The following is a 576,716-nucleotide window of genomic DNA, read 5'->3' as shown; positions in this document are numbered from 1 at the left end:
AGCAAAGTTCTGAAAACTTTGAGCAGCATGTTCAATCGTGGCAATGTTTTCCAGGACTGTCCTGGTTGGTGTCTCTATCTGTGTCTCCAGCCAGGTCAAATGTCCACTCAGGCCTTCTGCAGGTTTAACTGATGATTTCCTGGAATTTCCCATTAGTTACATCAGGAGGAAAGTGTTTGACAAGCCTTAAATCAATTTAGTCCTCTAAACTGGAAATTCCTTTATTTGTCTAACTGTGATGATCATGGGGCAGTTCAAGGGAAAGTCAGGAGACACACAGGAAATAGGCTGCCCTGCTGGGCTGGGGCCATCACCAGGCTGCAGTAAGCCCTGAAGAAGTAGGAAAGTGGGTGGCCAAACCAGGAAGCAGGGCTGGACACCTAAGCTGTGGGGTAGGGGACTGAGATCTGGTGCAGAGGAGAGTAGGATTGAGAAGCTGGGTTGGAGAAGAGCTGGGTGCTGATCCTCACACGGATTGCTGGGGTAAAGGTCCCTCCTCTCCTGTTCCTTACCTTAACCTGTTAGTGCTTCTGGTTTTAATTTTGCGGAAGCACAAAAGGAAACATGGGTTGCATCAACACATATGGCTTCTAGTTTAGGTTGTACATTGATGCATAGAAGAAATTAGTGGATACTTAGCCAAGATGCAAATATATAGTTCCTTAGCTACTTCATACTATATTCTTTATGGGTGTCCTTGGTATACAACGAACGCTACAGTAACTTACTCTGCTTTCACAGGGACCATGTAAAAGCCTAGTACAGACTAGCTTGTGGGCTGTAAACTCACACTGTAGCTACTGCACACTTACTCTAGACAATCCTCAACTTAAAGCAGCATCACTTCTCTTTGTAGATGAGGTTTGCTTGTGCTTGTAGTTCCTATACGATCAGGCATCAGCTATAGCTGGAGCCTCTAAGTGGTTTTGTAATAGAAGCAGAATAATAATAATAACTAATTGAAAAGCAATACATTTCTGTTAGTGGACTTGGCAGTGTTAGATTTAGGGTTGTACTCGATGATCTGAAAGATCTTTTCCAACCTGAATGATTGTATGATTCTAAATTGGTTGTGTTGTTGTAAGCAGGCTGTCAAATGAGGCAAAGAAATCCCTTCATTTGTAAGCTATTAAATGTTAAAAGGCCCAATTCCAGTCTTTAATTTTTTAACTCATATGCTGGATAATGATTGTGGGTATTTCTTTTACTTCCAGCCTGTCACAGGTGAGGTACAGTTCTTCCACCAGTATTCAAGCAGTATTTTGTGTTTTGGCTGGAGGAATCTGCCATGCATGTTTCCTAAGCCCTGTTTGTGTGTTGCATGTCAGGGACCTTTTGGCTCACACCGCTGGGACTTGAGGAAGTAACTGTGAAGCCAAGTGATGAGATGGGAGGCATCTTTCTTCAGCCTTGTGGTTTAACCCTGGCAGGCAACTAAGCACCATGCAGCCACCCGCTGACTCCCCGCACAGGGGGATGGGGGAGAGGATCAGAAGAGTAAATCTAAGAAAACTCACAGGTTGAGATAAAGACAGTTTAACAGTTAAAGCAAAAGCTGTCCGTGCAAGTAAAGCAAACCACGGAATCCATTCACCACTCCCCATGGGCAGGCAGGTTCAGCCACCTCCAGGAAAGCAGGGCTCCATCACACATAACAGTTACTTGGGAAGACAAACGTCATCACTCTGAATGTCTCCCCTTCCCTCTTCTTCCCCCAGCTCATACACTCAGCATGATGTCATAGGGTATGGAATACCCCTTTGGCTAGTTCAGGTCAGCTGTGCTGGCTCTGTCCCCTCCCAGTTTCCCGTGCCCCTCCAGCCCTCTCACTGGCAGGGCCTGAGAAACTGAAAAGTCCTTGATTTAGTATAAACATCACCCAGCAACAACTAAAAACCTCAGTGTGCTGTCAACATTGCTCTCACACCAAAGCCAGAGCACAGCACTGCACCAGCTACTGAGAAGAAAATTAACCCTGTCCCAGCTGAAGCCAGGGCAGGTCTATTCCCTGTTTGGCCCAAGCTTCTGTACTTGGAGGACTTGCAGAGATGTTTGCAAGAGCCAAGGTGGCTGCTGTGGAGACAGCCAGTCCCTCTTTCCTCAAGCCATGACAGCCTGTTGGAGGCATTGTTTAGAGGGAGCGGTTTTAATGGGATAAATGAACACCCCAAACAGTTCCCTGTATTGGACACTGAAGGGCCATAAAGGTGAAATTGTTGGAATCAATCAAGGTTATAAAAGCAGAGATAATTAAGTGTGTGTTTAATTAGGAGATCATATCTGTGAAAAGGGATGTTCCACAGGTTAATAGTTTCCTCCAGTGTATAAATGTGAATACCAAATTAATAGTGTGGTAAAAGCAAATGCTGAGGTGAAAGGGTAAAAGTACACAGTATGTAACACACATGGGCTTGTAGTAGCATGAATCTATTTTGTCATAGAAAAATACTGAAAGGGCTTGAATATTATTATCCAAGGCTGGTAAATGACACTTGACCATTTTATCATTAATTAAGTGCCACATTTTGAGTTCTTTTATAAAAGGCCATTTATTTCTTTATAGACTTACAATCATAAAAATATCCTTTTTTATTTAAAAAACATCTAGCTTTAAAAGAATATTGCTTATAAATAATGCCAGCTACCTAGCAGCTCAACAGACAAGATGATGCTCTGGTATCATTGCAGTCATCATGATTTCATATCAGAGAAATGGGTCTTTTCACAGGGTAATGGTCCTGCTGATACATAAATATTCCAACATTTATGGGAAAATTTACGCCAAGGTGAAGGCAACGAGTTCATGTTCACAGCAAATAACCAAATAATTTCTAGAGCATAACTGAGTGCTCTGGGGGAAGTCCTCATATATGCAAAGTCTTCTTCCTTCTTCTGAATGACCTCAGTGTAAATGAAGATGAGGTTTTTTACACGGTAGTTGCTGGTGAAGCTGTCAGTGGGTTGCTTTCTGTGCCACTATAAACTGTCTGTATTCTGAATGATGCTTTTCTCTTTGGTTAAAACATTAGGTTATCTAGAAAAATAAAGATGCTGTAGCACTTAAGGAATGTTACCTTACCTGATCTATCACTCTCTCCTAACACTTTGTCTATATGGGCAACTGTTGGGGAGAAGAGACCTGCTGCTAACCGCTGCCCCTCACAGTGTATCTGCCAAGGTCTCTCCTCCTGCTGCAGATGCAGATTTGCTTTATTGGTTGCCCATCCCAATTTTTATGAATTTTGAAAATGCATCTCTATTTGACCTAGTCCTTTTCAATGGTCTGCTCAGTTTGCTGTGAGCTTGAGCAAGTGACTTCACAGAACGGAGACATGGTTTATGTGGTTTCAAATTAAAAGCACTTATAGGTACTATTTTTAGAGCTGTGTAAGACTTTAATACAATTGTACAAATCTTGCAAAATTTTATGGGGAGGCAATGAAAGTAGCACCTTGTTAGAAAGCAATGGTTTTGTAGATGCTACAGTAAATAACAACAGATATCACACTCCATCATCATTTATATCCAGCCAAAGTATGTGCAAAATGTGAATGTGAATATGTGGAATTCACATTTTTAAATATTAAATTTTCAAAATGTGAAAATAAAATAAGGATTAATACAGTAAACACCTATACAAGTGTAGCAGATTGTGAGCCAGTGCCATAAAACATAATTATTTTTGTAAGATGGAGAAGTATAGCGGTCCTGCAAAAATATCTAGATTTTTACAGTTAATAAATACAGTTAATTTTGTATTTAATAAAAATAAACTATCTTTTGATGGAAGAGCTCTTTTGCTGTTACTTTGGTGAGTCAAGCTTGATCAGTAGAATGAATGGAAGTGTAAACGCAGGTAGTAATTCTTTTTCCATGTAGCCAAAAGGACTTCCTAAATTCAAAATATATTCCATGCAGATTGGAAAAGTGCTACCAATAGCTGACCAGAAAGAAAATGAGAGGATCAGAATATGCAGTATGTATTTACGTTTAGGAATTAATGATCTTTCTCGTCTCCACTGTTTGTATCTGTGTTACAAACCTTGTGCTAGGCAACTTCTGTTTGAATGCGCCACACCAGTGCAATTACACCAATACTGCAAACCTCCACATCAGAACTGCTCCCAGTCATGCTTGAGTTGTGCAGACACGGTGTCAAAAATAAGCCAGGTTTCGGGAGCTGTCTTTCATGTTAGGAATGCTGTGTTGGGCTCTGATATCACCAAGTGATGCTGTAAGAGGGATGCATTGCTCCATGACAGAGGCTATGGAAGTTCATTTCCAGAAGGAAAAAAATTTGGGGTAGCACAAAGTGATAAAATTCTGGAGGCGTTTGGTAGTACTATCTTAGGTACACATCAAGGCCTTGGTCTTGATTTAGAGTTTGGCGGGGGTTTTATTCCATTCCTATTTTTTTCTAAGTACATCAGATACTACCCTGGACTATGCTGTTATTTTGCGGTCCCAAGGTCAGCATACTCACTCTGCCTGAGATTGTGGCAAGAATATAGACTAGTTTCTTGAGAAATGCTAGAAGCTGTATTGTTTGGGACATTTGAGAGGATGCTGGAGAAAATAATGTTGAATAAAGAAAAATCATGATATTTTGCAGGGGGACAAACTGTCACCAAGTAAGTTTCTTCTAGACATCCCTTTTGATATCCTTTGAGTAGAGAACAGGATCAGAAACCAAGATAATATTGTAGAGCTTTCAAAATAGGAAGTATCTTTCTTGGTTAAAGCAATATTAAGGAAGATTGAAGGAGCAAGTGTAATTGTTGCCATCACTGGTTTTCAGCTGATGACACATACTGTAGCTAGCAAGACACTTACATAACACTATCTAAAATGTCTTTGTGCTCAGAAAAGGTCGTAAGTAAATTACTTTGAAGCTTAATCAGTTGAAGTACAGGACAATTTCTGTATTTCATTATAAATCCTGTTTAATTCCAGTGAGGTCAGCAGAGTTACTTGGAATTCACATTAGAGTAAGTGTGTGCAGAATATGGCTCCATGATTTTAACTGTGCTTTATTTCCACTGTGCAGATACTGTACTTTTGTCTGCAACTTGCACAGAATAATTTTAAAGAAAAGACTCGATATGCAAAACCATAAAATAATAGCTATAGGACAAAAGGTGAAAACTTCAACATTGTTTAATATAGAAAATGTTTTCTACAACAGTCTATAAAACTAGTGAATACTTTATATAGGCATTACAGTGACTAGTTTTGCCTGTAGGACAACTTAGAATAGGATTGAAAAGTACAGCTTTGCTGTCTTTATACTTGTGTTTATCTTCTTGATCCATTATATATTTTTGTGACCTGTAGGCAAAGCCATAAATCCTTTGGAGAAGCAGTAGCTCTCCAGAGGACCCTGGTTTATTAAATTTTGAACTTTCTTTTGAGCTAGTGTAGATCCCTGGGTTTGGGGGCTTAAATAACAGAGAGTACTTTCACCATCTCAGATCACATAGTGGGATCAGGAGGGCCCTTTGCTTCTGAATATGAATGTGCTATTGGGGATGCTGGGGAAGCAAAGGCAGCAGGAGGACAAGACTTTCAGCATGAGTGGTCTGTCTATTTTCTGAAGTAGCCAAGAGTGAAATTTGATTCGAACCTATAAAACAAATCCTGCACTTCTGTATAATTGCTTATGAAGCATACAGTAAAAGGTGAGACTTGAACAGAGAATAAAAATCAGAAGCAATAGAATAGAAATCACATTTGGATTCACAAAGTTTATATGCAGGTCTGGGTCAAAACTTTCACAGATGTCCCTGGATGTAGATCCTAAGCCTGAAGTTATTTCAGTACTAGGAGGAATGATGTAGAATAGAGAAGAGGGGAGAGAAACCAGAAAGCTACTGGTGGAAGGTAGATGTAGCCCATCTAAACCAATGCATCTTTCCTGGGATTCCTGTGTGGCTTTTCCTAGTTGGGACATATGGAGAATTACCACTACTGAGCAGACTGCAGCTACTGCCTGCTGCCAGAGCCAGTGACCTTCTGCAACCAGGACTCTAATCACAGATTTGTCTACAAAAAGTGCTCTGAACCTGGCTCTGGAAGTAAAAGATAAAATGACAGGAAGGTTTTGTTCGGTGCTCTGATTTTGGGAGATGGATTAGGCTGTGCAGAAGTCAAAGGGGTTGGTTTTCCTGTTTCTTTTATAATGATGATTTTTACAGTGTGTAAATACCGGAGGTGCACGTACCTGTGGTCATTTTTCCTGCAGAAGCATCAAGGAGCAGACAGATAAAATGATACAGCTAATTAATTTATGAGTGTTATTTAAAGGTAAAGAGTTGAAAAACACAGGTGACTTAAATTCATTGCAAAATACCACAGCTTTTGTGAGTGCTCTAGAGAAATAATCATAAATGTGTTTCTATAAAATCTCTTCTCTTTGTGTGTTTTGCTATCTCATTAGAAATAAAAAAATGCCATTCCTCCTGGGAAAATTTAGCGTGATAATCACTTTTCGAGCCAGACCGGTTCAGAATACAAGGTGCAGCTGCTCCGTCTCAGGAGGAAAGGACAGTATTCCTGGGTATTTCCTGGCTCGGGAGGACTATGGCTCCTATCAAAAAGCCTGCTGCTCTGAGGGTAAAGCTTGTACTTCTTTTGGCTGGACACCTTGCTATGTCACAGTGGCTCTCTGCCAGGTGGCAGGAGCAGTGCTTGTGTGCAGTCTGGCAGGCCTCTTCAGCAGAAGACTGCTGATGCACTGGAATAGAGGCTTTCTGCAGCAAGATGACCATTTTGCTTTCAAGTTCAGCAAGGAAGCAAGTGGGTAGGCAGCCTGGCTCAGAGGTGACTTCACACATGATGTGGCTCGCTGCCTGGTTGCTTGGTGTGCTGCCAGGTCATCCCAGCTCCAGGCAGGACAGGGGGCAACTGTTCCCCCTGGGTGATGAGCCTGGGATGGCAGCTGCAGGGAAGCTTTGGGCCCAGTGACTTTGCCAGGCAAGCCCCTGTGGAACCAGACTTCCTGGGACCCTGGGCAGCTCAGGGAACAGGTTATCTGTTTGGAGACCCTGGGATCTGCCCATCTCAACTGAGAAAAAGGCCACATCTAAACTGATGTTGATTTATTTCCCCCTGGGGAAAAGAAAATTGTTATCCCACCGATGCTAGGCATCACTAAGGGCACTAATAATGCCAATCTAAATATAATAAGGGCACTAATAATGCCAAACTAAAGTGTGGGGTGGAATACTCATACCTCTCTTCTCTAAGCTTAGTCTAGTCCTATGCATGCAATGCTTTCTCTCAGTTGCTTGATATGCCATCATTATGAAATACGCAGTGATTGTTGATTTGGGATGTATGCAGTGATTCCTTTGGTAAAGCAAGCCAAGAGAATTTATATTTGACAAGAAGTTTCTGAATAAATAGAAATGGAGTTTCATTAAAGAAATATTCAGACTGTGAAATGGGCAGATCCATTTAAAAAATATTTTACTAGGCTCACTAGTACTGGCAGTGCAGATGTAGCTGGCAGAAATCAGTTTATGTTTCATGTAAATGTCTGAGTGAGAGATTCATTGATAGTGATTCTTTGTTTTAATTACAAGAATATCAATCTACATACTATATGAAATTTACTGAAAACAAAATAAATCATAAGACCATCAGACACTTTGATCTTGTCCACATGTTCTGGTGGCAGGGCTGGGTATAGTGTGAAGCACATGATCAGAGCAGCTGGTTTCCATCAAACGGCATCATGATAGTATAAAGGAAGGTAAGCTAGGCTCTGCTGGCTCTATTGTTTATGCTCTGCAGATGAGCTGACATAATTTTCTCTGATGGATCTTTCTTCCTCTCTGTAGTGTCCTGGGGAGCTGCATGGCAGTTGCCTATTCATGCTACACTTGACAAATAGCTAAGTGAATGGAAGTGTGCCATCCAAAAAGGCAGCAGTGCCAGCTTCCCATTAATATCCCTATGTGTCCTTTTGAGTTCTAGGGGTAAAAAACCAACAAGTCTGGAATCTTTTACCTATTAAGTTACCTTACAGACGTGGCAATGTTGGTGTAAAGTCTTGTGATAGAATGGGTTTTGCAAAATAATGCCATCTGTCTGCAGGAAATCAGACTAAGATTATATACATCTCTATAGACCAGTGACTATATGTCAATGGCAACATCTTTTGTTCAGTGACCTGGAACCAGATTTGTAAATGCATTTGTCTGGTTTTATGTTCATGTGTATCCTTTGTAGTTTTTATTATACTAGTGTGCTGTAAATGTGCTTCATGAAGCAAGCACCTTGATTAGATTTAGGCTTGTGTAAATATTTTATCTATCCCAAATTACTTCTTCCAGATAACCACATTTCCTTGCTTGTGCAATATTAAAACTTGCCAAGTGCCTCACACTGTTGCTCTGGTGCCAAATTACTACAGCTTTAACTCCCACAGAAACATACATGTGCAGAAGTGATTTTGTGCACATTTTAAAATTGCATTGTGTAGTAAACACACTGTTCAGTGACTGCTAGCATCTCTTCAGTAAAACTGTGATGAAAAAAATTCAATATTAAATAATTATATTTCATTTAAGAGCCAAAGACATACCTCATTGTGATTTACCAGAGAAATTTTGTTCGACAAAAAGCTCATATGTAACGAGAAACTGTAATAATGACATTAAAGAAAGAATAATCTTTTCCTCTTTCCTAAAAGAAATACAGTGACAATTTTGGGAAGTCAAAGCCTTGACAGACTCTGCTTAAGTTTAGTCTTCTTTAAGAGCTGCAAAAAAAAAAAAATCACTAAAATCCTCCCTCTCCTTCTCTGATTTCTTGAAACCATGCAGGAAACAGTTTTTAGATATGTTGTCAGATCATGTTTCTATAGCTAAATAATTATTAATTTTTTTTTAGAACCTATGAATGGCTGAAATGTGAATTCTTTTTTAATCTACATTGCCAGCAATGATAAAGTTAAATACAGATGCTGTATATAGCATTTATAACGGATGGTACTGCAAAAAGAGCAAAACTTAAAAACTTAAGTGTCACCTTAACTGGCTGGTTATATTTTCTATTTTTCAATATGAAGAAAATAAGAAAATGCAGGCATAAATCCTCAGCATGACTTTTAGGCAGCAGCTTTCAATCTAATTGCAGGAAGAATGATATGCAAAAGATCATTACACAACACAGGAGTCAGAAGAGTATCATCCTCACTGCAAAACTAAGGGCAGGGAGATGACAACAACCATCTTCTGCCTTGGCAAGCTCTTCCTTTTTATTTGGCCTCTGGATTGAAAGAGGTATGAACTCTAGATTAGAAATTCAGTATATTACATGCTTTTGTGAGTAATCCAGGTTAGTTTTAAATGGCTTGTGTTCTATGGTTTATTCATGTTCTGTGCGTCCTCAGATGGTTACCTGCAAAGCAACTGCAAGGAAAAGAGATGTGGGCTCCTCTGCACTTGTCAGATAGTGAAGGAGTCTGCAGCAGGCAGAGTTTGGAGTTGGTTCTTGTCCCCTCGGGGTGCCAAGCTGCACACACAGTGGCTGGGCACACACACAGCATTTGGGATGTGAGATGGTCTGTGAATTACCTTTAAAAGGTTGCATCATGCTTCAGCTGGGAAAGGGCCTCTCTGTCTCTCTACAGAGGACGCTGATCAAGACAGACAGAAAAACATTTTCTGCTAAAGTCTGTAATATAAAAATAGTGAAATAGTAAGCGAATGCAATGCCTTAGAGCTGTGCCTGCTCAAAGAGCCTGTGTTGGCTCCTGGAGATTCAGTCAGATGTAGACTGTGGACATCGTTCTCAAGTGAGGTTGTAAAAAGCTGGGGAGCTTCTGGTCTGGATGACACGCTGCTTTCTAGCCTTTTGATTATGTCTTCTTTCTGCAGGATGCAATGCTGCATATAAATACAAATCCCTCAGAGCAATTAGGTTTTTCCACACAAGAAGCATCCCAGCTTACTCTCTTATGTGGAATACTGTATGTTTCCTAAAAAAACCCAGCTGGGTTGCTGGCACTTTGCTGTCAGGAAGGTTTTCATTGGTGTGCGCTGAAACTCTGGAGCTTATCACACTCAGTGCCCATACTCTGTTTTGTAGCAGGGTTTTTTCTTGCTTCAGCCAGAGCTGGGAAGCCAGTGTCTTCCCTCTGTGCTGAATTCCTCTACGTTGAATGACTAACAAGAGACCAAGGAACACTGTGAAGATATCTTTTCATTGCTAGAGCTCAGATTTTCCATTCATTGCCAAGACACAGCATCCATTTCCAGCAGTAAATGTCATGCACACAATAGCTCTGCTGTCGGTGTGAAAACCTAGCTTAACTAGAGGAGGAGGCATAAAAGATCAGAGCACATCTTCTGTGTGCAAAACTGTACAGTCCAAAATATGTCTCATACTGGCAATTCAAAATAGATTGATTAGGCAGGGTTGAATCCTAAGGCTTCATTGTCTGCCTGCATTAAATGTTATTTCTTTTTTACTTGAACCGTCTTTGCATGTATAGGCACTAAAACTGATTAAGGTTCTTCCTTGGTCAAAAGAAGGCAGCATTTTAAGGAAGGTTTGCAGACTACAGACCTGACTACACACGGTCTTCACCTGGATGAACAGGGCTTGCTTGAGCATTAGGAGATACCTGGGCTGTTTGTCCTTATCCAGCTTGGAGCAGACAATATTCCAGAGGTCGTGTTTAAGCAAGCAAGATATGCGAGGGGCAGCAACAGGAGATGGTATACGACAGAGGAAAGCAGAGCCAGCAATGTCCCAGTGCAAGGCAGCATCAAAAACAAATGCTAGGGAACATGTTTGAGGTCAGTCACTGACCCAAGAGAAAGACCCAAACCAAAACCTGAATCTCCTGCCTTGTAGTTTGACCTTCACTGCATAGTCTGTAAATTGATTTAGAAGTGGTGTAATTCCTTAGTGATGAAGCGTTTCATGTGTATGAGAATATTTCTCCAGCTTTATATAGTAAGGGACACATAAAATCTGATTTGAAAATAATACAGTGTGTAATGAATAAATGTTATGCTATGACATTTGGTGTTGTTTGTAAGATATAAGTCTATTTCTAATGCAGTGTACGCTTATATAGCCGAGTGGTGTTTATTAGGAGATGGGCTGCTGCATTCCTTTTCAGCTTGCTAATATGTGTTGGTCTACTGAAGTAAGCCAGCCCTGCAATGAATAAATAAGTGGGACTCTCTTCATCTATAGGATGATGTGAATAAACCATCATACCTTTACTGGAAATCTAGGCATACATCATGTCTTAAATTGTGAAAAAGTCAAACAGAATTGAAGCTAATTGACTATGCTCATTGGATATGCTCTCAGCCTATATGCCTTAGTTTGCCTATGGAAACTTGAACTAAAAATAATCCGTAGCTGGAAAATCTTTGTGATGGACACTGTAAAATAGCAGTGAGATGGTTGCGAAGCATAGTTTATTCTTGTAAAATGGTTTAGTATCTTTGTTTTAAATGTGTTTAAACCATAAATGCTATTAAGCATTTTACTGCTCTTCAGTACTTTCAGTGTTGCATCATTACACTAAGAAATGGGGGCATGTAATTTTGACAGGATTACCATGGAAAACTTTGATTTGTACAGCCCTTCAGCTTTCAGAGCACAGAAACATGAATTCTGTTTACTGGTAAATATACCAGAGAGATGGGGATACTGAGCTGTGTAATGCCACCATCAAGTATAAGTAGGGGAAAATCTTCTGTTATGACTGGACTGATATTCAGTCATTGGAAAAACAACAAAGCTAAGACACAGGGCAAATGTTACTGATTCTTCCTCTTCAAGGTAATGTTGGCTTGTTACAAAGTGATTCTAAATCCAAGGTACTTTAGGAGATTGTGAGAAAGGTTTGAATTTGAATGTACATTCTGCTGTCAGTTTTACAGTGGTCCTCTTTCTCTACAGTGACCTGAACAACCCCCCAAAAACAATGTCTGAACTTTTCTAGATGCAGTTGGAACAGCATTAGGAAGTATCAAGCTTTATTCAGAATCCTGCTTTCAGTCTGCAAAAATTCAAATCCTGTCTAGCTTAGGAAGCTGCTGAGCCAAAGTCTCTGATCCTTTCTTCCTGGATCTTGCTTGGGTAGTAGCTAAGTGAAAAGCTTCACCCAATTCTGCTAAACAAGCTCCCTCCTACCCTTTTACTGAGAATTGTTTTAGCTGAGGTGATTGCTGTGCTCAGTTAATTAAGCCAGACAGATGCATGCAGAGAGCCAAGGCATGATTTTCACTTGTAGTGCCTAGGTCTTGAGAAGGAAAAAGTTAACAAGTGGTACTATCGTGCCACTTGGAAATACATAATTATGCTTGACCACTGCTTTCACTATGGAGGGGGAATCTGTAAGTGGAATCACAAATTTTACTAATGGGAACAAGGACAGATCACGAACAAAGTAACTGAAGTAGCTGCTTGATTGATTATATTAATGCCCCGAAGGGAATATGTCCATTAATTTTTTTCGTGGCTTTCTATCGTATCTTTCTCTCATTTCACGATGATCCATACACAAGGAAGTATAAGGACAATGCACATTGGAGGGGGAAAACAATTGTCCTTAAGCGATGTCCTTTTGCTTTCAGACTAGCTGGGATTGTTTTCCCTCTCTCTTAGAAACCCCTATGTATAGCCAGTGAGCAGGGCTGGCTTCTTGGTTTGAATTTCTCTTTGTCTGTTTACTGTGACAGAAAAGACCTCGGCTTGTAAGCAAACTGCAAATCATTGAGCAAGGATGTACTTTGAAGGATAGGAACAGCTGAGGCTTCTGGAAGCTCTACAGTTTGCTGATTAGTGTGGTCTCCAGGCCGATTTTGCTTACAGTTATATGTATGTGAATTATCTGCGTATCTAATTTTATAAATTATTCCAAAGAGGAATCAGTATACTGCTACTGTCCAAACTTCCCTCTCCCCCTCTCCAAGATGAAGAAGTTGTCTCTCTAAAACCACGTTATCAGAGCTTTCTTCTCACCCTTTTGTTCTTTCTCTTTTTTTTCTTGCTTCCTTCCTTCCCTTTCCCTTTCTTTCCTTCTTTCTTTTTCCTTTTCGTTCCTTCTTTCCTTCTTTTTTTCACTTTTTAAGTCTCTGATTCTTTCTGTTTCATTTTTTGCCTGCCTTCTTGTTCTCTCCCCTCCTCTTGTTCGGTCTGCTTTCTTTCTCTTTCTCCATTATGTTCGTTATTCTCTTTCTGAAACTCACTACATTCTCGTGGGGGGGATAAATAACCTTTATGTTTTATTTAATATTTTCTGAAACACTTTGTATGAAAAGAGCTCATGATGGAAATTTATATCTTGCTGATGGTTCTTTTGACCCTATGTGGGTTTAGCAAAGCAGTCATCAGCTTGATTTGGAACAGGATTGCCCCCCCCAAATGGATTTCTGTACTGACTGCCCGGACTGCATCAAAAGCAAGCAAGAAAAGACTCAGCAATGTACTTATTTGTCTGCCTAAAACTTTTACGTCAAAGACAGCTTGAACAGTTTCTGAACAGAAGAGTTTTTGAGGAGAACGTGAAACCTCTAGAAGCTGATACTGACACATTTCTGAAAAGGCATTACTTCATAGTATAGATAGATATTTCTTTGTAGCATCCAGAAAATTTTATTTGACTGTTGCTGTTTAGTTAGACCAGACAGCGCACTTCATGCTGCTTGAGAGGCATTTGAAAATTCAGGGCCTCCTGCCAGGAGCCTGTTTCTTATTTCTGAAAAGCTAACTATGCTTTAATTGTGGTCTGGAAGTTAATGTTATTTCAGAATTGTCTTCTTGATTCCATCATTGCCATTTGGCAGATGTGGAAACTCTCCCTCTTTACTACATCACCCATGGCTCTCTTCATTACCATCTGCTAAGGTTACAAAATCTGTTATAAGCTCACTGCTAATTTCAACTTCCTTTCCTTTTTTTTGGAAAAAAAAAAACAAACCCAAAACCAAACAACAAAACAACCCATAACAGAAAACAACCCATCTGTGTAGCTACTGAGCAACTTACCCTGCTGTAATAAAGAACTCCTTTCAGACACATAAGCCAGTACTTCTGTTTAGGTCAGCCAAGACGAGTTGTCTTTTCTTGAGTACGTCCTATACCCGTTTCTTCTTTCCAAGGGAAAAGAGTTTCACTGGGCAAGCTGATACTCTGCCAGCCAGAAAAACCTGTGGTGGTTGAAAAATTAAAGCTGTCTTTAATAAAAACCTCTTTTCTAGTATAGCTGTTCTTTCTCTATTAGCCAGATACATAGCATTAAAGTTTTCAGAAAATAGTATTTAGTAGTATTATGAAAACAGTAATTCTCTAAATAGTGCATTCATTTTTAATTTAAAATATTCTTTCTCATTTTATCTAGTAGCTATGCACAGCACAGAAGTAATTGGGCTGTATTAATTCTCCCTGTATATTTTTAAAGGAATTTAATTTAAATGATAGACTTGAAACTGGTTAGAAATAATGACATCACTGTTATAACAAAATCAATTTTTAGCAAAACCTCAGCTTACTAAGCTATGAATAAACAATTCTGTGGGTAGTAAGTACATTTAGCATTGTCTAACAGGGAAGCATTACAAATGGGCAGCCCTGAACTCCCTTCACAGCTCCATAGCGGGCTGTTGCGCACCCGGTCTTCATCATCTTTGACATGACCACAATGGGACTCACTCCCACTGATTTGGGAGTGATGTCTGAAAGTGCAAGGCAGAATAAAGGTGAAAGATTTTTGAGGAGGAGCTACATGAAGGCCTGGAGGGACACAGATTTTACACTAGCTCTTTGAAAGCCTCAACAAACACATGTATACACAGACACACACATTATCACAAATAACTCTTATGATGCATTTGCTAGTTACTTCTGCAGAGACTAGCAACCCACTGAATGAGCTGCCTACTCATTTGCAGTAGTTGAACAGGACTAAAGCTGTTGGCAGTGCCTGCATCAAAGCTGAAATATGATGAAAGGATTTGTGTCATGTGTACTGAATGGGGGCAGACCTGCATCACGCTCATTTCTCATCCAGCAAATGCTACTTCCTGACACCATGACACATTTACAGGGGCAGGTCTCTCTCTTTTCTGTGCCGAGCAGTAGGCCCAGCCAAGTCTGCCACTCTTCTGTTAAATCTGTAACAGTGTGACCAACTGTCAAATCTCAGGAAATTCTATGCAGCTAGCTTTGTATTCAAAAATAGAGCTGATAAGGATGGGTGGTGGAAGAGCACGTTCAGAAATACGGCTTTTTATTCTTTGCCAAACAGACCCATTCTTTCTCAGGCAGACTTTGCAAAGAGCTCACCGTATGGGGAATAAGGACTTTGGAAGGTGTCACCCCAAGTTCCTTTGAAACTGTGGTCTTCTGGGATGGTAAACTGTGTGACAAAGTTGCACAACTAATTGGGTAATTTATTATACTGTCCTAATATGCTTATTTGTCCTGCATACAATGATTAGAGTCAGTACTGAGGTCCAGTCAGTCAAATTACTTTTCAAGCCTTTGCAAGTAGTTTTGGGGACCCTGCAGGTGCATCAAGCAGAGCTTCCATACAGACCAGAACCTCAGGGACCCTGAGCCCTTGTCCTTTTCTGCACTGAACTAATAACCCGTCTCTGCCGGTTTTTTTGGTAAATCCAACCACAGTGCATCAGGGAGCTTACAAGTCCATATTGTGCTGCTCTGTATGGAATTGTCATTGGGCAGGGAGGATCTGCTGTATGCATCCCACGCTGTATGCTGTAGAAATTCTTGAAGTGGCTGAGGTACAGGGGCAGTAAAACCTTATATTGCAGTCATTACTTGGGATAGTAAAAGGGATTTCTGTGGGAAATCCTTGCAGTAGTAGTTATGGTTGATCAGGACTCTGCAAGAAAGTCCATTTCAGTGACTGCTCACTTATATTTTAAATGAATGAGTCTTTAGCAAAGTAGTCTTTTACCATATGGTCCAGTTTGAGTACCTATATATACCTCATGCAAAATTGTATTTGAAAATCATACGAGAGATTATGGTAAAAAACCCAGGGAGGGAAAATTAGGGACTTCATTAGATAAGGAAACACAGTTCACAGTCTCTCAAACTAGATAGTTGGATCTGTTTTACCCAAGTTGTCTCACAACTTGACTTGCTAGCTCAATGGAAGTTTCTGTATTTCCTAATTTATCTGCATCTTTTAAATGAACTAACCTGCCAGCATTTTCTTTTCATCTGTGTTCATCCAAATTTGAATTTGCAATAGGTTGTGTTTTGTTTGTGATGCTGAGCTTCAAGAGGGTTACCTGAGGGTAACAAAATGTTGATAATTCATCTGAATTTTAGAACTTTTTTGTGGTGCAGAAATGATGTGTAAGTCTTGCAAGGTGAAGCTTTGTTCTGAACATTCAATGTGCCTCATGACGGCATGATGAAAAAAAAAACATTTTTTCCAGCAATTTTTTAGTGCTTCTGTAGAGGCAGTTTCAGCAATTAAAGCATGACACAGCAAATGCTAAATATAGTCTTAACTGAAATGGTTGGTAGTTTTCGTTTTACACAGCTCAGTTTTCTCATCTCTGTGCAAGGGAGACCGGTTTACTTACATTGAAATATATAAGCTCAAGGACATAAAACACCAAGTAGATATTATTTTTTCATTATGTTCTGCTTTTAGAATTTGGTACATACATCTAGGGTTTTAGATCTTTCAGATTACTTTAGAGGTCCATTAGAGTCAGCTTTCAGAGGTCACATTTTTACGCTTTAAACTTCTGTGTTCTTGCATATCAGTAACATCTGAAAGCAGTAACATAAATGCCGCAAATGTGCTTTTAGAAATATGTGATTCAATTTATCATGTTTAAAATTAGTTCTTGAGTTCAGCCCTTAATACAATGCAAAATACATGGTTTTCTTGTGGTTTTAATCCAAATTTTGTGAACGTATCCTTGCAGCAATTACCTCCAAACATAGAAGTGAAAGAAAAATAATATTTACATGTATTTAAAGATACCTGATTACAGCTGTTTGCTTCCATTTCATTTCTTTCTCATTTTTCTGTTCTATCTTTTAACTGCAGTGGCTGTGCAGTAAAGAGCTTGTCATGGTGACTGCTGGGGATGCGTTCCAGCAGGGCCAACATCATGGAAGGCTCATGTAATATAAGCTCAGTGGTGTCTTCAAGCAAGGGCTTCCACAACTGAACCAGCTTCATGGAGCGTTCACTGAAGTACTTTGCAGATGGGAGTCGTGTATGACTGCCTCTTGTATTTTCTTAATGTGTATTTGTTGCTATCCATTTTAGCTGCCTGCACTGCTTGTCATGTCCTGTTTCTTTTTTTTTTTTTTCTTTTCTTTGTAATTTTCACACTGGGAGCACATACTTAATGTTGTTTTTTAAGGATGCGGCCAGTTCCAAACTTTTACATAGGCTATTAATTTCTTCCCATTAATGCATTTTGTTTGGATGGTTCAAGCTACTTACCTTGTGAATAGACAGCAACCAGTCTTCCTTCAGGAGTTAGGGGGACATTCCCATGTTCTGAATTGACCTTCTGATACTTGGCTCAGAAGATTGTAATGCTGAGAATTAAATGGTCAAAGTATAGAGCATATTTGTATCATACTGTCCTGCATTAATCAGAAAATTGGAATTATGATTCTAAAATTTAATTTTAATGGCTTTAACCAGATATTCTTACTAGAGTATTGGACTGGTACACTACTTGATGTGCAATTCTTAAATCACGGGATTCCTAAATTAGTGGGACAGTCCCCAACAATTTAAGCAGCAACACTTAAACTTTTATGCTTCTTCTATTTATGTACATTTAGAATTACATGCTTACTTATGTACATTTAGAGTTACATGCTTATAAGTTCAATGTTGTCTTGTTTTCTCTGTGACCAAAGATCAGGTTGCATGTTTACTAAAATGCCTCCCAGATCAATTTGGTCACTCAGGCAATGTGTTAAAAGTAGAATACTAGAGAACCATCTTACAGCCAAGCCAGAGTTGCAAAGGGACTTCTAATAAACACTCTCGTCTGTGATAATTTTAAGTCAAAAGCAAAACAGTCTAGGGATACTGTGGTGGATTCATACGTATGTCACATACTAACCCTGAGGTCCCATGGCATGAATGGGATGGGCCCTGTGGTCAGTACAAACTAGTACAGTCCACTTTTTGCATTTCAGTAATTTTCTACCTTCTTGGGTGAACTGGGTTTGCCTAAAAAAGTGTGTGGTAATATATATGTTTATTAGTTTGATGTGGGTTCTATTAAAAAAACTAAAGGATATAAAGCACAAGATACAGACAAATTGTGCTTTGCAGTCTCAGGCGTAACAAAACCAGAGCGTTTTCGAAGGCTGCCTGTCCTGCACACTGGGAAGCTCCCAGCAGTGCCACAACCCACTATGGCTGCAGGCCCTCGTGCATTGCGCAGGGAGCAGGCTGGTTCCTGCACACGTGCAGGGGGTGTGCCAGGTGGGTCTGAAAGTGTCCTTTTAAACTGGATTTTATTTTACTAGCATAGACTACCCTGTCATTTTAGTCATGGACCTCTCACTGCTGAGGGAAAACAAAGTATTATGATAGTGATACATTACTGTAGTAGATAGTAGTGAATTACTGTAGAATCAGTATTTTTGTAGAATAAAAGTCAATGGAGAAAAAATGGGGCAGGGAGCTTCATGAAGGTAATTGTATTTATAGTTAAAGCATGAAATAATTTTTTCCATCTGACTTTTACATATAGGCATACGACAGCATTGAGCTGACTAAACTGAGCGCTGGCATAACTCCATCGACTTTACTGAAATTTCATCCCTTTGCAGCAATACTGGGTTTGGCTCAAACAGAAGTGACTAGATAATTTTCTGACTGGTAATGTTCATAGGTTGTATTTCTGACTTGGAGTAAACAAACTATATATTTCAGGCTATTAGCAGATAATGGTGGCCACTTGGAAGACATTTCCAAGTATTCATACAACGCTGCTTCACTGGCTGGTTGTGCAGTAGTGTGTTTGGCCTTCCTGTATACAGCCACTTGTAGTTCTGAATTCGGCATTTCTCAAAAGTTATATAATTTAGTGGGGATGTTTCTTGCAAAAGAAAAACAGCATTTATTCCTTTCTGCACTGAGGTGGAGATAAAGAAAGGAACCTCACTGCATGGTCTGATCCTTTGTTTTCAGTGACTGCATACACGGGAGATGCTTTTTGATTAACCTTTAAAGCAGGTAGGTTTTAAACAGGTCAGGCTAAATGCTGTTTTGTGTTTCTAATATGTCAGTGACTTCACATTTGAGATAGAGTTTAACATACAAAAAGAAGCTTAGAAAATCTTCAAGTTACTGTGCAACGATATCAACCAGTACTTTATCCTTTTGCATTCATTTGGCTGTGTATAACATGCAGTCAAACAAGACTGCCTTGAAATAAAAGGTCAACTTAAAAACTCAAGCATTGCCAGTGGCAGTCAGATTGAAAAACTGAACTGCAGCACTGCTGAGGCTTCTTAGGCTTTAGCATAAATTTTAGCACAGAAAAGTAAATACAAGAAGTTCAGTATTTTGAAAATTCCAAATCGAAAGGATCTTGTCATAGCCATTTTGAAACTGAATTGTGCCTGCCTGTCTGATGACCGGTAGCACAGTTATCTCATGCCTTCATTTTCTTCACTTTGTTGGCCTTTCTCTCAGAAGAATACCAATAAATACTATCAAGCACCAAATTATATTTTTTTATTAATTATTACAAAGAAGACTTCAGACAGGTCCCAAATATGGCTTTCATTAGATGTTTCAGCATCATCATACGTATAAAATATCTATAGAATATCACCGAAAGGCCTCAGTCCTCTCAAGAGGATTTACAGCTTGCTATCTCTTTTTGTCTTAGACCTACTGAAAAAAAGGATGGGTGCTCCTAAAATCAGATAATATGTTCTTAGAAAGTGGAGGTGACTCAACCAGACTCAAGAACAAGAAAACTCGAAAGACTGTAAAAAAAGTCATGCAATGTGAGTAGGAGAAGCAATTTAAAAAAAAATATTTTTTGTGGAAGCATAATGTCTTGCAAGGAAGATGGATATGGTAGTCCCACTGGGACTAGGGAAAGAGGCTTGCTGCTTTGGTAGAGGCACTTAAAACTTTTCAGGAGTCAACCCTTGAAGCCTGGGAGAAGGAGCAGACCTGCTTCTGGCCTGTAGGTTTTTACATATTCTTTCCATCTCCTCCCAAGTAATCTGTATTGCCTCTTCTTTCCCACTGCCTTTGGGAGAGGAGGGGATGGAGAAATGAGAAGGTAGAACAGAATTCAAAATTTTCCCCATAAGAAAAACACACCTGGGAAATTCCCAATTACGTTCAGAAGTTACTGGTTAAATATCACTGGATTCCACCCCCTGCATGTGTTCTTCTTCCTGTGGTATCAGAGTTGATGACACAGGGTTGATTTGAATCTCTTAGACTTATTGTAAAATCATATGGCACACCCAAAAAAAGTGTTTGAGCCACCCACCAGTAATGAATCACATAAAATCCCCGACTCCCAAGGGTGTTCTAGAAATGATGTAACTAATTTGTCAGGTGAAAATTTGACTCTGAAACCTGGAACATTAAGAAGAATCTAAAAAATTTCAGGAGGCTGGTAATAAACCATAGCTATGGTAACAACAAGCTGCTTGGTTTTATTCTTTCCCATGGAATAAGCTGTTACTGAAAGCACAGCGCAAAGCATATTCAAATTGGTATCAATTTCTGTTCCTTTGTGAAAGACATGCAATCTTCGTTTGCTTGCAGAAAAGACAAAAACAAAAACATTGTGTACACTGTGTTATTTCATGATGCCTGCTTTGCAGATACTAGGTGACACAGTTTATTGTTAATGCTGCGCAATGCAGGTAATGTACTTTTAGTGGAACGTTTCAGTCTTTCGTAGGCCAACCTACCCCTAGCAGCAGGAGTACAGTTTATTAAGTAAGCTAACTGTTCTTAACTGTAGTGCCACACAATACAGTTTAACATCTTGCTTTGTAACATTTTTTTTGCAAAGCAGGAGGAATTGCTCTAAGGCTTCTAAAGGCTGCTTAGACTTTTCCAGGACACAGTGTTCAGCTGAAAAAGCTGTGGGTGGAAGAAAAAGATTTCTGTACTTACTGAAGCAACTCAATAACCGAAATTTTGTGATTTTAATTTCAAAGCAATTTACGATATAGATGTGCTTGCAGAAATGCTGCTGTTGCTTTTTGATAGAATGCACACATGCTTTATGTCTTAATTAGATAGAGGAAATTGCATTCTCTTAGAACGATATTTAGTTATTTAGTGTCTGGTTTTTAAATAATCTTTTAATTCTATTAAATACAAAAGCAAGTGTGTAGGATAAATATTGAATGCATTTCTGGCTTTAATCAAAGAAAAATGCTGCTCTCAGAGGTTATGCTTCAGCTTAATGCCATTTAAAGCATTATGTTTTTACTCGGGGGGGGCGGGGGGGGGGGGGAAGATATGTGATTTCTGAACCTGGAAATAGATCACAAACTCTTGGGTGAGATGTGCTGCGATTGACCTTAATGAGACAGCATCTGCCTAGTACCAATGTTTAAGCTGTTACTTTCTATTGTTATTTTTCTTTGTTGATTCTGCCAAGAGGGTGGAGTTTGTGTCAGAAGGAGGTGGGGAGAAGGCTTTTCAGACAATAAGAACTTGAGCCCATTCATTGTCTGGAGCATCACATTTCACAATAATTATCTGGGGATGCAGGCTATTTCCACTTACTGTTGATTCACATATAAGCTTACATGAGTTTTCCTTCATACCATGCCGCCATTTTCTATGTGCATTGAGACCTTTTTACCCCTCTTGAATGGGGCAATACTGGAACGCAGATTGCCATGCTTCTAATTGTTATAGACCCAAGAGATATAAGAGTTGACAAGCTAATAAAAGTCACCTTAGTGTAGGTAGGCTCCATGAAGTGCAGAGGGACAAATGCACGTAGAATGGACTGGAGCCAGTACTACCCACCACCTCTGCCTGGTTGGGCCTTCTAGATGGGACAACAGAGACTTGTTAAAAAGAGGGGCTTGGGATGTCCTCAGGGCCCGCTGCATTGCCAGGTTGAGATCCATGTGAAAACAGAGGCTTGCTTCAGCAGCATTACCGAGCACAAACTCATCTCTGCAGGAGGTCCAAGCCACTTAGCACACTTTTTCAAGAGGGTTGGGAAATCTAAAGCAAATACTGCTCCCAGTCTACAGCTGTGTACATAAGCAGACTGCACATGTAAAACATTGCTGGATGGTGAATAAAGCATTAACCAGCTAAATTTATTTATAGAGTAAAACTACTGACTTCAATTTGGCCTGGTTTCCAGACAGATACACTGAGATTATTCGTAGTGAAAAAGCTTTACTAATTGCGTCCAGTTTCTATATTAATAACTTAAAACCCAACTGAAAGAATGAATGCGTCTCAGGTTCTGTTATCTGGCTGCTGAAATGTAAGCATGGGTTTTTTGCCTTTCTGCTCTGAGCAGTAGCACTGTCAAAACACAGATGCCCCAGCAGGGACACTGTGGAAGATATGGCGTTGCTGTTGGAGCTGATTCAGCCAGACTACCAGGTTCTGTTCTGCCACCTTCACCTTGGCCCTTTTACCTATTTTTTTTCTTCTGTGGTATCGTTCACAAGTAGACAGGAGATACATGGGAAACCGTAAAGCTTCCATAAATGGCAATACCAAGGTACATAAAAACACTGCAGTGACATTTATTAGGAGTTGGAAGAACTCTTACCATACCTTTTCCAGGCATGCAGTTTTCTGGGGTTGTGACATGCCTCTGATTCTTGCAGCTGCATGACAAAACAGCATCACAAACTCCAGAGCTCAGCAGTGATGAGGTAATCTTTCTCATTGCCTGCTGTTAGATGCCTTCCCCTTCTTGATATTCAGCTTCCTCACAGCTCTCTGCATTGTCCTGTAAATATGCTCCGTACGCATGCTTATCCAACAAAATAGTGTGCAACAAGTATTATATGCAGATAAGTTCTTTAAAGAGGTCTTGAGCTAAGCTGTTTGCATGTTTCTTGGTCTTGAGTCTTTTGCAAGACACTTTAGCTTTTATTCTTCCTTCTATTCATGCTTACCAGTCATGCTTTCTCTCACAAACGTTCTTTAGTACTGAAGCTGGCTTCAGGGTTGAAAGGCTGCATAATTTCATTGAGGTGTTACCAACAATAATTTAGTTTCCTGCATTAGTCTTCCACTGTAAGCCAGTATTTGTGCCTTCTTGAAAAGACTTCTGACCATTTATCATTCAGAGGACCTCTAGCAGCAGTCTGAAGGTTTTGATGGGATCTCCTGGAGTTTAAGTATTTGAGGGTTTTAGTCAGTATTTACTGACTTTTTAAAGCTTGTGTTTCTACAACTGTACTGACAAAATACTTAGTGACAGTATGCTCCATACTTATGCTCCATAGTTAAAACAAGCTGGTGAGGAATGCACATCATGGCAGGTCTTTAGTGAGTATATAAGGGCTTTATACAGGTTAATAAAGAGGGCAAAATGACAGTAAACAGCATTTCTACATGCTCATGCCAGTATTTCTGAGGCCTCTCTTCTACTGAGTACATTATGAATACCTGGCTAGGCATTAATAAAATATGACTTGTGCTAAACTGTAACATACAACTTTCCAAAGAGATAAAAGCTATTCAGTGATCATCAGCTACTAATTAAAAATGCATCAGGTCAGCAGGAAGCGTTTGAACACAGATTTTATTTATCGATTGTGAATGTCTCGGCACCAGCACAGAACTGCTCCTGTTTTACCTCCCCTCCCCAAGCTGTCATGTCTGTCAAACTCTACAAGCTGTCTAAAGCATTGCTCTTCTTACCCTGGTGGTGGTAGGTTTTGGAATTTTGGGATGGTTATGCTGAAATTACAAGGTGTCCAAGTATCTTCTCCTCCTTTTTATGTCTTTGTCTGATAATCCGGAGTGCTGATTGAGTCAGGGTACACTTGATCAGAAGGTAGCTTACCATGGGGACCACTGGGCTGCAGTTACAAGCAACAGTTACCACAAAGGCTGCTGTTGTGGAATTCTCTTGAAATATTTGGAGCAGACCCAAAGCAGCTTGGGCAGGAGGGAAGCCTCTTGCTGGATTTGAATTGTTGCTGACAGGAGCATTTTGTTTCCAGCCCTGTGCCTTAAACTTTATGGTGATACCGAGGGTCTTTTGGTGGAACTGTTCATTCAAATGAATGTTACAATTCTTCTTGCTTTCCACTTAGTTTTCTTACTAAAAACAAACACTGAAAAACTGTGATTTTATTGTAAAGTCTACTAAGTTAAGTTACTCTGGAATAAGGCATGTCCTTTGTTTTTAACCAATGATCTGTATACCGGGTTGAGCGCTGTCAGTTAAGTGCCTGCCCCACGCCGGCTCCCGCCGTTGCGGGCCGGCCCGAGGCGAGGCGCAGCGGGCCGCAGCGCGGGGCGCGACTCCCGCCGGGGGCTCGGACCCGCCCGGGCAGGCTCGGGGGCAGCCGGACGAGCCAACGAGCGGCCCCGAGCCCAGCGGCAGCGCCCAAACCACCTCTGCGAACCCGGCGGGGCCTGTGCGGCTGCACTGCGGGGGCGGCCTGCGGGCCGGGCCGGGCCAGTCGGACCCGCCGCTGCAGCCAGCGCCGCCTCGCCCCCCGCCCCGGCGCCCCGCGGCCGCCCGCCCCGCTTCCCCGCCGTGGGGGCTGGGTTATGTAAGCGCCTCGTCCCCGAGCAGCGCAGCATCGGCGGGGCTCCCGCCCCTGTCTCCGCCCCGCTCCCAGGGCCGGAGAGGCAGCGGCGGTAGCGCAATAAAGCAAGTTTTGTCTGCTGCGCGGGGGTGACGAGGTCCCGCCGCCCTCAGCGGTCGCGGCCCGGCACCATGGCTGCGGCGCCCCTGGGGCAGGCAGCAGCCCCCGCCGCGGCGACAGCCCGCCGCTAACCTCCCTCGGCACTCGGAGCGGCCGCCGCCGCCGGCCATCCGGGCCGCGGCCGCCCGCCGGGGCCGCCGGAGAGCGTGCAGCGCCGCCTCGCCGCGGCCGGAGAGCGGCGGCCGGCCCGGCCCGGCCCGGCGCGGCGCGGCACCATGTGGAGCGGGCTGCACCCCCAGCTCGGCTTGCGCGGCTGCAAGGCGGGTAAGGACCCCGCGGCCCCGGCGCGTCCCGGCGGGGCGGGAAGGGATGGGGCTGGGGGAGGCACACGGGCCCGCCGCGGTGGGGCGGCGGACAGCGTCGCGCCGCTTCCCCTTCCCCTTCCCCGGCCCGGCTCGCTCTTAGGGACAGAAACGTCCGAGGAAGCGGCTGGCTGCCTCCCCACCCGGCTCCGTGAGGGTGGACGTGGCGGCGGGGCCTCCCGGAGCGGGCGCGGGGACCGGCCCGAGGCGGCGGGCGGCCGGGCGGAGGGCTCGGTGTTTACTTCGTTGGACCTTGCAGCGGATGGTAAAAGCTGAGCTTAACCTATATAATCCGTTTCCTTGTTTTGGCCTTCTCTTCCCGCTCCCCTCCACCCCCGCCCCGTTTGTTAGTCTGTCTAGGCGGAGGCTGGAAGCGCGCGTCTCAGTGCTTTCCGTTTAAAATTTAGCCTGTATCAAATCGGTCGAGTCTTTTTTTTTGTTTCTCTGGTTTTTGGGTTTGTTGTTGTTGTTGTTGTTGTTGTGTGTCCCCCCCCGGCCTTCTGTCTCTGGGTTAATTAGAGCCTAGTTCTGCAGGTTGGCTGGGATACGCTGAAATGTTACGCCTGGACTTAGCTTGTCACTGGGGGGACATCCTGGCTGTAGGAGGTGGGCTAACTTTCAGCTGTAAAAAGGCTGTCAGAACTGGCAGAGGAAAACTGATGATCTGTTTGCAGAGCCCTATGAGCATTACCTTTGGGCAGGTAAGACGATGTACCGACTGTTTTGGATACCCTTCTCAGGATTTGGAAATATTGCCAACTCTGTCACCTGCTTCACTCTGGCAGAGTTCCTGCAAAGATTTTGTGATATTTTGACTTACTGAAGTAATTGATCACTGTGAAGGTCTGTGGTTTGGCTCTGCTGTTACAAATGCAAAGTAGTACTGCTGGAATATTTTTTTTTTTTTCTTCAGAAATCTGGATTCGAGTTTTAATTTTGGGATTGGAAAATGTGGCTGTGTAATGTATATACAGTTAGTTGGCATATTATTTAAATGACAGGATTGTTTTGCTTTCGACTGACAGGGTTTTTCTTGCAAATACAAGAGCTGCTAAGATGTTCTCAGCAGCTGCCTGGATCTCTACAAGTAATCTAATGTTCAGTCCCGATAATGTGAAAGAAGACATTGTTCCTTTTTTCTGTACTATTATTAAGTTATTAATTTCTATGTATAAAATGTTTGCCTTGTTGAAGACTGAAGTGTTATGTTTTTTTGGTTTGTCTTTTTTTTTGTTGTTTGTTTTTTTTAAAGCTTTCCGCAAACGAATGGAGTTACATTATCTTTATGCTACAGCTTGCAAAGGTATTGGGTATTCTGAGCGCTAGGCGCAGAGATTTCAGTTAAGTTGATGGAAATTGCAGGAATTTGGGGTGTTTCAGGTCTTGGTTATTTGTCTTTGGGTAAAGAATATCAGAAGGTTGTATCACGAGCACACACTGGCACCAACTTCAGACAGTTACACAGATTGTTGGTGTTAATTTTTCATTTGCTTCAGAAAACTTTGAATTGTGCCAGTTGTTACAGTGTCTTCCCATTATGTTTGGGGTCAAATAAAGTGTTTTAGTACTTTATTGAATTTGTAAGCAATTCTGATCAGTCAGTTGTTGGGTGAATGCTTTACTTTTTCTTATTTGTCACAATCGCCTTTGAGAACTAATTTTGTGTATTGCTTTTCTTTCCTCCCCCATACTCTCTTTCCTTTAAATACTCAAGGTTAATATGAAGTTCAAAATGTACTTTTATCTATAAGCAGTAGAAGTGTGAGGTAGCAAAACTTGCAGAAAAATCTCTAATTTGAGATAAGATAGACTAACAGAGTTGGTGGTTAATTAGAAGGCAAGTAGATAAAGGTTTAACCTTGAGATATGATCTGTGCATTATCATTTCCAACGTAGTAGTCCCTTTTTACATTGAAAGAGTCAAGAAGCTGTGTCTCGATGTTTGTAATCCCTCTAAAGAAGAGGAAGTTAATTAGTTCCATGCACGTATTTTAATGAAGGGATAATGGCTACTAAGATTCTGTGCTATTATATTATTGCCAGGTTAGATTTTTGTTTTGAAAAGGAAGGGAAAAGTATTCTAGCACAGAACAGTAGTGTCCTACTAAGAAGCAGAAGTTTTAAGTACTTATTTTTCAAGCTGAAGGAATTTTTCTTTTGTCAAAATAAACTTAATTCTTTAGTAGCATTAATTGCTATGGATTCGCTTGTTTTTTAAATATTGGTGTGGGAGCATCACAGTTAATGACTTTTTAATTCTTGTTAAGCTGTGTTTATTACTGAAAAGCGTTCTGTTTTGCTTGTGGATATGGGTATTTAGAAATCCTATTTTTGCTGAAAATAATGCAATTCCCTTACAAAGCTGGATGCCTACTAAAGAATTCTGTAACTATTTGCACAGGGGAATTATCAGATTTTCAGTAATAGATGCAAATTAATTCTGATTTTCTTAAAATGTAACAGGCAAGGACACTTCTTGGAGTATTTAATTTGTGGCCTTCAGTTTTATTCTCTTGTCATTTCCAAATTGTTCTTGCTTTTCAGTTCAAGAGCAGTGCATTCTCTGAAAAAAACGTGCTCAGTTGTTTGCATGCTGCTGAGATTTTTATTTTTTTTTTTTATGCTAGGTGCTTCTTGTTTATCCAGTGGATGTAATGACAGAGTTTACCCATGTAAAATAAATCCAGCTTCTTACAGTCTCAGTACCTGTCCTGAAAAATTAAATTGCTATTTTTGGAATGTATGTGACTTGACAGCCTCTCAGTCTTCTTGTACACGTTTAACTGTTTTTGAAAACCTTGCAGCATAGTTTATACCTCTATAAAGGCAGCAGTTATCCACTGTGCTGCAGAAATTTAAATAACTGTGGTGAAGGGCATGCAGTGTTTCAAGCCCTTTGCTTATTCATCTAGACTGTTGTCCTTTGAAATGTACAGTTGGTTAATAACTCTTTAAAGCCTATGGAAGTGTTCATCTAGATGTGTTGTTTCTCTGGGGCATGCAGGCATTCAGTTAGGCTACCTGTGTCCAACAGATGGCTGCAGCAAGTGAAACAAATATAGGTTACAATGAAACAAGAAATATTTATTACTTCAGGTAAACTGTACCACCTCTAGTCAAATCTCTCTCCACTGTCCAATTTTACCAAGAGCTGACCACTACTGAAATTTGGCTGGTAATAATTGTTTGGGTGACAAAATAAGTGGTGAAAACAAGAAGTGAGGTGCGCAAAAGGATGTGATTGACACTCCCTAAAAATAGGAGCCTGCATCCCTCTGCTTCTAGAGGCCTGGCAATGTGGTTTGTTCATAAGGCGTATTCCAAAAATCACGTGCGTTCTTGTACTTAACCCTTGTTGTCAGTGAGCATGACACATACAAGTCTGAAAGATTATTTAAGGATGTCACAATCAAAGTGTCAGCAGCAATAAGGTCACAACACATTGTGAGGCCAGTGGGGCGCAGCCTTCTTGGGATATCCATGGATTTCACTACATAGCCAGGCTGGGGGGGATGGGACTGATGTTACTCTCTTTCATCCTTTGTGGTGGAGCCAGGGACCGAAATCCAGTAGTTTTGTTTCTGTAACAAGTTTTATTGGTCTGCTATTGGAGGTCTGCAGCCGGGAATGTGACAGCTCTTGGGATTTCTTGAGAAGGCAGGTTTATCTTTGCAGGTTAGGCAAGGCAATAAATGGTGAGCTAGTGTTACCAAGGGTAGACTTCAAATTGTTTACCAGTTATGTGTGTGTGTATATATATATACACATATGTATATGGTGCGTTGTAAAGATTGATTACCCAAGCTTAAAAAAGTAATGTTGCAGCTGCAGGACTGACTGCTAGAATGGCCTCTGCCATCTTTCAGAAGTTGCAATGATGTGAAATGACATTCTATGTTTGGTGGTGGAACTGTGAGTTACTTCCTTCAGAAACAATGCCCCCCCCCCCCCCCCCCCCCCCCCCCCCCCCAGCAATTCACTTTTATGGACATAGTATCCACTCTTTTAATGCGTACAAAACACAAATGTCTTGACTAGGAAGAAAAGAGGGGTAAATGTAAGGGTGTATTATATTGTTGTTCGTAGGGGTTAGCAATTGCTGTAATCTCTTGTATGCTAACTGTATGTTAAATATTTACTGACTGAATGTAGACCTCTAGCTCAGTAATTCTGTGCATTTAAAACTTTAATTAGAGGAAGTAGTCATTTGTTTAATGATTTTGAGAAGGATGCGTTAAACAGTTGTACAGAATGAGTTTATAGTAAAAAGCAGCCTGAGCCATCATGTCTGCTCTAGGGGATGGTGGTAAAGGAAGTTCTAGTTAGGATAAGAGCATATGTAGTTTTTCCAAAGAATGCCTAGGATTTATGTCCACCAAATATTGCTTGTTATGGTTCCAAAATATTTATTCTAAGGTTTTAGTCAGGCATTTAATACCTGTTAAGGAACCCATGCATTTCAAAATATGAAGTTGCTAAATACAGTAATGATGCACGTTGGTAAGAGTATCTGAAAGCCTCTGAAATCAAACAGCTCTGGCATGACTTGAGGTTATAGCCAGAGGTGATCACCTGCCACTGTGGGAAGCAAAACCTGTAGACAGGTTAGTTAGGGAAAAGAGGATAGTACTACACGGTTCAGTATCAACTGCTCTGCCTTGTACTGTTTGGATGCTTTTTTTTATCATGTAACTTGCCTGTGGTTTGGTAGTTGGAGAGTTAAACTAATTGTCTATTTCCATGCTGGTTTCTTTTGGCTGAAAAAGTGCTGACTTGGTTGTAGTTGTCAGTAGTCTCTCAGATGCCCAAATGTCTCTTGAAATGCACACTGACAATAAAACAGCGTCATTGTGGTTGTGATCAGCTTTAAAATGCGTTCAGTATATTTGTTACGTGATTAAAAAAGTGGCTTTCTTAATGACTTCTGTGGTGGGTTAACCTTGGCTGGCTGTCAGATGCCTGCCCATCCGCTCACTTGCTCCCCCCTCCTCAGTGGGATGGGAGATGGAAAAGCTCCTAAGCTGAGATGAAGACGGGGGTTGCTCACCAGATACCGTCCCTGGCAAAAGAGATTGGACCTTGAGGTCAGTCCGTGACAGCTCCTCTCCGTACTCCTCCTTCCTCGTACTGTTCCCCTACTCCAACCTGGCGTCTGTGGGACCTGATGGGGACTCTCTGCTCAGGTGCCCAGAGTTCTTGCTCCTTCTCTTCCCCTTCTGCTCTCATGTCTGGGTTCGCAGGGCTGTTCCTCACACTGTTTTCCACCCCCTCACTCGTTGCTCCCACAGTGTTTTGCCTGCCCTTGCATATGCTTTGCCAAGGGCCCGGCTGTGCCCTGCGGTGGGGCTGTTGGAACTGGCCGTGCCTGCCACGGGCAGCCCCAGCCGCCCCTCACAGAGGCTGCCCTGCAGCCCCCCATCAGCACCTGGGCACCTGCGTCTGGTACGGCTTCTGTAGAAGGAAGCCATTACATTTTGAGTATTTTTTTTTTTTTTGGTGCCTGGAATAATACTATGTATAGCCCTGAAGTTTATCCCTGCCAGCGCTGGGGGGAGATGTGAAAAGGTGTACGGAGGTATCAGGTTCTGATTTCTGTCTTAGGCTTCTGCATGGAAGTTTCTTGTTGTCTAGGGCAAGCTGAGGTGGTTATAAATGTGCCACATGGGAGACTGCAAATCGGCTGCAGAGGCCCGGAGGTGGGTGGCTGGAGAAGATAACATGCAGTAGGGAATGACTTGTGTAAATACCCTCACAAGTGTGCTTAGGTTTGTGTTAGTCCTGACCCATCATCCCTCACATCCCTCGGAACTGCTGATCCCTGTGGAATCGCCCCTGAAGACACTAGTTTTCTCCAGGCAACATTCTCTGCAGCATCTGGCTTGGTTGCCTGGGCTTGAACATCGTATTGATTGCACAGCTACGCTCAAGTGACCTATTTCTCTGCAGCCAGCCATGCTGTAAGTGGCACTGCATCTTTCTTGTCCTCATTCCCCAGGGATCTTTGCTGTTTTTTGATAATTGAATGACCACTCTGTAAAAGGAGGCATTAACACAGATAAAGGAAGGGCAAGCATTGAGAATTCTTTCTTTTCGAGGTAGGGTGTTCCCTGAAATGTGGAAAGATGTGACAGGTGAACCCCTTCTTTTGTCTGAAGGGGTGTATATGGGTGGATTGCAGGGTACAATTTCATTTCACAGCTGAAATTATCTGGTGGGTAGTAGCTTCCACCCTTCTGGGTACTTCCACCCGCTCTAGCACTTGTTCAGCCTTATGGCAAGCTAGTTTGGGAAGCTGGACCAGGAGGATAATAAAGTTAAACAAATACCAAAGGGGGGATTTCCAGTTGCCTGACCCCAGTATGAGACATTGCAGCAGGAAGCATCTATGTCAGGTGGGTACAGAATACCTGAAGTCACATGGGCTGGCTCTTGGGTCAGCTGATGGATAATGGAAAAACCTAGCACCATCTTGCATCGCCACTGCTGATAACATCAGGAAGTATATAGTTAATCCTCAGATTTACTGTGAAGGCCAAGGAAGATTAAGAGAGAGGATCAGGAAAAAGTGACATTAATTCCATTGGACAGTGTAGCTTCCACCTATTAGTAGACTTGCATATGGGTTGAAATGAGTTGAGAAGAATGGGTAATGACTAGAGAGGTAGTAGGAGACCATCTCATTTTGCTGAGGAAGGGCAGTGCAGGTAGTGTCAAGGAAAAGTTGTGCTGCCTCTTTATCGATGAAAATACCTGAATGAGACTTAACAGATGCAAGTAGAAAAGCAAACGATGCTTTTAAAACTTTCAACTTCCTAATATGTAAAGAGACCGGTGGTGTAGTATTCAGACAAGAAACATTCTTGAGTCGTCCTGGAGGCAGATCTGAGATTCCTTATAAGGTATCATTATGTTTTTAATGTCTGCTTTACTCCTTTTGTAGCATAGTTTCCAGATGGTGTGGAAAGTTGCAGCTTTTACAAATGTTTCAGAATAAATAAGCCTTCCCCCCCCCCCCCCCCCCCTCTTTAGAAGATGGTATCTTTTCTCCTGAATGCCTACTCTATGACAAAGCTATTTATACATTTTGGCATTTTTGAACCTTAGGAGATGTTCTTATAGTTAAGAATTAATGCTTTATATAAAAGTACAGTGACTAGCACTGATCAAAGGCCTGACAGTTATGTGGGTAGTAAGAAAACAGTGGGAGTATAGTGACCCAGCTAGAAGCACTAAAAGGCATTGAAAATGCCATTTCTTAAAACTTCACTGCTTTTGCTAGAGACTTTATGGAAAAGAAAGCTAACAGTTGTGATCTTAACCTCTTTCTATTCACTTAATTATGTGAAAATCCAAACTGAACAAGGGCTTTAGTGTGGTCGGTAGAATTATTGAAAAGTTTTAAATCGGAAGTGATTATAGTTGTGAAGATGACAAGACAAGAAGTACTGGTTTTGACTAGAAGTGTTCTAGGTAGGGTTGGTGTACAGTGTGAAGGATTGTTATTTTTTTTCGAAAACTACTGTTCTTTTGTTTTAAATTCCAGAGTATCATCCTTGCTTATACTGAATAGGTGTGAGTGGAAGCAGAGAAGCTGAGCTTGGGGAAAAGTGCCCTATGGCATGAGCTTTGGAAATTTGTAAGAAAAATCTCCTAATGACTTAAGTGAAGTCAGAGTTTCATCCTTTTAACACAAATGTCGCAATGTGGGAAGTCCCTTACCTGATGCGCATACCTTCTCTTGGCATGCACTGAAACTGTAGTCTGGAGGCTCATTCTCTGATATGTCCATATTAAAGTAGATCCTGTTGTGTGTATAATACACATTAGACCTCTTTAAAAAATGATGGAGAAAGTTGTAGTGTTATGTGAGTGAAGTATTTAATTTTTTTTTTTTTTTAATCTCTGTCTTCATGTATTTTAGCATCAAGGATATCTTTAGATCTGATTACAAGGAGGAGGGAAATTACGCTCTTTTTCAAAAAAAGTAAGAATGCTAGACTCCTGTATTTGATCCACTCTGGTAAGTGTGGGAGCTGCTTAAAACCATTTAGTATATTTTGACTCATTCTAGCAGCTATACTTACTTCACTTTTGCCTATGCACAGAGGAGAACGAATTAACTCTTTAAACAGAAAGAGGGAGTGCAAAGGTGATTCTGCAAGAAAAATCTTGGAATGGCAAACAATTTGGAGAAAAACTTACCTGATTGTGGTTTTGAATGCCATTAAAGTTAAGCTGCAAGAAGGGCTGAATCATAGATGGTAATCTGTGATTGTCTTTTTCTTTGGGTTTTTTTTTTTTTTTTGACAGGAAGAGTATTCAGCTGGTCACCTACAAGTGTACAGCTTTTTAACACACTCTAGGAACTGACTGCATGTCCTGAGGGCTCGCTGTTCAAAGTTTGTTTAAGCATAACTTAATGTGTTTATTTTCCTGGATGTTCCCCTCTTCATATTTTAAGTTTCAAGTTCAAAAGGTAGTCTTCTCCTCTGCATTTACTATATGGAAGAGAATGGAAACTAAGGATACCATTTTATGTTTCTATGGGGTGAATAGTGCATTGACTGCAAAGACAAAGAGGCAAGCCAGCATAGCAGGCATGAGGTAATACATGTAGTCTGTGTGCCAAATGTGAAATAAGAAACATCTGCAGTTTGTGTTTTGAAGTTCTGTTTTATGCAAATGGTCTATCTGGAAGTGGAAAACTCACAGGAGTGCCATCAACAATTGGACTGAATTCCTGGTCTTGCTCCTGTTAGTGATGAAATGAAAGGAAACCTCTTTCTTTCCTGACAAGGGTAAGAATTGCGTCATTGGGTTGATATTAAATAACTACAGCTAAATCCTGTCTGTATAAAAATTATAAAGTGTCTTATGAATTTGAATTCTTGTTTTACATACTTTCTAGAACAGAAACCAGGAAAGCCTAGACCATTATTACATACTGTGTCAGTCTAAGGATTTTTTACCCTTCTAGCTAGCAGTATGCTGCACTGAACACAGCTTTCTGCTAGTTGAACAGATTTTGGCCTCCACAGTGAAGCCAGCAGAGATTTATGCCTATCTTGCTCCAGTTTAGAATCTGCCTTAATGTGCAGTTTGGCAGTAGGGATAAGCCTGGTTGCTAGCTAGCTGCTGCTAGGCATCAGAAGTGTGCCTGGATGTTCCCACTCCCTCCTTGGCACTGCTTCTAGTCTGACCCCTTGCTGAGCCAGCTTAGGAAATCAAATTAGCAGATAACCTTTTTTTGTAAGCAGGGACAGTTTGTCCCTGCACCACTTTCTGTGGAGTCTGGAGTGGCCGGGCTTATGCTGGGAAAGCAAAAGTGAGTATGTGTCTGGGAGAGGTGACCAGCCTTTGCATAGCAGCTGACCACTGGATCCAATTAGCTCTAACGTCAAATGGCGTTCTCAGCTCAAACCCATTTTAGCCAGCGGCGTAAGCTAGCCAGCTGGACTCGTACGGAAAGACAGAGCTGGGCACCTCTTACTTTCTGTGGGCTCTGGTGTGGGGGGTTGATAGAGAGTGAGCTACCTGATGATGTCTTTAACTGCCGTTGGCAAGATTCTCTAAAGCTTGTCTGTCAAACTGACATATTTATTCTTCACTAGTTCTCATTCTTTCTTCCGGATTGCATATTGCCCTGCATGAGAAAACTTATAACTTGTTGTACAGTGCCATACACATTTGTCAAGTCATTAAAAAAAACCTAATTTGTGACACTTCACACTGAAACACTCTTTTGTATAAAGACAACAATTTTATAGCTATAATTATCTATGGTGAGAGATTGTATATTAAGCCACTTCTGGAGGGTGGGGTGGGGACAGACACACCAAAATGGTTTAACTTTTATTGAGGAATTCCAGAGGAAATAGAAGCCGGAGGTTTGGTGACACAGTCTACTTAAAATTTCGCTCTCAAGAAAGTTTATATTCCTTTAAATATGACTGTAGTCAGGTTCTTCTAATTGATACTGCCAGTCAGGCTTATGTTTACTTTGAGAATTTTCTTCTTTGTGTTTCTCTCTTCTGCTTTCATTTTTCTCCTCTACTATTTTACGATGTATGTCTGTCTGTCTTTCTTGAATTCTTTTGCACGGAGGACAGGCATGGGCCTTCGTATGCCAGGCAGTATGTTACCAGGCTGTACAAGTAAAAATGCTGTTAAAAAGGTCTCTCTCTCTCTAGATAGTCTTCTGCTTAAACTCTTGCACTTCTTTTTTTTCTTTGCCCACTTCCTTCTATCTCTGTACATTTTTATCTTCTTACCTAGGATTGCTCTAAAGCAGGGGTCCTCAAACTACGGCCCCCCAGGGTCCTCAATCTGGCCCCTGGTATTTACAGACCCCCCCCCCCCCCCCCCCCCCAGGGGTTGGGGGGGAAACCAAGCAGCCGCAGATGACTGCCTGCCACTGCATCCGCGCGCTGGCCCCCTGGTTAAAAAGCTTGAGGACCCCTGCTCTAATCCATTTCCAAGTGAAAAACTAGGAGAACTTAGTTAAATATTTGCAGGCTCTTTCAAGAGAGCCCACTAATGAAGGATATGAGTCCTCAGGTTGAATCATACTTTAGCTATCTGACATTGTAAACTGCTTTTGAGAAACTGAAATGTAAAAATTCATTAGTTAGGGCTGTCATTTCATCCCAATTCACCCTGCTCCTTTTTTTGCACGTAGATTAAGCCGTATTATCCACCTACTCTCAGCTGTATTCTTGTGAGAGAATGGACTAGGACCTCAGGTCATGGCCAGCTGGCAGAGCCTTGAGTTCCACCACCTCCAGAGTGTTTGTGAAAAGGGTCCTGAAATCTGGACAAAGCATTAGAAACCCTCTCAGCAGTGGACTGCTCATCTCAGAAGACAAGTTAAGATTGTAGACCTGGAACTTGTTTTGGACATTTTTATTAATAAATGCTGCAGTTTGTTTTGCAGAAGGATCATAGATATCAAGTGCATCTAGCAAATATTTGTCTCTGGGTTGAGATGCCATTTTTTTAACATTATTTTCAAGAGTATTTAGTTGGCCATATAGGTTTTCTTTTTGCCTGCGTCTCGGGGAACACTTACATACCTGGTTATTTTTTTGTGTCAATATATCAGATTGGATGAGTCCAGCTTATCTTTTGTTTCATCTTTGATTGAAAGAGGCTAATGTTGCACATTCTATCAGCTGTCAGCTTTTTTTAAAAAAGAACCACCCAAACACCAATATTAAAGGTGTTACCTAATCTATATTGAAGTATGACATCTGCCTACTTTTAGATAGTTGGGTGGGTTTTTTTCATTTTAAGTTCTCCTGCCTTTATTTCCGCTTCTCACTATTTGTGCTGTCTTTCCAGCAGTTGAAAAAATTAGGGTATTGATTGGCAAAGAATTTCTGAATGTGAAACATACACCGAACTGAGGTTTTCTTTAATCTTTTAGCAGTAATGGTCATCCATCTATGATGAGTAAACATAAATGTTTTCCAACTGAAGTAAGTTTATTCCTACAGTACAGCAAACAGTTCACTGAGTGACCATTTGTGGGTTTGTTTGTAGACTTTTCCTGTTGAAGAGATATGTGGTTACTTAGCCCTGTGGGACAGGGAGAGAGTGCAAAAGAGAGGCTGTGAAACCTTGAAGGATTTGTTGGGGGGGCAGTTGCAACTGGGATAAGTTCTGCAACGTTGGGGACTATATGAGTAGGTGTGGGAGAGCTGGATTGAAGGAGGGTTGTCTTTCAAAATATGTATGATCTAGCATAATTAGTAGGGTTTTGGGTAAAGTTGTTGATGGTGAGGGTGAACCAAGTAAGTTTGGCAGTGTATTTGGGCTGACTTTTTTCCTTGGAGGAGCTTCAGGCAGTCTTCAGTACCATTGTGGTGTGAAGTGTTACTTTCTAGTCATCATGGATGTGACCAGGCTGTAATGAGCTTTGCATAGCTGTCAGTTTTGATACTATTGTAAGGTGCCCACTTCAGAATCCTTTGACTGCAGAGATCTACACTGGCTGTCATGAGTTGTTTGCTTCTGGTCACAATCTATGTCAAAGTCATGGTGTGGAATAGAAAAAATGGTATCCTTAATTTAGGACATATCTGCTGTGAAAACCCGGTTACATCTTCTGTTGTTGCTTTCCATTCAGCGTCTGGGTAAAATAACAGCAACAAAGCTGTCACTTAAAATAATGTTTTACATTTAGGCATGTCAGGGATATTTTAGGAACCAAATATAAAGATGGTGGTGTTATTACTTTGTGTATGTATATCATGTGGGATCTGTGCATGCCACTGAAATTAGTGGTAATGATCCAGAATTAACTAGGTGCCTTCCTGCCAGCAGTTAGCTGACAGCATTCTGTAATACACAGAAAAAGATAACATGTTTTTGTGGAGTGAAATTTCAACAACTGTTCTCTTTTAATAATAAATCTACTTCTTGTACTTTATATATACTTGGTTGTTACTTGATCTGTTTTAAATGCTTAGGCTGGAGACACAATACTATGTTGGTATATTTAACTGGCCAAATTCAAGATGCAGTCAACTGCATAAACAAGGCTTTTGCTGAGGTTTGTTTGGGATCTTAGATGTATTTTATTTGTTATGTTTGGTGTTGGAAATTATAGCCAGGTAGGATGACACCTTTCTTTCTCTTCTGTTAAATGCTGTAAAATGTAGGTTTTTCCTGACCCAGTAAGGAATGATCATAGTCAGATGGTAATACACAATTTAGCAGCACAAATATCTATTAGAGGTTTTTGCTTGCTTTTTTTTTTTGCCCTACCTTGTATGGTGGGCAAATGGACACTAGCTGTTGATGGGCAGATTTGAGATTAGAGCAGCAGGGTAAAGCAGGTGTGTTAGCTGAGCAGTATGGGGACTCCTGTGTGTCTCCCCCTGTTATGCTGGGTTCTTTTAGTGTAGATTGTTTGCTGCGTGAAGAGCTGTTGAGAAGGAGATGGGGAACATAGAACAAAGTGTATAGTGATTGGTGATTTTTTCAGGACTGCACTGGGAAGGTGATGAAACTAATAAATGAATTTTTAAGTGGTGATTTGGACTAATGGGGTCTAGAAGGTCTTATTTTATGGGTTAAGCTTCCTTATTGCAACTTATGTAATTGCCTTCCCTCAGTGATGGGGAGGGGGTCTGCTGTCTGGCACTTTGAATTTGGTACACATGACTTACTGTTGAGACTTAATTATTGAGTTTGTTTCTATTCTCTTGTTGCTTTTATTTGGCCATTTATGGGAGTGGGTTCAACGAGCTTTTTTCAAAGTGCTTTTGCATGTAGACAGCTTATTTTTGTAATGGCCTTCTACTGTGCAGAATCACTGTTGAGCCAGCAAGGTAAAACAAGTATGTGGATGTGCCATGACACTCCTGGAATATGTTACTAGCTATCTTTTAAAAGATACAGCATGTTTTATGTCAGGACTCTTGTGGGAGGCAAAGAGAAAGTGTTCCTTCAAGTGATCACGTGCAACTGTGTTCTGTTGGCGTGTCTGAATAGTTAAACAGTGTGCGCTTTTTAACTTCAAACTCTAAACCAATTCTCTTTCTTCAGATGTATGCCTTCTAAATGCAGAGGCAGCTCCTGAACAGTAGAAGCCCAGTGAGCGAGACAATGAGACTATTGCACCCCTTCCCAGCTCCTGTCCGTGCCCCTGCGTACAGGATGGCTGTAAGGGAAGGCAGTGACAGCACTGTGGGTGTGCTCCTGCTGTGCACAGCCAGCTGTGCATTAGAAGGGGAAGCGAGAGGAGTGCCTGAGGAAAGAGACCCTTCTGGGGCCCAGAGCACGGTGCAGAGAGACTTGAGTATTTCCCTGGAGAGACAGATGGGATCTGGCAGGCCTGTGCCGAGTCAAAGCTAATGAACTTTTGTTGGCCTCATGCTGATCTCTGTGTAGCTGTGGATGTGTTGCAGCACTTAGCTCTTCAAGCCTACCAGCTGAAGAATCGGCTTCATGAGTTAACTTAGAAATGCTCGACTGCCCCTGGATGCAAAGGTGTTCCAGAAAATGTTAAATTAATTCTGTGTTCTGCCAGCAAGTCCCCCTGGACCTGTGCCTCAGCACGACACTTGACGCTTGGTGTGTGTTCCCAAGCCATCTGCGTGTAGGTGTAAAATAGAGAATAGATTATAGTAGGGTGTTTTGTGATGCTTTTTACTTACTCAACTTACAGTATCCATAGAGATCCCGATGGGCATGACTGTCTGCTCTTTCTAGTATGCTAACCCTTTTTGCTGAGTCTGGTTGCACTGTATTGTTGCATCTTTTGGGATATATTGCAACAACATGTTTGGAACATGAGAGACTCTGGTGAGATATTAGGAGAATCCTCTTTGCAGGGAGGAAAGTTAAATGTTGGAACAGGCTGCCCAGAGAGATGGTGGAATCTGTGTCCCTGGAGCTGTTCAAGGATCAGCTGGATGGGGCTCTGAGCAGTCTGATCTAATTAGCTTTGCTTTCAGCTGAGGGTTAGTGTAGATGACCTCCAAACATCCTTTCCTATCTAAGTTACTCTCATTCTGTGGTATTTTTCCTCAAAGTTCCACCAAAATGTCAAGTATATCTCCCTTTTAGGGGGCTTTGTATGGATGGTTATAGGTTCACATACTGAACATCTGTCTAACAAAGAGATCTAAAGAGTTTGATGCTTAATGCTGTGTTGATTTAATGTGTAGTAGCGGTAGCATTATCTGCTGCATTTCTTTTAATATTTTTTTAATGCCATAAATGCTAAAATGTCACCAAAGAGTTGTATTGTGGAGAACAGCATAATAAAGGGTAAATGAGACTAAATTTCTCTTCCTGTAAATGTATTTTAAATGTCTCCTGAATCAGAACTGTCTCTGACTTAATTAGCGTGGGCTCCCATAAGTCAACTTTTACTCTTGCTGGAATAGCTAGATGCAGCTTTAGAAGTATGAAGTGGAGCTCTTGTGGGAAGTAGACCTATTTAGGAGGAGGGATGGAAAAATTATTTTTCCCAAAGCAGCCAGAGTGCTTAGTGAAAAATGTGCTGGATGGTGGGAGAGGAAGAAATGTCCATTTCCCACTAGCTGTATGCAAAACTATCACATCACAGTATGTTAGATGGTGATGAAGGATGGTATGGAGAATGACACCTGGAGTGGTATTTGCTTAGGATCTTGGCAGGGACCACCTTACAGGGTGTGATGGATGAGCTATGAGCAGTTGCATTTGTCTGGCTCCTCTGGTCTTCTCTTCTGCTGCCTTACCCTTGGACTTTAAGCTGCTCAATGGAATAGTTAAGAGACTTTTTGGGAGGAAAAGCAAAAAGTTTAAGGAAGAGAAGGAAATACATTGCACAATGTATGGCTAAAGCAGAATGAAGAGGAAGGAGAATCGAGTGTTCCTGAAGATTGAGAAAAGATAGGAAAATGTGTTAAAGGGAAGAAGAGGCAGTAACCTCAAAGGAGAATGAAGTTAAGACAAATGAGATGGACAGGCATATCTAAGACCTCCAAAAACCTTAGAGGAGGTGGACTGTCTTAGATGTCAAGTTACAGTTAAATAGTGCATACAGTAAAGAAGCATGTACTATCTCCTCAATTTACAAGTGGCAAGCAGCTGTAACTACTCTGGCTATTAGGTCTAGCGATTTGGGGACCATGTAGATATATGTGTGTGGGGTTATATATATACACACATATGTATTCATTTTTACATCCTTTCTGAACTATTGAATTTACTGGGGAACAGTACAGCTGGAAATAGCAGTGATCTGCAGATGTCATTGCAGAGGCAAATTGCTGTTACAACTTTGAATGGGCACTGCTGAAAATGTTTAAATGACCTAAAAATAACCACATGTAGCATAAGAGACATTGTATGTGAACTGATAGTTCTTCATGAGTCATTTCCTTCTGAAAGTGTTATGCAAAGCTGACTGCTAGAGGGGGGTTGTATGTATGTGATTATATATATAAATCAAGAGCAGGCCGTGCTTTTTCCAAGGTTCTTTATGTAGCTCTGCTGGTTTGGAGTGCAAACATGATGATCAGTATTGTGCATGTAAACAATGCTCAGATTTAGATGTTGGCTCTTGGGAATGGTGATGGTCCTATGGGGTTGTACTCCGGTGTATTTTCCCTTGAGACTGACTATGAAGTAGGCCACGCGTTCTCAAAAATTCCTTGAACAGAGGAGCTATTTGTTGCTCTGAATTGTGCTTTAAAATTTAATATTTTAGTGATTACTTAAATAAAAATAACCAAAATTAAACAAAGCACTAGATGGATAGATGTCTCAAAGACAGCTTGTGTGCAGTTACTGTGTACCGGCTTAAGCTGGTAGTCTATCTTTTGATAACTGAAAACTACTGATAACAGTGAACCATAATGTATTACTTTAGATACAGGGTTAAAATAAAGCTACAATGGAATTGTTATCACCTTGGTCATGTGGTTCATGCACAGTTGGAAATGACTGTGTTTCACTGGCCAAACCTTCACGTGTTTTCTGTCCTAAAATTTGTTAATCTGTCTCATTATGTTTAAAAACTTGTAGTGCAAAATTCTGCTCTGAGTTGAGAAACAGTTCTAAGATAAGAATCGTATGATAAAGGTCCTGTTACAGTTAGTGCAAGAACTAACTGTATGTTAGTTCTTGTATGTATGTTAGGTCATTTTTTTAAATAGTGAAAATATATTTACTGGAACTTCTTGGGAAGCTTCCACCTAGGACAAGGATTTTCATTACCCCCCCCCCCCCCCCCAAAAAAAAAGAAGAAAAAAAAAAAAATCAAACCAACCCCCCCCCAAACCCAATAAACCCAAATGGCAGAGTCTGGCTCAAACCTGAACTATGAAACATAGGATTCAGTTTTCATCTTGACCGGTATTTTGTTGTTGACTTCTGTACTGTATCTGTAATGACAGACTTCTGGCTTCCTTCTTTATAGGCTCAGATTATTCCTCAGTGGGATGGTTACCTGGTACTGAATCCCTGTGGCAGTCCACAACCATTTCATCAAGCAGTCAAAGCAATCCTGTCAGAAGACACAGTATAGCTTCCGACAGCGGGGACACTGGGATTGGTACCTCCTGTTCTGATAGTGTGGAAGGTGAGTTGACACTCTCAAATGTTGGATGTTTCTGAGGGAGAAACAATCCAAAATGTTTTAAAGGTATGTTTCCCAAAATAATGGTACTTCTACAAAACTGTTGGGCGCATGCAGTTCTTTGTTTTCCTGGCTGGATCAAGTAATTGTTTTGGTGAGGTTTAATTAATTTCCTTCTGCATGAGTTGTGTGCATTAACTTGAATCTCTACCACAAAGCCGGTACTTAATTAGATCTTCTGATAACTGCGGTTGCAAGTGCCAGATTTATACAGAGAAGGGATATCCCATACTACAGCACTTGATTAACAAGTGGTAGAAGCAGAAAAACTTTTGAGGGAGTTGGTGAAAGGGCAATGCTTTCTGGTGTTTATTGTGTGTGTCAGCAAAGAAAGCTTGCTCTTTGGGCTGAGGGGAAAATGGGGCATGTTTTCTTCTCATTTCTTTGTTCTGATGGGATATATATGTACATTTTATTGCTTTATATTTGACACATAGTCAAAGATCTTTAAGGAGAATCAACAGTATCTACAGATAGTTAAAACTTACTTTGGACTAAATGATGACTACTCAAAGTTGATTTTTATCAGGGAGGGGTTCAGCCTCTAAAGTAGCAGCATCTACATAACACTGGCATCCTCCTTATGGCATGTGTCACTGGCAATAATCCTGAATGAGAGAGAGACTAGGCAGTAGTAAGGCTTGATGTTTTCTTCTTGCACAGCCTTATTTCCCCGTAAGATTTTCAAGACGAAGGTAACAACAGCGGAACTGTGATATAATTTTCTCCAGTGCCTTTCTATGCCTGGTAAAATTTTCAAAAGCAGTAGCTGAAATGTGGAAGAACAGGAGGAATTAGTAGAAATGAAGTAAGGAATGCTGAACCAGTGTGAGAGATGGAAGTCTGTATAGGGGGGCTGGGCATTCCTGAGGAGAGGTCCGAATGCCTCAGAATCCTTTCCATTTCTTCCTGTTGCATCTGCCTGTTGGAAAGGAACTCCATAGGGGAGTCCTTATAGCTTTCTTCATCCTTACTTTAATTTCTAAACACTCATTTGCTTTGGCAAAATAAAGGTTTTACTCAAATTCTTGGATGTAAAATTGAAACACTAAATAGTTATTAATGCAGAAGCCTTACTGCCTTTATTTTTTTTTTTAGAAGATGTGGGGAGAATAGACCTCTTATGGGGGGGGGTGTGTGTGTGTGTATATATGTATTTTTACAATCAGACTCACCCAAGTGTTGCATGATAGTATTTTAAGATGCAGTATTTGAATTAAAAACGTGCTTTCCCCTCCCCTCCCTTTGAGGGCTTCCCCATTTGAAGGGGCGAAGGAGAGGAAATGAAACGGCACCTTCTCGTCAGATGTCCTCCTGGCTAAGAGGAGAACAGAACAACTGTTCTTGGGGGCAGGAGGGAGGGATGGCACACTGATACAATCACAGTTTTGGTAGGCGTTTATTACCGGTTAACTACTAAGCTGCTTTTGGGGCTTAAAGTAAAATAAAGGGGGGAAAAGTTGCAACAACAGAGTTAATGAAGTTTGTGACTGGCAATGCTTGACAATGGTCAGTTCTACTGTATCCTTAATGTTACTGACTTCCTGCCATCTTGTTTGAAAAACTGTCAGTAGCAGAAAAGAGAATGTTAAAGAAAACATGAGGGAAACCTAAATGTAAAATGGAAGTTAATGGAAGGAGCATATGACAGGTTGGAAATTGAATGTATACGTACATTTTTAGCAGAGAGTGCTGTTGCCTATGATACCTAGTTGTCTGCATGTCCCAAGCTGCTCCCTCCCCACATCCATGAAAAGAAAAGGGTGTAATTGTGGTGTGGGCTTGCTAGGTCAGACTGGCAGTTGCAGACTATGGTGGCCATCTGCTCTCAGTGTGGTGCTTGGGAAGAAGCCCTTGGGGATTTTTCATAGGGGAGTTTTTTTCACAAGTCAGCAGATCACTGCAGTGCTCAGAGAATGAGATGTGGTCTTGCTGTTTCCTTTCTATTATGCCTACTAAAAATGAAAAACTTATTTTCAGAATTAACATCTGTGTTAAATCTGGAAATCACAGGTGAATTAATTTGTACAGATGTGGAGTTACTAATAAATACACTGGTGCAGGGAATGGAGCTCAGATGCATTTAAAATCTGTTTGTACTGTTTTTTCTTGCATCTTAAATGTGCCTTCAAATTCATCTTCTTACTCGTACTTCATTTCAGGAGCACTCGTTCTTTTTGCAAGTGCAGGATTTAAAGAACTGTGCCAAGTATCTCTTGTGTTTGGCTCAAACCTATATGGCTTGGAGGGGAGATGCATTTTGACAAAGGCAAGAGGAAGAGAAATCTTTTATTTTAAAATATATTCAGTTACTTGTATATTATATTATGCAGAAGTAGGAAAATTAGGAAATGAAATAACTAGTGATGTTTCATTGTTGAAGTTGAGCAATGTTGATGTGCACGAGAGGAAGCTGAGGAATGAAATTTAGACCCTAAATGTGGGGACTTTGGTTTGGGCAGGTTAGATCTAAATCTTTTAATTCAGAGTGCTCTTAATTTAAAGATAAAAAGGCATTTTATCTCTGCGTAAACTACAGTTAATATAGTTGGGGATTTTGTTTGTTTCCTATCAGTAAGTTGTTCTGGGTTCAGGGCAGCCTGCAAGTGAAATAAAAATATTTACTGTGTTCTGTATGGAGCAGGAGGAAAAGATATTTATAATCTCTTCAGGTTTTGTTTTTTTAAAATTACCTCCACTTGTAAGTCAACTCATTACTGTTTTCAACTTACCATGTACAAGTCTAACTGAATAGTTTACTCTTGGGCATTGATTGCAGCTAAGTCTTCAGAAAAATCTCATCCTCTGTTAAGAAATACGGTGGGAGTGAAATGTAGAGCCCTAAAACTGTTTAAAAGTTCCTGCATTTCTGGGGTAGGAGGGGGTTGTGTTCAGGATGAATTGTGTGGAAGAAAAGGCTTTAATTGGTGGCCAACAGCTGATCAACTATCAGCAAAGACTATCTGAATGGCCTTGTTCTTGTTTTTTCTTACTGGCAGCTCTGAAACAGGCGGACATAACGTTTGTGGCTTATGCTTATAGCTCCCAACATCAGACAGCTAACAGCTGTGTTATGTGTAGGCCTTCAGATTTAGGTTGTCTCTTAAACTTCACACTTTGACCAAAAGACTGTTGTTACTATTTCAAAGTGAAGCTAAAAGAGGAAACAAGTTTAAGGGGTGGTGGGTGGCAGAGAAAAACCTCCCTAATGTGCTGGTATGAAGTTCTAAAAACTTTCAGTTACAGAATCTTTTATCTTTCTGCAACTCAGAAGTCTTTCAAATGGAGGCAGATAGTGGTAAACTTATAAATTATGACTCTTCTAATTCTCTGTCTACGTTAAACGCGTGGTCTAGATTAGAAGTGCTTCTCTTAAAATTTACAATGCCCATTAGGAAAAAGGCGTGGGATACTGTATGGAAATGTGCAGTGCATTCGTGAAGCACGGTATTTCCTGTTCTCCGTCGGCAATAATAGCATTTATACTTAGAGTTTTTAGTAAGCATTATGACATGTGTGCCAGTCATCCATTGGCCCCTGTATAACCATTCTTTCAGTACTGTTTACATAAGAAATATGAAGTCTATATTTTAAGCATTTTTCAGACTTGTTTTTGTGTTACCTAATTGGAGAAACAGCATCTTGCAAGATATTAAATGGGCTGTAAACCCCAGCAGAGCTCTTTGCCCTGTGCATATTCTTGAGTTTTGCCTTTTGGACGGGAGAGGTAAGAGCTAGATATTGATGTGAGAAGATACAGAGCCTGTGGCTCTTGCAGGCCAAAACAGTTTCCTCCATCAGATAAGCTTGCTGTGCAATGGAAAGTGCCTTATAAAGCAGATCTTTCTCCCTTACTATTAAATAAAATTATTGATTTACCATATCTGGTTGCAAATTAATCAGCATGAAAATTCATAGAATCTTGCTTTCCTGGAAGAGAGAGTTTTGATGCGGAGGATCAGAGTTAGTTCTTATTTTTAGTTTAAGAAAAAAATACTGGTTTAAGATGAGTGGGTAACCGTGTGTCTTTTCATATAGAAATCTGAATAAGCATGGCCTGTTCACAATTTAAAACGTTGTTCATAGCTATACGTAGAGGTTGCTTTTGGGAGAGGAGTTTCACAAGTGGTGGTTCAGGGAGTATCATGGACTAGATGCAACATGCTTGATATGTTGTCATTGCATTTTGTGTAGATATACTTCCCTGGAATGCTTAACTGGTAGAATAGGAACTTGTTTTAAAGTTATGAGACCCAGAGAGGTCTCTTGTCTCTCATTTTGAACTGAGTATGTTACCTTCTTAACAGATTAAAAAAATCTAATTAGTTCAGTTTAATTATAGCTTTTTCTTGATACACCAGGGAACATGGTACAGTCAGCTCTAAAGTTATTTGGTTTTGCTATTTCAGGCGCTCTTCCATCAGGTCCCAAGCACGATATTCTAACATTCATTGTTTTCTTTTTGCTGAAGGAAAAAAGGAAAAGTTAATAAATACAGCTATTGAATATAGTGAAAGGCAGAATTGACTTTCAGGAGACAAAATCTAGTTATGAATATCTTGGCAGGGTTCTTTTGTTTAAACATGCTGCTAAAGGTAATGGGTTTGGGAATATGTACAGATCAAATACTAATTTGTGCTGTTTTGATGTCAGGAAGGTGCAGTAGCGCAGTGATCCTGGATCTTGAGAGCGGGCAGTGTACTTTGTTCTGCTGTGCTTTGTAATTCTGGAAAATGATGGATTTTCAGGGAAGTCCCTGAACTTAACTGAGTAAAGTTAATCTTCACACCTTTGGATCCTGGCAAGTACTGGCATAAGTTTGGTGAAGTAGCGTGATTATTTGGGAGATAGAAAATAATGATGTTTGAGGCATCCTTCCTCCCTGCTTGCCAAGTCTCACGTTGTGAAGCACTGTCCAGCCTCTGTGAGTCAGCTTTATTGTGTTACTTGGATATTATCTATCCTGACAATCAGAAATGTGCACTTCAGCCTGTATTAGACTCTCGTTTTTGCAGAAGAGGTACTGTTGTCCCTTGCTAGAATGAAATGTCTATGTATTTGAGGAGAATATAAATCTTCATGTTCAGAGCTTGCTGTTTATTTCCTGAGGGTTTTTGTGGTAGGTTTTGAAGAAAATTCAAACACAGGTTATTTCAGAATTCTAGTAATCTATTTCCAGGATGTAATGGGTAGGAAAAAATTATGCTAATAAATTTCCACTAAAATAAGACATGGAGAAGTTGCTTCAAATGACAGTAGTGTACTCCCTGTGTGAACCTGTGTACTCTGACTTTGAAAGTGACTTCAGCTAAACTAAAGGCACTCACTAGTTCCACATGTGAGTGTTCTGCAAGGAGAAATAGATGCTGCTTTAACTTTGTACTTTTTTCTTCTTTTGTGATAGTTTCTCCATGGAAACAAGCTCACAGTATGCACACACTCAGTTTGCCTCGCATAGCTGGATTTTCCTCCGAGTAGTGGGAGTAGTCTGCCCAGTGAACTTGCTGAATTTTGCCTTCAGCTAACATCAGTACTTGGTTTTCAGAAAGATGACTTCTGTTTATTCCAATCAGAAATAATTAAGTGAAAAAACTTTTTGCACAGTGTCAAAGTGCATGCTGCCAAATTCTAAGTAAGCACAATTTAATTTCTATCATACATATTTTGGAAGCTATGTCACTGAGCTATGTCAGAATTAATGTTTAAGATGGTGGGGGGGTTGTCCCCTGCTGGCAGGTAAGCCCCCATGCATTCTGTCACGCTCCCGCGGTCGGATGGCGGAGAGGATGAGAAGAGCAAAAGCAAGGAAAGACACAGACTTGTGGGTTGAGGTAAAGACAGTTCAATAAGTGAAGGGAAAAACAACCAAAAATCAAGTGGTACGAAAGCACCACCAGCAGACTGATGTCCAGCTAGTCTCTGAGCAACAAATACTTTGGGAAAAAAACTGCCTCCCAGTCTTATTGCTGAGCATGACGTTATATAGTATGGAATCTCTTTGGTATTTCAGGTCAGCTGTCCCAGCTGTGTCCTTTCTCAACCTCTTGTGCACCTCTTTGCTGGGGTGGCAGAGGCCTTCATGCTGTGTAAGTACTCTTCAGCAATAGCTAAGATGTTTCAGCTCTGCTTTGGTCACCAGTGTAAAACACAGCACCATCGGGACTTCTGTGAAGAAAATTAACTGTGTCCCAACCGAACCCAGTACGATCTCTGCCCCTTATTCCATATAATATGTATTATGCTCAGGTGAAATCTCAGGGAGTTCTTAATATGTCCTCTAATTGGTATTTTTTTGAGTGTGGCGGATATCTGACATTGTGATGGGAAAACAAAGAGCATCATACAGCCATAATGTCTGTATTTAGGTTAGTATCATGAGACCTGGGCATGCCAAGCATTGTACATCTTTGTGGAGAGACTTTGCAACTTCCCTTGCTTGTGTTCTGTCAGACAACACTCCTTGACCTGCATTGAGCAGCCCTGTAACGCAGGGTCTCAGGAAACAAAAGGACTGAGCTTGATTTCAGAACAGCAAGAGAGGAACAGTTCGAACCTTAAACTACCTTTGCGTGAACACCGGGAACATTCTGTAGCTACTGAATATGTAATGTACACATTCCAGTAGCATTTGCAGCCTTACCTGAAAAAATCTCAGGACTCCTTTTTATAATCCTTTCCATTATAGACAAAGTAGCGCAGTTAGTGGTAGACTGTACTCGTTTAGTATGGTAGTCAGCCCATGTAGGCAGGGAGTTGCTTATTAGCCTGCTGCTAGGCAAGAGAAGACCCGTTGCCAATGCGTGGACTTGACTGAGAAGACTGGTTCTGTTCCCCATAGAAAGGTTTGTGAATTCCTGGGTTTTAATGGTTTTACAACGCTACCTGTTTCTGGAGGGCCTACGCTTTGCTCTTGGTCTTATTCAACAGACCTGTTTCCACCTTAATATATGCACAAATAAAACATTTTTTTTCCTTATTTTTGATGTTAAGTCCAGTCAGTGTGTTTAATGTCATCCTTTATTTTAGCTGTGATTTCAGTGTACTGATGATAAGGAATTTTGTAACAAACCAAGCTCCTTGTTAAAGAGAACCTTTATCAGGGCCTCATTTGTGTTCCTGTGAGCTCCTGTGGTAAGTCAGATGGGCTTTTTGCATCAGCTTTGGCAGTATAAAGGCAGCAGTGAGAAAGAACAATGTGCAGAGATCATTCTTACATGAATCAGTTACTTCATCTTGCTTCCTTCATCATTACTTTCTACAGTTTAGGGGAACTGAGTGTCTGTATGAGAGTGAGAAATACACAGTAAATTACAAGTCAGGCTAGCTATCCCAGCTTTTGGGTGGAATGAAACAGTTTGAGTGGCAGGGACTGGTAAGGGAAAAGGGGAGGAAAAAAGCCTGTAAGAATGCTTGCCTGTCTGCTCATGGAGGAGTTTCTTGGCAGTAACCTGCCCGAGTGATTTAACAGCCAGTAACAGCTGACCTGTTAATTTTCAGGCAGAATAGGTGCAAGTTTGTTATTTTGATATGCTAAATTCCTTGGGGAACTGTTACTGTTCTTTTAAGCAATCATTATTGTTACTGTGTTTTTTTCTTTTTACCATTTTACATGCTTCTTACCCAGTCAGATTTGGAAGGAAGATTGGTGTGCGTTTTTCCCAATGCAAAAATGGTAAAAGAAATCCTTGAGGTTTTTCTTATCTGTCAGCCCTTTAAAAAGGAAGAAAAGATTCTGCTATGAGTATGACTGCATGTGTGTCAGCTGTGGTCGTGGAAGTCTGCTCTGTAGGAGTATAGTCAGCTACACAGAGGTCACTTCTTTGCCATTGGAAGGGAACAACCCCTCATTTTAGAATGTGTCTCTTAAATGTGCAAATTTGAACATATGGAAACTATGAATTGAGATGACAGTGGAGTTGATCTGTATTTTTTATGTTACATTGAGCTATCAACAGCTATCAGCAGTCTTTCAGTTAGTTACAGAGGTTTTATGTTTTCTTATTGGTCCTTTGACTTTTTTAGGAATTGCATTAAAAAGTTAGGTGCATGCATTTTTTCATTCAGTCAGATTGAAGGGATAACTCGTACATGTAATTTGAGATGAGCAGAGCTTGGAATAAACCTAGATAAACAAGGGCTGTCTAGCTTAAAAGGGTTTGATAATCTATAAGCATGATCTTGGTTTATTCTTTGTAATGAGGTGATACCAGTTTTAGGTAATATTACAGTAATTAGAAGTTCTCACAAATATTTTTTTCTTTAAATGCACATGTTAGGTTTTGTGAGTATTGTGGTCCTTGGAAAGTGTGCAGTAATCATCTTTTTGTTGATTTGGAACTGGGCTGAAATGAACTTGTTGCGCAAGTTTTGTTTTCTTGTGGGTTTGCTGTCAAGATCCAGACAACTATCAATAGTGTTGGTACTGCCAGGAAGAAAAATAATCAAAAAATAATCTTCCTGTAGTGTTGAAGAGGAAATTGCAGATGAAACCCCAGTCACATATATGCTGTGGTACTAAGTATCTTCTTTGCTCTGTTTTTGTTGTTCTTAGACACTTTCAAGCTCTTGGAGCTGATGGTTATATTCTCACACTATCGCTACATATTCTCATATTGCTTGTAAAGGTTGCTTCTCGTTTATCGCTGCAGTACCTAGACCCTCTTTCACAGCCCCATAAATTTTGGAGACTTGAGGATTTGTGTCTTAGTTTAGGTATACTTACATACTTGTAATAGCTGATTTATCTAGGTTAACAGTTCTTTCGTGTTTTCAGGTGAAAATACTAGTGTAAAAGTAGCATGTCATTAATTGATTGCAAATACAAGTATTTGAAGAAAATTGAGCAATGACCAGGTGCTAAAGTGAAGTAATTGTTAATGTTGGGTCTTAATGGAAGAAAAAAGACATTTATTTTTCCAATGCAGAAGTGTATAAGCAAATTTAACTTCTCTGATAGCTCATAATTTTACTATTCTTTGTTCTTGCCAGTAGCGAGGCTTTAGGAATGTGGTGAAAGAAGGCGGCTCTTAATTCAAAATCTACTTGTGTTTAAGAGGAGTTGGTATGAAATATCTCAGGAGAGTGGTGGTAAGATCGTCTGAGTAGGTGTTCCTCCATTTGAAATTTAGCTTTATAGCTGTGTACAAAAGATAATATTGTAGATGCTATTTTAAAATAATCCGGAAGAAGTCTATATGTAGTGTGAAGAATAGTCTTGATTATACAAAGCAGAGACAAGTCTGTCTTGTCCAGTTTTTGCCACCACCATATGAACTATTTACTGAATTCATTTGAATGTGCCAGGTAGCACAAGGTGACCTTTTGTGAGGATGAGCAGTTGGTATTGGCGTTGAGAGCTGTTGCTGATTTGGAACTGGGCTGAAATGAACTTGTTGCTCAAGTTTTGTTTTCCTGTGGGTCTGCTGTTAAGATCCAGACAACTATCAATAGTGTTGGTACTGCTGGGAAAAAAAAAATAATCAAACCTTTAAAATTGGAGGCCCTTTGTTCTCTTCTGGCTGCAGGATGGTCATTGAAATGTAGCAGTAAATAGTCTTTTGATGTCCAGGTGAGAGTTGGGACCCTTGTCCATTTCTCCCTGTTTCATTTGAGAGAAATGCTTTTCACCTCTGTAACTTAACTTGATGCTTTTGCTCTTTTATTGTTATCGATAGAACAGCTGAATATGCTGCAGGTTTAAGCCAGCTGCTAAGAAAGCCTTACAATATGTCTCAAAGTACCATTTTTTGGTTTGTCATGATGACTAAAAAGAGAATGTTCAAACTTTGGAAGAGTAAGTTTTAAAAGATGGGCATTTAAAATACATTTTTGTTTGTCTAGTGCTGCTCTTAGAACTCTTCAGTTTTCCGCCTGTGATGCTCTTTTTATTTCCCTTAAAATTTGGCTTACAGTTAGATCCATTTTGTCTGTATATAGATCCTGGACTTGCTTTTGTGCAGAATGACATTTACTTAAGGGCAGAAGTTAAGCTGCATCCTGTGGATGGCAGAATATTGGCCCCTGTGAGAGGAAACCTATGTCTTGATTTGGCTTGGGTTTCTGCCTTCCCCTTCCCCCAGTTAGTGGTTTGGGTTTGTTTTTTGGGTTTTGTTTTGTTTTTTTTTTGTTTTTTTTTTTTTTACAACCCCCAAGCAAAACCCACAGCTCTTTACTGTGAAATCCTTCGATGTTTCCCACTCCCATAGTGATAGAAAATCCTCTCATGAAGTGACCACATGGAGCCTTTTTGAAGGTCTGCAGGTTTATTTTAGTACCCTCTATTGATAGCAAACCTCTTGAAGTATGTTCTTGCCTCTTGACTACTTTGAAATTGTTGGAGGGAAAACATTTCTATTGAAGATGACTTTTCCACTGCAATTTTATGTTCTTGTACTGTATTTACCCTGTGTAATTGGTTGAAAAGTTTATGCCTCATTTGGCTTATGAAAACAAATAAACTTATGTAGTGAATAGCTTTTTAATGAAAATTAAGCTTTTTCTGTAGAAAAACACTTTGAGGCAACCTTGGTAGGAAATGTTAGTTGCATAGCTCTAAAGAGTATCTTCTGTGTGTGTGTTGCATTAAAAATGTCCATTAACTAGCAAGATCAGGAAAAAAAAAATCAAAAGGCATTTTGGGTGTATATGTAAGAAAAATTATCTATGTTCTTAGCAAGGGAAAGGTAACTGGCAAGAAAAAATGCAATGTTTTATTCCCTCTAATGCAAAAACTTTCAGCATTTGTCTGTGCAGCTTTTTCTAAGTTTCTCCTAATAACAATGGAAACCAGAATGGTATTTTTCATAGAGATGTTATTTTAGTACATGGCTAGGTAAAGAGCATTTTAGAATGTTTTTGCTTTTTTTAAAAGAAATTCCTTGCAGAATCAATATAGTTCTAAGATAAATTAATTTAGTTTTGTAAACCTAGATGACAGTGTTGTGGTGGTGAAGGACTAGACCAAAGATTGTGTTAGTGGTCTGATTCTGTTGGATTAGCAGGAACTCCAGGGTTCTTGTAAAAGAACAGGAGTAAATTTTCTAAAATTTTAGGTCAGTTTCTTCTTGTTCAGTGAATGTCTGGTGTTTCTGTGGTGTTCAAGAATTACATCATCTTCTGTGCAGTGTTCTCTGTGTGGCTCTTCCTCCGGACACTTAATCCTTGGAATAGGAAAAGTGGTAACAATGAACTATACTTGGCAGGTGTTAGGAATGTGTTACACATATGGATTACATAAATTAACATCTCCCTCCTTGTTAATTGCCCATACATTAAAATATACTACTTTGAGATGACTGGATGATTATTTGTTTTATTTTTTTACTCTTGTGGTATTGGAACAGAAAGTTTGTAAGGATGTTGCTAACAAATGCAATGGATTGCAGGAGACATTTTCTTTCCCATGAGCTTACTGTCCTGGAAGAAATCACATTCCCGTTCTGAGATCACAACATACTTTCCTTGACAGTATGGCTCTGAAAAAGGAATGGAAGTGGAAAAAATTCAGTTTTAATCTTGCTAGATAATAATGTAGCTGTGATATGATGATTGTCTCTTAAATGTATGGCACACCTGGCACTAAATGCCTGTGATAAATTCTACCTGGGTATAGGTTGGCTCCTTGCAACTCACCTGATGCTTATTAATTTAAATGCCACAGTCTAAATTATCTGAAAATAAGAAGCAAATAGTTCAGTCTCTTTTTTTTTTTTTTTTTTTTTAATGAAAAATTAAGAAGGATTTTGTTCTCCTTGCAAAAGAATTTCCAATGGATATTTTCATGCTGTAGAATCATAGTGACCTCCAGCAGTCTTTTCCAAACTGTCTTTCTGTTTCCATCCCTGTGCTCAGAGCAGGACTATTACCAACACAGACTAGGTCAGCCATGAGTTTGTCTGGCTGATTCTTGAAAACCTTGGCTTGTTCTTTAGTCTCCTTGGGTAACCCATTCCAGTGCTATAGGATGCTCTTGTGAAGAATTTATCTCTGATGTCCAGCATGAACCTACTGAGCCAGTTATTGGTTATTGGCCTGTATTTTGTCTACCACTACCAGGAAAAGTGTGGCCAATAAACTTAACTGTCTGTGACTTAGGGTTTTTTGGGGGGGTGCGTGAGTTGTGGGTTATGGGTTTTTTTCTGACCAAAACTGTGTACTGACTCAGCATTACCTACTGTAGTTTTTAGCAGGTCTAGATATTATAGACCAGAGTTTAAAAATATACAAATACTTTTGATGTATCTTGCTTTGAAGAACAACACATGCCTCCCTGTTAGGGCAGCTATTCTTAAATACACAGGATGATTTTATTCTTGATGTCAGTCTGTGAATCTGAACATCCTGTGTGTGTTTCTTAAATTGTATGAACTATGATAAACTCCTAACGGCACATCCTTTTCCATCAGGGGTTAGCCTGTCACTGTCAAAGGCTTGTATTTTCAAAAATAGAACAGTCTTTCTAGGCTGATGTAAGCAGTGGCATTTTTCTTTCAGTGAAGTGGCAGGAGGTTTCCAGTTTTCATACTTACAAGTTTTACCATAGGAGCACAGGTTTATAGTTTATTGTTCTATGTTACATAAATTTATAAAGAAACAGACACTTAACATTTTAACTGGGTGAGAGATGTTTTTGCAGTAAACTTTTCCTTTGAGAAGCGATATGGTTAGAAGAAGTACTCTTTTTCTTTCTCACTGCACCAGCTGTCTGTATGCAGTCCTACTTTGCTGTTGAGGGTGATGGCAGTGTTTTGATTCTAATTAGCTCAGCTTGAAAGGTAAATTAAAAATACATTCAGAGTGGATGGAAGGGGAGTTAGAAGGGGAGATATGGGGGCACCCATAATCATCAGTTGTGGTTCTTGTCACGTGTCAGAGAAATCTTCACAGCCAGAAGAAGTCTAGCTGAAAAATTTTAGAGACTATTTAGAATTCAAAAGAGATGTACTGAGTTGTAGTGGTGGGTTTTGGTGGGTTTTTTTTGTTGGTTTTTGGTGTGGTGTGGTGGTTTTTTGTTTTTTTTTTTTACTTTTGGCAGTAGTAAACTAAGAACTGGCAGTTCATGGTGCAGATATTTAGTAAAGGGATCATGTAGATTGTCTAGTACGATGATATAATGATATAGCATAATGATCTCTTTATTTAACTTTGTGTTTTAATGTGATTCTTAAAAGCAGTGATTTTAAAATTGGCCTTTATTTATTACTGTGCCAAATGTGTGTGTAATGCACACTAGTTTGCGTAGACTATCTAAGTTTCACAATCTAAGATTAATTTGAATAGGTAGTAAGCTGTGAATTAGGATATTTAAACTCTATATGACTTTCGGCTTTTATGCATGCGCAGGTCCTGTTGGTACAGGGTATAAATATTTTCCATCTGGGAGGAGAACTAAGAAAAAAACCCGTGATCTTCAAAGTATAAAGATACATCCCGAAAACCTGGTTGCTTTCATGCTCATGTGAATCTAATGTCATAGATCTGTGAAGGATTGTTCTAGATTGAAACTGAATGAAAGGCCGGGCTATTTGCAGGTTTCATGGACATAGGGTCTTGGAAATCATGGCTTTTCTATAAGTTTGTACTGCTTGTGGAGGAACTCTTTTGCCCTGTATAGATTAGGAGGAAAATTACTCATGATGAAAAATATCCCTTGTGAAGAAAGCATAGGACTTTCTGTGGAGGTTGTTTGGACATCTGTTGTCTAACATAGCTTCTAAAAATCCTGAGTGAAGTGATTTGTGGCTTTTGTAGAACTGGAAATGTGCTGTCTTTGTGATGTGTGGTCTGAACTTGATCTTACATTACTCTCTCTTTCCTTTGAAATCCCATCAGTGTCACCAACTTCAGTATTCCAGGTCAGGTCCAGGTTACAGCCCCACCTTCTCTTCCCTAATGGGGTTGAGGGAGAATGGGGGTGTGTGTGGAGAATATCATTTGAGGTAGGTGTGCTTTCTATATTCAGATCTTTCCATGAAACTTCTCGCCTTCACCAGATATTCAAATGATCTTAGCCCTTGATGTGGAGGGGATGTGGCAGAGGACTTGAGTACAGGACGCTCAGCTGGATTAGCTTTACATGCACAACTGCTCCAGTTTGTTACTTTTCTATTATTTCAGTGTCAGTTCCTTAAAGAAAGGAAAGTGTTGAAGGGTTGCTTCTGGCCAGACTTCTTGTTTTACGGTCCTTCGTCGTAACTTCTGATGTTACTAATGGTTAAATTCTTATAAAACTTGGGTCTTGAGAATCATCTTTGGCTTAAAAAGAATAATATGTGATGTAAATAAAAGAAGAAACAGACCTTGATTTATACTGGAGGAATTTTTGGTTTTAGAATATCTTTATGAGATGGTGCGGTAATAGTTTTGTCCTTTTCTTGCTGATTTTTTTTTTTTTTTTTTTTCTTTTTCCTGTTTTTCTGTGTAAGATGTGGCCTGGGAGAGTTGCATTGTTCTAAATTTTAAGACTAGTATGGGTAAGTGATACAATCAAATTCTTGTAGAATATGAAGATGCGATATATATGTAGGCATGAGTGAACAGCAAAAATTGCAGGGTTTGTGTTTACCCATGAGTTTAGTTTAATTTTTTTAATACAAATTACAGTTCATTTAATCCTTCATGGAAATTGGGGTGGAATATTTTGAAGGACATGAGAAATGTGAAGAATTTAGCAGCTCTTAAGCACTTCTGAAGTTTTGGAATGAAACAGGAATTAGTGGCAAGGAATATTATGAATATATATATATATGAATATTTGCTTCAGTTAGTCCTGGCAGGTAGCATAGTCTAGTAAAATTAATAAAACATGTGACTTACTGCCAAGAGTTCATGTTTATATGACTCTGGGAGTACTATACTCCCATGGGAGTAGTATACCCTTAATTTACTGTAAAAGTTGAAGACCATGAGACTTGCTTACGTGAGTGGGTGTTATTTCAGCTGTTGGGAGGTAGGTGTGAGACTTGATGGTGGGTGTGACAGGGATGGTGAAGTTCAGTGTTTCAGAAGTCATGTATCAGAGAAGCATGGATATCCCCCCCAACTTACGTATTTGTGAGGCTGGTTAAATCACTTAATTTATCTTTTATATGTGCTTACATAGACTATTTAATGAATATGCATTATATGAGAGTTTGCACGTGTATGTGTACAACACAGCTACCATGTTTGTTTTTCTAACATCATTAACTTTTTTGGCCTGTAATAAGTGAGAATTTAAAATCTAAAAATAAAGTGCAGTACAGAAAGACAGGATTAAAAAAATACTTAGGGGTTTCTGTTAAGAAGCTGATCTTGCATTCAGTGTTTGTAATTATGTTAGTACAGTTCTGTTCCCACTGTTCCATCATTTCAATATTGTAATTGTGCCTAATCTGCCTACAAATGCTAGCCCAAAGATGTGAAAGGGAATTGAGTAGTAGCTGATGATAAAACTATTGTATGGAATGTGAAGCTTGGTAGTTTTGATTTAGCAAAAATCATTTGTGTCAACTTCTCTGCTAAAGCTGAAGTGCATCATTAGCCTTCTACCACTTGAGTGGTGATGTGAAGATCTGTATGTAGCTTCTAAAATTGCTACCCTTTGCGGAGTTTCAGATTTCATCCTGGTAGCTTGGATGTAGGCTAAATGCCATTACGATTTGCTACGTAGGGATTTACTGGTACTATTAGGTAACACTGGAGAATGCATGAGGTACTGCATTGCGCAAAATGGCTCCCTTGTGTTTCTCTGGGGTGAAAGATGACTTCAATTATTAAAATCATTAGACCAGTTGAAATTTTTTATTTAAATACTTGCTGTAAGTAGACAATTCAGACTCTCAGAGCTAGTAGTTACAGAGCTATTTCAGAGTCAGAGGGCAGGCCCTGGTAAGCTGTTTTGGCCCGCACCAGCTTTTATGATATTTATACCTTGTTCCCTGCTTGTTTTGATCAAAAAGTTAGATCTGAAATTGAGTCTAGCTCATTAAGAGTTCTATTTTTAAGTTCTGGAACATGCTGTGCTAGTAATACCACACCGAGGTGTTTCTTAATGGGTTGGAGAATGGAGGAAAAACAGTTTTGTATTGTTCTGCATGGGTCAAAGCACTGCTAATGGGCTTGGATACCATAGTGATGAGTACTATAAATATTCAATATATGACCCAACAACTGGAAATGAGTTTATAAACACTAAGTTCTTTCCACTATCAAAGACAGCAGTTGAAACATTCTCTGCTGTCCCACCTCTGGCTCTGTACTCATAACTGCGCATATCACAAAAACTAAACAGACATTCCAACTGTGCTAATTTTCGTGAGATACAGAGATAGGTGGTCACCAAACTTTTTGAAGAAGAATGTAATTTTGATTGAATGTGTTCAGATTTGCTAGTTGTTTGTAAATGGTGAACCCCTCTTCTGTTTTGATATTGTCTAGGAGTTGGTGCTCAGAAGACTGGGTAGTATTACAGGTAGCAGCACTTAAAATGACACTGCAATTCTTCCATCGTAGCGTATCCTTTTGTTTAAACATGAAGTCTGTGCTTGCTACTGCTGGACATTGAGTGGGTACTTGGGGAGATGTGTTGGCATTGAGCCAGCATCCCGTCTAGGTGCTAGGTAAGCCACACTGTTGGGAATTAAGATACTAAACTAATTTTTACAATTACCATGATTAAACCCCAAAATTTTACCAAGAACGGATTTGTTTTTTTTCTCTGTGTGTGTGTCTTCCTTGTGTTTTGAATGCTTTAGCATGTTTCATTTTGACTACAGAAATAATCTCAAATATGCAAGATGGAGTTTAATTACAGTTACGTTCTCTACAGTGGATCAAGTCTTTTAATCTGAGACTGTTTATATAATTTGTAGCAAGCATTGTGCTTCATACCAGGGAGGATGGTTTTGGTGGACCAGATGGTACCTGACATATATATAAGTTGGCAAAGGAACCCTTAGTGTTTCAGGATGAGAAACATTCTTTTAAAGCATTTATCATAATTAATGACTTGAATTTTCTTGCTCTTGCGATTTAGTTGGATTTGTTACTTTCATTTAATTAGTGTACTAATTCATAAAATATTCTAAATCATGGTAACGTTAGGGCACTGAATCTCTGGCATAGGCAGTGGAAGGAGAAACAGTAACTTTTTAAGAAATTATTTGCCAGTGATTGGGTGGAGAAGTAATAAACTACTGTTTTTGGGGTTTTTTTTGGTTTGTTTTTTTTTTTTTTTAAGAATTTTATTTCCAAAGCTAAGTATTTTCATTAGGAAAAGCTTGGAAAAAGAATGTACCGGGTGTTATGAATTTCTCTCCTAATTTGCTATCTGTTTAAGTGTGGGTTACAGTTAGTATCAGCACTTTCAGCCAGCCTTTTCAAAGGACACAAATAGCCTTCAATTTTCAGAATATCTCTAAAAAAAGGTGACATACAGGTTCAGATGAATAGTGTGTAACTCTCATTACTTTACAGACAGACTGCAGGTGAAGAAACACTGATAAGCATTAAGATCTGCATCTATATGCCAGGAAAACTTCAGAGTAATATTATTCAGATGGCAACATACATAGGTTTGGGGTTTTATTTCCAGCCTTTAAAATTATTTTTTGTGACTTCTTCGATGAACATATAAGGCAGTATAGCTCCCTTGTGGAAGGGAGGCTTGTTTTTTTATGGTACAGAAATCCTCCTAAGTGTATAAGATTTAGTTCTAAATATAGCCTCTGAATTAACACTGCTAATTTTACCAGTGTATTATTCACATGTGCTTAAACTGTCGACTGTCCTCCAAAAAGAGCAAAAGTCCTTGGAGTATGTGTGAGGAAGGTGGAGGTCTTGGAGGGAGGGTTTTTTATGGGTGTTACAGAAATGTGAATCCCTCTCCTTTGTTTTATGCTGTAGAGAAATTCTGTATTGGAAATGGAACAACACCCAGTTGTTATCAGTCATAGTATCATGGCTTCACAGGTGTTTCTCAGAAAACATTAGAAGCTGGAGTCAAAATGCTGAAAGCCAGATGATGCAGGAAAATCGAGGTTTTTCATCTGTTTATTATATTGTAATCAGTTTTGTATGATGGAATTCAGTAACTTTTCCATATCTTCTTCTTCTTGCTGCTGTTCCTTTCAGAAGTGTTACAGTTAGTAATAACAATGTCAGATTCCTTTGGCAAGTATCAAGTTTTTGGTTGCTATAGGAAAATGCTGAGGATTCTAGATGGGTGTTACCTTCCTTTCCCCTCAGTTTAGTCCTTCTTTTTGTTTTGCTTGATTTTGTGAAGTTTAAAATACATACGTTATACCAGGGTCGCCAGTATTGCTTAATGTAGAGAGCAGTGGGAGGAAGCAGGTAAAGCTTACTAAGTGACATCAGGCTAGTTGTTGTAACACTTTGCCTTTTGACCATTTGGGAAATAAGGATAATGATGCTTAATTTTTGAAGTATAAAAACTAACTTCATTTGTAGGGTATAGAGGTATGGTCAAATCCAGTTTAAGGTTAATCCTTCCATGCCTGAGCTGGTTCCAGATGGTAGAGTAGGCTGGTTTGTTTTTTTTTTTTTCATCAAAGACTTCCTGTCCAAGAAACCTTAATGGAAGGAGAGAATCTTTACATAGTAAAAGAAAGGTAAAGTAACAAAGCTAAGAATGTAAAAGTTAAAAAATAGAGAGCTGGATCTACTTCTGCACTACTGCATGCAATATTGCATTTTGTTCTTTTGTGTATGTATTTTATCGTTTTTATGTTTGGGGTTTTCTGGTTTTGGTGGGGTGTGGTTTTTTGGGTTTTTTTGGGGGGAGGGGTTAAGTGTGTGCATGTGGTATTTTTCTTTTAAATATCTTGCGTTTTCCCAAGTCTTGGTAGGTAATTACGTTAACCAAGACTGCTAGGTCCTCAGCAGACCTATTCCAGTTGAATATAAGCTACTGTTAACATGTTCTTCTCCATTTGGGGATCAGCATCTGAAGGGGAGAGACTGCCCCAGTGAACTAATTGTTCTTGAGGCAGCAGTCGAATTTTTGGGGTTCCTGGAGATGATTTCTGACCCTTTGTAGGGTTTACTGCTCGATGCAGGCGTTCCCAAAGTGTATTAAGTAAATTGCCTGTGATACATTAACTGCTTCCAAGTGGTACGTAGCAGTGACAGTGCTGTGGCAAGCTGTCTGTGTTTGGTGACCTGGCCTGACCTTTGTCTGCAGCAGAAGGAAGGAGCTAGAGACAGTCTTGCTATGAAGCAGTGTGAAAGCTGCCAAGCAGTATCCTCCTGCTTTGCTGGACTGGTGGCAGCCTCACTGCTGTGGCTGCTTACACCTATTTCTGCCTGTGAAAGGATTTCTTTTTCCATCTGGGTAAAAGCTCATACACTTGTGCTCTTACTGTACATAAGCCTGTGTGATACTTGAAGGGTCACCCATTAAAGGGTTCTCAAGCACTGGAACAGACTGCCCAGGGAAGTGGTAGAGTCACCATCCCTGGAGGTACTGAGATTTGTAGACATGGTACCAGCTTAGGGACATAATTTAGTGGTAGACTTGGCAGTGCTAGCTTAACAGTTGGGCTCCATGATCTTCAGGGTCTTTTCCACCTTAAATCATTCTAATTTATAGTTGAGTTTGGGCAGTGTCTCTCAAAGTGAGAATATAGAGGTAAACTGGGAGGATGACTACTATGTGTAGGGCTCAACTAGGGGAAATCAATAGAGGGGTTGGAGTATGAGGTTGGGAGAGAAAATGAGGATGAAGGTACGTCCTCTCTTCCTCACTTGCATAGCCTGGCGTAAAGTTGAAAGCTGCTGCTCCTGGTAGAAAGAGCTGTTCTTGGTGGGCTGCAAACCAAGGTTCTTACCTGCTTAATGGTCAGCAGAACGGGTACCAGATGAATCTGAATATGATATTTTTAAGCTAAAGACTATTTTAGTAGGAGCAGGGATTAAACTTCCCTTAATGCATGGTGATCTCAAAAGCGTAGCCAGGAGCTCCAGTCTCCTTGGAAGTTGAAAGTGAGATTTAACCTTCCAAAGTTACTTGACATAAATTGTAGGCTCGGTTTCTGCCTGTACTTATGAGTAAAATGTAAGGGATTCATACATGCTGGTCAACAACAAAGTTTTAACTGCATGGAATGATAACGTTCTGTGGGAGCACACCAGTTTTGCTGTGGTCCCTTGGGTTAGAGGGAGACTCCCCTCATGTGAGTCTCTCCTCACATGCACCTCGTTTACCCTTTGTATCTTAGGTGAGGTGGTTTCACTGCTGAAAGGCACCAGCCTAGCTAATCTAGGAATGCTGTTGTTGGAGATGGCAACTGGAGTAAGTTAGAGAGTTGGGATAATACAAGTAAATTTCCTTTGCAGCCTGAGAAAGTACTTCTGTCTGTCTTGGTATAGGAAAGTGGAGGGCAGGTATGTTCCTGCTATGGGATCTTCTCTTACAGAGGACAAAAACCTAGGATTTTCCCCCTCTGGAGGGCAGGGGTGGATTTCTGTTCTGATTGGTCAAGTTGTGCCCATGTTTTTGGAGTCATCCCGAGCTAGGGATGAAGAAGTAATGCTATCAAGAGGGAGTATCTGATGGCTATTGAAGTAGATGGTATTTAGGGCATAGGTATTTTGCGGATTCAGAAAGGAAAGAGGAGAGATACATTGTGACATCTGCAGTATTTTTTTTTCCTTCCTTTTAGCCATTGCTTTTAATGAAGGTCCTAGGGGGATATTTGCTTTCTGTATGTCTTTACTGTTAAGTGCTCAGTGTTAGAAAATGGAATTGAAAGCTGTAGATGGCCTTCATAAAAAGGCAAATGCAAGTTAAGATCTAGCCTTTCAAATAAAAAGAAATAACCAACTGCAAAGGAAAAAAAATATCCTTGTGGCGGTGTAAGTTTTCACTCATACTTTTATTTCAGCAAAACGAAGTTGCCTGATTACGTGACTGCTGTTCTGGAATATTGCTTTATCCTCTTATGTGCGTGTGGGGGAATAGAACCTGTTAATCTAAAAATCATTCTACTTAAGTTATGTAACTTCTTAAAAATAGCTCCAGAATCCTGGAAAGAAAGATGGGTACTACAGGGTACAAAATTTCTCTTTTGTTCAGTTTCTGCTCTGTTACATAGAGCATCCACATTTTATACATAATGTGTTTTTACTGCTTTGTTGTGGCCAGTTGGAAGTTACTCACGTGTACTCATACAGCAGGTTCTGTAGCACAGTTCTGTCAGATACTGTGTATTTATGGCAGTAATAGCAGCAAAGCTGAATGCTGGAGAGCTGCTAGGCAGAGAGGCATGCAAAGAGAAAGCAGTGAGGATGGGTTATTTCTCTGTGTGTGAGTCAGTTACTGCTGTGAAAGTTTCTTTGAAAGTGTTTGTTCAGAGCATCCTTTATTAAGTGGAGTTTCTAGAAATCAAAATTATATTTGAATACGTATGTGTGATATCCTTAGGTTAATGAGGCAAAATGCCTCGGAAGGTTTAAAATCAAACCAGTTAAATCAGAAGGTTTGTTGTATTCTGGTAAAATGAGTTCATTCTTTATAGACATACTTTTATCTTAACTCATTTTTCTTCTCTAAAGAGATTTTATGTGAGTTAGGTTAGACTTTGTCTTTGTAGATTTTTTTAGCAGATGGCTATTGCAAGCTTGAACCAATAACAGTTATAAATAAATTTTCTCTTCTAGTGACCGATACAGAGTAAAAATTTGCTCTTGGGCTTACCTGCTGTTTACTTTAGACTTGCTGATCAGATACAGTCTATGAGATACTTTCTGCTTCAGTTAAATACCCCATAGTTTTGTATTTGCTTCATGTGCTTTTGATGAAGCTATACTTTCACATTTCTCTAACATTGGCATCTGGAATAACTGAGTACAGTAAGAAAAACAAAATAGAATCTTGCACTGGTTGTGGGTCTGCGGTAATTATTTTTTTGTGCTGTATAATCTTTTCCTGTTAAACATCTCATCTGCTGCTCTTTGAACTGTGTGCTACTTGTTGCATGGGACTGATAGCTGACTTCATTTTGGAGTGGCAGCATCTCACCTCTACGCAGTGCTACTGTTCTTTACAGTTCCCTGTTAAATCATCTTCTCAATGTGAGCCTCATGTGAGCAAGCTAACTTGACCCAGATTTGGCTCAAGAGTAGAAAGTTACTAAATTTGTTTGAAGATGTTTCTCTTCTGGAGTTGTAGATTCCCCATCTGAGTGTTATTAGCCTAGATATTGCTAGGCAAATTGTCACTTCACAGAAGTATTAATAGACAGTGCTGTTTTGTGTTAAATCTTAAAATACCTGTTAAGATCCCTTAAGCAGGGTGGCTGTACTTGGTCTGTATGTGATATGTTGGGGACTTGGGGGTTTTATTCTTTTTACTCTCTCCATGTATATACCTTGTGCCTGTTAAAAACTCAGTTTAATCAGAGCAAATCACAGTTTTACTGTACCCTCACAGGTGTTTACCTTTGTTTGTGGAATTTGTATTTGTTTTCCCCTATCAGAAACTATTGAACTGGCTTGGTACAGTCTCCCTGAAGTAAAATGTAAAGCAGAAAGTGCTGTTAGATGTTGTTAAGCTTTATTTGTTATTATAAAGTATTTACATTTTGAGACTTGTAATAGTTGATATTGCCAAACAGCTAGTTTACAGGAACAGGTTGGGGTTTGCGTTTATGTTTGGGGTGGCGGTATGGGGTTTTTGGTGTTTCAGGGGGTTTTGCCACCGCCCCCCCCCCCTTTTTTTTTTTTTTTTTTAGCAGAATGTGGATAACTTTACCTGATACCATCTTTCACAAAAAAATAATCAGGGAAATGTATATTAATTTTTTATGAGGGTGGTTTGGATGATAGGTCTACCAAATGTCTTCAGTTAATAATGGGAACTTTAATGTGAAACCTGACTGCAGTGGAACATAGGAGAAAGCTAACATTTTCTGCTGAGCTTGTCTCTTTCCTGCATAGTGGTTTCTAAACTGATAATGTATAATCTTCAAAAAACCAAATGTATAATCTCCATTGCATTCTTCATTTTGGCACTGGTTCTGGTTTGATCACTGGTGCATAGATCTACGGGAAGATACTCAGATTGCCTCTTGTTACCTAACTGAATTGATGGAATTAGGAATTTTGACTCAAAATGGCCACTGGAATGCAGAGATTGCTTTGCAGTGCTAAGGTGAGATCATATGAAGATGCTGTCCTTCCATGTGGTCCACTGTATTATTTAATGGGTTGTCCTTGTTGCTGGACTCTTAATAACTTCACTAATGAGGCTTTTGCTAAGTGACTGTCTTGTTGGAAGTTATGTTTGAAACCTGATGTTGGTGTACAATGCTGGCTTCTGAGGTATGGGGCAGCAGGTTTTAGATAAATCAAAGCTGGAGAGTGTCTGCTGTGTTCTCATGAGAGTTGATCAAAGAGCAGACTTCTGGAAGTATTTCAGTACCCTAACTGCTATAACTGAATACAGTCAAAGTAATAAATTTCACGGGGCATGTTCCTTGCCAATACTGTGTTCCGGGGGAATAGGTAAATCTGAGTGAAGCAAGGCAACCTTTTATGTGGTAAGCTAGAAACAGGACTTCGAATACTAAGTAATTTTCATTATGAGTACTCTCGCTCAATGGAAGGGCATGATTTTCTCTTCTTCAGTGACAATCAGTTTCTGTGTTAGGCTTTGTTAACCAAACTCGAGAACATACTTGTTTCCCACTCCCCCTTTTCTCATATTATTTGAAAGCTGAGAGTGTTATCCTCACTTCTTATACTAAGTAGGATTGTTGCTATCTTGTCCCCTCTCTGGCAAACATGGGAGAAGGTGAACTTGAATTATGGAAATGAGTGAGATGTTACAAATAGAAAAAAGGAAAGTTAACTGTAGAGAAGGATAATAAACGTGATACTAAATCGCCAGTTCATAAGAAGTTAGATGGGGTATGTTAGGCAAGTTTCTGTTGAAGTATTTTCATATGTATATTGTATTCCTTCTGTTGTAAGGATATCTGAGAATCTGTTTACCATTTGCTGGAACTTAGTGTTACCACAGCATTTCCTTCCTTGGCTAAGTGTGTGTGCTACCCTAGTACTTCTGTGTACAGCTTTTACTCTTTCCAGCACTCTTTCTGCTCTGTTTACTAAAAAAATCCTTTAAACTCATCTTGTAGTGTTTTTTGATTTGTGTAGGGGGCCTGTGAGGCTGACCTACCACTTAGTTCTTCTATTTCACTATGGTAATATTGCTCAGGGGTGGTAGCTTTACCTTTATTTTATCACATCTTATTCTGCGATGATGCCATTTGAAGGGAGATAATAAAAGCAACAAAATTGCTTCAGTTTTTGAAAATTCTGTCTTAGCTGCAACCTCTTAAATTTGCATTTGTATTATTCAGGATAGTACTGTTGGCACTCTGTGAATCATTTAGATTTTAAATTACTTCAACTTATAAAACTAACGAGATTTTAGGTACAACTTGGATTCTTTTGTTATGCAATACAGTAGATTACAGAAAATTCTATGGGAATTAGTTTGAAATAAACTGGAACTGACTTGGGGTTTGCTATCCACTTCTTAAAACAGCTCTGATGGACACTGCCAGCATGGTAACTGCTAATGGTGGAAGCCGGTGAACTCACTTCTTTTTTCCAAGTACCATTAATCAAACTTGTTTCTGAACACCATGTGACTGTTTTTTGCTTTGAAGGCATAGATGCTACACAGGCAACTCAGTTTACTGGCAGTAGGTATTTCAGTATTTAATATTGTCTTATGTAATAAAACCTAATAGAGGCAAAATATAATTTTTGTTAGTTACTCTATTGTTTTAGTTCCTTGCTGTGAAATACAGCACTTGATAAATAATACTTAGGAATTGTTTGAGGATTTTGGGCCTACTTTCTTATACAGAACTTGTTAAATGTTTGAACAGTTCTCTCCTGTGTCTGTAGCACTTCCTTTTCTGCTACAACTTTCTATGACACATTCTTGTATTTATTTATTCTTTGGAAGAGATAAATTTGCAGATTTCCTCCGTTCATCTTATATTTGACATAGTAAACTTGAAGTAATATGAACAGGGCTAGTAAAAAAAAAATTGTGACAATTTCTGGACAGTAACAACAACAAAACAACCCCCCACCACCAAACAAAGAAACAAACAAAAACACCAAACACCCCCCCACCCCACCCCCCCCCCCAACCAACCAAAACAAACCAGCCAAACCCAAACTGTTCCTGTGATGGTGGCTGCACCCTGTAAAGGCATGCTTTTTGATTCCAGAGGGTGATGAGTCAATTTCTTCAGGACTTTTTGCTAGGGTTGGCCTCCTGCCTGTCCTTTTTGAAATGTCTTGGTTCATCTGAATATCTATGTGGCATTAGGACTAGTCCACTTGGTAGGTAGGTAGGGGGGAACACATGTATAGCACTGATACTGCTGCCATGGCGCATCATCCCATGGCCTTTGGTTTTCTGACCAACTCCCAGGAGAGTTAGATGCTTCTATTGATGAAGGCAGCTGTTTTGGAGATTTCTGGAAGGCAGCCACATGCTTGCATGGTAGAGTGAGATGGCCTCTTCAGTAAGTCGTATGTTGGACGCTGGAATAGCTTGTGACTTGTTTCTGAGGTCCATGCAGTTAAGAGTTATAGAGCAGTTCAGAGAAGCATTCAGAAGAACTGACATCCTATAACTAATTTAAGAGCTCTTGTACACTGAACTGTGGCCAGATTTAAGACCTCTAATTTGTATGATAGAGGCTTGATGTCCCCTGTTGATCTTCTGCTTAGTTACTAAGAATAATTCAGTTTATTTTCCTGGATTGGGTAATCTATGTCAGTGTTTTGGGGGGTGGGAGGGGAGGGCAGGAAGAGATGGTCAGCTGTTTTTAATACTGGTGTTTTTCCCCATGGTCAGGGCTTTCTAATTATACCCTAGATAAAATATCAAATTTCAAAGTCCTTCACACAAGGAAGGTTCTCTGTTTTCAGTGACACTAGATACACATGCATCCCATAAAACCAAAATGCATATGCTTGATTAGTGTTGAGGAACTGTATTAGCTGGTTGCTCTGCTATTGTTTGGTAATACCTTACGGGGAGCTGCGACGAAATTGTCACATAGAAGTGTATGTTGGAGATGGGGCTTCTTACAGCACTAGTTTCACTTGGCAGCTAAAGATGATGTTGAGGGTTACAATGAACCTTCTTTGTGTCTTGTGTGCTTTCTGTTGGCCAGCAGTCAGTCATAATGATTTTAAGTAGCTGAATGGTGGTGAGAAATGACTTCAGAGATTTTCTTCTAGTTACGATAAACCTGGTTGGCAATAGTGGTTTAAGAAGCATAGCACGAGAAAATGTAAATGAGTAGGAGGCGTTCATTAACTTTATGTTAGAGGGTTGTTTTCTTCTACCTCTTTAAGAAAGTGTCTGTTATGCTCTCTCCCTGTGATTAGGTTTTTATTAAGACCAAGATTGATATTTGTTGCAATTTTTTTTATGCCAGATACACAGTAATGCAATTGTTCAGAACTGTAACACAGGATAGGAAGAAAGCCATATGAAATGAACTTTTTTTTATACTTTATTCATTCAGTCTGCTGCTATTATGTAGTAGAAATCTTGTAGTGTGTGTTAAACAAGTTTTTTTTTTTTATTCTCTTTATTTGTGTGGTTTGGAAAGTATTGGATCAGGTATTAAAATATCATGCCTATTAGAAAAGTGCTCTAGGGAGCTTTGTGGTGGGCCCTAAAAAAAGCTAACAGGGTAATCAAAAAGCAAAATTTAACGTATAATCTTGATGCTGTTTGAAGGAAAACCAGTGGCAACTGCTATATATGTTTATATATTTTTTTTTTTTTCCCTGTCTTGCCTCTAAGTTTTCATTAATGAGCGCAGTCTTAAGCATTGAAAGACTCTGGAGGCACACCAACCATGTTTAAGAGTGTTTGTAATCTTCAAATAAATTCTAGCTCAATTAAGGGAAAACTGAGTAATGCTGAGAGGAGAGCACTTCTTATTCTGAACCCTTTGCTTACCCCTGACTGTATGGAAGGGAAGAATCTGCTGCTTAGATAAAATAGATTTTTTGGCAGGATTTGGCCAGATGGAGTTTATTTCCGTGACTACAGAAAAAGTAATGTCTTTTAAGTTCCATGGTGCTTTCTGGATTCTCCTCCATTTTCAATGACATTTCAGAATTTCATGTTTTTTGTGTTTTGAGATGTTTCAAAATGCAGGCTGCTCTTCTTCCAGCTGAGCCTGCAGTCAAGGCAGACTGAAGCAATATGCTCCAAGAAGAAGTGTGAATTTTCTCATATGTTTCAGTAAGCATTAATTAGAAGACTAATTAGGACAAGTTGAAGCCAAAATTGCTGTGTTTGAGACAAATTTATCAGAGACATCCATCAGCTTAATTGGATGTATGTGGTATTCCAAGTTTAAATCTGCTTGAAGAGTTTAGAACCAGAAGTGAGGAAAAGAAGTTTAAATCTAACTCAGCTTAAACTTAGAGTAGAACAAGGAAAAAATGAAAATCTGCCACATATGAATAACTGTGCTCTAATAAAAGCAGGTAAAGGAGACTGTATACTTTTAATTGTTATTGGTTTTAATTCTAGTTTGAAGACTGCATGTAGGTAACATTAAGTCAGTATTTCAAACTGAAAATGCTATATTAAAAACCATAATATTTTTTTTGTTATGGAAATGTGTCTTTTACAGGTACATGAATACAGGTAGGGTTTCTTCTCTTACCTTTTTCTTGCAGATGTGACATTTCTGTTCATAGAAATCTGCATAGCCTGAAACATAGGTCCCCACACTTAGTTCCTTTTGATTATTTTCTTTGGATATAAAAACCCCTGTGTCTGCTTCCTTCACAGGACTGACTTTGTGCTGTTTCAGATGCAGCTTCTGAGTAAAGTACAGTACAAAGGTAGTTTGCTTGGGTGTTACAAAGGCAGCAGCCTTTAGCTGAGGAGTACCTGTACAAGAAGAGGTGCATTTTTCTACTGGGTGTTTTTTTCCCTGCTCTGTCTAGGAGAGTAGGAGGAGAGCAAGAGTCCCCCTGCTCTTCTGCTGCATGCTCCTAGAAAGCAGGACTCTTAACTGTGCTTTCCGTCTCATAGTGTGTATGTTTGAGACTCCAGCTCCGTCATGTCATATACCTCTTTCACCTTCATGTCACTGCTTTGATGTCCTTAGTAAGAGACGATTGAGTACCTTTATTTCTATTGCAGAGCAGGGCTGGAAGCTGGCGGCCCCTGCTACACAGTAGCAAGGTGTACCTGATAGGTAGTGGCTATCTGTGCAAGTGTCTACTGTGCCACCAGAGAAGATGGGAAAACAGAGCTGACAGAAGCTGATACTGTACCTGGCACAGGCAGATTGGTTACATGCGGTGGGCATATCACGTTTTTGGGAACTTGTAGCGTTGCATAGCACTGTCTCATGCTACAGTAGCTGTGGGCACAAATGTCTTTGGTCAGAAGACCATGATTCCTTCCACTTGAAATTAGTTGTGTGGCCTTCTGTCTTTCTCTTTAACATGCCACCTCTTGTGCAATATCAAGACAGAAAAAACAGCCAAGAAAAATGTTTCGTTCTGCAATATAGAATTTTCAGGAAGAAGTGTAGGGAGGACGAAGGTCTTTCATCTTGCATATAAAACAAAAAAGATACCTCACATCTATTAGCAACATGATCCATATCTTAACAGGCTGGTGGTATTCTACTCTCAATTCCACTTTTTCTAGTGTGAGCATCCTGTGTGTATTTTATTCATAGGATGCTGATGATGGCCATAACTCTTAATCTGTTGGTCCATTTTAACCAGATGTGACAGTTTTGTCAAGTCTTAAAAGATATCTATGTTCTGTAACTGTTGTGAAAGTAGGTGGCTGGGCAGAGGCAAAAGACAACGTGGTGTAAGCTTACACTTTTGAAACAGGAGGGTACACAGTGGGACAGTGGCTAATTAGGAGGCAGGAAGGCTTTAGCATGAATTTTTGCCTTCTTAGGAGCCCAGGCTCCTTCAGGAGTTGGAAGACAAGTATGTAATAAACAGATATCAATCAAGGAACTGTTTATTTTGTGGACTATAATGCATTTTTCTCATGAGGAGTGTGGCTGTAGAGCTATATTTTGTGTTGTGCTGCAAGTACAAGGAGTGAGGAAGTCGGGTCCCAAATAGGGAGGAGTATTTAAGTTGGGAGTTAAGGATATTTTTATTTGGATGTGTAGAAAAAAAAGTGCTTCTATTTTTAGAAGTTGTTGCACCATTAGAAGCTGTCTTTCTTGTCTGTGGCATATATTGAGTCAAAGATATCTTTTGAAGGTGTGTCCGATCAATAACATGTTCTGGCTTTCACCAAGTCACATTGATCTAGTGTAGCCATCAAACTGGGTATGCCAGTTGTACTTCTAGAGCAGTTTTTCTTTTTTTTTCTTGTTCCACTATGAACTCTTGTACCAGCAGAAAAATCCCAAAGAAATATGTTCCCTCTACTTGAGGATGAGATAAATAAGAAGTGTATCTGTCTTGCTTTTGGCAACAAGGACCCCAAAAGAATCTTTTAATTAGAGCAATTTCATTTTGTCTATCTGCCATGAATCTAATGAGCAGTATGAGCTTGCTAAGATGCAGGCATGTGACTGGTGGGAGCTGATCCTCTAATGAGAGGATTAGGTGTTTATTTCTGGTTGTCCACAACCTGTAATGCTAAGCACATGTCGCTGGGCGTGAGTGCTCTCAGCCAGACCCTAGTAACCTCTCCTTTACCTTTCTCATCTTTGCTTTTCCATCCCCTCCTAAGTATTGCCTCACCGACTTCTCTGTTCTTGATATTTCAATTTGGAATAGATTTCAGAAGCTATGCTACACACACAGTTTCTGTGTGGTATTGTGTTTGGGTCTGTAAATAACATAAAACCTAAATGGAACATGACATTTTTCAAAATCTTGTTTTTTAGCAAATCGCCTGGGGATGTGTTCTGGTTAAACTCCAGCTGGCAACTAAGCACCACACAGCTGCCCACACTCTCCCTCTCGCCTTGCTGGAATGAGGGAGAGAACTGGAAGTGTAAAAAGTGAGAAAACTCCTGGGTTGACATATAAAAACAGTTTAATAATTGGAAAAAAAAAATGTAAGGAAAAGGAAAGTAACAGAGAATTAAACCCAAGAAAGGCAAGTGGTGCAAATGGAGACAGTAGCTCTCCGCCAGCTGACCAGTGCCCAGCCAGTCCCTATTCAGCGGTCCCCTGCCAACCTTCTGCCTAGCTTTATTGCTGAGCATGATGTCATATGGTGTGGAGTATCCCTTTTGGTTAGTTGGGGTCAGCTGTCCTGGCAGTGTCCCTTCCAAACTTTTTGTGCACCCCCAGCCTACTCACTGGTGGGGTGATGTGGGAAGCAGAAAAAGGCCTCGATGCTGTCTAAGCACTGCTCAGCAGTAACAGAAGACATCCCTGGATTATCAACACTGTTTTCAGCACAAATGCAAAACATAGCCCTGTACTAGCTACAGTGAAAAAAATGAGCTCTACCCCAGCCAAAACAGGAAGCGTAGTTTGAAATCAGTGAGATCCAAAAGGGATGAATAGCTCCGCCTAAGAGGTTGTAATTAAACTGGCTTATCTCCAGCACTGCCATTTTACAAAGTGCATTTAGTGAACTGTTTTGCCTTTAAAAAATGAGAAGAGGGGTGATGGAAAAGGAACCAGTCCTGGGGCTCCTGAATTGTGATATCTCTGTGGTTTGTGATATAGAAGCTACTTAATATGACATGGCGTGGGAGAGAAATCTAGCCAGCCACCTTAAAGCTGTGGAATGATCGCTGCCTTCTGCTTGCAGCCTGAGAACTGTATCTGGAGATGCTGTCGCTACTACTTAGTACAGTTCTCTTTTTCTTGTAAATGTGGCACCTGAGCAAAATAAAATTGAGTATCTCCTGCTTTAATAGGTTTCCATTCTCATAATCTTGAATGGGTTTAGATGTGAATTGTTTTGTTAAGAAACTAGTTTCCTTCTATTTTTGCATTTCATCTTGAATTTGATGTTTTGTCCTCTGGGGACTGATGATACGAGTTCTGTATTGTACTTATATATGTGATAAATCTCTCTTCCCAGATCATTCAACTTCAAGTGGTACATCATCGTTTAAGCCTAGCCGATCACTGGTTTCTATTCCCACTGCCCATGTGATGCCGTCTAATGCCAGCACTTCACTTTCCAAACACAGGGAAGCTTTCAAGTCTGATGGCTCAAAATGGAACACAAGCTTTGTACGGTCAGGAGGAGGCAGAAATCAGGGTGCCCTGGACAACTCTCTTGACATGAAGGATGCAAGACCTGTAAGAAAATGGTCCTCCTTGTCTAAACTCAGCTCACCAAATACCTTTAGCCAAGATGGTAGCAGTCATTCCGTAGACTCCAGGACTAGTACGGACAAAGCTGTGTCACCACAACTAAGGACAAATGGGCCAAGTTGTCTGCATGATAGCATGGAGTTGCTAAAAATTGAGGACAAAGAAATGGGGAAAAAACTATCTTCTCTACGGGACTGCAAATACAAATTTGAAACGTGCAGCAAAGACGACTTTGTTTCAGATTCCTCACATAGGAGACATGCCTTAGACTTGACCTACAGTGCCTTACCTGAAAGCAAACCTACAGCTGCCAGTTGTGAAGCTTTTGGACAGAGATATGCAAATCTGGGACAACAGGCTGTGAGTGGAGCTCCCATACAGCCAGCAGTGAGAACTCAAATGTGGCTTAAAGAACAGTTACGTGCAAATCCGCAGGACTGCAGGACTGCTGAGGAGCCCTACAGCGTTGCTGCATGGCATGTGCAGCAGCTTGAAGATTTTAGAACAGGAGGTGAACAGCCTGTACAGGTAAGGCTGAAGCTTGGTGTTTGCTGCCATCATGTGGCATCATGTGTTACACCTGAGGCATCAGGCAGCCTTGAATAAAACAGGAAAGGGAACCGGTCCTCTTGACCAGGTGGTGTTTTTAAACTTTGATTAGGGATGCTGCTGCTTGTTTCTCAATATTACCTGAGCGACAAACAGTTTTGCTTTGTTTTTTTTTATGGCGTCTGCTTATAGTTTCCTCTGATTCATTGTGCCGTGGCTGGATGAGACTAGCATCTCTTCTTCTGAAGACGCAGTGAGACGTTCGTCAAATAACATTTGCAGTAGTTCTGAAGAGAGTTGTTGGTCACAGCATAGTGGGGGAACTTTGAATATATTTTGATCTGAATGGGTTTACAAAGAGTCTGCATTTATGCATTCAGCAAAATGAGAATGAGTTTTGCATACTGCAAGGATGAGTGTTTAATATTTCCATGCCTAGCACTTATCAAACTGAATTTAGTTTTTATTCCTGCTTATTTTTTAACTAATGAGAACCAACTTATAGTAGTCAATGAATCTGGTTTATTTAAATAACATAATATGTAGTTTTAATGTGTCATTCTGCAAGTGTTTTCATATACAGAACATCAAGCATGTAGTTTTAAGAGACAGATAACCCTTTCGGACATGATGATTCATAATATTTTTTTCCAGCTCTTCCCCTAATGGGAAGAGATAGCTTGTGAAGGAAGGCAGTGTTTTAAATCTAGACGTCCAGGGTTACCTGTGTAGGTAAACTTGGCTTGCCAAAAAATGCCAAACAGATCACAATATTTAAGTTTTCCCCTACCTTGAAAGGCGTCTTAAGGTTAGGCTAGGCTATTACCTGAGCAGAGATATTTGTACGTGAAAATTACCCATTTTCTCCAGCCTGAAGATATATTTTAGCACAACTCATTTTAAGTTACTTAATTTTTATTTTTCCTTCCATTCTATATTGAAGGAAAGACTGAAAAGTTTAGATGTTCTCAAGATCCTAGTTTTGCTATTAATGGTGATCTGGATTTTTTAACTTAAAAAAATTTAAGCCAATTAATATGGCCAAAGTAACAGTAACCCTTAAGGGTGTCTTTAAGAACCTGATGTTGTTCCAGGTAGCCACCCTTTACTATCCTTATTACTACAGAAACCTTCATCTTTCTCTAAGTGCTCTGAAGATTTTTGAATTCGAGAAATTACCCAGGTAGAGAGCAGGGACTGATAGGGTCCTCTTGGAGTCAAAGTGACAGCAACTGGCTTGCTACTGAGGCTGGGTTGGGGGCACTGCCAGCAGGGCTTTTGGCAGCCGGCAGTTACTAGTGGTGTCAAGGAGCACATGAGGGGTTTGGGAAGCGACAGCAAGGAAATGTGGAGATGCTCACTCCATCCATTCATTCATGTCTTCCCAAACACCTGAGATGTGTAGCTGGCTGCAGCTGTCAGCAGTGCTGTCTCTGAGGTTTGTGTGCAGGTTACTGTGCCTGGTGGTTCTTTTCTTGGATACAAATATATATTGAGAGCAAGCTTTATTCTTCTTCATTTAGGTGTATGTCTCTTCATCTTTTAAATACCTTTCACAACACTTTGTTTAGGTTGGGTGTTCTAGAAACTCTCAGTTTAGGTCAAAACAACTCCCAGCTTTTTGCACACCTCACAGATGCTTTCTGACTCGGATTGTGATGAAATACAGTGTCTCCTTTTTGTACGAAGATTAAGTTTCACGTTTGAAACAGATTAAACCTTACATGCGTTATGTGGTTATCCAAACGCTTCCGTTCCTGCCGGCAGGGATGCGAGCTGTGTTTTGAGGAGAGCCAACAGGCGGAGCACGGGCATTGTTTATCTTTTTGGCTGAAATCGTGAAATGGTGCTGCACCTTCTCAGGCTTTTGAGGTTGTAAGATTATAGGATAAAGTTTTGCCTAAAACTTTGTTTTCTTGCTCTTGTTATCAATACTGATACAGATGTAAAAATATATATGTTACAGGATCCATGTAGCCCCTGGCTTGGGAAGCTGTGATTCATTCCGTCATCTGTGTGGTCAGTCCTGGCAAACAGGGGAAGTCCTTGAAGCTGTGGCCTTTGCTCTGCTTGCCCTGGGGGGCCGCAGGGAGCCTGACAGTAACTGGGGGCACAAAGGGGTGTGGAGGAGGTGCCTGGTAACCTTACCAAGCACTTCCATTGGTATGATTCGGAGTTGTGCTGATGGACCTTGAAATGTGATCTCTTACATTGCCACAAGTAAGAAGATGTGATTGTGAAATAGGACCTGGAGAAAGAGAAAGTTAAAGCACATGCAGGTGCAGTGAGCCTTCGGGCTCTTACTTCGGGCTCTGCTGGCCCTGCCTGCCAGCCCTATCTTTTTGCCAGAGGTTACAGTTGTAAGGAGGAGGGATGCCAGAAGAGGTGAAGAAAGGAGAATGATTCTTCCTGTCTTGACACTTGTTTCTTCAAGAAACCTCAGCAAACTTGTGCTATGGGTTTTGAGGGTTTTTTTCCCCCAAAGATCACCATCTATGCACCTGGGAACTGATACACTATTATTTCTGAGAAACCAAGAAAACTACAATCCTGAGTGGAATATATATACATAGGAAAGAAAGAGAGCAGAATGCATAAGATTTTGCTAGAAGAAGTTGATTTATAAAAGTGGAAAATGCCACACCTTTATAGAAACTTTTAAAACTTTTCTTTTCCTCTTAGTGGGGATTATTTTTACCTTTTTGCTTTTAATATGTATGTATGCTGATGGGAATGCAGTGGTTTTTACAGGACTGAAAAATGTACAGTTTGTCATCACTTCACTTGAAAGCTACCATTGCCATGAACAGAAAACAAAATGAACTTTGCTTCTAACTGACAATCTAGGTTGGCTTTGTGTACCTTTAAGGTAGGCTGGTAGGAGGAGACACTATAGAGGGCAGCCATCACGAATGAAGTATGAATAAACTCTGACAATTTTCTGAGTTGATTTTGAGGACTGATGGTTCAGGAATAGCTGTTGGACTTAATACAGTCTACAGATAAATTCTTATGCCCTGATGTAGACTGATATAGACAGCTTACCCCCACAAAAATCTGAATTAAGAGTTTATTTTTATAAAATCAGATAAGCTTTGAATTTAAGTTTACTGTAAAAGAGAGTGTATTGCAGCCCTTAAAAACTGTTCTGAGGTTAATTACTCTTGAAATTAAGATTCTCTGCTTTCTTAATAGTCTGAATTTGACTGAACTCGGCATCTACGTGTTGTTCTTTTGTTACACTTTGCTTCCTGAATTAAAAATCCTATAACTGTAAACTGTAGTTTTTAAAACGAAATATTTATGGTACGTTGTAAGGGAAGCTCAGAGTAGAAAACCTACAGCTAAGTTGAGATTCTCTTTCAGGACATGGTCAGATTTGCAACTGCAGAAAAGATACTGTGGATCAACAGAACACCTCTTCAGAGAAGGTGCAGAGAAGGTTTAGCAGTGGGTGTGATGTTTGTACGTTATGGAAATAAATCTCCAAGGTGGATCCGGTCTATGATTATTGTGTAATATCATGGAGTTGTATATGACAATTCTCTTCTCTAGCTAATGTGTACTGTTTAACACGTATGCTTTTTGAAGACAAACAGTCTATGCATTTCCAGTGAACAGATTTTTAACAGTGCTTCAATGAAAATAATCTCCATGCAGAATTTATATTGCACCATCACTTAATTGTTTCCAATGTACAGCTGATCTTTCAGCAGACATTATCATTGTAATAGTCTTTATTATTTTTTTTTCTTTTTTTCTTTTTAAAACCCTTAAAGTAAGGAAGTCTGCGATCAGGTCTGTGTGAAGGGGAAAAGTGCTTACAATACACAGCAGCAGTTTCTGCTTGCTGAACTGGGAGGCCATACAAATCTGGCCATACAAGTCTGCAATAAAAGGCTATGTTTTCATGTAAAGGCATTTCTTAAAGCCTGATCCTATTATCTGAATGCATCTAGGTACATACTGTGTGCTAGTCTAGAGATCAGGTTTAAAATGAAAGCATGCCTTTAAAATTGTGGGTGGTGGAATAAGAAGGAAGGTTTCAGAAGATCGCATATCTGCTTATTAGCTGTGTACAATGTTGTAAGCATCACAGGATGAATCTCTGTTTTTTCCAGTGTATGTGACACCTGCATGATTTCATCATGAACTTGTATCAGAATATAGCAGAGATAATAGATGGGCACCGCTGAAGTGCATCTTTTTCCTTTAATGTATCTGGTTTACTGTTCTTTGTCTTTTGTTTTTTTAAATGAGGAAAACTGCATTGATCATACCGTATATATAAAAGTTAATTTTTAATGCATTGAGAAATTTAGAGATATTAGAACAATCTTAATTTCCAAACACAGAAGGAAGGAATTAAACTGCATACATACCTAAACATTGGTAAACAAAAGTTGTAAAACTTCAATCGAAAGAAAAATTTATAACATTCTTCAAACAGTATTGTCATCACAGAAAACTTTATTCTTGAACATCAATGCAAAGCTAGTTTTTCTTTTAGTTATCTGGTCTTCCAGGACCCAAAATTATTGATACTAACATTTTTCCTGTGTCATGCTTTGATGAAACCATACTTTTTACAAGATACAATTTTTTAACATGAAGAATTACTACCTTTAGTTAGTAGAGTGAGCTCTTTCACTGTGAGTCACACTTAAGCTTTTATGTTCTGTTCCTTTTGCTGTGAAGTTAGTAGTCCAACAACTGGTATTGTGTTTGTTACTAGTGCATATGTGGGCTCAGTCTGGAGTAAGTGCTAGCAGATGATGGGAAACCAAACTTGGACCATGCTTGACTGCAAAAAGAGTCTTGGCTTTGGTTAACTGGTAAACTTGCCAATTTTGTATGTCATCTCAGGAAAATGCATGTTTCCATTTCAGCAGCGTATTTCAACATTTGTTGAAGATTCTGTAATTTTCATTGCTGGCTGAGAGGAGGCTGCTGGGGTTGTTTCTCGAGTTTGTTTCTACATGCCAATGGCAGAGTTTCTTAGAGGCTGCTTTTTTACATGATTTTGAGTCTGGAGATATGTGATTGGTGGCAGTAGAATAATTGTTCTCATTTTATTCAAAAGGAATTTGTAATTTTTATTTTTGGTCGGGGCTAACTCATTTATCTAATTCTAGCTATTAAACTGTCACAGTGGTTTCCCTAAGATAGGGAAAGTTTAGAATATACAGAAGAGCATACAGACCATAAGCTTTGTACAGTCCCGAGCGGTGTATTGGTGAATAGTCATTTGGTTGGGAAAGACATTTTTACTCTTCTTTAGACTAGAGTGGCCTTCATATTAGTTAGTTTCTGTGGTTTTGATATGCTTCGGGCCATCTTTGTGAACACTCAGCAGAAATCCTCCTAATTAATATACAACTACATAGCTGTTACAGCGTATGTCCCTTGTATATACATTTACAGATTATTTTTTTAAGATACAGTAATGTGGCTGTGCAACGTTTTCTGCTTTAAATGCAGACAGGAATTGATATGACTATATCAACATAAAGTTAGAGATATGTAGTTTGCAGAAGCTATTTTAGATGTTTATTGCACATATTTTAAAGCAGATGAGAGAAAAGCTTTCATTTTAACTATCTGTGCTGCCCTAGCTAATTGTGCTGGCTTTGGCTGGGATGGAGTTAATTTTCTTCATAGTAGCTGAAGAAAATTGCCTCTTTCCCAGCCAAAACCAGCACACTAACTCTGCCTGGGCTTTGGGGCAGGTAGCACAGAGTGGAAGGCTGATGCCTGTTAATGGCAGGACTCGCATAAACTTTGTTTTCCTAGACGTACTGCCTTTTCCTGTGGAAAGTCTTTTTGTAGATCCAGTTTAGATCAGTATCTTCCAGACAACAGTAATCATCTGGAAATCCTGAGTGTGAACATGAGTAGGTCACTCTGTAATATACTCAACGCATGTAGGAAGTGCTGGATCACAGTATATGTGCTGAAGGAGGGATGTACTGTTGGCAAGACAAAGCTGGAAGCTGGCACTTCCCCCACCCCATAAGCAACATCTGCCTCTTTTGCATGTGTGCTAAAGACTATTAGTAGGTGTATGTATAGCATTAAGTTTACTGTACAATGCATATATGTTGGTGCACTTTGTTCCCACGTTGTACTTGGGGAAAGAGAGATGCTAGGAGTAGGCTGTTTGGCCCCAGTGTAATGTATGAAATCTACTTCTGGCCGCCTTCTTTCCCAGCATCTCTCAGGTACGTAGAGCTACCTTCTGGGCAAAAACTTCTAGCAGAAGCGAGCTCTTCTTGGTTACTGTTCTTCCCAGGGACCTGTGGGGAAAGTATATCATCCTGTAAAAGGCCGTCGAAGAAGGTCCTGTAAGAAGCTCAGGTTGCATGCTTAAAGTGAGGACAGACTATGGACTGCATGATTGCAGTGGCGAGTAGCAAGTGGTATGGCAAATACAGCTTGAGGGCTCCCGTGCTGCACACTTGACCTGTGCGTAAGTGGTAAATCCAGCTTACTGAGGCTGTAGCACGCTTCTTGCGGTTGTGCAGATGCACCTGCTGCTGGTGTATGTGTCAGTGTTCAGGGCTTCCTAGGTAAAATTGCAGTAACCCTGGCTAATGGTGGTTGGGTTTTCAGTTTTGACAGCTGCTTCTTTTGATACTGCTGGATAACACTAATGGCTTCTGGCTTTTAAGATGTTGCTGTAAACTGTAGATGGTCAAAAAAGGTATAACTAATGGTTATGTTTTCATATATAAACCTATCCCCATTTCAGCTGCTGCAGGCTGCTTTTCATGGCTATCCTTGTTTCCACCTCTACAGCATCTGTGCTTTTGCTCTCCACAGGTAATTTGATGCGTGCTGTCAACCGAGTTTTGTTCTACTTTCTTGCTGTGTCCATGTCATTTCCCATGAAGTACATGTCCTAGAGAAATCCCATTTTAAAATTTTGATTTCTGCTGTTCCCTTTTGTAGAAATTACGTTCCGTGAATGTTGCAAATCTTTTGTAGATTTTTAAACACAAGTCAGCTGTAACAGTGAGAAAACTACAGTAACTTCTGACGCATACCTGGATTTCTTCAGGTACTCAGCAAGGCTCTAAATACTTTCTTTACTCAGTGGCAAATTGATAATTGTGCACAGCTTTTAAGTATTGCTTTCTGATAATAAAGGTATATGAACACTTTGCAGATATTTTAGTCTCTGCAGCCTTTGTGTATTCATATTGTTTGAAGTGTCTACATGATAATTACAAAACCCTCAAAACAAGATTTGAGAAGGAAGCAGAGCCTCACAGAGGTTCACATCAGCTTCACAAGGATAAATGCAAGCACCAGAACCAAGACAATAAGCAGAAAATTGAGTAGCAGGTTGAGACCTCTGTTGTTAGCAAGATCCATAGCGTGCATGAGTCTGCCCTCTTGTGCTCACAGCACACTGTTTATTGTAGCTCTGGGGTGCTCCTTCAGTAGCAAGCAGTGTAGATTCACATGAACTTCCTTGTGTCCTCAGCTGTTCACCTGTTTTTAGTTTCTGCTGCTTAAGAAAAAAAGTTTACAGTAACTACTTGTTCCCTGTACCACCCCCCCCCCCAGAAAAGGAATCTGAATGCTCCTACAAGTCTTATTTTTCCAAGTACCTTTTAAATAATTAATGATAGCTCTCATTTCACAACTGAAGAACTGAATAATGGAAAAGGGACTTGAATTTTATAGTTTGGCTCTTTTGTTTATTTACTTTTTAAAATTGGTATGGTACCTTTCTGGCTTTGTTTGATTTTTCAAAAGAATGGCTATTCTCAAGACTTAGTCTGTTTCAGCAATAGACTGTTGAAAATTTACTCTTGAAGTAGGTGCAAAAAAAGAGAAAACTGACGTCTGGGCAGAATGTAGTATTTTCTACCCTTCTAGGGTTTGGCATGGTGCAGTGCGGTAGGTAGCATTTTGCCAGCAGTGTGCTGTGTAGGATTCATTGCTGCTTTGCAAATGCCTTATTAAGAATCAAGATTGGGCTGGCAGAGGATGTATCCTTAGTGCTTTTAATAGCACATATGCAATACCTTATTTTAAGGTAGTATTAATAACTTACCAATTGTGTTTTATATCTATTAAAAAAATACATAAATGCCCTAACAGTGAAATGTTGCCAAAACTTCCTTTTAATAACCAGTTAAGTTTTCATGGAAGATCACAAGAGGGCAGTGTTTTATAGTTTTATATAAAAATGGAAATTTTGGCATTTTTTTATCTTAAAAAACCCATCAAAATAAAAACAAAAAACCAAACAACACCCCCCAAAAAAACCCCAAACCAACAAAACGGGCTTATGAAGCAATCGGTTTGACTGAACTGTTAGATACTACAAGAAATCTAAGGGTCTGTTTTAACTGATTGAAATTACCAGGGTTTTTACTGTGATGAGCATCAGTTTTTAAAGGTATCCATATAAATGTGGCGGTTTTAAGCCTTGCAATGAACAACAGGTGTTTGCTGGTCTCCTTCCACAACCAAAACAGATTTCCCCACCCTCCATCCAGTTTTTAACATCTAGGTCAAAGCGAAAAGGACTACATTTGTTAAATAAGATACCTATGGATCTTGTAGGACTTCACAAATATTTTCTAATTGTGTTCTGTCAGTTGCTATCTATTAATAGCTGTAAAAATACAGGTATCTGGACTGTAATCTATAGTATATTAATATGCTCTCAGATATGAAAAAGAATACTCTCTCAACGAATGTGTTCATTGCTCTGATTTTGGCAGAGAGGATACAGGTAAAGGCACATTTTGGCATAAGTGTGTGTTTGACATTATTGTTTTGTGTGTAGTTGTAGTAAAACTTACAGATAAATCCTTGGGCGGGGGGACACCAAATATTTTGTACATGTTTTGTGAAAAAAATTGTTTAGGCCTATTTTTCACTTGTCTTTCCACAGAGTAGTTCAATTCTGCTAGGAAGGGCAGTTGTTGCTAAATTGATGCAGAAAAGTTAATAAAGGCATGCAAGTACTTGCTGCCCTCTAAAATGCCTTACTGACTAGTCTTGATCAGAGCAAAATTTCAATTCTGAAACCAGTCATGTCTTCATCGAGAGAAAAATAGGTACATACATCAGTTTTTACTGAAGAGCTGGCTGAGGAGGCACATCTTTAAAATCAGCATATGCTGCTGCTTCATTCAGCTCTTTCCTAGTGTAAAATTGCCATAGAAGTTTGTCACTTGTTTTTTGGAGGAAAAGTAATACCAGATTTTTGCCTGTTTAGCTGTCTTTATTCACTATCAGTGTGTAAGATGAATTGAGCAAAAAGATGTAGCCTTGGGTGGAGTGGAACAGAGAAATGAAAACTTAATCCAAGCTACATGCTGTGTTTGGAATTTTTATTACTGCTCATAAAAGGACTGAACTTCTTGATACTTTTTTTAGTATATATTTAACACATATATTCAAGCAGTTGTTTTAATAAATAACAATACAATAGATGCTAATTTTAAAGCCCATATAAGTATACAAAGGAGATTGTACTATGTACAAAAGTGTTGTTTTTTGGAGGTTTTTTTAATCTCCGTGTTCAGTTGACATTATACCACCATCTTCTTTATCACTTACTTTCTGATCAGCAGAATCCTAAGACAGAAATAAACTATACAGTAAATACAATTTGTCTACATTGCTGTAAAATAGCAGTAGAGCTTCCAGTTTATTTATACTTCGGTTTTGTTCTTGTTTGTTTGTTTTTAATAAATAATGGGAGGTACATAGGAGGAAAGTGGTGGGTTTGTTTTTATGAGGGGGGTGGGGGGGTTATTTTTTTAGCAGTGCTTTATTTTGACTTCTATATATTACTGACTTGTGAAACCTGTAATTCCAATATCCTCAGAATGTATGTGCTGATATTTTAACGTATTTTTTTTCTACAGGCAGGTTTTTTTCAGTACTGTAAAACTATTGTGTATTTCCAATTGAAGTCTCTTGAAACACCTCCAAAGCAAACTAAAACTGGAAACCCTGTCCATCACAAAAATACAGATTTTAAAAAGAGAAGAAAGTACCTTTAGATTCTACCCACCCCACCCGGAACTGCACTGAGTTCATGGCTTTCCTTAAGAAGACGGATTAATAGGGAAAGTGCACTTACTAGAATCTCATGCATTTGTGAGAGTCGTCAGAATGCATGAAATGAAAATTGAGATTTACACCAACAGTTTAAAATCAGTAATATTCATACACTAACTTGAAAGGAGTGGGGGCGTAGGGGTGTTGCCAGTCTCATCAGTGCTTGCTCCAGTACTCATACAGTAGCTAGCTAATTTCCTGTAGTGATTAACCTTATTTCAGAGGTCTGATCTCAGCGTATCTGTTTGCCAGATAGCAAGTATGTCACCACTGGACTTGCCTGTATTCCATAAAATAGAGTTTTTTTTCCAAAGATTTCTTAGCTTTCTTCGCAGTTGTTCATTGTCAACCTCTACTCATGGAATAGTAAGTCTTAAAGGGAGAATACAAGTTTATCTTAAACTTGTTTTGATTTTCTGTAGTCATCAATGGGACTGTTTACGTAGAGTGGTATAGAAAGATGCCTGTTAAAAAATGGATGTCTGTTTGACCTCTGTCTTTAAATTTGAAAACTGTATAATGTTTCTAGGAACTGAGATTAATACCAGCAACATGTAGGAGGGTTTGAAATCTACTGCTCAGTCTAGTTACTGACAAATGCTTCATCTTTTATGTGTATACACCGTGGTTTACATGTTGAAAGGGTATTTCTGCAATGCTTTCCCTCCTGTGCATAATCATTTATAATTTATTTTATTTTAGTATGCATCATTTATTTTAGAAGATCCTTGCTTGTTCTCTTAACAGGTATTTGCAGTTGAAGGTGGTGGTGTTACTTGTATTTGTATGATACTCTTTAATCACAGCAGTAAAGGTGACCTAGACCTTTCTCTTTAGCACATCAGCTACAAGCTACCTTGTGTGATATGGGGAAGTACCAAGTTTTCTGTAGTTCTAAACTACTGAAATTATTATATAAATTACAGCAGGCTATAATAAAGTCTGAAGCAAAATATTATTGCTGAGTTGTTCCAATTGTCATGTCAATTAAATAACTATAGAAAATTAAATTTTTGATACCAGTGTGGTAGTGCCAATTCTTTCTGCAAAACACAGTGGAGAAAACTTTCCAGGTATAACCTAATTCTCTAAGGATGTATCTAGTGAAAATTACTGTAAATGAAGTGACTTTTTTTTTTCTTTCTCAGATCAAAGTTGTGTGTGTATATATATATATATATATATAAAACAAAGATCCCTTAAATAGGGAGAAGAACATATGAAATAAGGGGTTTTTTTCCGAGTTAGAAGAGATTTTTTGTTTATTCTCATATTCCCTAAAAAACCCCACTAAAACAATTTGAATGCCTTCAGCTGATAATGCAGAGGTGCAGCACCTAGGAAAATTGCTGCTCTGCTTCCTTCTAGGATACGTTGAGGGCTTTGTGCCTGTAGCTCTTCTTTGGGCAGATGTGGGCCAAGTTTGGAAACCCTCCAAGGGCTTAAGGATTTTCGGAGAAAACTCAGAACACTCAGGCCTCCCCAAAAGTGAAGTTGCTGTTTGTGTGATCTAGCTAAAACATTGGCGAACTTACTAACTCCGTGAAGAGCCCATACTTCACCCCATTTGGAAAAGCCATCTCTTGATTGAGACAGACAAATTAGGTCATGCACAGCTTTGTAACAACAGGCTCTAAAGGCTGTTCTGCATAAAGTGTGTGTTTAATACATGTAGCAGGTAGTAAGAGAGTAGTGCGATGGTTGGCATATGGTTCTAGTCCAAGTGCTACCCCCTCTCGCGAGATGATCCTTGCATTAGGAGTTGCGGGTGTAGGTCTCTCTTCCCTCTGGAGTGACTTTCCTAGAGGACAGTGCAGAGAAGTGCTGGAACTTCAGAGGAGCATCACAATGATACAGATCAGCAAGAGACAAATTAAAATCAGGCAGAAATTCACAAAGAGCTCTTGGAGCCTTTGGCGTGCTTGTGGGTTGACCTCAATAGTTGAGGCTCTTCTTAGAGCAGAGCGGGTTATGTGTTGGACCTTCTCCATGGCAGCAAGAAAGCAGAGGGCACAAGTCAGAGGTTTTAGGAGTGCAGGAAAGAAGAGAAGTTGTCAGGAACAGCGCAAAGTGCCTATTATCTTCTCTTTTTGTTTTAGACAGCCTTTGTGGAGCTGGGAAAGCAGGAAAGTGAAGAGTTAGAAATGCAGAAGTGAAGTGTTTTGATGGGTGCAAATGGAGATTGTTTTGAAGTTCTAAAAAGCCTGAAATAGATTGCCTTGACAGTGATTTTAGTTTTAAACAGGATTTAAATTTTTTTTTTTTTTCAAGTTTAGCTTTGGGCTGTGTTGTGCTTCTCCTCCTGAAGGCTACCAAGCACCTGCTTCTTAGCAGAGGTGAGGAATTGTGAAGTGGAAATTGTGGATATGTGGGGTTTACCCAGATCATTGCTTCAGATCCTAATCTCTCTATCCTTTGCAGTCTGTGAAAAGGCCATGGCTGATTTCCACACACACCCCACCCACATTTATTTGTTCAAGCACACGTGAAAGCTTGATGATATGATTAGAGTCACAGCCTTTAAGCCAGGTCATCTGGATATTACTGCTGGCTATTACTGACCTGGACAGATAATCTGACTTACCAGTACCTTATTCTGGAAGGGAGGAAAAGAAATTTTCCTGAAGCATTTCCATTCCAAGTTAGCTTTTAATTACCACCATAAGAATTCTAATGCATCACTGCTATAGGGAAATTCAGTAGTGTATTTCTCAACAGAAAAAAACAGAGTAAGGACTAAATATATATTCAATACATATATTACAGCATGTTACTAAATGTAGGTGTAAAGGCAGAGGACTGCTGTGAAGGACAAAATGAAGCATGTATAGAACTGTCTCTTAAGTGAGTGTTTTATTTCAAGTGTGTTTTCCCGCTTTTAAATGGCAGATGAAAGCACAGGGTGTCAGTTGTCTTAAAACTCCCAATAAGTAGTTGCAGTGCAAAACCCAGCTGTACAAACTTTCCATGGCAAGAGGCGGCCTTTGATATTTGCTTGCTTATTCCTCTTAATGAAGTGGGTTCTGTAGGTGCTATTGCAATGTAAAAACTTGGTTTTCAAGGTCATGGTGGTGATGTATGCAGCTCTCAAACTTTGTTCCTAAAGCTACATGTGCCCCTAAATGTTTTATGAATTTATATTGTGATCATATCTTTCATGGAAGGCCTCTTGTAATCTTTTTTTTTTTTTTTTTTTTTTGGGGGGGGGGGGGGTGAGGGGCAGGCACAACAAAAGAAACTTCTATCGACTCATATATGCCACATAAAGGAAAACCATTGCTTAGGTATCTCATGCCCAAATAGCATGATGATCCTGACTGAATTGGAGATGCTTTGTTGTCCACAAATTTGTCTTTAGATGTGGGTAAAATGGAAAAAACTTAAAATGAAACAGAGGTGTCTTTCAGACACACACCTCCCCCCCCCCTTTTTTTTTAAGTTCCTCCGTGTCAGGCTGTAGAGTCAAATGGTGTTGTGTGAGCAGAATTATGTGCATTTCCAGTGCTAGTGGCAGTGTTGGTATTTAAAAAGGCTTTCAAAACAAAGCACATTACACATGGATATTCTAATACTTTTGGAGGTTTCCATGTAATGACATCTCCTCCTAAAACTGAACTTCAGATTGTTAGGATGTTTTGAGCTATAATTGATCTTAACTTTATTGCAAACAAAACATACACCAGGAACTTACTTTCATAGTAACTGTAATTTTTCAGCTTTGTTTGACTTTATGCTGTGCCTGTTCTCATTTATTTAAGCAGCTTGCCAAGTATATTCTGCTTAGTTCTTTGCTGGTCATTGTCTGCTCTAAGTGCAGTGAAAGCAAGGCGTTCACAGGAATTCTCAAGTGACTTGGCTGAAGGCACATTTATTCTCCCAGCCTGGTACAGGCTGGGGTGCGTTAGCCAGTTTGTTCTCTTCTAGACAAGGCATGGTAGATGAACCACTAATGGATTTACGCTAGTACAGGAAAGTTTGTGTAACCTGTTCATGTGACAGAGACTGCACAGAAAACAGTTATTTCCTGCGGATAACTTCATCACAACTTTTTTTAATTTTTTTAATGCAGAATGTGTGCAACCTGTGGTCTTTGCACTGACTGTGACCCGCTGTGGCAACATACCTATCTTCTTTCTGTGTGCGGTTTTTTCTTGGTGCCCTCAGAAGGATTGGATCATGAGCTTTTACCAGCACGTATGCACAAGAAGTCTGTTTCGGTGTACTCTGTTAGCTGTAACTGCACACATGCTAGCACCTGCACCGCGGTGTTGCTGCGTATGTTTCACTTGCAGGACTTAAAGCCCCAGGTCCTTGCCCCTTTAAGTGCTTTCGTAAAAAGCAGTACCAGCCGGTTGGGCATTTCAGGTATGAGGCCAACACAGGTGAGGAAAGATGATGAGATCTCTCTGGAAAAGCAAAAAAAAGTACTCTTCCCTTTGGAATGGAAGTATTACAAAAGAATCTTTTTTTAAAAAAAAGAAAAAGGAAGGTAGTAGAAGTTAAAAAGTATACCTTTTACATCTATAAAATGGTGTAGAGAAGGGATGAGGAAAGGTCAAAATAGAGTAACTTGGTTTTCTTAGTTTAAAAGCTCAAAGCTCAAATGACTTTTGGAAATTTCTGAAACATCTACATGTTGTTTTACCTACTAAGCCTGTCTGTGGGAGAAGCTTTCTTGTAGGCAAAAGAAGCACGTTCTGTGTCGGTATTTTAACAAGGTTTGTCTTTACAAGTTCGTGGCTTCAACTAATAAACACATACCTTGCTTGTTTAATCCTCCATGGTGCTGTCACCCACCTAAAGTGTGCATAAAGAGACAGATTCAGTAATGTAGCTGCACATGGGTGGCTATCAAGGTAAAAATGGACAGCCTGAGAAATAATTATACTGAAATGAAGGCTGATTATTGCCACAGATAGTAGCTGTTCTCTGGTGTTTAGTCCCTTGATTGTGTTTTATGTCAATGTTAAGAACAGTATGCATGCACACACCTTGAAAGTGAAGCAAAAGGGCAAACATATATTTGACTTTTATTTTTAATTCAGAAGGTGTTACTCTTGTGTGACAAGACTCGGGTATTGCACAAAAGAAACTGTTGGCTGCACTGCTATGCTATTTTGTTTAATCCAGTGTTGTTAATGGATGTGAAAGGCTTGTCTTATGCACAGTGGAAATCTGCAGGAACAGGTCATGTGGCTGAACCCATATTTTACTATGTAGGGGATCCCCTACACCTGGTGCCCTAGAATGAGTCACCAATCACAATTATTGCGTCCTTCTTCACTGTCATGTGACTGTTTCCCTGATTTGTATTAGGTTATTTTTGTCTTTGTTCCTTGGTGTCCTTCACAATGACAGGAGGTATGTGACCAAAGTGAAAACTGTGGGTTATACTTGTTGCTAGTGCAACTGCATTGACTCCATTGGAGTCACATGGGATAAATTTGGCTCCTTTGGAAATGCCACTGCAATTTTGGACACAGCCTGTTTCCTGTCATATGTTTACTAAATGCAGCAGTGATATCAGTGGAATAGAAGAGGTTTGAAATACTTGATTTGTTGCTGTCCCATATGAGCATGTGAAGCCCTAAAGGGGCATTGTTTAAAAAGTGATATTGCTTAACAGTCTATTGCATAGATCTTTACAATGAGATGTCCCCAAAACCCAGTAATGCAGTTTCATCCACTGAAAATAAATGTCTTAATAACCATAAACATAGTGATGCAAAAAGTACCATCAAGTTATGTAAACCTTGGTGTAATATGTGTTTAGAACTGTTACTAAAAATTACCTGGCCCAAGAAATTCCTGTAGCTGTTGGTGTGGACAATATGATACTCGTAGGCACGAAGACACATTCTCTGCACGTTCAGAGGAGGTAAGTTTAAAGCATGCCAAAGCAAAGAACCCTGCATGCGGGACTAAGTGCTGTGAGTTGAATTGACCCTGGACCCCTGTCACCACTGTCTGTGAATTGTGCGACCCCTGGAGAAGACACTGCAGAGTTTTAAAATTCTGCCTGTGCACAGCAGCTGCAGTTGATGTGTAAGCATGCTTTTCATCTTTGCTGGCTGTCCTGTGTTAATGTATATATCTTACTCAAGTTGCATTGCTTTGTTTTGAAGCTTGCTGTAAAATACCTCCTCCCTGGCAGTGTGGAATAACTGCAGGTGAGACCTTGGAGTCTAAAAAACCTCCTTTTTTGTGTGAGGAAGATGAGGGGTGAAAAGGGAGTGAAGGAAGCAATCTGATTCAACTCTAAAGACCTCTAGAGGGTCTCACTGCTATCACTTTAGTTCAGTAAGTAAAAAGTTTCAGACAATAAACCAGAAGTTGCTTACAGATTTTCAAGTACCGAAGTGATTTATAAAGGTATGTCATAATTTTTAAATCATGTTCTTTTAGCAGAAAAACAAATAGCATGGAGGTGACTTGCTAGGATTTACCCCAGCAGCTGGATTTTGTATTTACCTATGCTAGAGGTGCAGAATTCTGTTGCTTATTCTGATTTTAGGCTTGAGAGTTGCACTACTAGTGCTGGAGAGGATGGATTGAGGAAGGAAAGTACAAGAAGAAAATGAGCAGAGGAAGAGAGTGGGCGTATGGAAAAAGAGCAAGGAATTGTCCAAGGGGAAAGAGAAAACTGCAACTGGAGCGCATTGTCACTGAAGAGAGCTAGACACTATCTTGTGACATTTAATGCCATTTTTTCAATCACATGCAAAAAACATTTCCTTGGAATGGGGGAAGAAGCCACAATTCAGCTCAAGAGTTTGGGAAGTGCTGGTAACAGGAAAAGCATGCTCATTTTATCCTTCTTTTTACCTTTTGTTCTAAAGTCTGTTTTGTACTGGTGTCAGTATTTTTCATGTGTTTGGGGGAAGGATAGGGAAAAACTCACACTTTAGATTTTTTCCCCTCTCCCTCTTACTAATTTATTCTTCTTACAATCTTCCTTTTGACTAGCTTTGTTTTCAGTGGTGACCTTGCTTCTAGAACACTAAGAGCCTTTATCTGTATTGTAAGTCCATGAGACTGAGAAAGGTGTGGATACCAGGAAATTACACTAATGAATATTTGAACGCACCAGGCTTGGCGTTTTGGTTTTTGGATGTTATCCACATACTTTGTGGATAACTGGGACTTATCTGTGTGCTGGTCCATTAGAGTAGCCTCGGAGCTAATTCTTTGGGCTAGTTTTTAACTGGGTTAAATTCCCTGCAAGTGGTGCAGGACCATGTAGTGGGATCTTGGGCAGGTGCCTTCATGCTCATACTTCATGCTCATACTTCATACTCATCAGTTCCCTTAACCAAAATAAGACATATAATAACCACATGCTTTTTCCCATCTGTTTGTATGATTTGCCTTTTACATAGTAACTTACTTTTAGGAGGCAAACTCTTTTCTCCACTGCACTCACCGAGTACCGAACACCTTGTTTCAAGTTGGGTTTTAGGTTCTCGTAGTTCATATGTCATTACTTATTAATAGGAAATGGGGTATGTACAATTGGAACTGAAGTGAAAATTGTAACACACGTAGCATGTATAAAAGGTTGAAGTGGAAGGAGATGCTGCAAGTTGTGGTTTTAACCTTTTTAGCAGCTTGGGAGACAATGACATGGCATTGATTGAAAGAACAATGTAGTAGGCAAATTCAGCTTCTGAGAAGTAACTTGATAACAGGAAAGTCCTGTTAAGCCATGTACCAATCTCTGGAAAGCAAAAGCAGTCTTCCAGATCTAAAGTATCTTGTAGTTTAGGGAACATGACATTAATTTCTTGTGGGGCTTTTTTGTTTCTCCTGTTGGGGCACTTTTCTATGCCTAAATCCAGTTATTCTTAATGCAAATAAAAAGATGTTGTTGTAGCTGTGCAGCTGTATCCCATATATTTTTGTTTGCTGCTAGTCAGAAAAAAAAATCTGTGACAATCACCTTTATGCTGTCTGATTGCAAACTGATTTTAGTGAGTTTCATACTGTACAATGAAGGCGCTATATTCCTAACATCTTCAGAGAACAAGAAATAAAGGCAACTTTTAAAAACAGACATGGTGTATACATAAATCTGAATCTCTGTAAATACTAATAACATTGTTTTCTCGACAAATGAGTGGCAAAAAGAAAAAGCAGAAAATTGTTACTTGCTGTAAATTAAATGTAGTATTTCACATCTGATTTGTAACATTGACACCTGTTATGTAGCACATGCTTCTGTCATGACTGTTGGCTGTTAATCATGGTTCTGATGTCTGTAATATGGGATGTTATCAGCGTGAAATTTTTAGATTTAAATTAACAGCTGAGCCATACTGTTACCTACTTTAAATTACTTAACTCTGTGACAGAGAGAATTCAGATGAATGGTCGTCTAAGCTGCAGTAGCTGTGGATGCATTGCAGTAAAGAGCTATCTACAGCAGTTTCTGTGTGTATGTTCACTTTGTGTATGCATAAACTCTGTATTTTTAAAGGTGCACGTATGCAATGTTTATGTTAGGAGAGAAGGATTGTCTGTGTGGCAGATCAAACCCAGACTCCTGTCTTCACTTGAAAATACATTTAACCTAACTTTAGCCTCGAAAAAAATCTGTTTGTCTGTCTTTTGCAACCTTCTTGCTTGTCAGAGGCATTGGTTAGAAAGCACTAGGAGCTCTGAAGTGTTGCTTCTGCCTACTGGAAACAGCTTCTAGAGAACTTTGCAAGACATTGTTTGCCTTAGGATTAATGGGATGTCCAAACACTTCCAGTACTTGTCTATTCAAAACTGGCACAAGGCTGCTGACCACAAAACCAAGCACCTGCATGTATTTTTTTTTACCTGGTGCCTACCAGTCAGTAATAGGAAAAGGGATTAGGTGTGTCTATTTGGTAACAGGGAAAACACGCCAGACAAAATTAAGCTCTGTACCAAGTCTGTGTTTTCTAAAACTAGAATCTCAAGTAGTTATCAGTAGCAAGGTGTGAACTGATGGAAGAGGGAGCATGATTGTGAGGAGAAGAAATTCCTTAGAGACCTACATATTAATGAATTGCATTCCTTTTAAAATATTTGTATATTTAAATATTCAAATGTTCTTTGTGATATGTTTCAGCTTGAGATGCACTTTTTTTATTTGCAGTGATTTTTAAAGCTGGGGTTGTATTTTGTTGTACAGTGTATATGTGTTTCCTTTAGTTGGAAAATAAATGGATTACTTCATGCATTGAAATTCAGTTCATGATGTTACAAATCCTGGCTAGATTTTTATCTGTTATTAGAAGCATTCTAGAACAAGTTTGGCAGTTATAACAATCAGTGGGAGAACGTAAACCTTTAAAGGAATTCACAGCAAAAAGGCGATACGAATTCTGCAGCTTGAACTGCAATTTGAGTAATGTGATATAATTTTAGTTCTGGTACTGCTATAAATCCCTTAAGTTTTTTAATTAAGGCTATTTTTTATCCTACACACACACAAAAAAAAAGTTTGTGCTCTCAATGTGTTGGATCAGAAAAATACTTTTCTGAGTTAAATGGTGAAAGAGGTAAAAGGTAAAGAAAGACCTTTACTGGGCTGTAGATAGGCAGTTTTGGGGAAACAAAAGTGTCTCTACAAAACCTCAAGTGAATTACTCTTTGTGGATTTTGTATTAAAAATCAAACAAAAACAAAAAATCCAAACAAAATACATTAAATTTAAAAGGAGAGACGAAGGTCTGAGGAAGACTGTGTGAAAGTGTCTTACCTACCTCTATAAATCATATACTCAAGGACAGCTGGTGTCCCATGAGCATGTGTAAAAATCTTGCCTTTATTGTTGCTAAAACATGTCCCCCACAGTGCTATATGTTTGACTCAGAGCTGTAATGTCTACAGTATCCATATTTTTGATAAACAGTTATAAGCAGCTGTTAATTTGAGTAGAGGAGTTTTTGTAGAAAACAGCAGCTACAGTGCCTTGCTATAACAATTAAAAGCATTAAAGAGAGGTTCCTTACCTATGGTGTGACTGTTAGTGAAGCACAGAGGAACCTGCTCCAGGCTGTGGGAAGTGTCTGTAGATCTCTGGCAACTTATCCGAGTCTGTGACCAAGTTGTGGGAACAATTGAAGTAGGTTGAGGGGAGAAAATAACAAAAAGTTTCAGAGGCAGGACTCGTGGTGTCATTCAGCAGCTCAGAAGATGTGATTGGTCCCATTTCAGCCTTCTGACACAGTCAGTTGCTCCTCTAAACTTGCTCGCAGCAGTAATGTATTAAAAATGGGCAACATCTTTCCTCTCGTGAAGGCAGCTGTGTGCCAGGGACACCACCTGCTCAGCCACAGGATGAAGGAATCTGGGAAATGCATGTTTCAGTGGGGCAGCAACGGAAGCTGCTTGCTTACTCCTTGCCTTTCTTAAACGAGAACTTAAATGGGAATTTGTTCAGGGAGCCGGTTTGGATGTGGTCCTTTTGCTACAGCGGTGTTTCTTCATCATAACCCCCCTAAATCTCTAATATGGGGAATCACATTTCATACGGGTTTTTGACTTCCAATGATTTTCTTTTTTACAAGGGATTTCTTAAACTACGCTTTCTGTATATATAGTTTTGATGATTCTGTTACACAGCTGGCATTCAGTTTACAGTGTATGATACGTGTTTCCTGATATCTTTTTTCTTACAATGCTTGAACTGAAGTAATTTTTCAGTATCTCAGGTCTCTTCCAACCTTTTAAGTTAATTTGTGGATTAGAAGAGTATTTTTTCCCCTCCAAATAAAATTCATCATATATGTTAATCTCCAAACTTGTCATTCCTATGTAATGTGATTTACCTTTCCTTTAAGACACCCACCCACCCTTTTTCTCCCCCTCTTTTAATGGCTGGAAACCATCCAAGTGATTTTTGAGAACTTGTTCTGTTTGTTTGGATAGGAGTAGGAGCTGAATGCTGGCTTGTAGGTTATCTTATGTATACTATCATGTGTTGGGAAATGACAAATAAGACCACAGTGCACATGCAGAGTAGGTTTTGTGCATCTGGGAAGCGGAGGATTTACTGGATGTGAAAGGACTGCACTATTCAGCGTGCAAGTGTCCCGCTTCAGACTTTGTATGTGGATGCAACTGACAGCATGTTTTTTCCCGATTTGGAAATTGCAATCAAAAATATAGAAGCTCAGCCTAACTCTGAGAACTTACAGATACAGTTTTGACAGTAATTATTTAGCATAGGTTAGTGCTTGGCTTTGAGCAGGAAACCTCACGTGGTGGGGGATTTTTTGTTAGTTTGTTTTTTTCATCCTCTGTAAGCCCTGCTGTGATAAATGATGACAGAGACAATAAGACCTTGGAGATGGATGTGCCACCTTGTTTCAAACTGAGCTCTTTTTATTTTTGTAAACAAGGTTTAGCTCTTCTGCAAAATTGGTTATAACATAGTTGAAGTTAGCAATTCAGTTTTAATATAGTACATCTGCCTGCTTTCTGTTATCCTTTGATATCCAAACCAGGAAATTTAGGGTCACATGTTTCAGTTGAAAGTTAATTGACTATCTCCACAGTGAGGAGTAATAGTTCTTTACCAGTGCGAAGCATTTCATAATTTACTTGTAATGGCATTATTAACATTATAAATCTCTCACAGTCAAGCAGACTGTATTTGGCCTTTTAATGAGGGAAGTTTCATGTTTTTATTGCATGCTTTCATCCAGCAAAAGTACTGCTATCATTGCATTGTTTGCTTTTTGTAACATGTAATATGAAACTTGTACTATTGAAATTCACCTCTGTACTTTGTTATTAAAGTTGAACACCCAGCACTGAAGTAGCTGCGATGCCAGTTCCTGCCTTTTACCAAGTCACTGTGAAATGATCATGTTATTTAGTTACTCTGCCCAGTGTCTCAGCAGTTCTTTTGTTAGTGAGTTGGATCTAACCATCATTTTGAAGTTCATTAGAAGTGGGATGCCTTAAAAGAATGCTGATTTTGTTTGTGAGTTGCTGACACAGTAATAGCTTGGTGGTTGTCTTAGAGAATGATACATAAATCTGCAAGCTAAGGCATTAATAAAAATACTAGTATCTCATCAGAAATATAATGCGTGCCTTCTGTAAATGTCTAACTTGGATAAGAAATTTTAAGATAGAGAACATATTTGTTAAATAACGATAACATGCACAAGTTCTGACCACATGGATGTTGTAGATCTTGTATTGATGTTGTTTCTCTGACAACAAGCTTGGGTACTGAACGTTTTTTCTGCTTCAGTTCAGTGTCACTCCCTTGTGTAACTCAAGGATTTTGGTGGGGTTCTGAGACAGATGACCAAGTGCTGCTTATGGGACACGTCAGTCTGACAGGTACAGACAGGATATATGAACACATAGCTGTACTGTTTGTTCACCCCTGAGTGAGTGGCTCCAGACACCCATGGATATCGGAAAGGAAAAGCTTGAGAAAAGGAATCTGTGTTGGAGGTTCTGGTCTAGTTTATTTTGTTCTGGGGAACAAAAATGTGCAGCTGTTGCTTGCTTGACCTTAAATGGAGATGATCTGGGCTTTCTCCAGTGGGATTAGAAATTGCCACCAGCGCATGTTTCTTCTCATAAATTTATTTAGAAATCCGGTTGATGTTTGGGATAGTGTCCAAAAAGAGATTTGTTATATTTAAGCATACCAGCTCCTTTATTTTAATAATAATAATAATATTTTTAGTCACATTGGTGATAATTTCCTGGAGTATTCTTTAGTTTTGTGTGCTAGTTTTTAAAATACCAGCTGTAGACACTGGCCACCTGTATAATCTCTGTAAAGAGTTTGAGATGTCAGTATCTGGTCTGTTGATAATCTACAACTCTGCAATTGTAACCCAAGGCCAATTATTTAAATACACAAGTAAAGAAATTCAGTAGTCTCGAGTACCCAGAACATTATTTCATGGTGCTGCTGCAGTTTTCTCTCATACTGCAGATGTGCCTCTATTGACTTCGCACTGCTAAGGTTCTTATGTTGCACATCTTCATTTAGAAGTGATTAAGAACAAAGAGAAGGGAGAAGCAGATGCACCTACAGGTGTGCATTAGTTTGTGTAGGTGGGACAGAATAGCAGATGTTGGTATTGAAGCTGAACACTAAAATGAGTTCTTTCCTTTTTCTAACCTGTATTTTTCTGCCCTGAATCTGAGGTGCTTCCTGCAGCATGTGTAATTGCTTGTAGCCATCCAGGTATCAGCAAATGTGGCTTACCAGACACTTTTTGCTTATCTGTGCTAAGGGAAAGGACCCAGCTAATGCATCCTTCAGTTATATTTATACTGCAGGTCTAATAAACCTAAAGGCAGATGGGAGTTTCACTTCCTTCTAAAATGACAGGAAAAGCAATATTTTCAGCTGGTGTAACAGCGTTCCAGATTTACACCAGGCAAGGAAATAGCCTAATCAATTCAGACATAATAACTTTTTTTTATGCCTTTGAGGTTTTTTGCTTGAATTTGAAAGATTTGTGACCCACATGTTTGTTTGTTTTACCTGATGCCTCCTTTAATGCTTACCTGATTTCAGTGATTCTCACTCACATCTGGAATCTCAGGGTTTTTTTGGATGTATGTGGATGAAGTTGCCTTTGTGAGGCTGCAGATTTTCCTGCTTGTATAGTGATACTTGCAGTCTCTGCTGAGAAATCTAGGCTTTGCATTGAGTTAGTCTCCTCTGGGACAAGAAGTATTTACTTTTCCTAAGCATTGGACAGTCATTAAATTAGTTTGATCTTCACATTTTATTTTTCGTTATTAAACGAGGTAAATTTAACTTTTTGAAGCCACAACTTGTGAAGCATACCGTTACGAACTGATTTTAAAAACCTGTACAAAATAAATTAATAGAAAACTATACAACTTGGGCTGAAATATTTCTCGTTTTGGGAATGCTGAAGGCTCTGGCAGGACTAGTCATCTGATTTGTTACTAACCAAAGACGTTTTCAGAAAGGTCATCTGGAATGTTTTCACTTAAGTCACTGTTACTGGCATGAACTTCTAACGATTAAAGTAGATCGCAGGGGTCAGAAGCCTGTAACGCCTGCTTATGGTCTGCGGGGCTTTGACCTGTTGTTAGGAGAGTAGGGGAACAAGAAATTTTGCCTGGCTCTTGCTCTGAAAATGCACAGTGTCCTTCCTCTTCCCATACCCCCATAGAGAGCGCTTACTTCACTTGAAGGCAATACAGGCAGCACAGGTTTGACCCATGTAGCTTTTGTATTTTGCAAGAAAATACTGACAGCACAAAACCCCGTGCTTTTTCAAATACCTGGTTGCTCTCATATCAACGAAGTGTGCTTTTTTACTAGATTAATGAAGGCCAAATAATTGAATAGTAGCAGTTTATTGCAGTCATACAATGTGTTTTCAAAATAGCAACATGATACAGAATAGGAAATCTGTGATCTTCATTACAGTGGAATGTGGGGGAGTTTTTTGGTTGCTTTTTTGGTTGGTTATTTGTTTCTATGAACTGCATGGGAGATCTGTATTTTGGCGCTTACTTGTAGCCTCAACTGGTTAAGCTGAACAATGTGCTTGAGGTAGTGTGCAGAGATCCTTATACCTAAGAAACTGTGTTGAGTGTCTTTGAGATAAACTGTTCTAGGAAGCACAGAGATTAGTTGTGTTATTTGACATGTTATGAGTGATGGATGAACGGCAGGACAAAGGCATATGAAGGAGAGATAAAGCTGGAAGACCATGTTCCAGTTGCCAAGTGGTGGTATGGCATTATCTCCACTTAAACAGTAACTGCAGAATGGAGGAGAAACAATTAGGGTTTAGATTTAGCTGCTGCCTATCTTCAGCTGAAAGTTGTCCTAACAGAAATGCATAATATTGCCCAAATAATGAATGTGTTAGCATTTAGAAGCTGAAGGATTCTCTCGTGCAGGGTATTGCTGTGATCCTTCTGTAGCGTGGAGGGGGTGCTTGTAGACCAGTGGCCTCAGCGTCTTGCCTCGCTGGGATCTTCATTCAGATCAACATGGAGATCATGTAGATCAGACATTTGAAAGGTTTTCAGGCTAATTTTTAGATGCTCCTACTTTGAGATGTGTATATGGGAAATGAACCAGAAACACCTTTCTTTCTCATGGTGGGTGTTACAGACTTTTTCTTCACATCTTTCTTTTGCCCATTGCCCTGCCTTCCCCCCGCTACCCCCCATGCAGTACCTGTATTAGTACTATATTAGACTAGCACAATTGCCATGCTGAATGTCAGCTATCTATCACTTCCTTTCTTTGTTACGTGCAATTCATAGCTAAAACACTATGTAAAAAATTTTTTTACTCCATCAGAAATCACTGAAGCTTATTCAAATAGTAGAATGTCTTTTCCCTCTTGAGAACAGAAGTGTTGTTTCACAATTATGTATGCAGGAAAAAATCCTTTATTTTAAAAATTTTGGTTTGCTCCTAGCACCTGAGAAAATTAAGGTCCCATACTCTTATTACTTGAGAATTAGAGGTACAAAACTTTGTATTTTTTTTTATTCTGTTGTAGAATGTGCCAAAATAAAAATGTTGCTTTACTATTCTGGCTCAGACCATCTCTGAGTAGCAATAAAAGATTTCCCAGTCTTGTAAATATTTTATGACTTTGTGTTTTGTTACAAGCAGCTGCTTCCTCATGGAAGTTCTGTTGTCACTAACTGGAACGTAGAAACTTTGTCGTATGTCATCTCTAAGTCCTTTTGGCTTTAGCTACCTGGCCACTGAGATGATGTGAAGGAGAGCTTTTCTTCCTTCTTTTATGACTTTCTTCTAACAGAAGACGGTATTTGCGTTCTTTTTGTGGACTCTATTGAAAACAAATTGGTCCTGTGGTTTTGAAATACAGTCCTTTGTATCAGTTGGTTATATAAGTATTTGGTATAAAAATAGTATTGACATCTCTGTGAATTAGAAAATGAAAACAAAGGGAATTCATTCTGAAACATGAATTTTGCCACCCTCTAGATGAACCTCCATCTTCTGTGTTAAAATACAGTTGCCTAATTCACATTGTATTGGATTACTCTAGCATTAGTTATAAGAGATTAAATGTGTATTTTATACTTTGGTTTCTTCTTGCAATAAATTACAGCATTTACATGAAATTTAAAACCCTTCAGACTGCGGTAACTCTTGTGTAGATTAAATATACAGATTAAGGATATACTGGTTTACTGGATTAGTTTAATATATTAGTTGTCACTGAACCGAGTATGAGTGTATTTGATGAGGGTAAGAGAAAGGAAGAAGGGGGATGTTTCAGTGTCAAAAGGGTCATCAAATATGCTTACAGGGTTATATAACTGGAAAACACACCTGCTTGAATATCAGTATGACACTTTCAGCATGTAGGACATTCAGCATGTACAAAGGCAAAAGTATGGAAGATCTCCCAAGTTCCTTACAGACCGCCTGAGCTTCCTGGTGCTTCTTTCCACCTATGGAGGATTTTGCAGATTTCCATTAATCTAAAACACCTTAGTAATGACAGTGCAGAAAGGTGAATTGAGAATTCGGCTAGTGGATAGAGTATAGCTTAATGGAAGTAACAGTGGACTGGAACGTGGGGAATGATGACTGTGAATTTCATCAACATTACCAGATTTGTAAATTTCCTTTGATTATTTTTTTTCAGACTATGAGAAAGTTATTTTGGGCTTCAATCACAGAGAAACTAGGTAAAGGGGTGTATGTACAGCTTTGAACGAATTGTTACTGAACCAGCTTTTAGTTCTTTCCAAATGTTTGGCATTATTGGTGCAGTATTTGGCAGTATACTAGGAAGGGTGTCCTGCAGGTGCCCCACTTCTAGCAGAGTGGCTTATCGTTACACTGGGAATCATTTTTCCCTCTCGTTCTCTCATTATTGGACAGAAAAGGGAGTCTCTAGCTGGAGCATCAGGAGACCAGCTTACATGTGTGACATTCTTCTAGCATGATGAAGAAGAGAATTGGATCTCAAACAGAATATGCGGCTTCATCTCGGTTTTGGCTCTAACGATGTTCTGGATGGATAAGACCTTGTTTTCCTTTATAATTAAATCAGAAACCTCATTCAACATGTTTATTTTTCTTTAGGCAGGGATAGTCTCATTTGTATCTCTTAAATTAAACCAGTATTCTGCTGACAAAATGGTTTCCACACTAGAGAATCTGCTGTGTTTTGGTGCTCTTTGGAGAGCCTCAGACAAACTGTCTTTGCTTCCGTCTCAATTTCCTTTCTGTAGAATGCGAATTAGAAGGCATTCTAATGTATTTAAGATACTTAGAGACCTAAAAGTGACAAGTACCAATTGCTGGTGATGGAAGTGATATTTATTTTTTAGTGTGAACTTTTTCTACTCGTTCTGCTTGTATTAAGAAGGTGTTGGGGCTCCCACCCCCTCCAGTTTATCTCCTAAGGAAGGAAACACCTTCACACACTGACACGGATGTTCAAATGTACCCTTACATCATACTGCTACTTTTGTTAGGGACAAGTGCGTTTCAAGTACCCCTCAAACTCAAGTGGGAAAGGTTCATAATCTGGATTGAAGCCAAACAGTTTAAATATCTGTCACTTACTCAACACACAAATTGTGTGACTACCTCCCATGCTTGTGTGGTTCCCAGCTTCACAGACAGTACAGCGTTAAACTGGCTGCATTTCTTCTGTATGTCAGTGATGCAGGTGTCTCAGACCAGAATTTTCAAATGTCTGACTTTTGAGATTCCAGGACCTGATTTGTCAGAGCTAATTCCCTCTGAAATTTAGAAAGTCACACCAGGTACATGGTGGCTCCATGTGAGTTTAAAAAAAAAAACAATTCTTTTTTTCTTTTTCACATTTGCGGAAGTGACCGAGTAATTGTTGTTCACATGATAATATGTGATGTATGTGATGCTGTACAGGGGTGGTGGTAGAATCCCTGCCCAAAGCAATGCAGATCTGTTCACAGGAGGTCCATGTGCTGTCCTGCTTTGTTTGCTGGCTGAAACACAGCTAGTTCCTCTAAGGGAGAATTCTTGCAGTGGGGGTGGAAAACAAGCATGCCTCTAATTTTTCCATCTGCTGAAGTTTTTCAAGGTAGTCATCAACAAATGTAATTGAGTACTGTACTCAATGTTGTGCAGAGCTCTGACATCCATAGACCTTATTAACTCTGCATGAGCCTGTGTTTACAGAGAACTTGTTTTTGTTTTCCAATCCCCAGCAAAGTGGCTTTACTAAATCCCCCACTTGCTGCCGTTTATAGAATATGCTTGTCTTTTTTCCTTGTCTTTTTTTGCTCTTCTCCAGCTCTCATTATTATGAACACAGATTAAAGTGGGAGGGGGTGGGGGGTGGGGAGGGGGGTTCTTTGGTTTATCAGCCTAAAAGGGAGTGGAAAACAGTATGTTACCTAATAGTTCTTCCATGTGTGCTCTCAGTTATGATATGTACAAAAGTTCCATCTGCAAAACTTTAAATGCGTGGGTTCCAGTAATTTGGCTAGACTCCATTCTTTCTGCAAGTGCCCATGGAGACCAGTTCTGGATTGCCATTTTTTAATGAAGCGTGCTTTTCTGAGTTTGTGTGAATACTTGGGTTAATTGTCATATAAATGTTTTGAACGCTTCTGCTTTATTTTTGTGGGAGTTTTTGTTTCTTTCTAACTGCAGTTAAATGTGGTGAATATTGCACTTGTAACTCATATTTCTTTTGAAGTCTTGAAGGCAGAAGAAGAGAGGCTCAATTTTCTGGTTCAGAGGTCAATACTCTTCATAGAATCGAAAGGTCTTCCGTTTGAAAATTTGGGACCCATGATAAAGAAGCTGCAGAGCATCAGTTTTCTCCAAATGTATTCTCCTGCTTCACATTTTCAGAGTGGCTTACCTCTCTCTTTCACTATTGCATGTTTTGTTAAAAGAATCTGGTGGTCTGTGCTTTAGTGCTTTTAAACTTTTGTTTCCAATTACTGCACAGCAAGTATTCAATTATTCTTCTTCCCTCCCCACCCCACGTTCTAATACTCACACATTGCACTCTGTTTTCATTACCTCTTTTACAGAAGGGCTCCTGTCAAATCCTGAGCAAGACTGATGGCCAGCTCTGCTCATCCTTGCAGAGTTTGTGCAGGCTAGCAAAAAAACAGATGCCTTTTTGCTTGCTTTCTAGGTCACTTTTTGCATGCGTTCTCTTTTGGCCATGAGCAGGAGTAGTAAGTAATGAATGTGCAATCAACGCTGGCTCTTAGTGAACTGGTGGCTGTAGATATTAGCAATGTACACTTAATGTAAAGGTTTTTATGAGCAATCAGAACTTGGTGGAGGATGCCTGAGTGCAAGTGACTGAGTGTCATGCTTCTAGGGGTGTTTCCATTCATGATTGATTTGCACCTTACCTTACCTTCCCAACTATTCCTTTTTTCTAATCTATTTCTGTCTTACTTGTACAGTTCATAAAATTTTGTAGGGAATAATGTATGTTCTACATCTGTGCAGCACTTAAAATAATGGTCTTTTTGTGGCCTTAGCGTATCTGTAGTCACTTTTTGGTCATACTGCTTTGCAGGACAGAATGGGAAACAAAAAGAAAAATAATCAATTTAACAGTGAAGGTTACCCTAAGAGCTTAAAAACAAAACAAAACAAAACAAAAAAACCCTCAACAAAAACAAAAAACCCACTCGACCGAAAAACCAAGGTTAATGTTGTTCTTGTGGAAGCTCCCTTTCACCTCCAGATTTAACTTTGTTTTTTAGTAAAGAACATTTGAATTTAAATGTAATGGGAAGATAAAATGAACGCTTAATAAAACAAGTGCTTCTATACTTAGGAAAGACCCAATTGTTATCAGTGGAAAATTCCAGGCACTGTTGCTTTTAATGTCATACTAAGTGGCACCTAGAAGTGTTTTGTGTTTGTAACGTTTGCCAGAATATAAATGGAAAGGATTTCTGGCAAAAATAATACTGGTGTTGCATGGAGTATAAAGGAATGTTATAACAACACATAAAAGCAAGAGAAGTATGATTGTTCATAGGAAGATAAGCAGAAGAAGGTGTATAATTTAGCCTGCAGCTCTGGGAGTGCTGGTTTCACCCTTTAAGAACATAGTAGCTTGAGGTGGCAGAGATGAGAAAGTCATGGAGAACTGCTGAGTGGCTGTAGCCTCTTCTAATGAGACTGCCCTTGACTCGTACAGTAATAATGTGCATGCCTAGGGGTCTTGCAGAGTCTTTTTAGAGTTACTGTATTGACTTCCTACTTTGTTGTTTGAGGCTTTTGCACAATACCAAAACTTCGTCAGGTAAGCGGTGGCCATCATTCCAGTTCACTTCCCTTACTAATCTGCTGTTACATTCAGGAACCCCTGCTGGATGCAGATGCTGAGCACGTACAGATCTTTGACACCTACAGTCTCTGACTGTAGGCTAGGACTGCGCTGCTGGTCCTGTGTGAGCTCTTGGAAGTCGGGTAGTGACCACAGGCAGGACTATTTTGAAAGATGAAAGTGCAGGAGGCTATTTGTTTTATTCTCACACACCACCTTCACGTGGAAGTTCCTTTTCTTGAAGTGATTGCATATTGAAACATGAGGTCTTGGCCAGTAACTTGACAGTGTCACAGCAACTGCCTAATAGTATTTTTTTCAGAAGCATAGAAAATACTCAGTCTGCAAACTGATAGTTGTGGAGTGTTTGGCACTGTCCATAGTTGAGATAATTCAACTTGTGGTTGTGTGTTCATACTAATCCAGCACAAAGCTGTGCCACTGCAAAACGTGTTGTCTTGTACGCTGCTCTGCCACTTAACGGTGTGTGCCAGTGCTACACTTCACATGGCCTTGTACAACGGATCTGATAGGAGCCTGACCTAGATACAAATAACCTTCGTGTGTATGGGATGGAGGGGGGGTGTAGGACTAGGGCTGTCAGAAGGGAGCTGAAAGATATGAATGTTTGAAGTGGTGAGAAGGGGCAGGAGAGCAGGCCCCGCTCCCTTTTGATAGCAATGTAAATCTGTGCCACGTTTGATAGCAACTGCATGGTCACTTAAAATCCTGTGTGTAACTATGCTATCAGTAGCAAATCTCTTCCTTCATTTTTTTCCCCTCCGTGGTGAATACCATACCTGACCTTAGCATTTGTTTTCTCCCAGCTGTCTTAGTATCCCAGCAACCATGTGCTTGCTATGCTGTGCTCTTAATTCATTTGTAAGCTATTGTGCTAAGGGATCATGTCTTCCTCTCATGCTGTGGTTATCAGACCTGACCTTGATAAAGTTCAGAAGCCTCAGCTGCAGTTTAAACAATGCTGGGGAACAGTAATTTGTAGGACGGTCAAATTCTTCCCTGGCTTATGTGGGTCAAGTCTGTGAGGTCTCTAATAAAGCATGTAATGCCTTGTGTGCAATGGGGGTTCCATTTGGGAAGGAAGCTTCAGCATTCTTGTAAAAATGTAATGGCTGGAGGGAGTGCTGCTTTTAGGAGGCATTTTAATGCTGTTGCTGTTTATTTGTTTCCCTTTTGAAAGCTTTCCACTTTCTAAAAGGTACAGTGATAGTGGTGTTGCCTGTAGTCAGCATTAGCATTTTAATTTTTTATTGGAAGAGCTTTAAAAAGTCATACAACAGAAGCAATAATGCGGTTCCATCTAACTGAAGAGAGGCATGTTGACGTCCTTCCCTCCCCCTTTGCAGAACAGAACAACTCATTATCGCAATTTTAATTAATCTTGCTGCAAAGAGAAGGAGCGGGTTAGTGTACTTGCTTTGTAAAGTGCTTGCTTTGCAAGGCACTGTATCATACTGCAGTGCCAAACTGAACGGATCTGATTCTATGATGGCAAAAAACCCACATGAAAATTGGCGGGGAGGAATGTCCTTTTTTTGTTGTTGTTGTATTGTTTAGCCAATTTTTGACACTCTAAATTACCAACACTAACTTAGACTGCTGCAAACTGGGATAGCAATTAGTGCATGTCATGCTGCCTGCTTATTCTGTAGAAAATCTTCATGTAGCATTCATGTAGTTCAACTGTGCCTATATATTTTTAAGGTGAGCCTTAGAGTTTTGATCTTGTTTTTCAGTTTCTGAGACTGGAGCCTAACTGTGATTCTCTTCTTGGCATAGTGTAGTCATTTCTGTCCCTGGTCACATGTACTGCGTCCCAGCATAATTTAACCCTAACGCTGAGAAGTCCTGATGTGTCATCAAGTAAAGACTGGCTTGCCCTTTAGTTCCTAAACTTTATTCAGTGTAGATCCTAAAATCTTAAAATCTGCATCTTCCTTCAATTGTTTTGAGATGCTTTTGCTGCTTTTCTCCTTTTTAGTTAGTTTGGTTTTGGTTTGTGGTGGTCCCTCTTCTTCCAAATTGTCTTGTCAGTTTTCTGTTAACCTTGGTTTGTATGGACTCAGCCTAGGAAACAAAGTGTTTGCTGGCTGATGTCAGGTCTCTTCAGCATTTGTGCTGTTCAGCTCTTTACTCATGAACCGCTCTTTCTAAGCTTTTTAGTCATTAGAGTTGCTCTTCTTTGAACATACTCAACTATTTTAGTGACTTTCTGGTAGTATGATGCCCAGAACCAAACATGCTCTTCCAGCTGGGTTTATGCCAGCATTATTTAAAGCCACTGTGTTATTCCTGCCCTCACCCCCTTTCTCTGTGACCTGACATACTATATACAGGCAATCCAGACCTGCGTTAAGCTGATTTTCCTGCAGGTTAAATTGTGAGCTTCTGTCCAGTTTGTTCTCCCTGTTAGTTGTGGTTCCTCATATGTTAATTAATTTGCAGGTTGCATGTATAAAGTATGTTTGGGATTTTTTTCCAAGCCTTATTGATTCTTGCTCCCCGCCCCCTGCTGAATGTCACCACTTGCTGTTGACAATGCTGACCTCTCTACGATATGTCTATATTTCTCAGTACCTCACAGTCTGATGATGTTTCAATTTTGATTTTAAATTATGTCGTCTCCTCATTAAAAAGTCCCCAAAGAACACCACGTGTACCAGGGCTGGAATAAGGGTGCAAGGGCATGATCACTTCTCTCCCCACAACTGCCAGAGATTTGTGAAAGTATAGCAAAAAGCAATACAGCCTAGGTGTTGCTGCCAAGGATTGTAGTGATTATATCCTGCTGAGCAGAAACACTGTCTTCCCTAAATGGCAAAGATGGAGCAGAGTGGTGCGGAGGTAGGTGGTGGTGAAATACAGACACCCACATGCCAGGATTTCTTGAATCTGTCTGTAGCCTTGTTTTCACCCATCTGGGAATCTGTGATAATGTTTCTTTGTGGCTGTTCTTTCTAGTGCGTTTCAGCAAGGCGCAGCCTTTTTCTATAGAAATGATGCCTTGCCTTGGTTTTAAAGTGACATAAAATTAGGGTCTGATTCCATGGTTGCAGCCTCCGCTTGCTTTTCTTGCATGAGAGCCACTAGCCCTCGCATGTTTTGCTGTAAGATGGTGGATGATCTTCTGGGCTTGTCTGAATTAAGGGAGCGGTTGGGACCTGAACACTCAGCCTGATTATTAGGAAGAAATCTCGGTTGGTAGGAAGGGATGGGTAAATCTTTCTTTCCATACCCAGGGCAGGGAGCAATTGCAGAGTTCATCAGTGACTGCTGCTCTCCGTTCACAGACCTAATCCTTTTCCTATCATGGGAGCAAAGAGCAAGAGGCGTTTCTGTGATAATAGTGCATTTGGGCTTCCTGCTGCTACGTCCACCTCTAATTTCTCCCTCATCGCCCGGTGAGGTAGTAGGGCAAGCGTCATGTCCCTGAGGCACAGCCCATGGAGACACTCCTATTTGTTTCCTCCACTGTCAGTCAAACAAAAGGAACCATTTGTGCTCTGCTGACATCAGTTGTGCTGATTCTTTGCTTTGGATTAGCTGTGGATGCAAGAAATTATCTTTCTCCTGAATAACAAATGCCTGTAAAATGCAGTGAGAGAATAATATTACCTACAGAAAGGGGGTTTATGGTAGCACAGGGCAGTGCAAGCCAAATTTGTTTAGCATAACTTTTGGAATTCTGCTAGCTGTTAGCAACGGGCTGTGAAAATTTACATTCTAGTACGGACAGTGCCAAATTATTTAAACTGCAACTTTCAGGGGGGAAAAAAACCCTTTAAAATCCATTGGGTTTTTTGATATTGGCTATGATTTTGATATTTTCGGATTCCACCTTTGTGATACAGCGTGGTCTGTGGAATGCTGTGCTACTCCGTGTGCTGAGACACTGAACTGCTTCAGGCAGAAACCATGGGCATGTCTGGAGAAGATAATCCTAATTATGACAATTTTATACCCAGATATTATTGGCCTAAGTTATGCAAATGTTGTTACCCTCTAGTCCAGAGCAAAACTATTTTCCCACTTCAGAAATACGATGGAATCAGTCGGCAATGTGTGTTCCAGCAAAAATGTTTTCAAATAGGCTAGTACAGCAAATATTTTTTATTTTTTTATTTTTCTCAATAGCTAGCTGTGCCTCAGCAGTGAAGCTGCTTCAAGCAGACTTGAAGGCTTGCCAGGCTGTGAAAGTCAAGGCCAAGCCCTTGTCAAAAAACAAGCTAGTGAGGACCTTTGGATGGCACTGTGCAAAGGATACTGTTTTAACTGAACAGATGTTCTCAGTCCAAGGCTGATACTCTTGGAAGAGTTGCCAGGTGACAAAAATAGTTGTATTTTCTAGGGCAGATGGAAGAGAATGTTGTGTGTTTCAAGCTGGCATTTTATTTTGTAGTTGTGGAGGATTCAAGTTGGGGATTGGAGTTGTGGCTGGCTTTCTGTATGAGTTCTAAAAGTTTCTGTCAGGATTTGGTTTGATGTCCTTAGGAGGCAAAGTACTTGAATGTAAGTGGACCACCTGTGTGTTACCACAGCATTCAAAGCAGCTAGAAGGCTGTTTGGAGTAGCCAACGCTATGTGCTCCTAGATGAGTGAAGTATCTTCTTATTTTGGGAAATGCGAAGAAGTATTTTTAGCATATCCTTTTTTAAAAAATATGGCTGAAATATGGTATCAGAAGCAAATATTTTTTGTTGTTGTTTTCATCCGTTGACAGTGACAACTTGAAGCGCACACTTATAATACAAAATACTTTATTTATTGTTAAGTATGTATATACAGCGTATATATACTCTGTAAGAGTAGATATATTCCAAAGCCAAAAGCATTTTTGTCAGTCAGCTAAGGAGACCTTACATATTAGACTTTTTATTTTTTTTAAATGACACTACTGTTAGTATCTAATTGACAAAATACTACTGTTCTTAACTTTGCAAAATTCACTGCCTTGCTTTTCAGCAGCCTTAATATTTGGCTTCTTGTATAGTCACTTATTATACCAAAGTTGAAGGATTTTAGTGCAAACTATTGAAGTTTGAAAAGGTGTTAGATTGAAGTAAGGGGCTTGCTTTGAAGAATTTTGATAGAGAAACCACAGGTGGCTTTTAGAATGTTTTCAGTTAAGATGGGTTTGTATTTAAAGAGTTGTCTTCAATCTCTTGATTTTTATAGTTCAGTCTTAAAGACAGAATTCACCTTGATCAATATGGGTTGATTTGGCTTTATAAAGCCTGATCTTTCCAGATTATTCTGTTAAACCCTTGTGGGTTTTTGGTGTGGGTTTTTTGTTGTTTTTTTTAAAAAAAATTGTTGATAGAGATGAAATTTCAGGCTCTGAAAAGTAATTTTCTAATCCTAGCTGCATTAAGGAATGCTTCTTTCTCTTTTTTTGACTGTAGCATAATGGTATTGATGTGGATATAGAAAAGCATTCCTCAGTACTTAAATGGGAGAAACAAAAGAAAAAATTTAGTGACACTAAGTACGGTGATAGTTCCGGATGTTGTCACTTTATATTGCATGACATGGTATGTGTGACTAAGACTTTCACTGAAATAGTTTTGTGCTGGTGCCTGTTAATTCATCCAGTCATGTGGATAACTGTAATACAGAACAATATGTGACAATCCTAAAGTATTCTTTAAGCACCAAAGATGACTTTGAAGTTATCTGGTCTGGATTAAGTGACCTAGGCAAAATTTATTTCAGATTTGTTGATCCTTAAAGACTCTGCGTGTATATTACTTACAGGAAGAATCCTGACGTGGCTTCTTCCCTAGGTTTTATTAGACAACTGCTCAAACCAAAAAAAAACCTAAGGTGATATCACCAACTTAGGATTTTTTAAAATGCTAATATTGATCTTTGTGCATGACAAATGAAGCAAGACAACTGTTAAATCTATCACAAATGTCAACAAGTGAGTGGTAGATCTTAATCCAAGCAGCAGTTAAGTTTGCCATTCCATGCCTCCCAGTAGAGTGTAGTGCCGTGTTTAACGTAACTTCCTTGAATAAGCATATGTTTAATCAACTGATTTCCTAGAAATTGCAGATATGACAAATTTTATTCCCACAAAACTTTCAAACTTAGAATAGGCCTCACTAGGCAGGTGTATAAGGCACTTTTTTGAGGCACAATTGGGAGAATTTTCAAATGTTTTCTGTGGTTTTATTGCTTGTAGAATGTAATCGTGAATGAGCATGGAACATCAAATGTTAACCATAGTCATAACTCAATGAACCATTTTAAGATAAAACTTGATTTTAATATTATTTCACATTTTACTTTTCTTCAAAAATCACTGTTTGTCCAGCCAATGTGGCCCTTTCAATAAAGATACAATACTTGATATTGTCTGGCAAGGAACATATTTTCAGTGTGTCTTTGGACAGGAATTTGCATGAAGTGTTTAATGTATAGAATCGTTGATGATGATTTTTTTTTAATCATTCATACCTATTTTTACTATTGAAGCTATCCAGTTTATTAAGCAAAGGAAATATTCCCTGAAGCAGATGAATTGGACTTGATAGATGGTGGTGGTGTATGTGTGAGGGATAGTCTCCGAAGATTTTTAGAAATAGTAAGTCTTGTCATCTAATTTATAAGTTTAAATCAGATATAAGAAGAGATAAAATGTGTTTCTGTCCATTTTATCAATGGGCAAGCTAGGGATTAAACTGAACCAGATTGAATGGGGAAAAGAACACTTTTTCAGTTTATAGAAGAGACCATAGCTGTCACAAGTTGGTTCCTGACTTCAGCACTTCATGGTATGAGGGTTTAGGCAATGAATTCTCTCCATTCATGCTGTAACTTGCAGTAAAGCTTTGACCTGAAGCATGGACTGGTTGACACTTGTTTGCCTAATGTTTATTGTTGATGGAAGTCTTGGTCTTAATACAGTTTTATTGTAATTCCAAATGAAACTTAAAACATTTTAGAGCAATACAAGTAAAAATATCCCAAAATCAATTTAAACGTTAAAAAACGAATATCCATGTTGTCACATTTTTTCCTTCTGTTCTCTTCCAAAAGCATAAATAGGCACCATAGTCCAGGATGCCTCCCAGATAATAAAGAGAGAAATCTTTTTTTCTGTGATTAGTAAACTGGTGGAAGATAAGATAATACCTTATGGCATCTGATGCTGGGATCCCTTAGTCTGATCACAGAAGTTCTAACTTAAACCTTCCTTTATGTGAATTCCTGATACAAATGTTCGTAATACATTTTATGTATTCTGAGTATAAAAATTTTGATTAAACATCCCAGTTAATTGTTTACTTTCCTTCCAAACCATAATGTTGTTGGTTCATATATTCAGTTCAACTATCATCTTCAGTTTGTTGTGAGACACGTAGCCTGGTTTTTGTAAAGATGAATGGAAAGCCTGAAACCTGTTACTTGTGAAACTTTTCTTCTTGGAAGTAGTTAGAATTTAACTAGAATGATATTTTCTGTATTTTAAATGCATACACATCTAGGGGAATTTTCTCTATGTGCTAAAGTTACAGGTGAGTTAAAGTTGAGCAAGTGAATGGTAACAGTTGCTGTCACCAGCAGATCTAAAGCTATCAGGCAATCTCATTTGTAGTGCTAGAAGAATTGCAGCAGGATATGAAAATTTTGTGGTGTTTGTCTTACGTGCTTAAATTCTAAATGAGCTTTTTATCTCAAACTGCTTTCAGAGCTATGAACTCTTTAGAAGAGAAATAATAAAATAATTTTTAAATCAGTGACACTGTGCTGAAGTTTGTTTCCAGAAAACTGTTTATAGATCTGATTGTTTTATATAAAGTAAATATGAATTAAACTGGAAAACAACTGCCAGGTTTCTGAAACAACAGACTGCTTTGTAAACGTGCTAATATGTAGGATATTATTTACCTTTACTGTTTTGGAGGCTAATTCTACCATTATTTTATGCAGATTCCAGCTGGCACATCTCGTCAGAGTTACCCAGCTACCAGCTATCAGGACTTCAGCAACTGGGAATCTCTAATGAAAATTAAAGAGGGGCTGCTAAGGCAGAAAGAGATTGTGATTGATCGGTGAGTAACCTGCTCCTGCTGAATTGATTAGATTAGATGATGTAAAAGCTACAATGTAGAAACTGACTTTAAGGAGAGCTGCCCTACTCAGTAGTTAGGTTCCAGTCCAGCAAATATTTATGCACAAATATGTGGGAGCTAGTCCTTGCTAGGAGAGAAGACTGGCTGCTGGTTAATAGTCTTTTACAGAGGTTAATAGTCTTTTACAGAGTTGGAAATTTACTTAGGTAAGGTTTAATGCCTCTGCTATGGAAAAGGGAGAGACCAACAGCCATTTCTACTGTCAGCTTCCCCATCTTAGTTTCTTACCAGCCTGGGGGTTTGTATCAGACATCTTTCTGCTTGTGCAGGTCTTGGAAATTACTTGCAAGATGAAAACCAGTAAACTGCATTGCACTGATAGTCTTTTCCGTGACAAGTATAGAAATTTAATATATTTGAAGCCAGTTAATAAAGCTTTGAGAAATTCACCTTTGCAGTAACATTCAGTGGTAAAATGCTATTCAGATGTTCGTACACATTTATTCAGATAATAAAATATTACACCCAGGATCTATATACAGTAAATACATAGCTTCTTATTAAAATGGCTATCAATCTGAAATGGACCTTGGCAGCAACTTACTGCTGTGAAGTTTCTATTATATCTGAAGTAAATTCTGGAGTTTTTGAAACTTGGATAAAATGAAGCCTTAATGAGGAAAATATGCTTTTAATAAAGGGCTTGAGTTTAATGAAGCTTACAGTAAATTAGCAGATGTCATCAGGAGCTGCACAGTTTGGATGTAGGGCATTTAAGAAGGGCGTTTTTATATTTGACATAATTATCGTTTGGCTCAGTCTGTGTTTTAATAATAAACTCTTGGCTTTGTGGCTGAAAGAGGAGTGGTTGTTCTGATCTTGAAATAGTTGTGCCCTCTTGTATGATAGTTTGCTCCACAGCATGAGAACTCTATAAAGCAGGTGTGTGTCGATCACAGGGATGTCAGGCATCCGTTATGAATGTTTTTATATTCATCTAGCAGCTTTCTCTCTTTTAATGGGTGGAGATAGGCAGCTTGGGCGTAATTTACTTTGGGATCAGGAGAATTATGCTTGTGCAAGGTCTGTTTCTTCTTCTGTTGCAAAAGAACAAGGAATTGCAGCAGTTTAAAGTGCTTCTGTCCCCTAGCAGTCTGGCCAGTACCTCTGCTGGCGTTGTGATGAAGGTTGGCATCAGCTTCCCCAGTTTGATATGGGATATTAGTGTGCCTGCTTGGGATAATGGGATATTACCTGCCCCTGCAGCTGAAGATGTTATGCAAAGTTAGGAACTGCAGGGGCTGAGGCATGGGCACACCATCCCACTCTGCCAGCTGTCCTACAGAGGTGGTGATCTCCCAAGGGGATCGCAGTTAAAATGGAAACATGTTTAACTGTTGGTTAGATCTCCTCTGTCAGAGCCTTTTGGTCAGTTCTTAAAGGCTGTCTAAATGACAGTGTTTTTTTCAGGCTAGCTATTTCAGTAGTAATGCTGTATATATAACCTGCAGCCCCCCTCTAAGGGCCCAAGCTGCCAGCAGCATTGGTAAGTGCGTTGCCCATGATGGCTAGGGCCAGTCTTTGGTGCCTTTGCTGAGGATATCACCCTCTGCACATGAAGACTTATTATACAATGGCAACTGAAAAGGCAGTTCATGTTGTTCTCACACTGGAAATATGTTTACAGTCAAGGGTGAAGTTTCTCAAGTGACAGTTTGTAACCCAGTTGCCCGCTAATGTTACTTGATACTGTCCGTGCTGAGGAAGAAAAACTATTTCTTCATTTCTAGTGGCAGTGCTGGTTCTTTTTTGTGCAAATCATATTTTCATGTGACTTAATGAAGGTGGCAAGAGTTCTCTCTGGATTTCTGACAGAAGTTGGTTGCGATGATTCCTTTTCATTCAGCTGAAAATGTAAAATACACTCTGGAAGCTACTGAAGCAAAACAAAAGACTACTTGGTGATGTTACAGTCATTTCCTTTAAGTAGACACTTGGTGTCACAGTTAAGCATGTTATAAATTATAATAATGCAGTAAAATAATACTCCACAGAGAAGGCTTGCTCTGGAATACTTAGCCTCCATTTGGGCAAAATACTTGCTTTAAAAGTTATTATTTTAAAATAAAATAAAATTGTTTGAAATAGAGGATTTGTGTTATTTAAAATTAAAATGAAGTGGTGTTGCATATTTGGAAAGATTTTACAAATATTTTTTTAATTTTATTTTTTTTAAGAAGAGGTAGTGTTTTCTATGACAAAATATTTTTGGTTTCACTCATGGAGAAAATGGTACATAGCTGCTGTCCAAAAGCCTAGAAATAGAAGTCCATTATAAAGCACAAGTGTAACATTTCTTATCAGATGGTTATAAATAAGACTTAAGTGTGAATATTAACTTTCTTCAAGGCACTAAGCATCACTATGAGAAAACTTGATATTGTCCATATTTAACACATGGGGACACAAGGCCTTGCACTGAGAGTCAAGGTGATGTTTGGGAGTAAACAGAAGTCTTCCAGCTGCTGGGCTTCCTGAGCTTACTTTAAACTTCTTTTCAGAATTTGAATTCATTTGGGTACAGTGACCTAAAATAAAAGTTTAAAGTTTGCTAAAGTGTGGTTAATTAGGATTCAGGATGGTGGTAATTAAATTACAGAATGTATGCCTTCAGGAACTAGAGGAGGAATTACTTTGTTGACTGAGGTTTGGTGGTAGGTGTTTGCTGAGAAGGCCTCTTGTACCTGCTCTCACAAGAGTTTTAAAAGGTGTAGTCTCCTTAATTCATGTTTCATGCTGAATTTACAAACTGGTGGTTGGAGGGTGCTAGCAAGACTTGTTTAATTTTGGGGGGACAGAATCCTGGGAGAGTTGGGTTAAACTCCTGCTGTGTGGAAGCCAGAGGAGTGGGGTAGCAGCTGGCATGGCGTTCCAGAGCCAGCTGCTTACTGCTGACAGGTACAGAGAACAGCTAGATGAAAAGCAGCACACTGGGAACACCCTTCTCTTGCCGTTTTCACTAGTCTTCCATTCACCCACAGGGTCATTACCCATTTTTTTAATGTTAAACCCTCTTCTGTTGGGAATTGCAGAGGGGCCCTGCTAATTCAGGAGGTGGAAGAGAATAACATGACATCACACCACACACAGTGGTGCTTAAATCTATTGGTAAGTAGGATGCAGGCTCTGTATGAGGCAGTATGCTTAAGCTGTTCTACCTTTTCCATGTTATAAAAAGGGATGAGGGGCAGGAAAAGTAAAGAAAAACCTGCTGCCTGATTCCCTTCTTTCCACACAATGATGATAAGGGAACAAAAATCCAGCCTTTCCGGGTTAGATTGTTAAACTTCCTTGTTTTGCATTGGAAATCTGACTTTGGAGTAGCTGCAAGCAAGTTTTCAGTCATTAAAAACGATTCAAGGAATAATGCTTACAATGTATATATATCATCATACATGGATACTTTGGTGTATCACTGGAAATTCAAAGACGTGAATAGCATTTTTAAAAACCGAAACAGCCACTTGCATCTGTGAATAGAACAAGTGGCTTGATTTGTATTCTCTACACTGCACTGAACAGCAGATTTACTAATAGATTAGTTAAAATTGATTTGTGTAGTCTGTTCAGCGTAACAAATGCATATTTTAAAGTATGAATGTACACAGCATAAATGGGTGGGTTTAAAAGTGGGTTTGGTTTGCTTTTTAAAACCACTCTAGGAATTTCTGCCAATCTAATGAATTAAAGCCTGAGAATGGTTTTTAAGTCTGCTTTTAAATGAGATGGAGACCATGCGTTTAGGAAGCAAAAACGTAGCTAAGGAAGGAAGTCTGGGTGGCGGGGGCGCGGGGGTGCATGGGATCACAATGGCACTTCTTAAAGATGTGTGTCATGTTTTCTGCACATAAGAGCTGTTGGTACAGGCTGTGAACAAGGATTTAAGAATATTGTCTGTAGGAGGAAACCTGCTGCTGTAACACTTATTACTAGAATGTCTGTCACCTACTGTACAAAATAATTGGATTATATCACTGCCTTATTTCTCTTGTGGTTTACTATGTAACAGTATGTAATATTTAGCACCAGAGGGAGCCAACTGGTTTAGAAAATGACGGCATCATGTTTTAATTCTTTGAGTTCCTCCTATGTTCAGTACATTCACAACACTGAAATTAGTGTTTTGTACAATTGTGAATGTCTCTTGAGACTGGCTGGCTTCAGTAGGTGTCTCTAGTGTGGTCGTGGCACTGTTTGTTTGGCAGGGACTGTATATAGGGGCTACATGAATAATGCCAAATATTTGAACATATGACATAAGCTGCTGAGAATAAGACTGCGTGTAGTGTTCTCTTCCAGATGGCTTAAGGGCATTTGAACAGCTAACAGCTTTTTAAGGGAAGGTAGATACAGAAGTACAATTTTAGTGAATAGCTGTCATTACTCAGGGCATAATAACATTTACATTCTTAAAACAGTTGCTAAATCATTAGCTTTCCATCCATATCTGAATTATGCTTAGATGTTTTCACTGGGACAAGAGAATTAGATTTTCTTTGGCTTGTGTCAGATTGTCCTGAGTTCAGTAGTTGACATCAAACTACGTGCTCTGATAGTGCTCATGTTACTGCTAGTGTCAAGCTGTAATTCTGCTAAGTTGGGATAGTCTGTTAAGACCTGCAGAATTAGCATATCCATTTGAGTGCTAATTTGGTATAATTTCTGAGGAGGCTTTGAAACTTTATACCACCCAGGCTCTGAGCGCATGCTTGTATATCTGGGAGTCCTGTGCAGGTAGTAGGGCTGTGAAGAACCTCCTCAGAGTGTCTTGCTTTGTAAAATATTCTTCACTTGCAGTCATATCTTGAAAAAGATGCATTTATGTTTTTCTAATATCACCAATCACCCAGGTAACTTGTGATTGAGACTTTTGTATCGTGGGCTGGTAAACTTTCAGGAAGATTTTGTTAGAGTAATTATTTTAGCAGTTATTAAAGTTCACCTTTTCAGAGGTGAATACTAGTAATCTATGAAATGGAAATTGATAGCATTAGTTTTCATATAATAACCTACATCTTGGCAATAACAAGAGGATGTAGGGCTAAAAAGGACCTGTCTAACCTATATGCTCAGCCCTAGGAAGGACAAGTTGTAGTAGTGTCACTCCTGGTAGGTTCCTATGCTGTTGCTACTTGCAATAGCAGATGTTCCACGACCTTTCTGGGTTGGAGAGTTTGGTCATTAATTAGCTGAAACAGAAGACTTTTCCTAGCATGACTCAGTCTTTCCTTCTAGGTCATGTTTTCTAGAGCTCTTGTAGCTTTCGTTATTCCTTGAGATCTCTCCAGCTGATCAGTACATCATCCCTGAAGTGTCCAAACTGGCCAGCCCAGGTCTCCCTCTGCCTGAGCACCCATCTCTCACAGACTGTTGCCTTATGTTGTGTTTGCTTTTTGTAGTACAATGCTGTGTAGTTTTGGTCAGCTGCGACCCCACACCCTTTTCTGTGGGAGTTCTTACAGCTGGCAGAGCTGACAACAGCAGGGGAGGTGGAAGGTTTGCTCTGTATTTGACCTGTCGGGAGACTGCAGAAGTCAAAAACTTCCCACCATGGGGAGGAGGGTGCAGTCCTTTGAACGGTTGTGTCCTTGTCCTGCTCATGCCTCGCCCCCCCTGGACTAAGTAGCCCAGAGCATCTGAGAGGGTACAGTTGCTGGCTGTGCTTTTGCCTGCCATCCTTCAGCACTAGCTTACCTCCTGTGGGTCAGGCTGGCATTTCAAACTTCTACGCAATTCAGAAAAGTCATTTAAAAAATAACAATCCATCCAGAGCAGAGATTACTTCTTGACTCCCAGAGGTAGTGTTCCTATCTTCTCTTCAAGATAAGTTCTCCTGTGACAGGTGGAAGGGTAGTTCACTTTGAAACGCAGGCTCTTAATTTCACCAAAAAAACAGACTCTATTGCATAGGAAATTTGAGGTCACACTTCTCATGAGCTTTACTGATTTTGGAGTACTTTGGCATGAGTTTTCAAATTATGGAAAATGTATTCACATTGGGTTTAGGACTTCGTTTACTACTGATCTTTTTCCCTATCAGCACTCTGCACATTTGCACTTGTGGTCCAAAAGATCGTGCCTTTAAAACAAAGGGATATAAAAATTAGTATCCAACTTCTTAAGCCACAAAACAAAGCAGCATACCTCCCAACTACAGTGTGGAATAAATTATATTTGTAATACAGAAGGATCTGTATCATGTTTTACTTTGCATCCTGACTCTGAGGAAATCTGCTTAGGCATTTTCACCTAAAGCAACTCCTTCTCATTAACTCATGACTTCTTGAAGGTAAACTTCAATTGTCATTTGGTTTATTACGAAGTTACTAGTGTCCCTTCTGTGGTGGAGGAAGCTCTGTTCTGAAGTCCGTGAAGTGTTTGAGATACCGGACCTGTATCTTGACTTGTAGTGTGACTTAGATGGGACTTAGATTTATGCTGATCTCTTAAAGGTTGAAGGGAGGAGGCGCTTCTCTGGCAGATGTGGGTTTCTAAAGGCTCTTTCATGTTAGAGGAAGTAGGGGACAAGATGGATTTATGGAGAACAGATGAATTGGTCCCAGATTGAAGCGAATATGGTTTATTTCCAGATGAACGCATGTATGAATGTCTGTGTAAGCACGTGTCCACAATTTGCTCATCCTGTGTGAATATGAGAAAATAATGTGAATGTCTGTTCTGTCATACTAATGTTTTTGAGACATACAGAGAAGCGATTTGTATATTAAGCAGTTTGATGCTGGTCTCTGAGGACAGTCCAAGCTTATGCATGTTGAACTGAGTGCTGTTCTCTGCTATCCCATGTTCTTTGTACTGGCTTGAGCTTTCAAAGGGGATTGTTTGAGCTAAAGGACAGAACTACAAATGAATCAAAACTGAGATATGCCCCCCCCAATTGATACTTCACTCTTATCACTGTTAACTTTCTTTTTGCGCATTTAAATGGATCCAGTTACCGTCAAGTGGTGCCAGTAGTTTTTCTCTGGATTTTAGCCAGTTTCTTAAGAAGAGTCCCAGTCATCCAGGATGGGGGGGAGCTTGGCTGCCATTTCATGGGGTGTAGCATGTTGCCTTCCCCATGTTTGTCTGCAGACAATAGCAACACAGGGAATATGCATCACCAGAAGCAGCCACTTACTGTCCGTGGGCAGAAAGACTGTGAATATAGCAGACGCACAATTGAAACGTGCATGTGAAGCCTTTTTTTTTGCTCATTCCCTAGCCTGCCTTTGAAGTATTTTCTGAGTCTCACCTTTAAATGCAAATGCCCTAGTGAGGGGATGATCTTCTTTGGCCTGTCTTTCTCCCTTCATTGATGAGCAGAAGAGTGTTAGCTGTCTTGATTGCGCAGCAACTCTGGGGAGGGCCACAGCAAAGGTCCCTGTTCCAGCTGTGGCAGCGTGGCTGAGTGGTACCCATGGCATGCCATGGACGGGAAGCAGAGCTGCAGCAGTGTTGTCTGATTTCCTGACTCTTCGTCACCAGCCCTTCCTAGTCAGTCGCTCGACTTCACTGTCATCCGAGGGCCCTAGCTCCAGGGACCAGCTCCACGGTTTTGCTCAGGGTCAGCACTGTTCATATTACTACTAGACTGTCTCTGGTTTTTAACCCACAGCTCCTTCAACCCCAGAAACTTCTCACTCTGTTCTCTCCTTCCATCCCCATGAGGGCCAGGGGCTCCTGGGGAGCATGAGGGGGTGGGCAGGGGCCTGTGATCCAGTGAGGTGCTGAGAGCTGATGTCCAGGGCACAGGAGGGGCACGGACAGCCTCACCCCAAACAGATGGGGCAGCACAGTGTTAGTCCGTTTTCTTCTTGTCGTCTGAATATACCAACTGAAAGTGAGCTACTTATTTACAAACCTGGATTTAGGCAAACTAGGAGTTACTTGGTGGTAGGGCACACTAAAGGTCACTGCAAGAGAAGAGGATAGCTGGTGGGTTGTTTTGCTGTTTGCAAGGGCATAAAAGGAGTGTGTTTTTCCTTAGGTCTGTAATTGGTTGAAAGTATTCTGGGATTTACTGTTGTCCTTCGTCACCTTAGCATCAGAAACATTGAGCTGGATCTAGTGACCCACCCTTCTCATACGCTTGATGCTCAGAATTAACTTTCTCCCCAAACATAGTCGCATTCTGGATCAAGTGCTTTTGCTTTCTTTTACAGCAAAGGACACTGGCAGAGACCTGTCAGAGCCATGGTGGCATATGTCACTTCATCGGTGTCAGTCCTTTGAGTGTGGGCTTGTAGCTTCCTGATGATTGACATGCTTTGATTTGATTTAAATTGTTGGGCTCGAGGAAATAAAGAAAAGGGAACAAAATGTGTGCATTTTACAAGACCTGAAAGTATGCCAAAGTCATTACTTTGTAAAAATAGAAGGGTTTTCCATAAATAATCTAGCTGGCGTGTAAATAACTGATGTGTGGAAATTGGGACAAAAGGGCTGTTACAGGGGACCATAAACCATGTAGCCACCACTTCAGTCATGTATGATTGATTACCTGTCACTTCAGGTGAGTTCCCTAAGAAAGAATGTACCTGGGAGTAGCACAGAGAGGGTTTGATCTCAGGATATTCAGAAATCATGACTGGAGGTTCAAAAAATGGGATGAAAATGCATAGTTCAGGGTATCAGTGAAATCTTAATAATAATAATACTGATGATGATGAAAATACAAGCAGCTTGCTTCTGCGGAAAAATGCCTTAAAGTCACTGCATTTGGGGTTTTGTTTGTTTTTTTTTAAAGTGCTGGGGTGATTGGTTGGTAATAGGGAGGCTTCTAGGGACAGCATTCCCACTGTAATACACAAGCTGTGCTTGTGAAACTATTTGAACTTTCTACACTCTGTTTAAATAAAGCTCACAGCCTGTGGTTATGCAGCAGATTAATAGTAACAGCAGTGGGCTATGAGAGGATTAAAACTGTCTTAGCATATGAGAACATCAGTGATAAAATGCATCTGGTATGGAGTCTCGAAAGACTTATAGGTTTGTATGTAAATAGTAAGTACGTTTCTACAGCATTTATCTTCTATTCTGCTTGTGACTGCTGGGCTGTTTCCAGAATTTTTGTTTCTGGGTGCCATGAGGTTAATGACATTTTCAGAGGCAGTTATGCAAAGAAGTTGTGCAGAATCTCCACACCCTTAAAACATTTCTACAGCCTGTTTTGTTAGCAAGGTTTTGTAACAGTGGAGCGTTTCATGCTTTGCAGAGTGGAAAGAAGCAAGCTAGTTACATTCTGTGCGAGCACAGCTCTGTTTTGTCACGGATTAATTTGTCTCACCTTTTTTCCTGCAGGGATTTGGTAGAGTAGGGAAAGGATTATGAAAGAGGAAATAATGGTAGTGTAGTTCAGACTACACTGGAAGTTCAAAAATATTTTAAAACATTTACTCCGGGCTGTACTGTTTAGTTCAGGCTATTGAAATCCTGCCTGTGAAGGAAGGCACTGCTAAGTTACAATCATCCACAAACATAAAATCACGTAGTTCCTTGAAGAGATAAATGACAAATGGGTAAGTAATTTTAAAACACATGAAGCAAAAATATTTTAATAGATCTGTTTAATAAGTGGTAAGGTGATAAAAAATGAAAAATTACTTCAGTTCCTAGGTTAGGACAACTCATACTAAATAATTCTGGTATCTGTGACCAAGCATGTATAGAAGTCATCAAAGCTTTATATTTTCTCATATGATTATACAAATCCTTGGGCTCATATAACGTCTTTTACAACTTAAGAGCATATTCTTTTACCTAATCTTCAAATCTGCTTCTTCCAAAATAAGTTTGAAGATTTTTGTTTGTAGTGCCATCATACAGATGCCAACCAGAACTGTACATAGTCTTTTAGTGTTACATACTGTATTTGTACAAGTTGGTCCATCTAGATGGTGGAATGAAAGACAGAAGTCCCCAGACTGCCTGTAGTGATACAGAATATTTTAAGACTTGCAATGGAGTCACATAAATAAATCTAGTTGCTTTGGTTTTATAAATTGTGTTGAATTAATTGGTCGAAGGTACTACCAAATTGCAACTCGATTATACTGTTTTTCCATTCATTGCGGTTCTTTATAGATATAAAAATAGGGGAAAAAAAAGATGTTCTGTAGGCATGCAGCACGTCTTCTGTAACATGTATATCTTTAAAGTTTAACTTGTAATATATTCACTACTTTTGAAATATTAAACTCCTCTTGTAAAACGAGTAATTGTCATACAGTTGGCTAATGACCGGCTAGGAGAATATACGTGGCTCAAATTGTTTAATTTCATATATATAATAAAAAACAACTTTAATTGAGTTTTTGCAACTTATTTTTCCTCTTTAAATTTGCAGTTTGCATCTTTTCAACTAATACACATTTTGTTTTAGTTTCTAGATGTATAATATATTTTGTATACTCATGATATTTCCAAGATGCTTTTCCTAAACACAACTCTTCCCAAATTTTAAAAAAGCAAACTAACTTTGATATTTTTTTTTTTTTTTTTTTTGTACTTTTAGAGGATTTGCTTTTCTGGTGTGTGCGCAGGCAGGTCTTCACCCTTGAAGTTAACCTGTATTTGCCATTTATCTGCTCTTAGGATTGGATTTAGTCAGCTGGGTTTGGCATTGTCATTTCCAGAAAAGCCAATCATACTGCATGCTTAGAGGCAAAGCTTTGAGAAACAATTTCATGCTTGCATGCAAATGCCCTAGTATAAAAAAGAAGGAAAAAGGGGAAGTTAAAAGAGAACACAAAACTGGTTTTCAGTTTAAGAAGGTTGCTGTGTGTGGTTCTGGAGGGTGCTGACAACTCCATTCTGGAGCCAGTTATTGAGGTGCCCATTGCTCCACAGAGAATACAGCACACTTCACAGGGCTGTCTAATGGGGGCTGGGGCTGACACCTGGCTTGTATTTGCCCTGCAGTCATGCTGGTTCAAATGCAGGCATGATTTAAACAGTGATATAGTTAGTGATATAACAGTGATACTGTTTCTGCTGTACACTGGCCAAGCCATTGGTGCAAGAGGTTAATTCTGGTTTGGTATGCAGTGTGGTGTTTTACCCTAGAGGCGGGGTACATCTCCAGTAAAACAATTGACTGAGAAAGTCCTAAGCAAAGCAAAGAGAAAGACCTTGCAGGAAAGCCATGCTGACAGTCTTACATAATGACTTTTTACTCTTAAGTTCTTTCTGCTCCCGTTGGTTTGTAAATCTCATCAACCTATGTCAAAAGTCAGCTCTAGCAAAGAGAGAGGGACCAAGCAAGAGAAGTCCAAGTAAAATGAAGGTGCAGATTTTGTTTCTTTTCATTCTGCTCTCTGTATACTTTTTCCTGCTTATGTGCGTGGCCCTAGGAGCAAATGACAACAGAAGCCTGCCTCAGCCCCCACAAAATAAAACTGAGTTTTCGAATCGTATTTCTACAGGACTTGCTTATTATTGCCTATTGAACACAAACCCTTTGGGGTATGCTTAAGTGAAAGTTACGTGGTGACTATAGTTAATAGCTCATATCCTGATAAGATTCCAGTTCTAGTGGTAAACTATACTAGTTGCAGTCTGGCTGTGGTAGGAAAAAGCCCACAGTTAATGTAGTTCTAGGGTAGTTGAATATTATTGTTACGGTATTCTTCAGTATAAGTCTTAAGATCTGTGATTTTTAATCTCATTTCCATGCCTTCTCTTTTCAAATAAAATCTGTGTATTATAGGCAAAAGCAGCAAATTAACAATTTGCATCAGAAGATAAGGGAGAATGAATTACGAGCTCAGCATGCAAGACTGAGTCATCTTGTGAACTGTGAAGAACCTTACATGACTAATTTACAGGTAGGATGGATATTTTTCTTTCAGCAAAGCTTTCCATTGCCCAGTAACTGACATCTGAAAGCATGGTCACTATTTACTGCAGGCCAAAATGTAGAGCTTTTGTGATTATTGATGGTTGTGTAACGTATAGCCGTAAATTGTATAGAGGAAAATACCTTCCAAATGTAGTAGTTTACATTTGCAGAAATCTAGGTTATGTTAACATTATGTACATACTTGTTCTGAGACCTGATAAAAATGGGGTAAGAATAAGAGATTGTGACATTGTAAGAATAAGGGGTTAACAGCATGCATGTAGCACAGTTATACAGGGGCATGCTAGGAGATAAAGTAGTTTGATAGGAGAACATCTGAAAAGAACTAATGGGAGGTTTTCTGAAAGAGGAAAAGGAGGCACTACTCGAAGGAGTGGTTAGATTGTTACCGATAGACTAGATGGGAGGTGTGGGAAGGCAGGCAGACTGGTGGAATACCTGCGCATCACATACCTGAAAAGGATATGGATTAGTATTCTTAGGGGACACCTAGTCTGAAAGGGAATGTGTGGTGGTGTTCTGGGCATACCTGTCCTAATTTTTATCTAATTAGCACAAATACCAGAAAGTGTGAGGCTGAGGTAGCATAGACTAACCACAAAATGCAGATCAGTTTGAGGACTGTGGCTGCTGCCCTGTTGTAACATACCAGTTCCATCTCCAGAACTCAGCATATCTGAAAGGCAGTGCAGGAAGAGAATGTTAAAGGCAGATGTACAGAGAAATAGGGGGGGGTTGTTCCACTTCCGTTACCTTACCTCTTTCTGTTACAAAATGCACCAGGATGTCAGCTAGCATGACATGACGTTAATTATATCCTTGGAAGAATACAGCTGTGCATCAGGTGAGAACCTGGTTTATTAAGACAGGAGAGAAATTCAAGGGGAGCCTCAGTGTGAAATGAGTATTCAGAAACTTTCAGACATCTAGGAATGTGGCTTTTGGTGCTTCCAGAAGTTTGTTTATAGAATACTTAATGTTCTGTCTAGATTAAGATTTGCAGGGGAGCGGGAGAATTACTGCAGAAACTGAAATTTTAGTATACCATAATACTCTTCAAATAAAGCACCAGATGCATTCATCTTTCATAATTTAAAGAGTTTTAAAAGTTTATAATGTATTAGGATTTCTGCTTGATTTGTGTGCCTTCTATAAGATTAACTTACAAATGCAAATCTTCTTTAATGGAGGTTTTAATATCTTCTAATGCTTTGCTGAAGGGATGTTACTGGTTAACAACACTGTGTAATTTCTTTAAAGACACCAATTTATGTTATTAAAAGAATCTGGAAACTGAAAGCCTAATGGGGTGTGTCTCGTTTTTCATCCCACATGCGGTTGATGTCCATTTTGTGCTTATCTGTGTGTGGGCAGTGGAAGTAGAACAACACCACTGAACTGCATGAAATGGGAAGGGAGAGAGGGTTTTGGTATACAGGGCAGAAAGTGAGAGGCCTGCCTTCTGGTTTTAGCTGTTGTCTCAGGCTTGTCCCTGCACCATTCTGCACCTCAGGTGTGATAGCTCTAAGGTTTGACTAATATTTATGTTCTGATTTAGGAGCATCTTGAGATTGGAGCATCTCTAATACTTTCATAGGCATGTTGTAGAGTGTTTTTCATCCTAAGGGGATGGTGTGATAATGCAGTGGCAGTGATATGTTTTGAAAACATGTCTTGTTTGGATTTTCAGGGATTTCTTCTGAAGAGAAGTCACACCTCTTCCATAAATCTGAGGGGAAGTGTGGCTCCACAGTGTTCATCTGCATGTGTTGTGAATGTAAAAGTGTCTAACTTTTTTTTTCCCCCCCCCCCCAGATGCCAAAGTATATGCAGTTACCACGTATTTTAATGTTTGCAAAATCAAACCCCACCCTTCCTGACAGTAGGAAAAAAATGCAGGACTGTTTTCTGCTGTGCTGCTCAAGTATATGGTAGAATGTGTGTGTTCATTTGTATGATTATTTTATTTCTTTTTGTAAGCAACCACAGTATGAGAGCACACCAGTGCAACCTCACGTTTCAGAAAGATCAACATCCCACCTTGAGGAGCTTGAGCGAAAGATTGCAGCAGCTGAGAATAAGGAATTACAACTCAGTGAATTTGTAAAACAAATTTCAAACAAAGCCAGTGAGGAGAAAAAGAAGATGGAAGAGAAAGTAAGTGTCTTTCATGTTCCAGGTTTCCTTTTGACACTGTTAAAGAAGCATATGTTTTGTTTGCTAGAAAGCAGCTTAGTGTGTGGGTGGCTGAGCTATTTTCAAAAGTTAGCTAAACTCTATGTGATGGAAAAACTGGTAGTTAAGTGTCTGTAGGTGTTGGCAATGGATAAATCTAAACTTGTACTGAATACATCCTAAAAAGCGGTACTAGATAAAATGGCAATCATGATGATGTTTTTAACCAGGTATCACTTGCTTTGAAAAAAAGCTGCTCAGCTCTAAGAATTCATATAGCTTGAAGTGATTATTACAGTAAATAAAGTATCATTTGAAAACAGAAAGATTGTGAAAATTGTCTATTTTTTTAGCATCGTTTGTAAGTGCGGCCCTCGTGCTTTGAGGTACACTTGCCAGACTGTATGTGCCCACTTAGCAGGAATGATTCTCTGGTGGCTTTTGTAGGATGTGCAGACCAGACTTCAGCCTGAGACAAGGGAGAGGCTTAGATGCCTGTGTTCTTGGAACTGTCTCGACAAGGGTTTTCTTTGGAGGCTGAAGCAGTACCCAGGGGTAGTTTTGAATGTCCTGACAGCCTTCCTTTATTGCAAGCAGGAATGTGCTGTTGACGAAGTCATTCCGAATTAATGTTTTAGGGATGTGTTGTCACTGTTACCTTCTCTTCTTTGATCACTAGGCCTTACTGCTGGGCTTAGATTTATCTTAATGTGGATTCAAGGGGTGGGAGCAGTATGACACAGTGAAGTGGCAGGTAGGGAGACAAAGAAGAAAGAAGCGTAGTTCATCTCCAGTTCTGCCTTACCATTTCCCGTGAACCCTGCAGTATGCTTTTCAGAAAGGGCAGAAATTGGATGATGATGCTTCCTCCTGTCTCAGCTCTTACTGCTGCTGTTCCTCACTGTGTGGGAACTGCTGCTATAGGTGGTGGCAGTGGTGAGGACCCGTGCAGCAGTGCTTGTGTCAGTGAGATGGTTTGTAGCTAGAAGCCTGAATCGCTGCACAATCCTGATTCACCCCTTAACACCCATCCATTCTGTGTACTGAACAAAAGGCGCTCAAAGAGAGAAAGGTCGAAGAAGGAGAGCATGTGTTTCTGTAATAAAATTAGTGTGTTGCAGTTTGAGGAATGACTGTAGAGGGAGGAAGGAGCTGTGCTGTGTGAATAATTCTGGTGCCTGAAGAGGGTTTTTTTCCCTAGGTTCCACGTGTAGTCAGTGTAGGACTGAGGTGATTGAGAGCTCTGTAACTGGCACTAAAATTTCAAAAGCCTGAAAAAGCTTCCCTGTTATGGCTGGCCAGTAATTGTGGTAGCTCCTCACAGCTTCCTAGCTGAGGGAGCCTGCTAAGGTAGATACTGCATTACTCTCCACCAGCGTCCATGCCATGAATGCCTAGGTTCTTCCTTTTCTTTATGCCAGACATGAATGTGCCTCTTGGCTGCAGATTTTGTAGCCCTCACTTCAATTCCAAGACATTCATCTGGAAATTGGGCTGCTGGGCTGGAAATGCTTCAGTTCAGACACCCATACTTACCCTGCTGGCTGCTCCTTCTCCCTCTGCTCTGGGTAATTGCGAAGGATTCCTGTAAGATACTGCTGACAGCTTGTAGTAGTGTTCTTTTCTGTGGCCTTACTTTTAACATTTAGTTGCTAAGAGGTGAGTGCTTTTGAGTGCTTTCCATTTTTTTCCTGCCCCAGCAAAGCCATCAGCAGTGTGTGTATGAAGGAGGAAATCTAAAAAAAAAAAAAAAAAAAAAACAACAAAAAAACCCAACAAAAACCAAACCACAAAACAAAACAGATTAGAAGCTTGTTTTCCCTTCTGCAGAGTCAGCAAGTGTGAATGGAAAATAAACCAAAACACTTTTTTTTTTTTTTTTTTCTTCCCATCTCGGGTGACAGAAAGTGGAAAGAGTCCTTGAAGGGATGCTGGGGATTTAGAGATTTAGAGAGGGCAGGAGGAATCCCAAGGCAAACACAGTAGCTATTCGAAGGAGAGTTTGCAGGAGGGGAAATCCCCTATGGTATATATGCAGGACAAGAAGATTTGGAAACCATGTAATCTTTATTGCACAAGTATGGGAGTATTCTGACTGGTCAGCTTGTCATCCTTAGTGGTATGTGAGAAACAGAGAGGAGGGATGCATTTAATTAATGGTCAGACTCCTGGGAATTGTTACTGTGCAGCACTGGCTTACGTGTGTATTTGTATCACTGCCTTAAGGGTTGGGGTGGTGGGGCGAGTATGTGGTTCTGAAGCACATTGTGGCAAAAGACCATGGCTGAGTTGCAGTTCTGCCTTACTGAACGTGGAGTTTACTTGGGCTTTGTCTAATCAGAAAGATTTTAAAGCAGCCTGAAAGCTTTGTTCAGTTTTGAGGTCTCGATAAAATAAAAGATACGAAGATTTCTGGCCTTTTGGCAGTCCTTAGTTTTGTGGCTCACATAGAAAGCTTTCTCTGGAAAAACTTTCCAGGTGTTATTTACTTAAACTTTTCGGCAGGCTGTTACTGAACTCTGACATTGACAGTGTTACACATTTATTTCTCTGTGAGGTGGATGTCTGTAGCACTGTAATAAAAGAACATTTAGCATTTACTCTTGTGACAAGTGTTTGTTATCTGTGAATTAGTACACCTTGCTTCAAGCAATAGAGATGCTGTTTTTATTAAACTGGACTATGACTGGAAAATACTCTTCCCCCCTCCCCCCCACCCCACTTTCCTTCCTGCTTTTTTGACCTAGATAATAAAGCAAAGCAAGTACAGGAATGCAAGCAAAGATAACACAATATAAAAAACCTTTTGCAGGCCGATGACAATTAAGATGCCTGTAGAAAGGCATTTAAGAAAATCACTATTCTGTTCTGATGTAATTGTCAGACTGCATCAGTCAGGGTTACCAGTTCTTGCTGCATTAAGTTCTTGGTCCCTGTGTTTTAAGTTGTTTTCCTAGGCCAGAGGAAGAGGATGGACTGAAATATTTCCTGACCATTTTTTGCATATGAATATCAGCATTGGTGAAAAAACTAAGAATATTTTAGCTGTTGAACTGTTTGTGTTTTCGGTTCGCAAGGCACATGGAGTGTTCTGGGCAGAGGTGAAGCAACTGTGGTTTGAGGTCATGTGTGGGTCTGTGACTTGGAGCTGCTGGGGTTAATCATTCTTTGGGTTTGTTTTCTGCAATAACCAACCCTTTCATGCAGTAGAGAGTACAATTACCAAAGAGTGACCAGCCGTTGCTTCCAAGCAGGTTTATTTTTTCACTGTAATCATAAAACGTGTACTCTTACTTCCTTCTAGCTTAAAACTAGAGACCGATATATTAATAGCCTGAAGAAGAAATGCCAGAAGGAGTCTGAGCAAAACAAAGAAAAACAAAGACGGATTGAAACCTTAGAAAAATACCTATCTGACCTACCAACACTGGATGATATAGAAAGGCAGACCAAACAGGTAAAGTAAAGGGAGTTTGTTTACACTTTAACAATACAAGTAAGCTCCCCAATAGCTGTTGTCAAATCTTTTACTGTTTCAACATACTTTTTTTTTTCCCATCTGTTTAGGAAGATGAGTATTTCCGTGTTTTAGAAAGTACTGTTGCTATTAGGGATTCCCATACTCAGTAAGTGAGATGGGTCTAAGATTATACAGAAGGTAACTGCAAGGCTGTGGCCTGCCACAAGGCCTTCTGCTAACGTGACATTGTGTCTGACTAATGTAACTTGTGTTAGCTGCAAATTCTAGAAGAGAAGAACAAGCAACTTCAAGAAACTATGACTGAGTTAGATAAGAAGCTCGGAGAGGCCCAATCGCAATGCAGAGAGAGAGAATTGCAGCTGGTGTGTCAGAAGAAAAAAGAAAAAGATCTGGTCACAACAGTACAGAGGTATGAACAGCTGCTTGGGCTGTGTCCTGAAATGGGTGTCTTTTGCCACCTGATGTCAAGACCTAATGCTATTTGAACTCTTAAATCATTAGCATTGTAATAGATTTTCATGGCATAAATATATTGCTATGCAGAGTGACAAAGTAATGCAATAGAAAATCCAACAAGATTTTGTTTTGTATCAAGTTACAAGTAATACCACAGGGAAGAGTCTGCCTAGGACATTCTTCACTATCTTTCTTTAAAGATGTGGGACACCACTGCAATGGCATCATAGCCTGCTACTGAGTAGAGGGTAGAAGAAAAATGTGCAGGAAAGGGGCATTGTATAGAAGCTGCCAGCGCTCCTATTTGATAACTAATCCTGTCACAAGCTGTGGAAAAGCTCCCTGCATATTGGCTGATGGTTATATTAGGAAAGGGTCAAAGATTTAAATAAATTGTAGCTGTTTCTTACCTTTTCCCTGAGAGCGGGGGGTATTTACAGGGAGATTTAGCTCTAGTTAATCTGTTGTCATTGTACTTGCATAACTATGAAAAAACAAATTGGACAGATATCCATGAGAAGGTTCCAGATGAGACTTGGAGGCATTGTTACTATGGTACCTTAGATTAGGGGATCTACTTAAACAGGGGAAGGGGGAAGCAGGGGGGAATCACTTTTAATAATTTATGTGGATGTTACTACAGTTCACTGTCCCTCCATTGCGTAAAGGTGCATGCCACAGGAGTCTGAAAGTGTTTCCATGACGAAAGGCAAGCTGGTTGGGACACCTTGCCAGACAAATTGTTGACGCATTGTTTCCATCTTAGCAATGAAAGCCTTTTTTTCTTCATGCGCTCATAATCTAGAGGCAGATCATTTGTCTTTTCTGAAAGCCTACAAATAGTTGAGGTGGCCTCTGGTTTCTAAATCAGACAGCAAGGCTAACACTGATAAAATGTATTTCCTTTCTGAGAGAAGGTGAGCAGGCAAAGGCTCTAGCTACACCTAGGAGCTTGAGTTGAGCTACAGAGGGTCTGAAGGTCATGCCCTTGTGTGGGAGCAGCTGGCAGGAGGGGCTTTGTGCTCACCCTTATAAGTCACAGAGGGTGTGAAGGATAGGCCACCAGTACTGGCTGCAGCCTCCAGTTTGACTGTACTTTGAGTTATATGTACCCTAGTGAGAGAGTCTGATTTTAAAGCTCCTGTAATTTTGAGATGTTTGAAGACTCCTGATCTATGCTGGTGCTGGCTTTGCCTCCCACAGTAGCACAGAGCAGCACTGAACACCACAAAGCTTTTCTTTGCTCCTCTCTGCCCCTTCCCCCTACACTGTACTGCTGGAGCTGTGCCTTTTTGGGAGATGCAGCACAGAATGTGGCCCATAAATCCATTCCTGCGTGAATCTGTTCTTGTCAGTGCCACGGTAGCTACAGTAGTTTGGATTTTTGGACTATTCATCCACTGTCAGTTTGCTCATTCATAAGGCTGGATTCTGCTAGGTGTGGTTTTACAGTTCTGGTTGGAAGATGTTGCAGCTTTCTAATTTTTCACTAGAACACACAGCCTTTCTGTTTCTGTCAGCACACTTAATTCTTCTTTCATGTTGAATGGCAGTTTACAACAGAAAGTTGAAAAATGCCTGGAAGATGGTATTCGCCTTCCCATGTTGGACACAAAACAGCTTCAGAGTGAGAATGAATGTCTCAAAGAGAAGAATGAGAAAGCCAGTAAGGTTAGTCTGCAAATGATCTGTTGGTAGCATCTTCAACCTTGAGTCCTGCATTGCTTACATCTAAAGTAAAATAAAGAATCTCACTAAAGAATTACACATTTGTTGCTAATTCAGATTTTTCAATACCTGTCCGTTTCTGTTCAGTACATTTATTTTGCATAAATTTCCTGTTTTATCAGAGTTAAACTCTCTGTCTTGTCTTTTATGTTTTCAAAGATTCCATTTAGAATCTGTGATGACACAGATGTAAGCTGATTTTTAAAAAAGGATCTGAAGAGATTCAAGCATTTTAAATTACTCAATTTTATATTCTAGGTCATAGACAATCAACAAAATCAGATTGCTGGACTGATTTTAGACGTACAGGTAAGGAAGAGTTGTATGTTCTGTTATTTACTCCATACACTTCTGGTTCGTAAAGGTAACATTACTGAAGTTGAATTTTGTCCTTTTGTCTTCCCGTATTGGAGGCTATGATAGAAATGCCAAGAACTTATATCCTGCAGCTGACCTGTCATTATGGATGTTTGTATGGTTTAGCAGTTTGCTGGTGCTCATCATAAAGTGGAAATCTGTTGCCATCTGGCATCATTATTGTGCTGGTCTAGTGGATTTCCTATCAGAACTACCTGTTCCAAGTGTGAGCTCTGCCTCTGTAACGGTAAAGCCTCCCATCCAACTTTGGGGTTCAGATGATCAGAGTACAGAAAGTGATACAGATGAGGAGTTTCATGCTCAGATCCTTAGTAGTGACAGGTGCCTTTCTAAACCATAGCATTTTGCACCGCTTAAGCAGGTGGTTGTTCAGCTGGTTTCTGACACATCACTTACTCAGATATCTTAACTCTCTCGGCAGGTCTTGGGCATTTAGCTTGAGGCCAAGGCTTTTTCAAGAAAGCAGATGTTGTCAGCTAGGCGTCAGTTGCAGCTCATGAGATTAACACACAGGCTCCTGAGACTTGAAAGTTACTTAGTGACCAGTGTTTGTTGTGGAGAAAACATTACACAGGTTACAGGGAAGAAGGTGTGACCTGCTTTAGAAAAAGATGAGAAGTTAAAAAAACAAACGTCTGTTTTCACCAAATAATGAAGCCAAATTCAATAAATTCCAGTTTCTGCATTCTTCTTCTAGATTGGCATTTGTCTCCACATTTTTTGCTTCCTTGTCCTCCAGAAAGACTGAAGTTACAGGGTTGTTCCTTGAGAGTGAGGAGGGTGCTCGTGCTGTAGCTCTGTGTATGTTAGGTTTGGAAGAGCAACAGAATGGTAGTAAATAATTGGCTGAATGCCTGCGTCTTCCGAAGTGAAAGGGAGCACTCTATGGAGCTAGAATCCAAATAGTGAAGAGATGCAAAACTGTTTGCATAAACCTTGCTAAGAGAATGTGCTTTCTTATTTCTCCTTTGCACAGTAGAGCCAAGTTTGCTTATTTGCTCTTGAAAGTAAGTTGTCCTCCACCGTTACAATGCTTCCTTTCTCTACCATGCAGGTAAATAGCAGACCTGATTCCTGTCAACAACCATATTTTTTCTTGATTAAATTACAGTGTATTAAATACATCAGTAGAGGAATTTAAGTTGCAACGTAACATACATCTGTTAAATGAAAACCAAAATCATTTAAACTTCTCTAGGTTTGAAGAAGACAAAATTCTTCAAATGGAAATGGTTTTATGGAGCAGTCTGTTATATATGCAAAAATGGTGACACCACAGGCAAATGTTGTTTCGGGTATTTAGTAATGAAAAACAAAAAAGTTCAAATTGAACTCCATAACCTTTCTGAGGGTCTCTGTCCCTCAGTTTAGTTAAGATTATTTACATACATACTACATTGATGTTGTGCTTATAAGAAATAGACAGAACTTACCTAAATGTATCATCACCAACCTAAATCTTTTCATATTTCCTAAACTTCCTGATCTTTTTCTCACCATCACCTTTATCTTGAGACTTTGTGCACATTTATACAGATGGCTGTTTTGTGTGCTTAGTCTGAAGTGACTTTAGGGAGCTGAGACTGGGATAGGCTGAGTAGTTGTGACAGTAAGTGAACAGAGTAGTGTTCTGTTCTCCAGGGCTTTCTCTTACTTTTCCTCTTTCGAGGTATTTTATATAAGGACAGAAAGTCAGATTCGAAAATGGTATTAGCTCTCCAATTACTTGCAGACTACAGAAGCTTCTTTGTATCCTTGATCACCCTGACCTTCAACATTTGTTCCTTGGGAAACACTGAAAAACAGTTCATTAGAAATGGAAATCCGTTATCAGCAGTGAGATATAATTTATCTTCAATGCAGAAAATCTCATTTTAGTCCCCGTCTTCTGCCACGTTATAAACTTATGCTTGAGAATTTATTTCAGTTCATTGTTTTTAACTTGCAAGCTGAAAACAAATTCTGTTTCAGACAGCAGTGTATGAAGCAGCACTAGTTTCTATTTGCTCATTATTGTGATGGAATGATTTAGATCGTCCTTGTATGGTTTTGCTTGGTTGGTTTATTCCGAATATGAGGGATTAAAAGTCTGGTTGGTCTTGATGAGATGTCATGCTGCATATATAGTACATCTTCAGAAAGAGGAAAATCATAGATGGGAATGGTATTTCAAAAAAATCTGTATTTACGTGATTAATTTAGATATCACAAAATTAACATTTTTTTGGTACAAAAAAAGACAGTAGAAGTTAAGTTAGATTGTGCAATGCTTGTGTTACCCATAGTACGTCTCTCAATCTTGTCAGTCACAATAAACGCAAACTGTGCCAGGCTGGGAGTAATGCCACCAAATTGTAACTTTGGAAAGCATATGGAAAAATTAAGGGTAAAGTACGGAGGACTCGTATCACTGTGAGCAACTGGGAAATCATAGCTCAGCCAAGCTGGTAAGCACACATGCTTTTTCTGAGCTTTAAGATTAGGGTAGCAGGCAATGATAGATGTTAGGCGTATCTTTTAGAAATACTGATTTTCATTTCTAGTAGGTCCTGTTAAATGGTGCAAATCATGAATCGAACACATGCACATCATTTGAATATTCTAGAAGTTGCATTTGGAGTAAATGTAAATCTAATGGGAGGTGTAGTTCTGAAAATGCACTGCAGAAGGGAGTATTTCTGAACCTGTGTTCCCCACCCTCAGGAAGGTTGCACTGTCAAACCTTTAATGTCTGCCATTGACGTGGGATATGAAATTAATACTAGTACTAATGTATGTGTGGTAACTGGGGCTGTGGCTGTCCCTGAGCTTGCTCATCATAGAAGACTACTAAGATTTGGAGATACTTGGGAGCTGGGAGGGTTTTTTGGGTACCTACATCGCCCTGTTCTCCTCCTCCTTCCTAAGCATCTTCTGTTTGGCTGCTGCCACAGACAGAGCTAGAGGGACCTTCAGTATAACCCAGTATGTCCATTTTCCTCAGTAGATGCTGTTTTTAAGAAACAAGAGTAAAACTGTTCAACACTACTGCAGGTTCTGCTCGTCTGCAAGCATGCCAAAGGAAATGCCTGAAGCAGGGCCATTTCCTGCCCTCTCCTGGCCCAGGGTGTTTCCTTTTACATGAGGCAGGGCCCTCTTTCTTCCTCCCTTTCCTCCCACTGGAGTGTGAAGCTGTGCTTTCTCACATGGCTTATCTTCAGGATGCGAGTTATTTCAGCGCTTCCTTTTGAGGGGCACGATATGGGTGAACTGAGAAACGAGTCAAGTGTTTGAAAATGGTTTTTAAAACAAGTAGTCCTTTCTGGGTTCTGTCTGCTGATTCTTATTACTTAATGAAAGTCTGGGGTTTTTTAGTCCATATTAAGTGTGTAAATTTTAGCACCGTTGTTTTCCAGGTTTGCAAAGGGTATGACAAAGTACTGACTTTTCTCACCGTTTGTGCAGCATTGAGCTGAATGTGTTGGGAAATTTTGTCAAGGCTGCACACCTCCAGTGAGTGGCCAGGCCATTAAAAACTCTGCTCAGTCTCAGCCCTGCCTTGCTTCTCGTTACTCCCTGCCTTCTCGTCAGCACTAAAAATTCTTATACCTGGTAAATCAATTAAATGGCTTCTCGTCCACTCTGTAGGTGATGTACATGGTAAATAGTAGGTCTCCTATGTGCTACAATTCCAAAGTACTGGTACCCTGAAAGTTCTACTCTTCGTACATCTTAGGAGCAGCTCTTACAAGAGTAAATTTGGCTTCTTTTCCAAACCTAAATTGTTTTCCTAAGACCTCCAGACCAACATACCTTGACACAATTTACTGTGGTTCTGTTAAGTGGGGAGCTTGGGTTTTTTTGTGTCTTTGGTTAAGGCTGCAGAGTCATAGTGCAGCAATTTAAACGTATCTTTTACTAAAGAGAGACTTATGATCTTCCTATAGCATTTCATTTAAGCTACCATATAGAATTCTCTGTGAGGGAGTTCTCTCCTTTGGAAGAAAAAATCTTTAGGACTGTTCCTGCAGACAGCCAAATAAAAACATTCTTCTTGGGGACAGTGTCATTCCATAAATTGAGAGCCATTGGTGTGTGAAATGCTGCTTCTGCCCATCATGGTCTGTTCCCACTTTGTGAAAGGTTATAGTCAAAACTCTGCCAAGACATGCACTGTTGTTACCAGTGCTCCAGCTGTATTTTGAGCATGGTGGGATCGGATTTGCATCTTATAATTGAAATTGGGTAACAGGTTTTATGTATCAACATGCTGAGCTAGGGATGGAGAGGACACTTGATATGCACTGTGCTAGCACAGCATTGGATTTGTGAATAATACCATTAATGACAAAACAGGATTATTTTTTTCTTCATGAAAGCATCAGGGGTTTATGTAATCACTATTTGTTGTTATTAGTATTCAGATATCGCGGTTTGAATATTCCTCTTTCTGAATTCTGCCAGATGACCTTGAAAGACACATCTACAGATCTAAACACCAAATAGTGGAATAAATATGAGTGCTTTTAACAAAAAGACAGGCTGAATTAACCCCAAAAAATCTACTTTGGAATTATTTCATGATTTCTCAGTTTCAATTCTGTCAATGAAGACTGAGGAATTGACAGCAGTTGGTTCCACATTCCAGCAGTTGTTTGTTTGTTGCTGGTTGTGACTGATCTGGAAGTCAGTCATGGAAAGCTCCAATATTTAAGTACAACAGCATCCTAGGAATTTTTTGTTTACGTTACTGAAAAGAGTAATTAATGTATCTGTTAAAAATGGTGCTATAAACTACAAATAAGGGTTTTTTCGTTTGGGGTTTTTTCCTGCAGTAGTTGTTTTTTTTCAGTAGAGTTGTATAGACAGTCTGTTTTACCTTGTGTGTGAATGGTTTTTAAGAGGTTGCTGCTATGTATCGATTACCAAAGGCTTTCTTCTCAGCTGTATAGAAGTGTGATGAATTCTGTGTTACAAAAGGTTGTAGGAAGTCCTGCCATAGTCTTTGTGGAAAGTAGAGGCCAAAAAATTCTTCAGTTACAACTTGGAATTGCACAAATGAAGCTTAGTTGTCATTAATCTGCTGCTATTTCAAGTGGAATTGTTTGGTTAAACAATATTGCATGGTTATTTTAGGCTTCATGCATTCCGTATATGAGTAAGGTTTTGCATACATACAGTCTTCTTGCTTCTGAACAGGTACTGCTTATTCAAAGGGTTCACTGATAACTTAGAATAGTTGTGTTAGTGTACAGAGAGTTGTTGGGGCCCAGCTGAATATTACCAGGTGGAACATGGTAGAAAACAAAAAATGAAGAATTAATACAAAAGCAGTAAATAACTGAAACGTAGAAATCTACAGAGGATACTTTTTTTTTTTTTTTTTGGTCAGTGCTAATATAAAGTTTGAAAATTTAAAATCATTACCTGTGTTTTCCTTCACTTTAGTCTATGCAAGAGAAGCTTGTGCAAGAAAAGCTGATAGTTCAGAAGATGACAAGTGAGCTTGAAGAAAAAGAAAAGAATATAGAGCAGTTAAATAAAACTGTCACTGAAGTAAGTACAAACTCCACTAACCTAATAACACGATCTGGGAAGAAGCTTATAGAATGATTATAAGGTCCCCTGCTAGGGCTTTATGCGCTATATTACATACTTGACTGCGCTGGCTGCTGTGCAGACATACCATCCCTACCTCAAGAAGTGAGAACTTCAAGGGTAAAGGCCACAAAGCTGTGGTAGCATGAAACAGAAAGCTTTTACATGGCTATCTGCTATTCTTTGGAGGGGTACAGAAATATTTATGGTATGTATGGAAATGAATTATTTTTAATTATATTGTTTGTGGTTTGAAACAGGAAATTTTCTGCTACAGTGCACACTTCAGACTAACTTTCCCCTTTTTTCCCATTTACTTTTCACAAAGAACCAAAGACTGATGGAAGAGAATGCCTGCCTGAAGGAGCAGATGCGGCAGGTGGAGCAGTCCAGGCAGCCAGTATCTGAGAAGATGCCTATAGCAGACCAGTTATTCAAGGAAATGTCCCATTGCTTGTTTGACTTGAAAGCACTGTGCAGTATTCTTACTCAGAGAGCTCAGGGCAAGGAACCTAACCTTTCCTTACTGCTGGGAATCAGATGTAAGTGATGTTGTCATTCCAGTGCTTAATAATGTTTTGACATAGGGGTGTAACGGTTTAGTTAAGTGGTGCTAGAACTTGCCAGCTGGACAGGCCAGCGTCCCCGCTTGCTGTGCAACTGAAGCAGTTGTTTGTGAACTCTACTCCTGGAGCTCTCTGGAAAAGTTGGGCTTTTAGCGCGCCTGGGCCACTAAATGCATATGACTACAACAGGTCCTTGTCATTTGGACTGAATCACAGGTTTGTTCACCCCACTAGAAAAGAAAGGTGTGTAGCCGGGTGTCTGTCCCTCCTGAGGGATGCTGCAGTCTGCTTTTCTGGCAAACCTGTTCCACCGTATGAACTCATTTCAAGAGAGGTGAGGCATAAGCAGGCCTGGTGTGGCTACATGATGTGGTTTTGTTTCAAAGCCCTAGGGTCAAGTGGTAGGAATACGCATGCACTGTTTGAACATGTACCTGTCTGGGTTGGGGGTGTCTGTCTATTAGATAAGCCTAGTGCCAGTCAGCTTCACCTCCAGTACTGTTAATGGCACATCTAGTCTGCAGCGCTTACTAAGCTGTTAAAATTAACCAGGAAATGAGAAGCACACCCTAAAGCAAATCAGTTAAAGCTTTAGCATAGTGAGTTTGTGTTAGATCTTTTCTTTTAAAAAACTTAATAAACAGTTGCTTTTTTTTTTTTTTTTTTTTACCTGACTGTATCATATTGTATTGTTTTCTGAACGTTAATTAGAATTAATCAGACTGGTTGCTGATCTGGACCATCAGCAAGGTAGAAAGGTAGAAGTATAGAGTCCTTTTCATCAGGAGCCACATAGATTCATCTGCACCGTAACCCCTTGATATACTGGAGAGCACAGCGTATGCCAGCCTCAAAGTCCATGAGACCGTCATCAGCCAGCAGGATGAATAGTGCAGCATATCTGTAGTGTTAGTGCTATCTCATCATCTTACATGGCCTCGTTTCCCCAGGCTTTCTATCCTCTTTTTCTGAGTGGCTACGGAAACCTCCAAAATTGCTAGGAAATGGCTATTCTACCCATCTGTTGAGATCCATCAGACTTTAGCAAGGCCAGGTCTTGGTGTAAACAGAAAAGCCTGTCTTTCAGAGAAGCACTGATGTGCTCTGAATTGATTTTAAGTTCACTTACAACACAGTTCAGTTACAACACAGTAAGTTGTTCACAGTACAGCATTTTGTTGGCTTGTCATCATACTAAAGCATGATTTGTCTCGCTGTAATTAAAGTGACCTACCCCTTATTTCAAAGGGGACTGACTAGTTGAAGTATTCACAGAACACAGTTGCTAGAGCTTTAACCTTGGTTGTTGTTTTCTGTAGCGCTGAGCTGTTCAGCTGAAGAGAATGAAAATTACCACAGCACAGAAACCCTTTCAAAGAAGCTGTTGGACGTTCGTCAGTTACGAAAGGATATTGATGAATTAAGGACTATAATGTCAGACCGTTATGCTCAGGACATGGGGGACAATTGCATTACTCAATGACAACATTTCATCTAGTAGCAAATGACTTACTAAATGCTGCTGTGTCACAGGTCTTTGCATTTCTATTAAGGAGCCATATCGGAAGACTGCAAATAGCACCACTCATGCATCTCTCTGAGACTGCATTTAATCTCGGGAGTCTGGGGGTGGGGGGAGAGCCATCGTTTAAAGAGTGGTACAAACTATAAGAAATCTTTTCTCCAAACTACTGAATGTAGGAACAAACTGTGAAGAATGATTCAATTGGATACTCTGTTCCTTCATTAGGGCTCATTTTATTACTTCACCTCGTTTCTGGAATCAGAGCATCAAAACAGCCGTGCTGCTACTACTCTTCAGTCCCTTCCTTCATCAGAGGTTTGTATGGCATTATCTGTGCTCTGAAATGAGAGCAGAGCGTCAAAGGACCTGTACTGTTTGTGGTCAAGCCAGAGGCTTCTGCAGCTGCACTTCACTCTGGAAATTGCAATGGGAACAATCTTGGAGCACTACAAAAAGCAGTAGCTCTTCAAGTTGCCTAAATAATTTGATAGAGGAAGAATGTTGGTTTTAGTAATGGATGTCTATGTTGTTTGCCCAATAGCAGAAGAAACCCAAGTTTTAACTCTTTTATGCAAATGAAGTCCATAAAATATAGCACTATCAAATTGTTTTAAGCACTCTCACATTGCCGTAAGAAGTTTCAATAGTATGAAGTCTGTGACAAACCCAGAGAAGCTGGAAAGCATGAGACTGCAGCATAGTACGTGGCTGTCAGAGGCTGTATTTTGGTGTTTGTACCATACTTATTTTTCCCTTAGGTCATCTCCATTTTAAAATGTGGCTGGTCTCCATTCAGTCCATGAAGGCCTCTGATGAGGGTGTGAACCACTTCAACCAAAATGGTTACCATAGCTACAAAACGGGTGTTTGGCACTTGGCAAAATCAGGGCTCAGAACAGAATGTTTCCACTTAGAAGTATTAAGTACTCAGTTATCTGAGGACTGCAAAATTTTCCACGTTGTCTGGGATTCTTGATCTTTCTGTTGATGTGGGAAGCGATTACATTTAAAAAAAAAATAAGGTTGTGTTCCATAGTTTATTCAGTGAGTTTCACTTGGCAGTGCTGTTTCAACCCCATGGGACGGATGACATTAATACTTCTGATTTCCTGGAACATCACTGCAAGTCAGTGCACAGTTATGCATGGTGTAAAACAGTAATTAACTGAAGGAAACAAAAACTTGCAAAGAGCAAAACCACTCTCAGATCACACTGTTAAAATATATGAGCATCAGTTACTTAAAGATCTCTTCCAATCTAAATGCTTCTATATATGGTAATAAAGTTTCAAAAGACTAAGGTGCAAGTCAGTCAACTGACCTGTAGTGTGGATAACAGCAGGGATCTCTTAAAAAGCTTAGCAGTTAGAACCAAGTAAATTCTAGGGTAACATTTTTATGGCAAAAGTGTTAGTGTCTTCAGTTTTCTGATTATATTTGTGTTAATAGAAAAAAAATGGTATAGCAAGGTAGACTGGTTACCAGTTTTAACTTGGTGATCTTTTGCTTTCTGTTCATTGTTACAGTTACCATTAATGTTGTTTTTATAATTTAGTGAACTATTTTTTTTTTAGCTATATGGACTTATTTATTTGACAGTTTTCTCTATCCTGAACCTACACATGGACTAATTTGTGAAAAATAGTGTTGCTATTTATATTATTGCTACATAGTGGTTTCAGATATGTTAATCTGATTGGTTCAGCTCCTGTGAGCACTGAAATAGTGTCTAGGTGAAATCTTGAGTGAAATTGCCTAGTGTCTCTACTTCACAGCAAAAAATGAGGCTATTTAATTTTAAATTTCTCATCTCTTTTTGTAGGTTTGGAAGTGTACTTTTATACTAGTGCAAAAGTGAAAGCAAGGATCTTTTCAGGAATGGGCTGGCAGTTTCCTGTACCTCTAACAGTATTGGCTTTTGTGACTAGGGCCTCAGCTCGTTCCTTTGGTGTGTAGTTCCTTGGGTTTGGCCCCGCAGTGAAATCTACAGTTTATGGCATCTGTCTTGTATCAGAATTCAACAATAGGATTTCAGATGATAAACTAGAAGTATTAGGGAGGGAGGAAACACCTACGTTGCATGTTATTAATTCCTTAGATGGAAATGTTGTACCTACAAAAAAAATTACCAAGTAACACATTTTTCTAAATTTGGTAGAAATAACAAGGAGTTTAATAGAGCAATTAGAGAGGAGCAAGAGATTTTTTGGGTCACTTTGAACTATTAAGCTGGTCATGTGGCTGGAGTGCCTCCACCGTCCCTCCCGTTAAATAGCGATACTGTATTGCAGAGTTGAGATCAGTAATTTATATTTGCAAAGCACTTCAGGAGCTTTTAAGCTCTTCAAGTGTTAGCTGAAAGGCCCTCAGGAAGGTCGTCCCATTTTACTTGTAGTACTTTGATTACCATGTGGTAATCTTGCGCTGTAATATTTTTATTACAGAACCTGTAATATTTATGTTGACTTTAAAGCACTTGATTTTAAAAAAACAACAACTGAGTTTATCTGCCTCAGTCAAATTAAAGTAGGGAGGTAGATGATGGATGTATGAGCCAAAGATGCGGACTACCAGTTGACTATCTACAGTGATACAGTATTTTGCTTTGATTTCTTAAAATTTGGCCTGTTGTAGTAATAGCAGTTAACATATTTGCATCAGTTTCTGGATGCCTCTAAATGGAATAAGCTTTGTCTAAGATATGCATGACTGTTTAATTGGTTAAAATGTAGTGTGTGTGGTCTCATTCAGCATATTTAATACAGAGTTGATTAATGAATGTTAACATTGGAATTGCTTAGATTCAGTCATGACAACTTTTTGCTGTAGCTATTAGACAATCTCAAGGGCTGGAAAACAACGCTAATGAATGGGGACTCTACCGTTCTGGCTGTCAGCAAATTTGTACCGCAACTTTTTGTATAGTTTCAGATTGAATTTATACAGTCCTTCAGAAAATATTTACAGTAACTACTGTATTCAAGAATGTATTTTGAAAAAGACTTGGAAAGTAACTGTCTTCAGACAAGCTATAGATGATGCTATGTGTTTACTATATAGAAATAACACAGCTCACTTGTGTAAATGTGATTTAGGTTGCTAGCCTCCACTGTGCAGCTTCGTAGTGTGATGGTTGTGTGAAATTGTGGAGATTGCTGTAACCACCCACTCGGGCTCCAGCAATTGAAACTGCTGGTGACCCTGAGGTCATTACAGGAGCTGAAATGTCTTCCTTTTAACTTCAAAAGGTTTCCTTCCTTCCTTTGCCCTCACTGCCCGCCTCTTGTGTCAGACGGTTTTTTGGATGTTTTTCTTTCAGGGTAAGAGCACAAGGAAAAGAACCCTTACTCTGCAACCTGCTGCCCTAGCATGGGCAGCAACAGCACACTGCATGGGCATAATTTGCTCCAATTTCCCTTGTCCTCGTCAATGATGTTACACAGGTGGAGTTGGAGGTATAATTGCGCTCTTTTCATTGATGTGACTAGTTCTGTCATGAGCAGGGAAAAGATCTTCTGAATAACCTGCATTCTTAGACTGCAAACAAATCAATGGTGGTTATCTAAAGGAATGTTTTATTCTGGTAGCTCATTAGCAATATTAATTCCACAGCTGCATACCTTTGTGCCTTTTTTGCCTGACCTAAGTGTATATTCCCCTGTAAGTTGTTAGGATGCTGATGACTGCACCTTGTTTTCTTCTTACCTGCTGATATTTTGTTAATAAGCTTTTGTAGTAAGGACTCTTGCATGTCATCTAGAAACAGAATTACTTAAACTAGGTACTAGGTGCACACTTGGAATGTTAGGCTGGTCATAGTATGCAGCTTTTTTCCATATGAAGCGTGAGCTGGAATCTCATCACAATGTGTATATTAATTACAGTATATCATTAGTTCAGTGGGGAGGAGTGTCTGGAGCTATCTTTTAAAAGCACAGCTGACATATGTACTGGATCAGTCCCTGAAGACTGGTAGTTTTGTAAATTGGGTTCAATTTTTGAACCGCTCAGAATACCTCATATGTAAATAGAGTTGTCATGACTTAATCACAATGTGTTTGTTCATTGTAAAAAGTAAAAGAGCCACTGGCTGGCTCAGCTTTAGGCTTGTTGTTCTTGCCTCTTTTTGTAATTTTTTTTAAAGTAGGGTTTACAGCTAGAATTTTGAATGCCAAAGTTCTATTTATTAAATAATAATAAAAGTTTTCATTGTTAATGACTGGTATTTTTCCACTGGAATTTCTTTGTTGATGTTTGGGATTTGTATCCACAGAGCAAAAATAAATTTTGTTACAAAAGTGATTTCTTCATGGTTCTTGTTTGTCCAATATCTGGCACGTGACATAAGTGACCAAAGCTGGACTAGGGGCAGGAGACAAAGGAGTAGTGAAAGATCTTCCCAATACCCACCCCAGTTTCCCTTCAGTGCTCCTGTAGTTCTGCCTGAATACCAGCTGACTTAGCTCTCTTCCTGGCATGGATTTTTTTTTTTAAGAGAACAGACCCTTAGTAGCAAAAATATTATTTCAGTACAGTGAAAGGGGTTTAGAGCAGAGTTGCTTGCAAAGTCCCTGATGCTTTTTTAAGCAGGTGTTCCTGTTAGCCGTCTTGGATACTGATGGGAGAGATCACAGGTAGGACTTTTTCAAAGAGTAAGTTGGCATAAAATAGTAGGCGGTAGTGTTACGATAGCTAGTTTCGAAGTTGCTGAAAGGTTCATCAGCTGTGCAACATGTGGTTGCCCCGAAGCCAGTCACACAGGGCAAAAAAGAAAATGGGATGGTGAGACAAAACCAGCGGTGAGTCTGGTACCAAGAAGAAAACTGGTGATCAGAAAGGACATGTGGTTTTAGTTGTTATTTTTCAGTTAGAAAATGGATGGCTGGTCAGACTGAGCAGTAGTTAAGGCAGTCAGAAATTGCAGCTGCATGAAATACTGCAGGTCAGTCCAGACCAATTCAACCAAGCGATGTTGTCTTCCCTTCCGTGTCAAGTTAGTGCGGTCTGAGGAAAAGTCAAAGGTTAAGGATTTTACTCGGTGTGCTGAAGGAAGTGGAGTCTCCCAAAAATGTTTTCTTCTCTGACAGCTCCCTGTAAGAAATCGTAAAGCCTGTTTGGAGCACTGAACGCTGAATGAGCTTTGTGTTTAGAGTGGTGTTCCCCTCTTCCCTCTTTGTCTTGTGCAGAGCACAGAAGTTGACACTGCCGCCTCTTTTCAAAGACTCTGGGAAATTCAGTTTAATTAGCTAATGCATTATATATGGTAGAGGTCACTTGCTTTTCACCAGCCTTGTGACTGAACGTTGAATGATGGGCTTCTAACTCAATTAAAAAACATTCTGTGCCGTGTGTCGATGTATGTAAAGGGCTGCACAGATGCCAACTTTCCATAAGTTTTCTGAGAGTGACCTTTTGTGAACTGCTCCAAGTCAGGTTTAGGTTTCAAAGTATCATGATTAAAGCACTGCTAACAATAGTAGTGGTAGAAAATGTTCTGTTGCCTTTATGCCACAAACAAAATACAATTCCAAATGTGGATAAAAATGATGCACATAACGCTGCAGCATCTTGAATGAGGACAACTTGCAATAGCTAAATCTGCAGTAGATGGCCTACGTTATGTAAATTAAGTAATTCTGCAGGATGTGCTAACAAGGCTGGGTTGTTTGTTTTGTAAATGAATGGGTTCAGTATACTTGGAGGTTTTCCAAGCGGTAAGGGAAAGCGTACACTATGAACAACGATATTTAATTACATTTTAGTATGTGCATATTTCTCTTCCTACTTTGAGTTACTCCCTCTTTAGGGGCAGCTGCTGCTTTTCCCCCTCCTTTTCCTGATGTCACAGGTCTGAATTTCATGGAAGTAAAGGCATGCTTCAAGTCATGGAGTTGAAGCCTGCTCAGCTTGTGGGGAACCTGATAGGTTCAGCTAATGCTTCAGGGCTCTTTCATGAGTGGTTTGGCAGCTCCCCAGAAGAATGCAGCCCCTAGGTATTAATAGACCAGAAAACTGATTTACTGGTCTGTGTACCTGGGAAAACATTTGCCTGGAGAAAGGCAAAAGGAAACTGTTGTCAAGTTTGGTTGAGAAAAATTGTGTCTGCTACTGAGAGAGTGAATTGTAACAGTGGAAGTTGTGGTAAGAGACTTCTCTGACTGAAAACTCCTCCTCGAGGGGTATCTGAATAGAATTTAGTATCAAAAAAGCTCGTCTCTGCAACATTAAAAGCTGAGAACATGGGTAGTCCCTGTCTGCCAGGGAGATGCCAAAAACTAGGTGGGTTGACCTAGGCTGGGTGGCAGGTGCCCACCAAGCTGCTCTTATCACTCCCCTCCTCAACAGAACAGGGGGTAAGAAAATAATATGTAAAAAAGTTGTGGGTCAAGATAAAGGCAGTTTAATAAAGCAATAGCAAAGGTCATGTGTGTGGGAGCAAAGGAAAACAAAAGACGTTATTCTCTACTTCCCATCATCGGGCGATGTTCAGCCACTTCCCAGGAAGCAGGGCTTCAGTACATGTAGTGGTTGCTCCAGAAGGCCAACGTTGTAAATAACAAATGTCCCCCCTTCCTCCTCCTTTCTCGTAGCTTTTAGGTCTGAGCAGATGCCATGTGGTATGTGGTGAGTTTGGGTCAGCTGTCCCGGCTGTGTCCCCTCCCGAGATCTTGCCCACCCCCAGGCTGCTGGTGAGGGGGAAGGGTTTACAGACAGCCGTGATGCTGTGAACGCAGGAGCCAAGACCCTGGTGTGTTATCACCACCTTTCCAGCTGCCAATACGAGCACAGCCCTGGGGGCGCTCAGGCAGACCAGTGCGCTCCCCCAGACCAAACGGGTTGTTTGGAGCTTTGCGGTGGCCCCAGGTGGCAAGCTGGGGGGTGTTTTGCACCCTGCTGCCCTTGGGCTGTGCTGGGGCAAGGGCCCAGACGTACCCAGGCCCAGCGCAGGGCCCGCTCCCGGCTGCCAGGGCTGGGCTCTTCTCGGGGCCGGGGGCATCGGGCGCTGGTCCTGGCCCTGCGGCCGCAAAACCAGCCCCAGGGCTCCTGTGTGGGCTGAGCCAGGAGCTGGATTTTCCTGGCTTCTCAAGAAGCCGACTTGCCCTTTTCGGTACTAGCAAGGTCCAGCTGGTGAAGGATTTCAGCTCGCTATGGCACAGGCACTGCAGCCTGTTGCTTCGATCACAGAAAATGTGAAGCTTCTCCTCCCTATGTTAGCCCAGAGGAGGGGCAGAGTGTGGAGCCAAATTAGCCTAGTTCCCGGGACTGTCATACTGAGCCAGTGAAGAAAAGCAGTTCAGAATGTCTGCATCTGTGACTGAGCACTTTCTCTGATGAGACAACAGTTCCTTATACTTACCAACTCTAATGATTTACTGTTAGGAAAGGAAAGACTGTAATCAGTAATTTGGTTTAAATTTTTTTTTTTTGCTATTGATTCTTTGATGGCAAATTAATTGCCATTCTTATTTTCATGGCTGGTATTTATGATGCCTGTGTTGTGGAGCCGGAATATTAAAGAAACCGATTTGGCTGAGATCCAGAAGCTAATGCAGTAATTGGAGCAAGGACTCATTACACTCTGTAATTATAACTGCTTTAATTTACCGAATTGTTTTGCAGGACTCTGCAATCACTTTCGGGCTTCTTTTAAAGTTTGGTTTTGTGTTTCTAACCATAGGGATCAGATGTGTTACATCTGGGCTTGGGGCTGGGGGAGGACGGGGAAGAAACACCTACCTGTCTGCTGAGACGTGGCTGTTCACAAGAGCAAGGCAGCATGGCCTTCTAAAGGTAATTTGGTCAACAGGACTTAACGGACTGCTGCATTTTCTAACCTTCTGCTGGTTTTGATCGTAATGGTTAAATCGGACAATGCCTAATTTATTGTCAGTTAACTCTGGGGGAGAATGCAGCCACAGGGAGGGAGGGAGCTCTGGGCAGAGTGGGTGATGACACAAGCTTTTTCAGATGATCTGTCTTCCCCCAGTGCATGGACGCTTGAGCTGTTCAGGAAGCTGGTCCTGTGTTGGTGCATTTGAGCCCAGTGTTTTAAGGTGGCCAGAAAACAATGCCGGTGCCTGGGGCAAATCCGGAACTGTGGGGCAGCCATGGAGGGGACAGGATGGGCTGATGAAGACCCTCTGTTCCACTGCAAACAAATCCCAGCAGTGAGACAGGCTCTCTCAAGTCTGACGCACCCTGCTCCAGTCCTTGAGAGCCTGACTCAGGCACGCTGGTGGCCATCACGCCTTGAGCACAGGCACCCAAGTCGTCTTTCAGTTCAGCCTGAAAGGTCTGCAAGCTCAGTTTCACCACAGTGTGTTGATGGCCCTCAGCCTCCTGTTAATCCAGACACCACCTTATTGTCCTCTTCATGTCAGAGCCAGCGTGGTAGGACCCGGTTTCAGGACCCTTCTTTGGTCAGTAACTCTGTTATGAGAAATACGATTTACTGGCAGGTTAAAGCCACAAAATAGCCACCTCCCAGCAAAATCATCCCTGAAATATTATAACAATGACCAGTAGATCATCAAACTGCACCCATCTGCAGCCTAACTTTTGCTGCCCTCATGGGATCTCGTTATGTTGGGGAGAGAAAATGAAAGTTATAGCTGGGAGGGAGCTGGTGCAGGCACACAGCACCCTGCGCAGAGCTCTGCTGACGAGGGAGCACTGCAGGGGGCTTTGATTGATGGCATAATCTGATCAGCGCCCAGCTGCACTTCATTGTAAAAGCTGGTGACAATCAGATCATTAGTTACATTATCATCTGCTGCCTTAGTGCCCATGAAATGGGAAAGATAAGTAATAGGATATTTTTAGTTTAAATTATGGTTCAAACATTTTAATTGAAAGCGGATTATAATCAATCTGTTTCTAACACCCTTTCCCTCGCCCTCATTCATAAAAATTAATTACCACCATGAAGAGCCAGTGAGTGAGTATACGCTGCTCCTGCCCAGTGGTAGCTTCAGAGCCTGGGTTTGCTGCTGCCTGGACTGTTTGCTGCACAGAGCCAGCCCAGATTGTGTGCACAGGTGAAACTAGTGGCTCAGGACAGGTTAACAGCCTTCTCGGAGCTGGGTATGGCCAGCATGGGGTGTGTTGCAAGTCATGGCGAATTAAAAGCAATGGTCTGCTCAGACCCAGGTATCTCAGGCACCTGTTTGTGTCTTGGGGGTGAGAGGAGCTGAAAACACCTAGATTGTCACCGATTTGAAAATTGTTTTCTCAGAGTGCTGGCATTTTCAGAAAGTCCCAAACCTTCCCCAAAGTGCTGCCATGCTGGCTGTGAAGGTCAGCACACAAACTACCCCAAATGGCTGAGAGAGCAGCTAACGTGGGGATCCCAGGCAGCTTAAAACTAAGTATGTGCAGCCTGACTCCAAAATACATTGAGGATGTAAGAATAAATACAAAACTGATCCTCTTTTTTAAAAAGAATTAACCCCAAGTCATTGGCTAAACTTTGCCTTGACCTTCTCAAGGCTCATCACTGATCCCAGCCTGTGTAAACAAAATGAGACTTTGGCCTTAAAACACCTCATTTGGGAATTAAAGTCTTTCCAGCAGCTCTGGAGTCTGAAGCAGAAATACTGCCTCCGCCAAAGAGAAATCAGCAATTTTAACTGAGAGAGCTTTTCTTGACCAAAATAAAAGGTTGCTACTGGTTTACTTCCCCCTGGGAAGTGCACACGGCATGGTGCATCCATCAGCAGGGCTGGAAAGCAGCTCCTCGTGAGTTCAGCAGAAGGAAACCATTGCTGTCCTACCGAAAGCAGCCTTGTGCCCTTGGTGCCATTTACAGACCCATGAGCTGGCATTGGGGTATAGCACCAATGCATTTGAGAAGGTTATCTGCCCCATCAGGTTTCGTTTTCTCTTTCAGGATGTTTGAAGCTGGTGGGGAACCTTCATCTTAAGTAGCTTTGATGCTGAGGGGGTAAATATTCAACAGTAAAGCAGTTTCTCTCTACCTTTCAGGCTGCAGGAAGAAGTCGCTAGACCCCCTGTGTGGGGGTCACTGTGCTGTGCTGGGTTAAGGTGAGTGAGGGGGACCCCAGGGAGCAGTGCTAACCTTCTGCCTGAGAAATGAGCCCTTCCCTCGTCACTGGGGAACCTGGGTTCAATTCTTGAGGCTTGAGGGGGTACAAATCCATAGCAGATACTTCCCAGGAGCACACCTTCATGATGAGATTATAAACCATGGTAAAATGGGGACAAAGCATCTTGCTGAAGGTCAGAGGCCGCCACATCGCTACAGAAGAAGAATGAATTTCAAAGGAGGCATCCTGCCCATGACCTTCAGAAGTTTTGGAGAAATTTGAGCAAGTCAGCTGGCTGTGTCTAAAGGGATGTTTGACTGTAGGAGTGCAGGCCAGTACTTCTGCTGCAAATCCTTTTGTTACCCAGGAGGCTGTCTGGGAGCAGGTTGGTGTGGGGTGGAGGCAGGAGGCACCCAGACATCTTAGTGTTTCCTGTGGATCAGCTTAGGCATCTTTTTGCTCCATATAGTAGGAGGCACAAACCCTTCCGGTAGGCATCCGAGGTGGCTTTGCAAATTCCCATGCCCAAAGCAAGGCAGTTACACGTTGCTGCACTCAGTGTGGACATAACTGTATGACTGAGACCACTTGCTGGGTAATGGAAGAGTCAAAGCTGTCTGGGGCTGGGAATTAACAGCTTGTTTGGATATTGCAATTTTATGTACAGTTTACTAAAGCTCCAGTAGATTTATTTGTATAACACAGGATTGGTAACAAAACCCTCCGCTATTTCCACAAATGAAGCAAACTCAGATTGTTTGTAACGTACATTGCAAACAGTGACTTTACAAAGCAAAGGAGTAAGGCAAAGACCTTGATCACATAAAGAACATCCAGTTCAGGAAAGAAATTCAGGTCTTTTTTCTAAATAAGCAAAGAGCCCCACTCTTACAGGCTTACAGACAATTGCAACAAGACCCATCATTTTGTCTATGAGGACGTTATAGGAGACAGTGCTGAAAGCATTCCTAAAGTCAAGGTGTTATCACCCATGCTTTCCCCTTGTCCACTGAGCCAATCATTTTGTTGCAGAAGTTTTATCAGGTTGGTCACGCACAATTTCCCCTCCATAAATCCACGTTGATGACTCCCAATCACTATGATATGTTTAACATGTCCAGAAACAGTTTTCAGCTTAACTTGCTCCATCACTTTCCTAGGGATCATGGTGAGACTGACCAGCCGGTAGTTCCCTGCATCCCTCCTTCTTGCCCTTCTTGAAGATGCCAATGACATTTGCTTTCTTCCAGTCCTCTGGACCCTCTGCTGTGACTGTCTAAAGGTTATTGAGAGTGGCCTCGCAGTGACATCAGGCAGCTCCCTCAACGCTCATGAGCACATTCCGTAGGGCCCAAGGGTTTGTGCGTGCCCAGCTTGTTAAAAAGCCCAGCCTAAGCCTCCTCCATCGCGGGTAGTTTTTATTGCTCCATATTACGTTGCTTTGTATTCCCAGACCTGGAAGATGATCTAACCTCTGACAGCTACAACTGCATTTAGTGCTGCTGTTCACTTGTTTGTGTACACCTTCCACTCACAGGTAACACTCTTTCCCCAAAGCTCTGGGGGTGCCAGACACTGCTTCAATAATTTAGCTCACATTTAAATAAGTTAAAACATCAATGCATTTTGCAGGTGATAATGCTAACATGATTTTTTTCCAACAAGTTGACCCCAAAAAGTGAAGTAAAGCATTCTGAAAGTTCGCTGTTACTCAGAACTTGTGTGTGTCAAGTAAAAAAATCCACTGACTTCAGAGAGCTGTGGAGGCTGCATGTGTCACCTCTGCAGTTACTACCTAGGCCTTTCCCTCCTTGTTTTGCCAGATGTCTGTTAGCTCTTCTGTGAGCTGCTCGGTGCTGGAGCAAAGTCTTTCTGTACCTTTGCAGGAGACACACCATGTTGTGGGGCCCTCCTGAAATAATTTGGAGAAATGTAGTTGCTGCAAGAAACCTTTTTTTTTTTTCTTTCTTTCTTTTCAGAGACGGGAGTTGTGCTTAGCATGCAGAAGGCAACGCAACGAGAAAAACAAACCGCAGCGTCATTGTCCATGGCAAAGCACCAATTGAACCTTGCTGACACAGGGCTGGCGCTGTGTGGTGCTCAGCACCATCCCAGCCTGCTAGGTTGAATAGGAAGGAATAAGGTGAATTGTTGCTTCTGCCCCTTAGCCTGTGGTGGAGTGATTCAGGCAGCAGTAAATCAAGCGCTTCCTGCCAAGCCGTCTCATCACTGAGCACTTGTGGGCTCTTGGTAAAGAGTTGCGTTACAGAGCTCATCATCAGGGCTTTATTCCACTGGGAGAGGAAGAGTCCTTTATGCCTGTAATTCTCACGGTTATGACTCAATTGCTGGTTATTAACATGTGGGCAAGCGGGTCAAATTCACACCGGGTCAGAGGCAGCAGGTAACAAAGCTTGTGTTTGCCTGAAATCTATCCTCCCAGGTTTCAGACGCAAGAACACATTTGATTGCTTGTAATGACCTTGTTGCGTAGGTTTTGAAACATCATATGATGGTGAGAAATCACACGCACATACATGTACACCGAGCCCAGTTTGCAATTGGCTCCCTATAGGACTTGCATTATTTGCACTTTGGTAGTGCTTAGCCTAACATTTCTCCATGATCACCTCAGTAGCCTGAGAGAAGTCCCTCACGCTGTGTGGCAAGGAATGGGAAGTCCGGATGGATGCCAAAACACAGAGCCAGGGGAGCACAGAGGAGCTGGCAAGGTTCGTACAGTCTCCACGGCAGGAGAAAAGGGACAGGGAGAGGCGATAGATGGGTCGCGCCAGAGGAGCATGGTAAGCAGTCAAAGCTTAGCTCTGCCTTGGGCATCTGGAGACAAGGCAATGCAGTCTCACCTGGTTGAAACAAGGACAAAAAGAGGTTTCACGGGGAGGCGGTCTGAAGCAGCAGTAGTGACATTTTCTGTGTCTGAGGTTTAGGGCTTCACACAGGTCCAGAAAGAATTTCTAAAAATATCACAGCACCATAGTACTGTTATTTATATGCACATTAATACAAAACACAACACTGTTTAATTAAACCAAAAAGATCTATTACATAAACTGACCTTCTAATAAAAAGAAATGAATTAGCCCTGCACTTGCACATTCTAAATCTGACTTTTGAATGCTTTGAATTGTTTCAGTGTACAGAGGGAAGAATTTGTTTCTTCTTGACACAAACTAACCAAGAAGAGGCCAACCTTGCATCTGTGGAAGCCTGAAACATATTTCAGAGGCATCATGTCCTGGAAAATAGGCATAAAATGCCCAAATGCGGTGCTGCCTGCTCTGTTTGGGGTGAGCTGGGCAGCTCTGGGCAAGGTGCTCTGTCTCAGTGCCATGTGTATGTGTATGTTAAGCAGAGATTACACAGGCTTCTCTGGAAAACATCTTGACGCCTCTGGATGAAAGTTTCCATGAGAACCAAACAGGATCTCCACGCATCAGCATTTGCACACAAGACTATGTATGTGAAATTAGATGCTAAAAAATTAGTGGGTGTACAATCTACCCACAAAACGGGGATACTACATCTCCTGTCTTGAATCCACTACCACCCCATGGCAGTCAGTAGTCCAGGAAAAACTGTCCTACTCCCAGAATTGAGATTAGTTGAGCTGAATAAAAATCTGTTCTTTGGGGAGGACATGGGACACGGGGGACCAACTTACAAAAGTTTCCTAACTGATACCCAAAGGACCAATTACAGCCAAAAAGTTATAATCTCATTTACATACAGCATGATTTCTGTACTTCTGAAAAGGTACTACTGCAGGAAGACTTGAACTAATTTTCTCTCCTTCTGGAGATGGCACTGAAGGCAAGTTTTCCTTCATCAAGTACCATATTGACTTCTCCGGGTTTGCTGAATTCCCTGCATTAGTGTCTGCTCAGCCATGTTTTGGAGATGGTCACCCTGTGGTAGTGCATTGCAGTGGAGTGTTGCTGCCTCATGTGCTGGCAGAGGAACAACCAAGAGAGCGGAAAAAGCTAGCACATTGCTCAGGCATCTGGCTCTTTTGGGAAGCAGTCCCTTGGGAACTGAGTGCCACAGGAGAGCATCATTCAACATTGTGGAGCTGCATGGAGTGGAGGTTTTCTTCCTGCCTGCTGCAGGCAGCAGATGCTGCCTTTGCTGCTCTCCATTTCCATCCATCTGGCCCTGAATTTACAGAGCAGCAGCTGCCAGCACCCCTTCCTGGCTGGACCTCAATGCTTTGCCTCCCCACCCTGCAGTGCCAGTACCCCCCTGCCCCAGCACCTCCTGCTGCCACTCGACGTAGGCAGTGAGCACGACTGGCAGTGGCTGCTGTTCCATGCCGGCATTACTTCGTGATTTACATCTCCTAATTGAAAGCCCTGCTCATATATTCAGCAGTCTGTCAGTGCTTCAGGCTGTGTATGTGCAACGCTAAATGGAAAATGAGCTAGAAAATATTACGAAAAACTTCAAAAGCTCAGGCACAGCTGTTTGATCCTTTGTCAAACAGCAGACAGATTATGCTCTCCCATTTCCAACTAGGAGAAGGAACATTAGGATTACAGAAAGTAGTTTCACAAGGAAGAGTCCTGCCCAAGCAAACAAAGATTTGCAGCACTGATGAGGACAAAATGTACAGAATACAATGTACAGGATTAGTTTAAGTGGATAGATCTCAGGATCGTGATGATCACAAGCGATGTATTTGCAGTGCTCTGAATTTTCTTCAGATTAAAAACATAAAAGCAGTTGGCTTTGTCCCCTTGCTTCACATCTGAGCACCAGCAGTGTGGGATCTTCGCCCCGCTCCACGGGATCTTAACCCCACTCCCTTGGGAGCGGAAGGCCTGTCAGGATGTCCTTCTACCTGCATATTTTGCTCCATTTTAGGGACCAGCCTTTAGCTGTGGCAGATGAAGAACTCTCTCCCTGCTATAAGCTACATTCCCTGCACTCCCCATGTAAATGACTGCTGATGCACCTGAAGCAGCAAATGCTCCCACGTGCCAGCAAGCCCTTGCTGCGCAGAAGCAGCATGCTCGGCAGGGGTTTGTCCCCAGGCATGGACAGGCATCACTGTTCATCTTAGCTCAACAGCTCTAGTAAAAATATTCTTCAGCCACAATTCAGAGCTTTTCATTACCACTTAGTAATGCTTTTGCTAAGTATTAACAACCCTCCTTTCACTCATCACCCTTGCAGTAGGAGGGAGCATGGCAAAGCCTGCGTGCACATCCAGTGTCTTGCCTCCCATGGATCCTCCTTGGTTATACACCATGCCTGCACACCAGGCACTTGGTGTGCACGTCAGCAGTCATCGCCTCTACCGCATTGCAGGAGATAAGGGGAGAGGTGAAGGGGTACTTGACTGGATTTGGCTTGAACCAAAGACTGGAAAGGAGCTGGGTGAGCTCTTCTTGTCCATACCTGGCACAGACAAACCAAAAGCAAGGGCTGAAGCCAATCTTGACTTAATTCTCTGTGCATGCTACTCTCATGCACCACCTTCTTGTCTCATCAGTTGCTCTTCCACCCACCTGACATTTTGCTAGCTAATGAATAATGTGTCTGTCCTTCTCCTAAGGCAGATTCAACAGCACAACAACCTTTCTAACTACAGCATGCAGAGGCAAAAGGTGACAGTGTCACAATCCCTTTTAGAAACATCAAAGCGTCTCTGGCTGAAAGCAACATAGGCTCCATTCAAGTAATGGATTCTCCTTTGCAGAGTGGCAGCCTTGAGAAGCACAACTACAGAAAGGCTTATTGGTTAATCTAGACTGGACTGGATCTTCAGAACGGAAATTTCTATTTTTGAACACTTTTGGTTCAGCATTCAGCAATGGCACTCATCACTGTGCTGCCCAGTGAGGAGTCTGCCCTCACCAGGCACTATACTTGTACCATTGCTTGTTGGAATGGTAAAAACATGTGAATATCGACCAGGAAGAAGAAAATGTACTCTGCAAATGAAATAGCAAGTTATTGCAAAAGAAAGCTGGAGACTACTATGAAGTCTTTCAGACTCATGTTAATTTGTTAGTATGTAAGCACCTGTAACTACCAAGATCATTATGAAGGGGAGAATGAAACAGCAAACTGTTGGTACCACGCTTTGGATCAGTATTGCAAGCAGTTTCCTTAAAGCAAAACAAACAAAAATTAGATTGGAGAAAACCACCCACACCATGCACAGCTAATAAAATCCTGTTTTAAATTAGAGAGGAAATAAAGTCAATTCACCTGACGAATAAAGACTATCCACTCGTGCCAAGAAAATCCTGTGCAATACAGCTCCCTCATTCAAAGCGCAGGCAGCATATGCCATCAGTTTGCTTTCTAACAAGCAGATCCTTCTCTTTATCCAAAGGGAGAAAGGGAAAAAGGCTAGAGAGGTTTCATCAAAAGCATCACTAAAACAGAGGTAACCTGTTCAGTACATGTCAGGATTGCTCATGGCTGAGTGCCTCACTACGGCTCAGGGAGAGCTTCAAAGCTTAAGGGCACCTTCCTGAGATGCCTCCTGTCATTCAGGGAGTCATCACCTGTAAATGAGCACATTGTGGGAGAGAAAGGGAGATAAAGCAAAGGGGTGGGGGGTGGGGGGGAACCCAGAACACTGAACTCCAAGAAAAACCTTGACATTTAAACCCCAGATCATGGATGTTATGTCTGGTGGTGTGAAACCCCCAGACTAAGGCTGACTGTGTGAATGTGGGGATTCCCACAAGCAGAGCTTTTTGAACACACGGCCCTCCTCTGACCGAACAGAAAACATCTTTGAATATTGAGCTGGCTGGAGGCGGCCATGAGTCTTTGGAGTAAGACCCTATTCCACTGCTCAGTGGTGTGTCATGAAGGTTGAACTTCAGAGCAGAAGCACAGTGAACCTTGGGGCACCATCACCCAGGGGAGAGACCACAGCTCTGGCAGCTGGAATGCGGTAACTCCCACCGCAGCCATCAGCCATCAGGCTGGCTCCTTCAGACTGGCCTGAATGGGAATGTCCCTTTCTAAGGTGGCCTTTCTCTGCTCGTTGTGGTGCCTCCTATGAAAGATAGCTACAAAGAGCACCAAAGAGAATGGCAAGGAGCTTTCTTAAAAGGGACTTTCACACCAGGACATGTTTAAGAGCAGCGGTGATGGGGCAAAGAGCTCCCTTGGCTGGCAGTTTTCCATCTCTCCCTTGCCAGTGGTGCAGATCTGTGCCGTCCATCCAAGCTGTCACCCTCCCACCGTGTTTCCCATCCTCATCCGAGCAAGGCCCCATGCAGGGAAGCGGAAACGCTCAGAGTGGTTGCCAAACTATCCTGCTTACAACATGACAAACCCAGGCTAGTGTGGTCCCCACCACACTGTTTCCTGAGACAGAAAGCTGCTTGGAAGGCCTGGGGGAGCCATGAGGAGCCCCAGCCCCTGCAAGCCCATCGCAGCCTGGGGTGCTCTCTTAACCCACGGGGAGGTGCCTTTGCTTTCCTTAAAGAAAATTCACTGTTTGTGCGCTGTGTTCCCTGCCGCGGCTCTCGGCAGTTATTCTGAAGGCCGGCAGCAGCGAGGGTGCTGCTGTGGGGAAGGGGGGCCAGGCTCAGCCCCCCAGCTCAGCTGCTGGCTTCATTCCCAGGCTCCACTTCATACCGTCAGCAGGGGCGATCCCCGGGCAGGGCGGGTGTGCACAGCCCTCGGGAACAGAGATGGATTCCTGCTGTCCTCTTAATTGGCAGCACAGACATGGCTGTAAAGACACCTTTAGGAATAATAATAGTAAGGAAAAAGATTCTTTCTGCAGCCTTCAAGCTTCATTTCAGCTCTGCGATTTTCTTAGAGTACTCAGCAAAACTGTTTGAATGCCTGGACTCTACCATAAGAAAAAGAAGGCTTGGATTTCCATTTGTCTTGGATGAATATTTATCTTTACTAGTGATTTATCACCAGTCAGTATTTAATCACCAACAACATTTACCCTAGCAATGGGCACATCAGCCACCATTATTAATGTGATAAGGAAGTCGGTTCTGGTAAGGAATAGCTGTTCTGTTTCTCTTGCAAAGACAAGGGAAAAAGTGTTTAAAGCCAGCCTTTGGTTCTGATTTATCTCCATAACAACAGCTGCAAACCTGTTTATTCTTACAGCAAACACTGGTGCAGCTGGCCAGGCCAGGCAGCTGGGCACCAGACAGTGGAGAGGTGAGATACACAAATAAAGCTTCTTCACAATAACACCAAATCAGCACTTAAGGGAAACTGCCCCATTCCTGCTGGGAATTTCTTTTGGCTGGAGGTGGGAGACATGAGAAGTTTACACATTTTACCAAAATTTAGGATATCACGTAAAGGAGATGGTCACATCACAGTTCTCTGTAAGGAAGCACAGTACCTTCTAGAGATGTTTGGCAACGACCACCATTCATCCCACCCCACAGCTCTTTTTTTGCAGGGAAGTTCAGGGACCCCTATTATTTAGCAGTACTGGAAAAAAAAAAGCAACATTTAATTGCAGTAGGCTATTTATAAACCTGCTCTTCCAAAGAGACATGTGCAGGGAAGCAAATGAAAAGGGCCACTGCTCATGCCTAGGAGAATTTGATCTCACTTCCATTAAACTTCTGAAAACAAAGATTTGGAAAGAAAGCCACACAGGCTTTGGGGGATTCTGGGGAGGGCAGGAGCTGGGCATCCCACCTAGAGCTTGCACAGCTTCTCCTTATGTTGCCCTACTCCCCGCTACCCTGTACTGGCCATCCTGCCCACCCCTGGGCTGAAGGGCAGAGCCCCCATCCCCTCAGCCCTGACTTTACCACTGCTGCTCTCTGGGAGAGACCCTACCTGCCTCAGAGAAAATACTGCCTTTTTTTTTTCTTTTACTGCCTTTTTTTTTTTTTACCAAGAGAACGTGGGGAGATGAGAACAGAAGCATCTTGTCAGGAGTATGCATAGCACATACACATTTGTATAGCGAGCACTGCTTCTCCCTCACTGAATTTTTGACCCCTCTGATGAGGCAGGAGATAAAGAAGGATGTGAAGAGCAGAAAGGTGTTCCTCCCACAGGGATGAACACAGTGCTTAGCTCTGTCAGAAAAAAAAAAATTTGTGCAGGGTGACCCAAATTTCTCTTTTAAAATATGCATGAAGCTTTAATCTTTTTCTTTCCCCTGATATATCACTTAAATTCAGAGCAATGGTGATGTCTACATCCTGACAGACACTCAGACTGTTTCATTCAAGGTATTCATAAAATATTTCACACACTAAGGATGGTTGTCACTACAAAGAGCAATTCCTACATAACCGTAGCAATTATTATGATAGCATTGGCATTTATATATTATGTAAACAATATTTTTTCTTGCCCGTGCAGAAGATGCTAAAAGGAAAAAAAAGCAATATCAAACTTTTACAAATGTTTACAAACTACTTCACACAAAGTACCTAATTTTTCAGCTAGCACTTGAATAGTCCTGGAGGTAGGGACGGGGTCTGTGGTTGCCCACCTGTCACAGCTGAGTGAAAAGAGGCAGCCGCCCTGATGCTGGTGCCCCTTCTGAACCTGGCAAACTTTTTTTTCTCCTGGACAACACTCACTGCTCATCTAATCACTGATTTGAAAACTCACTCAGGGAACCAAAGTAATGATGGAGTCAAACCCACTTTGACCCAGAGAAGCTAGAACTCAAGTTTTCCAAGTCCTGGGCAAGTGCCCTGGCATGTGCTTGCAAGTTGTTATGAGGGAGGAGGAACCAGAGCAAAATGCGTAAAGCCAAGCCCTTGCCTCCTTGCTAAGGAGCTACTCTGAAGACAGTATAAGATTAAAAGAGGTACCTGTTGTGAGTCCTTCAATCAGGCAACTAGTTGGATCTACTTTCATGCCTGAGATGAGGGTAGCAGAGGCACCTGAGAAATCATGGCTTCAGATTAAGGTGGTTCATGGCTCTCACTCCATCTATGGCCAGTGGAGAGAATTATGCCCCTAACATGAGTCTTTCCATCACTTCTCATAGCTCCAGGAGCTCTTAGATATTTCCTCAGATTAAACACATTACCTGAGCTGCATCCAAATTTTCAAATCGGTGGAGAGAAGAGCTTTGAACTGGCAAGCGTATCTCGGTAAGTCTAAGTCCAGTCCCTCTGGACCCCACACCCATGGTCAAAAAAAGCATCTGAAATCCATTAATTTAAAATCTGCTTGCCTCAGTGTAATTGAAATGCAAATCTTAGCAAAACATCTTGGCTAAACTAATGAGTTTCTCTTTCAATCATGCAGTGATGCCATTCTTACAAACCAATTTGTTTGACACAAAGCACACAGGCTCTGGAGACCTCAGAATCTACCAGCACTTACGCTTATGCACGATAAAATTGCCACATCAAATGAGAAATTAATTGTTACTAACAGCAGGACTTGTCTGATGTACTCAATTTAAATTGTACATCTTTCAGAATAACATGAATTGTTCATTTAATGGACTTTTACATGGGGGACAATTGTAGCAACACCTTTAAGACCTCAAACATCTGCAAGAGCCTCAGAAAAATCACACTGGGGCTGAAACAATGTTTGGGACATCAGAGACTTGGTAAGATGGAGCAATTCTAAACGAACTTTCCAGTCTAAACAGAACCAGAAACAGCAAATTGTTTTGTTTTTGAACTCGTAACACCAAAAAATGAAGTGTCTGAATCACTAAATATCAGCATTTCAAAGAGTTCACTGCAAATAAGAATAAAAAATCTGGCATACGTAACATATTTACAAGTGTAATGTATTATGTATAAATATGTAATGTAAATACATGTATTTGTACACATATCTAGTGGTAATTATTTATGCACAATAATGTCTAATTAGAAAAACCCACAAAACAAACAAAAAACTTGTTAGATGATTGAGAGATACTTGGCAAAAAATACAAAGATATTTGAGTAGCTGTACAAAAGCCATAGCCCATTTGGATGTTGGATCATTCTGTATTATCTGTCTGGTTATATCTAGTGGTCTTTTTCTTGTTTTAAGGGCATCATCTGAAGCTCTTGAGTTTCTTCAGTGCAAGTACTTTGCGCCTTATCTTATAAAGAACTGAACCACACTGATAGAGAAACTGACAGCAAAGTCCCTAACCCAGTGTGGTTTATATCACTGCAGACCTTGGAGTGCCCAGGTAAGACGGCAGCTGCCCTTGGAAGTTACTGTGCAAACCTAGTCAGGAAGCCCACAGGGTGAAGAGCTAATAAACCAAGGAGACAAGACAGTAAATAGATGGGATGGTGATAGGTGTATTCACCATATACAGTAAAGACAGATGCTGGATTCCTTAGCTGTTGCTCAGCACACACCTATGTGTTAACCACCGTGAAACCATCTCCCCTGCCTAGCTGAAAAGAGTACTTGTATTGAAAAGAGTATTTGCACTGACTGTCATTCAGGACATTTCATGAAGAGTACTGCCCAAATGGGAAATAATTTGCTGTCACACAGCATTAGAGATGTAGGTGAAAAGGCACAACCCGTGCTGAGATTTAGAATATTGACTGGTGTCCGTAAGAAGGACTTTGAAACAGGATGGAATCAGAAGAAGAGGAAAACCCAACTGTTAAGTGATGCAGAAATCATCAACTGCTAGGAACTACATTGTTCAATAATAGGCTATCAATTTTCAATAAGCTATTAAAGTGTTAGAAAACACTGCAAATATGTCCTACAAATCGGTTGCCTACTTGACCTAATGCTCTACAGTCACTTTTTGTGAAGGCGGAGATGGAGCAAACAGGCAACAGCAATCCCGACCTCCAGGAAACAACCTGCTGCAGCCACAGAGTTTGTGCGTGGGTGTAACTGTTGCAGTGCCAAGGAGACACTGAACAAGGCCAATGGAAATGCTGCCGTAGACTTGCCAGCTACCACCTGTGTTCAGAGAGAAACAGGGCAGCTGTCAGTCTCTGACTAAGGAGGTATTCACATCTCACAGCAGAATTATGGTGTATTCTTCAAGTTCTGCTTCAAAACTTCTGGGACTTTTTTTGACATCTGAAAGGCAGGAATAGACCAGGGCAAGTTCACCTGTGGTGTAAGCCTATTTATTTCGCTCGATTTAGATTAGATATGAAATTCGTTCCCACTGGGATTTTAAATGATGATTAAATTTGAAATGTCACTATCAGGCTTCAGAAAAGTGAGAGCTCTGGTAGGCACATATGGCCCATGGAAAGAAATGATGTTAAGCCACCTGGAGAGCAGCCATCCATCTTCCTGAAAGAAAATCATTAAATTCTTCAACCAGAAGCTTATCAAGTTACAGGACTTTTTTAAAAAGAGTAACCTCCTAGGTGTTGTACTTTGTCTCCCTGAGAGTGGCGGAAGTTGCCAAATTTCATTATGGCAGGGATAAGACAGTTGAACCTTGTGTCCAACAAGCTGTAGCAGCTGTATGGTACCTATAACAGCCTCTGAAGGAACGCAGTAATTTCTCTCTTCAGTGCTGCAGTTGGTTGACAAATCTGTAACACAGCTCCAGATGTTGGAAGACAGATGTTCAGCAACGCTCCAGGTGTTAAAAAATGTGCAGAGGTTCTTACGGGTTGAACATCTTCTGCCCTCATGTCAACCTTTGTCCAGTCTCAGCCAGGTGGCTCTTGACACCTCAGTGGTGTTCATCAGGGGCATAGGTGGGAAGGAAATACAGCTTTGATTTTATTTAGACAGTTGTTCAGCATGAGCTGGACTGCAACAACCTTCTTTGCATTGTAAATGAGTCGTTATTGGGGCAAGGAGAATACTAAGACCTAATAATGGCTGTCTCTCTATACTCCTAGCCTTGCCAGCAAACATGTGCTACTTTAACAGAAAATGAAACCAGTGATAAATCTTTAAAAATCTGATAAAACTCCTACCTTTACAGCCCTATTAAACAACTAGCCACCCTAAGCTTTTCTGACCAGGCAGTATTGGAAACTTGGTTTCAGCAGTTCCTCTTCCAAAATTAAAATTAATTGCCTTTCTTCTGTCAGCAGACAGTTACGTTTCCCTCCCACTGAAGATCAGAGGCACTTTGGTGTAAAAACATTTCTCCCGGGTGATGGCATTCTGGATTTGCACTATGTAAGAGTCCAGTCTCACTTGCAGTGCAGAATAAGCGAGTACGTAACAGTGACCACCTTGCCTTTCCCATGAAGCTGAAGCATGTGTTGCAGAGCAGCTTCATGGGCTGTGGATTCCTGTCTAAGCTTCCTCACAACTTGCTTGTGAGCGAAAAGAGATATATTTTTCTTTTCTGAATGTTACTTTAACCTTACTGAATGCTGGTCAACAGAAGCTTTGGTGCTTCTTCTCCAGGCACTGGTTTGCCAGTAACGAAACATTTTGGAGGCACAACTGGCCCAGAAGGCCCCACTGAAGAATGGGTTGTCTGAGAAAAAGCATGCAATGGGCAGATGGGAATGCTGGGGAGATGGCAGAAGAAGGGGAGACCCTCCTTCAGCAAAGTTTGGGTGAATAAGTTTTCAAAATATATTTAGGGACTGACAAACAGTAAGATCAATATTTGGACTAGAGGTTTTCAAAAAGTGCTTCGAAGTTGGTCCAGTGTTGGCCCTCATAACAGTGAGAGCTTTCTCATGAACCATGACAGAAGTCTGAGGTCAGTGCTTGGTTCCTCTTGAAACAGCCCAGCACCAATGTCCCATACACTGAAGCAGTATTACTGCATGGCCTCAAAAAGTTACAAAGCACATAAAAGCAGGGATAAATTTATATCTGGAGACATATGCAACTTTCCAAGGTGGCAAGGAGATCAGTGGAAGAGTTAAAATCAAAACCACAGAAAAAAAAGCAATACAATTCTATCTTATTTTGCTTAATTTAAAGGATTAGAATGCAGACACTCACCAAAAGAGGAAATCTTGTTAAGAAAATAAGGTAGACAGGGTAACTGCAAAAGTTAAATCTTTTAGAGGGGTATTGAGACAATTTAGATTTGCCTCTTCAGGAGTACAGAAATTTTTTTTTTTAAAATCACAAAATAATAGAAGAAAATTGGGGACATCGAAAGGAAATCAGCACGGCTGTGCACCCAGGTAAAAGATGTTACTAAAAGCAAGACAATATTCTTACAAACAGTCATGGTGTCCCTCTAATGATGATTGCAAACTCTGCTAGTACGCAGGCCAAAAATATGCAAGGAACAACTTGTAAAGCATATTTTTACAAAACCAAAACTTTTTTGAACTCATTAAGGTTAGAGGACATACAGATGATCCACATGTCATGGGATTTCCTACAGAAAATAAACCATGGTCAAACACCCAAGTGACTCTCTTCACATCTGCAATTATCATTAAGTAGCTTGAAGTAGGCCCTCTCTATCTAGAGTGTCCACTCCCGCTTTTTTTTTTAGTCGAAGACACAGAGGCTCACTTTCCAGATGCAAAACTGTCAGAAGAGCTATGAAATAACGGGCAAAGTAAAGAGGAGGTGAACAAGTGGCAAATGGACAGAACGAGCGGTGGTGAATGGCCGGGACCTGACTGCATTTGCTCTGGAGTTCTCAAGAAACTCAGAGATAAAGCAGCTGAACTGCTGCCAGCAGCACCCACCCTCTCACCTAGCGTCAGAGGGAAGGGGAAGATGGAAATGTGATGACAATAGCCCCAAGAGGTGCCAGGGAGGTCGGGCCACTGCAGACCCAACCGACAGGAAAAACGTTCAGTGCTGTGAAGAAGGGCACAGCTGAGCACATGGGTCACTGCAGCAGGCTGGAGGAGGCTCAGCCTGGGCTTCGCAAAGGGAAGCCATGCTCATCTGTTGTCACCCTTTAAACACAGTAACGGCCCAGACCTCCTTGTCCATGATCTTGTGCCAGCTCCCTGGTTTTCCAACAGGCTCTCTCAAAGCCTCCAGAGCTTGTTAAGAGGCTCTGGTGCCCCAGCGAATGGAAAGGGCTTCACACCGATCAACAGCTTGTTAGAGGATCAGAAACAGGGCAGAACTGCACAGGTCATTTGCAGAGTAGAGTGAGATCTCACACAAATCGGTGCTCAAGCTGATGCTACGCAACATATCCACACATGGTCTGAGGCAAAAAAAGTTGAAAAGGTTTTCTTCCAGGACTAATTTAATCAAGGCATTAAAGGAATTTGGACAAGATAGAGAGGACTTTGTGATACTCAATGGTTGTACTGTGAAACTAGATGAAATGCAGCTTCCCACTAAAATGTCAGCTCAGTAGTAGTAGTGACACAAAAAAAAAAAAAAGAAGAGAAGAAGAGGAGAAGAAGAAGAGGAGAAGAAGAAGAGGAGAAGAAGAAGAGGAGAAGAAGAAGAGGAGAAGAAGAAGAGGAGAAGAAGAAGAGGAGAAGTGAGAAGAGGAGAAGTGAGAAGAGGAGAAGTGAGAAGAGGAGAAGTGAGAAGAGGAGAAGTGAGAAGAGGAGAAGTGAGAAGAGGAGAAGTGAGAAGAGGAGAAGTGAGAAGAGGAGAAGTGAGAAGAGGAGAAGTGAGAAGAGGAGAAGTGAGAAGAGGAGAAGTGAGAAGAGGAGAAGTGAGAAGAGGAGAAGTGAGAAGGGCCATTTGGAACAAGATACTAACCCAAACATACAGCTGGGACCCTGGGTACTTATGTACCCTGAGTGCTGTAGAAAGTCCCCTCGTCTCAAAAACAGTAAAGGAAAAATTGGTAAGTTCCTTAGAAGGACAGTCAGATGTTGGGAGCAGCTTTCAGTAACTAAAGTCACTAAGACTCAGGCTAACAAAAAGATACACCCAAACCCCACAAAACAGCATTGTCTATAAAATTGCAAGTGTCATAGACAAGCAGGGATATTTCTCATACTTTCCAACACAAGTAGATGGGGTATCAAATGACACTAGTGAGTGTCAAGTTCAAAACCAAAACAAAATTAAGAGGTTGCTGCCCACACAACATGGGGAGAAGATGATAATCTCCTTGTTGAATGACATTATGGATGCTAAAAAGCTTCCTGGGCCTCAAAAGATTTTTTTCTCTAGCCAATAGGAAACACAGCACAGACCTGTCCTAAGAGGAAAAATAGAGAAATGTGTAAGTGCAACTGAAGAAATCTTTTATTCAAGTGCAAGACAAAAGATCTCATTGCATCCATGTATGAAAACCCATGTAAGAAGTTTCTGTTTGCATTTTTAATCAGATCCATTTTCATCTTTCACTTTGGAGTCTTACACCCATTACTAAATTTCAGATAGGATGCTAATCACTAGAAGCAGGTACATGTACTTCGTTTTTCCCAAAATAGATCAGAAACAAGCACAAAGGCGGCTAGAAGCTGAGGTGTATTAATTATTCCTTCCAGTAGCAGTCTTATCCAGAAGATGTCACCAAAACACAAGCAGTGCTGAGAGTCCTTAGAACAAGGAACATAAATGGAAGGACTTCAGGCCTGTATAAGAACAGCTGAAAAATCAAGAAGGATGGTGAAAGAACACCTTCGTGCCCTGTTGTGTGATAGCCAAATCCAAGCAAACAGAAACCAGGTGGTTAGTTAAGGTGGTATCAGTGCCTGGAACAAAGTCTCTCGGTGCTTCTGACGGTTCAGTCTAGCATGGCAGAAATGTTGCCACTGCTGCAACCTCAAGCAGATCAGCAACCAGCAGCCAGTCTCTGACACGTAAATATCATTTCAACTTCTTTGTGACAGCTGAGCACAGGTATGAGCCAGCATGGCTCATGTTGACTAACACACTGGGGCTAAGAAGAGATGCTATTGCGGGAAGAAGTTCAACATAAAGCACACAGACCAGGACAACGGCCAGCAGGAATTCCTCCGAGTCTTGAGCTTTGGGTTAAGGGTTCTCTTGACCCTCTCTGGCACCAGGAGATAAGCTCCATGTCATCATGTTTATCCTTCTCTAAGAAGAAAACAGAACAAATCTACCTGGTAATGGCAAAATCCACAGATGCTTTAGGACTGACAGTCTGTTAGGGTGTATCACTATCCGAGTACCACTTTCCGCAGACCTCCCTGATGGAGGTGTTCTAGGAGCAATAACAGTGTGAATCACAGAGCTTTTAAACTCAATAGCCCTTTTTTCAGACCTTGTTTGTACACATGATTACCCTAACAATTTACACTGGTTTGAACATAAAAGTTAAAAATAGTATTTTCTCCAGTGGTATTTGCACTGTTATGCGAAAGGGTGTTGTAAGAGGTGCTCCTAGGAGATTGTGCATAACAGTTGCATAATATGAGAAATCACATTCTAATAATGTCAGTTTGCAGGTTTAGCCTAATATCTAGGAACCTTAGGCTGATGGAGAGTCTGTCCGTTGTGATTCTGTATTAATCGAAACAAAGGAATGAGACTAGGTCTAGCCTAGAAAGAAAAAATCTTCTGTTACCTTGAAATCTGAAGGTATTTCAGAATGAAGTACAAGTGTCCTGAGCTAGCTGTAGTCTAGACAGATTTTGTTATATGCTTCTATATATATTATAGGAACAGCCTACTTCCATAATGAGATTTTCAATCTACCCAATGCAATAAGCAAGTCTTCTGTAAAAATTATTATTACTTTAAAGTCTGGACATCTAGCACCCACTAAACAAAGAAGTTTCGCAGTTTATAGAAATTCATAAAAACCAATTTAGTCAGTAATGAGGTGAAATAAGAACTCCTTTAAAAGTAGAATTTATTTGGGTTTCAAAAAATTAATAGCATGCTTCTTGGCTGCAGAAGTTCAAATTGCATCCTTAAAAAGAAAAAAAAAAAAAATCAATGCATGGAACCTAGCCTTGTTGCTTGTGTCTGAACAATCAAAGCACTGTTTTGTTTCAGATAAAGGGAAGCAGTTTCCTTAGCAATCTCTGAAATTTTAAAAACACAGCAACAGAAAAAAGGTTTACCTTTACACACATGCTTAAAGTCGTAAGAAAAAGGCTATTCTACTTTACTAGCATGTTGGATCCCAAGTCATGACTAACAGATGAAATCCAGCACCTTAGACACCACACAGTCCCGAGTTCTCCCTGCCAAGGAAGCAATTCAACAAGGAGAGAGGGTCAGGGGGTTAAAAGCAATCCTGCAGAAGTCAGCTGTGCTATAAATGTATTTCTTCAGTCTTGTGGTGAGGACCTGCCTGGTTCAGAGAGTCCTTTCCAGAAAGATCTTTTGATTTGCCTCTTTCAATGACAAGGGTTTGCTTTCTGTTTTTCTGGGTGAGAATAAACAGAGGTGGAAGGAGTAGGTTGTTGTTTTAGTGTAAGCTAGGACTGGATATCAGGTCAAGTTATGGACAAAGATTCTTATCTTGGTCACACATTAAGAAGACACATAGCTTTGCATAAGGGAAAGTTTACATCAAAGTCTAATGCCTGATTAGACATAATTTGGAAAAACATGCAATGTAAACAGGCATCCAGCCTTACTGAGTAGAACAAAATCGGAATTTCAGGCTCTGGGAAGCTCTGTTTACAGATCTACCAGGCAATAAATCATTGGAAATGCACAGGCTTTTTTATGACAGAAATCCTCCTCTATTCCATAAAACCATTTCTTGCTCTTTGTCATAGCTTAAAAGAGGAAGCTTGGTAATAACCACAATTCTCATTAATTTGCTGCTGTTTGTGCAAAACCAACCTGGCTGCACACAGACCTGGACAACCAGTACAGTTAGGAAGTAAGATGTAAGATGTTGGGACCAACCAGAACCAACATGGTTATCAGGTAGCTGATGAGATCTTTGCAATTTTCAAATTCAGTAAGCTTTCATATATACTTCTGTGAGCAAAGATACTTACAGAGAAATGAAAACAAGTCAGGAGATGCTGAAATTCACTTTTTCCTTTTTTGTTATTTTGCAAGTAAACCCAGATCTTAATCTGTGTAGACATCACAGGTGGGCTTGCTGGTAGACCCCAAGAAGAGCATTTACCACCCTAAGACACATTTTTTTTGAAAAAATGCTTCCAAATGCAACAGTGAGAAACCTGAGCCACTGTCAACTACATGTAGTTAAAAGTCACATTTTACTTCCCAAGCTGATAATTTAATCTTACATATTTTCAACTTGGGCTTAGCAGTATTCACAGGTTGTCATATACATTGCAATTAAAAATAAGACATAGTTAGGAGAAAATTACTAGTTCTTTACATCTGCTTTTATCTTCTAATCTGTGCTGTTTTCTATATTGGTAGAAAATATGACATTACATATTGCTTTTTTATCAGATTCCATCATACAGTACTTGCTGGTTCGGATTTCTTATATTCTAAGGAGCTACAGTTGTGGAGTTTCTGTATCCGGTGTACCCACAATACTGATTACTTAAAAATGAGATGCAAAATGTAAATAAATAAGTGTGCCTTCAATTTTACTCAGCACCCTCCTTCTTGAGGAGGTTACATTAAAGCTGACCTCTCAATTTCTTCTCTGCATGTTTCACTACAGGGAACAAACCAGAAGTGCTGGTTCAGAAGCTACACTAGTGTGGTGATGGTGATCCACTGCCAAATTTGCTGCTGGTGCCAGGGAGAGAGATTCGAGCTGACTCTAAGTCACAAGATCTTTTACATTGATTTAGCATCAAGCCTCAAAAAGGTTTGTCATCACTTTCCTGTAACACAAGTACAGCAGCCTGGCAGACACAGCAAAGGCTGTGGTATTTTTCTCTGTCAGCCTGGTTTCTCGAAGTTCATGTTTCAGACTTGCCTCTTTTATCTGTGTTGCTCTCCTGGAGCTCTTAGACAATGCAGAGATATTTCCTACCCAAAATACAGTGGGTATGAGGCTGGGTGAGCTTCCCCTCCTGGTTGTGGCTGGGCAATTTAATTCCTTAGCTGAGACATTGTATTAGGGATTAGAAATAGCAGACTTGAGGGTAATACTAGAAGGATCTGTATTTCACTGGTGAAGAACATCGGCCACATCTGTGATGAGATGTGGCTCTGACAAATCACCACCAATTGCTTCCAATGCCAATCCTTTGTCCTTAAGTCAGGAGTTCCTCATGGGCAGGTAGGTATCTTCTCTCAAAGTTCAGGGAGGAAAAAGAATTCTGAACAGCACCATAACCGATTAAAAGCTACTATCATGGAAAATGGCAAAGAAGGTTAATCAAGAGTCTGTGACTATTCAGATGCTGAAGGACTTGCTAATTTAAGAGGCTGGATAACTCACAACCTTAACCTGAAATATGTAATTAAGTACCTGATTGCACGAAAGCCTGTATCATCAGCCATTCCAAGATGCTTGGAACATCCTGGTATTTACAATGTATTGTGGTACAGAATTCCATCTACTAAAAACTAGTCAGAACCCTTAGTTTATTTTATGCGTAAGTCAATGAAGAAACCTAGATTTTAACAATGTTCTGTTAGCATGAATGTAGGATGGTTTGAGATAAATCACAGTAACTAGGAATATACTAGACAACCTATAGACTTAGCCATCTCAACTTACACGTGTGTCTGGTTTCATTTTTTGAACAAAGTAGAAATATGCGGGATCATTCCTTTTTATTTGGTAAATGACAACGTCATTTCATATAAAACAACAACAACAAAAAATCATGCTGATCAGCCACCCATACACTTTCTTTAAAGCTCTCATAAATTGGATCAACATTTAGAAAGCACAGCAAGTACTGGCATTTAAGTAATATTATAAACCGGTCAAGCTGCAATAGTGGATATGTATCCTTTGTCCGTGAACTTCCCTGCGCACACACAATGTTATGAGACACTGCTCAGCAATACAAGAACATGACTTCCATGGGACTTTCACAATTAGAAATCACCTCGTCCTCTATGTACATAAGCAATGCAGTTAAGCTCCCCCTCTCCCCAGCACCAGCTATTCACAGAGCTGCTCCCTCATCCTGCCTCCAATTATGTAGTTATGCCCCAAGCCTGGCATCTGCATCTTCCAATGCAAGAGGTTAGCCACAAGCTCCTGGTTGGCTTCTTGGTCCTGCCACACTTCAGTTCAAACTGAACTGGATCCTGGCTTGCCTTGGGAACAGCTATAGCTATTGCTGCACCACATCCCTGCCTCGTCCAAAGTTCATTAGTTTATCAGTGGTACGTATCCTCTGCTTCCAAAGAAAGACAAATTAAATTAAATTAAACTATTGTAAAATTCGCACAACACCAAAACACACAGTTACGGTTTCATCCTTTTTCATATACAAACAAGCTTGGGGTTTTCTGTTTTGGTTGGGTGGGTTTTTGTTTTTTTTTTTTTACTTGGTATTTCAGGGAAGAGTCACTGTGAACAGAAGTGGTGGTGTCTCATCGTCTCTCATTCTGCTGCTCTGGTGCTGGCTATTATTTAAGGTTTATGTAGTGTTTACATTCTTCTACACTTATTTTTAATATAGCTGTATTTTGAAACACATACATACAGAAACTCTAATTTTAGAGATGCGCACAATCTACTCAGTATAAAGAGCGTGGTTAGATTCATTATTATTCTTTGAAAAAACACCAAGTCTTTAATGTTTATTCTCTTTATTGCCAGTCCCTCCTTAGCACCAGTCTGATCTTCCCCACTTCTTGGGATAGTTGGGGGGGTTACTCCTTGAATTTTCAATAGAGCTGAAAGTAAGCAAGGTGTTGTGATCTTGTTACTATTCCAGCCAAACCCCTTTGAACCAGCATGGGTAACCTTTGCGAGATGCATTGCCCAGGAATGTGAGCTGGCTACCTGCTCCTGAAGCACACCAAGGAGAGCACAGTCTTCCCAGGAGGCTCAAAACCTGAGCACTTTTGTGAACAAAAAAACTAACACATAAACCAGCATTAGCATATGCAAGAAATACGACAATCAACTTGAGTTTTCAGCTACCTCATATTTCAAAGCCAGGATACATGTATTAAAACAATGGACTTACTGCAATCATTTGGGTTGTTGGCTTTCCACTGATGTCCTTGCAGTTCCTTCTGGAGCACATTGGCTCCTAAAGGAGGGCCACCAGCAGGCTTTTGAGTGCAGCGAACATTGCTTTCTAGGGAGGCAGAAGCTGAAAAAAGTTTATTGTGTTCTCTTTCAGCTTGCATACCACTGCTGGCAGTGTCAGAGTCGTTGGTGAGTGATCATGCCAAGTCATCATTCTGATTTCTTTGATCTCTATTGTCCGTCTGCGTAATCTTCACCAGCTATGAGACACAGGCAAAGTGCTCTGCAGATAAGCAAATGTGGCACACAACTTTTGGGGTTTTATTCCTTCAGGGAATGCTGGGGGGAAGGGACTGGCATAGGGCAAGGTTTTTATAGCCCCTCATGCCACCAAGATGGGGGCCATAGCACACCTTTGGCTGGCTGAGGCAGGGAGAAGACAAGCCCACCGGCACAGAGGCTGGCAGGGGAGCGCCCAGGACCACAAGGCTTCCCAGGGTGCAGAAAGGGCCCCTCACCCCACACTCCCCAAGGGCGGCCAGCACATCTGGGCAAGGCCGTTCCTCCTTTCTGCCACCTGAAAAGGCACATGAGGGCTTACATGTTTGACAAACCACATCTTGTAAAAGTTAAGAAATTGCTGCGGCCACAGAGCATTCTTTCTTTAAATAGAAGTGGTGATGCCTGCAGAGGTACGAAGGGTCCTATCATCTATACTCAAGGCAACACCTACCCATTCATTAAGTAGCCGAACAGGTTTGGTGTGCTTGGGCTAAGCAGGGACCATGCAATTCATTTCACTCAGAAGTGGAATTTAAAGCAGAGTTCAAAACTGCAAACAGAAAATTGATCCTAAAAAAATGCTCAACTCTGTGAAGAGCTCATAAACCTAAAATTAAAGCTTTAAAATAAATGCAAAAGCCATCGTCTACTGCATTATGTTTCTCAGTTATAGCAATTTGAAATTTCCACACAGATAATCCGAGTAGCCCCGCTCTGTGTCAGTAATATCACCTACACTAACACCCTGCAAGCACAGCAGCAAACCCTCTCAGGCAGGAGGCCAGGTGCCAGCACCAGCTACTGAACTTGAAATCAATTTTTTCTTTCAAGTGTAACTTTATTCTTATACTCTATGAATATATCACTGTGTACAGAGACAGCTGTACACACATTTTACAGAGATAAGTAAGATGAAACCACTGACTTAATAAATTCATTTTTTATAGATGTACAGTACTTCTGTGCAGCTATGTAACACTGAGCAGGACTGAAACAAAGTAATGCAAAGCAGGAAAAAAGCAAAGACAAGGAGATCTTTAAGATCCATTACAGTGTCTTGCTCTGGAAAGGGAGCCCCATTTCTTTCCTGTGAGCTTTCCTGCCTCAGTGAAACTTTGAGGGTTTTCACCATTGCTGTTTCAAGGAGATTGACTATAGGCCTTATTCCTCATTCCCCTGTCACCCATGCAAGCAAACTGGTATTTGCATCCCCAGTTCTCCTTCTCCCATGTCACAAAGGTTTAGGTCGACCTGGTCTTTTAAAAGTGCCCCAAAATAAGCTGGACTTGGAATACACTTTGCAAATCTAAAAACAAAAAAAAAAGGAAAAATACAGATGAACTACATTGTCCTCTGAGTTAACAGATGTAATTAATTATTCCCAATATGGAATTATGGCATGTAAAGTCACTCATCTAATATTTACTTTGCATTGGAGGGGACGAGAATAAGGAAGAAAAAAACATTTTCAGAATAAAGAGAGCTGACTGCAGAAGCCAGCAGTTAATGCTCTGCTGGCAGCAGGCTGATGTATCTACATTTATTCTAAAAACTAGCAAAATGTGAATAAGCAAGGTCTGACATATCACTGAAGTAGTAGGAAGTACCCTCTTATAACCTTCTGTTTGTAGTCATATCATTAATAATATGAATACCTATTTTGTCACCTATGTTAGACCACTTGAGCCTGACCCAAAATTCTTTTATGTCCTTCTTTCACCAGGAGAGTTAGTTAATGGCTCCCTCTAACTCCAGGGTCACGCATCTCAGCACAGTTCAAGATCACGCTTTTGGCAGAGGTATCCCTCGCAGGAGGCAGATCTGCTCACTGCTGTGACCATTTGATGATTTTAGAACAAGCAGAGGCGTTTAGGCTGAAGTGCTGTGGTAGTCTTGCTCTAATGGCTCCGTTATCTGGCATGATGCCTGGCATCTTTTGATGCCTCGTTATCTTGTAAAAGCAGAACAGCTGCACACGTGGTACAGTTTTTCCAATGAACAAGTCACAAGACTCTCAGAGATATAACTGGCGAAAGGCTGTTGAAATGCTCTTAGAATTATAATGACAACTTATCAATGCTTAGAACAAAATCATCCTTTTACTGATTAATTCACAGGCTCCAGGAAGAGTTTGCTTGTGAAATCTCTGCTGTCTTCCCCCCCCCGCCCCACCCCCCCTTATTTCCTATTGGTTGGTGATCTGTAAAAAGGGAATGTTAAGAAGAGCACAGCTGTGAACTCTTCTGAATTTAGCTCTGTTAACAGATAGCTTTCTTGGGAGACTAATAGATAAAAGCAAAACACAACTTTTCTCACCAAATAACAACTGCTTTGATGTGCACAGTTTGAGAGAGAAGCTGCCTGTACATGTCATCATCCAAACTTGTGATCTTTACATTACAGCTTTTGTTGCTCACTGGGTAGCCAACTCTAAAATGTGGGCATGAGCCCCCCTGTGACCATGCCAAAAAGGAAGCTCTGTAGGACTCTTCAGCTGAGTAGATTCCCTCACATGAAAGCTGGTAATATAGAAGTGCTCCAGATGAAACTGCATCTGGCTTTTATCAGCAAGCAATAGTGAAAGACTGTATTTCAAACAGTAGCCAGTAATTAGAGATGCCTCACTCAACTTACTCAACCTCAGGCAGAAATAAAGATCTGAATCCATGTTTCTTGTTAGCAGATATTCAGCTGATGGACTACAGCCTCTAAAAATTATGCTCTAAGAAAATAGAGATGATAAGCAGAGGAGATTCAATATTAGATAAATTTACACATGGAGAAGAACTTTTCTGTCTGACAGGCCTGAATCACAGTCTCTGAGGACAAACAACTCCACATTTTTCCAAAATAAGCCGCAACATAGCTTGTTTCAAATAGAGGAATGACTCAGAGGGTGCCACTGTCACCATGTCTGGCTGCAAGTCCTTCAGAAGTCACAGTGACACCCTCTCTCGCTTTGAACACTGGATGACAAAAGCCAGAGCGATCTTCACACTTCAGGCTGCAGAACAGCAGGTGGTTTGCATTTGTATTTAATCCAAGTGGAACAACGGAAGGGTTTATATAAGCTCATAGAGCTGATAATTACAAAGTCCCCTATGGTAAACCAAAAAAAGCCCCAGAAGCCACCCATCCCTGTCAAAATCTCATGATACAGAGCCTGTGCAGAATAGTTCCTGTGCTAGAGATGTCCTATACCCCGAGACCTGGCCAGTGCCAAAGCTTGTTTTGTTTCCAAGCAAATCACTGACAGAAGAAAAAGACACAGTGACAGAGGCATAGAATCATTTAGGTTGGAAAAGACATTTAAGTTCAAGTCCGACTGTTAACCCAGGACTGCCAAGTCGTGTTTCTGAGAAGGCAGATTAGAGACTAAGAGCGCTGAACCAACATTTGCCTTGGCTGGAAGTGGAAGTGTGCCATAAAGACAAGTGTCCAAGTTTTGTCTGTGGCACTCCTACTTGTGTCCTGCAAGGGGAAGTCCCTTAGGCCAATGCTACATGACATTACAGTTACCGTTAGGTTATCAGAAGTTTCTTGTTTCTAATAGTGCTTTTCTCTCCAGGCCCAGCTACAAGGCAGTGTGAGTGCTGGCAAGAGATCATGGCATTTAGAGGGACTCTTCCCTCCTTGAGGAAAGGAGCCCAGTACATATTTGTCAGCCTTTCGAAGTTACGTTTCTAAAACACTTTGCTTGGGGTCCCCAGGACAGGAATGAATATTTCTCAGTGTTGAAACTTCTGCTTTACTTGCTGCTTTAGTTACAACTTTTCATCTTTCATCCTACCTGAATCTGAAATCATCTACCAATCCCCACTCACAACAGACAGTTCACCTAACATCTTTCACAGTCTAGGCACTTGGTCCACAGAGGAAAAAAACAGAGATGCTGGCATCCAGAGACAGCATATGCAGGTCATAAAACACAAAGCCCTCTGCTCTGTGATCCACCACAAACTGGCCATCATGTTCCGCACGTAATCTCACTTGCTAAGCTCCCTATCCTTTTGGTTTTCATCCCTTTTAGCAATTGACTTCGCTTGTTATTTTAGTTACAAATACTGAACATCACATTTTAGTTTCTTTGCAGAAAACTCTCTGCTTACTGACCATTATTTATCAAGGGTAAATTGCCTGCAGATGCCCAGCATGTGATTATGAAAAATTAAACAAACAGTATGGGAACAGCTTTAGGAATCCCAACGGCCCGTGCTGCTGCTGCATACAATTGCAGCTTTATTATCAAGGAGAGCACAACACCAGCTTGAATTTTGAGAGCTGCACAGCCTCAACAGATTTTGCATGTTACAGTAGCTTTCTGCTGGTGTCTCACAGTGGATCAGAAAATAAAGAGGATACTTTTGTCCCCAGCAATATTTACAAAAAATAATGTACTTGGTACTACTTCTCTTCCCTACTTAAAAATTCTCTGGTGATTACTACATACTGGAAATATGTTAGAAGTTTTTGAAAATACCAACACTCCACTAAAAAATGTTGCTTGATGATACCATTCCTTAAATGTAAAGGGCTTCTTTGATTTCTAAATTCCCAGTAATCTTAAAAAAAGCCAACACCTTTCTCAACATCCAAGGCAGGTCCCTAAAAGGTGAATAGCACTGTCACAAAAATATCTATCCATTCATAGATTAAAAGCAAACAACTCTCCCACCTCTAGGATGAGCAACAGAAATTTCTCCGTGACTGGTTTGCTCACTATCTTTTCTGACATCCGCACAATATGGGCAGCTGAGCACAATCAGTGCTGCTTGTTGGTGAGTTACGCAGCAGATGAGTCTCTTTGGACCATGTGGAGTCACTGCTCACCTTTCATTGGTTCCTTTGACATTTTGGCAAGGTGGATTTTATGGAAGTCCTCCAGAATAATACATATTGGGTGAGAGACTGAGTCTACAACTGCTTAAAGGGAGGTCGAGAAGTTGCACCTTCTCAACAGTGATAGAGCTCATAGGAAGATAAGCTATGCTGCCTCAAATGGGGTCATCTACAGCTTTTTGTTTGTTTTGCCTTTTTTTTCCCTGCCTTCCCCTTTCCAAATATTCCTTATGCAGCCTTTGAAAAGGCTATGATAGAATGATACCACATTGGTAATGATTACAGACTGTAAGCAGACATAGTGAGCTCTTTCCATCTCAAAGCTGTTTCCGAGAAACTGAGGTACATATTCATTACGATCATAAATGGCATACTCTCATTTGAACACCGACTGTACAGTTGAGAAGGCAAAAGAAGTACTTTATGTACTAAAGATCAATTTGGTTTGCTTGCACTGTAAATATTTTACCCTAAAAGACGTCTTGCCAGGATGAGTAGGATGCTTAGGTTTTTAGTCCAACTAGATCAGCCATTGGCTTATTTCTAATAAGACACGGTCCGAAGTGTCCAGAATGAAGGGACTCAGGTGTGTAGCTCCAGAAGCAGGTCTATATGTTGAACAGATGCTCACTAGGGTCCAAGCCTTTTTTTCTTTTTGGCAATAATTAACCTCAACAAACTGTGGGAGTTTCCCAACTTGGTAAAATTCAGACAAGAGTGATGTGGCATTGCTAATAAGAGAAGGCAAATATTGTATTAGGATATGAAATATGGTGAACATCATGCACGTAATCCAAAAATCACAGCTTGGAGCTGACTTCTAATGAGGTTTTGCAATTGTGCCAGAAGAGGCTTCCCCAACAAGGGAGTAAAAATCTGAGCTACTTATCATTTCCTAATACATACTACAACTGTTAGAGACAGCTTCTTCAAAATCTAATATTGTAATACATATTTTGACAGTCATAATCTTGGGATAAACAACACTGAACATAATGTGATTAGCAGCTGTAATTTCCATTTGACGTGAATGCAATAACCCTAACTCAAATCTAAACCAGAAAATTAGTAACTATGAAATTTTCAGCCAGCCAGCCCCAGAGAAAAGTTAAACAGATAGTACTCATCTCCATTGTGGAAACCGTCTGAGGGTCTTGAGACTGGCTCAGTAGAGCCCCAAGAAATACCACTTCCAATAAGCCAATCTGAACACCTCATATCAATTTAACTGTAAATTGTAAAGTGCACTTTTGTCAGCAGAATAGCAAAGAATTTTCCAAAGCCTCTGATGTTTTTATACTGCATTAGTTAGCATAGGAAGAACTGACTCCTGAAGTAACAAAGACATTGTTATTGCCAAACACCACTCTCAAATCAGAGACAACAAGTACCTGGTAGCTTATTGACACTGTGGTCTAATCAAAAAGACTTTCTCTTCCTTTCTTTTATTTCAGTTTTTATTTTTGATATTTTTTCTTATGTTGCTTTAAACACCCTAGGTAATGTGGCTTCTTCATCATGTTTTCGGAAACCATTCTAATTTGACAGGTAATAATTACAAATTTACCTGCAGGCTAACTTTTTTATTAATTAGTTTAATGCCATTGATTTCAGACTATCTCCCTCCTTTGGGAATCAAGCCCTTCAGAACTCACGAAAACTCACAGCTATGGACAGTGTTACCTACTTGTATAAAGCCTTTTTTTTTTTTTGGCCCCAAACTAATCTTTCCACATTTCAGACACTCCTCACAGTCCCTCAAGGCTTCTTACCCTTCATGGAATTGCTCAGATTTGCCAGAGCCAATTCTCTGGCAGTCAAAGATCAGAGCCCAGTCTTGGTGCAGCTGTACATAAGCCCTGGCTGAACTTTGCTTAATCACACAATGCAGCACACATCTGAGGAAGCTAGTAATCTTTCGGAGATTTTATTACTATTATTATTATTAAAGTGTTCTTCTCTGTGAGAAGAATTCTTTTTTCCCCCTCCCCAGTTTTTTTTCACAATCTAAAACAAAACAGCAAATTATTACTCTCTGAAAGATGTAGTTGATACTGTGGAGTGAAATTAAATAAACCTCAGAACTGAAGGGTGTGTACTGGAAAAGAAGATAAAAGACAAACATGAGGAATGTACAAAATGTTTCCAGTGGTCTTATATGCCTCATTATGCATGTAATATAAGATTGCAGGTAGCAGTTCAGCCCTCAGCTGAAGAGGTCCTGCGAGAGCCCCAGCAAAAGACAGTTGATCAATTGTCCTGAATAGGCACTGTAAAAAGTGACACTAATGGCTATGACAAATTGTCATCTAGGGAGACTGTCAAAAACTCTTAACTCGGGACCAAAGCCTTACATAACCCTGCAGTGTACTCTATACACATAGGATAAATTAATCTTTATTTAATAAAGTCAAGCAGACAGCTCCAGTAACACCTCATTCCTATGCATCAGTCATTGAGCTTTTCAGCAAGCCACAAGCATCGTTAATTAAAAGAAAGATAGCACAACCGTTTAGCAAGAATTACTGTGACCAGTTCAGGTAACAGATGTGATGTCCTAGCTACTGCCACCATTCACAGAGCACATATCAGAGCCCTCTTCCTAACAGCGGCATGCGTGTAGCTACAACTTCTGCCTTGTACGTTATGTCCAGCTCTTTCTGTTGCTTGCAAAGGCTCATTGTGCTGTGTTTTGGGGACCCCATTCCTCATGACTGGGGACCCGTTGGAGTACAGTATGTGAAAACTACAGCATCCCAGACCTTACATCAGTGTGGAACTGATGTGTGGGCAGGGCACATCTGCAACCACACACTTCTGACCCTCAGGTCAGGTGCAGCCTCCTTCTACCTTCCACTACTTCTTCTCTTCCGTCTCTTATTTCATAGCATGCTTTTTTATTCTCACCTCTGTCCTCCTGTTGGTGTCTCTGCCCCTTCATGAACAGTTATGTGGTGTTTAAACCGTACATGTTGAGCATGCATCCATGTAGTGAGAAGAGAAAGAGGGGAGATACATACACACACACCTTCTTGTATAAAGAATATAGTCCTCACCTTATCCCATGACAGCCAAGATAAAAGTCAGATGCTAGATGTTGCATCACATATAAATGAAAGAGATCATATTTTCAAGAGTGGCTGTGTATGCCTGATGTTTTCTTACATATTTAACATTTAAAATCCATTAGAAAAATCATTGTTGTTGACTGATACCTAAATGTCAGTTGTCAGAAAGGTTCTAGATACTTATTTCACTAAGAAGAGATTCTGCACCTAAGTATTTCAGTTTTCTATTACCTTTCTATTAAAACCAGTTGTATCTATCGAGCAGTAAGGCACTCATTCACGAACTTCTTAAGGAAAAAATCCTTTGTTTGAATAATTGCAAATGAAAAGTTAAATCCTGAAATTCAATTCCAGTCTGAGTTTTCACTGCAGGCCACAATGTGCTATAACCTAAACATTAGAAAAACTGAAAATCTACATTGCAATGTAATCTCCATGGAGAAACCTCAGATTCAGCACAGCCATTTCTCTCTTACTATTAAGCATGCCTTGTTGAAATTTGTAATCCTCCATTGTAACCCTATGTTAACTATTTTGACAGAATTAATAGTGTTTTCAAGCCATATAATTTTGATCTCAAAACAAAAATATCCAACAACAACAAAAAGAAAACAGCTGAAAAGACACCATTTGATCCCATAGTGAAGAATGGTACCATCACAGCCACTGTGTGATAATCATCAGAAGTAAATACAAACTCAGATTTAACCCTCACTTGCCTACCTTTAATCCACAGGTAATTTGAAAATGTCTCAGGCTGAACAGCTGATGGACAAAAGTTTAAGAATGCTTTCATCAACCCACAACAGAGTCCTCAAACAACACATTCTCCCAACGTGAGTAAGAAGATGAATAGATAATAAAGTAAGGGAACTGAAAGCTCTTGCCAGTTCCTTTTTTGTAGCAGGAAAAGTGTTCTGGATGGAGTAACTGCAGAGATTTATAATTTCAAATTCTGTTGTAGAAAATAGAAAAAACGTGGACTATAGCAGAAGAACAAATCATGGCGATTTCTGCCCCCCTCTCCCTGCCCCACAGATAGACAAAGCAGAAATAGTGAGCTCTGAGGAGACAGGTAAACATGGAGAGATTACTTGGACTGATAACTTTTGATTTAAAGGATTGGAGTCTAAAATAAAGGTGTTTTATTGCTGTTGGGATTGGAGTCTAATTCTTACATACAAGAACTCCAAAACCAGCAAAGCTAATTGCAAAATATTTTTTCATTTGTAGGCAAAACCCCAGTCTAGTAGGAGAAGAGAATGCTCTAAACTGATGGAATGAAGCAATGGTGGAAAGAACTTGTGTTGGAGGAGAACTGCTTATGCTTTTAATGTTTCGCTGAAATTTTGGGTTTGTGTTAATAGCTGGAACTTTGGATTTGCATTTTAGTACATGATAAGGATAAAAAAATTTAAAAGTCAATAAAAATAATGTCTACAGATCATCGCAGGTTTAGAACTAAGACATGCAGGAATGAGGGTTTGAAATGATCACTGCTCTTCATGTCTGCAGAACAATAATAAAAGTAGGTTGAGGGAAAGATTGTATTGCAAAAGGACAGCTTGAGAAAGTTGGGTTGGGGAGAGAACCAGTATACATCTTCTCTACCAAAAACAGTGTTCAAATTATTTGATTGTTGTGGAAAGTAAGGTCAGAACCAGCCTTATTTCATTGGAGGGAATGGGAAAGTAATGCTTCACAGGACAGGATACTGGATAACGAACATCCCCCTCTTCCTCCACACATGAATGCCTATGGTATACATACTGCTTTTTGGTGGCAATTGCTTCACCGTTTTGAAGCAATATCAGCTTTGAAGAAGCCAGAAAGGTTGCTTACAGGGCATCCACTCTCTGCTCAACACTAAGATTATGGTCCTTTTCCCCAGGCAGATTCCCAGGGACTCAGTCAGTGTTGAGCAACTACTTCACACACACAATCACAACTGACCTGCTGCCAAGGAATACTATCACTTCATTTTCAAAATTAGCGATCTGCATAAAACCACAAGTGTCTCTGCTTTTATACTTCAGGAAAAAAAGTAGTTGCACTGGAAGATTATGAAACAGATGCTAGAATTATTTATACTCAAGAATTAGCTTCCAGCATTTTAAGTTTCTTAGCCATGGTGACTTGTTTTATGTTTGTGTTGCCATTTTAAAGTTTTTTTATAGGCCCCTACAGGAGAAGAAGTATAAGCCAGCCAGGTAAAAACTGAAACAGAACTGAAAGCCTGTACATCTGGTTTATGTTGCATGGTATTAAATATTCATACACCAGCAAAAGGCCAAATGACCAAAATAAACCATCATGATTGCAAATTTTAGCTCTACTTTGCCATTCAGACAGTAGGTACAGAAATATTTGTAGCAGAAATGCCAATATTTGTCTGAATGTGTCTGCCCGCATGTGATGGCACCAGAAGAAAACAAAGGGTTAAACCAACAGCATATAGCACTACATACCTGAGTACATGGGGAGACAGGAATCAGGCTCTTACACAGAGAAATGTGTTGCTGTCAGGATGCAGGTCCTCTCATCTAGATGTAAACAAGATGATGGCAACAAGGCTGTATCACATGTGCCATTCCCACCTCTGCCACCCAACCAGAAGTCAAGTTACAGCCAGAAAGATAACCAAAACAAGGAAATAAAGGTAATGGGCAGCAACTGTGCCTACAATTAACAGAAGTCAAGATAAGCAAGGTTCAGAGGCAAGAGCTCATCCCATGGTAACTGTTGAGTCCTTAGAGGCATATCAAGTCTACCCAGAAATGAGTTTTCTCTCCCAAGAGATGTGTTGAGGAATTGGAAGCTGAAATCCTGGTTTTTGGTGTTGCTCACTACTGATCTTGGATGGATGTGAGTACCTGTGTGTGAATGAGTGCAACCCATGAGGCAGTGAGTGTGACTGCTGGCAGTTGTTTAAGGTATCTCCTTCCCTTTCTGTAAAGTCTTACACAGATTTCTCTTACATTAATTTACTACAAGATTTCAGGTACTAGAGGACTGTTCTATTTGAAATTAAAGAAGTGACTAGCTTCCTTATACTAAGGAGAACTTTAAAAAGAATGCCAAAAACCCCCATTCACTTGCCTGATGCCACCTGAATACGCAGCACTTCAGGGAGCAGCCTCTGATGCTAGAGATACTTGTGCTAATTACTTTCCACCCTCAACTGCAGCAGAAGCAGGAGGAAGTAGAATTGATCCCTTAATCTGTGCCCAAAGAACAACCTTTAAGGGGAAACTACTTTAATTAAACCAAGAGGAGCAGCAGCATTTTTTCAGGACAAAACCGCACACCCATCGAAAAGAGCAGCAAGCTCAGGACTGCAGAGTTCACAGTAACTAAGAACAGAGATGAACAGCTCTGATAGGAAGAGACTGAGCAAGGCTTAAGTCATGCTGTCACCCACAAAATGATGTCAGAGACACCAGCAGACAGTTTAGTCTGGACAGAGAAGGTGATCTGAACTTGAGAGGAAGATTTGGGAGTCATTAGCATTCATCTGGCAGATGATATTTGAACAAATTTACCCATGGATAAGATGCAGAAAGAAGACGGAAAGCAATCAAGGAATTAAATTCTCCAAGATTTAGAGGAGAGCTGGAAGGGGCACAGTTAAGAGCATGCAGAGGATAAGTTGTAAAGCTGAGAAGAGACAAACCAGAACGGTAATTGCATGCTCCCCTGAGATCTAGAAATTTGACAGACTTGCTGGATGATGTCAAGGCTAAATGGGGAGAGAAAGTGCAGCATCCGAGGTATGTTCACAAAGATCTTCCCAAGGGCTGGGCAGGAGCCATCCTGAAGCTTCGGGAACATCTGGCAGCTGAGCAGAAGGCAAGGGGATTAGCTACAGCCCAGCCAACATTTGCACAACACACCTCAAAAAGGTCAAAATTTGCAGCTGTCTGTTATCAAACAGCTTTCTGTAGAAGTTGTTCCATGTATACGAATGCCTGAAGGCATCATCAGGGGATGGAGATGGGAGGGTGGCACCCTAAACGATAAAGCCCATTTAAAGAGAAATATCAGTTGACAGCTCAAGGGAGGAATACATGTCAAGAATAATCTGCCTGTGCATATTTGCAGCAGTTCTGTTTTCTGCTTAAATGTAAAATCTATTAGGTTGCTCCTATTTTTAAATACAATACATAGAACACCACACATCAATTGGAGGAACGAGTATAAATGTGGAAACCTTGGTAAGAGCAATTCAGCTTTTACGGCATTAGTTTTAAATACAACAGCAAGTTTAAATTTTAAGAGCTATGCCATATAAAATTGGGAAAAGAACAAATGCATGTTAAAGGCTTTACCATTTTCAGTTATGTCCTTTAAAGGCTTTTAAAAGTGTAGGACTTTTATGTCACAAGTGTATTCCAAGCAGAAATGCAAATATACAGAAAAAAATGGATAATAAATCATGGCAGGTTAAATTACTAAATCATCACAGTGGCAAGACCCAGAAACAAGATTTGGCTCTGTCATCACTTAGAATTAGCACTGGTCACTTGCCTCAGTAAGAAGAAAGTACGAAGGCCAAAGGGGCACGGTGCGGGTGTCACCTACAGGATACATGTACCAGCACTGTATATACAGCTCTGCTGTATACAAGCTCTTATGTAAAGCTCTGCAGGCATACTAGAAGCATTCAGATCTAGTTAAAAGTATCATGTTTCTCCATGTGACAATTCGAATCTTAGACTTTATACAACACAAAGAAAATATTCTTTCTTTTGAAGCACTACTGGATAGTACAAATACCTGCAGTATGCAAATGAGCAGGCTGAAAACTGTTTTTGCTTGTATCTAGGAAATCCAAATACAAACAGTTGTATGTTCAATTGCTAAACTGAAAATCACCTTTACATATGTAAAAGCCAGGCTTAGGTCACTGGCTGTAACACAAAGGCTGCTTCAGAAAGATTTGTCTGTGGGGCCGTGGATGAATACCATTGCCTCAGAGGCTTAGCAGCTCCCATGGAAGATGTACTGTCATTGCCAGCAGGTGCTATTGCAATCTGGGGACAGTTCTGCATAGTCAGCTTCCATTTGGGGATTGCTCCTTCTGAACTCTTCAAGGGATGGTGTGACAGTCTGTTTCATTTTCTGTGCACCACCTTTCATTTCATGGAAATCAGAATGCATTTTGGCATGTTATTTTTTCAAAATGCATTAGTGACAATTACAGATTGAAACAGTTCTTGGCTAGTGGTTGCAAGCTTCTGTTCAATGTGCTCTCATATGTACTGCTTCACTCTTTTTTCTTTATTCTCTTTATCAAATCCATGGATCAAAATGGACCCCTTAGGCTCTGCTGTTAAAGACTCTGACATCACTAGGCCGCAGGAGAGGAAGACCCCAGAGCAATTGTGGTTATACTGCTTTGTGAACCCACAGTTACAGAGATGAAACTGTCACACAAGAGGCCCACAGAACCCCACAGTTTTTCTCCCTTCATGTCTCTCCCCTCATCTGTTCTCATTCCTTGCAGAACGAGTGGTGAGAGTAGTGACACCGGTGCTTCCTAGCTCTGTCGCAAGCCAAGCACAGGGGAAGCAGGAGAAGCATTGAATCTCATGATATGGGAGTTGTTTTGTCCAGAAATGTTGATATAAGAAGACTAAGTCTTAAAATTCTTCCAAACAAAATATTTTGAAATAACCAACAGGAAGTGCCTGGCACTTCTCATTAGAGAATTAGAGTTAGATTAAAGTGTCAGTGGCAAACTCCAGGCGCTCCTCTTGCAGTGCCTCAGATGCACTGACTGATTGCCACTTAGCTTGTGCAAAGAACACTCAGAAGGCAGCCAGTATCAACATTGTGAAAAATAGGAAATGAAACTAGGGTGGGTTATTTTCCCTCTGCTCAGACACACCGACCACCTCCCGTGTTCACAGAGATGATATCGCCCCAGAACACAGACTTCCAACGCAGCAACAATGTTCCCATGTACACTAATAAATATATATGGTTTTAAAAGTCAGTTTGGGGTGGGGGCCATTGGTAGAAAAAAAACCCAACAAAAACCAAGGCAACAAGAACACATTGTCTGACAACAAGAATAAAGTCCCTTTCCACACTGTTGTTCTTGTCTGAGGAATTTTTCTTCTAGCTTGAATATCTGGGAAAGGTTGTTCATTGGCTTTGGCAGTGTCTTGTTTTAGGTACACACACATCCAACACAAGCACCACGGGACACAGTTCTAAGGAGGAGCCACCTACAAAAGCTGCTTCTTTCTATTTCCACAGTGATTTCAGAGGGAGGTATGGAAATGGGAGCCCCCAGGCAAAGTGCTGCTGTGTGGGAAGGCAGGCACTGCCAGAGCACTATTAATTGCCTGTGGGAACAGCTAAGAGTAGAAGTCCCTACTTTCCAGCGTTAGAAGTCAACAGAAAAAGACCTGTTCCTTTATAAAATCAAAAGAAGTCACAGATGGCTGCCTGCAGCAAAGGGCAGATGCTCCTCCGGCGGGGGTGAGGGCAGAGCATGTTTCCCCCATAGCCAGTGCTGGTCGAGGGCAGAGCTAGAACCCCGGATTTTTCAGCATTTGGGTAGCAGGCAGGGTGAATCTCTCTCCCACCCCTCTCCTGCCTCCTAAATAGCCCACAAAGCCACGGCCCCTCTGCCCCCAGCCTTTCTTTCCTTCACAATTCACATTCCTTATCCAACCCTTTTCTATGCTGAGAGACCCTCTTTTTCTGTCCATAATCGCCACAGTCCTCTCTTCCCCACTGCTGTGTCTTTACCTTTCACGACTGTAAGCCTTCTCCCTCACCACCACAGGGGGCTGCAGGAGCCTGGACCTGGCCCTGCAGACACCTTGCCTGGGGTGCTTACCGTGTGAGCAAGGTGCAGAGCTGAATTTCATGTGACTGAAAGTCTCTTGGGCCACCAAAGCCTTTTTTTTTTTCTTTTCCTCTCCTTTTTCTATCTGCATTTTGCTCTAAGTCTCTAATGCTGATGTGAAAAGTTTTCTTGGTGCTATGTGCGGGCAAAAAGCATGGCAAACACAAGGAAAATGCACAAATTAAGAGTGCTACAGTATTTTTTTAACGAACACGTAGCCTCTCTCTGGTATTTCACAAGGCACACTCAGAGCAAAGTCCATCAGTATTCTCTTGTCATAATAAAATACCTGTGCTGTAGCTGGCAGTGGTGGTTCTTCTTCCACAGCAGTGGGAGACAAGCCTCTGCTAGTGCAGCTGCTGCAATTACTTTAGCTCAGCAGCTTACAACAGTAATTCCAATTAAAGTAAACCTGTGGAAAGTGCCAGACTGCTGGCTCTGCTGAGTACGGCCCTGTACCTAGCCACAAAATTTCAGCTCAGGTAGCTGTAGCAGCACAAGCTTCCTCATGCTGTCTTGAGCATACACCCTTCCCTCCCACACCCAGAGGAAATAAAAAGAGCTCAGTTGGGTTTGTCTCTCCAGCCTCTCTCATGAATTTAAGTCTGTGGTAAAAGTGAAGATTTAGGTTTGGGGGCTGAGTATTCACAGTCCTGCTCCCAGCCTGTGATGACAAATGCCAGCTCAGTCAAAGTTCGTGTTTGCACCAAATGTAGCTCAAAGGAGTCCTTTGAGCAAGGAGAAAGAGAAGCTGTGAGCTATGATAGTTATACCTTGGATAAACTCTTTTTTTTTTTTATTTCTCTTTTCAGATTTTTTTTTTTTAAATGGAATTAAGCCTTTCCTTGGTGTGACCAGCTGCAGAGAGGATGGAGAGGAAAACATGAGCTGCAGGTGAGAAGACCTGGGAAGAGGAAGACAATCTATATGTATGTGAATGGATTGTCAATGCCACCTCTGTAAATTGAATAATTACATGCTGGAGAGGCATTTTGCTTTTTATGTTTGCCTTTTCCATCAGGAAGGGATGAGGTAGGTTACTGTCTCTCAGTCCAAACGCCACTTCACAGCCTGAAATAATATGACTAGTTACTGACTTTTTAGAGCCAATGACTTCAAGGATATCTGTAGCTCATCCTTCACCAGCCATCCCTCTTAATTTCAGGGACAGCTTTAGCAAGCAAGTTTTCACCTGTAAGTGAAAAGGCAGGCAAAAACACATTGGCTTTTTTTAATCTCTTAGGACTGGTTGCATACCATATTGGTATACCATTGGCTGAATATCATATAGTAGAATTGGGAGCAGAGGAAGGCATTATATTTTTTTTTTATTTTTTTTTTTTTTAGTATCTCCAGCTGCAATGGAGCAAGGCTGGGATCTGACATGCATACAGATACTGAAAGAAGGTCCTGTTCAAATATTCTGTGACCAGATGCCCCTGTGTCGAGGCCAGAAGCCTGTTTGTCTGGACTACACAAGCAACAAAGCAGCGAGACGTGTGTGTGAGCGGTCCATGGGCATGCAGAGAGCTGCACTGCAGGGGCAGGCGGGGAGCGGGAGGCAGGGCAGCAAAAAGTCTGGAAGATGTGAATGAATTCATTTAAGTCAGCGATTCAGAAACTACCTTAGAGCAACAGGGCAGAGAAGATGAGCTTAGCAGTTGACCACATGGAGACTGGTGGATTGGTGAATGGTGGAAAAGATTGTCAAACTGCAGAAGAGAGCGCAGGTACGAAGGAGCTAGGTGCTATCCTCTTCTTTCAATACATACCTGCTTCACTTTAAAACCCCATTTCCTTTTGTTGTATGTTGTATTAAAGCTCAAGACCAAAATAAAGACTAAGATTTGGGGGTTTTCAAGTGCTTTGCTGGCTGGTGTGGCCCAACTGCACTGCAGCAGTACGCCCTGCAACAGGAGGCCGTGTGCTCCGAGGGTGCAATGCCAGTGCAGGTCCTGCAATGCTGGTGTTCCTCATCAGCTTGGTTATTAAATGAACCTTGCTGAATGGAGGCTGAAATGTGGAAGATGTGAACTGCAACAGTTTTAAATGCTAAAGTTGTCATCCTGTTTTGCGGGTACTCTGTTTTCTCTTTAATTAAAATGTAGCTTCACAGAGGACTCTGGGGTCATAAAGACTTTACAAAATCCACTTTAGCGGTTGCATACATGTGTGATTTATTTAGCAACCACAAATCTGTTTAATGCCAAGAACTACACCAGATAATTCAAGCCAAAGCTCACAGGGAGTCATGTAATGAGACTCTTCAGATTATTGTCCTGATTAGTTCATTCCTTTCCCCCTTCTCACTTAGGAAGTTCATTTAGGCAAGTAGTCATTTTAAGGATATGCAAACACCAATTGCTAGTTTGCTAAGGATCTGGCAAAAAGTCAGGCTTCCATGACACTGGCTACTGTAGGCAGTGTGAAGTTAAATATGGATGACCTCATGTAACATTGATTCGTGGGCTCGCAGGCATTCTGCACCTTGTAAAAATCCAAGCCTACCAATTATCAGAGACACTACTCTGTATGCAAAATGTCTCTAGCATTGTAGTCAAATCACTTGGAGTTTCAGTGATCGTGTAAACTCAGCACATGTTCATTATTTCTGCTTTGGTAAGGTCTTGAATAAAAAAAGTCCTTTGTTTATCCGTGGTAAGTCCAATACTTTGCTCTTGGCAAGCATGTATGTATTTCACATGGGGAGGAGGGGAAGATTTCATACTGACAACTTTGCAGTTATGTAAAAATTGGATGAGTCCACTGCTATCAAGACATAGGGAATAAAATACAACAGTATAAATAATGTATTTGGCAGTAAGGAATTAATGCATTATTAAGATCAGGGTAGCAACTAGGCAATTGCCTGAGGGCATTGTACATAATAAGGAGTTACAAAAAAGCCAACTACAGCTCAAGTTTATAAATCAGAATCTAAGTAGAATAAAATTTATAAATCAAATAAAATCAGCTGCACCTAGTCTCGATTTACAAGTATTTGTACAGTATACAGGACTGACAGTATCTGTATTCTTAAGGAGATTCTGCAACATTAGACTATCCATAAAGGGGCAAATTCTGATCTCGTGAATACCAGAGGAACTCAGTACACCACTTTCAATGAAAAACAGAACTTCTAGGATAAGAAAAAAAAATGCCCCCAGGTAGTAGCAAATGCATGCTGTTACAACAGAGAGGACTTCACAGAATGCTGACTTTTCCCTTTGAGCCTCATGATTTACTTTGAGCAAGTCTTTTTCCTCCACCTGTTAGCTGTACTGTTAGCTGTACAGTAGCGGTGGTAGCAGGGGCTCCTCCTTGCCGGGGGAAACGCCGGTGAGAGGCAGCACAGCAGTTCCTCCCTGCACACAGTGAAGTGACCTCATGGGATCACCCGACACCTGTGGTGCTTTTCAAGGCTGTGTAGGCTGGTCCGTGCCACCCAGCCAGCGATGGGGCCTGAAGAAACGCTGTGGGCCTTTCGCTGAAACTGAAATACCAACTGCAAGTTACAATGTCAGAGGGTTACAACTGGCTTTTTGTGGTCAGTTTGTGGGGTTTTGTCTCCTGTTGTTGGCTCACAGCCAGTCTGCGACTAATCACTCATCTGTGGTCCCAGCCCTGCAGAATTAATATCCTCCACATAGCAGGTATTTTTATTATTAAGTCTTGCACTGCATGGCCCTGCACCTCAGATTGGAGGAGGATGACACGGGCAATGCCCTTACTCCAATGCCATCATCGTGACTGCGTTGTTGGTGTTCGGTACCCATTTCGCAGCTGCTGTGGGAACTGGTCTACGGCTGCATGAGCAGAGGTGTCCCCTTTTGCAAAGTTTCGGCATATTTTTTGTCTTAAATTGTGCAGCAGACTTAACAAAACAACTTTTATAACTGTAAAAAGCATTGCTTCCTTGTTTGTATGCCATAGCATAATGCTGTCAAGCATTCAGCTTTGGATTTGTAATATTTTGGAGAACTAGTTCTAAATAAACAAAAACAAAGGGAGACTGGTAGGTTTAAGCTGATTGAGTGTCCTTTAGTGTTGAAACATGTTTGATTTAAGCACAGAAAGATCCATTAATGCCTATTTATGATCTATTTTTAGAGTAATTCCAAGCAATTACTATTCATATGACTCAAGCACTCAGGCTGAATTCTAGCCAAGCAATAAAAGGAGATTTTTATAATGCCAGAGAGACTCTTGAGCAGATTTAGAGGAAAATACAAATCAACTGTTAGCATGATAAAGCCACATACACTAACTCAGTTTCTGGAGCTCTTGATAACTTGATAATTTAGGAAACCTGGAAAATCAGACAAACACCAGCACATTGGTGCAGCACCGCTGGCTTTGTCATGTCTGGGGCTCCACGCTGCTACGGTGCAGGGAGAGGCTGGAAATGACCTCACCAGTCTCCATTCCCTTTTTACTCTCAGCAGTGAAGTATGTGAGAAATACTGATGCGAAGTTTCCTGTGGTGACATCAGGCAGAGAGATGGACAGATGCATATGCTGCCAAACAATCTTAGAGGTGAATTCACGTTCGTAAAATCTCTTGCTCTCACAGACTCAGGAACTTCCTTTCCTTTCTTCCCATGTGGACTTTAAATGAGCCACAGTCTCATCTTCCTTCTTTCCCCAGTTCTGCTCCTCCTGACACTACCTTTCCCCCATGTGTCTAATTTTTTTTCCACCCTTTCTTTTCCTGTTTCAGGATTCTACTGGGAATAGTGCTGCAGCGCCGGGCAGAGCAGCTGGGAGGGAGGGCTGGGCAAGGCAGCTGCACTCAGTAACCTCTGCCAAATAAGCCCTTCAACATCATACACGTGTGTTGCCCCAGATTAATTCTAGGTTGATTGATTGTTTCTGGAAGGCAGCTGGGGGAGTGTTTTTGTGTCCAAATGATGGCAGTGAATATCAGGATACCTGAGCTAGCCATAGGGGAATGGCAGGATAAGACAGAGCGTGCACAGGAGACCCCTTATCATTCTGAAGCAGCACCTGGGGGACAGGTAAGATACCTGAGGGGGATTAATGGCATTTCTGCTTAGCCACTTGGAAGATGTTGTAGGTTAACCATCACAAGGGAAAGGAGTCCTCAGCACAGTGAAAATTTATGCCCTGCAGTCAAGATTTACACTTCAGGAAAATAATTTCAGGTGAAGAAAACAAAAGGAAACAGGCAAGGAAACTAGTGACCCCGCTTTCATAAAGCATTTATTTTTTTTTTTTTATTTGAAAACATTATACAGGCATTACATTGCCACAGCCAGTCCATATAGGTGCATGCAAATATCAAAATGGAGAAAGGTTTGTTCAGCTTTTTGATGCAGGATTTGGGGTTGGGGCCTTATTTGCTTGGTTTTGGTTTTGGTTTGTATTTCCATCTGCGGTGTCAAGATTGGTGTGCTTTATTATGGCATTTAACAATAAAATCCTACCCATGGGGTAAAATTTATATTTGTAGCTAGCTCAGGAATACTAAATGGTTTTTTAAAAAAGGAAAGAAAACGATACTACACGCTTGTCAAAATGTTAATAGCACAAGTTAGCAATCTCTACACTATACATTGAAACTTCTTATGACACAGTGGTGCAAAATTTTTCAATTGCTTGGTCTATCATTGTGTGTTTTGAAACTTTACAGCTGGAACAAAGACAAGGTCTGTCTCCCAGTGAAGGTTTTCATCCAGTCGCAGAAAACTACATCAGTCTTGCTAAGGGCTGCTCAGGGCCAGCAGCGTATCAGAGTTTCAGTTTGTTCAGGCAAGGAGCTGTACAGAGCTAGAGCCGTCCTATGCAATCCAGAGTAGCTGCCGGTTAGAAAGCTGAACCTTTGCTGGTGCATACTGAGGTCTCGAACTGCAGAAAACAAGCAGGCAGAAGTAATGTTTTCCTTTACTAGACCTCAGTTTTTCAGTCAAGACAGTTACTTGTAAAGCTATACTACTGTTTTCTTTTGAGGTCCATCCAGCACTGGCACATTGGTGCTAATCCAAGCATCCACCTTGTTTAACGGGAGACGCAGACAGCGAAGCAGCCTCACTTTGCACATCAAACTCCTCCTGTGTGAGTAACACAGGGGATGGCGGCTGGGCGCAGAGTGCACACCAAAACATTCATAGCTTATTTCCGTACAACAGAGCCTTTTAAAATAGCTTATAAAAATTGCTTCAGATGGCCCCTCTCTGTCACCTGTGGATCGCAAACCCTTGTTAAGTAGAAACTCCCAGCCCAGTTACCCAGCTGGGAGATGCCGCCTGCCCAGCTGTTTCTGAGAAGACTCAAACATCTACAAGTTAGTGTCAGAAAAATGAGGAGGGGGAGGCGGAAGGACTACAAACATTTGGCTTAAAAATAAATACTAATAATGAAATTAATCAAAACAATTATGCAAAAGGAAGGAATTGCAAACATGAAACAAACACACACGCACGCAATCCTCAAGGTTCTCAGACCAACACAGGGACTAATGTTCAGAGAAAGGTATTTAATTGGTATAAAAGGTAGCAAAAAAGACTGAGATGACAGGTGCCCGCCAGTGCGCCTCCGGGTACCTGAGGGAGCTGCGGTGGCTGTAACCAGAGCCGCTGCTCCCGGGGAATGTAGGAAACCCACCTCAAGTCAAAGCTCTGCCAAGGCTTGACATGAGGATGCTTGCTGGCCCCTGTGCATGAGGGCTTCACCTGACCATGCACTTCCCACCTGGACTTCTACCCCACAGACCTTACCCTGAAGCATCAGGTGATCTTTCTTGGGTGGTTTTAAATTTTTTAATCCTGTAGGATTTAGACTTTCCTCAATATCCTCAGAATACGAACTCTGTTTCTCTGTGTGATTTTTTTTTTTAAAAATCTTCAACAGTTTAAGAGAAAAAAGCTTGGAAATATGAGTGCTACAAAGATTAAATAGACAGAAGGCAGGGAAAAAAGTCCTACATTTGTTATGGGTTTAAAACCAAACCATCTTAACCGAAGCTTTTGGCCCAGTTCTGGGCATGGTTTGGCAATAGCGCAGACCCTTCCCTCAGCTGCAGCAGGATCATGACAGACAACCTAAACACAGTGGTACAGAAATCGCCTCTTCTCCTCCACTGCAAGAATAACGTACAACATACTTCTGCTGTTCAACAGCATTTTCCTATTTGCCACTTCATGTACATTATGCATACATACTTCTCCCAGTCTGCTTCAGGGAAGTCCCTTCTATATTAAAGCAGAACAGGACTATAAAAGATGAATGCTACCTGAGCAGAAATTTATCCTGCTTGGTTGAACTGTGTGGCCTTTCTAATCTCCGGAGTACAGATTGATTTTTTTTCTCTTTTTTAAATAGAAATAGGTAAGTTGTATTTTTCAAACATGAAGCCCTACATTTTCACTTGAGACAGACTTCTTCAGCAAAGTAACATTTAAATCAAATTAATCTTCTATGCCCACAAGCAAAATATTCATCAGCCCTGCCATAAACTCCATTTTCAAATACAATGAATGTATACACACTTTTACAGCACTATTGTGTACTTCTTAAACTCCTTCCTTCTGAAGATCCTGAAGCATTTTAAAATAACTTGGTCCCATAGCACCCCTGTGAGGTAGGTAAAATCCCATTATGCCCGTATATACAGATTGGAAAACTCACCACACAGAAGGTAAGTCATGCCCAAGGATCACTCAGAGACGTGGCAGACCTGTGAATTAAACCAAGCTCTCCTGGATCCCTCTCCTATCTGTTCGATGTAAGATCCTCTCTCCTTCCTTAATTTTAAATTAAAAATAGACGATGGATGTTGAAATACTGATCTCCTTTTACTGGGCTCTCAGAAGAGCAAACATACAGGCAGAGATGGATTTTTTTCCCCATTCTGATAAGGCTCCTGGAGCAGAAGTACAATTGTGGAGCACACCCTTACTGTTTTCACATGTCCCCAGGAATGTAAGAAAACTCCTGAATTCTTCTGCTAGTTTTGTAGTTAATGAAAAATAATTGGCTGCACCCTGCCAGTAGAAACACCTTTGCGCTACTGCAGCAACACCAGCAGATGGTCCAGTCTTTCTGCTCATGAATTCCTTGCTTAATCTTCCTGATTTTTACAGTTTGTGGGTTTTGGTGAAAAACTGACACATTTCTAAATAGCTATTGTTAGAATAATGAACCACAGGAGACTAAGCAAATGGGAACAGCAGAAGGCGCCCTCGATGCACTGAGTATCTAAAATAAGTGCCTGGATCCACATGATGTGTCATCTTACCATGCAGAGGTACAATACATAGGAAACTAGAAAATGTGGTTTTCTTTTTATAGATTAAAATTTAAAAAGTAAGAAATCTGTGTTAAGTCATGACTACAGAGAAGCTAAATCCCTGTCAGCTGATGCAGGACCTCAGCCGCTAGGAAATCTGCCATGGATCGTAGAGAGGTCAATGCTTGAGTACTTCACTTCTGCAAATATAGAAAGGCTAAAATGCTTGCCTTATACCTATTCCTAGAATAGAGACGGATATTCTAAGTTGTCCCTTCTCTGGATTCATGGAACAGATTACCTAGAAAGGGCAACGAGACAGTGAGCACAGATGAATTCATTGTCTTTCTCTCACCAAATCCAAGGTGCTGGCAAAAATGCATCAGGGTGTTGCTACCACAACTCACTCATCTATTTTGGGCAAACAAACAAATCTTAGAGAGAAATTAACAGTGACTGCACAAGTGTATTTGCTATAAAAAGGCGGCTTTTCCACAACTGGTGTGGCTTAAGCATAATATCGCTCAGTGGGTGCAAAACCACCCTTCTATGAATTCCTTTTAATTTCAGCTTATATATTGAGTACCTTTCTCAGGCAGTTTGACATTAACTGAATCATATGCAGCAGTTTGTATCGCAAACATGCTGCTCTTATCGTAAACGAGGGACTGGCATCTCCTTGCAATGAACACCCTGGAACAATTATTTGTATTTTTACGAGCTTTCCTTATTTGCTACCTTGCAGCTCACCAGTGTAACTGCACCTGGTAAATACCTTTCTCTATGTACAATACAGAGATAATGGATATACGAGCTCCACTGAATCATCAGTAGGTGATGAACAGCCCTGGGTTTAAGCAACTCTAACGTGAGGCTCCTCTTCTGTCTCCTGCCCCAGGCTGGTGTATGTTACTGAAGGCTCCAGCTGGCCGGTGGCTGGCACGTCTACAACAGGTCCTGAAGGGTTTCGAAACTGCTTGTACACCCGAGGATCTTGGGCTACATAGGTGGACGTGGAGGAGTAGAGCACCAGCCCAACAAGGATAGTGAAGAATGACAACAAGTAAAGTCCTGAAAACTAAGCAGAAATAAGAGTAGAGTCATTAGACACAGCACCAGTTATCCTGAGTTCGTGAAGACTCACAGCCAAGGGCAGGCACAGATCCCTGTTTTGGCATGCACTGCACAGACCAAAGCCCCTGTCACTGGGATGTTGAATTTTTATGGCAATGTCTCTTTGAAAGTTGATTTGCTCCCATCCTGTATGCCATAACCAACAACTAACTGGTGCCTTCCCATGGCCTGGGCATATTAAGTATTGACAAGGTGGACTTGGGAAAGCTGAATTCTGGTCACAGACCCAAAGCTGATTTTGTCATGCTTTTAGACAAGCCAGCTACTTCTCCGAGTCCAAGTTTCTCTAGCTCCAGTGCGGGATACTATCATCTGCGGTTGTCTGACAAGTAGTGGACAAATCTGAAGTTAATTACAGCTAAACCACACGTCTATGAAGTATAACATGCTGTTGGTAATATAAAAAATATCAGTAAATAAACATTTAAACAAGCATTTTAAATGTATACACTTTAAAAATATGTATAGTAATAAAGGCACTTAAAAACCCTGCCTGCAGCTTCTCTGGCTTGTAAACAGAAAGCAGATGCTGGAAGATTTGATGTGAGTTTGGACAGGATGAACTTCAGCTGCGAAACACGCTCTGGGTTGATTGACTTCAAGAGGTTTGAAAGTATGGATGGAGGGCAGTTAACTGAAAGCTCAAGTACACATATTTTGGCACACAGCTTCACTAGATCAGAGGTCAGCCTGAATTTTCTAACATATCCAGACTCAATGTGCCCAGACTAAAAATACAACACAACTTTTTTGGCAATATGTTAGTCCCTGCAGATAAAGGTAAAGGCAAAGGCAGGGTTTCAAAAGCACAGACCATTTGATATCAGCTGTAGCTACTGGGTGCCTGCTATGGAGGAGACACAAATGTCTGTAAGCCCATATGACTGGTTCCCTGATCTTAGACTACAAGTTCTTTCTTCTTGCCTGTTGTATGTGAGAAGCCACGAAGGACAGATTGCACAGCCACCTTGTAGGTGGGGATATGGAACTGATTTGTACGCAAAATGCCGGTATTCTGCAACTGTCAGGGATCCGTACTTCAGCACCAACAACTAGATGCAACCTGCTATTAGCTGCTTTGTGAGGTACTTCACTATTTTACATGAAGGTGTCTGCAAGCCAACAGACTATGCTTTGATGGATGACCAGTTTGTTTCCTCTGGATCACTTTAGCATGGCAAAAATTGGATAGACTGGACTGCTTTTTAGCAATTCTGCTTTTTATAGTTAAAGAAATAATCATTGTGGAGAACAAAAATTTTACTTAAGATAATTTTGGAGTGATGTTAATTCATTGCCATTTAATAAACCTACGAAACCTGCGTCCAGCTTCCCACCGAAGGAAACATCTGGCTTTTTTAAGAATCCACAGTATCTTTGAAAGCTTTGGACATATACCCTGTGGTGATATATCTGTATGTGTTCTTATTTCACACAGCTAGTATGCATTTCCCACAACTAGTATGCACGTTTTAGAAGGAAAGGATTGTTATGAGGAAAGTTTAAAGTGTGTCAGATGGATTACAGGGTAGGAAGAGTTCTGCTCTTTACCAGCTGTTAACTGCTTTTTTCCAGGAATGTCACCAGGTCTTCATGTGTCATCTGGCAGTATGATCTGATGTAATCATCCCTCTGTCCCACCAGCCACAAAGAGAGTGTTGAGCCTCACCATGCATCTGCTGAAGGATTCCTCCCATGTGACACAGCTCTGAGAGGACTGTTTAGGCTTAGATCTCCCCCATGTGGCAATCAAACCCAAGTCAATAATTTCAAAGCATTTTCCAATTGATTTTTTTTCCCCATTTTCGGTTTAATTTTGCCCTCAGCACTTTCCCCTCCCCATTCCTCTTTGCACGCGAACTTGGGTACCCTTGGCAGCAGTGAACTTGACTAAGCTGAAGCAAAACTCAGGAGTCAAATAAATCTAGTTTCCCAAGCCAGGAACTAGTTTCCTAGTTTCTTACTGTCTTTCCTTCCCACCTTATGCCTGAATTTCTCACACTGGACAGCCAGTTGGCTTGCTCCCCTGTATAAGGAGAGTGCCAGCCAGATTTGGGATTCCCTTGTGTCCTGCTGTGAGGATTCAGTGGGGCTTCCATCAGTTAAATGTGCTCTTTTTCTTGCTCTAGGCGCTGCCCAGCCAAAACCAATTCACTGTTGCTTTACTTCATGGCTCCAGCTCTATCATAGCCTTTTCCTCCTGGCCATACCTCCCATTCCTCTCTCAGGGGCTTCCTGCCAGTGGGCTCTTTCACCCGATAATATTCCCTCCATGGCGATGTCCCCCCGCCCAGTGGCAGCCCTCCAGCCTGGGAGAAAAGGTTTGGACGAAGCTGGGGGAAATCTAAAGAAAGGCCTGTGAATCATTTGTCTTTGTAATCTATGCACAGCTAGGGCAAAGAGACCTGGATCCTAACAGCCCTGTAACAATTCCGTCTTTATCTTCCTTAGAAACAAGTTAAGGTGCAGGCTGAATTGTTTTCTGCAGCACTGAAGTAGAAGGGCTGTTAGTAAGTTTAATATAGGAATTTATGCGGTAGGTATATGAGAAATCTCTGAGTTTTGTCAATACTCTGTCAGATTGGCCCAAAGGCCCTTGAAATTAACAGGTATTTTACTCCTATTAAAATGGCAGTGAATTCAGCAGCGTGAAGGGAGAATGAAGACTTAGTTAATCAAATACAAAATGTGTTGTTCACTGTACTGTGTTCCTCAGACTCTAGCTGAAATCTTTTTATTTTATTGAAGACAGGATTTCCAGGCACACTCTACTGCTGTGTCTACATATAGGTTTTGGAGTTTTTTTCACCTTGACCTGCAAACCTCATCTGCTGAGACTCACTATTAATAGACATCAAGAGAGACTCAAAACCAGCAGAAAGGGCTATTTGTAAGAAATGAAGTGAGGGAAGATCATTTTTCATTGCTACCCTTGACACAACTGCAGTACCAAACTGCAGGCTCTCAGGAAGTGTGCAGTTCCTCTCTTTGGCTAAAAAGCTACTTCAGAATGATATTGTTCTTCATTTTTCTGACTTATCTCTAATTTTCTACAGAAACATATTTCCTCCAAGAAAAAATACTTTTAAAAATAGTATTTGTACTCCAAATGCCACTTTCCTCGATGTTAAGCAGGATAACTATAAGCTGTTCAAAGAGTAACACAGTCAGAAATTGTTTAGCTCAGATTAGCTAATGGCTGTCACACACGCTAAAGTAAGCAACCAAAAAAAAATTCATGTTTCTATATCATTAAATGATTTCACTATAGATTTTGTATCTACACTTACAGGTACACATGTATATAAGCTTGCTTATCAGGTAGTTTATTGAAAGACCAGATGACTTTGTGATTAAATCAATGATCTAACACTCTCAAGTCCTGGGACTGATTTTCAGCCTATAAATTTCTTTTGTGAACCAAAATGATTGTAGATGACCCTCAGTTTTTCACCCATTTAAAAGGGACAGTAACACTTGGTTACAGAATAAAGATGGGTTTACATAAAAAATAGGGATATCATCCTCTGAGGAGGATCCTTTGCAGAGCGAAACTAGGTGCCTTAGTTTCAACAACATTTCCAATTTCATCGCTGACATGAAAAGCATCTGCCAATACTTACTCAGTAGTCAAATCAAACGGTTAAACCAGCCCTATAGATTTCACCATGGCTGGTCTGACCTGACATCTGGGTGTCTATAAATGCTTTCTCAACTGAAAATACTCAATATGGAACACACAATGTTATTTACAAACATTAAAAAATTACGAAGACATAAAAAATATATCTTCTCTAGATGTTATTTAGTACCTGTGGTGAAAATGGCTTACACTACACTACCATTAATTTTCAGCATATAAAATGCAAATTTTAGGTGCCTGTCGATTTGAAGATTAACATACAAAGCAAACCCTAGAAAAATGTAACAAGATAACATGTGTAAAAAGATTTGCTCAGTCTACCAAAACCTGCAATGATTCTAGGTGAGTGGATGTTTGTGGTATGTATCTAAGAGATGCTCCTTAGGGACCCAGTACTGGAATGCATTCACCCAGTCAGGCTTAGCAGAAGAGCTAATGGCATCTGATGGCTTAGCTGCAGGAGTCTTGCTCCTCGCTCCGCTATGTGCCACTGCAGAACCCCACCAGAAAACCACCGTGGCAGCCCAGTGTAGCTGGCCACAAAAAATATAGGGTAGAATCAGTCTGACTGTTATCCACACACAAAGTCCTTTACATTAAAAAAGAACAAAACCCAAACACATCTGCAGTGTTTTTTTGTGGCTGTTGTTGATTATTTTTTTTTTAATAAAATATAACAGTGCTACACACAATTGCAGATGAAGTTTACAAACCCATTTGAAATTTAGTTTATACACAGTATTTTTGTTCCAAGTGAATCAAAGCTGTGCATTTTGGGAGTAAGTCAAGCATCACAAGATTTCTAAAGTTAAGAAGATGAATATATAGGCTCCTCAAAACTTAGGATTTTTAAAAATCCAGAATGAACTATTAAACCTTTCAAATTTTACTCCCCACTAGTTCTTATTCTCTACTTATTATGTCTCTGTGCAAAACTTGTCTTTCATATATCCTTAAACCATTATTGTTAAAACCCTTCTATATTTCCACTTGAGATTCCTATGCTTTAAAGTAATCCACTTGAAAAGGCAGGTGCAAAAGAAACTTCTTGATGGGGAACAAACAGCGCATCTGATTTTGTTATCTTGAATAGTGATAAGACAGTAACAGCAGAAGAAAAATTGAAAGAAAAACTGTTCAGAAGGCAGTAAATTCGTGGCTGGGTCTGGAGAGAGCAAGTCATTCTTCAGTACACAGATCATGAATTTAGAAGGGAAAGCAGGAAGAAAGGGCATAGCAGAATCACTGCACACCCAGCTACGGAACGCTGCACTGACTGACTGCTGCAGAGGGAATTTGCAGACAAGTAGTTCTGACTGTCACAGATGTCCACATCCATGTTACCACTGACACTAGTGTGAAACAATATCCAAAGTGACAAAACGAGACAGATGTGAGTCTGCAGAAAGCCTACACAAAGAGACACAATGATTTGCTAATTTTGGTTTTTCACTCAGCTATCATGATAATGATCATGACGGCTATTACAATGGTTATGAAAATGCAAATTCCCTTTTACTCGGTCCATTGAACTGGAAATAGTCTGCAGGAGCAGACTATTGGAGCTGGTTTTTGCTGGAGCAGACTATTGGAGCTGCAGCAGTCCAGTTCCATTTGTATATCACAACAGCAGCCATAGACTGAATCTCTTGGTAGGAAACGTGAAGCCCAGCTCCTAGCCTATGGCAACCCAACCGTGCTCTGTAAGTCCTTAAAAGGAACTTTTTGTTATAGGACTAACTGAGAAATTAGAATTGTCATGTTTCACATATTGAGTGATAAAGTATGAAACGGAATAACTACCTTTTCCCCTGCCTCATCTAGAAATTCTGCACATTTTCACAAAAATGAATAAAGAGATCAGCTCTATTAATTCAGATTTTAAACCTTAGAGAGATGCGATCTCCTCAGAATTGCACTGACGAGGAGAGACAAAAATATATTTATCAGGTGGAATTCATTTAGCCCCGCATTTGTGTTGACACCCTGTGTGCTCTCCAGACAGGCAGTTCCCACCGCTGTCTTATTCCAATCAGTGGGTCTGTGCAGTCTGATGAACCTCTCTGTTTTCTGAACTAATTCAGTTTGTAGCATACGCCACAGAGCCCATCAAAGCTAATGCCGACAGGGGTTCCTGCACCGACTTATGTCTTTTCCCCCTGGGTAATTTCACACATGAGTACCTGAGCAGGATGAGTGAAGGGAGTTTAAACCAAATTTCTCTCATTATCTTTTATATAGCAAACAGACATTTCCACTCAGTTTGATGAATTGATCGAGGGACTGAGCTTCTTTTCACACAGTTTTCTATTTTTGCCTCCAATATAGCAAATGAAGTTCACCATCACCAAGTGCAGAAGCTGTGCTGTGGGATGCACACACTCTCCGGCCAGCAGCAGTACCAGCAGTACCAGGAAGGGTGAGGGCTCTGAGAGCTCTGAATGTGCAGAGTGCTTCCACTCGGGTAGCTAGATATTATAGACATATTACTTTATTAATAGGAATGGGAGCCAGCATCCTAGTCATAGCTCACAGTGCTCTCTGGTGACTCCCTTGGCCCAGACTCACAAGGAGCAGGCCAAATTTGTCTTAGGTTGGGACTGTGACTCAGTCAGTCTGTTGCTGACTATTTTTGTCCCAGTCTGCCAGGAAGATGTCCCTTTGGGCTTCAGGATCTGCGCTGCTCTATGGCGAAAACAATCTGCTGGCTCAGCCTCAATTACTGCTGTCTGCCTTCGGGGGTGAGAGATAAAGACCCGACCTTTAGCTGATCGCTGATCCCAGGTGGCAGTTATGGGCAAAATATTTCCTAGGAATATATAGATACCCTTCTAAATGTACTACAGAACTAAGCTCTAGGCAGGTGATGATACATCTTTGTCATCAACAGAAATTGGGGCAGCCACCAACACTGAAACAGTATTTTGTAAAACCCAAATGGTACCAAACACCAGAAGGGCTGCAGTAAGTTTTCCAGACTGCATTCAAACAGATAAAACTCATCTACCTGAACCTTTATATGTCCTGACAGATGTCTCAGATCTTTAATCTAGAGATCCCTAAAGGGACCCAAACCACTGGGATATGGTTTAGCATGCCTTCTCAGCTCTCCAGTTGCAGGAGCTTGAACGCCTGAGCAGAAGTGTTGGTTCTTTTGCCGAGAAGGGTACCAAGGGGTGCTGGGCAGCTTCAGTAACTATGACAACTTCTGGGCAGCAGGTCTGTCCACTACCAGCAGGATTACATTGTCTTCACATTTTAATGACCCCTGGCTATTTCCAAGGAAAACTGTAAGGATATAGTCTTAAGTGATGACTTAAGGTCTTATCTTGCCCTCCGAACTCTGTTGGGATGGTAAGTGAAATTTGTAGCTAGTTCTTCCACATCTTTTTTCTTTTTTTTACTGTCCATTGGCAGTCACATAAGAAGCTTTTCACTGGATGAAGGACGTTTCAGCTGCAGGCATGTCTCAACACATCACTGTTGCTCATGCTGGCCAGAAGCCACAGCAAGAAGCATCTGGCTTGCTTCAAAACCAGTGAAAACCTGACATTGGTTTCATTGCCATTTGGTGAAAACAAAGGAGCCAAAGGAAGTTTTGCCTCTGTCATTTCACACATGAAAGAAAGACCATACTCTTCAATTCCTGCTGCCTGCTTGCATCCTCAATGTGCTCTAACTCCGATGAAATGCTGTCCATTACTACAGCTCATGCTGAAGAGCAAATGTTGCATAGAAATTGTAATGTGAAGTGATCGTATGACACATTTTCTCTATTTTCCAGTTGATTCTCAAAGATCCTGTTCTAGTGTTTGCATGTTTTACTTAGGTAAAACATAGTGGTCCATGACTTCTGTCATATAGCAGCACCCTCTGTTTCAGTCCTTGCATGGCATTTGCTGGTGGGCAGTTTAACTGGTAAGACAGTGGTGAACAGGAAAGTCCTAAGCTCTTAGATGTTGAGGTTATCTACATAGGAGAAAAGTCAGGAGGGGGTTATTGGAAACCTGTCACCAGAAATTCTGTTAAAATCTGGGAAACGTCATCGTTTTCCTGGAATTCATTGGTGGAATAAAACAAACTTACAGAGAAAACTGATAGCATTTGGAGAAATATCTCTGAGTCTGATGTAGGCAGCTGTAAGGCAAATACTGGTTTTGAACAAATCTGCATGATTTCATGCTTCTCAAATGGTATCATTAGAAAAATTTCATAACAGGCTGTCTTTTCTAAATACATGCCTATTAGGGCAAAATGTTTGCTTGAAATGGCTGATCTTCCTTTCCTGGGTGTTGGGAGAGAAGGGAATGCTGCTTTCTCTTCTGTTTCCCTTTGTTGCCTCTTGCCATCAGATGTGGAGAAAAAATGAGCCTGTGTTCAGTACCCCTGCGGTACCAGCAGTTTGTTTAATTAAAAAGTGCAAGGTAGAATGAGTCCTTCAATCTGTTTTAATCTTATCTACATCAGAGAGATTTTTATGTGAAGTTAAAACACTTATAATACACTGCTCTAAATTCCTGTGAGCATCCTTACTGTGAGATGAGGGGGGCTTCGTTTCTGGTTATTTTATGTCAATCACTTGACAAGACAGTGGTAAAGCAGTTATCCTTTTAAATGTTCTTAATACAAGAAGGAGGAGCACGACAGAAATGCTTATAAAAATCTCCCCACTTTTACCTTTCAATATTCTTTGCTGGTTTGCTCTATCAGCTGTCAGCTGCCATGTGTCTTTCTGATTTTGTGTGTATTTTAATATAGTAGCAGCTGTCTGTTGTACTTGATTGTTACAGTATATGAGGCTAATTGTGTTCAGTGCATTCAAAACCAAGGTTACAATAATTAATTCATCTTGGATCCTTTGTTTCTATTTTTCTGCTAAATCCAACAATATATTCCTGCAGTGAACGCCTCCCAGAATGGCGTTCTTTTCTCTCAGCCATACAAATGGGTAGAACTCCTACCCTGGGAAGCAATGAACATGCAGCTGCAGTTACCCTTGCCGCGAGTGACTGTGTTCGCTGTCTGGAGGGAGCGCAATATGTCTGGTTTGCATCAGGGGGTCTCCGTGGTTAGGCTTTGCACATTCAGCACATTGTTAGTGGACACACGCTTACTCTGTCAAGGCTTTGGAGCACATAAGAGAAAAAGCTCTGTTTGGCCCCTTGAGCTGAACAAAAAACTCTGTAGCTATAGCTAGAAAAGTGCTGTCCTGAGACAGTAAGTTCTCATGTCCGATGGTACTAGCACTTCTCCATCAATACTAGAAATACTTCGACTGACCCAATCCGGAAACAGCTTTGACACAACCATGCACAAATTCCTCCCATCTGTCGCCACAGAAATTATCTTGCATTTTGTGCTTCACAGCATTTCTCAATGTCATCCAGTTCTTGTTGCCTGATTATTTTAATCCTTCTTCCTACTGAGGGTGCCAAAGCTATTACTATGGTTTCTACACAAGACCAGTCTTCAGACCAAACTTTTGGGACCTCCATCAGCGAGCTCCTTATAGCAAGCTGTTTCTCTCAGCATATTGCCTTGTCCTTTATCCTCATTAGCCAGTTTCTTACCTAGCTTCCAGTCTTTATGGTGCTAATCCTGTTCCTCAGCTTAATTGATAATTTCCTACACTGCACCATACAAAAGCCTTACAGATTAGACCTACCGTTGGACTTTTGTCTACAAAAATCTGTTAATTTATCAGACAGACACTACATCTAGATTGGATGATTTACCTTTTGTGAACTAGGCTTCATTTTACCCAATTTTCCATTTATCTCCATGTCCCTAATCACTGCTCCCTGGTGTCTGCTTCTCATTTTAGTTTATTGCCTACTTCCCATACAATTCTTTCAACTGTCTATGTTCCCAAACTTGAAAGTATTCAGATTATTGTGTTCTGTTTCTACTTCTGATTTAGTAATTACCTTTTCTATTAACTATTGTGCATTGTCTTCATATTTAACTCTCATCCTTACTGAATGTGACAGAAGGTCCGGATTCATTTTGGTGCCAAACTAAAGGTTGTTCAATATTGGCCTCTGCTGTCTTTGCACACCAAAACTATTTCTTCTCTTCCTATACAAGAACTTTTTGCTGTTTGTTTCACTTTCTTCTTCATTGCCAAGCTTGGTTTATCATTTACAGCAGCTAGACTTAACCCCTTTTCTTTTTCACCTGCACAGTATCAGTTTGCTTTTGTGATTATTCTTTATTCCTCGTTTTCTCTCTCTTCAGTTCTAACACTTTTTTAAAAAGGATGGTTTGTCCAGCTGCATCTGGACCTCTCCCCTACACATTCTCCTCTTGTACTTAAGATATAAAATCTAGATTATTTTAAGTCAAAGCTATTTCAAATCTCCTTCAGACTGATTATGAATCTTTTAAACACCTGAAAGAACAGATACTGTTTCTTCTAAACTTAACACATGTAAGTGGTGGGGATAACTCCAGAAGTTTACTCCAGTTAATTCAGATAAGTTGCTTGGCAGCAGTGCCAATGACAAGCATCTATCCTGTATCATGGGTTTGAAAGCTTCCAGTTTAGTGGGAAGGGGGAGTTTAGGCAAAAAGAAGAGGCTTTTTGAAGACTTCTTAGCAGTTAATAAAATACCTTACTGCTTAGATTGAAAGCATGTAGAAGTGATGTCCTCTGAGTGACGTTATGTCTGCCTGTTGACCCATTCCTTCATTTTGGTAGGAAATAGAATGTAATTCGGATGCTTTAACCCTGTATATCATTGATTTGGCTGGTAGGAGGCATAACTGGAGTAAGCACTTCAATCTACTTAGTTAATCAAAACAGAAAAATTAATTAATTTCCAATTTTACCTATGTTTCTTCCCAGTTGCTCATGGACTATGTGGATGGCCAGGCATAACTCTTAACACACATCCTAAATACTCTACCTTCTTTTCTGGTAACTTCAGGAAACAAGGACTTACTCAATTCCATAAGAAATCTCCAATTTTATAATGCAGCTATTGCATTTAACCCTTACCGTTTGCTTTCAAAGACTATTCTGTCTACATCTCTAGGGGACTTCTAGCCTCTGTTTCCATATGCTAAGGTGGAAATAGCATTTAATTTGAAGAATCGCAATTTGAAAATCGAACATTTTCAGTAACATTTAAGCTTTTGAATGCAGCTGCTGCTTTGCTAATTCATGACTTTTTTTTGTTTGTTTGTTATCTCCCTTGGGTTGCAAATTATTGCCAAAGTATGTAGCGTGACACATTCATCGTACTCCCTTGTCTTCAAAAGTATGCTTGACTTGGGAAATGCTGAGGTTCTCATTGACTATCCCCCCCCCCCCCCCGCAGTAGTTATGAAACTTGGCCTCTTAGTCTTTGTTTTCGTATTCACTGAGTATCATTTAGAAAAATTATGTTGTTGGTAAGATCCAGCTCTTTCAATAGGAGAATGTCTTTGTTATGTTTTCTTGTCTTCACTTTTTCTTGTAATAAAGAAAAAGGCAGCGTTTATTACAGTATTTTTTGCTTTCTGCAGTTCATCCAAAAACTTGCTTGTTCTCTGTTGTTTATTTGTATTGCTCAACTCCCCAAATTTCCTTTTTCAGCCCATGCTCACGAGCACCTTTACAACCCATACACTTTTGTTGAAGATTTATCATTCTGGAGTTAATTATTTCCAATAACAGGAAGATTTCTGCTAATATGACTGCACTTTCATATTTGGTAAGAATTTTAAAGCACTTCACCTTTACCTTCCACATGACTTTTCACTCCTTTTTTCACAACACTGTTTATTTCCTTCAGAATGCAAGAATTAAACTTCATAATGTACTCTGTGGTATATTTAAGAGATCTTTGAACAACATTTTCCTTATATTGAAACACAATATAAGAAAGAACGAATATCCAAATATTAACTTCAAATGAAAATGACTGATGGCTGGGAGCCTTATGCTAAACATAAGGATATCGTTGCATTTTCCACCAGTACGATGTTGCTGCCTCATTTGGCTGCTGTAGTGCTTGTGTCTGGAGCATTGTTGAGTACAGGGGCAGAGGTGGGTACACAAGAGACTAGTGTTATAGCCTTTCTGACTGTGGTCAGCAGTGACTTCAAATTACATACAAAATGAAGCAGCATCCTGAATTACAGACCCACCCCGCAATTCCCTAACCATTGCACACTAGCTCCCTAAACACTGCTCCCCCTTATCTACCCCTGCTAAGAAAGCAGTGAAGACTGAGGGATGATGGACTCTATATTCTGCAAGGTGGTGAAAATTCAGGTCCCATGACAGTGAAGTGAATTAACTTCTTCAAGAAGTCAAAATATATTCCTGTTCATATATCTATGTTCAACTCATTCTCCAAAGATGATTCTTTGTTGAAGACACTGAAGAAGGAGTATTTCATAATAACTGAAAGCAATACTGACCCTCAGCATAACATCATCCATACAGAGAAATGGGAACTTACAGTCCTGTGGTTCCTTTTTGGGTTTTATAAAAAAAACCAAAACAACAGAAGAATCTAATAAGTTCCATGTGAGGACTTAAAACCTTTGTTCATGATTTTGTTTGAAAAATAACAACTTCTCACTATAAGGTAAGTAAACCACTTTCCCAGTGCCTTGTAGGTCAGAGCACTTAAGTGGTTCATTGCAAGCAAGTCTGACCATCCAATTAAGTAGATTACACAGGCAGGTATACTGTCTCTTTTCTTTCTCCGGGGACTGTCTGTGAACAGGCTGAGTTTACGCATTTATTTACTACAATTAACATTTACATTCTTTTTTCATTTCATGTTTTCTTTTGGGGAGCCAATATCAATTAGGCAATTTGCTGTTCAATATGACCAAAGGCAGAACTCAGTCACACAGTGGTGCTTTTCTCCCCCTGACTGGTCGGTCTGTCAGTACAAACTACTCCTTACTTCAGTCTGAAATTGGTTCTGTTTAGTGATTACATGAGTTTCAACTGGCTTCAAACACCTTTTATACAAACGAAACTTTACCTGCCTACCTACCTTATGCACATATTTAAAAAGAGTATAACCATGTCAAACCAAAAAGCTCTTTTGAAATTGCAAACAAAATTTTTAACATTTTAACACTTAAGCTATGCAGGAAGACGTGATACCATGACATGTCTCTTTTAATAAAAAAACCCCTTTTTGATTAAAAAGTTACACACGATAGGGAGGGAGAAGTGGAGAAAGAAAAGAAATATTATGACCAGATGATCATTGATAAAAAACCCCAAAAAACATACTATGAGGTGACAACCAGGTGTGGAGTAGCAAGGCACAGAACAGTGCTGTTGTCAGTAAACCCTGTCAAGCAGGCATTCACTAAGAATATTAAGAAATCTAAATTACATATTTAAGGGAATATAAACCCATGCATAGGTAGGTAGATCAGCTCCTGGCTGTTCTCTTGCTGTAATTATGAACTAGTTTCTGGTTAGGAAACCAAATTATTGTTCCATAATTAAAGAAAAGAAAAAAATTCTAAACTGAGATGCAAAATAGAAACTGAAGCTCTTTCAAGAACAGAAATCCTGCATTTGCTTCTATTATAAAACACCTATACCTGTTGTTCCTAAAATAAAGTATGCTTGCCGGAAATTCTGGCAACTGCTACTGCAGCTGTCAGGATTATCTCCATGGCAGATGTCTGGAAGCCTTAAAAGCTCCTTCTTGGGGTTCTGGGCTGCCTAATGCAGAACTGAGATTTGTTCTCTGGCTTACAGAATCCATGAGCTGTGTAACTTGTGTTTTCTTGTGCCCGAGATCTTCCAACTGAGATCTGAAAACATTGGAAAATGTGTGCTGCTGCAACCTCATAGATGAATGGGCAAAACAACAGTCGGGGACTGAGAATTGCCGGCTTGTGTTTCCTTGGGAGCATACTGAAAACAGGAGGTTTTCACTTTGCATTGCTGTTTTGATAACTAGGCATTTCCAACAAAAACGTATTTTGATACAAAACTCCTAACCAGTTGTGTTGTGAGCAGTCTTCTAACATGTGACAACCCCCCCCAAAAAAAATTAAAAAAAAAATCCCAAGCTAAAAGCTTTGAAAACAATCTACAAGACTTGAAATTTATGATAAGCTAGTGTCTGAAGAAATCTAATTGATATTGAAGCTTTCATTGTAACTTCTGCAATACAAATGCCGCATCTTTTATGCTCTTTTTGACATCTCCAAAACAGTGAGTATCCATGTTTCACTATTCATGCTTTGTAACTAATGAAACTATTGCAAGATAACACTGTGAAAGGAAGAGATATCCTTTTAACAATGCAGTATTTTCACAAAGCTGCCATATCTGTGCTGTGTTGTTAAAAATCTACTGTCAGACTGTGCAACATCTTGTAAGAGTCATTTAATTTTCCAGCTTCTATACTTTTTTGTATTTTTACTTCACAGCACTTTTAGTGTACAGCATCCTGCACCCTCAGACAAAGGGTGAGCAGATGTGGCCTTTTCTGTCACAGGAATATATATTCAAGTGTGACCAAAGACACACCTAGACTCCTACGTGACTCTTTTTTTTGATGTAATGGGAAGACGGTTATCTGCACCCTTCCATTGGTGGGACTCTGCTGTTAGAATTAGCAAGGAAAAGTCATTTTTAGAAACATCAGTAAGTGTCAGCAAGTGAGGTTTCAGCTAGCATTATTTCACACTTTTGGTGCTAAAAGGTTTTGAGGATCATGTTTATCTGTGTATCCAAGTCCTTTGTCACAGACACTGTCCACCATTCTGAATCATGATATATGACTTCCTTAATTTATTATGAAATATATGCATTTTCTTCATTTGGAAATTGCTACTCTATCTAGAAAGTCTGCATTTTTATAGCTGCATCTTGGATAAAATAATGAATGAATTTTCCAAGGCAGAATATAATTGATTGTACTTGGCTTGCTAGGTAATGATATAATATGGTGTGACTCGACCTGCTGGTGCAGAACACAATCAGTATGCATGCTCTAGCTGGTGGAAAACATAAAATAAACTGCTTAGATTATTTAGTGAGAACTCAATTTGCTTGAATGACTAAAGCACAACATACGGCTTTCAAATGAAAAGTATGAAGTTTAAAAAAATCACATAAAAATAAAGCTAAGGCTGAGAATAAAATGTAAAAAAGAATACCTCCTAAGCAAAACCCAGCTGAAGTTATACAAAAGTTCCAACCCTATACACCCAGAGAGCTGGCCCTTTATTTCCCAGCACTACTGGTGTCAGTGTATCCATGACAAAGAATGGCTATCACGGGCTCTGACAGGGCAAGGACAGTCCTGTTACTCAGAACATTAAACTTCCTCCATGCTATGCCTAGACATCCCTCTACAAAGCACATCTCGCACTTGTAACATATCCTACTGTCTGGTTCCAAAGCTGTTTACCGTCATGCCTATCTACAGAAAGCATGGGTGAAACCAGCCAGCGCAGGAGCAGGAGCCCCTTGGCTCTGCTGCACAGGCTCATTCCCTGCGCTGGGGCCAGGGCACTGGGGGCTCCTGACTGTGTGGGGTGGGACAGAGCTTTATGCAGGCTGGCTTTTGTACTCCTGGACCACTGAGGTTCATGGAACAAAGAAATCAAGGCAAAGTTCAAATCAAAAGATGAGTTTGAAAGACAAGAGGTTAAGATGAATATGATAGTAGAGGATAACGTAACAACAACAACAATGATGATGATGATGATGATGATAATAATTAGTTAAGTTTTAGGACTGATGGCCTTTGTTTTTCAAAGCAGGACATAATAGTGCTTAAGAAGAAGGTGAAATGAGAAAAGATAGCTAGGAAAATTTAAAATATAAAAATTTTATAAAATGTATCAATATGGTGAAATTTTTAAAAAAGGATTGAAGATACAGAGTTGTATACTTAAATGCTATGACAGTGGCCAACATTCAGCCACCAAAGAGGCCAGACACAGTTCCCCATCCACTGGAATATTTGGAATCAATTACTGATTACAGAAGAACTAAAAGGAGAACTTTTATTTGAAGGGTACAGATAATTTTAAGAATGACGCACTACAGTCTAGTCATCAATCTATGACTATATGAAAAAAATGAAAGTCATAAATCATTACATTTTAATACAATAACACCTTGAACAATTAACATATTTAACTGCAAGTATATCACCAGAGCTGTGTCAAACATACTGTATTTCTTTGTAGCTTCTATGGGCCTGGGAACCGTTCAATGCACTACAAAGATACCTGCATACGGGGTAAGAATATAAGTGCAGCTGTTTATAAACTCACTGTCCTGCATATCATGATGTTGCAAGTCTGTATTGTAAAAAAAATGAAATGCTAACGAATCAAAATACTTCAAACACAATCTTCTTCTTAGTTTGGTCTCAGAGGCTCTAGAGCACAGTTAAACTCATTTCCTGCAGTTTCCATGGATTTTCATAGATTTACTCCTATAGGTGCAATAAACCTGTCTGGTAATAAAAGTAGCAGCACAGGGCAAAAATCATAACTGTTTCTTGAAAGCCTCATAAAATTATATTCTGCAAGGGGCACTAAACCACTCAGTTGATCCTAATTCAGCATAAAACCATTTGCTTCCCAGAGAAGTGGGGCTGTGCCCATTGGCCAGTGCAGCCAGAAGCAGAAGGAGCTGCATATCTGATGGAGACATACAGCTGGGCTGGGAATGAAACAGCTTTTTAGAAGCTGGAAAACAAGCAAGTGTACACAGTCTTAGGAGGGGAATTAATTTAGATCATTTAATGTTAACATATTAGACTTCATTATTGAGTGCAAGTCGCACATTTCACAGTTCTAATTCCTCATATAAAATGATAGCAGATAGTAAACCACAAAGAAAAGGAGGAGGTGATCTGACTAAGGATAAAACCACGATAACTAAAGAAATAAGCAGATAACTAAGTGGGTTTTTAAATCTAGATGATCTCTGAATATAGTCTCTCTTTTCAAATTTGTTCTGCAACCTAAGTTTGAAGGGTATGAAAGGAGACACTGACAGCTTGGGAAACTGATGCTACATTTCAAGTAAAGGCCCTTCCAGAAATCCCTGACAAAGGTCATCTCCTCATCAGCACTTCAGCTGGGAAGAACAAAGGAGAGACACACATGAGTTATACAGATTGCAGGCTGAGTACAAACCACAAAGGAAAAGCAGTGATGAAAAATGTAAATACAGTTTTACCATCTATGGGGTAACAGGCTTTCTGGAGAAATGGAGAGACAAGAGCATTGCACCAGGTGCTGGAGGGACCTTTCCTACTTCTCAGGTTGAAGGGACAATCTCATGAAGGATGAAATCCAACCAGATGAGGTGCAGAGAAGGGCTTGCTCTGATTAGTAAACTAGGGGCTGAGAGAGGATATGACTGTTGTCTGTTAATGTACTAATGGAGTAAAATGCTACGGAGACAGGGGCATTCTTCATACTAAGTGATACTCTTGGCAGAAAAATGAGTGGGACAAAACCAGCCACAAGTAAATTTATGCTAGAAATAAGAAGGTTTGTAATTGTTAGAGTAACAGTCTCCCAAGCAAAGCAGTGGAGGTAAAAAACCTAAACAGGTTGAAGTAAGAGTTCGATAAGAGTTTATGAAGAATACTGCATGATACAGTTAACCATAGGAGAATGAGATTTTCAGTTTTCTAATCAGATGAGTAAGGGGCAGAAGGGACCACCAGCTACATCAGAGGTGGAACTCAACCAGTGTATCAGCACAGATGATGAGGCCTTGCTTTCAACCAAGAAACCTTCCAGTTCTGAGCCTTCCCTTCCTGAGCATTTTTTCAGAACAGGTCTTAAGGGGAGGCCAGGGTGCCACCGGGGTTGAGGGCTGACATGCACTTACTGTAGAAAAAGAGGGCATCAATGAGGTTGAAAATTATGCGACCTCTACATTGTGTTCTCAGTCAAATTTTTGTTGCTATACTTGCTTTTCTTCTGTCTGCAAAATTCTTAAAGCCATAAAACCAAACCAAAATGCAATAGCAAGGAACAATTTTGTGTTAGACTGAAGCTTTGAATTTTCACTGTCTTGTTCAGATTAATTCAGGTACCATTAGTATCACAAAGTCTGATTTGAGTTGGTTAGCTATTCAGAATTTTAATGCTTTCATTTATCTAACACTCCTTTGGGCCACTATTTTAGCTATCAAGTAACCTTCTTTTATGAATAAATGATGGTACAAAGCAATCACCTCCAGCACCTTGATGCTACTTTCATATGATGGACACTGTGGGGGATACTTGTGAATAATGAAGTGCCATTCCTTGTAACTGGAGAGCAAATGTGTGCCTGTACAACACAATGTTTTAAATATTAGAGGACCTGAGAGGTAAAAGTTTAACGTCAACACAAATCTGCTGTATATTTTGGCATTTACACTACCAGGCAAGCCATTGGTTTAGCTAACAAGAAAGGTTTAATTCATGGACAAACTATAAATTCAGAATCAGTATGAATGAAACACCTTGTTCCCGGGCAAAAAAGTCTATGGGATTTTTGGAAAAGCCTTTCCCTTTATGCTGCCACCCTGGGTCTGGTTACAGCTGTTGAAAGTTATCTCTGATAAATAAAATTAAATTAGTGAAACAGTTTCTGACCAACAGGTACTCAAATCTTAAAACTAGTAACAACAAGACCAAAATGAGCTCTCTTTAAAAACTACAAATCATAAAATAGAATTGGTTTTGGTGTGGGAAGCCTGAAGTATTAAAAATAAAAAAATCTGCTCTTTTACGGTGTAGATCTAACAAAGTTTGGAGGGTTGTTTTGTTTCATTGTTCTGCATTGATGTTTCTTCAGGCATACTGCTGCTACCCAAACACATCTCTCATTTCCACATACCTTGTAGTGGAAGAGGAATAATCCACAGAAAAGGCTGTAGAGGTCAGCCGTGAGGAGGGAGAGGTTGACGGCTGTAGCACTGGTTTTCTTTATGACCACTGGCATAAAGCTGTAGAGGCCAAACATACAGGCACTAAAGCCAACATACAACAAACCTGCAGAAGAGAAACAAGAAGCAAAGTGACCTTTCATAGCCTGCAGAAATGGCTCGCATTGGGAGGAAAAAGGCTGTGTTTTTAGAAAAGAATAATGCTTTTTCAAAGAAACATGGGATCAAATTATTAAGGTACACACATATATATATAGAGAGACTAAAACCATAATTCTAAATATATAAGAAAACCAGTGAAAATCATATCAGCAGTGAGCAGGAGGTCTTTCCTCTGTGGTCCCCATAATATCAGCACTGTTTTAAATCGGTGTCTTATAAGTGCATACCTCAAGTCCAACATAAATTTGGATTAAATGATGCATTCAGATACCTCAAATCTAGTCTCTTAAGGAGCCGAATGTCTCCAACACCACCTGAGTTCATCTGAATGGGATAGAGCACACAATAGCTTCCTGGGAATGGACCCACAAAATGAACGCAACACTATTTGCAGAGGAGTTAATGAGCCAATGGATGAACGCATGAGGACAGCACTCAGGTGATAGAGGTCCTAGTCCTATTTTACCAACAAACCTGACAAATTGCTTCACAGTTTTGCACCTCTCTTCTTCTGCCCCTTTTTGTCTGCCTTCTTTAATAAAGCTTTCTGGAGTTGAGACTCTTTCTTGCTACATGTTTACAGAGTGCCTTACACAAATTGGATTGTTAGATGCTAATATAATAAAAATACATTACAGTAAAAATCTAATTTAATTTAAAAACCTAAATAACTTACTAGGAAAAAATTCATTGCTTCAATTATTACTTGATAAATCCCAAGGCAAATTAATCAATATGAAGTTAAAAAACCAGCAAACACTTCACTCATCTGCTCTCATGTAAATGATACTTCTTAGGCTGCGGTATGCTGCAGAATTCCCAGCTGATATGCGCACGAGCCTAAATTTAGATTCACACCAGCTCTTCAGAGCATGTTGTTGTTGACTAAAACTTGCAGAAAATCTGATTGCCCGAGTCCTGAAAAGAATTAGAAGGTGGGAGGAGCCTGTATGTTTTGTATCTGTTTGTGAATCCACTTAGTTAACAACTCTTTAGGAAAGCTATCTAAAGGACAAGATCAGCTGTGACAGTTTGAGTCCCTTGGAAGCATCTGAATGGAAGGGTACATCAATCCGAAACAAACACAGCAGTCACAATATGTCAGTGTCCGTATATCAATTGTTATGGCATGATAATGAATTGGAATTTATATTCAGAATATGGATAATATTGAGAAGAACTGCTTTTACTAACCCGTAACAGATTTTTAAGGTATTGTATATGGGTATATGCATTGCATATGGGTAACAACAGAATCAGTCTTAGGCAGCACCTGAAAGAATCACTTTATGCAAACTGCAACTCTTACGTAGTAGGTAAATGATTGCATCAAATGCAGTGTAGTTTTTGTCAATGAGAAACTGTTTGCATACATGAGCATTACAACAGCTTTTCTTCCAGGTTTCAATCAAGAACAAGTCAGGCGCAAAAGTCATTCTGGACCCAAAGTCAGCATTCTCAAAGTACAGTCTGCAAATCACCAGCTGGTCCACTGAGGCCCTCTGAGTTTGGATTTACCACACATATCCGGGTGCTTTGCTGGGTTCTGCTCTCAATTGACAGCACAATTTTATGGTATTGCCTTGGTGTTCACATTCTTCGGCAGCCAACTTCATACCTTTCACAGGCTGCTTTTCCAAAGGGCATTCCAGTTACAGTGGAAAATTGCTTAAACTGTAGCTGTCCTATCAGAGGTGATTGTAAAGTAGCATTTCATTTACACCTTAAAATACATGTAATACTCACCAGCTGGATGGCATTTAGTGGTGACAAAAAACAAACTGGAAATAACATCATATGATTTTCAGATATTGCCTCTTAGAGGGCCAGTCTTCTGATTAAAAATATGTTTTAAGTCAAAGGCTTGGGCCTCAGTTTCTTTGGGTACCCCTGCAGTGCAAATGGCAGCCTTGGGAATCGCCACTAGTGCTGCAGTCGCAGGTGCTGGGATCCACATCTAACCAGGCACTGGGTCACCAGCACCAACTGCCTGTAGCAGGTACTGGAAGGAAGCAACCTGGCAAGTCAGGAGGTGCTTTTCTAACAACTTGCTGATCAGCTGGTCTGTGTTAAACCCTGAGAAGTTCATCATCCTAACTGTTTGCTTTCACATGTGCTGGCATTGTCCTAACTGAAGGCTTAACATGCATGAAGGCAGCCGTGGGTGGGATTCATTCCACCTAACTCTGGACACATACTGAGGGTTGGTGGTCAATGAAGAGACTGGGAAATGTAAGGGTGCATATGACAATCTTTTAAGATCAGCCTCTTTAAGACACCACCTTTAGTATAGTAGGATTTGTGCCATGCCTGTTTATTGATGCTGATGATAAAGAGAGTCTATTTATATAAATCAGATGTCCACATCCCAGGTATGTAAAGCTGGTGGAAGGAATCCCATCTTGTCTGTCAGTGTACACCCTGATGGGTAAGGTCACCAGTTCTGCCTGGTTAGGTGTGAATGCCTCATAAGTGTCTGAACTGGGCACTTAGGCTCATAGGATTGTGGGGTGATTCAAGCTGGAAAGGAACTCACAGGTCTCTAGTTCAAACCTTGCTCAAAACCAGACCAAGTTGCTCAGGACTTTTCCCAGCCTGGTCTTGAACCCTCTGAGGATGAGAACTACACAACCTCTTTGGGAAACCTACTCCACTGCCTGCCTGTCCTCAGTGTGAAGATTTTCCTTTTATCCAGTCTGAATTCACTCTCATTTCAGCTTCTGCCTGTCGCCTCTCACTCCCCTGCCATGCTCTGTTGTGAAGACCTTGGCTCTGTCCTTTTGATAACCTCCCTGTAGGTAACTCCTCAAAGCCGCCTCTCTCTTAAGAAAGACACAGAACTACTGGAGAGGGTCTAGTGGAGGGCTATGAAGATGATTAGAGGACTGGAGCATCACCCCTGTGAGGAAAGGCTGAGAGAGCTGGGGCTGTTCATCCTGGAGAAGACTCAGAGAGGATCTTACCAATGTCAACAAATATCTTAAGGGCAACTGCCAAGAGGATGGGGCCAGGCTCTTTTCAGTGGTGCCCAGCAACAGGACAAGGGGCAACAGACACAAACTACAGCACAGGAAGTTCCATCTGAATATGAGGAAGAACTTTACTTCAAGGGTGACAGAGCCTTCGAACAGGCTGCCCAGAGAGGTTTTGGAGTTTCCTCTGGAAACATTCAAAACCCACCTAGATGTAATTCTATGCAACCTGCTCTAGGAGAACCTGCTTTAGCAGGGGGTTGGACTTGATGATCTCCAGAGGTCACTTCCAACCCTGACCATTCTGTGATTCTCTTCTACAGGCTGAACAAGTCCCAGTCCTTCAGTATTTCCCCACTTCTCTTAAGACTAGGCATCTTCATACAGATGGGCAGGATCTGCCCCCAGGGACTGCTCTAAAGTAGCCCCAGTACCACTAGGACTAACATGCCTTTGGAACTTCTGCCTTTAGCTCCTGAGCATGCTGGTTGAATGTTGCATGTTTTAGCCTTTGTGTTTTTACTCCAACAGCTATCATTCCATTGGGATGAAACTGAATTTGTTATGATTTTAATACTGTCTTCTTGGAATAAAGACCATTCAGAAATATTCAAACCCTCTGTAACAAAGGACACTTCCTTGGAGATTCAAATGGCTTTTCGCTTAAATAAAACTGATGTTAGTTTGTTTGTTGTTATTTAATCTATCACTCTACAAAACCTGTCACAGTCTCATATGAAACCATTCACTCAGAACAGTATAATGATTCTCCTTTCAGTCAGGTTGCCTGTAAGTATTAATACTTAAACCTTCAAGGATTCAAACAGAGCTACACTGATTTATACTAAGTGTACTAAGATGATGCTATGTATCGGGGGAATTTCCAAAATTAGAACCAGGAGGGCCACAGCCTGTTTTAAACATGATAGACATAACAGATTGGCTTTAGATCTTTATATTAAAAAATCACTTGCATTTTACATCAGTTGAAAGGTAGCTAATCCATTCTTAATAGCACAATTATGGCAGATGGCAACAGGCCACCCTGAGATATTTATTAGGTTGCCTGCTGTGACTTTATCACTACCATTCAGAGGGCTGATGATTTAACTCTGCTGGACTGTAGGTTTGAGTCTGTCACAGCGGATAACTATTCAGGACAAGGCTGTGAACACCCTGGCATAGATTTGTCAATCACTACTTGACAACCTTGTATCACTGCCAATGCAATTGAAAGCACACCGAGTGCAGTGTAAGCCAGGGAAGAACACAGAACTACACATAACTGTCACCATTTGATCCGTGTTCAACTACACTGCATTTCCAATGATTGCTCTAACACAACAAGTACATATCTATGATGCTCTTGCTAAGATGAGATGATCTCCTCTTTATGAGGAGACTCATATAGGGACTCTTCAGAATTAGCGACTAACTTTCAATGACATTTTAATGGCACGACAGACCAAGTAAGACTTTATTTTAATAGCGCGTTTCACCAATACTGAGTTACAACAGAACTCCCATGGTAGCATGTATGACATTTACATGGGTAGTAGATAATTCACTATGACCACTGCTAGTTCCATCAGTACCAGATTAATTATGTCCCTGAGCTCCTTATTATGAAGTATAAACAAATACTGATGCAATTATGCTAATTATCTCAGATTAAAGAAGGCAAATACACTTATAGTACGCAGTTGAGTATGTTTCTCCATGGATACTTTAAATTGACTTGTCATTTAGCTTTACAGCTCAACCGTCAAATGTCCAAGACTTTTAAGTGCATGCAGTGTTTTGCGAAAGACGCGCTGCCTTTATTAAGGTTTATAATGATGAGAAGAAATTCTGAATTAAGGAAAACACAGTGTATTCCAGAACTTCTATCACCTGTCCTCCGGGATTCCCTACATAACCAGTTGCCTTTGCACACCTCTGAGCTATCATTTTGATGCTCATTCTGAAACTAAGCAACAAGCTATTGTCAATGGTTTGCCAAAGCTTGAATCCCCTGCTAAGTACATCAGCTCTACACTATTAGTATTCTTTTATTTCTTCTATTGTCATAAATAGTAAAAGAGTGATTACAGGGGCTCTGCAAAATGTTGTTTTGCTTTTAAGGCAAATAATTTGTCGGACTAATTAGAAGGGAGTCTTAGATCATAAACTCAGCTTCCAAATTGAAATGGGAAAATGCAATCCACTGCATCGCAAAACACCATAAAAGCTTCATTGTGCACAATGCTACCTAAACTTGTCTAAAAGACACATCTGCTATGCTCCACCAAGACTACTTGGAAAGCAATTAACCATTTGTATACAGAAATGCTCCCCTTGGAAATGAGTTTATGAGGCTATAATATGCACTGCAAGTACGTTTTTGGGTTTGGTTGTGTTTTTTTATGTTAGGTTCCATTTTCTTTCTTTGGCATTCATTGAAAAGGTTTGGCTCTTAATGACTACCTCATTAATTTGTCCCAGTGTTGCATTGAATCTTAGAACTGGAACCCCATTATTGTTTTACTTCACGGCTGTCTGAATAATTATCTTATGGCATTCATATGCTTAACCTAATGGCGCAAGGAAAGCATAATATGGCAATGGAAGGACAGATCATTTAAGAAAGGTCGAGGTATGGAGTTCAACCTTTGGCAGTAACTGGCGGCAAAGTCACAAACATTGGCTCCTGTGAAAATTTGTGCCTGCCTCCCCAAACATTGCTTGTCTCCACGCTTCCTTCAGCAACTATCTTCAATGAGGTAAAGTCTTTTCTTACCTATTTGCCAATCCCAGGGAACTTTCAACAGCTCTTTGTGTTCCATGATTGCCCTATAAGAGAAGAGAAGGCAAAATTTCATGGAAGAGAACAGAAGTTAAATCACCGCTACCCATTCAATTCAAATGCTGGACACAACAACATGAATAACCTTATAACAAAAAATCTCTGTAGGAACCAAATGCAATCAGACTTTGCTAATCCACTCTGGCATCATCCCTGTGCCTGTGAATCTGAACGATCTTCAGGGCAGTAATCAGACATGATAGGGTACAATTTCCGCTGGTTTATTTCCAGCTCTCCATATACCAAAGTGCTCACCCCCTATATGTTCAATCCTCTTGTACTCTTCTGACTTAATATTCTGAAAGCTTTTGAATTTTAATGATTAATGAGGTATCTGAGTTATTGACCCTTCAGAGCAGCTCTGCAGTGTCAAATAAATAGGTGTTACAGTCTGGCTTTGGGGAGAAAGAATACTGTGATTAGTTACACGGTGAGAGATCAAATAGTCACAGCAATGAAAGTCACAAAACAAAGGATGGGACAAGCTGCAAAAGTCCACTTTCAACATTGAATAAGTATTGCATTGTACATTAGCATCAAAATTCCAGGTCCTGAAAATTTTAAGGTGTCAACAAGTCAGCTCTTCCCATTCCAGGCAAACATACCCTTGGAGATTAGGTATCTCACCAGCTAGGTCTTCACTTAGCTAATCACCCTCTGATCTGTGATTTCCATATAACTCCTGCTGTGCAGAACTCTGCATGCTAGTCTGGACAATATTTTAAACAAGTATATAACACGACATTACACAGATTGAAAAACAAAGTACCTAGTACAAAAGGTGGCATGTGGAAGAGCAAGCATAATAGTAAAACTGCAGGAACTGAATGACTTCCACATTAATCTGGTCTAGAAAGTTGCATCCTGGAAATTCTAATTTTCTTGCTGCTGATGTGTGGCAAATTTAATACTGTGTACAGAATAATAAGATTATTTTGTCTGCAAAATAACTAAATTATAAGTGTCTTTGCATGCATAAGGCATATGTCTCTTTTATCAGTAATTCCTGAAGAATATCATGAAAACAAACTGCAATGTCTCTTGTTCTGGCAAATGAATTTTGATATAAATGTAATGCAGGAACATTGCTTTCATAGTATTGCCTATCTGATACAAAATAAGCATAAAACAATATGCTGTGGTCTGTGATTCATTATGACCTGCGAAACAAAGGGGGGCAAAACCAACTTTGTCAGAAGTTGCCATTTAGTGATGCCAGAGTCACTGAAGAATAGGAACCACAATGATCTTTGAAAGGCTGTGGTGACTGGAGGAGGTCACTGATGACTGAAAAGAGACAAATGCAACATCCAGTTTCAAAAAGAGCAAAAACTATAGCCGACAGCCTTATGCTAACCTTTGGGAAGATTATGAAGCAAATCTTCTAGAAGCCATTTGCAGGAAATGAGGACATGATTGGAAAAAGCCAGCATAGACTTCTCAAGAGCAAACCATATCTGACCAAACTGACTGCCTTCTATGATGAGATGACTGGCTCAGTAAATAAAGGAGAGGGAATGGATGAAAGGATGAGGTGTAACATACCTTGACTTTAGCAAAGTTTCCAACACAAGGTAGTCTGAAGAAAAGGGCCAAGAGAAACCTCGTGAAGTTCAAGAAAAGTAAATCTGAATTCCTGCACCTGGGGTGGAATAACCACATGCAACAGTATGGGCTGGGAGCTGACTGGACAGAAAGCTGCTTTTTAGAATTAAACCTTGGAGTCCTGCTGGACAAAATCCTGAATGTAAGTCAGCAATATGTCCTTCAGCAGAGACGGCCAACAGCATCCTGGGCTCTGTTAGTAAGAGTCTGGCCACCAAGTTGAAGGACACGATTTGTGAGACAGCAGCTGGAGTACTGTATCCAATTTTGGCCTGGCCAGAATAAGACACATCGACAAACTGGAGTACAACTGAGCTCTGTCACAACGGTCAGGCAGCTGGGGCACCTGATGTAAGAGGAGGTGCTGAAACACCAGCGCTTGTTCAGTGTGAGGAAGAGAAGGCTAAGCTGGGGAGGAGGATGGGACAATAAATTTGCTGCTTTACCTAATGGGTAGTTACAGAAAAAAGTCAGACTTTTCATGGAGGTGCACAACAAAAGGATGAGTAACAATGGACACAAGTTGCAATGGGAAACTGATTAGATATAAAGAAAAAAATATTGGTCAAACACTGGAATAGGTTGCCCAGCAGGACTAGCGTTTCAATTCTTGGAGATAATAAGTCAACTGTACAAGTTCCTGAGCAACCTGACATAACTTTGAAGTTAGCTTTGAGTAGGAGCTTGAACCAGACGACCTCCAGGGTTCCATTACAAAGAAGGTTATTCCATGGTTATATGATTCCACCAGACAGCATTATCTTCATTTGCTGGGTAGTAGCTATTTCCCCAACTCTTGTCAACTAATTTCTTCTCTTGTTTTGATATACAATTCCTCTCTGCTTTAATCCCATCTAACCCACTAAACTTCTCTTTCCACCATGGCCGGATACTTAGCCAACTCTTTACTTCACTGTTTGCCCTGACACCTTAGCCCTTCATTTGCTGTCCAACAGGCATTATCTGGGTTTATTTTATGTTACAGTCTAATATTAAGCACTCTTGCTAAACTGTTCTAGAAAACAACAGCCTACTTCTTGAACATCCTCTTGGAGATAAAGCCCTGTACTAGAGCTGAAGCATGAACTAACATGAATCATCAACACATATTTATATATTGGCAATTACACATAAAATAAAAGGCAATTACCACAGCTTTTTGCTACTATATTATTTTGAGATCAGTGCATGTCAATAAGGGGCACATTCACTTGTGGGTACTGTTCTGTATGTTCAGCATAGTCCTACACACCAGTGTTTTCCCTTCTTCAGAATTGTACTGCTCCCTGTAAATCCTATGAATATGAGACTTACACCTCCAGTGGTATTAGCACATGTGTTCCCCATCTTCAATCACTTTGTGGATGCCAACCAAACTTTGACCAGTGCTGTGTCCAGAATGCTGGGAAATGGCCCTACTGCTGAAAAATTCCTTCTTCAGGCTACATTAGTGTACAGGACCTAAAGGTGCTATATTGCATGGAAGTGGCCAATAGTGTTTCAAAGAAAGAGTCTTTAATTTTAATATGGGGAGCTGGCTTCTCTTTGAAACAATTGGTATATTTAGTTAGATTAAACTTCTGTGAACACATAACTATGTGATGTCTGCTCTTCATTACAGGAAAAGGTAAGAAAATGCTGAATTGCTTCATGGAATCAAGTAGCAGAAACATTATTAGCCCTTCCAGTTGTGTCCCCTGTATACAAAGATGCCTTGCTCCAGCAACACCTTCTTCTCCCCAGCAAAACAACTACTCACAGACCCTGAATTGTGCCTAACTGCTTGGGTCAAGAGAGGGTAATGGCACTATAATTAAATTCAGGAGTACAAGACATGTACATGACAGTTTACACATGCGGAGCAAGACAAAGGCACTGCTTTGATGCCCTCAGAATCAGTTTGTACCTATCTACTGTGAACACCATAGGTAACAAAAATGCTTTAGCCAAAGATAGTAGGCACATTTACGTGCTCCTGAATTCTATATTTTATAAAAGGAACTACTCGTGTGCCAGCCAGTTAATATAAAACATTTTAAGTCACATGTTCAGATCCCACATAAACATAATAAGCTTTCTGGCTAAAGAAATAGAACTAATTAAGGGGGAATTGATGGGTCATTGTTTTGATCAGTCTCTGTTCTTAGAAGCTGAGTAGCTCAGATGTGCGGGGAACCAACCTGATTTTGACTAATGATCCAGAATTATACTGTGTGACAAGCACCAGTGACGAATCTGCAACCTTCCATGGTGACTTTTACTACACTTTCATCAGTCACAGTATTACAACACTGGAAGCTACTTTCCAACTCTTAGGCTTGCAGGTGAGATGCTCATTAGGTACCCGTGGATATAGACAGGCCACGGTAGTTCCTGAAATGCATGAGACAATCACCTGAGTACTAAATATTTTGAAGCGAAAAGGCCAGTTTCTTAAAGGCTTTCCCATTATTTCTGCCATATCATATTTTAGTTACACAGAACGAGCCTATCTGTAAAATAACTTATAACTGGACATGTTTTCTACCTGTTTAGAAAGCTAAGTGACTTTTTAAAACTATGAAACAGAACAGCGGGAGCTGTAGATTTTGTTATTCACAGATCAGACCAACATGAAGTATCCACTTGCCTTCCAGCAACAAGATGGTCGAATGTGTCTTCTACTCCTCCCTCCCCATGTGACTACTCAAGGACACCATGCCTTGAAGGAGAGCACTGCGGTACAAATTTGTGTTACTATTCAAATCCACAAATGTGAAATAGGAAAACCAACGCAAATTCCAGAATCAGAGGACACCTACTCTCCACAGGAAACGGCTACCTTCAAAGAGAGGGTTACACTACCTCAATGAAGGCCACAGCTGCACTTATTTGAATGACCTTGGGGCTCAAATCTGCTCACTTACAGCTGAATTCCACTGAAGAAGGAGCCAAAGAGTCCGATCATGCCCAGGAATTCCACTCGACTCAGATTTCGGACGATATACTCCTCACAAACATTCGAGATGCCGTATAGCGTTGCTCCACCCAGTACTAAGAGATCCCCTATCAGTTTATTTTCACCTAGGAATAAAGACGGGAAAAATCAGAATATCTCAGAACAACCATCTTTGGCCTAGAACCATTGCAAGTTCTTCCCTACAGATTTCAACCCTCAGTCACTAAGTAGCCCGTATAATAATAAGCCGTTAAGAAGCAGAACAAAAATATTCTGTCATTTTAACAGTTTTCATTCAATAAATATCCCAGCAAAATCTAGCAGAGGTAAAGGGACAGCATCATCCTTGCTGTAGATAAGGGAACCTGAAAGAATCTGAAATACTGTAAAAACAATAAAGCAATTAATACTTTTTATTTTATTATTACTTTTTTTTTTTCAGATAGAATGTGACTGGGCTACACAGAGCAGTTTTCATCTCATCTTGAAACCCAACCAGTCTAAAACATGTCCAGTATTTAGATGCGAAACCAACTGAAAAATTCCATGTACCTGTGAAATAAGTGAAGAAATCATTACAACCCCAATACCGACCTCATTCTCACATGAAGCTGTTTGACAAGAAAGAGAGGAGGAAGGATGGGGTGTAGACAGAGGGTGATGATAACGACAGATTTTTAAAAGAGGTTCAATTAACATAGCAGTACCTAAGGCATGCAATGAACACCAAGATATATTTTCAGTACCTCCAGGCATATATAATTGCTAAAACATTGCATTATGCAAGACTGTTTGAAATCTTTTTAAGTCTTGGAGACTTTTATTATTGGATGGTGGGGAGGGTTGCAGGGAGATTTGATCAAGATCAAGTTCCAGCTTGAAAACCGAGGCCCTGGCTTTGTAAACTGATGTGATTCCCTTTGCACATTATGGCTTGTTAAATGATTTCTGCAAGAGCTTCACAAAGCTGTCAGACACTGCTGTAGAATCACATTCCAAAAGGCTATATATAATGGAATTCCCTTTGAAAAGATTCAGCAGAAATGCTGAAGTACTAGACTGGATTTTTTTTGAAAAAAACCCACTTTGTTTTCTTTTAAAATACCTCAATTTATTTTTTAAGTTCCTGCCTTTTTAAGTTTTTTGTTATTGATTTGTAAAATACACTGCAGTAACTAAAAATGGAAGCCAAACATTCTCACTGGTTCAAAATGATCTTTTCAACATGTAAGATTAAGATGCCCTTAATTTAAAATAAGCACCGGCACTTAACAAAACCTCTTCATACTCCTGATGCATTTGATGTTCCACAGTTGCTCCAATCATTCCTCACTGAGCTCACTCATTTGGTATTTATTACAGCTACTCACTGACACTTCGGGGAAGTACTGCTGAAAGGCTTTTGACCTTAGAGCTTGACTGTGTTGAACTACTGAGACAAAAATATCATCCTTTCGCAGCTGTGAAACAAGGACGTCTCAGACGCTGAACGTTTGCATACAGATGGGATGGCCCCAGGCACCACACTGTGATGGCTCTCCCCAAAGTGCACTGAAGCTCAGAGAGCGAGAGCTTCAACCCTTGGGGCCTTCCCAGAAAAGGACGCCAAGAGCTGGTCAGAGCATGGATCCACGCAGCCTAGGACCCTCCTCTGGCACTGGGCAGCACAGGGTGGCTGAGGAAAGCATAAAGAAATAGGAAAGCACAGAGGGATTTTTATCAGCCAGTTCTCAGTAGATTAGGGATTTTCTGAGATGAAAGTTGCATTAGACCATCAAACTTAATAGATCTTGAGGGATTCTTCATCAATTTGAGTAAAGTTCATATAATTTTGGCCAACTATTAAAAAGTACTTCATGTTTTTAGCTTTTAATCCTGGTACCTCAAAATTATATTGGGCATCCCATAATTTTCTGATTGTGAGAAATATTTAAGGATCACTCTCTATTGACCTTCTCCATACCACCCAAGACTTCATGTACGTTTACCATATTATCTTTCTTGCCTTTTCCAAGAGACGAAAAGTCCCATTCTGTCTACAGTCTCCTCATCCTGAAACCATTTTCTGCCTGTGAACAGCTTTCTCACCTTTCTCCATTGTTTCTATAGGCTTATTTTCTGGTCATTTCTTTTTGAGATGCAGTGACTAAAGTAATGGTACTCAAGAAGTTTATGCCTCAAAACATATACTGGCATTAAAATATATTATCCTATGCTTTTGGTTTCTTTCCTAATAATTCCTAGCATCCTGGTTGTCAAATGCCTTTTCTTTGCTTCCTCAAGAGGCTGACTTTGGAACTTTCTCCCAAGACTGACATATCCCAATATACATATTTTCATGCATGTAAAATCCACACGCATCTACTGGTTTCATTGCTAAGGAAATATGTATCAACTGACTAGAGGCATTGTAAAGACTTGTAGGTTAATACAGTTGTACTTGACCAATTTAATGGGGTAGGTCATTCCTGTAAAGAAACACAAGGCACAGCCTGGCACAACACGCTCTGCATTAATCATTGGCATATTTAATGTTCTCTGGAAGCAGAAGTCATACAGTCCAGGGAGAACTTAATGTTCTGGGGACCAGTTATAGCACTATAGTGTAATAAAAATAATTTGAATATGAACTATGGTCTGACACAACTGTTTTTCACACTCTCGCTAGGCCACTTTGCCACATTTTTACCTTACCTCCCAGCATTAAGAGATGGTTCTCTTTGCTTTTGGTTGTAATTAATGATGATCATAATATCTAAAAATCAGTCTCAATGTGTCCCATCTTAGACTAAACATACTCTCATATACTTATTACCAGGACTGAAGTGACTGGTTTTCAGAGACTGTGGTAAGCTAAAGCTGTGAAATGCTTTGAAAAATCTGGATGAAACACTTAGACCTCTGTGTCTTAGACCCCTGTGTATTACAGGAGCACAAGTACCAAGGGACCTTAGGGGTATTACTTCAGGAAAGTGTTATTTTAAGTTATACTTGGCATGTAAGGTGCTAGCGTACAAAGTACTTGATAGTAATTGCTTCTCCCATTGAGTAATGTGTAAAACATCAGCCGGGATACAAAAAAAAGAGGAAAACTACCGTATATTTATTTACTGAAAGCTGGGAGCATGCCTACACATTATACTTAATTCCTGCAGATAGTATGGAAAATACCTGTTAATCTCTCAGTGATACATTTTAGTTCATTTTCCCTTACTGTAAGAGCTGGCAGGCTAGATTGCTGTATGCAGTAAGTGCCTAGCAGAGCCTTATGGCACTTCAATGTAGTAAATAATACAGTCAACAGGTGTCAACAGATCTTGTCCCCTAAAGTATAGGATAAACAGAATTTACTGAGGACTAATACAGCATCATGCTTTTGGTGTATTCTTTTCTTTCGTTTGCCCAGACCTAGGAAATATCCTACAGATGCTGTGGAACCATTTAATGAAGAGTTTCAAGACTTTTTTTTCTTTTGCTACCGATACTTCTTTTTATTTGTAGATTTGTAATGTATTGGTTTACTTCTTCAGATAAATTAAACCATCTGATCTATTTTACTCTGTTAAAGACAATAAAATTAATAACATAATTTTGCCACTTAAAGAAAAAAGCTGCAGTCTAGCTGTGTAGCAGTAAGCATGGACAGAGTTTTTCACGTGTAGTTCCAAATTAAAAGGCAATAATGCAATGTTAACAGATTTTTCTGGACAAATTCACCTAACAGCTATACTTGTGCTTTAGTAGTGAATATGGCAGATAATACCTAATTCTTGCAGTTGGATGGCAAAGTGTCCCTGTTCTTCAATCTGTTCCTTGTCCACTGAGGTCCATTGCCCTACACACTCCTGCTGATCCACAACTCACCCACCCCAGCATGTTACTCTCTAGATTACTGGGACGCAGGATGTTTCCTCCAGAACCCAGTGTTGAAATCCCAATCCCTCTGAAATCAGTCATTCTCAATGCAGCTTTGGCTGGCTGATTTCATAGTACAGAGTCTATTCTTTCCTTTTTAGCTGAGGCAGGACTATTTCTGGAGGAGACCAATGAACTAAAAGTCTCCTTTTAGGATAAAGAACAGGGATAAAAGAGGGCAGGGAGATATGGTAAGAACTGTCACAAAATCCCTTGTTTTATGTAGTAGCATCCTGGCAAATGTAGTCCTCAGAGCACTTGCATTTGTATTCAGAAAGCTGAGTCAAGTATTTTAAATCCCAGTGTATTATGCTCAGCTCACAATTCAGCGCTTTTAATTAAGAATGAAAACTGTGCCTAATTGACAATCTTTGAAAAGAATTTCCAGCCTTCCCACATCATTTGGGTTGGCACAAGAGAAATCAATGTGACAGAGGAAGTTGATCGATGAAATCTAACTCTGTCTAGTCTGCATTAGTAGCTTAGCTACACACACATTATTCATATGATGCGGCACGTAAAACAGAACATTGTACACACAAGGTTCTCTCCAGCAGTGACACAGGCAAATCCCAAACCTTTACTCTGAGACTGTGTGCAAAACCCAACTGGTGAAGTTAGTATGTAGGTTTGGCATCTTCTACACCTACACAGCAACCCCACCTCAGTATGAAAAAGGAGTAAAGTTGAGAAGTAATAGTACACAGGGGACATGAGAGGTGCTTATTACTCGAAGATGTAGCCCATTTGGAAAGGAAGCAACTGAGGTTTGCAGTCAAACAAGTAAGCCCAAACAATGATACTACAAGTCTTTAGCTTGTTCCCGCAGTGTGCACAGAGGGTGACGTGTGTTGCAGACACAGGGCCCATGAAGTCCATTTGCAGCAATGCTGACTTTTAAGTGTTGATTCATTTTTGTTCTCTGTTCCTTCTGACAAAGAAGCAATTTTGAATGGTGCAGTGCTTTGGATCCATGGAGACACAGGGTTTCTTGCCAATTTCCCCTTTAATTTGGTCCCAGTCTGACATGTTCTTGTCAATGGTTTCTCTGAACAAAACTTGGGAATACAGCCCATCCATCCTTACTCACCTGCTCCTTGCTGTCTCCCAACAAGGACATCTGCTCCTGCCATGCAGCCCATGCCCAGAATGCAGACCACAATCCCAATGAAATGCACTGCCTTGTATCGTACCAGTAAGAAGAACCAGGAGAGCAGTATCACCACTGGGATGACAAAACAGTCTAGGAGCTGTCAAGAAAGAGAGGAAAAATCAACAAATCAACCTTGCCTTAAAATATGGGGATAGGTTCCAACAGAGGGGAGGAACAGGGTTATTTAGTTAGTTATGGCACTTTCTACCGGATAGAAAGTGTATTTCCAGTGGTTATGTCATCCATCAGACAGGGGATAAGTCTATGCTGTTCAAGTCTATTCCACAAATTCTGGAGAGGTGTCGCTCTGCTCTAACACCCAACAGCACTGCCTTGCTCTTGGATTCAGATGCATATTTCAAATCGATGGGAAGGAAACCAGGGCCAAAAGAGAGCCACACCACTCCATCTGGTCCTCACCTCCCGTGATTAACAGACAGAGACTGAGGGCAGTTCTCCTGCAGTCTAGACATATGCTTTAATTCAGTCATTTCTGGTTCAATTAGCAGAAATATTCATAATACACAAGTTGACCAGATTTATTAAAACTGGCCATATAAATCAAGGGGTTTCTGCATGCAGAATACTTACGAAAAATCTGTTCCTTGTGGGGACTGTTAACTCCTTGAAAATACAGTCCCATATGCCTCTGAAGGAGAAAACCCCACAAAACCCCATGTTGCCTGCAATGCAAGAAACTCAGGCTTCTTGCCAACAGAATCTGAGTAAAAGCTTTCTCAAAGAAGTGTTACGAAGCACAATCTTTAATTGTTTTTTTCAGAGACACCCAGGAGTAAATCCACAGAAGCCGCAATAAAAAAAAGAAACACACCACATGTTTGTGAGAGGACCCTGAGATTTTCAAATTAAAATATATTTTAGAAAATACCAGTATGTCACCAAGAAACAAAAATCGTGGGTAAGAAACACCCAAAGAAACTTGACTTTAATCCCACCTCCAAAAAGGATACAGATAAATAAGAGTCGTGATTCTATGGACTAACAATGGGATTTAACAAATTGTGCAGCATACGCTACTGCTCAACGCCAATTGATACAGCATGAACCAGAGCTGTATGACTGCATCTTCTTCCTAATGAAAATATTCTGGAGCAACCAATAGAGGAGACTGTGTCCACAGTTCTGAAAAACTACTCCAGATGTTACCTTGATTTTAGATGATGCAATTTGGGGTTTCTTCCCTTTGGGCCTGTTACTCAGTACTTGTTCTTTCTGTGTGATTTACCACTAAGCACACCAAGTATTATAAAATAATGATCACATCCCTTTTAACTTCTTTGTGTGTCCATGCACTATGTGAAGAGAAAAAGATTTTTGGATGATTTCAAGAATTTCAATGCTTAGAAAATTGTTATTTACATGTGAGATACCTATGTAATAAATATTAAATTTGGGGGATCAGCAAAAATATAAATCCCAATTTTTGGACTAAGGATAATTGCCCTGAAACTTTGTTTAAAAACAGGAGTGTGCATAGAAACCCATCCATTTCAAAGATTCTCCAGACAGTGAGTAACAAAAGCCTTCAGAAGAGAACTGGTTCAGCAGCGGGACCATGCTGCTCTCGGGAGGCTTGACCAGTCCCAAAGAACTGCAGAACAGATGAGGGAAATTACAAATGGGAAAGGTCCATGCTAAAAGCAGGTTCTGCATTTAATATGAGACCTAATAATCTAAAAGGCATGGTCTGGCCTCTTTACAGTGAAAACTTCCTTCAGCAGTCGTCAAAATGCCATCCTTCACAGACCAACCACAAAAAGGGACAAGGTCTGAAAGAACTGCAACAAGCTCCTTCGTCTGCATAGGGCATCTGCTCTGCCTCTGACATGTATATATGTGTGTGGATATATATACACATGTATAACACAGCTAACACTCAGTAACAATTCTCTGCAAAAACATGCATATACAAGACACCACCCACACAAGAACAATTTCAGGAGTCGCACTGCTGGGAGCAGCCAGCTCCTGGGGCAGGGAGGGGTGGTGGCAGGACTACCAGGTGTATGCATTAAATGCTGGCACATGGTGTGGGCAAGGTGGCACATGGCCTTCTCCTGTCACTGGAAGGAGGGATGGGGTCCACCTAGCCAGCTCAAATGGTCACTGCTGCATAGATAACATCCACTGCACATTTTTCATGCACTGTGGATTTCTGCACTTCACCAATGCAGCCCTAGCACTACCAGCAACAGGTGAGACATCTGTGAGAAGCTCACTCTTCAGTATCACCTATGGGATGTAGACACAGCTCAACACCTCCCTTCTCAATCCTCATGTCATCATGCCTGCACACACAGGACATGTTTTCTTCATTAGCTGCGCTGATACACAGTGTGCCCATCATCTCTGCTGAAGACAGAGAAAGGTGGTACCAAACAGCAGGAAGGTAGTTTACTTCTTACACTGCTCTATCCCATTCCCTCCCAGTGCAGCACTGAACATACAAACTTAACTCACAGTTTTCTGACCTCTTCACATTAAAGTGTGGCTGTAAAGATGGAGGCTCTTCACCAGAAGCCACAGGGAGAACACAAGAGGCAATGGGTACAAGTTGCACTGGGAGAGGTTTCTCCTCAACATAAGAAAGAAATTTTTTACACTGGGAACTATCAATCACTGGAACAACTTCCCCAGGGACATGGTAGGTTTATCCTATCCTAACCACTGGAGGTTTATCAAGATGTGATTGGACAGGGTGATAAATAATCTAATCTAGACTCCCTTTTCCACAAAAGGTTGGCCAGATGATTTTTGGAGGTCCTTTCCAAGCTGGGCTATTTTGTGAGTCTAACTTCACTGGTAGTTAGCATCAAAACAAGGTGGAGGAGAAGCTTACATGGGCAGGCACCTATGTCACCTTGGAGAAAGCAACCAAACTGTGTCACCAGTAACAGCCACCGTTACCTGGCTCAGTGCACATCGCTTTCCTTCCACACTGTCCCCCTGGGGTCACCAGTGTCCGGTAGGTTATACCAACTCAATTAACTTTGCACTGGAGAAGGGAAGAGGCACCCTTACACTTTATTTAGATCTGGACATGAGTAAAATAGGACTAGCCAGAGATACTGCAGTCTGCCATTGCCCTCCTCAGGCAAGCACCTAAGATTTGAGCACCCTCTTCCCACACATACACATACCACCTTAGAGGACTGTGCCCAAAACAGAGTAGAAAGCCTTATGCAACCATTAAGCATAGAGGTGTTTTAAGAAACCACTTATTTAATGCAACAGCAAGCGTCTGCAAGCATCTTTCCAGTTCTTTTCCATGCAAAGGTGACAAATTGAACCTCAACCAGTACTAGACCAACTATTCCACTTCACAAAATCAGGAGCTCTAGTCACTCACACAGAGTCTAAGAACAGATTTAAGAATACGAAGATGTCACCCTTCAGCCGCTAACTACTGCTCAAGAGACACAGAGTGACTCAATGGATATTTTTAACCCCTAACATCTGGAACCTGTTGGCCACCTTTATACACAGGACAGGACACTGCACGTTCATTGTGGACAGGAGCTCTGATGAGGGCTGCTTCACTTATTCCAGGCTAAGCACACAAAAAGAACATTTTCTTGTGAATATGAGATATATTACGGTGCTAGTGTGATTTTAATAGCCAGTTTAAAAAATTGTTTGTATCTGCAGCATGTGTACTTCAACACGCAAATTCCCACTAAGTCTTTTAGAAGAAGATTTTAAAAATTCTTCTAATTCCATAAATATTTAAACATACCTATGCTTTCAAATATGTGATGATGTGGTTTTTAAGCACTAACATGAAGGGATGCATAAACAGAACCTGTCACAAACAAACAATGCTGGCAGCAGCTGGAAAATGCCCCTCTGGGGCTGACAGTCCGAGGCCTAATCCACAAATTGCTATTCGGAATACTGCAGCATCAACAGATATAAACGTTAAACGTAGGCAATGTTCACTGACATTATATAGTTCTTGATTTGTGCTTAGTTTATATCTATAATTAAACAATGGGGTAGGTAAAAATAAATTAGGTTAACGCAATACAAGCATAAGATAACCTAGTACATACTGCTTAACTGTTTTTCAGGTATTGCTTTACTTTTCATTTCCTTAGGACTAAATTTGCTCCGCCTTTCTTTCTTCCTCAGATAAACCTGTCTAGTAGAAGAAAAAATGTATATATATTCTACAGACAAAAGATGTGTTATTGTGGATTGCCTGATCTGCAACATGGTTTTCTTGTTTATTTTCCCCCCTTACTTTTCTTTCTTTTGTTTGTTATTAGTTATGCCAGCTATTAAGAAAAAACCATTATACCTAATTGTAATTTTTCTGTCTATTAAAATAACAAAGATAAATTATGCTTAGCTTGAATCTCATTTATAGTACATAAAGGTCAGCTGTTCACCAGTATTTCCCTAAGGTTCATTTTTGATATTTTTCTTCCTTTTAATTGCTTATTCAAAAGGCACTGCCTATACCCTGTCATTATGTTAAATTAATGAGCGACCTGATTTTAATCAATGTTCCTGTTAATCACAGAAGTTATCAGAACTCACTAAACTAAAAGAAAACATATTTCTTATTTTGCCATGGGAAGATAATAAATCTGATAGGAGTGTGACGTACAGACCACGTTCTTTGATGATGCTGTGTTTGCCTGCGGTTTTCCTCAGTCACAGCTCTGAATTGGGCTGCTTTAGAAAGCAGGATACAAAAATATATAATCTATTGATATACTGTCCTACAGAAGCTCCTTTCTATTATAAAAAAGCTGAGTTGTAGAGATTGAAGATTATTTTTTGACTCTAAAAGATATCACACTGCATCTAAATCTGTTGACGACACACAATGTTGAAATGTATTTCCTCCAATTGTTTGTTAGATTATGTTACTTTATTATACTTGTAAATCATAGATAAATACTCTCTTGGTAACAGTAAGTATCCAGTCTCTGATCTCATAAACTCGGCATGTGTTTGCACATCTATAGCAAGAATGTACTGTTAGTCACTGGAAGGGAGAGCTAGCAAGCTTTGGAAGGTCTGTAATACAGAAGATGAACTGCTGATCTGCAGCGGTATCAAAAAGAAGCAAGCTGGTCAGCAAACTCCCTATGGAGAAGCTGAGCTGAATCTCCCTTTTTAAACATTCATTGGATTTCCACCCACCCCCACCCCGCCGTTATAAGCCCTTTTTTTCCACATTAGGGGCTTCTCATTAGCACTGCCCTCCAGCAAATCATGCAGAGAATCAGCTGCACCCTCTACTCAGCTTACTCTCCAGAGCAGAGGGATCAGTAAAATCAGCATTGTATCTGTCCAGCGTTGTGTGGTCAGGTACTGAATTTCAGCATGCAAGCTGGTAGGTTTAACACAACAGCGAGTGCTACATCCAGTAAGAGACACACCTCATGACATTTGCTTTGTCTTCCAAAGGAAGACAGGGTTTGCTGCCCATTTGATGGCTCTTTCTGTTCCAGTTTTCACGCTACCTTCACAACACCACAGAGCTGGCTGCCAGCCGCCAGGGGAACTGCGTGGCCATTGCGCTACCCTGCAAGCGAAACCTTCTGTGCAGAGAAGGCGTGGATGCTGGCAGCATTTCTGACAGAGATATTTCAAGCAATTCAAATAAAAAAGGGAGCATTGTTTTTACTGTTTGTATTTCTATTTGCTATCTCAGCACAACTTAATCACTTTCTTGTACGGTTTTTATACATGCATGGAAATAATTTCAAAACTATTCATTTTTTCATCCAGCCAAAATGTAGGGTACTCTGGATAGGGAGATTGGTGAAAGAATTGGTTAGTGATGTCATTTGTTTAAAAAAAAAACTGTAAAAATGTTTAATTACCATGGCATGGAAGAAACGAAAGCCAGAAGACTGCTCCTAGTCTGAAGCCTCTTTAAATCATTATTTTGCCCACAAGATCTCTAATTTTTTCCTTGGGGCCACATGACCAATGCTTCTCTAACTGTTCCCATCAGTTCCTTTACTCTGTTCTCAGGATTTTCTCTTTTTTCCTGCAGACACAGAAACTCACTCAAAACTTTCATTAGTGAAAGACCTTCACCTACCTCTGACTTCCATGCACCAACACTCAAGATGAGGATTATCACAGCTCCAGCTTTCTGTGTACACAGAAGGAATTCAGTGACTTCTTGAAGTTACGTTAAATGAAAGGTGGTGGTCACATCCAACCCGTACTTCTGTTCTCAACTCTCTACACATGGACATGCTTTATTACCAACATGAGTAACCACATCTTGACTTTTAAAAAAAAAACACCTTAGGACACACCTCTTCATCCTCTCCTCTCGTTACATGCACTCCAGCTGTGCTTGTGCAAGATCTCCCCAAATACCAGGAAGAGTTACCAATAAACTCACCACTGTAATGGCCTTTCCTTTAATTGCCTTTCTCCTCTGATTTTACACACCACTGTCAGATAAAGATCATTCTAAGACAGCAGACAGCTCTACCAGCAGTCATGCCTGTCTGTAGAAAAAAACTATTTTCTGGTTTGCTTCTCTCTAAATAAGATGACTGGATATGGGCTTTGAAGACCATTTTCTCAAGGTTACGTATTAGAAACTTCTCCATATCACCAGCCTATAAGCTATGCAGGGGATTAGATCCTGGCCTAGGAAAAATCATGGATGTCTCCTGCAGAAAAACCTCTGCTTTTGCATTTCACCTGCAAGAATATGCAAAATGGGCACAGGATGCCAAAATCTCTGCCATTGTAATGGGCACAGCTCCACTGACTTTAATGAGATTTTGCATATTTATGTTAGTAAAAAGTTTGGCTCAGGGTGAATTTTGCCATTAGAGGCAGGAGCTCTGGATATGGAGAGCTCAATTGACTTGAAAAATGTGTACAGAGACTGAGGGTGCTGTAGGGGCTGGTTTGAGAACCACAGGTATGTAACAGTGAAAAGACATAACAGCAACTCAAAGTGTGATAATAAACCAGATGCAAGCTACATCCCACAGACTCTCACAGTAGAAATGTATGGTATGCAGCACTTCTGCACGATGCTGATTTGCAAACCTTATTAACATTGCACTATTTCCTCACTGCCCTGAAGCAAAACAGGAAAGTATGGCCATCTTACATGCATAGGAGGGGGGGACGAAGGGAAGGAGTGGAATTTCTCCCTGTTTTTGACATATTTCACATTAGCAGGCACTGAACAAGGTGGATCAACAACTTCAATATTGCACATCCCCTGCTCCTCACCTCCCAAATTTTCTTCAAAATTATCTCGACCTTCTGCCTCAACGTACATTGAGTCCATAGGGACCAAGAACAAAGCAAAGTCTATTGCCATCCAGTACTCATATAATAAGCACTTACTGCTGACTCCTTTCCTTTTCTGGTGGCAGTGGTTGAGGTATGAAAACTGCCAGAGGTAATTGGAAGTATGATGTACTGCTGAGCCTCACAGTGATCTAAGAGTAGCTGAGAACATCAGCATCGTAGTTTTATTGTCTGTCTCCTGGTGTCTATAAATCCCAGCTTTTACTACCTTGGTTTTCATCATGCCAATCAAAGGCTTGATTGCTCAAGGAATAAATTACCAGATAAATCACTACTTGGAAACATAGCTCTCTTTGACAGTACCTTACTTCTTCTGACATTGTATGCATATTCTACAGTATCACTATGCAAGGTGTTGCAGAAATAGTCCAGATTTCTATGTGATGTCATAACACAGAAAAAGGATAACATTACAACTAGAGAGTGCAACACAACAACGTATATGCAGGTGGATAGAACAGTGTATTGCAGAAAGGAGAGATAATGTGGGGACAATGGGGGAGAAGGGAGAGGGCAGTCTGCCTCATAATACAGCTTGGTATAATGAGAAACACATGGCAGCAAAGATTACAGATGTTAATATAGCAGCCTTAGTGGAAGACTTTATGGGCTTGGTGGCACGTATGCGTATGGAGCACTGTAAATGCAATACAGGGAAGCTGAAATCATAGAATCATAAATTCACAGAATCATGTAGGTTGGAAAAGACCTTTAAGATCATTGAGTCCAACCGTAAACCTAACACTGACAAGTCAAAATGTAGTTTTAAATAAATTAGATATCTAGGTATAAATAACTGCAAGAACTTCAGAATCTTCTAATTCCCTCTGAGGGAGCTAATGTTATCTGCTGTGTAAGAGGTATCTGTAACAGCAGTTAAAACACCCTTCTTGAAGAGTTACTAAACTTCCCACAGGCCTACACCACGATTGTTTTAAAAACCATTAGGACAAATATGGAAAGGATTGCCACAGGCAGTACTGAAAGTAAGTGTATAGTTTTTAAAAAAATCCCATGGGATCGGGTGCTAGTGTACACGAGAGGGCTTAATGCACTTTCTCCACCTGCTACAGCTGGCATGCAAGAAGGCTGCAAAATCTAGTGCAAGTTAGATCAATGCATCTAAGAGAAACTAAAGAACATTTTGCAAGTTTTTGGCCATCACGAATCAGGACACAAGTGTCTGAGAGCATTAAGAGTGACTGATCTCTGGCACTTCTGGCATTTCTTGTAATATGTGGTTTTGGATATCAAATCGATCCATTGATAAACTACTGTGCCTTTTACCTGATGTATACTCAATTTTTAAATGTACCCTCTAGAGCACAGTCTATACATACTAGCCTGAGCATTTTTATGGCTGTGGACAAATTGAGTTTCAACCCCCACAGCTAAGATAGAGGTAACTCAAACCCTTTCTGCGGGCTACTGTTTTAACAGCTATGACTTTATGTAAAAGGTGGCTCTACCCTTGTGATTTGGAAAGCACTCCAGGCTTTCTGTAAGCACCTGAGGTATGCTAAGATCATATTTAACATATTGAGCTCCTTGGGGTACTTTGATGTAGGAATACTTAGCTTTTGAATTTTGCAGTGTTGGCAGGTATTTAGGTATCTGTCTCCATCAATATAGAAGCACTCTAGGCATGCAAAGAACCAGAACTTAAAAATACCAAAGGAGGAGAAACATGAGAGGTTCAAACACACATTTTCATGTCCCAAGGCTGTGTTCTGAGCTGCATTAGTACACACCAACCAGGGGCTGTTAGATGCCTATGACATTTTAGATATGTAGACAATTATTATTGGATTGTTCTAGTAAGTCTAGTTGCCCCTGGATTGCATTGCATGCCTCTAAAGAGCCCCTTGGATTTTATCCTTAGCAAATGACCTACACCTTGATGTCTGAAATATAAACAGTGCATTGGCTTTCAATCTGATTTTTTTTATGTCAGTTTATAAGGGAGATCTTTTTGTTTGTTTGATGGTTTGGGTTGTGGTTTTGGTGGGTTTTTTTAAGGGAAAATTATGTGGTGTTAAGCTTCACAGACTTTGTTTTCATCTTATAAGGGAACTGAGTGCCACATTCTCAGACAGTAATTATAGAGAACATGAGGATCTGAAATAACCAGAAGCCTGTCCAAAAGTAAATTTTAGGCACCATATTAACCTCTGATTTATGCCTGTGTGTCCTTGCTCGCTGTAGTTCTGAAGGCATCTGGTGAAAGATGTATAGGAAGGTTTATTAGAAAATTCTGTTTTCCCAGACCAAAACCAAAGGAGAATTTTAAAGGAAATACAGGAAAAACTTGGGTGAGAAAAAGAGGGGAAAAATAGGGCACCATTTTCAGTCGTTTCCTGGAACCATGATAAGATAATGTTAATTACAAAAAAAGAAGGGATTTTAAACTACAAACTTTGTCAGTCCTAAGAGTTTAAAGCTACTTGGCAAACTAAGTAAGCTGTTGAGTGCTTGCAGTTTTTTGGTGAAAGCAGAACTGCAAATCAATTGCAATAAAGGCATATTTTTACAGTTAAACTTTGGCTTTTTGCTAGAGGCAGCTTAATGTTTTTTTGCCTAAAAGCACCACAAGCCCAGCACACTCACGTTAGTTTTGCATGACAGAGCAGAGACATCATGTGGAAAAAAAGTATATGCTGTAAAACTGATTTCCTACTGAATTGGTCCATGTACCACCACTACAAAAATAGTGCAAGATTTCTTATTTACTGAGACAATTTCAAAAACTCTTACATTCTTGCTATTAAAAAAGCCTTGGAGTAAAGCCCGTTGAGAATAAAATCCCCCAGAAATTACTTGAGGGGTTCAATTATGTGTCAATGTGTACATTGGCATAGCTCTCACAGCATTCAGTTGAAGCCATACTGATTTGCGATAGGTAGCAATGGTTTCTCAGGTCTCAGTTCTGAAAGGATTTGAACATTTCTTGCTCCGTGCCAGCCAGCATTTACGGCCTCACAGGTAGTGCTCTTGCAGGACCAGGCCTCTCGGAAGATGCTCTTGAGAGAGTGGTCCTGTTTGCCTCTTCAGAATTCAAACTCCAGGAAAGCTTGCTTTTTTTCATCTTTTACTTTCCATTTCTTCAGTTTTCATTTCACACCATTACACACTTTGACCAATGCTGTTTCAGGCTGAATAATTCCCTGAGCTGCTTCTGTTTCATCTTTAAATGAAACACTATGTTTGATGACAGTATAAAGTTTACGTGGATTTATGCTTTACACTATAGTGAGTAATCTGATTTGGAAAAGTGTTAAAATCAATGCTACATTGTCTAGGCACATTTCAAAGAATTGTCTAACCAAGACTCTGATGGCAGAGGCACCTGTGAATATTTAGCATAAACCTCATATTCAGATTCCTTGAATTCATAGTTCTCTTCTGGTTTTGCTTCTTACTCCGCTAAACAAGCTCAGTATTTTCCAGTATCACTTTTCAACTATGGAAGAGATATATTCCTAATTAGCTTTGATTTTGCAGAATCCTCTGATGCTCCTCTATTTTACCAGCTTTAACAACAAGCTTCAGGCAAATAAGGTGTAAAATACACTGAACACTACCTAGTGTTGCCCAGTTGTTTAGAGATAATGTAAAAATGGTGTAGGTTTGTGTTAGAACAAGTAGCAATGAAGTATGCAATGATTTCCCAAGACAGACAATTTCCAGTCTCTTAAAAATGTTTGTGTTATTCACTTTTCCACTTACATGGGAAGGAGCCTGATTTTTTTTTTTTTCTTTGTATTTAAAATACACAGGTTGGATCTTTGGAGAAATTGCTACCATAGCTTTTGTTTACTGCGTGTATAATTTTTTAAGGAGGAGTACACTTTTTGATAGCTGTGGTGAAGCAGTTGTATAACATAACACATCTTAACTGCTTGCACTGAGTAAGACTTCTTCATCATAATTAGACTCATTTTAATTAATGACAACCTTTGCACTCAGATCTAATTATGGAATGCTAAAAATCCTATATTGTGATTGTGTGGCAAGGTTTTGTAGTGGGGGGCTACAGGGGTGGCTTCTGTGAGAAGCTGCTAGAAGCCTCCCCTGTGCCCCATGGAGCCAATGCCAGCCGGCTCCAAGACAGACCCACCACTGGCCAAGGCTGAGCCCATCAGTGATGGTGGTAGCACCTCTGGGATAGCGTATTTTAAAAGGTGGCTGGAGGGCACACACACAATGATGGGACCTGCGCAAGAGCAACTGCAGCCAGAGAGAGGTGTGCGAATATGTGAGAGCAACCACTCCACAAGACACCCAGGTCAGTGCAGAAGGAGGCAGGAGGTGCCCCAGGCACTGGAGCAGAGATTCCCCTGCAGCCCCTGGTGAAGCCCATGGTGAGGCAGGCTGCGCCCCTCAGCCCATGGAGGGTAACACTGGAGCAGGTACCCACCTGCAGCCTGTGGAGGACCCCACGCCAGAGCAGGTGGATGCCCCAAGGAGGCTGTGACCCCGTGGGAAGCCCACACTGGAGCAGGCTCCTGGCAGGACCTGTGGCCCCGTGGAGAGAGAAGCCCAGGCTGGAGCAGGTTTGCTGGCAGGACTTGTGACCCCAGAGGGGACCCACACTGGAGCAGTCTGTGCCTGAAGGATGGCACCCCATGGAAGGGACCCACACTGGAGCAGTGTGTGAAGAACTGCAGCCCACGGGAAGGACTCACACTGGAGAAGTTCATGGAGAACTGTCTCCTGTGGGATGGAGCCTGCGCTGGAGCGGGGAAATGGTGTGAGGAGGAAGGAGCAGCAGGAACAGCATATGATGAACTGACCACAGCCCCCGTTCCTCATCCCTGTGCTCCAAGGGAGGGGAGGAGGTAGATAAATCAAGAGTGAAATTAAGGCTAGGATGGGGTGGGGGAGGGGGAAAGTGTTTTAAGATTTGGTTTTATTTCTCATTACCCTACTCTGATTTGATTGGTAATAGATTAATTTATTTCCCCAAGTCAAGTCTGTTTTGCCCACAACAGTAACTGGTAAGTGATCTCTCCCTGTCCTTAACTTACCCAGGAGCCTTTTGTTATACTTTCTCTCCCCTGTCCAGCTGAGGAAGGGAGTGATAGAGTGACTTCGGTGGGCACATGGCATCCAGCCAGGGTCAACCCACCATACAACTTTCGCAGTCAGATCGAGTTATGGAATCCTAAAAGAAGTGCTTGTATTTTTTCCAAATACAATATAAAGTGAGAAAAACATTTCAGCCCAGCTGCAAATATTTCCTTAAAAGGACCAAAGTAAGTAGGTAATACTAAAAATATGATTATGAATGGTTTAGCACAGGAAAATAAAATGAAAGTAAATACGTTTTTGTACAGTTTGGAAAATACTGAGTAATAAAAATAGTCCAATATGAAAAAAACACGTCTTATGAGACAGCATTAAAAGGTACCTAGAAGACACAGGCAGCAAATATTAGTGCACTGAAGCCAATGGACACTGCACCACTGACCCCGTTGGGCCTACTATCTTACCTCAAAAGGGAAAATCCTTTGGGTCCTTACCTGTACACTAGTAAGAGTGGTGTATTGATAAGCTTTCACTACCAGGTAATTGGCTTCTATATCTATTATCCCCAGGATCATGTACTTCCACCATCTCCTTTTCAAAATTGCCAGCAAGTTTTCTTCTCCTGTGGCAATAAAGAAGAAGAATTATGTAAGAGTTAGGTTTACATGCACAAAATACTTGCCTGTCAAGAGAAATTACCTAGACTATCTCTCGTACTTACAATATGCAGTTGAAAAGTACCATATAAAAAGAGGTACTGCAAGGAGGTAAAAACTAATGCACCCTATTTGCCTTGTAGATATTAAACCAGCCAGCTTGGCGAAGCAATATGTGAGGGTCAGCTCGTCACGTCACTTAAGGTGTAAACAATGCTGGGAAAAACAAGTGCCGCTTAGGCAGCCTGTAAATGTGTTCTTAGTTTTACTTCTATATATACACCTATAAAATGCTAAAGAATAGAGCAGTTTATTACAAACATTTATACTTTCCATACATACTGATAAATGTTGTATCACACATAACACAAGAGGGTTTCACCAGTGGGAGATTACCAGTATTTGCAAATATGATGGAATATTAGAGCAGGAGAGTAACAGCATCACCTTTGGGCAGATTACAGATCCTGTTCCAAGGACGATTATTACAATCCTAGAGGTTCAAAATATGAGACTTGTTTAGAGAAAAGCTGCACTGAGACAAACAGATTTTGCCTGACAGGTTGCCCTGCTCCCAGGATTGATTTCTGAAGTAGGCAGGTTTACTTCCTTCTATGGGAGCCCTGTCAATCACCTAGTACTTAATTTCCACCACGTGAAGACTGACAGCACAATACGCCTGCAGATCAGACCCACAACTTTTAAAAAGTCAAAGCATTCCTCATGCTAGGCTAGAGATTATTATTGTTCTCCGTTCAAAAGAAGCCAGCTCATTAGTGAGGGTGGGCAAACCGGTTATCTATTTGCATTACAGTAAGCTCCAGACATGATGGGACCCCACTGCAAAAGGGGCCGGACATACTGACAATGACTGTGAGGTCTTTAAGAGTCTGTAGCCTAAACAGGGATCTAATAAGGCTTGACCTGTACTGCCAAAGTACCATAAATAGAATTTGAACTTTAAAGACTTTAAAGTTTTTTAAAAAACACCACTATTCTGAGATTTACTCATGTTGCTGCAGCCTTTCTAAGTGCGTGTGATCATCAAGATGAGTGGTGGAAAATACAGAAGAAAAGGAACTTCATTGTCAGTTGCCACCAAGACTTGCTCAGGCTTCTCATTTCTCCCCCATCATTTTCCTTCACTACAGGTGCGTTCGCTCTCTGGTTCAAATAGACCCACTGACATATGTGCTGCCATACTATCAAAAATGGCAGGCTCTCTACAGCGCCGGAGTATCTCAGATCCTATAAGATGCAATCACAGAAAAAGGGATAACTACTTCAGAAGCTGATTCAGAAATCTTAGACACTAGGTGACCTGAGTGGGTATTTACCTGAACAAAGCATCTGAAGCACTTGATGCTTGTTCATTAACAGATGCTCAAACATACACACTTCCAGTGGGATACTATTAGGCAATAACCTAATTATTTGTTACAGTGATAAGGACACCGAGTATAAAACTGTAAAAGCTAAAAAGCTTTCCTTCCTTTCCTTTCTTCCCTCCCTTCTCTTTTTCTCTTTCTTTCTCTTTCTCTTGCTAAGCAGCAGAGAAACAGCAGAAACAAGGTGGGGAGTAGGCTAATTATTTAAGACCCTAAATAAGGAGTCAGTACATTCAACCACACCCACACCTTCCTGTTGACCACCAACTCATAGAAGAACTCATGAAGAATAAAATCCCACCCTTCAGACATGAATTATGACTACATTTACGTATTTGTTGTGATTATTTGAGCATGCAGAAAGAGGAATATTTTAGATTTTATCTTTTAATGCATTTAGGGGGGCATTTTCAAAGAAGCATGTGAGATTAGATGTCCTAATTCCTACTCATATCAGTGTAAAATACACAGATAGATCCTTTCCTGATACTGAAACTGTATCTGAAATTTTTATGCTGCCAAGATAATACCATTAAAACACCAACTGGAAAAAATCAATGCAACAGAATGGCATACTTAAAATTTCAGAGTGATTTTTCATTTTAATTGTAAAGAGAAAATTTAAAAATCAAAGACATCACAGTGTAGTCTCTACTCCAAAAGTGAAAATCCCACCTGAATCTGGTTTTTTTTTTACAGTAGGACCTTGGTGGTACCTACAAAGCAGAAAAAAGGAGCACGCTCAAGAACTGCACTAGCATGAGATTGTCTGAGCAAGGACTATAGACACACCTCAAGGACTCTTTTTGTACCTTTAGTTTGCCAATGCTTTTCTTTCTCCAGCTTCAATTCCAACCACAGATCGCTGTACTGCTCAGATGTGGCCAAATAAGTTACCTTTAAAAATGAATGTATAGCCTTGACTTCTGGCTAATGGGTGAAGTCAGATTTTCCCGAGATGGAAATCAAACCTTCTACAATTTTACCTGACACATACAGTTCACTCTTTTGCTTTCTCAATACTTCATTTGCTAATGACAGAAATAAGAAAAATATTTGGCAATGGTATTTTATCTTTGATAAACAGCTCTGAAATATTCCAAACTGCAAAAGTTCAGTTTCAGCTGAGAAGGCTGGGTAGAGCAAAAAGCAATGCCAAAATGAATTTATGCAGGCACTGTACAGCTCTGATGAACATGGGTTTAGCTTCACAGCAAGTATCTTTGTCTTGCCCAGTGAAAAGCAGAGAAATGTAGAGGTGTTCAGCATAACAGAAATAAAACACAGAATTTGTTCCTGGAAAAAAACTCTTGTGCAGGAGTTGCATCTTTCTCTGTGGAACATACTTACTTAAGTGTTCACTTCCACTCACTTGCTGCATCTCCTGTTACTTAGTGTGTAAAAGTCTGGCTTCTGACCAGGATAACCTCTGCCCACATCATTATTATAGTTTATCAATAACTTAGCAGTTGTGCAGATCTACAAGCATCAGCAAAACTGATGGACCCCATTTGAGGGTATATCTGAGCTGGTCACAAGTGGTGTTGCCCAGGGCTTGGGACTGTGGCCAGTTCTTTTAATATCTTTATCAATGATCTGGATGAGGTGATCAGGTGCATCCCCAGTAAGTTTGCAGATGACACCAAGTTGGAAGGGAGTGTTGATCTGCTTGAGGGCAGGAAGGCTCTGCAGAGGGATCTGGACAGGCTGGACCGATGGGCCGAGGCCAGTTGTATGAGGTTCAACAGGGCTGAGTGCTGGGCCCTGCACCTGGGTCACAACAACCCCATGTAACACTACAGGCTTGAGGCAGAATGGCTGGAAGGCTGCCCAGAAGAAAAGGACCTGGGGGTGTTGGTTGACAGCCGGCTTAACGCGAGCCAGCAGTGTGCCCAGGTGGCCATGAAGACCAACAGCATCATGGCTTGTATCAGTGTGGCCAGCAGGACTAGGGAAGTGACTGTCCCCCTGTACTGGGCACTGGTGAGGCTGCATCTCAAATACTGTGTGCAGTTTTGGGCCCCTCACTGCAAGAAAGACACTAAGGTGCTGGAGCGTGTCCAGAGAAGGGCAACAAAGCTGGTGAAGGGTCCAGAGAGCAAGTCTTACAAGGAGCAGCTGAGGGAACTGGGACTGTTTAGCCTGGAGAAAAGGAGGCTCAGGGGAGACCTTGTCATTCTCTACAACTAGCTGGAAGGAGGCTGTAGTGAGGTGAGTGTTGGTCTCTTCCCCCAAGTAATAAGCAATAGGACAAGAGGAGATGGCCTCAAGTTGTGCCAGGAGAGGTTTAGTTTGGATATTAGGGAAAATTTATTCACCAAAAGGGTGATCCAGCATTGGAACAGGCTGCCCAGGGAAGTGGTAGAGTCACCATCCCTGGAGGTATTTAAAAGATGTGTAGATGTGGCACTCAGGGACATAGTTTAAGTGGTGAACTTGGCGTTGCTAGATTAACTGTTGGACTCCATGATCTTAAAGGTCTTTTCCAACATAAATGATTCTATGATTCTATGAAAAAGCAATGTACATTTAACATTGTTAGCTGGGGGACTGTTATTTGTTTGCTGCTCTCTATTTCTTTGGCATTGTCATCAAATTCATAGACATGAATTAATTGTTCCTAAAGTGGGAGACTTTCTGGGCAGAAAAACAGGAGAAAAAGATGACCATCTGCAATAAGTGCCACCCAGTGCTGTGCACAAATCAAAGAGGCAGGTGGATTCCTGGTTTTGACATGGGGCTGAAAGAAAGCCACCATATTCAAATGTCACACTTTTGCAAGAGTGACCCAGTAGAAGGCAACAGTGGAAGACAGCCTGAAGAAGGCTTGGGCTGCCAGCAGGACAGGACCTTTGGACAGCAGTCACAGGTGGCATGCTCAGTGAATTCAGATGACAAGGAGAAGGGAAACAGGAGTTAGGGAGGTAAGTGGGAAGCCTTGACTTAACTTGGGAAGACCAAAATGAGAAGCAGAGGGAATCAAGAGCTTCCTTCTTCATTCAAAAGTCTACATCCTGAATAGAAACAAACACCACCTTTGCATAAAAACTGGTGTGTGTGTGTGTGTGTAAATACCACAGATTAAAAAACCCCAACCAACCAAAACCTAAACCAGAATTTTTATTTTTTTTTTTTATTTAGCTTGATGACAACTCAAAGCAAATGAATTATTGAAGTCTTTTGAATTGGAAGCATTGTAGGCCAGAAGGACCAAACATACATGCCTACACCTGAACTAGCTGGTAAGGTGTTTTTAAAGCTTTTTTTTTTTTTTCACCTAACATATTCCAGCTGAATTGCTTAGGATGAGATAACCAATATTTTGAAAATAAACATCTCTCCCACTGAATGTAAAGGGAAGAGAGATTATGCCAGATCATGTGTTTTTGTTATTATCTCAATAGGACTGTGACTATGGTTTAATATTTTTTTATATGACTGGCTGGAAACCTTAAAGTGTGCAGGTTAGCTTAAAGGAAACATTTCCAGTGAGCCAAAGCACATATTGACACTGGTGAACTTGCATTTATGTGAGTGCACAGAGTAATGTCATCTTTAGGCACTGCCATCTTTTGATGGAGACCCCCTTTCAAAAAACAAACCCCTACCCCTTCTTGTCAGCAGTACGCAAGCTTTTGAAAATGTATTCAGTCTAATTCAAATGTAACAGATTTAAAAGCAACTTGGATATTAAGAATGTTTCAAGATTCAGAAGTCTAACATACTGTTAACACTGATAAATACACACACACACACATATACAAACACACCCCTCTTTGCCCTTTCTAGAAGGATAAGTTTAGGCTTTACATTTTTTACTAATTTTGCAATGAGACACATGCTGGAAAGTATATACAGAGGAGCCCTCGCTGTTTGGAAAAAAGTTACATCTTTGCCTCTGCCGGCTCAAATTAAAAAACAACAAACAAGCTGTTCTTACAAGAGATGATTTTACATCATATAATAAGGAATTACCCCTGGGGGTTTACAAATTAAAAATAAATTAGAGAGAAAATTAAAAGAGGCTTTAGCTGTGCAGTGTCTACCAAAAATACATATATATATATATATATATGTGCAAAACCCTTTTCACACTCACCCACACAGCCTCAGAGGTGCAATAATAAAACCCCAACAGCCATTAAGACAGCAAATTCCCAATTATTTGTGTATGGGCTTGGGACACAGGTAGAATAACAGCACTGCTAGACCAGAAAATAAGCATATTGCTTCTCTTTCATCTGCTGCAGTTGCTCTCTTTTAATTCAGATGACAATTTGCTATTTAGATCAAGATCATCAAAGGAGCTGTGCTCTCCTGCTTCACAGAGCTCAGCAGAAGAGATCTAAATGTATGCAGGAGATTTGCAAGGGGGAAGGAAGCATGAAGAGCCTGGGGGGCTGCTGGGCACGCTGGTCCTTCCCTGCCTCTAACAGGAATGCCAGTCAAGTGGTACACAGTAAAGAACTAAAAATCTCACAGAGGAGGAAGATTACACCAAAATTTACTTTCTATCACCTTCTTCAAAAAAGAATCTCAGTTACAAAGCACAGTTACAGGATAATTGCTTCTTTTCTGTTTTCATCCATTATAGCAATTCTTGCAGATACAGAACTTCATTGCTTCTCTACAGACTTTGTAATCATCCAGCACTGCTGCAGGACCAGGGGAAGGAGGCAGTCAAATGGGGTAACAGCGTGTAGGCATAACACACATCCTCTGTGTATTACTATGCCAAGAGGCTCCCACGTCTGAACAATAGAACTTTGCTGGTCTCCTCCTTGGCCAAGTTGCTAATTCAGGGGACTTAAAGCCTGTTGTAAAAGGCTTTCAGCTCTCCACAAATCTCAGAACTGTCCCTCTCCTATGTAACTGCAAATCCTCTGACCCAAAATCATTTCTTATTTTCTCATATCTACTTGTATTACTGATGACTACTTTATGGTAATACTGTTGCCTAAAGGCAAGACACCACCACTTCTTAATTATTTAAGCAATAGAGAAAACGTTCTTACAGGAACATTCCTCCAGTCTGGCTTCACAAAACACCTGGATATACTCTGTTCACCTTATGGATGACTGCTTATAGGCTGCACTGCTTTTGTCCTATACCATGTTTTCAGTAAGCCTTTTGGGATGCTAGATAATCTCAGCTTCTTTTGCCTCCCCAGAACATCTGATCTTATCCAGAGCTCCTTTCTGCTCCCTCTCCCACAGTAGGAAAACTGCATAACCCACAGACATGCTGCCGGTGTAACAGCACCGAATCACTGCTGCAAGCAGCTCATGTGCTCCAGCTGTGGGCCGTGTGTTCCTGCCGCCTGCCTGGTGCCAGCACTAGTGCTTGTAGGGCCCCACGGTGAGCCAGGGCAAGGAACTACCTGGAAACAAAGATTTTGGGTTTTCAGATCAATTTTCAGACTGTGTCCTGAGCAGTGTGTTCCCAATTTAATGTTAGTCCTGTGGGAGGTGAGAACCAAGTAACTGGACCCAGGCAAGAGACAACTATCTGCCTCTCCAACACAGGCTGAACCATGCATGCATCCTATCCATCGCAGGGCAACAGCAGTCACTGAATAAACCCAGCAGCCATCACCACCACCCTTGCTGTAGATACGCAGTGTACAATGAGGCTGCAGGTCTTCCTGCTGTGCGTGTTGGAGCAAACCTGCAATGGGTCCTGCTGCTGAGGTGGAACACAGTCAGAGGGCACCAGCTGGCATATGTGCCTTGCTGGGGGTCAGCTGTGTCATGGCAATGCATTTTCACCTACTCAGGAAGTAAACCTTATTTGCCAGTCACAATCAACAGGATTTTTCAGTTTTGAAGGGGTTCTATTTCTTTTTGTTGTCTGTTTCAACTCCCTAATGTTCAAATATCTACCTATCATACTAACATTTATTTGTCTGGCAGTTTTTGAAAAGGTACTTTATATAACCCTTGATCACCAGATTATTTTAGGAGGAACACAAACTGAAGGTAAGGTTTGTACCTTTTCTGGCTGCTACTTTCATCATTTTGAGCCTCCTCTTTTCCATAATATGCTTAGTCTATTAACATGTCATAACGTAGCTTTCAAGTTACTATATTACAGGCTCACCTGAAGTATTTAGGCTTGTTATTTCCTTTAAGAGATTTTGCAGATCAGTCTGGTTCAACCCTGGCTGTAAATCATAATAGCTGAAGTCAGATCTAGGAATCTGAACATGCATTTTCATAAAACATGAAAAGATTATTTTCTAGTGCCTTTTTTTTGATCTACCCTAAGCTCTGTGGTTAGATCTGATAATCTTCAGCTGTCTTCTTATTTCATTAGATTACTGGTCATACAACTTCCTTTTATGAGTAACTTACAACTAAAACTGCAACAATAAAGTAGTTGGCAATTTTGCTGATGCCTCAGTTTCTCTCTACCTGCCCTCCCACCGTGTTACATACAGTTTTTCCCTTGGTGGCTGACACAGTGCTGTATGTTACTGCAAGAAACAGACCACGTGTAAGACCTGAAGAAAGCTCTGAACAGTGCACTATTTCAAAAACTAGATCTCCAAACTCCAAGCACTTTAAAATGTCAAGGTAAAAAACACTGTGATGTTTCCAGCACACAAATTTTTCATTTAAGTTGCTTTATCTACCAGGCTAAACGTAGGTAAGCACCTTTCCTGAAATGGCAGATTGTGTCCTGGGAGAAGCACCTGTACCTCTGTAATGTGGAGGGACATGAGCACACCGAGAAGGCGAAGCTTTCCCTCAAACTTGAGATTTTATTATGTCCTCATATCTTCATGCACGAAAAGTTCAAAATTGATTTCTGATCTACAGTACTCTCAGACGTAAGTTATCTCTGAGCTAACGCTGTAGTCTTCCAACTTTTGGAGTTAAACCTGGCTAAGTCTCACATGAAACAGGCAGCTGGATGAGATGATCATTGTAGGTCCCTTCCAACTGAAGTAGTCTATTCTATTCTAAAACGGTACTATTCCTTTACACTGTAAGCTCTCCAGTCAGGCCCTTTTTTCATTGTTTATCCTATTTTATCTAGTATGAAGCTACTTACAGCACTGCAAAGAAAGGTTTTCATAAGAAAAAAAAAATATCTCATTTTTGAATTTACCAGAGTGTTAGTGAAATTAAAGAAATCTGTATATATCTCCATTATGTCATTTATAAATGTGTAATTTGTGTGAATAATTTATCCTACTGGATAATCTTGGGCATGTTAATCCTATTCACAAGACTTACTTAAAATCAAATAATCTTAGAAGAAATAATGTTCATTGTTTAAGGCAGATGAATCAGTCAGGGTATGTGAGCTTCCCTTTTGTTTTTTCCTTCCCTTCTCCTTTCATCAATGCATTACAAAAGGTTGGTCCAGCCACCTACTCACTCTGTGACATTTTTTCCTCCAGCAGATAGATATGAATAATGAATTATCTAATTATTCATGATTCCTATAAAGTTTATTCCCCAAAGCATGAGATTTGCCTGAGATAGTAAAAAAAAAAAAAAAAGGGACAAAAAGACACAATGTAAATTGTTGTTACTACTAACCACCCATAGATCAAGCAGATCCCACTGCAGCTGAATTTCTAGCTTTGTCTTTGGAAGACAATAAGAAGAAAACAAGGAAGTCAAGGAGTGCGTATCTTTGTCTGTTCCCCATCAGTAACATTTGAACACCCTGAACCAATTTAAATCTAATCTGACACAGAGTGCAAAGATATTAGCTTCTACAGGTTTATTGTGAGTAGGTAACTGAGTAGAAGAGAGAAAATCTAACATTGCCACCACTATGTATAGGCTTGGAGGTAAACCTGCTACTTATTAGACACCAGAGTCTGGACTCTACATCTCCTTAGGCACCAGCTCATACAATACGAGACATCAATCCCTAAGAGATTAGGCGATGCCAGTTCTGGGGCTCATCAAACTACTACGTAACAGCAGATACTGGCATGAAATATGAGCAAAGACTGTATATAACATGTGGTAAACATGAAGGAGAACCTACTTTTTACAGACTATGAAACCTAAAGATATCCATTAAGAAAGAAATCTGTCTGCTGGTGACTGCTGCAACAAGGCTTTTACCATCGAGCAGATTCTACTGTCCATGCTGTTTCTCCTTCCTCCAGAGGTCAGACCACACTGCTCCTCCTCCATCCAACCCCTCTCCCACCATCCTCAGGGCTATTTAACTACTTAGTGGAACAAGCTACAGCTGCACATCATCCATGTCAATCAACCCACTGCCTTGGAGGCAAGGCCACAGCTGCATGTTATCAATGCCAATCAACCCACTGCCTTCAGTCCTCTACAGGTGACTACTAAGAAGACAGTACTACTAGGAGGAAAAAGGCTATTGGTGTATAACTGAAAACAGGAGTGTTGTCTTTCATGGTTTGAACACAAAGGGCACGCACACTCCAATACTGTGAATTTTTTTTTGTTTAGCAACAACTAAACTAACATTTTAAAGAGAATAAGATGGGAAGCCAATGCTAAAGAAGCACTGCTGATAGAATTAAAACTTAACCTGGAAATAATACTGTTAACTGCAAATACATACAATCCTAACCCCCAGCGCTATTTCATGCCATTGTCCAGGGTCAAGGGGAGGGCTGAAGAATTCAGAACATGTTAGGGCTGGCTGGCTCAGGATAAATATGGCTTTACAAATGCTCCATGATCTCTAGAGGTATTTCAGTATTCTTCTGTGTTAAGATGCTGCAAACATGCACTCAGTCCTCTTGGAGTATCTATTTGCGGTAGCAGCCGTGGGAAAAGCTAGCAGAGTTATTCCCCTTCTGGGACTTTCCTCACACCACTGTTGGTGAACTGCAAGAAGGTTTGCTAAACTTCCAAATTAAATATTAAATATTATCCCTGGAGGAATACAGAAGCTTTGGGAATGGGTTACAGTAAAAGCCTTACACCAGAACAATCACAGATTATATGGAAATGCCACTAATTACACACGAAGCAGAAAATGTAGAAGGCTGCTAAGTGGCTAAAGCAGCTATGGGGCCGGTCCAGGACACTTCTTGTCTCCATGGTGACCAGCAGCACAGGCTCAAGAGAAGCCTGCAAGACACACCAACCCATTGTGGGTCCTTCATTGTTGGCCACAGCATGAGCACCTTGTTTTATGCATGGCAGTAATTCCAAAAGTCGTGAGTAAACCCAGTTAAGAATAGAGAAAATGCAGGCATGAGCACACAGAAATATGCGAAACACACGGCTTCAAATAATACCCAGAGCTGACAAATTCAATAATTTGCCTATTTCATGATACTTTCAGGAGTCATACAGATAAAAATCTCAATGTTGCATCTATAATGATCAAAAGTACTTAAAACCCCACCTGTTTATATCCTTTGCAACATGACTACTGATGTGTGTTACTAAAAGCATAAAACATCACTGAACCGTTCTAATTAATTGGCCTAATCACATAGCTACCACATCAACTAGACATTTATAGGCAATTCTGCTGAAGAAACTGGCTGTTTGTTGTCACATAATCCTGAGTGAGTTACCCAGAATGACCATTAAGATTAGAAATCAGGCCAGACGTTTTTTAGATGATGAGTTGTTTGGAGCAGGTGATATTTTGTTGCATACCTGTTGTGTACCTAAAACAACAGAGTCTCAATACGACCTTTGGAAATTTAGCAATATTAGTATCAGATAAATGGATGAGCACTATGTAACCATATATCTACATAAAGGAGCAAGCAATCTGGGAGACAACAGAACGATGGAGAGCAGCCCTCTATCCTGGGTAGTCACTGAGCATGCACTTCTCTCCTCCTGAGCTGACAGAACTGGGCTAGAAAAACTTCGCAATGCAGTCAGGTCTGTAGTATTTCTGACAAGTGCAGTGCAGATTTTCCACGATTCAAACTCTGTAACAAGACAACTCACAGATTTATGAAGCACCTCTAGCACATGTATAGTCAGAGTAGTGTAGTTTTGTGTATTTTTTGCCAGGTTTCAGAAGCACAGTTGTCAGGACTAGCACATAAGTGCAGTCATACCCAGAAAGGTGGAGAGCTGTGCAAGCTGATGCAATATAGTTCAGACATTGTTTTGCTCTACATAGGAACGTTAATTAAATGTTCAGTATGTACCAGCTTAGCCTCAATAAATTAGTTAAAGCAGCTTTGTAGCAGGCACTGAACCTCACCTGGTCTTCTTTTTGAGCAAAATAATGACTGACATACAAAGCGATAACTGAGATCTACAGACAAAGGAAATTTTGTGTCCCTTCCTAGTGGAAGCCTAAGCTAGTCTTAAATGGCAGTCTAGTCTTAAGCCAGTCCATGAAGTCTGAAAAACACAGATTCTAATTACTGTAGCTGTGCATCTGGAATAATGAAGAGATTGAGAGTGGGACTGATAAGCAGCTAGATGCTATGCTAGCAAGCTGAAGGTCTGCAGTCCTCCAAAAGTCTGGCAAAAATTACCTGCAGTGGGATGTATAAACTGAGAGGTATTCAGTCAGTGCTATTCCAACTGGAATCATGTATCTAGTACTGCTGATGATTGGAGATTGTGCACATCTGTCAGGTATTGAAAAAGTAATTAACTGAAGATAACATGTTTTATATTTCCATGGTAGAAGGTGATAGCCAACAAAAGTATGATAGAGAAATCCAGGATCTCATCAAATACATACAATAAAGTGATGTAGTTTAGATCCTCAGTTACCATGTAGCAGGAGAGCTAATGCCACTGTGCTGCTGCTTAATCAATGACAAACTAGTATTACACTTGCCACTTGCTATAGTGCCCTAGTAAGAAAAACTCCAGTAATTCACCCAGTATGAAACTGACTGTGCATCTTGGAAAAGCCAAGTGTGGTTTTAGGAAGAGCTAGTGCTAAGGGCAGAATCTGGAGTCAGCACATAAGCAGGTGCTTTCCACAACAGTGGTTTGGTGCCCATTGGGGTCCAGTCTCAATAGAGCTGGGAGTCCTGGCAGAGCAAGAAGAGATCAGTGGGGGAGGCAGCCAATACCCCTGTTTTGGCTTCAGGATAAATGCAAGTATATTGCTACAGTGTATTAAGATGCCTCTTGAGATAATCAGTGCTCAGTGCTTGCCATTTCTGCATCACTTTCTGTAAACTCTCCTGCATGGTGTGGTACTGAATCATACGGTGCTCAGCAGGGTGCACTCAAAGTTAAAAATCTTACACTCATCCTCACCAAGAATTCAAGAGAATATGTATCTGAAAACACCAATGAAAGGTAGGCAATCCTGACAAAACAGCTGTGAGAAGCAACTGCTCCTCTCTTGATCCCAGCTGATTGCCACACTGCTCAAAAAAATCTCCATCAATAAAAAAGCAGTGATACTTGCAATGAGCAACCTTATTATAGGAAAGCATTTCCTTTACACGAATCCTGATTTATAAGCAAATTGCTGATAGATACCTCACTGGCATTATCTTACCATGTTGCCTGTGCTTTAACAGTAATTGCCACAGTAGCCTTTCCACAACACTGAGAAATAACACCTAATTAGAAATATGCCCCAGTCCTTTTTTAGGAAAATAAATACTAATGTGTTAGGAAGATATTCTGGCTGATAACTGCAACATGAAGTTCTATAATGTGAAACTGCAGGGTCAGAGGAACTTACACCATGTGCAATTAATATCCAAGCAGAAATTCCATCAACTGATGAAGTACCCAACCATTAATGTGTGAATTATGACCATCTATCACAGCTACAGGATGCCCCCTTACACATCCAGCTGGTTAGTTACATCAACAAAACCTTCACCATCTTGCCATCTATCATTTTATTCAGGAGCATAGTTTCCCGTGCTTACAAGCACGCATACCCGACTCAGATACTACTGATATTCTTTGACAATTTCATCAATCTGGTTGTGAAAGAGTTATGGTTTTCCTCCCTTTCCCCCATCCCAAAGCTGAAACCCAGGAGCAGTACAGTCATGCAACAACTGTTCAGCACATGAAAGGGAGTCAGTGCACCTTCTTAGCACAAGATGCTGTCAAAACTGACAGAGCACTGAGGGCTGCAGAGCACAGAGAGAGCACATTTTTGATATGTTATATATAAGTGTTGTACTGATGCATCCAATACTGAGCAATGCATCAGCACAATGCTTCAAGAAACCATCCCAAAAGTAGAGGTCACCTTACCCATCCCATCTCTCAGAAAACTCATGAGCACAAGCAGAATGAAGATTCTATCACACAGGATCAAGCAGTCAGAAAGCCTGAGTAGGCTGTCTGACCCTCTCAGAGAAGAGACGTTACCTCAGTTTCGGTGTGGAAGACTCAAACATCACAAAGGTCATGATGGGTAAGTATGAAACCTTGTTTGCCAGCAACAGTAAAGCAGCCCCAGACTGTGAGAGAAGTAGAATAATAAGCTTTTGGGAAATGCAGTTAATATAGTAATTCCCATAAAATGCCAGGTGCCATCTAGCATCAAGAAAACCTTCTTGTAAAGAAAAGCTGGATGGAATTTTTTCAGTGGAAGACAATTCACAGGTGACAAATCTGCACATGAACTTGATGGGAAAAGTAGCAGCTGCTGCTGATCCCTGAATCACAGAAGGGAAAGCTGAGACTCAAAAAAGAATGAAGGCACCACTGAACATCCCATAACTGGTCCCGTTCTTTGATACACATTCACAATTTTTAAAAAGTATGACCTTGATCTTCTGCAGCCTTGTCCCCAGTGAGCGAAGCCTGGGTGAAGATGAGTTACACCTTCTTTGTCCAGTGCGCTAATGGATCTGTGAAGTGCATAACAGCAAAGAATCAGAGCTCTCTGCAATGTGGAAGCAGCAGTAGGTGTCTCAACTTACCTCCTCTATAGCAGATCTATAAATTGTTAAATGTATTTCTGCTGTGAAGGCTCAGCCCTCCCAGCAACTTTACAACTGAGACTAGCTATGTAACATGAGCACAGGTTTCAAGTGAAATTTATGCAGGACAGCCCAGGTGAACCAGATTCTTTGGGATGCTCACACAGTTGTGGGTTTCAAGCACCAGGATGAGCTCTTCTAGTGAGAAACTCCCAAGGGGCAATTAGTATTTGATGGCATAAAATTCACCATGCCAGACAGATGGCAAAGGAAGAGAATGAAGGTAGCACTTGGACATAACCATGATGCTTGGCCATATGCATTCACCTGTTAAAACCACACATGCAGTACCTGCACAGGAAGGGGGCTTATCTACTTTGCTAGCCATGATGTTAGGCTTACACAAGAAGTTGAAATACCCTATAAAGATCTGTGAGCCACTGTGATTTATAGGCTGACCATAAGATCATCAATCTCCAAGTAAGTATTGTAGCCAACTATAGCCACAAGTGCACTAGTAGAAGCTCAAAAAGCCCTTCTTTTTGTTTTCCTGCACCCCATTCCTCTTTCTTGCTCTCAAGATTTTCATGGAAAGCCACAGGCAGCCTTTCCATGGTCTTATGGGGTGGTTCAATTTGTCATTATGCTCCTTACCATCTCCATGTGTATGAAATAACACACACATACCTTCGGTAATTTCAGCCTGTCAATAATCAGCATTTGCATAAAAGATCTTTGCTACTCCTAAGTGAGCTAGAAGACAACTCCAAAGGGATGATGATTTAGGCCTGTTTATGAGGTTAATAACAAGCTGATTAGCTTTTAGACATAGAGATTGAGCTTTGTTTTCTAGATAAGAGTACATAATAAGCCAATTTTTGTTTAAAAAATGGAAACCATCAGTGTGCTCTTGTGTTGTGTTGGCAAAAGGCTGCAAAGCTCTCCTGACACTCTCTCTTTTTATTTTTTGGTCTCTCCTTATGCCTTGCTCTATTTAATGTTGCTGGAGAGGAATGCATAATATTTGGGCATAAAAATACACAAATTCTCCTTTAGGAGATGATGTTACTTTGGACAGAATACATCAGTATAGTTCATCAACATCAGGGCTACGGTATTACCTGATTACATATCTCACCTTTACATTTGTATCCAACACACCCATTACAGACATTATCCTGGAAAAACAGCTTTAAAAAAACAAACAAACAAAACCATCCAATATGTTGGTCCAGGAAAGCATACCCTAAGAAGTGAGCAAGTTGTACATAAACATGTATGTCACAACCACACCTATTCAGATTTATTCCCTGGAACTTACATGCCACACAAACAATACCGTATGCAGATATTCTCTTGTACACTAGTTTAGTCAAGATATTAAACTACATACTCATCTACTGCCAAATTCTGAGTTTCTTAAATGTGTAAGATCCATAATAACTATTCAGATCTTCTGTGATCTTACACACTTCCTCTAAAAAATTCCTGCTTCAAAATAAATGATTGCATTTATAATTGCTTACCAGTTTACATAATTTGCAAATAGGGAAGGCTGAAAAAAATCTTCCTGGGATTCAGATTTCTGCATCAATTTCACCAGACAAAAAGCAATAAAATTTGCTTAGACAAAATGAACATTTTTAAATGAAAATTGAATATTATCTCCAGTGAGATGTAAAAAAGTTTGCACTGGAATTCTCATAGATCTGTTTTACAAGTTTGAGATTTCATTTTGATTTTTAGTCAATTAATTTTTCAAGTTTTCATTATTTATATACTTCTAAATAATTTCATAGAAATTCAGGAGAAGCGAAGTGAACTGATGGACTCATGGTCTGATATTTGTGATACATAACCTAACAACAGAGTAGTTGAAATACTTCATATTTTTATTGCATGATATTTTTTAATAAATCATAAAGAGACACTTTGATTCCAAAAAGAAGATAAGCTTCCCTTAAATGGTATCAAAATAAACTAAAATGAAATAAAATAATATTCTAATAATAATAATAATCATATTATTAGTCATGATGTAGGGAGTATATTCTGAGATGTAGCTTTTACATTCTCAGCTCTTGCTTCAAACCTTCTGCTTACAGCGTGCAGCCCTCTGTCAGAGGGAAGGGCTAAGGTGGAAGCTTCACCCAGGCAGGAAGGGTATAATTCACAACATCATTTCTTGTTATCTTACTTTGTGATATCATATATATCTTTACCTATTGCAAGTATAACGTGAAGAATTGGGACTAAATATTGGAAAGGACCCACTTCTGATAGAGGGTTTGATACCAACAGGCCTTTAACAGCTCTTGCAGTCACAGCATCCTGTGAGCTAGAAACACACATGCAGATGTTTCCAAGTGTCAGTTTGATTTGCATTCTGGAAAACTCCAGCATTCAAATGCAAAATACCCCCCTAAATAATTATGCTCTCTCCCTCTTCTTCCTGTTCACCTCCTGTACTCTCTCCCCCTTTGTACTTTTTTCCCTTCATGTCCACTGCAGCTTTGCCTTTGCTTTTGCAACCTGTTTTGCTAGATTCAAATCAAATGTATCCTATATTCACATGCCTGCCCTTGTGGTCAGCCTGAGGCAATTCAGGCTAGCACCTTCCACCACACCGTCATTTGACTGTCTCCAGCACCAAGCAGCACCAGCCTTAAGCCAGACATTTTATTTTCTGTGTCAGGAGCTGGCATATGGCTTTATGGTCATACACACAAACCCAGCAGATTTACCTGTCTCCAACTGAAAAGACAGAGCCAGCTGGGTCCAGCTTCTACAAAAGCAGAGGGAAAGCAGCCACTGAGCTTCTGGTTCAAAGGACTAAACGCAATGAACACCTCCTGGCCTGGTGCACACCGTATATGCACACGGTTTCATGCAAGTATTTACTTTCTTCCTAGTCCCCTCTAAAATCATTTTAGATGAGATTACGTTGTCCTCCAACATTCCAATAGTAGGAATTATGCTGAGCACAGTAACTATGGATTACTCCCCACACGATGTGATTACACATTTGATCCCCTACACGCTATACATATACACACACAAAGAAGAGCACTATGGGCACAATTACTCACCCAAGAAAACAAGCACAAGCTGCTTCACTTTCAGTACTTCTGTAATTCTAACTCTCGGCTATTGGATTTGAATAGTTTAGTTTATACTATTGTCTTTTCCTCTCAAAACTACCTGTCATGGAGCCGTCTCTTCTCTTGGCCAGTGCTCATCTGAAGTAGCTGCAGTTGGGAGACAGGGAGGAGCAAGCGTGTATGTACCTCTGCGTGCACATATGTATGGATTAGCATAAGTGTACTTCTGGTGAAGGAGCTCTTCACCACACATAATGCTGAGGGCGTCTTCACCATTTGATTCTTTTCTGTCCTTCTGCAACAACACTCATTCCTATAACACATGTCAGTGCAGCCCAGAAGCAACAGAGTACAGCAACAGCCCATACTTCATACCCTTTACTCCTCTGGGGCTCTCCCAGCTGCTGCTCCCTCTTGTATCCCTTCTTCCTCCCCTCACTGCCATGCAGCTGATCCTCTCTCCTTTGACATTTGATAACAAGCCAGGGCCCTTTCAAACAATCAATTAAAAAAAAAAAAGTTTTTCAGACAGTAGGGGTCAAATGACTCAGCTACTCAAAATATCCTTAGCACCCAGAGCGACACAAAGGCTCTGGCTAATTCTGTCACCCCATCTTGCTCACCAATGCTGCTGCTCTTGAAAGGCAGAGAAAGATACTCTCAGTCCAAGCAAAAAACTCAACATAAAAATTAGGATTTTAGTATGTCATTTTAAGAGCTGCTTCACAGATATATGTGTTTATACTCATCCCACTGCGAAATACCAGTAGCTGCTTAAAGAGCAAGATAACAAGTTGGACAATATCCCTTCCATCGCAAGCCTGCTCTCCCTTGTCTGTAGATGAGGAAATGTAAGCTGAAAAAGAAACTGCAGACTAAGAGTTTAGCTGGACCCGAGACAGAGCAGCAAGCAGGGAGAAAGCTCCTGCATAACCACGGCAGTACCCAAACACTAACCCAGCACGCCTGTCAGGATTTTATTCTTTACATTTCTACTTCAGTAAAAGGTAGTGGGTTTTCCTTGTCCCTTATTGCTGTTTCATGCTGTAGCACGAAAACCTGGGAAACTTGGGGTTTCACACCAAACTTTATTTTGATTGGAGTGAAAGGAGGCGAAGGATAGTGCCTGTGATCTGAAAGGTGTCCGGAGTGGTAATCATACAGAGAGAACTGCAACTACATTTTTTTCAGCACTGCAGCATAGTTAATACCATCTACCTGCAGCTGAACCACACTATAAACCTCCTCATATTAGGTGAATGGAAGTTTTCCTATCTGGAAATGCAGACTATTCCTGTTCTGCAATCGTGCTTTTCTTGAGGCCAATCTGGACATGAGGAAAATGAGCAGGGGTGGGGGCTCAATTCTTAGGCTTATGGTCTAAAAAGTTAAAATTGCTTGTTATATGGGTCTGAGAATCCTGATTGGGAACATACATGTAACGAAACCTCCTGCCAGGTGAATTTCTCAAGTCATCTGTCTGATAAATATTTCAGATTGAGGGGTTAGGCATCCTATAAGCTCTCATTTCTTTTCCACCTCCCATGTCTTGCACCCCAACATAAGGCAGAGATTAAGAAAGGGAACAAGTGCCTTCCCAAATATTGCTATGCCTGCTTTAAGTTTTACCTTTAATGTACCTCCTTGACCATCAGCCTGAGCATCAAGATGCAATATAAACTGTTGTCATTTATAATATGAGCTGCCACTATAGCTTAGCTTCTCTTCAGAGGGACACAGTCAACTCTAACCACAAGAGTCATACATAAGAAAGGAAAAGATTGTGATGAGTGTGTAACTTAATAACATCTTTCAAAACCACAGAGATAATGCTCTAAAAAACCTTTGTACTTCAAATTCCTCAGCACTCTATCACTCCTAAGAGCGTTAGCCAGTCTGAGCCATTCATCATCTCTGTTACACTCATTTACATGCATGCTATTGGGCTTGACACTGGATAATAAGGGGTTTATCCAGCAATACTTCAGGTTTGGTCTGGTAAATCCACTCTAGGCTTTATTCTTTAAAGATATTTTTTTTTTCGGGGGGGGTGTGCGGTGGTCCTCCACCAATTGGCTTTTTTCTTGTAGTTTGCAGCAGCACTGATTTTTCAATGTAACGTAATTCTGGAAACATTGATCTTTAAGTTATTAGACTTCCTGTTCCAGCCTTGACCAATTAATGAAAGGACCTTCTGTTTCCTTCAGAGGTGGTGTGAAAGCTATCGTACACAGGCACCACTTACTGGATCACAGACATCAATCATATTTCTAGTGTTTGGTCTATTATCACCTAACAAAGTCAGAAAACTGCCAGTTGGACCAGAGAAGATCCCAGGTCAGGTATTCCCACTGGGATTCGCACCCATGTACGGTCCAATTTAGCAGCATGAACTTGCTTGTAACACATGGGTCCCCTCTGAAGAAGGTTCATCTGAATCCTTAAAAATGTTTGTGATCTGTTGTTTACTGGCTGCCTGCATCAGGCAGGTGGGGTCAGCCATGCTGTGGGCATCACCAGTGTTCACGGGTACTAAAGGCAGTTGTTTAGGCTCTGTAAATTAATTCGGTAGCAAAGAACAACATTTTAGGCATATGGCTGACGTTCACTTCTCAAGATAAATAACCTAATAACTATGCAGAAGACAGTTACCAGCTTCCCTTTGTGTTTTACGGAAAACAAACTTATTTTAACATTATTGTAATTATTGTAAAACCCTTCCATAAAATGCACACCAGTACATTTAACTAAGATTCAGTGAAAGAGAACAGGCCATTTATCTAGCTAAATCTGCAAAATTAAAGTGTTAGCTTGTACTGACTAAATATATACAGAAACACTGAGCCTGGGCAGGGTTATTAATTATTTTTACTGCTATTAGTCCGCAGTGACATTTATGCGACCAAGAAGTGATTTCTGCCTTCTGCAGGACACGGTACTAATTTATCTGATTTTTAAGATGACAGCAGCATCACTAATGTCTGCTCCCCATCCTTCAAGAACTTGAATTCTCACAAACAGCTGCATTGGGAAGGAGTGGAGCAGAGCTGCCAGGCATCCTTGCTGGGAAGGCAGGCAGTGGCGTGAGACTGGGATTCAACAGAGTGTTTGGCCATGAAGTCAGGTATGTGGCTAACAAGAAGCCACAAATTTCCAAGTATCATGAGCACTATTTTACCCAAGAATGACTGGAAGATAAAGTTTTAATTAGGTACATATATAAGCAACCATGACAATTATAATCTCTATACTATAAGTTTTTCCACTTAAAGCACATTTTGCAATGCAGCTAAGGATTTCTTAACTGGGTAATTTCACAGTGGCCTTAACATCACTAAGAGGAATACCAAGATTTATGGCAGCTAAGAAACACCCATATGCTGAAGCATTCAACACAGGGGATGTTGCCCATTACAGTTAAAGGTGCATGCTCTTTTTCAGTATGCTATGTGCAGGACTGTGCAAATATGGATTAACAGCAAGTTGTGATAATTTACCATTTATTTGTTACTGCATTCACAAAAATCCTGTTCCCATTTCCATGAGATGCTCTGATATATACTGTGCTGCATTTCGGTAGTAGGTTATGAAATAATTTTACTGGTGCCTGGCAGACTAATTCAGAGCAAAGGCAGAAGTCAAGAGATTACCTTTTCCTGCTGCCTTGATATGGCTGCATATGTGTCCCAGGTTAAAATGCACAGCATACGTATGTTGTTCTATGTGGATAAATATGGAGGGAGTGATCATACCCCTAACATAGGACTGAGGGTTCCTCACCTTAGTGTTCTTAAGATGACACTCATACCACAGAGATGGCAGGGGGGTAGTAGGCTTTCGAGGCACCTTCATCCTCTTTCCCTGCCAGTATGTTTGAAGGAAATGGAAAAGTGATCCCAAGCTGGTTACATGCTAGATTATAAAACTGAATGGGGGAGAAATTATCTAGTCTTTATTCTTGCCTTTTCTTTTACAACCAAGAATTAAAAATACGTTTAGATTATTACACATTTGGAACTGTTATGCTAAAAGAAAAAAGGCAAGCAAATTGCATCTGCTAGGTCAAGCTTCCCATCCCCCATCCCAGAAAATCACCAACCCAAATGTCACTTGTCTGTGTTGCTTCTCACAGAAGGCACGGTATGTTACGTTCCCAGTGTCCGTGCATTTCTGCAGCTTGTAAATAGCTGGCTTCCCTGAACGGCTGTTGGCCAGATTTTGGGTTTCTTCCAGCACCGAAAGGCAGAGGGTAGGAGATCTCCTGCTGCTACTCTCCTTTCATTTAGAAAATGGAGAGGTTGTGTGGCTGCCAACCTGTCAGTGCAAATATGTCCCCTCTGCAGACCTTATCAGGTGAATCGCAATGTGAAAACTTTTTATATATAAATTGCTTTTCAAGGAATGCTTGACTCTTTTCAGAACAAATAAGGAAAATAATAAAATTAAGGAAATGCAAAAGTAAAGAACCTGCACTGAAAGGTCACTTCAAAGGAACAGAAGTCCACACGGCTTCTTTCTCTTGTTCTCTTTCCTTCTTCACAGTTGGCACCCCAGCACCCACATGCTGCTCCCGTAAATGCAGCAGGCTTAGTCACCACAAGCCTCATCAGTGTACAATTAATTACTCCTGTTAATCAAAGCTGAACGGCTGAAGGAACTAGAGTGCCCAGCAGATCGGTAATGGAATATTGTACTCTCACCAGTGCCAGAAGTCCACCAGCAGCCTAGGTAAGCAAAGACTCATAGCTACAAGATTTTCAGCAGCCTAGGCAGAATTATTAGCTGAGGGAGTGTCAGTCTGTAGAAGTTAATGCTTATCCTGGAAAATCACCAGCACTGTAAAGAGTATCCAGGACTGTTGGTTATATTAAACCAATATTGTTAGTTATGTTTATTAATTATAATCTCAGATATAAAAAATGAGTGTTCTTCTGGCTCTGCCAGACACAACCAGTGTAATCATATGCAAATCACTTCCAGTTCCCTCTCAAATTCACATCTTAAAACAGATAATAATATTTGACGATAAGAGGGCTGGAGCACCTCTCTTATGAGGACAGGCTGAGAGAGCTGGGGTTGATCAGCCTGGAGAAGAGAAGACTCTGGGGAGACCTTACAGCAGCCTCCCAGTACCTAAAGGGGGTCTACAAGAAAGCTGAAGAGGGACTTTTTACAAGAACATGTAGTGATAGGACAAGGGGGAATGGCTTTAAGCTGAAAGAGGGTAGATTTAGGTTAGATATAAGGAAGAGTAGATTTCCTGTGAGGGTGGTGAGGCACAGGCTGGCCCAGAGAAGCTGTGGATGCCCCATCCCTGGCAGTGTTCCAGGCCAGGCTGGATGGGGCTGTGAGCAACCTGGTCTGGTGGTAGGTGTCCCTGCCCATGGCAGGGGGCTTGGAACTAGATGACCTTTAAGGTCCTTCCAACCAAAACATTCTATGATTCTATAGCATTCCTAACTGTCCACCTTTTGCAAGCTTATCTCTCTAGGCAGGGTCCCCAGCTGCCTCTCACATTACATATGTATAGCTCCTGGAGGCTGGCACCTCTAAAAGCCACTGTAATGTTCCACAAGAAGAGACATAGCATGCAAAGGTCACACAGCTTGCACTGAAACTCTAGGGTCTCACCAGCCCTTGCTGGTTGCCAAGGGGGAACAGCTTGGGCTAGAAGAGCAAAAGGATAGATTGGAGTGCTTTAGATAATTTTTTTGTTTTAAAATCAGCTGACTCTGAAAAGCACTGTCCTTGGCTGCTGGAAAAAGCTGTTAGGACAGCCATCAAATTGTTATTAGTTCTCTCCAAGGATTGATAAAGCTTGAGGGAATGCAATGCAAAGATTGGTGACAGTGACACAGATTTGTCAAAAACAAACTGTGTAAGACCAAGTTTATTTCTATCACAGGGAAAGAAGTGTTACAGGCAAAGGAGAGGCACCAGGTGTCACATTTACAGACATCTCATCGAGGCTCTTAGCAGTGTCACTGTGACACCTCTGGTCTGTTCCAGCACCTGCTTTGGGCACTGCTGCAGGAAGGGGCCCAGGGAAGCCAGGGAGAAGGGGAGGGGGCTACAGCCCATGCTACACTCACCCAGTGCAATGCACCCAGCTTCACTCACTTTGTGTTTCCTGGCTTCTTCATTTGTTTGATGAATACAGGCCTTCAAATAGATAGGTACACAATGTAGTAAAACTACTCTCAGTATTGAATCAGAGCAGTGCACCTTGAAGCAAGATTGGGCCATTGCATAACGAAACTCAACAGTGGCAAGTACAGACCCTACAATTATAAATCTGACTGTGCTACCCAGCCTTTGTCAGAATACGGTCATTCTCATTAAGAGTTAACTGAACCAAATGGTTGATAGCGGGCAGGTAATTCAATACCTTGAAAGGGACTGGCACACCTATGCTGAACACCTACGATGAGAACAGTTATTGCTGCTGCGTCGCATCAGATGCTTTGTCTCTTGTTAGAGAAGTCAACTTGAAATGACAGTGGGTCAAAATTAGTGAAAGTACATGTAAACATTTCCTCCATGTAAACAGAAAAGAGTTTGGAAAGGGATAAAAAAGGAGAGGTAGCAATTTCATATTAAAAACAAGCATGAGAAAAAAAAAATGGGGAAAGGAGAAACCTCGGGAATACTTAACAGGAATAATGGGAAAGAGCACGGGCCTCATCTGAGGTTGTTAAACTTGTGCTTGAGTGATATTTTGACCTGGGCACAGGTATATATGAAAGAACATAGACGACCAGAGTGATAAAACCTACTTTAAACACTCCAGAATACTACTGAAGCCTAAACTCCTGACTAAAGTTAAGCACATGCTTAAATGGCTTGCAGAATTGAGATCAACTGATGAAATGTGATCCCAGAATATAATAACTGAAGGACAGGGAAACTTTTAAGTCTAGGCAGTCACAGAGAAATCATGTTCTTTATGCTCTTGACAGATTCCTGTACCATGTTCATTTTTGTCTTCCTAAGTACAATTCTGTGATAATAGAAAAATAAAGAGTCATGACCATGCTCAGGGTCTGGGACAACTTCCTTTCACTCAGAGAAAAGCCCCTGCATGTCCATCTTTCAGGTGCCAGTAATTCAAATCACTCTTCCCAGACGGATGGTAAGCCAGGTGAAGTGACACTGGCTCAACAGAAGGCCACCTGGTGAGGCAGTGCCCAGCACTGATTGCAGCATGGTGTCCTGTCCTGAGCTGTCTGGCAGCTCAGCAGTACCACAGCAGTGATGCTCAGACTTAAGAGTCCTGTTTTCTTGGAGGGCAGATGTGGATATTCTTGTGCATCTCTGAAGAGCTTACTGTGTAGCTCTTTAGTAATTTTTAAGTAATATTTCAGTAATGTTTAGGTAATAACAGGAGATTGCTAATACTGAATATGAGCCTGTTGAGTTTCATAATTGATTGAAGTCTCTCACCTATACTGAAGTCAGATTTTATTAATTAAGCCAGATTTTAGCACTGTTATTTCTTTGAAACACAAAATAGAAGGTACTGTGTATGGAGCAACCAGGCTGACAAGTTTCTGTGTAGGGAGCAAAGTCTCTTATTGCTATACAAAAAATCAACTTCCCTTTAAACACAACAGCAGGTAAAAGTGATCTGTGTTCCATCCAATTTCTTTTGTTTCTTTGAACATATTGCCATTTTGTATTTTTCTATTTGATCTTCATTCCCCTTTTAAGGCTGGCTTATTCCTTCTTGGTAGTTTATGCTAATTTTTTACCCCATATTTTACTTGGGAAATAGTTTAATTTTTTTTTTTTTTTTTAAGAAGACAGTGATTGACACAGGTCATGAGGCAGTAGGGGGATTAGCTTTCTGCAGAAGTTGTATGCTCACACTGACCCCATGGTGAACCAAGCAGAGTCAAGCTTGGACAGCAGTAACTCTACAATAATGCCTGTTGATGGTGATAATTGCAGTTCTCTGGGAAAGGAGCCTATGCTTTCCTATGGGATCTCAGGGTGCATTCTTAGCCATAAATTATTAAGAAGCTGTAGAGAAAGAAAACATGAGAAATGGGACACTGCTGGTGCATTACTGTTACTTTCTATGTTATGGGCAACCCTGTCCATTAAAATAGACTTAATGCTGAACAGAAACAAGCAAGCTGATGTCTGTAATACAGTAATTGCCAGCATGGCATCCACTGAGACTTCATACATCTATATGTAAGAGATCTAAATGATAAAAAAAAGATTATTTTTCACTGCATCTCTCCTAACATGATAATTTCAATGGCTAATTATTTTCTAACATGTGTGCCATAGGCATCACACAAAATTAATGTTACTTCTTTCAGCCAAGACTCCCACAAACACATACGGCAAGCTTTGCACATGTTACTACATCTCATCTGCAGGCCAGGATGGGTAAGAACAAAGCTTTCAGAAACAGCTATTGATGTGGCATCCTAAAGCACTCAAAAATAAGAGCATGAATACTTGCAGGTCAGTAAAAGAAAATTTTGGACACCAGTAGTAGTTGGAGAAAAAAAAAAAAAAAAAAAGGCCTGAGTGCAGGATCTGAACTTCAGCTGGGAAGTCTCAGTGTTCCTAGTCTCTCTGAGGGAGAATGAACTTCCTTTCTTTGGGGGGCCTCTATAAAGGACACATGAGAGATGTAGGACTGATCTCTCACCCTGGAGAAAGGCAGCAGGAATGAGGACCGTGATTGCCTACATTGATGTGAACTTACGGATCTGGTATTCCAACACATGGTGGGGACCACTAACTGGGAAAACACCTATGACACAGTCTTCATAGGAGGGTGACTCCCAGTGCGAAGGCTATGCCATAAGGATACATCACCCTTCAACAAACAGCACCTTAACCTAGTGCTGCCCAAACAGGGCCACTTGCATTGCCCTCCACGCTGCTGTCACTCAGGGACTGAGGCAAGACCCTCACCACTTCTGGGACACAACAGCAGCAAAGCAAAGGAGAAGACATCTGTTTTCTTTTGAGAGGTATTGGCTAGAGAGCTAGAGGAGAACACAGCAGGGGACACTGGCTGAAACACCTTCACATCAGGATATCAGCTAGCAGCCAGCCTGATTCCACTCTGGCTTTGTGAGGGGACCTCCCCACAGTTGCTCCATCAGTACAGTCTGACTGCCCATTTGGCTGATCCCAGCACTGCTGCCTAGACTTGCTGCCCGACGGTGAGGCCTCGGAGCACTGCATTGGGAAAGCACCAGCTTAAAGGGATTTTATTGAATTCAATGCAGGTACCAGTGAAGAGGAACCCTGCACCAGTCTTATTTCTACCATTTACTGTATTTCTTTTTTTTGTTTGTCTTGGCCCCACCTGTAGCTGTATCTATTTAGACACATTTAGAAATGCCAGTCTGGACTTTCAGGCAGCGCTTTAACACCTAAAGGGTTATTCCAACCTAATAAAATCCTCCTTTCCTCTATAGAAAACCATGATCTTCGATCTGCTCACCTGACAATAGTGACACCATAAGATACTGTAGCTGAAGTCCAGGAACAAGCCTGACGCGGAGATCAGCTTTTTTGCTGCTCTGTATCAAGACAAACAACAGACCCAGAGACTGGTTTTGCAGCTAAGGACTAATGTAATTCCTCCAGAGGTTCTGTTGTTCTCTTCTGTGCTGTGTTTCCTTAACCTGTATTAAATTCTTCAACTTTTTTTAATGGTGCCTGCCAGCTACCTGCTACCCGGACCAAACTTCATCTAGCAGAGCATCTCTGTACTCTGTGTGAGCATTTCATCTGTTCCCCAGCCCGTAATGACAGCATGTCATCAGTTCTGGTACCCAAAATGTGGTAAGCTTCTGGAAGTACAGAAACCTTATAAATATCCTGCATTAAACATAAGCGGTGAAACCTAGAAAATATTGTGCAGTTTTTCCCTCCACCATGTTCTTGTTATTCCCAACCTGAACGCTATGAAAAGTGTTAGCCAAGCTGGTCTCCTGTGGGACTGCAGTCTTTAATTGGGAATGGGACTGACTTCCTTCCTAGAAGTTCTTGGAGGAGAGAAAGCCCCAATTCAGCTCTTGCTTTTCCCCTGAGTGAGCCACAAAGAGAAGGGAGCCAGGCTAAACTACAATAGCTTCAATCAGCCACACACGCATGAAACAAAGGGATTTTTTTGCTGCACAGCCAGAAGAGGAGGGGTCTGATTGGCATTCAGACTTTGCAGCATCTCACTGTGGGAGAGAGGTCTTCTGTAGTCATTACTCTCCTATGGTGCTTGTTATTGACAGCACTTTCGACTGACTCTGGCAGAGAATAAAAGTATCCCTCTCAGTAATATCATTCACTTCCCCCGCTTGCTGTTCCCCCTCTCTGTGCCTCATCCAAAGCACATGTGCAGCCGACACAGAGTGAACACGGTGACCTCCTCTGAATATGCATAAATACTAAGAATTGTCTTGTTTTTTTGCTCTGCTGCCATGGCTGACTGAAGCAATAGCTTGGCCAGCATTTTCCTTATGAAAGAATGCACTGGTTTGCAACTGTTAGCCCACAGATGGTCAACTTCTGAGTCTGGCATCCAGACCTTGTATTTAGTCTCACAAGTAATTTAGAAAGCATATAGTTAAAACTGATGAGACATTGATGTTCAAATAATGTGCACCTGCTTTTATTTGCTTACAACAGTTGGGAGATAACATCAGTGTGCTAAGCATGGAGTAGAGGTGATTTAAGGGAAGAGAAAATTAATGTTACCAAATGACTTTTTAGAATTTAGCTTTCTAGCACTTGGCAGTCAGAGTTTGCACAACTGAAGCATACTGGATGTAAACACAGATTAAAGAACAGGCTTTATTCCCACTGGAGCTATGTAGATCCAATACTGCTGAACTTCTGTAGGTTATACACATGAAGAAGGGGGATTCACCATCACCATTCCTTTAAAATCACAGTGGGGGCTCCTTGCAAGGATAAGACTAAACATAATTAACTTTTGTTCATAATTATTGAGCACAATGTTCTTTAGTTGCTTTCTGCTTTTTAGCACTTATGTTAAAGCATGTTCTTTATCCATGAAAAGTTAAAGGCTGACTTTTTAATTTTAACAAAAATTGACTGGCGTATCACTTAGACTTTAAGATCAGAATTTTCAAACATGAAACATGAAAGTGATTAAAATATCAGAAGAAACAGTACTGCAGAATACAGAGGTAGGTCTGCTGGGGCTTATTTTCCCTTCTGCTAGCGATTTCTTTTCTTTTAGTGATTGACAAGAAAATGGACAGTGCCCTTGTCTGATAAGTGCATTTACACAGGATTTGCTTCAAGGATCTTACAACACAGAAATAAGACTTAAATTAACCACAGACAGAATTTTAAGAAATCGGTAATTCATTGAAGTATTTGGGAATGTCACTGTACGTTCATGATTCATGCTCTACCTTCCTTGTAGAGTTAAAATCATTCTTAATTCATCTTTATATCATCCTCTTCCCCCTTTTATCAGAAAAAATCCTGAATTTCTTCTATTAATTTAATTTTTCCTTGTATTCCTACTACTAAGCCCACACTATCTGTTGGCTACTGATCCCTTGGGTGTTCCAGCTGGAATAATGCTTCCAAGTGACTGTAATCACCAGTGCCACTGACAAAGAGAGCTGCAACAACTTCACTCTTCTTGGGCCTGTGATGCTGATTGGTTGCAACAGGTCTCCTATAAACACCAGCAAATGCCCAGTTCTCAGCTGATACAAACCATTATAGCTGAATTAGGTTAAGTGTTGATTTATACTATTTAATACATACCTGTCCTGAAGTCCTAAACACAAATTCTCCTATAAGCTGACAGAATAGTAATAAAATTTTCCTCTGCAGAAGCTTAAAAAAAATTATAAAATATCTAGGTTTCCATTATAGCCTGTTTGTCATTACTGATGAATAAAAACCTTGGCGCTTTTGTAACGAGAAGGTAGTTTAACAGAATCAAGCACAAGAATATTACAGCTCACAGCAGGGATAAAGGATCAGAGATCATCTTTGGTCAGTGTTACTGCTAATAACTGACCCATGTCCTAAAGAAATGAAAGTAATTGACTGCCCAGTAACAGAAAGCAAATGAAGCAGGCAGTTGGAGAAAGGGAAGAAAAGAGGAAGGGAAAAAAGAGTATTTCTAGAGGGCTTGTGTCAGGAAATGGAGGTAAGGAATTGATCAGCGCTGAGATCTTTCGTGAGCTTTCAGCAAACCTGCTACTGTCCTACAATTAGTTATATAAGGGGAAAACTCAACCAAAAAAACCCCACCCAACTTTGCTCTACTAACAGTTCAGTGAAAAAGAAGTCACTGGCACAGCTTTGCCTCAGAAAGAAATGAGGATCTGGTTCTGCAGCTGTGATCTCAAGACACTTGTCCTCTCAGAGTCAGCATTGCAAGGTCTAGATTAGATGCCTGAAGTGCTAGCCATCACTTCTGAAAGACTTGGGAGTTTGGAAAAAAGAAAAGAAAAAAACCCCAAAACAATCCCAAACCCCTAAGAAAGATAAATTAAAAGTAACAGACAAAATCTTCACAGATAGGAATGTTCATTACCAATGCTAAAAGTTACTGTAAACTTTTAATAGAGAATTCAGTACATCATCTGCTTTAACTGTTACACTGCCCTAGAAATCTGTGTGGCACAGCAATCATATAGCATTTCCTCTGCTTTGTGGCAAATAAAAATAAAGAAATGTGCTAGTGCTGAGTTCTGTAAATAATCCTTGGGAGTGATAAGAAATTAAATAATTCATGCTTTAGTCCATTGTTAAGTATGTAACCCAAGGGCATGCAATGTCACATCATGCATGGCTGCATAGCATGTGACTTGAAAGAACCTGCCAGCAATCAATATTTATGTTAAAATGTTATATTGTAATTCAAAAAGTTTAGAAAACAATGATTTTTCTTAGACATTGCACTCCAAGGTGCTATTTTGTTCTATCTCATGTTTTAAATAATGAACAGATTTATTTTTTTTAAAGCACAAGCAACCTTAGACAAGAACAAAAAAGGATTTTGTATTGAAGACATAAAATGTCTAAATTTTTAAGGGTATTTGGGATTGAAGAAAACATTTAAAGTGTTGTGATTGTTGACTTGAGCAAGCATTTTAAAACACAAAGTATTTTTAAAAATTAAAGGCTTCCACATTTAAGAAACAAGAATTTCACTTTGAAAAATGTTGAAAATGTATTCTTGGACTTGTAAAGAATTACCCTGAGAAATGTTTGAGAAAAATGACAAATCCCTAAAACACCACTGCTGCCAGCCAGTATTTTCTTTGTAAAACACTGCTTGTACAAACTGATCCCTTAGTTCTACTTACAGCATTTGGTATTTCCCCCAACGTATGGTTTCCGGCATCAATAAATTTTGCTTCTACTGGAACCTCCATTAAAACCCGAACCCAAGCACTCACTTCATACAGTGAAACCTGACAATATGGCTTACACGTATCCTAAAAGTTAAAGCCTGTCATTCAGCCAAAATACATACAAAATGTATTATTGTTAGAACTCCCGTGTATTTTTGTTTGATTTTTTTTAAGGTCAGTTGCATGGTATTTGAGAAGTTAAGGCTGAAAAATCTGGTACCATAGAGACAATAGAAATATAAATCCTGTTTCCCCAGGCTATAAATAAGAGTTACTGCATAAATGAATTATACCCTGAAGTTTGTAAAAGAAACAGAAAGAAGCATTGCCTTCCTAGAAAACATGATCTTTGAGAACACTGGGGATGATCACTACCATATCATTAAACTTTCTTCCAGTAAGAACTTTTTCAGGGGAAATAACTCTATTCAAACCCAAATACCTTTCAACTGAGATAAACCTGAAGTTCAGAGTTTGTTTTTCAATTCATGTTTTAATTAAAGAACATGGTGAAATAGAGAGAAGTGAAAAACAATTTGTAGGTATATAAATAAAATTTGAAATGTAATCTAATAAACCATACAAACCAAGCAGATCTATAAAATACTACTTCTCCTATACAGCTGCAAAAGCAATTTTGGCTTTCACCAGAAGGAGATGAAGGAGCTGCTATTTAAGGCAACACCTGCTTATATCTTCAATGCATTTTTCATTTGAATTATTTCTAGTCACTGCTGATTGTATTCAAGCACAGAGAAGTAAATTAAACAGGTGAACTGAAGTAACTCAGCTTCCAAAAATCAGTATGTGCAAATTGTTCTTGTAATTAGTGTTAACTGCAAAAAAACTGAAGGGTTGGCTGAAGGTGATTTTTAAATCAAGGGTCAAGACTATTTGTTACCCGATGGAAAAACAATCCTTATAGGGTAACACTTCTACAATGAACGTGACTAAACCCAAACTCTGAGTAACCCCTGTCAACAGAGCAGCTACAGAAAACTAGTATCAATAAATGATCAGCACAGCTTTTAATGAAAATGTTAGCAAAAAAACAAATTTAAGGCTTTTTTTTTTTTTTGTTACCTAAAAAGGATAGTTTTCTCTGCTGAACAGGTGATAATTGGACCTGCCATTAGAAGGTGAAGGCTGCATTCTGGTAAAGGATGCATGAAACCTAGCCTACTCACAGCCTTGGGACTCTTCCCTGCTTCCACACACTGCATGATCCCGCTCACACATATACTATATAGAAGACGAAACTTCTTCCTGATAAGAATAACCTTAGCTGATCCCAGACTTCAGGAGCGAAGAAAAGTGCAAGCAACACGAAAGACAGAGCAATACTGAATTTGACATGGGATGCTTATCTTGCAAGGAAGGCATCTTCTTCCTGTCTTCCAATGCTGGGAAGCAGCAGATGTAGCTACAAACTTCTGGGAAACTCTTTTAATGTGAAAGCTTCTGGATTCAAACCTGTGCTGCAGTAAAGCCCTTTTATTGAACACTACTGTGCCTGTACTTCCAGTTTCTTCGTCACAGAAGTACTTTTGACTTTTATTACAAAAACAAATGCACTTTTTAAACTTCTAGTATTTATCTGTTGATAGGTAATACTTCTTAGGTGCCTATGATCTAAATTTTAGATGGGGATAGCAATGTTTATTGCTTGCATCTCAGAGAGCCTTAATTGATGGGACAGCTGTGAATGGAAACCTATCCACAGAAACTTACGCCTAGTTGAGCTAAGAATGTCCAATGATCCACTACACAGACAAGCAGAAAATGCTTTTTTCTCTGTGCTCATAAAAATTCATAGTATATTAAGCAGCTATTCTACAACTAAACTCCAAAAAGAAGCTGCCAAATGGCAAAACAGTAATAATCCTACTAAAGTTTCAGAATATTATTTGCAATGCAAATATAGATGAACTGAAAGTCAAGAGCAACTGCCTCCTGGAGCCTGTCACTTCCTCTTTGTAACTGTATCGCATCTGGTGCAATTACAGCAATTGCTTTCATAGAATACCTGTCTGAGCATCATAGGGTTTTAATAAGCATTTGTCTTGGAAAACTTAAATGGGCCGCTTTGGTTTGCTCTGCTTTTGTACTGCTTTTTATCTCTCAGCTTAGAGTATCTGCACCACATTACAAGCTCACATACAGAACTGACTGGCTCATTCTCAACCACAATTTGTTGACTTTTGTATTGGAGCACACAAGGAAACTTCCACAAGTGCCTAAAAACAATTAGGGTATTGGCTATATCAGCAGGCCCTGAGGAGTTACAAGATATCTTAGCATGAGACCAATTTCTGGATGCTTAAGTAGTAATGAACCAGAAATTGTACAGAAAAATGGACAATTTAAAAATATTTAAGCTTTTGGAGCATGCCTCAAAATAAGAAAGTTTCTTCATGTTTTCCAAGCAGCAGAGTACTCTGTCATTCAAGAATAGGTTTGTTTCTCGAGAAGTGCTAAAAATTGCTTTAAAATTAAATGTTCCCGTGTAAAAGCCAAAAAGCAGGACTATTAAGCTTGAAAACAGCAGGGTACTTAATCCTCCATCCAGCACAAAACCAATACTCCATAAGAGCTAGGAAACTCTAGGTAATAGAGATGAAGGCCAAAATTTGATCTTTAGACAAGCTGTCAAAAAAAATCTCATTAAATCCACAAGCACCGAAAGAGCATGAACAGTAGACATCATGGTAGAGGCAGAAATGGTGCTAACTGCAAGCATCCAGCAAATGCACTGAAGTAAAAATTCAACTTTTCTTTACAAATGCTACTGTGATAACAGATGATGATGTTCAGAAGACCAGTAGCACTGTAGAAAAAAATATTTATGTTTTGAATTTGGCTTTCTAATTTTTTTGATGCAAGTAGCAAATCATGCTGAAGAGATGATGCTCTTAAGAAACATGTACCAGCAGTTTCACACACCCAAACAAAATTAAACAGATTGGTGGGTTCTAAAAGGCCCTCAAGGATAGAAGATATCAGGCACAAGGAGTATCATGAAAGCATTTATGCAACTAAGCAATAACTTCAGAAGTAAGATATCTGAAAAATAGTGACTATGACCTTTGCTATTAATATTTATCACAAGCTTGTGCAAAATACTGTAAAGACGGTGCTCTTAAATATAACAGAAATTGAAATCTCACACATATCTGAGTTTTTTTCTGGGAGATTTAGAAGCAGTCCTGAGGGAACTATGTTGGAAACTGCTAAATAAATGTCCAAAGATGAAAGTCAGCTGCTTGTTTCTTCAGAGTCCTGGCTTCCTAACTTTCTTGGAATAAAAGTTTTAAGAAAGTTCTTGTTGAAATTTCCAGTGTACTAGGTAGAAGAACTTGGCTGTTAGTGGCAAACATGGCTTCAGCTCAAAAGGATTAAACAAAAAAAAGTATTAGAAATAGTCCAGATATTGAGACAGTCTCCTCAATGTGGGTAAATGAAATTTACTGCCTAAACACGAGTTTTGTGCTTAAGGCCATCTCACCTTGTGAGAGCTGTGGTCAAGAGCAGAAAAGACCCTGGGTGCTTAGGGAGGCTCCAAGGGAGCTTACCTTAGCTCTTTTATTTCCACCCCTCAACTGAGGGTGCCCTCGGAGTGGAGCAGCCCGTAGATACAGCCAGCAGCCAGCCAGCTCCCAGGGAGCAGTGGAGCTGCATTCCCTTGGCCTGTCCTTGGGTGAGGGAGCCCTTGTCCCCTGGGGCAGGGATGCAGAAAACAGCATCTGAAACTGCAGCTTGGCTCTGCCCTAACAGGGCTTGTGCAAAAGGGGTCCTGCTACTGCCCAAACTGCAGCGGGGGGTGCTATCAGATCCAGTGTAACAGACTGGGTCATTTACTGCCACTTGCCTTCCAGCTTTGTTAAAACATGCCTTTAATTTCATTTCAAATTGAGTAATCAGTAGTAAAGTCTTCTTCCTCCCTAAAGTATTTAGATTATTAATGTGGAAAGAATGCCCAAGACTGATACACAGTCATTCCAAGCCACTTAATTAAATCTAATTTTATTCAGGTTGGAGTATTGACCAATTCGCTAGCAGATAGCTCCTGGCCTGTTTCGAATACCTGCTCACTTGCACAGTGCATCTTCTTTTGGCTATTAACACTACAAGGAAATAACCCATTTTGGTTTTGTGAACAACCTGTTCTCACCAGAGTTAAACAACAGAATTGATGTTGGACCAGCTGACTTGCACTAGAGATCCAGAAACAGCATGAAACATCATTAGATGATGGTGTAGCCCAACTAGGAAGGATGCTAGAGATGCAGAGTGATGCACAACGGGAGTAGCCATCCAGACTCCTCTCCACAGGACACAAAACCAACCTAGAAACATGCTGCAGAGCCAAGTGGACTATGCTTTCCTTAACTGTGGGAGATTTCTCCTTTCTGCTTACGAAGGTACTGTAAATTACAAACAAGTTGCATCTTCTTTTCTCCAAAATATTGTCCTCTTCATAGACTAATATTAATTCCATAAACCAGCATGAAACACAAGGCAATAAGAAGCTGATTTGAATAATCTGCTGTTGAAAACACCGTAACACTATAAGAAGCAGCACACTGATTTGCAGAAATAGTACCCAAACTCTTTGAATCCAGTTCTTTCTTGGTATTTATTGCCTAATTTACACCTGTATTAGCAGAGAAGTTAGTGGAGTCAGATTGGAGAAAGTGAGAGAGGAACGGGAATTTTACGACCTTAGTTTCCATTACAGAACCCTCTAAGGAGAGCATGGAAGAAGTACCCACAGGAGAGGAAATCTGTAGGATACCCTACTTTTGTTCACTAGAGAGACTAAAATGCTTAGGTTTATACAGTGCCCTTAAGCATTATTACTTATTACCATTTATGTGATTACAAGCTGTGTTCACAGCAATAAAATAAGGCTAAGCTTGGGTGGTATTAATAGCCCAACTAATTACACTGCTATAAAAGGTTTATGGGTGGTATAAATTTCAATATTATTACTACCATGCCATGACACTGGCTTTGTCTAAAGAAAGGCGTTACAAAGCCAATCTCCATGTGTTTTATTTTTGCTCTAATTCATAAATAATTAGTGAAGATAATAGGATATAGGAACATTCCCACCTGGCTGTAGGGCTGACTTAAGTCATGTCTAATCCTGCAGTTACAGTAGAAAAGCATTATCACTCTGGATTCTGTTTAGAGATGGAAAAGATCAAAAGGTTTTTTTCTTATTTCTATGGTCATTTAAAATTCCAGAAGTGTTCCTTCAGCTATGCCCAACCTTGTCAGACATCAAGAGCAATCTGAGATATTAATTGGAAAATTAAAAATTCTCTAATCTTCTACTTTCTGAATTTGTTCATATTAATAAAGAGACATGACCCTACTTTTATCTAGACTCAGAAATGGCAGAAGATCCATTTAGGCAGGATACACACCAGCTTTAATGATATTGCTTTGTAGAACCCTTCACAAGCTCTAGGTGATATTACAGATAAATTCAGAAGTCTCAGAATGATGCTATTTGGTTTTAGCAAATCAATAAATCTTCCTAGAGATTATTTCAGCTCTTTGAGTAAAAGTAGGCAGGTGAAGACAAAATATCATGGAACTGAATCCCAAAATTTCTCTATGGTGTAAGAAAGAAGGATCTGAATTTGTTCAACCCTGTTCTACCTTCCATATCAAAACAGACGTGCAAAAAGTGGATAGTTGCTATTTCATCAGTAGGGGAAGAAATCTTCCCGCAAGCTAGCTATAGTTACCTGTGGGGCATTTGAACCAAGTGGAAAGCGTAAAATGGAAACACAGGAGTGCCTCTTGATCAGGTGGCTTTTCTTCCACGTTCCTGCGACAACTGAGCTTTCTAATGTGATGGATTTCACAAGGCAACTGGGAACAGCAGGGAAGGAGGGGCTGCTCACTTACTGGAGCCAGAAGATGAAAGGCAGTCTGCCAAGGCCAGACAGAAAAATATTGATGGTGATCATCCAGAATCAGGAAATGAGGATTCATCTGTTACTGGAAGGAATACATCGCCACATACTGCTGCTGAGTGGGAGGGTGAGATGGTAAAGTAATTACAGCTGATTTTAGAAATGAACAACTGGGGCCATTGATGGGGCATCGAGCCACCAAAGACTGAAAGGGATCTTTTAAATTGCATTGGGAATGCATGTCATCCAGCTCATAGCTGCATCCCCATTACCCTTTGCAAGACTAAGGCTGCAAGGCCCGTAGGGGCTTCCGATACTAGATTCCAGCAGGAGAGCCAGGCGACCCACAGTAGTCATGCAGGAGAACATGACTGCTGCAGTACATTCCTAAGAGTTTGTTCTACAAGATAACCTTCAAAAGTGGCAAATAACATCTTGTCCTTCTTCATATTCTGTACCCGATGCCAGTGCACTTTCTTCCTTTTTCAGGCGGAGGGAGAGGATAACCATTTTAACAATACATAAGCAGGCTGTGTGCTTTTGGTTGCATGGGTCTCCTCTGCACTCAGCAAAGGCTGTACAATTATATTTCTAAAAGCTTGGATCAGTGGGCAAACTGCTATGCACTGGGCATATTAGCAGCACTGTTCAGTCTTTTCTCTAGTTTGTCACTATTTTCTTTTGCTCTGGCCAAGAAAAGCACAGGCAAATGTAGTCTCATGTTCAGAGTGGCAAACTACTGAACCTGTCATTCAGGCATGTACCATTCTCAGTACAGCCAACCAAAAACATTTAAATATTTCTTTGAATGAGATATCTCATTCAAAATTTGAGAGACAGCTTAGAGAATCACATTATGCTGAACATAGTAAATTTGAGATTAAAAAAAAGAAATTGAGATTCTATGTTTGAACACTTTTCTTTGCCACCATGTAAGAAACATATTTCTTACAAAACTCAGAGCAGAAATTCTCAGTTCACAAAACTAAATGAGGGTTTTAAGAAAAAACCAGACATATATTTATTATCATAAATCCCTTTAAATTACAGAAGTGTTCTACAAAAATTGGCACTATTCTGTACAAAGCACAATCTTTGGCGGCCCAGTTCACTGCCTCTGCTGATTTTCTTTCCTGTCCACAGGAGAGAAACAAGATTAAGATTATACTTTGAACAACTTGTTCAGTGTTATACACTGAATCAAAGCCAGAAATAGAAATTTTGACACGCTAAATGTGTTGTGTAATATATTTGAAAATACGGGGTCTAAAATAAAATAGCTGTTAAAGGAACTCAGCTACCACAGTAATGGATGGATGGACGGACAGATGGATAATCTGTATGCTTTTGATGTGATTTACTGCCTTTCAGGAACCTGTGCTACACAGCACTGAAACTGCAAATTCCTTAAGACTCTGTGCTTGACTGAACTCTAACCACAAGGGGCATACCTTTCTAACATAACTTCATTGGGTTTATTTCCATGGCAGCAGCTATGAAAAGGTTATCCCACTCAGACTAACTGCACCAGTATCTGTGAGGAAATGTTTAATCATCAAAACTCTATAAGTTACTCTTTATATTTACTATAACTCAAAAAGATAGAGATGGAAATTTTTCTGTGTTACTAGAGCACATAATTCAAAAGCTGATGAGAATCTTCTGTGTTAATAAAATGCCTGACTTCAAAATAGTCTGTTTTCTCAAAATTCATCTGTATGAAAAAATCTCATTACAGCTGAAACATAAATCAAGTTCTCATGAAATTTCATTCAACTTCTGTCTGTAATTTAGATATGGATGTAATCCATTATTGATATCGTGAAAATGCAGCTCTGTAACAGAGAAAACATCTCATTCTAAAATGCAGCTTCTTTTTCTCTTGCTCTATACTACAAACCTCTCCTCTATACTATATGTTCTTTTAGACAAAGGCCTTGAGAAATTACCTTAGAATTTGGTCTTATTGTATCACTTCTTTTGATAACAGCATGCTTGTAAAACCCACTACCACTGCTCTGATGTTCATCTCATTTCTCCTCCTAAACAGTAAACAAGTTGCATCTAGATGAAACTATATGAGTATAAAAATTGTTCCAGACATATAGATATGATATATGATATCTATATGATATAAAGACAGAGCAGGTAGAAAAGAAGGTAACACCTGACTCAGAATCAAATGCATAATTTCAGGATAGTTTCAAAGATGTGATCAGTTGAGAAGCGTTTTCCTCTATAGGCAATATTTAGAAAAAATTACAAAAACACTTATAGGATAAGGCAGAGAAGCAGGGAGTGGAGCCTAACACTACCAAAAGAACTCAGTAAAAAAGAAAATCAGAATGTCCGAAACAAGAAAAGAAACAAAGTTTTGGATGGCACTGACAACAGGGGCAAGCAGCATAAAATTTCAGTATGACAGGGAAAAATGGAATCAGCAGGGAATTCCTCTGATCGTGGATGCAAAGCAAGGCTTTCAAATTAAGCAGAGAATGGGAAGTGCTGTTCTCCAGGCATGCTGACTCACTCAGCTTTCTGCAAGCCTACATCAGTGTTTTGGTCTCAGCTCCCACTGCTCATTACAGCTTTGTTTTCTTGATTTACGTGTCTGTTAGCATGTTCAGGCAAGCCCTTCACAGATTTCTTTGTATGCGATCTCCAAAATTGCCTAGAAGGCTACAAGAAGATCATATTGTATTTATGTTCTGAACTTAAAATAATAAATCACTTTCTGCTGCACTTTGACTTTTGCCCAGTCCATCCAAATCCTAAACCTAATTTCCATGTTCAAACTCATGGCCATTTCTATTTCAGCCTTAATTTATTTTTTGCTTTTCAACTGGAAATGGACAAGGTCAAAAGACAATTTTTCTCTGTACAGTTGTTCTCTGAGGGAGTCAAGGAGTTAGAAAGGGGTGCCTGCCATCAACTCTTGTCCTTAAACTGAGCTACTGCTAAAAACACCCCACAAATTTGCAGTTTGGACAGAGATGATCCACTTCGTAACAAAATAAAACCTAAACCTGACTGTCCAAACAGCCAGCCACCATGTAACCATCTGGAGACTGTGCCATCAGCAAAGTCAGACATCCAGAGCATAAGGTATCACAGCCTGTGCCTGGTTGTTGGGTCTGACAGAGGCAAATCACAGACACATCATGGAATTAGTTTCTACTTCCACATGCTGGAACCAAAATCCTTTCTGTTCCCCTTGGCCATTTCACCACTGGAAAAAGTGGCAGTTCACAGCATTTACAAGAGATGATCACTGAGCAATGCCCCTCACTTTGTGACTCTGGTGCCATTCTGAGTTGCAAAAGCTGAGATCAGTTCTCCAGGAGATGTCCTTGAGGAACTATTCCACTTAAATGCTCCTGTCTGCAGTCCCTTTCCACAGCAGTCCCTCACAGAGCCCTTCTGTCAACCAAACCAGCAACAGCAAAGCTCCAGCAATGATATTTCACATCCTTTTCACAGTGACACAGTTAATTATCACTTTCCCAAGCTGGGAAACACTTGACCACTACAGGGGAAGATTGACCTAGGCAGGTCTTGGGGAGGGACTTGGACAGTACTGGTGCAAACACTCACTCCTATGTTTTCCTTACTCAGAAGAAAATGCTGACCACAATTTGTGGGGTATCTGTTGTGTGACTGTACAACTCAGCCACAGATGTCTGCCACACACCTATCAGTCTGGTGCTTACGACATAGCTAATGGCCCAATACAACAAAATCATCCTCTTAAGGATGCTCCTGAGGTGCAAGGGCAGTTTCCAGAGCAAATATTTGCATTTCCTGAGCTTTCCCACTTTGCTGATTTCTGACAACTGTCCCAAGAACTCCTTTATGTGCATATTTTCCTGACGTACTAGATGGTACCCTTCTTTAAGAGGAAGCATTTTCTGTGCTTGTCCAAAGATTTACAGAAATATAAATCACCTAATCAAACACCTTGCAAGGTGATTTCTTGTATCTATATATTATCTCTAGAAAATATTTTTCTAATACTTGTTCTTAAAACCAGTTGGTGATTGGTGATGCAGTGGTTCAACTGGGTTGCACAGTGTTTTCTGCAAGTTTAACTTAGGAGGTCTTTTTACTTTTTATGATCACGTAATTATCACTAGGCAATATAATAACTCTAGGCAATATAACAACCCTAGGTAAAACAATAACTCTTTCTCACAATCATTTAAAGCTCTGAAATACTTATTATCAATGTATGTATTAAAACCCTTACTGTGCTTGCTTTGAAGTTACCAATGTTAATAGGTAATACAAATAATTTTTAATGAAGGAATTAGTTTACTAAATTCCTTGAGAGGGAATGGTTTATTCCTGAATGCCACTTTGCAGCTAAACTGTTGATAAGGGATATGATTTTCAGTTGAAAATCACTATCAATAGTTTGCTCAAAGCTCTTCACTAAAGATACAAACTTTGGCTTCTACAACTAATTAGTTCCAACTTCACAAATACAAAGCTTTGTCTGTGAGACTGCAAAAGGCAATGACAAACAGTGCTATTGATCCTGGCACCTGCTACTTTTTCATTCTACAGCTTTTTTAGACCTGTCAATAATCCCTCTCACAAAACCCAGGTTTTCATAAAAATTCTGCTTCATTTCAGTGTTGCTTAAATCTATAACGAATAATCTGTCAAGTCCATTAAATACTACTAGTACACAACAGATTAAATCCATAAAACATATTAAACAGAGCTCAAGAAAGTACAAAATAATAGCAACAGTGGGAAATACTAATACTATGATAGATATTTTTTTTTTAATAAACATACTCATGCAGATTGTCTCTTAATATTGTCATTAACAGAAGATACACTGTTCCCTCACCAATGTAGGATTAGTGAAAACTATGGAAATAAACACAAGCCTTATCAAAGGCATGAAAAGAAATACCTCTGCAATGAATACGACAGAGACAGCTGACAATGAATTTCCATTTTTATTCCACTGTTCAAAATATTAAGAAATAAGGAGATGACATTTTGGCACATTACTGACAAAATATGAAAAGTATTAACAAGGACTAAAAAACCAAGTCTTTTGTGAAAATTGAGAAGGGAAGTTGACAGAATCTGACAATTTGCACTAAGCAGCTCCCAATTAAGAATGAGTTGCTGCTGTACTATTAGGTACATATAACAGAAATTGAAGAAATTGTGAAACTTTTAGGAAGAAACATCCTGCTTAAATTTGAAAGATGGGATTTTCTTTCTTTTGTCAGTTGGCTTGTGTTTATTAGACGCTTTAACTTGGAATTTCAGGTGCACATACTTATAAACATGTATTTAAGTACTTGTTGCATACATTTGCTTAGAAATAACCATTGATACAAAGCTGTCTGCGCTTTTCTAGACAAGTTCATTGACACAGCACTTCTATATTTTAGATCCCCTCCTCCCTTTTCGATGGAGAGGGCTATCACTGCTTGACAAATGGAACAGCCACCTTGCTTTTAAAACATGATTATTTTTACATCCAGATGATTTTAAAGAAAAATTAATCAGCTGTAAAGATGACATGTCTTTAGGCATGGATACAATCCTTACAGACAGGGTCGCTGAAATACAACCTATGCATGAAATGAGTCAGCCCTTCTAGAATGTTTCTATCACCAAGGCACTGTAATTCTTTAACGGACAATGTGGGAGCTCTTCCTTGCCATCATGCATTTCTGTTAATGGAAATGCACACATACAGCAAATAGTTATGTATACATTTCCAAATTTCTGTGTTGCCTTGTAACTTAGTTTATCTCAATGGATTGCATTAAAAGCTCTTGGTAAGTGTGATCTTTATTGTGAAAAAGGATCCTATTCAGCAGTCATTATATTATCAGAAAAAATACTATCATAAATACCATAGTCATTTGCCTTCTTAAAGGCAGCTTGTTCTGAGATATGACTTGAATTTTCTCACCTTGAAACACCACCACATTTCTCTCCTGCAGTGTGCCATATCCTTTAAAGAAAAAAGAACCCTACTTTCTTTTTTATCAGTTCTATTTCTCTCCATACTTCAGAGAAACAGTCCTCTAATACAGAAAGACTTTTATATTTTCTAAGCAAATAACAATAGAAGCAACAAACATTCAAAACCCTCACTCAATTAAAAATGACTGGATTCCCACATTTCTAATACTTCATTCACCAGAGAAAAAGCAGGTGGTTTTGAGTGTGCAGATCTCAGACCATCGCACACTGCAGATCAACAAGCATTCACAAGTAATATTATCCATGCAATTTCAGTGTTATAGCTGTAGTGTGGGGAGAGAAGTTGAGGAAAGGTTTAGTCTTGCTTCTGCTTAGTAACTTCCAGTGGTTATTAATTTCCCTATACATCCTCAATAGGGCACTCCACCACAGAGAGAGGTGGTCTACTGTAGGATGAGGAAAACACCACTGGGAAGAGGAACATGTCACTTCGGACATGATAGCAATACATACCAAGCACATTATCATCTAAACTAAAATACCAGGGCATACACTTGTCGGTAAAATCCACTTTCCCATGACATGGTTTCTCCACCTTACCCACCTGACATGCTGTGGTTCCTGACATATCAGCATTCAGGAGTGCACTGCGGCAGGACCATTCCAGCCTCCACCTAAAAAGGTGTTTCTCCCTCAGACTTCTGCGAAGCTGCTTCTGTAACTCCAGTTCCTGCCAGCCTGCCACCCCCTCTGCTAGCTGCTTTTTTTAGAAAGCACTCAACCCAACAATTTCAACCCAGTGACTTCTGACTACCTGGCTCAATGACCAAGTCCACTCAGACCTCCTACCTCCAGCTTTAGCAGGGACCAGTTCCCACCAAGCATTTTTACATCAGGTTTGGCTCCAGAAATTCCCTGGAGTCCTTCAAATGTTTTTGTTGCTTTCTTCAGCTTTAGAATACAGTCTTAACATAAGACATCTTTTGTATTAACACAAAATTTAACCCACAGTTTCAGCATGCTGTTGCAAAAGAATCCACAGGATTCTTCATCAGTGTCCATGCATTCAGGAATTCACCTCGGGGCATGCTTGGGAAGAGCTCACTGGCAACTTGGTTCACATGGCAAGTATGGTTACTGGCAAGCTTCTGCCCCTTTATGGTATTTCATCTCTTTGAACTGTTATAAAAGCTGTGAGTGGACATGAGACGTTCCTGGTTATACCATGGCCTGTTTCTTATCACACACCTATCTGAATAAGCATGAAGCCTAGCTTAGGAACACCTGAAGTTCACTGGGATCTTGAGATGATAAGTAATATAAAATAATGCTAAAAATAAATCTACTGATAATACCTAGGTTTTTTTGGATACGTGTATATATATATGTGTGTGCATGGAAAAACTCTTAGGATCACTCCATGAGGGCAAGCCACTACAGGTCCTTTAAAATGGAGCCAAACCTCTTACACAGTCAGCAAGAAATAAGGGCACTAACTAGTTGTTCTCCTTGTACACCAGGTGGCTGAAATCTTAATAGGACACTCAAGAACACGTTCAATACAAAAGATTTCAAATAGCAATGTATTATAATTTATGGTCATGAACATGCAATTCCTTCACTTATATCATCAATGGCGCAAATCAGCGCAGATCCATTTTATCAAAGCAGTGACAGTACACCTCTGCCCTGGGGTATTAAAACCTCTTTGAGAATTATACAAAACCAAGTATCAGATCACAGACAGATAATCAGAGAAGTATGAACAAATTATATTGAGTAAATATCCTAGTAGCTGCACAAAAGCGAGTTCATGAATATTTAATTCAGAAAAGGTACAGATGCATAATTTTCCTTTGAAACTTCATTTGCTATATCTCTGTAACACTTATAAAAATATCTCTATGAATTGACTGTTGCTGTCATATAACTGAAAACTAAAGAATAAGTGCTCCTCTGAGATATGCACATGGTCTCTCCCTCCCCATGTATTTGGAGTGCTCACTACTTCTGTCAGCAAAGCTCGCACCTTCCCTCAAAGATTCCTCCTCCCATCAGGTAAACGTGTGCAAGAAATGGAGGAGGCTGCTAGATAGCATATATTATTCTTCTCCTTTTCTCTTTGATGTTAAATCAGGAAAGATAATGTAGGGAGGGTTTCTAACAGAGCCAGTTGTTAATGACCCTGAGCTGCTCTATTCAGTAGCGACCTGGGTCTAAAGTATCCTCAGGGTTCCTGAAGCAACGTTGCAGCCAAATGGAGACCTAAGCCAAGAGGTGAGTCGCCAGGTCCCTGAATTCTGAGCATCTTTCAGAAGTGACTTGGTGCTCCCGCCTGTGCTTGGCAGCTTATGAGCAGATGGGAGAGCATTCAGCAGAACTGCAGCTTGCATACTGAGTACTGAATTTGTAAACATTTTTTCAGATGAAGCTGCAATTATTATAGCACTATCACCCAGAAATGCAACAGGAGTTTGAAGCAAACATATGCCAATGGCTAAAGCTCAGCCAAATATAAAGGAAAAAACATGCTTACAAAATGGTAGAAAAACTTATAAGATATTTAGAGTCATAGAATCATAGAAACATTTAGGTTGGAAAAGACCTTTAAGATCATGGAGTTTAACTGTTAACCTAGCTCTGCCAAGTTCACCACTAAACCATAACCCCGAGTGCCACATCTACACATCTTTTAAATACCTCCAGTGACTCTACCACTTCCCTGGGCAGCCTGTTCCAATGCTGGATCACCCTTTTGGTGAATAAATTTTCCCTAATATCCAAACTAAACCTCTCCTGGCACAACTTGAGGCCATCTCCTCTTGTCCTATTGCTTATTACTTGGGAGAAGAGACCAACACTCACCTCACTACAGCCTCCTTCCAGCTAGTTGTAGAGAATGACAAGGTCTCCCCTGAGCCTCCTTTCCTCCAGGCTAAACAGTCCCAGTTCCCTCAGCTGCTCCTTGTAAGACTTGCTCTCTGGACCCTTCACCAGCTTTGTTGCCCTTCTCTGGACACGCTCCAGCACCTTAGTGTCTTTCTTGCAGTGAGGGGCCCAAAACTGCCTGAAGATGTATTTAGTTGTAACAATAATTATATGGATTACCCTGGTAATAATGGAGATGAAGGAAGAGGAAATTACTGCTTCTGCTACAGCTTGGTATTAAGTGTGAGTCAGAAGAATAAGTTGAAAAGAGAGCTTTTCCCTACTAACATAACTTTTTATTCCCTTGATTCATGTTGTCTCATAGTCCTTATTTTAGAAAAGGCAGTTTACTTAGATTAAGTTTTACAGTTGTGGCTTTGAGTTACCTGAAGCATTGCATACACTCTTTGCTTTTTCCTCTCTACTGGTACCATCTTGTTAACAGAAGCTAATGAAATCAGAAAAAGAAAATGGAGAGGTGGGCTATTTTCCATGTACTGCACTTCCAAACCTTCAGATAGGATGTGATCGTCACAGGGACTTTGCTGCAAGTCTTGTGTACAGTTTACAACTGGGCTCTGCAAAACAGGATGCTGCTGAGCCTTTGATTTAATGAAAACTTAGGAAGGCAATCCCATTTACTGCAGGGACTGCTTTGTTCTTTCATTATGATTCTTTTTTAATGAGAAAGGCAATCGCAAGGATAAACTCTATTCCTCTCAATTTTTACATTAATTACATACAAAGCACCATTCTGGCAGAACGGGACTTATCTCCTTCAGGCAATACAGTTGTCATCTTGTAACCACACTTCAAATCTCCCGTATGAACACTGGAGTTACGTGTGCTGAATGTGGATCCTGCTACGCAGGCTAGCTGCTTGAATTGATGAATGTTTAAATATTCAATAAATCACAGGCAAATATTGATACTGCATGAAGTGGAAGAGACAACCCTCGCATTCTGCTCACAGTTGCAGGATCAAGGGTACGCAATTTACCAGACCCATAAACTTTCCTCATTGTGGTGGGAAGGGATGGTCAGTTTCATAAACAGCACTTAAGATGTTAATGTATTAAGAAGAGTCAGGCCCATATACTAACACTACAAAGGACAGTTATCCCTTAGCTCTACAGAAAATTAACTGTTCGTAATTCAGCCTGCACCCTTAAGAAACAATTCAATATTTGGCATACTGTAATGCAATCTGGGCTAGATAGGGAGCTGCTTTATCCTCAGATAAAATTACTGAGAACCACATTCACCCCTGTGCAGTACTCTCATCTGTGGACCAAATTTCAAAGCTCAGTATGTGCTCACTGCCATGATACCCAAGCACGTCCAGGACTGTACCATGCAATGCCTGGCTTTCCACATGCTTAAAAGCCTTGATTTTTTTACGTACAACATCTGTGCCCCTATCTGAATCTGTGGTACAAGTACAAATACATGTAACGGCAGCTGTAGAGATAGGGATCCAAATCATGCAGCAAGATGCACAAGTGTTCAAACTGCACTTCCTCAGAGCTTCCTTGAGCCTGCTCACTCATCCTTCTCGTGACAAGGTGTATCTTCTTAAACAGGTACTCACAGACTTGTGTTCAGATTAGCACCATGTTTGAAGGGCTGGCATGGCTGCTGGAAAAGTGTGCAAGGAGGGAGCTTCCCAGGCTCAGCAACAAAATCTAAATCTTGATCCAAACATAAATGTTTGCAAATATATGTTGCAGATTTGCCCCAAGTTTCAGATTTAGATGCTGGAATCATGAAGAAACAGTACAAAATGCCACGCTGTGATGATTTCTTGATTCTGCAAAATTCCAGTAGCTACCTGTGATGTTGCAGCTGTGAGCTGAATAATTGCATCACCTCCCATTTTATTGCATCTGTGGTTTCTATTTATGGAGTTACTGGCATGGAATGGGCACATCTGGCTAAATGTTCCTAAACTGTATGTACATTTACCTCCAGGGTAAAACTGCCTTACTGTCAAGTAGTATATTCAGTATAGACATTGCCTTACAGCGATGGTGCAGTGTCTTGATGCAAACATGGTTCATCACCCAGGACTTTGGCCAGCCTAAAGCTTATCATCCCTTTTATGCTCACTGCATGTAAAGTCTGTAAGGTTTGCTCTCATAAAATATGCACCAGTCTTTGAACCATGGTGCAAATCTGAATGCTGTTTCTAGAAGAAACTGGTTAAGGGCATAAACCTGGCAGCCAGAAATACAGCTGAGTCTGAAATTCCTGAAGTGAGAGTGACCTGAGCATCTGTCCACTGAACTGCCTGATTTGAATCCCCCAAGGACTTTGTTAGAAGGACTGGTACCCCTAGTTCACATGCAACCGTAGAACAAATTTAATTCTCTTCATGGACAAGACCTCCCCTTTCCTCATTTAGATCAAGAGGATGGTAAGAGAAATCCCCTCTTTTTGTGTGTGCTGTTGTCTGCGTCAGCAGGCACAGGAAAAATAAGGTGTTCCTGTTCTTTCACTCAGTGCCCTCTTGCAGCTTGTGTTACTGGTGGCACAAAGGATACTTCTCTGAGCAGCGAAGCTATTTTGAAAGCAACCTAGTAAAACAAAAGACATCTCTGGACTGAATGAAACGCATCAGGGATCATGAGATACTACTACAGAGAATGCAACAGCATGGGTGCTTGATTAGGCCTGGCCTTTATTGCTTTGGGGTCATCATGAGCATATTAGTGTTTGCATCATTAAACCATGGCACACAATGTTCATGCTTAACTGCTGCCACCTGCATCCTAAAGGAACAGTGCTTTCCGTTTTTCAGTTTGTATGTGCTGTGGGATATACATGATTTATTCCAACGATACTATGCAAAGGATAGACTATGCTGCTTCGGCCAGGACTACCAGAAAGACAGATATTTCATAACACAGGTCACGTGCTGTGAGTTTGGATAGCAGGTGTCTAACCTAACAACCAGGAGCACAGAAATGAGAAATAAAAACACCAGAAAGAAAGGGCTGAGGTTTCTTTTGAGCCTTTACCTGCCAAAATATTTTCACTATGTTTGGTCCCAGAATTCCCCTCTGTAGTGTTTATTTGTACCTTGTTAAACAGCTGGTAAAGCAAAACACACCTGATGAAAATTAATTAAGTCCTGAGATGCCCTGAGATGCCTGGTCCCTTGTGTGGGTGGAAAGGAGCAGCAGGGCCAAAGCAGAAAGTGTTTGTCTGCTGGTTAGTGTAAAAGGGAGAGCTGACAATGAAAAACTCAGAGGATTAAAAAAACCCCCACCCAACCTTTCCACTAGGAATAGCAAAAGAAAGCAAAGCAAAAGACAGAAAGGTCAAGTCTATTGGTTTTAATCCTATCTTTGCATCACCAATATGGTCTATGGTTTTTTACCCTGTCTTCTTACCAGCTATTTGGAATAAACCATACTCTGCTGAAACTGCATCTGTTTCTGTATTATGGCTAAGAATGCAAGAAGACTTCATTGGACTGGAAAAGGAAATCCTGTGGTTTTCGGAAACTAGCATAAAGAATAGGATCACAAGGTCCTTTATGGAATCTATACATACAGGAAAAGTTTGACAACTCACTGAATTGTAACCATCTACAGAGTAAAATTAGATTCATGCAGTAGAGAGAGCAGCAGCATTCAGCATTTTACAGCAGGACATTTTTAAAACTCGATTGAAAGTAGAGGGAAAATTCAAGCACAAAGACAATGATTATGCAAATGGGACTGAACAGGAATCTGGCTCTAGTCATACTGTTTTTATCTAGATAGCTTGCTGGTACGCTCACAAGGTGACAGGCAAATCCTGAACACATAACACATCGTAATTCTTGCTCCTGTGAGCATGCTGTCCAAAACAGAAAATTGCACGTTACAAAAAAGATCCCTGCAATTTGAAGTGCCTGTAAACAGGCAACATTCTAGTTTCATTTCTCCTAAAGTACAGAATTCCCTCTGAATATGAAAAGGGCTCTTCAAAGCCCAGACAAAAGGACTGTTTGGCTGACCATTTTCATAATAAACATATCCCACACAGTTTGGCATCCCTAATTAGAAGCCCAGAGTAATTAGGAGAACGTGCACTGCAGACTGCAAAGCACAACGCAGCAGGGAGACTCTGCAGTGCTACTATGAGAATACCAAAGACCAGAAGGTCATTATTTTTCACTGGTCCCAAGCCACAGTTGCTGCAGTGTTTCACTTTTACAGCCCAGGGTTAGCCTGGCCCCTTGCAGCAGGAGGGCCAGGAGGAGCTGGGCCAGCTTGCCTTCCCCTGCCCTGTGCTTCAAGGGGAATGCTGCTGCTCTTTGTGATGTTTCCCATGCATTTGCAGGCCAGCATGTGGGCTGGGCCATTGCCTTAAGGGACCTGGACCACTTCTCTGTTGCAGGCAGAGAGTACCATAAAGCTGCTTGGAAGCTGCTTGGCTGCAGCTTGTGCAGGTTTTGTTTCACATTTGAGGGATAACTGAGCTTTGTTCTACAGTAGAGGCGTGAGCGTACTTAAGGAAACTGAATGACAGTGAAATGCATCTTTTCCAATCAAAATCACTCCCTGTCATCCTCAGTGAAGAGAAAGTCCCATATTTCTGAAGGCTTCTCACTGAAAATTCTGACAGGATCGATGCCTTTCCAGAAGACATCTCATCTTAATGGTACAACACATATTCCCCATTACTTTATACCTAATATGGTTTGATCAGCTTAAGTCATGTACCGTCTTTGTTTCCCAGGCATGTTCTTATTGGCAGTTGACAAAAAAGGTGTTAACGTCAAAGAAATTCTGGTACGTCTACCTAAGTGAAGCACATAATACAGCTTTGTGTTAATATAACGTTGCTAGTGCAATGAAACTGAGTAAAAAGAGGCATTTACCCTTTCAATCAACAAATAGCTGACAAGCACTGCAGTAAAACAGCAACTCCTCTATAGTGCTCTACTTCCCTTCAAGTAGCCTGTTTCAGTGAGTTTAGCGGAATTAGGAATGATGTGGGGGCAGGGGGGTATCATATATCTAAATGGAGATACATAGGTGAATAGCAGGTAAATCAGGAATTTACATATGACTGAGATACTAATGTCATAAACCAATCCTAGATAGAAATGCTTAAAATATGATATTCAAGTAACAGGACTGCAATCCCTAATAGTCTCACAGGACTCTAGCTGACTCAGAGGGACAGATCACATTTGATTATATGTCAAATCTAAGACGTTACAGTTATTCTTGGGAAAAACATATTTCCATTGACATATGCTATAACCTCATCACTTAGCCTAGAAGCAGAACTCATACAGACATGCACAGATTCATAAAAACTTTTCTGAACTAGAAAATTAATGCCAGCCCCCAGTAATGAATGACAGGCTGAAAATACACGGTAACTTGTTGAACTAAAATTAAAGGAACAGCTTGCAATGTGGAGCCCTACTACCACAGAATCTGGCCCTTAAGGCTTAATGATACCCTTCTGTTCAAAATACATCTTTACTGCTCCCTCATTTCTTGTTTTCTAGAAAAACAAAAAATAGCATGTTTTCTTTTTTTAATGATGTCTAGTAGATGTGATATTTTCATTTGTAGTACACGTGAGGTGGCTTTTAGAAATAATTTATTTTTGGTGGCAAGCTGCTGATGCTTGCACCCACGTTGACTGTTTAGTAATTAACACCTGGTCCACTACGGACAATTTCCCACTTACTGCTTTTTAAGATGTTAAAACTAATCTCCACCAGCTCTGTGTCCCATAGCTCCATTTCACTGATAGAAGGCTCTTTTCCTGACAGCCAAAGCTTTTCTTTTCCTCGATTAATAATAACACACAACCCAAAGGAGTATCTGGAAGTGCCCTAACAAGATTTTGTTAAGCGGAATCCTCTGCTGATGAGGGGACTGAGCTGAGATAATAGGTGTTAAAACCTTCTTCTCAACTCAGAGCTGTTACCATGGGCGAATACAGGGTTTGGCTGTGAAAACAACTGGCACAAGAGGAAGTTACCTCAAGAGGAAGAACTGAGGAAGTCCTTATTACCTATTAGATTTCTGGCATTTCAGCCAGATAAAACATGCTGGCATTCATTGCCTTATAATGACGCATTAGTGATAATAATTTTATAGCACTGTCCTCATACAAAGAAAACTCCTACAGAATTACATTCAGACCTTCAGTACTGGTGCATTAATGAGCATTGGACTGGAAGCTCTAGTGGGTATGTATTTTTAAGTGGCTACTACCATCTATGCATGTCTGAGTAAGTGCATTTCTAACTGTGAAGAACCTTCTGTACTCACCTCTTTGGGGAAATAGTAAGTTCAACTTAAATTTACACATAACAAGAAAAATTAAAATTTGCATTAAAATATCCAGGATAAAAGAGAGTTTTCTAGATACCAGATTCACAATCTAACAGAAACTTTAGAGTTCAACTGCTAGAAAAAGGTGGTTGGATTTTGCATCAGAAAAATCCCAGTTTGGCCAAATTCTTTCCTTTTTGTGACTTCTGCCTGAGTAGTATCCACGTTTTAAGTCTCATGGGAAAACCTCACAAGTACAGATCTCCTTTAATACTTCTGTCACTTCTTATTTTTGGTCAGGAGAACAAAATTGCATTAAAGATGAAAAGGCTTACTCATATGGACTTCACTATGGACTTGTGCACTTTTACTGCCTTGAAACTGGCTCCCCATCTAGAGCTACAGGACAAACTTTTCTCTCTCGCTTTTTTTTTTTTTGTGACGTGGCAATGAAGCTCAAAAGTACTCAAGAGATTCTGGCACCTGCAGGACTTGTGCATCTCCTACACTATCTGATGACATGTAGATTCATTGCAAGGTGGTGGTCCTAATCTTTGTACTCACTAAAGGGCTGTGATATTATTTTGGAAATAAATTCTGGATCCACAATATAAAAATATAGTGGAAGCTGCTGGTTCCCATGGACTAACATTAGCTGCTGGAAGCTGGCTATTCACTGCAGAAGGCTTTAGCCAGAAGAACTCAGGAATCAGGAGCTTTCATCATCTGCTAATGATGGTTTTCAGAGACCAGTGCAAATTCTAGTTTTTCATTATCACTCAGGGAGTTTATAGGGGTGAGATAAACAGTGATGGAAGGCTAAGTCAAAGAGGATCCACAGTACATCAAAATTTGGAAGAAGTCTCTAAAGAAAGAGGAGTTCCTTATGTCTCAGGAAATTATAGTTTTCAGTCCTACAGCAAATTAAGGGGGGCTTTGGCTATTTCAAGTGATACTTCCTTAGCCAGTACATTTCTGAAAAAAAAACCCCAGAGATTAAGAAAGCAAGCAAAGAAAAAGATAAAGGGATGCAGTTTTTTCTGACTACCAGCCAACTTATGACGGCTTGATTTCCTAAGGAAAAAGAGGATAATTTGAAGAATCTTAAATCGTGCATATTGTGTAGAAGAATTGCACATGAAAAAAAAAAGCCTCCTGACGTTCTCAGCACTCAGAACAGAATCATCCCATATAAAATTAATATCATTATTAGGTGATTTCCATCTCTTAACGAAGCCGAATGATTGGAGCTGCTAGAAGAACTACCTCAGTGGAACAGAGATAATGAATTTTAATAAATACACAAGCAAAAAGACAATGTCAGGCTCAATCACTTCACAATATTAAATGAGTTGGCTGCATAGTGCTATACCATCCAGCAGGAATGTTATGCTGAGTGCCTGCATCAATGCTTTCATTGTGTCTGTAGCCAATTTTGTTCTGGATTTTTTTGGACCAAACCATCTTTCTTCTTTTGACAGCTCCTTTTCCAGACTATTCCACTGGTAAGCTTAATGTTCTGCTCTGGTTGTTCGTGTGATCCGTATTCAACCACAGACCCATTCAAACACCTTCCCCAATCCTCCTCACCCATTTTTCATGTACCCCTAACACTTTCCCTATTCGCTTCCCAAGTCTATCTTACCTGCACAACAGATAGCTCTGACAAACTTCTCTTTAGTCCACCACTATATTTTTAAACATAAAATTATTTATAAAATACAGTTTTAATACATTTTTATGTGTAAAACAGAGTGCTTGATAGCATTTTTGAAATGTCAATACGTACCAGGTTTGAAATGTCAAACCTCACTCTAAATAAACCCCTGTAATGCACAGCAGTATGCTGGCCCATATACCCTCTCACAAGTGAGCATTTTCAAAAAAGTAAAATCTATTTAAAAGTCATAGGGACTTGGCTTCCACAGTATCTAAATCAGTCCTGAAAAGGACGTTTCTGGGACAGAACTAGTGAACATCTAGGCAATCCTGCACTCAGAATAATAATAATTTTAAACACAGTTCTCCAGAAAGATGGTACTACTACATGCATTAAACCTTTTGGAGAGCAAAGCCTGTGATGATGTTTCTCCCTACGCAAACTGAAATACCAAGACAGTGAAACACTGCCTGAGCAATCTCTCCCTATCTAAGAGATTTCCTTAGATTCCATTTCCTCTACAGATTGGCCTTCGTCGCTTCTGAAAAATGTCAATGGAGACCATGGTTTATAAAACTGAAGCTGTAACACATTTAAATGTTTTGTGCTTCAGTACAGCAGTATATTTCTGACTGGGTTTTTTTTGCATGGAAATGAAGTCCTTGCTGTTTTGGAACACTTTATAGTATTATATCACAAGACTGTACTGTGAGTGAAGAACTTAAGCTTCAGGCCTGTTCCCAAATCATTAAAAGATGTACCATCAAAGAACGATCCAAAAATACTTGTTCCTGTAAGAAAACACGAACCTCTCAGTATGCTGATAAATGTACCACAGCCTAATACATTTTGTAGTTATTTTCATCCATAGAGCCCTTCTCTCCTTATGTCAGGAGAGCAGAGTCAGGAAAGCACATGTTATTTTTGCTCTTTTATTTTGCTTTTAATCCACATGTTCTGTGAAGGTGAATAAATAAAAAAGATTACAAAAAAATGAGTGGGTGAGAAATGTACTTAAAACGCATTTACTTCCCACACCTCTTCTAGACATGAAATCTCAAAGAAAGGAGGGATGGGCGGGCCAGGCACAAACTCCCTGTATTATATATAGACTCTGAAAGAGAGGATCATTTGACACAGTACCAAAGTGTACTATAATGCATTTCTCACTTTGGAGGTCATATTGGTTATACAGGACCTGTTGCAAAACAGTGACAGGGCCATAGAGCTGCTCTGCCCACACAGCACCCCACAGAGACAGCATCCTGAACTCCCTCTCTTCATCTTCTACTTCCCAATGGCTAAAAATTGGCTGCCATTTTTTTCTGGTGAACTATTGAATTGCTGTGATCAGTAACTCAAACTAGCAAGCTCTTCTTTGCTTGCAGCTGAGCTCTCCCTTAGCCTATCCAAGATGTAAAGCATAGTAGTATTTCCCAGGAAGGCATGCAGCCAAATCCAAAATGAACCCTGAGTTTGTGGTTACGGTGCCAGAGAGGCAGGTGTAAGAGGAGCATTCCTGTAAGAACAGTTAGGAAGTGAAAAGTACTGCTTTTAGGCAGCACCACTATCCCCAATATATACTGATTCATTCTTTGCTAATGAAGATTTGTTGGGGTTCTTTCAGTTCATCCAATATGTATTACTAGTAATATAAATATGTAACAAATGTTAATGGCATATGTATCTAAATCACATAGCTGCTTGTTCTGCAAAAGCCTTTACCCTCACTGTTTTCTATCAAACACTTTCAGAGAGGCACTTACCTTGTCTGACAGCTAGTGTTGTTGTGTAGACCAAGAACAGAAGGATATAATTGAGGAAGCTCTGAAAAACAGGTGTGTTGGCATGGAAATCTTCTGACAAATACTTGCTTGTGAGACCGATGCCACAGATAAGGAGGGAGAGTACCTGGCCGAGCGCCACAGACAGCAAGAGATCCCTAAAATGAATGAGAAAAACAGATATAAAACACTCAGCCTCCTTGTCAAGGAGGAAATGCTCATCCTCCTCCAGGAATCATGTTCGACAGTGAGAAGACTAAGACATGGGAAGAAACGCGATGCTTCAGTTAATGAGGGATCTGCTGGGTGTAGCCGACATAACGTTTCCATTATTTCTGCTTTTACCACAGGCTTAAACATTGCCCAAACACACTAGCTTTTATTCAGATATTAAACAACAGCAGATGGTACATCTCTATCATTTAATTTCACGTTTCACATTTCACAAAGGATAAATGATAGTTTAAATCAACCAAAATACAGCACTGCTTCCTTTGAGCATCTTCCCTAACAGAAAGACCTAGTAGTATCATTCAGACAGTGGGAATCACAGCTCTTCAAGGACTTAGTAGCCACAGAGAAAAAGCAGAGAAAAAATTTTATTGTGTTTCACCATCAACATGAATTTACTATATAACTTACTTCCTCTCACTTAATTTCCATTTCACTGTACAAACTATTCTTCCCATCTACTGTGCAAATATATGAACTTTTTCTTTCATCTTCGTCACTGTTTACTTCCTCTTCTGCTCAGGAGGAGTGGGAGGTTCCCCTTTTTCCTTTCCTGTCTTCTTCTGGTTCTTAAAAATGTATTTTCTGGTTTGGCTTCTTGCTTTAATCTGTTTTTCTTGACTTTAATCTCCAGTCTCCTCTGCATTCCCCTATTACAATGTTCCCCATTCTCTCTCCTCACAGGTCTCTGACAGTTGCTCCTTTTGTGCATGTCCTCTGTCTTCCCATAGCTTTCTCATCTTTCTTCAAGAAACCACTATATCTGAAAGCCCTTTCCCCTTCCAACTATATCTCTTTTACTCTTCTCACAGAATTTATTGTCTAACTGCGCTGCACAATTCAGTCCAAACAATTGCCCTTTTCCAATTATTATCTCTTATCCTCACAGTGCAGGAATATGTGTATTTTTAATTGTCCTTAAGAGGTTTCCCAGGTTCTCCATGTGTCGGTATTTTCACGCTGACTAGGCCTGCTCCCCAGTTACACCTTCCCATGCAGAAGCATGCAATGCAAAAGTGTTGACCTGGAAGAGGAGCAAGCACGACGACCGCAAGGGACAGCAAAAGGACATCCAAAGGGTACAGACAGATAGTTCAAGCCTTGCTGGCTGCAGCTGTCACCAAGTACCAGAAAAGAGGGGTAGTAGGTCCCTGGGGGAGCCCACGAAGGAGAGGGGAAGGTGGGAGAGGAGCACACTCTACAATTTCTCATCAGAGCCTGGTACGAGGAAAGGGGATTAGTCAATCCTAAGGGAGTAGACAAAGGAGGGCAGCACTCTGCTCAGCTGCAACAGTATTTCATGTGTGTTCTCCTCTGCCAGATGGTTAAAAAAAATTGCTTCAAGGCTGCTTTGCTTTCCCTGACAGATTTCCCTGACCTCGGCTGGGCATATTCAGCAGCCATAAGCATCTGTGCTCCCATAACAACTTTCCGGGTAAAATCAAATGGCAAATTTGTTTCCCTTTTTCTCATAAACAATCTTCCCACTAATGTGTCTGGGTGTCAGCTGTGGCATGATTCAACCAAACAGACACTGAAACCACAGCAGTCTGGGTAGTTATATTCAGCTAACATACATCGCTGACAAACAGCCTGACACAAATAGTAAGAGTACAAACTTTATTGTGCTAAACCCCGTGTTTTGACGGCAGACTGCTGGATAAGTAGCAACTAAGACTGCACAACTGCTGCCTCCACTTTCACATTACTCACTCTACTGTGAAACGTAACCATGGGAAACAAACACACTCAACAGAGATGATGTCTGAGACTATGATGTGAACACTGCCAAATCCATGGATCCTCAATTCCTGTCATTACCTGCTATACTGTTGACCTAAAGCAGGAAACCTGAACAGTGACTGCAATTTAAATCTACATATTAATCTTGTAAATTTGTTGACAGTTCTTCATTTAGCTGGATAGTGTTTCCTAGGTCCTTCTTGTGTAATGAAGTTTCATGCAGGCTGTCCTTTTGCCTAATGCAGTTTTTGTAGTTTTATTTCGTTTGTAAGTTAAATGTTTGCAAATATCTATCTCTAAATGTGTTGCTTGCTTTAAGGAGGTGCAGGTTTTTATTAGGTGTTCTCTGTACCTCAGCTATGCCCACGAGTAAATGTTGTATTATGTCCATTGTAGGACTACATCTGTTCTGGAAAGAAGCCTCTTCGATCCTGCTTAGATTTACAGAAAGCTAAATATATCCTCAGTCATTAAAGGATTTTCCCATTAAAATATTCCTTGCTCCATATGGCAGTTAGCTGTTGGACATCACTAATCATTACATTTTTTTTAGACTGGTGGAAAGTTTGATGAGGTCTTATAAAAGACATAACTTTTTTATCTCAGCTTTCTATATTCAGGTATGTCACCAAGCCTAACCAGGCAGTACCGATGTCTGTACTAAAAATCCAATCAACAAAAAATGAAAAACCCTAGGTAATATCTCAAGGCTGTATCCGATAACTGTAGCCCTCTCTGGAGTACATTTTGATTCTGTCATTGCCATTTTGCAATTATAAAACAGATGTACTTTTTTCATAATTAATTCTTTGGCAAGGCATTCAACCACATCTACAAGCAGCAGTTTTCCTGAAGAGTTCAAGCAGCCATCTACAGCCTGACATATATATAGAGAGAGAGACACACATACATATATATATAGACACACACACATATACAATCTCCTGTCCTCAGCTTCTGTATTTTACATTTCATGAACATACAAACAAGAAGGTAACTCAAGGTAATTCAGATTTTATGGTCTTCTTCCTAAGAAGTAATTTAAAACAGCTTTCTATGTCTTCTGTCAATTACAAAATGCATCAAAAATTCCATTCAATATTGTATTACTTAAAGTCATTAAAGAAGGGTAGTTAGGAGTTCAGTAAAAGTAGACATGGACAAGAATCTGGACTGTGAACCTGAACACCTCCAAGTCTATAGATAAAGGCTGGATGTGGATCAGAGTATTATCTTTGTAGCTTGAAACAGCCTTTAAGTAAAAATTGTCTTTTGGGTATCAACTCAATGAAAAAAATGCAGAAAACTACTTTGAGGAAGACCAGTGTAAGTAGTACAGCCATCACTGGCTTTCAAAACACTGACTGTGTAAGTGATACTGAATAAGTACTGCTCGTCTCTGATTTTTGCACACATTTGGCATTTTTAACTATGTAAGAAAACTCATATGTAAGAACAATCAAGCTGTTGTGTTCCTCTTCCAGTCAGAACTTAGTTAAACATTTCATAGACAATGTATGACATAGAAAGATACATCTCTTATTCTTATCTCATCAGTGCAAAGAGTAGCATAAGTTAGATGGTTAAGCAGAACTAATTCAAACATCCATGAAGTACACAGACTTCAAGCAAAGATGATCCATTTTACACAGTATAGCTATTCTTAAGACGGTTGATGCCCACATTAAGCTCTCCTACCATACCTAAAAATGTGTCCATTACAGACTTGAATGACAAATAGCAGCACAGAAGACTTGGTATGCTTCCCTTATCTCATAAGCGTAGGTTGCAACAAACACTAACCACCATGGAAAACAGGTGAAATGAATGTATGAAAGAAACAAAAGCACAAGATCAACAAAATGCTGATTTTTGCCTTGCATGAATGGAAGATAACAACTCATCTCTCTCCAAGCAGAAAAGTAGAAAAAAATCTTACATTATTTGTTTGAATTAATGACAACATCAGAAGCAACAAAGAATAATATAATGTTTGGATAACCCTAGTAACTAATGTAAGATGCCTGAATTGTAGAGAAAATGCCTGATAGCATTATCTGTATTTCATTTTTCCTGCCAACAATTTTCTAATAATAAAAGAGTCTTAGCTCCTGAGCCTTTAATACCTGGATAAGAATAATCATATACATATTCTTTTTTAAGAAGCAGCAGCAAACAAACATTGAAAAGAAGCTTTCAGTGGCTGTGGAAGACCTACTTCATTCTTTAGACAGAGCAAAAAGTGACTCGTTGCTGTCATCTCTGGCACTCAGTATATTTCCTAAATACTGTAATACTGTTGAAATACGAAACATGGATCTTATCTGCAACACCTTCCATGTTGGTTTTCATACCCTCCACTACTCAGACTAGCACAAAGAATGGTTTCTTCCCTAAGCCTTTGGTCTACCATGCTGGCTTCAGCAGTACATTCATTCACTGAGGAAGCAACATTCATTCATACCTTGAAGAAAAGCATATGGTTTCAGGGCCTTCAAACAGCACCAAAAAGAGTCTCAGTATAAAAAGCTTTATAAAAGTGAAGGTTTCTGATTTTCGGGGTCCAATTTCTCTTTAGTTGAGAGCTATTATTTTTCTCTACTTGTATTCTACTTAAATCAAAATAAAGCAGTTCTTCAGAAATCCCATTTTTCCTCCCTAAGATCAACAGCATCTTCTCAAGCTAAGTAAGAATAGGGGAAGATTTGCAGCTTGTCTCTAAACGTTAATCTCATGAACAAATGGAATCACAGAATCATTTAGGTTGGAAAAGATGTTTAAGATCATTGAGTCCAACCATTAACCTAGCACTTCCCAGTCTACCACTAAACTATGTCCCTAAGTGCCACATCTACACATCTTTTAAATACCTCCAGGGACTGTGACTCAACCATGTCCCTGAGCAGCCTGTTCAAATGCCTGGCTTCCCTTTTCGTGAAGTTTTTCCTGATATCCAATCTCAACCTTCCCTGGCGCAACTTGAGGCTGTTTCCTCTCATCTTAACAATAGTCATTCACTAATACAGAGCAAATAGAAGACATTCTTCTCCTTAAACCATCAATTTACGGCCAGCTTTAGTAATGTTTTTGCTTGAATTAAAATCCTGCATTGGAACCAATCAAATTCATTTCACTGTTGCTACACTTGCCAGTTAATCTGTCCAGCATTTCCTATTGAGTCAGATGGGTATTTTGTAGTAAGAAGTAGGTCAGAATCAGTCCTGAATCTCCAGGTGTCACACTGCTAGGCATCTATCATGGGTTTTTCATGATACCCTAACAGAAATCAAACAATAATTCTTTATCACCTCTTTAAAAGAGGAGCCAGAAGACAAAGCATTATCTTCGCATTGGGAGCCATTTAATTCCGTTTAAATGCCTGGGCTGGTAGCTGCTGAGCATCATTTTTACTTGCTCCTCCAGGCATACAGAAATTTCTGCCACTTGAGTTTCTCCTTGTTTATCAGCCATGATAAGACCATGAACTTCTGAAGGCAGACATTCCCATATCAAAGAAGTCTGAAGCTAGCGCTTGTTGCTTGCACATACGCACTAGTGTGGTACAAAGTAGTAAACAGCTATTCTCACGTTCATCTGTTAATACTTTTCATAAAGTTAAAACATTTAGCTTTGACTATTAGCTCATTTCCATGTCCTCCCCAGAACATTAAAACACCATTCACAACACAAAATAAATGCAGGGCAACATTCAGAAGGGACCACACAGTCACAGCTGCTGTATGCTGGAGAAACAGCGACATACAGAGAGCGGCCAAGTGATTTAAACATTTGGGCCTGTTTTACTCTGACACTAAATCCTGTTTTAAAGCACTCTCCATGACAATTTTATTTTAATTTAATTGCTTTCCCTCCTCTCTTTTGTAGTTTATTTGGTCTCTTTCCACCGATGGGTCTCCACTGCATCAGTTAGAGGGTAACTCAGAGGGTAAAGAACAGAGGCTACTGCTACTTTTAATCTTCAGCATGAGGTGTGTTAATCCTTCAGCGTGCCAAAGGCTCCAGGAGATGAGAGATTAGCAGTCTGTTTCCTGAGCTGAGATTTCACTAGAGGAACACATCTGTAAAGGCTGCTGCATAGCACTGTTAAAAGTGGGCCTGCAGGCAGGACCACGCTTTCTCCATGATGGTAATGACTGCTATACAAAGTTACTGCTCCAAATGTTCCAAGCATGTATTTAAAAAAAGAAAAAAACATATACACTTCATTTAGAGACTGATTACTGCTATGCCATAGCAAAGTTGATGATGTCTGTCACTACACTGTGATTTTGCCAAGCTTCTTCACTTCAGTGCATTTTAGCATGTTTCTGTAAAAGCTCAAGAAAAAATAAAACAAAGTCTTATAAACTTTACTTTGATTCAAACTGAGCTGAAATTATGCCCCTATAAGAATCCAGTCGAATTCATTTAAATGTTTAAAGGTGGATGTGGAATCTTATTATATACACCTACCGATAGCAATGTTGACACACATTCCCACAGGAACAGCATACATGTCAAAAACTCAAACTCTATCTCCCACCACCGCCCCAATGTGGCTGCTTCCACTGTGGCCAAGTTCCTAAATTTCCACAGTACCCTGCATTTGAATAGCTGCTTAATGAGGACATGGACATTACTTCCACATTTTGCTGTTCACACTTAACACACACATAGGCAGCTTGTGAAAGAATAAATTAACAAGATTTGGTAAAACTTCTTTTCAGGGCAATCAACTGACCTCTCATTGAAAGCAAAAGCTGCAGATTTTATGATAGGTCTTAAGCATATGAAGCTTCCTATTAGTCCTGCACTGCTCTGAAATCAATTGCATCTGGAGAATAAGATTCTACACTAATTTTGCATGGAAACTTATCTTTTCTTATTTTCCCATTATTCTGACATGCTTGTTACACGGGAAAGAAATTCTACAAGTTGGCACACACAAGCCTTCTGTCCTCTGCTTCTCTCAATAGGGTTAAGGATTGCAGCAAGTAGGTTAAATTAATGCATGAAATTTAGAGCAATTTACAGAAGTAGTCACAATATTCTATAATAAACTGTTCATAGCAGTAAAGGGAAACCAAGTTCCCCTACATATATACTGATAATAACATCATTGGCACGTGTGCCACATTTATTCTATTAGCCAAATGCTCCCATAGTGTACATTCTCCATGATCATTCTAGGTGATGCCTCAAGAAAATACGATGGTCTTGAAGGTCTAAACAAAGGATATTTTATATATTTCTAATAGGGCAGAACAAAACAACAAAAAATATTTTCAGAATATAGGCATCAAGCCATTGTTGAACAGTGAAATACCAAAGCCTGAATCCCAGCTGAACCCATATACTGCATTAAAATATGAATAACTCTTAATATTAACCTTCAAATCAGAGAGTGAAACCCATGCAACACCAACCCTATCCATCACTTAATTCCCCCTGAGTCATTATTTTGAAATCTTCAGTCACATTTAAATGATGTATAGGCTTTGTACTGGGTATCGGCACAAAGCGTGAAGTTTCTACCTGGTGAGTTGCAGGGTACCTCAACCTCCCAGTGATGCTCAAAAGAAATGCAGGTTCTCTGCAGTATCTTGATAGCTCTTTATTTTCCAAATGTGAACACTTTAATGTCTTTAGGATGGTACTATGGACTTCATGCATTTCAAACCTTCAGGCTGGTCTGAAAAGCTCCAGGCCTTGACACCCTAGGGCCTAATTTGTGAAGAAAAGCGAGTAGGGGAGTAAAACACTACTCGTGAGTTCCTCATCTGGTTTCTGTTCTGTGTCCCAAGTAAGCTGAAAAAGAACACCCACACACACCCACACACCCTCCTAAAATCAAGCCTTTGAGCCCTTCCAGGAGGGCCAGGAGTACAAAATTAATTCCTTCTCACTGCAGTCAAAAGACTTGATGCCTTAATCTGGGGAGCGGAGGGGACCTCTGCACCTTCTTGCTCTCATCACCCTCTCTTGCCACCTCCCCAGCTCCCCACCACCTCCTTATTCACTCACACTCTGGCTCTAGACCAAACTTTATAGATACTTTCCTCTGTATTGCATGTTATCAGCTGTATCTATGTGTTCCCCATCATCTATGATGTTTCTGTAACAAGTCACCGACTTGGATGGGGCCCCAATGAGGGAAGTGGGGTTGTTTTTCCCTTTGGTGAACACAGGGAGAAGGCTGTGGGTATAGCAAGGCCCAGGCAGGCAGAGGAGAGCCACCGCACAAAGCCAAGGGTTGCAGCTCACCCAGCATCCCAGGGACAGCCCTGAGGAAAGGGAAGGGACAGACAGACCTGGCCACATGGCTGGTACTTCCCGAGAGCTGGAGGATCCCAGCAGTCACCACCTTGACTGGAAGGCCACGCTGGGCAAGGGGAGAGATGCACATGTTTCTTATCCTTCACCTTTTGGCTTTCCTCATTGCTTTGAGTTTTTTCTATTCAAAGTGTTAACGTTCTAATTTCTATTCAAATACGACTGGGCTTGAATTTAAAAGCCTTCTGGGGAGCTCACTAGAATTCAAGGTCTAGGCACATCTGCCTCAAAGCTGTGGCTGACTCAGGTTCTGCTGCTTTTAAGTAACAGTTTGAGGGACCAGCACAGATTGCTGGCTTCAGATGAAAAAAAAAGCAGAATTATATTCACCAAGTCTCAGGAGTAGCTTCTTAAGATGACATCTTACCTAAAAAAATTCCCAACTCTTGCATATTGCCAGTTGCAGAAATTCTTGAAAATGGGTTTAATTTATAATAAGCTTTAACCCAATTTCACACACACACACACGTGCTCGCAAATATGTCTTTTACAATTCTTTAATAACAAAGGAACTGGATTTTTTTAAAAGACTATTCTTACACAGATAAAACTTACCCCTGCACTTACTATTTAGCAAGATGCTACTGACATAATCTGCTGCACTACCTGTTAAGTGCAAAGAAGGCACTTCTCTTGTATTTTTAAATAAGAAATACATCAAAAAATAGCAAAGGAAAGTGTGGTCACAAAATTTCCATGCTATTATCTTGACAGAGTCCGGTGGTAAATCGTTATGGGCAAACTGGAGGCACAGGGTGTGTGTTGATGCAATAGTTAGCTTCATCCTACCAGTAAGTCAACAAAGAAAAAAAGCGCAAGTTTACCCTAAAAACACGCCGAAGTTTTGAAACAGCCATCTGCTTTCCAATCAGAAATTTCCTATTGCTTTCTCAGCTACAAATCACAGGACTTGGAGCACCCAGGCTTTTTCTCTTTAAGAATGAAGGTCTCTCTATTTACACTTCTTGGCCACTTCCTTGTCTAGGGAGCACTGGATAGACTGAAAATATTCCAATCTTTCTGATGGAATCAAATATACAATTCTAGATGAACTTCCAATAATGGAATTGTATTTCAGGTTATTTTGGCCAAATAAACCGATTTAAGCTAGCTGCAGCCCATAACTTTTTATAAATGTCACTTTCTACCCAAGTACGACCAGAGAAATTAAGACTCCTAGATCTAAAGATCTGATGTAGATTAGAATAATAAATGACAGAATTAACTTTCCACATGAGAGCTTACAAAAGTAGTTACAAACACTAATTGAGGAATATGGTACTTTTAAACAAGTAACTTTTCTTCTATAATTTTCCAAAAATTAATTCAGTAAGTGAGATTTCCAGTCTTAGAAACAGAAAAAGGTCCTGAAGTATGGATTAAGAGTGACCTGTAATTTGTCAGGCTGGAATTCCATAGGAAATATGACAGCTGCTGAAAATACTACATTTTAGCCAATGAAAGCTAGGCAGCCATTGGGCTCCTGATCACCATTAGTTTTGCAATTCAGGAATAAAGCACACAAATAGATGTCTTTTTCTAAGACAGGTATTTGTTCTTACTCTGTTTCAAATACACCAGTCTGAGCTTTCAGCTGTTGGAAGGCATGTGGGATGTGGAAGGACTGACAGCTCTCCGTCTCGGAGAAAACGAAGTTCTCTGTCACATTTTATTAGTTCATCTCACTTGCAGTGGTTTTTACGCCTGAGGTTCAGGACATTATAAATACAGTGATAGAAATATGAGAAACAGTTTTAAAAGTTTCAGTTTTGTTAAGATCATCATTAGCTCCCAGTTTTCTCAGAGGAGCTGAGAGCCTACAGTAATAGACCTGGATGATTCCCAGCATCAAGAAAAATAGCTCACTGGTGCGCTAAGAAGTACAACATCACTTCTTATTGCTCTCTTGCCATTATTGTACAGTGCTAATATAGTTTAAACTGATGGTGGTTTATGGACTAAGTCTTACAGCTATTGAGAGACAGTTGATAAAGAAGGAGGTGAAAAACATTATAGCTCCTGCTATACCCTTGCCACTGATAAGCCAATCTTGACGGAACGCTCTGATGGAAAACAAGTTTAAATGACTCAAGATTCCTCAAGTAATAGATGCTACTGTAACTTAATTCAGTGTTGTCAGAAACAAGAAGTATGGGCTTGGAAAATTAGGTAGTTTCTAGAAAATGGTATGTGAGTCAGTATGATGGATGACTTCAGATTTTTCCTGATGCTCCTGAAAATTGCTAAAGTTGTTCCTGTATTTCTGTCCCTGTAAAATGCGTAACTCTAAGCATATGCACTTCTGAGTACTGGCTGTGCATCCACAATTATGCACCTAAAGCAATTATAGTTCATTTGTTTCTCCAATAAAATTAGAGGTTAAAATGTGACAGGTATGAATATTGAAAGTTCAAAGGTACATCTATGAAGATCATGGCTGTCTTTCGGAGAACTAAAACTACTAATTCAATTATTACACGATGTAGATATTTTTTTTAATATATATCAGCACATCTGCAAAATGCAGACATTACATAACAATGACTTCATTCTGGATGGTAATTAATATCTAATATAAAAGTTTAATTTAAAAATAAAATTGATATGCCTAGATTTTGCAAAATCTTCTGCTTGGCTAAAACTATATATAAAGCTTCAGAACACAACTTTTTTTTTTTTTTTTAAACCTCTCTAGACATTATCAATGATGTTTTCAATGACATTGAAACATGGAAGAATTGGAAAATCACTGCTTCAGAGGGCTGCGTTTTCTCCCCAGGTAGGCATGTATAGTTCCCATAAATTTGAATCTTCTTTACAGTAAGTTCCAGCTATTGTCTACATGCTTAAAACACATCAAAGGAACCTTACAAAAAATGTCCTTAAATTGGCCCTTGAATATTGGCCTCTTAATTGCAGCCCTGGTACAGAAAGACAAAGGATACCCACATTAGCATTTCACTGAGGATGGCATTAATCTGCTGCGCACTTTCCCAAATCTCCAGTTACTTCAAAGGAGAGATGCTCGTGTGCCTGTGGCTCATTCTGACTTCCAATTCTTCAGGGCCCTGACCTCTCATTGTTTCCCACGTGTGGGTTAGTATTGCTGCTGCATCATTCAGCAGCCCCTGAAGCAGGAGTAATGCTCAGATTTGCTTATTCATGGATATTATGACAAATGCAAGGACATTAAAATTTTACGCATTTTTTTTCCCCCCAACAGTTCATTAATGCATAGAGGCCAGGATTTTCCCTTTTCAAGTGACTGTCTTTCTCTACCCTCTTCTTGCCTGTGAACCCTGCATACCTAGTTTTATGGTGGAACAACTTCATTAAGGAGGAACAGAAAACATCCGCATCAGATCTATCACTAATCTGGTGGTTAAGACACCACAGGAGGTAGAATATATAAGTGTGAGTCCATGGAATGAGAGCACTGAAGCCACTTACACAAACGATTTAGGGGATCAACTGTTTCACAGAGCTGGGTACCACCTTCTGGAAGAGAAGGTTCTGCTCCAGCTCCAGAGGAACTGCAGAGTCACAGCTGGAGAACGAATTTCTGGTTTAGGTAGGTAACTACCCCAGGGCTGCAGCAATGAGGGGTTTCAGTAGGCTACACTATTCCTGGCCCAGCTGGACCAGTTTTGAGTGCCCTGCTTACATGACTTGAAAGGTGTTTTCTCTTATGTGTGCTACTGGTCCTTTCTAAAACCAAGGTCCCTCTAAGGCATTTCAAGTTGGGTGGCCAGAACTGATGCAGTGATAACCCATAGGTACTTTCACAGCTCCTCTCTGCCTTTCTTATTTCTGCAACACCACAGGTCTGCAGGAAAGAAAGCACTTGGTGAAAGGGGCCGCTGCAAAGCCAGCTTCCTCAAAGGGATGTGGAGTGCAGGTACTTCTCTTTGCTTTTGCTGTTTGCTGACTACACTGCAGTGATAGCCATTACCCCACCAAATCTACACAGGAGGTCCAAACTTCTGCACCTCCATTTGAATTTCTATTCCACATAAATTAAAAAGAAAAAAAAAGGTATTTTGAACAGAAATTACAACTGGAAAGAATTCACCTCCTGCTAAATGGAAAGTCCAGCTATCTTTAACACAAAGTTCTTCTTCAGGTATGAGTGTGATGATTCTGGCTTACTGGCTCCAAGATAAATCTCTCCCTTCCTCTCTTCCTTTCTGTTCCGTGGAACAGCATGACTGCCTCTGTAAACACTGTAAATATACTGCAGACCTGACACACAATGATGGAACAGGCTAAGCTGAAAAAACATAAGGGCACTGATCTCATTTTTGCTGGTCTTAATAGAGTTTAAAATTGCAAGGTGTTTGAAATAAAAAAAAAAAAAAGAAAGAAAAAATTGGAAGTTATCTGGGAGGGGGTCAGCCACAGATTTTTAGAGGGTCAGGACAGAAAAACTCCTGGCCTAGAGGATACTGCTGTGGTGCCAAATGTACAAACAAAGCCACCGATGACCTAAAGGACAAGAATTATGACTTTCAAGTAAAATGAAACCTGTGAAGAAAAGGGAGCTATAAGCTCCTCTTGCAGGGAACAGTCTCTGACATTTTGACAAAGCATTGATCTGCCTAAGCTCCCTCCCTCCCAGGCTGCTTTCCTGCAATGTCTCCACAATATTAGTATCTATATTTTGGATATGCAAGAAAAGAAAACTTAATCATGTACAACTTATTGTCTTAGTGGGATTTGGGTACAATTTTGTCTTCCCAGCACTGAACTATGGAGTCACACAAAGGTGACAAGCGGGCTGTAACCAGGCCGCTGAGGGTCTCAGTGTGTGGAGCTGATATGCTGTCTCCTTCTCATACACATGGAGATGGCAGGCTGACACGCACTCCTGAACCAGGAAAACATGGATCAGAATGGAAGTCCAGCTTCAGTAAATGAGATCAGCCTCATGAGGTGAGGCTATCCCAGTTTATGCTGGGAAGTTGATCAGCACCACACCACTTCCTGACAGCAGCAGGTACAGAGGAGGCATAGCTCTGTTCTCCCCTTTATCCTTCAGATGTGTCAGCCTCCTCATCCCTAGCACTGGAAAACGGCACTCCTCTATTATCCCCCAGGGCTGCTCTGTGTGTAGTGCTTCACTGGTGGCACTGACATTGGTTCACCCTGATGTGCACAGATCAGAGAGCAGCCTGCACAAGCTGAAACTGCCCTCTGAAGAAGCTCGTCTCCTATGAAAACAGCCACGAAGGAGATGCCATTCCAGTCCAGGCATCTCTCCAAAATCATGGTTTCTCAAAACTGGAATAAAAAGCCCACTGTGGTGCAAAGAGGCTTCCTCACAGGCCAACTGCTTTTCTTCAGCAGAGATCTATCACCTCCCAGCCATTACAAGCATGGTCACAACCTTCAGCTGGCAAGTGTGTTTTATATCCCCTCCCAGCACAGCCTAGCTCTGTGCTTGGAGCAAAGGGAGCAGGGGGTCAGTCTGACAGTTGAAATTAAAAGTGTGAAGAAAAATCAGGAACTAAATTTTCTGTACACGCATGCCATTCAAGATGCTCTGTTCTAAAGCTTTACACAGATACTGTTAGAAAAAAAATGCATAAACCCACTGTTAGCATTAAAAAGAAGAGGAAGAATTTCTGTGTTATTCAGTAGCATTTGCTCTCTAGAAATCACCCCTCTGAAAGGCATCTAAGGCTGTCATTATAACTGAAGGATGAAATCCCAGCCTTAGCTCTCCATTTCCTTGCCTTTTGGAACTGAAGTTAGCCATTAAATGGGATTTCACTGTAACAATACACATTTCATTTTCAATTGATTTTTTTTTTTCCTAGTAAGAACTAAAAGAAACAGAGAAAAGGCAGAAATGTTCTTGCAAGCCACCCGAGTGAATCCACTGACATACCCATCATATACAGTACACACGCTGGGTTAAGGGTTTATATGCATGCAGGCCATACTGTGACATGATTGTAGGTACCTTACACATGGCTTTTGAGCAACATGCACTGGTTAATTTATGTGTGGAAGGTATTACCTGACAAGGACTATATGGGGTTGCAAAGCACCTAAATACTTCATAGATGTAAAAAAAGAAATTAGCTTCTGATTTCCTTCCTTGGTTTACTTATGGATTAAACTAAAATTTAACTCGATTGCAATTAAATTACTCTATAAGTCAAATGCTTTTGTTTACGAAGCGGAGTTTGAACACACAGATCCATGTTTGTATGTGAGTTAAGCAGGTCCAGCTGCTCTGGAAGCTTCCACTGCCGGTGACCCGAGGCCAAGACAGGGCTCCCTGTGGCTTGGGAGAGTGCCTTCCTAAGGCCACTATGCTCACCCCTCACTTCCCTACAGGGAAATTTGGCTGTGGGTCAAGACATCCTGGTGGCCTGCTCAATCAGGAGCAGGGAAATCCAGAACAAGACTGAAAAGTTGTTGAGACTTGTGAAATATAATGAATACGATTTACCCAACAGGACATCATTTCACTTTTTCACATTCTGTTCTTTACAAAGATTTATTTTCTCAAAAAGATGGAAAAGACATCGCAGAAGACTGTTTGCAGCTGCAAAAGCATCTTTACCCACAAAACCCAAATTTGGCATGAAAACAGCCCTTCAAATATTCAGCTTCACATGAAATTAATAAGGATTATTTTTTTCATTGTGACAACTTTCTTATTGCTCCTTAAGTCTGATTACTAGGCCAAATGCCTGGACAGACATCAGAGGGCTTCACAGGATAAATTATCTGAAGAAAACAGAGGCAGTCAATGAGAAAGTTTTGGTATCAGTGGCCATCAAATCATGCCACATTGCTGCTACAGCTTCCTTAGTGCATGCATCTTACTATGCATTACAATGTAGGTAGTATATGGCCCTTCAAATATGAAAGCAATCTGAGAACCAGATACTATTTTTTGCTGATTTTTAGTTTATGCTGTCGGGAGGTATCACACTTCACCTGTGTGTACTGTACAACCATGTGAGGAACAGATTATCATCAGTATCACATTAAGGTGTACATATAAATATTTTCATGCTCAACTAATACGATTATGTATATCCAGGTATACTTGAAAGATATCATGGGACCAGATAAGAGAGATTAATCTTGTAATTAATTGTGTTCTTGAATTTAATTTATATGCTTTTATTATTTAGTACCTGTGTCAACCACTTAATTTGCCTGCAAATCATTTTCTTACGTAATATTAATGAAATGTGCTATACTGAAATTCATCAAACTATGGAAATTGGAGATTAGGAAGACTCATTATATCATCAATTTATCCTCTTCTAGTTTAAAACAGTTCAAGAGCTGTGGCTTCAGAAACCACTCCTTCAAGAAGAGTATTTCAGTTCAAGAAAGAGCACTAGCGGCAGAATGGACAATGTTTTTTCATAGTGAGAGATCAGAATTAAAAATCCAATTTACACTGTAGAACAAACTATTTATGGGAGCCTAAACTTAATTTATTTCCTCAAACAAGACTTTGAGAAGGAAGAAATAATAACACTAATGCTCATTTCAACACAAACCTTGTACAAAGGTCAATGTTTTCACAGCTCTGTACGTACAACATTCTGAGCAAATGAAGATCATGAAATGTACACAATAATAAGCCTATAAATTTGTCTGCACAACCTGCTCAAAACAACTCATGCCCAGACACGGAGATGGGATGGTTTGGGCTGCAGAGGGGCTGCTGACTGAGCACAGGGAGAGATCAAATCAATGAGAAACATCAAAGTAATTGCTTGTTTAATTTTTGCTAAATTGCTTGCTTAATCTTTGAGTTATTCTAATGAATGTTTAGGGCACTGCTGGACTGCTCCATTGGGATGGTGCACTGATATATTTCAGAAGTAGTGTCTGGAAATGAGAATGGCAGGGAATTGGCACTGCTGTGAGAAAAGGAGGAAATTTCTAAGACTAGAACAACCTGTCTGCAAGGTTCTTGGAGGTCATACTGGGGCTGGCTGGGATAAATTACCTTTATCTTGACCCATGAATTTTTCATCTTACTTTCTCCACCTGTCCTGCTGAAAGGGGGGAGTGAGAGAGCTGCTTGGTGGACACCTGGCAGCCAGCCAAAGTCAACCCACCACAGGTGGAGGAGGTCTTGTTGTGGATGGATGTGAGGGAGCACTAGCAACTCTCACACAACCACAGGAGCAAAGATGTCTCACTCTGAAACACTCCTGCCCTCCCTCTGCCTGTGCCCAACACCGGGAATTGAAAGGTGTAGCAGCAACCATGCTGCGGGCCACATTGCCTGCTGAGCTTGTGTCATAGTAGTGTCAAGCAGTTAAAAAAAAATGCTACCCTGCATCTTCTGATCCTCTGAGACAAGCATCTGATAGGTTTTCTACTGTGCCTGATTATTTTTGCAAAGCCAGACAGAGGAAGCGCTCCAGTAGTCCATCCTGGCTTGTGGGATGAAAATTATGATACTTAGTCCAAAGGTCTTAGCCGTGCAGTGGGCATAAGGAAAAGAAGGCAGAGGTCTTTACCTGCAGGGTTTTTTTTAACCAAGGTCTATTCCCAGTTCTACCACAGACCCACCAAGGATATCTTCAGCTCTCCCTGCCTCAATTTACTCTCCAGTAACGACTGCTGTGTCTGTCTGGTCATAAAATCTTGGAGAAAGGACTCTCTCATATATTAGACCACCACCTACCAGAAAGCCTTCCCCTATGTAGGAAGCAGAATATGAACTGAGAGGCAGAACAAAACCAGAGTTTCCACAAGGAAACCCAGTGGAAGATGCCCAGTGGTATTGGTGGTTCCACTCCTCCTAACTCCTTATGGAAAAGACCTTCTTGCCCCACAAAGAAAAGCATATTACATTGTCTCTTTGTAACTGTGGTTTATTTTTGACAATTTTCTTGGAAAAGCCAAAGCCTTAAACTTTCCTTGGCTCCATTTTCAGTGAACCTTGTGTTGTATGATGGCTTTTGGTTCTTTGTAATAAAAATGCTTTCATTGTCTGCTTATATAGATTTTCAGTTTCCTGAAGCTTTGTGCTTTCCCTCTCCTAAGGTTTTGTTGACACAGCTTAGGCTGAGTCTCACAATCCCATTTTCCCCTGCTTCTGACCAAAGAAACAGTTCTGAAGAAACTCAAAACTCATCGAGCATTTAAAATGGAAGCCCATTCAGTTCAAGCCTCCTTTTTGTCCATTTTTTTCATCTCTTCCATTTTCCTCCTGGTGTTTCAGGACAGGAATTGAATGCGATTCAGAATGTGTGTTTTAAAAGCAAACCTGTACCTTGGTGAACTTGTTCCGTAGACAACTGACCTGTTGCAGTAGGACAAGAGGTAATGGTTTTAAACTAAAAGAGGGTAGATTTGGACTAGACATAAGGAAGAAATTTTTTTATGATGAAGGTGGTGAAACACTGGAACAGGTTTCCCAGAGAGGTGGTAGAAGCCCCATCACTGGAAATAGTTAAGGTCACATTAGACAGGGCTCTGAGCAACCTGATCTAGTTGAAGATTACCCTGCTCGTTTCAGGGGGGTTGAACTAGATGACCTTTAAAGGTCCCTTCCAACCTAAACTATTCTATGATTCTACTCTATGATACAATTATGACAGTTACATATGTATGACATAACATACAGTTATGATCTACACACACGTGGTTTCATAGATGACATTTTCTTACAAATATACAGGTTCTAAGGTCAGAATGTAACTCATAGGATAAATTTACATTGGCAAAATTCAGTGATGGCACATCCAGCCTCACTAGAGGTGAGATGCTATGTCTCTATTTCTTACTTCGATCAAATGAAAAAGGACACAGAGAAAAAGGACACAGAGAAAACCAGATTCTTTAAAGTGAAATCTGAGTCAAGCTTGAAAGCTGCAGCAGCCAAACATTTCTCCTGTAATTGAGAATTCCCTGCAGAAAATGGTAACATAGATTGCCACGGCACTTTTTTGTTTCATTATCAACCAAAAAACCATCAGGTGTAATTTCATACCTGAAGTACACAGGGTTCACAATTTGAGAAGAAACTCCCAGAGCAGCAACTTCTTTACACATCAGCTAACTCCACATCTAGTATCAAGAAGTAATGTTTCCATATTTTCATATCTCAGTAGGTTTTCACTGGCTATCAGCTTAGTGAGTCCTCTCAAACTCCGCCCCCCCCTCCTCCACTATCTCAGAACTTTCAATGTTCAATGCAATATTTAATCCTAAATCACTTTTGAGAAGAGTAAACCATCACAGAGTAGATGTAGACAAGACAGAATGCAGCCTCAGAATTATTTGTAAATTTTTTTTTTCATAATTCCTATCTGTCACTTCCTTGACAAGTCCAGTATTTGCCTGTTTGAATTCCTTCATTTTTTTCCAACAAAATTCTTTTGACCCCAATTCTATCATTCAGACAGCTCCACATCAAATAGCTAATCTGAGCAATACATGATATTTAGAAAAATACACAGCTTGATACTTTTCATGCTATGATATTAAAATTAAAATGGAAACAATCCTTTCATGCAATCTAATCCTGGGTATAACACCAAAACACTCCACAGAGCAACTCCATGACTGAAATCAGCACTTCTTGCACAAAAGCCTCTTTCAGAAAGACATCCAGTTTTGTTTGACTTCAGAGCATGGGAACCTGTCAAATTCCTAATTAAGTTGTTTGAAGAAATGCTTACTTGAACCTTATTTCAAGTGTGAATTTTTGTAGTTTCAACTTTCTATCACCAGGTCGTGTTACATTTTTTGTCAGCCATCTATTATACAAAAAGAAGTTAAAACAAGAAAAAGGAAAAAATCTAGCTATAACCTTCAAGTTTAGCTAAAAAAATGGAAATATAGCTCAAAATACACCGAAGGAAAATCAGTTTCTCAGAAGAGCTTTATGAGGAACCAGCAGCTGGCTGACTGTGTAACCAATTGTGCTCGGTGTGACCTGGCATCCTGGCTGAACTGCCTCTTGTCAGGAAGCTACCACAGATCGCTTTTTTGCAAACAAAGAGTTTTCCTGTGAAGCTGTCTGTTAGAGTTACAGCTAACATGTATGAAAAGAAAACGAAAATGAATACAATTACTGCAGGTACTGATTCTAACCTTTTTTTTTTCTTTTTTTTTTCTTTTTTTTTTTTTTTTTTGCATTTGACTCGTTTGAGCTGTGTGTAAGTTCCAACAAAAGACCATAGATATAATAAGCTAAAATGTCAGCAGGGATCCACATGACCATTTAGTTTGACCTCTGGCATAATGCAGGCCATGATACCTCTCGGAATTAATTCCTGTTTGAATCAAGTACATATTTTATAAAGGCATCCAATATTGTCCTAAAAATGTCCAGCAATGGAAAGACTTGACAAATTGCTCCAGAGATTAATTGCCTAGCTATTAAAAATCAGTGTCTATTATTCCTAGGAGGAATTTGTCTAGCATCAGCTTTCAGTCTACCACTGCTTCCTGATGTTCTATTACTAATTTTCGCTTAACATATACAAAACTCTACCAACTCACCCTCTAGTCATATTTTTGTTTAATTAAACAGGCCAAGTTTCTTCAGGCTTTCACTATAAAGCATTTTTCCTCTTAGTGCTTTTGTGGCTCTCCCCTTATGCTTCTCTAGTTAATTCTTCAATCTTGAACAACAAAATGGGACACAGTGTCCCAATACCAGTCACACAACAAAAATGTGTGCTAATGTAGTCTCCCTCCTCAATATTCCCTTCTTCACATATCAAAAAATCTCATCATCACTTTTGCACCACACAATCATAGTAGGAGGTCATACCCTGTTAATTCCACATGTGATGTCTCAGCTCTCTCTGTTAGTGCTTCCTAGGATAGAGCCAACGATCATGTCAGCATGGCCCACAGTATTTATTCCTACATATAACCTCTTACCTGGCCTCATACAAACTCTTAATGCTGTCTTGCATCTTGTCCACAGCAATCAGGGCAGACCACTCTTTACAGAAACTTTTCTGTTAACTGTTATCACCCCCGTTAACTTTGCATCATCTGCAAATGTTATGTGGAATAATTTTCTCATTTCTTCCACGTCCACTGATAATAATGTAAAACAGCATGACATTCACCATCCTGCTTGTTCAAGAAACACAAGAAACTTCCATTAAGCCAGTTTTAAAACCATTTACGTGTGTACGATATTGATTTTTGATCATTCTACTTTCTTAATCAAAAAGTTGAAAAGTCTGAGAAGAGTTGAAATATGCAACTTCAAGACTGTCCCTAAACTAGCAACTGCCTCAAAGAAGACACAAAGCTATTTTGATAAAAGGTATTCAACCATAAAAGCACATTGATTAGAGCTAATTATTTTGATCTTTCCTTAATATTTGATTAATCAGATTCCACATCTGCTGCAATTTCTGATCAATGGCAAGGTGACAGAAGAATGAATATTTGGATCACCTGTTTAGTCTTTAATAAACCAGTACAACACTAGTTCATTCCTCTTCTCTGGAACGCCCCCACTGCAAACCAGCATTAGCAACACAGAGAGCTCCTCCGGATGCAGATTGCATTAGCTTGTTCATTTACAAGTATCCAGGTTCGAGTTTATATCTTCCTTAATTACTGCTGTAACAGAAAGTATTTCATCGTTGCCATACAATACACCACCTGGTTTTTTTTCAGAATACTTCTACTTTTACAATGTCTCTCTTGAAGCAAAATGAACAAGCAACTCCCTCCTGTCTCTGCAGGACACCACCACCACCAAACCCCCAAGCAAAGCAAAATCAGTTCTCCTCCTGCTTTTTGCCTCTCCTACTCTCACATGCCTTCTACAGTCCTCAGCTTTTGCTGCACATAAATTCCCACCTGGTCTCCTTTTCTTTCATTATTATACACTTCAAGTTTTTTTGTTGATTATTTAATGTAGTCGTGTAAGCACAACTGACTGGAAGGTAGAATATTGTGGGAGTTCTTTTCAGAAACACTATGAAATACTTTTCAGATAAACTAAAAAGAGATACCAAAGAGGACCAAAGAAATATCTAAAGAATATTTGCACTCAATCAGAGAAATCCATTCAAATGCAAGTAATGCCAAGACCAGTGGCATTTCTTATCTCCACTAAATACCAGGAAATTTTCCATCCCTAGAAAACTCGCTGTAGTTCAAATCAAATTGAGTTTCACTGTTATCCATCTGTCCTGATCTTTCACTGTATGGATTAAATATTGTTTTCTAAAACACAGTTTTCATACAAATGAATACCTTGCTATGGTGATCAGTGGGGATTGGGCTTCTATGGCTCTGACTTAGTTTTCAAGATAGAGAAGAATAACACTTTTTTAATAATCCCCCAAGCAGGTAAAGAATTTTATAACCATGAGAAAGCTTATTAGAGTTACATAATTCTAATTGATCTGTCCTGGTAATAAAAGACTCGTTTTCTTTTGGCAAACCAGAGGTTTTGCACCTGAACATGCAAAAAGTCTATACTTCTTTACATCTATTACAAATTTAAAAAATCATCTTTGCACAAAGAACCAGCATAATTAATTTAAAAATATTGTTTGAGCTATCAGAGAAGGACTTAAAAGGAAATTACTTGCTGGAAAGGCCTTGTGAGGCTCTTCATGCCATAGAATGAAATCTTAGTTTCCTTGAAATCAGTAAGAGAGAAATCAATACTGACTATTGAACCACAGGTTTTTAGCTCCTTATTATGGCCCACATTGCCTTTTGAATTTCATTGTAACAACAGCTGGATTCAAATTAAAATAATTCTCCCGATTGCTTCACTGAAATATCTGTTGTACTGTTCTTCAGTGATCCAAGGAAATAAACCTTATTTTCACTATTAAAAAGGCTGGCACTTTATCAAACAAAAATATGTGTTGATCCTGGTTTACTTTTCCTGAAAAATAATGGCTTATACTTTGATCTTTGAAAAAGAGTGTGTATTGAAAATGACTGCATAGTTCATATATTTTTACTAAGCCACAGAATCATAGAAATGTTGATTCAAAGGGATCCTCTAGTCCAGCCTCCTGCTCACAACAGGACTATCACTATCAGCAGATCATATCAGCCTTGGCTTTGCTCATCCTAGACCTAAAAACCTCTGTGGGTAGATAACTCATACCTTCTCTGGATAAGCTGTTCCTATACTACAGTATATATATATATACACTTCCTGGTGAAGAAGTGCACCCTAATGTCCAGCCCAAACCTGCCAAGTCACAACTTGTCCTACCGCTGCTTTTCACGTTAAAGTTTGAGTCATTCAGTGTACTAGAACCAAACACAGTGCCTGATGTCATGGGACACTGCTTGCCATACCCTCCTACATCAGTCAATGGGAGTTAAAAATCACTCAGGCTGTTAGCATGAAGTGCTTCATTTCTTAGTGGCTTTTTCCATAAAAGCCTCCTCATGATTCAGCAGTATGTATTTAGCACAAATAATGCAAAGGCCTATCAGTCCGTATTTCCACAACAGCAAGGTCTAAGCACTACATTCCCCAATCAATTCAAGTCAGGGCTGTGCTACGGGTAAGATGGAGAGTTCGGCTCCGTATTTGTTCTAAAGTGGCTCAAAAGACTGACAGCTGTTTTCTTCCAGGCAGACTTCTACGATTAATATCAATTTCTTCAAGTGCAAGGCAGAATGCTACAGATGTGTCATCTTTTGAAACACAGGTATGCTTTGTTCATAGATCAAAATGCAACTTACATCCCACTTGCCTTACTCATAAATGCTCTTGATGTACGGGAGTAAGCACGCCCCGATACATGTCTTATTCTCTACTTTTATAGCTCTTAGTTCAGCTTGCTGGCATGCACTAAAGGAAAGAAATAGTATGCCAAGATCTGGAAACCCATAATCTTGATAAAGAGGATGTTGTTCAGCTTCTATGGGAAGTTTAGCTGATGGAAAGAGAAAAGAAAAGAGCTTCTTTATTCCCACTTTCCTTCTTTTTGAGAACTGTGCCTGCTACAAGGGTATACAAGGCTAGCAGTAAATGGTGAAAAAAAATAGCAAGGAAATGAGCAAAAGGGCATCCATGCAAGTCTTATAATGCAATCATTTAGAATGAAATTAGAATTAGTTCTATTCCTAATTTCAGCAGTCCCGGGAAGCAAATTTCCCCTCTTAACACTCTCAGCTTTTTGAAAGGCTACATATGCATACAAAGAATTTGTCACAGCAGCCTGGGTTGACAGGCCTTCCTCAGCCATTCCCTCCTGCTCTATTTTGTCCACCATTTCTAAGAAGCATACTTCCTCGGTCAGCCCTGAGCTGAACAAAGACAACAAAAAGAGATATGCTGACAGGACAAATGTTAAATCTTTGTTTATGCTGGGAAAGGTGTTGAAAATGAAGACAACAAATATTATGAAAGGGTATTAAAATGGCTGTGATGAAATGGGGCCTCAGCTTAGTCATCTGTGCCTCATCACTTCCAGTAAAAATCTCCAGCACTAGGGGAGGACAAAGCCTGAATGGGCATATTCCTGTCCTGTTGGGTTATCTGCTCCAACCCCTTTTTCAGTTCAGGAACTTTATCCTCCACTTCACGAGCATCATTGTGAAAGGGGCCATGACCCATGTTTTCGAAAGACAAGCCGTGCATTCCTGCCTTTCTTTATCCTCTTGACATTGGGTCTATCTCTAAAAGCTAACATGAAGTGACTTACCAGGCATAGTGGAAAGGACAATTGATTAACCATGTCCTGGACGAATTAGCAGCAGCAGTGACTGAAACTGACCCGTGTGTACAAAGTCTATAACCCAGATGGACTTTTTAAGTGTGATTTGAATAGTGCCTCGGCTTTCTGACTTTGCTTAGCTTTTCAAATGGATGCTTTAGACCACCTTAGAAAAAGTGAAAAGATTTTTGAGGAAATTGCCAGTTGTGAGAATTAGCAAATGAAACTAAAATGCTCCCTGCATAATGTGAATCCTACGCAGCCATAAAGCCCTCTCCTTTGGGGAGCAACAACAGCTCTTTTTGTGAAACTCAGCAATATTTCAGTGAGCAAACCCATGAATTTTCCTTTTGCTTTTGGTGAAAGGTAATTATTTTACTGGATGAATACACCTTTGACATTTTAATATTTAAAAGAAGGAAGTATTTGCATATAGTGTTACCCTCCATTTTCTCCCTGGTTGATGCTAAGCTCCAGTGTCCCCCTCCTCAGGCAATTCTCAGCATCCTTCTCTCGCCTCACCAAAGTCAGTTTTCCCATGTTGTGATCCGCTCATCAAAGCACAGCTTTCTGGTCTGAAAAGGGAATCTTTCCACTTAGGAAAAAGTATGGTAATTACATTAAATGAATGTTAACTTCTTGCTAATGAATGCATTAGATCTCTCCTAAACATTTCTGGAAAAAGCAGCAAGCAAAGAAACAAAAAATAATCAGACATGCCATTCATTTACCAGAAGTATTAATTACAAGTAATTAGAAAAAGTGACTCATTTCTGAAGTATACAAGGTTCCTAAAAAGAAATACAAAGGTTTCAGCAAAAGCTGCATAGATATATCTGTACCAAGCAGATAATACTGTATAAAAATTCAATATTACAAACATAAAGGTTTTAATTTTGATGGGAAAAAAATAATCCAGCCTTGACTTTTAAATTTTCAGTGATAGTAATCTGCATCCACCATAAACTGTACCAGTATCTGATTGTTTTCACTGTTGGAAAGATTTGTCCAAGCTCTAGTTTGCATTTACCTTGATTCACTTGCTCTTGGACCCTGCCCACCCTTGCCAGACCAAAGACTTCCCCACCATTTATTTCCTGCTGTCTAGGTATCTACTTACAGATAGTCCCCAAGTAAGTTATCATCTTTTCTTCTGTGGCTTCTCCCTTCCAGCATACAGGTACGGTAACAAATTAAGAAAAAACCTCCCCCCTTTTTTTTCCCTTTGAAGGGTATTGCAAGCTCCCACAGAATTTTACTAGTACCTCCCACACTTAGACTATGAATTTCTGCATTTGTTGAGTCTAGGCAAAAATTAAACTGAACAGAGCAAATTCATCAAATCTTTCCCTTTAATATTTTCCAGTCTTTCTTTTGGGTCTTTTCTGAGTCACCTTTGCTGTACCAAAAGCCTGTCTGAGCTGTGGCCCAGCTCCCAGTGGGTGGATGTGGCTCTGGGACTCACAGCCAGGCCTGCTGCTCTGGCTTTTCCAAAATCCCTGTTTCATCAACATCCCACATGCCCCGGGAAGCTCCAGGTCTCCTCTTCCCCTATGGCATTCAACCAGCATGCACATCTCTTCTTTTTTTACTGCCAGATCACCCTATTGCTAAGGCCCACATAACTTCCCAGTTTGCAAGTATAACATTTTTTAATCCAGAAACAGAAAACACTTTCAGCAACAGCTGATGGACATACATGTAAGTCTTAATCACTTCACTTTATTAGAATCCATTCACATTAACCATCTCTAATGTGAAACCTCAAAGCTATTGAACAGCACTAGAGAGAGTTAGAAAACTGGACAGCAGAGAAAATGTCCAGCCATGCACAACGGGAACCGGAGGGGAACTCAGCTAGCGAGGCTGCAATGCATGACAGGATACTCCTGCCTGCCTTGGCCTGTGTCTTCTTCAGCGACAGAGGAGTTGGTGTAACTCCCCAAAAGGTGGCACCAAGGCATCCCTACTTATGCATACCCATGAATCTTTAATGGCTGTTGTCCCTTTATTGAATCTTTAATACCAGCTTGTATACCATAACCAGAGTGCAGAAGCAAAGCTGTCATGTGAGTTTTCTCAATATCCACCAAACAACAGTTTATGTTCTAATATTGTTGTACTGCAATTTCTGCCTACAGGAGAGAAAAACAAATGAGGGGACTGGGGGAAAATTGCACTTACAATACAAATTTGACAAACTCAATTATTTTATTATAATACACTGTTGCAGCATAATTTTGCTTTGAAAGTGACACCAAATAAAAAAATCACTGCCTGGCATTGCAGCGGGGAAGTAGAAGATTCTTTTATTGGCTCTGCAATTCCTTAGGGCTTTATTCTATGTGAAGAACCTGCTTTAAAAATGGGATCACTCTTTTCCTCAGAGGTCCTGGTGGGAACAGTAAATCTCTTTTACAGAAGGGCAAGATGAATTCCCAGAAGTGTTACAGACAGCTCAGAAAATGTAGCAGGGTACAGTAGCGTATCTATTTTTTAAGATCTTAAAATACACATACAGCAAAACACTATACAGTAATTCATTGTACATGTATGCATGCACTGGAAAATGGAAAAGAAATGTGGAAACCGTGAATAATGTAAAAAGCAAAAAGGAGGGAAATGCAAAAACCTGTGGAATCTTTTCTATCATTGATTGTTAGCTTAACTTCACCATTTATTTCAATAGAAATGCTTTGTATTTTAAATCAAGTATGTGCTTCCAAACCACATTATATCTAAATGTATGAGAGCCGGATTCAATCAGGTTACTGACAGCATTGCCATGCTTGGCACTGCGACTGCCACTTGGAAACATTTATTCTATCACGACTGCTCAGAGAGAACGGAAAGGCATTATCTGACATAAAGATATCTACATTTGATCCTCAATAACTTTGAGGGAATAGGATTCCTCTTCATGGTTCATTGCATTTATCTGGGAGGTTGGTTTTCCTACATGCACTTTTATTTGTTCGGTAGTTTAGGATGAAAGAAACATGTTAAACTATTCCTACAGAAAGATGCACACAGTCCCTGAAAGGCTTCTCCTGTTACATGCTCTGCCCTGAGGGAGGAATGAAGTCTGCAGGATGAAGATTTGCTTTTGAGTCTTACTGCATACAGCAACTCTCCTTTGATAATTTACCAGCATCAGACTGCATGCTTTGAAACAGTTTCCAAAAAACCACACATACTTAATGAGCAATCACAAAAGTTTATTTGTCTGTCAACGCTCCCATCTTTACACAACCATCTCCTATGTGTTGCACAGGGACACTGGCTTGAGAAGCTCACATAAATATCCCTGGGTTTTGTCAGCTAAAACACCACTAGTTCCCTATTTGTTTCCACTTTTTACTCCTCAGCTTACCTGCCTGCCCCACTATCAGTTACTGTCACCTTGGCTGCTTTGAAGTTCTGTACTCAAAGCCCTCAAGACAGGAATAAATATTTGTATGTGCTAGCAATAAAATTAAATTCTGCTTATTTGACCATTATTTATCAAATTCTCTCCCTTGTGCTAATATAATGTGCCTGCTAATATTGTTCAGGGGGGCTGTCCCAATCTTGTATAATCTCTGGATTTGTTTGGTCATGTCTCTCTGCTTGATATCAAATATAATATATATGTGTGTATTTATATATGTACACTATATATAAATCAAATTTTCCCATGTTTTGCAGTCCAAATCTCATTACTAAAAGGACCAACATGAACTTCTGTTCACACTGGGACCAAAAAAGAAGAAAACCCAAACAACTAAATATAGAAGAAAAAAATAACTTAGCTGAAATATGCCAATAGACCAAACAATGGTTTTAAAATTTCACTTTAAAAATTAGAACTATTTGTAGAAATTTTTATTAATTTCATGCTCTGGAGAAAATGGTTGTGATACGTATTATATATAGTTCACACACTGAAAAAATGTCTTTTCTCTAGGGTACCCTCAGAGCAGTTCAGGGATGGATTTCAATGGACAGTAAGGATGCACTCACGTTGGTGGCAGGCAGAGCTCCTAGAGCTGGCTTCCTCCCCGCTTCCACCCCACCTCCCCCAGTTTATAAACCACAACACTGTAGGCCAGATTGTTAGGCTTCATGTGTAAGTGATCCATTCCATTAGGTACCTTATTTCAATTTCAACTAACTTGAAAATTATACTTTCTTACTTTTGTTGACATAGTAATTTTCCTTGAGAGGCATCATTTATATCCTGACACAGAAAAGATGAATGTAATGATAATTCTTCCAGGCACTGCAAATGTGTGTGCACTCTGAAGGATTTGCAGATGGCTCTGGACCTCAGGAAGCGCATGTTTCCTCCAGTCGCCATGTTATTTGAAAGAAATAAAGTCCATGTCAGATTCCCTATTGTTAAGAAGGACAATCTTTGGGTCTTTGGTGTCATCTGTTCCTGTTTGAAACAGAAAGGCTTGAACAAAATCAGAGATTTTTAACTCTAAGAAAGAAGCACAATTTCCCTGGTGACCTGTCCTATTAGCAAGTGTTGAAATTCTGCATTAAGCCACGGAGGCTCTCTTGTCACAGTGGAGCAGACGCTGCTCATTAGCTCTGCCCTGGGCACTAACAAAGCAGGAGTAATTCCCTCAGCAGGGCAGTCAGGGCAGCTGAAAGTCTGGGGAGAGATCCTTTGGGTCAGAAAGTTTAAGGTGATAGTGTATGCAGTAAGGATGCTGTAGGGCCTCCAGATCGGGTCTAAGGAATTATACTTGTATGTCTAATAAGCAGGATGAGTCAAAACTGAATGCTCTTATGCAAACTACTCAAGTCCTAGTCCACTTCCCACTCAGCTCACGTAGCTGGCCACCCACCTCCTTGTTTGTCTTCAAAGCTCTCTAGGCAACCCGAGTTCTGTATTTAGCTAGACCCTAATTTCTTAGTTGCCCACATGCAATTTAAAACTTAAAGGTTAGAGCATGCATCTACGATGTGACAGACTGGAGTATGATCCCTTATCAGCTTTGCTGCACCTTCTTTCCTGGGCATGGGCTTCTACCATGCTATGTTGAGGCTGTGGCATGATGCAGCAATTAAGGGAAAACTACAATAAGACAGCTTACAGAGTGACAGGAGGTTAGGGTATTCCTTTGGATACATTAAAATTTCAGGGGTATGCACGACTGTGGGATTTCTAAGCCATATTTGAGATTCCTTTTAATGTGATCATTATAAACCTTCCTCTCTGCAGGTGGCATTGCATGTACTGCACTGTTCTCAGCAAAAACATTTTTTTCTTCTTTCTAAATACATATCTTTAACTAACACATATTGCAGGAAATTGAACTGCCTTTTTATTACCCAGCCTCCAAAACAATGTGTTTTCTCCTTTCTCCTGTTAATGAAACTTGGAAATGAAGACTTAAGCAATGATATGGAAGAATATCATAACAGAAGAACTGAGTAGCAAGAGATCTTAAATTTTGTCTTGTATAGTTGGTATATTACACAAGAAATCCTATTTGTACATGCAGACCACAAAAAAAACCCTGCAGTTTGAAGTACACTTGACAGGCAAGAAGTTAGATTTAACTTTAGAAGACTAGTATACTGACAGCTGTGCATAGTAGCCTCATTTAACTCACTGTTTAATTGTCATTTTGAAGTCTCTACCCTTTATTTTGTCTGTGAGCAGCCAGTTTCTTTAGAAGCTAAGCACCAGCCTTATTCTTTTCTTTAGCCCTTTATCTACCTAAATCAAGAATTCCACATCCATTCTGCTGTTTCTTTTGGTTGATTCATAACTGATATAATTAAGCAATAAGACAGGGCAGAAGTATACCCATGGGTATTGGTATCATACCACAAATGGCAGGATATTAAATTTTAACCATCCAAGAAGTGCTACAATTGTCCAGAAATACTGTTTAAATTTCCTGTGCTATTATTAAGAGTAATCTACCAGACACTGAAAAAATTAGGAAGACTGGAAGGTTTGCATTGTATACCTTTGCAATGGGTAGAAATGACTGGGTCAACATTTTTGGAAAAGTTGATGGGTAGCCTGCTTTTCAGTTGTGCCCAGCTCAGCCTTTCAGAAATCGCTGCAGAAATTCTCTGCTTGCACCTTCTCCGAGCAACCCACTAGAAAGTCTCAAACTGAGCAGATGAGACTGAAGGCATCCACAACTGTCAATGATCAAGTTTTAAACTCCGACCAGATTCTTCAGCTAAGTAAACAGCTTCACAGGACACAGTGCTTAATCTTTCCTTACAGTTTCAACCCAGTCTTCCCACATTGCCTGGAACAGTGGTGTTGCAGTTTCAGCACTTGACAACACTACAGATTCTATGGGCACAGCAACCCGGCTCGCAGCCAACAGACCGGTTTACTCATCCCTGAATTATTTTTGACTGTGCAAAGAAGGGTAGCTGGGTTTTGATCCACTTCGGGCAATAGCAAACTAAAGATGGTGGGAAGCATGTCAGTGCCAAACAGGAGCTCCACACGCACCTGTGGACTGCCAGGCATGTATTTCTGTGGGCTGTTGATATGTGGCAGTTCTGCCCTCGGATGGAGGGGTCTGGCTGCAGACCTGGGGCGCTGGGGGTCCCCACAGGCAGGCAGGCTTGAGTGTGGAGGAAGAGGAACATTCCTGCCTGTGGTGGGTCTCTGGGCAATAACACAACCTTAGGAAAAGGGAATCAGGTGAGAAAACTTCATTTTGGCCAATTCATGGTTGTGAGTGGGTTTGTTTAAGAAAGAGGTGGGTGGGCAGGAGGGGTCTGGGGTGTATGTCCTGATCTCTGTTATTTGTGGGAGAGAAGGTACCAGTCTCAGTCCATAGTTGCTCTCATTTTCAAAGCATAATCATCGAGCAACCCTAAACACACCACTGCACAAGTAACCACAGAGAGAAGGCACTTGTCATTGGCCAAGTATTTTTTAACTAACTAAAAAATAGCAACAACAGGAAAGCACAGTCATTAAGTCTTCCCAGACCAAAATTTTATCACGGTTGTTCTCATGCAAAACCTTGGCTCCTCTCCACTGCTTCGGTTTCTCCTGAAAGCAGCTATTTTTCAGATTCCTCCCTACTTCCAGTTTAGCATTACATCAGGTTTTATTGCCTTTTAAACACATCTATTGTTAAATTTCTAAAGCCCAAACTCTCCGAGGTCCTGAGATTCATGGCCAATACACACTGCCACTATTCAGAAAGAGCTTTAAAAAACAGCCCTTTGTATTCATTTCCATGATTGTGTTATACAGGTGTGCAACGAAAAGGGACCCGCTTTCCTCCCCCGCCTGGCGGTCTCCTACTGCATCTACAGCAGCTCTAGCATTTGCAACTTGGCAGCCTCATCTACTCACCGAGATGGCTGGATTTTCTCACCACATTCCCCAAAGAAAAATCTTGCAACAGCACAGAAGATGGCACTTGTCAGCACCAAGATAAAATATCCTGATGATGAGCCAGATTGTACTCAGGCATTCAGGCTAGTCAGTAGAATAGAATTAAAAAAACACCACAAAACCAAAACCAACTCACCCAAGAGATGTTCCGTTTCAAGATCTCTCAGCCAAAGCAATCTATAGCAGTCAACATTGCAGAAATGCCTGCTTTGGTCAGCTGGCACGTAGGCAGGCATGGGGGAGGGCCCTGCCTTCTAATGAAGTAAATCAACAACAAATACCACTCCACATTATCAGAAGCATAGTTTTCATAGTATGGGAAAAACATTATATGTTCATGAGTATTTAGAAAGCAAAACTAGTTTTTTTCAAATATAATAGCAGTTGGCCAAATATACTTGAATGTGGACCACAGACTGGTTATTTGCAGCACATGGACTAAAACCACTCTAATCAAATAGCTACAAATTGAAGGAAACCCTGAGCAGCAGCTGCAGGCAAACTAAGGTTTCTTCCAGCTGAATCCTGAAAAACCACTTCCCATCCTTCCATATTGCATACGAATTGACAGTATATACATACCAAAATACATGCAATGCATGATCTTCTTTTATTTGCTAGTTTGGGCTTCTCCCAGTACACAAAAAAGAGCTACTAAATGAAAAGAAAGAACAAAGAAGGAAGAAAGGCAGCTGAAGTTGTTTCCAATCATCCATCATCATCAACAGGGTTAACAGGAGAGAAAAAGTTAAAATTGGAGCAGAAAAAACAGGAAAAAGCCTTTACAAAGGTGTTGTGGTGCCCAGCCACTATTTTAGCAAGGATGCAAATAGTTCTGCTTGTGGCAGTAGCACAGCCCCACTGACAGACAACAGCCACTGAGCTATGGACCCCAAGTCAATTGATTGCACTCTACCAGTACCCAGCAGAAGAGAGGGTATCACGTACAGTGCAGAAAATCCAGTAGCCACTGACTGACAGCAAACAGCAGGGACACAATGTCTAGCAAAAGGACAAAGTAAAGATGGACTAGGAAGGTAACACCCTGGGTTTCTGAAAGAGCATTCATTTTAACTGACTGGGCACATTGGTCCTGAGAATCACAGACGACTGTCAGTGACCACATTAAAAACCATGATATTTGTACACATATTGCCCTTGACAGGTGCCATCAGTCAAGTAAACAACAGGGACAAAGAAACCACAGGTGGCAGCACAGCTGTCAGGTGGTTTCAATAGGCACTGGCACATCCCTAGCAGAACTCCTCTTGTACCACCACATGTTAGGACTGTCACTTCTTCACCGTAACACAAACCAGCTGAACCTTGCTTTTGACATCATATGGCGAACACCACACACTGCTGCATTAACGAAGCCCTTTCTTTCCCAAACACAGGAGAACTGTGTGAACTGTGCTTCTGCTCTGCACTATCATCCTACCCAAAGAGCAACAAGTCAAGCTGCTGTGCTGTTTGCTCTGATAGCAATGTTTCATGGGTCAGCTAAATTCACACTGGTGATGCCTCGTTCCTAACTCAATCCACACAACACCTGCAGCAAATTTGTGATTAGACTACTTCATTTCTGGTGCCTTTATGTTGCTCTGATGGGGATCAGGAACCACCTCAGCTGCACATCGCAGTTAGAGTTCTCCTTAGGAGCAGACAAGCTCTCTGCCCACTGATACTCTGCCAGCTCCTTGACTTCTGCCTTTGCCCCCATCAGTATCAATACGGTCTGTCCAAAACCACTGGTTTTCCACACCTTTAAATTGTTTTCACATAGCTGTAACTTCATTGATGCTGAAAGACTTCCTCCAAGTTTTCATAAACAAAAGTCAGGGGACAAACAGTTACAGACCACATTATGCAGAGCATAAATGGCATTACTCATCCAACAACAGTGGAGTAGGATCAGATTATGCTAACAAAAAATTTGGTTCTTCATATGATGTTCTCATAACTGTAGTCAAGTATCTGTCCTGATTTTAGAAGGCTTTGATTTGGACTCGCATTGTATAAATGGACAGCTCTATAATCTGCAATCTCCTTACAGTTCAACTCTTAATTTTCCAGACACAGATGACCGATTTCACAGGAATAAGAGAAATGTTCTTTCTGAGCACTTCTGTCTCACACTTCTTTTTTTCAGGAGCTATTCAAACAGCCATTTCATCTACCCTGATATCCACAATGCCTTTACAAAAGGATGGAAGACTAGGAGAAAGATTAAAACAGCCAAGTAGAAGGCATTGTAAAGCAAACCTAGAAATCACTAGGCAATACACATTTGGGCAGACAATGTAAGATGTTTGCATTTTTACTACCCAGCAAGGGGAAAGTCTTTTCCCACCCCTCTCAGACTCCCCTGCCAGATGGCCTTTCCTGTTAGGGACCATTTCCACAGCTCAGCAAGCACCTTCCACGTCTGCCCTGGGCTTGACCCTGCTGGTGCAGTGCACACTCTAGCCCTACCTTACATCTGCCCTTCTCAAATTTACTAATGGCTGAGATGGATGGAATAAAGAATGACCACAACTGGACTGCTTCTTTGTTGAAACAATTAATGTGTTAGTATTAAGAACAGTGCATTATTTTTTAATGATGAAAAATTAATCTTATTCTGTAACAGAGAACATGCCTGTGGTAGACACAAGAACTGGAAAGGAGGTGCAGAATGTGTTAAGTAACTGGTGCTTACACCAGGAGGCAGCAGGAGAAGTCTTGCACATAACAAATTTAGCATCCAGCATCACTTAATTTTCTCATCCTAGCTAACTGCAGTCAAAATCAATGTACAGGCAGCTGCAGACGCTCCAAGTACAGGCTTCAAATAGTAGCAGTAACTACGAAGTGGAGTTGTTCAGGCTCTGAAATCAATTTGTCAAAGAGCTACTGCTAACTGAGTTCTTCCAGAGCTGTGGCTCTTTTTCTACCTGAGAAATTAAAGGGTTTTACTTGTGATCTCAAGCAAAGCTTTAAAAAAAACAAGCCTCAATTCACAATCATAGTGTGAATTTTTAAATTTTTTTAGAATTTGTTTCTACCAGATACTGATTTCAACTGTGCAGCTAGTGTCATCAAACATCCTTCCATTTCATAAATAAATAAATACAGCATTTCTATTGCAAAACCCAATCTGATGCTAGCCAAGGGGATTATAAAGACCTCAAAAGAAATACATCGTTCACTACAAAATCCTTTTTATTTTAATAACCATTTAATACAAAGAAACAGAGTAAACTGGGTCCAATCTCCTCTGCTTCCAGGAGCAAAGCACACCTTTGAGTACATCCTGGATGAAGAGACACTTCCCCAAAGCACTGCATCCCCCTTTCATCTAGAAAAAATATTCCCATGGATCATCCAGATCAGATGAATGAGATGTGTACAGACAAGAGAAACAGATGTGGGCAATCTTCTTTAGAGCATTCTCTGTCTTGAGACAATGGATTTTCAACTAGATATTGCAGCCCAAGGAAATAACAGTTTTAAAGCAATATTCAGTATAGGCTCCACTCTTTTACTCCTGTCAGAAAGGAAGGAAGGCCACGTACATCAGGGCGGCCGAATAATGTGTTTGTAGGAACAGTGTGAAAGGGCCTGAGATGTTTAGTAGCTTGGTAGATAAAGCGGTATTTGGAAAGCTAAGAGACATTTGGTCACGTCTTGTCAGGGAGGGTAACAAATGAAGCCTGACTACTCCACCAGCCATTCCCTGCCTACCAAAAGCAGACAGAAGGGAGGAGATACTATCTCTGACAATCTAAACTGCAGCACAATAAATTTCTAAAATAAAACTATCCAATGGATTATTCCAACCAAATTAATGAACCATTTTGTGACAACTGAAACTAAATTTCTGACAAACTTATTATTCCCTTCCTCTTCAGCGTTAGGTGGCTCTGATTTGCATGCTTAAGGATCTTGGGCCTCCAGAGCCAGAATCAATGGGATTTAAAGGCTTCAACCAATACCTACAAGCTGTGCATGTGTGCTAATACACAGGAAAGGAAAAGGAATAAGGATGTGGTTGATTATCCATGCTGCTAGGATGGAACTTTGACTTCCACTTCTTTAGGGCAAAATCCAAGAGTTTCCAGTATTTCTATAAGAAGATTTGCTTGACCTATTGTCATTAATGAAATCATTTAGAAACTGAAGCTTTCTGGGGTCAATTCTGCTCAGACCACTACAATGGAAGGATTATCAACTTCAATAAAAGTAGAATTAAGTCTTCTGTTATTATAAACAAAATACAGTAAATTTTTCTCTCAGTTTTCTGTATTTATCTAGAATATATGAATAAATACTCTCATACATGAAAAACGTTCCAACAAAAATAACCTCATAAGGTCTTGATATTAATAAAACATGAGCTCTACTTGGTTTGCTATGAAAATACTACAATGTAGCATACATGTATATATATATGCATGTGCACATATATTTCACAAATTTCTGCTGAAAATGATCATACACTAATAATCACACTGTGATACTCACCAGGATTACTTTATCATGCAAGAACCAAAACATCAAATGGAATCAGACTTCCATTTGTACCTAACAGTGATTCTTCACATTTCTTATTTGCATCACCATCCTTTTTGGTCTTCCCTGGGTCAAGAATGCTGACCCAGGCTTCCTCAGTTCCTCTCCTTTGCCATTTTTACATGCTGATTTTGTTACTCATATGTGCGAAAAAGAGTGTGACATTGCACGGAGTTCTGAGTCCAGACTCAGGCCAGATGCTGTGATGTGTTTGTTTTGGCACCCGGTGCATTCCAGTTCAAAGAGGGACAGAGACAAGCACGTGCTGCTGGAGTGCCCGGACACTTACCCCTGTCAGTCAAAACAGCTATGACCTCTCTGGCCCATCAGCAGCTCCCACCATCACGAACACTGACAACACCCTCTTCTCCTCTATAAACGCCTGAACTAGATTTTCCTTTATTTTTTCCTGTCAGAACTCTGCGTTTGGATGACTGAGTGCTCACAGGCAAAAGCACAGTAGCAGCTTGTGATGCTCTGAGTTGTCCTAAAACTTGTGGTCCCCTGCTCCACTCTGGAGAGCCAGGGAGAGGAAGAAACAGGCTCCCAGCCCCTCCCTGCAAGGCAGCTTTCTCCGTAACCCCAGCTCAGCTGGAGGATCACTGGACATCTGTAATTCTTCCCGTTGTGCACTAGATGCCACCACGCAGACTCTTTTTAGCGGCCAAACAGCCTTTCCCTTTTCTCAGGCAGCCCCTCTCTACCAGTTAGAGGTCCCTCATTACTGGCTTGGAAGTTAAACACGCTTAGCCTAGCAAAGCTCCCATCAGTTAGGGCTGGACAATCTCTTTTTTACAGATGGGGAAACAGGGGTAGAGAGACTACAGCATGATCTTGCTGTGAGTTGGGTATGGCAAGGCTGACAGAACATGGACTTCGGCAGCAGTCACCTGCATTCACTACCAGACTAAAAAGCCCCAGTGCACAGAGTTCCTGCTCTCTCCCCCTGCCACTGATGAAGCCAGATACAGATAGGAGATCAACCTGGGGGCAGAGTAGCGAGGGTGGGGAATAATAGTCACAGTAGGGGCAACAACAGCAACCTGACCAGCTAATTGCAAATAAACTCAATACCGCATAGAGGTTCCCATAGCCAACCTCAGTTTCTCAACCTCCTATTGCTTGTTCAAGGTCCTAGGCACCTCCTCAGGAACCACCTCCACAGGTCTCACAGCCAGGTACCCTCTAGGCACATCTCCACATTCATTCAACAGCAAAACTTTCTGGCGATGAAAAAATGCTGCAACAAGGCTTTACCATTGGTCAGATTCTACTGCCCATGCTGTATCTCCTTCCTCCAGAAGTCAGACCACACTGCTCCTCCTCCATCCAACCTCTCTCCCACCATCCTCAGGGCTATTTAACCACTTGGCAGGAACGAGCTACACCTGCACATCGTCCATGTGAATCAACCCACTGCCGCTGTGGCAAGGCCACAGCTGCATACCATCAATGCCCATCAACCTCACTGCCTGCATTCCTCTACAAAGAAGGAGAGGCAACAGGAGTGATTTCCTAGGATGGCTAGAGAACTTTCATCACTCGAGGTTTTTAAGAGCACATTAAAAACAGCAAAAGATGTCCCCAGATTGTGACACTTACTTTGCTTTCAAAGCAACTGTATGGCCTGGGATATGGAAGAGATTCTACTGCTGGTGGCTCCCCCAGGCAGGCGAGGCATCAGGAACGTCTGCAGTAGACAATCTCTTCCAGACCTACTTTCCTTTGATTCTGGAAGCGGATATATGGATCATGGAGGAGCATCATTTTCTCCTCCTCATTGCAGATTTCCTGACAGGACACTCTGTCTTACCCTGACACAGCAGCTTCTCACAGATGCCATGCAGCCATCCTAAATGCCTTCCAGCGCTCCCTCTTCTCTGGTCTATGCAACCGGACTTCTTCACATGAAACTACTCTGGAAAAATGCGCTAAGCCTTGTGCATCTCCTTGTCCTATGCATGACAGTCAGTGGTGGAGCATGTTCACCACTAACTAAAGGTTATGAGACATCTTACTTATAATCTGTGACATAGCTCACTGGAAACAGCTATTTACAGCTGCAAGTGCCAGGGTGCCACTTCGTGGGCTGGTACCATTCCCTCCATCTGCTGCAGCAAGACTGCGTGAGCCCTGGCTGAAGGGGGCAGCTTTAAAAACACTAAGCCCTGCCTTCTACCTCCCAACACCCAGCACAATCTAAGCTCTTGGTTTGGGAACAGGCCAGAAAAAACGGCTGTGCATTAACTCAGTGCCAAGAAATACAGCAGCATCCCAGCATCAGCTGCGAGCATTTGCACACCTGCACGGGTTTTTTATGTTCGCTCTGCCGAATGAGCTCATTCGCAAATTCTGTTTCTACAGCAGATTTTACTGGCTTTCAGGAGCCAAGCAAATAAAATTAAGGACTCTCTGACAGAAGCAGGTTTCATCTCTAGGCTAAGCTGTATGAAATAGGAAACAACCGCAGAGTCTAAACTGAGGTCTTCCTTGAGGTCTATATCAATTAACCACAAGGTCTGTCAGAGTTAAAGCTATGTTACAAAAGATTCAGCTACGATAAATACTTGTGTCAGCCCTTTCTTTCCCAAACAGTTTTTAAAAGGCACTTCTGTGGCCACGGTAATTTTCAGGTGTTGTGGTTTTGGTTTTTTTTATTTCTGCTTGCCAGCTAAAAAGTCCTGATTTTTTGGCAATTGTGAATTCTGAAGTTTACCCTCACTTGGGCAACCACTAGGTAGGCCTCCATAGTGGAAAGAAGGCTGGTCCCAGGCATGGCCAAGGCTGAGGGCACAGAATCACACAGCTGTCCGTGTTAGTCCTGACCTGGAAAGCCACACAACCCAGGGCTGTGCCACCAGTGGGTGACAAGCCTCGCTGCTCATCGGAGCCAGCCCCTCCTCATGTGGCCCATAGTGCTTCTTCGATCTGGTATAATCGGTGGCTGCCCCGCTGCTGCACTGCCCTCACTGCTGCACTTCCCCCCAGAGCCTGCACGTAGCGTTCACCCATGGGGACACCCTGAGTTTCCCCCTTCCCTCCTGAGCCCACTGGAGCCAGAAGTCGTGCTGGAGCCAAGAAGCTGGCTATGGCAGGGCACAGGCTCGGCCAGCCCCACAGGGAGGAGAGCCATGGCAGGCGAAGCTGCAGGCAGCACTGGATTGTCACTTCCAGCCCCCACTGGCCTGGGCAGTGCAACAAGTTCCCTTAGCAGTATATATCCAAAGCCTCCATGCTGTCACAACAGAGTTTACATTTGCACTCTGGAATAACTACCGTGTAATTGTTTTGGTTTTTTTCTGATGATTATTAAAGCTTTTACGTGAGAGTTATTTGTTTATTTTATGGATTAGTGTATTTTGAGTAGCTGGTGTCAAGTATTTCTGTTGCAGGTTTATCAGCTATCACTTGCTGCTGGCTGAATCATTCTGTAAAAGAGATTTGAATAAAGTCTCCCGTGTAAGTAAATCTACACACAGAAGTGCCACTCCATGAAAGCTAGCTCTTGCTCAGTAGGTAAATCGTGTGTGCACACCCCTCTGACATTCAGGCCATAAACAGTCCTTGCCACTGAACAGGGGATTGTGGAAAAATACAAAGCCGGCCGCGGGAATACATGTAGTATTTTTTAAATCTATAGAAGAAAGAAGGCAAAGGAAACGGGGAATGCCTGTAGGCAAATATTCTTCAATAAAAGACCGAGAGAGACAGAGTAGCTACTAGAATGATACAGCTTTTCTTATTCTACAGTCTTTTTAAAACACCAAGCATCCAAATTATGAGTTATACCACCCAAAACCAGGATGACAGGTTTAGTGGGTCATTGCTTAGAGCCTTCTTGTGAAAAATTCCAACCACACAAAAAAGGATGAGTCCAGAGCTCAGAATGTTATATTTGCTTTTTAAAAATAAAAATTAAAATCTGCCCAGTTCATGATTAGTTTTCCAAGTTTTCTTGAAAATAAGGATGTAGACATTTTCATTTTTTAAAATGAAACCTAAGATCTTCTTTGACTCCTAGTATTCCAGGAGCTAAGGCTTTAAAAAAACCCACCAACCTACCCAATAAACAGTAACAAATCTATAAATAAAATATAATATAAAATATCAAGCATAAGCAGACCATGGAACACAAGGGGGTTTCCATTTTTCTTTTTGCCAGCAGAACTGACTGTTCAACATCATCAGGCCTCAGGTTCTTCACATTAACACCACACACAGCTTAAGTGACCTTCATAGCCATTTGTGAGGCAGTTGCTTTAAAAGAAAAAAGGAGGGTGGACGGCAGACAGAAATGTAGTTGAGATGGTACTCATCTGGATGAACTTCTGGGAGCTGCAGACAGTGAGAGAATTTACCTGCCAGCTTTGGAGCATGCTATGCAACACCGCTGGGTCTCAACAGAATGTCAGCTAAGCCCATTTGGGTCCGTATGTCTGCAAACTAACCCAAATAAGAGGGACTAAAATCTTAAGGAATCACAGCTAGGAGGGTTTTCTTCCATAAGACAGTGTTAGGGTGTTTATTAAAAAAAAAAGAAGAATGTACATATTCCACCAGTAGTTTGAAAAAGGTGTCAGTTCAACAATATAATGGTATTTTCTCTGTTACTCTGCTCTGTGAGAGCTCAGCAATTACCTTTGCTTCCTTGACACACCAAATAAAAGGCATGATCGATTAGAGACTGTCTCACTCACAAAGTATGAGTGAAACATGATTTCAGATGCTACATTGATCCTTTTGTCCTCTGTTAATTTTCGTTTACAATTTCTTCAACCTTGTTAAAAAGAAGCTACACAAATTAAAGGAAGAAATGGCTGACTATACCGAGGAAAAAATGGAAGTAATAATACATAGGGAGTGTAACTCACCTCCCTACAAAAAGCTTACCATAAATACCTCTCTCAAAATATGTAAAGCTATAAACCGCAGAACATGTTCTACTTACATGTAAGGGTATGGAGTGATTGCTTTCCTGTCTGGTATTACACTTTCTATTTTCATGCCGTTGGACAAATTGAAAAGCTGCCTGTTACCGCAAGTCTCTAAAATAAGTAAATTTATTACATTGACTCAAGAGATGAGGCAAGCAGTAGCATACTAACTCATCTGATTTACGATGCTCCAAAAATATGTAACTAACATCTGCCGATAATTCAAACAAATCCTGGTAGAGGTTGGAGAGAGATGTAAGAGATTTGGTAGTGTCTGTCACAGCAGATGTCCCACAAATACATGCTGTTCACTTTTCTGTTTCTACCCTCTCTTTTATAAAGAAGTTTTCTTTACAAAATTTGTACTTAACCAAAATTTACTCTTGCTTCTACACCAAACGTTCAGGTATTCATATCATGTGCGGGCACAATTACTATTCCTTTAAATAACTAAGAGAAGATTATTACAAATTCTCAAGAATAAGAAAACATTCATTGGTTAGTAACAGAACAGATATTGTTGTGTATCAGGTCACCTATACATGCTGGGTCTATGATACAATCATAGGTCCTCAAGAAGGTACCTTCGACATCAGCCAGTATTTACTGTTATTAAATTCAAGTGAATGACTAAGGTTAAGTCCATGTTTAAGTGTTCTGCTAAGCAGGAAGGAGCTACTAAATGAGGATCCTTCAGAATAACCAACTAACAGAAAAGTTGTTCCTAAGTTCTAAAATTTTTGCTAATCAGATAAACAGCTTACAGATGTAGCAGACTAAGTGTAATAGTTTACACTAATCCATAACAAGAATGCTAATACTTAGCACACTTAAAAGAGTAGTCCATGCAAACCACAACACCAATATAGCTGTTAAATCATTAAAGTATGTATATATTATAGAAAAAAATACTGAAGGTGGTGATGGGATACTCTCTATGATCATGCAGTCCAGCTTCTCTACCACCTCTCCCATTTCAGCACCTGACTAACGCAGTTAGTGAGAAACTATAGTTGGCCAACAGGAAACATATTTATTCCTCAGAAAATGGCAAGATTTAGAATCTTTGGAAAAAACACTGAATACTCAGAATTTTCACACAGCAAGTAATTGCAAAATATTCAGTTCTGAACCCACAGAAGTGTTTCATATGGATGTGTTTCAGTATTTATTTTACAAAAAAATACTGTAATATAATTTATCATAACATTACAGCTTACGCGTGCTGACTGAATCTCAAGGAATGATTCAAGTAATTTATTTCCACAAATCTAAATACCATTGACATACTTCTACAAAACTTTTTAGTAGGCTTGAATAAGGATTTTCTGTTGGTAAACCCCTCTGCAAGCTGGTGTGCAGGCAGGTGCAGATCACACCAGGCTGGCTCACACGTCCCAGGAGCAGCACAATGCCAGCATATGCAAAACTGAAGTTTCCTGACTATAATAGAGTGTCCTCAGACAAATGCACACAAGCAAAGGTTTTAAGAAACGCTGTAACCGCCTGCTTGAAAGCAAACACTACCAAACAAAAACCACTCTCATCTTGTACTCCCAGAGCTCAACATTGATTTAATCCAAAATTTCCAGTGGCAGTACACTAGTGCTGCTCTGAATATCCCAGACACAATTCAGAGTGCTGTCTGTAGTGTAACCAGCTCTTACCAAAGTTTGACTCTCTTTTTTTGTTTTACTGCATGGCAATGCTTTTAGTCAATGTATACCCATAAGTGCTGGCAACAGCTCATCAGTCCCATTCAAAAAGAACACTGCAAGGGCTGAGTGGTAGACTTAGTATAAACCTTTGGTTACAGGCTTTAATGTATTTTAGGCATGGAAATGATTAGGAGCCCAGGCCAAACTGAGCCTCCCACCTTCCTCTCCGTCCCCATTTCAACTACAAAGCAAGCACCAGCATATGCTGCAAGCACTTCCATGGTATTTCAAACCTGACTTGGCTTCTAACAGGTCAGTTAGGACCAGAAAAGCCATTATCAATCAATCAGAAAAAATACCAGCATGAATTTTGATAGCTCCCTCCAGTGGGTATCTGGTTTATTGTACTTTGGCTTCCTCACATTTTGTATCTCAGCACAGGCATGGAGGTTGCAGTGCAGAATGAATAGGGATATGCAGGTTTGGTATCACCTTCTAATATCTGCATATAGATTCTGCAATGTAAATAACAGACCCAGCATGAGCAAGACTCAGAAGAGAAGCACAGTCCTCTCAGGTGAGACAGCTATGGTGGCCAGGTCACAGGGCAACGTATTTCTTCCTTCTGAAAACACTTTTGAGAGAGAGATCAGTTTTCCAAGCTACAACCTGCAATGCCCACGGTTCCTACAAGACTTCCAAGCCACTGCAACAACAGCTTTGACAATTCTAGCACTTGCTGTAATGTTGCTCACCAATTAATCCATTTATTGCCTAGACTTAGGACTGGCTGTACATGGGCTTCTCTTTTTAAATATCCGTATAGTTGTCTCTTGTTTGGTTGGTTTTTTTATCACTATCTAAGTGAATGTACCTGAAGAACAAGCCTTCTAGGCTGCTGACCTTGAAGAGGGTTTTGGCATAACCATCTCACTTAAAACAAAGGAAAGACTGACAACCTAAAAAACAAACCTACCAAATTAAAAACCTGACGCCTGATGACAGCAGTGAGATCCAACTAGTGCTTTAAAATTCCCAGATATCATCTGTCAGTGCTCTTCTGAACTCTGGTCAATGCAGATGTGTTTCTCCGCCTGTTTTATTTGCATGGGTGAAAACCGCACTAGAAGCCACCTTTTTAAATGATCTACCAGGACTCATATGAGAGTACATTCAGTCAGACAAAAAAAAAAAATTCCATCAAAACCAATATACATTGTAGAACAAAGCTATTTTCACTTCTGCCCTGTGAACTGCAATGCTGCTATTTTCTTTCCTTCAGCTAAGCATGCCACTGTATAAAGAAGAAATGCATATCTGTATATAGGCCTTAGTTCACCACAATATTCAAGTCCCTACCTAAATTACAATATTACATTAGAAAATCTCCTATTAGACTTTAGAGGCTTCATGGAGCTAACCATATATACAAATTAATGTATATTATAAATGTACGTACACATACACACACAAACATACGTACTCTATTAGTTGGTGTTTTCCTGTCGGTGCTATTTGCACACCTAATTATGGCATTAGTCATCCCAACATTTTCATTACTCTTTCTAAAGCATACTGGGCCGCAGTCATCTAAGTCATATAGCTCCTACTGGAAAAATGTGGTTTATGGGACCACTGTCTCTGGTGTACAGTTTAATAATGTTAAAAAGATACCAACATAAAATTAATGACTAAATTTTTCATGAAGGGAGCATTACATTTTCACTTAATGGGGGTTTAAGCAGTTATTTCTCTATTATTACTATATTGCTGAAACTAACATTCAGTAGTCCATTGTATGATCCAACGGAGAATCCAAATTACTATTGGCACTAATGATAAATATCCTTAGAGAGTAAATATCTTCTGAATGCTGCACCAGTTCTAATCTGACTGATTGTGTTTGAGCCAGTGTAATGAAATCTCTTCTGGTGGTGTTTGAAAGAAAAGGATTAAATAAGACTTCAGTTACTTTTCTGTGTCAAAGGGAATATTTCCATGATCTGTAATTTCAAGTCACTACAAGGTGAAAGCTTTCTAACTGGTGCTGGGCTTCAGCGTCAACATACCTGGTATCAAAACCCCAGCACATTTACCCTGGTGCAACTGCATAAGCAGTCAAGAGCAGTGTGCTGCGGAGGACCATGGCCAGCTTCACTGCATCACTCCTTCCTATCAAAGGGCAGAGCAATCTGGTCTCAGCACAATACAAAAAAAGCCAGAAGGATCCAAGCAAGAAAACAGCGTTTTCACTTCTTCTGAAATATACACGGTGAATGTTTTACATTTCTTCTGTGTTTCATCTGATGAACGCGAAGGTATTTTAGATATCCATGTTGCCTATGTTCTAGCATGCATAATCCAATAGTGAGTATTTGTTATATAAAGGGAGGACACTTCTCTTTTCTTTTCTTTCTTTCTCCTCCCTCCTGTTCCCTTCTACAAAGTGTAAGGAAGCTTGCCCAACAGCCTGAGGAAACAAGTCTTGCACCTCCCAAGAGAAGGCACAGCTTGGAGAGCATGTGCACAAACTTCCACACACAGTCACACCAGGATGCTTCTGCTCTGGAGGGATGCAGATACTCCCTGTTTACCTCCTCATCCTCTACCATGAAAGCAGGTTCCACCCTCCTTAGCCACTCAATTCCAGTTACTCCACACATCCCTACCTATCTTCTTTTTACTGCTTATTCCTGTGTGTCTAAAATCTACCCTTTCCCCACACTCACTGCTCACATAGCATCTGCTCCCGTTTAGACCTTTCCAAATGTGACTTCTTGACCTTACGGCCTTTCCAATTCGCACATCTTGCCTATGGTATTTATAGATCTTCTCCATAGACATCTTACTTGCCTTCTGCTTTGCTCACATTACGTCCTCCTTCTTCACCACTCACACTCCTTATCTTAAAATACTCTCCCTAAAGTACATAATAAATATACATTAAATATATTTCCTGAACACTCCTTTTTGCACCAAGGTGTTTTTGCTCCCTGCCAGCCAGAGAGGGATGCTGTCTTAGGTCTTTGTTCTGCACATTTCCCACGCTGCAGTCAGTGTCTCTGGTGCTGCATGAGCCGCTCTAAGCCACTATCTGTTTTCTCCTAGAGCTGCCCAACCTCCACCTTCCCTAATGGCCTCAAAGCCTAGAGGACTGGCATATCAATCACCCTGCTCTAGCTCTCAATTGCACACACATCCTTCAGAAAGAAAGTTTCTTTTCAGTAACTGGGAAAACAGCTTCTGGCACAAAAACTTTTCAGTATCTCCTCCTCCACTGCCTTGCCTCCATGGTACCTGCCTTGGTTAATCCACAAGTGCACAACAAACAGGGTTTGAGTTTGGGTTAGTGTTCTGCTTGAGGTAAGAAATTATACAACCACCATAGGGTAAGGGGCAGGCACCCACAGCCAGGGTTGTGGAGGAACAAGCAATCCTCCTCAGAGAAAAGGGAAAGCCAGGCAACTGGAGTTTCTCAAACTGGCTGCATGCCAGTAAAAAAAAAAAAAAACAAACCAACAAACAGAACAGGGAGCTGCCACCTAAGTCACCAGCTTGGTTTTCCATGTAATTTCTGATACTGTGTAATACTGACATTTGTCCATGAGGCCAGGGTTGTGAAGCAGAGCTAGTGAAACCAGCTGGTTTCAAATAACTACAGCTGCTGAAGCTCACCAAAAATCTCAAGCTGAACTAATTTTCATTTGAGAGTGACCCCTTCCTCTTCTAAAATGAGCACAGCAATTCAACACAGCAGGCCCCGACCATGGCACAGTGCAAATCTAAGCTGGGATGTCACTTCTTTATTGACAATATTTTAGTTAGTGTCACTTAAATCCAAATTTATACTTGTTAAAATATAAGTATTCACAAATTAAACTTAGAAGGATGTGGAAAACTAAGCTGAGACTTAACCGGATTCTGATAAGCTCAAATATTGGCTCAGGGCAGTAAATACATGACAATCCATCAGCCACAACATAAAGGCAAAAAACTGGACAGAGAGACTATGGGAAATGGTTTCTTGGCTTGCACACACATTTACAAAGGCCTTGTAGAAAAAAAATGCAGAAAAAAGCTACTTCTACATATGAATTTGCAAAGATTTATCACCTAGTTTACCACATACAAAGCCTGTGATTCCTCACTTACATTTGTAAACAGCCCAAATGTTTTTCATGACAACATGACAAATATTTCCTCCAAATTTGCCTTCTGTGTATGATGACTTAGAGATACTCTTGAATAGAGTGACACCTCCCACTCTTTTGTTAAATATTTGCTTTTATATGACTTGTTTTACTGTATCACATTTCCCCACACTGATATTTACAATTTTCTCATCGCTGACTTAATCACAATAATTTATTTCAACAGTTTGGCTTAAGCTAACATCGTCTGGGATGCAGTCTTGCAAGAATACAGAAAGCCTTTACCTATATTGCTCATTCTTTTTCAAATGGGCAGGGCTGTACACATTAACATTACCCATTCATTAAAGGGTTTATGTACTTGTGTCATTAATAACAAAACAAAGTTTTTATTGAATAAAATACTGATTTTTGATCAGAGGGCTGGCGTTAACATCAGTGCCCTTAAATTGGCACAAGAGACACACACTATCACCATGTTCTGGGAAATCTGGCTTAAGATACAAAAAAATCTTTTCCCTCCAATTTAAATTGTACTTTTTTCACTGACTTGATTGTATTGGGCTGGACTTCATAGCTCCCCAGAGGCTGGAGAAGAGTGAAGGAAGAAGGTGTCTGTCATACCTGACATGTACAGTTAGAAACCCGAGGAGGAAAATGGGCAGTGATGTTGTACTGAGTGTACAGCCCTGTTCAACACGATGGGTCGTAGTCTTGCTTGATATTTTTCACTTTTAAGAATTAACATTTTTATATCAGAATTTAAGAGAACCCCCAAGGCACCGGAGAAATTATCCATTGTAAGTTTTTTTTTATTAAGTAATAAAAAGAAAATAAAAAGATCTTTGTGGACAATTCAGGATACTTCAGCCATGCTGTAAAGTGAAGGATGCCCTGAGCTACTCCTTTGTCTAACACATCATTTGCTTTATGTAGGATTCTTCTTCATGGCATGGAGCATGCAGCCCAGATCCCCTTTAATACTTCTTGACTAAACCCTAAGTTAGCCTTCGTACTGTGACAAGAGCTGTAGGAAGCATAAATCATTGCAGAAAACAAGTGATAATTATCTGGCCGCTTAGTTGCTGATGTAGATGTCAAGTTGCAACCCATTCCCCAAATGTCCCTCTGCCACTCGCCACAAGCACACATTCCTACAATAAAATCAAAGACCCTTGAGTCCCATCTGAACACTTTTGAAAGCTGACAAGCCATGTGAGACTGCCTGCAAACTTATGGGGTCCATGCGACAAACAGTGAGTGTAAGTTGATAGTTACAGTATCTATAAGGAATAAGGATGAGAATTTCCTCTGTAAAACCAGATATATACACCACCAGCCTGGTCTGAGCTCTGGTCTAAGGGTCAGACTTTGGGGAATGGTTAAGGACCACAACACAGTTCTCCCACTGAGAATGAAGACAAGAGAAAGAACAAACTCTGCAGTGGCTGAAGCTCCCACACTACCTACTGTAATGCTACTTAGGTGCTGAGGGTGTAAGGAATAAAAGGCAGCTCTGGACTTCTTAAAGATTTGTGCCCATGGATGCTGGAAACAGCCTAGCTATGCACCGTAAATCAAGCACAATGAGAAAGCCAAAAACGAATGGAAAACAGAAATGGCACCTCTTCTTTCCCGTTGAGGCAGAGCAGCCCCCCAGCCATGCCACTCTATCCACAGCAAAACCATCTTCAGTGGGAAGTAACCAGAAGATCCTCAAGGGGGTCTACTGACAGCATGAAACAAAGATTTGAGCAACTCTGAATTAGAAAAAAAAAAAAAAATCCCCCTAAACCCCAACTTTCAGTCAAGAGTTTCAAGAGTTCTCTATATGTTCAGGATATTGGAGATGATTCAAAACATTTCTTGCACTTCCCATTCTCCTTGTAGACACTTCCCATCCAGTCCTCAGTGCAACAGGAAGTCAGCACAGCCATGTCAGCTGACAGACCAAAAAATACTTTCTGCTAAATCAGTCATCAGCAGCCCTGATGAAATGACCTTTTCTCCACCTTATACCATACAATCTCTGCTCTGCAAATTTTCTTTGCCACACATCCTAGCAAGCCTCCACTAGCAATGACTAGCTGATCAGCAAGGGTACCACTATTAATCAGAACAAAAATATATCAGGCTAGCTGACAGCAAGGCAGGAAGAAAGAGCAATGTCCCAACCATGAAATAACACAGCAACAAATTTTATGTATGGCTTCATTTGTTGAAGTCCTTTTGCCAGCTGACATTTAGACTTTTTTCTCTAGCTTAATTTCTTATAACATGAGAATATGTCTTCAAATTTCAAGGTCAAGTGCAATGTGGTCTACTTATATTCTTTGTGCTGGGTTCAATTTGTAAAATTTCTATACTGTGGATACAATCACACCAATACAGGTTATCCCTTTTTTTGTATGCTGAAGTATATAAAACACTTCTGTAGTGGTGTAGCTGAACTCTTAAAAGGCAACAAAAAATTTAATCATATCCATACTATATATTACTGTCTTGAACTTAATTTTGTAATCACAATACAAAGGAATAAATTGCAACCTTTTTTTAAAACCAGAACGATTTCCGTGGTTAGACAAAGCCTCTCAAGCAATTAACTATAGGGGAAACAACTAGATAATTAGCTTGAAAAAAATACTTCCAAACAAAATTACTGTCTACAGTAACTTTTCTCCCCTAGTTATTAGAAAGATGGGAAAGGGAAGAGCTGGGCAAACACTGTTTCTGGATGTGGCTAACCTCCTATAGCTCAGAGGTGGGAGGAAAAATGAGCTGCAGAAAAGCATCCTGGAAGAAAATTAATCCTTCATCTTCCTGTTTCTGAGGGTCAAATGAATCCAAAACTCTTCCCAGGGCTAAGGTCTTCTGGGCTCTGACCCAAGGCCAACTGGCTGACTTCTCAGGAACGGCTGCCTCCTCCTCCACAGCCACATCTCCGCACATGCGGGGCCGGCCATTGCTCCTAGCAGCTCTCCTCTGCAGCTCCACAGGCAGACCACGCTGGCTGCACAGCTACAGCTTTGCGGTGGGAACACAGGCTTTGACCTTACATTTTAAAGCATATTAAAAGCTTGGCGGTATACTCAAACAACAGGAAAACCATTAAACTTCGTCACACTCTAGGTGAGATGCTTTAAGAGTACTTGGTGTACCTCTGCATGGATTCACTGCTACCCAAGTGCCTCCTGCCTACAGAGGAGTTATTGTGAGATGACGTTTAAGACAGGCCAGCTCAAATACAGCTGAGTAACAGCTTGTACTTGACTCCAAAATGCAGAACAGCTACAAAAAAGGAAAATCAGCAAAAGCCATTATGGAGATCAACCTGAAACTCAAATGCAATGTGGTGGCTGGGCAGATTTCTTTCTTGGGGCTTGTCTCCCTAGTGAACTAATTTCAGCACATACTCTGTCTTTCCAGATGTAAACTTGGAGAGCTGACCCCTTTCTGTGGCCTTCATTTATCAGTTACATCCTACTTTCTGCAGTGAGTGCTCAGTCTGAGGAACCTTTCAAGCATATCTGGATCTCTGACTTTCCACTCGTCAATATGAGTGTATACCATCATCCTCTGCCAGACAGAATGTCAGGGAGATGTTCTCAGACTTGACCAAAACAAAACCACTTGGAAACTATTTTGGATGCAAATGATTCCTTTTGAACTTGCTTTCTTGCCTATGAGCCTTGGTACCACCCAACACCGGTCTTACCCATGCAATGTAAATACATTACTTAAGGCTCATCTGGAAGATGTAACCAGTTCCATGCAAAGCCATTCTTGCAAAAATGCATTATAATTAATCCCATCACTGTACAAAATATATGACTTAGTAACCACTTACACACATCTTACAGACATACACACTTCTTATTGACTGTGCTGTTTTCAGTTTGTCCCTAGCATTGCAGAAATTGCAGCTCTGCAACTCTGGGGCCCCCAACACAAGGAGGACATGAACCCCTCGGAGCAAGTTCAGAGAAGGGGCACACAAATCATCAGAGGGCTGCAGCACCTCTCCTATGTAGACAGGCTGAGAGAGTTGGGGTTGTTCAGCCTGGCGAAGAGAAGGTTTCAGCGACATCTTATAGCAGCCTCCCAGCACCTAAAGGGGGTCTACAAGAATGATGGAAAGGGATTTTTTACAAGAGCATGTAGTGATAGGACAAAGGGGAATGGCTTTAAGCTGAAAGGGGGTAGATTTAGATCAGGTATTGGGAAGAAATTCTTCACTGTGAGGGTGGTGAGGCACAGGCACAGGCTGCCCAGAGAAGCTGTGGATGCCCCATCCCTGGAAGTGTTCCAGGCCAGGCTGGATGGGGCTGTGAGCAACCTGGTCTAGTGGAAGGTGTCCCTGGCCATGGCAGGGGGCTTGGAACTAGATGGTCTTTAAGGTCCCTTCCAACCCAAACCATGCTATGATTCTATTAAATTCAAAATGGGACACAAACATGGACCTGAGACTGGGGCTACAGGGACTAAGCAAATCCCTCCCTTCCTCCATGCACAGACATTAGGGGAGTCAGGACTAGTTTGAATGCTTTTCCCCAAACACTAAAAAGAGAAAGATTCCAAGATAGATTTCTTCTTCTTTCCTTCTATATGTTCCTTTCTTATGTCTTTTCATAAAGCCAAAGGAAATCCTCATGCAAAGCTAGAGTACTTACTGGGTACCAAACATGATTTACAATCCTGGGGAAGCTTCCCTAAAGTTCTCCTTTTTTGCAAATAACATTTTTGGGAATTTTATTTGTGCTTGTCCTCATACTGAGGTCTTCTGCTGTAGAGATATTCTTGTTCACTCTTTAGGGATTTTTTAAAATCCCAAGTTAAGTGACTGCCAATTAACTGATGCTATTAGCATCTTTGAAAAGCAAATCAGAACTCTTCACAACCATTTGTATTGGGCTACAAATATTTGTAGTCTCGCTTAACCTGATCCCTAAAGTAAACTAGAAATGTTTGTAGTATACATTTTAAGATTGCACTAAGTCATGGTTGACAGGGAGGGGTTCACTTTGTGGAGAAGTTCAGCATCGAGTTTGGTTGTCCTTTGGCTTTATATACTGTGGGTTTTTTAAAAAACACCAGTAACAGCTTCTGAATTTCCAGCTCTTGGGCCTACACCTACATAGCTTCCTCTAAATAAGTTTTTCATTTAAAATGTTTTGGAATTTATTATAAGAGTTCCCATACCTACCCAAAGATAATTCTGAGGATCTTAAACACTAAAATAAAAAAAAATAATACTGTGCACCTGAGTAATGCAGGGAGTATTTTTAGGAGTACTCCTGGAATGGAATACATCATGTATACAAATGACCACAGAAGTATTTTCTAATTTGTGGTATTTCATTATATGAAACCCCTGAAACCAAACTGATTTTGAAGCCCCATCCCAATACTCTCTACAGTTTAATAATGTTAACGCAGGAACATATGCAATCTCCTCTTTTAGTAGAACTTCATTAGCATTTATGCTCATTCAGTCTATGTGTATTTACTTGATTGGAGGGAGGCATCACATATATTGCAGCAATTAACTTTTACCATGTTACAGATTAGTTGCAAGAAATTCTTTCTCCATCCTGACACGAACAGATGCTTTTTTTAAGAAACTAATCTGAAAGTGTTCATACTGATTTTTTGTTATCTTTTTTAATCAATCAAAAGTCTAACTCTTCAACTATAGCTAATGTATAAAATAATAATTTTTTAAGTTAAGAAGCATAACCGCCTTCTTGAATGCAGCAACTGGACAGAAGAATAGCCAGTTAAAGCCAGCTCTGATGTCTTTAACTGGGTGGGAACTGTCTTATCTTTATAACATCTAAATGTAGCAATTTAAAACCTCAGTAGCTAGTTTAAGATTGCTCTTAAAGTCTTCCCTCTATATAGACTGGCATGTATATCCTTATCCATAGAAAGTAGTTGATGAGATGTATCACAACCAAGTAGAAAAGGGTTTTCAGAGAAGAGGTATTTACTCAGCTTTGCATATAATAGTTTCCCTGAATCTCAATACTCTGATGTGTGATTTGATTAAATGAAGATTACTTGCAGTGACCGGCAAAGTAGAAATAAACAAATCTCTAGCTTTACACTAAAGTGCTCACCAAAATGCAGCTATATTTAATTCAGTGTTTGGGTCAATCTACTGTTGCTTTGAGCTGGTGCAGTGATAGAAACATATAATACTTGGAATGATTATACCAACCTGCTTAATGGGTAGAATCTAAGCTTCCGTTGTCCCAAATGTTTCGGTTTTAAATTTCCCATGAATTCTAGCCTTATGCTATTACTGATAAGCTTTTATCTTGAATGATCCAAGGGTATGTCTGAAGCATGCAAACTACCGGTAAAACATCCATTTCAAGCCCAATTAGTCTTCCCAACAAGAGATTGCACATTTCCCCCCATATTTCATTTACTGTAGTCACCTGACAGTTAAATCATACAGCTCTTCAGGGCTGTTTAAGATCTGCATTTGTATGTAGCTTATAAATGTGTTGCCCATTTTAGCCAACAAGGTCTCGGAGAAATGACTTTTCAGAGTCCAGAATATGTTCTTGCTAGCCCATCTGATTGACACCAAACTTCTCACTTTTTGACAATTCAGGCTTTCTTTAGATGTTAGCAAAGCCTTGGAGTCCCATAAAAAAAGGATAAACACATGAAATTGTTTTCTCATGTGTTCCTGCAAATCTGCTCTGTCTAAAGCTTTCTTTGCTCCAGACTGTAGAAAAGCCCTATAAATGAACTAGGTGTATCTCAGCGTATAAAGTGAGAGCAGAGTCTGCATCATCTCACTAATTGCTTATAAAAACCTTTATAGCATAATTCTGCCATAATATGGGTCCATAAGAAGTGCAAAGGTAAAGCTGTGTCCAGCTGCAGGGAAAACATTGTTAACAGCTTCTGCTACAGCCCACAGAAGTTCCTGCTGTAACTAAACAACACTTACAACCCTTCCAAGGAACCTACTTGTGCCTTCCAAGGAACCTAATAATACCTCCTTAAACAAGTGGTAAAATTCAGATAAAAACTTTTCTGGTCATGGAGTTTTACCGTTGTTCACATTTAGCAGAGCTTCAAAGAATTTGCCTTCCATAATTTATCATAAAGATTTTGTCAATATTTGCAAATCTCCCACATTGAGATATGTTTGAATAAACCTCTAGCGAGATATCTAAAATACACAGGCTTTCATCATGACCAGGAAAACCTAGCAAATGTGTCTTTCTGACAGTTATATCCATATTGATAAATACATACTATTACATTCAATTTAACAGAATCTCTGAATAAAACTGATGTAAAAACAGGTATGCCTGTAACATGCTATTATTCTGCTAATTTCAGGAACTCAGATAAAAATTGTCCATTAATACACTAAACAAACAAAGCCAAGATTCCATTTGAATGGTTAGTTTTCCTTCTCATAATTAGAAACATCATTTGAATATTTCAAATTTCCTAAATAAATATTTTTTTAAAAGATAATACAGGAACTCAAACAAGGAGGAGAATCCCATGGTCTATTTGCTTTTGTAAAAACCAACTGTTTGCAGAAGTTTAAGGATTATCGTTAGAAATTTTGTTATGATCAGGAATGAAATAAGTCAGTAGTTAAAAATTAATTCTTGACTTTATTTACTGAGCCACTAAACAAATACAAGGAAACATCTACAGCCAAAACATGTTGCAGATCTGCTCCACAGTAAGTGATTTACAGCAAAATGTGTGATGGCCCATCATCAGCTGTGTGATACTGGTCCTCTTGCCTTCCACCTGTCCAACCCCACAGCACAGCACATCTTTGGAAACAAGCACTAAGCATATGCTCAGATATGCCCTGGTGCAGCATTCCACTTGTTGCTGTAGGGTTTTTGGTGCAGACATGTGCATCGCTATCCCATAATGGCTGTCCTTGTAGATCAGAAAGCAGAGGACACAGAGAGGGTTATTAACGGGGTTGCACAGGTAGACCCATGTATCTGCTCTTCACTCCTCATTCGCACACACACATATCCTGGAGTTCAGCACTGAAATGGTTATTTTGACAAACTGCAAGGCTCTGGTGATCAGTGTGGAAGGTTCACCAATATTAGTATGAGATAGTCTGAAAACAACCATAAAGCCAAGGTTTTTACGATGTCTGGACTATTTTCTTCCATGGAAAATTTCCACGGTGGTATTGACAGTTGTGTTTTCTCGTCTGTTTTCTTCTTAACAAGAAGATGGTGAGTTACAGCCCCAGTAGCTGAAGAACACTGGTGGAATGTGCTTTTAACACACTGAAAGATAGATGGAGAAATAGGATGCCAAGGTCGATGATAAGTATCCACCACTTACGACAAAATAACTGCTTGCTGTATTGTGCATGACCTTTACGAGACCCATGGAGAGAACCTCAGAGATGGATGGCAGGAAGAAACAGGCAGACTAAGGTGTTTAACACCTGTTGGACAGGGTGGGGAGTTAATCCTAAAATCTAGCAGATTTAGGCTAGGTGATTTGGGGCCGTGCCTTCGACAAAGACTGCTATGATACTCTGGTGTTTTCAGGATAACAACCACATGTTCTTTGAAAGGTTGACAAGATCCAGGAATTCATAATCAAGTTATTGGTACTACAGATGAAAATGACAGCAGTGGAAGGATCTTCTACCAACATGTAGTCACACCTACCGTAGGAGCTGTGGAGCCTGAAAGCACATGAGGGTCCTGTGACTACTCCTTACACTGTTAACGCTAATGAAGCTTTTTGGCTCTGCAGAAAGGAAAGCTGGCAGAATGTACGGCAAAGAAGTTTGCTTTAAGCTATTCCAGTATTTGGAAAGGTCACAGCAGTCTCAGTCAAGAGTTGTAAAGAAAATATAGACGTGTCATTTTTTTTAAGTGAGAACATCTGGAGATGCCCAATGTAATTATCTTTTTTCTGGCTATGAAGTACAAGGTTAAGTGGCACTGCTTAATATGAGAAATTTGTGCAGCCCCTAAGAACTGAGTATCCAAATGCAATAAACAATAGGATGGGGAACAGCTTTTTAAATGCCTCCATGAAACAAGTAAGATATAAAAGGCACATTTAAGGAGTGATTCTTCCTCACCAGGCCAAGTTAAGCAATGACAGAAGAAAAAAATACAGAAGTACTAATTTGTTTCTGATAATTAAAAAACATTAATTGCCTATGATTTCTGTACAAGTAAAACCTGATGTTTTCCCTGAAGCAGAGGGAACCTCTGCCACGCAGAAATTCACAAATCCCAGGTAGGTCTTATCTAACTAGACAGCCATGAATACCATTCTCATAACTCAGCCACAGTTCCTGGCCTCTCCAAGGGCAGCAGGGGGGGTCCCAGTGGTGTCAAGGCTTACCGAATCTGGCACCCACTAGAGGGGAGGCTGCCAAAGATGTGTCCCCACACCCAGGCAGAAGTCAGGCTGAGCTGTTCTCAGTAGGTCAACGGTGCACATTGACACATTACACAGACACACGTGTGCAGTCACACACATCAATTCAGATTGCAAACACAGTACTGATGCAAAGACAAAACAGCATTTACAGCCTAGCCAGACACAAGCACTTACCAGCCACTTGTTCACATGTGACCAGCCTCTTTTATATCCTTTTCCTTTAGTTTTCCATGCTGGTTCCTCTCCCAGCTCCTCCCTTTCCCCACCTTTGGTACTCTTTCTCCAAACATCCTACAGAAAGTTTTGTGCAACCCCCAAGTGATCTTCCCCCAGACCATACCCCCCCTGGCAGCAACCCACAGCCCATAGATGATCTCAGGACGGGCCGTTCTACTGACTCCCAGTGGCCGGTGTCACCCCAACAGCCAGCGCACAAGCCAGGAAACTACATCCACCCAGAATAAGTCACCAAAGCAGAGGAAAAACAGCAAGCAGGAAGGATGGATGAGCCACACAGCTGGGAAGGTATGGAGAAGCCAGCAGATGCACAACAGCTTTGTCAGGAACGGGATGCGTGACAGTTGTTGTGGATGAGCAACTCGTGCTTCCCAAAACAGGTCCAACAAATCCATGTTTGTGGACACAGAAAGAGGAAACACAACACAAAATATCTTGAGTAAACCTGTAACAAATATTGTGTACATGAGCTCTTGGCTCAAAAGAAATAAGCCCATTTTTTAAAAAAGCAATTCATGAAAACAAAAACACAGTTCCAACCAAAACATACCAACAGGTTGCACAATCCATTCCCTTAAAAAAACATAAAAAGAAGGGCTGTCAGCACCTCGAAGCTATCAGCAGCTTCCCTTCATTAAATCTAATTGCTATACACTAGCAATTCCAATTGATGGAGCCTCCAGGCAGTCTGGAGCAGAGGCGGATTCCAGACACTTTCTTACACTCCCCCTTGAAATGGAAAAAGTGGTCGATGATAACATCAGCCTTCCCCTGTACAAGCTAGGCCAACTCCACACTGGTGGCAAATACATATAAATTCTGTGTGTTCTTTGAATTTTAAGAGGCAAACATCCTTCACCAATGCTTGGCCAACTGAGCAAACATCTGCTGGTTGACAGTTAACAAATTGATCTGGTAAGTAGATGACAGAACACTTCTTCCTGATTTTGTAAGTATGGGGTGGGTCTGTAGACAATACACACTGCATGTACAGACAATAAAATTACCTCTGAAATAGTATTAAAGATCTTCTGTTAAAAAATTCATTGAGAATCAACCAGCACTAGTGAACACAGAGTGAAGAACTGTTCGTCTTAAAATTTTGATTCTGATCCTTTGTGTATCTGGACAACATCATTCAGGAAATGATTCCAGCACGTGCTTAAATCCCTCTGAAGTGAAATATAAGTGCAAGCTTAAAGTTAAGTGAATACTTACGCAGCCTTCCTAGACTAGGGAGTGCAATTGGGACCATAATCTTTAATTGTATAATCTTAATTCTTCCAGTGTTATGACATTTCTTACAGGCTGAGAAACATCTTTTTGTCATATGTACTCTTTGGCTGTAGTCAAGCATAATTTATGGAAGTAATCTCATCCTACAGTACGTTTTACTTCCAGGTCCTTCTATATATTAATAAAAGTTAAAGTGTTACTGCAGCTTGGTTACATACACAGCCCACTTTAGCTTGCACCCCCTGAATTACCAGACTTTTACAGACGGGGCTCTAGGACCTTCTGCTGTCAAAAGACCTGTGAGTGCCTGGATCCACACACTGCAACAGCTTGTGTACTAACAGCCTCCTTCCAGGGAATCATAAATGACTGCAATCATTTTTCTGCAATCTACCTTTTTTTCACACTAGTTTTTGATCACTGCTACCTCATCAACGGCACATAGCATTTCTGGCCTCTGCTTTAGAAAGCTCATTTCCATTCTCTTTCACCCTAAACCCTTAGCATCTCAGAAACAATGATCTTGCTCAGAAGAACAGTATCCTACAAGACCTGCGTATGTGTATGTGTGTATATATATATATACACACACAGACATATGTATTTTGAAGACCAGTGGCAAGTGGCATTCCTCAGGGGCTGGTATTGGGGCTGGCACCATTTAACATCTTTGTTTGTGACTTGGACATATACCTGAGTGCACGCTCAGTAAGTTTGCCAACGACACCAAGCTGTGTAGTGCAATCAACACACTGGAAGGAAAGGATGCTATCCAGAGGGACCTTGACGGGCTCAATAGGTGGGCCTATGCAAACCTCATAAAGTTCAACAAGGCCAAGTGCAAGGTCGTACACATGGATGGTTGGAGCCATCCCAAGCACATCAGGATGGTCAGGGCCATCCCAAATACAGGCTGGGCCGAGAATGGATTGAGAGCAGCCCTGAGGAGAAAGACTTGAGGTGTTGGGGCACGAGCTCAGCATGACCCAGCAATGTACACTTGCAGCCCAGAAAGCCAACCATATCCTGGGCTGCATCAAAAGAAGCATGACTGACAAGTCAAGGGAGGCGATTCTCCCCTCTACTCTGCTCTCATGAGAGCCCACCTGGAGTGCTGCATTCACTTCTGGGGAACACAGTACAGGAAAGACATGGACCTGTTGGAGTGGGTCCAGAGGAGGCCACACAAATGATCAGAGGGCTGCAGCACCTCTCCTATGTAGACAGGCTGAAGAGAAAGGGGGTTGTTCAGCCTGGAGGAGAGAAGGCTTCAGGGACATCTTATAGCAGCCTCCCAGTACCTAAAGGGGACCTACGGGAAAGCTGGAGAGGGACTTTGTACAAGAGCATGGAGTGATAGGGCAAGGGTGGGGGCAACGGCTTTGAAAGAGGGCAGATTTAGGTTAGATATAAGGAAGAAATTCTTCACTGCGAGGGTGGTGAGGCACAGGCACAGGCTGCCCAGAGAAGCTGTGGATGCCCCATCCCTGGAAGTGTTCCAGGCCAGGCTGCATGGGGCTTTGAACAACCTGGTCTAGTGGTAGGTGTCCCTACCCATGGCAGGGGGCTTGGAACTAGATGACCTTTAAGGTCCTTTCCAACTCAATTCAATGATTCTATGACCCAAAAGAAAATCATACCAGAACCAAAAGATACCACTCAAATAGATCAATGCTATTCCTGTATCTGTCTTTTTCACAGACAAGTGATTAATTTCTATTTGTGGGGTCAAGGCAACTGACTGCTTAACAAAGATAAGAACCGAGGAAACAGCACAAGCCATCCTTGAACCCAGCCTGCTACTGTGGCCAACTGAAAAAAATGGAGGGGTGTTTCTAGGTCTACCTGGTGACCACCAAGATATGTCCCACTGTTACGCAGACTGAAGGCAGCAGAAGCTACTCCAGAATTTCCAAGCATGGTAGGTCTTTGAGGCCATCAGGGACAGGGACACTTTCCCTGGCTGCCATGCTGACCACAGGTGGGTTCACAAGAACAGTTTTCCTGAGCATCTGACCTAATCTTTGCTTCTCTGGACGAAGCTGTACAAAAAGCAAACAAAGAAAGCAAAGAAAGATAGGAATAGTCTGTGTTCTGCCATCATTCATCTTACTCAAGGACTATTATCAGGCTTAACTAATTAGCATCATCAGTTCCAAACATTATCTTTGCAACTTCTGGCAAAAACTTTCAATCACTCATAAAATGGGGGCAGAGTACAGGTTACTGGTGAAGAATCCTTCCCCCTGGCCACCCCGCTCTCACCTCCAGGCAGGTCTTGGACCTGTCCCAAGAGCAGGACTAGTTTAGGGCTGCTTTTTTCTTATGCTGCAGTCATGCATGAATAGGGGCCAGATACAAAGGCAGCATTGTATCAGCTTTGTCGGGGAGGTTGTAGCCTCTTTTTCCTCCTCCAAGTCATCCTCCTGACACAGGCAGCTCCCTGCAGCTGCACAGGAACGCCATGTTATGGGTGCAGTATTTTAGAAGTTCCAAAAATAATGCCTGTGAGGAGTAAGAAATGGTATTTGAATCCCGACAGGGTAACAGACAGGCTAAAGCTAGTTGGAGGACAAGTAGATCAAAGACAAGAGTAGTCACGACAATGCTACGCTATTGAAAATCAGAGGACCTCGACAAGGTAGGGTATCTGCAGTCTGGGAGAGAGAGGCGTTTTTTTCTCTCCTACACAGAGCTAAAAAAAAAAAGAGAAGAAAGAAGCAAAGGAGTCTTGATAATCAGAGAACTCAGAGTTATACCTGCACCCAAAGCACACTGGACAAGTGCCAAGTTTTTGATGAAATCCTCAAAGCCTGCTGATAAACAGGCTCGAGGACAAAGAACACTGCTGTTAAATGAAAATGAAAGGCAATCAGCCCATCAGAGAGACAGACGCAATGCATTTCACATAAGCATCCCAAAAGGCATCTACTCAAAATTTAGAGATTACTTCGAAAAAAATTGAAAAATATGCCTCACACCTGAGCAGGTAATTGCAGAGCTGCAGACCATGCTGTAAAGGGCTGCCGGGCTTAGACCCTCATTGCTGTTTTGAAAGGTCAGTCACAGATTCAGTAACGTTGACAATGATTTTCCTCGAATTGTACATTCTGGAGTTCAGCCTCCCATTATATTTTCATTGCACTGAAATTAAATTAAAACTGATCAAACGAGAGCTGAAGATTACAATCTATTTTAAGAAGCTGTTCTTTTACTTTGAGCTAAAATGAAACATTGCCAAGGGGTGGCAGAAAAATAGCAAAGGAGGAACATGGTTAAAAAGGAAAGCATTATTAGAAAGACAAACAGCACATTTTGCACATCAGCTATTAAAGATACTTACAGACCTTACAAAAACAACGCACTGAGATACTGCAAAAGTGTTTTCAGGCAGGTGTGTGGGATTACAAAAAGGCACTGAGGCTGTTAAAGGGGGAAACCCCTTCTCCTCTAGGCAATGGAAATTAGAGAAAGGCTTTGTACCTTGCACTGCTGCCAATCAGGCTGAGAGAGAAACAACCCCAAATGGCAGCTCTCACTGAGGTGTCAGGGGCAACATGTCTTCACGCTTCACTCCCCCTCTTAATTCTCGCTGGCGTGACCCATATGCCAAGCCTCCATCTGTGCTACACTCGCGTCGTCCCCAGTCCCCCTGTACTGGGTGGGAGGTGAACAAAAGCCAGAGCTGGTCCAAAAGGGCTGGAAACCTCTCTTGGGGCAAAAAAAGTAAGAAGCAGAAGCAGCTTGCTTTACTTCCCCGCTTTCTGAAGGGCTGTGAGAGTTAAAAATCGTGTTTAAAAACACATAAGATTTTCCAGTAATGCTTTAAAAAAGTTGTTTAACACCTTGACTGACAACTCCGCTCGTGGTGTTTGCTTTGGGTGACAAATCCCAACAGCGTTAAAGTATGGTTTAACCTTGTTTTCTTCTGGTTGTTGGTGCATTTGAACTTGAAAATCAAGGTGCCATTTGGGTCAGGTAATAGGCCCAATTGAAAATTGTGAAACAGGCTCCCAGGAGGCAATTTTGCCAAGTGAGCCCAGGGTGTTTCTGACAGGGTTCGTGGGTGGCACCACCGATCCACCCCCAGCTAGAGAGAGACACCCAGGCAGGCAGGCAGCGATGCCTCAGCACCCAGCCAGGAGGGATGGCAGAGAGCAGAGCTGGAAACCACCGCACACCATCCAGCATGGTTGTACCGTAGCCAACATCACATCACTTATTAAGATAAAGAAAACCTATTTAGCTGACATTTGCTTTGTGTGACATTAAGCCAGACTCTGCCTTTGCCTGCACTCATCCAGTTGGCACGTATGTTAATGCACAAAAGGGTACAGACAGGCGCCCACGCTGCGGCAGCCTTTCCTGGGGTTTCAAAAGGAGCTGGGCCTGGCACTGCCACCCCAGGTCCTGCTTTATTCCAACTATAAATGGCTTTAGCTGCATGCCCAACTGGCACGTCCTTTAAAGTTGCAACGGGGCGTGGGATGGGGGGGTGTCTGCTTTCCTAAGTGAATTAAGAGGTTCTGAAGAAGCCAAATTTGCAATTCAGAGAACCAGACTCATGTTTAACTGCAGCCCAGACAAGGGGAGTGGGAGGCAAGCAGCCTTTCCCACACCTTCTCCCAGCCCATGTGATGCCAGCCAGAGGCACCCGGCCGGCCAGGGCAAACGCTGCTCCTGCCAACCCAGGTGGCAGCCCAGCGCTAGCTGTGATGATGCTTTTTGTCATTTATACAGTTGCAACTGGAGCAACTGGGCTGTTGTCACCTACTCACTTGCCACCAGATGTTTAACTGCTGCCTAATAACAACTATCTTTGCTCATTACTGGTTTAAACCAGGAATTCAGAGAAGATGATTGAATTATTATCTCCCTGAACTAGGCTACCTTCACCTAATATTGTTAAAGCTTTATGTGAAATAATACAGGATGAATTGTGAACCTCTTTATTGGTTTCTGGGTAGACAGCTTTAAATGCTAATCGTAGCTAATTAAATTACTTAACTTCATTTGCCTCTGCCAATGGGCCATGTGATAGGATGACTTTGGAAAACAGTGCTTTTGGAGGCTATGGCTCTTATATTTTACACCAGGGCAATGTTAATCACCAGAAAATGCAATTACCACATTATTGCTAAATCCATATGTATGAAATAAAATGAACTCTAGCAACGGGAAGACATGAAATATCCAACTTCTTGAATAATGACAAGAACTGCTATTTAATCTCCTCTGAACACTCAACTCTTGGTTAGCAGGTAAGACGCGCAGCAAAAAAGGAGAATGTTTTTGAGCAAAAATATTTAATATATATATTAAAAGTCTACCGTTGATCTCCATATCCCAGAAAAAGTATCCAGTTGAACACTTGCTGTCACTGTCTCAAAATTTCAAAAGGTCCATGCCAAGAACAAACACCGGCACAGAACTCCTCTCCATAGGAAGACTTCTCATGGTCTGCCTCATCACAGAAAATATTTTTCACATCTCCACTCTATGTCTGGAGAAGCTGAGGCAGAGACATGAAATCGTTTCTCACTAGCTATTGATAGAAAGGCTGTCAGACTCTAGACTGTAACTCCTGCGATCTTAGGCCCTACTCTTCTCACACCTTTCTCCCACATAACACTGCTATCTTTCTGCTGATCAACACCGTGTTCGAAGCCTGAAAGCTAACCTCTGTATCACTGGGCACCTGCACTCGTCAGTTGCTTTCGTCTCTTCTATGCTAGCAGGCTTGTCATTTGAACTACAAGAGTGGGGCTGAAACACCGCCACCACTCCGTATTTATATTGGTACGAAAATGCTTCTGGATGATGACCCTGTTCAAGTCAGGAGTAGGAGTCAGGCACAGATCATTAGCCAAAAACTGTAATTTGAAAACACTAGGTGACTGGCCACTGAAATTTATCACTCAATTTCCATCCCTAGCAGGCTTCTGCCAAAGAAAACGCCTTCCCCTTGCAGCCTGGCACATCGGCTACACCAGTTACCACAGCACAACATATTATTTGCATGGGGGAAGTTCAGTCCCTCCATCTTTGCTGGGGTCATCAATGTCTCCCTAAAAGTGTCTGCTCTAACTATTTATTTTTAATATCAGCATTTGTTCACACTGCTCCCTTTTCCCAAATAGGGCGTTTTTCACACAGTGGTTGTTCATTCAGTTCTCCTCTCAGCTTCTCCTACCCACCACTGAGCCTGGCTCCAGCTGGGCTTGCAGTTACTCGTTCATTTGGTCTGTCCTGTATCCACAGCAATAACTCTCACCTTCACTATAATCTCATATACCCACTAAAGCCTCGCGTCTGTTAAACTGCCCATGATGTGAGACACCGAGGCCTCAAGCTCTGCAAAAATGAGATTAGCACTTGGTGCTTCCTGTTAGCTATTAGCAACAGCAGGATTTGTGATGCTGTGGCTCCATCAGTTCAAGAAAGCAACTTAGGAACCTCCCGCTCCTTTCTGCTAATGATGCAACTTCCTCAGCCAAAGCCAGCGCCTGATTACAATCATACATTACACGGCAGCCAGAGAAGACAGTGCATGCATCCAGATTAACACGGGAGACAAAATGAGAACTAACTGCATCAAGAAGGAGAAAACTTGTGTGAAAGCAAGACTCGGTGAATTTGGCAGTAGTGACACCCTCCACGGGCACAGCCTGGGACTCTTACCAGTCGCTGCATGGCAGCGTGGCTATGCTTTAGCCTGCAAGTGACGGGCTAGCAGGGACATTTCTGTTCAAAGTACATGCAAACACACTCCCCCTAAAAGCAACATATACAGAGACATTTCTAGCTTCCCCTTTTGGCCATTTTAGGAGGGCATGCAATTTTCACGGTACATTTCCTGCGGAGAGAAGCAGGCAAAACATTGGAGCGCTATTTCTTTGTGGCATCTTACTAGCCAAGAAGATTGTGAAAAAAACTATTTCTGACAATATGTCACCACAAGGCACTTTTAATCAAAAGCGAACTGACTAAAATGTTCAGCGTGGATTAAAAACTGCTCTTTTGCCTTAAATATGCAATCAATCAAAGCAACACAATTACCTGGCTTGAATTAAAACACTTGGTAATTTGTAGCTCAAATGCAGATAACTCCAGAAATACAATTATCACTTTAATATTCAGAACCAAAGCAAAACACTTCTGCACACTTAATAAATCTTCAGACAGAAAATTTAACATTCAGTAACATGTTATATTGGTTTTGCTCCCATTTTTAGGAGTACCAATTTGCCTCTTCAAAAAGAAAGACAAGATTGAAGGCATTTCTTAACTGACTCAGCAGCTTTGCCAAAACACTCCACACCACTTCTTAACATGGAGGAGGGGAACCTGCTTCAAACAGGAACAGTAATGCCCAGCAGACTTTGAATGTACAGTCTGCACTGAAAAGGCCAAGGAGAAATCCCAAGGTCCTCACGATCAGTTGAGGACTGAGCAAAGACTTGAAGGGCTGGTGCTATTTTGTTCACATACAGGAATATTGTCCAGAGCAGAGTAAGGCAACGGCTTGTTTTTCAGTGATATCCCATGAAGTTGCAGAAGAGAGTTCCATGCTTTAAGGTAATATTGAGATATACGCTAATTGTTTAAAATGGTGTATATAGCTCTTTTCTACATCATTTCTTGTCGTTATGAATTATAAAAAACAGTAGTCATTGTTGCAAATAGTTGTAATTAGGGTGAAAAGACGCATTCTTACTTTCACCGTGTAATTAACCAAATGCTCCTTCTCTGTCAACCAGAAATGAAAACATGATCATGCAGAGTACTAATAAGCATTAATAAAGAGATTAACTGTACTTAAATCACTAAGCTTAATATAAATGTTAACTTCAGTTACACACCACGGACTGTACATCACTGTCAGAGGAAGACAACCAGTTTACAAGCTGCAGATCAGAGAATAATGAACCAAATATTACTGTGTTCACATACAGTCCTCAGACAGAACACAGTGGTTTGATATCAGAAATGGAGTTTTAACTGAAAGCATTCAAGTAAGTTAATTTTCAAATTTGTAAAATTAAAATTGTAACACTTGACTGTAGCAGCAATAGAAAGTTGTCTATACTTGTACAGCAAGATCTTGCTTCTGAAGGAATAGCTATCTCAGATAACAAGACATCAAAGTATATTTGTCACATTTTCAGATCTTCTTTAGAGTGAAACCTTACCAGGAGGGGCTCTGTTCACCAGGGAGGAGTACTCCATCATCTTGTTATGCCTCTAATGAGCGCACACAAATTCTCAAGTGGTGGCAGCCAGGCAAACCAAAAGACAAAACAGAGCGTAAAACACCTGTATATCACATTTGTACCACACCATTTCTGAGTAAAAGCCAAAATTTCATTTCAACAGCTGCCAGTTCTAGCAAGTGAGAAAGAGGGGAAAGAGTCTTGGCTGGAGATGAAAGTGACTCAACCTCATCCATGGGTCCCAGGGAGCTGGAGGGTATCTGTTTCATCCTGAAGGGATCAAACAAGATGCTAGGCTGCTTTTGCACAGCAGCAACACTGTGACATTATTTGCATCACGGTGCTACAGCTGAAGTTACTGTAGGGAAAAAACTGGCTCAGTACTAGGATGTAATTCAAACCAGTAAATTGTAAGATTTACCAAATGCTAGGCATTTGACAAATACCCAAGTTGACAGTAAGGATGAGGGGAAGGGGAACGCCAGAGTATTTGAAGATTCTTTTCTGTGGCTGTAGAAAAATTCTGAATTTCTAACAATAACAATGATCAATGCATGTTCCTTCAGGTGGATGATAGGTCATTTGGTACACACCACACAGATGCAAAGTTGCACTGGACAATCCTCCTTCTCATTTTACAAACCAAAATATGATTCTGGATTTCAGTTTAACTTTGTAATTAGTAATTTAGCTGAACTGTAGAAAGAAGATGATATATCCATCAAACCTTAACTTCCTTCCTGCAGAGAATCTGCATAAGACCTCATGGCATATATCAATCTTAGAGTGCTTAGATGGCAGCTTTAGGGCTATGGCACGGTCTTTTCACCCTAAGAAATGTTGCTATGTTAAAATAACAGTCAACATATAAAAACCTATATTAGAAACCTTTGTAAAGGTATATTCTATTTAATAAGGCATTTTGTAATCCAGTGCTCTTGCAAACCTACACTTACATAAAATAGTAATCTTTCTTTTCCAAATCTAATCCAGAATTACAACAATGTAATCATAATCTTTAATTAACGGACCCTCTGGGATGAAAAAAAAAAAATTGTGGGTAGGTATAAATGTACAAATAGTACGCACCCAAGTGCTAAAGAAAAAAACAAATAAAAGAGGAGATAAAACAGAAGCCAGAACCAGGGCTAAGCACGGGAAGGAAAAGGGGATTTTGTTTCTGTGAGAGGCACTGCTGTGACCAGGCCTGGAATGCTGTGCATCCTTCTCCTACATGTCACAAGAATCACAGAATAGTTTAGGTTGGAAAAGACCTTTCAGATCACGGAGTCCAACCATTAACCTAGGGCTGCCAAGTCCAACACTAAACCCTGTCCCTGAGTGCCACATCTGTACATCTTTTAAACTCCTCCAAGAATGGTGACTGAGCCATCTCCCTGAGCAGCCTGTTTCAGTGCTTGACCACCCTTTCGGTGAAAAAGTTTTTCCTAATATCCAGTCTAAACCTCCGCTGGCACAACTTGAGGCTGTTTCTTCTTGTCCTATCACTTGTTATCTGGGAGAAGAGACTGACATTCACCTGTGGTGAAAATTTATTAAACTGATTACTGCTTATGGAAAAGTCTTTGTCTTTAATTAGGAATTGTTTAACTTGGACAGGGAGCTCAAGGACAACTTTAATGAGCAGGTGGCTTTTGTCTTGAGCCCCCTGAACAAGCAGGACCATTCAGACGATAACACTGTGTGCAGCTATGTCATGACAGTAACTCGTTGCCATCTGGCCAACATTCCTGGCATGTGTGAACCTTACAAATCACGAGATAGCATATGCCTGCACTTAGCCTAAACTTCAAAGTTCACATACACTGGGTATGTAAACTATTATTTTTTTATACTGAGTATAAAGGTGGGCAAGCTCTGGGACTGGGCCAGAAGCCTCACCTACGGGTGGATGCACCGCCTAGGAATTTTCCCAGTTACCGATATACTCCTGGTGCTGGCTGCAACGGGGCTTCCCAGCCAATGTGTGGGCCTGAATGATGTTAAGGTGGTGACTGGCGATGTATCCTTTCTTAGTCTCTATAATGCTTTGCAGTAATGATTTGATGCTTCACTCCTATTGCTCTGTTACCATGTTGTGCATAATAACTAGTACTGTTTCTTTTTATGATATTGCATGCTATTTTATTGTATTGTAATATAAAACCCCTGCATTTATTGCTATATTTGATTTGGAATTCATTCTTGTTTGGTATCCAGTCAATCAGCAAAACACCACCTCGCTACACCTTTCTTTCAGGTAGTTGCAGAGAGCAATATGGTCTCCCCTGAGCCTCCTCCAGGCTAAACAGCCCCAGTTCCCTCAGCCACTCCTTGTAAGACTTGTGCTCTAGATCCTTCAACAGCTTCGTTGCCCCACGCTCCAGCACCTCAGTGTCTTTTTTGCAGTGCAGGGCTCAAAACTGAATATAGTATTCAAGCCTCACCAGTGCTGAGTACAGGGGGACAATAACTTCCCTTGCCCTGCTGGCCACACTGATACAAGCCAGGATGGTGTGGGCCTTCTTGGCCACCTTGGCACACTGCTGGCTCATGTTCAGCCGGCTGTCAACCAGCAGCTCCAGGTCCTTTTCCCCCAGGCAGCTTTCCAGCCACCCTTCCCCAAGCCTGTAGCACTGCATGGAGTTATTGTGACTCACATGCAGGGCCCAGCACTCAGCCTTGTTGAACCTCATACAACTCGTCTTGGCCCATCAGTCCAGCCTGCCCAGGTCCCTCTGCAGAGCCTTCCTGCAGAGGGTCAAGCAGATCCACACTCCCCCCTAACTTGGTGTCATCTGCAAACTTACTGAGGGTGCACCCAACCACCTCATCCAGATCGTCGGTGAAGATATTAAACTGGACTGGCCCCAGTACTGAGCCCTGGGGAACACCACTTGGGTCCAGCCACCAGCTGGATGCAACTCCATTCATCACCACCCTCTGGGCTCGGCCAGCCAGCCAGTTTTTTACCCAGCAAACAGTACACATGTCCAAGCCATGAGCAGCCAGTTTCTCCAGGAGAATGCTGTGGGAAATAGTGTCAAACGCTTTACTAAAGTCTAGGTAGACAGCATCTACAGCCTTTCCCTCATCTACTAAGCAGGTCACTGTCATGGAAGGAGATCAGGTTAGTCAAGCAGGACATGCCTTTCATAAACCCACACTGGCTGGGCCTGATGCCCCAGTTGTCCTGCACGTGCCATATGATGGCACTCAGGATGACCTGCTCCAAATCCTTCCCTGGCACCGAGGTCAGGCTGACAGGCCTGTAGTTCCCCAGATCCTCCTTCTGGAACTTCTTGTAGAGGGCATCACATTTACTAACTTCCAGTCAACTGGGACCTCCCCTGTTAGCCAACACTGCTGATAAATGGTAGGAGGTGGCTCACGGAGCACTTTCGCCAGCTCCATCAGGACCCTTGGGTGGATCCCATCCAGCCCCATAGACTTGTGTGTGTCTAGGTAGCATAGCGGGCTGCTAACCATTTTCCCTTGGATTATGGGAGCTTCATTCTGCTCCCCATCTCTGCCTTCCAGCTCAGGGGGCTGGGTACCTGCAGAACAACTGGTCTTATGATTAAATACTGAGGCAAAGGCGGCATTAAGTACCTCAGCTGCTTCCTCATCCTCTGTCACTATGTTTCCAGTTGCATCCAATCAAGGATGGAGATTCTCCTTGACCCTCTTTTTGCTGCTAATGTATTCATGGAAACATTTTTTATTGTCCTTTACGACAGTAGCCAGATTAAGTTCTAGTTCGGCTTTGGCCCTTATAATTTTATCCCTGCATAACCTCATGACATCTTTGTAGTCCTCCTGAGTTGCCTGCCACTTCTTCCAAAGGACATAAACTCTCTTTTTTGTCTTCACAAGTTCCAGCCAAAGCTCTCTGTTCAGCTAGGCTGGTTTCCCCCCTGCCAGCTTTTCTTTCAGCACGTGGGGACGGCCTGCTCCTGCACCTTCAAGATTTCCTTCCTGAAGAATGTCCAGGCTTCCTGGACTCCTTGGCCCTTCAGGACTGCTTCCCAAGGGACTCTGTCAACCAGGCTCCTAAACCAGCCAAAGTCAGCCCCCTGGAAGTCCAAGGGAGCAGCTCTGCTGAGCCCCATCCTTACTTCTCTGAGAATCAAAAACTCTTATCATTCCATGATCGCTGTGCCCAAGATGGCCTCCAACCACCACATCACCACAAGTCCTTCCTGGTTCACAAACAACAGGTCCTGTGGGGTGCCATCCCTAGCTGGCTCACTCACCATCTGCGTCAGGCAGTTATCTTCCACACACTCCAGGAACCTCCTAGACTTTTTCCTCTCTGCTGTATTGCATTCCCAACAGACAACTGGTAAGTCAAAGTCCTCCATGAGAACAAGGGCTAGTGACTGTGAGACTTAGCCCAGCTGCTCATAGAATATTTCATCTGCCTCTTCATCCTGGTTGGATGGTCTATACCAGACTCCCATTATGAAACCTGCCTTGTTAGCCTCATTCTTACCCATAAACACTCAAGCCTACTGTTACCATCATTAAGCTCTAGACATCGAAACACTCCCTAACATACAGAGCTACCCCACTGCCTCTGCTTCCCTGCCTATCCCTTCCAAAGTTTATAGCCATCCATTGCAGCACTCCAGTTGTGCAAGTCCTCCCACCATGTTACTGTAATGGCAACTGTATCATCGTTTTCCTGCTGCACAATGTCTTCCAGTTCCTCCTGTTTATTGCCCATGCATGCACTAGTGTAGATGCACTTCAGTTGGGTTAATGATCCTGCCACCATCATAGAATGGTTTGGGTAGTTCCAACCCCCCCTGCCATGGGCAGGGACACCTACCACTAGACCAGGTTGTTCAAAGCCCCATCGAGTCTGACTTCGAACACTTCCAGGGATGGGGCATCCACAGCTTCTCTGGGCAGCCTGTGCCTGTGCCTCACCACCCTCACAGTGAAGAATTTCTTCCTTATATCTAACCTAAATCTGCCCTCTTTCAAAGCCGTTGCCCCCACCCTTGCCCTATCACTCCATGCTCTTGTACAAAGTCCCTCTCCAGCTTTCCCGTAGGTCCCCTTTAGGTACTGGGAGGCTGCTATAAGATGTCGCTGAAGCCTTCTCTCCTCCAGGCTGAACAACCCCCTTTCTCTTCAGCCTGTCTACATAGGAGAGGTGCTGCAGCCCTCTGATCATTTGTGTGGCCTCCTCTGGACCCACTCCAACAGGTCCATGTCTTTCCTGTACTGTGTTCCCCAGAACTGAATGCAGCACTCCAGGTGGGCTCTCATGAGAGCAGAGTAGAGGGGAGAATCGCCTCCCTTGACTTGTCAGTCATGCTTCTTTTGAACCCAGGTTATTGTTATCTTCTCCAAAGGCACAGAAAACATGGAAAAGATTGTATTAAAAAAAAGTCAGTAAAAAGGCTACAGATCTTTGAAAACACCTCATCACAAAAGTGTAATTGGTTTAGTTTAAAAAACCTGATCACAGTCTATAAATACTTTTATAAGGAGCAACTATTGTCTGGCAAAGTACTCTTTAATTAAGCTGAGAAAGTGCAGAGAAAAGCCAGATAAATAAAGAGTGGGAAAAAGGTGCAAAACCTTGCTGTTAGAGCAGACACTGAGGAAGGCAGCACATTTTCCATCTGTGCTGTCTTCAAGCCAAAGCTGAGCATCCTTCTGGAAGGTACACCCAACTCTAGACAAAAATTTGGTCTATCACAAAGAGAAGACCTGGCAAAGTGTAATAGTTTGCCATTGCACGAGTTTACATCTTACAGCTCTTCTGGGATGAGCACCTCTTCATCTGAGAAGCAGACACCATGGCAGTGCCTCCCCAAACACCACCAGTGCTGCCACTGGCAGCGGAGTGGACTCCCTTGGTCTCACACTTCTCCTGAACAGGTAAGATCCAGTTCAATGGATTAATCAGATGAAGAAAACCCAAACAACAAAGTATCTCTGTAACTTTTCAAAAGCTTTTAAAGTGAACGTTTCAGTTTTCAGTGGCTATAGTAACTCTCTGCTACATCATCTTTTAGGGTTGAAAGAGAAAGAACAACTAATGACACAAATTCCCTATAATGACCAGACCGACAGCATCTAAATCCCACTCCTTCACAAAAATACAGATTCAAAATTTATCTCAAATACAGGCATCCTTCACACATTCTGTACCTTTTTATTCTTTCATGGGTATATATTATCAAAGCTAGTGATAGTATGGAAAACATTTCCATGCAACTTTTTAAAAATACTAAATCAAATTTCACTCTGAACATCTGCATACTTTTATTCAAAATTGTTCAGAATTTTTCTTTAAATAGCTTTCCTCTTACAGTTTACAGAGGGGTTTTTTATACCACCATCAGTAATAATAATTGGAATAATTTCTATGGATAGGGAAGAATCTGGAAGTCTTAACAAGATTTCAGGCAAGGTAGTTGGTGTTCTGTATCAAAGACATTACAGTCTTATCACTGCTGGTGTAATTGCCTTCACTCCTTTTTGTTCTGCTCTCTACTATAATAGCTCTATGCTTCATTGACCTTCCCTTATTTTCATAAACTGTACCAACCATTTCCCTTTATTTGCTCCTCTATTGCTACATTAAAACAATTCAAGAAGATTAACTAGTGAAGCACAGGCTGCCTTTACAGAAGTCGTGTTATTTTGACCTCATTTTATCATGATTTTCCAGCTGCTTGATAGCAGTTTTTTTGTGGGTTTTTTTTTTTTTTTCTTTTCCAGTTTAATCAGTTTGCTGGATACTGAGATACAGCATACCGGTTTGTAATACCCTGGATCACCTTCAGTACTTATAAAGAATACAAACACCAGCGTGCTCTTCGACAGTGCTCCAATACATGTTGTTTTAATCAGAAATAACACAGTTTTACTAGTCAGCAGGAATATTCCCAAGGTATATTTTTCCAAATCCAGTGCACAGGCGAGGTTGCCACTGCTCCATGTGTGCGTAGCAAACAGTACATCAACAGCTTTCACTACGGTGCATAAAGCCAGCAAAGAGAAGCTGAGGCTGGACCCGAAAGAGCACCCAAAACAGAGACTAGAGCCTTGGCAGCAGGGCACGACTCTGCCGTGGGCAGGCAGTGCTGCCAATGCCCCTGTGCTGCCCAGCACCTGCCTGTGGCTGCCCACATGGTGCTGTACACAAGCCCGTGGGCATTAGGCAGGGTACCACTTTCTGATGTTGCTCTGCGTGGTCCAGAGATGCAGAGAATTAAAGAAGTTATTGTTACTGTGCTTCATAGTGCACTTTCTTTTAAAACTGAGCCAGGAGTACGAGCCACACATAATGATGCAGTCTTTGGACAGTGGTTCTGCCACCAGAACCATGGAAACATCAGCATCTTATGAGAGCGTAGGAGGAAATATAAATATATATCCTATATATATAATATATATATAGCGTATACATAATATAGCCTATACTGCTTGTCACTTTTAGAAGCTTCTAAAAGTAAGCCAGAGTTGCAGATCTAGAGAAAGAAAAGCCTGCCTGTTACTCACAAGTGACCCTGCCAGACATCACACCATGACATCTGCTCAGCAAAAGGCAACACGGCAAACGTGTCTGAGCCAAGAATACTTGCTATGTTTGTAAGGGCTTGTCAAGAAAAAGGTATCTGTAAAAAAAGATAAATCTTACTGTTCCTTTCAACATTAAAGGAGCAACAGGTAAAGCATGACATGTCAAACTAAACATTTACCAAAGCCATTTGCTCTTCCAGTTTGGTGAGGAAATAAAATATTACACTGTAGCTGATCTGAAATGTATTTTTTTCCCCAATTGGGTAAGCTGTCTCACAAAAATCAAAATTACTCATGAAGTATTACTTTTAAAAATGGGGTGTACGTGTGTGTGTGAGTGATATCCTTGCCGTTTCAAGTTTCTAGTCCAGACCCTAGAATTACAAGGATTTTTAATAACTGTAAAATAATATTTTTTCTTTTCTAAATCCATCCTAAGATATAACTGAATGGCTTTTGTAGAAGTAAAGCAAGCAGGTATTCCTCTCCTGAGAGGTCCCTCTTACCCCCAGAATTAAGTCCCACAGAGGCAGTCAGATGGGAGCACTTCAGCCCACCCAAAAGCTACAGCCTAGTAGTTAAAAACAATTCAAAGTAAGATCTTAAAACTGAAACCATTAGGTAATATCAACTAGAATTGTCATGAGCCAAGTGATATGTAAAAAAAACCCAAAAGCTCATATGATAGCAGTGATTTTAGTAGAGTGGTACTGAATTACACAAGCCTGCAAACTGCCCCAATGCATAGAGCAACCATAAAATACCTATCATCTGACAAACCTGTCACACAGTATTTCTGCAGCCATTAAAGACTGGCATACTAGACAGTCATCCAAAGATTATTAGAAGGGCATGGCAAAAATATTTTTGAAAGTAATAACAGTACATACTGAGCAACTCTTCTAAAAGTTATGAAGATTCCAAAAATCCCAAAGAATCTAAACCAACAGACAAACATTATTCTATCAGGGTACATTCATAGATGGAAGCTATACAGGCTACGCAAAGAAGAGTGAACAAATTAATACAGTTAACTTCTCATTTGTTTTATACTCATATTTAATATTTATATTTTAAAGGTGGTCAAACTTCTTCTTCCTTCACTTGTTCTTTTATAAGACTCCAGAGGATGACGCTGACCCTTCTGAGAGATGTGTCATAACAGTGCTGGTAGCAGTCTTCTTCATTAGATGCGTGTAATGCCTGATTGATTTTAGAGATGTGATGTGTACATCTAGATATGCAACAGCTCAGTAAAATCAAATAATGAACAAATGCAAGTTTACATGGTCAGGTGTCTAATGTAAATGCAGTTGTTAACTGGACTCCGTAATTTGCTAATAGTATGCAGTCAGTAATGATACAATCACAGGAAAAAATAGGCATTCTAATCCATTAGGTAAGAGTCTGTAAAATAATTAGCTGCTTCATAGCATTTTAAATTAATGCACTCTAACTCCTTTAAAACCTAGCAAACAAGAAAAACAACAAACCTGAACCTTTGTGTGTCTAAGAGTATGTATTTGACCACAGCTTTATTTAATTCAAGTGATGAAGTGACATGCATTTATATCATTAGAAAAACATACCAAATATCTTCCTCACTGGTCTCTTAAGACAATCGAGAAGTCTCTTTTTGAAAAGCATGTCTCTCTCATAGACACAAATTTTTCACCCACCACTCTGGACCATTAGTAAACTGCACACATAAACTGGTGCAACAGCAGCTATACATAACTGAAAGCAACCTAGTGACAAAAGGCTCAGCTGGGCTGATCTGAGCCTACAATTTATACATCAAGCTTAAAGTAACTGTATCAGCAACAGGGTTACAGATTATGCCTATAAGCCTGTTTAGGTGCCTGCCTACCCTTGGAAAAACCCTCCTTCCCGTAGAGTCCAGCTGTAAGAGACCTAAAACCTCACCACACATCCACAACAAAGCAAGGCACAGAGCAGAGCAAGATCAGTCACTGATACTAGTTATCTAAAAGATGCACCAGTGAGAAGACTGAAAAGGTCACTGGGGCATTATATCCTCACCTTGTGGCTCTTCTAATCAATCTAATAGAAATACAGTACAAACAAGTTCAGGATGCACATTTTTTCCAAGAAGTCACTTGGAAACTGATGTCATTTTATGTCTTTGCAATTACAGTATCCGCACTGCAGACTGATAAATGTTTACCACATCAAGCATGGAACTGAAGTGAACCTTGTGATTTATGTCTTCGTCTGAGTGACACAAATAATGCAAGCATGTCATTATGTCTCTACATTGGAGAATACATGTCAGGGGGTAGAAGTGGAGAAATCAAGGGATCTTTGGCGTGGAATGCACATCAATCATCAAAACCCTTCTGCTGGAAGTGGAGAAACAAATTTCCTGATGGATCCACTTTGAGTAGTACTATCTGGAACATTTGAGAGAGAGAGAGAGAGAGAGAGAGAGAGAGGGGGAGACCATCAAAATCCCAATCCTGCACCTTGTATTTGTCCCCTATGGCTTATGCTCACATTTCAGAAGACTGAACTTTGAAAACTTCCTTTGCCGCTGCTTGTATGACAATTACTACAAAGTCACCGTGTTCAAGAGATAGGTGAATTTATTTATTCTCCTAAATGTTCTTGCTCTGTGCAGAGAACACATGGCTTGTTTTTGTGGAGCTCAAGCTAATTTCTTACATACGTTAGGAATCTGCTCTAAGGCAGGAACGCTTTCAGGTGAGATGGGCTATATGGGAAATATGACAAAAGTTTCATTATACTGCAGACTGTTTCAAGTATTGGTTTTCAAAGGACTGGTGTACTCCAGGCACTTTTTTATTGTGTGCTGGGAAAGTACAAGTATTCATCAAATCACAGCAGGAGTCAGTTCTAAAGCTGGGCACCTGACATTTAATCCCACCAATAAAATGCTGCTGGGTACAGTTTTTAGGGCAGCCAGGTTAGCCAATAAAGCACCCTTTTCATCCTCTGCTGTCTGTAATTACTGCATCCCCACCAGACACAAGCAGCACAGGCCCTGTCCTGCACATGAGGCAATGCAAATAGTAAAGGGTAGATTTAGTAAAGATTACCCAGTTTAAAAGCAATCATCTGCATCAGAGAAGCTATCAGGAAAAGTTTATTGCTACAGATCAAAAAACATTACCGCACCTACTGAAGTGCAACTCTTCCTCACCAGTAATTCAAATCTTTAGCAAAGCAGTTGCTTAACAGCACCTTCTAGCAGAAATAGAAAAGGGAAAGACGACAGAAAGCACCACGCAAATGCAGAGTCTGGCTTTTCCATGGAGGCAGTGGGTGAGGAGGCTTCTGGCTCTGCTTCCAGAGACCGCCACCACACAGCTTCTCTTGCACTTCTGCAGCGTACGAAATCTGGCTGTAGAACTGAGCTTCATTAAGCTAAGACAAAGAGCAACAGCCTTTAGAAACTCTAAAATGAAAGCATGGAATACACAAAATAAAAAGAAAAATACAGCATTCAAGACCTTAGGTCAGTATTTTACAGCCCCACTTTCTAAACACAAGATATACTGAATTAGGCTACTGCCTAGAGAAACCAAGTGTAGAATAAACATCTCTATGAAACTGCAGTTTTGGTATTTTTCAGCTACCAAATACTGGAGCTTTCAAGGACATCGTGAACTGAAAGCACTCAACTTGTCCAGTATCATGGCTCTTCACAAGAGGGACCCAGAAATCTGCTTTTGACCTATACAGGAACACGACCCACTTCTGCAGCTCAATAAAGACAGGCAAAGCCTGGGTCAACAGGGTGATGCTGTGCTGAATTAATTATGTCAGACAAGACACTAACTCAGATACAAAACAACACTCTTGAGAATGCTTCAAACATTTAGAAATTTTAGAAGGATTTGAAAGCTTTTTGTTCATACCTTCAAAAATATCAAAATCAATTGTCAGGCTTTCAGTTGGGGTAGCTGGACACTTGCTAATGGGTCACGTTGAGATTTTAATGTAAGAGCTCCAGGAACTCAGGAAAAACTAGTCTAAAGCATCATAAAGCACCAGAAGGCATCATCTTGCATAGCAGACATTTATGGCACAGAAAAACAGAAAACATATGCCAATAGTGGAAGTTTGGTATGCAAAAAGGGCTAGTTTACCAGCAAACTCACCAGGATCTGTTGACTCTCTTGTGCATCGTTTTAGCAGACTGTAATGAAAACCCTCATCATCCTATGCCCAGGGCAGGTACCCCTACAAGGCTCACTAATGCCATCTTCCATCTTCTTTCCTATCACTCTCAAGGAAGTTTGAACCCTTGGGTCAGTAAGATGTTATTGGTTTGAGTCTTGCAAGATGTGGACAACCAGCTGTGGTAAGAAGAGCTTAACAGACGGTATTTCTCCCAGTCCTGAGAAAATTTGTTTACTAATAAACTTTGCTTACGGTCTCTGAAACTTACTTTTAAAAACACCTGAATTCTCAGTCAAAGAAGCCAGATGTGTTGAGATCCTGGGATCTCATGGACTTCTGCAGTCTGCAGACAGCTGAGTCTGCTGGTGGACTCCAGTGGAGACATGAATATATCATCCAAAATTATCATGGAAACATAAATCACAGCTCCACTGGTTTTAAATTCAAAGAAGAATGGGGAGTGGGTGAGGGAAGAAGGTGACCCAAAAAGGAAGGCAGGCAAACAAACAAATTAATATTTTAAACCTTATAGAGAACATGTCTTCAAGTATCCTCACATCACATGAAAAATCTTGCTTCAACGTCCACATATTACTTTCATGAAGATTTGTCCTGACTTCTGGCTACCTTCCTGAGTAGCAATCTGAACAGTGATCCCCGTGTATGTTTTCTACCAAAGCACTACAGCGAAATGTTTTTTCATCCCGTTGACAACATGGGTGGCGAGAACAGTAGCAAGGCTCTGTATGTATCTGCAATCTGATTCCCGAGGAGCCATCCACCTATCACACACCTGTTTGGCCGACCCCCCCACAACAAACGAGCTGCATTAATCCATTTCTGTGACACCTCATGTTGAACAGCTCAGCATGGTCTCCAACATTAGTGCCAGTTGTCTTTGCCAACTTCCATCACACTTGACATTTTATGGATGCTACTCTGAAGGTAATAAGTCAAAAAAAAATTGATAAATAGGTAAGGAGTCCTAATACAGTAATCAAGACCAAAAAAAAAAAAATCAGTTAAGTCCTACTTGTGGCCTTCAGGAAGATGGGAACATGTAGCTTTTCAAAAAAGTAATTTTGAGTGCCTAGCCAACAGGAGTCAGGAGTTAATAAGGCCATGCAGTTATCTGCCACCAGTGGAGTATACGCTTTTACTCAAAGAAAAATTGGTCCTGTCTTAGAATGCAAAGTATGAAAAAATTACTTGGTAATGTACAGGCCTGTGAATGAGAAGGCAGGAGGAGGAATTTTTTGTCTGGAGGAGGCCAAAATGGGAACTGCTCTGCTGCTAAGAGTGAGAACGACACATCTCACGACAAGGACGTGCAGCATCATTTGATTTAGTCTTGGACTGTTGCTAACTGGAAAAATAATTCTGCATCAGGTTCACTAATAGAAAAAATACATTGCAAAGACATTAATCAATTCTTTTACATGCTTACCTATTTCTAGCTCAATCTACAGGAAACAATTATGAAGATGGTATATTACTCCAAAAAAATCCAAAACGTAGGAAGGAGCAACATTACGAGTTCGGCACCAACCCTAGAAAACCCTAACAAGTGGATGTTGATTAATCCCAAGTGCTTACCCATGGAAGCTTGACATTTTCTTGATATAGGAAAGATTTTCATTGGACCTTTCTTGTTCCCTTAAGACAGCAACAGAAGTATACACACTATATGAAAATAAGTGTTTGAGAAAGTCCTAGCAGGATCAGAACCTTGATTTCAGCTTTTTTTAATAAAAAATAACTACACCAATTTCCCCATCTCACAGACAAAAAGAATAACTTATATACAAATAGTTAACAGCACACTTGTAAGTTGATGAACTGCAATGAAGTGATCCATCAGTTTTAGCAGATAATCGCTATTTCCATCACTGCTTTCCCGCACTTTCCAGCAGCTTGGCTGATTATGCCAGGCATGTGACAGAAACTGTATTATACACATTTTTATGTAAAGCAATTTCTGAACGTTTACCAGTTTAAAGTTTGAGGAATGCAAGTGTCCTATAACTTAACAGGTAACAGTCCCACCATCTCTGTCCACCCAGACAAAAGTGTGAATTCAAAATTATTTCTTCTGATGTACCATGAGAATGGAAGTTTTCTGTTCCAGTGGGTTTATCGCTAATCTTTGTCTTTTTCAATTTCATCAGAACAACTGGAATAAAACACAAGCCGGACTTTTGCTATTACTTTCAGCAGGCACACAACATTTACAAAGCAATTTCCATTAGGTGCTCCTATTGGTAATTTCAAAAAGAAATCTGTTTCAGATTTAAAGTTTCCACGGTTGGTTTCTGCTCAGAGTTGTATTCATTATTTGAAAATTGGGAGAGACTGTACAGTTAGGAGGTGGGTTTTTTCCAAGCCGTTAAAACTTGCTAAACACACTACAACCATATTTTCAAGCTGTAGATCTTCTGACCTCTGAAGCTTGGCATGCTGAGGCTTTCTCCTCAAAGCCAAACCTGTTAATCTTGCTACCGGCCTGTGTGACTGAACATGAAATAGGAAGCATCCAGGCCCATCCCCCCATCACCACACCCTGAGTCTTGCATGGCCCCTATATGCCATTGCCAGCACCACTCTACAACACAGGGTCACGGATCCATCCTCTGCACCCACCCTGCAGAAAGACAAATGACTATGTCAAAGACCAGCAAGTCCAAACAGTAGTTCAAAGAGTCAGGCCACCTGAAATCATCTGATTACTGCCCTAACTATTCAGGATGACCTAAAGAGCTAAGTCACAGCAAGGGCTTCACGTCTTTTAAATGCTTGGATCATTTGAGATCAATCGGTAGTTTGAGAACTCACATGAGGGATAATCATCTAAATTGGTTAAAAAGGGGTAAGGTTGTATGTTATTTTTTCTTCCAATATTCTACTCATCAAACACAGTACTGACAACAGTTGGGGTTTTTTTTACTGATTAGAAGTTAAATAGAAAATGAAGTGTTAATAAAATCTCATTACAAGTAAACTTTTAAATAATTGTTCTACTAGCAATATTCATTCAGCCTTATTATGTATATTTAATATTTTTCATCTTGCTTTTCTCAGTAATTATAAAGCTTATTATCATACTACATTTTACACCATTTAACAAATACTGTAAAATATGCAGTACATACAGAGAGGCAACATTAATATTCTCGTTGGAACTTTAACTTTCTGATGTTTCATGATCTGCCTTTCCACCTCAGTGTTACATTATCAGTTTAGTATCACTCCTGCTTCAAGGCTGAGCAGGTCCAGCTCCAGCAGAAACAGCCCCACTCCTGACCACTGACTCACGCTGCACATTGCTGAGCCCTTGGAGGGAATGCTCAGCCACCAGCAGAACAGGGCTTCAGCCCGCATCGTGTGAAGATTTATGGATCTAAATTTAACTGTACCTCCTCTTGCACTGGCCCTATTCTTATATAGGTAAGCATATACAAGATCAAGATCAAGGGAAGGTAACCTCAGTTTTGAGGAAAATCAAGAGCTGACACAAGCGTTAATTATTTTTGCTAAGATTTTTTTCCAGTGAATGACAAAGTAAGCCACATTTTCATCAAAATCCTTAACAGCGTCATGTGGGAACCAATTTATCTATGATTTGCTTTTATTTCCAATATATTTATGAAATTGAATGAAGAATCCAGTGAAAAAGTAATCCTTTGCAAATATGCCATAGTAATAGTTTGCAAAGAGTCAGGCATTAAATGAGGGCTATATGAAGCAGATGCATGAATCTTAAAAGAACAGTAAGAATAAAGCAAAGGAGAATACTATAGTATTAGAACAGCATGAAATGCAAATTATTTATATTGAAAATATAGTATATAAACTGCTGGTACTGCACAAGGAAAAAAGAAAGCAAATCTATTTACTGCATGTAAGTGGCTAAGAAAAAAAAAAACAAAACAAAACAAAACAAAAAAACCCCAAAATCAAGCCTATTTCAGATAGTGGATTCAATTTTTATTGTCATCTGGTGCCCAGCCTACTAAAAATGTGTCATTTTATTTCAAAGCCTGAGCTATTGAAGAAACAGATGGAATTGGCACAAACCATTCTCAGCCCATTACATCTTTGCAAGTAGGCTGCAGCGGTTTATGGATGGCTGTGCTCAGTTTCACAACTTTTACGGATGCTGCTGTTACTACTTCTTGCAAAATATTGATCGGCTAACAGCAGTGACTGTGCCCTACTGGGCCTGGTCCAAAATTGACCACAGACAATGTCAGCCCTTCCAGCTTTTGATTCAAGATTCCTGAAACACCAGTTACTAAATGTAAAGGTGAGAAAGGTCTGTATGTAGCATGGCTTGGCTTTCTCTCTGGTACAGTTACACTCCCAGGCATATAGTTATAGCTTGATAAGGGGATATTTGGTTTCCTGATACCTGGAAGCAATTTTGGAAGTAACATAACTCCCATTTTGGAGCAGGGAGGAAGAGGAACAGCCACCAAAATGCAAAGAACTAGAGAAACATCACAGAGATTGAAGAGTCTGCAAAAAACTTTACAATTGGCAATGCTGCCCATTAGAGAGTGCAAAAAGAGCAAGTCCTCCTCAATATCTATTAGATCCTGTCCACAGAGATCCTAGAACAGTCTGTATCCTGAGAGTGAAGTGAGGAGAGTAATATTAAGACCAAAAAGGTGTAAAACATCATGAAAAGTGCTCAGTATTTGACATGGGCTGTCTGGCAGAAAGAAGCCTTGCCACTGCCACAACGGCAGCCAACCCTTTGCGGAAAAAAATCCAGTAGAAAGGAGTCAGACAAGAATAAACAATCTGGGCCCTTTTCCAGTAGATTTGAATTGTTTATTTTTTTAAGAAGGAGAGTCTCCTTCAGGGGAGATCAGTTTTGGCCACGATACCCATGGGCAAACCTAGAAGAGAGTACATTTAGATTAGATACTAGAACAAAATTCTTCACTGTGAGGGTGGTGAGGCACTGGAACAGGTTGCCCAGAGAAGCTGTGGATGCCCCATCCCTGGAAGTGTTCCAGGCCAGGCTGTGAGCAACCTGGTCTGGTGTGGAACTAGATGATCTTTAAGGTCGCTTCCAACCCAAAGCATTCTATGATTCTATGAGTTTGTCTCAAGCCTATCAACTTTACTTTCAGCAGCTTCAGGTATTTTACTAGAAAAAAAACAGATTTTTCTGGAACTATATTTAATATTTTCACTGGCTAGAAACCAACCAGCACTGAGCAGAAGTTAATGAAAACCAACTCTAAATGTCAACACAACTTGTAGATAGCTATAAAAAGTGCAACCACTCTCACCTGTGACTGAATCTCTTCTCTTTTAACATGAAAAGTTTCCTATGGCCTCAAGCAGATAACCCATCCCCAAGAACTGGGGACAGACTCAAGTCACAGTGTTTAAAACAGGACATTTCTTTCATTTCATGTGCAGTGTTTCAGATGGGCAGGCTTGCAGCCAGCCACACCACAACGCTTCCTGAAGAGCAGCCAGCCCCACCAGGCGCTGCTTTCATGGGCGCTCAGTGCTCTCAGCAGGCGTGGTGACTGGAATCAAACTCCTGTGATTTAAATTGTTATCAGCTTCTAAATTACAATTATCAGATCCATATGTTGTGACTCATTGAAACCTTGCAAAGATATTATCATCATTAATGAAACCCAAAGAAGCCGACAGTAACAGATACAAGCCTCGTGTGAGACAATTATCCTCTACACATTAGGGCAGGTAACTACTTGTAAGCCTACACTTCATGTATGCATTCTTCTTCACTATGCCAATAAAAGTACTTCGTAATAAAGCTTCTGGAAACCTGCATGTTGCTTTAAGTTCTATTACTGGAAACAAATTTATTTTATTTTCAAAATCTGCACAATCTTGTGTCCTCTTTTCATTCTTCCCAGTATTTGAAAAGTACTTGACATTGTAGGCTTTTAGTAATTTTGAAAGACTATTCAGAAATAGTGTTGTATCATGTATTTCAGTAGTATTAATTTGAACAATCTTACCAGTAGCACAGTAAAATGCTTGAAAACCAAGTCAATTTTTCGTTTGTTTGTTTGTTTAGACTTGACCTCTTTTTTATTTCTGAAAAAAAACACAATCAACCGCTGCTTTAATTCCTTCTCCTTGGTTACAACCACCACCACACCTGCACATGCACCCCACGCCCCTCCAACTGCTGATGCTTTCTGATTTTGCCCACAAAAGTGTGTTGTTAGATTTATGTATTTCTGTACTCAAAATATTTGGCAGAAGAACACTTTATTAAAAAGGGAGAGTGTTTGTTCCTTCAGTGGAAGTACAAGAAATCAATCTTCCATTAAAAAAAAAAATAGACAACAGCATTAATGTTACTGATACTTGGAGAAAACTTGAGGAACGGTAGAGAAAAAAGACCTGAACATTAGAACAAGAGAAAGAAAAAAGTTATTTTCTTTTTCCTTTGCTCACCACTTTACAATGTCCATATCATGAAGAGTATTAAGGGCCTCATGATGGATTCCAGGTATCTTGCATGTAAGTGAGATACTCCAATATATTGAAAACAGAGAAGTCACTTAATGTATCCTTAGGAAAATGTGGAAAGTGACTGCAAGCCAACAGGTTTTCTGGGGAGATCCACTACCCCTTTTTGCCAACATAGTAACCAGATGAAAACATCTACATAAACCGCTCATCTTTACAATAAACAGACAGAAGACAGGCATCATTGGGTCAAAGAGTATAAATTAGCTTTAAACAGTCTAGGTTGTAAAACTGAAAAGCCAAATCCTGAACATCATGCCTCCCCAAAGCGACATTTACTTCATTGTTCCCATCTTCATTTGCTAGCTCCATATGCTGGCCCTCACTTTCCAGATTTCTCATTTTCATGAGCATTTCACAAGCAATGTCTATAAATGCGCACCAAAATCAATCTGAAGAAAACCCTTGTATTTACCAAAGTCCCTCCCTCGTGCTGAAGGAGTAAGTGATGGCTTCGAAATTTGCAGACACACTGGGAAAGGGAGGAGGGCTGAGCTAGCTGGCACTGCATTTGGGGAGCACTGCTGGGTCTACCCAGTGTCAACACAGCAACTTCTTCTGAGGTACTGGGTCACCTTCCCACCCTTGCACGCTACATGGCATGCGGGAGAAAGCTGGCTGCAAGTGGCTGTAGCGCAGAAAGTGGCTGCAAAGCTCACATGTAAGAGAAATACTTCCAAAACTGGCAGAAAAAAGATTTTACATTTTCTTATCTCAGATTTGGTGATTTCTAGAACTAAACAATGAAAATGAAATAGAAGGAGCATATATTAAAAGACTGATTTGCTCCTAATGTCTTTGTTTTGGAAGCAAAAAGACACAAGAGTCTCCACAATGTTTTTGAGTTCAGCTATGAAGTGACCTTCTGAATTTCACTGATACTCAGTTTTATTTGGGTTCCTGAGTCACCTCCGCAATTTCAAAGTTATACTCAGAAGGCAGAAAAGACAGTACCAGTTTCAATAATTCCTCTTTTCTTCAGTTCACAATAAATTAACGGGACACTTCAGTCTGTATGCGGAACAGAAAGATCCTAATGCAAATATTTCATTTTCATTGCATCCCAGTAGACAAAACTATTCAGACAATCAAGTTTAACTTGTACTTTAAAAAGTGCTGACTTTTATGTAAGTATTTTAGGATCAGCATGCATAGTGTGATCATATGATAGGTGTAAGTTAAAGCAGGAGACATTTGCTAAGTGACAGAACCAAGAACAGAAGCTGGATCTTGGCTCCTCCATCACAACAAACATCCCTAACCATTAAGTCAGAGAAGCAGCCCCTCCTCCAGGCTGCTGGGTGGCTCTGCTCTAGTAAGGCACTATCAGTGGCCAGGCTATGCTCCAGTGAAATAGATCTGGTTTCCCTCAAGCTGAAAACCACCCAGAAGCTTCTCCCTCTGAGCTTTCTGGATCATTATCTTAACACCCGAATGCATTGCAGTCGAGTCTGAGTTGCTGCAGCTGCTGTTCCACATCGCATCCTACTTGGCTGAGGGAAGCCAACAAGCCTTTCTAATAGGTGCAGGAAAATAAGGCTGTATCCTGGATGGTTGGTTTTGCTGAATATAGGATTGCTGCCTACTGAAGGACTGGTAGGAACAAAGTGACATTGCTATGTGACACAATAACTACCCGTCACTTTTCATTTAAAGAAAGCAGTTAGACAGAAATTTCATACACCCACAAGCTGCTTCAAAACTCATTAAAATTCTACAAATGTTCCTTTTGCCTAATTCTAGCATGTTTTACTCTATTATTCATGGGCATCAATGCTCATTTTAAATGTTCTATTAATTGGAAGTCCAAGCAACCATCAAGGAAACTGTAATTTTAGTTTATGCCCGTGGAAGTCACCAGTTTTCATTTCAGCCCCTGATTTCGAGACAAAATAGGCATCTTTCTGCAGAAAATGGAATAAAACAAAATAAATCTCTGTTAAAAATGACAAAATTCCGAATCATAGCTTAGCATACTACGATGAAATGAGTTGATTTTAACAGCCAAAGAATCACAAACACCAAAAAATCAACCAAAGAAGAAAACAAAACAAAAAATCAAACCTCCTATAAGAAAAGCAAAATTTGAGAAAAATGTTTTAGATCTGCAGCATAAGATTAAAAATCTGCAATCAAGCTAACTGCCACAGCAATCATACACACCAAACTGATACATCGCTCCAGGCGGAGGAGGACAAGTACTACTATTCAAGCACACACAGCTGAATGCTAAAGGCCCATATTTAAATGGCGCCTGGCAGGCTTCCTTCTTAACTCTGGGGTGTTTATCAGGGGTGTTTCAGCATATTATGCACCGTCCCTCTCCACTAACCAAGCCTGCTGGAAAAGGGCAAACACCAACCAGTGCTGCTTGCACATTCAAAGGAGCGCAACCGTGAACACCATGCCCCAGACCAGCATCGGTGCTTACATTAAAGCCTACCAAATCTGACTCAGTCTTAAAGGCAGCCTTAGATATAGAGTAAGTACAAAACTGCCTGCATTAAATAAGGCATCCCCAGAACAGTGCCGTGCCACCCTATGCTTTCTTATTAGTTGCCTTTCCTTAAATTTCTCTTTTCAAGCTGCAGTTCCCGCTGCACATGCAAGCATCTCCAATGTAACTATACACTTGGATGAGGGATGCTACAGTCCAGGTGCTCTCTGCTACAGCATCTTGCCTGAAGTGCTGCTGTAGACAACCCTAAGGATTCCGACTTGTTTAACTCATCCCAATTGCACAAACTAACATTATGGCTCATGTAAGGATTTAACAGAGCAGGATTCAGTTCAGCAGGAATCTAAAATGCTCACAGTTTTGGAGCTTTCCATGCAAACACAAGTGTAACAGACACTGAACACACACTGGGGAGGAGGAAAAGACCCCCTTGGATGGTGAGGGCAGGACTCGCACAGCTGCAAACCTGACAGTTACACCAGTATGAAGGCAAAGTAACTACACACAGAGCAACCACACCAATCTGGGGCTGGGCCAGCAAAGTAAAGCAAACCTTCCTGGCCCCCGAAACTTCAAAGGAGTGAGGGAGGCACTACTGCGACCTTGGCTGGCCCTCCTAAAAACATAAGCAGCAGACTCCAGGCATCCAGCAGTGTGCAGGCAGCAGTGTGGGCATCAGCCAAACCAGCCCAAGAACAAGGAGCCTCTGCCTGGACAGAGGGCAGAGCATGAAGGATCACTTCCAATCCTCCCCTCCCACCACTAACTCATCTTGGAAGTGAGAGCAAAGGGCATGCAGGCTATGGACGGCACAACTGGAAAGTTTCACCTAACAGGTTTTGAAGATTTCCATTTCAGTGAACGTCTCCAGCCTTATTCTTTTTTTTTTAAAAAAAAAAATCTGTCATAACAACGCAATCATCCTTGAGCATCTTTTGCCTTCTGATCTCCACAAATTATTTTTAACACTTATTATCTACAAAAGTGAAATTATTCCTTCATCTCCATTTGCATAGCCTTTTAAAGTGATATATCCTTTCTTGACAGGCCTTCAACCACAATAAATGGAAAAAACAGTCAGACTTAGGCAGAACTATTAGCCTTTCCTAAAGCATCTGGATCCTGTTTCTTAAGACAAACTCATGCCAAGAAAGTGATCTGGGGGGGCACAACATGGAAACTCAAAACATACAAAAATGCTTCTGATGCTTTTTTCAATTGTTGGAAAACCACAGGGATAGTACAAGATCCAATTAGCCACTCTTAAGATCCCAGCTTTATTTCCCTGGCTTCTGAAAACATTTGGCTAAGTTTTGATGGATTTTCCTGCAGGAGGCAAATCTTTCGTATGACTGCTTATATCCTCTCTGAACTTGCCAAACTAATACAGCAAAGCATTGCAAGGTTAAATATGCTCTGCTTGGCTGAGCTGCATTCGTATTAGATAGTTAAAAGAGAAAAACTAAGTGGAATAAAATGACAACATATAGCACAGATGGATTAGCTTCACAAGGCAGGACTAGTGTACAACATGACAAAGATGAAATGTCTTGTTCTCCAGCCTTGAAAATACCTTTCAAGACGACACGACAGGATCTGTAATGTTATCTTTTCTTTTATATATGTGTATATATACACACAGGAAATACCAAAGGAATGGGGCTTTACAGATGACCTGAAAACATTTCCAAATGCTGTGCAGGAAAGCAGCATAAAAACAAAACAAAACCAAAAATAACCAGGGGAAACTAAGGAATCACTGAATGAGGCAGCAATATGGGAAAAAAAGGAAGCGAAAATGAAGTAGAAGAAAAAGTCCCTCATTCCTCAGCCTTAAAAAAAATTACTTTTCTCAAGCCTTTTAACATATCAGTATTTATTTCAAAATTTATTATTTCTTTTATCAAAAACTAGCTGCCTGCATCAGCCCCACATACATATATGCCAAATCAACACACAACAGGGCTTGGTTCACTACAACTAGCCGCTCCAAAACTGGCAATTAAAAATTGTCCTCTGCAAGCTGTGCTCCCCATGACTTTTGCTGCGCCTGTACCTCCCCGCTCACCATGCCCAGGCTTGGCTTGGCAAGCAGTGCTAACAGCCGAGGTGGTGGCAGCAGACACCAGCTTACCTCCTGCCCACCCCACCTTCACCCAGGGTAGCTTGTCCTCCTGGCCTGGCCCCAGGCCCTGCCCCTACCACCATTTCTTCCTCTCCCTCCCTCCCAAACCAACTGATACGTATTCGGCTGGCCACCCCAGATCTATGAGTAGTTTAAGGAAAAAAGAAAGATTGTCTTCACCATACTGTAAAAATTTCTTCCACAGCAGCCTAACTTCAACCACAACCTTGCCTACCAGGAAGCTCTGGCAGTAAAAGAAAGGCTGTGCATGCACATGGTGCTGTTCAGTCAGCTATACTCCATGCCCTGTAAAGAGGTCCGGGTTATAGAGAAACCTTTACTGCCTTTTGACTATGTTGAATGACTCTCAGGATAATAAAAAAATCCCTGCTAGAAATATCAAAGATATTTCCTATTTACTCTGGGTATAAATGTAGAATGGGCAGGAAACAGTTCCAAGCCCAGGAGGATTTAAGGGCTTCTGCTGCAGAGACAAAAAGTTGAAATTAAAACCCAACAAAATAAATTAAACAAACAAGAAACCTCACACCACACCACCAACAAAAACAACAACAACAAAAAATCACAAAACAATGAAACACAAACAAAAAATCCAAACCAAACCCTAAAACCCAGATTGATCATTCACAGAAATTGGTTCACAGTGACTACAATCTTTGGAACAAACCTGGGAGGATGTTCATAAATGCTGACTTTAGCCTCCTAAACCTAATTCCCCGAGGTTCCATTTCATAAATGGTGGTGTGGGAGGGAAGGGTCTTCTAAGGGTGATTCAGAGCAAAACCTTAACTTCAGGCATGATTGCACCTTCTACTCGGTCCAGCCCAAGCAGAGGCTGCAGTTGCCAGGGGATATTCCACTCCTTCCTCTCACCCTCCTCCCTTGCCCCGGACCTGGCACTCGTGCTGCTGTGAAACAACTCAGACCCACCGGCTCATCCTGCTGAACACAACACACCAAGAAAGAAGGTAAGTGTTCTCTCTCAGGTAGTCACTTGTTCCAAAAAACTCTAATACACAATTGCTAGATTTACAGTATTTTACCTAATAGAAAAAATTCCGTTAAGAAAATACTTGGACAATTACTTGTTTTGTTTTGAAATGGGAGACTTAAAAAAAAAAAAATCTTCGCCCACAGTTTTGGTTTCTGTGAATCAGCATTTTTTCTGATAGAAGAAACTCTTGCTGGTAAATTCCGGAACAAATTTATTTCAGTTGCTTAGCCACACAGTTAATTGCTGCATGAATACTTTATCTGAACCACAGCACCCTGTTTGTTTCATAGTTTCTTCACTCACTTGCTAAGAGGCTTAATAATTTATTACATAGGCAAAACCCTACTGCCTTATGGGTAAGGCTTAAGTGGTATTTCAGCATCCATAGTTGCCAAGGTTATTGGGTCTTTGCTGTCAGAACTGAAGAGCAGTCAAAGAACTTTCTCCATCCCCCAAACTCACCCAACACGAAGTTTGCCAAATGAATGAAATGCATCAGTGGTCCATGGACAAGCACATGTTTCTCTAGGACAGAACCACCTCTTCAGTGCTCCTTGCCCTAGCATGAAGAAATCTAATTTTAATCAAATGCTGGTGCCATGATAGAGTAGAACTTAGTCAAGCAATGAAGTAGAGAAAATTAGTTGTATTAACAACTAATGTACACATGACTTTCAAATAATTCTGCACAAACTAGAACATGAAGGGCAGTGGGGCAGAAACAGCAATGTTGCTGTCCGACCTGGCATATAAGATGAGAACCACTTTACCAATCCCCATACACTATTATTATTATTGTTACATTAAGTGAGGTAGAAAACCAGTGCCTCAAAAGGCTTTTTTATGTACAAAGCCTTGAAAACTTCTACTAAGGTCACACAATCAATATAAAATTATTGACAGCATGGTCTTGGCAGTTTTATGCTCTTTGGGCTCTCATTTAATGAAACCACAGTCTAAGTTCACTTTTCTACCAGTGGTTCTTTAGTATGTAAGATTTTGCGTGTAAAAACACTTGCTTGTATCTAAAAACATTCTAGATACTATCTACTGTCTTATAGATTGCCTCAGCTGGGATGTTCTGCAACAGTAGTGCATACACAGAAATGGCAAGGCTCAGCACGTCAAGTTGACAGCTAACGAGATGTAAGTAGAACACATGAAAGAAGGGGCACATTCTGCTGTTCTGCCGCCCCAGGAACATCTGAAAGCAGTGCAGCAGCCTTCCCCATTCATTAAGCACATGCCCTGCATGCAGAGGGGAAAGTTAGTCATCAGACAAGGCTAATGAGGCACGAGGCACAGCGAAGGCACAGAACTTGGCATCTTCTATGCACCCTGTATGCAGCATTGCAAACTTAACCAAAAAAAAAACCAAAACCCCACCAAAACAAACAAACAAACAAACAAAAAAAAAACACCAGGAAAGAGGGTTTCAGCAATAAAAGCGACTAATATGTCCGTTAAGCAGCCCTCTCCCAGCAACTCAATGCAACTTCTACATATTGTTGTCTAAGCTAATCTTCTCCAGGATTAATGCTTAAAACTGTCCTATCATCACTTACAGTACTATAATTAGCACTTTTTCAGGATATCATTTCTGCCCCTTCAGACTCAGTCAGATGCACTTACATCCACTCAGTTACATGTAACTTACGCCACTTCACACATCAGCTCTGAATCTGACACAGTAACTTATCTACTGCATTTAAACTATGCTTGGCCTTCAGTTTCATGGTGCAAGTAGCCACTCATTCCTTGCTGTGGCTCACGTCTCTCATTTCTTCTTGGACTACAACAGCTTCAGCAAAGCAACATAAAAAAGGGTTGATTTCAAGCACTTCAGTCAATGAGCACCTTCTACAGAAGAGCACTAAGATAACACCACTGGGCTAAAATAACACCACTTCCACATTAAGACTAACACAAAAAGCCTACTGTTGATGAATGATAGAAATGTAATTAGTACGATTTCACAGCGTTGCTTAAATTGCTGTTATTTAGAATGGCCCTCTACACTTGCAGTTAGGCTTCTGACATGTTATGAATTTCAGAATCTGTAGTAACCAAAAGAGGAGTGCCCCAGAAGAGCTCCCAAGCACTGTATGAAATCAGAGGGATTTCATTAGCTGATAACACACCAGGCCCTACTGCTGCTAAGAGACCCGGCAGCCAGCAAGCTATGTTTGTGACCTGAAGCTTTGCATGGGAAGGGAGGGATGTGGGGGAGTGCTCTAAAAAGAGCACTGCAATTTTTGCTCATATTTTACAAGGCTGTTCAAGAGGTATTGCTACATTGCCAGGCATCACAAGTACGGGCTGGTACCATGGCAGGTGTTAAATTCCTTCCGTGTCACCTGAGAAGAAAGGCGTGCATCCTGGAAGAGATACAATGAACAGGAAAACTGCACAATTCCATGGGTTCCTGGTTATTGTGATGATGCTGACAATCCTTCCAACAATATTAATTAAAGATGATAATTATAAAATCTTCAGAAAAGTTCGAGACAAAGCCTGATGATAACTCACAAAGATTCTGCATCCGGAGTTAATGGAAGGTAGGAAAAATAACGAATAGTCCCCAGGGTAAGCAAAAAGCATAGTCCAGAAATCAGTGATGCAACCAGACTCATTTTAGCATTTCATTAACCACACACTTTTGATAATACAGACACAAATCATAACTCAAAGCTGCAATTAAAAATGAAGTAAATACTACATTTCTTTTAGGTCTTTACTGTGATTTCTCTGCTTCTGAATCTATGTTGTCAATACAGACACAAATCATAACTCAAAGCTGCAATTAAAAATGAAGTAAATACTACATTTCTTTTAGGTCTTTACTGTGATTTCTCTGCTTCTGAATCTATGTTGTCATATTCAAAATGTGCCCCATCTGAAATTTTACAGGACTCTAACTGGTATAGGGAATGTTACTTTGTTTTTTATCTTAACGGTTACATTCTTCTGGCATGTCAGCCTAGTTCCTTACTTCACTAATTGATCTGCTTCTAATTTACATAATAGCGTACATACACTAAAATAAACTCATGACTGAAATCAGAAATTTTGGAGATTTTAGTCCCTACAAAGCAGCATACAGAACAAAAACGTCTGTTCCCTAAAGAATGTGAATCTGGCAATTCCAGCACTATTTTGAATATTTTATTTCTTTTTTCTTCAGGGAGTTCACTTTCTGTTCTTGAGACCCTGTACACACACCCCCAAAAATGTCTTCCCAATAACCTTCTAATTTTATGCCATTTCTTTTAGGTTTTTAATGATCTTTGGTCCTATTGCTCATGCACCGTTTGCATTTTATCCTAGTGGAATATACACCATAAGAATTATTTCTGCACTTTCCCTAAAGAAAAGATTCTGCATGATGCAAAGGGAGGACAACCTTGTGCAGGACACTGGGACAGCACTCACAAGACCTTCCTCTGCTTGCCACCTACATCAGATGATGAGAGAAAAGGTCTGGGGTGATGGGCTGCTAGAGCAATACACGTCTTTTTTTATTAAACCTTGCTGCCTGACTTTCCAAATGCCTTCTTAAGGATCTCGGACAAAAGACAGTTAATATGCTAAAGAGATAACAAACCAAGAGAATGGGCTTCTTAGTGGAATAGGGAAGCCAACATGAAATACTACTGAACCAGAAAGAGAAAACTGTAAGTTACATGATTATCAGGTTTTGAAATCCTACTGGCCATCTCACTATTTCTAAACCTCCAACCTACAATGACAGTGTCTTTTTTTTGCTGGTTGTTTATTTTTAAAATAAACTGTAAATTAACCAAATAAATGATACAAAAATCTCCAGTTATCACAGCATTCATAATAACACATTGAAGCAGTCACGATGTTCTGGTTCTTCCCATTCTGACAGATGAGTAGGCAATGCAAGCAGAGGAATGGTGTATCAGGAGGGCACAATGAGTCCTCCTAGGACCACACACCAAAATCCCAGGATGGGGACATAAAGTTCTGCAGTACAGAAAACCTGGAGACAATGCTGTTTTAAATTAAACTGGCATATTTTACACATCTATGCAAGCACAAACTGGATACAGTTTGTCTGCACTTCTTTACTTGTGATAGTAAATTTAATATTAACTAGTTTCTTAGCACCCTGAAAATGCAAACTGTTGATAGGGGAGGTGGTTCCCTGGGAAATGGTAGGCAAAAGGGTAATTATATGATATTCTCACCCAATATGACCTTGAGATTCAGAAGCCATGCACCAGTTTAACACTACCCTGTTCAACATTTTTTAAAAGTTTTTTCTGGTACGTCACATATGGAAAAACTGGCACCTGGACAAGCACCAAAGTCTCCCAAATCGGGGATTAGAGTGAGCTCATCCCATCATGGTAAGAACTAGTCTTTGTTCTCAGTGTGACATCTTGCATTAATAGGAGATCATTTTCTCACAATCACTGCCATTCATCTAGAGTGCAATGGGGTCTGCATCGAACAACTCCTCATTGAATTGCAGAAAACAGGGAAATAACTGCCGAGTTTTCCCGGTTACACTATTGATATTTAAGTGCCATTCTCTGTGGGGACGTAACAGCTTAACTCCAAAGAGGCTGTGTCCTATTTCCATGATTACTGCTGCAATAATGAACAAAAGGTTTCTAAAAGGACATAACTGCACTGCAAAAGTTTGGAGAAAGATGGACACTCCCAAGAGACCAGACAGGGTCAGGTAAGAGATGTGACTCCAGGAACTAGTTGCTCTAATTCTGTACTGAACAACAAAATAAATGTTTGTGTACGTATCCACAAACAAATACTTTCATATTGATTCTGTGGTTTAGCTCTGAATCCTCTTGACTTTGAAGCTGTTCTCACAGCATCTTAGGTTTTGGAGAAGATGGAAGGGTGAAGATCTGGGGGAAAAAAAATAATAAAAATTTACACTGTCCACACACCTAGCTCTACTGTGGCTGTAGAGAACAATAAAAGAAGTCCATACAAATGCAAAACATTTCCTTCTCAGGAGGCAGTGTCTTCAGTGCTCTGTTTGTTTCACTAAGGGAAGTTTAAATCATAGAGAAAAAATCTCATTTTCATTGAGAATCTGCCTTTTCACCCTATTTGGCATCAGGGGTGTCAGGACTAAAAGGTCAGCAAGATCATGGAAGCCCATGAATGAATTTAAAATAGCACTTGAGCTCATTCAGTCTCCAAGACCTTTGTTTTACATGAAACAACCATCAAAGTTGCTTTATTCGTGACAGTAGTTACGTGATGCAGTTCTTCATCCCTAAGAAATCATATTCAATCTCTTAATGCTGTCAACTGCATTTAAACAATACCAGGTGGGAATCCAGCTCAGTCTTCCATAGGAAAAGCCGCTGTCTCACGTGAGAACACGCATATGTAAAAACTCACAGATTACTAGAAAGTTTGCAAGTTGAACTTGAGGGAGAAGAGGCCTCTGTGCCTCTAACCACTGACTGGGCTGAACTTAGTAACACAGAAGCACAACAGCCAAGACACTCTGCTCCATGAAAGATTTGCTCAGAACAGCAGAAGTGGTTCTACCTCGGTAGGTGACAGTGATCAGATCTGCTCAGCAGGGTCCTTAATGATCCTTTGCCTGGTGAATGGCACAAAAGTGCAACAAAGTCAGCTTATGCCCTCCCTAGGGTGGGGAACTCTATACAACACATGATCTTTAAGATGCTCATGACATCAGTTTCTTTCCTTTCCCTATAACTGGCACAGATTTCCAAAGCTATTTACATCCACAAAACATTAAAGGAATAGGCACTGTTTTAAAATACGAGAAAGAAGAACTTCACCTCTCTGACTTCAGCTCTGCAGAAGTTCAGCATCTCATCTAAGATTTGCATCTGGCCTTGCTCTATAGCTCATGGATAAAACTGGCACCTCCAGAGGGTTATTCATCTCATTTGTCTTGCACAGCCGTACCCACCACTCAGAGGAACATCCTGGTTCCTCAAGGGTCAACTCTCTTTTGACCAGATAGTCTATCTGGCACTTCAAAAGACTTTCCTAGGGAAAGCAGTGCTAAAACTGGTGTGCTCCCCAAGGTGCCATTGTTCTTTTGAATCAGTCCTTTGCAAAGAAAAAGCAGTTTGTGAAAATATAACCCAGCTCTCCTCACTTAGGCTCTTCTTGCCAAGGAATTAAATCAGCAAACCTCTATGAACAGCTTTGTCAAATAGAAGAATTTTAAAACAGTTCAGAGACAATTCCCTCTAGTCACATGTTTCAGCCACCAGCCTGCATCCATTGCTGATACTTTCTGCATCCCAAACAAAAGACGACTTGCTCAAAAAGCAGACACAACTTCCTTGCAGAGTGGCCTGTGCTAATTCACAGCCTGCAGATTAATACACTTATCATAGGTTATTCTGCAATGGTGACTTAAATGCCCCTTGGGTCATTTACTGGCCAAGAAGGAACAGGGTTTGGAATCAAGCCCTTAGCAACTTTCTCTCCTGATGTTAACCAGTTAATTTCAAACAAAAATGAAGAATTCTGTGTTAATCAGTGGAGATCTGTAGATGGTAAGCCCTGGAACAGGTTGTCTGAAGAGGCTATGGATTCTCCACTCTGTCAATTTTTTTTATTTGAACTGCACAAGGCCATGAGCCACCTGATACAGCTTTGAAGTTAGTCTGAGCAGGACATCAGATTAGGCACTGTCAGAGATCCCTTGCAACAGAAGATTTCAATCATCCTATAAGGTCTTCCAAAATCAAGCTGTTGCTAGTGATACACATTCTCCAATTTGTGTTTGTCACTAGTGGATAAAGCAGCCAGTGTTAAAACAGTTAACCAAGTACTTATGTATTTGCCTTCATCTCCATTTACATTTAAAATCTTTCATTGCTGGGAGGAGGGGGCAGTGGGTAAAAAAAAAAAAAAAAAAAGACCTTATATGAGAAAAAGAAGCATTAAATTTTGCTTTTTACTCACATAACTTCATGAGTATGTAACAGAATTTCTTTCTTTGAGCTTTATTGTTTGAGAGAAGCATAGCGTATTTAACTGAAGGACAGTGAGCTAACATAAGTATATACCTCCATCAATATTGAGATACATATAATTTCTCACAAAAAAGACTCTGCATGAGTCAATTTATTGATAACTGCCTTGAGCAACTTTATCAAGCATAGGGACATTCAAGGCTCCCATCATTATATACTGCCTAGTGTCCCGAAAATAATTTCAGTTACATGTGACTTCTGATGTACTTTTCCCTAGCTTTGACCCCTAAATAACAAAGAAATTGCACAAAGGTTGTAAGTCCCCTTACATTCATTATACATGAGTAATTATACGAGACTTCAGCTGAAGATTATTCATCTTGTATTATTCTCAAACCGTATTTTCTTAAATACTTGAAACACAACAAGTAAAAGTTGTTCTCTTAAGTTAGATCCAAACTCCGGGCTTATAAATGCTCATGGTTAAGTCATGGCTCATCAGTGATGTGTCACATGGGTTACACTAGTGCTTTTAAAGATACTGACAGACCTCTCAATCGTTAGTGTTGTATCTTACCTATGCCCACCAAAACCTGGTGCTATGAAGCATCCTTTAGACTAGGTCGAGTAGGACCCTTTGTTTTCTTTTTGTCTGTCTCCAGAATAAAAGGAGTGATCCATTCTTAAAAATCAGACCTTTGAATCTAATTACTTTTTATTGCACAGCTCTAGTTAACTGGTAATACCCCTAATCTTCCCTGCAGTTTTCTGTGGCTGACTACTACCTAAAGTTTATATTCTTTCAGAGAATAATATAAACTTCGTTTATATTTTACAAATATATTTATTTGTATATATATTACAATATTTTATATTTGTATATATAATACAATATACAATATTTTGTATATATATTACAAAAAATGTAAATTCTTTGAGATAGGTTCATTTTGTCCATGTTTGTGCTGTGAAGTCCTGATTTTCCTGAATGCTGTAGATGCTACTGTAACAAAAGTTAAATAATGTTCCAAATGTTCCACTACGGCTACACTGAAGCCAACAGTTTTCAGCAAAGCTTCTGGAAGGCTTCAAGATTTCTGATATGTAGTAAGTCTGTTCAGAGTTGTATATGATCTCACCTTTTTGTGCTCTTCTCCTGCAGTCAAGATATAGAGCATGTGTGTGCATATGCTTGTTAACAGAGAACAAGTCGATGGAGTTGAGCAGTTCAGGCCTTCCCCTCCCTGTTTCTTAAGTAGCCAAGAATTAAGAGCCAGACATTGTACTTGGATGCTCTTTTGGGCTCCCAGAGTCTGGAATGTTTTCTTGCTAAATGTCAGACAAGGGAGAGACAACTACACATGAGCTATTTTAAGATACCTTTTAAATTCAGTGAACTCTTCAGGAACAATTCATTAAATCATTTTTCTTTTCTTCCTCATTTTGCATGAAATGCATTGATTGCACAGGTAGGTGTCTACCTGCATGCTGACAATTCCCCAACACTTCTGCTAGTCTTAAACCATGTGTTACCCTTCCTATCCGGCTTTTCTAATATAACAAGTGTTCCTCAGCTCAGAGAGGTGATGAAATAAAACCTTCTAAAGGTGGCTGGAACACGGAGAAGTTTTGGCTGATTTCACAGCATGCTGGCGTAGAAGAGTACAATTTTCCATAGTTACTGATACTTATTCCCATGCTGCCTGAATTTGCAATTGATTGCTCTTTCTTCAAATCATCTGCCACACTGAAGGAAAACAAAGAACATCAAATCATAAATCGTTTGACAACACCAATGCCTCAATTTCATGAAACAGTAATCCCTTAAACTTTTTCCTAACCCCATTTTCCTTTTTCTGTTGTGAATTACCAGGCTGCAGACAACCTTTATGACACTGAACTCAGAATAAAGGGATAATGCTTAAATGCTCCCAAATGACTGGTGGCTCTGGGTGTCCATCTTGAGATACGGGAACAGGGACCGACTTTAATGAACTGTAAAAACGCATGCATCTGAAATCACTGCTCTTTTCTGAAATCCTAGGCTATAACCAGATTAGCTTCCTGGTGCACTTGCACACCAAATGTTCCTCAACGTATCAAACTGAAAGATATCTTGATTTCATTCCCATCTCTTTGCACTCTAATTTTTATTTGTGCACTTCGCTACAGCACTGCAGTGCAGCTAACGGGACCACTATAACCAAAAAGTAACTCTTGCTGCTTCCTTTGACCAAAACCTTGCTCTCGTAGCACTACCACTCATTGTCGGTTTGCTCAAAACCCATGTATGGAGTTTGAAAAAGGTTGCAGCCACTGTCCATTTAATTTATGTTTGTGTGCTGCGCTACTTACCCATGTGTTCAAAATCCTACAATAACAAAACTCTTTATGATAGAGCAATTCTCCCCTTCCACACCAGATTTAACAGCCTAGTGCAACTAAGGATAAAACAACCAACATAGTAAGAAGAAAATAATTTTTACCTCTTATCACAGTGCCAAGGGTTGTACTATCCATCCCTGCCTTGAGGGCAGCTCTGTCAAAGCAGAAAGATGCTTTTCCCTTGTTCTTTCTGGGCCTAGTCCTCTGAGACGCTGACTTCAATAACATCTATTGGTACTCAGCAGGAATAGGCTTTTGTTAATAAGTGGTGGAGAAATACAACCCTAAATCTAGTAACTTTGCTGCCAACCAAGCGAAGGCATTAGCACAGATTCAATATATCAAGAGGAGCTGCATTTAAAATGCTAGTCTGCTGAGACCAAAATCCCACCTTTGATCCAAATCTACCTTCTTAGCTGCTTCTTGTACTCCCTCCTCCCATCATTTGTAAGGTAAATTCAACAGTGAAAAGCTACAGTTCACTCCTTGCACTTCATCTGCTGTTCCTACCAATTTCACAGCTGTCCCTTTTACTGGTTTTGTTCTCACTGAAGTCTCCAGCAATTCCTTCAAATTTGAGGCTTCAACTTAAGTCTCCAGCCCCCTTGGCCCATTAATGACTTTCAGCAGTTCACAATCAACACAGCATCCTGACTCACACCTTCTACTCTCCTCCTGCTACTTCAGTGCCAGAGTCTTGTCTAATGATTCTTGCTACAGTTCTCTGTAAAGCACCATGACTTCTCCGCTGCTTCCTCTGTTTCCTTCTTTATCCCCATTAAGTCTGGGATGAACGGTATCTGGTTTATTTACTTTGGTTCCCTGTGGGAGTACGTTATAAGGCTGTTTTGTTCTGTGTGAGTGGGATGCAGAAAGGGAAGGTCTCTGCCCACCTGCTCCCAGCTGTGGCATGCTGCAAGGGTAGCAGTCACCGGTGGCAGTGGGAAGCTGTTCCTTCCCCAAAAGCAACGGGCCATGCTAACCTGGGGAAAACCTCCCAGACCACAGGACAAGCAAATCTAAGAGACACACATATGAAGGAAGGAGGAAGGTGGGTAAGCATCAGAGGTCATGTCAAGACAAGAGGTTTTCCCTAGAGCAGCAAGGCACTCTGTGCAAGCTATTCAAACCAGGAAATCACAAAAATGAAAAAGATCTACCCTGCAAGGAGAGAGTGAGCAGTATTTCTTTTCTTGTCCTTAATATTTTAACCTGTTCCTATCCAGAAGTTACCATGTTAACAGTTAGCTGCACTCTGGTCACTTTTAACAACCCTCAGCGAGTATGCTCTAGAGGTTTCCCTTCTCCATGTTGTCACTCTGTTGGGTCCACCACATTGAGGTCATACCCAAACATTGCTCTGTTTCTCTCTGGAAGATTAATTTCTATCCATCGAGTCCCTCTTTCACTAATTTCAATGACCACTACTCTCTCTTCTCAACTTAAAATCTGTTATTAAGACCCACTTTTATTATGTATAAATCAAAATATTAGGTATGTGGCAATGTAAATGTATCTTTTCTGACCCTTCCCACTCTGTATGTTTCTCTAGAGTGGAAGTTGTACAGGGAGTAAGACATTTCCCTTTAGTTATCTACACATAAGTGCCCACAGAGGTACCAGCTGCCTACACTACCATCATAACTGACACAGATCTAGTCAATACAATCAGTGGAGCCTAGAAAGTGATTCAACTCATGTTTAAGTCAACATCTAGGGTACAATCCATTTGTCATAAACACAGGACATAGACAAGTAACTAGGCATTGCTGTCTAGTGTTATGTTCACTAGAATACCCTTCCTAGCTTCCAGACGCCTGTCCAAAAGGGCATGGAGCAGGTCTCCTGCAAACCTGTACGGCACCTACCAACCCACAAAGATGTCCCAGATTCTGTAGTGTGTCTCAAATACCACTATATATATGTTCAGGCAACCGAACGGAGCCCATACCGGTAAACAGCTGAATCACTGCTCTCTAGGCTTTACTGACCATACTGACCCTTTTGCTTTCCTGTGGGAATACGTTATAAGACTCCCACGGGAGCGGGATGCAGAAAGGGAGAGTCTCTGCCTGCCTGCTCCCAGCTGTGGCATGCTGCAGGGGGTAGAAGTCACCGGTGGCAGCGGGAAGCCGTTCCTTCCTGTTCCTTTTGGGTTGACATTAGGCACCCAGTACACAATGTAACAGTCAATGTAGGTGTCTTTACTTCAACCGAAGTCATACCTGCCGCGTCCTGGAGGAACGTTGTGTTGAACTTGTTGTGTTGAACTTCCTTCAACACAAGGAAGTGCTTGGTCCTTTGTGGCCATCACAGGAATTCAGTAAATAATAATAGCAAAGAACATTTGCGCTTTTTACCTTCACTGTGTAAACATTTACCTGCTAATTTGAAAATCAAGATGGATATTATCTAAGCATCTATCCTGTACCTTGCTTGTTAGATGAACAGGACGAGGGGTTTTGCCCTCAATGGCAGCAAACTTCTGAAACTGCCAGCAGAAAAGGAGGAATTGTTGCAAATCCAGTGGGATAAATAAGTCACTTAGCTTTCTTTGCATGAATGGATTCATTATGTGCAGATGTTTGGTGCGCTTCTACAAGTTTTTACGGAAGAACAAGTCACATCATTATTGTGTTACTTGACCAGAAATGAAGCATGGATTAATGCAGTCAAAAAAAAAAAGTGAAATCCAAACACACGCACCTGTGTTTTTTAGTTAGAACCTTAGGTTACTCTAAAAGATACATGCAAAATGAGCAAGAACATACCTGGAAGTGCTAGATGGCTCCTCTGATAAGGAAAAATTAATTAGAAAATAAGAAACTGATTTTTTCATTATACTGCTGTTTCTATAATATCCTCTAATCTGCTTTGGCAGTTTTACTACAACATCCAGAAAATCTCTTTAAATGTACTCTGACAAGATCTTCTCCAAGATGAAGAAAAAAAATGAACACAAACTGTTTCATTATAGCAAGGAAGCTGAGCATCTGTGGCAATTTTCTAATTTCATTTATGCCTTGGATTTAAAAAAGTGATTCATGTGAGTACTTACACTGGCAGCTACAGAAAAACAAAAGCTAATTATAAATTGCATCTCAATACTTTTGTCGAGTTATATGACAAAGGGTTCCTTATTTTCAAATCTTATGGCAGCAGAACACAAAAATCCTCTTTCAGATACTACTGACATCCATATAAACTAGATAAAACCGTAACTCAGAAGCATCCCCATATACTTATCAAGGAATCAGACCACCACCACAACCGTAAGTTTTCTGATTTCTTCAACAACAGATATGGATTGAACAGAAAAATCATTATCTGGAGCCAAAAATACCTCAAACATTGGAAAAGTAGTGCTAGGGCAAGGTAGCTGATGAAGGAAATGCTTTACGGCCTAAAAGTTTGGTTAATCAGTAAGTGTTTTGTCAGAAGGGACATACATCAGGGAAAATAGCAGCACTTTCTCCTTACTGGAAGGGCACAGCAGGGGCCAGGGTCTCCCCTGGGGGCAGTAAGAGTGGGAGCCCCCAGGCAGGGCTACTATTTTAAGCTTTCCTCAATTAGTCTATGATACTAGATACTATGATACTCACAGTATTATAGAATGGTCAGGGTTGGAAGGACCTCTGAAGATCATCTCGTCCAACCCCCTGCTAAAGCAGGTTCTCCCAGAGCAGGTTGCACAGGATCATGTCCAGGCGGGTTTTGAATGTCTCCAGAGAAGGAGACCCCACAGCCTCTCCGGGCAGCCTGTCCCAGGGCTCTGCCACCCTCATAGTAATGGAGTTTTTCCTCATATTCAGATGGAACTTTCTGTGCTACAGTTTGTGCCTGTTGCCCCTTGTCCTGTCGCTGGGAACCACTGAAAAGAGCCTGGCCCCGTCCACTTGACACTCGCCCTTAAGACATTTGTAGACATTGATAAGATCCCTTCCCAGTCTTCTCTTCTCCAGGCTAGACAGCCCCAGCTCTCTCAGACTGCCCTCACAAGGAAGATGCTCGAGTCCCCTCATCATCTTCATAGCCCTTCGCTGGACCCTCTCCAGCAGTTCCCTGCCTCTCTTGAACTGGGCAGCCCAGCACTGGACACAGCACTCCAGGTGCAGCCTCTTAAAACACACCATTTCTAGGGTGACAGTGAGAAGGAAATGTTTTTTCTGCTAACAATCAGACTCAACCTAGCAAGACTGAAAACTCTAACAGCATACACAAAGTACAAATGTTTGGGGTTTTTTTGTTTGTTTTGGTTTTGGTTTTAACATCGGTGAGAGTACAATGCCATATAACACGGCATCACAGCTGGTATGGAGTTAACATGTTGTGTGCATCCCACATCTGCCACTTAGGTGCCTCAGCAAAAGACAAAGAACAATGACAGAGAAATACTGTGTTACAGATGTTCAAGCCTGAGACACTCAGAGTTTGCAGTAAGGCATTTTGGTTTGAGATTCTTCTATTTGTTTGCTTATTTTGGCATGTGATTCACTGTAGGAGTCTATACCAAAAAGCAGACATGGCAATACTGCAAAACAGGATAAGGTCAGGTGTTAAGCGGACATACTTCAATTATAGAACACGGCAAAGAACTAACACATTTGTCCCCAGATCTTCGTACACTGCACACAGCGAGTTAGGCTGTCTTGTCACACTGGCATTGTAAAAGATTTGCAGTAGATGTTCACTTTAGTGATTACATCCCAATTGCATGCAACAGGTATACTACCTATCTACCCAAATACTCCAGCTAATCTATGCTTATCCTAGGAAAGCACCAAAACTGTGGTTCTAATTAAGGCAATAGATAAAATAACATTGTTTAAAATTAAGAAGATGCTTAAAGGGCTTTTGGATTCCTTCCTATTGGAGCTTCCTATCATCAGCTAAAAATACCACCCTCAAACAACTGCTAAATCAAAGCATCCAATGTAAACAAAATTCTAGTACACAGTATTTTGTTTCCACAGCACAAGTAATAGCTGAAAAAGATACTAATTACAGCACTAGTGCATCTGTATTAATTACAGCTGCATTAGTTACAGCAAATTTCTGTAATTTAACTAAGGTCGGTACTTAAAAGTGCTTGTTCAATTATGAAACATTTCAGACTTTTGTCCGTCTCGACAACTTGGTGAACTTTCAAGTTAGTGCTGTGGGGTCACACAGGTATCAATTCAAAGGAGGTGACGTTTCACAAACGTTACGTCTTCACCTGCCCTAGTGTTATCAAGAGAGCTAACAGAACTGGGTAGCAGGCAGTTCAAGCTATTGCCTGTCCCAGTTATTGCCTGTTCCAGCCCTCAGATCCTAGGATTTTGTCTCTCATTTTGGGCCTGCCCTAACAAGCCTACGTCTATGACATTCTGCATTGCAAAAAAAGCCTTAATTTTAAACTCAAAGTGATAATTTCAAAATCAACCAAAAAAAAAAAAAAAAAACAACCCCACAGTTTGCCTTTACAGGCTACAGGGCAGGAGAAAGAAAAAGAACTTCTGAGTGAAGATTTCTCAAATCCTGATGACACTGCTGAGTTTTTAACCAGCCTATGCTCTTATTAAAAAAGCCTCAACACTGCAACACTGGAGACATTTCCTATGCAAGCATGGGGTAAAGGAAAAGTGAGCAGGAGCCAGACCTCAGAACTGGCTCTTTACATGCAGTCAGTGCCTTTTCAAGATTTTTATGTTTTCACTTGTGCCTCAGCTGAAGTTCTTGTCAGCCCAGACACTTTCACTCTAGGTTTAGCAATACTGAGGTATTTAAAGATTTGCAAGTCTACCCTACCTAAAAGGAAGAAAAACTGAAGAATAATCAGTAGCATGAAGCTTTTGCCTTCCATATTGCCGTTCCACTGAAAGGAAAAGACGGATAGTCCAGATCATATCGGATTTGTACCTTGCTAACTGTTGGGACACCACAATCCCATGATCAAACGGACTGTGCAAGAGAATGACCACAAGAAAAAAGTTGGAGAAAATGTAAGGATGCTGTACAGCAGAATGGCATGGCTTTACTTGAAGCTGGGATGCCAACTAACAGCATGACTTCGCCAGATGACTCCAGTTCCAAGTTTGCAAGCAGCTAATAGGATCCTTTTAGCACCTTGAGTCTTCTGTATAGACTTGAAGCATTTAAAGTTTAGTAACACTCTGCATTTAATAAAGGAATACAGATAACATGTTCATAAATATTACTAAAATTTTAAAACCTCTGAATATCTAAACAGACATAAAACGCAACATACACAATCATCCTGTTTCTTTAAAATTGGTGTTTTACATGGCATATATTCTCAAATTAATTTTTAACTAGACTACAATAACCCAAAAGACACAAAATTGTGAACACACTTGTTTTCACATGGCACGTAGCCATAATACAATCTAACCAGATTTTTGCAGGTTGTGATGACTAATTAAATAAATGTCACTGTCTACAGGAGCATATGTTAACAGAAACTCTGTGCATAAGTGTATACGTGTGCATGTGCTAGTGTGATACCCAAATTCAATTAACAGGTCTCTACTAAAAATATGTCGATACAGCAAGAGGAAGCTAAGTAAAAATACAATCTCAGGCTTGACTGAAGAGGCAGTGAAGAGAAGCCATGGAAATGGAATGAAAACACAGAAAATTATTAGCCCCAGGTAAATATATCCTCAGACCATGAAAAACTAATAAATATTGCTACTGATGTCACTAGACAAACTTTGCTTAACAAAATGACATAAAGGTAGAAAACTATGCTGTGCTCCAGGTACATACCAACCTGAGAGGAAATACTGGTTGTAGTGAAGCTGGAGACATAAACTGGCTGCATGTACATTGATTGCCCTCCTATAAAAAAATAAAAAAATGTTTCCCTGGCATGTCAGCCAAAACGCACATCACAGGGTATTCAAAAAAGCATAAGGGCTTCAGACAATCATTTACATACATCTCAATAGGACTTAGGTACTCTACTCCCTTACGTTAATGTATATTGTTATAAGTGGTTTTAATCAGTGGACAACTTAATCACAAAGACATCTGTCTACTTTAGTCCTGACTGTCAGCATTAACTACAACATTTAATATTCTACAGATGATACACTGTCTGAGCCACCAAGAGCAGCTGTTAACTGCTAACATGGCAGTGAAGCAGCAGATATGGATATACCACCTGCTGGTCTGCTCCAACTTGAATACAGGTAAAACTGTCATTATTTCCTGAACACTGACCCAGAGATAATGTTTATCTATGCTGTCTGATAGCTTAACACTGCTTTAAATTTGAGTCACATTATATTAAGGGAAGGTAAGAATAAAAACTCCCTATGCCAATATATATAAAAAAACAATGAGTTTATACTATTGTTACCTATGTAAGTTACATGAAAACACAGCATCAGGCTCCTGCTACAAAAAACTCACTTGCAGCACCTTCAGAATCGGCAGCACAAGCAGCTTGCTTTTTCCAGGTCATAAATCATAGTCAACTACCCCGTAAGCACTCCATCTTGTCCAACACCACAGAAAACTTCAGCTATTATAACACTCTCCTCCTAATGAAACCTAAGTGTAGTGCACTCATTTCTTAAAGGGGTTACTGAGGCAAAATTTTATTGGCCAGATGCAGTTCAGGGATAACAAAGCCTGTGCAAAGTAGTGTAATGATTAATGCTTGTCAATCATAAATTGGAGGCCCACAGCTCCAGGAGTAAAAATGACCCACATTACCTGGTTGTGATGCACAGCTGGCTAAGTGATTTATCTTCCAAGATCAAAACAATACACTGACTTTTGGTTTTATTAAGTCTTCCTCATTCAACATCCTGAACTAGTTCCAGCCTACCATTAATCCTGCCCTTTCCCATACATGTTAGTTTAGTGACCACCTTCTTTTTTCTTACTCTTACCTTCTGTTGCTATTTTTCCTGCATTTTATGAAGGTCTCAACACTGAAGACTGTGACATCAAGGGTAGATATCAAACCTTCGGCTCCACAACACTTGGTTTGTCTCCGGCTAGCTGTCTCTTTCCCAGATGGTTAGCAATCTCTACTGGTAACTCAAACTGAAACTTCTGTCCAGAGGAGATAAAAAAAATGAAGGGGACTTCAAAATCCCTAGCTGGGACATGGAACCACCTTAGTGTTAAATTTCACCTTCATTCCTCTGTGAAAAAAACACTCAAATGGCATTATGGTGGAGATGGTTTTTCTGCATCATAAAGGAAAATATCTTTGCAAACCAAACACCATAAAGTCAAAGAGGTAAACATTGGTATCTGTTATGATTTGAGATCCTCCATTTTAATGTTGTTACACTGCTTCTGTTTGTTGTTAGGACCCCTCAGGGACCTGAACTATGCTGAATGATAACTGGCACCAGAGATCCAAATACGGCATTATGTGACACAAGCGATAAGGGTAGTTCCACCTAGCAGCACCACCGATGCACGCTGTGTTCCCAAAACACACCGAAGTTACACATGTAGGCCTGATGAAATTAAATCCCAAAGCAGAGACTTCGAACTGCTGCTCACGAACAATCTCCCAAAGCAGAAGCTGATTTCAACAAGCTCTTTCTGCAAGTAGCTGATCAAAACCTGTCCCTAATAAAGCAAGAGCGGATGCAGGGAAAAGGTCAGGCTGACTCCCACCAGGGAAGGGGTGAGGCCAGGTTGCTGTGGGTAAGGAGAGACTGCTGAAGGAGATCTGGAGAAGTCAAGAAGAGGCATGTCTCTGATAGCTGGGTGACCTGTGTAATGATCACAGCACTTGTTATTCTTGTTGTAAAAAAAGTATTTCTGACCAACTGGAATTCAGCCACAACACAAAACCCATCAGGGTTTCCACCTCATATCCATATCTTGTAGACTAGCTACGGACACATTTTCATTCAGTTATTTAATTATCTGCATCACTGATAGTTGTTTACTGACACAGAAAAAGTAACTGAGTATTAGCACATGTTCTCCCTCCCCTACAGAAACGACAAAAATCCTGCACTCAGCACGGCCAGCTCGCTCCCGCACTCAAGACACCCAGCAGCCACGGGTCAGCACAATGGGGTGTGCAAAAACTCTTTACACTGCTGTCACTGGTGAGGCTCCACAGAAATTTAATCTCGGGCAGTCTAAAGAACAGAGAACCAGAAACAGTCAACTAACAATTTCCTATCAGCATCAATGCTCTTAGTGCCTTGCATCCCAGACATTTATTACAGGGCAGAAAAGGAAAAAACCTCACAGATTTGGGGTTTGTTTTTTTTTTTACTTCTGTAAATAGCACTAGTTAAATGAAAATAGAAGAAGGGTTTTAAAGAGCAGTGCTCTTCTCTTTTGTTTTCAGTATAAATGCCAGCGATTCATTAAAAAATATGTGCAGGGAACCAGAGACTAAGCATTCCTACAATGGGAGCAAACAAACAGGAGCTAAGGTCTAGTAATTATATAGGACAAGAAACCCTTTCACCTTTCCATTTTATGGCCCATTTTATGGCTTTGGCATTACGTAGGATACTTCTAAAAGGAAAAGAGAAGTGGTTATAACTAGTGCAACAACCCAAGTTATGTACATAATACTCAAGCCCTTCTTTTCTCTCTGCTTATTATCCCATTGTGACTAAAAACTCCTATGTTGAATTCAAACCAGGGTGTTTGCACGGAGCTTTATATAGAAAAATAATTTAAAAAAATATGCACTACATATTGCACAGACTTTCAAGCAATACTAAGAGATCACTTTATTTGTAATGGCAGTGGAAAGCTTTAGTACTTGGCAATTTGCTTGCCAATTTAGTAGAATATCTGATCTGAAATAATTATTTTGGAATATTGTTGTTTTTCTGAAACCAATCTGCCTGTTATTAATTAATATCCACAACTCTAACTGTGCTTTCATTACAGAGTAAAGACTCTACAAAGGGTGGTGGTTTTTTTCTGGAATAATTATACCAGACTATTTACTCTGAAATAACTATTTCAGTAAATTTCTGGTTGAAGACAAACCCCTTTGCTACAACAATGACTGGAGCTCCCCAGGAAAGATTTTTTTTTTTTGATTGCACTCATTTAGATTTTCAGCAATTAAAGTTTTTAAGTGAATTGTAGCTTCAGCTGAAAGAATGGATAGGACAAGCAGGATGCTGAAACTTTCTAGCCACAAAAGTGCTGCCCTGCAGCACAAGTGGCATCACAACCTTCTTCCCCAGTGGTCGGCCAAAACCCTCCTAAAAAGAGCACTAAGGGCCACTTCTGTTGGGTGAAAGTATTTTTATTCATGCCTCAAAGTCTTAACATCAGATTCTACACTACATCAGTCAAGACAAGCCAGCTCATGTTGCCTCACCAGCAGCGGGCCAAACCAATTTCCTGCAGGTGAGGTACTGTTAAATGTAAAAACAAACAAACAAAAAAATACCTACTTAATTTACTTATACTATTTACTGTGGTATAGGTAACAAACTTTGAAACACCTCCCCTGTATTTAAAGACCTCACCTCAGTACCGTGCAGGAAGGCAAGAAGGATACTGAGCACAGGACTCTTCTCTGAAAGCACCAAAGCAAGGAACTCCTCAGAGAGGTCAGAGACAAAATACACAGCACCCTCCTGATGCAAGCCTTACTGGGAGGCTCTTTGTCATCAGCACTCCAGGGACTGCCCTCAACTGTTGTGACAAGAGCATAACCACAGAAAATACTGATTAAACTTTATTTTATACTGCTACGTGCCTAAATAAGAAAAAAAAAATATTAGTCCTAAACAGTGTAACAGCGTAACAGATGAGATCAAATAAAGCGTATATAACCAGAGATGCATCACTGAAAAACTATGAACACCAAAGCAATAGATAACCCTTCCTTTGGTGGCTCAGACATAGCTTTCCACCTCATTTCAGTAGCTGACATCAGCTTTATTGTCCAAGCTGCTGTTTCACGCCATACTTGATGTCTGACAATTTCATTGTTTAAAATTATACATGTGAAAGATACAGAACTGTAAAACTACTGTTAACTAAAAGTTATTATTACTGAAAGCATGATGCCACAGTGCGTTGATTTTCATGTATGAAAATTTTATTTTGCACGTCCCACATTTTTGAAGTTTGTTAGGCGTGGCCAATCCCAAAACAGGGGCTAAGAGGCACAGCTATACAGAGGGAAAGAAGAGGAATTCAGGGATCCATGCTCTGTGATGCAAAGTACGAGAGCAGCTCAGAATAAAGTGAGCCAGTTGAAGATGTCCCTGCTGATTGCACAGGGGTTGGACTAGATGACTTTTAAAGGTCCCTTTGAACCCAAACCGTTCTATAATTCTATGAAAACACAAACTCATATATGGTTAGTCTTATTATTTAGCTAGGGAATAAATACAGTAATTTACAACCTTCCAAAACTTTATGACCCACACAAATGAACATCTCCTAACTTAAAATGTCAAAACTCAGCCGGGAAATCTCTTTGAGATGTAAGAAAGCTACAGACTTTGTGAGGTTATCTTTTCTTCTTTTCCCTTGCAGGTACTAATATTTTCTAGGAAAAAAGACGTGCTGAAAGATTGTTTCTCTTCAAGAACATGACCTTTGAATACAGAATGAAATTTCCAAAGGCAGAAAAGGCATCAGGGTGCCCAATTCTCAGTGAAAGTCAACAGGAATGATGTGCTAGACTGTTATTTACATTTTATTCAAATGAAAAGCAAGAGCTTAATTATGGGTCATCACGGACCACCCACAACCTTCAAACCGACTTCAAGGAGGGAGGGAGGAGAACAGCCTGATCAGACTTTTAAGTTACTTCCATCCCCAAAACAAACAAACAAAAACCAAAAATGCAGAAGTGTTGTGTACAATGCAGACTAATTACTTTCATGGAAAATTAATTATTGTGACCCCAATCAGTAACAATGGTCACCTGATCAGAGGAACTCTGCCCTCCCCAAACCAATCAAGCACATGAACAGTAAATTAAATTCCAGCTGCTGCGATGTGAGTGACCTCCCACTCACTAGAAACTGTGCTGCACCCAAGTGTCTGCAGTAAGTACCACTGTGAGAGCACTGAAGCACTATATTCACAGGAAAAAGCATATTACTGAGCTTGGTTTTCAATACTCGCTCTCTCTCTCTGCAAGCAAGCGAAAGTGGTCAACATCAGACCTTTGTCACTCTCTTTTCTTTTTTCTGACATGCCATGAGCAAACCACAATGCCCAAGTTCTTGCACTAACACAGAGCCAGCAGCGCCAGCTCTCAACTCCAGTCAATAGGCAAGCAGGCTACTCTAAAGTCCCTGCACCAACCAATTTGAGATGCATGAGCTCCTGGCAGCAAAATAATTATTTCCTCAGAGGTTCTTATTGTCTCCAGCACGCCATGAATTCTGTTCAAGTTCAATGTCAATTTATCACTCTACATTACTGGTGGCAGCTGACATCATGGGTGCAATTGTTAAAGAAAAGGGAAATTATTTCTGCCCTCATACATTTAGATTCTACCCACCCCCCCAAATAAGTGCAGCGAAGGGAAAAAGCTTTGAGCAATCTGAAATCGCAGAATGTCTCTTTCTATAAAAGCACTGCACTTGTCCAGCAGACCTTTCTATCTACCACTGCTGAATAGTACCAGGTACTAGAGAGACCCGAAAGGGGAGAGAGAGAGGAAATCCAACCTGCAAAAAGGTAGTTATTTTTAGAGTACAATGCAGGTTTTTTCCCCCTCTAATATGCAGCACTTTCTTTGGGCTTGATACTGCAGGGTGCTGAGCGTGCCAGCCCCTCTCTAGCAAAGCATGGCAGTATGGGGTACTTATTAAGCACAGCCAGCCTGGCACAAAATAAAGGGCTCTGCAGAGGGGAGACCAGAACACCAGCACCTCACAGGCTGGAGCCCACCAGCCTCCACATCATGAACCCAATACACTGCACGATACATCTTTTTGTCTGCAAATATATGTATTATTTATTTTTTTTTAAGTTGGCTTAAAACTAAGGAGACCCCCCAAAAAAACCCAAGTGATTATTTACACGGGGTATGTTACTCTGTGTCAGTACAAAGTATTTTACTTTCATCTATCTATCAATCTTCAACTCCGAGCTAGAAAGCAACTTGAAAAGCCACCATTTCAACAGAAAACACCACCAGTGCGTGAGACAGGACTCATTTCAAATAACTGTTCTGAAAGTTAGCATTGCTATACTTTTTTTCCAAAGGAATTAAGTGACTTTTAAGTAAAAAAGATGAAATTAGCATCAGACAGGTGCTTCTTCATAGAGTCTAAATATTCTGCACCTGCCCTTGAAATCTTGCAACCTGTTTGACAATATAGAAATCTTCAAAATGGTGTAAGCATGCCCTGGCAATGCATGAGACGGAGAGGGTTTAAGACTGAATTTTAATCGCCATTAAAAGGGAAAACAACATCATCTAATTCAGTGCACTGAAACCTGAATGGTGCGTCACACAACCCCATCAGCAAGCAGCTACAGCCCAGCAGGTGGTACCAGTTCTGTTCACTGGTACCCACTGGCAGGACTAGAGGTAATGAACACCTACTGAAACACATGAAACATCTGAAGATAAGACAACTTTACTGCAAGAGTGGCCAAATACTGCAGTAGGTTGCCCAGAAGCGTCTCGGAGTCCTGACAGGCTTCAAATCATGGTATTAATAAAATTTGATCAAAGAATAAAATTTTCTCATTATCTTCCCTTCCAATACCAGATAATGTCACAAATGGCACAGAAATTCCCTTCCATTAGAGTATTAACCTCCATGGTTTTAGAAACTTCAAAGATGTTTTGTTACTGATTGCCTAAGCTAACTTTCTGTGGCTTGAAGGCATATATTCCCTTTTCTCTTTTTTCCTTTTTGGTTTTGTTTTGTTTTGTTTTCGGGTTTTGTTTGTTTGTTTGGTTGGTTTTTTTAATGTTCACTCCAGGCAGATTCTTAAGCAGCAGCTTAGCCTGTAAGCAGCAAGTTTTAATAGCCTAACAGATGTCCACCCCAACTCTGCATTTAGTATTACTAGCTAAAACACTAAATCCATAAGCACTTGAATGCTTGTCACTTTGAATCCTGTACAACTCATCCTTCAGTGCAGCCTCTGACACCCCAAACTGCCAAAATACTCCTCTGCCATCCTGCAGTTCCCTCACTTGCTGTATGTTCTCCAGCTTCTGATACTGGGACTGGGTCAGAGAGCAACAGCGCCAGCAAAGCCATAATACAGTACCCCAGCACCGTCCTGAGCAAGTCCTTCTGTATGATCAGAAGCTCTACTGCAGTAGAAAGAGGCCACAAATGTTGGCTTTGCAAGTCTCTCATCCTGGCAACTGAGATATGCTTCACATGCAGCCCTAACAGTGCCCTCTCCCTGTGAGCGTTCCCATTTAATCATTTAGATTTCCAGTTAAAAACTGCGGACCCAGAAATGTCCTCACTGGGCATCCTGCTATGCTGCCAAGGTTCACTGTCACAGTAGGAACTTACTGATCTGCTGGAGTAACTGAATTAGTCATTGGTTGTCATTCTCATGGTGGACCAGCACTGGAAAGAGAAAGCCCTCTCTGCCATGAGATTTCAACTTACCTGGAAGCTCAGTAGCAGTGAGACCCAGGAAAATCATGTCCTTTTCCAGACCTGGACAACAGTACTGCCATGGCAATGTGTTGTGTCCACGCTTGGCCAGCATAACTCCTTCTATACTTTTACCTTTGCCCTGTGCCCAGTCCCCATCTCCTCCAACCTGCTGTTGGGTCGCCATCCTTTCCCACTCCATCCCACATCTCTGATTTCTCATTTTCATACAATCTTCCCAACAAATTATTACCCTTAAGCAGCACAGTCTGTTTCAGTCTTTCTCTCATCCTCCAAAAAACAGTTTTTTCTGGTCTTCTAGGTCATGTTGCCTCTACATCTGAACTGGCAGCCTCTCCCTCTACACAGCCCAGGTCCACAGTGAGTCCTAATGGAGGCTGCAGAAGGAAGACGAGTCCTCTGTTCTCCATTCAGATGCATAAATCTAGCCCCAAGAGAGCTCACGTAAGCCAGGGTTGTAACCAATGGGTAACTCCTGGTCAGCCCACGACTGGAGCACGTCCAGTATAAACGTACCCCAAAAAGACTCTGCTGAGAATATGTTAACCACAGTTTCTCAACACCACGTAATTACACCAAATTCTACAGTGTGAGAGCTCAACAGGCAGCACAACCACCGCACCTCTTCCCTTGCAGTTCAGGTTTTAAGTTCAAACTCTGGAGGTAAAACTGGTTTTAAACAAATCTAAAGGGGAGTTGGGGCACAAAAAATATGCCACCCTGGGAAGGGCAGGCTCACCCCAGGGCAGCAACGAGCATCAGAAGACAGCGTGTCAAAGGGTGACAGTGCCAGGTCCCCATCACAGGCAGAGGTGTCAGCCCCCAGCAACATCACCCCTCTGGTCACTCCAGCGTACCTGCAGCCTCAACCCATCACACAGCCCCAGCCTGGTGGAAGCTCCACCTGCTAATAAGTAACCTTTATCTTCTCATCTTTTCCTCTTCATACTCTGTGTCAGTTACAGCAAACACAGCTCGAGGCGCAGGAGCAGAGCCGAGCTCAAACAGTATGGGCATTCACTGGAACAGCGTGGTGGGGAGCTGAAGGGCAGCCTTAAGGTCTGGGATTCTTACGCAAATGTGGTGGCAACATGAAAGAATTATCTGCATTTCCAGAAGTAAATGGACAGTCCCTTATTACAACAGGGTTGTTCTGTACTCCTCAAACTCTGACAACACAGAACAGCAAATTCATCCCTTTGTTGTTGTTTTTTTCATTAGTTATGCAATTAGCCATTGGTACTGTGACTTATAAAAATAAGCAATAAAATGAAACACGGACAAAATCAAAATACATACGTGCTGTTGTAGTATTTATTCTTGAAGCAGTTAATAATGCCACTTCTCAGGTTACATGAGGAAGCTGGGAAATATCCCATTGCCCACCATATCAAAGCTTTTGCCGTATCAGTTTCCTTTAGTCATAGCCAGGCCTCAAATTTGCAGAGATAACCACATAACAAGGCAAATTTACATCACAGAAAAGTTAATTTGTAGTTACATGTTATGGAAGAATTTTACCTTCCAGACAAAAATAAGATTACAAATACATCAGCATTCTGAGACTGCGAGTCAGCAAGACCTTATGAAAGAAAAAGACAAGTCTTCAGACTGTTTGAGAACTAGCTGCTTTCTGAGGAATAAACTGTAACTCTATTACATACAGAAAAAAGAAAAAACAGAAAGATATTGATGACTTGAAACAGTTTATTTGAAAACATGAGGCTTGATCTAATGTAGGTCTGTTCTGTTTTTAAAGCCAAGGCAATGCAAAGGTTGGTCTGTAAAAGGATGACTCCACTGCAGAGGGAAGGAGCTAAAATCTTGTCTCCATTGAATACTGACTTTTATGTCTCTCCATACATAAACACACACACGCTCTTCATTTCTCCACCTCTTTTCATCCAAATAACACTATAAAATACAAGTAAAATATAGAATGTACAACAAATTCCCACAACCGCAAGATGTGAGATGTATAAACACGTACTCCTGCAAAATATATTGCTTCCTTTTCTCACCACAACCTTTGACAGAAAGTTGACATGCATTTGAAATATGCTTCAATGAAACATTTTGGTAGTAAAAGAAAAGGTCAAGCCAAAGGAAACACTATGGGAACACATACTTAACGTACCATTTTCACCTCTGGGTTAAAATACCGCGAGAGGTTCACAAGCAACTTGTATCAATGTAAATCAGCTTTCCACTGTGGTTTGTGCAACACCTTAGTGTGCCAATTATTTTTACCACACATTCCCTAAAGCACAGTTTAAGCCAGTCCTAAGATTAAAAGAAACTGAAGTTTTGTCATATGCTATTGATAGGTGGTTCATTTTTTTTAATGCATAGGAAAAACCTCCAGTTGTATGGATGCCTTGCTGGCTGAAAATACAAGCATTCTTCGAAGCTGGATTGTGTGACAGCTGGCTACATCAATCTCTAACACACACCTCCAAGATAAAAATGCAAATACAGAATCTCCCAATTATTTATGATCATTAAAGAAACCATGTAATTTGGGGCTTCAGTTATCTATTGGCTTGAAGTCCTGGCCAAAATCCAGCTTCAGCAATTACTTTGAAATGCATCCCGTTGCCCTTAAGCTCCATTCAGCAATATTAACTTGCTTTCATTTTCCTCCCTACGGTTATAGAAAAAATAGTGTGAACTCTGTGTGTGCATGCACGTGTGTGTGCATGTGTGTGAGTACTCTCAAAAGAGAACTTCAGTGAAGTTCTACACTTAAATGGAGAGGCTGCCCCTCCGGTGACCTTTCCATCAAATCCATAAATTACAAACAATAAAATGTTGAGTAACCCCGCTTGATATGAATGATTAAAAGTATAATCAGTCTTCCTTAATAAGACACAGGAGCACAGAGTGGGAGACAGCTCTAGCTGCTGCTGGTGGCCTCCGAATGCTCCCAGATGGACAGGGATCAAATTTATCATCCAGATGAATAAAAAAATAATTTTTCTCACCTGCAGTGATATAAGCTACATGCTTCAAACGCAGAACGTGGAGTTTAGAATACCGCTGTATGCATTTTAAATGTACTGCAGTTATGGGAAATCTGCATCATGAAAGATGCAAAAGAGACTGACTGTTCATTGTTTTTCGTTTAGAAATTATTATTCTTCTTAAACCAGCTTGGTTTTGGTAAAACAAGAAGATGTGCAGGAGTATGACAGTAACAAGATTATGGTAAATTCAGTAACTGAAACAAGAAAAGTGTGAAAGTAAGATAAGAGGCGGTCAAGAAGCATGCTAGAAAGAAAGGACCAGACAAGCTAGGGAGAGGCGGGAAGCTGGGTGCAAAGCTAGCAAAAGAGCACATGGAAAACTGATCAAGACTGGGAGCCCACAAGGCGGCCAAAAAGATACAACATTCAAAAGAAAAATCAGAGACTGAACATGATACTCCACATCGTCTCCACCCCACCACTGAGCAGGAAGGACCCCCAGGGAAGGTTCTCCTCACCAGCCACTGGACAGGCTTCTCTCTCAGCAGGCAGATTTCTTTGACAGATTAAGAACCTAAGTGACTGACCCAGTCTTATTTATTATCACCCTGACAAAGGGACATCCAAGCACTTGCAACTTAGCCTGGTTGGACCCTGGGTGCCAAATAGCTTCTTCCTATGCTGTAGTCACCGACGGAAGAACAAATCACACTGCACCGGATCCAAACCCCACTGAAGCTAAGGAAAAGACTGCAGCTGATCCCTGTGGCTTTATGACACAATGAACAAAATATGAAAACCAAAAGAAAAACAAGCTACCAACTCAGACCCTGCCCCAGGCTCCAGCGCAACCAATGGGACCTGCACCTCTTCCCAGCTGCCCGCCCCACAGCACTGGCTGTGCCACCTCTGCGAGCCTCTTCAGGAGCTCCCAAAGCTGAGAGAACTCTTAGCTTGCACAAAAAATAAGACATATAAATGCCCTTTTAAATTCATCCTGTCTTGAAAGAGAACTGCAGGGCATTTTATAATTAGCTACTAATCCAGGGAGCCAATGCCGCTGTATATCTAGGCAAACAGATTTTTGATGGAAAGGCCAACTCTTCAGAAAAGCTATCAACTAGAATAAACCACCATCCCTCATTGGTGCAGGCTGATTATCCCAATGCCTCAGATTTGTAGCAGCCTGAAGACCTGCATTAGCTACAGACCAAGCAACCTCAGCGCCTGATAACTTCAATGCTAAGTAACAACATTCAGCACTATTTCTGCCAGAGCAAAGGACAGCTTCGCAGGACTCACAGGACAACAGGCTAGCGGGAGGATACTGGATAGGAAAAGAAACATCCAGTTCATAAGGGTTTCTAGCAATACTGTATTTATTACTGACAGCTACTGCAGCACAGCAAACGCTTCCTGCGCACATAGTCCTTGCTTAAAAAGCTCAAAGGTTATCTTCTCTGGTACAAAACACAAAATTAAATATGGGAATAAACAATGAGGGGAAAACACAATTGTCCTTTCAGATTACAACTGGTTTTGACACGGCTATCTATTGCATTTTAATAGCATCAAAAACACGACAAATCACTTCTACTACTAAAAAATTCCACAAAGATATACTTTTGGGTGTATAGTATTTCTTAGAAGCACTATGTGCCTTTTATTCCTCTGTCAGCATGCATATTGCTTCATCAGCCTCCCTCCAATTTCCTTTGCCTCTGGACGAGAACACTTCCTGCTTTGCCCTAGAAAATATGAAACCTTTGGAACAGAAAAGCTCATTTTTCCACTTCATCAGATGCTGCTGCTGTTCAAACTCATCTCAAGAAATACTGCCTGTGTTCATGGTCTGCACGCTGTCTCATTTTCCCATGCCAAGAAATCAGCTATAAATGCCAGTAACAGAATTTCTTCCTGCTTCTGTCCAGTTCACGTGAAAGTCAGCTGGAAACTACCACTATGGTTGTTGTGGAAAATCACGTAGAGAGCAGTAAAAAAAAGGGTGATGCCAACTTCTGTAAAAAGAATCTCTGTTCTCCTATGTAGCCTTTCGAGATTTAGAAAAAGGAAGAAAAAAAGCAGCTGTAGCAAAGTTATTTTAAATTGCAAATATATAAATCAGATTCAGAATCCAGTATAACCCATGGCCTCTCTGTGTCAGAGGCTATGGCCACTCAGTTATTTTACTGCTTTTTACTGGGGATGCTGCCCACAACGGTTTTGCAGGTGCTCACCCACTGGTTTACTCTCTCTGTACCAGCGCACGCTTGCTCATATCACAGCATCCCTCCATAGGTACTGGGCACCAACGGCTCTCCTGAACAGCACTGGAGGTGATGTTCTGTTTGCAGGAACTGGACCCCATACACCAGCACTGAAGTCTGGCAGCACATGACTCCCAAATTTTGACCCACCTGTTGACTGGCAAGTGCCAAAGCCAAAAGACATAAAGAGCTGGAGGGAAGTTCAAAGCCACACGTGGTTGCCACTTGGACAGACATGCCTGGAGAAGACACCTCAGAGCACGTGCATGTGGAGTGCAGACGGAAACAGCAGCCAGTTTCATCCTGTAAAAACTCCTCTGAGGAATGCTGATCCCCCGAAATGTTACACCGGATTTTTTAGGTTTACTTTGTGATCTTTACAGTATCCAAAACTTGTATGCAGGCACACAGAAATATGTTTAGTCATTTACTGAGTACATCCAGGTGTCTATAGTTCACTATTTACTCCCCTCAGAGAAAAGTTTTTCCACTCTACAACTTTCTCTACAGTAAACTTTACATTGTATGATCTGTATTCAGTAGACAGGAGCCAGCAAGTGGGTCAAGTTACAGCTCTCCTTGTTGAAAAACACAACTTTTTACCTGGGATGCGTAGATAGCATAGAAAGGGTCTGTTATGCTGCTCACCTCAAAACATGCAAGGAGTACCGCACATAGCCAAACCAAGGGAATGTTCCAAAGCTGTTGATATCAGCAAGCCTCTTTGGAGGCTAAATAGTTTTGAATTTTGATAAAGATAGAAGCTGCCACTTTAAATATTCTGGTGGGCATGATAACTATTTTACAGGACCACTGTGCAAAATTTTAAATGAGGCTTTAAACTTGTTCACTAAGTTTGTTTGGTTTCTTTTAGCACTGTTGGTTTTGTGGTTCGTTGGTTTTTGGTTTTGTTTACATCAAAGATTAAAGAAAATGTCATTTGTAAAACGGGGAAACTTTTACTGGGGCACAAAAAGAGTCCAGAGAATTCAGGGTTTCTCTGGAGCGAAAAGGGAATTGCTCCCAGCCCACAACATACATTGAGTCTTCTGTGCAAAATCTTTTTTCTTTAGCTATCAACATTTGCAGCCAGTACAGTGCCAGAGAGCAGAAGACTCCACCACCCCACTGACTGACAGAATTAATTTGATTAACTTGACTTATTGATTGCTTGGTTTATAGTTTTCAGAGATTATGCATATTTTTTTTCTTGTAGGGTTATTAAACTATTAGAAAAATCTTTTGCTAAATGTATTTCGGGAGATAACAAACCCTTATTAGAATTAGCTATGTTATTGCAGCTAAAAACAAGGGAGGTAGGGAGGTCCTTCCTTTCCCAAATTTATAGTTTTATTATTGAGTATGTCAATTAAGATTTAACCAAGACTTAGCAGGCAGTAGCTGAAGGTAATTACTGCAAAGTCACTGAGGTAAAGATGCGCCTTATTCTTCTAGAAGCTGTATTAGTTTTATCTAGCCATTCTGTACAGCAGCCATCTTCTTTATGCAACTTTGCTGCTTATTTGCAAAGTACTAGACATTAGCAGGCCAGTGGATGGTACTGTCACACTATGGAAAACTTTATCTTCATCATTTAAAAAAAACCAAAAAACACCCCCCCCCAAAAAAAAACCACAAAAAAACCCACCACACACATTTTATTTGTCCATGGGAAATCTGAATGTATTTTTCTTTTCTGACTCTCATGCTGACATTTATGGTACCACAATTCCAAGTCAGATTTCCCAAACTCAAGTCTTGTTCCTGAAGACAGGAGCATATTTACAGAGCTCTGAAATGCTTGGTAGGGAACACATTTCTGAGGGTTCCAGATGACACTCAGAAAACACATTATTTTAAATGCTTGATCCTTAAAAGTGACCTATGCTCTGCCTGAACTAAATGGGGTGGGGTTTTTTGAGAATGAGAAACATTTCCTAGAAAGAAGGCTGTATCTCAACCATTAGATGCCAGGCATCTATCAAGCAACATATAGATACCAACGTGACGGCATCAAATGGTGACGGTGCATTAAGATCATATGGAAAACTAAGACTATTTGGGACATGACGTCTGTGGGTTATGATGGGCTATCCATGCTCACTACCTCCTCCCCGATGGCAACAATTAACAGTGGAAAGCAAAAGCAGGAGGAAGACAACATTCTCCTCGTGTGCTGTTGAGTGGCTCCATGGCAGAGGTACATTATTGACGTAGGAGACACATCTCTGTCTTATTAGAGGAAAACTTGAAGTCTGGCATGTTGTCAAACACAAGCTGTATGACAGGACATCTGTATGTGACTGGGGGGTGGCGGTTAGAAGTGTAACAGCCAAATTACAGCAAGTTTTCATAAAACAAGTAGGTGGTGTCCCTCCATGTATTAGGTCCAGCTGAGCCAAAACCCTGGTGTGCTACCACCACCTTTTTAGCTACCAATACAAGCACAGCACTGTGAGGGCTGTGGTGGGGCTCAGCCAGACCCAGTACTCTCAGGCTCCACACCAGCTCAGCGTCAAGGTCTCACTGAAAGCTCTAAAGGGCTCTGCTGGTACAAAGCCTTCATTAAAGTTACAAGAATTATTAAACGATGTAAGTACTATTCAATGCTGCTCCTCCATAACACAGACACTCACCTAAAATTACCCCAAAATGATAGAAATTAAAGCTGAAGGAACACATTATGTACTAGCAACAAGGATTAGGTTTGACAGCTTTCCACAACTATTCACTCATCAGCAATAATTCTGCAGAACTCCAGATTATCTGATTGTCTAAGTATGAGGCAAAACATGGGATTATTTTTGCAATTGTTCATAGTGGTAAAACTGTATTAGCTGTGTAACAGGCCAGTATTATCACACGGCAAGGCAGCATGAAATATAGCAGTAGTACAGAGGCTGGGAGAAGGAAATCGATGTGTATTTAAAACACCATTTAGTTGATTTACCTATAGCATGAAGAACTGTCATTTAAAATCCTCTCATGGAGGTGTCTCTTCTCCAAATAAAAGTCTGTACCAAAGAGATTATTTACTAAAAGGCTTTTAAATGCTGCCATTAAAAGCAACACATTAAAATCAATTAAAAGGTTTTATAAAAACACCCATCTTCTCTCATTTCCTATGCCCTTGCCAGCATTATTCTACCCTTTCATACTCCTACTAAAGCAAACAAGGTGTTTTTCCGCCGACTCAAACAGCGCAGAAGAGACCATATTCCAGCTGTTACAACAAAACCTTGTTCTAGGCACTGTTCAAACATTCCTGGATAGGTGTGTGTGCTTCCATTTAATTTCAGTGCCCTCTTGCATAACATATTTTTACCTTGTGTATGTGTCGGGGAGGACATAGACAGTCTCAGTCAGGTAGTGTTTGTCAAGGATTTTTTATTTTCTCAAAAAGACAAAGCAAGCAGTCTATTAATATTAATTTAGGAGTGGAATCCATCCCACCTAACTGAAGCCATCAAAAACTACCTGTCAGGTCATCACTTCTCACTCTGCCATGAAGAAGAGGGAAAGGCACATACAGAGGATAAGGACCCATGTTAAGATAGACCAAGATATTCTGTGGGAGGGTCCCCCTCCCTCCACTGAGCAGAGAGGAAACATGTATTACCAAAGGCCCAGTCCGGAGACAGCCAACATCAGGCAAAGCAAACCCCAATCTACATTATGATTAACAAACTATTCTTTATACATGGGCTCACTATCAATTTAACCCTATGTCCATGAAACCTGGCAACGCTTAATAATCATTGAAGTCTAGGAGCAGAAATGGCAATAGTAGCACAAATCATTTAGGAGTCTAAATCCCATTTTGCAAAGGCATAGAGCTACTTAAGCTCTCACACAGAGAATGCAGAAAGGTGCAGAAGTACGATCTGTGACTTTCCCACTGGCAAGATTTAGTTTTGTAATTTCTAAAAGCACACATATTTATTAAACGTGTGCAAACTCAGAGCTTAAAAGAATAAAGAAATAAATCAAAAAATCACCCTGGCAATTGATCAGTAAAAATTATTCATGTTTTAACGCTTTCCAGCTTGCAGAAATAACTCAGGCTCCTGGTTGTGACAAGCTTGCTTCAGATAGCAGAGCCTGCTTAGGTGAAAAACACAACATTTGCACCAAGAAGAAAGGATGGCCAATTGATGCAGTCTGCACCTTGAGATAGCCAAAAAGTGAGCATAAGTTTCCCCTCCTCTTTTTCCTTCTCGACCTTTTTTTAGTTTGGCTAATCTTTGGGGAACTGAAGTTTTCCTCCTCTTTTCCAGCATGAAGATGTCTACTCGAAACAACAGCTCTGTATCTACAGCAACAAAAAAATAGCTACAAGGAAGAGTTCTCAAGCCTCTATCCATCAGCATCAGGAGGCTGAAGGTCAAACAAAGCATCATGCATTCAGGCACTACAGCAGAAAAAAAAACAAAAAGAAAGAAAAGAAAAAAAAAAGAAAGTGCAAGCTCTGCATTATTTTTCTGCTTAGTCCACAAAAAAGAAGCAGCTAGAAAATTCTCAAAGGAGCAAAATCTAAAATTCGTTTTAAATCACAAACCAATTTAACAGTTCCACTTGTAAATCTCAGAAAATCATTATGTTCTCATCGTTTGTGTGGTAATTTGAAAGACATGCCATTCCCCATTCATAGTGAAGCGGTTGGATTATCTGCCTTAGAAGAAAAATGCCACTCATTCACAGCCTCAGAGCGTGACTGGGGCTTCCATAAGAAATAATAATTAGGGTGGGGAGAGTGCTACCTCAGGTCGGTGCTACTCCACTAACTCAATGGAATTTCACCCATTTATTCTAGATGCAATATTTGCCCTCAGGCCAGCAGGCAGAGGTACGTACCTCACGCTCAGTTTATCTATTGTTTGGCTACCAGGGCACAGCCACTGTGTAGCCACTGCTTCACATTTGTGTTGGGGGGGAGGAACCCACACCACTTCTTTTTGTTTGTTTGGGGGTTTTATCTTTCAAAGCAGACTGCCAAATGCCATTTCACTTCCTTGTGCAACAGGTCTCTGCTACATTTCTGCCTCCAAATGCTCACAGTTCTTCGGAGAAGTCGTCAGGGCCCCCAAGCTCATGCAACGTTCTGCACCGACACATTATTTTAACACAAGAGATTTAAAACCTCAGAGCGGGTCCCAAGAGACAACTCCCTGGTGGCTCAGATTAAGCGACAGAGGGCTGGGGCTGCAGAATTCGGCGGCAGCCAGCCTGTGGCAGAGGCCTGGATGCACTCGCACAAAGGCATCATCATTCTTTCAGGCTCGGGTTTTATCAATGAACTGAGTGGATTCCAGGCGCTGCTCCCCCGTTGCCTAGCACAGGGACACTCATTGAGGCTTTAATCACAGTTTAGGGGCCACAAAGGAGGGGACCAGAAGACTGCAGCGCACAAAGCAGCCCAACAGCACATCAAAGAAGCGCGAGCTATTGCTGTGCCCAGTCTCATGTATGCTCTCCCACCCGTAGGCAGCCGCCAAGAAGGATGGTGCTGCTCTGCTCCCGTCATGGGAAACCCCTGCAGGGGAGACCAGCTGCGGTCTGGGATGCCACTCTGATCTGATCCCCATCACCGCTTGGAGGGGAAGGGCATGGGGGGCTCTGCAGGGAGACAAACAGAGCCCACCACTCAGGGTCTCCTCCCTGCCCGTGCACAGGAAGGATGCCCATGACAAATTATAACCCGTAGCACATCATAGTGATATAACAAGCCTCAGGTCTGAATGTAAATCCATCATCCTTTTCTTTAATAACTCTGAAACTGCAGCTTTGACAAAGAGCTAAAAGAAAAAAAAGTAATCACTGAAATCAGAGATACAAAGGATGTTTTAGATCATGTGCCTCCATCCTTCCATCAGCAAAGGATGATTTCCTCCACATAGGTTTGGAAGGGCTTTCTGTGATTTAGTTTGGATGATATCTCTTTTTCCATTAAAGATTAGTCCAGATTCAAATAGGTATATCCATCAACTCCTTTTCTCTATTACCCAGCTTTTGTACCTATCCCATTAGCTCTAATTATGTTTTTTCTGAGATGTTCCCAAATATTTTCTGTGCTGTAGCAGAAGACAAGACTTTCAGATTTTGTCCCTTAGAAATAAAAATGAGTAGCACATACAGGTTAGTTTATACATGTTTTTTCACACCCTTCAGCCTTCCTACCCCAAAATGAATATAACCTCTTTTCTAAGAACGTACTGCAAGACAACACACAGAGCTAGAACAGAGCTAGGACAGAAAAGGACAGTAACACAAAAACTTCTAGCAAAGACAGCAAGGAGAAAGTTTGAGCTTTTGGGAGCTAAATGGATCTTTGGCATACTGGAGGGTACAGATTCCCTTCAATGTATTTTGGGCTAATTTTTACCCAAAATCAGCCAGAAAAATTCAGCTCAACACATGGAGAAGTAGTATTTTATTTAGGAAGTTAAGAAAGGTTGTGTTAAGCTTAATACTACAGCTCAGGATGAACAGGCAGGTTTTGTGTTGAAGCTAGTTTTCATGAGTATGCCACGCCACCCTACACAGATACCAAAACACTTGAGAATTATATTCTTTCTGATTTCTTTGCCTTCTTCAGATACCACACAAGATGCGATTGTTCATTTTTCCTACTTCTGTAGGGCCAAACTCTGTAACCTTTACAAGTAAACACCTGTTTTTCTAACACACTCCACACTGATTTTTATTTTCTATATGCTGAAGACAATCTTTTTCAAATACTTAAGACTGAAATTTCAGGTTTGTTAACTGTAGTTAATGTCAGTTTGTCAACAGTTTTATCTTTGTCCAAGTAACACTGTTTGCTGTAGATTTCTGTGTCCTGAAATCTCAATCTTTTTTCCTTGTCTGGGCTTATGTATGCACATACTTGGCTACCATATGGCCAGGGCACTGAATTTCTAGATGGCTATTCTGCTGCTGACAGGAGAGAAATTTGTGTTCTACCACTTAAGCAGTAAAGATACCAATGCCTCAGAGACAGAGAGCTCAGAAATGGAACCAAAGTTTCCACAAGCTAAGGAGAATGTAGTTATGCTGCAAAGGATGCAAGCTGTGAAGTAGGCAGTGTACTTGCAGACATGTTTGGATCTGAGGCTGGACAAAAGCCTTCTGCCCAGGTTTGTTAGTTCTGTTCCCGTGTCAACTTTAAGACATAAAAGATCTAGGAGTACTACGTTCATAATATACTTTACTAACTCTCAATTTTACCTTTGTTAAGAAGGTACAGTCTTTAAAATAATGTCAGAGGCCATTCTTACTGTGACAAGTGATTCCAATGATAACAAACCTAAAGAAAGGCAATGAAGCTGTCAGCAGAGTGGCTTTTCCCATTTTGGGAGCTGAAGCATGTGTGCTTACATGGTCAGTTAAAGCAGTGAAGTATTTCAGATGCAGTCCTAGAATACCCACCTGGCTGAGCTCAGTATTAATTTCAGAAGTCATAACAGTCAAGGGATAATTGTATATAATCAGGCCATGCAAGTAAATGAGGAGGCAGCTTATTTACAGAGACTATTCTGTTGGCAAGAAAGCAAGCATCACCAAAATGAAACTAACGGGGAACTCAGTGCCAATATTATACATAATTCAACAGCATCCCAATTACACTGCCCTTTTATGTTTTCTTGAGCTGCAGTGAGAGATGGAAGAGACTCTTCCATATCTGTGCCATAGCCTTTATAGCCTCTTACTCTCCTTCACTGTGACTGCTCCACTCCCTTGCCAGCCTATATTTACAACACAAATTAGAAGCATTTATAAATATCTTTCCTGTTTTTTTCATTAAACACTCCCAAGTCTCCCGATGCAAGGCTGCTGTCTGCATCCATGGGGGGTAAAACCAGAAGCAAACCAGGGAAATGCCTTGCTTGAGAGGGGCTGCACATCAGAACATAGGTTAAAACTAAAGAGCTTTGTTCTATATTCAGACCGCTACATTGTAATTATGTCACTACAGCATTAATCTTAGCAGCTAAAAATAACATAACAAGGATATAGGTGAAATCAGTTAAAATTGCTCTTCCACTAGAGGGGATGCTGTGCTGCACGTGATTTTCTCGGGAGCTGGAAGTTCCACAGCCCTGAGAGCACATTACCAGCACCTCAGAGCCCTGCCCGCGGTGACAGTGAAGCTACTGTCACAGAGACATCATCTCCAATCAGATGGTTATTGTCACACTGAACAGCCTCAATCACAGAAATCAAATCTAAAAGTAAATACAAACTTACATGAAATCAGACATGTTGCTTTCATGAGACATGCTAAACAGATTAAAGCCATGGGAAAACAGACCCAGCTTACTTCTGCTCCTCAAAGCCCCTTCAAGCCTGCACACGTTTTAAGTGGAACCAAATACCTCTATGAGAGCCCAGAGAAGCTGGGGGAGAGGATACCAGGCTAGCAGGCACCAAAAAGCAGCTGTGCTATTTCAGTCTCAAAACCCTCAACCGCTTACCCCAAGAGACCCGAGCATCTGACCCTCACCTAAGAATACCTGTAGGAAGGGCAAGAAGAAGAGGTGGCCAAGCTGGGGAGAAGAAGGGGAAGCTGCATGTGAGGGGGTGAAGGGAACAACAGCCACACAGGGATCAGAGGAAAAGGGACAACTGACTAGTAGTTCACAAAAACAAAGCAGTAAAAGGACAAAAATAAAATAAAATTGTTTCTTAGCACTGGCTCAGGGTGGGCAGAGCAGGCATGATGCTGCAGGGCTTGCTGCAGAAGCCATCCCATGGCAGCAGCGCAGGGCCGTGGCAGCAGCAGCTCCTGCACGTGCCATGGTGGCTCCTGCCAGCTGTCTGGTGGCCCAGAGGTGGTGAGGACCCAGGGCTTTTAGTGGGGAAGACTCAGGTATGGACCACTCGACACACGAGACCAAGGCCTCTTTTCCCACCCCACCAGCTGCACCGTTCTCCACCACCCCCGGCACAGCTCAGCTTCAGCAGGTGGGAGGCTGCAGGAGCGAGCGGCTGCCAGCTCACCAACACCATACCAGAGTATTGCCTTATCTTATAACACCCATTGATCTTCCCCTCTCTGTCATACATCTCTCTAAAAACACAACAGGTATCTGTCAGCTCTACCACAGTCAACAAGCAAGCCCCTCAAAAAGCAGCCTGCTTGGAGAAGAGATGCAAACGACGCATCGTTTTGAAAGAGCCCGTGCACTGGCAGCGGGCCCTGCTGGTTGCGCTGCTGCGAAAGCTGCCGGGAGTTAACAGGCTGGAGAGGACTGGATGGCATCTGCCACTCTGAAACAGGAAAGTTTCCTCTTTGCCTCTGCCGGCACTGCAAGAAGTTGTTGTACGCCATTCTGCTGGGCTTCAAGATACTGTAACTGGAGAGCAGTCTCAGCTATCACATTAGGGTATATCCTGCCAGCCCCTACCAGACTCTGCACAGTCCCACTGGGACCTGGGGGAGTTTCACCTAAGAAAAGCCCTGAGAACCTGGCCCACCGTTTCCACAGAGGGGTGTCCTGGTACTGCAGCAGATAGAGAAGGATGAAAGGAAGCTTTCGGGACTTCTGCAGGATGACTGCTGAATACGATGCACCGCATGACACCAGAACCCATATAAACACACTGACATATTCAAGACAAGCACTGCTCATGCATGCAGGGCTGCTTGGAATATTTACAGTGAAGAAAAAATACCATTGTAGTATTATATTGCATTGAAGGGGAAAAAAAAAAAAAGACAAAAGAAAAACTTGCATTGGAAAAAAATATACTGGCTTCAACAAAGTTTCTTGGGAAGAATGGGGCAAGAGGCTACAGTCCGCTAGCTCTGGCAACAGCATGGATGTGGGCATACCCAGGTTCAAATCCTCATTCTGCTGAATCATCAGAATCACCCTGGATGAAGAGCTGCAACTATGGCAGGGACTGAAGCTCACTCTGTCCCCCATGTCCTGCAAGCCCTCCCAATCCAGATGCCAAGAGGGGGCTCTGACTGTCACAGGCAAGACCAGGCTGGAGGATGTTACCTTCTCTGACTAGTACCTCCAGGACAGCTGGCAAGGAGGACAGGTACTACCCCAAGAACACCATCTGCCTCAGGGCCTTTCACCAGCCACTGCTGGCCAGGAACAATGCAGGCCTGGGAAAGGGATTTCCACAGGCTCCGTGAAAAGGAAGGAAGGAAGGAAGAGAAGAGAATGCTCTTTATTTAACCACTTCTTATTCTTCCAGACAGGAAATCTGATCATGGGGGATCTGCCTGGGAAACTGAATAAAAGAAGACCTTAGCCTGCAGTCCTCGAACAGCAATCTTGCACACTTTCAGCTTAAAGCTCTTTGATAAGGGGCAGGAGTAATGGCTGCAAAGCCATATGCTGTGGGTTGGGTCCATTCTGATTACTTCGCCTCTAGCTGCTCCAGTCTGACCAGTCCTGAAAGATCACAGTGATCTGCCATACATAAGATGAAGTGCAACTATTTCTTCAACTACAGTTTAATTATCAACACTAGTACACGATACTTCTCAAATACTGAAATATCAAAAATAGAGCAAACCAATATTATGTTCCTGTAGTTCTCTAAATCATATATTCCCCCATCTGTGGCTAGTGGGACTAAACTAATCACCCAAAACGAGGTTATATAGCATGCTCTCAGCATGCACAACTATTAATCCTACTGATAATCAAAGTTTCCTCATCTATTTTGTCACGTTTGACTCTGATCTGGCATACCAAAGAAAGCTAACATCTTACCCATGATAAAAGTAAGTGCAAGTTTCCATGTACATATGTTGTGTATATGAATGTATATGTATCATAGTAACATTCATTTTTCTTAAAAAAAAAAAAAAAGGCTGTTCTGAATTGTACCTATCACTTTGTTTAAGACAAAGAGAGAATACTGTGCATTTAATAGCTTATCCCGTTAAACTTGTTTCCCTTCACAGGGTTTGTTTTTGGTAGGTTTTTTTTCCTGAGAAGCAGTATTAAAGGTAACAGATTTTAATGCCTTCAAGGAAGAAAAAAAACTTCTCAAACTTCTGGACAGGTGTTTCCAACCTTTCTAAGAATGTACTGAGGAAATCAAGACTGCCTTTCAAATGAACAGGGCTGTAACTTACAGGAAGACTTTTAAGAATATCTGCGTTCACCGCCGTTCACGTTTCTGGAACAATGACATAGTAAACATCCCCTATTTCTCTCCCATTACCTATTCAAACAGACAAACGTAGACTACAGTCTTGCTGTAGCTGGTTTTCATTTCCATCATGGTTACATAAATTCATACAAACAGCACAGTAACTCACAGCTGTTCTTTGTAAGGCACAAAGAAAAGCCGAAGACATACACATTAACTGTCTGGTGTAAACCTTCCAATAACAACTAAAAAAAAAAAAAATCCATGCACATCTCTCAAAGACTATGCTTGTTACTTTCCCAGCCATGGGCTTTCTGCTGGTCACATGAAGCCTACATACACGCAGCTGGAAGCCACCACATCCCCATCTATTTTGCACTTGCTCTTCACAAAAGTTCCCTATGTCTCCACAAGCCCAGGAAGGTGAAAGACAGTCCAACTGCATATACCAAGTTATTATGGCTTTCTTCGTGAGTAGAGGAAAAAAAAAAACCTCTCCATCCCACGCCAGAAAGATGCCTAAGGAGCAGCATTAACTACTGTTCTGGGCAATTTACAGGGATTTGTAGTAGGCACCAGCCCTTAAAAGCAGCGATTAATTGCTATGGCAACCAGGGCATCACACCACCCGCACTTGGGCTGAGATACAGAACTGCATCGTGCCCTCTTACCCACACACACATCCAAAAGGGTAACAGGGTTCTCGATGGGCTGCATTGGTTGGGGGCAAAAAACAGCCGATGTGTTTATACTGTATCCACATGTGCAAGCTACTTCATTGCAAGCCACCTGGCAATCTCTGCCTACCACAAATCAGAGCAGTGACAATCATCAGGAACACCCAAAAGGCATAGAAACAGGTCCTTCCTCCCTCTGTGACAATTTATTCCTATTCCACAGAAGACAGAGAGAGACAAAATGAGATGGAGATTCTTGTTATGTTGCACCTCCCCACTCCCAACAACTGGAATTCAAACACTAGCAGAATTTATGTGGAAGATTCTTCCCGGCTTCCCACTCACTCATTTTGGTATCAAACCATGAACTGCTGTATATTGCCCTGTAGCTCTGTTGGGGTTTGGGGTTTTTTACTTTAAAAGTCAACAGAGTCTGTACTAATAAAGACCTTCACAGTCTAACATATGGCTTGACCAACCCATGGGTCATGTGGGTTTACTGGTGAGGTTTTCCCCCCCACACCATCAATTAGATATCAACTTGGATTGTATTTATTTACAAGCTGTTAAAGCTTTAACTGAGAACAGGAATGTGGCAATACTAATGGTTTAAGCTTCCCCAAAACAAGACCAGCCGCAGCTAACAATCTGAGTTGGTGCTGGACAGTAACCCAGGGGATACAGGGGAACCACAACCCAGAGAAATTCCTGCATTAGAGCACAGGCCAAAAATAAAAGAAAATATCACGGCTGACCCATGGCCAAACTTGCTTTCAGTACTGTCACAAAAAAAATACTAATGTTAACACCCAGATCTGTAAACAATGACACACTCAGCTCCTCATACGGAAAAAAACCACAACCTTCTGACCCAAGTCACAAAAGTGAAACCTCCTAAATTCCACTTAATATATTAGAAAGCCTTCATCTACTACCGCTCATAAAAAGAACTTGCCAAGAAACTCAAGCTGGATAAACCACAATGCCCCTATTTTATGTATTTCTTTTTTTTATTCAGGAGAAATTCTCAACCTAAAGAGGCTTTAGGCCCTGATCTGGAATTTCTATTATCACTTCCACCTTTTTTCAACAGGATTACAATGAAGAACTGAACAATGGGGGATGTTCTCTGTCTGGATTTGTTAATTCCTTATTTCTCTCCAGGCACAGTATACAGCCATACTGTTTCATGCTTATTGTCTTCTACAACACCCATTTTCCTCCATACCTCTGCACTTTTGGTGCTCTAAATACAACAGCTTTACAGGCTGCAGGAGAGGAGAAGGTGTGAAGAGATACATCGGAACTGTGCAGCCCCTCTTCACACCAGCAAGGGAGAATGCAACAGCATGCTAGGAGGATACAGAATCGATTTGGGAAGCAGAGCTAACAAAAAAATGCTCCCAGAAAACTGTCTTTCTATATCAGTACAATTTGCCTACCCAGAAAGAACCCTGGTGTGACCACTCCAGAGGTGATCAAATTGGTGGACGTTCTGCTTTTAAGAAACTCTTCCAGTAACTGAAGCCATGGGATTGCTGATCAGAGTGCTCCCTCAAAGGCACAGCTTTTGGGAAAGCAATCACGTGGCTGCTGGCTCTAGGGAGAAACAGGAGAAAAAGAGAGGCCAGGGAATGGCTATAGGCCTCCAAGGTCACATCAGCCAAATAAAACCAGGATTCACAGCACAGCATATAGGAGAAGGCTGTAATACAGTGCATGCTGTCATGGAAAGCGGGATGAACCAGTTCAGTGGCTGCCGATCAATTGCTATTTTCCTAATCAGTAGCAGCAGCAAGGTTACTGTACACCTTGCCAGAGCGGCAGAAGTGAGTCATAAAGACACAGGGGCACTGCCACACACTACATATAGTGATTTTAGACCTGATGAACACACACCTCTCAGTTACTGTGAAAAAAGCTGTACCAGGGATAAGGCTCCTGCTCCATCGTCTAGCACCAGGGAAACACAGAGCATGCTCATATTAAGGTTTTGCACAAACGCCCATCCCCACTGAATTCAGCCCTGCCTAAAAATAAATAAAAAGAAGGTATAACAAGGAAGACTGCTGTCCATTTAGAGCTGCACCACACCACCACCTCCAAAAGCACAGCAAGCACTTAACAGTTTGTATTTTTCCACCAGCTCCATCCAGATTCACACAATCAAATGTCAGGCTGCCTTCTTCTTCCTCTCCTGGTATAATCACATCATTTCCCCCTCCCCCCCTATTTGAGTGAGGAATTGGCTACAGCTGACTGTTTACCAACTGTTGATACCCACCAGGTCTCTCTCACCTGGGGTCATCACCACTCTCCTCAGGAACATCAGCACGAGGGCTTATAACAAGGGAGAAGACAGGACAGCATGGGCAGAAGGAAGCTATAGACCCTAGCAACAAGCAGTTAGCTCAGACACAGTATTGAAATATAGTGAGCCAAATAAAAACCTTGTGGCCACAGAAAGAGGTACTTTCCCTTCCTTCTTCCTAGTTTCTCTTACCTCCAGTCCCCATCTTCTCTGTCTCCTTGGCTCCTGCTTCTCCCCATTCCCTGCTCACCAGCTCTCAGTTCTTTCATCAGTCCAGGCACTACTCTACTCAAAAGTTAGCTGAAGACCCAGCAGCAGCAACAACCACCTCTCTCAGGCAGGTTAATTCACTGCTGTTTTAGTGAGTTGACTGTGAAATGTGAAAGGAACCAGACATGGCCTAGCAAAAGCAGAAGGATTAAATTGTCCAGGAGCAGAGAAGAGACAGAAGTGAGACCTCCTTTTGGCAGTCCCTGAAGCTGACTTAAGAACAAATTCAGTCCTCAGCCTTAGCTCATATTTACCTTCCCTAGTTCTGTGAAGTGTCTGAGATCACCACCTTCTCCTAACAACTAGGTATTAATGCGGGAGTGGCCGATTAGGAAATGTTTTCCTAGCACCACCACTTTTTTTTTTTTTTTTACAGTCTCCTATTAAACCAAAGTAATATGTGTGTGTGTGCATTGTTCACAGTGCCATATATTCACATCACAAGTGTCCCAAATAATAGTGTCAAGGTGCTAATCTCAGAAGTTATTACAGGCTCATCTCTGGCACATCTTTAGCTCCTTCCCCCTTGTTAGCAAGAGTTTCACACAGCACGGTGAGCTTCAGCCAGGACCAGCTCATCACCACACGACCTCTCTTATGCTGCTGTACCATACACGAGACTGTTAGCTCACTAACACACCTTCAAACCTCTGGGATGGCAACATCTTTTGTGTTTGGCATCATCTCTAGTGTCAGGAGAGCTTCAGCAGCCCCACCCCTACTTTCTCTCCAGACTCTTCTTACCCCTGTACCAGCCTTTGCATTGTACTGGTCCATGTGTTTGTAGCCACATGACAAACTACACTGGATAGAACAGCTATCTGGAAATACAAACCAACAACTACAGAAATTTTTTTTTCCATTTTTTTTCCCATCTGGATCAAGCCACCAGCCTGGTTCCCCATGCCACCACACAAACAGCTCCCCCAGGACAACAAAGAAAGAAGAGGCTGGGGAAAGGAACAAGAATAAGAACAAGCAGCTGGGAGTGGAGCAAGGAGCTCTCCCGCCACCTGCCAGAGCCCCCCCCCTCTGTAGCCCCCACCTCATCCAACACCCATTTCAATGCCAGACCACTACGGGTGTCCTAGGGAAACCTCCCCTTGCATTCCGACAGGAGGTACCTTAGGAAAGTTAGACACCTTTGAAAACATGCTGCCCCTTCATCTCCCAAAGCCTACATGTACTGCACATACTAGTAATTTTGTTTCTTGGCAAACGTTTGCCCATAAAGTTTCAGAAAAGCACTACAGTAACTGTAGACCAGATGCTTCTGAATACTACACTGTATTTTATAGCACTGTATAGCATTTTACAAGCATTAACTAATCAACAACTCTTCCAGGTAGTTAAGTTTAATTATCCGCATTTTACAGGTGCTGAACCAGACCCAGAGAGATTGAGAGATTTGCCCAAGGCCAAAAAACTAACTGGTCTCCAATCCTGGCCTGTACATCAGGAGCTACTGTATGTAACTTCTTCCCAAGTCTTCCAAAACGCAGTATTTCCCCCCATCCATTGCTGCAATACAAGCTTCTCCTAAAAAAAAACCAGGCAAAAGCCCACCCCACCCTGCCCATCACTGCAACGGGTTGGTCAGGCTGCTTTTTGTCCACCAGCTCTCCTGTAACTTTTAGTCAAGCACAGACAAGATGACAGAAATCACACTGGCTTTGGTCCCAAACCCCACAACTCAATCAGGCAAATAGTACTCACAGGCCATCTCCCCAGCTTTCTAACTCTGATGTCTGCTTCTGCATCATACTTATATATGATGGTTTTGGGGGTGTTTTGTTTCCCCTCAGTTTCCCTTTATCACCAGACTGGTCCTTTTGTGCATGCTGGTGTTTGTTTATCAGGCTTAAGATTTTAATACCCAGCAACTGCACTGGTGCACAAGCAGCAGCTACAGCAGCAGTTAAGTACAGGCCAAAAAGTGATGAGATGAGCAGCACACGGAGTGGATACGGCAACTTTTACTGGAAAACCACAAAGAAAGGCTGACTGGAGAAGAGTTAGCTTTACTGAGCGCCACCTTACAAGACCACTGGATGAAACATTATCTCTGCACTTGCAGCTGGTGGAGATTTCTCCACAGAAACGGTGAGCTGCTCTGGATTGGATTTAAAGGCTGGGCTGACATCAACCCACCCCTGCAATTCTCTTCCCAAGATCTACAGAACATTCCTGGTCCATCCAAAGGAAGGATGGATGATTCTCTTCAAGCACAACTGATGCTACAATGGGAACAGAAATGCCAGTGTTAGGACTGCCTGAAGACTGATCTCTCCCTGCCATCAGCTGTCTACCAGTCTTGAGCTGGCATGGCAGAGGTGACCAAATAGCTTTCTTCCTCTGTACCTGCACTGCCCCCCCCTCCCCCCCCACTGCCAGCCTTCAGCAGATCCTGTCTGACATTCATGCTCTTGAAAGCAAGTGAACAAGCCCCACATCAGTTATCCATTTCAGCTGGGCTTTGCTACTGCTTCTCAGTCAAACACCACTGCTTCTGAAAGATAAACGCACGCATCGCCGCTGCTCAAAGAAAAACATGCAAATATATTACATTTGGCAGGCAACTTACTTGTAAGTTACATTCATACCTTTGTTCCCTCTCCTGCTTTGGGCCTGCCACACAGAACAGCAGACAAAAAAACATCTCAAAGATTAGGTCTGGTCTCAGAGCCCTAATCTTGCACAGCTAGTCCGAATGACTGGAGTATGGTCATGACTCGCTTGATGGTTAATGCATGGCATTTTGCTCAAACAGAGCCCACATACAGGAAAAAAAATAATCATTAAAGGACAAAGAAGAAATACAAATTTAAAATTGTTGGAGCGTATGCTTCAAAATAAACTGCAGCTAAACACTCTCAAGTGTAACAGTATTTTGGATGTTAGTAAGTGCATTCATAAATGAGAAAAGAAATTGGTATTGATTCTGCGGGCTCATGTCTCAATACAACTATAGGTTCTAAAAGTACAGAAATAAATCTAATAAATTAATCTAGGTGAGTAATAATAAGTTCCATTAACAAGGTAATAGCTACCCAATTGATGAGTATGAACAATTTCAGGCATCAAATTTAACAGAAATTCTTCTACTAGTTAGAATGTGCTAGAATGTATTTATTTATAATGGGACGTTAAATTCAGGTAACTTGTAGTTCATCCTAAAAGATATTGCATGCTTAAACACACACACAGACAGAGTCCTTTTTTCAAGTGAATTATTAGGGAATTATTTGGTGTCTTAAACTCAAGTAACCTATTTAAAGCAGGAGAAACTCTGAATCCCAGGGATTTCACTTAGTTAATATAGATGCAATGAAACTCTTCCACTTCTGGCAACCCTCCAACCACCACATGGCACTGCATCTCACTCTGCCTCACTCCTTGAGTGCCTTTCTCCTAATGAATAGTTGTTCTGATAAGATGTCATCTTTTTGGTTAAATAAGACAAAATCTGGAATTTTCCTTGTCAATGCCTGTAAGCAGTGCCTTCACACACGTATGACAACCGTAACACCACCCTGCCGCTGTGCTTCTAGATTTAAGTCCTCCAGATGTCCTGGACTTTACCGATTCTCTTCAAAGACATGATTCCCCCACCCCCACCACAAAGTGGACCCAAAAAAGTACTGAAGTATGCTGTCAAAAAATGCTGGTGAGCACTAAATCAAAGCAGAACAGCTTTGGTAGAAGAACATTTAGAGAAAGCAACAGAACAAGGTCTCCAGGGCTACGCAGAGGTGTTGTCCACTCTGGGATGAGCTGGACTGCACTTCTGCAAATTATGATATCTAAATTCCAGAAAAACAGTTGTTTTTCTACAAAGCATCCCCCTCAGCACAGCAGGCACCCAACAGCAGGGGTCTAGTATCTGAAATCTGACTGGAAGTTACCTGTGCATGACAGGTAGGTCACAGAGAAAGAGGAGGCACTTCAGTCTGATCATCACATGTATTTGGGTGCTGCCTTTTTCCCCACCATGTTACATGAAGCTTAGAAACTTTTTCTGCCTGGTGGTACTTAATCCTCATACCCAGTGTGGTGAAAACTACATCTACAATATTAAAGTTTTATTTCCTTCGAGTATCAAGTCTCATACCCATTAAAATATTTTCCAGCTCCCTGCTCAACTCTTCCCAACCTACCTCCTCTTTGCTGTCCTTCCTCACTTTCAGTCTACCCAGGACAGTCCCTACAGACCTCAATATACTGGCAGCAGGGAGTTTAGAAACCATAATCAAAAGCATTTCATATCTGTAGCACCAGCAGAGAGAGAAAAGGAAAGCAGCAACAAGAAAGAAACACCAGCTCAGTTTCATTATGGCACTCAGCTTCTAGTAAGAAGAGATTTCAGAAGGTAAATGGCCCAAATCAGGCTGCAGAAGCCACTGAAAACACAGAGCTACTTAAACTCAATAAAATATCTGGGCTTAGAATAATCAAAAGGCAATTAATCTAATTTTATTACGTTTTTTCTGGCATTTGAATCATCGTAGGGATTGAAAAAAAGCAAACATCCACGCAGAAGAACAATGTACCCTGGAATAGCCACAGAGGCAGATAAAGATCCAAATCTTGGTAAAAAAAAGAAAGCATAGGATAGGGTACAGCTTATGCCTTACCCACCTTGGAGCATCAGACCTCTGTCAGTGACTCACTTCAGGGCTCCTCTTGAAGAGTTAGACACCTACCTCCTCTCTTCAAAAAAAAAGGTAGAGACAAGTCCCCCCACTTCTGCCTCGTAGCCACCACTCTTGTTCAGTCCATACCCTTCGAACTCCCCCTTCCACTGAAAGAGTCTGAGCTGGCAGCCCCAAGGCTACGTTCAGGATCTGGATTTTAGTTATTAGGCTGGAGAGATCCAGGAGTGGAGCTCTGTTCCTCTTCGATAAGGTTGATGAAGAGGTATCAGAGCAGGAATGGACTCTGGTATCTCCCTCCCACGTTGCTTCCTCTCCATTTCACCAAACAGGGGAAACATTTAGTTCCCTCCCAAGTCATTCTCCATTTCTACCAAATGGAAACCAGAAAACATTAGGTCACATCAAAACACTTGCCAGATAAGAAAAGTAATGAGAACCAACGTGGCATGGAAGACCCCACCATTTTAAATTCAATGCAGCCCAATAAAAGACAGTGAAGCAGGCTTCTGGGCACAGGCGTGACAGCTCCTTTGACAAATGAACACCAAAAAGGGGTAAGTAAACTAATGACCATCACTATCAATGTTTCAAATTTTGTTTTCATTCTGTCATCGGCTAATACTGGCTTACAGGTTGCAATTAACACTAGGGCTTGGGAGGTAATAGTTATGGTCTTGCTACTGGATGTAAATTACCTCATTAATCTGTATTAGAGATGCAGCAATCTGTTCCAAGCATAGTGTGCTTTCGTAAATGAACATCTTGAAGTCTGAAATGCCCTGGGAGATGAGTTGGGCAAAAAAGCACCTTCTGGTTCCAAACTTTTAATTCTCAAAACCTCTCCCATTTTGCGTTAGGACAAAACCATGACCTTTTGAGGTTCTTCATCCCAAGAGAATCTCATGTGTTCACAGCAGCCCTCAGGGATGCAGCAAAGCAAAGTTAAACCTGGTCTCCTACATAAATACTCCCATCGCCAGATTACCATGAAGTCTTACTCACTCTCCATCCAAAAATATCTAGTCTGGACACAAGAAACCCTGCCGAACATGCAGTCTTGAGAAAATCTAATCCTCCTTGCCAAGGTTTTGACTCATCTACATTTGCTGACAGGAAAAGTTGTTAAAGCAAAAGAGAAGATTTGCTATCCGGCTCCTAAGTTCCTACACATCGCCACAGTTCAGACTTATCTGAAGGTGGAGCACCACTCCGTCGTCACTGCAGGCAAAGGCAGTATAAAGAAGCAACTGAGCACCACACTAAGGGGAAACTAAAATTAAGGGCTGCAATGACTGTATCAGCTACAAACAGAAGGCTGGCTTAATAAGTGTCACTATTTTTTACAGTGACACCTACAGGGCATCATTTGTGGACAGACCTTTCTGGTGAGATCAAGGGTCATCTACCTCACCTAGGAAATGATTTGGCTAGCGCCACACACTGTGGCACATCCCAAAAAGCAGGCACACTCCCTGCAGAAGTACGACGCAGTATTGCGCACAGGTGCTCTCACCGAGCGTGGCCGGGCTGTGGGGCCAGTCCCTCCTCTGTCTCTTGCTCTTTAGTTCCAGCCGTACTGAGGAGAACGTGATGCATGGGAGTCAAACCCACTAATTCAATCATGCGGTGTCTATGAGAAAAATGACAGACAGTGAGCATGTATTGAAGAAATGCTTTCTTAAATCACAAGAGAAAGCAAGTCAGAGAAAAGCTGAAAGGCAAGCTTCAAAACTGGTGTGTTTTCAGTAAAAATCCAAGAGAGACAGATGACAGACATAAATAAGCAGAGACAGGTAGATGCAGCAGTTCACAACATGAACTTCACGACCACCAATACTTACATACTTTACAGTCATAGCAATTTATGAGTCCCCATACAGCTGTTCTTGCAACAGGTGAGTTTGAGCTCAGCTCACAACCCTTTGAGCATGACTTTTCTGTTGTTGTTGGGTTTGGGGAGCAATTTTTTGTAGTTTTTTAAAGTCAAGCTTCTTCAGCAAGTTCTTTTTCCTAAGCTTTCCTGGTAATTAGCCCTAATCAGTATTCAAGTGCTGATCTTTAAGGCTATCTGCTGACATAAAGGAAGGGAACACCTCACTAATAGCCCCAGTGTTTCCCTCTGCCTGCAGAAACAACCACGATAAGGACAGAGGCTCCAGCCATCTCCAGCGACAGAACCACAAAGAGCCCTTCTGATAGCTACTGGCATCTGGCCTTCCCCTCATTAACACATTAAAGCTGCTCTGTCCATCCCATAAGAGCCACTCTGTCCATTCCTCCAGCTTTCTCTATGGAGCCATTTACAGTGCTGCTCCTTTGAAACCCCCCTAGTTCAAGAGGCAGTAACCCCTTCCCAAAGCCCACAGCACAGCCAGTGTCAAAAATTCCCACTTACAGACAGGCACGCGGTAAGTACCAGCCCTCTGAATGTCATAGGTAGACAGAAGACACCCACATATTTCCCCTTGCCAAATCGCCCACACACCCCCCCCGGAAAGTCTTTTCCCAATCAGTACGTGGGCTGACAGGTTTAGATTACAGTGCACTTTCACCATATCAAATCACTTCAAACAATTCCTATTTCAGAATAGGGCCAGCATCACTTGTATCTCCTGCGGTGCAAATTCTCAGGAGCAAAAGTGAGGCAAGGGGGACAAAGCTTTCCAACACTGAGTCTAAATCCTGTTAGGAAACCACACTCGGAGACTTGGTAACCATACCTGGACAGACTTCCAATACCTGCTAAGGCAGAAACATGGAAGCTTTATGTACCTGAGCTCATCTTCACTCCTAAATCAAAGCATTTTAAGTGTGCTATGGCATTCCAATAAATATGCATTCACAGAAATAAGTTGTTTGGAGGGCAAGGGGAAAAGCATCTTTTTCTCCCATTTTAGAGGTATTTCCCTTATGCACCCAAATTATTGGGAATGTAGCTGATTCACAGAGGTCACTGGCTTTCAAAATGGCGATCAGAAGTAAACTAATGAGAAAAGAAAACGGAGGACAGTTTTGCATCAGTTGATTTCTATATCCTCTGCCAGGATGCTTTTCGACGGGCAGATACAACCTTCCCACTTCCCTGACCAAAAAGAGTAATACTAACAGGTACAAGAAAGCCAACCTAATCGCTTTATCTACGCTCTGAACTAATTTTCTTTGATTTACTTCAGAATGTATAAAGTTTTTTACCTAAAAGGAAAGCTACAGCTATCTGAATTGGGCTCAGACTCATTCTTCTATAGTCACTGCTATTCTGGGTGGACTTTGAGAAGATAAAAATCCCACAGGAAGTCAATCCTTTTGTTTTGAAGAAGAAAGTAAAGCAAGTGAAGGTTATGAATACTCACTCTTTTTCTGGATTCCAAAAATTACACGTTTGATCCTTGACTTGCTTTTCATTAAGGAAAAATGCCATAAATTATTTGGTTTGTTTTCCTCTCTGTTCAGTCAACTGAGAGGCGTTATTGCTTTGGGGCAATGAAATACGTTGCCTCAATTCCATTATTATTCAATTTCAGGTTCTTTTTGGCACATAAACTCCCTCTGCCTGATTTACTATGTGGATACGTGTTACTAGGAAAAAAAATCCTTGGGTTAGAGCATTTGATACCTGCAGTGTCATTTAAACAGCTCTCATCTCTGAAGCATTAGCAGCCCTGACACACAGTTCAAGTTCAAAGGTAGCCAGCTAGCAAGCCAAATTCTTCCTCAACTCCATTATCAGGGATGAATTGAGCCTGTAACATACAAAAAAGGAAAAGGAAAATGTTTTACTCAGACTGTACCCAAACAGCTGGGCTTTCTGACAAGAATCCAAATTGCTTTTCTTCGTATAATTTTGCTCAGTAAATCACTGCCGAGCTTAATGATTTATTCTTATTAGCAACATTATTTTTATTTCCTTTTCCTAAGAAAGGTAGTGGTAATTAGACCATACACTGGCTTTATGCCCAAGGCTAAAATTTATCTGATTAGGTGAATAAGTGAGCAAAGAAGTAGAGACTCACACTCCTCCACAGAAAGCTTTTGCAATTCACTGGAGCTGAGAACATAACTACAAAGCTATTTGAAAGATGGCATGGGACTGAGTGCCTGAAATTACTCTTACTCCATTTTCTGATATCAAGTTGAATATGTCTCTAATATTCTGACATGATTTTTAGGAATCTTCTGAAAAATACGAAGCGCCATTTAGCAACAAAGAGCAAGAAAAAGCTCATGAAGACATCCTTGAAACAGCAAGATAAGGCATGGCTAGATTTTACAGCAAGTATTCGTTAAGAAAGTACTGTAAGGTAGAAGTGGGTAAACCCAGAAAAATGTATGTGCCATCAGCTTTCTAAAAAAGTCCACACCAAGGAAAGCAATACAACAGCAGGGCCTTAGATGTTACTTTGGAGGCCTGAGTTCATTGACACAGCTACAGTATGGGGTTTTTTGTTTTACAGAATAACCATGTTTATTTAGGTAAAATAGCTTTGCTATAGCATATAAAGGTATTAACTCATTTTCCTTGCAGAAACTTCATCTTCCCTCCTTGTCCTGGTGCCTAGGATTACAGAGATAATGTCCTCGTATCATTCGTTGGTTCTCATTTAGATCAATAACTTGCAAGAATCCCCCAAAGAGATCATTTGGCAAGGTGCTCCCCCTGTGTTTCAGCAATGTTTATTCTTCACCCAGTTCCTCTGAAGAGGTGACAACCAACTTTACCAACGTGAGATCGACCTGGCTTCAGGGGCCACAGGCAACATTTTGCAGGTGATTCTCTGCTCTTCACCCTTCAGGTCATCCAGGGAATGCAGGGAAGGGAGACAAGCCACCCCTCTGTGCTGGGATACAGCCAGACAGAGCGAGTTCATACTCACCAACAGCTATCTCTGAAATATGCAGGTGCTGGGATGGAAGCATTGAGAACCACAGAACTTCAAACCACATGACTTTCTCCTTTTTTTCTTGCTTCCCGCTATAGGTGGGAGGCAATGCAGAGCAGGTGAGTCACTGCTTATTAAGTGGTCCTCTGCAAGCAGAGTCGGTGGAGTCCAATTTTGGCTTCACAGAGGCTTTGGGGAAGCAAGCAAGCAAGCAAGCAAGCAGCCATTATTCCTTTTCTCCCCTGAAATATAGCAGGGCAGGGTCAGCCAGGGACACCTACTCAGCAAATGTCACAAGGAAGGTACCAGGCAGGGCCCTGCAGATGGGATTCATGGACCACAGGTGTGAGTCACAGGTCCAGGAACATATCTGCAGTATGTAATCACCATGACATTTCCTCTTAATGCAATGGCAATGCCAAGTCACCCTCTCCAGACTTCCAGGGTAGCAGGAAGGTTGTTCCTGTTGCAGCAGGTCCTGTTCACTGTCATTGGCAGCTCAGAATTTATATCCAAACTATTCCAGTAAAACCTACAATTTCATTGAGCATCTCCAGTCCTCTGAGATTCTGACCCTTCAGTTTTGTGTTTTACTTTGGTTTTCTGTTATGGGAAACTTTTTCAGAGTGGAGCGTTTGCTGTGATCACTGAAATAGATTTTCACAGTCAACCAGTTCTGCTTTCAGTATGTCCTCTCTCAAACCCCGGGGGCGGGGGGGAGGTGTGCTGGTGTTACAGTGTTTCTCTGTTACCTTGGGATCTATTGAGTGAACAGGGAGGAGAGTTGTGAACTTAAAGTAAGTTTCTATAGCTTGTAAAGCAATTTAAAGAGAAGCCTTCAAAGGCAATTCTGGAATCAACAAGTGCCTGGGTGACCAAACTACTGCATATAAAACGAAAGAGAAATGATGCTCAGTTTCTGCCAGTGTCTATCCCCACTGTCCTGATGCCTTGTCTCCTCCCTGACCATACCAGAGCCTGTCCCCTCCTTGAGGACAGACTTTTTAGTAGGGCCTGTTGCAACTGGACAAGGGGGAATGGTTTTAAAGTAAAACAGGGTAGATTCAGACTCGATAGAATTAAGAGATTTTTTTATGATGAGGGTGGTGAAACACTGGAACAGGTTTCCCAGAGAGGTAACAGATGCCTCATCCCTGGAAGCACTCAAGGTCAGGCTGGATGGGTCTCTGAGCAGCCTGATCTAGCTGAAGATGTCCCTGCTCATTGCAGAGGGAGGTAGACTAGATAACATTCAAAGGTACCTTCCAACCCAAATCATTCTATGATTCTATGATTCCATGATTCTACCAGCTACAAGCAGGTTTCTGGCGAACCCAGCTGTTGTCAAACTTTATTTTGTTCCTCTGTCTGAAAAGCCCCCACTCTGTCTAGCAGAAAACTGAATCACATGAGCTCAAGTCAATGAGTCAATCAGGAATCTTTCACAAATGAGTCTCAAGCAAATGGTGCACACAAAGTATACACAGCATGGAGAAAGTGCTACCCTTTCCCAATAGTAAAACATTGAGGAAACCAATGTTTGGCACGTTCTGGACTCCTGCTTCTTTAGGAATTTGGCATACGTATTTTTTCCTTTACTTTACTCATCACATGCTATTATTTCTATAGAAGGTGAAAAAATAAACATTGTGTCAGGATTCACTTCACTGCATCAACAGAAATATTGCATGAAAGCCATGACATTACACGGGCTGAGTCATTAGTTCGCATGTAAAGTTAAAGGAAACCTAACTCCGGCAAAATTTCCCTCCATACAGACTTTGGAGTGGGCTAAAGATTCTCTTACACAAAGAAAAGGCTGCCTTTAAACACCACAGTAACAAGTCTTCTTGCTCTCTACAAATCACAGAAATTTGGAAAAATTTTACTCCTGTTTCTTGTTTGAGGAGGAGAAAAGGGTATGTCCACAAAACCATGACTGGGTTCCTGCTCGTTAGGGTTTTCCTCTAGGCAATGGGAGGTCTTGTTTCTAGATTCAAGTTTACGAAGCAGAACCGAAATTTGAATTTTGGTCACCAGAGTAAATTTCTATCCTTTTCCCCGTTCAAAAAACAGAGCATCAAGATAGTCTCATTTCATTCATAAATATATAACAATAAATAATGATTTGACTCTTTATCTATGGCTGAGGGTCATATATATGCATAAGCATGGTAACTGCTTCAACTATACTAATTAATCCAACACATCCTAGACAAGACGACTGTGGCCAATTTGATGGCTCCCCAGAGGTCACTATTACCCACCCTTGAACTGGAGTACCAACTGCTTCTGTATCTGAACAGCTCACCGCATCTTCATACATCTCTTGCTGCCCCTGAGAAATCTTCTCTAGTGTCTTATTTCAGTACTGACACACACATCAGGATGATCAAGCAGGAGGAGAGCAGGATTTTGCAAGCACAGGACACCCAAGATGACACAGGCTGTTGGGCTGAGAAATTGAGTGAAATTTACTACAGTGAGAGTTGCAAATGTGAATGTACAAGAAAAGGTGTAACTCAGTTTGAGCTGAAGCAGCTCTTACTTGTGTCGACTTCTTTTCAATCCTTCTCATGGTCGAATAACAAAGGGTAAGTATTTCCTCCCTTACCAGTGCTTTTGAGGATCCTCCTAGAATGGTAACAATTAACTGCATATCATAGCAATGATCTACGAGCAATCAAATACCTTCAGGCATTTGTAACAAAGACAGTGACAATGATGATTTCCTAATGTTTAAAAGCTCGAAAGATTCAATGACCTTCATCTTCAAAAGCAGCATACCCAGGCAGAAGAGCTGTTTCTCTTGGTAGCTCATCCACACCACACGTATCCGAAACTAAAGCGGGGACAATGAGGCCGGTGCTGGTGCACACCATCCCATTGCTGCTCATAACGCTGCAACCGCTCTATTTAGCACGTAAAAGTCACTAGGCAGAAGTGATGGCTTCAGCTGGCTTTTCAGACAGGAGCTCTGAGGCCCCTTCCCTCCTGGAGAAGTGCAACCAGTTAGGCTCTGGATAGACTCTTGTTTTGTACCAAAAACCTCAGCCCTAATCGAATGCAATGCAGAAGAAACAACTGGCAAAGATGAGAGCGCCACGGATTTAAGTCAGACGGTTCCAGTGGTTTCTTGTGCGTTCGCTGAAATAATTTACCCCGGGTACCCTGCAGTTCTCCTGCCCTCGCACTGCCAGTGCTGAGCCACCCGCCCCGGCGGACCGAGCAGCCAGCACCTCGCCGGCATCCCGCTCCCGCAGCCGGAGCCTGCGTCTCCCTGACCACGCCAGCTGGCCGGGGATGGGGCAAAAATCCCACCCGGGGCCGCCCGGCCGCCCGGAGCACCAGGCCCCGCCCGGCCGCGGCTGGCGGACCCCCGCCGGGACCGGGGGCCGCCCCCTCCCTTACCCGCCGCCCCTCCCGGCCGGCGCCCGCGCTCCAACTTCCCCGGCGGCGCCTCCGCCACCGGCCGGGCTGCGGCAGCGGGAGGTCGGCTGCCTCCGCCCGCCGCCCCCCGCGGGTCCGCCACGGGGGCCGGGGAGCCGCGGCTGGCGGGAGGAGCGGGGACCCCCGCCGAGGGGGGTGTGCCTGCGGGCCGGGCAGGTGCGACCGGCATCGGCACCGGTGCCGGCGGGGAGGGAGCGGGCTGGGGCCGCGCCTCACGCCGCGCCTCGGAGGCAACAATGGGCCGGGGGAGACTCCGCGCCGCCGCCCCCTGCCCGCGGCTTCCGCCGGGAAAGGCGCTGCCAGCCCGGGCCAGCCGCCCCGCCGGAGCCCCCGTGCCTCCCCGCCCCACGCCGCCGAAGGGGCCGGGCCGGGGCTCCCCCGACGGCCGCCCCCGGGACCTGCGCGCCCCAGGGCGAGCGGCGGCGAGGCGGCGAGCCGCGCCGTGCCCTGCCGCGCCGCCGGAGCGCCGGTCCCTCCCCCGGGCTCACCTGTTCAGCACTTTCCTGATCCTCTGGCGCACGCTGGAGGAGGGCGCGGAGATGCCGCTCCTGCCGCCGCCGCTGCCGCCCTCCGCCGGCAGGTTCTCGATGGTGGCCACGACATGGCTGGGCTGCGGCGGGTGGTGCGGCGGCGGCGGCGGCTGCGGCGGCGGGGGGTGGCGGTGGTGGCGGTGGCGCTCGGGGGAGAGCATCGCGGCGGGGCTGCGCCTCAGCGGAGAGCGGGGCGCATCCCGGCGGGAGGGCGGCGGGCGCTGCTGCCGCCGGCGCTGGCTCCCTCGGCTTCCGGGCAGCGCCAGACCCTCGCCCGCTCCTCCCTCACTGGGCTGCCATGCAGCGAGGGGCGGGCTGCTGCCGCCGCCGCCGCCAGCGAGTGCGCTCACGGTCGACGAAGTGGCAGCAGTTTGACGACCCTCCTCCTCCCCACACCCCCCGCGCCCAGCCGGTGCCTCCCCCCGGCGGAGCCGCCGCTGCGCCGCCTCGATCCCCTTTGTTCCCCGCTCGTCGCCGCCCCGCGCACCCCCAGCTCACGGCTGCCGCCGCGGCCCGGCCCGGCCCGTCACGGCGCGGCGGCGGCGGCGGCGGTGCCCCCTCGGAGCCGTGTGCGGCGGCGACCGCCCCTGCGCGCCGCGATGCCGCCGGCCGAGCGCGGCGGGGGCCGCCAGGGGGCGCCGGCGGCGGCAGCGCCCCCGCTCCCCCCCCCCCCCGCCGCAGCCGCGGGCGCCCCGCGGGGCGTCGGGAGCCGGCGGGATGCGCGGCGGAGCGGGGCGGGGGCGGTCCCGGGGGTCCCTCTCGCAGGCTGCTGCCGCCGTCCCGCCTGGGCTGCGCGCTGGGGCGGGCGCGAGGGGGCCCGGGCCAGCAGGGGGGTCGCTTACCCCCAGGGCTTCACCCCGTTAAACACCCACCGGCTTTCCTTCGGGGCGAGTTTTTGCTGGCCGGGTGACTTGCCCCAGCTGGGGGCTGGAGCACCTGGGAGCTGCCGTGCGTTTGTCCTTCGAAACGCGGCGTGGCCTCTCTCCAGTGGGCTGGCAGAGGTGTCCGTGAAACATGCCTGTGAGCACAGCCGTGCCCTTACCGAGGCGAGTGGCAGTGGCCGTGAAGTTGGGCGCGCCAGGCGGGTGTCGTACGGCCGGTGCGCTCCATGCCTGGGCAGGGCTGGTTAGACCGGCGTTAGTCTCCTTCGGATACGGGGACTGTGTCTGAAAACGGAGGGAAGGAATGCAGGTTTAATATTTCTCCTTCGAAAGAGTAAGATATGTCACTTTTAAAATTTAATCAGGCTGAGAGGAGGTAAAACGTACACATACCTTTGAAATCGATCGTGTCTCTCTGAAACGTTTTATGTGGTAATTTTGCAAAGTTCTCTGAGTGAAATAAATTTGAGATTTCACCTTTTCCATTCTATTGTTCCCCCTTCTTATTTTTGTCAAGGATTCTTTCCCTGTATTCTTGTTTGTGTGGACCTTACAGAAAGCTGTGAAGGTGAGAGGAACATTCATAAAAAGCAGGGAAATGTGGTTATAAAGCTGTGGAGTGTCCCCCAGGGAAATCAGATAGATGTAATACTCAAAATTACTTTTGCTTTTTTTTTTTTTTTAATGACTAGATTTCAGGTTCGTCAGATCTGTTTACTGAGACTATTTCTTTTGGCAATATTAATTTTTAATATGTTGCTTTACTCTGAGTACCTCAGCAGCCTCAGTCTAACAGGTCTTCAGATGAGATCCAGTGGAGCATGTTGCTCTACCAGAGGAATGCTTTTGAAGATGGGGCTCGCTCACTCGAAATCCTCTAAAGTTCATTCTCCGTTCTGGGCAAAAAGCCAGCTGTTTTCAGCGCGAGCCGAACCTCAGTTGAATTGGATTATGCTAGAGATTCTCCTCTCTCCTATTCCCCCCATGGCAACCACATGTTTCCATAAGTGGAGAGAAGATGAGGTTCATTCTCCCTGGCAGCTCTTGGAAGTGGAAGGGACAGAGGCTCCAAAGCCCCCGCGCCTGTGGCAGGCGGTGCAGGGTTAGCTGCAGGGCTGGCCGCTGTGTGCCATCACCCGTGGGTGCAGCCGCAGCACCCCCAGCTCACCTGCTCATCTCTGTCCCACGTACCTCCAGCACCTATTTGTTAACATTTCCATGCCCTTTGTTAAACGTTCTGTTTCTCCAAACTGTGGCTGGATGGCAACAGCCAATATTCTGCAAATACTCTCCGTGCTGGTGTGAGAAGATTTAGATAAGAGATATGTTTGCTTCTGGGTGCTCAGTGGCCATTTCAGTCTGATCTGACAGCTGAGCGGGTCAGAACAACAGTGTTTGTGTAACTTTATTCCTACTGATTAAACCAAATGAATGCATACCTGAAGTCCAATTTGGGCTCTGCTGATAAACAGAGGGGCTGTAGGAAGCCCCTCTCCTCAGGGCAGCCCCCTTGTTTGGCAGCCCCTTTTCACCGATGTGGAAAGAAACTGTAAGTCTGTGCAGATAGCCCTGCTGCCATCGTGACAAATGGATTTCTTGCACACAGAGATCTATCATAAATACGTTGCCAAAATTTTGCTGTGTCCAACAAAATTGTTTCCAATTACTTTTCACTTTGTGTCACTTTCACACCACATGTGTAGCATGACGCCATCCCACGGCTTTGTGCCTTTCATGTTGCAGCTTAGCCGTGCTGGTTTTTTGCCATGATTAGACATGATTACTGGGAAGAGCAATTATACTGGATGTCTTCTGTTTAGTAATATCAGCAGTTGACTGCATCATACAATCAGTAGTGACTGATTGAGAGCAGCATTTTTTAACATTTTAATAATTACTCGAGATGCTGTTCATGAGGCTTAGTATCCCTCGCAGCCTCAGCACTCTTGGCCTGATTTCAAACATAGTGCTGAGCATGTTCGACTCCAACGTAGCTGTTTCTCAGTGTGTTGACATTCAACTATGTCACGTCTGGCATCTTCATTAATGTAACTTGCAACTGGATTAATTTTACCAAAACATAAGAATAGAATTTTAAAAATTGTGAATATTATTTTTTGTTAAGCATATCATCCCCCTGATTAACAAACAAGTGAACGTGCTAGAGAGTTACTCTGATGACACTTTCTTGTGGTTTACACTGCAGAACTGTTTTGCCTTCTAGTATTAAGTCTGGTTTTAAGCCTAAGGTTCAAAATCATCATTTAAGTTTAAACCCAGGTTCTTGAAGGCACTGAACTGACTCAGCCTTTTTGGTCACCAAAGACTTCCATAAATAAAACACCTCTCTGTGACCACCTGAGTTCACAGGGGACTAAGTCCTTTTTACTTTTGAGTTTCTGTTGATACAATCACAGAATCATTTATGCTGGAAAAGACCTTTAAGATCATCAAGTCCAACCAATAACCTAGTACTGCCAAGTTCACCACTAAACCATGTCCCTAAGCACCACACCTACACATCTTTTAAATACCTCCAGGGATGGCAACTCAGCCACGTCCCTGAGCAACCTGTTCCAGAGCTTGAACACCCTTTTGGTGAAGAAGTTTTTCCCAACATCCAATCTCAACCTCCCCTGGTGCAGCTTGAGTCTGTTTCCTCTTGTCCTGACATTTGTTATCTGGGAGAAGAGACTGACACTCACCTCACTATACCCTCCCCTCAGATAGTTGTAGAGAGCAACAAGGTCTCCCCTGATTCTCCTCTTCTCCAAACTAAACAGCCCCAGTTCCCTCAGCCACTCCTCATAAGACTTGCTCTCTAGACCCTTCAACAGCTTCGTTGCCCTTCTCTGGACACGCTCCAGCACCTCAGTGTCTTTCTTGCAGTGTGAAGCCCCAAACCAAACACGGTTTTCAAGGTGCAGCCTCACCAGTGCCCAGTACAGAGGGATGATCACTTCCCCAGTCCTGCTGGCCCTGCTGTCTCTGATACAAGCCAGGATGCTGTTGGCCTTCCTGGACACCTGGCTCATGTTCAGCCAGCTGTTGACCAACACCCTCGGGTCCTTTTCTTCTGGGCAGCTTTCCAGCCACTCTGCCCCAAGCCTGTAGTGTTACATGGGATTGTTGTGACCCAAGTGCAAGACGTGGCACTCAGACTTGTTGAACCTCATGCAACTGGCCTTGGCCCATCAGTCCAGCCTGCCCAGGTCCCTCTGCAGAGCCTTCCTGCAGAGGATCAAGCAGACCCACACTCCCCCCTAACTTGGTGTCATCTGCAAACTTACTGAGGGTGCACCCAACCACCTCATCCAGATCGTCGGTGAAGATATTAAACAGGACTGGCCCCAGTACTGAGCCCTGGGGAACACCACTTGGGTCCAGCCACCAGCTGGATGCAACTCCATTCATCACCACCCTCTGGGCTCGGCCAGCCAGCCAGTTTTTTACCCAGCAAACAGTACACATGTCCAAGCCATGAGCAGCCAGTTTCTCCAGGAGAATGCTGTGGGAAACGCTTTACTAAAGTCTAGGTAGACAGCATCTACAGCCTTTCCCTCATCTACTAAGCAGGTCACTGTCATGGAAGGAGATCAGGTTAGTCAAGCAGGACATGCCTTTCATAAACCCACACTGGCTGGGCATGTGCCCCAGTTGTCCTGCACGTGCCGTGTGATGGTGCTCAGGATGATCAGCTCTACAACTTTCCCCAGCACCGAGGCTGACAGGCCTGTAGTTCCCCAGATCCTCCTTCTGGAACTTCTTGTAGAGGGCATCACATTTACTAACTTCCAGTCAACTGGGACCTCCCCAGTTAGCCAACACTGCTGATAAATGGTAGGAGGTGGCTCACGGAGCACTTTCGCCAGCTCCATCAGGACCCTTGGGTGGATCCCATCCAGCCCCATAGACTTGTGTGTGTCTAAGTGGTGCAGCAGGTCACTGACCATTTCCCCTTGGTTACGGGGGGATGCACAAAGCTGTTGCAACAGCAGCCACACTGACTGGCTAACACACTGTCCAGGGACCTGGTTCAAGCCTACACGCTAGTGCCTGAAGCACAATTCTTAAGCTAAGTGGGGAAGTTCTCCCCTGGGGTTCTGAGTTTGTAGCTGTGCTCTGACCCCTCTCAAGACCTGACAGGACTTGCAGCAGCACCAGAGGCTGACCAGTAACTAGAGGGACAACACAGCAGCAGTAAAACTTGTAAGCAGGGGAATAGTGTCAACAAATGAGGAATTTTTATAAAGATGTGCACATCCGTCTCCAGGCAGGTTGACTGCTCTCCCTGGATGTGGGAACTTGGGCTCTCACCTCAGATTAGCCAAATTTTGGAGACTTAAAAGTCTTTCCCATTCCAGATGAGTCTCCTGGAATTGCTGAAATTGCTTTTCTGCAGTACTGTCAGCATCCCTTGCTTCCCAGCTCCAGGAAAAAAAACCCAAATTCCAGTGGTCACAGCTCTGGCCTAAGATGTGGAACAGTGTTATACTCCCAAGGCCATTTGGCTACTCTTGGGGATGCAATCAGGCAATCAGCCTCTTCCATCACATTTTTTTCAGGGTACTAAAGCAGCTTTGGCCAAGACTGGACATGTCCTGTCCTTTCTCAAACAAACACCAGGGCTACCAAGAGGAAGAGTCATGATCACTTCTGCATCTGTCTAAATGACTATTCAGTATTTGCTGTTTACTCTATATCAAAATTACACTTTGATTTACTGATTTTTACGTTTTACCATTTGATATAACATTTTATTTATATTAAAACATTTATTTGGTCTAAACATTGCTTGATTATTACTAAAAAATCAAATATTATATATTATTTTTCTTTATCCCTGGAATGAAGTAGTTGCAGCTGGAGGGATCGAGAACTTTTGCTAGCACGCTCTACTGCAACACCACATGGATCAATGTCAGGTCAGAGCCAAGATTCGTGCCGGTTGTTTCTGCATGACATTCCAGAGAGAAGGTTTTCATACGTCTGGCAAGTTTGAGCTCAGTACCATCCTGAAGCTGTGGTGCTGCTGCCTAGCTTGTTAATAACTAGCCCAGGTGTCTTTACATGCAGCACTGCATAGCACAGCAGTGACAGCATTTGTTACAGTGCTTTTGAGGGACAAGCAACAGCCACAGAGACAAGGTGTTGGTTTTCACAAAAGCCCTTTACTCAAAATTTTTCCAAGCCTCTTCTCAGGCAATTTTTTTCACAAGAGCCCAACTAGTCCAGCCGCCTCCCAACACTCAGAAAGACTCAGAGAAGCCACAAGTTTCCAACACATGAGGCAGACTGTGAGAAAAAGAAGCAAGGGTAGAGCACAGTGGCACAACCTTCATGTTATTCCTCAGTCTCCACGTGCCAGTGTCCCATTTCAGCACCATCGTTGCCATCCATCAGGTTGTTACAGATAATCAGGGCCTCACAAGTCAACTTCTTAGGAGATGAGAAGTCAGCAGTTCTGAATCTGAGCATAAAATGTTTATTCATACACGCTAGTGGATGAACAGCTATGGAAAGGCAACATAGCTGTGGGGAATCTCAACACACAGTCCATGTACAGTTCCTACCTAGACAGCAGCTCTGCATCTAACAAAACAGGAGGAGGAGAGCATGGAGCCATGCAGACAGAGGTGCTCCTCCCACTGACTCCTCAGTCCCTGGCAGCATGAGCAAGGTGAGACACCCCACCTGCATCACACAAGGGGTGAGGAAGGTTGTGGGTAACAATGCCAATTTTTCAAATCAACCATAAACGTATTTTATGTTTCTCATTAGTTGCAGGAGGGAATATACCAACTGACTAATAGTTTTCACTCTTCTAGGGGAATATTTACACACACACACAGAGAGACAGGGAGAATTATGTTGTGATGCCATTGGAGCCTGAGACCAAGCGTCTGACTCCATATAAAACAAATAGATTATACAATACAGAAAAGGTAAAATTAGATAGAATTTATTCATTTCCATCGCCTTAGGTGAGCAACAAAGGCACAATAAAAAGTACAATAAATAATCTGCAAATGCCTTAGCTTACAATAGCATAAGATTCACAAGCAGTTCAGAAATGGAACATCTGGGATAGCTGAGTTTCTCTGGAGGAGGAAAGGGAGAGCTGCTGCCTCACATATGATTGCCTCTTCTTCAAGATTTCACTTGCTTCACTGCCACAGCTATCATTTCAGCAGAGTTTGTAGTAGCCGTGCAGTCGCCAATAGCTGTTAGACAGCTGCAGATATTTACCTACTTGTCCTTTTCTTAATTTGCATAAAAATAAATAATCCTACAGAGGTTAATTAAGAGGTGTATTAAATTTTGTGCTTTGCTTGTGGCATAGGTCACTCGCAGACTCAAACCCTCACGTTGGAAAGAAAGCTGAAACTCAAAAGAAAGCAACAACAGCTCATCAGCTCAGAAAGCTGCAGGGAGGCAGACTGTTATTTCCCTCGTTGATATTCAGTACCGATAAAGCAAGCGGGAAGAAGTCCCTAATTTGCTAGCAGAAGAGAAATGAACTTATAATAGTCGTGTGATGGTATTTTTACGTAGCCCAGTAGCATTTTCAATCTACTTGTTCTTTTCAATAAACTATATTGCAATTACTTTTATTTGTTTTATGTCATGCTTCCTCTCCTTCCTCATTACATAATTGAATGTCAGCCTACAGTACACCCTGATTTAAGTGTCTCTACTTGTCCAGAGATAACAAGTTTTAAAAATAATCCTGTTCTTCTATGAAGCAACAATATCACTTTTCAACTTGTTACTACTGTTCAGCAGTCAGAAAACATGATACACAGATGTGAAAAACCAAACCAATTCCTTTTAAGATTGAAGAAACAAGTCTTGAGCAGTCCTTTTCAGTAGGAATGTGACAATTGCTTGCTTTCTTTACTTATCTGTATTTTTAAAAAAAAACAAAACCCTCAGTTTTGCAGACTTTGTTCACTCATGCATCACCCCTAGCTCTCATGCTGGCACATGGGAGATCCTTTGCCTGCCCTGTGATCAAGGCACTCCTCTGGCTGATGCCTTGGAAAGGCCAGGCTGCAAAGGAGGGCTCTCTGCCTGGGGGACTCAGGGAGCAGGTGGGAGGCACGCTTTGACCCATAACTTGGGAAATGTTCATGGGACCGATGCACTAGCTGTAGCTATTCTATTTGTCCAGGACCATCTGTTTCCCTGCCTGAGGTATGAAACTTGCCCATGTCCCTCCTGCATGCAGAGCTGTCCACATGTCTAGGCCCCCTATTGCAAATTAGGAGTGCTGCCCCGAGGATAACTAGAGACTGACTTGCTAAAATGGGAAGGGAGACCCACTTCACAGCAGAGGTGGTTTACTATTCCATTTGCAAGCCAGATAATCAACAATCTGACAAGGAGAGGACTGGGTTTACAAGAGTGAGGTTGCCCTTGGACTAAGGGGCCATTTCACTGCTCCAGCTGCACCACACAATTTCCATACAGAGATAACTCAGTGAAATGAGGAGGCCTGTGATATGTAAGAGGTCATATAAGGTGATCCTGAGGTCCTCCTGGCCATGCACTCTCTGAGTTAGTGGCATCCAAGCAAACACTTGAGGTGAGAGGGCAGAGACAGGCCGCCAGACTCCAGGGCAAAGTGGCCCAGCAGTTTTGCTGGACAAGAATTATATTTGGAAAAAGATTTTCAACATTAAAGAAATGCACTTCGGGAGAAGAACGAGAGTTCATTTTGTGAGGGAGGAAAGCCATTAGACAGAGCGTGGAGGAATTAAAGGGGCTTCCCAAACAGCAAATGTGCTAACCTTTAGAGAAAAACAACCATACATATTGCATGCCTTAGTGTTATTATAATACATTTCATTGACAGACTTTTGTCCTAGTTAATAACACTTTGCTTTCAGAGGCCTCTGGGTTTCTAATTACCACTGTCATAACTCCCAGGGGAAACAAAATGGCAGGGCTGAAACCTAAATCAAACCCTCTGGAGATGCGAGCAAGACCCCAGGGACTGCAACCCCAGCGCCAGCCCAGGGCGAGCGGTGTGTGTCCCTCCCTCCTCCCCCAGGGCTGGGGACAGGCTGCAGCAGGCAGGAGCAGAGGGCTCATGCTTTCAAGCAGTAGTCATGACGGTGCTGGCAAGTTTAGCTTTTCTCTCTGCATTTCAGCTGCACGGTCCAGCCGTTTGAAATGGCACCGCTGTGACCACATCTCCATCTTCACAGGCACTGCCTGCCCTTCGTGCTCGATCCAGACTTCTCATGTCTTCACTCTCTGGCCCTGTGTGCATCTAATCCCACCAGCCATGGCTCCTGCTGCACAGAGCCACCTTCTGAGAGCTGATCCGTACATCTGTGACAACACAGCGACCTTTTAGATAACTCTGCAGGTGAAGACAACTGACCTTTGTGCTGCCTTTCCTTCTGCTTTTTTTGGTACGGTGTTTGGATCAGCTATATTGAAGGCAGAGCAGGCTGTTGGAAGCAAAAATGGCTTTCTATCCTTTCTAACTTCCTGAGGCCACATGGAACTGTCAGGATCTTGGTTACATCTTGACGCTGCCCTGGTCTGTGATATACAAGAACAAACATGCTCTTTTTCTAGTATGATGATGCTCTAAAGACACCAAATCACAGCATCTTTAGGGTACAGGCTACAACAAGAACTGCCAGGTGATTTATTAATTCCATCAAGCAGTGGCACAGATTGCCCAGGATGCAAAGTTTTTGTCCTTGAAGGTTTTCAAGACCCAGCTGGAAAAAGCCCTAAGGGACGTGGTCTCACCTCATGGCTCACCTTGCTGTAAGTAGGAGGTTGGAGCAGAAGCTTCCTGAGTCCTCTTCCAAGGAGAGTTATCCTACAAATTATTATTTTAGCTGTGCTGAGCTATATTTCAACAGTATGTGCATGTGCAACTGCAGGGTCAGAAAACTCCAGTAAGGGAAATAGCTGGAAGAAGTAACATTTTCACTATTTTGAATTTTGTTAGGACAAAGTTACAGGAAAACACAAAAGGATGAGTATCTATAAGGCAACTTATTCCCACATGACATTATACAAAAGTGAAAATAAAATTAGTGTCAATAAAGCAACAACAAAGCACCTGACCAATGCAAATTCTTAATTACTCGAATGCATTGATAGAAATAGTAGAGATTCAGCTCTCTTGCCCTATTCCTTTCTGGACTGGAGAGATTAGCATCTCTTGGGATTGTTGCCTCAGTCAAGATTCAAAATGTCTATGACCAACTGGCCATTTAGGGTATCCATCAATAGAGGTAATAGCTAGTAAAAACAGAGAATTCAGAATACTTCCTTCAGGAGCAACTCTATTTGGGGATATTTATTATTGTTTTCCAGTTATTCTTTAGGTCTGGTACATTTTTACAAAATATCTTAATTTTTTAAAAAATAAATAGTGATCTCCAGATACTAGCAAGATCTACTTGTCAAAGGGTAAAGTGCCTTTCCATGTTATCTTTTTCTATGTGTCCCTGTTTTGCAAGCCTCATTGGCAAGACACAACTGTAATTCTGCAAGTGGGTGAGAGGGGTGGTTGTTGTTGAGCCAAGCCCAAAGGCTAGTGTTCTGAAGGAATTAATAAAGACAAAATACATAGCTTTTGGGGGCAAGAAAATCACACCTGCTAGTCACACTTTGCAAATAGGTCAAATGTTTGGGTGATTAATGGAAGATATCATCAGGTTCAAGGTTTTATTGGAACAGGCTGCCCAGAGAAATTGTGGGTTCCCCATCCCTGGAAGTGTTCAGGGCCAGGTTGGATGAGGCTCAGCGCAACCTGGTCTGATGGAAGGTGACCCTGCCCATGGCAGGGGGCTTGGAACTAGGTGATCTTTAAGGTCCCTTCTAACCTAAACCTTTCTATGATTCTATGATTTATTCAATTGTTATTTATTATTTTAGTTCCGAATTACTGAAATAGCACCAGCAGGCATGATTAACAGGATGCCTCATGCTTAGGAAGGTATCACCTAATGAGGTCATTAGGTCAGTATCATTAGCGGAGTTCAAGATAAAGATGGATAGATAGAAAGTGGAATTATTTCAGTGGTTAATCCTGTTTTATTCCAGAGGTTAGATTTGATGATCAGAAAAGTCATGTCCCACAGTACCCTCTACAGTAAGTTTTACAGTGTAAGAATATGTTAATGGTTAATAAAGGCTCTCTGAACGAACATTGAATTTTGAAAAGAGATACGGAAACCAGAGTTTATGGGCAAAAGCATTGGACCAAATTCAGCTTTTTTTGCTGACTGGGGTGCAAGTTCCTTTTTATTTGTTCCTTTTAACTTGTTCTCACAACACATTCAACTAGCTCCCAGGCTAAACAACAGATGCAGGACTTGGGTGAAAATGTTACCAGTTTCCAGACTCTTGCTGCAGGTGCATAAACTGCTCTGAGAAATGCAGGCTTTCTTCTTATTTCGGTGCACATTTGTACCTAATTGCAGAGCTGGAGCCCTGCCCTGCTCTGCATTTAGGAAGAAGAGCAGAGGAACAGGATGAAGGATGTCCTGATGTACAAGCAACCAGGATTTGCTCCTTGCTACACTGGGATTAATGAACATGCCTATCATGTTCTGGAGAGTATTTAACTGCCATGCCAACTGAAGAAAGAGCTATCCTCAGCGATAAGAACTACTTAGCAGACAGATATAATGCCTGTGTTGAAGTAAAAGCAAGTAAATCCCACCATAATGTGCTCCTGTACATAGTGTGAAATCCTTCTCAAGGAAGCAGGGCCCGGGTAACAGAGTTTAAATGCTGTTGAGATGACTGGGACTGCATTTCAGCTTTCTCTGACTCAGTAACCTAGCACAGGAGTACTGGAGACAACGTACCAGACGGGTGCTACACATGCAAAGCATTTCACAGCTGGACTTGGAGGCTGACTTGCAGCCATTAGGATGTATTGCCTGACAGCTAACCCTGTAAACTGCTGCCTACTGTTGTATGAAAAGCCTGCCAGATACTGACTGTCTGTCTGCTTGCTGATTCCTCCTTTTCCTTGGACGAGCACAGACTGCATTTGCAGATTCAGATTCAACTTCCTCCACCTCATATCCAAAGAATTTATCAGAAAGAAAAATGGGCAGCAAAGCTAATGTTACTGCAGGGCCAGTGTCCTTTCAAAGCTTACGAAATGCATAAAGACATTTCAAATTTTACGTCAAAGACTTCCAGTAAAGAGGGGAGATCTGTGATACAAAACCAGGGCCCACATTGTGCTTGAGACCCTCTGAAATTTTTCACAAGATTTTGAAATGACAAGGAAGAGCAGAGGAGCTGATGAAAGAAAGAGCTTCAGTACTGTGGTCTAGGAGCAAACAAACCATGAGTTCCCTGCAGTATGGCATCTGCCATTCAATGAGTGTCAGCTGTTTAGTGATTTTCAGGTTAAAATAGAGCTGTTTCTCCTGTCAAAATGCCATACGTGGTCGATGCCATCGCTGCACATAGGGTACTTATTTACTCCAGATGAGGATGTTCTGCATCTCAAAAAGCTGAATATCCAAACCATGCCTCATGACAAGACAGCAGCTTGTGTGTTCATGCCGAGTTCATGGCAAAAAGTGTACAAAAGCTGTACTGAAAACAATTTGAGGTATACCATCACAGTTGCTTATGATATTTCTGCCTGCTGGACCAACTGCAGGACTAGGAGTCCCTGTGGGTGACATTCATCCCTGTATGAGGGAATGAGCACAAGAGATCACATACTCCAGTTATTTTACTTACACTAAAACCAGTGTGCAAGTAAAATAAAAGCTACGGGCCACTCCTTCCCAAGGGCCTGGATTTCAGACAGAGTGAGACACTGTCTTCTTGTTTTATAGACTACTTCGAGGCTGCAGGACTCAGAGGAAGTGTTTACACCGAGTAGCGGGCCATGAGATCTGGAGCTGTGTTCAGTGGTAACGCAGCAGCGATCTGTGCACAGAGCAGGCAGAAATCTTGGCCGGCCCCTTACCAGCTGTAAGGTTATGTCACACTTCAGTGTAAGCGGCTGCAGCAGCTTCCTGAAAGGTCTGGAGAGTTTAAAACTACATTACAGCAGCAAAACAGACCCAGAAAATGTCAGCGTGACAATTTCGTAGGCTTTCGGCATGAAACCCGGAGACCCCCTGAGCATAGTCTGGAAGCCCGACCATATTTTTTTCAGAGGCCTGAAGGTCATCACCACTGACGTTTCTGACACAGGGAGTCTCTCATGGTGTTTGGGGTTGCTTCTGCAGCAGATGAAAAGGTTTCTCCAGCACGGGGAATTGTCTGTGTACAGTAAAAATTAATTATGAGAAATGACAGCTAAACAGGCAGTGCTTATGAGATGGAAAAGACAGGATTACAGAGATTACATCTCTGCTCTCAAACTTTCCTACAACAAACCCTGCCCAACTGTGTGTGTTTTGCCTGTTTCTGCTATTTTTGTGCCATGTTCTTTCCCTTCACATTCCACTATTTCATGTGCTCTTTACAGCACACAACATGGTATCAAGCTCCATTTTGCTTCAGCAATGGAAGAAAACCTAAGCTTTGACTTTTTTCCCTTGCCTTGTGCTTTGCCAGTATTAGATGAGTGCACTGGTTAAAAAATAATCATGATTGGCATTCATGGCAGGAGCAGAACTGATGTAAGATAAATCGATACAAACATAGGTTAAACATCTATCATAGTAATTTACGTAAGTTTAAATCAATTTAAACTGACTCACGTTTCTGGTAGAGGCAAGGCTTTACAGTGTGCCAAATTTAATCCATTGACTGGATTAAAATAATAAAAAAGGGTGGCTGGTGACATTCATGTTCAAGATGATGAGTGACTGGTAGCGTCACGGAGAAGGAGCCGTATGAAGACAGCTGGATGTGCTCTTAATAAAAGAAAATTACTCAGGATGAAGAAATCTCCCTTACAGTGCAGCGGTGTGTAGTAAGCATGATGACCCTGGATTGTTAACCCTGTGCATTATCGATACCTCTGTAACCCTTGGCTCTGGCAGATGGTCACCTCTGAGGAAAGCAAAAAGCCTTGCCTGTCGTCAGAGACAACAGAAGTGATCATTGCATATTCTTAGCTGGCCACTTTCACAAAGTGAAACACTTTCCCTTTTAAACCACTTGTTTTTAGGGTAAGTCTTGCCTCTGGGGAAGGTGGTATAATATAGTGTATGAGTTTTACTTAAAAAGTTATACCAGTTTGGGCACCTGGACAGTTAGCTCAGCTCAGATAATTAGTGGGAACTTCTGAAGTTGTAAAGAGTCTTCTAAACTCTCTAGGCCACCCTAAACTTTGCTGCCTATCTACAATACCTCCAAGTAGACTGTCATTTACAACTTTCTGTATCATGGAATATTTTGGGACACACCAAAATGTCCACCAGAGATCTCTGGCTGATATGTTTATAGGAGAAAATGGTAGGCTGTGAAGCCCTGCCCATTCCCATGGAGAACATTCTGCTTATGACTGGGACCAGTGTCATTTTTACCAAATGCAGTTTTGTAAAGCTCATTGGTTACAGTAAGTCAAAGTGCGACTTTACATGAGAACACTTCATCATCCTCTCTTTGTATTCCACAGATGACCTCCAAGGAAATATTTTCAAGCCCCTCCATTGCACTGACTTATTGTCATGTCGTTATTGCTGGCAGTTCATATGTCTGCAGTGTGACCACTCTGTGGCTCGCATCAGACACTGAGCTGATGTTGCTAACTTAGAATTTTCCCCTGCAGAAGGGTTGGGGATTTCATGTACAGACCACATAATGATGAAAACATCTTTGCTCTATTATTCCCCAACCCCCAAAAGAACGTCTCATTCTTCTCTAGTGCACAGTCCACTTTCAGAGTACAGATCATTTGTATGACCAGGACAGAGTATGTTACATAGATGCGGCTCTCTGTTGCTTGTTTTTCCTTCCTTCCCTGCCCCAAAACCATGGGGGGGTGGTGGGGTGGTGGTGGTGGTGGTGTGTTGGGCACCTCAGTGACTGATGTTTTTTTTAAAACAAACTATTGAAGATTGTATACATGCAATTTCTCATTCTGGGTGAGAATTAATTTTCACAAGTCTCTGATTTCCCAGAAAAAAACCCTATTCCAAACTCAGTAATAACAAGCCCTACAAAATTTTAAATCCAGCTTTTCCTGTCTGAGATCATGTAAGATTTCCCTTTAGCACACAAATGTTCTCATGCAGCTGCTTCTGTTCTTCTGATCTCTGAAACTCGGGGGGGGGCTGATTTTATTTGTTCCACTTATTCCTGTCTGGTTTCTGACTCTGCTTTTTTCTCCAGAGCTTGTCTGATGTCTAAGGAGCAAATCATGGCAAATAACTCCTGTCTTGTCTAGCTAATTGCTACACAGAGACTATGAGCAACAGCAAAAGAAACAAGATGGGATTTTGAGCAACAGTAAAGTCAAATGTTTGGTAAAACAGGCATAAAAGGAAAAGGACAGGACTAGGAAATCATCAGTGTTGCATTTGTATCACATCCCTCCTACCATGCTTAGCCATTTTTTCTCCTAATCACAGAACTGTCACAGCACGTCCTCAGGATTGCCCACTATCCTGCACCCCACAAATAAGTACATTTTGTTAGACTGCTGAATTACTGGCCACTACTATTGCAACAGTAGCACGATACTTTTCTCCATCCTCTTCTAGCAAGCATTCTTGTTTTGTCTTATTTGCTTCTTTTATCCTTCTTAGCAATGGAGTTTAGGATAAGATCATAGAATCATAGAATCATTTAGGTTGGAAAAGACCTTTGAGATCGTCCAGTCTAACTGTTAACCCAGGACTGCCAAGTTCACCACTAAACCACATCCCTAAGCACCACATCTACACATCTTTTAAATACCTCGAGGGACGGTGACTCCACCACCTCCCTGGGCAGCCTGTTCCAATGCTTGACAGCCCTTTCAGTGAAGAAATTTTTCTTAATACCCAATCTCAACCTCCCCTGGCACAACTTGAGGCCATTTCTTCTTGTCCCATCACTTGTTATCTGGCAGAAGAGAGTGACTCCCACCTGCCTGCAACCTCCTTTAAGGCAGCTGCAGAGAGAAGTAAGGTCCCCCCCGAGCCTCCTCCTCTCCAGGCTAAACAACCCCAGTTCCCTCAGTTGCTACTTATAAGACTTGTGCTCCAGATCCTTCACCAGCTTCGTTGCCCTTCTCTGGACACGCTCCAGCACCTCGATGTCTTTTTTATAATGAGAGCCCCAAAGCTGAGCACAATATTTGAGGTGCGGCTTCACCAGTGCCAAATACAGGTTTTGTCTGTCATAGCAAAGTCACATGTAACTGCTGCCAGCTTGAGTTTTATGTGGTATGCATTTAAAGTTTTGTCAAGATTTTGCTTTGATTGGTAAAAAAGCAAAAAGCAAAAAGCAAACTGAGCGTTTGCCATTACCAAGAAATAATCTTCAAACGTATTTAGAGCTCTCTTCTAGTAATTTGCTGCTCAGCTGTAGTAGTCCATCAAAGAGTTGGGGTTTTAGAGCTGACAGAAGACTAACAGCAAGCAACACGAGTGGTCATCAGACCTCATAGCAAGGAGGTTACTGAGACTTGAATCCGTTCTTTTGTACCCAGCTGGGCATAAGAAATAATGAGTTTGAATTTAGAAGGCACCATCTCTTGCACAGTGTGGATAGCTGCAGCACAGGCTCAAATATTAGGGCTGTTGACAATATCTAAGAAAATACAGCTGGAGCACTGTGCAGTCCAGCTGGACCCCAAAAGTTTAGACTGGTAAATTCAACCCCAAATCTGGGTATCCTGTACCAGTAAGCTCAATTGAAAATTTTGTTTCCAAAGGAGGGAGGAGCTGTTAAAAATTGGACCCTGATTTTGTGGCTTTATAACACAAGGACTTCAGTGGCAGAACTGGCCCAAGGCATTGATGGCCTCTCCACCTCTTTCCCACCATCTCCTCTCTTCCTACCACTCCACTCAAACAAATAGCTGCCTGAGGTGCACGGGCATGGTTGTTCCCACAACACTGAATGCGATGAAGGAATCCACAGAGCCTCTCTGAGGGTGTTTTTAGTGCATCATTTATAAGCTGGGCCAGTTGTCTGCTCAGTTTGCATGAAGGTCTGGTGCATGAGGGGACCTGAGCAAGCAGCAGCAAGTGGGGCAGCAGCCCCTTAGCGCTGCTAATAGTGCTGCTGTTGGAGACTTCATGTCATGAAACCATGGCTGAGGAAAGGACTGCCAAAGGGCTGGGTGCCATCAGACTCTGAAGGCACAGAGAGAGCCTGCTGCCATCCCCCATCATTTGTGTTTTTCAGATTTCTACTCATTTGGTTGACACAGAGCGGCGCTACATTAAATACTTGACTATTAAGGTCGGTGAGGTGACCTCATTTGCAGAAGTGTAGCTCCTACTGGTGTCACATTCAGGGTTAGAAGCCAAATTTCTGGAGTTATGTCCCTAACACATGGGGCCAGATTTGTCTTCTTGCAGAATGACAGCCGGCAGAAAGAGGCTTTGTGCCTACTTCAGGCAAACCCTGCCTGCTGTCTGATGTTCGAGTATGGAGATTATCTCTGCTTCTTCACCTGTAAAAAGATAATTATGCTGCCCAACTTTCTAAAGAGCCTTTGCGTCTCCAGATAAAATACACTACAGAGAGGCATTACATGAATTATTCAAGCTAAATTAAATTAATGAAGACTGTGGAAATTCAGTTGCTTTTGTTTCTTTTTTCTGCACTAGGTTCAGATCTTGCAGTGGCCTTTGTGGTCGAAAATATGCTGAAAGCAGAGCACTGCTAGCTCACAGCTCTGCTGAAAACATTTTCTTCATTGTCTGAAAATATATTAATTTAATTATTGACAAGCCCATTTGTGAGTGAGCTATTGAAGTATGACCAGCTCACCACAGTGTTTTCTCTAACCAAAGGCTGCCACAGGGAGTGAAAACTGAAAAGTCAATGCAATCTCTGTGAGACAGCAAGATGGATTTATGAGGAATTACAGACTGGTTTATAAGGAAAAAATGATCACTTAGTTAACAATGTGGGATTAGAAGGACAGTTCTTGCACCATACAGGAAAGGCCTAGGCAGATCATGTACAATGTCACTCCAGGACACCTTAAATCCTGTGCAGCAGTGATTTTGGGTTAGCTGGGCTACTGTCCCTGCTCCGGGCCTCTCTAAGCAGCCTCTCTCCCTTCCACTGTCCCTGGGATGCCTCCTGGATGAAATTCTGCAATTTTCATCCCAGAATTTGGGATCCAGGGCTGCCAGCACTGGAACGCAGGTCTCCTGGCAGGCTGCAACAGCAGCTTAACCGAAAGAAAAATATGATTGATTTTGCCAAAAAGCTGCACAGCTCTTAGTAGAATGGATTTAAGAGAGGTGCCTTACACATTACATTTGTACTCATACTTAACTTTCCTTGCAGGAGCTTAGGCAGACCAGGTATTTTTCCCCCAATATGGAGGACTGGAAGCTGTCTATCACACTTGCAGCCTGGTTCCCCTGATTAATTTTTTTTATATTTTTTTTTTAAACATCTCTTCAGCCTGTCAGCTTCCCCCAGCTCACATAATCCCCTGCCCTTTCCTGGAATCTCGGAGGTGTTAGGGGCTCCTTTGAAAGCAGACTTGGCTACCAGAGGAGTCTCCCAGCCTGGCTGGGTAGAGGCAGACATTGTTATCCTCATTCCTTTGAAGCTACGTACCTGAGCCTGGCTTAACCAGGTCATTATTTCACTTTTCCTTGCTCAGATCTGTAACAAGCCCTTTATTGCTCGCTTTCAATTAACTCTACAAATTTAGGCAAGCAGCAATAGGAAAAGTGTGGAGGGGGGAGGAGGAGCTATATAGCTTTAATCAAAGGGTTGTGCAGGCGTTTTCCCAGTTTGCCCCACTTTGTTACCATAGGCTTCCACGTGATCCTGAAAACAGAGATTCTTGCCTAGAGCCTATAACAAACAACCTGTCACTGCTGGGTTTCTGTTTATTTTAACTATCAAAGGGCTAACTTGTGGCTGGTGTGCAGCAGGATGGAAAGGCAGGAGGAGCCCAAGCTTGGCTGTGCCACCCCCTGCCTGCTGCTTCAGCAAGGCTGGGCTGAGCCCCAGTGCCAGGCAGCCCCTGCCAAGCCCCGACTGTGCACAGGGCTGTGGACACAGCCGGGACATGGTTTCTGTCCCAGGGAAGGGCAGGGAATTCATAATTCTTTGGGGAGTACCTACTTGCCCACTAGCTAAGCCAGCAGGTTTATTTTTCCAGAAGCAGATCTCAGATCCAGACACACACTGTGCTGCTGGAAGAGGCTGATGAAGGGAGGGAAGAGAGGGCAGCAGCTGCTTGAGGTGAGGTTTTGGCAGCCACCAGGAGCATCCACTGCTTCTGCACATCCACCTGTGCAAAGATGCTTAGTGCGGCCTGCCTAAAATCTGAAGGGGAAGAGTGAGGTTCAGGGACACCCACCTATCCAGTTTCAGTGCCTTCCCCCCTTCCTTTCCTGGGTGTAGGTCTGCTTCAGGTTGAAAGCAACCGTGGTTTGGAGTAACTTTATTGACAACTAGAAACAGGCAGACTGCCAGGCAGACTGCCAGGGAAAGACTGTCTTGTAGATCCCAGCTTAGGCAAAACTGCTGCCTTTCCATGGCAGAGTAACACAGGGTAGTGGGAGCACAGGCTATGCCGTGACAAGGAGTCATGCCTTGTCCTGCAAAGAGCTTTGCAGCACCTCCACATGGGAGACAACTTCTGTGTCTGAGGCCAGGCTGTAGCCTGACTCACAGTATTTGATGCCAGCTGCTAGCTATGAGGGTGCATGGGCTGTGGTGTGGCTCACTAGCTGCTGAACAGCCACAGGGGACTTTTGTAGCAGGGTATAATTGGAGAGTGCATGTTTTCCTTTGCTCTGGTCAATGGCAGACATCTCTGAAGCTGCCCAGCACCTCAGCTGTCACAGCACTATCAAAACTAGCCAGCTGCAACAAGGCTTTTACCATCTCATACCAGGTTAACTTCAATAAGTAGCTCCCACACCTTGCCCCAGCACAGCCACCAATCCCCCACAAGGTTTCAAAAGTTCATCTACTGTCCATGCTGTTTCTCCATCCTCTTCAGGTCAGTCCACCCTTCTTCTTCTCTCTGCTGCATCTGGATTGCTTCCTTCTCTGAGCTCCTCTTCCAGCCAACCTCTCCTCAGCCCGGTCACCTTCATTCTCTCTCTGCTTCTCCCGGGGCCTCTCCTTGTCTCTCCTACATCTGGGGCATACTCTCTCTCCTCCTTCTGCTTCTCCCAGGCCTCTCTTCATCCAGTGCTTCTCTTCCATACCCCTTAGAGCTATTTAACTACTTAGCAGGAACCAGCCAAAGCTGCACATTATCCACATCAACCAGCCCACTGCCCCTGAAGCAAGCCCACCGCTGTATATTACCAATGTTAACCTGCCTTCATTCCTCTACAATTCCCCTATAATTTCCCTACAATTCCTCCCCTTTTTTTTCTTTTCTTTTTTCTTTTCCTTCTTAACATTTCATACCTTACGTATTTAACAATCATCACAACCTTTTCACAAACAGACTTCTCATACAGTTCAGCCAATTTGTCTCTGAATTCATATACATATTCCTTCTTCACTTTTATCTTGGGCTTTTTAGTTTCTGGAGGCTGATCACCTTTCTTCTCATTTGCTTTCTTGACATCTGGGATTTTGTTTTCTTCAGAGGGGGGTTCTGATGAGCTTATAGTACCTCGTCCTTTCACCTCTTGGGTCAAACTGGACATTAACCTGAGCGAGCTTGCAGCAGCAGCAGATCTAGAATACAGCACTAACACATCATTCTGTGTCCTGAAAAACTTCTCAACATCCTTGTGGTCTCCCATTTCTTCTACGGGTGGAGACACCTTCAATGAGCACATAAACGCCAGCAAGAATACCACCAGGCTGAGCAGCAGCAGTGGTGGGAGCCACCCATGGCACCACGCTGCTCCTGTGCCTTTCCCCAGCACAGCCATCATCTCTGTCTGGCTGGACCAGGTCTGGCTGCCGTAACTCAAAACTGCAACACTCAGCCACGTGCATCAAAATGGAACATAAAGGCATTACATTTTTGGAAACACTATGATTTATTTTTTTAATTTCACAAAAATAAATCCCAGCCATTAGGAATGTGTCTAGAAAACCCATTTGATATTTCAGTTTTTTGAGGTCAAATGTGAAAAAAATGGTAAGCACGTATGGATGTTCTTGGTTATCTATCTGGTGAGCTAAGGCTGTTTTTTGCTCTCTTGTTTCCCATGCAGTGAGCACAAGAGAGTACACGAGTTCCCCACTCTCATTATCTGATTGCCTCCAAAAATAAGTTCCAGCATATTTCATCCACTGGAAAACTTTGAGAGAGAGAAAAGACCTACTCTTTTTCTTTCCTGCCAGTTGTGCCTGAAGCCATGCAGCAGTCTGAGCAACTACTGAGCAGGTTTCATAATTTCTCCTGCTTCCTAATGGGTGAGCTACATAGATGTCAGGGCCCTGAGGGCTGCCATGGGCCTCGCTGCTCCTGCCCAGCCTCTGCTGGGGCCACCTGAGGCCAGGAGCCCCATTTCAGCCCAGCCTGGGGCCATCAGTCCCTGCCCCAGTGATGCCATGGCAATGCTGGTTCTATGTTGGGACCCCTTGGTCGTAAGTCATGACCCCTTGTCTCTGGTCCTGTCTCCAGTCTCCTCTCCTTTAGCTCCTGATGGGAGCCCCTGGGTGGTCCCTGGCCCCCATTCTTCACTCTTTATCTCAGAGGCTGCTGATGGACCTTGTTATAGCCGTCATCTCTGCCCACAGTGGTCAGATCCTGTGCCATGGCACCCGCTGGGGAGGGAATGGCCTGCCCTGGGGTCACCCTCAGGTCCCAGCTCATCCCCCTTTGGGAACAGCTGTCCCTCACTGAGAAGCAGTGGAAACCAGCTCTGACAATACAAGTGGGGAAAAATGATAGTAGTGAACCTGCTTCGTGTTGCAGTATTTCTGTGTGCAAGCAGTAAGCACCATTACTGGCTCTGTGCTAAGTGATCAGAAAATACTTCCTACAGCCTGGGTCATGCACATTGAATGTGATGGCTTTGCAGCAGAGCAAGAGGGAAGGGATGGACCTCAAAGTTCAAGGTGTTCCTGTTACAAAGCCATCTAAAAGTCTTTAAAACACCCCCCATTTAACTAATTGTAATTTTACTTATATAGTTTGCTAATTATTTGTTTCATGATAATGCCTGGTTCTTACAGCAAATAAAAGGCTAACAAACCCAGTCCTCACAAGCCTTTCCTCATTTGGCACACGCTCCATTCCCCTGACCATCCCAGAAGATCCTCTCCAGTTTGTTGATGTCTCTCTTTTGAGGGGGGGATCAGAGCCAGCGCTCCAGCTGTGGGCTTGCAAGTGCCCAGCCACGGGGGGAAACTGCTCCCCTTTGGCCTGTGGTTGCCCTCTGGCTAGCACAGCCCAGCTGCCAAGTGAGCCCAGGTCAGCCAGGCTCACTGAGATGTCCACGTGTTCTCTGCCTATTCACCCCCGCTCCTCTGAACTCTCTCCAGCTGACCCCATCTTTCCTAAGCATGCTCAAAAATAACAGCAGTGCCCACCCATGGAGCAGGTATGTCACAAGACGTGATGTAGCTCCCACATAAAGCATCACTTGGTGGAAGCTGAGGGGACAGGGACAAGTCTGTGAAGGTTTGAGTTACCTGCACATGAAGTAAATTGTTTGTATCTCTGTGTGAGCTGATCACAAAATGGACACAAAGCTCAGAAACAGCTTGCAGAATACAAACAGGATAGTCATAATGATGACTGATCTTGTGACAAGTCACCTCGTTAATTCTAATTCTTCCCAAGTATAGAAATGCTGACATTTCTATCTTTTCTTTAAAAAACAGTTGCATACTTTATGAACAGGGGAGCTGAAGCCAGACCTCCATACCCTTCTTACATTTTATTATTTGTCAAAATAACACTTGGCAGAAACAAGACTGTGAAAGAAGACAGATTCTTATAAATATTGGCTAAACTGCACCCCTAACTTGCTCTCCTTTCCTTCATCCTCCTTTCTGTTTCTTACTTACTCTCTTCCTTTCATAATTTTCATTTCCTTCTGACTCCTTCTGTTATTTCTCAAAAACACTGGTCTTCTCCTGGTTAATTTAAGCTTCTGAAATAGCTATGAAAAAGCTTTATTTCCCAAAGAAAAAAATAAAATGCTGACAACAGAAAATAAATCACTTCTAAGAATACCATTACTAGTATTTCATATTCAGTAATAGAAGACTGGCATAAGACAAAAATAAGTTAGCTTTTAGAAAGTTATTAACAGAAGTATAGTTTAAAAAATCAGGAAAAATTTAATCTTTTATATAAACATATAGATATATAAGAACAGGTAACTGTAAAGTATCTACTAAGTCTAACTGGGAAACGGACTTATGCAGTATCATATTCTTAGTCTAGTTGTTCCTTCTCCTTATGTAAGTTAATTTTTTTTCTTCAAAAAGAATTTATCAAGCACAAAGCAGATACTCAATTTGTCTTGACTGCCCACAGTTTTCCCTGCTGATATTGAGTCAGGGAATACCCAGAGGAACAAATTCAAATTATGAGGTGAAATGTGGGAAAACATAGAGGGAGAGCAATTATGAGTGAAATATTAGAACTTCAGCTTGATGTTTGCAAAATCTTGTCTTTTCAAGTTTTCCTCCAAGGCTGCGATTCACATGGCTCCACCATAGCCATGCAGGGCTGTCTGAGGTGCTGAAGAGCATCACACCAAGTCCCCAGCTGCTGATCCAAACTGTGTGGCAAGTTTTGCGCCATGGCTTTCAGCCTTGCCCAGGTGTTTTGTGTGCCTGAAGTGACATGATTGCCCTCTGTTCAGGCACTTGAATTGCTCCCTTAGTCTTGGTATTGCAAAACTCATTGGCAGCCACACAAAACTCCCCATATCAAAAGACTGGTAAAGACCAAGAAGTTTGCAAACTTTTGCCTCTCGGCTTACTTTCCATATTGGCTAATTATTTCAGTAGTGCCATAAAGCACAAAAGGAGATGGATACATTATTGTGTAGATAAGTAAGGCAGTCCTGGAGACTGCACACAGCCAGGAACAGATCCTAGCCCCATCCCAGTGTCCCTCTGACGAAGAAGACGGTCATACTGTTCCTGCAGTAGCATGAGCTGTGCCAGCCGGTTAAGCACTACACAAAATACTGGAGAAGCCGGCCACCACCACAAGGAAATGCAACTCTGATGTCTTGTTTATCTGCCAGGGGGTGAGAAAAGACACTGCTGCTGGTTGCAAATGAAAACATGCTTTAGCACAACATTACTCCTTGGAGGATTTATTGTATTCACCCATCAACATTGGTTAGCTAAGTGTCCTGGCATATATCGTGTGTGCTTCAGAAAGCTCAGGTTCTCATCATTTCCCACATTCCTAACAGTTAAAACTATCTGGTCCCCCATGGGACAGCTGGATTTGCAGTGTTATTCAGCAGTCACAAGTATTCCTCCTCAGCATGTCATGTAATACTAAGGGCATCTACCACAATTAAATGAAAGAAAATCTTAGCACTTATTAAGAAACCAAGGGAAGATGGGGCTTTCTTGCAGGACAGTCATCTGATTGATTTTGAAATCCCACAACTTCAAAGAGACTGAGTAGGAATGACAATCTGGAAATATCCTTTCCTACAAAAGGAAGGGACATACCTGTATTTCGTAAGCCATTAGAATCCAAATTGTGAACGCCATCAGAAGCAAAGCATGTGCAGTCTGTTAATTACAGATTAAGTTTACTGACACAACACCTTACTCAGGAATACTTAAGTCACCCACAGAGATTAATGCTGTCTTTAACAACCTAACTTACTGGATACCATTTTTTGCTATAATCTGCCCAGCGGCTGCATGTCCGAAGGTGTGCCAGCCTCACATGGCTGCTCACTGGATGAGTAACTCAGGAGCGGAAAGAGAGGAGAAAGTGAATTTTCAAGGGATCTGCCCAAGAATGAATTTATCCATGGTGCTAAACACCACAGTAATCTGTCCTGTCCCCAGTGTGACTTTACCCCTTTGAAGTCCAGGTGGTACATAGAGTGTAATTAAGCTGGCAGATGTCTCTTCCCCTACCAAATTCACCACCCTTGGTTTAGGCTGTTGTTTTCTTCAAGCTGCCTTTTTCCGTAGAGGGGACTAGAGCATCCACTATCGGAAAAACAGCACAACCACTCCCTCTGCAAGTGCCACACAAAGAAACAGCAAATAAAATCCAGAGGCTTCATTCATCCCTATACCAGAATCCACTTTTTAATCCCCATTAGAAGAAATAAATCTCAGACAGGAGGTGCTCCAGCCCCCGTCCTGCTGCTGGCCCACCTGCAAGGGCTGAGCTGGGGCAGGGCAAGGGACAGGGAGGGAGTCTCGGAGAGGGGCACAAGCTGCTTTAAGTGACACTGCCACTGCAAGAAGTATGTACATAAAGCAGGTGTCTGCAAGGGATGAGACCCATGGGCAGGGATGCAGCCTGCTCCTCGCCCACCTTAGCAAGGCCCAATGGAGCATGGCCACGGGTGAGAAGATGTTACAGAGACTGCTTTTGACCTGTTTATGCTCCAGCAAACTTCCTTTTCCTTCCTTCTATCTGACTTTGCTTGCAAGTCATTAAAGCTCGCTTGGCAGCTGTTTGCAGGGAGAGGAGGGCTCCTGGCACTTGAAGTGCAATGGTGCATCCTGTGTAGGGGAGGGCTTAGCAGTGAAGGCAGCATACCTTTCACATGGCAGCACAGAAACAGAGGCAGCAGAAATCCATTTTGCACTGAAGAAGAAATTCCAGATACCAGGAACTTGAGCTTTACTTTGGCCAAAATCTTTTCTATAGTTTTGTCGACTCGCTTCCATACCATAGGATTCGCAGTAACAGTAGTGCCTGGGACTGCCAGTGATGCATATCTTTGAATGCCAGAAGTCGCCTCCCAGGATAGAAAACTAGTATTTCTTCTATTCAAAACACCAGATAATAGAAATAGTTTCGTTTCCATTGCCTTTGCCTTCTCCGAGTGCCTACAACACCGTATGGTTCACAAAGGCACCAGTTCCCTTAGAACAAAGCATTGTGCCAGCAATACATTGCATTTATCTTCGGCTTCACTAGGGTGCTTTGAGGGATGTCCAGCCTCCTCTGTGCTGCATTTTCTTTCTTCTCTTTTAACATGGTTTTGGAATGATCAGTGTCCCTTTGTTGTCTCTTACTCCTCTTTCTTTTTAATTCACTTCAGAATATGCAAGCCTCTTTTTTTCTTTTTTTTTCCTTCTTTTTTTTTTGATTTGCCTCTTGAGAAGGTAGGAAAATCACTGGATTTGTGATGCATGAGGTCCTTTTTTGAACAGTTTTGGGAAGTGAATATGACATAAGCAAAATAATTGCTTTTGCAAGTCGAATTGGCTCAATTCTGGCTGATTACTTTTTTGAAGCTACATTTCAATACAACTCTGATCAGATCAGCCATTTTCCATAGCTAGTATTTTTGGCCTTTGTGTTATTTTAAGCTTATCATTACCATGGCACTTGAATTCATTTGGAACTCATTAATAATCAGTATAATTCCCTTTCATTAGAAATCTCTTACTGGAGCAACCGCTTGTTGTGACAATTTCCATGAAGTGACCATCTTTGTAGATATACAGCTGGTGATGATGAATTAATACGTAACTTTATATTAAACTAATATTCCCCAAAACAATAAAATGCCTTAATATATTCCATGCGTAGTTAATAGAAGATCAGAAGGATGAAAGGTACAAGTGGAAATAGGATCATTTTCTTGCTTATCAGGATTCCCCTTTTTTGGTGTGGTACACTGGAGGCATTTTATGTTGCATACATATGCATCTTTCTTTGCACAATGTGTTTTTCTGCCATGTATAATGGAACTTACAATGAGAAACACTCACATACCCAAAGACAGAATCCTTCCCAACACTAACACAATGGCTGGCAGTTCATCATGTCTGAAGAGAAGATCTTATAATCAAAGACATTGAAAGCCTGTGAAAGAGAGGGTTAAGGAAAAAAGAGCACTTTCTTCTTGGCACATGGACTGCAGTCTGCTCTGGTTTTCTTTAAACTTTCACTGAGCAAACATATCTGTATCTTGACCCTCTTCATCAGTTAGGGTTTTTGTAGAAATGCTTGTATGCAGGCTAACAAAGCTGTGCACAAGTATTCATGCTCCTCTCAAGGGGTGCCAGTATGTCACATTTCCCTGAACAATAGTGGCCTATAGAGGGGAAAGAGATTTTAAGTACCTTTGAAAGAACATGCAACAATTCCTTTGTTTTGTATCTCTTCCCCGTGTGTAACTACTCCACCATGTGACAGAAAACCAACACAATAGTTCTGGCTAAATATGGTGATACTAAGATTTAAGAAAGAGCTTTTTCTGTAGCACAGTTCTGCTGATAACTTTTGAATTCTTTTTCTGGAAGACAAGGATGAAAAGAATAGTCAGCCGAAGCTTGGTCTGGAAGCAGAGCCCCATATTTGAAGGAGGGTGAGGACAGGAACAAGAGCATGTCCCATGAACAATTCATTGCCTGTTTTGCTGTCCAACTTGATCCTACTTCAAAGACGACAAGCATCTTGGGGCAAAAGTTGCTTCTAAATGTCTGCTATCACCAGTAGCATTTCTGTTGCAACAGACTGGGCCATTTTCTCAAGAAACTCATGACTGCCTCTAGTAGTGTTTGATGATTTCTGTCGTTCCTTCTGCCTCTGTGGCTGGATGCAACAGGAAGCTGCAATTAAGCCATTCATGTTGGCTTTAAATGTTGGCTTGATCCATGGTAAAACAGTTTCTGCTGCACCAATGGCTGTACCAAAGTACCAGTGGCTCTGTGCCTGGGAAAGGGCTGCAACTCATCTGCCCAAATGTAATGTGCATGACTATCTGCAAACTGGTCCTCTAACCCCCCTTTGGCCCATGGCAATGAGTCTTCTCTTTCTAAAGTGGGCATTTCTACTGAGTTCATCTCAAATAACTCCTGCCCTGGAAGTGCCAGTTTCTAGATACCACAGCGAAAACCTGGCTGGCACCTTGGGTGGGGGGCAGCTGCCCTGTGGGAAACACTGCCAGGGGAAATCAGTCCCAGCGCCGGCCACAGTGCCCTGGTACCCCCCTGCAGTTGTCAGCATGAGGAGACAAAGCTCCTGATAAAGCAGAGAGTTTCCTGAGACTCTTTCACGGCTCAGATGCACTGTGAAGAAAGAGACCTTCATCCCCCTAATGAGCAAATGCGTTCAGAGTAAATGCACTCCTTGAAGGGCGTTAATGCTTTCATCACCACTGGCTAATGAGCCTGAACTTGCACCTTGTACTAGATACTAATCAGATTCCTCTTTCTGTACTCTCTAAAGCAGTGCAATTCAGTCTGCCAGCTGGCAGTGATGTTATTTAAAAATAGCCACACATGGGTGTTCTTATTCAATATTTCTGCCACAGAAGTTGGTAAAGGTCTGGTCCCGGGAAAGACTGGCACCATTTTAATATGCATTGCATTCTTAATTTCTTTTAAGGTTATTATTATCTTATTCCATTCACAAAATCAAATAATAAGCCCTTTAATTGAAGAGTAAGTATTTCTTTTATAATATAATTTGATTTTTTCCCCTCAAAATTTCAAAGTACTTTGGTCCTGTTGGTTTTTTGGTTTTTTTTTTAATCATTTGCATAATCTACAACACTTTCAGGACTTTCTTACTTTGCATAAATCAATTTCACTTCTTGTTCACCTCATCACTTTCAAGGGGATTCTTTTCTGCTTTACTGGACTTAAATTAATCCTCTGGAGGAAGCAGTGTCATGACATGGCCAGCATCAAAATCTGCATAATGAAAGCAATTTTTTTCCATTTAAATTGGCACTCAAGAATATCACTGCTCATTAGCAGGCTTTAGATCTTTTATTTCATTTTAAGTGAGAAAGACAAGCATTCTTTCCCTAATATGAGTTTCTTACAGAAGAATTTATTCAGAGACCTTTAAATTTATTGCAGTGCAAGTTAGGTGCCTAAATACTTTTAAAAAACAAGTCTATGTGATTTGTAGACTATTAACATCACTGGCAAGACCATCAAAATTGCCATGTTTGATCAGAGTGGTGATCTGTCTCTGGGGTCAAAACTGATCTGAGATGATGGTTGAATAATGGATGGATGTGGAATTACTTACGATGAAAGGGAAATTTCATCCTAATTCCAGGCACTCAGCAGATGCTTTTGCGGGTGATGATATTAGATGAGGCTTAATACAAAATCTGTGCTGAAACTTGTAACTGAGAAGAGTACTCAGTATGTCAGAAGGGCTTCAGAAGAAAAGCTCTTTGGCTGGAAAGAGGTGAGATGCAGTCTGTCTTGCTTGTCTCTTGAGTACTAGTACACAGCTGCAAAGCAGCCACGTGTATTTCACTAGAAGTCTCCAGTGCTGTTTAGCTTGCCAGGATATGTGCCCTCACACTTTCCTGTAGTCTGAAGGCTTTATCATTAATAATTCTCTATTTATCTTTCACAGGTTCAAAAGAAGTAACTGTCTGTGGGGAGGAAGAGCACTTCTTGCCCTTGGCCCTGTGACACAGCTGCAGGATGGTACAGCTGGAGCTCCTCCTGCGTGTGTATCCTTGGTCAGGCTCCAGAGCCAGAAGGTGCCCACCATAGGCTTGTCTCTATGGCCTTGCTTCGGGCTCCGATATGCCTGTCGTGCAGGACTCAGCTAAGGCTTCCCCAGATAATGCTACTGGTTTAATGATCCAGGCAATCTACGGTTTGCACTGACCTTTTCCATTCTGCTGTCACATTTCCTCGCAAAATACCTGTTTTACTGGGTTTGGTCCAGTTGTCAAAAATAATACTCTCTTTCTTTGTGAGATTAAATTATTTTCTTGACTTTGCTTGCAACTCACTATTTCCATTTGAATATTTTGCAGGATCAAGTGGCAATGATATCTGCTTGCCTTTTGTTAAGTTTCCCGAGTTATGAATGAGAAGTTGCTTTTCTCTGCTAAATACAATGATAAAGAGCATTTAAACACTTGGAAGAAAGTGTTGATACACCTACTTCTCCTGCATAAATGTGTATTTTCCAGTCTTTGACTGTTTCTTTGTCATTGCTGCGATGTAGAAGGAGCACAACAAAATAAACTGAACACAGGGAGCCTCTGATAAGAAAATATACGTTTCAGAAACAGCATTGAAGGTTATATTTAATTTGGTAACATTTGTGAAAGACATTTTTAAAATTACTTTCCTAGTTAGTATGTATTATTCCAAAACACATGCCTTTGATTTTAGAAATTGTCAGAGGAAATGAATAATTTTATGACAATTGTTAAATGTCTTGTTTGTCTTACATATTCAGTGCCAAATAAAAAAATCTGTTTATGCAAAATTTATTTATGCTAATTCTTGAAAAAGATTTACATGCCAGAAAAGTGGAAGACATGGTGATCTTTTTTATTGCAAGGCTTGTTAGAAACAAAGCTTCTGTCTGACATATTTCAAGGTGCACATTTTTGTTTCGTCTTCCATCTGTCTTCTCCTAATTCCCTGACCTGCTGCAAAATAAACATAGGAGCAAAGTAAGTGCTTTTGACCTTAGATCAGCATTATTTTCTACTTTACTTATCAAATGTTTTTCAAATGAGGTACCTTGGCTGGTCAGATGCATAACTGAATAGAATTAATCCTTTTTTGGAAAACGTATCTTATCTATCCCAATATCTTTAGACAGCTGTATTTATGAAGGCACTCACATTTTCTGCATTCATGCCTGGAGCTGGGGCAAGAGGAGAAGAGTGGGTATAGGGACAGTCCATCTTTTGGATGCTGGCAAGGTGGAGAGGGGAAAGCTGAGTTTGGTTCCTTCACCCTGTGTTATTTCAGAGCTTATGTTGTAGTTACTGAATAAAATGGTTAGTGCGTGTAAAGGCATGGTGTAACCTGGACCTAAATCTTCCATTTCCTTGGTGACTATGCCAAACCCTTGGCAAGAGAGGAGTAACAGTGCTATTGAAGGACGGGGACATTGGATAAATGTCAGTAAAGCATTCATACATGGCACAGCACCTGCCAGAGTGTGGATAGAGGCACCTGCCAGAGAGATGCAGGATTTTGGATACAGCTTTGTGGTCAGCATTTTCTCTCTGTCAGCCTTGAGCATCCTCTTGCTGATGGTATTATCACTAGGTGCTCCCTGTTCAGGCTGCTGCTTCCTTAGTCCCTAACCTTCTCCAAGCCCTGTACAACAGGGAGCGCAGGGCTGGTGATTCCCCTTTGTGTCTGTACTTGAAAACATTGAATTTCACTGACAGAGAATAAATAATTTGCCTTCTACCTGTTCTTAGGTTTTCAGCCAGAAGAAAACAATTTGACCATTTTATGCCATTACGAAGAGCAGATCCTTGGTCCATGGGTGTGCAGGAAGGACAGTATACTGCAAAACAGTGAAAAAGCCCACTGCAAAAAAGTTATGGGCCTGGTAGAGCTGGATCTCCTATGGTCAGGACAGAAACCCCTCTGTCTCCCTGAGGTGAGCTGATCATAGTAGTTGGAAGTCAGAAAAAGATGCAATCATCTATGGCAGACTCTAATATTGGGGGTTTTTCTTCTATTTGTTTGAAGTTTTCAAATAAAAACAGACAGCATGCTCTTCATCCCAGGAGCTTTCACTCTAATGGGCTGTTAATGAGCTATCAATTACTTATGCAAAAGGAAATACACACATATGCACACATTACTTTTCCTTAGCTGAAGGCTTGCTGTGTTTAAATGTTTGGGGCTATACCCACCTCACTTGGGTCACTGTCCCCACATACGTCTTTGCCTGCATCCACCCCGTTACAAGGTCTAGCGTGTAATGCTTCAAGCAAGATCGTGTATCTGAGGTTTATGGACTCATGCCCTAGTCTCAGGCAACATTGGCAATTCCCTGGGTGAGTTGAAATGTAGCACTTCTCTACAGTGGCAGTGTATTAATCAATACTCAAGCCCTCTTGTGAAGTGCACTAGCTGTTAATCTTATTTCTAGAGGCACCGTCTCCTTCTTGACTGTGGATCCTTGAATTACAATGGCAAAAAAGCATTTCTGTCCATTCACAAGGGGACCAGAAACTAAACTTTCTTCCACCCAGCCTTTGTCATCCACACAGTGAGGACTGATTATTGTATGAGCTTGACCTCGTAATGAAATCGGTGACCTTGAAGGTGGCACAGGCAATACAAATCCTCTTGTTCACCCCAAGTTTAGAAGCTGTTTGCCAGACTCCTTTGATAAGCTTCCTCATGAATGAGGAGCCCTCAGCAAGACCTGCCTGAACCAGTTAAGTAGCTCCCTCCCATATGGCACAGAGGAAGCATTTGTGTGGCCCAGGAGTATCAGGACACAGATCACTAAGCTCAGTGCTCCGGCTGCTATGGATCCTTTTCTTTTCTCAAGGTTCTCTCCTACATTTCCTCCCATATTCAGCTCCCTATTAACCCTGTAGACATCCCCAGCACAGCCTCCAGCGCAGGGACCAACAGCATCCTACCACCCATCATCACCTTCCCTGCCCCATCTCCTTCACTGCCACCTGCCAGAGCTCCCCCAACCCAGGCTGCCTGAGCAGAGCAGCATGCAGAGGTGCTGGTAGTGGGAGTAAAAAACAAACAGAAAGTGTAAAACAGTACAGAAAGGAATTTTTTTGTTTTAAAAAATGCATTGTTTTTTCCTGATTGTATGTGTGTGACTAGGCCATGTCAAACAAGCTTAGCATCCTGGAATTAACCAGGCTGCTAAGGGTTAAGATACTTATGAACTTGTTAAAACATGGAAACGTTATGCACTGTTCACAATGCTTAATTTTAACTGCCATGCTAGAGAATATCTTTGATTACATTATCAGTTCATTCTCATTGAATATTAGGTGTTGTATTATTTTTTTACAGTGCTATATCTGTGTTAGAAAATATATTTCTCCTAGTTGACTGGAAAAGGAGGATTTTAATTAGCCAGCCTTTTTATACAGAGGAATCCAGCTGCTGAAGTCCTGAACCAGTATAGGGTTAAATGTCAGTCTAAAAGATTAATGACCTAACCGAAAACATTTTTTCATAGATACAGAAAATAAATCCCATTCCCAGAGAGCCACAAACCATGTGTGCCATTGAGGACGGGAACTGCACAAACCAATAACAACTGATTGCTCCTGCATCAGCAAATGGCAGCGATAAAACAACGATCATTACAAGGATCAAAGTCACTGAGCTCCTTGGCCAGCGCTGATACTGCAGGGATGAAATACGAGGTGCGCTGCCTACCCGGGGGTGACTTTCTCCGGACATGCTCAGAGCCTGTGCCCTCAGCTGGCTTTCTCAGCACAGGAAAGCAGAAATATATGCTTTCATGCTGGGTTTATGTAAAAGAATACCGTGTGCTGCTGCAGCAAGAAAAGAGGTGCTGGTTTTTATGAAGAGTTTTAGAGGTCTGGATCTGAATGGACATGATACGGACTTGAAGCTTAAGAGTCCCAGCCAGGCACATACTGAGGGTTGAAATGTATCAAATTTACAACAGCTCTGAATCAAGCTTTTTTTTTTTAAAAAAAAAATCCAATCTACCCTCCTTCCTTAAAAGTAAAAAACACCCCAACACCCCACCTTTCCCCACAGCCTTCCCCCATCCTTCTGTCATGCCAGTAGGTAGCTGGGTGTGACTATGAGAAGGTATAGGAAACAATGCACCTGCTGATTGCCAGTGGCATCTGGAGAACATGCAGGAGCAAAACGGACAGAAATCTCTCCTGGAGCACAAACATTTAGCAGTTAGGAGAACAGCGCACTGAGTATTACATAAACGTTTGGCTGCATGTGTTTTAAGGCTTGCTTGCCCACAGATAAGGAAACTAATCTGATGTTTAGATTAGGTTCATGTCTACACACTGTAAGTACGGATTTAGTGGCTTTTTGAATGAAACAGTGGAGGAAATAAAATCAAAGATGCTCAAAACCACAACCTTTAAAATATTCTCTCTTTTCCAGGACTAAATCCTTAAGTTGCTAATTGTTAAATAGGCAACACCTCGTCTCAATGAGGGCAGAAAAATATCACTCCTTCACGCACAGGAAAATGTATCTTGGCTGGGTGGGTGACTCCTCTGAAACTGCTGCCTCACTGTGAACATTGACCTGCTCCAGAAAAAAAGATGTAAAAATTAGTCCTTCAGGGCAAGAGCTGTGTCATCTTACATTACACTTTGATTTTTCAATGCAGGACTGCTCTGTAATTTTGCAAAAGCAGCTCTCAGTAGTAGGAGCCATCTTTATTCTAGCAGGCTGAGGGGCATAAAAAGTCCTGATCCTCAAGGAAGGCCCTGTACACCAATAACACAGACATGCACAAAACCCCCACCTACTTTAAAAATATTAGGCTGCAAAAACCAGGCACTGAAAAGAAGAGGTAGTGTGGCAGTTGTTTGGACAACTTTAATTCACTTTGATGACTGTGTCACAGCACAGTCTTACACAGCCTTTCTCCCTTGGTCATCTGCACTGTGAAGTGCATGGGAGAAGGTAAGGCACTTTTTGAGCGGATAGTCAATATTTTATTTTATTTCCTTTCCCCCCCATTTTTTAGCCCCAGGCCTTGTCTACTGCAGACTTTTTTCAAAGCAGCTCTGAGTAAAGATGTGTCTATTTTCCCCTGGCCTTTTCTTTAGCCTTCATCATTATTACTTCTGACTTCTTCAGACACCAGTTTATTTGCACTGTCTTGTAGATACTGTCTCCTCTGGTGCATGGAGGATTGAGGCATTGAGAGATCAAGGTCAGGGTGGTATGTGCCTGACTGAGGCAGCTGGACCCGCTTTCCCGTGAGCAGCATGCACAAGAGTGTTAGCTGTTCAGGACATTGCTCCCATCTACTTCAGCTGCAGGTATTATCGTAACTATAATGGAGGGGAAAAGAAAAAAAAGAGCTCAGGATGAACCTATAGAAAAAGGGGAACGTCAGATTCATGACAGTAGGTTTAAGCGACTGGACTTTGCAGAAATCAAGAAAAATAATTGAAAGGTGACTCAAGAATAGACAGTCTCCAGCTGGCACGGCTGCACCACGGAGAGCTTGTATGAAAGCTCTGCCAGGCATCAGCTGCTGTTACACGCCGGGGAGCGCCAGGCTGGGGCACATCACAGGAATGTGAGAAACCTGTCCCAATGTGGTGCATGAGTTTTGCTTCCCAAGAACAAATCCTATGTGAGAAGACTTGCCCCTACCATGCTGCCCAGCACAGCTGCCTGTTCCTGGCACAGCTGGAGGGTCTCCTCGACCAGGTCCCACCAGCAAGAGATATGCACCGCAAGGGGTGAAGGGGCAGCATCACCTTGTGTGTGGGGGGTGGTCCTGCTGGGACATCCTTGGATCCCAGTTCTCCTCTACTCTTCGCTGAAGTAATGAGCTGTAAGAAGGGATCTTCTTTTTATAGAAAGTTACACAAAGGAGCTACGCAAGTTCTTTGGTTCTGCCTTTGCATCCCAAAATATACAACTTTCTTCCTGATACTGTATGATCTTCAGTTACCATACAAAAATAAATTATCTGCAGGAGAATGAGGGCAAGCTGAAAACTTATTTATCACCCAACCGTTATAATGTGGTTGATGATCAAACAACCTGTGAAGCTGAGATAATTTTCTTCATCTTCAAGTAGCCACTGGAAAGCCTCATTACATGCCTGAAGTTGCATTGCTTAGCAACAACATTTTAGAAATTCAAGTTATCAGCATGATCACTAATAAGATGGTAAGCTGCAAAAGAATCCTGAATAAACTAGATGCATTTGCATTTCAAAATAAATGAGAGTAAATGTCAGATTGTGTTTTGGAGTATATGAACTCTTCTTAGCATAAATATATCAAATTTACTCAAGCATTTGTACAATGGAGACAAATCTGAAATGTTACTAAATTTTTATAAATACAGCATGTATGTGAGCTCCAGATATTTTTCAACTCTTCAACACCTAACTTTAGCTAAAGAAGTCTGCTATCAGAAAAACAGGCTGTCAAAGTATGGCACACACAGAGGAACAATTAGAAATGTTTTTTTCCATGGCAGGACATGACTATGAACAGGATGAAGATACACATAGAATGCTGCAATACGCAGGATCCATTTGAAGGACCATTTGGTTTACTCAACCATAGTTTGTAAACACTTTTTAAAACTTTACAAATACTCAGAGAAGTATTTGTTAGATGTCATGTGAAAAACCTTTGTGGCCTCTGTGTAAAAATGTAGACAGTTAAAAGTGGCATGGTTCACAAAACCACAGTAAGTCTGGGACTTTTCTGTAGCCCTGGATTTCTGACGAGACGTACAGAAAACAGAGCCATGGGGATGCTCAGTGAAAGTGAACGATAGCCCAAGCCTATTGGTGGCATGTTGCCCGTCTCACTTGGTCATAGTATTTAGCTGGTCAGCAACCAAGAACAAAAGTACCTGTCAGCCACCACAAAGCACTGGTTTGAACTTGTCTTTCTTTTGTCTCCAGAGAATTGATCTTGAAATGTTTCCTTCACTCATTCACTCACAGGAATAGCATTTAGGGGGAAAAAACCACTTATTACTCTACAGATCAGCCTCACTTACCTTGAAGGCAAAGAGGAGACACTGTCTTACCTACCTACTCGTAGCTAGTAGGCACCCCCTCTAGCCAACACGTGTATGGATATTTAGGCATTTCCAAAAGATGCCACGTCTCACCTATGCAAAACCTTCTCTTCAGCTGCAGAGGAAGCCTCTTGGCCAGCTTTGACTCACTGCTTCAAAATGAACTCACTGAACTAGAGGAGATGTTTGGTTGTTTTTTTTTTTTTCTAGGAGCACCACTGGCAACAAGCAAAGCCAAGCACAACCGTGACAGCTCTGAGAGCAGGATGCACAGGAGCAACCTTAGAAGAGCAATACGGGTGTGAGGGGAAGAACACAGAAAGGAAGAGTGGCTGGCATGAAGGTTACCCATGAACCTCACCCAACCTACCACAGCAGGACCTCTCAGGGCACCTTCTTTCCCGTAGATCCCCTTGCTATATGTAGGACCCAGGACACAGGATGGGCAGTATTCACATGAACAGCAGTTGAAACCCTCATCTTTAGTTAGTAAACATTAATCTTTGCTCATATTAGTCCTGAATTACTAATTTATTCACTGTGGTTAATCTCAATGGTTTTGCAAATTATCTTTCTAGAGCACTCTTGAGGTGCAAGGAAAAAAAGCTGGATAGTCAGGTTTTACTGTTGGAAGACTGATGCACAGAGACATTTATTGGGGTGCTCAGTCTGAGAGGTCTAAAAGGTGCCTTTTCAGAGCCCTCAGCAATATTTACCATTCTCCTGTGCCCAGAGCACAGTTCATCTCCATCTTGTTGACAGCCATGAATTCTCAGCACTTCTCCAGTCAGGTGCCAGGGTCTCAAGCTTAGCAGTCAGAGATTATCTGTGAGAAGTTTGTCTTCAGAGTCTTGCCTTTACTTAATTGGACATGTCAGATAAGCTTAGCAAGGCTACTAACCCTACCTACACCACAAGTGCCCTTTCACACCCCTGATGGAGAGATCTTATTCCTTTAGCAATATTAAGATCTGCACTTGTACAGCTGGTATTTTTACAATTCTACCCAGGATGAGTTAGGTATTTCCTTCTCAACTTCCTTCCAAGAAAAGAACAAGACTCCTCCTTCAGGTTTTCTTTTAGTATTAGTTCTCAGCAAATAAAGACAAATTCCAAGCCAAGTTTTCTCTCCTCTAGAGGTCATCCAGTGGGAAAGCTCTTTTCCCTGCAAGGGAAGAACATGAATCCAAATGACAGGCAAACATATCTGAAGGGGAGAAAAAGAGCCTGGCCTTGCAAGAGATACAGAGGTAAGGTTGTTTGGATACTTCAAGAATATGAAGATGTGTAGTTTAAATGCCACACTTCTTTCAAAGAGTGTTTTCAAAACACTTTGTAAAGTACAGAATTACTGTTTTGCTGTAGTATTCGGGTCTTTTCCAACCTAAAGACCTAGCCTGAAGTTATTTCATCCTGAAAGCAAATACTTTTTTTTTTTTTTTTTTTTTTTTTTTTTTTATTTAAGGAGAAGAGTAAATACATGTGAAGTGGTATTTCCCCTTATTTCAAAGCCTAATCGGAAATAGTTTGGAAAATGCTGTAACTTTGAATATTGTGAAACCTCTTGTATATTGACACCGACACACAGGCCATTCTGGTCTATAAAATAAGGTAAGAATGGAAAATACCTCATTCTAAACTTCAGTCATGTTTAATGCTGAGAATAAAATATGTGGACAACCTTATAATTCTTATAAATAATGATACTATGGTCCAGAGCAATAAATGTGAAACCTATGGTTTATGATAATGTATTCTGCAGTGACAGTAGAAAAATAGGTCATCATTTTGAAAAGGAGAGGAGCTATCTATCATGTTGAACACACTAATAGGAAATCTGAAGTAGTTTCAGAGGCAGTTAGTCCAAGATACTGTTCTTCTGACCTCCACGTCCCCGAGCACAACTCGTGAATGAACAGCTTGTCATGTCCACTGTGCAGGGAGGGTTACTACATGTGTCCATCTCCAGGCTTGTCATATTTTGTGTTAGGAATCTAATTATCTATCTGTCTGTATTGCAGAGTATTGATCTGGATGCCATTAACCAAACCACACAAGTTTTACTGAAAAAAAAAAAGAAGAAAAAGAAAATAAATGAAAGAAAAGTGTTCAAAGAGCAGAAGTTACTGTCATTACATACATGAAAGGCAGGGTTAACTGCAAGCTCCTGCAGGTACAAGCTACCACAGAGTAATGAATCATGTTTTATCTTTACCCAGTTAAACACAGTTGCCCCAATAGGTCTAATTAGCCAGTTTTTCAGGCAGATAATTTACACTTCGGTGACTGGACTACAACCAAAATCTGTGGATTACAGGGAAAAGTACATTCAGCGTGTACCTCTCCATTAGCACCAGGTGAAGATGGTCAAGATGGCAGAATTTGGTTTTACCTTCACCTACAAATCTCCTCAGTGATATATTTAACTCTGCAGGTGTAGGGTGTGGGGGGGAGGCTCGCTTCCATACAACGAGGGCAGGATGCTGAGCTTGTGCTTTAATATATGACACAAATCCTTTTCCAGTAGACAAAAGCAAAGGTTCCATCATTTAATTGCTTTTCCACATTGTCAGTGTCTGACTCATTTTAGTCTGATGCTTCAATTTTTCTGTGATAACAGATTTATATGTATTATCCACTTAATCATTAAGTTACAAAAGAGGAATTCACTAAATCCCATTTTATTATGCTTTTGCTCTACTTTTTTTCCCTTCCACACTCTCTAAAGCAGCTGCTTTTCAGCAGGGAAAAACCTGCTCAGATTTCTCCTTGCTCTCAGCCTTGTTTATCTTTCCCCAGTGTTCCTGAAAGTGCACTGCTTATTCAATACCTCAGGAATAGTCTGCTTCTGCAGACTGATCTCTGCATAAACTCACAATAGTTGGCCTCCAACAGCCAATTCAACGAGTTTGGTGAAAGTCTTGCATCTGAACACTAATTTTGCAATAGGAAGGTTAATGGCAAAGTCAACTATGAGCCATTTGTTACAAAAGTAAGTAAACTGATTTGTCTTTGTTGACTTTGCATCAAATAGGTTCCTAGAAAAGGTCCAATAATAAAAGTGCATCATAAAAATAGTACTAGAAACATTGAAAAGAACATTTCTGATGAGGAAAGAAGGGCTTATGTTCACTAGCAGTGAATATCTAAAGGCTGGCTGCCTCATCAATACTTTGGACTTTCTTTGTACGCAGCCCTGAGCAAAGAGCGCTTCCAGAGGGCTATTCACTGTCCTAGTCTCAGGCACTTTTTTGTTCTGTAGCAGCAGTGTCTGCACTCCTCCGTGCAATGACATAACTGACATCTGTTTCATTCACCCCATTAGCTATTTCTGTATCTAGATATATATTAAAAGCCCAAAGGTATTCTTGCAAAGCTGATCTGGCAGGAATTTCCAGTAAAAAATTTTATGGAGGTAATACTGCTGAAAAGAGAGGCCTATCACACAGTAGGGTTGTGGCATGCCTGAGCCAGTCTGGGTTATCCCTTCATACTGGTAGGCAGCTGTTTGGTTTCATACAGAAAAAATAATTCCTAAGTTTTTTGATTAATTTTGCCTGTTTTGTTTGACAGTGACCTAACTAAGGCCTCTTGAAGTGGCAGATTCCAAACAAACAAAACATACCCAGGTTTTTTGTGCATGTTGGGGTTTTTCCCTCATAGCAAGGTTTGGGCTTGACTTAGTGTAATACATGCAACACCTCTTTCCAAAAATGGGCCCACAGGGAGAGGGGCTGCAGGTTTCAGTTGCCAGAATTATCATGAAACCTGTTTTCATTTAATTCAGCTTCTGAATGGAGGGTCTGGTGAGTGCTCAAAGTATGAGCAAATATACATACATGTCTCGATTTTGTACATAATCAAAAGTGTATAACAAAGAATTATTCACATATCTAAACTGAGAGGGAAGGAGGAAAAGGTCTCCAGCAAAAAGTGCAATTTTGAGTGGTTTCTACACAAACAATGCTAAATGGTCAGAATCATCTCTCTCGCTCCATTCATTAAAGCCACCTCTTCTTCATCTAATTCCTTAAAGATATGCATGGCTTGTCTCACCTTGGACTTTAATTCTAGGCATCTACCTTTGAAGTGTCCCAGTAAAAGTGGGAAAGAAGCCCTCAACTTCATGAACCCGGACCACCACCCAAAGGTTTCCCAACAAGAGCCAGTTCACAGTGGCAGACCATTCAGATGTCTTTGCCATCAGCCTATCCCCTTATGTACCCTAAAAGTGCTGTCTGAAAAGGCTCCAAGGAGGAAAACAAGCAGTTGCACTGGTCTTGTATAACGGGAAAACCCAAAGGTGGAAGAAGCTGGAGGAAAGGAATCCTTGAGGGCAGACTTGTCAGAGACGTCTGTTCTCCCAGTCTAGCAGCAGAAAGGAAATAGGATTGAAGTAAGTCTGGGAATTTCCTACCCCGAGGCAGTAACAGCAGCGAATTCAACATTATGGTGGTTTATAAATCTACCTATCTATATGTGTATCAAAATGAATGCCAGGAGATTTAAAATCTCCTAGTATCTGGCCTTCAGATGTTCTCTGGCAGCAGAATTCACCCCAGCTTTTATTAGCACAGCTATACTCTGATCTGTTTAAAAATTAAGCTAAAGACATTTTCTTTACCAATATACATAATATAGGGATGCCATAACAGTACCTTGAAAATAAATATTTACTGCTTTACACCAACATCGTCTCAGTTAGGTTGGGATGTGTATGATTAAGTATGGAACTGTGCAGCTGAAATGTGATATAAAAATCTGACTGCACAGGAGAAGTTGTTATCAATGCCAAAAGAGCTTAACAAGAGAAATACCTCATATTTTTATTTCAAAAACTATACTAAAAGACTCTGTGGTGGACCTGAACATGACTGTTAAAGAGAGCAAGCTGCTAATAATTTTCATTTCATCTGTTTTCTCATGGCTATCTTGTGGTCTGACTAATAGGACCCCCAGGGATTTTGGTGTTATTGCATGGATTTCCCACACAATATATGGCATGGGTTTGATTTTTTTCAGAGTGCAGATGGCTTTAGTTGTTAATCTCTGCAAATTCCTACTGACCTCGTGTACATGCACAGTTCTCTCCTTAAGAGTTGGTTCAATCTGCAGCCTCTGCCATTCCTCTTGCAGCTATTGGAAGACGTTTTAATCCACTCTGGAAACAGACTTTTGGTGGTGGGCTCAGGCCCAAGAAAATAAGAATCTCCTCCTTGTTTCTCTGTGGTTTTCCCACAGAAGGCAGTTTTCTGGCTAGTGAAAAAAATAAAGAGGGTGTGCAGGGCACAAAAATACTTCAGGAAATACCATTTAATGTTCCAAGTCCTACTTCAGCGGTTGGTATCTTCTCAGTTTGCACTTTATTCTGTTCCTCTCTCAAGCAAACTCTACTCCATTTATATTTTTAGTCATTACTCTATATTACTTCAGAACAAAATTCACTGTTTCTGCATCATTCCTAGTAACACTGCGGGGGGCAGCGCTTCCTTTTCTCCCTAGAAGATATTTTAAGCCTTTTGTTACAAGGTTGTGATTCAGGTAGCCCCCCCCAGGGGCAACGTCTACCTCCCATATTCCCCAGGTACAGACGAGATCCTTTTTCTTCTTCACATGGGAGACTCTTGAGCTCCATCTTCTGGAAAATCTGGGACCAACTCGCTTTCCCAAGCGGGCTCCGGGGCCGGCTGGGCGGTGTGGGGCAGTGGCCAGCGCAGCCTGGCAGCGCACGGCAGGGCAGGTGTGCCCGGGCTGCCCCCCAGGCAAACCCCCCTGCACCCTCTTTTCCCACCTCCTCGAAGGAGAATCGAAGCTTCTGCGAGGCATTCGGAAAACCCAGGTACAGCTCCAAGGCAGGTACCACCCAACAGATAGCTCGGGCAAAAAGCACTTACAATTATTTTGATAGCGAGGGCGGTGTTGCTGGCGGTGGACGTGCCCCTGCAGACCCATTGCTCTGGGTCTGAACGTCGGCACGAGCAGGTTTCCCCAAGCCAAATGCGAGCGTGCATAAATACCTTTAATTGTGGTTTTCAGCCTGTTGGGATGCCTTCTCTGCTTTGGCTTCATTGAGGTGCAGGTGATTTACGTACGCCTGGCCAGCACTGACAGGCTGTTTCTCTTTGTTAACAGGAGATGCTGAAGCAATGCTTCAGATTATACTCTCACCTTGATCTCCTGTACTCAGCAACCCGGCTCTTTGATTTCAAAACTGCACCATCAATTGTAAGAGCCTCCCTTTGTTTCTTCTGGACCACTTCTCTCAGGCCAGAGTGAATGCAGCCTCCCTCCAGCCCAGCCCTGAAATGCCACACAGCTGAGCAATGCGGGCTGAAACGCTGGCACTGGCTTTGCAGCCTCCACCGTCACAAGTCCTGGTTGCCACAGCCTGGTCCCTCAGGGATCACAGTGCCAGCAGCCCTAAGCCGGAGAGGAGGGGGAAGCTGGTCTCCGGGGAATCCTGAAGGTGCTTTGATGCCAATTGGTTCCTAAAAAAGGTTTTGCTGATTGCATCCCAGAGAGGCACGCTGAAGCAGGGCTGTCCTCTTCACATACGTAAGGGCCAGCACACACTGAGGTACAGGGTCAGCCCCCGGGGATTCTCAGGCACCTGAGCATTTTTGCTTGGTGGCACTGTGTGTTTCAGGTTCCTCACCCCATGTGCACTCATGGGGCTGCAGCTGAAGTGCTGAAGAGGAGCACGCAGCAGCAGCGTGGGCAGCACTGGGCCTGATGGGGAGCAAGAAGAACTAGGAGATTTGTAGAAAACCTGTGGTGGAGACAGCAGTACAATTCTCCCCTTGGGACGTGCATGGAGAAATGCATTTTCATAACTACAGTAGTGCTTAGAAGCACCAAAACCTGAAGCAGGCACATCAAGAAAAGAAAAGTTTAATATCTTAGTACAGGAGGAAGGCTAGATATAATATGGGCACCCATAAATGGAGAGTTGCTACATTCTTACTAGGCTAAGCGGGGCTGTTTGAGGCAATTTAAGAAGAAGCAAATTTTTTTAACATATTTGGCTTTTGTAGGGACTGGGTGGGAGCAAGAGGGAAACTCAGTGCTGTTGAAAGAGATATGGATCCAAAATTCCATTGAATCCAAGAAAAATTTAGGTTACTTGATTTCAGAAAGCACTCTTCATTCAGAGGAAAGGAGTGGAAAAGCTAGGATAACAGCTGCACCATCAACTTGAAATGTTTTGTTTTCTTTCTCTAATTCAGGGGGGTGGGGCGGGGGAGAGAACCAAAGCAGTACTTTCTCTGCCTGAATGTCAACAACAATTAAATTTAAGCTTACCATCAGCCTCAGATAAATTCAGCGCTTTCACTCTCAACAACATCATTACAATATTATTGTGAAAATAACTCCACTTCCACTCACCAACCTGGGGGGACTAAAGCTCTTCTGATACAGAGTGCTGACACTTCATCTGGGACTAGAAAATCCTCCTGCATTGCCATGACTTGAACCCTTCATGAGCACACATGACTTACAGGAGGAATCAGGGTGCCAATGGGACCCCTGGTTGGAATACTTTTCATTTAGAACAGGTGCCCACTGTAATTACACTGGGGATGTTATTCTGATTTAATGTGATCAGGTTGTCTTATGGCAACTATTTGCAGAAATGGAAATTAAATATCTGGAGTTATGTCTGAAGGCTGAAATGAAGGGAGGCTATTTTGAAAAGGGTTCGTTGATTGCATGCATGCAAAAATCCTGTACTGAACAAGTGCTGGGTGCCTGCGAAAGACTGAACTCATTTGGACAAATAATATCTTCATTGCAAATACCACAAGATTTTCCTCTAAAAGAAGGAAAGGAAAAGACAACAAGGAAGCGGGTCTTTACAAATACCGTCATACTTTGAGGTTATTGCCAGGAAGCTATTGAAAGTTCTAGGCCCTAACAAGACAGAAAAAAACAAATTCATCTGAGAACTAAGACACAAAAGATATTCACTCTTTTTGGTTAACAAAGTGCAAGGAGTAGATTTTCCTTCCTTCCAATTTTGACAATTTTCCCCCAAATTAGGACCAGCTAAACCGACCAAGATTCATGCCAACTCGTCTCGGTCCCCCAAAGCATTCCTCTAACGCTCCCTCCCCTTCCCACAGGACAAGCTGCAAGCTCAGCATGCCCAGGCAGGGCAGCACAGCTTGGTGCTGGAGAAGCAGCAGTGCATCCTTTCCAGACCTGCTAGAGCAATGGGTCTCGTGTCCTGCTTTGCTCTGTTTTGTCCTTTGGACTCTTAGCGTTGGCTAAGTATATGTGTGTAACCCCAGCATAAGGTATGACCTGTAAGCACAGCCGTGACATAGATGTTATGAATAAAATGTTATTTTCCCAACACCCTCAGGACTATGGGATAGGTGCAGGCCTGGACAAAACATTGCTCAAAGGAAGGGACGCGAGTACTCTTCCCCTTCCCGTAAGATACCCACCAGAAGGTGCAGTGCTCAGCCCTACGTGCGGCCGCACAGCCAGATCAGACTAAGACAAGATCAGGCTCCCTTATAAAATGGAAGTTTTCTTTTTCCTTCTCAAAGGAACAAACCGGAGGAGCTCTCACAGCTCCTTGCTGTCTTTCCCCTGCCATCCATAGTCTGCAAAGCAATCCAGGCCCTGCCGGCTCTCCCTGCGCGAAGCTTCTCCTGCTGCAAACACCTGCTGAGGGTTCGGGCAGCATCACCCAGCGCTTCCATCCGCACAACACTTCACGTAGCCTATCAGGTGTGCCAGGTGGGAAATGTGCTGTTTAATGTAGTAAAGCAGCCAGGAATACAGGGTTTTCTAGCCCCTTGATTTTAATTAATTTCCGTCACCTGGAAAGCCTTCCCACAGCAGAGGCAGGATCACTTCCCTGGTGGACATGAAGGTTTTCTGCCTGCGTGGCCTTGCACACTTCTAAACGCAAGCACTTTGGCAAGGAAAAGGTGAAGAACACATTTTCTTTTCCCCACAGCATGAATCCATCAATGGTTGCTTTTCCAGAAGAAAATAGACCCAAAGGGAGAGAGATTTTTTAAAGTCAAAATGTTGGAAAGGAAGGCTCCTTGTCTTTTCAGTTCCAGTGCACGGAAATACTCCTCATCAGTGACGAATAAGGTCCACTGCAGGTTTCAGCCAATGGTTCAGGTAAAAGTTCTCCACCCAGATCTTAGCTGGTGTAAATCACTCCTGCTTAATCTAGAGCCAGAAGTCTGGAAGGTCAGGAAGAGTGAAAATAAAAAATCTAGGCAGGGATTAATTATTTCTTATAAGGAAGATCACAAACATATATTGTTCTCTCTCCCCACACCCCATTTTTTTGACAGTAAGTTTAAGAAAAAAATGAAAAAATTTCTATGTAAAAGCAACCTCCTTTTTACATCATTTGCAGCTTGGCCAGCCTGAAAATGCCCTGAGAAGTGTGAGACAGCAGTGATCCCATCCCCTAATAGATGTGTGTGTTTCCTTCAGCAGTTCCTCCACGTGCAAGTTGTTGTTCAGTCTTCCTGGGTTTAGAGCACTGTTTCTAAAAGGCAGTCTTGCCTTCTCATCTCTTTCAATGTCTCTCTGTGTTTGATTTAGCTATATAATTCTTCTCCTTTCTGCTTTGCTAGTTTTTGCAGTGAATTAAAGCAGTGTGCATGCTTTCCATTACATACATCATTTCAAGCATAGAAATTTTCAATCAATTTTATATATCTTAAGTACATTTGAAAAGCATCATGCCTTGCTTGAGATCCCATTTTTGTGACATTCAGAAGCAATGCCAACAGTTTCAGTTACAAACTTTTTAATTACTTTTTCTTTGATTAAGACAAATTTATTTTCCAGAGTTACGTGTTTGCACAAAAATACAAAATACAGAAAGATCCTATATCAACAAAATTACACTGGTTTTGCTAATTACCCTGACTGCAAATATTTATCACTTGAACATCTGTCAGAGATGTACCTCCTAGAAATATTTTTACTAAGTTTTTGCTTAATGTAGATGGAAGGAAAGGTGAGGAAGGGACCTTAGAGGCAAAATTATACAGCATAAGAAAAGCAATCTAATGAAGTGTCTAAGGTACATGGATATTAATTTTGTGTGCTGCTCTTTGCTAAATAATGCTCAAGGCTTCCTGTGTTTTTTTAAGTTTCCTTCCTCCACGGCCTCAATTCAAGAGGTTCAAGTGGAAAAAGATGCTGATAAATTTCTGAACATAATAGAGCTAAAATTGTTAATTTTTTTCCACTGGAGCCCAGATAACAGCCAAACCCAATATTACTTTTTATAAGAAAAATTCCACATCTTATCAAAATTCGAGAAAGCATATGTGCACCTGGGAAGCAGTTGTTGAAGGAGCCAGTATGTATCCGCTCCATCCCAAATGATCCAGCTGTTATCCCGCTGACATCCACCTTTTACACAAACTTTTAACTTCAGTCCTTATGGTCAAAATAACAAATGGTTAATGAGCTTTCATCCCGTGTTGGAAACGCAATGTGCTCTCAACGTTTTTGAAAAGAAGGCATTAACCAAATGTTTAGTCACTGAGGATAGGATTGTCCTAATTGAATAAAATACTCCAAAAGCCTTCAGGATGATACCGACTCTGCAAGCTGTGGAGCTGGAGATGCTTTTCTGGCTCTTGAGGGGCAGAGTATGTCAGCACCATATGCCAGGTCTTTCAAGACAAATGTTTAATAGGCTTAAGGAGGTTTCTACACTTGCTCTAACAAGAACCTGAGAATGGCCCTACTGGGCCAAACCCAGGACCGTCCAGGACGTTGCCTCTGGCAGGAGCCTGCAGCAGGTGACTAGGGAAGAGCATTAAGACCTGAGTGACAATATATGATACCCTTCCAGCCTCTGCTTGTATTCAGCCCAAGTTAGAGGTGTTTTCTTTGCATCTAACAGCTCTTAATGGATTTTTTTCCTGTGATTTTCCTTCTCTAAACTCCCACAGACATTTGGCGTTGCCAGTTCTCTCTCTGCCATACCTGCTGCAGTGACAGGTTTGCGATGCACAGCCTGTGCCGCCTGGGCTGGCGTGAGCATTTTCTGAGAGGGTACAGAGACAAGGCAGCCTGCTTTTGTGGGAACAGTTTCCAAACAGTCACCTGCAGGATGATTCTGAGCATCGGGAAAGCACACTAGTGTAACAAAATCACCACCAACCAAATACAAACACACTAGAAAAGACATCCTAGGAATAACTTGTATTTTTGTTCAGAAGATGAAGGCATGTTTTAAATTTCACAGTGACCTTAGGCCAGGTGAGGAAGCCCAAGTCCATGAGTGGCCAAGCTCCAGTACAGCAAGGCCAACAGAATTGCTTCTCTGTGTGACTCAGATGACACTGGACTGTGGAACTTGTACTCTAACCACAATACACATGCCTAGGGCAAGGCATGGCTGTAAGAGCAAAGGGTATCTTCTCTTGGTATCTGAGTGCCCATAGTTGTTTTTTTCTGAAAGTATGCTTTTGAAAGCTGAAAGCCACTTTGGAGGAATTTTTCCAGCATGAAGTAGGAGCACATGGCCAGTTTCTGCAGCTCCCTTTTTCTGTAGGAAGAGTAGTTCAGAATTTCTGACTCGGCGTTTGCAATAGGGATACACCAAAACAACAGTCTCCATTCTCCTTTACACTCACAGCAACTCTTCGATTTTATCATAGGATTGATTTATAATGTTAGAAATTGTAGTGTAAAAACCAGGAAGATCAGATATTTCCCAAGCTTCCTTATAGACCCAATGCATTCTCCATCGCTTTGAAATCTGCTACAGTTATGGAATATTTTATTTTTCCCCTATATTGTTCTGTTGCAACTCTTCATTGACTGAAAGCGCCCCGGTGCCCTTGGCTGAGCACTAAACCACAGGAGCTGTAGTAGCAGTACCCAAAGCTGGCAGCTCCCTGGAGAAGAGGTGCAGCCCAAAGCACCCTGATGCCAGTGGTTTCGGGTTTGCTGCCAGTCTGGGCAGTGTAAAGGTACTGCGTTAAGGGCAGACAAGATTCTACACAAAATGTTGAAAAGTGGTCAGTAGTGTTAACTGTCCCAAAAAGCCTGAGCTTCTGGAAGATGCTCAGTGCTTTTTAAAAAATTGTATTTATTTCAAGCTGGGTCTCTGAGAGCATGCGTTGGTCTTGGAAGTTCATTTTTTGCAATTAAGGGGGTTTTTGGATGCCAGCTCAGCATTGTGCTGAACAGTAAAAAATAGTATTCTGACTAGTCATGGAAAAAGCTTGCCTTTTAGGTTTTTTTTCCACTTTATTTATGGGAGGTGGAGTGGGGGTGGAGTGTACTAGACACGCAGCTTCTATGTGGCCAGAAAATTTTCATTCTTTTTTTATTTGAATTTATGACTTATCTCCAAACTTAGCACTGTGCCATACCCATCCCCCTCACAACTGTTTGTTGATAAAAAAATGTTATGGAGCAATGTGCTTTGAACCTGCTCCTTCTGTTTTTCTTTTTAATATCACTAACTTTCATTTTTTGCATGCTTGCAGGTTCTGCAGTATAGGATGTCTTCCTGTTGTCCTTGTTTCTGATGTTAAAAAACCTGCTCCATCCCTTTGCAAGCGACTTTCTTCTATCAGCCTGCAAACAACAAAAGAGGCTTTAAAGATAAAAGGAAGTGGAAACCAGATTCACTTTATAATAGTCTGGGGACTGGACACTATCCCCTAGAACAGTAGAGTTTGACTGCAAAAGCCTAGAGATGATTGAATTAAGCTCACACATGTAATGTCTTATTCCCACAGGACAGCCCCAGGTGGACTTTCATCACCAGTCTGCTGCTAAAAAGATATATATAAAAAAAACCCAAACATGATCTGCAATCAATATGCTGTTAATCTTCCTTTTCTTGCTTTCCACTTTGCTGCTTGCAGTTCAACAATACCGTAACCTTCAGAGTCACCTCTGCAGAGATCCTGCTCCCTCCAGAGTAGCAGTGAATGCTCTGCAGCCGTTTGCTTCTTCCCTAAGGTCAGATAACAGAAGTTTCACACCTAAACATTTGTATCCTCTGGTTTATGCTTTTTTTGGCTGAACACAGAATCTGCAGAACCTTGTGCATTAAAAAATGGCACAGATTTAAAGTGGAGATTTTAATTTTGAATGCTCCTTTTTTCTTAGTGTACTACTGCTCAATTCGTTTCCAACAGCCTTCCTAGAATTTCCTCTTTTCAGAGGGGTGCTGGTGCCCCCTATGTTCACATTAACTCCTTCAGCATTTGCGCTTTCTTCACAAATGGTCTTTGTTAGAAAGCTGGGGTTTTGTTCAACACATGATGTACTCTAACATAGCAAAGCAAATATTCAAAGTAAATTCCTAAAATAAAGGAATCCAAACCTCTTTGCACAACAACTTACTCTTCGACTTTTCAGTCATAATCTTCTTAGACTGACAATCTAACATATTAAAGAAGAGGATGTTATCACACTGTTTGGGAATATTGCAATTCTGCATCAATAAAAATGCAAGCTTTTTTTCACCTGGAGAACTAGGCTAGGCCACTGAAGATAACCGTGTATTTTTGGCAAGTATTGTTCTAAACATGTCAAAGCAGCAGTATTTATTCAGATTTATATACAGCGGAAATCAAAAGTGCAGGATGATACGATCATGCTGCAGCTTTCATTTCCTGCAGGAAAATAAACTGCATACGATGGAGTAGAGAGATCAAGTAACATTTAATTGATTCCCAATTCAAGAGGTGTAATGATCAAGATAAGCTGACATGATGCCCTGAAGAATAAGATTGTAAACAATTTAAGGTCAGAATAATATTATGATAGGTCCTTCGTGGGCCTGTTGTCAGATGGTATGTTCTGGCTGTGGGGATTTGAGTTACCTGAGCCATCTTTATTACAACCATAATAAAAATGAGTAAGTGTAGGTTATGTCTCCCATTTAATGTCAAAGCTGATGCTATCTGGTGGTGGATGTCTTACTGTAAAACACCTAGTGACCTATATTTTCTAGTTGTGCGTTGTTTGCAAAATAGTAATCAAAGGTGGAATTATTCTTCCACATTGATCAACAAAATGCTAAGGACTAGAAGAGGTGATGTTCTCAGGTGAAAGCAAGAGCTGATCTTTTGGGACACAGTAGCACTGGGGCTACTCACGCAGGTTTCCCAAATAAGCCCTCTTTTTTCTTCTGGATATTTTGTCCAAGTAGAATTTGGGTGCTTCCACCATCTGTTTGTTTTTTCTGCACCAGCAACCTCCTCCCTAGAGCTACCACACAGTAATTCAAACCAGGCACTGTCTTTAGGCAATAGAAATAGGTGTGATGCTTCTGTGGAAGATCACAAAGATTCACTGCGCCTGTGTCTGCAGGGTGCATTAAGCCTCAGGCTTGCAGCCGGGGTTGCACTTCTGTTCCACGCAGAAACTGTGCCCACAGAGCACAGGCAACAGCTCCAGCACTTCCTGGGAACACCAGGCTGGTTGCTCCCCCAGGTACTCAGTTTGCTTTGAGAGATTCCAGGTAAGGAGGTGGCAGCCCGAGGCCATCAATCAATCAGTTCATACTGCCCTGTTAGTATGTGGATGCGGTATGAGGAAATGGAACTCCAGCTGCAAAAAAAATAAACAATTCTTTTTTAATATTTCTCCTACAAAATACATCTAATACACTTACAGGGATTAATACTCAGGAAGACTCTGTTCTTAAGACTGTGAAAAACACAACCAGCCAACAAGACAAGTTTTGTTATAGGCAGAACCATTTCTATTCATTGTACCAAGGTTTAGGATCACATCTGATCTGTCCCCAAAGATGCAGGAGGCTGTTGTTAAAACAATAGGAACCAACTCCAGGGTGATTTGAAATTGTGATTAGAATGAGCACAGCTACATTGGCAAGCTTCTAAAAACTGGAAAAGGTGGATAAGCCTGGCCCTCAAACCAGAAACAACAACACAGTGAGCAGCAGGGGTTGTGACGGTGTCATGGTTTGACCCTGGCTGGATCCCAGGTGCCCACCAAAGCTGCTTCATCACTCCCCTCCTCAGCTGGGCAGGGGAGAGAAAAAATAACAAAAGGCTTGTGAGTCAAGATAAGGACAGGGAGATCACTCAGCAATTGCTGTCATGAACAAAACAGACTCGACTTGGGGAAAAGTAGTTTATTACCATTCAAATCAGAAAAAAACACCTTCCCCCCACCCCTCCCTTCCTCCCAGGCTTAACTTAATTCCCAGTTTCTCTGCCTCCTGCCCCCAGCAGCACAGGGGAACAGGGGATGGGGGTTGTGATCAGTTCATCACACCTTGTTTCTGCTGCTCCTTCCTCCTCACACTCTTCCCCTGTTCCAGTGTGGGCTTCCTCCCTTGGGAGACAGTTCTCCATGTACTGTCCCAGCGTGGGTCCCTTCCACAGGGCACAGTCCTTCAGGCACAGGCTGCTCCAGTGTGGGTCCCCTCTGGGGTCGCAAGTCCTGCCAGCAAACCTGCTCCAGCCTGGGCTCCTCTCTCCATGGGGCCACAGGTCCTGCCAGGAGCCTGCTCCAGTGTGGGCTTCCCACGGGGTCACAGCCTCCTTGGGGCATCCACCTGCTCTGGCGTGGGGTCCTCCACAGGCTGCAGGTGGGTACCTGCTCCAGCGTTACCCTCCATGGGCTGAGGGGCACAGCCTGCCTCACCATGGGCTTCACCAGGGGCTGCAGGGGCATCTCTGCTGCAGTGCCTGGGGCACCTCCTGCCTCCTTCTGCACTGACCTGCGTGTCTGCAGAGTGGTTGCTCTCACGTGTTCTCACTCCTCTCTTCCATTGCATTTTTTGAGCAGATTCTCTCTCACACACAGACACACACATACAGACAGACAGACACAGACACAGAGAGAGAGAGAGACAGACAGACAGACAGACAGACAGACACCCCCCCACCCCCCCACCCCCCCACACACCCCCCACACACCCCTACACCCCACACACCCTCTTCTTAAATACACTATCCCAGAGGCACCACCACTGTCACTGATTAGCTTGGCCTTGGCCAGCGGTGGGTTCATGTCAGAGGCAGCTGACATTGGCTCTATTGGATGTGGGAAGCTTCTGGCATCTTCTCACAGAAGCCACCCCTGTAGACCTCCTACTACCAAAACGTTGCCATGTAAACCCACTACAGATGGCTCAGACGGATTCTGGCAGAGTGTTTGAGGTGGGTGAGCTTTGCCTAAATAGCACTTACACTTTCGTAAGAACTGTTTTGGCTGCATACTGCAGGGAAAAAAAGCTCCTGGCACAGCCAAAACATGGGGTTGTACTACATGTTGCTCTAACAAAAGCAACTCATGATATCATGCAAAGAAAGGCCTGTGATAAATCAGTACAGAAAAACCACCTGTCTGGTTTTTGGGATCTCTGCACATTTTGAAGTGTGGCACATCCTCAGAACCGGTCATTTATCTGCCTTGTGTGTTTGGGGATGACCTGTGCTCAGCCTGCTTCATGCCCTCTGTTAGCAGAGGCTTGGCTTTTGCACCTGGGGGGCTAAACCTGACCTGCCACACATTGCCGGAGGGCAGCCAGAGAGCAGAGCTCCACAGGCATGCTCTGGTGATGCTGCAGGTGAGCCATCTGGAGCTGGTGACGAGGGGTCGCAGGCACGGGGCTGCACACTCCCATCGCTCCTGCTGGTCTGTGCTTCAGAGGGCTGAGGGAGGCGGTGGGGGGACGCAGCCCTGCTCTGCCCTCAGCTACAGCGTTGTGTTCGTCTGTGCTGTGCTCAGCATCACCTCTGAATGCCAGCACCTGAGACACAGCGCACAGCTCTGTCCTGAAGCCAAGGCAGGTCTCCCATGGGCCCCCTATTTCTCTTTTGCCTCCTTAATACACTATGAGAAAGAGTTCACTTTATGAATAAAACGCAAGTGATCCTCAGACTTAGACACTCCCTTTTTCCCGACAGTATTCCATAGACTGACGCAGCTGTTACTGTAAGGCATTGGTGGCTTGCCGAGGGCTGCTAGCATCACATACAAGGAGCTTTCTAAAAGCTTGCCTTATTTTTCAGAGCTGATAGTTCCTTTCTTGTGAAGATATCCTTATATATTCCTCTGCCCTCATACGTTACCCTGCCCTCTCGACTTCCAGCACAGCATAGCAAGTGCTGGGAAGTGGGGTCGAGCACCTTAATAGCTGAAAGCAGCGTTCTGGGTTATGACTGGATTGCAACTTTGCTGTCCACTGCCTCAGCTATTTAGAGTTTTAGCAAGGCTTTAGCAGCTGTTTCACGGATTGTCTAGACAATTAATTTACTTCTAAGTCTATGCATAGGAAAACCTAACAACTGCGAGGAGCTTGGTGTGCAAAGTGACTTCCACCTCCCTGGTCCCCTAGAAAACCAGCACTTTCACAGGCACTAAAAAGAGCAGAAATTAAGAGCAATGTTGTTTCAGATTTGTAGTTGCGAATACAATGCAAACAGAAGTGAGGTCAAGGTCTCTGAATGCACATGCCAAAGTCTTGCGCAGAAAGCTGCTGTCTCTTGTGTCTGCAGGTCTCACCAACCTTCTCCACAAGCTGCACAAGCTTGTACGCAATGCAAACAGTTGCAACAGTTGTCCCCATCTCTATATGTGCCTTGCAAAGGCAAGACACTGTGCAGAGTCTTACCTGCAGTAACAATCACAGGTCTTTGCTGTAGGAAAGATGGATTTATTTGACCTGGTCTCAATAGAAATGTACGATAAACTTGGTAAACACAAACTCAGTGTATTAGGATTTAAATGCCACCACCAGTAAAATGGGGGAGAGCACGAAGCAATAAATCTCAGCAGTACTAAACTGATTCCATTGCACAACTGTTGTGGTATTAATCAGATCTTTTGCCATATACAATGTGTGCAATGCAGCTGAGCTGGTGTGGGTATAAGTTTTAGCTTTTTACTCCCATTCCTATGTGCTTTTACATTCATACTAGAGATGATGCATAAATAGAAATTTAATTTTCTTTCCCCTTTCCATTGAAAATAAACGTCCCCCTAAAACCTCATTTTCCAGCATTGCTGTCACCTCCCACACATTTTGTATATTTTAAAGATTCACTAAGAATAAAACCACACGCTCATGTTCAGAGTAAGCCAACTTTTAATTTTTGGGGAAAAAAAGTTCCTTCATGAGGATAGACTTCTTGATTTGGAGATCAAGAACTTGAACGCCTTACTAGCGAGGGCTGCAGCTGCGCTACCACAGGCTGCTGCTGGGAGCCTGCTGCATGGAGAGGAGTGTTCCCCCATGGCTCTGCCTGCGCGGGGGAACCCTGCAGGATGAGGGGCAGCTCCAAGGGAAGAAGCTGGTCCTCAGCACATTCTCTTGTCAAGTCATGAGTCATGCGGGAGCCGAAGGGATGTGCAGGGCCAGGCAGAGGCTTCCTGCCCACACAGGAGGAGCAGGGTTTTGCAGAGGTGAGGACGAGGCGACTGGAGGTTTTGGGGTGGGGAGCTGTGGCTGGGAGACACGGCATAGCCATGAAGGGCTCCTTGATGCGGCGCTGGCAGGCACTACCCTCACCTCAACCTTCCCCAAGGTGGACCAGGCAGGCTATGCCCAGCTCCTTCCTGGGCACAAGCGGTTGGAGAACTAAGTCAAGATAACCTTCAGAGGAGTGTCTGGAATTGCTTTGAGTGGAGGAGCCTGCAGGCTTTCAGGTCAGGGATTGCCATAGCCAGCCAGCTAAATAAAACATGGTCAGAAGCAGCTACATGGAGAGAATTTCAAGGCAGTGATCATCATCAGGCATGCTGTTTTATGCCTCTAGAATATACTTACACAGAGAGGCTCATGCAGTCTGGACAGGACTTCAGTAATGAAGCCAAGGGGTAGGAAATGTTCTCGGTATTGCCAGACAGCGTGGGGGGAGCCCTGCCGTCCTGGGGCATGGCCAAAGCCACGGCGGGGCAAGGAGCTGAGCCCACCCTGCCGCAGGGCAGCACGCACGGCATCCACCACAGCCCCTGAGGCAGGCTTTGTGGGCTGGCACTGACACACAAGAGAAATTACAGATGTTTTGATCGGTTCAAACTACTTGAAAATATGTAAGCTAATCATAAAATCCGCAGGTTGAGTCTGTGAAAATCCAGGCTTCTGCTCTAAAAGAAACGGGACCGGCAGCCGCTTCTGTGCAGATAAGAGGGGTGTCTGCCAGGGCCCTCCCACGGCAGCTCCCAAAGACCTCGGCGTCTCCTTTCCAGCCCCAGACGTGTGTGACAGTCTTGATCCCACAGTGTCCATGAGAAAACACTCAGCCTCATCTCCAAAACCTTCCCGAGTTCTTGCTTGGCAGTTGCCAGTTCAGGGTGCTGAGTTACAGCAGGCCCAGCTCTGCAAGCGAGACTTGGCAGGGACTGAGAAAACCCAAACCCTGGGTCGGACTGGGTGATCTCCAGCCATCCTCCTCCCCAGCAACATTTTCCTGCAATTCTGTGATTCTCATCATCATCTTACTCTGCTTTCTTTCAGCACCACGCCAGTACAATACTTAATTCTGTGTGAGATACTGTTATTTCCATAACACCCGTATGTCCTGGAATTCTGATTCCAACAGTGTGACTGCTCTGTCATGACAGAAAGGAGACTTTATTTGGATTTCAACTTTAAATATTGTAAATTGCAGAATGACTCATGACATCAGTTTAACAAAACCATCTTTGCACTGCCAGATTTAGAGAGAGGGCCCCTTTGAAATGACATTCTCGGACACCTTTATGCTCGCAAAAAAAAAAAAAATATTAGGCACCCTGCCAACAAAATGGCACAAAATCTAATGGGAAGCTTTTAGCTTTGACAGCTGGCTCAGAGAGAAATTTTCCATTGAAATTACAATAAATCCTTGCAGCCAAGGAGTAGACAAATGTTGTTTCAGTTTATCAGCTACCGGGCTTCTAATGTTTACAATGTAAACCATATTTCAAAACTGGTATACTAGTCATGTTTAGCTCAATCAAACATTTTCCTAAAATATGTTTTCTATATGACCAATCCATTAGGGTCTTCTGCTGGGGGGTGTTTTGTTGTTGTGTTTGTTTTTTTTTTAGAGGAGAGGCAGTATTTTTGCAGGTCAAGCATACATGTGTAGAAAACAACAGTACTGCAAACTGGCTGCACACGGTCAGAGGAAATATGCTGTATTAAAGCAGCAAGGCTTGTCAGGGAGATGAAAGAGCCCTGGCTTGTGTTCATATTCAGCCAGTTAGATAGTACAGCAAAAACCTCAAGGCGAACGGTTTCATTAAATATTAATTTGTGAAGCACTTCAAAGTTAAGGTTGAGGCATGCTTCTGTATAGTACATAATATTATTCATCATCTTAAAAAGTTGTTTTGGATGCAATTAAGGAATAATCCTATGGCTCTCAGCAGTGATTCAGTGGAATTCAGGGAGGTCTTGCATCATTTAACACAGACAAACATACAGCAGAGGAAGGGCTTGCAGGTCTCCCTTTTAATTTGGCAAATCTGAGGAAAAGAAATTGTGTAGGGGTTTAAAGCATGGCCTTTGATTCATTTGCTTTAGCATTTCAAACTTATCAAAAGTAGCTTAGCTCCTGGAAGAGAGCTAGAAGTTGTTTACAGTCATTCACGGTGTGGTCGAAATTGGACAAATGGTAACCTTCACAGCAAGAATAGTTGCAAAATTTTGCATAGGATGGGCTGCAATTCAGCCTTATTCTCCAGTTCCTTCCTCGCTCCTGAGCCGAGGCTCCTGCTGTTGCATTGCGTGCTCAGGAGCAGCAGTGAGAACCTCCTCCAAGAAAGCACCCAGTGAGCAGAGCACTGGGCGGCTGTGACACCGGAAAGAATGGCAGCATGGAAGGCACCACACGGAAGCAGAGCGCCTGTCCCCATGTTCCCAGCACTGCTCCTGCCAAAGCTGCTGCCTGGGCGGCACAGTCCTGGCTGGCAAGTGGGGCAAAGCCCACCTGCAAGGCAGCTGATACATCGGGATCAGCAGACAGAGGCTAAAACTATCTGCACATACGCTTTGGTTTTTATAGTTATACCTACCTTTCAGTGCCAATGAATAAACATTTAACATCACATTAATTCAAGTGGAAAAACAACCAATGTTTATACTTAAAAACATCCTTTTTTTAAAAAAAAAAAAACACCAAACTTGAGACTATTCAGGGCAGTTACGATTTCACACAAGCTGAATTCATGAAATATACTGGAAATCCAACCAGCAGGTTATTCTTTTTTTGTCATTTTTGTGAAGTACTTTAGAAAGCACTTACAGATGTAAGTGTGTAAGAATATACTTTCTTCTTAAAGGAATGAACTTTACTTTGCATTCTGCTTGCTTACCAGTCTTCGCTCAATGCAGCATGCTATGCTGTATGGTTCCTCAATGCATATTCACAAAAAGAAGTCCTAAAAATCACTCTAATTTCAGGAGCTGCTTTGTAGGCCTATTCCTGTAACAGCTGTAGCATCGACCATGTCCCCAGATTCCCCACTGCAAAGCAACTATTTCAGAACCTCATCTGGTTCCTTTGCTAGACTACTGTGCACCACCAGAAAGGAAAAAAAAGAGGAAAGATGTAGAAACTTGAATCATTTGTTAAGAGAGTAGTAGTTACCATGAATGGGGGCTCTCACACTGGGGCAAGTGACGTTGAATTTTCCACCATCCAGACACCTCTAATAGTCTTTGGTATTGAAATTACAAATTAACTGCAGCGAGCCATCATCGCTGACTCTATTAAAAACCAGCTGAGGTAGGAGAGCCCCAGCAGCGCCATACCTAACACTGCCCTAGAGCCAGCTCCAGTTCGGAAGCTACTATTAACCTTTACAGGCAGGTTGTATGCGTGCAAGTAATAACTCCACATGCACCAGAGGCAACCGAAGAGTTTTTCAAGAGCCAGCTTAATGCTGGCAAGCGTGAAGCTAGGTGTAAGCCAATTTGGTGAAAAGCCATGCTCATTCCTCTGCATTTACTGTCTACTGAGTTGCATGGTAACAAATTTTGGGCATCATCGAGGGCATACCAAAGATTTACCTTCAATAACATGAGTTTTCTTACCAGGAACTTGCATATCTAAGGAAACAGAGTGCCAGCAGCACTTGCTAAGGAATGAAGGAAGAAAAACCTGGAGAATGTGCTAAGAGACAACGAAGAGCCTCTATCACAAAATACCTGAACAAAGAATATTTTTTTCTGTCAATAGCTGGGATTTTTTCATTGGCAAGCCTACTGAAAACTCACCACTGCCCGTGCCCAGCATGCTCTTTCACTGTTGTGAATGGAGTGTGCCAGCCTGCCAATAGTGCTCCACCACCTAGAGCTTTCCTCTAGATTGAAGCATATGCAGTTAAAAGCCAGCATGGAAGCATCATATGCTGAATTCTGGCAACAGCAGACTATTTATTCGCTGAAAACTCCCTTCTCTGTAAAGTAACTTGTTTGCCTCCCCAGTTTTCCATTTCACAGCACAGCTGAGGTTAGCAGACACCTCCAGAGATGATCTAGCCCAGCACCCAACCTCTCTGGGCAACCTGCTCCACTCTCTGACCAGCCTCAGAGGAAGTTTTTGCTGATGTTTACATGGATTCTCCTATATTTCAATTTGCACCCACTGCCGCCCAGCCTGTCAGTAAGCACCATCAAGAAGAATGAGGCTGTTTTTACTCCCTCTCCCTCATTTATTTATAAACGTTGGCAAGATCCCTCCTGATCCTTCTCCAGGCTGTTTAGTTTAGAAGAGGCTCTCTCAGCCTCTGCTTGTACAACTGAAGCGCCACTCCTTAACCAGCATAATCATGGCCTTTTGCTGGACTAGGTCCAGCAGCCCACGTCTCTCTTGGACCAAGGAACCCCAGAACTGGACCCAGCACTCCAGATTCCTCACCAGGTCTGAGTAGAAAGGGTCACCTCCCTTGACCTGCTAGCAATGCTCACCTTAACACAACCCCGAAGGCCGCTGACCTTCACTGTGGGCTGGCTCATGCTCAGCTTGGTACCCACCATGACCCTCAGTACTTTTTCAAAACTTACCTGAACACTAACTTCCCGTTTCAAAAGGGTTCATGCTCAGCACCCAGGCACCCCGCAGGCTGTGGAGGCTTCTTCTACACCATGTTTCTCAGCTTCACCATGCTCCAAAGGAGAGAGCTGGCAGCCAGCCAAGCCCAGCACGAGGTTCAGGACTGACTCAGCACCAGGAAGCAAGCTTTTTAGTAGCCAGGAACAAGTTTAGCAAGTTCCCAGGGCAATCAAAAAGGGCTTGGTTTTCTTTCTCTTGTGTTTTTTTGGTGGTTTTTTTTATTATTATTATTATTATTATCATATTTTTATAGTAAATGCTTTACCATAAAAGCTCACACATTAGCTTCTATGAAGTTGGAAGTAGTAGACAATCTGTCCAGTTCTTACAACACAGAAAGCAATTTAAGAGCACGCCATTTAAGTTCTCTGCTTTCCCAGAGTGATGTAGCAATATGAGTAAGATTACATCTCAGTCAAACCTGCGAAAGCGTTCATGTATCACCATAGCCTGTAGAAAGATTATAGTCTTTTATTGATTTCTTGGTTTACAGATTCAGATTTAACTTTCAATAATAAAGTTCAATAAATTGATTCCCTAATCATAAAAACTTGTTTTACACATTATGTACAGGTACCCAGAGACTACAGCCATACAGCATGTCACAGCTATACCACAGACCTTCACACAGAACAAGGCAGGGAGAGGTGCTAACTGCAATGACATACATTCAGAGATCAAGTTGTGGATATGCACAGTGCATTTGGCACAGCTCACTGAAGATTGCCCACACAGGGACAGTAAAATAACCCCAACTAAGTGATAACATGGATTAGTTCAACTACATTAATTCCAGGAGGAACACTTCATTCACAATTAAACTAGCCATCAGAAGAGATTTGATTAAGTTGAATCAAATGCGGCTGAACTAATCATATTTTAGTTTCATTAAGCATCCCTCTATAGACAAATATTAGACCTTGAGACCCATCTCCAGTAGAAAACAAGTCTTTTTAGTTGAGATAGGCAGAAGTTTGAGGATTGAGGGGAGCTCAGGTATTAGAAGTATTCTTTGGCAGTTTGATACACATATAAAAAATAGATTACTTTTGAGGACTAAACTAGGCTTTTCCCATTTTATATCTTTACTGCCAGCACCAGAACTGCTTCAGTGACACAGTAACACTTACACATGGTAACTTAAACACAACCTTACATTTTAAAGAAACAAAATTAATATTACAGATAAACTTCAGTACTCCAGGTAGCCTCCAACAGGCTCCCCACAATTAACATTCAGCAAGAAAGCTTTCCTATGGCAATGACAGAACCCAGGAAACACTGCATGACTGTTCATCTTCTCTGCCACACAGTAACTGGTAAACATCAGAGACCAGTCTGCAAAAGGCAGCCAACTGTGCTCTGAACATTCCAGCTCATATAGGATGTTATTTGATGTCAAAAACTTAGTTAATTGATTAAACATCCCCTTCTCTTTTATGAGATGAAGTAGACCACAGCTCTTTCCTGTAACTGCAATCTGATCTTAGCTGCAGGTTTTTGTCATACTCAAGAGTTTACACAATCAGCTTTATAACACTACATGAAGCTACAACAGTTGAAATATACTGTTTCACAAAGCAGCATTCATTTAAAATCTGGCAATTCCCTTTTAAAAGCAGTTGTTTTCCCTCCTAGTGACATGTCTATCCCAAAGGAGATATAAAGCAACACTCATTTTGAAGAGGGGAAAGAAAAAAATATAAGGAAACACTTCCAGAATGAAGTGTCCAACAGTTCTACAGCCTGTAGGGCGGAAGGCCGCAATATTAATTCTCATCTCCAGTAATACAGCTCTAAAGATATTGCTTTGTCCAAATGCTGCTATAAAGACTTCCAATTTCAAATTACTTCCAACAACAGGAATGTAACTCAAACGGGGCATTCCACAATGAAGACCATTCAGCTAATGTATCTATTTAGTTATCTCAGTTTTGAGATACTGTAGTGCAGCTTCATCTTCTTGTCTGCTGCAGACTCCCATTCAAACTTCCAACACACAGCTCAGAACAAACCTAACAAAAGGCTTAACCAGACTCCCTGCTGGGTACACGAGCACAACAAGCAAGTCACATTAGCCATGGAAGTGGACAGTCAGTTTTCAGGTTTTTCAGCAAGTGATGCCAGAGCCTCGGCCAGCTTGTCACATTAAGTGAGAATTTTATGGGGAAGATAGGTATACAAACAATACATAGTACTGTTTGTGCTTAGTCCCTATGGAAAAACTAACCTGATGCTAAAAAAAAATTCATTCAGGGCTGTAGCAATACTATGATTTGACCTCTTCAAGGGGGGGGGGGGGTGGGGAGAGGGAAGGTGGGGGGGAAAGAGAGAGAGAAAATGGGTAGTGCTACACAGAATGCCTAATCCACTTACCATAGAAGCTGCCATTCCTTTTTATGGAATCTTCTCAGTATTTCTAGAACTTGCTACCTACTGCTGGCTTAGTCATCACAGCCAAGTAGCAGTCTCTATTCTCAGTTAACAAAATGGTCCCCTCTGAAATTCACATATTATATAGTAAATATATTTGAAGATAAACCAGATGATCTGCCCCAGAATACCTGACCATATAGATAGAATTAAAAAGAAACAAACTGACATGAAAGTTCTTCCTTGGATTTAAGGACCTTCAGGGCACAGAACTCTTATTTATGTTGTCCTGTACATTTCACAAGACTTAATTCTTGCATGTTCTTTTGGTCACTTGGACATGCATGTTCTTTTGGTCACTTGGACATGAAAAAGAGTAATTCAGCTCTGAACAGTTTTGCTTACAGTAACTTTGTTTTCATGAAGATAATTGTGAATTTTCCCCTCCCCATAGATTCTCACGCATTCACACAGACTCTCTAGAAAGGTAAGACACTTTATTGAATCTGTTGATAAATTAAGAAAGGACTATGAACCAGACTTATGGGTCACAGGTGCTTGTAAACAGACATCAATTCCTTCCCACAGAGAGCCTGACTCCATGCTTAGCCAAAAGTCACTTTCCCCATCGCTGCTCACAGGCTGCATAGTGATGGAGGGCAGAGAAGAAGTCTTCATAGCTGATGTTCAGGTGGGAAGGCAAAGAACTGAGAAAGCAAGTTAGAAGAGTCAAAATAAGCTTTTATAAACACTGCACCATTTGTACGGGCAGTCAGGGATATCACTAAAGCAAGCTGTTGTCTAAGTAACCTTGTGAAGCTGAGAACAACACTTATCACTCGACTCTAGTAACTGAACTAGCTGTTAGCACCGTGTTACCCTCTAAAACAAAGCCTACCCATTAGAGCACACCGGGCACTTCACATTAGTGAGAGCTGCAGAAGCACAAGTTTGCCCAGACATTTAAGTGCCCTATAAAAGCTCTCAGATTTAAGAAATACAGCAACTCTAGTCAGTTCAGCTATTTTCAAAATTGGAAGGTTATCCAGAGATATGATCATCTTGCATTATCTTATTTCCCTTATATTCTTAGTTTCCCTGTTAGAAACCTGTTAGCAACTCAACCCACATAAGGAACACTGACAGAACTGGGATTGGACCACAGAGACTAGATGGTGACAGAAGTTGTTCCTTAAGCCCGAAGAATAAAGCCTGCTGTTGCCTAACCATAGCTAAAGCTGCAACAATGGATGCTTGACAGGTTTCATTTAACAATTCTTAAATATTCTCAAATCGATCTCCAGGCACCTTTGTTTAGACAGATCTCCTCTTTCCATAAAGTCACAAAGACTTAAGCTACTGTCCTGGTTTTGGTTGGGATAGAATTGATTTTCTTACTAGTAGCTGGTACAGTGCTGTGTTTTTTGATTTAGTATGAGAATGATGTTAACACAAAGAAGTTTTAGTTGCTGCTAAGTAATGCTTACTCTAACTCAAGACCTTTTCAGCTTCCCATGCTCTGCCACTGAGGGAGTGCACAAGGAGCTGAGAGGGAACAGCTGACCCAAACTAGCCAAAGGGTATTCCACACCACAGAATGTCATGCTCAGTATATAAACTGAGGGGAATTGGCCAGGAGGGGCCCATTGCTGCCAGGGACTGGCTGGGCATTGGTAAGCAGGTGGTGAGCAACTGTATTGTGCATCACTTGTCTTTCTTGGGTTTTATTTCTCTCTCTTTTTGTAGTCTTCCTTTTCATTACAATTATTACAGTGTTATTACATTTTATTTCAATTAAACTGTTCTTAACTCACAGGTTTTACTTTTTTCCTGATTCTCCTCCACACCCCACAACAGGGTGGGTGGGGAAAGGGGTGATCAAGCAGCTGTGTGGTACTTAGTTGCCAGCTGGGGTTAAACCACAACAGTTAGTTATTATTCCAACCCACTTCACAGTATTTATACGCAACTCACATGATCTCTGTCAGCCTGATGTGCCACGGAAGGAATCCTAATGTGCTGTCCACAGGACCAAACTTCAAGACTAAATCAGGATCAGGAAATCCATTTGTACCTGTAAGAACAAGTTCAATTAGGTTTTATTTAATTCACCAGAAGACTTGTTTTATTTCTAAACCATAAGGCATCTGTTTTTCTTTAAATGCATTTGTTTTTGTTTTTTTTTTTTAAATGAAGTGAACCTCCTAAGGACAAGTTAACAATTAAAAGCCCAAGAGGACAGACTGGTCTTGCACCACCCGAACAGGACAAACTAAGCAAAAGCTAAGGTACCCACTGCAGGCCCATCCGGGCTGTTATTTTTATGTCAGGTTACTTTCAAAGACTTGGTAAGGAAGTGATAGGAACACTTACATTGTTCTGAGTAACAGCAAACCTTAACCCTGACTTGTTCTAATTTTGTCTTGGCAAACTTTATTTTAGTAGCATAGAACATGCTGTACCCTGACTCCTACCTACTGCAGTCCTAACTACGCAGAGTTGTAGTCAAGTAGAGTAAAAGGACTATTAACACCAAAAAAATCCAAACAACTTAAGAACTTGATATTGCAGACCATTAGGAAAACAAGTTGTAAAAAAAAATCCTGTCAGATGAATTGCTCCTGTCTCAGTATGGAGCTAGACAGACAATTTTAAAAACAACTTTTACTATAATGTTTCAGACAAGCTGTTGCAGGTGAAATCTTTCTAGTTAGATGAGTGAGGAAGGACAGGGCCATTTTTTTTCCCCCCTCCCATTACTAAGCAGACAGCATGACCCATCCCAGGGCAGGGCTAGGTAACACTGAAGGAGACTTCACTAGGTGCCCACACTTCTACTCCCCATACCTTAAAACCCCAGTCACTGTCATTGCGCTGATGAGAGCATCCTATTGATCTTCTAATGTTGAAGACAAATCAGTGACCAAACCACAGTCTCCCTTCCATAAACTTCTGCCATGCCTGAGCTAGACCAGGCTAAAATTGACAAACAGGCAATACGCTTAGAACAGTATTAGTCCAGCTTTCCCTGCTAATTCTAGCAAGTTGATTGGGGTAACATGTGAAAACCAGTACAGTACCCCAAAGGGACCCAAGAAGGTACGGTGTTCTTCATGCACCTACCTACCTCATCTGAAAAGCATTCCAGCAGCCATAACCCTACTGTGCTATAGTGCTGCAATTAGTCATAATTATTGCATGCTATTTCTTGTCACCCCTTCCATTATCCACTCATTCTATGAGTTAACAGCAAGAGCGCTTACACTGCATAATGCCCACCTTTAACAGATAAAAGTTTAATACTGCTCATTTGTTCTAACTTCATATGTTATTTCTCAGTTCTCACTTGTTTTTAAAAAAACCAACACACCCAAACCAGTTAAGAGCCTTTTACAAGTCTAAGTTTAATTGTAGAGGAAGTTAAACTTTGGGAATAACAGAACAGGAAACTAAAGTTCTATCAGATTTCACTCTGCCCAGGTTTTGAAACAGAAGCTGGAGACTTCAGAAAGTTCATAACCTCCCTCCTCACTGAATCATCGGAACAGTAATCTTTTTACCAGAGGTAAAGAAGCTATGTTCCCAAGCATGTGTATTTCTGAGGAAGGATGAAGTATTTACATGACTGCTTTGTGCCATCATCCAAATCTCATCCCAAAGTTAAGAAAAAATTATAAAGCAAAAGCCACTTATGCGTTCAGAAGCTTGCATGTTAGTATGAAAGAGCTTTGCAGGGAAGCAGTGAATACTTAGAAGTGGGGACTCTGGAGGAAGTGGACAGCTTTACTCATCAGCTGATTCAGTAGCTGAGTACTCCTCAGCTGGCCAGTTCAGCGGCAGGATCTTCAACACTGCAATGGCTTTTCAAACAGGGAAAGACCTTCAGAGCCCAGTTAATGCTAATACTTCCTTCTGGTTCCTATCTGAAGGAAAATGAAAATGTACACTGTAGTATTACTGTCAGAACAGCCTACTCTAAACACAGCTTTCCACTCTGCATTCATTTCTCTACCTAAATTTATCAACACTACAGATACTTCACACATGGAAGCTCCCTCAGAGCTGCTAGAGTTACAGCACTCTCCAAGTTTAGCACACGATAGAAGGATTTGGGAATTGACTCAAAAAAACAAAAAAAAGCCAAAAGGCTTGGACACTCAAGGGACAGGAAACTGGCAACATCCCTTCTACGTCAGGAGTTCTGAGAGGGGAATATGAAGGAATTTCTAGAGCTGATAGCACTACCCTTCTCCACATAGATTTTTTTAGGGCAACTTCAACAGCCTTAATTGATAGTCATGTTCTTTACTGGGAAGGTGGACAGCAAGTAGAGACAATATTATAATGCAGCTTTTTTTTTAATCCTACTTTTCTGAAAACAAGCTGGTTAGTTGAGGCATTGCTCATAAGAAAGTACTCTTACACTGAAGAAAATGCAAGCTGTAAGAATTAGAGCATGAGTGGATTAAGAACCAGAAACGCCACATGACAAGCTAGAACCATACCATTTCAACATTAGACTTCAATAACTGCATCTTAAATATGAACATAAAGTTAAAAACCTACATTATCAGGTATTTAAATAAAATATGAAGAACGAGAAACTTATGGCAGTCACCATGAACGCAAACCCTAAAAATAAAACTACTCAAGTACTGCTTTTCAGAACTCACTCTCATCTTACATCAGTAACTCACAGATGTTTACATTCAATATCTTTCCATTAAGGATGCACAGAAACTAAATTTGCTTACAACTAAAATAAGTAGTTTCATAAGCTGCTACTAAATAAGCCATGAAAGAATAGATCATCTTCAACTGGCCCAAACATCAAAACCAAGCCAATTAATAAGCAGGACTAGTTATAAATACTATCCTTAGTTATTAGCCACACAGATTAAGCAGCCTGTTTCAAAGTTTACACTTTTGACAGTTTCAAAGTCTAGGAGATTTCTCTTTCTGTGCTTAGCTAGCATGCATTACTTGAACAAGAATCCTATTCAATGTAAGACTGGACCTAATACTTTTACCATACCCAGACACTTAAATGCACAGACAGAAGATCATAAGTGTCTGAGAAACTCCAGTTAAACATCACTGGCCAATATACATACATGGGTATAATTTCATTTTTCATTTAATGAGTGACTGTTTTAAAGAAGCAATTATTCACTTCCTTAAACTGCCTTTGTAGTATAACAGGACAGATGTCTTACGTTACTTGTTCAGATACCTTATTCAATATGTTTAATAATTCTGTTAGTGAGAAGCTATCAAACCGCATGCTGACAACAGGGATAGAATTCAGTTTGAAGTGGAGATTGAAGTGTCCAAACTGCAACAGCAGTCAGTCTGCAGAGCAATTCAGTCGACCACCAATTTTAAAAGAAAAAAAATAATCACTCTGAAGTCCAATTAACAGAAGCCACACTTAAGATAGTGTGCCTGCAGACATCCAAGCTGAAGTGTGCAATCTGAAACCTGAACCCTGCCAAGCTAATTAAGCTGCAATTAACATGCATGAACCACCTAGGAAAGCTGAGCAACTATTACAGCTCTATAGCACCACTGGGGAAGTGGAGGCTTGCTCTGAACTACTTCTCCCAGATGTGAGATTAGGGCAGCCCTGCCCTTTTCATAGCTATTGCACGTAGCCATGCACCTCAGTGCAGAGTTAGCAATCTGCATGAATCAGTAATGAAGATAACTAAGCTAGTGTGGGTTACACAGCAGGAAAAGATCGTAAAGTACACTACCATCTACACTCAGGGCAGTAGTTAGGCAGCAGTAACAGCTTTAAATGCTGTAACTAGATCCAGAAGAGACTCTGCCCATACCCGGGTTTGCAGCATGCTAGCCTGCAAGTTAACCTAAGTTATAACAGTCTAGTTTCAAGTGATCCCTGCAGTACTTTTTTTCAGAAAACTCATTGCACAACATCCCACAGAGGCTGTAAACTCTGAAAAGCTAAGACTCTGCAATATAGCTTAAAGTTTCCTTTTTCTGCTTAAAGAAAAAAGTTCAAAAGACAGTAGACCAGTAAGAAATTCTTAGCAGAAGCCTGAAAGCAAGTCATAACTTACCCCGATAGCCTAAGCATCAAGATGCATACATTCTAAGCAATAAATATACTAGAAACCAAAACTGTTACAAATCTGATACTCTTTCCCCTCTTCCCCACAGACCATGTCATACTTACTACTTAATAAGTTGTCTAACACATTCACATCCAGGTCTGTGTATGTTCTTTGCTGCTGTGCTACCAACTGACAAAAGTTCTGAGCAGCTTTTACTATGTCTGCTTTTCCATCTTCTGGAGACAGCACCTTCAATGTAGATTGGCAATTTAAAACTGAAAGTACAAAACACAGTTTAAAAGCAACAGAAATATAGTTGTTTTGAATGTGCTTTAGATAGTCACAGGATATATTTGAAAGGAACTTGTAGTTTACTTCCTGTATTATACAACTGGATACACTTGATCCATCTCTTACAGGAGTAGTCAAGTCTTCTGGATTTGCTGTATTACTAAAACACAAATTTAAGGCAATTATTTTGAGAGGTCTTCTGAAAAGTGGTTTAATTAACGTCAGTCTTGACATGTGGAGTCTTCCAGGAAACTTGCATTTGTTCTTACACTGTCAGGCAAAGCAGTGAGAGGAAAGGGCCTAAACAGTAAACTGGGGAGTCGTTACTGCAGAAAGATCTGCAGTTCAGGGAAAGGGAAAAAAGATCTAATTCCTACCCTAAAAGAGGAAGGTGTTTCAACAGCTGCTGTGGACACTCATGTGACACTGATTAAGCTGGAGCTCTTCCCAAATATGATCCCAGAATCTTTCAGCAGCATTTCAAAACTGATGCAAGAGTTCCAACATTGATTTAAGGTTGCTACAGAGAGCTAGGAACCAGATGTAATAGCAATGAAATTGACCCATTAATCTCTATGGCTGACTTAAGACATTTCACAACAATCTTACTGTCTACACTATGGTGAGGCAAGAGTCTCCTCACACTACATGACTTGCTTTATCATCAGTTCTGATAAGGTACCCCTTAGGTAACTCAGGTAAACTTAAGAAAGCTGAAGGCTACCAAGAGTGTCCTAAACCCAGCTTGAAGTAACTAGGTTAAATACTAGTGTGGGGCCATACGAGACTTATATAGAACTTATGGTTGTTATAATCAGATACTTCAAAATAGTGTTTCTTAAAAGTGCATAACTTGACTGTAAAGAACCACGGAATACAGTCAGAAGACTCGTAAGAACACCTCAAAAACCCTCAGTCTATCCAAAACTACCACAATGAAAATAATTGTTCCTTGATATTGTTTAATTTGTCACATGTCCCATGTTAAAGGATCTCTCTCTAACAGTATTCATAAATAGAAGACATGTCATTTTGCTTCTCAAAAGTTAAAACTTGCAGTTTAATATTATAAAATGGACAGATATCAGGTTGCTCGGTTCAAAGTATGGAGCATCTGATCTGACTGTGGAGCCTTCTAAGAAAGAGTGAAAAATTCTAAAAAGAGCAGAAAACACCTCTGCTTTTCATAGTTTCCTTCACAAAAGGCTCCCGAGACTTAAATGTACCTTTTCAGTCAGCAAGTCTTGAGCAGTCTTTGAGTAGTTCATTTAGTCTGGATGTAAAGATCCTGATTCAGGTAAGTGCAGCTAAGTATGCTAGTTAATGACATTAGCAGCCTGTCTACCCCATTTTCTGTTTGTTATTTCAACCTTCACAGGAATAAAGAGAAATAACATGAAACTTGGATGCTTCCATGTAAACGCTAGCACCTTAGCCTAAGTTGCTTATAAGGTAAGTTTATGTTGAAACACATAGAACTCTGTGCTGGAAAACTGGTGCAAGTGATCTTGCCATCCCATCGTCCCTTTTACAGGAAGCAAAACGCAGCCAGCAGCCTCTTAAATGCAGCTAAATGTACTACAGCTTGCGAAATGTAGTTTTTTCTTAAGTCTTTAAACTATGTAGCATGATTGCCCTAAAACACAAGGGTTTTATTATGAAACCTATTTAAATATTACAAGCCACAGTTAGGAGAGCTGTAAGTATCAATCTATCCCTCTAAGGCAAAGGCCTGCTTTAGTAAGCACATGCTTATGACTTACTACATTTTGAACAGAATTCTAGCATTTGGTTACTCAGCATACATAAATGAATACTTGCAGCACACAATATTGAATAAGGAACATTAACCTTGAAGCATATTCCTGTTTCTCATTTCTACATGCAAAAGCTACTATCACAGAGTATTATTTTTTTTAACTTACACCCTTTACCTTCCCAGTGTCATTATACATTGCCATGACAATGTGCAGTTTTGCTCTTTCCCTTCTTCCTTCCCACTCTGATGTATAAGTTTGGAAAGATAGAAGTGTTAACTTGACATCAGGTCCCTTACATTTACTCCAGTGCTTTTTCAACTCTCTCAGCAAAAGAATTCACTTCACTGAAACAATAGCGTTGAGCTACACTGATGCATTAAAAGGGTCATGGTACAACAGTCAGGGTAAAGGAAAGATCAGACTACCCAGTAATCATCACTATGGGAAAGAGGGCATTACTGTATTATCAGTTAGGAACAAAGCAGCACAATGGAAGTTTAATATTATCCCAGGAAGGTTGCATGATAATCAGTTGCTTAATGAAGGGAAAGGTACACAGGATTGTGTTTAAGGAAAAGCAGAGTTATGATTTATATACAGCTATTTAGTCATACCAATCCCTCTGCGCAATTCATCTTACCTTGATCAGCTTTGTCTTGATTCGCAAATTCCACTGTGTACTTTGAGCAATCTAGTCCTAAGAGTTCTTGCTGCTGTTTCAAAATTTCATCCATCAATCTTGAATTATTCCTCTTGAAAATACCTTTAAAAAAGGGTGCATGTCAGCCAACTCCTACAAAGGGTAGTACAAAACAAATCTGACACTAGGCAAGAAGAAAAGAGAATCAGGTAGTCAGTACTGGTTTCAAACCGGAGTTCACAAGTACGATAAGAATCCAAAACAACTGCTACTGCATATGACTAGCTTTAGTGACCTTGCAAAAAGAATTAATGTGCTTTTGTTCCTCTTTCACCCAGGCTGGTTTAAGTAGCAAGCTGCAATTGCATGAGGGATAGTTTAAGACTTACTGCCCTTAGTAAGCTAGCAATAGTTTGAGATAGCAATACCCTACCAGCACACAGCCATCAAGTTTCTTTAATGCCCACGCTGCTGTAGGTTTGCAGATTAAGTCTGCTACCACTTACTGTCTTACTACTGAAGCCCCAGGCTAACAGTGCAAGTCAATACTAAATCAGTGTATCAGGCACAGTAACTGCACTCTTACGCTATGGCCAACGTCATAGATTTCCTAAAAACAGGATTTCACAAGCTGTATATTTCAAGGAATTAATGCAGCCTCCAACGCCTTTTTATGCTTACCTGTTTATGGCAGACATATTTTGAGTGCAGCAGATTACAAAAAACTGCTAACTAAATATACTTAGGATCCCATTCTAAAATAAATCCTAGCTCTTGAGACACAACTATTTATAATTAAAAGCCACAGTAAAAATTAAGTGTTTCAGCTTAATTATCTACCATGCAACAGTGTGGCTAGCCATATTTACTTAGGAATTGATAATGCTTTTATCACATTGTATCCAGGGGTTGGCACTAAGAGCTCAGGTTTCAGTCTGAAATCCCATGTCAAGCACTTCTGTTGACCAGTCCAAAAATGCCCACACAATCTAACAAGAAACACTGAACTCTATTCAACAGCTCAACGCAATTCTGAGATTAGTAACTGCTACAAACAGCAGTTTCCACATCAGCAGTGGTCAGTGTATAAGCATTGGGTTAAGACCGTACGTAATATATCAGGAGTTAGTTTGCAACATGAAGCGATACAACTCATTTAATATGCTAGCCTTTAGGCCTAGTGAGTTAGTATTTTTACACAGGTTTCATTAGATGTTTTAACAGGTGGTAAAGCATCTGATTTTCCTCCCATCCTGGACACTTCCTGCAAAAAAATAATTTGCTTCATTACACAAGTGTTTGCAATGCTTATAACTGATATCACATGTTGACAAGTAAACCTCAGTAAGGCAGCAACCTTGATAGAAAAAAAGTGTTAGATTTTCACTAAGTCTAATGTTAAATTGTTACACTTTGTGCTCCTGCTTATTAGTGTATATTCATACGTATTAGAAATTGAGACTGCTGCTTTACTGTCTGATACAACTCTGCTCGGGTAAGTCTGTTCTGTGCTAGAGTTAGCACTGTCTTCCTTACACCTAAGATCAGTGCAGCTATTGCCATTGCTAATCCCACACCATCTTCAAGTAAGATCTATACGAGGTTGCATGTACCTCACCTCTAAGAGTCACTTGACTTCAGTCCACTTTTCAAGATGAGAAAAAACACACCTGATGTTCAATAATCAGAAAATGAGTTGGCATAGTTAGGAGGGTCTCCCAATCTGGAAACAGACAGCTGCTCTCTTCTTCCCCACCCAACACAAATGACATCAATTCTTTTCTCTTGAAAAGTTGTTACCTATTCCCATCAAAGGTCGGAAGAACAGATTTAAGAATCCACACTCCAGCTCTGAAGTAAATTAAGGCATTGAGGATAACAGGCAGGAGAATAGACTAAGGTGCTTACTGCTCTATAAGAAAGAGCATCAGATAAGGACCTTTGCTGGACCGAGTCCTTTAATACATACAGTGGATACTGAAGACATGCTAGATTTGTTCTTGAGATTTATCCAAGTATCACCAGCATTTCCCTTTCACTCCCCTCACATATTTCACCCACCTCCTTCGTTCAAACCTGGGTCCTGTGTTGCTCTTTGAACAGCAGTTTTACATAAACTGGAAGCTATTGTAGTTATCACTGTATTGTGGTATTATCACTGTACAATTGTAATAAGTCTTTCCTGGAAAGACCTCCACACCTAAATTCCAACTGATCCACTAACCTTGACACACCTACAGTTTTCCTGCAGAGATGATCCTGAAGCACATCAGAAGGTAGAAAACATCCAAACTGAAATCTTCATTTAAAACCAATAACTTTGGGGAACTTTACTCCTTCAGCATTTCATCTCTCACTCAGTGGACAAGAGTTTTTCTTACAAATGCATACAATGGCAAGTCCAGCCAGAAGCAACATACATGGAGCAAATTTACACTTGACTTTAAAAATTATTTTGCATAGTTGTGGCTCAGACACAGACTCCCTTATGTATCTCAAAAACAAATTTGCCTACAAGGTTCATTTCGTAAAATTTATAAAATACATCCAAGTTAGTTCTGGAAGATGCTTTTGCTAATGTATATATGATAGAGTAATCAAGAGTGCACGAGCAGATCAACTCACTGACAGAATTCAAGTGTTCCTAGGCAGCAAGACTTAAATCTTGATTTAATCCTACATTCCCATTTTGTTCAGTCTTACACAAGTTGAAAGCAAGTCCATAACATGATTTTAACATTATAGAAAGTTAATGCCTGACAAGAGGTCTAATAAATTCTAGCAATAGAACAGCTGTTTGCTGTTAAGTGGGGAGAATTTCAGCCCAACTACTATTTCTAATATGGAACACAATCATGAAATTGTCACTATTATTTCTCATTAGAAACATTTTTTTTGAAAAGCAGAAACAGTTTTGTTCAGTTACGACTCTGGAGTCCTTACAGGCTAGTAAAAATGCATATATTCCAGTAAATGAAGTGTTTTAAGAATTATGCATATTTAAGCACTATAATTCCCAAAGCAAGAGAGTACAAACTTCAGTAGTTCTGAAAAAAAAAACAAAAAAACAACAACTCACCAGCAGAAACTGAGAACTTGTGAGCTGTTTCCAGGGGCGATTGTCATTTTTACAACACAAGCTGCAAACCTGCTATTGATCATTAGTTCCCCTTACAGCAGAGGCAAACCAGAAGCGGGTTAGTTTTCTGCAGCAGTCCTCCTTACAGAGGTCTTTTCCAGGGCATGTGCCTTTTGCTCAGTTTTGCAGTAGTTACAAGCCATGCCCCTTCGCAGACAACTGTGGTGTTGCAGCATTTTAGGGTTAGAGACTGACAAATCCCTCTGTAATTAATAGGCCACGAGGTCAGCAGAAGCAAGGCTCAAAAGTGACAGGAAGTGCAAACTGGGAAGGGAACAACTGACACAGCTGGCATCAACCATCTGTTTGTCCAGCTAGACTACCACAGCCACCACCTGTTCATGCCTCGGTAGCATCTCAAGGTTCAACATTCTCACTTGCCCTGCATTATAATACAGCACAACCCAGTAAAACACAGAATAAGAGTTGGCTCTTCCTTACGAGGAAACACCTTAACCAAAGTTAAGCATAGGAGAGAATACATTTCCACAGCATTTCAGTATTTTCTCAGCTCCCCTCCAGTGCCAACAAGGGAATAGTCGTAAGGTAACAAGTCTGTTTAAAGCATCAAAGTATCAACAGTTTGAGAAACATCAAATCATAACCCACTTCAAATGGGCAAGAAACTTAACACATGAACAACTTCTGCCCACATCCTCATGTTGGATCATGCTGGCTGATAACAGAGGAAAGCAGGCATTACACTGGACCTTATAGGATATGGAAAGCTAGAATACAAGAGCCTAGAAAAAATACAATCCAACTTTGAAAGTGGCTGAGATCGCTTAAGCTTCACCCCCATTGAAGCTACTTAAGCTAGCACTAAGAATACAAGTTAGAACTTAAAACCTCATGGGTGACCATTCCTCCCACATTTCTTCTTGGAGGGACGTTCTGTACCAGGAGAACAAGAGCTCATCAGCAATCAAGAGAAGGGATACTGCTTTCATACCACCCATACCTATAAGTAGATTACTTTCTGCAGATCAGCGTTAGTCCTTTTAATAAATGTGGTCTGCGGACTCCTCCCAACCAAACACCAAAATAAAACCATTGAAAATAAAGTTTAACATGGGTGAAGACCTATACCAGTATCACATGGCATATATTTCACAAAAGTGTTCTGGTAAATACAAAAATTGTGATTTTGTATTATCTCCCCCAATGAAGCGAACATACTGAATGCCCAGAAAGTTTCATGAATTGACTAGAACTTCAAAATTATCAAGTAATTTGGAAGAGACTATTTTGTTAGCCCTGAATGTAGGCTTTTAATTTCTTTTGATTACTGCAATACTCTATCCTTTCAAAGAATTTCTAAGGGAGAATTGGTGAGAAGCAGTTCACTGGACAGCTAAACCCCGGATGAAGAAACCCAAGTTCTCAATACAGTCGTACTATGCCTTTTAAGAAACCTTCAGCCTGAAGCATCTACTCAAATGCCAAGATTCAGCAAGCTCCCAAAAGGCATTCTAGACACATCCCAAACTATCTCAGGAGAGCTTCACTGACGTACAGAAGTAATGCTCAAGCAAGCTCCCAAATGGCAAAGTAACTTTAACAGAAGAAAGCTGAAGCATGTGACACAGGTCAAAGGCTTCTGCTCCCCAGAAGGTACTTCCAACTGCTACTATATAATTGTACAATCACTGCCTTCTGACTGTGGGAAGGCTGCATTATTACTTCAGAGATAAGGTCTTGATCAGCATAGCTGGATTTCTACCAAGTAATAGGACTGGCAATACAGAAGTCCACAGAAATAAAATCCTTGATAAAAACCCTTACGTTTTAGTCAATCTGGATTTAATAACCAAGGTGCAGCCAGCAGCATTATGTTTATTATGGCTTTGTTCTGCTGCTTATTAATAAACATTGAGAGAATGAAAGAGGCCCCTACACACCAGATGCAGTAAAAGCATGCCACCTTAGGCCGCCAAGCCTGCTAGGGCAGGGGTGAAGATCGGTTTTGAGCACTGCAACTCATAGCACCATATATTTATTACAGTACAAGACAGTTACTTACATTATGATCCTCTTGCATTCTGCAAAGACCTTTTTACCCCAGGCTTCTGGCATACTTCATGGATTCAGAGAAGACAGCCAAGTACCTAATCACATCCCACAAGTATTACCCAATACATTTGTAGCATACTGGGTTCTGTAACTGCCCACAGGAATCGGCTCCAGCCAAGTTGCCCTTTACAGTTACTGGTGCAGCTGCTATAACACACTAGCATCAGCAGGGATGCAGCTACTTAGCTTGACACCAAAGAATATAGATACAACCTACTATTTAGTAATTTTGTTAAAAATACAAAAATTCACTATTATAAACAAATAAACAGCTTATCTGTCACTTCTTTAAAGAAAGTACTTCATGCTTCCCTCTCCTCCTACAAAAGGGGCAATTAAGGACACATTTTTAATGTAAGCCTTCTGCAGGAAACCGACACAGTATTTCTTCCAGAAAACGTAACCAGGGAAGACCACTCTTGTAATCAGTTTCCTGTTGCAATGAGAAGAATCTCTATACCACAAATATGCAGTGGAAAAAAAAAAAGGAACTAAACTAAAGTATACCTCAGTACATCTAACACAGATTCAGAGCACTTGTCATTGCATTTCCTTCTTCACCACAGCCAGCATCAGTGGGGACAACTTATTTTTGATAAGTCAATAGTTGGTATAACTGTATTAACACAAAACCTCTCTGAAGCAGATCAGCAGGCCAAAAGTAAGTCTCATTACCTGAGAAGCTTAAAACAAGTGTATAGCGTAGTTAAGGTTCACCTTTTGCTTACTGATAAAAGCAAGCTGTACCCAATTTTATTCATCCTCACTACACTGGTGTTACCATCAAGGGTTCCAGACATCACTATTACCAAGAACCAGATTTAGCAACAACTGTAACATCCTACTTAACAACTCTATCTGGAAATGCTGCATGCTCAATCCAGACACCATAAGGAGCTTATCACCGAAAGAAAGGCAATGTATCTGCTGTTACCAGAAGCACATACTCAAGCCATACAAATGACTACTTGCTCACTCTCTGAAACCAGTTTAAAAGGCTCAGCTGACAAGACGCTGTGCAAAAAGCAGTTGTGGCTACTACCCCAGAAAACCTGTGAAGAACATCCATGTGTAATGGCAGCCTATCCTCATCAACTCTGAAAGTTTGGCAAAAGCCACCCATTTAAAACATTTTAATTGTTCTGCATCATCTTGCATTCTTCAATTATGTTCCAACAGACTGGAATTCAAGCTGGCAATTAAACCGGCATACTCTGGTATCAAGGAACTAACAGAAGAACGAACTACTGAAGAACATTGTCTTGATATTAGAGCAATGAGAACATGGCTACATTTTCAGTTGTCAAAGGTGTTAACAAAACCTCTTAACATGCAACTTTAGCACGAATGCTACAATGTATGGAAACAGCAGCAAATAATCTCAAAGATACTTTTTTTTCCTGAGCTGCCAACAACGACAATTGCTCTGCAAGCTTATTAAGCCACCCTACTCTTCAAAGGACATAACCTTGTCATTTCTGGTCATTCTATTTACAGGTTTTAAGTCAGTCTTAGATCTGACTGGATCTCAACACGTGTGCTGAAAAAGCAGAAGTGGCTTCTGCCTAATGAAGGTGTCAAGACACTACAACAGAACTGGCTCCTGCTTGTCAGACAGGATCTCAGTGACAGCGGCTACCAAAGCATTGGCTGATGCCTCCTCCCTCCCCAGTGTTGAACAGTTGCACAGCCAGCAAGCCAAAAACTAAGACCACCAATAAACATGACACTCAGCTGTATCTGTCCCTCAATTCAGTTCTCATTGACACCATTTATGCAGCACAATGCAGGGATCTAAAAGGAATTAAACATACATACAGAACACATTAGGCAATAGTGCAGATAACTTATTTGAGGTCTGACAGAAATCTAGAGATCCCATACAATAAAATGTGTCTCCTCAGGCTTCAAGGGAAAGTCTCACTCTCGTTTGGTACTAATGTTTGCTCTGCAGCATTTAACATGGTTGAATGCTTTCCAAGTTGACAACAAGAAAACATCAACATGTAAATGGCTTTTCAGAAGGTGCTGACTGTTTTCTCTGTCCTCGAGATGTTATCCGTATATTTTACGCCATTCCTTGAGTTTCAAATGAGGAAATACTCTCCCACTGAAACACAACATAACCAAGTTCCACAACAGCCCAGAACAGATGGCCAGTTTAAACTGCATGACTGGCATTAAGCCCAGTTTCTTAAAAAGATCTTAGAGAATTTAGTGAAAGTCAAGCTATTTAAGTCCTTTATCACATATAAAGGACCAGACATGAAACAGAACTCTTAACGGCAGCGGTTTAGAAAAACAAAATATTCACAAATGCCTATGTTCAGGGAAAGGCCTGCACATCTCAAATGCTTTTGCACACTTGATGACAATCAGCTACTTACGTGGGAGGTACTGCTGAGTTTTTCCTGAAAAAGTACTAGAAAACTATTATAGACTGTACTTCTAACCTGGCATAAATCCACAGAGTTGATCTAATTTGCATGACATCTCTAGACAGCCATCAGAAGCAGCTCAAAGCAAGTGTCACCACTGACAGCAACAGCACAGGGATCTCCAGCATGAAGCTTTCTCCTCCAGAGAGGACAGATTCAAGACACAGTCCATCTCATGCATTATTAGCCCTTCTGAGCTGATAGCTTATCTAGTCTCAGTTAGAGATCACACCTCAACAGCTAGGCAGAAAGCTTCACCTAAGAATATCTTGAATATGACTGGCTTCACCACCTCAGCAGGAAAGGACAGCTGTGAGGAAGACAGATCCGTTCCATGATTATTCCACAGAACATTAAATCCAAACCCTGAACTTATCATTAAGATACTCAGTGACGTGGAATCAACTTACCTGCAAGAGCAAGAGTTCAGTCTTGCACCCAAGACCCAGTAATGAATAGAGTCACATAGTAGATATGAAAAAAACCTAAAGTTTTCACAAGCACTGGCTTGGGGTTAATTCAAACATCAAGTAGCAATAGTCCTTATGCCACATGCAGGCCAGATAATTTAATTTTACAATACAGACTGCACACAGGACATACATGTTTATGTCCAACCACCTTTCCATCCTGCCTCTTCACATGAAAGGGAGTACATGAAATTAGATGACTGCTCTCGTTCATCTACATCTGGAAATTCAGACATGGCTCACAACACCCGCTCTTACAAGCTCTGAAGCTAAAGCTCTAACTTCTCTACTAACAGCCTGTACCCTACACGGCCATAGCTTTCAGATGCCAGCGGTTCCTGCCAGCCCAGGGCTAGGGACAAGGTTCCTGAAAGGCCCCACCACACCTGTCCCCTCCAGTGAGCAGGCGGCATCAGGTCACCCTGACCCAGGAGCTGGGGCAGGAGGTCACTCGGGGCATTCCCCGGCTTACCAGGGCCACGAGCTCCGCAGAGGCCAAGCGGCTCCAGGGGACGGGAAAGGAGCTGCCGACGGCGAGGCCGGCACGCGGCTCGGGAAGACCCCGGGTGCGGGAGCCCCTCCCCCGGCCCCAGCCCCAGCCCGGCGGCGCCGCGGGCCCCGGCAGCGCTTCCCCGGGGCGCCTCCGCGGCACGACCTCCCCCGCACTCCCGCTCACCATTATGGTCGTAGACGCTGACATAGGAGATGCCCACCGCCATGCACCACACCACCAGGCTGGCCATGTCCGCGTAGCTCGGCTCCTCCTCGGTCACCACCAGCCCCATGTGCACCGGCAGCTTCTGCAGGGCTCGCCCGTCCGAGCGCCACCGCTGCCGCCGCTGCGCCGCGCCCCCGGGCCGCCGGCGCGCCGCGCCCGCCTTGCGGAAGGCGAAAGCCCCGGCGGCGGGCGCCAGGAGGGCGCAGGAGGCGGCGGCGGAGGCGGCGCGGCGCCAGAGCCAGGCGCGGGGCCCGGCGGCGGCGCGGCCGCGCAGGCAGGCCAGCAGCGCGCGCTGCAGGCAGAGCAGGGCGCGCAGCAGGGCGTGCAGCGCGCGCCACGCCAGCCCGCCCGCCCCGCTCATGGGGGGCGCGCGGCGCGGGGCGGCGGCGCCGCCGCCAACCGACAGGAGCGCAGGGGGCAGCGGCGCGGGGCCCGCCGGGGGAGCCGCGGGGGGTGCCTCAGCCGCAGCGCGCCGCTCGCCGCGCCGCCGCCATCCTCTCAGTGCGTCCGCGCCCACCGCCCGGCGAGCGCCGCCAGCGCGGCCATCTTCCTACGCCCCGCCTGATCTTTCACCTCTCACCCCGCCACACGCACGGCGCCGGTTGGCCGCCAGGCAGCCGCCGTCACTTCCGGCCACGGAGAGCGAATGACGTGGCCCTGAGGGACGGGACGGGGCGGGGCGGGGGAGGGAGGGCTGGCTGGGAACGGCCCGGGGGCGGGGCGCGGCCGCCCCGCCCCTCAGGAGTGGGCGGGGTCTCGGGCCGGAGCCGCGCCCCCTGGCGGCCGTCGCTGGCACCGACCCCACCTGTGCCCGGGGGCGGGGAAGGCGCGGGGGTGACCGGGGCCGCGGGCGCGGCGTGACGCGGGGGTGGGGGTGCTCGTTGCTGCGCGCCGGCCCTCCCAGCGCTTCCGTGCGGGCTTCCCGGCGGGGCCGGGCCGCGGCTTGGGCTCGGCCTCGGGCTCGCCTTAGGACCCTCCCCGCGGAGGGCCTTCTTGGCGGCCGTGGGGCCTCGTTCGCGCTGGCGTTTGGGACGGGGCGGGGGAAAGGGGAACGCCGCAGGGCAGCCGGGCCTCACGGCGGTCAGTGAAACCGGCACGTGCCACCCTGCAGGCCCCGCGGCCCGCGAGAGGGCCCCGGGCGGCCGGGCCGGTGAGGCTCGGGGGCGCGCGCCCCATCTCCCCGGTGCCCACGGAAGCTGCAGGGTGTGCTGCCTCGGCGTGTACCGGCCCCCGAATCCGAAGGGACGAACCCCACTGCTGGCACAAGATAGAGCTAACAAGCCAGCCCTGTGCCGTCAGACCGATGGGTGGGCTGAAAAGACAAAGGGAGGGAGGTATTTAAAGCACTCTCATTAAAAGAATCCGCCAATATTTAAAATTCTGTTTTTCTTGTTCATAAAAACAACTACTTCCCAGACTTGTAATACAGACCAACATTAGCCAGCAAAAACACCGAGAGACAAACCATGAGGAAGGCTTGTGCTGTGCCACCTAAGTCTTAAGCTACCAATATCCGAGTGGCTGGTGATACACTGAAAAGTTAATTTGTGAAGAAAAATGAACTTTGGTGTTTTAGTCCAGTTGTATAGCTTAACGTGTTGGGTGCCTAAGAAACCCAAGCGTCAATTGCATTTGCATAGGCAACATAACCAAATAGCTGCGTTCTGACACCTGACAGAACAGCCTCTGCGAAGGTGAGTGATCACTCGGTTCCTGAATGCCAACAGAAGATAAAGAATAATAGAAACTGTTTGCTTTGAAAAGCAATTTGCTGGTGTTACTCCTCAGTTATCAGCTGAGATTATGAACTGCCAGGAAACCCCTTAGATTACTGTTTGTAGATCACTGGGTTTAGTGGTCTCAGTAATGCAATTTTGTTTAGTTTTCAGGCACTTTGGGAACTGCTTGATAAAATTTGTACATACATCAGAGTTGATGTATATACCATAAAGTCCTTTTTTTTTTTGCGTGCAGAGGTCTGGAAGGTTCCTGCCAGTGAAGGGAGGCATTTGCAGTGTGCACTCCCATGGGAAGTACACCTAATCCAAAAGTATACACACAGCATCTTGAGGTATATTGTAGTCAATTAGCTATTCAGCTCTTCCAATAGACTCTTCCAAAGACTTCATCTCACTTGATCTTATCCAAATATTTGTCAGAGGCATAGATCTATTTCCTGAGAATCTCCCTTCTCTTTACAACAACAGAATCGGCTCAAGTTGCCCCCGATGTTTTCATTCCTCACTGTTATTTAACTTTGAAACTAGTATTAAATCTCATTAACCATGACACTGATTCTTCTGTTTGTTGCATTTGCTGTGACGAAGATGAGTCTTCTGTGTTTTGCCTGGAGCAAATGTCTAGGCAAATATTTCAGGAAAACTGAAATTCAGTTCTCAAAAGCAAGAATTTCCGAGCAATCCTGAGAAATTGCCCACATCAGTGTAACTCTCCATCTCAAACTCCAGAACTGTAAGTTTAAATGTGTTGAATGCCAGACTCCTAGTAATAGTGTCTTGCAGTATTGCAAGATTTTATTTATGGGGTTTTTTAATGCGATTATAAGAATGTTCTACTATAAAAAGGTCCATACAGAGTTACAGACTGCTTTTCTAAGAGGTAGTATTTGTATTCTCACATCCCTCAAACTACATAATGCTAATGGCATTTTTAAAAAACTATTTTTTTTACGGTTTTCAGTTTACAATGGTATCCTTACTATAGCCCTTCTGTTACCAGCTATTACCTCGTATAGTACAAATTAACAAGGAAAAGCTAATACCAGACCAGCAGGCTGGTTGTCAGTAGAGATGCTGGTGATAGTGGGCAGCAATGTTAAGGTTCCCCACAGATTAACCATGGGGTTAATCTAGTTCATAATCATAGTAATCATCATCTGTGTTTACTGCAACACTGGAGGCCTCATTGGGTTTCATTTTCTTTCTGTCCTCTTTGCCTTGTTCCATGGAAGACAAATTCTCTTCACATTGCTGCAGAATCTTTTTGGAAGACATCCAACTTTCTCCTCGGCTTTCTGCTGGTGCTGCGCACTGCCCTCCCCTGACATCCGTTCCTTTGGCCACCAGTGCTCTTCTCGTTCTGAGAAGGTCACAGGTGCAGTTCCAAGGGTTTCCATCTAAATACAGATGACGAAGACGAGGTAAATACTCTAAGACTTTGCGATCCAAGGCAGATATCTTGTTATTCCGTAAATTTAAAACTTGAAGCTGTTTCAAGTCCTTCAGCTCTTGTTCTCCAACATCCTCTATGTCATTTCCCTTTAGATCCAATCTAGCAAGGGTATCTGGAAGTCTGAATAAAAATAAAAATACACACAAGGTGTTATGTTCATCATCTTGATTCAGTTTGTGTAAGTGGTATTTGATGGCAAGTATTTGCCCAGGCACTTCTGACATATTAAAATAAAACTAGCACTTACAAAAAAATGCAATCTTCTGCAAAAAAGATGTGGTTCTGAAGTGTCCATGTATTTTTTTTTTTTTTAAATTATAGGAATACTGTCTATGCACCCTTAAAACTGTTTTCCCAAATAATTACAGTTCTGACACGTACTGACTGTGTTTGTGCGACTGAACTAAACAGCAGTCCTACTGTATTGTACTATGAAGAAAGTTATATGTTCAATTGAGTGTCAAGCTTAAAAATGCATTTTGTACTCTCCAGTGCCATAAGTATGCCAATGACCAAATTACAGCACCATGAAAGATCAAAAGTTTAGAAAAGCATGGAAACACTGCTCCTTCAAGTACTTCTATATGTGATTTGTTTAAAAAGGTTTTTCAGTTCATAAAAAACTAGAATTTTTCTTCCGTTTTGTTTTCCTGCTCCCATCAGATTCAAACATTAATCATCACAGAAGTAGTCTGTCTGGTCATACCCTGTTTAAGAATAAGCAGCAGGGAAAATAGAAGTGCTTTTTGATCATCTTTTTAAATAGTACTATAGAGAATTAGAACTGGTTACATTTAAAAGAAAAAAAAAGCTGATAACTTCTGGATATGATATTAGACTGGTCAGTATCATTCTTATTTTCATTCATCTTACAAATCTGTATGATAAGACAGTTATTTCAAAAGTCTTGCTCATTTATGATCTTCTAATTTCCTCCTGTGGTAGTTAGTGACAAGTGCTTAACAGAAAAGCCAGTTAATTGCCATGGAATATTTTTAATAAAATTAATTTGAAAGTACCTTAAAAATCATTTTACTATAGTAGTATGCAAGGTGATGAAATTAAAGAGTTATGGTAAGAGATTTAAAGGAAACTTTTTTACTGAAACTCTCAGGGAAACTATAAATAATACTATCAAGAGCTATTTTTAAAAAAACAGCAGTATGCCACAACTGGTAAAGACTGATGTGATAGTTTATCTCAATGTAATCATATATGATGCCTCTGAAAATTACAAAAACGGTACATTGTGACCCTCACCAGCTTTTTTCATGAAACTGAGTTTGACTTACTAGGCTGAAAGGTGGTTGCCATATTTATGTAAATCTTACAACTTAGTGGGACTATTTCAAGAGTAGGGCACTTCTGTATTGTGCTGTATTTCCTGGGGGAGATAAAAAATTCACATTGATATGGAGAGTCACGTCACAAAATCTGATCTTATCAAATGCTTGTGATTGCAATAAGTCTGTTTTGAAACCTAACCATGGGCGATGATTATACTTGCCCAATATGACACTGTAATGTCAGAAGGGTGCTCTGGGGTAAAGCCCTAGTGCCACCAATGTCAAAGGCAGTAGGGTATCACCTGAGATGTTTATCCAGAGTGATTACAGTCTAAAGGCTTGTAAAAGCAAGTCCTTAAACCTGTGAAGAGTCATACTGTACTAATGTTAGTCTCAGGCTTTATGGCTGTATTTTTTTACTTCAGGCTGTGTTAATCTTGAGAAAATAATGGCACTGGAGTATGTGGTAAGTGATCCTGCTGCTGGCAGAGAAGCCGTGCTCACATGGGAGCTGACCATGGCAGCCATACTGTGCTGCTGCCACTCCAGGGAGTATCATCAGACTCTTCCCTGCAAGATTTTATGGAGTATATAGGCTCTTATTTACAAGTCCTGAAAATACTTGGATTTGTGGATTATTCTCAGAAAAAAGCCCCAAACAAACCCAAAACCAAAAGAGGCTTTCTTTCTCCTCATTCCTGCCAAATAACTGTGGCATGTTAACTATATTTTTTAACCTTTGACACTGGTGGCCAAGTTCTCGGATAACTGTCAGAAATAACACTTCTATTTCTGTATATCCATCTGTACCTGGTGATCATCAGACAATTAGGTACATAAATTTTACACCTTGTCATTTTCCCCCTCTTTTATGTTTAGAGCCTCCCCTTGAAATCTGTATTCATTGTTGAGTTGAAAATAAAAGTCCCCAATATCTCCTTTAAAAGCTGTACTGTTTAAAGGCTAATAGAGAGCACCTTCCTGTTAATTCTCTTGACTGCGAAGGTTGTAAAATAAGATGGATTAGACAATACTAAAGTAACTAGAAAGCATTAAACATTCCTGTCAAGCTAGACTTAAATCAAATATTTATACACCACTAAATCACTTTCTGATTATAAAGCTGCTGCCAAATAGATTCAAATGCTAAAGGACCTGATGGTAAATGAATTGAAATTTTACTGCATTATTTATTTGGGCTAGTTAAACCTGTCCACAAGCCATAAAAATAAAATTTAATAGTGCGGTTGTGTTAAAGAAGTTGATGTTAATGGAATTACTTTGCTATTTTTATGCCGTCTTATTGCACAGCTTTTTGAAATAAAAAAATTGCCACTTTATATCAGACCAGCCTTCATTTGGCTTAATATGCCATCTCTGATAATGGCCAGGACCAACACTCAGATAAATGCAAGAGAACCTGTATGCAAGGCATTAGTGTGCCCATGGGATGTTTCTTCTGTGCTCCTTTGACTGGAATTTTGCTTATAGCCTGAAGCTGGAGAGCTCATATGCATTCCAAATACTTTGTAATGTGTGAATTTAATGAAGTTGGGAATACTAATATCCACTGAAAAAAGCATATTATTTTTGACCAGACTCATTTCCTGAAATCCTAATATTTTAACAATAATAAACTCAGTGTGGGTTGGTAGAAACATCAGCTTTAAAATAGCTGTCTTTCCTTTTTATTGAATGCTCTATTAATTTTGTGTTATGGGGGAAGATAAATCTAAGCAGCAGTATAACTTCTCTGTAATAATTCTGTTATATTCTCCTAGCAGGTTCCTCTTATGCGTGTGCTAATTAAACAAAGTCTCACTGGCAAGGAGAGATGTGAAATGAGTAGAATCACTGGGAGCCACAGATGTAATGAAAACAACTCTACTTCTATGCTGAGACTGCTAACAAGAGTGCTAATTAGCATCAGTTATGGCAATGGGTTTATGGTATGGATAGACTTCTACCATGACTGGGTCATAATACAGGTGGGGTTTTTTCCCAGTTTGGCCCTCATTCTCATAATGTAAGGAAGGGGAGGTGACACCTGAGAACCAGCTTCTTCAGATTTACTTGCCTCAGCGGAATAGAAATGAGGAGGTTCTGTTCCAGCGCCAGATTTGAAAGCTGCGCACACTGCTGAAGAGCTCCTGCCTCAAACATTCTAACAGCATTGTTGTCAAGAAACAAGTGCTTGAGGTCTTGTAGTCCTTGGAAGTCCTGCGCTGTCACCTTTTGAATCAGGTTATTGCTGCAGTCAAGTTTCTGCAGTCTGCTGGGCAGCCTGAGTGGCATAGCATGGAGCTGGTTCTTGGAGAGCTCCAGTGTTGTTAAATTAGGAAGAAGCTGAGCACCATCTATTGATATTAGCTGATTTTCTGACAGGAAGAACTCAGACAGATTTTCTAGGTGTTTCATGTCTCGAAGTCTTATTGTTTTAAGTTGGTTTTTCTCTAATTTTAGTGACAGCAGGGATTTAGGTAGGTCAAGAGGCACTTTTGTCAGAAAGTTGCCCCTTAAACTGAGAAACTGTAGATTTTGGAAAGATGCAAAGAAGTTGGTTGGAAACGAGTTCAGTTTATTATCAGCCATGCTCAGATACTTCAGCCTAGGAAGCTTAAATTGTGCAGACACAGATTCCATGTTGTTACCATCAAGAATCAGACTTTGTAAATTGCAAAGGGAGGAAAATGCACTCGGAGGCAGAGTCACAATCAAGTTGTTCCGAATATCAAGCACCCTTAGTTTCATTAAACCTTCAAAATCAGATGCATGCAGAGTGTTGATGGAGTTATCAGCGAGTTTTAAAATTTCAAGGCCAGATGGGAGGAAGGTGGGTATTTGCTTTAGCTGGTTTTTGTAGAGTTCCAGGGACTTCAACATGCTCAGAGTTTTGAAAGTGTTGTTTTCTATTGATTCTGTGCCACTGCATGACAGGACCAGTTCTTCGAGGGCTGACATTCTCCTGAAGTCAGTAATCTTAAAGAGAAAAAAAAAAAATCATATGATAGTACACCATCTATTTATGGATCTCCTCACTGGTTACTACTCCTGGATGCTAGTACGTATTGAAAAACTGTATGTTTAGAATTAGAAACTAAGGGAAATGGTAACAATAGAGGTGTTACTATAGGTACCTGTGAGTTGCCAGTATTCACTTTTCTAGAATTTTGTTGTTTAAGTCCATACTGTGTCTGGTTTTGAGCAAACACATGTTTGAAGAAGGAATATTCCTTTTATTTCTGCCTGGTGGATAGCCTATATAAAATGGAGAGCTAATATCACCAGTGGCAGAAATCTTTGCAGAGAGTATATGGTTGTTAACGTTCACTGCACTCAATGGAGCTTTCTGGAGCAGTTTTGAGTTCACCATACAGTCATTTCCATATATCAGCAGTATTGTCACTGTAGCGTATATTCCCCAGAGGAAGTACACACGGATATCATCACCTCTCCCTACTATAAAGTTTTGGCAGGAAACTAAAATCCAATGCTTGTATTTCTTCTCTCCGCCCACTATCTCTCCTTTTCTGTAAAGTAAAAACCTCACATATTAAGATGACCAAACCAATAGTGTCAGATCAGCTTGGTCTGAAAATCACTTCTGTGGAACAGATTGCTTTACAGGAACTTAGGTTTTGTTAGTTGGTAATAAAACATGTTTTGCAGTGGTAAATGGAACTTGGATGTTGACTGTGACTATAACATACAGAGGCATACTAATTGCTTAATTATTTTTCTGCTCTGTTGGAACCTGCTTGTTTACAAAGCTTGCCATCTTGTGTCCAAAGTTAAGAAGCAAACTTAATTGAATCTGGCAGATTCCTCCACGCTGAGATATTTGGAAGCATGCAATGAGGGTGAACCCAGGAGTTCTCTGAGCACACCAATTGCTTAAACAGTAGTTTTCTGAAATTATTGGAGATGCTGCCCATTGACCTAGGTGCTTGATTTTTGAAAATTCATCTATAAGGGAATCTGAGAAAGCTTAGAGCAAGATGATCAGGTGTTCTGCATGGGAGAAATTGGAAGGAGTGTCCTCATCCATTTTCCCTTCCTACGTCCAATAAATATCTCACTACAGGGTGGTCTCAGGGGTACCATCTCAGTAAGAGATGTTAAATTAACCCTGTACTCTTCATGCTGTTTCCCCCAGGGCTTAGTAGCTACCAGCACATTTTACTCTCATTGAGAGTAGCTATAAAGCATGTTCTACAGCATAACCCCTCATCAGTCAGGAGTCTACACAAAAGGTGGTACAAGTTCTTTTGCAGCACAGATACTGGGTAGTAATTTTGTTCTGTGATCCTGATTGAATACATTTGGCTGTCATACTTGTGTAGGTGAAATCAGCTTATAAAGGTGATTGTCAAAAGATTCCTTCCAGCTTCATTTATCCAACTCTTGCATAGTTTTAGGTTGTATCTCTGTACCTTAGCTACAAACTCTGCATTTTAACTTCTGTTACAATTACAGCTCACACAGCTGTGAAAGAGTCGTCAGATTTCATTTTGCTTTGGTATCCTTAGTTGTTACTACCTTCTGATTACATTTATTCTGTCTTGTAAAGTAATTTCCAAGCATTGCAAGATTTGATGCAGTTAGTGAGAAAGTATAGGTGTGGAACCTCTACTGATGCAGGTTTCTCCCACAATTACACTTAAGTTCAATGAGGGAATGTACTTCCATAAAAAAGCTTACATTCTCAACAGTAAATAACAAAGTTGTCCATTTTCTATTTTTTTTCTATAAATGCAATTTTGTAACATATACCTCTATTGCTATGTAAAAATTAAAGAATTGCATGTCCAGTTTTGGTCATGATTAGGAGTCTAATCTTGCAAATCTTTATTGTGAGAAGTCCCAAAAGAATGAACTGCATTGCTCAACAGCAGAAAAGCATAGTCGTATGTAAATGACAAAACAGTCTTAATGAAATTGAGACAAATGTGAAACTTGGAATCTTAAAATATCTCAAGCTGGGAGGCATCCATAAAGATCATCAAGTCCAGCTCTGCTAAAGGCGAACAAACCTACCTTCTCCTTCACCTCAACACTGTTCTAAAACATTTGCTTTTGTCTCAGCTCAGATGTTCCTGAGAACCTTCATAAGTTCAACACATTTTCTCTTCTAAGTTCAAGAGCACTATTTCCTGCTTTTCCTCAGTTGATTGCTGTATGTCTCTAAGAGACTTAGTTTTCATTTTATTAAGTGACAGAGAGCTACATGAAGGTCAATGTACAGACATTCATTCTGTAATGGTTAGGCCTCTATTTTCCACCTATTTCGTATGCTTTTCTAGGCTTTGTCACTATGCTGTTTTGAGACTTAAACATTTATCCATGCTGTTACAAACCACCCAGTCTTTTTAATGTGGATCAAGACAGATTTGAAAGCCTATCAGCTCTCTTTTTGCTATGAAGCGACGTTTTATTCTCTAACTGAACTGACTGTAAAGTGATACTAATACAGTTTTTAAAAAGTAGATCTTCTGAAAATTGATCTAAGATACTGATATTTTAATAATATTTTCTTTTGTTATGGCTTTTTTTTCTTTTAGAATTTTTGTTTTGGGTTTTGTTATAAGCAGTTTCTTAAACCAGTCTGTTTAAACCAGTCTGTTTAAACCTGATTGTGGGGGCCAGATAAACAATTTTATTTTAGCAGATAAAATCCCATGTATTAATATAGTTAAAATAAACCAAATCTTAAAGTGAGAGTAAACAGGTTGTAGTTGATCTTCCAATGAAAGAGGCAGAAATTATTGAAAAAATATGCTAAAATGAATCTAGTTTTTTATTAGGAAGTCTCCAGTTTGTAAAAATACCAAAAGCAAAAATCCCAGCTAGTGTTTTCATTGATGATCAACCCTGTCAAATAAAAAGTTGATCTACATAAAAGAGATGTACTTTTTTCTTGGTTTTCCTCAAAACATATTGTACCTAGCATACAAACATATATTTTCTTTTTAATTTCCTTACAATTTTAGTAATAACTAATGCACAATAATATCCAAAAGTAATTGGTGTTCAGTTTGAAGCAATATTTGTTTCTTATTCTGAAGCAGCTGATTGCCAAATGATAGTATATGTGAATGCTTATGTATAAAAGTCTCTTGGAGGTCAGCTGTGGGAAGGCTAGGCTTCCATTCAACTTCTTTTTGAAAATACGTTATTTTCTCTAAGATTAGCTAAATGAAGGAATTTAAAAACCAAAAACCAAAAAACGAAATCCCCTAGAGTTCTTTTAGCGCTTCCAGACATACTTTATCAGCAGAAATCAAAACATTTTTCTACAAGCGCTATGATATGTACCAATGGAATTGCTCAGCTGTGTAAAATTAAGCATATGTATTTATGATGTCAAGACCTCAGAAGCATATCTTGTTGCATGGAAAGAAAAGTGAAAAATATATTCAACAATCTAATGTTAAGGAAACAATCTACATAACTACAGGTAGACAGCATAAAAGTACTTCCTTTCAGTGCAAAGTCAGTAGTAGAAATAAGGCATACTGATGGCTCAGCTGAATTAATGTATAAAGTAAAAAACTCTCTCCTTAGATGGTTTCACACACCATTTGTTCTGAAAGTCATAAAACATTTATTCTACTACTCCATTCACTTATATCCAACATTTAAATGCTTTATAATACCTGTCTTTTGCTCTAGTCAGAACCTAAGGCCTCTTTATTAGTTAGTAACTGAAGAGTTGTTGACAAGTATGGGCAACTAGCGCTAAGAAAGGAAAAATAGTTCATCTTCCTTATCTTGGAAAGAAAATAATTGTGGTGGGTTTTTTTGTTGTGTTTGGGGTTTTTGTTTTTGTTTTTAACAGAAAATGTATTTCCTAATAAAGAATTAATTTTTAACAGAAAATGTATTTCCTAATAAAGAATTCATCTGACAGATCTTTTGTTTAACTAGAGTACATCAATACAACTAAATCACACCAGTGAACTTTGACTCTTGTAGGTATGGGAGCTAAACCAAAAAACCCAGAGATATTAGTAGCAGCTAAAAGAGAGTTAAACTCTTCAGAGTTGAATTGTAAAATTACTATTTTTCAGTAGGTCACAGGTATCCTAGATGGTAGATCCCAGCTCTAAGCTGCCTTCTAGCCTATTTCATTCAACTCTGAGAGCAAAATCAAAGATGCATTTCAGAGCAGTTCAAGTTATATTCTTTGCAAAAGGACAAGCATACTTAAGAGAAAATGTATCTCTTTTGAATCAAGCATTTCTTATTATTTGTAGTAAACTGATATACAGCAAGCATGTACAATACAAGTGGTTGTATTTCCCTTCTGTCTATCTATAGCAGTTGAATTTATTAAATACACATATTTCAGGGTAGGAAACAGAAGCACCATTCAACAGTGCAGTGAAAAATGAGCATAAACTGATCATGCTTTTAATAATGGGATCCAGTGATGTCTCAAGAAACCCAGAATAAACTTTTTTAAAAACACAAATAGCTGGCAGCTTCAGTTAGAAGCTGCTATCATTTACATGGGTTATTAGATAGGCCAAGCATTGCTTTTAGAGACATTTCACACTCTGCCTTAGATTCTGGCTTATTTCCTCTGGCATTTCTAATAGCAGTTGTAACTGACACTTGCAATTCCAGAGGGGGAAAAGAACTGCAATTTCATTCATTAGGGAAATGATTCTAGCTACATAAAACCTTTCCATTTACAAGTATTATATTGTAGCAAAAAGCTTTTAACAAGTTAAAAAATTACTTGGAAGTCAGTGATTATTTGACCACATAAAAAACAAATCAACAAGGCTCCTAGTTGTAAATTACTATTTTTTGAGTTGCATACAAAATATCATTGTGGCAGTGTGGACTAGTGTTCAGAGACTGCAGGATAATGAAAACACTATAGAAATATATTTACATATTAAAAAGTAAGTAAAAGTAAAAGCAGATCTGGCAGCATTTCAACAGTTCTTAGAATGTGGAATAAGATTCTCCCTTCACCTGAAAGCCACCACCATCTGGGAAGCCCAGCTTTCAGCTAGAGCACACTACAGAAAGTATTTTTACTGGATATTTTCCTACCTGGAGTCGTTTAATTTTGCTGTGACTGATGTAGAGTCTCCTGGTGGTAAAAGGAATCTCTCTGGGGATTTCTGTAGCTCTGTAACATTGCACTGACTGGGCAGGGTCACAGCTGCATCTTCTTGGGCAAGTGGTACTTAGACCACTGTGGAAAGAAAAGAAGACTAAAAGGTAAGATAAATACATCTTCCAAAACAGGAGCTCTGAAATTGTTTTGGCAACAACGTACAGCTTGAATTAAGCACCAAAGTCCTTTTATACCATGAAATCTGATAAAAGGATATTATGAGTGTGTGTTTTATCCCAGAGAAAAAACAGTAAAAACAATACCGTAATTTGCCTGGGTTAAAATGTTGGCAGGCATTACAAAGAGTGAGAAAATTAAACAGTGATAAGGTGCCTTTACATTTGTAGGTATGTGAAATTAGTGTTATTTATTACCTGACATCTAATCTGCAAACATCCATATTATCTCCAGTTTCCTAGTTTTGTTAAATGTGACACCAAAGAATTAGTGGAGAAAAGATAAAGAGCTGTTTTATAGCCAGGCTGTAAAACCTTTGTATCTTCTGTGACCCAGTATTTGAAACAGTAAAACCACAACTACAGCCAACAGTGAAGCTTTTTCACTCTTCTTCTTGAATTATTCAGCCCCTCCAAAAAACCCCCAAACTCAGACAGCTATTATTTTAAAGTTAAAACGTTCTATTCACTTTCTGAGTATCTGTGGTACAGCTGAGTGCTGCTGGTTGGTGCACATTGTTTAAAGAATGAACAGAAGTCTAAGTTGCCTGTGTTTGTGTAATTCCCGTAAATCAAAGTTTAGTTATTCTTGTATTTGAAAATTACAGATGTGAAATGCTTGAAAGCATTTAGTGTAAATCATGTAGTAGGTGATCAGTAACACCTATTTACTCTGTAACAGATGGAGGACCTAAGGTTCTCTTCAGAGTTTTCTTTCTACTTATTAGTGCTTCTCTTGGCTTCTGATTATTTTGGGAACTTCCTGTATGTTGTTTTTTCCTTTGTACTCAGTAAATTACAATGTACAAAGTACTTCTGGAACCTTTGTATCTTATCATACTTATCTGCTTTGCACTGTTACCTGCTTCTTTCAATCCTCTCTGTCATATCTTCAGTGGTAGCTAATCCTATTCCTTGAATGCAGAACTAGGCCAGTTATTTTTCCAAGCAGAAGATGATGCCAAATCGATTTGACAAATGGGTAACTGAACTGGGGACAGTCCTTGATGGGACTGCCTAATGGATGCAGCTGGTTTACACTGGACAATTGCCATATTGCCTCCTGGAGATGCTTCTGTCTCCTTAATCCCCTACACTGTGAGTAAAGAACTGCAACTCAGCATCTGCTAAACCAAACAGCAAGAGCAGAAACCGTTCCCTAAAGCAGCCTGTCAAATTGGCATGTTCAACAAGCTATGCAGAAAAATCCTGCCTGACATATGCCATCATGATCAATTGAGCAAAAATGAGCGGGTAAGCAGGATTAGCAATGGTGCTTTAAAACAAATATTTTAACATACCTTGATCTAGTGTTTGGTACCTGGTTTGTGTCCAGAGTAGAGAGTCAAAGTACCCAGACAAAAGTGTAAACCTGTCTGCACACTGACAGCTACCTGTGGTATATTTCAGCACACCCTGGAACAGTCTTTGATCCATTCTTTCCACTGAGTTTAAATGTCACTAAGATAATACTGCTCAGGACCTTATGTAGAAATCTGTGTTCCTCAGAAATGTCATCAAAAAGCAACTGCTTTTTGTTCAAGGAGGGTCAAAAGAAATGCAGAGCAAACCCTACAGTTTTAAGTTTAGAGCTCTAGAGTACTGCAGAGTCAGTATGAGAATCCCTTTAAGTAAGAGCCGTATCTTGCATCCTTCCCTATTTTGTACATTACAAGTCACTCAGCCAATGTTAGAATTCACAGCTGTAGTTACAAGGTAATGCCACAGCAAGGTGCAATATTCTTGGCTCTTTCCATTTTTGAGCAATACTTATATCCTTGGTCTTTTCAAACTAATGAAGGGAAACTTACTGGATTAATAGTTCATTTATGGGATATTAACAACGACTTAACCAAGATGACAGTATGTATCCATTGACTTCTGATACATGTCTGCTTTCAGCAGCTAGGTATTTTCAAGTGATAGCTATGAAAGACGATCTGTTAAAACCTATTCTGTACAAATTCTGACATGTCTGATGCCTTTGCTTTTGCACAAAACTATGACCTGTAGGTTTTTTATTGATTCTAGGAGACCTGGTGGAAGTGGAACTGATGAAGAGTCGCAGGACTGTATGTGCATAAACCTAGTGGGAAGATGTGAGCACAAAGAAAAAAAGGCTGAATAAACATTCCAGGATCTCTGTTTTGGAAGGAGCACGGCTGCCTATGAGTTGCATAGCTTCACAGGGGGATGTTAAGAATGGCAATCACTGGTGGCCATTTCCTGCCAGCACTTTTTATGCAAACCCTCCATGCCTTTCAATAGGGATTCCTGTGCGGGACTAACGGCATGACATTCCCCTCCATCATTTCTCTGTCAGAAAGAATGAATGATAGTACCTGTAACTTGCCCACACAAGAAGTCCCAGGGACAACATAAGGACATGGACCAGTTAGAGAGTCCAGAGGAGGGCCACAGATGTGATCAGAGGGCTGGAGTAACTCCCCTATGAGAAAGACTGAGAGAGCTGGGGTTGTTCAGCCTGGAGAAGAGAAGGCTCTGGGAAGACCTTACAGCAGCCTCCCAGTACCTAAAGGGGGCCTACAAGAAAGCTGGAGAGAGACTTTTTACAAAAGCAGGTAGTGATAGGACAAAGGGGAATGGCTTTAAGCTGAAAGAGGGTAGATTTATATTTGCTATTAGGAAGGAATTCTTCACTGTGAGGGTGGTGAGGCACAGGCACAGGCTGCCCAGAGAAGCTGTGGATGCCCCATCCCTGGAAGTGTTCCAGGCCAGGCTGGATGGGGCTGTGAGCAACCTGGTCTGGTGGAAGGTGCCCCTGCCTATGGCAGGGGGCTTGGAACTAGATGATCTTTAAGGTCCCTTCTAACCCAACCCATGATTCTGTGATTTTACATGGTATGTGCTTTAACCAACGGTAAACACTTAAAATCAAAACCTGCTAAACCCAGAGTCCGTGACAGACTCTTTTGTGTTGTTGGCATTTAATATGGACACAGGTTACAGAGTGTCATGGCAAAGTGGTAAAATATATTCTACAAATTTGCATAAAACATAAGCTTGAGTTAATGGAAGTTAGAAGGTCTTTCAAGGTTGCTGGTTTTATTTCAGATCTGAAGAAGGGCTCAAAAATGGCTGTAAAGTTTGGTTTGGGTTTTTTTTCCCAAATATATCAGTTAGTATAATAAAAATATCATATTTTTGTACAAGTCATGCCTCACACAAGATTTCAGCATCTACAGTACTGGTTATTTCTTCACCAAAGTCTGAGGATTGAGAAAAGCACAAGTATGTATGTCAAGACATAATTTTTTAACCTAAGATGACATTTAGAAAACCACATAAAAGTAAGGTGACATTAAAATTAGAAGAATGAATGTGCAAAACTCTAGTTATGGAGTGTTTAGAAATGTCTGAGTCAAGACAGCCCATCAAATGTGAAGGTGGATCCCTTGCAACGTACATGAGGGCACAGACCACAAAAGGGAAGATGCAGTCTTATCACAAAGGACATAGAGAAACTGAGTTCTTATAGTCAGGGTGTCCCTTGTCTATGAAAATGAGAAATTGCAGGAAGGGATCAGCTTAGGGTCTGCAGAGGGCATGGGTAGGAACTTGGTCCCTGAGGGATGTCACAAGCACAAGCAGTTTGGCAACTAGGAGTTGCTAAGTGATGGCGTATGCTCTAAAGAATCCTTGGCATATTTAGCTGCCATATGCTATCAAGTGCCTGCCACTGACTAAGTGTGAATTCAAAATTATTTTTGCTGGAGGTTTTCAACTTGGATTTGGACTGTTTTTTTATAGGGACAACAAATGGCATTTGTCTGCTGCAAAGGTTACCTCCAATCAAGCACTCCTCTCCAGAACGGATTGGTCTGCTGAGGGAAACAATAATGATACTGTCTTTAAAAACATTATGCTTCCCTTAATCATCTTGAAATAATCTGAACTGCTTTACAGAAATGTTTCTTAAACAAAGAGCCTCAGAGTATTACACTGAATGAAGAATGTCAACGTAGATGCATTCTAGGCAAAGTAATAATACCTAATTAATATAAAGATTATAAATTTATCAAAAGTGATGTTTTGGTTTATTCATACAAAATAAGACTGCAGGTAGAGTTTCACAAAAACAGTTAAGAGACCTGTCTGAAAAGGATGTCTCAATCTTCTTCATAAGCCAAGAATTTTGTGGAAATATTTTTCATCTGCTTTCATAGTATGTGGAGAATGTGTTTTCTAACTCCAGGCAAGGTCATCTTCGTACAATGGAAACAGCTGCTGGATGACTTAAAGCAGACTTTTCCTCCACACAATAAGGTAGGTTTCCTTTTCTTCCTCCATGCTGGCTACACAGAGGAGATGAAAGTGATAACCCTTTATGAATTTCTCACATTTTGCCTGTCCTTGGCATGTTTGCATTCCAGAAGAACTAGCACAGTGAAATCTGTTGAAAGGAATGAAACTTTCTGAAACAAAAATTCACATAGCAAGGAATTTTAGTCATTGCCAGTTTTATGATAGTGCTGTGAGGGGTGCTAGGCAAGATCAGATACATCTTGGGCAGGCACTCCACAAACAACAAATAAGCAGCACCCACGTGAAGCAGGTCAGTTTAAATATTTACATACACATATGCCACTAGTGCTGCTATAATTGCCTTTTGAAGTATTGTTGCTAACGGCATCCACTTGATGGAGAATTGTTCTTCATTAATAACTGAGCCACACAGAGCAGTGCCCATGAAATCACAGATTATGATATGGTATAATGACAGTTTTCCTAGTAATGATATTCCAAATTAGTCCCAAAAGGAACAAAGAGGGCAGATATGATGGCTGAATCCATTCTCAACCTAGAACTTAAACATACAGGCCTTTTGTATATGAACATTTACGTAAGATCTGTAATTGACCTATGTGAGACTGCGCCTCGTGCACCACCACCTAAAAGTTAAGTGGCAGGGATGGATCATCCAATCAATAGTGGAACCATGACAATTCTGTTTCCAGGGCTTTTTACACACAAAAGTGTTTCAGGTCAGTGGTTAACAACTGTGACCTGTAAGGGAAGCAATCTAGTTCTGGCCCTTCCATTTCCTGTGTCTTTAGCCTTTAGGAGCAGCCTGCTAGTGACTGCACATCCAACGGAACCAGAATGGAGCTTAAATTGCACAAATTGTCTACTCTTCAAATGGCGAGGCACAGTTTCAACAAGTTTAGGACTCTGAAACAGCAGTTTTCTAAATCATACCCACTGTGTGCACAAAAAGAGGGTTTCATTCTTCCACGCTATGAAAGCTGAACGTTTTTGGAATGTGTTTTATTCATTTTAAAAAATTCAACAAAAATCCAAAACGTAAAGTTAAGCATAAGTGTACACATACAAAGTATGAGAATAAGACCACAATAAACACTGTAAAAAAGAAAAGCTTGCCTGAAGAAGTCAGGAATTCAGGAAGTTGTCTTGTGTAAGAAGAAACCAATAAGGAGTGAACGTCCCTTAAAACAGTAGTGAGTGAATTGTTGGACTTACTGCATGGACTGTAAAATGGAGCTAACTATGAACTCTCTAGGACTTCAAGGCAGGAGTCCCCTACTGTAAAAAACTAAAAAGTCTCAGTTTTGTTAGCAGAAATTTTCTGTAATGACAACTGAAAATATATGTTCCTTTAAGTATCAGCGCAGATGGATATCTTCCTCTAACTTGCTTCAGAAAGGCACATTCTATTATAGCTCCTTTTTCAGAACATGAAAATCTTGTTTTATCATCTCAGTTTTCTCCCATAATTTGATACAGCAAGATACTCTTTTTTGTTTTCCTCTTTTGCCCTTTGGTGTCCCCACTTGTGACTGTACAACCACCCATGCAATCAAACCACTCAAGATGCTTCAGCGCTAACTACACAGAAAATGGCCTTGACATGTGCACACACTGCAGCCTGGCATGCACAGCTGGGCAGCTGCAATTACAGAAGTTTCCAGGTGAACTGACACTCGTGCAAACACATGTGTTTATATTGTAAATTCTTTCTGCATAGGCTAGGTTTGTATAGTATCTCATACAACACTTTCCCAGTCTTGGCATGGACACTAGATGCCAAATATACAGCAATGGAGATGTCGATCAAAGTTTTTGAGTTTTTTTCTTTTGATTTAGGTATTACTTTGCTTTGTTTTGTATGAAAATGTGTCCTCCTCATGTTTAAGGTAATCCACTCTTTAAGCACAAAATAAGTTTTCAGATAATTTATCAGGTACTCCAGTAATCAGTTCAAGTATGTAGGTTTAAATTTATGAAGTATTGTTTGTACTCAAATGTACTTAATAGCAGCACAACACACCTCACATTCTCTATACCTTGTCTAAAAGAACTGAAGTTATGTGCATAAATTATATGTGAAGAAATTAGCTGGTGATTAGCTACCACATCAGCTCTACCACACCATAGATAAGGTCAGATGAGCAGATCAGGAAACTTTCAGTGACGTACCTTTAACATTAAAATTATTCAGCGAATTTACATTCTTTTTGATATATAACTTGCTGCAACTATTTGATTGTTATAAATGTCTCCTGGCTGTAGAAGTGATTCTTAGTGCTAGACCAGTTGACTCAAACTACTGCTGTTCTTTAAATGTTAATTATTTTGTTGATGTTATCAGGGTAGAATATACTACAGTTTACTTTAAATCGATTTTATCTAATTGAAGGGCAAAACTACTAACCTTTCTTAGGTTCAATTCCATAATTACTGCACAGCTTGCTTACAGAACAGAGTTACAGTGGTCTGTGGACTTTTGGCAGGCATTTCAAGGGTAACTGGAATTGATCAGAATTTTCTAGGGGATTTACAAGTATGCTTTTGAGATAATTAAATTATTCATGTGTTTACCCTTATATTAGTGATATCTGCTTTTAATTTCAACCCCCCTTTTACACAGTGTTTGTGCTGAGGGATAAATAGTACCTAATGATAACTACATTTACTAAGATACAGTGTCAGAACTGCAGACTTTCTTAATATATAGCATTCCTTCTTTTATCCATAGCCTAGCAAGTATTAGACTGATATTACACTGCAGGTAGGCTTCTAAAAGAATTGTATTTAAGAAGCTAATCTTTGAGTGGAATAAGCAGAGACAAAACCTTGTTTGACTTGTGAAACGTAAGGGAATGCAAAACAAAAGTAGCACTGATAAGAGATGAAAGAATTAAAACTAATGACCACAAAACTCCAATACCACAGTAGATAAAGACAATTTAAGACAGAGCTGGACCAACCCCTAAGCTAAAGGAAAAGGACACTAAAAACCTGATAATATGTGATTCCTTAAAAAGAAGCAGTCATACTTCAATTACATTAAGTATAAGGGTTTTAAAGGCAGTATTTGCTATAGATACGTTAGGTAGTAACTATGGGAAACTTCCTTCTCAAGATAAGCAGGCACTACTGTCCAAATACATGCTAGAGGTATATTAGCAGAAAATTCTAATGTTTGGCTAAGTGATAGATTACTGTTCCTTTTAAAAAAAGGGCAATGAATGTAATGTAATTCCGTAGGTAGCTCTCCATTGTGATATCTACCAGAATCAAAGCCAAAGCTAACATAAAAACTGATAGTCCTGAAACAATTTTATTGTGTGGCTGAACTAATTTAAACAATAATAATAGTTTAGCTTTTGATACAGCAAATACTTTGATTTTCTGTCAGACCCTGTTGTGTAAAAAAGACAGTCAACACGAATGTGGAGAATGAACATTAGAATGAAGGTCAAACAAATGCTGGTCTCACTCAGAAGCACTTGGGTGACTTTAGACACTTAAACCCTTTGCTCAGCTACTATTCTGAATACACCAATTTACTAAGCCAGATTTTTTTCTGTAGCTATATCCAAAGGTGTTTGTAGATTTTGTTTCCATCATAGATGGGCTTAACAGTAAGAGAACCTGTTAGGTGCCCAGTTCATTACTACCTACTTCCAATTACAGTGCAATTTGAAGGGCAAAAGAGCAGGTTTGTAATAACAATCGGTAGGCTTCTTGTTAAGCCTATGATAGCAGAACCAAGAGGAAACATGGCATCTACTGTTAGTGGTGAAGTTTGCTTTTATCCAGCTCTTCTGAAAGCAGAGTTGATGGAAGTACAGTTCTTTCCTGCTTTGACATACCTCTTCACATTCCAGGTGAGCGGTCTAACCATTGAGCTGTAAAATGGTATCTTTCTGTCCCTCTGTGTCCCAATCAATTATTTATGCAGAGTGGAGCAAGGGAAGAAACACACCCCAGGATGCCCTACAGGCCAAGGGCAGGGCGTGCAGGGGTCCTGGTAGCTTACCATTTTCTTGGTCTCCACTCCTCTGCTGACTGGAGGGCCTCTGTGCCTCCCTTCTTGTTGTGCTGGCAGGGTAGTTTGTGGGGCCACATTGTAGGCAGGATTAGGGTCCTGATCTGTGTTAAAATTATCTTTTTCCTCTTTTGAGGTGGGATTACAACTTTGATGCAATGAAGTCAAGCTGTGCTAGATCTCCACAAGACCTGCTAATTAAACTTGCACTGAAATCAACATCAGAATCAATTGCAGCACCCTGGAGAAAGCACCTGTGTAGAGATAGCTCATTCCCTGAAATTTATTGCATTTTCAGAACCAGGATGAGCTAAAAAAAATATGCAAATATCTTTTACATGGGTATAAACTGCATTCATCAGTGCTTCTAGAGATACAAAGGTGCCTGGGGCGCTCCTTTTCATACACGACTTGCAAGTCGTGCACGAGCAATGAACGTGTAACTGCAAATCCCGCTGTGTGGTTTGCACCTGCGCATGTTTGTGCACACAGCAGCAAAGGCTTCTCTTTCCTCTCCTGCTCACGCAGGAGGGGGGAAACACGTACACTACTTAAGTAATATACCCAGCTATTGATACTGCAGCCTCTTGAACCTGAAATACGGAGCTTTCCTGGGAGATACGGACGACCCGGGGCCGGGGCCTGTGAGGGGCGAGCTGTACGGCAGCTGCCAGGCCCAAGCGCCTCCTTCGGGTACCCGGTCACCGACCCGGGCTGGCTCCGGCGGGGACCCCTCAGAGCCAGCAGCCAGCTTCCCCAGGGCGGCCGGCGCGCCGCAGCGCCAAGGCTGAGGTGGAGAAAAGGTTGAGAAACGCCTAACGCCCCGCGGAACGTCCCTCGTAGGGGAACTCTGGTCAGGTCGCGCCAGGCGCCGCGGGCATTTCTGAGGGGCTTTTTTGGAGAGGGCAGGGCGGGAGGAGCCGTCACCGGCAGCCAGAGGGGAAGAGGCGGGTCGCACGCCTCGGCCCTGCCTGCGGAGGCCAAGCGGTGGCCTCACCGGCCGGCGACAACGCTCCCTGGACACGCACCCGTGGCGGCTCCGTGAGGCACGGCGGGAGGGACGGCGCCGAGCGCCGCGGGAGGGCGGGGCCTCTCGCACCCCCTCACGGCCCGGCCCGGCGCACAGCGCCCCCTGGCGGGGCAGGCCGTGAAGCGCGGCGGCCGCGATCGGGAGTTCGGGGCTCGGCCGCTGCTGCCTGGCGCCGCTTGGACTTGTGGCAGGCAGCACGAGCCGCGCGCCGCTGGCCGCCGGGCGACAGCGCGCCGCCTCCGAAGCCGCCTGTCAGCGCTGCCGCGCATGCGCGCCGGGCACACTGCTCTTGCTTCCCTGCGTGGCTGCCCCGGTGGAGCGGCGCTGGGCTCGCCGCTGCCGTTGCTGCCGCCGCTGCCTTGTCCTGCGGGGCGGGAGGGAGCCGCGCAGGGAGCGGGCCGCGGCTGAGGCGGGGCGGAGGCTGAGGCGGGGGGCGCCAGCCGTGCCCTGCCCGGGGGGCTGGGCCGTGTGAGGGGAGGGGGCGGCGGCGGCGGCAGCGGCAGCGGCGGCAGCATGTCGGCGGCGGGCGGCGGTTCCTGCGGGCCGGGCGCCGCGGCCTGCGGCGGGGGAGCGGCCGGCTCGGCCTCGGCGGCGGGCGGCGGGGTGTCCATGTTCCGCTGGCTGGAGGTGCTGGAGAAGGAGTTCGACAAGGCCTTCGTGGACGTGGACCTGCTGCTGGGCGAGATCGACCCCGACCAGGCCGACATCACCTACGAGGGGCGGCAGAAGATGACCAGCCTCAGCTCCTGCTTCGCCCAGCTCTGCCACAAGGCGCAGACCGTGTCGCAGATCAACCACAAGCTGGAGGTGAGGGGACCCCCGGGGGCCCCTGGCCGGAGGTGGGGGCGGGGGGCTTTGCCCTCGGGGTCGCGCTGGCCTGGCGGCGCGGCCCCCGCTGCGCCCGGCGGGAGGGGTGGGGGCGGCTGGCGGGGCCTGTGCCCTGCCCGCGGTGGCCGTGAGCGGCCCGGCCGGGCCCTGCCGCCCCTGGGCGCCGTGCTGGAGCCGCTGGGCAGGGTTAACCCGGCCCCGCGTTCGGGGAGGCAGTGTCCGCCCCGCGGCGCTCGGGTCTGGCCCTGCCGCTCCTCTGGTTTTGGTTATTACAGCGTGGGCACGAGGCGGTGCGTGCCAAAAGAAGTTCTCTTTGATGTTGAAAACAGCAGTCTTGAGCAACAGATGTCGCTGACTGGTCTTCGATTTATGTTAAGTCCCTAGTGAATTTGGAAAGCCCTTTAAAAACGGGACAAAGGCGTAACGATCAGGGTGCTTAAAGCTTATAGTTAGTGGTCAAAATGAGGACATTATTCCGCCTTAGCGGTAAATGAAACAGAAAATGGGTTGGAAATGGACTTTTGACAGGTTCTCTTGTCCCTTCATACTCCGTGGCAGATCAGATGGCTCTCTGCCAGACTTGGTGTCAGAAAATTGATGGCAGAGACGGCACATTCTATCAGACAAATAATAACTATCCTTACTGTTAGGAAGTTTTCTTCCCACCTAATCCAGAATTTCAGTTAGGGTGGGAAGAAAGAAGCATCAGCTGTAGCCAGGCTGGCTGGTGCTGCTCAAGAGGCAGGACTGCTAGTCCTTTTGACTTGTGCGAGAACTGGAGCGCTCTGGAAGGAGATTCTGGGGGACTTTATGGTCAGTTTGTAACTGTCCAACCTGAGTCATCTTTGGTTTAGTAGGTGATGTCATTTGGCTTGTCCTTAACAGTTGTGGATGTTAACCACCCTCTTGTCTTCCTGTTACATATTAGAAGACTTGATGTGTCTTCCCTCATTTAGCTTTCCCCTGGGCTAAACCCCTTCAGTTTCATCAGTATCTCTTGTAGGCCATGCCTTTTTAAGTTTTATTGTTTGTTCTACTAATTTTTAAATATATGGGAGTAAGAGGGAAAATGCTGAGAAACCGTGAAATACACGTGCTTTGTAAGAGCTTCGGTAGACAAGTAAACTACAGAATTCAGTTCTTTCATTCCTTTGTGTTATACTTATTATAATAAAGGAATTTAAGAGTCATCAAATGGTAACCTGTTCTTCTGAAGGTCTGCCTTGCAGTAGGAAGTAAAGTAAGTAAATTGGCTTTGGTTTTAATCAGGTTTCTTCCTGTATGAAGACATTGTTATGCACAATAATCCATAGAGTTTATCAGAGGAACAGGACATTTCAGAGTAGAACCAAGACCTTGTTAAACTAGGAGCTTTTTTGTTGCAGTCTTTAGTTCACCAGCATACTTCCTGTAGCGATGTTTATGGTATTCTTTGTGTTTATGTTGCTATGCTTTCATGTACATTTTAGTATTGGGTATGTATATGTACTATCAGCCTATACAGTAGGCTTTATTATATAGGCGTAGTAAAATAAGATTTATGAGTTTATAGTAGACAATCAGCATTTATTGCGTATTGCACAGGGATGGTGGGTGTTTTGCACAGACTTGTAAAACAGATGAGTTTTCAGGTTATTTTAAGAGAATGAGTCAATGCTTGGTAAATATTTCTTTGAAAAGTTGTTTCAAGCTTAAATACTTTGAAAGGAAATTGTAAAACTTGGATCCTGAAAGGGTTTTGGTATCTTATTAAAATCATCAGGAACACCTAAATAACTGAAGATCTGTGCCTCAGTTTCAAATGAGTTGAAAAGCAAAGGAACACAGTTAGTAGTTATAATAGCATAATTACTGTGTATGTCGAAGTGCATGAAGTAATTGTTTGCTGAAAATGATACTGAGAATCTAGAGTGAGTGCTTTAAAAGTGAATAAAAAGCCTTTTATTTTGTGAAATATTTTTATTACTGGTACTAGTATTAGGCTTCATACCTATAATGGCATTTTTATCTGTCAAACAGACGTTTAGAAGGTTGTAGTATTGTCTTGCAGGCTGTTAATTTTAGGACCTCATGATTATTAGAGTCATAAACATGAAATGAAAACTGCCATTTAAAATCTCCAAAAGATGGAGCTGCTCTGTTGAGAATGAGTGTCTTGTCTTTTTACATGCACAGATGTCTAGTCAAAAGTGTCCAGAATGAAGGATAAAATTCCATATTTTGAAAGAAGTTATGAACATTAATACTTGAATTTATGATGTGATCAGTGATTTTACTTTTTTCATGATGCAAGTTACTGTATTTCATATAACTTAAAATTGCAGTGATTTCTCAATAGCTTACAATTGTAACTTTATAGTGCTTGTGCATTTTGATACAGTGCTTTCATTGCATTCATGAAAGTGTCATTAGTCATAGTTTACTTAAGTACAAACACTTATTCAAACCAGTAAGTTAAATCCATTTTCAGAAATATGTGTTTATTTGGATAAAATAGTACTTTGACTGAATGTGTCAAGTGACTGTTAAAAACTGAGACTTCACTTCTACAGCTGCATTTGTCTGCGGTTGTCTTACTGAACGAGTGATATTATTTCATAAAGGAAAACCAAATCAATAATAATAAAAAATGAATATCATTCTGTTGTTTGTGGGTTCCATTTTCTTGGATTTGTCAGGTCTTACTATAATATTACATACAAGAATAAAGAAATGCAGTTCAGACTTTATCAACTTTATCATGAACGAGTGATATTATTTCATAAAGGAAAACCAAATCAATAACAATAAAAAATGAATATCATTCTGTTGTTTGTGGGTTCCATTTTCTTGGATTTGTCAGGTCTTACTATAATATTACATACAAGAATAAAGAAATGCAGTTCAGACTTTGAGTCTGAACTTTATCAGCTTAATATGCAACCTCAGATTGATACAGTTGCTTTTAAGAGGCACAACTTGAGCTGTTTTGGAGGATGGAAGCTGCTGCTGTAGGACTTTGCTGTGAAAAATGTTTTGGTGGCATTGCTGTATGCCTACTGCTGGAGAGATGAGTCTAGGTAAAATATTATATGAAGGATGTTTCTGAGCAGTGAAACTATTCCAGGAAGATGGTAGTTTCCAAAGAGGGATATATATGTTGCCATTTCAGGGGTAAGTTATTTTTAGAAGGAACCTGAAGGTATGTAGATGCACAATATGCAGATTAATTTACTTTTGCTTTAGGGTTGTGAAAGGTTATAAGCACACTACTGTGCTAATAGCATTTGCAGTCCTAAATTAAACTAATTAAAGAAAAGGGGAGGAGGATTTGTTTTCATATTTTTCCTGCTGGTCACAGTAGGACAGAGGTGAATTATGTAGCTAATCGAAGAGGAAAAAAAGTGTTAGGTGATAGAAGCCACTGTCTTTTCTGAGCTTGGCTTCACTTCAGTATGAACAAATGAAGAAGTGTATCTTGATGGAGGGCAGTAAGGCCTCAGGCTGTTAGAACAAAAGGAGATGACTGCCATTTTAAAGGAGATTTTTTTTGTGATGCTCTGCTCTCAGAAAGCATTATAAATCAGCAGATGCAGGCTGGCAGTCAGTGTGAGGTTTCAGTGGATTTTTAACTGAGAGGAAGTTCGTAGGATTTGTTTTTTCCTGTTTGGCTATCACTTGAGGTCAAAAAATAACATGATGCTGACTGTGACATTGTCTAAACATCCATTGCAAAAAAAAAAAAAGAAGTTCTGTATAGTGCAGTTTTGTAGAAGTAAAAAGAAGTAGGTCAATGTGCCAGTGAAAACTGAGCTTGACTTCAACTCTGGCACTTTGACTGCCAATCTGATTCTGTAATTTTAAATGAATAAGCTAGAAAGGAACATCTAATAGAACACACCCTGTGTCTTGGCAGTTGTGTTAGGCCAATGTACATGCTTAAGTTAAGGAAAACATTTAAGTATATGCCTAAGAAGGTAATTGTCTATGTAGTTTTATGTCCTTGATGAACTCGGAATCAGCTGATTTAGAGGGACATGTTCCTATAAGCTGAAATCTTTTGTAACTTCTTGCTGTATCAGCTAAAGCATACATAGTATTATGTAGTTAATCTGAAGATCCCTATTAAAAAAAGAAAACCAAAAAAGCTAACCATAGGTGGCTTTATGTTCATGGTGACTTTTCATATAGTGTGCAAGTCCATCTGATGGAGCACACTACAGAATTATAGTCCTGCTTTTTTGTTTAGCAGTGTTTTTTAAACTAAGGTAGGACCATACACGTTCTTATGAGGGTCTGTTTGGATTTCCCCCCCCCCCCCCCCTCTTCTTTGCCTTTTAGTTAGAAATGCACCTGTTGAAGACCAAGGGATTTCTTTGCCCGTGACAGATGTCTATAAAACTGGGAACATAGTTGCAATAACTTCGTAAGAAAAGCAAACTGTTTATTTTTTTCAAATGTCATAACATTTTCCAGTATTTACTAAGATGTTACTTTGTTTATTACACTGTTAACTGAATACTTTTTCTGGTTTTTTGGAATAGAAATCTGTTGATACTGGGTAGAATGTGGTCTTTGGAAAATAAATTGAATGAGATTTGATCCAGCTAATTTTATATCCTAAAATGTAAGCAATTTTCAGAAATTCAGGAAGTAGAAGTACAAGTTTACATAAACTTTCCAGTTGTCTTGTGTACTAAATTGTCATTAGTTTGATACATATAACTTCTGTCACAATAATTACACATGTTTTGAAGGGGTCACTTAGACTTATTTCATATTTTCTGGTATCAGAAGCCCTGGAATTCTATAGAAGTTTAACTAGCTTGCTTTAGTTTCCATCAGCATGTAGTGAAGTCTTTTCCTTTTCTCTGTCTTCTTTGTTGGGAGCTGCCAAAGAGTAAGTGATAGGGAACCAGTATTTTAGTTTATATTTGTTAGTTTTATTTACTGAATTATGTTGCATAGCTAGTAAAACTTTCAAAATAATGGCAATAATAAAACTACTAATATGACTTCTAAAAACAGATTTGTGTCTTAACAACTAGAAGCATGGGCAGCCTGAAAAAAATGTCTTTGTGAGGCAGAGGGAAATGTAGCACTGGTGAAGTGTAGGAGCAGTGACTTAAAAATCCCAAATGTAATTTGTGCTGCTCTAAGTAGGTGCAAACAGAATGATACACTTGAATACAAAGTAAAATAGTGGCAAGAAACTATGTAAAGCAAAGTGAAAACAATTGGTTGCTGCAGTAAAAGGTCTTTTAATGACAGATGAAAAAGGTCAGTGACTGGCATAAATGTTGGTTGATGTATCAATCTATGTAAATGGAAACCACATTTTTAAGAAGATTACATGTATTATTATTATCTTTTAGTTGTTGGCAGGAGAAGTGTGCGGATAATTACATATCCAGAATGGTCTTCAGCAGAGAAGATAAAGAAATATGAACGTTATTTTGCATTCTTTTTTATTTGCTGACCAGTCTTCTGAATGTTTTGTCAGGACTAGAATGGAATCTGAAAAGTGGAGCAATTAATTTGTAGATGTCTCATGTACTTTGTGCTCTGTATGGGACATATTAAAGGTGGACTAAATTAATACTGCATTTGTACCAAGACAACCTATGTAGCTACGCTACTGTAATGTTTATTTAAGGAGTCAGTAGTCCTAAATTTTGTTATTAACCATGATAAAGACTGTTTTGTTAAAATTAAAGCTTTAACTAAAAACTTAAGTCACATATGTCCTGTATGGAGGTCACAATAATAATGAAATAAAGGCTTTTAATTTCATTGAAAGATTTGTAAGTACAGTCTTTTTAAATAATTTTACAGGCTAGTCATTTTCATCATTGACAAGTGGCAAGCATTCTTTGGTTGTGTTGAAATCAGGGGTGTTTTATCAACAAAAATTGTAGTTTCAAAGTGTATCATTTATTCAGAAACTCATTTTGTACACTTTAGTTTTGCAGGGAGCACAGTGAGATAAATAGGGCTCTGATATGTTTCATGATTTGTCATTCAAACCAGCCCATTAAACTTAATAGGGTTGTGTGAGAAATTACAGCAAATGCTAACAGGCAGCAAGAATCAAATAGTCAAGACTGAGGAAGGGTTGAGTGTTGTCTTTTGGAGAGCTGTAGTCAAAGTGGTGAAGTGACACTGGTGAGATAATGGAGACAATCCTTTCTTCCAGCAATTAGAGAAACCTAATAGGTGAGAATTTTGGATACTTCACATCTAGAAGCTGATACCAAAGTTAGGGTCCCCATAAAAAAATTATTAGTACGTGGGCTGCGGGGCTCCTAACTGTGCACAACAGGCTCTTCTGTTATTGAACCAACATTACTTGAGTATCTGGTGTCTGTGAGCACGTTTAGGCCCCAAGCTGTAGGAGCTGCAGCTGTCGTGTCCTGAAAAATTGTCTGCGATCCTGCAGTTGTGTAATGATATGGGAACACTTAGGAATAATAATTTCATTGTTGGTAAAGCATAATCAGGGTTTTTTTTTAACCTACTTTTAAGTGAGACTTCTGTCTTTAAAAAGATGTCCTCAAAATGTAATGTCATGTAGATAGGCTAGTGTCGAATCTTGATATTTTATTGCTTTCTTTGTGCATATACTGGGGTGGAAGCCACAGAGTAATTGCAGCATTGAAGTGTGCTGTGTTTTATGATCCTAGATCCTTCAGCCTTTAAATCAGAAGGTTAATAGTCCCAATCAAGAGTGAATTTTTAAATACATACAACTATGTTGATAAACTTTCTGGAGTCTAGCATAAATTACATGAGGACACGTTGCTGAAGAAGTGAAACTACTTAATATCTTTATTTGTCTATGCATTTTTATTTGGTCTTGTGGCAAGATTCATAGGGACCTCTCCTGTAAATTTAGCTATTAAAAAATCTATATACTGGAGGTGTTTTGTGGTAACAGAATCAATGCAGCTTGGAAACCTCAATTCTACTTATTTGTGGGGAATGACTTGTCGTAAAGCAAATGTCAAGCACTTTCTCAAGTCACTAAAACCTTCCAATTTAGGCACTCCCCTGTCTTTCCCATGATCTGTGAGTTCCCACGCCACAGCATCATTTGCCTTTTCATCTACCTACAGTTTTGCTTAGTCGGCTGGACAAGAAGCAGTAGCAGAGTCACTAGCTCAGAAGTGTGTCTGTGCTGCCTGGCCACCAGGCTGTTTGCTCCTGTCTCTGGGTAGATGAGCTGAGGTCTGGCTCATCCTGGGCACTAATCTGCCACTTTCTTCTACTAGCAGCTGTTTTGCACAAAACTTGAAGGAACTTTAATCATATGCACCTTTACCCCTCTAACAGATCTGTTTGAATCTCAAAAATCGATTCGATTCAAATCAGCAGGGAAGGCAAAATAGGAAGAAATGTAAATGTACAGATACAATGATGGCACTAGACTTCTATGTTTAGGAAACTAAGAAATGTTGAAATGTTATCAGTTTTGTGGGTTTTTTATTGCTAGTCTGCTGGTTTGCTATTTCTTGGAGTCCTAGCTACTGGCATTTAGAGATGATATGGTGGAAAAAAATAATCTTTCATTTAAAAAAGACAGTTTTCAGACTTTTATGACTTTAGAAGGGCTGGTATGAGAATGAATTAGGTGTAGCCTAAAGGCCTGAAATTAAAGGAAAATGAAAAAAATATTTAAAGAATGTTTACTACTTTTAAAGGCATTTGATGAGTGCTTGGCTTATGACTTTTAGTCACTGGAGGCTGATAATATGGGTATTTTTGCATGTATCTAGTTGTCCTTTGCTGAAAAATCTTTTTTGGTAAGTCCATTATGCTTAGTCTTTTTTTGAGATAGAAATTGATATACCAAAAAGTGCATCATTACAAGCCTTACAAAGCATTCATTACACTTTGCTGAAGGTGTTCAGGTCTTCCTTTCATTTTTGTTTGATATGGTGAATAATGCCACTGCCTTGTCCTAGCGTTATTCAGGCCTATGACCTCATTTTCCAGTTCAGCTCAGCTGTGTTTTATGTCCTCATGTCTGGGCAACAGCTAAGTCTTAGATATTTTTTTATATCTATTAGCTCAAATAAAACTCTTGTCAATACTGCAGACGTTAATTGGAATGATAGCTCAGAAAATGAAAAAGCATTTCCCAGAGCTAAAAACATTGTCATTATTTTACCTGATGGTGCGACCTCTCTGTTTGCCCTCCACCCCCCGGCAACTGGTTTCCTTTTCAGTAGTGAGAGGTAGATTGTTTCCTGTTAGCATGGTAAGTTAGTCACCAGCATCCCACTTCATGAAGTTTTCTCAGTCTCTGTGCTCCCTCTGATGCTTTAGATCTCAGAGGTTGCAATGTTGCCATCTTTTAATGCTGCATTCAAGCAGTGATGGTTATGAGAAATGGTAACTTGTGGTTTTAGCGTGCACTCTGTCTACGTCCTGTTGCATGGTTCTGTACACAAGCACCTCTGTATTCATCCTTCATGTTACGTTTATTCCTAATTTCCTTAGTTTGTTTACATTGTAAGTTGGTTCTGGACAAGGTCCACATTTTTATTCTTTCCTGTGTACAAAGTTAGCATAGGATCTTTGAGTATGGCTGTGAGATCTTGCAGAAATAAATGATTTCTGGTTGGTTATTCTAATACTTGCTTTCCTATGAAAAATGTACAGGTGGATGAATGAGTATTTTTTTCTCAGAGTTCAGACCATCATATGAAAAAAAATAAGATATGATATAAAATAATGGGAAGAGACCTCAGTGGTATTATTTTGTTCAGTGAAACTAGTGAAAAACACTAGTTAAGACTAAGAATTCCATGACACTAAATACAATCAACCCCAACATTTAAGCTGACATTTACTATATTGCCAACATAAAATACATATTTAGCATAAGATCTTTTATAACAAATACAGCTTTTTGATAACTCATTATTGCTTGAACAGGCAAAAAAAAAAAAAAGGATGTTATGTCTGGATTGTTTTGCCTAGTTTTTTGTTTTTCTTAGTTTTTGCAATAACATTTTTGAATGCTCTGTGGAGTAACTATGCCTGTTGCTTAGTGCCATGACTTACTTTCTTTTCTCTCCTATGGAAGAAAAAAAGAGTAAATTATAAATTCTTGAGTTATTTCAATTGAAATTTGGTTTTAATTTTCATAGGCTAAAGATCTCTGAAATACAAAATACCAGGTCAATGGCAAAATATGCCCCAAAATGAATAAATATTCAGTTAGCTGTTCAAAACTATTCTTGTGGTATTACCTGTGTATTATATTGTTTGTAAGATAAATATTGAGGTTTACTATTTGATTATTTTGACCAGGATCTTCAGTTTGCTAAAGTTGTAGACTTTTACTTAGAGTTCAGAGGTAGCTTGATTATAGACCAATGTGGTGGTAATCTGAAGCAGTAGCTTTTTTCTGAAATAGCATGTGTTTTCTGGTACTTTGTAGAAGAAAAAAAAACCCAGATGTATGAAATTAACTTTTCGCTCCCCACCTCAGACAGATCAGTCTTAATGGTTTTTTGTGTTTTTTATTCAGAACATTGAGGAGAAAAAAGGTAAACCAAGTAGTATGTCTTGTGTAGTTGACAGTGTATAGATTGTAATTGGGACAGTAAATACAAAGAAATTAACGGTAATGTGTCTAATAATTATTGACAAATTGGAGAACAAGCTTGAATAAGATACTCTAGAAAAAGAAGTGATTCTGTCAGTAATGCAGTTTTTGGTTTTGTTTTTTTTTTTTCTGAGTCTTTTCCATGCTGACTCATGAAGTTTATGGAACTTCTCCAAGTTGTCAGTTAGCAGCCAGAGCTGAACTGAAGCCATTTCTCAGAACACTTCAGGAAAAGTTAGTGATTGTGGTCCATGACAAGAGAGGTGGGAAAAGCGGAGCATTCAAGCAAGAGGCCTGACTTCTTTTAATAACGAAGAGCCTTGGTTATATTCTGGTTGATATCAGTAAGCTTTGGCTTCCCTTGTAAGGCCCAGACCAGGCACTTCCCTTTGCCATTGGCACCAAATTCCAGTGACAGATCTTGGTCTGAGAGAAGTGTCCAAAACTTCAGTGAGTCAGAGAGAAATGAACATATCTCAAAAGGCACTGACCTCGTCAAGACATGTCAGAATAAAAGGAAAAAAAGAGCTGTGCGTATTCAGTCTCTTTCATGTCCTGTCTGCTAGATTCCTCTAGGGCTAGATAAAGGTTTTCATGACTAAATCATACTTCCATGAGCCACACAGTCACGTTCTGCTGCTAACCGTGAGTTGCCTTGGTCATAGACTCTCAAATGAGTTAGCAGAGAGAAACTAAGGTGTTACCTTGCAGTATGATACTTGCTAATGTGTGATAATTACTAGTCTGCACAGTTGTATACTGCCCTAAATATAGAAGAGTTCCTCTTTTGGCTGAATCGGCAAGTTACTATTAAAGGGTGTTTTGAAAGTAAACGTACCACCTTCTCTTCAACCTCTGCCCCTTATTGTTCCCCAATGAAAGTTTCTGTTCTCTGTTTGTTGTTTGGTGGCTCTTCCTAAGCTCTCCTAACCATGAATCTCAATGGTCTCCTGTGGGTGGGTGTTTGTTAATTCTGCTGCTGACTGACCTCTCCGGAAATTCTAGGGCAGTTGCAGGTGACCTTCAAAATACAGGACATCTCTCCTTCAACAGTCTTCTTGGAGAGTGCACTGAAAAAGCTACCAATTAAAGGATTGGTACAGCTGCTTGTGCAGCATTATGTGTCATCACTGTGTTTATGCAAACTGAAACATAATTATACGATCTGGCACTGTTTTTTGTAGAACCCCTGCTTCATGCAGTGAATGGTGCTCTTGGAAGGAATGGCCTTACCAATAGTTCTTGTTTGTGCTTGTCATTTCCTCTGCTGTCTCTGCTCCCTCTCTGGTTTTTACTGAGTAGCTTCCAAAACTGAATGTAGAGCTGTTGAATTTCCATATGATTCCTTTATAACCAAGTGAGGGAATGTGGATAAAAATTGGTGCTAGTAAGAGTAATACAAATAATTAAGTGAGCTGGCCAAGCTGAAAAAGGCAGAACTTCTGTGAGAGGTAACAAATCTTTACATTATTTCACAGAAGCAGATTGCAAGATTTGAAACCAGCCTACTGTGTTTGCTTTTTGGTGTGACTCCTGTATCTGCATCTCTTCCTGAAGATAGATTTATGACTTTTCATAATGTGTAAACACATTACTTCCATGATAGGCACTCACACCATTGCTCATTTTGTTCTCTATTAAAAGAGCAGGATACGAATTTAAATCCTGGGTTATACGCAGAGATTTATTTATTTATTTATTATTAGTTTTACAGTCTCTTTGTGATCCATTTGGAGCATCATTCATGTTGCAAAACTAGTAGCCATCATTCTCACCGCTTTGTAGATTTCACAGGGAAATAACTTTTTTGTTGTTTTTTTTTTCCTCCGGAACTCTGTTCTGTTTCTTATATGCGATTTTCTACTAGTTGAAACTGGACAATATTAAACTGGTGTAATTTACCTGTTTTGCCACTTTCTGCTTCTCCAGGCATTTTGAATTATGAATGTTTGTGTGTGTGTGTATATATATATATATATATATATGTATGTATGTATAAAAAAGCAATAAAAGCCAATACATTAACTGATAGTACCTGTCTGAAAGGAGGAAGGCATTAGTGGTCTTTTTTTAAAAAGTAGAATATCATTGTGCATTATGTAATAGTAACAACTAATAATAAAATAGAAGTAATATTGTTACACATTATGTGAAATTGTGACTGGGTCAAACTGCCTTCATTATTAAGGTCTTAGTTATCTGCTCTGTACTATATCATCACCTCCTTTCACGGGCAATATTTTCTTTTGCTACTTTAGTTTAGACCTATCTGCTTTTGTTTGAGGGTAGATAGTCTATGGGAGAGAGACTTTAGCAGTGGCTGTTTGTTGGTGAGAATAATGTGGTTTTGTAAGTAACCCGTTTATCTAAAATTATATGACTTTCTAGTATGTTAAATATCATTGTACTATAGAAGGCAATTTCTGCCTTAGAGTTCTGTGAGGGTTTACAAATTATTCAAGTCTTTTGTCATTTTGGCAGTTGGAAGGTGAAAATGCGTGCAGCCTTATTCCTTGACAGAAAGTAAATGCTAACCTGATCTGTTGAGGCTTCGTTTAAGCCAGCAGGGAGAGGTGATTTTTCTCTGTTCTGGGGAGTCTGGTCTGAAATCAGCAGAGCTCACTGGCAGGACTTCTCCCACTCTCCCGTCCCGGAGATATCGGGTGATGGGGCATAGCCAAGGGGCTGGAAGGGAGATAATTCTACTTCTTAGCAGCAAGCTGGAGATTGGCTTGATCCATCTCATCAAATTGCGCTCTAATTTAGGTGCTCTGAATCACCTTGGGAAGAGCCTACTTCTGTCTGAATTTTGCTGGAAGGTTAAGGAAGCTGTCCATACAAATTACATACCTAAGGTTAGGTCCAGTAAGTACTCCCCACTGATAAATCTTTCCTGCCTTTTTTAAAGTTTGGTTGGGTTTTTTTAACTGATACAGAAATTTTAAAGGAGTGATTTACATAGTTGAATGGGGTGAGTGCTGTCTTGCAACTTGATATTCATTGTGAATTTGAACATTAGTATAATGTTGTTAAAATATCTAAAATACCCTGCTTTAGTATGAGGGACATTTTAAAAAAATTAGTGGCTTTTCAGTTTGCTTTTTAGTTCCAGATTTTTGGAAGCAAAAATATACTCTGGGAATTTATCTAAAAATTCTCTGAGATAATTTTTTTTTTTTTTTGAGGAAATAGTAGCTTTAAAGCTTATATAAATGCAGTTTATCTTACAAAATGCTACTTGAACTTAAGGATAACAAGTAACTTGGTAAACACGTTAGAACTTTTTCTTCTATCCCAGATATAAATACTACATGTAAACTGTATTTAAAATGTTTCAAAACCACTTTTTAAAGCGTTAATAACTATTCCTGGTTTTCTACATAAGCATTTTAGGGGCATGTTAATTCATGGCTTCTGGTTTGCCCACCTCATTTACTATTTCAGTTAAGCTATTGATAATAGACCAATTGTAAATTGGGTTATTTGATTTCAAAACTGCATTAATAATTGTAATTTTACTTTGATACATTTTTTCCCCATAAGATTTAATAATTTTAAAATTTTAAATTGTATTTACGTTGCTATGGTTTTATTCCTACATAGGTTTCATGCCATTGCCCTGTTTTGGAGTGGACAACAGCATCACATGCCACTGTCTGCATGAGGCAGTCAGCTATTGTTACTTTCAGCAGTATGGTTGGTTGATGCTGGGTCTGTGAATGAATGAATTTTGTGGCAGTCAGGGAGAAAAGCCTGCAAATGATCCAGTGCGTAAGTTGGGCTATAGAGGAACTTGTGATAGCCTGTACTCCTCCCTGTATTACACCATGTGTAGTGTATATGTACCAGCAAATGATGTATCTATCTATCTATCTGAGTTCTGATGATCCCATTAATCATTGCTCTAATTACTATGATGGATTATATCTTCACAGGCACAGTTAGTTGACCTGAAGTCTGAACTGACAGAAACACAAGCAGAGAAAGCAGTATTGGAAAAGGAAGTGCATGATCAGCTTTTGCAACTCCATGCTGTTCAACTTCAGCTACATGCCAAAACTGGTCAGAGTGTTGATTCTGGGGCTATTAAGGCAAAACTGGTAAGTATGGGTGACTTGCATGGAGGATTATATTACAGTTTTCCCTCTCCTGGCTAAAGTTCTGCCTTGGCCAGTGTGAATAAGCTGGTTATAAATTCTCACATTAAAACCGTTAGAGTGTGTTAACTTTTTAAAATAACATTTAATATTTTAAAACAATTTAATAGCAACCATTAGTAATAACATAAATAACACCAGAATAATGAATAAGAATTTTAAGAAGTTGTTTCTATGTAAGCTGTTTTTTACTGGTTTCTTAAAGTAAAATAAGAAAATAGTTTGATGGTTTATGAAGCTTTTCTGGAGACAGAAGTTGCGAAAGATAATAACTTCTGATATACAAATACAACCAGAGTTTCACGTATCTTAAAAAAAGCCTAAAGTGAAGGAAGTCTATTGCTTTTATTGTAGTTACACTCTGACAAGAGTAAGCATGGGGTTGTTTTGCCATACAGAGAGAGGGTAGATGGCATCACAGACCTCTCTATGTTGTCATTCTTTCTCTTTAAGAATGCTGCAGATGCATCTGTGGTGCTACCCATTGCTACATGCAGCAGACTGTTGTGAAAGAACTCAGTAAACCACTGATAATTTTGTTTGATACTTTTTCAAAAAACTTAGGCATTTACAAAGCCCACCAAAAGTTAGCAGTGATTAATCTGTGGAATTGGTTGACATTGACTGATAACCAGAGTGTAATCTGCCTTGTTATTAGCCGCAGCACAGATTCAGACTCTCATACTAAGACTTTGTAAATTAGAAAAGTACTGTTGTATAGATTTTGGTTTCCAACTGTTGGCATAAATCAAAGTCTAGTTCTCTTGTCTGTTTTTAAAATTGCTTTGCAGGTTCATTAACAAATACCTAGTCTCAACATATGTGGAACATTAGAATAGCTTCCTCTGCTATTTTGTCCTGTTAATTAATGTGTAATAAAACACAGTAATAGACTGTAAGGTTTAAAGGCAATCTAAGGTAATCACTGAATAACAGGAGTAACCCAAATTCTTCCTGTTTCAGATCCAGAAGCTGTAATTGAATTAGAGCTATGTTCCTAAGTCTACATACTTGCATATTCAGTATGAGAGTAACATTTTCTGGATTGTTGGCACATATTTTGTTCTGTATTGAATTATAGCTTAAGCATGAAGAAGTTCCTTTTGAGCTGTTAATAATTTTTGTGGCTCTGTAAATAAGCATTAGTTATGTTTTGTAAATATTAAGCTGCAGGTTCACATGTAGCACATTTTCTAATCCAACACATCACTGTAAGTGTTTTTGGGTCCCTAAATTTTATTAGTGAGACTTAATTTCTTGAGTGACATAAAGAGTAATACTTCTAACCTTTTTGCTTCTCCTTACCTTGTTATGAAAAATTTCTAAAGATACATTAAATCTCTATGCTATTGACAGGAGTCTTTTTCCTACAGGTGACAATAAATACATTTTACTTGCATTGTTTCAGATTTTATCTGTGTCGAAATTTAATTTAGTAACAGCCTAGACCGATACGCTGTCCTTAATTCCATTTAGTTCCTCCTTTTTTATAAACATTTAGCACTAATCTTTGGGGTTTGGTTTACTTTGCCTTTAGGGATTTCATAGGTTTAATGGATAGAAGCTCAGCTTAAACTGTTCTAGATACAGAAAGCTTCAAAGGTCTCGGAAGCTTGAACAGCCAGAACTGAGGCTGCTTAAATGACAGTAAAATGGGAAGTCTGAGTTTTAGGTAAATAAAAATTGTCACGCTGACCTTCTGGCAGTCAGAAAGCCTCTGAGGGCAAAGGAGGACTGTGTTTACAGAATATGTGATGGGGAAATAAAGTTTTGTACTAGTTAACTTCCTCCTTTCTTTGTTAAGGGCAACCGCTTTTCTTTTGTATGTAGACTCTTAGCATAAATGTATACTAAATGTATAAATTTTACAAACTCTAAAATTGTACATAGTGGTGAACTAAGACATTTTTAGATGTTTCTGATTGCTGAGCGGTTGATAAGATCGTGTAGTTTAGGCTGAATCCCTTTTTAGGAGCAGTGTATGTGCTTAGTCCAAGCACGATTAACTGTATGAAGTTGCCTGGTTGAATTTCTTTTTTCTTGAGTTTTACAGTTGACGTTTGTTGGTTTTTTTTGCTATTTCTCCCTGTCTTTTACGTCCCTTTTGTAATACTTTGTTATCCTTTCTGAAAGGAAAAAAAATATCTATTATCTGTACAATAGATGGTGTATTATGGAATGTTCTTTCAGTAATACCTTCAAAATTGCTTTCATGCATTTCACATTATGTTGCTATGCTTTATAAAGATTCTTGGTATTTTAGGAGAAAGTATTGTTTTCAATACTACAATAAGGTTAAAATCTTTAATAAGATTTTTAATAACTTTCACTGCAAAATACCAAATTGCTGCTAAGTACAGTTATAGCAGTGTGCTTGTTCTTTATGCCTTCTAATAAAATAAACAATCTGCTGGTAAATTTCTTTCAGAGTAAGTCATTTATGTTGTTGCATTTTCTTGATGTTCCTATTGCCTGTTTTTCTAATTATGGAACTCTTTTCTTCTGTCTTAAGTCTGTCGTTTCTGTGGATGAAATGGTAAGTATGCTGATTGCCTTTTTTGTTATGTTTAAGCAGTACTTTTGTTTTGTGCAACACCTTACATATATATTGTATATGTATATGTAAACTGGCAAAACAGATCTGGCTTGTTCCTTCTTCCTGTCACTTGGCAAGATACCTTGTAAAGAATTTTCTTTGCATTTTAGTTTTTCTTTTCTAGTTTTGGTGCCCTCTTTCCTAAGTCTGTATGTGTTTTATTTATTATTGTTACAGCTAATTTGGGGTGATTATTGGGGTAATTGGGCAGTTTGACATTCTGATTGTTCTGGCAGTTTCTAAAAATGTTTAGGTGTTACAAAATTTCTAAAGCATAAACACTGTACATACCTATCAATGTAATACGAAGTATTGTGTGTTGTATTTTAAAAAAAAACACCTGTCAACCTTTTATATATATATATATATGAAGAACAGAAAATACATTTTTCTATCTTGCAGAACCTATGCAATACTGTGAACACTAGAAAGTATGAAACTGTTCTGTAACTTCCTCAATTTTTTAAACATTTTTGAGAGTTTTGTTGTATCTCTCTACAGTGGTTCAAAACAAGACATGTTCTTTCAGTACATCATCAGAGATTCCGTGTTGCAAACCTTTTGATTTTTTAATTAGTGTAGTGATCAGTTGGAGCCAGTTCAGAGAAGAATGGCTTCTGAGTGTAATTTTCCACCTTAGTCACAGAACAATAGTCATAGTAATGGAGAAAATAGGAAGAAAACAATTCTATGGGATTACATTGTTCCTTGTATTTTAGGTGTAATGTTTAAAATGCATGACTAAAAGTGATTCCACTTAGAAATGTAACATTTAACTTTCCGTTTAAATATAATTTAAATGACAAACCAAAATCGCAGAAAATCAATGGAAGATTTCAGTCTTGAGAGTTCTTAAGCTGGCTACTTTTGTATAAATACCATGCAGTGTGCTATATGAAATTTGCTAGTGTAATCAAATATCTTTGAACACTTCAGCAAATCACTTTCCTGGGGGAAGTTAGAATTCTTCTCCCCAGTTGTATTTCAGATACGTGGAGGCACTCATGCATCTGTAAAGCTTTTTTCTGAATAGAAGACAGGGCTGGCACATTCTACATTATTGGCAAAGATACTATGAATTTTTAGTTTATCACTTTTTATTCAGTAAATGAAGCATAAAATTATCCAGTGGGGAAGAAAATGAGATTTGGGTGTGAATAATGTACCTTAAATTCTTATGTCTTAAATTCTAGTCTTTGTGTTCTGATATTTGTCAAATAAAAGATGTTCTAAAAGTGAGTACATATAGAAACAGGAGGCCTTATACAATTTAGGGCACTTTGATGCAATATTGGCAATGTTAGAGGAACACCGTACCTGTATACGGACCCTCCAGCAACTGTAAAGTGTTATGTCTGAACTGTGACCCTTCTTACAGCTGAAGTGTGTGGCAGAGCCAACACAGTACGTTGGCACTCCTGAATGCTTGTAATTGCCCTACTGGCAGTGGATGTGAATTAAAATAGCCCAAGACCATCATAATAATAGAGAGAATTGGAATAATTTTAGAAACCTCTATTCTTGAAATGTAGATGGGTCAAAATTCTTGGCTTAAGAATGATCCTGCAGTTCAGAAAGAGATCTGTTGAAGAGTCATCTCACAAGACAACTCCGACTGAAAGGCTAGAGACCAGAAGTGGCTCAGTGTGACATGTTTTCTGACATGCATACGGAGTCAAACCTGGTCTGAAACTGGGTCAATATGGGAATTACAGGAAGTGAAATGCCAGCTATTTCAAGCAATCTTTGTGCTGCTCCTCCTGAGCAGTATGCTAGGCAGTCTTGGCCAACGTGTACGTATCTTTAATGTACTCTATGTATCTAACCTAATACAAATATTTAACAGATAGCAGAGCCCATCAAATTCAGACTTGACTTTCTGGCAAATAGCTATAAATGCTTACATAGACCTGTTATGAAATACCTCTCTTTGGAAGGACCAACCTTGCCTAATTTCTCAAATGTGGTAATATCGGCCATATTCATGGTTTTATATTCAGGCTTGGAATAGTAAATAAGCATATTCACAATTTGGTGACAGATTTGTCTTGCCAGTTCTGTAAAATTTTGTTTCTGTCCTATTGCTTCTTCAGTAGCACTCCCTTGTTTTATTTGTTTAACAATGTAATTAGTACAAGTACAAAGTACAAGGGTTTTTAGGTACTCTAAATGTCTCACAAAATGCATTATGTTGAACTTAGTTTTTACTGCTGTCTCAGTTGACAGCCATTTTGAAAAGGAAACAGTAATAGATCCTGTGGTTCTACTATTTTTCTGTCTTGAGGTGGGATTTTTTTCCCCACTTTGTAAAAGGGATATAAACCACAGGTAGTCAAACATGCTCTTTTTAAAGCAGATTTTGTAGAATAGCAACCTGAGCATACTAATTCCTTTCACTTAAGTGGTCTGAGTATTAGAAGAGGTAAAGGTTTTGCATTTTCTGTACATTTGGGATGGAGCACAGTGGGATTAATTTATATTTCCATAATTCCTTTTTTGGGTGGGGGGTGGGGGGTGGAGAAAAAAAAAAGATACCTTGCTTAAAGTGTGGGTTTAATGTGGGAGGTTTGGGGGTTTTATTGTTGTTTAAAAAAAAAAAACAAACCAGCAAGTATTTTGCACTTATTTTTCTATAAAGTTTGTCAGGGTGGGCATCTTCATGTATAGAATCTCTGGGTTTATTTTTTTGTGGTCTTCAGACTCCTTAATTTGAAGTGTTTTTGGCTGGACATTTCTTGGTTGTTAGCATGAAAATAATTGTAATTTTAAGGACATACAGACTTTCAGAACATTTCTGTGACATCGTACTAAAAATCATATTAAAATAGCTAAAGAATATTGTAAAATTGCAATATTTAGTGGGCTTGTAGTTAATTTTTTATTTTAAGAAATAGTCTTCTCTCTCTTTGTACGAATCTTCCATTTGAACACAGGAAAAAGTAAGGATGATGTTCAGGCTATTTAAATTTTGCTACCTTTGTGTGACAGGGCGAAGCACTGTTGTCAGTTTTCATCCGTGAACTTTGAACCAGTATATGCATTTTGTGCTAAGGAGTTGTAAGCTGGATAAAAATCATGTCTGGAGCATAAAGTTGAATGCAAGACCTCACCTCCCCAGAGGGGAATATGCAAACCACTAGCTGCAGTGCCAGTGTCCCTGCTTTCATTTTTTTTCCTGCATGCATGTCTTGCGTGCAGAAGAGTAATTTCAGATTGTGTGTGCAGAAACAGTAAGTACTGTTTCACCATTAACTTTGATAAAAGCTTTTCAACAATTTTTTGTCTTTTTTTTTTTTTTTTTCTTTTTGTTAAAGGAGAGAGAACTTGAAGCTAACAAGAAGGAAAAAGTGAAAGAAGCTCAGCTGGAAGCTGAGGTGAAATTGCTGAGGAAGGAAAATGAAGCACTTCGTAGACACATAGCTGTGCTTCAGGCTGAGGTTTATGGAGCAAGATTGGCAGCCAAGTATTTAGATAAGGAGCTGGCAGGAAGGTATGTGAAGTCAACCCGTGTCTCATAGCATGAGAAGTTTTTTGTTGTTGTTTTTTTTCCTTTGCAAGCAGGTCCAAAGTTAAGACTAAGTAGGTAAAGTCTCACATTTGCAGTTAATTGAATAAAAGGAAGAAACAAAAATCCTCACAGTTCTTGCACTAGTTGCTGTGTGACTACATGCTTAGCCAGATGAAATGCGTAAGTTGTACAGTGCATTTTTTCAGTTGTAATGCAGCATGTTGTTTTACTCTGTCATTATGTAGGGTCCAGCAGATTCAGTTACTGGGCCGAGATATGAAAGGACCTGCTCATGACAAGCTCTGGAATCAGCTTGAAGCAGAAATACACCTTCACCGTCACAAAACTGTTATTAGAGCTTGTCGAGGTCGGAATGATCTAAAACGACCAATGCAAGCACCACCAGGACACGTAAGTGGAAGAGATGAGCCACTCTTCCATAATTTCCAGCATTTGTGGAAAACAGAAGTTACTTTTTTGCTTTTGTGATTGTTTTTACTTCAATATTGTGTTCTTTCAAATGTCACTTATAGATTTGTTTTGTATGCTGAAGGACAGACAGTTCCATGCTGAATAACATGTCCCCATAAACGATCATGAAAGATGATACAATTCCTTTGACTTGCCTAGGGAGCACTCAGTCCTTCTGAAAACTGAGCCTCTGCTATTTGTGTGTATAAATATGAATTTAACAGCAGAATTTTATTACCTATGTATCAAAATGTGGAGCTAACTAGCTTACAAAAAACAAGAGTAACAACAGTTTAGGATTAGATGGAGCTGAAATTAATTTTTTTAAAAAAATATTTAAAGGCCAGATAAACTGACACTCTGTGAAATAATTGATTTTTTTTTTTTTCCTCTAAAAGGTATTTTTTAAAATAAAACCTTTAAAAGGCATTTTGCTCTGGGTAGCCTTGGTAGAACTCACCCAGCTTGGCACATGACCTGTTAAATCATGCCAGTGTTCAGTGCATAAACCCAAACATTTTTAAGGAAGTGCTTTACTTTGATCTGTTCTAAATACCTTAGCTGGTCAGGTGGATCTTAACTGATTATGATGCTAATTGCGTATAAAATATCAGTGGACAAATATGTGTATGTGTGATTTTAAGGGTATGCATAATGGCAAAAATGGCTTAACAAAAGCAAAATAAATACCTTGATTTATTTAAGTCTCTCTTTTTAGTTTTGAGTAGAACGGCTTTTGGTGTGTTTTATTCTTATTATAATAAATTTATTTGCTTATTTATAATAATTTATTATAAATAAGCAACCTCTTCCTTGTGACTGTATTACATCCTCTATCATTTGATTAGTTTTAAATTGCCATTTATATCATAAAACTTTTGAGCACTTGTCAGCATTTCTTCATGTAGTCCCTTTATATTTTTAGTACTTGGCTAATTTCCTTCTTTTGAAGTTACGTTCTGTGTTGCACATCACTCGGCACTGAAGTAATTGAAGTAATTATCAGGTGTGCATAGGGAGGAATCTTTTCTGATTTCATACCCTGTCTGTAAAGTGGCACTGAAGTTTGCCCTGCCTGGAGCTAGTCAAAAACTCTGTTGCTGATATTCTGCCTGTATATCATTTAAAAAAAAAAAAAAAACAAACACGCAAAATGCATCGCTTTTTGGTTCACACATTTATTTTTGTTATGTCTGGTTTTTATCAAACTAGGATCCTGATGCCTTAAAGAAGAGCCAAGGTGTTGGTCCAATCAGAAAAGTTTTGCTAGTTAAAGAAGATCATGAAGGACTAGGAATTTCAATCACAGTAAATACTTGCATTTATTTTCAATGACACAAAAGAAGCAATTTAAATTTGTGTTTGTACTTCTGTAAAATCTGTAGATCGGCATATGTATTTTTATGAATATCTGAAAAAAAGCATACACAAATCCATAGCTATGGTCATAGAACTTGAAGACTCACTTTGATAGATTAGGAAACAGAACTGGTACTTCATGTAAAAGTTAAGATTTCAGCTTACTTTTAGGATATAGACACTTTGGCAGATTAGCCAGTGGTGAATTTCAAGTGTGGTAAGTCTGTAGAAGGACAGAAGCAATCTGAGAACAAACTTCCAAAGCTTAGCTATTGTGATTTTAGCTTTTTTTGAAAGCATTGGTATTGTCATCTCACACCTAACAAAAGCTGTATTAACTTTTTAGATCAAATTCTTAAAATTCTGACTTACACTTTTATTCTAAATATGAATATTGTTTCTTGCAAGTCAATATGTTGCTTTATATGCTTTTTTAATGAGGTTTTGATGTTGTCTCATCATATGTGTGATATTACACTTTTGGTGTTCTTCGAGATTGTGTCCTTTGAGTATATATTTGAAATTTGTCCGTTCTTTTGTGGGGCAAGAACTAAGGGAAACATCTCATGTGTTGTTCTTAAACATTCTTTTTGTCTGAAGCATGCTTTCTAATTTTCTGTAATAAAAGTTGAAATAAGCATTTCAAGAGCAACTACCAGAATGTAGATTTTATGCCAATGGACATCTTGGTTAATAAAAAACTGCTTTTTTTTTTTTTTTTTTTTTAAATAGGGTGGGAAGGAGCATGGTGTTCCAATACTGATCTCTGAAATCCATCCTGGACAACCTGCTGATCGATGTGGAGGTCTGCATGTTGGTGACGCTATTCTGGCAGTAAATGGAGTTAATCTAAGAGATGCCAAGCATAAGGAAGCTGTAACTATTCTTTCCCAACAGGTCAGTTGGGACCTGTTACCTGTAGGCACATTTATAGTGCTTCCTGTATTGTGCCTATTAAATTTTAATGTTTGCACATTAGTGTTAAGCACAACGGTATGCTAAGCTACAGTGATTCCTGAAGCTGTATGACCTTACACTTAATCCTCTTATGTCTTGCAATTTAAGGAGAAAAATGCTGGGTCTGTACTAGTTCAGTTAAACCCATGTATTGGCAATGATTCTCCAGTAAGGCTGATGGAAATCAGCTCATTATATTGCCCCACAGAAATAATTATTTAGTGACATACATTTTATTCTTTTATGACTGAACAGCTCCAGCCAAACAATGTTTCTCATGTACTTTGTGGTCTAGAATCTTCTTCCTGCCTTGCACTTCCCTTTTTCAGGCAGTTAACAGGTGCACTTAGTTTATCAGAAACCTTACTCCTGAGAAGTCACTGTTTGAAATGTATTGGCACTTAACTAAAATTCAGGTAGCTTTAGCAAATCTTAGCTGTAGAGCTGTACTTCTTTAGTCAGTAAAAACTCAGTTCAGACACATATCCAGAATATTCAACATAACTGTAAATGTGTTTACAACAGTAAAATGTTTCTGTTGTAGTAACCAAATTCATCTTGGTCATCCTATTGTGCAGCTGTGCAGTAGTAAGTAAATTTGTGATTTTTGTTGCATTTTAGAGAGGCGAGATTGAATTTGAAGTAGTGTATGTTGCTCCAGAAGTTGATTCAGATGATGAAAATGTAGAATATGAGGATGAGAGTGGACACCGTTATCGTTTATATCTTGATGAACTGGAAGATGGTGCAAATTCAAGTTCTAATAGGAAAGATACAAATGTGGATGTCAAACCCTCACAAGGTAAACCTTCTAAAATGTGTTGTGCGCAGTTTAATTCTGAAGTCTCAATATGCAACCTATTAATGGAAAACACTGTTTTTATAGTCATTGCACAATTAATCTACTGTTATTTCAATTAACCTACTAGTAGGCGGTCAGCTCTTCTGTTTGGTCCCTCACTTACTGCCCTGGTTTAGTTAGATACAACTGAATTAACTGAATTAATTTGTGGGGTGGTTTTTGTGATCACTTTTCACAGAGGTTAAAATTCAAATTTGTTCTTATCTTTCCCTGACTCCGGTCTAGGAGTAGTTATTTCCCCTTAACACTTCATGATGTTGGCTTGAAATAACATCTTTTAGATCAGAGAGCTGGAGAAACAGTTCCTGTTTTCCTGTTGTACTCTGTTCTGCTAAAAAAACTATTAGCTCTTATTTCTTATTTTAGTAGTCATTTCAGCACTCTGTCCAGGTTCTGAAATAAGGCTCACTGATCTTCCTTCCCAAGATTGCTTCTCTCCCTTAAATAAAATCTCTTTTTAACTTGCAGTGTTTGATAAGAAACCAAGTATTGATGGACATGAAAATGGAGACCTGGGGAATTCAGTTGAAGCTCCGTTAGAAGACACTGCACCCAAATTAGCCCGTTCTGCTGAGTCTTTATCCTAAAAACAAAGAAACAAAAAAATCAACTGGACAGACTCCATCTTTGGGAACAATTGATAATCAATATTGACTGCTCCAAGTTGCATATACTAGTGTAGGTTGTAAAAGGATGATTAAATGTCAAAAAGAACTGTATTACTGTTGCCTGGAAAAAAGGCAGTTACCTCAGGGCTTCATTGTGAGCAATTCTAAATGTGGAAAACTGTCTTTTGCGTGACACACAGTAGATACCTAACACATGGCATGTGAAATGAATTTTCTTTTAATAACAAGCACCAAAGCATGGGATTTCTGAAAAGGATAACCTCAATACATTCAATTTTTAATCTCATTGATGTCCCCAGGGAAGCAGAATAAGATGTAGCCAGCTTCATCTTGACCCTGTGATGTTTTAAAGGGACAACTGATCTTTTTTGTTTGTGAAACAAGCTTTAACTCTACAAGGATGAGGGGGGAGAATTGTACCATTGCATCCATGAGGTTTGTACTTAGGATTTTTGAACTGTAACTTTTAAAAGAAAGGATTTTTTTTTCTCAGAATATAAAAACCAGAGCTTTTATTTGAGCAAAGACTGTCAAAACCCAAATGGGACAGTGAAGGATCCTTCAGCCCATGATCGTTTTATGAGTGAGATTTTTGGCAACGTTGTTTTAATGAATTCACTGCGAATTGTTCCATTTGAAACTTGCTCCAAAAGTATTTAAACAGAATATTATGGGTTTTTAAATGCAAAATTATTTGGAAAAATACTCACAATTTTGTGTGCCCTTTGGTATTTTTTTTTCTGAGCATCATCGGTTTAGTGTTCATTCTTGAATGGATACGGTTACTACAGATGCAGAGTGGTTTGAGTTGGTCGTCATTAGCTTGACGTTACGAAATGCTGTGTGCTTTTGATGGGTACTGAACATACTTATTTCACATTAAAATAATCTTTAAAGAAAGTTGAGCGCACAGTACTTTACAGGAGGTGCTCAGAATCATACAGTGTCTGGCCCTATCTCTGTTACGTTATGGCAGTTGTATTAACCTTTAATTGTCTTACTGTTGGAACAAAATGTTACTCCTTTTGTAAGAGCAGTGTATCTTAAAATAGCTTTTAATTGGTGTACATCTAAAGGCCCACGGCATGACTGCAAATGGGAATGCTGAGGATGGTTTCTTGGCCAGTTTCTCACACTCTTGTTTGTAGATCTTCTGGTGAAGTGCAGCAGTCTCCACGTGCAAGCTCTACATTGTAATTGCATTTATTATTTCAGTGTGCCATGCCAGCTTTCCTATTCACTGCTCTGCAGGCGGTTGAATTGTCATGTGAAAAGATAGGATTTTGTACACTGAGAGAGGAACTAATGTGAAAAGACATCTTTGCAAGTGTTACTGTGTAGGATGTACATACATAAGAAAAAAACCTCAAAGGCCTTTAGAGTAACATCAACTAATGTTTTAAATTGTGATGTAGAACACAGTTACTTGTCTCTTGTAGGAGCACTATATATATATGTTTATAGAGAAAGCCTAAAAATGTATATATTTTATTCAAAGATTTTGCTATTTATAAATCCCTTAACTTCGCTATTTACGTGATCATTTTATGTGTGTGTGCGCGCACGCATGAGTTCCACTTACTCAGTGGAATAACATTGTTTAGTTCATTTTTTATAATAGCCTTTATCATACAGCATACTGTTGAAGGTTTTTAAAATAGTCAAAGCTGTACAGTTTTCACCACACAGAAACTAGTATTTAAAAATAAAACTGTGTGAAGAAGAAACAGGTCCCCAGGCATGTTTCTTTTTCTGAAGCTTCAGAAACTTGAGGACACATTGGCGGTGTGTTAGCAGATAAATCCGCTGCCATAACTTTGTATCCAGATTTGTGTTTTTTCCCACAGTTACTCCAGCAGTGTACTCTCAAACTGTCCATGGCCTGGAACACTCGTTGTCCTCTGTCAGAAAGGATAGTTCAAAGCCAAGTAGTAATCATGTCTTTAAAATCACTGCTGTATGAAACCTTGCTGCAGTTCTAAGAAATGAGACTTGTCCAACTAGTCTAGTAGCTTTTTTAAAAGGCATTAAATTTGCCTGTACAGTTTCCCTTTATTTGAGGGAAAGATGAAATTTTTAATTTATTCATTATTCTTTACTTCTTGGCACACCTTATTTTCCACTTAATGCCCTTGATCAGTTGTAGCCTGAAGTGGGAGAATGTTTCTAGAGCTAGGTCCCTAACATTCCTATTCCACCAGTTTCTCATGCTGTGCTCTATTCTTCATCTTCTGGAAGCTGCTGGATCCTTTCTCTGCTCTTACCTTGTCTATTTTTAACCTGTATAGGAGATCAACAGAAGAAACAGTTGCTGGAGAAAATGACTAGGAGTAGACAAATCAGGTAGCAGTAAACGATCACCAGATCTTCTTCCCAGCCGTTTTTATAGTCTTTGTTTAGAAAGCCTTTGAATGGGCGGATTTTGCTCAGATACTGCAGTCTGTCTCCATATACTCCATACTTCCTACCAGCTGATTTAACATACTGGTTTATTGTAGTCATACTGAGATGCTTAGAGATTAACACTTTTTTAATCAAAGTTTTGCGAGTTTGAATTTCCAGATTCATTAGACAAGTGTGTATTTTCCCCTTTGTCAGTAACTGGAAGACTCAGTCCTGCTGATTCCCAGAGGTTGAATGAATTAGACTTGGAAGAATTTCTGAGGAAAGTCAGTGTTCAGGCTTCATTTTTGTTTGGTTTTTTTTAAGTGTAAAACAGTTTACTTGTGTGTGTGTATATATATTTTTACTGTAAATAAATAAAATAATATTCTAAAGAATTTTTGCATTTTTTTTAGTAGATCATTCCTTGCCTATGACAAAAATTCTTCAGTGAGACAATTGTATTTTAAGACGAAGGTGGACTGTTTGTTGGCACCTGGGACCAATGTTAATTAAAAGCATGTAAGTTAAGGAGAGTGCTTTATGGCAATAAATTTAACTCTGATCAAAGGCTGTATGTAGTATTTCCTTTGTAGAAGTGTATTTTCAGCAGTGAAGAGGATTTGTAGCCATCTCAATATAAGTTAATCCACAATTGTATCAAACAAAGTTCAAGTATTTATTGTACCTGTCCAAACATTATTACATCATGAATTACTGTCACTTTGGTAGCAGGTAGAACATTTTGCAAGAAATGTATACACCTAGTTAAGCTGAATATGATATATTTTTATTAGCCTGTAAATAAATATACTCTTCTGCATTGCAGTGATTTCTGCACCTAATTCAGACTGGTATGTAATTTTCTTCTGTTTTTATTTACAAATACAGACATCTAACCCTGTGTGTGATCTTTTTCTGTTAAGCATCTGGACGACACCCAGCCAAAAAGCCAATATGAGGAAAACCGAAGAATGCTGTCTTGGCCAGCAGTAGTTAATAACTATCTTTTTTTTAAAATGTAATTTGCTATAGGACGTGTCTCAAATTTCATTGAGATGCATTTTCTGCTGAATCTTTTTCAATTTAAAAAAATACATATTTGCAGTGTCTGATTGTATAATACCATAAATCTTCCAAAGCTTCTGGCTGAGAAGAGCTATAAAGACCCAGACCTGTGAAAGGATTAAGTCATTTGGGTAAAATTGTGAAAGCTGCCTTTTTTCCTTTTGTTTGTTCGTTTTACACGCATTAGGAATAATAAGTTATAATTTTTAGTCCTGATACTAAAGTCTTTTCAGATTAAGTGTCTGTTTTGTGTTTTAAATTGTATTTCTTAAAAAAAATAATCTCTCGCCTATGCTGGAGTCATTGCCTTGCCTTAGAGCATCGAGTTCATCTGAACGAACAGCGCTCAAATGCAGGGTAATGGTGTGGTGACTGTGGTGGCGGTGTATTTGCGGCAGTGCTTCAGGATTTACTGAGTGTTAAATAGAGAGTAGGAGACTCTGAGGGTAGGGACTGTCTGGATAGACAAGGCTGAGTCATGTTGAGTTAAAAGATGTATAATACACAATTGGTAAGGGCTAACACTGCAAGGACTTATTTTTTTGGCTCTAAAATTTTCACAAGCGTTTAGGTACAGGTGACTTCAGCAG

At 41.0% G+C, this 576,716-nt stretch overlaps 6 protein-coding genes across 17 annotated transcripts; 2 read left to right on the top strand and 4 right to left on the bottom strand.

The window, feature by feature from the left end:
- Positions 1-24,816: 24,816 nt before the first annotated feature.
- On the top strand, positions 24,817-144,846 carry CEP85L (centrosomal protein 85 like). Of its 2 annotated transcripts, none has more exons than XM_037391213.1 (13): positions 24,817-25,182; positions 42,139-42,300; positions 73,457-74,223; positions 112,596-112,717; positions 124,506-124,623; positions 126,639-126,815; positions 130,138-130,290; positions 130,569-130,723; positions 132,324-132,441; positions 132,757-132,807; positions 138,304-138,411; positions 138,782-138,995; positions 140,339-144,846. In XM_037391213.1, the coding sequence occupies exons 1-13, from the start codon at positions 25,134-25,136 to the stop codon at positions 140,500-140,502; spliced, it is 2,358 nt and encodes a 785-aa protein (XP_037247110.1). In that variant the 5' UTR covers positions 24,817-25,133; the 3' UTR covers positions 140,503-144,846. The 2 variants fall into 2 exon arrangements, with proteins under 2 accessions (XP_037247110.1, XP_037247111.1); XM_037391214.1 differs by lacking the exon at positions 24,817-25,182 and adding an exon at positions 31,865-32,119.
- Positions 70,548-95,000, bottom strand: PLN (phospholamban). 9 transcript variants are annotated; one of them, XR_005104821.1, is made up of 4 exons: positions 94,320-94,925; positions 89,098-89,133; positions 81,309-81,757; positions 70,548-70,558 (listed from the first exon to the last, which is right to left on the bottom strand). XR_005104821.1 is itself a non-coding variant. In XM_037391217.1 (3 exons), the coding sequence occupies exon 3, from the start codon at positions 86,325-86,327 to the stop codon at positions 86,169-86,171; it is 159 nt and encodes a 52-aa protein (XP_037247114.1). In that variant the 5' UTR covers positions 86,328-86,450; positions 89,098-89,133; positions 94,320-95,000; the 3' UTR covers positions 86,144-86,168. The 9 variants fall into 9 exon arrangements, 1 of the variants encoding a protein (XP_037247114.1); XR_005104820.1 differs by lacking the exon at positions 70,548-70,558 and having other exon boundaries at positions 78,527-81,760; positions 94,320-94,960; XR_005104819.1 differs by lacking the exon at positions 70,548-70,558 and having other exon boundaries at positions 78,527-81,757; positions 94,320-94,934.
- A 47,844-nt stretch (positions 144,847-192,690) lies between the features above and the next one.
- Positions 192,691-446,548, bottom strand: SLC35F1 (solute carrier family 35 member F1). Its single transcript, XM_037392937.1, has 8 exons — positions 445,918-446,548; positions 299,268-299,443; positions 243,846-243,973; positions 230,929-231,088; positions 225,892-226,048; positions 221,315-221,367; positions 215,353-215,507; positions 192,691-196,811 (listed from the first exon to the last, which is right to left on the bottom strand). The coding sequence occupies exons 1-8, from the start codon at positions 446,118-446,120 to the stop codon at positions 196,587-196,589; spliced, it is 1,257 nt and encodes a 418-aa protein (XP_037248834.1). The 5' UTR covers positions 446,121-446,548; the 3' UTR covers positions 192,691-196,586.
- A 59,512-nt stretch (positions 446,549-506,060) lies between these two features.
- On the bottom strand, positions 506,061-526,162 carry NUS1 (NUS1 dehydrodolichyl diphosphate synthase subunit). The gene is made up of 5 exons (XM_037391716.1): positions 525,541-526,162; positions 516,745-516,867; positions 514,176-514,328; positions 509,951-510,050; positions 506,061-508,683 (listed from the first exon to the last, which is right to left on the bottom strand). The coding sequence occupies exons 1-5, from the start codon at positions 525,941-525,943 to the stop codon at positions 508,593-508,595; spliced, it is 870 nt and encodes a 289-aa protein (XP_037247613.1). The 5' UTR covers positions 525,944-526,162; the 3' UTR covers positions 506,061-508,592.
- Positions 526,163-528,136: 1,974 nt separating this feature from the next.
- Positions 528,137-538,313, bottom strand: LOC119150140 (nephrocan-like). Its single transcript, XM_037392382.1, has 3 exons — positions 538,128-538,313; positions 532,138-533,039; positions 528,137-528,894 (listed from the first exon to the last, which is right to left on the bottom strand). Exons 1-3 carry the CDS (start codon positions 538,311-538,313, stop codon positions 528,447-528,449), a joined length of 1,536 nt encoding a protein of 511 aa, XP_037248279.1. The 3' UTR covers positions 528,137-528,446.
- A 9,914-nt stretch (positions 538,314-548,227) lies between these two features.
- GOPC (golgi associated PDZ and coiled-coil motif containing) lies at positions 548,228-575,962 on the top strand. Of its 3 annotated transcripts, XM_037391468.1 has the most exons (11): positions 548,451-548,521; positions 560,904-561,002; positions 561,741-561,904; positions 562,073-562,237; positions 564,807-564,830; positions 568,205-568,380; positions 568,644-568,809; positions 570,082-570,177; positions 570,961-571,125; positions 571,807-571,987; positions 572,516-575,962. In XM_037391468.1, exons 3-11 carry the CDS (start codon positions 561,857-561,859, stop codon positions 572,632-572,634), a joined length of 1,140 nt encoding a protein of 379 aa, XP_037247365.1. In that variant the 5' UTR covers positions 548,451-548,521; positions 560,904-561,002; positions 561,741-561,856; the 3' UTR covers positions 572,635-575,962. The 3 variants fall into 3 exon arrangements, with proteins under 3 accessions (XP_037247363.1, XP_037247364.1, XP_037247365.1); XM_037391466.1 differs by lacking the exons at positions 560,904-561,002; positions 561,741-561,904 and having other exon boundaries at positions 548,228-548,521; XM_037391467.1 differs by lacking the exons at positions 560,904-561,002; positions 561,741-561,904; positions 564,807-564,830 and having other exon boundaries at positions 548,249-548,521.
- The last annotated feature ends 754 nt before the right edge of the window (positions 575,963-576,716 follow it).

Source organism: Falco rusticolus, chromosome 6 (assembly GCF_015220075.1).
Source record: "Falco rusticolus isolate bFalRus1 chromosome 6, bFalRus1.pri, whole genome shotgun sequence".
Classification (NCBI taxonomy): domain Eukaryota; kingdom Metazoa; phylum Chordata; class Aves; order Falconiformes; family Falconidae; genus Falco; species Falco rusticolus.
This window is presented reverse-complemented; position numbering and strand designations above follow the sequence as displayed.

Excerpts from the sequence above, each read along its gene's own strand:
- GOPC (XM_037391466.1), top strand. The coding sequence starts at position 548,228 with ATGTCGGCGGCGGGCGGCGGTTCCTGCGGGCCGGGCGCCGCGGCCTGC. Across the intron at positions 568,810-570,081 it reads TGCAAGCACCACCAGGACAC|GATCCTGATGCCTTAAAGAA; the intron begins GTAAGTGGAAGA and ends TTATCAAACTAG. Across the intron at positions 570,178-570,960 it reads GACTAGGAATTTCAATCACA|GGTGGGAAGGAGCATGGTGT; the intron begins GTAAATACTTGC and ends TTTTTTAAATAG.
- SLC35F1 (XM_037392937.1), bottom strand. The coding sequence starts at position 446,120 with ATGCTCTCCCCCGAGCGCCACCGCCACCACCGCCACCCCCCGCCGCCG. Across the intron at positions 215,508-221,314 it reads TCCCTGGGATTGGCAAATAG|GTTTGTTGTATGTTGGCTTT; the intron begins GTAAGAAAAGAC and ends TCTCTTCTGCAG. Across the intron at positions 196,812-215,352 it reads TATTCCTCTTCCACTACAAG|TTTTCAGGACTTTACTTGTT; the intron begins GTATGTGGAAAT and ends ATTTCTGCTTAG.
- LOC119150140 (XM_037392382.1), bottom strand. The coding sequence starts at position 538,313 with ATGTATTTATCTTACCTTTTAGTCTTCTTTTCTTTCCACAGTGGTCTA. Across the intron at positions 533,040-538,127 it reads GCAAAATTAAACGACTCCAG|ATTACTGACTTCAGGAGAAT; the intron begins GTAGGAAAATAT and ends TTTCTCTTTAAG. Across the intron at positions 528,895-532,137 it reads CTCATTTCTATTCCGCTGAG|ACTTCCAGATACCCTTGCTA; the intron begins GCAAGTAAATCT and ends ATTTTTATTCAG.
- NUS1 (XM_037391716.1), bottom strand. The coding sequence starts at position 525,943 with ATGAGCGGGGCGGGCGGGCTGGCGTGGCGCGCGCTGCACGCCCTGCTG. Across the intron at positions 516,868-525,540 it reads CAGCGTCTACGACCATAATG|GTATTTTCAAGAGGAATAAT; the intron begins GTGAGCGGGAGT and ends CCTTTTTTAAAG. Across the intron at positions 514,329-516,744 it reads TCAAGACAAAGCTGATCAAG|TTTTAAATTGCCAATCTACA; the intron begins GTAAGATGAATT and ends TTGTACTTTCAG.
- CEP85L (XM_037391213.1), top strand. The coding sequence starts at position 25,134 with ATGTGGAGCGGGCTGCACCCCCAGCTCGGCTTGCGCGGCTGCAAGGCG. Across the intron at positions 112,718-124,505 it reads AAAGAGATTGTGATTGATCG|GCAAAAGCAGCAAATTAACA; the intron begins GTGAGTAACCTG and ends TGTGTATTATAG. Across the intron at positions 126,816-130,137 it reads AAAAGAAGATGGAAGAGAAA|CTTAAAACTAGAGACCGATA; the intron begins GTAAGTGTCTTT and ends ACTTCCTTCTAG.
- PLN (XM_037391217.1), bottom strand. The coding sequence starts at position 86,327 with ATGGAGAAGGTCCAACACATAACCCGCTCTGCTCTAAGAAGAGCCTCA.